The sequence below is a fragment of the Carettochelys insculpta genome, chromosome 16, assembly GCF_033958435.1.
Source record: "Carettochelys insculpta isolate YL-2023 chromosome 16, ASM3395843v1, whole genome shotgun sequence".
Classification (NCBI taxonomy): Eukaryota; Metazoa; Chordata; order Testudines; family Carettochelyidae; genus Carettochelys; species Carettochelys insculpta.
In genome coordinates, this window is record NC_134152.1 from 36,809,191 (window position 1) to 37,248,139 (window position 438,949).

At 47.4% G+C, this 438,949-nt stretch overlaps 13 protein-coding genes and 1 long non-coding RNA gene across 34 annotated transcripts in view; 7 read left to right on the forward strand and 7 right to left on the reverse strand.

The window, feature by feature from the left end:
• CASKIN1 (CASK interacting protein 1) overlaps positions 1–32,837 on the reverse strand; it is a 135,173-nt gene extending 102,336 nt beyond the window's left edge. For both annotated transcript variants that reach the window (XM_075010727.1, XM_075010726.1), the window contains exon 1: positions 32,520–32,837. In XM_075010727.1, coding sequence (XP_074866828.1) covers positions 32,520–32,613 — 94 coding nt within the window. In that variant the 5' untranslated portion in view covers positions 32,614–32,837. The remainder of the gene's footprint in view (positions 1–32,519) is intronic.
• A 12,761-nt stretch (positions 32,838–45,598) lies between these two features.
• Positions 45,599–73,726, reverse strand: LOC142021814 (hexosaminidase D-like). Of its 5 annotated transcripts, none has more exons than XM_075011023.1 (18): positions 73,575–73,726; positions 70,921–71,087; positions 69,542–69,644; positions 64,759–64,901; positions 63,358–63,534; positions 62,383–62,608; positions 61,705–61,814; positions 61,310–61,397; positions 59,728–59,892; positions 56,503–56,686; positions 55,901–55,972; positions 55,085–55,289; positions 54,423–54,505; positions 52,195–52,273; positions 50,434–50,535; positions 49,242–49,331; positions 47,791–48,019; positions 45,599–46,561 (listed from the first exon to the last, which is right to left on the reverse strand). In XM_075011023.1, the coding sequence occupies exons 5-17, from the start codon at positions 63,450–63,452 to the stop codon at positions 47,836–47,838; spliced, it is 1,683 nt and encodes a 560-aa protein (XP_074867124.1). In that variant the 5' UTR covers positions 63,453–63,534; positions 64,759–64,901; positions 69,542–69,644; positions 70,921–71,087; positions 73,575–73,726; the 3' UTR covers positions 45,599–46,561; positions 47,791–47,835. The 5 variants fall into 5 exon arrangements, with proteins under 5 accessions (XP_074867124.1, XP_074867121.1, XP_074867123.1 ...); XM_075011020.1 differs by adding an exon at positions 72,118–72,245 and having other exon boundaries at positions 45,599–48,019; XM_075011022.1 differs by having other exon boundaries at positions 45,599–48,019; positions 63,358–63,454.
• Positions 73,727–82,637: 8,911 nt separating this feature from the next.
• Positions 82,638–94,926, forward strand: MLST8 (MTOR associated protein, LST8 homolog). 2 transcript variants are annotated; one of them, XM_075010764.1, is made up of 9 exons: positions 82,638–82,736; positions 83,350–83,487; positions 85,300–85,351; positions 86,017–86,179; positions 88,080–88,155; positions 91,335–91,487; positions 91,704–91,828; positions 92,364–92,527; positions 93,260–94,926. In XM_075010764.1, the coding sequence occupies exons 2-9, from the start codon at positions 83,359–83,361 to the stop codon at positions 93,376–93,378; spliced, it is 981 nt and encodes a 326-aa protein (XP_074866865.1). In that variant the 5' UTR covers positions 82,638–82,736; positions 83,350–83,358; the 3' UTR covers positions 93,379–94,926. The 2 variants fall into 2 exon arrangements, with proteins under 2 accessions (XP_074866865.1, XP_074866866.1); XM_075010765.1 differs by lacking the exon at positions 82,638–82,736 and adding an exon at positions 82,924–83,019.
• Positions 94,927–95,115: 189 nt separating this feature from the next.
• On the reverse strand, positions 95,116–102,605 carry BRICD5 (BRICHOS domain containing 5). The gene is made up of 6 exons (XM_075010206.1): positions 102,564–102,605; positions 100,917–101,048; positions 98,786–98,938; positions 97,708–97,815; positions 96,026–96,179; positions 95,116–95,231 (listed from the first exon to the last, which is right to left on the reverse strand). The coding sequence occupies exons 1-6, from the start codon at positions 102,603–102,605 to the stop codon at positions 95,137–95,139; spliced, it is 684 nt and encodes a 227-aa protein (XP_074866307.1). The 3' UTR covers positions 95,116–95,136.
• A 3,227-nt stretch (positions 102,606–105,832) lies between these two features.
• On the reverse strand, positions 105,833–110,472 carry PGP (phosphoglycolate phosphatase). The gene is made up of 2 exons (XM_075011265.1): positions 109,813–110,472; positions 105,833–108,242 (listed from the first exon to the last, which is right to left on the reverse strand). The coding sequence occupies exons 1-2, from the start codon at positions 110,426–110,428 to the stop codon at positions 107,917–107,919; spliced, it is 942 nt and encodes a 313-aa protein (XP_074867366.1). The 5' UTR covers positions 110,429–110,472; the 3' UTR covers positions 105,833–107,916.
• Positions 110,473–110,876: 404 nt separating this feature from the next.
• On the forward strand, positions 110,877–125,537 carry E4F1 (E4F transcription factor 1). 2 transcript variants are annotated; one of them, XM_075011253.1, is made up of 14 exons: positions 110,877–111,057; positions 112,737–112,888; positions 113,001–113,100; positions 114,251–114,456; positions 115,323–115,443; positions 115,782–115,934; positions 116,476–116,636; positions 117,917–118,144; positions 118,484–118,586; positions 119,529–119,746; positions 120,266–120,464; positions 122,568–122,728; positions 123,121–123,183; positions 124,509–125,537. In XM_075011253.1, exons 1-14 carry the CDS (start codon positions 110,901–110,903, stop codon positions 124,854–124,856), a joined length of 2,370 nt encoding a protein of 789 aa, XP_074867354.1. In that variant the 5' UTR covers positions 110,877–110,900; the 3' UTR covers positions 124,857–125,537. The 2 variants fall into 2 exon arrangements, with proteins under 2 accessions (XP_074867354.1, XP_074867356.1); XM_075011255.1 differs by having other exon boundaries at positions 113,004–113,100; positions 124,509–125,536.
• Positions 125,538–126,074: 537 nt separating this feature from the next.
• On the reverse strand, positions 126,075–138,493 carry ZDHHC4 (zDHHC palmitoyltransferase 4). 4 transcript variants are annotated; one of them, XM_075011261.1, is made up of 7 exons: positions 138,422–138,493; positions 136,105–136,235; positions 132,391–132,464; positions 130,863–131,041; positions 129,461–129,586; positions 128,293–128,537; positions 126,077–126,935 (listed from the first exon to the last, which is right to left on the reverse strand). In XM_075011261.1, the coding sequence occupies exons 2-7, from the start codon at positions 136,225–136,227 to the stop codon at positions 126,651–126,653; spliced, it is 1,032 nt and encodes a 343-aa protein (XP_074867362.1). In that variant the 5' UTR covers positions 136,228–136,235; positions 138,422–138,493; the 3' UTR covers positions 126,077–126,650. The 4 variants fall into 4 exon arrangements, with proteins under 4 accessions (XP_074867365.1, XP_074867362.1, XP_074867361.1 ...); XM_075011260.1 differs by lacking the exon at positions 138,422–138,493 and adding an exon at positions 138,323–138,401; XM_075011262.1 differs by lacking the exon at positions 138,422–138,493 and adding an exon at positions 138,171–138,258.
• Positions 138,494–147,870: 9,377 nt separating this feature from the next.
• GRID2IP (Grid2 interacting protein) lies at positions 147,871–228,627 on the forward strand. 2 transcript variants are annotated; one of them, XM_075011246.1, is made up of 23 exons: positions 147,871–147,961; positions 153,406–153,998; positions 158,109–158,263; positions 191,677–191,928; positions 196,965–197,050; positions 197,344–197,413; positions 200,349–200,443; positions 203,335–203,518; positions 207,284–207,438; positions 209,651–209,758; positions 211,425–211,522; positions 212,098–212,215; positions 213,200–213,525; positions 214,164–214,577; positions 216,286–216,373; positions 218,180–218,257; positions 219,539–219,735; positions 220,891–221,046; positions 222,544–222,630; positions 223,178–223,307; positions 223,963–224,081; positions 225,150–225,314; positions 226,131–228,627. In XM_075011246.1, exons 1-23 carry the CDS (start codon positions 147,871–147,873, stop codon positions 226,200–226,202), a joined length of 3,837 nt encoding a protein of 1,278 aa, XP_074867347.1. In that variant the 3' UTR covers positions 226,203–228,627. The 2 variants fall into 2 exon arrangements, with proteins under 2 accessions (XP_074867347.1, XP_074867348.1); XM_075011247.1 differs by lacking the exon at positions 147,871–147,961 and having other exon boundaries at positions 153,414–153,815; positions 153,942–153,998; positions 207,284–207,483; positions 209,657–209,758.
• Positions 228,628–234,699: 6,072 nt separating this feature from the next.
• Positions 234,700–278,282, forward strand: SLC5A11 (solute carrier family 5 member 11). Its single transcript, XM_075011256.1, has 16 exons — positions 234,700–234,831; positions 235,847–235,918; positions 236,726–236,830; positions 237,397–237,456; positions 238,266–238,370; positions 239,993–240,098; positions 240,975–241,055; positions 241,531–241,736; positions 242,822–242,957; positions 243,907–244,014; positions 244,670–244,820; positions 245,352–245,520; positions 246,334–246,549; positions 247,756–247,912; positions 249,184–250,086; positions 278,152–278,282. The coding sequence occupies exons 1-15, from the start codon at positions 234,700–234,702 to the stop codon at positions 249,402–249,404; spliced, it is 2,025 nt and encodes a 674-aa protein (XP_074867357.1). The 3' UTR covers positions 249,405–250,086; positions 278,152–278,282.
• Positions 250,093–278,248, forward strand: LOC142021920 (testis-expressed protein 47-like). Of its 4 annotated transcripts, XR_012647814.1 has the most exons (8): positions 250,093–250,511; positions 255,859–255,962; positions 256,924–256,988; positions 258,897–259,098; positions 259,600–259,759; positions 267,557–268,379; positions 269,287–269,427; positions 278,157–278,248. XR_012647814.1 is itself a non-coding variant. In XM_075011259.1 (7 exons), the coding sequence occupies exons 1-7, from the start codon at positions 250,773–250,775 to the stop codon at positions 260,974–260,976; spliced, it is 762 nt and encodes a 253-aa protein (XP_074867360.1). In that variant the 5' UTR covers positions 250,377–250,772; the 3' UTR covers positions 260,977–261,246. The 4 variants fall into 4 exon arrangements, 3 of the variants coding, with proteins under 3 accessions (XP_074867358.1, XP_074867359.1, XP_074867360.1); XM_075011259.1 differs by lacking the exons at positions 267,557–268,379; positions 269,287–269,427; positions 278,157–278,248 and adding exons at positions 252,489–252,558; positions 260,939–261,246 and having other exon boundaries at positions 250,377–250,895; XM_075011257.1 differs by lacking the exons at positions 269,287–269,427; positions 278,157–278,248 and having other exon boundaries at positions 267,557–268,543.
• On the reverse strand, positions 261,586–328,549 carry ARHGAP17 (Rho GTPase activating protein 17). 6 transcript variants are annotated; one of them, XR_012647813.1, is made up of 22 exons: positions 328,400–328,549; positions 294,404–294,443; positions 289,206–289,310; positions 287,762–287,838; positions 285,252–285,363; positions 284,954–285,030; positions 283,806–283,917; positions 281,956–282,024; positions 281,686–281,767; positions 279,185–279,312; positions 277,530–277,641; positions 276,860–276,941; positions 276,349–276,429; positions 275,675–275,788; positions 275,160–275,251; positions 274,858–275,014; positions 273,276–273,518; positions 269,619–269,788; positions 268,553–269,170; positions 267,360–267,383; positions 264,988–265,036; positions 262,344–262,481 (listed from the first exon to the last, which is right to left on the reverse strand). XR_012647813.1 is itself a non-coding variant. In XM_075011251.1 (21 exons), the coding sequence occupies exons 5-21, from the start codon at positions 287,803–287,805 to the stop codon at positions 262,351–262,353; spliced, it is 2,424 nt and encodes an 807-aa protein (XP_074867352.1). In that variant the 5' UTR covers positions 287,806–287,838; positions 289,206–289,310; positions 294,404–294,443; positions 316,100–316,223; positions 328,400–328,517; the 3' UTR covers positions 261,586–262,350. The 6 variants fall into 6 exon arrangements, 5 of the variants coding, with proteins under 5 accessions (XP_074867352.1, XP_074867349.1, XP_074867353.1 ...); XM_075011251.1 differs by lacking the exons at positions 264,988–265,036; positions 267,360–267,383 and adding an exon at positions 316,100–316,223 and having other exon boundaries at positions 261,586–262,481; positions 328,400–328,517; XM_075011249.1 differs by lacking the exon at positions 264,988–265,036 and having other exon boundaries at positions 262,342–262,481.
• A 7,521-nt stretch (positions 328,550–336,070) lies between these two features.
• LCMT1 (leucine carboxyl methyltransferase 1) lies at positions 336,071–363,390 on the forward strand. The gene is made up of 11 exons (XM_075010500.1): positions 336,071–336,219; positions 338,602–338,693; positions 339,244–339,365; positions 342,228–342,304; positions 343,681–343,742; positions 352,258–352,360; positions 353,683–353,803; positions 355,167–355,268; positions 355,745–355,836; positions 359,425–359,522; positions 362,553–363,390. The coding sequence occupies exons 1-11, from the start codon at positions 336,122–336,124 to the stop codon at positions 362,573–362,575; spliced, it is 990 nt and encodes a 329-aa protein (XP_074866601.1). The 5' UTR covers positions 336,071–336,121; the 3' UTR covers positions 362,576–363,390.
• A 3,680-nt stretch (positions 363,391–367,070) lies between these two features.
• AQP8 (aquaporin 8) lies at positions 367,071–390,804 on the forward strand. Of its 2 annotated transcripts, XM_075010717.1 has the most exons (7): positions 367,071–367,131; positions 378,609–378,744; positions 379,094–379,352; positions 384,516–384,642; positions 385,698–385,912; positions 388,677–388,811; positions 390,077–390,804. In XM_075010717.1, exons 3-7 carry the CDS (start codon positions 379,102–379,104, stop codon positions 390,117–390,119), a joined length of 771 nt encoding a protein of 256 aa, XP_074866818.1. In that variant the 5' UTR covers positions 367,071–367,131; positions 378,609–378,744; positions 379,094–379,101; the 3' UTR covers positions 390,120–390,804. The 2 variants fall into 2 exon arrangements, with proteins under 2 accessions (XP_074866818.1, XP_074866817.1); XM_075010716.1 differs by lacking the exon at positions 367,071–367,131 and having other exon boundaries at positions 378,606–378,744.
• On the reverse strand, positions 372,309–374,686 carry LOC142021900 (uncharacterized). Its single transcript, XR_012647812.1, has 3 exons — positions 374,648–374,686; positions 372,844–372,919; positions 372,309–372,343 (listed from the first exon to the last, which is right to left on the reverse strand). It is a non-coding gene; the product is annotated as an uncharacterized LOC142021900 (long non-coding RNA).
• Positions 390,805–438,949: the final 48,145 nt, after the last annotated feature.

A 438,949-nucleotide genomic window follows, 5' to 3' on the forward strand; every position in this document is an offset into this window, starting at 1 on the left:
CGTTCACTCAGCATTTCTCAGCCTGTTGGTGAATAAGATAACTGGACTTACTTTACGCTCATCTGTGTTTTTTCATTTATCCTTTTTGCACCCGTAAGCCCAACGATAAGATTATTGTCTATGGGCCATTTCTACCAACCAACCAGTTATGATTCAGTTGTTTAAACAAATGTGTTGCAATGATAGGGAAAAAAACCTGCGTCTCTGAAACCTGGAGGTACTTATAGTTCTTTTCAAAGGGGTGCTTCACAAGACGAGGTTGAGATACACTGCTTTAGAGCATCCAACTACATGGCAGGGGGCGGAGGTGGATCAGTTACTTCATCCGCCTTGCGCTGACGGCATCAGTGGGAGAAGGTGACAATGCAGTGTCCAAACCAACAGCCAACGCCATGGTAACGGGCCGGTGCGGCATTGCTGATCCTGAGACCGAGCGCTGCGCTGCGTGGGGCCGGCCGGCTGGAACAGAACTAGCACAAACGATCCATCATTATCCGGCCTGCAGCCACCCAGGTACATCAAAGCCCACGGTTCTAACCGCCACGGCCGCAGCACAGCTGCTGCGTGGGCACGGTGAGGCGTGACTGGGTCAGGGACCAGGCAGGCTGGGATGTCACACGGAGGAAGACAGGGCTAAACCTGTGTTGTGCCCCCCGGGGCCCAGCATGAGCGGGAAGAGGAAGGACTGGGCAGGGGCAGCTTGCAGCCCTCAAAGAAGCCCCCGGGGAAACAGCCGAACTCAGCGCTGCGCCAGGGCTCGGCGCCGCCACGGGGACCCCCGGCACCACTGCGGGGTAGCAATGCAAACAGGCTCTGCTCTGACCTGCCCTACACACACCATCACCCCCACAGCCTCTCCCCTGCTGGCCTTCCAGGAGCCTCAATCCCCCACCCCCCACCCCGAGGGGTGGTCTGGGGTACACCTCAGCCACTGGCTCTCTGGAGTCAAAGCGAGCCCTCAGGGAAGCTGTAAACTCCTGGATCCCTGGGCAGCGGGCGAGCACTGCCAGCCTCCTCGGGCCCATTGCTGGGCACCACAGCCGGCTCTACAGCACCTGGCAGGAGAACGTTAGCAGCCCATGGGCCTCAGACCCAGCCAGCAGACAGCAGGCTCAGAGCAGGGCTGTGTGCCCCCGGCCCACCAGTGCTCAGGACTCCGCGCAGCAAGGCCCAGCCCATCCGTAAGCAACTGGGCCTCTCTTGGGGGCTCAGGCTGCGGTAGGTGGGCCCGGACCCTCTGTGCGGCAGAGCCCCTGGAGAGATGCTGGACTAGGCAGCACAGAGCCCTCCCTTTGGGTCTGGCCAAGCAGAGGGAGGCCTGTTCTGGAGCCCCCCAGTCAAACACGCCCGCGCTCCTGTGCACCAGAGGGGCTCGGAGTCTGACACAACCCCCGTAACAGGAGGCTCCAGAGAGCCACGTGCCGAGCAGCTCAGTGTCACCATGGGACCTGGCCAGAGCAGCAACACCAAGGCATGGGGCAAGAAGGTCACATGACCTGCCAGCTTGCCAGCTGCCTCAGTTTCCCCTCCTTCTGTACCTCAAGGTAACCACAAACACCACACACTTCAGTGTTCCCAACTGAAGCCTCCCTTCTGGGCCCTGGTGTGAGAGAGGTTCAGCCCCTCACCCCTGCCTCAGGGCTCGCAGTCCTTCTGAGCCTGCCTCAGTGCCGGATGGGTTCTCCCGCCCCACGGATCAGGGCCCAGACCACAGTCCCTTCTGGGTGCTGGTGTCTCCACTGCAGGCTGCTTCAGACTAAGCCCCTCCTGGGCTCTGTTCCCTCAGCACCTGCCCTGCCCAGGCACTCAGCTACCTTTGTGTCATGGCTCCACCCCTGCCTCTCCCTGCCCTCAGGCAGGCTCAGCCACCAGGTCTCAGCCGCGCTGTGCCTCCAGGCCTCAGCAGAAAACAGCCTAGCTCATCCACTGGCAAACCTCAGCCAGCCAGCTCCCAGTCCCAGGGCCCTCGGACCGCTGGGCTGTGCCCACGCTGGGCTCCAGGGGTTCCTGGACAGCAACTTCCACAGCAAACAGCCCAAGCCATGTAGAGAGAGCAGGGCCGGAGGGGACACTCCTCAGTGAGTGACTTCGTCCATCTGCCTGTGCCTACGGCAGGGTCAGGTCACCCTGCCCGGGTTGCACAGCGCAGGGCTTCTCCCACAGCTCTGAGCCCTGCAGTGAGGCCGCCCCGCGTCTTAGGCGCAGGTCAGGCCCGAGTCCTAGTAACCACAGCGCAAGCAGGCGAGGGCAGGTTCCCACGCACTAGCCCCACGACGCTACACTCGAGACAGAGGAGCTGGTCAACGGCCCCAAAATCAAACGGGAGGAAATGAAACCCTGCGACTCAGCCCTGCAGGAAGCGTGGAGGGCCAGGTCTATTCTCGCATGACAAACAGGAAGGCAACGAGAGCATGGCTTAGTGGTGAGGGGCCCATGCCCCACAGAAATGGACGTCCAGACCCAAGTCAGCCAACCGAAAGGAGCATTCGCAAGGGCAGGCGGGACACGAGAAGCAAACCCGGAGATGGACCGAAAGAGCAAGGAGCCGCAGATAGCTCTTCACTCCTTCCCCTCCTATCCCTCCCTCTGAATAATGGGAGTGGCCCAGAGTGCAGCTCACCTGCCATCCTGTCCCTGAAGGCAACTGGCGCCAGACATCTTGGGAGAAGGTACAAGAATCTCCCAATAGCAGATGTCGGGTAACCTGCCTCCAGGGAGAGGTGGAATGATACTCTGTTCACACACCTGACTCCATGGTCACTTTTCAATTTCTTGCCTTTCAATTTCCTCTTCTTCTTTTATCACAAAAAGAGGGTAAATAGGTGCGCCCAAGTTGCCTTCATCATGACTTTCATTAGTGCATATGCCTCCGTCCTGTCCCCTTTCCACCATCACCTTGCTAAACTCATCTCTGAAATGCAGCAGCCTCTTGGGTGGAGTACAGCAGGTGTTCAACACCCCTCAGCAACACCACAGCCCGGTTTGGAGCAGGAAAGGAAGAACAATATCAGAACTACCAGAAACTGCTGGGGAAATTTGACAGGATGTAATTAACCGAACTGGCGTCAGGCCAGAACATTAGAAATAAATGACTCCCAGCCAGCAGTGACACATAACGACAATTCAATGGGACAGGCTCAAAGCACAGGCAGCCTGATGGATCATAAGCTCCTAATTAGTTCAGGGTATCGTTCTTCTGCTTAAGAGTTAATTAGAGTTCTGCATGAACAGTGAAGCTCTGACAACCGGTTCCAGTAAGGCTGCCTAACTGGTTTCCAGCTAAGTGTCAACTGCAGGAAGACGAAGCAGGATAGCATGGTGTCCCACCGCACAGACTGCCTGGATTCCTGCTGCGGAGCTGTCGATGTAATTGCTTAGTCCACTTTATTTTTGTCTGAAACAATCCCAGGATTTGATATCCCTGGAAATGAGACAGATTTAAGAATAGATCCTGATGTATTGTGCAAAAGCCTTTGAGGAATACACCCTGTAAACAGGCAACTGCAAGGCAGGAGCAGGGAGGGCAGCTGCTTACTTCTGTCTAACAGCTCCAACGCCCAAGTACAAAACACAAAATCTATTTCTGACTCTGGTAGGAAGAGAAGGAAAGCGGCTCCTTGCCAAGCTTCCAATAGCCTCATCTGGAACTCATCAGCTACTCCACTACAGGCCACAGCTACTGAACTGGGAGACCCCTCCCCAGGGCACAGCTGCACACCGCCAGGGTCTGGAGAAGGCTGCCTCTCTTAAAGGCACAGGGGCTGAAATCAACTACCGCTAAGCTAGTTCAGTCATTGGACTCACAGAAAGCCAGGGAAAGTCCTGAAATGCTGGGCAGCAGCCCCAGGCAAGCTACTGCACAGCCACTATGTTCTGCCCTAGGGGTCAGTCGTCATCCCCACACACAACAGCTACCAGCCTCCAGAGCACCTGGAGTGAAGTGCTGCATAAATGCAAAATTTGAGTTAACTGGGAGCATCCCAGGTACCACTCACTATCCTGCATGCTGTGTTCACTCCACAAAGCTAGACTCCTGCCCCTCAGGCTCAAGAGGAATCTCCACTAACGTTTAGCACTACAGCACTTCTGACACACAGCTGAGCAGTTTGGATTCTATCCAGCAGGCAGCAGTGGTAGCCAGCGTTACAGCTGGGGAGTACAATACCATAGAGAATGCCACCAAACAGCTCCTTAGCTCCAGGCTACTGCCCCCAAGTACATCACTTCTCTCCTCCCTTCTTTGCACTGGCTTCTAACACGGGTTCAAGGCCAAGGTTGTTATCATCAAGGTGCTGAATCGCCAGGACCCAAGGTACCTGAAAGAACCTAATGCTCTGGGCGGAGGACCATCATGGACAGCTGCATTCCTCTGATGCAGGGACACTCTCTACCACGGCATAACGCCCATCTGCTCAGGAGACAAGGTTTCCTTGGGATGGCCCAGGCTGTGAAACAAACTCCCCTTCGAGCAAAGGACCAACCACCACACACCTCCCCTGCACCTCTCAGCCCTGGCAGCGTGTACACAGAGCAGCGCGGACACAGAAATGACTCCGACCAAAGCAAACCGCGCTGCAGCACGTAGGATTCGCCCCTGGACAGAGGAGGAGAGAGAAGCAGTCCCATGTGACAGACGTTACTCACATCACGCACGCACGACTGGCAGGCAGGCAGGCAGACGGGGCGGCAGTACGGGTGAGTTGAGAACCACCGCAGAACAGAACCAAAGAGACAGAGCGCGTCTGGCCCCAAAAGCGCCCGGCGACAGAGTCAGACGTGAGAACCGCAGAGCGAGCCCCGGCTTTAGACTACAGCTTGCACCTGTCACTTGAAGGCAGGGTCCCTGCACTCGCCGCCCGGACGCGGGGTCCCTGCCCCTGCAGGAGGCTGCAGGGGGCCATGCAAGAAGAGATCTCTCAACATGGCCCTCTGCATGCAGTGGGGCACAGAAAGGGGCTGCCTAGGGGAGCCTCTCTCTACCTCCCTGCCCTTGTCCGCCTGCTGCAAGGGAATGCTGTGCCGGCCGTGCTCTCTGCGTCCAGGAGCAAAGGCCTGAAGACCAATTCTGAACCTGACTGGAGCAAGCAAAGGCAAAACTGCGTCCCACCCCCCCAGCCCCGCTGCCTGGGAGAGCTACCAGCTCGCTCCCCTCCTCGCGCACCACTGACCAGCCCACTGCAGTGCCCGTCCTGGCACACGCTGCGCCAAGGGGCAACACCCGGGACACAGAGCAGAGCTCTGGACATGGCGCCCGGAGCATGGGGGAGCTGCCTGGTGACAGGAGCCAGGGTGATGGGCTGCACCTACCCCTGGCCGAGACGGGTGTAGACACGGCTGACACCACAGCCCAGAGCAGCCCCACAGCAGACACCCCCTGGCCTTAGCACCCCAGCAGGCTCCATCCCAGCCAAAGAGTCCCAGCATGCGGGGCTCCCTCTCCAGCCAGCCCCGGAGCGAACATGCGACTCCCCAGCAAGGCAGCACACTCGTGTCCTGTGCGCCTCCTTAGCCCGAGGGGCAGCCAAACGCAGGGCCTGCGGGGGCGAGGGGAGTGGAGGGTAGGGAAGAGGCTGTGCCGCATGCATGGGCCCCCAGAGGAGTCAGAGCGAGTACACGTCACCCCACACGGCCCCAGGGCCGCCCCGCACAAGGGCTCACAGCAGCCAGGAGGCCACCTGAAACGTCTGTTCCTGCAGCCCAGCACCAGGAATGCTGCCAGCAAGGAGACAAGGGAACTCTACCGGGGCGGGGCTGGGGGGAAGAAGGGCACAGGGACACCAGGAGAATACTCTGGGCAAAGCACTCACCTGCCCTCCACACACACCAGCCACTCACGCTCTGCACTGAGCCTGGGGAACAGCCCGCCTGGGCCCTCTCCGGCCAGCTGCTGCGACGGCCCCCAGCGAGGAATACAGCAGCTTCCCCATGGGTGCCAAGCTGGCAGCTGCGGTGCTGCAATGGTGGGTGATGCTGGGCTCCTGCGGCCCCCGCCCCTTGTCACTCGCCGCTAGCTGATCGGAACGTGTCTGCCTCTGGGCCAGGCACGGAGCCAAGAGACCACCGGCTGGGTGCAGCTACCACGCATCAGGACAACCACCCCCTTCTGCTCCACCCGGGAGCCTCTGGGAGCAGCCACCGGCCAGCCCCACAGGGCACTTGGACTGCCGAGTAAATGCCCATCACCTGGCTCGGGCTTGCAGGGTAAACAGCCGCGGCTGGCCCAATCATTTGGCTCAGGCTCAGAGGGCAAACAACTGCAGCTGGCCCAATCAGCTGGCTCGGGCTCAGAGGGCCCACTCGTGCATCTGACGAAGCAGGTCTTTGCCCACGAAAGCGCATGCTCCAAAATAGCTCTTACTCTACAAGGTGCCCCAGGACTTCTTGCTGTTCTCGAAGATAGAGACTAACTCATCTCCCTCTGTGAAACTTGGGTCCAGAGCCTGCTGCTCTCAAAGCACAGGCTTCTTCCACTGGAGGCAACAGAAAACCTGTTTGCACTGGCAGTATGGGGCATATGACAGGTAGTCAAGCAACTCTAATTCCATTCACTAGGGGGCAGTTGTCTCCACTAGACCAGCTTTCGTGGCCCAGTATTCCTGAGAGGTTAGCGCTAAGCCTGTGGAGTCAGGCTGAATGTGACCTTATTACTGAGGCATTTCAGTGCAGAAGAGAGGAGGCTGGTGCTCTGGGGAGCGAAGACTCTAATTTTTCAGGCTGATTGCTTCTGTCAATGCTGAGGCTGGCTTTAAACAGATCATTTTCTCTTTCATAGCTGAGTTTGAAAATACTATTAACATTTCATTATTGCTTTAAAGATCCCTTTCATTCAGCGAGATACAGCAAAATCCATAGCCGTGTCACTCCAGCATCGGGCGAGGGATTCGCCGGCCATGCCGCCCCCTCCATCATGAAGAGACAGTGAATAAGCCACAGCCAGTGGGTCCAGCGCAGGGGGAAGGGGTAGCCAGGACAGAGGTCAGTGTAAAAGGGGACTCGGTGGTAGAGGAGCAGGACCTGACTCCTGCACCACGCCACAATGAGCAATAGCTGTGCTTTGCCCAGATGGCACTTTGTACCAAACGACCTCAGAGCCTTGCCAAACATCACGGAACGGAGGTAAGCGCCTCATCCCCCTGGGTAAACTGAGGCACAAATCCTGGCATGTCTAAAGCCTGAACCTACAGGTAATCTGGCTCCAGAACTCCTGGTGAAGTTCCTTGTATCTAATCCGCTTTGGGTCAGGTTCTAAGTGACTTACCCAAGGTCACATGGAAAAGCTGGGGACAGACCCCAGAGGTCCATCCTTAGCTGGTGTTTTAACCACATGACTATCCGTCCCCCTCTTGTGTGCATTACCCAGGCTCTCCTACTGACAGTGTGTTGCAATGAATTCACAGACCCCACTGACCTCCCGCACCCCTGTCCCATGGGTCCCCTCATCCCTCCCCTGCAATTGCAAAGGAGACACCGCTGACTGCAGCACTTCCTACCCAGAGCCGTGGAGCCCGCCCCTGCGCAGCGGGATTGTAGAGCATCGTATCTTTGTGAGCAGCCAGCGTCGCGGGGCATGCAGAGAGCGAGAGCGCAGGGCTTGATTTGTAATCCTTTCTGGCACACCGGATCCAAGTCCAGCAGCAATATAGATCAGACATTAAATATTAGCAAATTAGCTCTTTAATGGCCTCCCAAAGGCTATTAAAAACACATGTCAAAGGCACCTTTAGCTTCCTGGCACGGGGCAGTGGGTGCAGAGCTGGGCTTATAAAAACCAGCAACAAGCCAATCAGTCTCATCTCCCAACAGAGAAGTGATGGCAGCTGGCACTGAGCAGGGAGCGAGGCTGAGCAGAGAGCTCAGGGAGCGGGTGAGGAGCCAGCCCCTCACTCTCTGCACAGGGCACTCCCAGGTAGATTGAAGCCAGCATTTAAAAGAACCGGACGGGGCAGAGGCTTGATTTTACCCCTTCCCCTGGGAACAGCAAAGCAGCAACCATGAGCTCAGGCAGGAACTGGAAAGCAAAACCTGGGAGAATCAGAGACTGCAACGGTCCCATCCAGTAACACTCACAACTGGAGGAAGGGCTTCTCCTCACCCCCACACCAGGGCTCCCTGTAAGCCGAGTGCTTGGGCAGCCACCCAGGAGACATTCAGGTGCTGCCCAGCTCAGCAGCAGAGCACCCACTGCTAGTGTCTTGTTTCCACTGATGGTGCACCTTCACGCCAGCCTTGGCGCATGTAACAACACTTATTCCACACAGGGATGGAAAACATTATAGAGGGACCGTTGATGCACCCCACTACATTAAGATTTCTAGGGACCGTCTCTGGGTGTACACTTCACCTCCCTCAGTTCATGCGACAGGTGAGGTGCAGCCTGAGGTCCCCTCCAGCCCTGCACGGTTCCAGCTGAATTCCAGGGTTCAGAATCACTTTTGCACAATCCCAGATCCAGAAAGGTTGGACTCCTCCGCCTCTCACAGCACTTGCTCTTCAGCAGCAGAGCCCACAGCCCCAGCGGGCTCCAGGGCAAGGTGCGGGGGGCCTCAAGCCACCTCAGCAGAGGCAGGCTGGTTGGGGAACCCAGGCCCTCCCACTGCTCTGGGTTCCAGTCCCGGGTGCCCGTAACAGCAGCCAGCGCCTGGGCCTACTGTTGCCTCCCTGGGTTTCTCCCCGGCGTGGCCTGTGAGCAGAGCTCTGCCACAGCCCGTCCAGGGTCACCTCTCCCCGGGCCGGGACTCGCAGGGCTCCCCTGGCCTTCCCACGAGAGCCCCAAAGTAAAACGGCAGGTTTGCCCAATGTTGGCCCCTCAGCCTGGACTCGTCAGCCCTCCACTGAGGCCTCCCTGGAACTCCAGCCCCTGCCATGATAGCAGGTTTGCTTTTGCCCACCCACATCTCTCCTGGCCTCCACCCACACTTTCCCGCTCAGGAGAGGCTTCCCAGGCCAACACTCACGCTCCTGGTTCCTCCCCACCCAGCCCTGGAGGGTGACTGCACAGCTCCTTTGCAAGCCCCCTCCTCGAAGCCTGGCCCACCTCCCCAGATGCAGCCAGGGGGGAAAATGGTTCACCAGCTACCTTAACCCCACCTTAGACCCCCACCACAGAAACCGATCTAGCCTAACCAGAGACCCCTCCGCCAGCACTCAGCACTCGCCTCACAGCCAGAGAGCCCCACGGCCCCCCATAAGCCACTTCCCTGCCAAGACACCCCACACTGCAGCCAGGGGATCCAGGAGTGCTGCTTCCCCACCCTGTGTCGGTGGCAGGCCTGCTGGGGGGCTGCCCGTGGCAGGTCTTCTGCCACCATCTCCCAAAGGTGTGTCACCGCACCCCCAGCCACCGTGTGGGGCCCCACACCCACGGCCAGGGTACAGACCCAATCCCACTGCCTGCGCTGCAAGGGAACCTGGAGCGTGAGTCGGCCCCTGAGGCTGAGCCTATCGCAAGGCTCCAAGAGGGAACACAAAGGGATGCTAAACCTTGTGCAGCAGGGCTCACATCACCGCCATCATCTCCTGCTGCTGCAGCAACTACGGACAGGGGGCTGGCCTGATGGGGCTGATCCCCGCTGGCAATGCTGATGTCACTCCCCGTTAGCAGCTAACTGTACAGGCCGTATGATACACAGCTGAGCCCTTTCAATTCAGGCCAGCAGAGGGCGGGGGGGGGGCTTACACGGCAGCAGGCGCAGGGCTGAAAGGCTGTGCAGACAGTCACGGCAGGGATCTGCTCACCCACTGCTAAAATTGCAGTGGCTCCGTGGCAGCCAACAGCAGCACCACTCAGCTGCTTGGGGCCGGAAGTCCAGAACCCGGGAGCCATGGGGAACCCGAGACCGAGTCCAGCGTTCCCCATTCCTGCAGCAACACCAGGGTCTTTAGAAACCACTGGCAGCCTGGGGATGGTGAGGAGGGTTTCAGTCCCCAGGCAGAGAGAGGAAAAGCCCTGGGGCTCATCCAAGCACAGAGCTCGGCAAGGAGACTCAGGCGCGGGAGATCAGGGACCAGGCAGCCTGGAGGGAAAGCAGCCAGCCACCCCCACCAGGCGGACAAGTGGGGAGAGCTCCGAGTCTTTACACAGATCTCCTAGGCCATGTTTCTTGCTGCCTTTTCAGAGGGATGCCAAGCAAACCGAATATCCTCACGAGAGCTTCGCTCTGCACGCGACAGGCCCGTTCCCAGGAAAGGATCCAAACCGAGCCCCCAGTGCAGCCATCCAAGAAACCTCCAGGGCTGCTCTGGGAGGCGCGAAGCGTGGCCGGCTTGCATTGCCGGAGTTCTTTCCATCCTGGGGAAGCTGAGCCGCAGAGGGATGATGTGATTTGGCCATTGAGCAGCTGGCGGAGCCAGGAAGAGTGCCCAGGTGCCTGGTTCTGAGCCCCCTGCTCCAGCCATCACGCCCGCTCCCCGAGGCTCGCACCTTTTGCTACGGATAGATTCACAGGCTGTTAGCTCGGCTCCCTCAGCTCCAGCTGATGCCTCAGGGAAAAATCAGCAGGCGCCGCACATCCACAAGTGTGTTCAAACAGTTGCAGGTAGCACTCCCTGCTCGTGCGCCTGTGGTGGTGAAGCCATCTCCTATGGCTGCCCAAGGCCTGGATCTGCCAGAGCGACCCCGCACTGATGTCCCCGAGGCTCCTTGCAGGCAGCCCAGAGCAGCCAGCAAGCCAAGTTTCTGGGCCATTTTTTGGGTGCTCAAAGAGGGGCGAGATGAAAGGGTGGGGGAAGGAGCCCAGGGGGCGACCCTTTCAAAGCCACTCAGAACACCCACCCCAGCAGCCCTGGTATTCACCCCTGAATGTGACGAAGTGGGGGTGGGGGGTGAGGATTTTATCCCCCTGATTATGTTGCATGTGTTTCCTAATGTCCTGCAGCAACCCAAGGTGAGTGCCTCAGTTTCCCTAGGCCCAACATCAGTACATAGTGGTGATGACAATTTCAGTGTGATGACTTCTCACACGTAGGCGATGGCTCTCCCTGCTCTTTGTAACCCAGGCAACCAGGTGACACCTTTCTTCTCTGGGAAACAGGACAAAGGTGGGAGGAGGGGCCTGGCTGGTTTGACTTGGAACTGGGCTGGTGAGTGGGGCAGTCTGGTCTGGCTGGAGAGGGAGGAAGTGGGGCCAGAACCAGGAAAATGCTCAAGCTCCAGGGCTGATATTTCACTGACTTAAAGGCCATCGATGGGAGAGCAAACACACGGTCCGAGAAGAGAACTCCTATGAGCGCGGCCCAGCAGCACGCACCGGCCTACCCGCTGCGCACTTCCACTTCAGCAGTGGCTGCTCTCTTGCCCAGGTTCTGTTAGGAGCCGCATGGGCAGCTGGAAATCCACCAGGGGGTGCGGGGAGGGCTGCAGTGGGCATAGTAACACAAACTGCCACGGAAGCATTACCGCTGGGTCCGTTTGTCTTCCCACAGCCGAGTTCAGAGTGACACTGGCTCTTCGGGGGGCGACAGCTGGGGCGAGGCTCGGGGAGGATAAAGGGGAAGGGTTTTACCGTGCCCAGGAGAACTGAAACCGGGCTCGTGATTTCCACCCCCAGAAGTGTTAATCAACGCAGATTTTTTCTTTTCTTTTCCCTGGGATGGGAAGGGTTAAACCCGAGTCCCCAGTACAATAGCCTGGTGCTAGTGCAAGGGAAGCAGGAAGAGAGGCTGCCCACAAAAAGCCAATGAAACTGACCAGTCCTCATTTCCCCAGGGAGGAAGAAGGATGCAGCTGCATTCAAGGCAAACAGGGCATCTGATTTCTTTTTTCATGCTCTCAGGTGGATGTAGTAATCCAGCAGGAGCAAAGGAGCTTATGGAATCCATGGGAATGGCTCAGGACCTTGCTGTACCTGTCCTAGGTGGGTCCCTGAGCCAGCTAGGCCTGGGGCTTGGGGAATTCATTCCCATCCAGGGTTCGGATGCCCAGGGAGGCACTCCCAGCTGGGAGCTAACAAGGTTTCCTTGCGTCTATTTAGGCTCAACCCCTTAGCAAAGCAGACATGCCTGCCCCAGGAACTGCAACAAAAAGGTCCCCCTTGCCCAGCTGCCAGCCCTAGCACAGACACCATTCCTGCCTTGTAGCTTAGAGCTCCCCTGCTGCCAGAATGCTTGACAGCTGCTGGCCTGGGCTGACTGATATAGATAGATAATTGGAGATACACATCTCCTAGAGCTGGAAGGGACGTCGTGCAGTCATCCAGACCTGGAGATGCTACCACAGTCCCATCTTTAAACACCATCATCACCCTAAACGAGCACAGAGGACAAGTGAGCACAGCTGCTATGTGACGCTAGAGACCCTGGTGCTGAGCTGGGACCATCCTGACCCACTGCAGTAAAACCCAACCTGGAAAAGGTGGTGCCACGTTCAGAGCGGTGAAACTCCCTCTCCGGCTACTCTGGCCCTGAGCCCACCAACACAGGAAACTTGTCCCTAGGTACAGGAGTCTGAACACAGCAGAGTCCTTCCACGTGCACCCCGATGGCACAGGCACCGATCTCTCCTGCTGCGCTGATGGGGTTCCAGGAGCCCTCACAAACGAGCCAGACACAAAGGAGGGGCGGGGGGGGGGGCTGGAGTCACTCCCAGATAATACTAATTCAGGCAGATTTATCATGGGCAAATGTTATTCCCCAAAGTCGCTCTGGCCTGTTAAACGTCTGCCTGAGCAGCTTTCCAAACAGCCAGGCCTGCATCAGCACAGACCCTTCCTACGCCTGCTCCATTTACCCCGCACCATCACTCCCACTGGCATGGCCGCAGCAGACAGATCACTGAGGAGACAGTCCCTGTGCAAATGGCCGATGCTTGGCTAGCGACAGGGTCTCCTCTGAGCCAGAGAGTAGGGCACCAGATTACAGCGACACCTCTGGATCTAGGCCCGTACCCGCTGTAACCAAGAAGCTCTCTGCTGGTGAAAGGTCCATCTAGGACTTCTCCAAAGGCCATTTACAGATTCTCTAGGGCTGCTCAGAGGGGCTGCGTGCAACCCAGCTTTCCCAGGGCCAACAGGTGTAACATCAGACTCCGCACCCAAGCGTGGGGTGAGACGGGAGCTACTACCGAGCAGAACAGCTGCTGCAGACCTGGGACTGCCAGCTGTGGACTCAGCGAAGGTACTGGTGACCCCTCGCATAGGAAATGTGCTTCGAGAAGGGTAATCGAAGCTAGTTCCAGGCCTATTTTGTTTCTGAAGCGCACATGGACAGTGTCTGTTTGGATGGTCAGACACCCAAGCCAGAGCCCGTCACTGGCACGTTGTGGGGCCAGCCCTAGCCCCAGCTGGCAGGGATGGAATGGAGCCAGCTTTTCGGTAGCCTACATGCATGGCAAAGTGGGACGTATGAGGATTTTATCTCCCTGGTTTGGTTTCATGCATTTCCTGTCCTGTAGCAACCCAAGGTGTGCCTCAGTTTCCCTAGGCACTGAGTCAGTGTAAAGTCCTACTTAGACTGCCATGGCTAGTGGTAGCACGGCCCCTCCCTGGCAAACTCAGCAAAGAGGCCAAGGTCGGAAGGCCTGTAGAGACTGAACTTCTGGCCCCTAACAGAGAACCCCTGGCATGGACAGCGTGGGAGACAGTCCTTGCTACCCCTGTGCTATGGGCCCACCCGCAACATTTCTACCCAGATTTTGCAAGATCCAGTCTTTAGATCAACTCATTACTGAGCTAGCAGGTGGCTGGGATTAAGACTCCCCCACCGGTCAGTTTCACTCCAAGCCTGGGCTTTGGGCCTGGTCCCAGGGATAATTAAAAGACTTCCGTCACAGGCTGGCACTCGAGTGTCTCTCATTGGCACCAGACTCATGGAAAAGCACTGGTGCAGCTGGGTGGGTAAACGCTAGCCAGCCCTTGTCGGCGTTCTGAGTCCCAGCATTGGCCGGGGCTACAACAGGGGAACGGGAGCAGAGGGTGTGTGTTCACGGCTTCCGAACAGCCAAAGAGAGAAGCAAAACCTGTAAAATAAACACACGTCACCCCGGGCTGAGTGATCGTTCCCGGCCAAGCTGGAAATTGGCACACGGGTCTCCTCCCAGCCTGCCAAGCTCCATCTTGGAAGCAGACTTCACAGTCAGGTCATAAACCCCACAAAGAGGTTTATAAGGGAAACGTTGACACATCATTAAGTACGGCAGTGAGCTGAGCAGCATCCTTCTGAGGAGCAGCATGCAGCCGGGACGCAGCCAGCCCTGCACATGGGCAGGCAGGAGTATGGAAGTGAGCAACGCAGCTATCTCCTGAGCCAGTCCATGGGCAGGGCAGGACCGCCCCCCCCAGCACAGCCACGCTGCAGCAGGGGCCTTCCACAGCCCCTCCCTGGCAGGGCACGGAGGAGCACGCAGGATCCCATGGCTGGAGACATTTTCCTCTGGCCGGTTTCAGCCTTCCACCACACGCTGGTGTTTACGCCCACCATCCCGGCCAGGGGCTAGGAGCAGATTAAGAGGCAGACAGCCAACCCACTCCAGGATCCCTGGCCTGCATCTCTACCTGTTTGCGGTGTTATTTGCTGGTTGCAGTCATCACACAGGGGAGGGAAGGCATCTTTGCCACTCAATGGTCATCCACTCCCACTAGCTGTTACCTGGCCAAGCTAGACACTAAACTGCCACAGACTGTAAAGCCCAAGGGACCACTGTGATCTTCTACTAATCCCTCTGCACGAATTGCGACCAGCAGCTCGTTCCTCTGGTTGCTTGCTCCTCCCCAAGCTCCCCATGGCTTGTAGATGTGACATCTTTCTAGCAGTGCAGTGCCCAAGAGTGGGTGCAGTGTTTTCAAACACAAACTGATGCCCCCAGAAAGACCCCTCTGCAAATTACACATCAGGTCCCTAGAGATAGGCTGGTACCTCCCTGTTCTGTGATGCAATACTGCTCCGGAGCAATGCCCCAGTGAGAACAGCAACGTGATGCTCAGCTCCCCTCCTCTTGTGGGTCACATGCCTTTTATTACCAGCCCTGCAAACAGTCACTGGACTCAGCAGTAAGGTTGCCAGAGCCCATTGGTGCTGTGCCTTCACGGTCAGCCGAGCTGTGCTGGAGAGAGCCCCGGAATGCCACGGGAGAGGGTTCATTTTCTCTTGCAAGGGTGAGTTGAGGTGCCTCATTATGGCCTTTCAGACTAGATCCGCTTGTGCTGTAAGGTCTGCTACTGCTGGGTGCTCACCGCGTTGAGAGGCACTTTATATTGTTAAGAATAGGTACGTTTCCAGCCCCCTGCAGCATGCTAGCAGCTTTACAGGGCAAGTAAGAGAAACAGCCCCTACCTGGAAGGTTTACCTGTAGAATCGATACCCTCATAGAACACTAGAACTGGAGGGGACCTCAAGAGGTCAGTGAGTCCAGTCTCCAGCCATCACTGTAGGACCAAGCACCGCCTCTTTCATCCCTATTACATATTTATCTAACCTGCTCTTAAATATCTCCCAAGATGGAGATTCTACAATCTCCCCAGGCAACTTATTCCAGTCATTAACCACCCGGAAAGTTAGGATATTTTTCCTCGTGTCCTAAACCTCCCTTGCTGTAATTTAAGCCCATTGCTTCTTGTCCTGTCCTCAGAGGCCAAGGAGAGTAATTTTCCTCCCTCCTCCTTGTAACACCCTTCTTGGTACTTGAAAGCTGCTCTCATGTCCCCTCTCAGCCTCAGACAGTCACTAGTGGCCTTCCTGCACCTCCCACTCCAGCAGGCTCGGTGTGTACCATGCCCCGTCCGGATCTTCTGGTGCCTGTCTTCTACTGCATGGAAACTGAACTGTAAAACGTCTTTGACTTTTCCTAACTAGGCCACATTAGCCTGGTTTTATTAACTACTGTTATCAGAGGAGATTATTAACGCGATCAAATGCAGACAAGAAACCTAGAATTAACTGCCAGCCACAAAGGAGAGGAGTTCTCGACAGAGAGACAGACCACCACAGCTTTCAAAACCGAGCCTTTCTCCCAGGACGATGCTGTCCCTGAATGCTCTACCTGCAGGAAGAGGCCTGCTCTGAGTGCGCTGTGGCAGGGCCCTGATCCAAGGTCACATGAGTCAGCTACAGAGCCACAAAAGAACCCAGGTATCCTGGCTACAAGTCACATACTCTGCATGTGATTGCCTCGCTCTCAGGCCATATGTCCTTTCCCCACTAACCTCCATAGCCACAGCCCAAGCTGCACAGACCAGGGCAGAGTCAGTCTCTTTTTCCTGGTGACGTGCAAGTGTTTGCCACCAGCCAATGAGCACTGAGCATTCCCCATCATCCCACATTTTCACAGTGGGACAGGTAAGTAGCAGTGTCCCCCAGGCGGTCTGACCTGGGGTTGGTACGGATCAAAATATTGACAATGATCTGGGTAATGGGGTGAATGGTGAGACAGCAAAATTTGCAGACAATGCAAAATTACGTAAAATAGTTAAGACCAAAGCAGACTGCAAAGAGCTACAACCGGATCTCACAAAACTGGGTGACTGGGCAGTGAAATGGCAGATGAAATTCCATGCTGACAAATGCAAAACAATGCACGTTGCACAACGTAATCTCAATTGCACATACAAAATAATCAAATTAGTTGCCACCCCTCAAGAAAGAGATCCTGGAGTCACTGAGGAGAGTCTTCTGAAAACATCCAGGAAGCAGGGGGTTGGGACAGAGGGTGAAGGACTTGGGGGGCAAACAAGGGACAGGAAGCAGGGGGCTGGATAGAGGGCAGCGGTCCCAGTGAGATGGTCAGTGAGAGGGAAATGGGCAAGGAAACATGAATAAAGGACAGGGGCCTGGGGAGACGGGGCAGAGAATGGAAGGGATGGATGGGGGCAGGGGCCCAGTGATACGGTCAAGGAGTGGGTAGCAGGGAGTTCAGATAGACAGTAAGGGTCTGGGGTCTGTCAGGGGCTGGAAGCAGGGGATCTAATGGGGTTGGGACCAGAGCCAACACCTGGTTGTCTGTGGTGGGGCACAGCCTCCCCTAGCCTTCTCCACTTGCCCCCGCATACAATTTTGGAACCCCAATGTGACCCTCATGCCAGAAAGTTTGCCCACCTCTGATCTAGACCATCCCTGACAGGTGACTGTTTAGCCCAATCTTAAAAAACTCCCATGACAGCTTGCACGATGTCCCTGGGCAATTTATTCCAGTGTTTAACCACCCTAATAGCTAGGAAGTTCTTTCCTCATATCCAACCTAAACCACCCTTCTGCAACTTCAGGCCACTGCTTCTTATCCTATCAGAAGTTAAAGAGAATAATTTTTTTCTCCTTCCTTCTTCTAGCAATCTTCTGTGTACTTCAAACCTGTTACCACATCTCCCCTTATCTTCTCCAGAACAAACATACCCACTTCTTGAAATGTGGACTCACAGGTCATGTTTTATGGACTCCTAATCATTTTTGTCACTCTTCTCTGGACTTTCTCCAATTTGTCCATATCCCTTCTGAAATGTGGCACCCAGAACTGGACACAATATTCCAGCTGAGGCCTAACCAGTGCAGAACAGAGCAGAAGAATTACTTTTTGTGTCTTGCTTACAACTCTACTGCTAATATATTCCAGAATTATGTCTGCTGTTTCACAACACTTTTTCACAACAGTGTTACACTGTTGCCTCATAATTAGTTGTGGTACACTATGACCTCCTAGTCCCTTTCTGCAGTATTTCTTCTTACTTTGTATGCATGTAACTGGTTGCTCCATCCTAAGTGTTCCATCCTGAGTACTTCACATCTGTCCATGTTGAATTTCATCCCATTTTCTTCAGACCATTTCCCCAGTTGTCCAGATCATTCTGAATTATAGAATCATAGAATTATAGAAGAGTAGGACTGGAAGGGACCTCGAGAGGCCATCGACTCCAGCCCCCTGCCCTCATGGCAGGACCAAGCACTTTCTAGACCATCCCTGAAAGCCATCTATCTAACCTCTTCTTAAATATCTCCAGTGATGGAGATTCTACCACCTCTCTTGGCAATTCATTCCAGTGTTTGATCACCCTGACAGTTAGGAACTTTTTCCTAATGTCCAACCTGAACCTCCCCTGCTGCAATTTCAGTCCATTGCCTCTTGTTCTATCCTCAGAGGCAAGGAAGAACAAGTTCCCTCCCTCTGCCTTATGACACCCTTTTAGATACCTGAAAACTGCTATCATGTCCCCCCCTCAATCTTCTCTTTTCCAAACTAAACAAGCCCAATTCTTTCAGCCTTTCTTCATAGGTCATGTTCTCTAGACCTTTGATCATTCTCGTTGCTCTCCTCTGGACCCTCTCCAATTTCTCCACATCCTTCCTGAACTGCGGTGTCCAGAACTGGACACAATACTCCAGCTGAGGCCTAGCCAGCGCAGAGTAGAGCAGGAGAATGACTTCTCGTGTCTTGAGCGCAGAGTAGAGTGGGAGAATGACTTCTATCCTCCAAAGCACTTGCAACCCATCCCAGCTTGGTATCATCTGCTAACTTTTTAGGTGTGCTCTCTATGCCATTATCTAAATCACCGATGAAGATACTGAACAGAATCAGACCCAGAGTTCATCCTTCAGAACCCCTCTCATTATGCCCTTCCAGCTGGATCATAAACCACCAATGACTACTTTCTGGGAATGGTTTTTCAACCATACATTAACTCAGTCTGGGTTGCACTTCCCTAATTTATCTATGCGATCATGTGAGACTTACCAAAGTCAAGACATATCACATCTACCACTTCCCCCAACCCACAAGGCTTGTTATCATGTCAAAGAAAGCTATTAGTTTGGTTTGACACAATTTGTTCTTGACCAACCAATGCCATTAATTAGTATTTTCATAACTTCTAGGTGTTTGCAAATTGATTGCTTAATTCTTTCCTCTGTTTTTTCCAGGCACTGAACTTACCCACTGGTCTGTAATTCCCTGGGTTATCCTTACTCCCCTTTTTATAGATTGACACTACATTTGCCCCTTTCTGGTCCTTTGGAATCTCACCTTTGTGCCATAACTTTTCAAAGAGAAAAGCTAATGGCTCACATATCTCTGCAGTCAGCTCTTTGAGCAGAGATGGGCAATACAGGCTAGCGAGTGGGCATATGAGTGGCGCTCCTTCACCTCAGCGGGACACAAGACAATTATAACCAAGATGGTCTGGCAGGATAGGGTAGTCATGCTAACTGTGCTTGGATTCCTAGAATTTGTAGAGTGTGTTGATTGAATTGTAGCAGCACTTTGATTGGATGCAGAGGGAGCACATGGCTCTCATAGTGTTGTGAGCAATCACCACACCTCACTTCATGTGCACTTGCTTGATGTGTGTGTTACTTTAGTACTAGCAATAGAAAGAAAAAGAAAAACTATGTGCACAGAAACCACCAGAATCTGGTAAGCCTGCGAGTGGGCAATGGTAAACAAAACATCTTTTGTGCCATACCCAGAATATCAATGGGCCACATGTGGCCTTCGGGACGCAAGTTGCTCACCAATGTCTTGGAGTATTCTAAGATATATTTCATCAGGCTCCAGTGACTTGAAAACACGTGACTTGTCTAACTAATTTTTTAACTTGTTCTTTTCCTATGCTGGCATCTGACCCTACCTCATTTTACACGGGTGTTACACAAGAACATAAATATTGTCAAGATGGATCAGACCAAAGGTCCTAGCGCAGTGTCCTGTCTTCTGGCAGTGGCCAATGCCAGATGCCCCAGAGGGAATGAACAAAACAGGTCACCATCCAGTGAACTATCCCCCTGCCCATTCCCAGCTTCTAGCAAACAGAGGCTAGGGACAACATCCCTGCCCAGCTTGGTGAATAGCCATTGACAGACTTACCCTCCACGAACTTAGCTAGTTCTTTTTGTAACCGTGTTACAGAGATGGCCTTCACAACACCCTCTGGCAAGGAGGTTCACGGGCTGACTGTGCGTTGTGTGAAAAAAAAAGTACTTCCTTTCATTTGTTTTAGACCTGCTGCCTATTAATTTCACCCCTCGTTCTTGTGTCATGTGAAGGGCTAAACAAGACACCCTTATCTATTTTCTCCACACCTGTGGTGATTTTATAGACTTCTATTATATCTCCCACTTTAGTCATCTCTTTCTGAAGATGAACAATCCAAGTCATTTTAATCTCTCCTCAGATGGAAGCCATTCCATACCGCTAATCATTTTCTGTTGTCCTTCCCTGAACTGTTTCCAATTCCAATATATCTTCTTTGAGATCGGGCAACCACATCTGCATGCAGTATTCAAGAGGTGAGCGTACCATGGAGCTGGATAGAGGCAATATGATATTTTCTGTCTTATTGTCTATGCCTTTCTTAATGATTCCCAAAATTCTGTTTTCTTTTTTAACTGCCACTGCATATTGAGTGGATGTTTTCAGAGAACTATCCACTTTGACTCCAAGATCTCTGTCTTGAGTGGTAACAGCTAATTTAAACGCCCACGAAAGCTCACCTAATACATTATTGTGTTAGTCTTTAAAGTGCTACTTTACTGTTTTTTTGTTTTAACATTTTATATGTATTCCTGGGATTATGTTTTCCTATTTACATTGCTTTGCACTGTCAACAGTGAATTCCATATGCCATTTTGCTGCCCAGAAATCCAGCCTTGTGGGAGCCTTTTGTAGCTCTTAGAAGTTTTCTTGGGACATAACTATCTTGAATCATTTTGTATCATCTGCATATTTTCCCACTTTGCTGTTTACCCTCTTTTCTAGACCATTTATGAATATACTGAATAGGATTGGTCCCGGAACAGATGACTTTGGACACTACTGTTGATCTCTCCATTCTGAAAACCGATCATTTATTCGTACCCTTTGTTTCTGATCTTTTAACCAGTTATCAATCCGTGAGAGGATCAGCCTCTTGTCGCTAGACTGTTTACTTTGCTTAAGAGCCTTTGGTGAGGGACCCGCCTCTAGTCGGGCCCCTGGACAAGGATTGGTTGGCTCAGGGGGTGAGGAATGGGACATGGGGCCTTTCTCCTCCAGCCCCGAGAGAGGTGTGAGCCTGGCCCACAGGATTGGGGCCTGAAAGTCATTTCCATCAGAGCAGGACACCTCTGCAGCCCGTGTTTCTCCTGACCTTGGAAACCTGCACAGTGCTTGGGGACCCTGCTCCAAGAGCCTCCTTTTCCCCTCCTCCCCCATTTATACCCCCACACCTACAGATTGGCAGGAGCATTTCTTGGCTGCCAGGCAAGAGCCAGCTCTGGAAACTCCCTGTCCCTCCCCACCCAAAGCACCACAGCCACAGAGCAGATGCCTGTGCACTGAAGGGACACAAGGACCTCACTGCCTCTCCCATCTGCCTTCTCAGCCCCTGGGGCCCAGGCCAAGCCACCACTGTGCATCAGTCCACCTGCTTGGAGGATGCAGCCCAGAGGCACAGCATTATCTTGATTGCAAATGAGCCCCCAGAGCAGCCAGTGCAGAGTCAGATGGGGAACCATGCAGCATAAATAGAGCAAACACGCCACCCAGCCCATGCAGCCAAGGATGCCACCCACCGCCAGCACCCACTGACATCCAGCCAACATGGGGCAGACCAGCGCCTACCCTGGGCATGCAAATAGCGGCCCAACTGCACTCAGTAGTCAGGAGCAGAGACAAGAATAACACACACATACAAGTGTCCGTGAAGGGAGGCTGGGTGCCCTGCCCTGGGTTCGGTACACAAAGCACAAGCTCAGGAGTCAGTTGGTTCATGCAAGAGCACCTCTGGGCAGCCAGAAATGAGTACAAGGGAATGTGATTCCCAACCCCCTGGAATATCACTGCTCCCCACAGAGACTTCTAAAGCAGATGGAAGGTACTGGCTGCCAGTCAAAAGCCTGGGGCCACGGGAAGTGGCTATGGGATTTCCAACTGGGCAACTAGCCAGCCGGGCCAGCTGGCCAGGCCACTCCTGGGAAGTCAGCTTGTTCGCTTCCCACAGTTCCACATGGGCAGCAAGTGTCCGTGGCAGCGCCAGAGACACCGGTGACCCCGTCGCCCCTTCCCTGCTGGGGGAACAGCCAGGTATTCCTCACACCAGCTCAGAGCCGAGAACCTCTGTGGTTGGATGTGGAGGGGGCAGACGGGGACAACAGCAGCAACAGGCACAATAAGCAGAGCTGACGCTTCTGGCGCAGCCCACGGCCCTGTCACACACTGCCCCGGCCAGGCCAGCAGAACGCTGCTCTCTTCGAACTCAACGCCGCGGAGCGCGAGCGCCGAGCCCGTCGTGGCAAGCAGCTGGACCACTGATTGAGAAGGTGAAAAAGCAACTCGCTGGCATGCTCCTGCGTCTACGCCCGCGTGTCTTTTGGCCAATCAAAAGACATTTGGTGCATCTGGGGCACCAGGGAACGACCCCCTGGGGCACCAGCCCAGCGCTGTGCCCCGGACATAGCGCTCAACTAACACATTTCCCTCTGCTCGCGAAACCGGGCCCCGGGTCACCATGGCAACCCACGGTAGCTCACCGGGGAGTTTTTCTTAAATGGGATTAATTAAACCCCTCGGAAGAGGCCGTTACGCAGATAACAAAGCTAAGTTATCAAAGCTTCGCTGCAAACGCCGAAGAGGGGCTCTCTGCCCAGGGGAACTAGCCCCAAAGGTTGGGCAGGTTGGGGCAAGCGGCAAGGGGAAGGCACAGGCTGGTTTTCATTGCTGGGCCGGGACCCAGAGAGGATGTGTGCTCGCAGCGCAGACAGCTCCCGCTTGGCAGGCTCCTTTGGAATAACATTAGCTCCCACCTACTACACTATTTACGTTCCCTCCTGTGGCACAACGCCGCCCCCCTGCCTCGCTTCAGTGACTTGGCAGCCGGAGCTGCGCACAGAAGACTCCCTGTGAGCCTCTGTGGATGTGGGACATGGAGCCAGCACTGGGCTGTTTCACTCAGAAAGGCCTGGCCTGGCTGCTGGCTCTCCCAGCGCCCAGCACAGCTACCCCAAGCCTGCTAGAGCAGGACCAGCAGAGGGTAGAAGTTCCTTTTTTTTTTGGGGACCCCATTCTTTAAATACCCCTCTGAAACCACCACCCCCCACTCAGGCATTTGACGAAGGGGGTCTTTGCCCACAAAAGTTTATGCTCCAAAATATCTGTTAGTCTATAAGGTGCCACAGGACTTCTTTGTTGCTCTAGGACAAAGATAGGGAAACTCAACCACAAAAGAACGGCTACAGTCAGTCAGACCAAAGGTCCATCTAGCCCAGTGTCCGGTCTTCCGACAGAGGCCAATGCCAGATGGCCCAAGGGGAGTGAACGGACCAGGTAATCACAAAAGCAATCCCTCTCCTGCCATCCATTTCCAGCCTCAGACAAACAGAGGCCAGGGGCACCATTCCTACCCACCCTGATTAACTGCCATCGACGGACCCAATCTCCATGAACTTATCTAGTTCTTTCTTGAACCCTGACAAAGTCCTGCTCTTCACAACCTCCTCCAGAGAGGAGTCCCACAGGCCAACCATGCGCCATGTGAAGAAAACCTTCCTTTTGTTAGTTTTAAACCTGCTCCCCATTAATGTCATTTGGAGACCCCTATTTCTTATGTTATAGGAAAAAATACACAACTTTTCCTTAACAACATGAAGTCCTGCAGCTCTTTGTAACCTACTGGAGCAGACGCTTTCATGGGAAAAGACCCACTTCGTCAGATGCATTTTTGCGGATACAGACTAACACAGCTACCCCTCTGATAATTTTTCCTTATTCGCTTTTTCCACACCCGTCATGACTTTATAGACCTCGATCATACTCCCGCTTGGGCTCCTCTTTTCTAAGATGAAAAGCCCAGCCCAGCCTCCCTTACTTCCTTCATGCAGCACCCATTCCAAACCCTTCGTCGTTTTTGTTGCTCTGCTTCAGACCCCTCACTAAATGTACAAGTGACTTCTAGAAAACAGGACCAGGAGGTAATTTACCGCCAGCCTCCAGCACTGCTGAGGCCTGGTGGGAAGCCAGGTGTCTCAGGCTGGGTGGGGACCAGCTGCACACGGGGCAGAAGCGGCCAGAGGACCTGATTCCATGGACACCTGCCAGGTGACCGGCACGAGCCCTTCTAAATTGCAGGCCTCAGGATGCTCGTGGCCTGAGAGACCCGAGGGCTGGGATGTTTCGCAGAGGAGGATTCGGGCGCATTTAAAAAAAATACGAGGCGAGAAAGAGCCAGTGAGGGGGCGGGGCTCGACTCCAACCCACAGCTGGGCGTTGCCATAGAAACACCAGCTGCACAGCGCTTGCTGGCAGCGGGGGGCGGGGGTGAGAGGAATGCTGGGGTTGCCCACCTGTCTGCCGGGGTCCTCTGGGAGCCCCTCCCTGGCCAAACAGAGCACTGCACTGCACTGCTCTCCGTCCTGCTCCCAGGCCATCCTCTGTGAGCATGGGGGGGCACATGTGCCCAGCCGGACACGGGTGTGACACACACACACAGGTTGAGCAAAGCCAGCGGCTCCGTCGGCACGTGCTGCAACCACCCCACCACCACCACCACACAGACAGACCTACTCTGGCCCCCCACCTGCAATACTGGGAGGGCCAGGGGGCCGCTGGGCTAGAGAGCCCTGGATGGCTCAGGTCCTGGCTAGCAGCTCTACCCTCTCTGCAATGCATCACAGCTGGCAAAATGCAGCCAGGGACCAACTCCTCAGCAAGATGGGGATATGGAGGGACCTACCTTCTGTGATCTGCTGCATTTTGGAAGGAAGCTGCATCCAAGGCCTCTCTCCCCATCAGGAGTGGCTGGAGGGCTGCTGCTAGGAGGACTGAGGACACCCTGGGGCTCCCAGCTAAGAGAAAGGGGTGGCTAAGAAATGGCATGAGGCTGGATCATCCATGTCAATGCTGCCTGTTCATGTACGAGCTCCGAGCCCCTCTCGCAGCAGGGAACTTTCCATTCAATCCCTGAGATGCTCAAAGATTATGCAGCAAACCAGGGCAGAAGGAGTGTCACCGGGCACAGAACAGCAAAGCACAGCCAGGGCTAAGGCAAGCTCCCTTCCCTAACACTCCCACTGGAGCAGAGACTCCCACTGACCTGGGATCGGGCCCCTGGAAGAAGTCCTGCCAGTTGCATGAGCTGCATCTTGCTCCTCAGAGCCCACCAACAATCAGTGCCAACTGCACAGCTGGCGGCTGTGAAGCGGACCCCTGCCACACTTGGACTGAGACCCAGTAACTCACTGCACGTAGGGCCGAACAGCCATCAGAGTGGGAGTCACTTTCTGCCCCTCACACCCCGGTTCAGATCGAAGCCAGCGCGGCAGGAGGTGGAAAGCTCCATGGCCCCTGCCCGTCCTAGTGCTGCCACCTGTCCATATGCCAGCCCAGAAGAAACCCATGACCAGCTGGAGGCCTGCAAGGATGTGCCCCACTCCCAAGACGACGTCTCCCCCGCTATCCCCTGTGGGGTTGAGCGGAAAAGTTTAGACGAGAAATGGCTGTTGTAGTGGAAATGGAGTAGGTCACAGAAAAGTAACAGACAAGAGCCAAGCCACACAGCGCCCTGAGAAGGCACCGCCAGAACAGGCAGCATCGCTCTTTCGCTATCCCATTGCCCATTTCCTGCCCAGACCCACCAAGGGCTGGCAGCAGCTACCACCTCCAAGCACCAAAGGCATCTCCCTGCAAGGGGAGCATCCACCTCTTTCCTTCCCTGCTGCAGGTTCTACCAGGGAAGTGCCACATCTATCAGCAAGCTGGGCCCCCTGGGGAAGGATGGATGGAAATCTGCGTATTTACAAAGCCTTCATGAATTATTCACTGTGGTAGATGAAATGCCTTTAACCAGAGCAGTGGAGAAACTCTGCCTCCATCTTCTGCAAGACCAGCTAACCCTGCGAGCGCCCATGCAGGCGGGGAACCCTGCGCTCCGCTGGGCGTGCCAGTCATGACGACTTGCAGGGGATGCCCTCCCTCTGCCAGCAGGCAGCTGTAAGTCACATACAAGTCGGAGTGGTTACGGGACGCAGGGCTAGCCGCAGCCGGGGCTGGCCAGAGCAAGAGGGCACAAGCATGGGAATTCTTTCTGCAAGCCGCACCTGTGCAGTAGACTACATTACCCAAGGTGCATTGCTCCACCTGGCTCCACTCTGTGAAAACTAGGGGCAACTAGCAAGTGGCTCTCGGGAGAGGAGCAGGCGGAAAGGGAACGAAAGTCCCACCTCTCGGGATCCAGTTGTGGGACAAGTCTCAGGTGGCAGCCCCAGCAGCAAAGCTCTTTCCCCAACTCCTGCATGCCCATACCGTGTGATGAGCTACCTCCCGGGAGTCTCAGCGGTTTTTGCCCTGGCGGATGCCATCACTGGCGGCCTGCCTATCAGCTCTTTGCTCTCCCTGGTGGGTGAGCACAAGCCTGCAATGATAACAGCCCTGATGCCCATCTGACTTGTCCCGACCCAGGCTGAGCTGCTCCCCCTAGAGATACCAGGCTTAAGCTGCTTGGGGAAGCTTTGAAGAGATTGCGAGTAGCTTTCAGTCAATGGAAGGGACAGAATCAGCCAGCATGGCCTGACAGCAAGAGCAGTGCAGAGAGGGGGCTCTGCTCCCAGGCACTAGACGTCAGGGCTGGGCGTTAAATCGATTTCGTACAAGCCCACAGGGTGTCACACAAGCACAACATGCAAAGAGGTTCTGGTGTCACAGCCAGGCTGTGTGTACTCTGGAGAGGAGGCGATTCAGGGGGGAAATGGGAGCAGGCTTCGGAGACGTGAAAGGCTGCATAAAAAAAGATGGAGAAAAGCTGTTCTCTCTCGCCACAGAGGGCAGCAGAAAAAGCAACACGGCACAGCCAGGGCAGCAGGTCTGCAAAACATTCAGTGGTGTCCAGAATTCCTACAGCCCTCATCCTGCCCTGGCTCAAACGCTCCTCACCTCATCACCTGCCTGCCTCAGGCTCTGGGAGGGGCTTGGGGGGGGTGCTGGGTGCAGGCTCTGGGCTGAAGCCGGGGACTGGAAGACAGGAGGGGGGCAGGCTCTGGGAGCGAGTGTGAGGGGTAGCTCTGATTGGGGCTTGGGTACAGGTAATGTGGGTGGAGGAAGGAGGCTGGGATTCAGCCTCTGGGAGGGAATACAGGTGCTGGATCTGGCCAAGGGTGCGGGGTGGGGATTCAGGGTGCAGGCCCTGGGCGGAAGCCTGGGGGCAGGACAGAGGGTGGGGGGAGGATGCCGGCTCTGGGGGGAGCGGGAGAAATGGATGGGGGGTACCACACTTACCTGGAGGCATCCTCCCCTGGCAATGGCTCCTGGGGACCCGGGGATCTCCAGGGGCTGTGCCACTGTTCGCTCCTCCCCTAGGGGCCCCTGCTGTCCTGCGCACTCCCCCCTGCTTCCCGCAGCCCCACCGGTCGCCCCCAGCTATTTAAAATGCCTGGGGCGGTGCTGCCACCATCAGCAGCACAGGGAGGTTAGAGCAACTCCCTGCCACTTGCTCCCCGGCCTCTGGCGTGCAGGTCCCTGCGGCCGGGGGAGAGGAGGCTCAGTGGGCTGCGCCACTATTTAGGAAAAGCTCCCTGACTGTGAGAGCAGCCGGACAATGGAGCAGAGGCCTGGGGCAATCGCGTCAGCTCCTTCACTGGAGGTTTTCCAAAGGAGGCCAGAGAGCTGTCTGCCTCAGAAAGGTGAGGCACAACCCTGTCTCCTGGGAGGAGCCGTCCAGCCCCACGTGTCTGTGGTGCCACAGCGATGGGTGCAACAGGAAGAGCCAGTCTTGTTCTGTGTTTGTACAGCGCCTAGCACAATGGGGTCATGCTCAGTGTCCCCCAGGGCTACCACAATAGCACCTTGTAGCCTGAGAGGAGGCTTTGCCTCCTGCCTAGCTGCTCCCTGTACCGAGCCTCCTGGTGTTTAATAGAGGGCCTGGGTTTCCTGTTGCAAGTTTGCTGCACCCAACTGGCCTCCAGGAGGGACAACGCTTCATTACCCTGGTATCTTCCACCTGGGTGGGCAGGGGCTGCCCCTGACCGGAGGCAGGAGTTAGCTCCCTGTTTGCCAGTTGCCTGGCAGAGCCGACTCACCCTGTCTCAATGTTGCTAATGAGAAGAGAGCCAGGCCATAAGACATATCACAGCACTGGTTCATGCCTCACTCAAGGCTTCCACGGACATTCGGATCTGGCCCTCTCCGTCTGTTCCTTGGGCGAAGCACACAAAATCTCTGGCTCTGAAACGGGAGTCGACGGCCTGCTCTCCAGCACTGGTGAACCCCAGCTGCATGTTAGCGGCTTACAGTCAATCTGCATGTGTGTTTCCCTGAAAAGCATCACAAGCCCCGATTTCCAGCACGGCTCACTCTGACGAGCCAGCCTGCTGCACCAGCAGTCTGCAGCGCTAAAAATCAGGAGAGCTCATACTGGCAGAGCGATTCCTGCTCTGGCACATCTGCGGGTGATCACTCGCCAGCATGGACAGCAGCACAGACTTTAGGGGCTTCACAATGTAAGCGGGGGGCTCTCTGCAGGCTACACAGTCTACCCTCCTATGCACTGACACCGAGTTTGGGCAGGGCGAAGAGTAAACCAGGTCAAACACTGCCAGAGGAACAGGTGCACCTTGCTTGACCTGGACTGAGGTGAGTTGTAGAGTATTTTAACACGGGACACTGCCGTGACAACGCACATTTGTTACTATGACCCCGTATTGAAACCCTCCATCCCCCCTAGTGCTGTGCAGCGCTTTTTGTGTGCCGGTGCTGAGTACTAGCACCTCGGCAGCCCCAGCTGCAGGACTGGCTGGGGGTGGGGGATAGGGATCCGGCTGAGTACCGGCTCCTCTTCTTTTTGCCAAAAAAGCACTGGTGCTGTGAAAACAACCCTTCCCCCTCAGCCCAGGAGAGCACCATATGCAACCAAAGAAGAACAAATGTTCATCTCTGCTACTGGCTCCATCAAAGCTATTCCACCCTTCCCGTTAGCCACAAATCAGAGTGCCCTTCTGGCTGAGATTCTGGCAGAACAATTTCGAGATCCTGTGCGTTTATATAGTGTAGTAAACAAACAGAGACACATCTTGGCAGCTCTTACTTGAAGAGACTCTTGGGTGAGAAAGCAAATCGGAAAACATGACTCCTTCTTCCCCCTCCCTCGCCGCCCCACAGATGATCAGAACAAACTTGGTTTTAAAAAATCAAACATACTTTTCATTCCCTCTCCCTTTTATGTGCTTTCAGCAGTTCTCCCCACTGGGACAAGGAAACCAGGCTGATTAGTTTCACTCATTTCCCGTCAGTTCTTCCACGTCTGGATTGCACACACATCATCAGGAGGGTCAAGTCCTTAACAACGCATTATCCCTTGGAATGTCAAACAGTCCCGAAACACTCCTGCTGGCTTCGGATTTTGTAAGTCTAAATTTGGGCACCAAGATAGACCTGAGAGAGTCTATTGAACTCTTCAGGCCCAATGTTCCCTTTAATTTTTTCCATCCATGTGTGGAATAAATTTGGTTCTGTGCCTGTCCGGATGTGCACCACCACCAGAAGCACAGGTTTCCAGCTGTGGGCACCGTACCCACTCTACTCACCAGCTGGGCAGCATTTGAATTTCTCGTGGGTGGTCACCCAAGTGCTCAGCTTACAGGGAACACTGGCCAGGACGCAAGTGACCAGCCTGGGTCCCCCCCACCGCAGCTGGCAGAATGAGCTGTGTAATATTACATCCAAAAGGCACTTGGGGGACACACTTAATGACACCAAAGCGGAATCCTTTCAGGTGAGAAAGCAACAGCTCCAGTCAGTTCCACAACCCAGTTAACATCCCCGAGGAGATGGATGCAGGGAGTAGCCAGAACGCACTGACACTCATTGTTCGCACAGGATGGCGGAAGGGGCTACGCACCCATTCAAACGAACCCCTAAACCAAGGAAAGGTGACCCTGTGCCCTCTACAAACAAGGCACGGACAGGAGTGCGGTTATAGATGACAGCTGTCTCTGCCGGGCAGAAGCAGAGAAGGAACCACCAGGGCCTGAGCACTTCTTAACAACCCCCATGCAGAGATTCATGGCAGCTAGCTTAGTCCAAGGGAAGCAACAGCTGTACTGTACACGGTGCTGAACACAGTAGATGATGCTGGTACACAGTGAGCTGCAAAGGTTCCCAGCTCTGCACCAGGGCCAAATTCTGTACAACTCAAATGCCGTAAAGTCACTGATCCCATCCCTTCATCGAATAAAAAGCCGCTTACCCTGTGGCTGACACGTGAGAGCAAGTTCAAGGGGCGACACTGGGAAGTGCAGAAGGGAGGCCATCAGTTCAAGGGCTTAACCTGCCCAGCCAAGCAAACAGCACACTCCCTAACCAGCCACCTGGCTTCACCTCCAACACTGGCAGCCCCTGGGGCACGTCCCTTTCAGTGGAGACTGGTGATAGCCCCCGTTTAGAGAGTCCTAGATTCCCAGGCCAGATGGCACCACTGTGACCTTCCAGACTGGCTGCATGTATCCTGAAGGCCAGAGAACATGCCCACAACAGATCTTAGGGCTGAGTTTCTAGAAAACCAACCCCTCTTGATGTAAAACTACACCGTGATGGAAAATCCACAACATTTATGCCGTGTTCCCAGTCTGAATATGTCTAGCTTCAATTTCCAGCCATTTTTCTGTGCTAGACTGAAGATTAAATATTGGCTCCCCATGTAGGTCCTTTACCAGTTGTAATCAAGTCATCCCTTCACCTTCCCTTTGTTCACACGAAAGGCACCGAGCTCTTTGAGTCTAAGAGAGGCTTTCAAAGCATGTGCAGGGTTCAAAGCATTTGGCCAAACAACATTAAACATGGCTGAGGCATCAGAGCCCCGGCAGCTCACCCAGGGAGACAGTCCAACAACACCTTTCATCCCAAAGGCTCCCCTATGGGCATCTCAGATACAAACAAGCGGCACCCCAGAAATGCAGTCACTGATGTGCCACAGCCGACCGACAACAGTAGGGGGAAGGGAGCATTTCGGCCAAAGAACTACAGCAAACCAGGATTCTTCCAGTGCATCCCACGGGAACTGTAATGCCCCGAAGAGCAGGCAGAACAAGGGCATGGGGGCGGGGAGCTTGCTTTCTTATTTCAGCAGATCCATAGTTAGCAGCTGAAAGGGAATTTCTGAGCTGAACCTGTTGGGATTTGCAGCTCCCAGTTCAGAGAGTTAAAGCCAATTGCAAACCTGCTGCTCGCCCACAGCACTAGAGAGGCCTTGCTCCTCATCAAATAACCATGTGCTCCTTCAGCGTGCACCGGGGGCTGAAAACCATGGGAGCAGCAGAGAGTCTCTGCTTCTGGAAACCTAGCGCCCATGTTCAGCTAGGAGAGGCACCTAACCCTCACTTCCTGCAGCTCCACCTTAGGAATCAATTCAACAAGGGTTGTCTTTGATCATCAGTCAAATGTGAGTGGGGGAGGGTGGCTCCCCTTAGCTCCCCAGGGATGTTTGTCTGTCACACAGCCATCCTGCTGCTGGAGAGCTGCAGGATGGGGTTAGCTGGGACCACTGTCAGTCAGGATGCAGGTGCACGGGGCCTGGAGGGACAGGCCGGGAGCAGCCGCGGCTGGGGCGGGGACGACAGGGTTCAGAAGATGGCAGCAGGGCTGCAGCTGGGGACCGAGGTGCATGCCCAGAGCAGCGTGCCACAGACAAGAGCAGGTTGTCGTGGTCAGGACTGGTGCAAGGTGACAGTCACACAATTAAGCCAAGGTTGCCCAACTGCTGGGCCTGCAATCGGACCATCCCGAAGAGCTGGTCCTTTGCCGAAAGGTCCCAAGTTCATCTTTCCCCTTTTGCTTCAAACTCTCCCAGCCCCAGGCCAATTCCGCTCCCACGCTAGCCCACGGCTGTTGCACTATCGATCCAGTCCCTGCCTGAAACGTTAGAGCCGGGCCACTGCTCGGCATGACCGGGCTGTGCTAGGGCTTGTACAGGGGGAGGCCCAAGGTGCTGCTGGCCCGGGGGCTCAAAGCACGACTGAAACACCCCCAGCTCCAGCTCCAGCTCCTATCCGCCGGCCTGGCGTGCGCAGCGGTGTGTGCACAAGGAGGGCGAGATGGGGGGTGGCACTGAATTATTTGCCACGGTGCACATCCTGCTCACTTGGCTCCCACTGGAAGCACAGCTGCCAGGCTCCTCCGCATGCCCGTGTCCATGTTTGGGCAAAACCCAGCTGCGTGCCACTGGGGGCTGTGGCCGCAGGACAGAGGCTCCCCGCACCCCTGCCCCAAAGCCAACCGGATCAAATCCCGGGCTGCCTCCGGGGGGCGGAAGGCAGGTGCGTGCTGGGGGGGAAGGCCGGGTGTGATGCGACCCTCGGCACACGCAGCGGGGTGGGGGGACGAGAGGACTGAACCGCTGCTGCAAGGAGCGGCGGGCTCGGGCGCACCTCACGCCGGAGAGCTCAGCACCCCCCCCCCCCCGCGCCTGCCAGCTCGGTGCAAGCCCAGCCGGGCCCCCCGGCAGGCGGGAGCAGGGCACGCACCCCAGGGGCTCCCCCGCCCTGCAGGCTGGTGCAAATCGCAGCGAGCCTCCAGCCGGTCTCCGCTCCCCGTCCCCGACCCCGGGGTCCCCCGTCCCGCCTGCCCCGCACCCCCCCGGGCCCCCACTCACTGGCTTTGCCGGGCTTGGGCCGCTGCAGCAGCTTCTGCACCGTGCCCACGTCCTCCGCCTTCACCGCCTGCATCAGCTCCTGGTCCTTGCCCATGGCGGCCGGGCGAGCGGGCGGGCGGCGGCCGCGCTCAGAGGCCGAGCATCCCCCGGCCGGGGCGGGCCGGGCCGGGCCGGGCCGCTCACACGCTCGGCAGCCGCAGAGCCCGGGCGGGGCGGGGCGCGGCGCGGCGCGGGGGGAGACGGGGCCCGCGGTGCATCCGCCGCAGGAGCCCCCGGGGCGCCGGGCCGCAGCCGGCGGGGGAGCCGGTCCCCGCTAGCGCCGCCGCCGCCTTTGCAGGGCTGCTGCCCCCCTGCGCCGCGCCGGCTCCTCCATGGTGGGGCGGGGCTGGGCTGGGCCGGGCCGGGGCCACATGCGCGCCGCTCACTGGCTCGCCGGTGCCTCCCGGAGGCGGCTCCTCGCTGCCGAGCCGGGCAGCCGCCTGGAGCCCCGGGCCGGGCCGGGTCGGGTCGGGTCGGGCCAGGCTGCTGAGAGGGGCGGGGGGCAGCAGTGCAGCGCCTGGGAGGGGGCAGAGCGCCTGTGCCCTGCAGCCCGGGGCTCGGCTGGGTCCCCTGCTGGGGGCGGGGGGTCCCGCTGCCCGGGGTCTGCCCCCCCGGCTGGGGCCCCAGAGCAGGCAGGAGAGAGAGCCTGGGCTGGGCGGGGCCGGGGGCCACCGGCACCACCAGGCTGCTCCCCTCGTCTGACCATGGCAGGCCCCAGACCCCCGCCCCCTCCTGTCCGGGACCCCTGCCTGTGGGCTGAGTCCCCGGCCCCTCCAGTCCTGGCCTGCGGGAGGAGACACCCTGGGCACCACTTGGCCCCAGCGAGCCACCCATGGCCCCTGCTGCAGAGGAAGGTGGCAGATCCCCAGGGCCCCTGCCCGGCAGACCTGGGGACATCTCCTTCCCGCCCCACACCTGGTGACCGGTTGGAGCCGGAGTGCGGGCCAGACCCCCCAGCCGCAGCCCGGGAAAGAACTCGCTGTGGTCCCCTCTCTCCCTGTGGCCCGGCTCAGCCCGGCCCCGGCCGTGGGGGTGTTGGCTAGTCGCAGTCAGGGTCGGGGTACAGGCCGCTGCAGGCCGTCCCCTCATGGCACCCTCCGGAGGTTTCCCCAGCTGAGTCCAGGTGTCTCACCCGCTGCTTCCTTGGGCAGAGCTTCAGCCATTAGCAACTGTTGTCTAATTTCAAGCCTGACCTTGCTGATGGCCAGTTTTGAGCCGTTTGTGGTTGAGCCAACACTGGCCCTTAGGACCCCCCCGCCCCCCGTTTATCTGCGGCTTCCTTTGGCCTCCTGCCCAAGTCAGCAGAGGCTCCCAAGCAGCTGAGTCCAGAGTAGCAGGACGGCGGGGGGGTGAGAGCACTAGCAGTACCCCTGCTGAAATAGCTCTGCCCCACATCACCAAGGCTCTTCTCTGGCAGCCCTTGCTCACCCCCGGGTACGAGGTGTGTTGGGCTTGTGATGAGGGGCATTAGCAGAGCTTTCTGTGTGTGGCAAAAATAGGGATGGAATGCTATGGGGTGGGGGGCAGAGCTGGGGCAGAGGGGTGGATGCTATGGAGTGGGGGAGGGGATGCAGGCCGGCGGGAGGGGCGTAGGCAGAGTTGGGGCAGACGGATGGATGCTATGGGGTGGGGGAGGGGATGCAGGCCGGGGGGGCGCATGGGGCAGAGTTGGGGCAGACGGATGGATGCTATGGGGTGGGGGAGGGGATGCAGGCCGGCGGGAGGGGCGTAGGCAGAGTTGGGGCAGACGGATGGATGCTATGGGGTGGGGGAGGGGATGCAGGCCGGGGGGGCGCATGGGGCAGAGTGGGGGCAGAGGGATGGATGCTAAGGGGTGGGTGAGGGGAGGGGATTAGCAGTGTACTGTGCTGCAGGAGCCCAGGGCTGTGGATTTGACCGGGGGCCCCCACAGAGCAATATGTGGAAAGCCCAGCACTGGCCTTGCCGGGGTACTCGAGCCACCGTGGAAGTGCACTGGCAGAGCTGCAGTAGGCTAGGGGCTGGCGTGCAGGGAAAGGCAGCAGCAGCCAGATACGGAGGCTGCAGCACATAGGCAGCATCGAGCTTCCCTGTCCCATTTCCACTGGCTGTCTCGCCCTCAGAATCGTGCCCTTGTGTCTGCGGCCAGCCTCCCCAGTCCTGTGTTCCTGTTCCAGAGCAGGCTGTGCACGGTGGGGAATTCCCCAGTAGTGGTTGGTTTCAGAGAGTGCCCTTGAGTCTGCGGCCAGCCTCCCCAGTACTGTGTTCCTGTTCCAGAGCAGGCTGTGCACGGCGGGGAATTCCCCAGTAGCGGTTGGTTTCAGAGAGTGCCCTTGTGTCTGCGGCCAGCCTCCCCAGTACTGTGGCTGCAGAAGCCCAGGACAGTTCCCCCACCGCCACTGACCCTTCTGCGCCTGCCGCGACCATGTGCCTTGCCAGGCTCCTAGCATGTTTTTCTTGGCCTCTGCCCCACCCCCACCCCCGCTTGGCAACCCTGGATTCCAGGGGGCAAACAATTTCTAATCTGCTTTTTAATCCAGCAGCGCCTCGCGCTGCCATTGGTCGTGGGCGCCCCAGTTGCTGGGGGTCTCCTTCACCAAAGCCAGGAGCTGTGTTCCTGTTCCAGAGCAGGCTGTGCACGGTGGGGAATTCCCCAGTAGTGGTTGGTTTCAGAGAGTGCTCCTTGCTGTCCGCCATTGGCCCCTCCTAGGGAATCACTGGCCTCCTGGAGGTTGTAACCCGTTCTCCGCTCACCCTGGGCATTTCTCCTCAGGCTCCTCCCTTCTACAAACACTTATTAGCGCCGTTTCTAAGAGCCCAGAGACACCAGTGATGGTGCAGGAGAGGCGCCCATGACATGCACGCAGGGTCTGTGTAATCCTCTGCAGACCGCTATGGCCAACTGACCATGTGGCTCAGCAAGTTTGGCAGCGGTGATACGTACGCTCAGGCAGCAGGCCCTCCCCTTGCAGGCCATGGGCGGAGAACCAGAGCCGCATGGTTCTTCATCAGCCAGACATCAAAACACAGGTGCTCCTCTGTCTGGAAGTAGCTCTGCCACCGTCCCTTCTCGATGGCCTTCGTTGGTCTTCCCCACGTGTCCTCCCTGTGTAACTTCGGTCTCCAACCCTGCCCTGCACAGCTGGGCAAAATTAATGCCCACCTGACTAGAAAGCAAGCGAGCCAGCAGCCTCGGCCTGTCCAGGAAACATCCCCCAGCACTTGCAATGTGCCCTCAGTGATGCTTTGTCCTCTCACACTGCCCATGACCACTTTCATGGAGCTGCTCTGCTGGTCTCATAGACATCCAGCAGATCTTGTGTCTTAAACTCACCTCTCTAGCTAGCTCTCCAGTTCTCCCTTATCTGACGCTGACTTGCCTGTTGCTCAGCCTCTCCTGTCCTTTGCTGGCCTCCCAGGCTGTGCCCCCACCTGTCTCACTCTGCCCAGAATCACCCCACTTTCTGGCCACCTCAGGCAAGACCCAGGTCTTCTTTTGTAAGGGTGGAGACTGCACGCAGTGGTGTTACCATGCTCAGGCACTGTCCTGCAGCTCTGCCCCAGCTCGGGAAAGGAGCAGATTTACCAGCGGGGCTCTGCCAGTCCAAGCAGCATGACCTAAGGTCTGTGCAGTGCTGGTGGCACCAGCTTGGCCAAGATGGGACTGACCCAGGGCCTGCTACAGAAAACACACCTCTCTGCAGCTCAAGCAGCTGGCCTGGGTGCTCCCCAGCTGGGGCAGACTCACCCCCACTGGGTCAGGTACAGAGCACACGATGACCAATGGGGTACACAGGCACCAAGTCACTGGCCATGCAGCTGCCGCTCTCATTGCACAGTCCTCACGCTGCAGAGTCCTCCTCTTGAGCACCTCCAAACCCAGCTGCCCTCCATCACCAGCAATGTTCCCGGGGTCCTCCAGCCTCCTCACAGCCTGGGCTGTCTCCAAGGAGGGTCGTTCCCAGCCGAAGGCTGTGACCCTTCCTGCAGCTAAGCCCATTCCTTGACTAGACCCTGCCTGTGCCCAGACAGGGCCCCTCCTTTGATCAATATTGCAATAGGCTTCTCCTAGATGTTGGAAGGGCTCCTGCAGGCCCCAGAACTGGCCCAGGAGCCATGGGATTCGTTCACAGCACCACCTTGTTCTGACTCTCCAAAGAGGCAGCACCACGTGAGGCATCTGGAGGGGCATCATCTCAGGAGAAGCGCAGAGATTCCTGGGGCTGTGGTGTCCCTGAGCTGGAGGGAACTGCCAGCATCATTTCTCATTGTGGTGTAGCAGTGCCCTCACCCCACCCCACCCCGCAGGGTCCTTCCAGAGCTCACCTGTCTTTCCTGCTATGCTGCATTAACCCTGGGGGGGCCTGGATCAGGGAAGAACAGGGGGAAGGGGACAGAGACTGATGCTGGGAGGAGCTTGGTGTGGAACAAGGCAGGCTGGTGCCTCCCGCAGTCATGGACACCTCCGATGGGAGGCACACCCTCGCACACGCACACTCCTGGAGACTGGCTGCACACATCTGCTGACATGACCGAGCTGCTGGTACAGTTGTGAGGGATCGCACGGAGCATGTTGCTCCAGGTCACCAAGGCCTGGCGCCTGGTGCTCACTGGACATGAGTACACGAGCGAGCACCAGCCTTCGGGGAAATGCTTGTGAAACCCCGGTTTGCACAAGCTTCCGCCTAAGCGATGACTGACGCCAGGCCAAGCCTTGCGCATGAGCTGCTTTTCATTGGCCTCCCAGTCATCCGGTCGGGCAGTGACCAAGCACCGCGCTCATCGACTCAAGGACTAAACCCTTTGTTGAGGCACGATTCACCTGCAAGCTGTGAACAGCTCAGGCATGGGCAGGAAGCCAGGGCAGCTGCCGTCCCTCGCTCGCCACCTGGGGACAGGATGAATCATTCCAACAGCGCCAGCCTGGGGTGCACATGATAAGAACGGCCATATTGGGTTGGACTGTGCTTCCCTCTAGCCCAGCAGCTTGTCTTCTGACAGTAGGCAATGCCAGGAGCCCCAGGGAGCAAACAAAACAGGTAAAACATCGCAACCCCTCCCCATCTCCCATTCCCAGCTTCTGACACACAGCATCTAGGGAGACAACTCCTGCCCAGCCTGGCTAACAGCCATGCAAGGACCTAACCTCCATGAACTTAACTAGTTCTCTTTTGAACCCAGTTGTGGCCCTGGCCTTCACAACCTCCTCTGCAGGGAGTCCCACAGGCTGCGTGTTGTGTGAAGAAATACTTCCTTGTGTTTGTTTTAAACCTGCTGCCTATTCATTTCGTTTGGTGACCCCTAGTTCTCGTGTCCTGTGAAGGGATGAATGACACCTCCTTATTCACCTTCTCCACAACACTCATGATTTTATAGACCTCGATCATACCCCCCACCAGCTGTCTCTTTTCAGTTCTCGTCTTTTCAGTCTCGCCTAATATCGAAGCTGTTCCAGGCCCTTAATCCTCTTTTTTTGTCTTTTTCTGAACTGTTTCCAATTCCAATATATCTGTTTCGAGGTGATGCGATCACCTCTGAACGCTGTATTCCAGATGTGGGCATACCACGGATTTGTGTAGAAGCAAGACGATATTGTCTGGCTTATTCTCTAGCCCTCTCTAATGATGTCCAATATTCTGTTCGCTTTTTTGGTCTGCCACTGCACGCTGAGTGGCTGTTTTCAGAGAACTCTCCCCAACGACTAAGATCTTTCTTGAGTGGGAACAGCTAATTGAGACCCCACTGGCAGAGCTGCTCTCAGGCAGGAACTGCCTCTCCCTGGTCGGTCTGGACTCAGCCTTGCAATGGTGGTAGGATGCCTGGAGCCCCCTTCCTTGACTGAGCTGGTAGGACTGTCAGTGAGCTCAGGTCAGGAGGCACCAGCACTCCAGGCCCTGCCTGTAGGCACTACACTTATCAGGATGGGAGCTAAGTTTGGCTCAGCTGGGTCTAGGAGTTGTCCTGCTCCCCAGCCATGGCCTAAAATACAGTGGAGAAAATAGCCCAGCAGCAGCCATTCAGCAAAGCAAACACTCCCCCACCCAGCTAATCCTTCGGAGAGGAGCCAGCCCTGCCTCTGTGCCACAGGCACCCCAACTGGGCACAGAGCACCCCCAGCAGCGCCCTCTGCAGCTGGGACAAAGGGAGGGGCCAGGAGGCTGGCACGGAGAGAACCAGACGGAGGAGAAGTCTCTTTCCCAGTGTGAGTCAGTCCGTGGACATGGAGAGGTTCTGCTCAGTAACTTGTCTGGTTCTGGTACTGGTGCCAGCCTGGCCTCTGAACTGACACTCCCAGAATCATCAGGGGCTCAGTGGTGGGTGTGGCTGCCCACCAGAGTGCAGGGTTCAATGACACTCACAGACTACACTCCACTGGGTTGGAAAGACTCCAACTGCACCTCTGCCCCCAGGGGCGCAGAGCAACTTCACAGCCCCAAACCAACCCCCAGGTTAGCTCCGCCAACAGCCGCCCCACGCCACCTTCTGCCAGCGCCGAGGATGGTTTTCCTACTATTCCCCGGGACTGGGGCTGCAGCTCTTCCAGGATCTCCTTTCGCATGCGTCCTCGCTGCTCAGTGAGCGGAAGCAGCCCCCCTTCTCCTTAGGCCTCAGCTCTCCAAGCGGCAGGCTGGGGCTGGTGCCAGGCTAGCAGAGCAGTTTGCCTCGGTCACTGGACTCCCGCAAGCGTCGGTTCTCCCCCGTGAACGGAGCCAGTTCCCTTTTTAACGAGCATTCCAAACCCTTCTGCGTGTTTGCGGCTCCCCTGGGAGCGCCATCCCATTCCCGTGGGGCCAAACAAACCAGCACTGACTGTCGGATTCCAGCTGAGGCCCGGCCCAGCCCAACGCAGGCCGAGAGGGAGTGAGCCAGTGGGGGCATAATGGACGAGCCTGTAATCTGCAGAGCGCTGGAGGGAAGAAATGGCATTTCCTCAGTGTTCCTAACCTGCTCCTCGAGCCTCTGGGCTCTGCCTGGCTGACGCAGCCCTGAACGAAACCGAGCATTTCCCAGGATCCCTTGGATGAGGAGTATAGGCAGGGACCAGGGGTCCCTCTAATTTTTTCCACCCAGGGCAGAATAATTTTTTTCCGTGCCCTAAGGCATGTGCAGATGTGCCCCACCAAATACAGACACACACTGCCAGCTGGGGGCGCTCTGCTAATCAGCTGGGCAGCACCTGAAGCTCTCCTGGGCGGCCGCCCAAGTGGTCAGCTGCTGGGGTGCACTGGGCGGGCCCGGTGCGAGAGACATGGTCATACCAGACTTGGCCTGCATGCTTGGTACAAGAGTGCTTTTATAAAACCACAACCCCCAGACACAGCCCACACAGACAGCGGCCCACTGTGCAGAGCCCTTGGCCTGGGACCCAGGAGCTATGGTTTCTATGCCATGTCCTTGGTCCCCTCTGTGCTTGTTACCCTTCCCCTCAATTGTGGGCTTTCCTGTTCAGACTGACCTGTCTGGGAGCTGGACTGCCTCCGACCGGGGTCCAGACTACTCAGGGATTTGGGATGCTCATGGTCATTGATGTCATGTGCTCCATGGATAGAAGCCTAAATCCCTTGGGGGCTCTGGGCTTGCAGATCCGTACAACAGCCAGCACAAGAGGGCCCTGATCTTGGTGGGGGACTTCAGGCTCTACCGGAATGGGCAGCGTAATCTTAACAAAGAAAATATGAGCATTGGCAACAAAAGCCACCCTGCTGGAGGGAGGAACACTGCACACCGCAGCTTCGCAAGCCCAGCATGAACGCCACGGAGCAAAACTGAAAGGGCCTGTAAGGAACAGTGACATTGACTTACAGCGTTTCCCTCCGAGAGCTGAGAGATGCACAATGAACAGAGTAAATAATGGCATGGTGGGAAATGTTCCGCTGAGCTTTTCTAGCCGTACGCTGGTTTTTATCATCCACATGTGGAATAAATTTTATGTGCATGGAGGCACGTGTGAATGAGCACCACCAATAGAAACATAAAACCTAGTGAACCAGCTGGATGGCATTTGAATGGGTCCTGGACAGCTGCACAAGCACACAGCTTACACTTACAGGCTACACTCGTGGTGAGGGAATCTGGATTTTAAATATTTGTTCGTTTCTAGGAATCAAAAGTGTTAGGAGTCACATAGATAACAAAATGTGCTGGCCCCACTGCATGATTCTTAAGCTGCCAGTGTCCCTTAAATACCAATCAGAAATTCATTGTAACTGTTTTTCCGTACCTAAGCATGACCAATCCAGAGAAGAATGCTGCCCTTACGGAAACGCAGCAGAACCCATGGAGGGTGGGAAGCCTGCACAGGGCACGGATTCTAAATTACCAGAGGATGAAGGGCCACTCAGGAGGATTCGGTTTATGGCAGAGCATGTTTTTAGTAATATTTGAAATATGAAAATTTGCTCCTTGTTATCCCGTTTGCTCTGTCTCACACGGTGATCAGTGGCTGTTTGAGCGCCAGCTGGCATGGCTGGCTGCAGTCTGGCTTTCAGGCTTCAGGCTTTAATGGGCCACACAGCAGGGTCCTTCCACAGTTGGATACACCTTGGCTTTTTGGAACGGAAAGGACACCAATGCTCCCACGGTGCTGTGGCTCTGGGAACGCATCACTCTGCCAGGCTGGCCACTTTCCCCCTCCCATGCACCAGTCCAGCTCGGTTCAGGGCCTTGCCGCCACCGCTACAGAAGGCAGATTGCATATGGGCCCGTTGTTGCTGCCGCCACTGCGTAAACAAATCAGGCAAATGTCTCAGGTTCCCACCATCCAGGTGCCGCCTCACCGGCTGGCGCCCCATCGTGGTCAGCAGGCGGACGTGGTTTTGGTTTGGGCACCAGCTGACACACGCAGGAAGGGCTTGCCAAGTCCTTAAAAGGATTTTGCTGACCGGGCTCAGCAGGGTGAGCAGGTGAATCTCCAACAGCTCTCCACCTGGATACTGAATTCAGGACCCTCCCTGGGCCAGCGGAGCCCCCCGCTGCAGGGGGCTGCACGAGCCTCAGCCGCTGTGGCCATGCGGCAGGGCCCAGCATCAGGAGGGCAGGCGACTGCCGGGGGCGTTCCAGGCTCAGTGGGCTGTTTGCATTGTTAGCCACAAAAGGGAAATGGGAGGTTTGAAGGAAGTGCCTCAGGTATCCCCCCCGTTGCCGCTTGTCCCACTAACTGCCCAGCACGAGCTGGACCTGTGGGGAATCGCATGGGCCCTTCCGGACTTCCGGAGAATGACGTTTTCCTCCAACCTCCTACACCAGTCAGCAACGGCGACTGCTGGGGAGGGACACGAGGGGGGTGGACTCCTCCCCGCACCACCTCTACCCTGGGGAGGGCCCTGCCAGTTCCTACCCCAGTCCTCCCCAGGCACAATCCCTGCTCCACCCCTTCCCATAAGCCCCCTCCCCTGCATAATGCGACCCAGGCCGTTAGCAGGGGCCCAGTGCTGGCAGCAGGGGTCTGGGAAGTGGGTGGGAGCCAGAGGTGTGGAGTGGTCTGCGGGCATTTCCCACCACCATGGCAGGCGTCAACTCCTACTGCCGGCGCCAGGCCCCAGCTAGCCCCCGGCTGCCCTCCCACAAAGCAAGGGGCCCAGGAAGGCTGCTGAGGGGCATGTGACCTATCACGTCCCATGTGTCGCCCCTAGTTGTCAGCCAGGTCCTCACACGTACACCGGGGCAGGGGGTCACCAGCCAGGCAGGGAAACGGGCTACAAACACAGTAGGAAATGAAATATTCAAAAGTTTAAGAGCTTGCAGGGGTGGGACAGGGGAGGAAAGACAGGCCACGGGTGGGGGGCGGCGCTCTGGCCCTGAGCAGCTCAGACTGAACACGAGGACCTCAGACCTACCCGATGGCCATCTCTCCAGCCCTGATCGCTGCAGCCTCTACGAGGGTCACACTGGCACCAGCACTATTCCTGCTCGTTCTGGGGTGACAGGTGTGCCAGGAAAGCCGCCTCTTTGGCTCGAGCCACCCAGGCATGGCCTTGACTGCATCCAACCCCCTCAGCTCGTGGGACCCAGGGGCTGGGCTGCAGCATAAGCAACAGGCTTTTTGTGGGGGGGAAGAGGTAACTGACTTGGCGCCAACTCAGCCACTGCAGCACTGAGATAGGAGCAGGAGGCAGTTGCCTATCCCCAGCTTAGGGCCGCATGGGGGCCCCTCACCCCATCGGGGTCCCCCCTTGCCCAGCTCCCAGCAGCTGCTCTCAGATTTGAGCATGGAGGGACAGGCTCTGGCCTGGACACTTGTGACAGAACAGCCACGGAGCCGCAGAAAGGCCCATTCCCCGCCCCCGAGAGACGACGCTAAAGGCAAGTCCGTGCCCTGCGGTGGGCTCAGCTGACCCTCTGCAATACGCTACATGGCGATGGGCCCAGCACCTCGGCTGAGCTCAGTGGCACCGTCGCCTGCTTCGTGCCTGGGGAAGGCGGGCACTCTCGGGGGTCTGCTCCCGCTCCCGCTCGAAGCCACCCGTCTCACAGCCACAGCAGCAAGCTGTGACCCCGGGGCTGGGCACAGGGCCCTCTGCCCCCTGCTCCCATTGGGCAGCAGCGCTGGAATCCAGCTCGTTAGAGAACAAAGAAAATGCTGGGGCAGCAGAAGCTGCTGGCAGAGCCTAGTTGCTTCAGCTCCCAGCCTCTGCTGGCCTGTTTTAAACAGGCTCCTCCCTCCTGGGCTGCAGCAGGCAGATTCCCAACCTGGCCCTTGCATGCAGGCGTCCTTAAAGGGCCAGAACAGCTGGAGGTGGGCATAGGGCTGGCAGTGGGGCATTTCACGTGCTCAGCGGAGCAGGTGTTCAGAGCAGGTGGGCTGCGGCAAGCCCCCTGCCTGTCATGGCTGCCCCCTTCCGCCACCTCCTTCAGTCCACAGCTGTGCAGGGCTGGAACGCTGAACCGCTCCAAGGGCAAGGGGGACAAGGACACAGCTCACAGGGCTCTGCACCCCAACACCGGCATCTCACACCGTTCGGCCAGCTGCAGTGAGGCTTCCTTCCGGCCTGCTGCAGGCTTGGTGCACATGGTGGCATGTGGCGGGGGGGTCCAAAAGGTCCAAGGCCTTGGAGCGGGAAGATCTGCCTGGGCATCTCTAGATCGCTGTCTCTTTTGACACCTGTCCCCCTCCATCCAATGCAGAGCTGGCCTTGACCCCACTGTACTGTAGTCAGCTATTTCCATCAGCAGCCCTGGCTCCCAGGCCAGAGCTAGAGGCACTCGGTTGGGCATCACTTGTTCTGTCCTGCTCTGCTCCCATCCTTGCATCCAGCCGCTCTCAGGGGCATTGCACAAGGGACAGAGGGCAGGATTCAGGTGGAGGCCAGGCGATCTCCTCCTCTCCAGCTTCTCAGGAGGAGACCAACGTGTTCTAAGCAAAAGCAGCAGCCGCAGACTGAGACATCTCCCCTTTCCCTGCTGCCTGGAGCTAGCTGCACGTGCGCAAGCCTGGCCTGCGTCCTGGCCTAAGCAACGCCCACTGAAGTCAAGGAAGGACCCTGGGCAGCATGGAGCACTGAGTGAGCAGGGACCTTGCATGCCAGGTGCAACAGGACCGCAGGGGGGGCGTCATTCCCTTCTCTTTTATACATTGCACTCAGGCAAAGTTGCTAGCAGCCCACACTGCAGGCACCAGTCAGCTGAAAGGTCTCTCCAGCACTGTTCTCTCAGGGGCCTCTCACTGGAGTACCTGAGCCCTGCTCTGGCACAGCCAGCACCACGTGTATTTTGTGTCCTCCACGTGACTGATTTAAGCCCCAGCCCAGGGGGCCACTGCCACAAAAGGCAACGCCCCTGCCAGTTGGTGAATGGGACACAGGGCTTTGTAAAACCCACCCAGGTTAGATCATTCCACAGGGGTCTTCATTCCTGCCTGGAAGCTGCTGTGCCCTGATGCTGGGAGCTGGCAGAGAGCATTTCAGAGATGGTGCAATCTCTGACCAGAGGCTGGGATCTTCAGCACCCAGGGCGCTAGGGTTAGTTTGTGACTTTCCCAGCGGTATCCCTGAGACTTGGACCCACAGTCGTCTCTCTCTCTCCTGAATACAGTGGTTTTATCAAACCCAGCCCAATGCTCTGACTGAGCTTGTTATCTCTAGCCCCGCTCCTGTCTCCTAAAAGGAACAGACCTGTGAGGTACAGGAAACTCTCACCTCCGCCATTGTCTCCTGGAACTCTCAAAGCACCAGCATTTTAACCATAACTAAAAGTTGTGTTTTCCACACGTACAGGAGTATGGAAGCAAATACAGGAAATGCAGTGCACGTTGACAGTGTACGATACGACTGTTGTTGGTAAGGTACTATACATGCTCTTCTTTGCTTAGTATCTAATCTTGTTTTCCTTTAGTGTTCGGTGTCACTAGCTGTACCTCTCTATTATCCAGACTATTTGAAGATCCATTCACCTCCCAGGCCCAGGGCTGCTGGCTATGAGTTTACTATATCTGGCTGTGTTTGTTCCAGGAGAGGCAGTCTGGGGAAATGAGGGATTGGGGTCATGCTGGAAACAGGAACTGGGCAGAAGCCGGGGGCCCTGCCTGGCAGTTGGCACCAGGCTGGGAGTCCGGGCAGCATGCAGAGTTGCAACCCCTCCCTGGCCTGGGTTGAGCCCCAAGAACAAGACAGCCTGGAGCCTTTACTCACTGGTTCAGTGCCCAAACAGGCCCAAAGAAACCTGATGCTTCCCCACCCCACCAGGTACTGAGGAATTTTAGCCTGTTTCCCATTTCACCCCCTGCCCAGTCATTCTGGACAGACACCAAGCAGAGCTGGGAGCATCTTCCTCTGACCACACCCCAGAACTCCTCCCCTCTTGTGCTGCAGCCGGTAAGGCCTGTTTCCAGCCTGGGCTGGATTAGCTTCTCTCTATTGCCGCGACCCCTGAGGCAGGGCCAAGGCCGACTCCCTGCCTGAGAGAGTTCTCCCCAGGGCTGTTCCCTCATTGCCAAGGCCGGCCTCGCCCAGAGTAACGCAGACCTGGCTGGTTTGCATGGTGGGAAGCAGACGCCCGGAGGCGGCAGTGGAAGGGGTGAGAGAGCTCGGGCTAGAAGTGACCCTCTGCTGCATTTCTTAGGAAAATACTTTATTGTGGAGCTTGGTATGGTGTGAGCTTTCCGCCCAGAATGTAAAACAGTCGGCTCAACACATTAAACCCCAAGGAGCCCCTGGCAAACAGGAGTCCCTACCTGTAGTCACGAGGGCCTCACCCCTGAGTGTCACTCACTGTACTGCAGCAACTCCAGCTAGTGCGGCGGCAGGAGCAGTGGGAGAGGATCGTTCCCAGCTGGGGTGATTACACAGATCCTGCTATTCCCAGGGAAGGTGGCAAATGTCTCACCATCCCACAGCCCAGCGAGAGCCCCAAGTGCTGTGATGGGGGGCAGGGCACATCAGATTGCACAGTTCCCTTTGGGCTGTAATCCCACCGCCTAGAGCAAGTTCAGAGGGGTGAGGTCAGGGTCTCCCAGCCTGGGCTTGCCCTTTGCTCCCTCACTCGGAAGCCGCCAGCCAGTAGTGACGCAGCTGCTTGCCGAGGGATTGCTGCTCCCCGAGCTCCTGCACATTTATTGGGTCAAAATGTCGGTTCTTGCCCTGGCCTTGGCTAAGGGAGGTAGCAGAGGCTGGTGCCATGGCTGGACCAGTGCTGCTGAGGAGGCAGGAGGGGGAGCTGCGTAGGGGAGCTCTGTCCAGCCCCCAAATGCAGCCAGAACTCCCAGGTGCAGATAGATTTAGAGGCCACAGGTCAGCCCCAAGCAGGCCCTATCTTCCCTCTGTGGCCCTGGCGAAGGCCCAGGGTCTGTCCCCAACCCCAGCGGCCAGGAGGCGCCTGCTCTGGGGCACTTATTGCTCAGAACAAGACAGCCCCTGCAAATGGGCTTGGCAGCATTGTCCCCCCCAGGAGCAGGAATTGCTCAGCAGGTGCTGCACCCTTCCCTGACCGCAGCGAGCAAACACTCTGCGTGTAGGTTCCTGAGTTCCAGCCTAGGCAAGACCAGCAGCCGCTGGTTCCAGGGACTCGCCCAGCCTGTTCAGCCCATCTCTCTAGAGGGAAACAGATTGAGAGGCTCAGATCTCACTGTTCAAAACCGAGCCCAGCCCTGTCCGGCTGGTGGAGGTGCCTCTGCTGCTCAGGCAGGCTTACAGGAAGCAGCTTTGAGCTTGCTAGCACAGCTACAACAGCAGAGCGCGCAGCGGCTACACACCGGCCCTGTGCTCACAGCGGTGGCTCACCTCCCAGTAGCAGAACTGCCCCTTTTAGCCACGCTAGCAGGGATCAGAGCCCAAGCGCCAATGGCCCCTCTGCCTGCAGTGCAGACCTACGCCACGGGAGGAGTTTTCAACAGCTCTCCAGGTGGGATTCTGCACCGGCTGCAGTCGGGCTGTTTTACCAGTGCCAGAGCCAGGCCAATGCCCACAGCTTCGGCAAGCCCAGTTCAGAACAGCCCCAAGCCTGAGCAAGTCATTGCCAGGCTTCACCAGCGGTTCTGGCCCCTGCCACCCCTCCCCAGGGGGAGGGCTCAGCTTCTCCCGTTTTCTAGGGGTCACCACTCTGTGACTAGTGCAAAAACCACAAGACCTCATGCAACACCCCCAGCCACTCCCTGCCTATGCTCCAGGCACTGCTCTGTGCTGAGCACCTGGGGACAAGCAGAGACCCAGCACCCCCGCGAGGCTGGCCCCAAGGAGAGGTGTCTCATGCACTGCTACTCAGCTCACCGGGGGGCATAGAGGCAGCTCAGTGCCCAGCAAGCTGGTGGCCCCAGGGTGAGCTCTCGCAGGGAGACCCAGGCAGCCCTCACCATTACAGCTTTGCTTGCTGAGCTCCAGGCAGGGCCAGACCCTCCTGGGCCTCATGGGGAAGGCACTGGGGGCTTTCCCTCTGGGGCCACAAAGGAGGGGAAGCAGCAGAGCATGAATGGGGCTGAAAGGCCAAGCTGCCCCATCCCCCTCTCCGGGGGCAGCTCAGCGACGGGGCAAACATGGGCACGGCCCATTGAGACGCCAGCAGCACCAGCAGTCTGGCATGAGTGCACCCCCAGCCTTGAGCAGGCAAACCCCAGACTTTAACCAGTTCCCGCTCCCAGAGGCCTCCACAGTCTCACTCATGCTTTCAGGGCCCAGCGTGATGAGAGGCTGACAGAGACACCCCCAGGGCCCCTCTGCAGGGCTGGAGCCAGGAAATGAGACTGGCCTGGAGGCTGCCGAAAACCCACGATGAGGGGAAGTAAGATCTGGCCAGAATCACCCCGTTCCCTGCAGCTCAAGCCCACCGCGAGGGGAGATCTGGCTCCCTGCTGCAGCCAGGGCTCCCGCCTCTACAGGGCCTTGGGCTTGGCATTCAGGCGGACGATCTCCTTGTAGTCCTTGACCAGCTGCCGCAGTTGGTCCATGTGGGGATTGACATTCTCCTCCATCCACTCCTCCACCGTGTCAGGGAAGTAGATGGCGTCCAACTGGGCGCGGAAGTTCTGCAGAAAACTCTCCCAGTCCTCGTGGAGCCTGGTGGCAGAAGGGGGCAGCGCATCAGAGCTGGGAGCCGTTGCCCCGGGGCTCGGAGCAGCACTGTCAACCGGACAGTTTGCAGAGCACCAGGGCCGCTGCCGCCAGCCGAGCTCCCGTGGTGGGGAGGATCTCCCCCATGCCAGGCATTGCTCTGCACAAGCAAAAGGCTCCGCTCCGTGAGCTCTTCTCATGGCCACCAAACACAGGGACAGAGTCCTTTCGCCATAGCTGGGGGCAGCTGCCTCCCCATGGCAAGCGGCAGGTGGCTCCGGAGCAGGCCCAGGCCCCAAACACTCTTCCGGAAGTTGACGATGCCCCATGAAGACTCTCCAGCCCCCTGTAAAAGGCCTCCTCCTCCTCCGGCCCCATGTCCCAGGGGGCAGCCGAGCACATGGAGGGCTTGGTCCAGTCACTTGGGAAGCTTAGGCAGGGCTAGGCCTAGAACCCAGCTCCTTCGGCTCCCAGCCCAGGCTCCTCCCATCATTTGCGAACTAACTCCCTGCTATGTAACCAGCCCAACTTCCCCCACCCCACCCCAGCAATGTGGAACCAGACTTGGACAAGCTAGCAGGTGATGCTCCCACATCACCAGGATAGAGACCCAGGGGCCCAGTGACCTCTAGCAGCTGGAAGGAGGATGCTGGTTCTCACAGGAGAGCGACCGGCCCCTGTGGTGAGCACTGCAAGGAGCCCTGGGCCCTGACACCACCACACGGATTCAGCTGAAGGTAGCGTGGCTCCTTTGGATGCAAAGACCCCACAGAGGCTCAGGGAAGCTGCCCCCTCCCCACACAAGGAGAAGGGGATCAAGATTCGGGCTTGGGAGAGACCAGCGTTGGCTCTCAGCACCGCAAGCAGCTTGCTTTGGGCACTGCCTTCCCAGGGCACCCCAGCGCTCCCTCCCCAGGGTGGGACAGGGGCAGGCCTGCGCTGCCCCTCTCAGCCCGTGCCCAGAGAAGGCTCATGCAAGGTTGACTGTGGAGCAGTGGCTCAGTGGCATGGATTACTGCTCAGTGGGGACCTCATGGGTAGAGGCTTCACTCACTGCAATGGGCCTTCACCCTGCCTCAGGAAGGCGAGCGCTGGTTCTGATCCCCTTCACCGTTAGGGTGAAAGCCCAGCCAGGAGTCCACCACGCAGAGACCCTATCCAGCCCACCCAGTGGTAAGAGCCCCATCTACCTCCGTTCCCCAGAGCAGACCCAGAGAGCCTCACGTACTTCAGAATCTTGCTGCCGAAGTTCTCCAAGTTGCGTGGGTTACCGAACCGGTGCTTCCTGTGGTACAGGCTGAACCACCCCTGGATGGCACTGACACGAGAGACGGACAAACGGACCCCATGTTGGTGGTTTTGTACCTACACCTCTCCCACTAGCGGGGCTTGCCTGCAAAGCCAACCCTCTGGGCAAGAGCCCCATAACGAAGCATCAGACAACTGGACTGTGGGCTGGCCTGGCTGGTGGCAACACTTCTCGCTGAGGGTTGTCCAACACTCCCCACTAGCTCACAACTTCAGCAAACATGAGCTGTGCGAGTTGAAGCATCCCAGGCCAGGGGTCTGCCTCAGGCTGAATTTTTAGGTTCAAGTTTTAGCTGAAAGGATTCAGCTGCTTCTAGTACTTGATAGGGAAAAATACAGTTGAAAAATAAAGTCTTACAACCGTTTGTCATGAGATGCCCTAGTGACTTTGTGCTTTGGGGCAGGGACGGGAAATCTGGCAGAGGATGGCCTAGTGTTAGGGAGATGATTTTTATCATTCCTGTGATCAACTACCCAACCGCAGCCAAGCTGTACGCCTGCAAAAAGGAAAATCTTCTCCATGTGCTCGTGCTCAGTAGAGACTTCTTAGAGTTCGGCAGCTAGGCCTTCTGAAGCTTCCGCCTGTACGGAGCATGCTCCATCCCCACACAGCTCCTAGTGCAATGGGACTGTGCAGGACTATCCCTGCCGCCCACCCGAGCCCGCCCTGTCCTGAGGCTGCAGGGCCTTAGCAGAACTTCCCCTGAGGTGGTTCCCCACAGCTGCTGGGCAGAGACCAGAGCAAGCAGCATGTCCCCCACCATGCACCCGAGGCATCCCCAGCTGGTGCCCAGGAGGAACAAGCCTGACCTGAATGCCGAGGTGACTAGAGCTGGAGCTGGGAGCGGGCTGCGTGTGCACACAGCAGAGAGGGGAGATGGGACAAGGACCCTGGAGGCTGGTCAGGGAGTGACTCAAATCAGCCAAGGGGCTTGAGAGAAGTCACTGATTCTGCACAGCTCTGGGCAAAAGCTGGAAGATGCTGTGGCTCCTCTCTGGGCTCTGCAACACCCCCCGGCCCCAGACAACCCACCCCCAAACTCCAGCGCTCTTCAAAGTCAGCCAGGAGCCTAGGGCAGAGCAGGGCACAGAGCTGCACACTGGCTAGTTACCTTTCTTCCTCCAGGGCTTTCAAGATGCTCTCTCTTAACTGGCTGTTGATTTTCTCAACCATGTGATAGACTTCGGAGCCTGGAAAGGCACCATTCCCTTCACTAGGAGAAGCACACAGCGGGAGGAGATGTGAGCCCTGGGATGGACACTGGTGCACCCACAGAAGCAGATCCCCAAATCCCCACGGGGGATCTGCAGAACTATCAGGGGCATCGATCAGCCATCGAATGAAATGGAACCAAAGGACGCCCGGTTTCCTGCTTCCAGGGGCTGGGCAGCCACAACTCAACCCCACCAGGCCTTCTTGGTTTTGGCCAACGGCCACAGCTAATTGCTATTTAATTAAGAAGGAGGCAGGCAAGTTTGCCAGCAAGACAGGAAAGATGAGACCGCCCCACCCCCACCAGGACTAGGCCTAAGTTGAGTCAGGCACAGCCAGAGCTGTGCTGAGCCAGAGACTGAGTCATCCCCTGGATAAGAGGCTCAAATCGATGGGGAGAGACTACCCCACTGGGGGGACGTCCCTGTCGCCTGTCAGTCCATGCCTGGGGTGAACAGTCACTGTACTCCTCACAGATGATTTAGGCATGTGAACAAAGGGGCTGTGCCATACGATGGAGATTTCCTTCCTGGTGGTGTCTGAGTTACACCCAGCTGGGCCCCCGCCAGCCCAGTGTTTGAGCACCTCAGTATCTGATTATTTACCCCCACAGCTGCCATGGGGCAGGGCTGTCATCCCCACCGCCAGACGGGAGCAGGGAGCTGAGCAGAGCAGGGGAATGAAGCAGCATCTCCCGAATCCCAGGCTACCGGTCCAACAACTGCACCCTCGGAAGGCGAGAGCTGCCCCTCCCCACAGCATCCCACGTGGGCTGGCTGGCCGGGGGCGGGGGGAGGCTGTTTGCCATGGGGCAGGGCTGTCACTCCCGCTGGCAAGGGAGGGACTGGAAGAGCCGGACTGCTCCGTAGAGCACTGTCAGTTTGGGTGTTAGGAGGCGGTGGCTGGTACATCAGCCCCAGGACAGGACTCGATTACTTTGCCCTTAGGGAGCTGATATGGAGAATCTAAGCCCAGGCACATGCATCTGCCTTTGAGGCTTTCGCAGCTAATGCTCTGAGGAGTCAGCTCTGGAGCACAGTTTGCCAGAGCTTTAGAGGGCTGAGAGGCTGCTAGAAACAAACCGAACCCCTCGCCAGTGAGCCGGCGGGCAATGCAAGCGCCGGTGTCAGGAGGGCAACACCTGTACAAGGCGCACGCCGCAGGGGGCGGGTGCTAACCAAGGGGCACTTGGAGACCAGGTTCACAGTGACCCTCTGGGCTGGGGCCCCAGCCTGTGGCAGGGGAAGGGAGATACCTGGAGGCTGCGGGGACCAGGCCTGCGTGCCAAGCACCTCCTGCCAGCAAGCGGAGCCTGCCCGTTTTGGAGGGAGGGCCACCCGAGAGAAGCAGCAGCTAAACCAGAATGGGTGGCTCAGATGGTGAACAGCTTAGCTCACCAGCTTGAGATGCAGGAGAGCCAGCCCCACCCTGACACACTGGCGGCTCTGTGCCCTGCCTTGCCTCTGCAGGGCAGGCACTTGGGCTCCGGGGCTCAGACACGTGCAGCAGGCACTGTGTGCTGGCAAGGCTGCCCAAACAAGAGTTACCAGAAGGACCAGGATACGTAGCAGCTGGCTGGGCTCAGGGACTGCTCAGTATGTGCTCACGTCCACAGCTCCAGGCAGCCCCAGGGACCAGCCGGCCAGCGGGAGCAACGTACCACGTGCCTTTCTCCAGATGGATGTTCCGGAAGCCCAGCACATCCAGGGTTTTCTTTTTGGTTGCTTCAGTAAATCCACCTGGCAGGGAAGGAGAGGACACACAGGTTAGGGGAGGCGAGGGGACAGGACAGTGCAGACAGAAGCTCAGAGAGCCTAAATTTTACCCCGAGGGACTCGCCTGGCAGCTTGCTACGAGCTCACTGCCCTTTAAAGCTCTGGCAAACTGCTTCCGAGGGGCACCTGCCTCTGCAGACCACATCTGCACACAGCACTGGGGACACGGCCCCCATTTGAGCCAGCAGGCTAGAGACAGCAGTGTAGCTGCAGAAGTGCAGGTAGCAGCTGGAGGGGCCATCTGCCTCGAGTGCAAACCTGCCTGGACCCCAGTGGTACATGCTTGGGGTGGCTCAGCTCGGCCTGGGCTGCAGCGGGTGCATGATTTTGAGCTGGCACGCATTACAAGGAGAGCTATCTAGGTGCGTTTCTGTGGGCTGGGAGCTGCCCCTGGTGCCAAGGCTGGCCAGCCCTTTAACTGAGGAGCCGTTTCCCCCAGGAAATCCTGGCTGGTCAGCTCCTGCCCCTCCGCCAGCAAGCTCAGGACACAGGAGCCTGCACTTGATGATGGAGGACAGTCAACAAGTCTCCGGTAAGCACCGGGAACTCTGGCCGCAGACTGGCCACATGGGGGTGTATTACGGCACACAGCTGCCGGGCAGACCCGTTTCCTGCATGGCCTCCCTAGGCACCCGAGTGCCACTGCAATGCCAGGCACAGTTAGTTAATTCCCAGGGCCACATCTGGAGAGCCCCTGGGTCAAACGACCTCCCGCTCCCCCACCGGCCCTCGCCCTGTTCCTGATGCGGCACGGCGAACCTAAAAACTACCGGGGATTGCAGAGCGCTCGTCAGCACTGGGCAACCTCATGGCTACGGCAGCGCACACAGCCCTCCTGCCTGCCGCAGGGGGCGCCCCAGCTGGGATCCCTGAATCCAAATGGCACAGAGAGCCAGAACACCCAAGAAAGCGCCAATCCCCCGGCTGCCAGCCTGCAGCTTCAAGGCCGAGCGAGCTGCGTTTCCAGGTCGGAGCGTTCACCAGTCAGGGGAACGAACCCCACTGCTGCCCCGGGCAGTGGGCAGCACTCCACCTGCTCAGCAGGCGAGACAGGCGGAGACGACGGAAACGGTGAGCTGGCCGGACGGCTGCACGGTACTGGTGGTACTCCTCTCCCCGAGCCCCAGCTCTCTAGTGGGGGCAGATGGAGGGATCAGGGCTGGCCAACCCGCAGCCTCGAGCCACGAAATGCGGCTCCTGCTCGGAGCCGTGCACTGGGAGTGCTGCCCGCTGCCCTGCATGTGTCTCCCAGTGCTTGGCAGCAACAGCTCTGGCGAGCTCCAGGCACTGGCTTAGGGCGGGGGGAGCGGGGCACGGAGGGTGGGAGGGCATTGAGCCACATATTAGAGATTTATATTTTTATCTAGCTAGCTACAGAGATACATAGGACATAGATCTACCAAGTACAGAATTTATTTACATATAAATGATTTTAAAAATTCTTATAAAATGACAAACAGAAGAGCCAAAAAAATGATATTATATATATATATAAACCTATCACAGGTGCTGCTTTGCTCTCTATCCACAGCTATTTTGGGTCTTAGTCTCTACCTGGTTGGCCACCTGATGAAGGTGCCTATGCCAGTAAAGTGTGTGTGTGCGCGTGTGCGCACCCACCCAGAGGATATGTTGCACAGAAGCACAAAGGAGACGACCCTTACAGCCCAGGGAGAGCTCTGAGGCCCAGGGCTGGCTGGAGAGAGGCTGGGAGTAATGAGTGAGGACCCTGCCTGCTGTTGGATCCCTCCCGTGTCCAGCGACGTGACCGACGTGTTCAGGCTTTGCCAATGTTGTAAAGAAACAACCGATTTCATCCCTTTGCCTCTGAACAGAAACAAGCCAGAGGCCGCTGAGCACTAACCCGCGAGGTCCAGATGCTAATGAGACTCTCTCGTCTCTATCACATGCTTAGACCAAACAGTTAAAAATCAGGACAAAAGCCCATTTAGACCAAGTCACAGAGGCCCGCAGAGACTGTACTACCCAAGGCCTCCAGGGCACAGCCGGAAACAGCCCAGGAGTCCTGGCTCCTAGCCACCTGGCCTAATCGCTAGCCCACACCACCTTTGGCATCCTGGGCTGGGTTAACGGAGGTGTGATGGCCCCTCACCGTTCACCAGCGTCTGCAGGCACACAGCCAGGGACGGGATCCCCACGGGCAGCAGCTCACACAGCACAGAGTAGTGATCGTACCTGCGGGGACAGCAGCACAGGGTCACGCTGGAGAACCTGCTGCCCCATTCTCCGCCTGTCAGTGCTCTCAGGGTAGTAGTGCAGATTATCTCCTACGGCCCAATGCCAGCTGCCCTGCGGCCTCGCAGCTGTCCCTTCAGCACAGCCCTGGGAGGTAGATGCACATACAGCCGCACACATCCCCAGAGCCTTCCACTGACAACCTGCAGGGTCCCTGAGCTGCCCTGAACCCCAGCAGAAACCCCCAGCTCCCCTGCCCTGACAGACCCTCCACCCAGCCATGCTGGGACCATTTCTCTCATCCCCCATAACTCTGCTCCCCAGCTCGCCAGGCCTTCCTGGTGCTCTACTCCGAGCTCCGGGCCATTAGCAGGAAGATGCACACGAAGGGGCTGCCCCGGCCTGAAGGCAGCATTCCTGCTTTGGCCACAGCACAGCGGTTCCAGCAAAGCCTGGGGCTGGTCTCCCCCCACTCAATCTCCCTGCAGGGGAGAGGCGACGTTCCCAGCAAGCAGTGCAAGTCAGGCGCAGATGGCCAGCTGCTTTCCCCACAGCCGCCAGCCGAGTGCAGGGCCTCACCTCTGCCACCCCGTGATGGCAGTTCCCTGGAACTTGATGTCTGGGTGCTTGGACATGGCCTGGATCACCTTCAGCCAGCTCAGGTGGTTCTTCAGGTGGTCATTTAGAGGGGTCCAGGCCTGCGTGGGGCCAGTGGTGCCTTTGAAGGCACTCGCAAACCACACGGTTTCAAAGCCGCTGTCCGCGTACTTCGAAACAAACGTGTCTGGAAGGGAAAGACCCCGAGGTCAGCAAACAGCTGGAAAACATCCGCCAGTGCCAACGGGCTGAGCTTCCGCCGGGCACTTCCAAGGGCAGCCTGGTGCCAACAGCGAGCCCCCAGGCGGGTGTCACCACAGGCCCCACATGGACCCAGTGGTGTCAAGCTGTGCAGGAGGCGAGCACGGCTCCAGCTGCCAAGCCGGAGGCATGGGCACACGCACCCAGCCCAAGAGCTGCCAACACCACTACACACCCACCCACTCATCTGGACAACGCTCCAAGCTGGCGGGTGGCTCGGAGCTTTGTTAGGCTCCGTCCTAGACCCTCTGCTACCTTTCGGTTACTGGCTCGAACGTGACCCAGACACTCCCCAGCTGGCAACCCCCATGCAGGGATATGGAGGGACCCCAGGATCTCCTAGGCACCGTGGTCCATGGCACAAAAATCACCTGGGACATAGTGGGGCAGGACACCGCGGAAACGTGGCCCTGACTTCCCTGGCGCCGTCCCCAGCTGACAACCAGGCTCAGCTTGGCCTTTGCCCCCAGGACACGCCATCAGGCACAGCTCACAAATCAGCACAGGAGAGAAACAGTCGCGGGCGCGGCCCCTCACCTATGAGCTCCAGGTCCAAGTCCGGGGAGTAAAACCACAGCACCGGGGAGGCATGCTTCGGTATGCCCGACTCTGCAGCACAGAGAAACCCGGGGGACAGAGAATGCAACAGCTTCCCTCCCCTGGGCTCCGGGGGGAGGACAGAGGAGGCCGGTGAGGCAACACCCCTGACCTCGTTCCACCACAAAGCACCAGGGTGACTGCGTGACTCCAAACTGCACCAATACCAGCACATCCGGATGCAGCGCCACTGCGGGTGGGGACTGGGGTGCTGGCAAGGGGAGTGGGGGCACAGCCCCATCACTTTCAAAAGCCAACGGGGACACGGTTCAGGCACCTGTGGCCCTCCCCACTTTTAGTGACGCCCCCAACCACCTGGGACACTCTAGCCTGCGTGCAGCATTTTCTCCCCTCCCCTCACTCCTCCCAGACAGCGCTGGGGGTGGTTGGAGAGATGCCCCAGGTAACCACCTGGCAGCTGGACCCTCACAGCAGCAGCATGAGGGGGTGACTGCAGGATGCTGCTGCTGAGACATGCAGGGGTCACGCCCCCCCCCCCCCCCGCAAGCTCCTCCCAGCAAGGAGAACGGAGCCAGCCCCACCTTGGATGGCTCCTACACTGATCTTCCTCAGCATGTCGTCCCACAGCAGGACCTGGAGCCCCTGGTACTTGGTCACGATGAAGTTCACAACCTCCTTGATGTGATTCAGGTACATCTTCCCCACGTCCCCATTGTTGCGGCTGATCCAGGTCTTGGACTCCATCCCCTCGCCGAGGTGAAAGACCTGGATTTGCCGGGTGGGAAACAAGCCTCAAGACCAGACACTGAATAGCCTCAAGGAGGCAGAGTCAGTGCGATGCATCGGCACCTCCCAGGGAGCAATGATGGGAAACTGCTCCCTGCACCAGGCCCACAGCACTCGCTCCTCTCCTCCATCCTGCTCAGCAACTGCATGCAGCCCCCAGCAGTGCGGGAGCATTGTGAGGAGCCGACATTGCCCCGACCCGTTTCCCCCTCCCCCGGGGGAAGCCAGGAGAAAAGCCCTGGCACAGGGCCAGCAGTCAGGACCTGGGCCACAGGGCTGGAAGCAAAGCTCCCCAGCATGCAGGTAGGCAGCTGGGACATAAGAACAGCCATACCAAAGGTCCATCCAGCCCAGTAGCCTGTGCCAGGTGCCCTGGAGGAGGTGGACCAAAGACAACGATCAAGTGATTTGTCGCCTGCCATCCGTCTCCAGCCTCTGACACCCAGAGGCCAGGGACACCTTTCCTACCCTTGGCTAACAGCCTTTTATGGACCCAACCTCCACGAATTTATCTAGTGCTTTTTTAAATTCTCTTATAGCCCTAGCCCTGGCCTTCACAGTTTCCTCTGGCAAGGAGTTCCACAGGTTAACCACGCGCTGAGTGAAGAAGAACTTTCTTTTATTAGTTTTAAACCCGCTACCCATTAGTTTAATTTGGTGTCCTCTAGTTCTTTTATTACAGGCACAAGTAAATAACTTCCCCTTATTCACTGTCTCCACACCTGCCATAGTTTTATGTTCCTCTATCTGAGCAGCTGGGAACCAGTGTGCAGAGCTGGCCAGAGGTCCCCAGCCCCTGCTCACCGGCGCTGGCAGGGAAAGAAGCGGAGGCAGACGGCCCTAGCCCCACAGTTCCAGGGGAGAGGCAGGAGCATGAGGGGGCGGCGGTACAGCAAAGCAGCAGGGGCGTCTTGTGAGGGAGGGTGGGGCGGATCCCCAGTGCCGGCCCTCAGCCCTGCTAGCCCACTGGGCCGCCTCACTTGGGAAAGGAGGGGCAGGGGTGGCAGACGGGCCTGGAGAAGTGGAGCAGCAGTAGCGTCCTCGGGCACAGGCCGTCGGCAAAGCACATGGTGTCGGGGAGGCAGCTGGGACCCTGGGCACTAGGCCAGGAACCCAGGGGAGCTGCCCACCCCCTAGTTCCCGTGCCCACGGCAATGACTGGGTGACAGCATCCGACAGGATGGGCTCAAGTGCCAGCAGCATTTGGAGGACATACAGCTCGAGTGTCTTTCGGCAGCCACGGCCATAGCTCCCACCCATTTGGCCCTGACCCTGGCCCCAAACAGAGCAGGGGACGACGGTGGCAGAGGAAAGCTCCTTGCACAGGGCTGGATCCTCGCTCCCCCAGGAGCTAAGATGCACGCCCCAGGCAGCCTCCGTGGACAGAAAGAGGGAAAAGCAGCCGCACCTACACACAGGGCCACCCCCACCTGAACAAGGCCCCAGATCACTGGGCAGTCAGGAGTCAGGGCAGCACAGCTTGTTAGCTCTTCAATGGGGCAAGAGCTGCTGGCTGGAGAACCCCATTCCCCCACTAACCTCAAGTTCACACAGGCTGGGCCAGCTCAGTCCTTCCCCCTCCAGGGCAGGCAAAGGGAGTTACAGGCACTTTCCCAGGGAACGCTGCAGCACGCTTTGCCCAGGGGACACCGCAGAACAGGCAGGAGTTTATTCCTGGGTAAGCTGGCCAGAAATGCCACCACCTGCCAACCTACTGTTGGGCACCAAACAGCTGTGTCCCGGCAGCCGGCGGGGAGGGGGGCTACATTTCAGCAGTGCCCTACACAGAGGGGGAGATGCTTTGGGGTCTGTAAATGGAGGCCATCAGCGGTGCAGAGCCTGCAACGAAGCCCCTCACAAGTGTGGGCGACAAGCGTGATGGAAGGCAGAGCAGCTCTGCAAGCCTCTTCTCCAGGCGTTTCCTGTCTCCGCCCTTCACTCCACCCAGAGGGGCTGTCACAAGAGATGGGGCTGTGCACCGAGAACTGGGCCTGTCTAGGGCGCCCATCCACAGATGGGAAGCTTGCTAAGGCAGGGGCAGTCTTTGGTGCGTGGGGACAGTGGGCTCCTGCAGTACTAAAGGGCACAGTGAGGGGTAACACCTTTTCTCTGTGCCATCTACCCACTCTGTTTGCTGAGCTCTTCTCGGTGATTGGCATCTTTTCGCCTGATCTCTAAGGGACTTGCCTCTAAAAGGCGCGACAGCCCCAGGCGGGGAGCCCTGGGGGCATCCAGGAAGATGGGGAAGCAGGAAGCGAGTTGGCAGAGGAGCCAACGAAAGCAGGGTACGTGCTTTTGAATGGAAGGAGCAGCCGCAGGCACGGCCCTTCCGGTTTCCTGTTGGCAGCAGAAGACCTCCTGGAAGGACACATAAGAACCTGGAGCCAGGCAAGGGCTAAGTTTTAAAACTACAGAGACGCCAGAGCAGGAAATGTTTAGTCAGACGCAATCAGGTTCGTCGGACTGCTCTGCGCCGAGCACATCCCACGGCCCGGGGACACTGGAACTCGCCAAGCTGAAGCTATTCTGAGTTTTTAAGCCTGTTTCCACGTGCTCTGCAAAGCCGAGCAACCATGTGCTGTTTCGCAAACAGGTTCCCTTCGTTAGCTTACACAGCGCTCTCTCTTTTGGGGTGTGATCGGATTCCTCTGTCGCAAAGGACGAGAGGCTCTGGGTGCACGTTTCTAAGACTGCCCAGACAAACTACCAAGAGCAATTCGAGGTTCCCCCGTCAGTGGATCTCAGCAGCTCACTTTCATGCACTCTCCAGAGGGAGGGCTGAAGGAGACTGAGGGTTCCTCACTGGAAGGGATTCCCGGGCGCCCTTTCTCGGCTTTGGGTAGGAGCAGTGATACTAATCCGTGGCTGGGGAATCTCTGAGACCGGGCAGCTTCAGCTCACGCCTTTAGTGGTGAGGCACTTTAAAGTCTTCTGCGCTCCAAGTGCAGCGTGGGGAACAGCGCCAGCCCCGAGCCCACAGGGGGTTGAGAGCAGAGCATGAGGTGCCTCCCCACCCTTACCTCGTCGGCGCCGATGTGGATCCAGGCGGAGTGTCTGTGTTTGTCGATCACCTGCGACAGCAGGTTCTTCAGCAGGGACAGAGTGCCTGGGACGTGGGGGTTGAAGCTGTTGGGGAAACGCTCCACCTCCCGCAGGTACCGGTACTTGTCATGCTTGAGGATAAACTGCCGCATGGAAGTGCGTCAACCCAGCATCAAACCCAACAGCAGCATGCACAAACCCTGGGCAGCCCCCGCTCAGTGGTGGGAGGAGAGCAGTTTGACGAGGTGGGGAAGGAGTAACAGGGAAGGAGGCAAGTCTCTGATCTCCTTCCCAGGGGCTCTGTCTCTCTAGAGCCATGCTACGCTCTGGGGGCACAGGGCCACCTGCCAGCTCCCCGAGGCATTTGATTGGCACCATGCAGGGTTGTGCCTGCCCCTTGTGGAATAGCTCCAGCTGAGTGCACTGGGTCAGAGCCCACCGGAGCCTCCCCAGGCTCACTGCCAAGACCTGTGCAAACGCCAGTTGTTCATGCACAGGGAACGCGCAGGTGGAGCTCTGTCTGGAAGGAGCCAAGCAGGACCCCTGGTTGGCCCCTTGCCAGCTCGCTCCCAGCCCCTGGGAGCCCGCCTGCATGAGACAGAGGCAGCTGCCCTGTTACAGGGGAGGAAAAGCCAGTTCTGGCTAGCTTGGGGGCAGAGACCAACACCAGCAGGCTGGGTTAGCGAGACGGAGGCGGCAAGGTGAGGGAGAGAATGAGAGACCCCTCACTTGGCAGCAGAGAAACCCAAGAGGCCCAGAACCCACGCCGGGTTCAGTGTGACCAGATGCGACTTGCACGGCAACCAGAGAGCTTGGCGCCTCACAGACCACGGTCACATGAAGCCAGTGGTGTGACACTGGGCTGAGGCATGTGTTTTTAACACGTGGGTTCCCAGCCCCACAGGCGCTTCAGGCTTGGAATGATACCAAGTCCCCGGGGAGAGGGAGACGTTTGCCTGTTCAGATCCCACAAACATCCATCCTTATCTAGACCCCTTTAAATGCTGCCCCCGGGGAAACATAACGAAGGGCAATGGACTGTCATTCCAGCCCCACCCTGCCTGGCAAAGGGAGCACAACCACAGGGCAATGGTCTGAGGGCCAAGAACTCACCCGGCTCCCTGAGAGGCAGAGAGGTGAAAGCCCTACAAAGAGAGCCCTATGTGAGCAGCCCTGGGGACACTGCCCCCCCACCAGCAAGTCCCATCACATGCCTTCCCCACCCCCGTCTACTGCTGCCACGGGTCCACCTCTAGGGCAAGGCACTGAGGGCCCATGGGAACTGTAGCGCCGCAGGGACACCTGGTTTAAGCCCGTAGATAATGGAGCTTTTCTGGGCAGAGCTCCGGGGTGGGGCCGTGTCTGAGCACCACCAGGCCTGCCTGAGGGAGTGAGCAGGGCTTCAGCTCTACGCAGAGCTTGGTACAGCCATGCCGGCACCTGGGGCCAGCCCTCTTCTAGAGGACGTAAAGCAAACGGGATGGCCTGACCTGCCTTTCACCACCCAGGTCTCAGCCCGCCCCTGCGGAAGGGTTGACTCACACCAGGACCAACACCTACCTCCACGTGCCCGAAGGTCTGCACCAGGGGAACCACCTCCAGCCCGTTGAGCTTTGCTAGCTGCTGGATCTTCTCAACATCGTCTTCACTGCAGGGACAACGGCCAGGTCAGAGGCTTTGTGTTTGCCAGCCAGCAACTGCCCCACTCAGGCCATTCGCTGACCCCAAGCCAAGCCGGCCCCCGAGTGTTAAATCCAGCTCAGAATCGTGGCTGGCTCAGATCTACGGCACTGTGCCAGCAGGGCCACACCCAGCCTTGCCACCCCTCTGGTGCCGAGCTGCAGTACGTTTGGATACCCACAGCCGACAGACAGAGCCCAATGCTTCCTCCTCAGACACCTCCAGCCCCCCGGTGGCAAACCGCTGCCTCCACACCTGCCCACTCAGCACCTCACCTGTATGCATAGGGAGCCTTGAGGATCTCCAGCTCGCCCTTAAACGGAAACATGTCTTCGTACTCGACCAGGACCCCATTTGCGCCCAGTTTGGAGAGCAGAGGAAACACCTGCAAGGAGAGCAAATGCCCGAGCCAATGGGCCAGCCCACCGGGTCTGGAGAACGCAGCGGGGAGCCAGAGACCATGGCCCAGACTCGGCCAGGGGGTCTGTGGATGCAGTCCCCTGGGCTTCCAGGGAGCTGTGCTTATAGCATCAGACAGCCCGTGGCTTTGCCTGGCTAGAAACCCGCCTCGGCAGGGCTCCACGCCAGGCGGCTGGGTTTCAGTGCCACAAGGGCAGCAAAGGAGTCAGCCGCCCTGGGCTGCTGCGAGTCTCTCTCATGCTGAACGCCAGCCAGAGCCACCCTGTAACACCTCTGGGCTGAGTGTGCCATGGCCCCAGGGGTGGGCAACACCCCAGGTTCAGAGAGCCCCCGTGGCAGGCCCTCCGCTCCCTGACGCCCTGCTGCTCACAGCCACCTTGCGCCCATGGCTGGAAGGGGCAGCGTGCGTCCTGGGAGCACAGAAAGCCAGGGGCTGGGCTCTGGCACCCACCAGATCTCCTCGTAACCACTGGGACGTTCCCTCCCTCAGCGGGCCAGGGCGACTGGTGCGGGGGCAACCGCCGGCTGCCCACCTGCTCCAGGTAGGAGACCTTGGGCGCGGCTCCTTTCAGGTCCAGGTGGACGAGCCTCATCTCCGTGGCGCTGAAGTCCTTGGAGAGTCGCTTTTTGGTGTCTTGCTTTGGATCCGGCTCCTTTGCCGCCGAGAGCTCCAGGGCCTGGCTGTGGGTCTTGGCCTCTCCGCCCTTTCCCCAGAAGTTACTGTTCTTGCTGATGTTCTTGTGCAGATCCAGAGCACCGCTGCCATGCAGAACAGAGCAGCTGGCACCAGTCAGCAGCACCCCAGTGTACCAGCCCCCTCGTGGGCAGCCTTGGCAGAGGGGCCACAACACCGAGTTCCCTCCCTGCCTGGGGGGCTCCGACGGAGCGGAGGAAAGCTGCGCTGAAGACAGGCAGGGCCTTCAGCCTCCAGGCTGTCAGTGCGGCTGCTTCCCCACTCCTAGAGGCACCCAATTAACTGAAACCAAAGAGGGGTGCCCTGCTCTAGCCACCCCCAGGACAGCTGCTGGCCCAGTAGAGTGTGAGCAGAACAGCCCCACCTACTGCGTGTGCTCTGCAGGAGAGTCCCACAGACACCGCCTGGGGCTGGTCACTCAGTCCCTGGTCCCTGCAGTCGCTGGCAGACCAGGACACTGCCTCGGAGCTATCAGTCAGGGACAGCTTTTATGGGGCAGAGCTGACACTGCCTGTGGGCAAGCAATGGGGTCTCAGGACACTCCTGCCCCCAGCCAGAGATACTGCAGCTTCCCAGCAAGAGCCAAGCCGCCCCTCCGGTTCAGAAGGAGGGCTGCAAATCCATATGCCTGCGGCAGGCGCAGTTGGTCACGCCAGCGCAGATTTAGGGCCAAGGGCCAGGGAAGGACCTAGGTGCCCCCGCTCGACTAAGGAGCTGCCTTGGGGCTGGACGGCAGGACCTCCGCTCCAAGTGGTGGGGGTGGCAGGCTCCTCAGCTGGCCCAGCCCTGCCCCCAGAGCAGCCAGACATCTTACCTGTCTCGGAAAAGAAATCTGATGCCTGCTAAGGCCACGATCAAGAGCACCGTGAGGCGCAGGAGGTTCAGCTTCTGGATCCGCAGGAAGGCCATAGCTGCAAGGCGAGCAGGAGAGCCAGGTGCACTGCAGAGCAGCAGGTGAAGCGCTGGGGAAATCGCCACCCAGGGCCAGGACCTACCGTCCACGTGGGGGGAAGGGACACGGGAGGAGAGCTCAGGCCCTGGAAAGCTACACGCAGCTACAAGGCAGCGCTGCAAAGGAGCGTGGCAGGAGGGCCCAGGCGAACCAGCCCTAACTCACGGGGTTAGGCACACCCCGGTACAAGCTGTATGCACCAGACACCCTTTCATGGGCCTGTGCCAGCTAGCTCCCATCTGCCAATGTCCAGTCACCTCTCGGGCCGCTGCACTCCACTTGTGCCATGCAGGACAGTCCTGGGCACTGGCCTGGGGCCCAGGAGATCTGAGTACAGCTCTCAGCTTGGGTGCGCTGATCACCTCTGTTTGCACCGTGGAAAGTCAGGAGACTAATTTCCACTGCCCATCTCTTGTGCTCAGGTCCACTTGACACTGGCTGGGACCTGGAGGATCACTTCACCACTGTTCAGCTCTCATCAGCAAACTCCCTGGAACAGGGATGGTCTCACCATGGGCCCCTGCTCCAGGTGCCATGACAAGGTAAGGCAATGTAAGCCTTGCCCAGATGAGCTCACCCGCCTGTCTGGGGAGTGTGTCTGAGCTCTGCCTTGCCAGCCTTCAGGCTAGGCCCTGGCTCTGTTCTTGCTTCGTATCCCAGCCAAGACAAAGGCTGGAGGCCAATGTTCTCAGCAGCCACCCTGAAATGCTGCAGACGAGATGGATCTCTCTCAGGAGGCAGCTAAGTGGCGGGCAAGGTCTGATGCCCTGTGGTTTTTAAGCTAGTGCTACTAGGGTGCACAGCAGAGCCCAGGCAAACTGCACAGGACCACCTTGGACCCAAGGGGGCCTGAGCTAAATTAGACAAGGACTCAGCCCAAGTAACTAGCAGGTGCAGAAGCAGAGAGGTAGAGGCGGCTAGGAGAGGAATACTGCTTTGAGAGGGCTCAAGACAGTGTTGCCTAGTGGGCCCAGCACTGGGCTGACTGACCGACCTTGGGTAAGTTAGCATCCCAGTGCTATGCCTCAGTTTCCTCATCTGCACACTGGGGATGGGAATTTTGTGAAGCATGCTGGGGCGGTCGCTGCTGAGAGCGTATCACACAAGCACATTCATTCTGCACCCCTGCCAGCTCCACAGGACATGCCAGGGACAGAGCACCAGGTTCCCTGGTGTTTGGGCCTTTAAACCCAGCATCAGCCAGCAGAGGAGCAGGTTCATTAGCAGAAGATTTACTGCAGCTCAGAAGACGATGGTTTTTACCTGGACACCACTGGTGGCAGCTGACTGGAAAAGCTTCCGGGAGGTCACCAGCATCAGGGCAGTTTTAAAAAGCAGCCATCCTCTGGGGAGGAGCACCCTTCACTGGATTAGCCCATCCAGGGAACCAGCATAGTGGGAGGGCCCTGCCCAAGGGGAAAGAGAGGCCAGTAAGAAACACAAGCAAAGTGTCTCAAAGACACTGGAACAGCACTAAAGGAGGGATGAGGCTGGGGCCAGAGAAAGTCACTGAGTGGGGAGAAATTCAGCTCCGCCCAGATACTCCTGGGGAATCCTGCACCCATGCACGTGTACAGAACTCACGTCTCCCAAAGAAAGCCGACTTTTGATGGGGGACGCTGCAAGAGAAGCGCAGGCAGGCCAGGGACAGAGACCAGCAGGACGTAATGGCAGGGGGTGGGGGGCAGCCATGGATGGCACAGATGCTGTCCCCCTTGCTCACTACTGTGGCATGGCTGGCGGGCAGGGCAGGGTGGGGGCATTTCGGAGGAGGTGGATGAGGATAGGCTCTGCCCTCTCCAGCAGGGCAGAACGTAGCAGCCTGCCTGGTTGGTCCCAGTGTCGTAGTGAGCTTCCCCAGGAGCATAATACAGGCATACAAGTTCTGAGGCTCCTGTACATTGCCAGAGTGATGCAAAGGACAGTGTGGCCTTGTAGATGCCTGTGGTGCTTTAGGGATTAGAATGTGTCTACATTTTTTAATGGAAGTTTGCTTACTGCTCGTTACCAACATATCTGGAGACGGTCAGTAACCAAAGCTAATGCAGTCTGACTCCTCCGCCCTCCCTTGTCTATGATGTAACACTTAGCATGGGGCTGCATAGACTTGTTGACTAATAACAAGAAACACAGGGTCAAACCTAATCATGCTGCTATGACAGAAAGTGGGGACTAGAGACTTCCCCCAATGCGCCCCATTCTCCCTCCATGTTATGTCATTAAGCAAAACTACCAAAATATTTGAAAGCAGTGTGATTGCAGCGTCTGATTCCGACTAACACAAGAGGCTCAATTTTAAAATGGCGTGAGCAGGGTTTGGTTTTGTTTTTTGTGCACAGTTGTTAATATTTGGGCCCAGGCTCCCCCCAAGACAGTAAAGAGCAAACCAGCTGCCTTCACTCTAGCCCCCTCTGCCCAGCTCCCACTTCCCCCTTGTACAAGCTGAGGGACCAAAACCCCCCAGAGTGCCGTACTCCCAGAGCAGCGCCACCAGCCTCACAGTGACCAATCACACAAGGAAAAGCAGCAGAGCAGGCTGAAGTGATCTGACTCGTCATAATCTCTCCCTGGGCAGGAGCTTGCTCATGGCACTTGGCAGGTTTTCATCCATCCCCGATCTTGCATTACACCCACCGGGCTGGGATACGATGCTGGCCCCAGATACAGACCAGGCAGTTGGCATTTGCTATCATGGTGGCACAACGAGGCACTGGGGCTGTTCTGCTTGCAAAGGGCGTGTCAATGCTTTCTGCTTTGTTAAGGCGGCAGCTTGCCCTATTGGGAAACCAGCCCAGGAGCAGGTGAGGTACATATTGACACTTCTAGACATAGCACCTCCAACGTACTTTTGGAGTAGCTGAAGCCAAGGGTAAGGAATCCTCTCTGCTTTGCTGTGGCCCTGCTCCATACAGTGCTGCAGACTGGCCTTGCATAGACAGAGAACAGCGCTAGCCTCCGGACACGGGGCTATTCAGAGACAAGGGTGCGCCAGCTCAGGTTACTGGCCACATGTGTGACAAGAGATGAGCTACAAGAGGTAACAGGAACCTGTAGGCACCTCAGGGTAATAACTGAGAGTCTTGTGCACCAGCGAGGGTGGCTACACATCCCCAGCAGGGACCCCACACCACAGTGAGGGGTCCCTGGGGAGCAGGTCCCCCTGGGCAGTGAAGTGGGGAGCAGACTGGAGAGCTCATGGTGGCTCCTGTGCAGCCACACCTGCTCCCAGCCAGCCCCACATGGGCCCCCCACACTCCTCCACCACTCGCTGCTCCCTGTAAGCTGGGGTCTTGTGCAGCTGCTCAGGAGACAGCCCATGGCTGGGTTTTGTTTCGACCGGGGTGCACAGCCACGCATGCCTCAGCGCACAGAAAAATGCATTTTGCACACAGCTGGAAAAAAATTAGAGGGAACATGGACCCCATCCCACCAGTGGAGAACCTGAAGCTGCCCCACATAGGCAGCAGCTCCTAGGGTGTAGCCTGAGGCACGCCTCCCTGATTTAGCCACCACCTAGCAGCTGTTTAAACAAGTGTGCCCAGCCCAGGAACTGGGCACACAAGACTGCTTTGCACCACTGAGCCAAGCCCCCGGTCACCACAGCAATACAGAGCTGCACTCACACAATACCAGCACCAGGGCTGTGCTCCCAGATGCTCTTCTGAGTCATTCCCCAGCAGAAAGCAAAGTCATTTATTAGGCAAGAAGCTTTCCTGGGACACACCCACTTCTGAAGTGGAAAGTTCCTCACCTAATCCCTTATTTTGTTGAAGTGCTACAGGACAGCTGGTTTGTTCTGTTACAATACAGACGTTGGGCTGCCTCCGTTACTACCCAGCACAAAGGGCAGGTGAGAGCCTTTTGCACCTGCCCATCTCTCAGTGCACTCCATGGACCTGGCAGGGGGTTGTGAACACTGCAACTGGAGAGAGAGCTGCACAGCTCAGCCCACCTGCTGGGGCAGGCAGGATGTTCTGGCCAAAAACAGGGGCTGCGGCAGGCACGGAAATGAAGGGAGTTCACGGCAGAGCCCTCGGCTGTCCATCAAACAACACCAATGGGCGCGTCCAGCCAGGGGCCATCTCTCTGGGGCTGGCTGCATATCACCCAGCCTGGCAGGATCCTGGTGTCGCTCCAAGCACAGCCAAGACAGAGGAAAGATGCTGCAGACCCCATCCCCCACCACTCTGCTTTTCCCCGCCTCCGTGTGTGGTGCTCTCCCCACCTAGCCAAGGGTGGGTGGGTGGCTACCTCATCCCAGCCCACGCTGCACAGAAATGGAGGGATTCTCACAGGCAAGGCACAAACTACACACCCATTTAAAATATTTGGCTGTAGAACAGCCACTAGGCACTAATTTAATTCACATTCCAATAAAAGAGCCCGCTCCAGCCACGCACCCCCAGGCAGTTTAAGGCCTTAAGGACATGGCTTGCCAGCTTGCGGGCTTCCACCTCATTCAGGCGCTATCTTTTGGGATCAAGCTTTCCAAGCATCACATGTTGCTTGGCTGTGTTTGGTGTTGTTGGAGCCCTGTGCAGGGGGGCTGACAGCTTCCCCAGGCAGGGTGTGAGGGGGGGGGGGGGTGTCTTAGCTCTGCCCCTGCCAGAAGGGTGGGGCCAGGGGATTCCAGCCCTTCAGCAGCACCCAGAGCGCACTGGCAGGCCCTGCCCCATGCCCTTAGCACCAGCCGCACTGTGCTTCTTGGGACATGATGTAAGGGGCCAGGCCGCCAGCTGTTGCTACAGCAGCAGTGGCCAGGACCCCCAGGCCCCTCTGAATCACTGCCCCTTTGGTGATTTCCCCCCCCGCGGTGGCCGGCCTGGCCATGTTAAGAAGGATGGAGGCAGGGGAGCGGGGAGAGAATCTCTTTTACTGGACACACTTCTGTTGGTGGGAGACACAAGGTCTCCAGGTACTTCCCCTTGGCTTGGGGAACAGTTTAGCCAGCAGCAGGGCCATTAAGGCAGCAGGGGCCAAGAGGAACTTTGCCTTGGGTCCTCTTCAAAATGGCCCCAGACTGAGATCCAGCATCACTCAGCTCTGGATCAACAGCCCCACAATGGGGGGGAGGGGCTAGGCTGGATGTGAGTGTGGTACAACCTCCACCACCACCCCCACACCCCCTGAAGGACGAGAGCCCAGCCTCAGTGCACAGTGAAATAGGGTTCTGGCTTGCTCTATAGCCTCTGCCCCCAGGGCCATCCCTCAGTGGCTATGTGTAAGGCAAGGAGGCCCCCTCGGCTTTGGCCCCATGCCTCCAAAAACCTCTGCATGGCCCTGGTTAGGCATGCAGAGAGCATTCTCTTTATTTGGACTAGTTCAATGGTGAGAAACTGAAAGCGGAACAAGAACAACTTTCTGCTCTTCCAAGTCACAATCTACAAAAACAAGGCAGGTGGGGTGCAGGAAATTTAAACTCAGAAGATCACGACCAGCATTCCCTGCAAGGTGAGCACTTGGGCAGCCACCCAGGAGAGGTTCAAGTGCTGCCCAGTGTCTGATTAGCAGAGCACCCACAGTTTCTAGGGGTAGTGCACATCCACACATTAAACTTTATTCTGCACATGGATAGAAAGAAAAATAAAAAGCCAACAACAACAGTGGGAATATTGGTCAGACCACCAGATTTCCAAAGACATTTAAGCTCCCGAACATGCAGGCAGTGCAACCCTGGGATTTTCCAAAACGTGTACCTGTGGCTATAAGGGTTTAAATGCCTCCAAGAATTCAACCTATCAAGAACGGACAGGTTTTAGCAAGTGACCAGAAACATTTCTCATAGTTCTCATCATTCAATTTAAAATGTAAAAGCAGTTTTCAAGAAGCCATCTTCTTCTGCATGCAGCATATTTAAGGAAGTGTCATTTAATGACAATTTCACAGTGCTGCTGTTGTACATTTGTAATTTAACCTGGTTACCATACGAAGGCACCTTAATATAGATCCCAGATAAAAACAAAGAGCCCCAATCTAATAAAATAAGAAATGCAGCATTCACCATTCTCTAGTAAAACCCTCAAAAGTTAAAAATCTGAATACGTACAGTGCGCTACAGAACTGCTTTAATAACTGTGTAAGGACAGAGCAGTGCTTTGCAAGTGGTTGTCTCCAGATCTCCAGGGCTCCTCAGACTATGCCCGAGATTCCTAAAGGGGTTGAGAGCCATTTGAAATGTTAGAAGTTAGTCGTTCTAGTGCCTGGATTCCCCACAGGAGTCCCAGCCCTGCTGTGCTAGGCACAGTACGTACGGTGAGACAGTCCAGTGGTGGGAAGGGGGCAGAAGCAGAGAAAGGGAATGGACTGAGGTGGCCCCAAGCCCCAGTCAAGACACCAGCCCCTAGACCTTGCAGCCTCTTATGCAGGAGAAGAGACCATAGTGGTAGAGCGTCTGTGCCTCATTTACACTCGCACGGCCAGGGTTGTTAGTGCTGGTAGGTGAGGGATCCTCATTCCACTAGTGCTATGGGAAGCACAATCGCTGCATCACTCAAACGTCTCTCCTTCGAGAGTGGGGCCAGCAGGAGAGCAAGAAAACAAGGCCTGCTCCTGAGGGAGCCACATGCAGGCCTCCCTGTTAGCTGCAGTAACAGGAGTGTGTCCCGGAAAACACGTTCTCCAGCCGCGGCGTCTCCCACTACCCACACGTTCCTCAGTACAACCAGGCCACATCCTGCCAGCCTCATGCAGGCAAAGCTCCCATTCAGATCAGAGGGATGAAGGCTGCAGGTGAAGCCCTGCAGCCCCACGTTCCAGGGCACTGAGCGACAGGAGCTGTGGTTCCTTCGCACAACACAATTCACCTGCAGCTCATCCCCCTCCGAGGCCACCCTGCGTGCATCACCCAACTGTTGGGCACAGCCCCAGACAACGTGCTCACCCCCTCGGCGGTTATACCGCGCCCAAGAGGACAGTCCCAGGGGCCCATTCACCACTTAGCCACTAGCCTCATGCTGTCCCAAGTGGAGAGATTTACTGGCAGCTGCTGCTCTGCAGGTGTTCTAGAATAGCAGATTGCTCTGGGTGGGGGAGCAGTAACAGCCATGAGCCCTGCTGGGCACCACTTACCTCCAAGAGCAGGTGGCTGCATGAGGGGAACCGGGCCGCCCTGCAGCACTAGCAAGCTGCTTAGAGAAAGGAAAGGGGTTAGCCCCCCACTGGCTGGGGATGTGGCTATTCCCTCACGCCACTGGTGTGTTACTGAATTAATTGGCTGATCGGGGAGCTGGTCTGCACACGCCGCAGAACCAAGAGAGCTCCATGGAGACAAGGAGGGAGAGACGCTTCCTGAATCAATTTCCCTGGGTGATGTTGAGTCCTTCTCTAGTGGCTCCCAGCAGAAAGCTCTCACCCCCTGCAGTGCAGACACCAACAAGGACTTCCATGCAAATCACCCAACAGAAGCCAAGGACAGGAGGCACTTGCCTTAGAAAGGTCCTGAGGTCCATTAAGTGTCAGTGCTTGTGAGCCATCCAAGCGAGGGCTGTGCGAGTGGTCTCAGGAAGAGTTATTGCGGGTCCCCGTCCAGCAGCGGGAATTACTCACCAGGACAGCTCTGGGGCGGATGGTGTGGCTGAGCTATAAATACTTCCCTGGGAAAGTTAAGACACAAGGAGTTACCTTTTTGCCGAAGCCGCTTACCGTTCCTGCGCGGTTTTCTCTGGTTGCTGTTTCCAGGAGCTAAGGAAGTGCTCCGCTGGTACCCACAGCCCCAGAGACACTGGAAGCCAATGCGACTCTGAAGGCTCCCCAGGCCAGGCGCAGGAGAGGCTGCAGACTGGCTAGACCAGAGCAGTTGCTTGGTGTCTTAAAAGGGCAAGAACACTCCACTCCTGGGTAGCCACTGACTAGTCTTGTCAATGCACCAAGCTGCTCCGGGCACTAAGTCAGCCCTCTGTCCACAGCACACCCCCCCCCTCCCGCCAGCACCTTGACCAGCAGGTTGGAAACTGAACATGAACAGAGAGCAAGAAGACAACAACTGTGTGCGGAGATTAGGGGAAGCAGCCTGCCCAAGAGACAGTCTTGAAAGGCAAAAGTGGGAGTAGGCAGAAAGGAAAGAAATGGACAGCAGGGGAACAGGGAAGATCTTCAATTCTAAATAAGGAAGTGTCCAGAACAGGTTATAGAAATAGATCCCCATCAGAAAACAGACATTTTAATGGATTTAAGCTCTGCTGAGCTCCCAGCATCCCTTGTCACAAGGTTTTTCTGCAAGCTCTACAAACTCCCTTGCCAGAAGTCAAGTCAATTACATTTTCAAAAGCCCTGCAAACAGGAAGTCAGTTCTCCTCATGTCCCATGCATCCACTGCTCTTACTGAATGTGTGTTTTCTGTAGCACCAAGAGGCCTTAACTGAGATGGGTCTGGCCTGTGATGGGGCAGGGGGTGTGTGCGCGCATGTGCACAAGTCCCTCTCCCAAAGAGTTTACACAAGAGACAAAAACTGGTGGCGGTGGGGGGGAAGCAGGAAAAAAATCAGAAAGAAGAAATTACGTCCAGGAAAAGAGTAAACTTCTAATTTTGTGTTGAACAAGTGTCTCCGCAGAGCACAGCTAGCTATGCCTAGATACCGTGCTTTTCCATGGCTTACCACCCAGCATTTAGGGACAGCTACTGACCTTCCTAGCTCGGATGAGAGAGAAGCCATGAAACACACAGCTCAGGAGTGAAGTGGGCAAAAGGCTAGCTGGATCATCCGCGTTCTGGCCCTACGATGCAGGACACAGAGTAGCCAGAAGCAGGTGTCCTGCACAGAAGAAAAGCAGGAGGCACACGGATTTAAAAAGGCAGCTTCTGCAGAAAGCACACTGCACTCTGACTATTTTGTGTGTGTGAATGGTCCTGCCTCACACCAGCACAACTGTTTCAGAGGACAGTCTGCAATTCCATTTGAAAACATTCTCCAACAGCCATCAGCATGTACATTTCTTCTCTCCTAAGCGTGGTGAGTGTGTAAGAAAGGACCCCCCACACACACACGTCTAATAAATTTCACCTTGGCAGAGGCAGACAGTACAGGCCCAGAGAGGACCCATCCCCGGAATCCCACCAAAGCAATAAGGCACTCACTCAGCTGAAAGAAGCCTTACAAGGTCATGGGGCACTGGCACCAGAAGCACATTTAATAATTAAAAGACCTTACTCAAAGCTCCCTCCTCCCTCTAACTTGGCGAGGCGAACCCTCCTCCAGCAGAGGCACATGCCAGCCGCCCAGCGCTTTGTGGGAACCAGCCATGGGGCAATGCCAGGTGCCCAGGTTTTGTCAGTTACAGAATACCCTCAAGCTAGGTGCTCAGACATGCTGCAGTGGCGGCAGGATGAAGACACAGACAGATCGTTGCCAGCTGCCATCTGATAAGCTGCTTTGAATGGCGCCTGGTTAACAGGATGGCAAAAGCCAGACAAACAATATACCCTTGTAGGATTCAATAAGTCACTGTCACCATCCCCTGCTCTGCAGGATTCCCGGTGCCCCTGACTGCTCTGACTCCAGAAACACCAGTCCCCCGGGGCTGAGGCACACAGCAAGGCCAGAAAGCTGGTCCCCGCCCTGCCAGCATCAGCCAGTCCCAGGAGCCAGGCCTGTAAGAGCACAGAGCCCTCCTGCACACACAGGGCCCGGGGACGAGAAGCGGCGTGGCCGGCTGACTTTCCAATCTCGCTAGAGCCAGCGGTAAGGCCCAGTCCCTGCCAGGGCACTTCCTGGGGACCCTGCACAGAGCACCCAGCGAGCCCTCCTCCCGCACAGGGGGGGCCTGCCTGGCACCTTCTCAGGCACCTGCACCTCCTCCCCGAGCTCCCACTGTCACCTGCCCACCCCCCAGTGCTCCCCACCCCGACGTCAGCGTCCCATCCCCCCAGTGCAGGCGCCCCCCCACCTTAGCCCGGCTGTGCCCCTGCCCAAGACACCCAGCCCCGGTGCCCCGGTGCCCCCCCCCATCAGTGTCCCCTGCCCAACGCCCCCGGAGCCCAGCCCTTGCACAGCACCCCCACTGCCCCCCCCGCCGGCACTCGGTGCCCCCCCACTACCTCCCACCCCCCGGACCCTCTGCCGGGCACCCCAGTGCCCCCCTACCGTGCCGTGCAGGCGGGGCGGGGAGGAGCCCGGCCCGGGGAGCCGCCGCCGCAAAGCCCCGCTCCGCGCAGCCAGTCCAGGAGACAAGCGGCGAGAGCGGCCGCAGCGCGCTGCCCGGCCCGCTCTTAAAGGGCCGGAGCCCGCCGGCTGCGGCGTCGCATGCGGCCCGCCTGGGGTGGGGCCGACGGAGGTGTGGGGGCAGGTGAGGGCGGGGCACATGGAGGTCGGGGGCAGGCAGTGGGTGGGGCACACGGAGCTATGGGACAGGTGGCTGCACGAGGGGCAGACGGGGTGAGGCACATAGGGGTGCGGGGGCAAGTGATGTGGGGTACATGGGGATATTGGAGGCAGGCAGGGGACAGGGCACATGGAGATATGGGGCAGGTAGTGAGTGGGACACGTGGAGGTATGGGGGGCAGGCAGAGAGGGGGCACATGGGCATGTGGAGGGTAGGCGGGAGCACAAGGTGGAGCTCTGGGAAGCAGGCAGGAGTGTGGTTGGGGGTATTGGGGGCATGCAGGGATGGGGCATATTCAGGGCACTGGAAATAGGTGGGTGGGTATCTAGGGGAAGAGGCAAATGGAGGGGACATGTTTACATGGGGCAATCCAGGAGTGTAGGTGGGTATATGGGAGTGTCACAGGGCATAGAGGGGAGGGGGGTAAGTAGAGGCATTGGGGTGTACGTGGTGAGCTTCGGAGCCTGACTGCCTCCAGTTGTGCAGCACACTGGTGCAAGCGGGGCCCTGTGAGGGGCTGCACCGAGTTCCCTTTGCTAGCATTGCAGGTGAAGATGGCGGAGGGGGGGTAGCCATGTGCATCCCACCATGAGCCTCCTGTCCCCTGATTTATACCCCCCATGAGCCACATGTGAGCCCTGCCTGGCAAAGGCACAGCTGACCTGGCCCTTGCAGGCTTTGTGCAATCTGACATGAGAAAGGGCCCAGACATGTCCCTCCCCACAACCCAGCCCCACTAGCTGCCTCCTCCAGCCTGCCTCCTCCCTGCCTCCAAGCCACTTTGGTGCCCCTGTGAAGTGCTGGCCACTGTGGGAAGCTGGAGGGCAGATGCTGACAGGCCACTTGCCAAGCCAGGGCAGAAAAGGGCCAGTTGGAAGTTCTGCACCCCGATGGCATGGCATGAGAGAACAGGGCCAGTGGGGTTGGGCAGGAGGACCATTTGGCCTTGGCCTCAAGTTCAAAGGGGGTGTCAAATTTAGACACTTGTTATTTTTTCAGCATTTGATGGGTTTCGTTTTTATGGGCAGTAACTGGTGGATTTGCTGGTGTTTATTCGGTGCCTTATTTTGCTTTTATGTGTCATTTTTTCTTTGTGTTGTGGCTCAGGGACTCAAGAGCTGGACGTGGCCTGGGCCCCTTGACCTCTGAGAGGGCCTGTGAGAGAGGGAGGCAGACAAGGAATTAGAGGTGGCTGGGGGTGCGTATTTGTGAGGGGCTGCAGAAGTGCAGGACTCTAAAGTCACCCCTGTGCAAAGGGACATGTCAGAGGGAAGACAGGTGCATCAGTGAGGAGCCGTGAGAGCCAAGGGAGGAGGGAACCTGTCTGTGCTTTGGGAGACGACAGAGCATCCTAACACCGGCTCATCCCTGTGGCATAACACAGGTGAGGCAGCGCAACCTTGCTATGGGCACCTGGGCCTGGTTTGCTATGCCAGTAAAGCTCCTGCAACGGAAAAAGGTGTTTGCATCAGGTCTGGCCAGCCAGAAGTGGCACACACATTTTTCAGCTGAAGACCTCAGTTCTGCTTCAGATCTATCCCCCAGGTGAAAAGGCTTTAGCTGAATCCAGTCCAAGTTCCTACCCCCACAAACCCACGGCAGTGCTCACCACAGATTGGTGCACAGATCTCTTTCCAGGACAGCAGGGCGTATGCAGGGCAGGGCTGATGTATATTAGCCGGGCTGTGTAAGGAACATTTGCCTAACTATTTTCCCATTGACTCTGTCCCCAGCTGGTGCTCTTAAACACTCCTTTTTATGAGCATTCTGTGCCTTCACTATGAAGGAGTATGTGCGATACCAGGAGCTGAGTGAATTATTCCCAACACACAACATGTACGATGATGCATTTTTCTCTGCATGAAGTGCCTGGGAGGAGTTCACAATATGCAAGAGACTTTCTCTTCTTGTTTTTACTCTATGCTGGCTCCTATGATTATTTTGTTGTGTACTACTTTTTGCTATTGGAGCTATGCTGGTTAGCTGTGACTGGTCGGATGATTTACACGCTGTGTTTTTGGATGGGCTGCTTGGAAGCAGTTCCAGCTAAGATATTTATGCAGACATCCTCCTGACCCCCCCAGTACTGAGCCATTTATTTACAACCCTCTGGGGGCACAGCAGTATATCAAGCTCACTTTCCAGAGCGGGGGGAATGATGCACAGGGAGAACAAATCCCAGATCCACAAAGGTATTCAGGTGCGTAATTCCTGCTGAAATCTAAGTGTCTTGCTCTGTTCCCTGTAAGCTGAGTGCATGGGTGGCCGCACAGAAGAGATTCAGCTGCTGACCAGCTGATCAGCAGACCGCCCACAGTGGCCAGTGTGTGTTGCTATGGGTGGTGCATGTCTACTCCTGCCTTGGTGCACGTAACAAAATTTATTCTGCCCATAAAGGGAACACTATTGGCTTGCCCCAGGTCACACAGGACATCTTTTGACAGTGCAGGAAATTGAACTGAGCCTGCTCTAACCACTGAACCATCATAGTGCTACGTGTGTGCATGCTGCAAAATGTAACTGGTTAACATTGTGCTGATTGTATCAGTATGGTTTTGTATAGACAAGTTAAACCTAAAATCAAAAGGCACCTGTGGATGTGCACCACCATAGAAACACACAGGAGCCCTCAACAGAGCAATGTCTGTGCAAGATAAATCAATGTGTCCCTTGAGCTTTGCCCAAGTTGCAATATCTCCTCTCTGATTTAAGAGAAAAGAGCTGGTAATCATAACACTGCCTAGACAGTCAATTGTTTGCTGCTATTTAAAGCAGGCTCTACATTTCAGCTGTGTGTGTGTGTGTGTGTGTGTGTGCCAGTGGAAAAGAGAAGCAGACGGACTATAGGTTTATGGGAAACTGTTACGCTGCTGGATGAATGACAGTAGCGTGCAGAGACTGAAAGCTCCCCCCCAAATCTCTCTTTGCTCTCTTGTGATTGGAGAGTATTAAAAGCACATCAGTGCAGTCCGCATCCACTAGGGGAGCCTGTCCTTTGTGCTTTCTCTTAGGGTTAATAAATGTATTAGCCTGGATTCAAACCAGGAAGGTAAAATTATGGGCTTTGATCAGAGGAGGTAGAAGGCATTATGAAAGGCAATGCGTATTTAATAGAGTGCTAGATGGGGTTTCTTTTAATACCTGCAGTGAAGAGGAAAAAGTCTGCAGTACTACTTCACAAAGGAGAAAGGCCAGGCACCGTTCCCTGTCAGCTGAATATTTGGGCAGCCTCCCTGGAGAGATTCAGGTGCTGTCCAGCTGATTAGCAGAGCACCCACAGGGGCAGAGTGTGTTTCTATGGTGGTGCACATCCACAGGTGCCTTGGTGCACATAACAAAATTTATTCTGACCATAGATGGAAAAAATTAGAGGGAACATTGGTCTCATGAACTTGCAACTCAGCTCTGTAGTTACTCAGACATACTCACAAGCACAAGCAGCTGCCAAGGGGTGCAAGAAAATAGCAGTGTGGTGAAGGTTTAACTCTTGGGATTCATTTTCTTCACTTAATTTCTCCCTTTAAAAACCAGGGTAATGGAATGCTCTGTAGTGGACCCCAATGGAAGGTGCCACCCACCGTGTGGGTTGTGAGCCCTAAGAAGGCTGTCACCATGCTTGGTGTTCCACAAGTATCCTAGGCACCCCAAACACCAGCCCTTACTGGGTCCTGATGACGCTCACATTTCAGTAGGGATGAGAGTAATAACAGATGCAAATACCCTAGAGACAAGGACTGCAACACTTGTACATCAGCTCTTCCTAGTGGGGGCCGCAGAGGGGGAACAAAGGTCACACAGCACCCTGTGGGACACCCCGTGCATCATACCTGGGCAACTCCCTCTACTCTGTATCACTCCCCCAGAGGTCAGCAAGCCCTGGCTAGCAGACCCTGCTCTCCAGAGCCCAGTTCTTCTGTCCAGGGTCTCCTTGGAGCTCCTTTGCAGAATCCTACTGTCCCACACATCCCATGGGCTGACCACAGGCCTGTAGCCTGTTGATCCCTACCCACCACTGGCTGCTTCCCTGCCTGGCTCTCAGCTGTTGCCTACTGCCATTGACAGTTCACCACCAATCCAGTTCCAGACGATGTCCAGGAAGACTCCCTTTTCGTGTTCTCTAGGCACTGCAGAGATCCCAGCTGAACCAACGCTAGGGCCAGTTGAAGGGGCAGGTGAGCAAGGCAGGTGTCCTGGGCACCAGCTTCCAAGGGCTGCTGTGCCACACAGGTTCTTTCCCTTTACTTCTTCAAAAACGTGTTCTTCTGTGGGCAGCAAACTGGCTAGCGCTGCCCCCGTGTGACTCGGTGCCCTTTGTCGTGTGGAGCCGCGCTCTCCAGCTCTGCTGGGGTGAGGGGCCAGTGTCTGGCATGGTGACCCAGCAGGTATAATGCATCCCTTTCCTTTGGGCCTTCAGCTGGAATGCAGAACAAGTGCTGATAAACCACCTGGGCCCCATTGCCCTCTGCTGGACAGAATCGGAATGGAGCCCCGCTCTGCACAGGGCCAGGCAGGGTGCCAAAGGTGGTGTCACTTGCCAGTTCCCACAAGTCTACGGAGAGTCTTTAGATGTCTGGACTTTTGTGAATGCTCCAACTCCTGCAGGCAGGTGATCAGCCAAGAGGCCGCAGCCTAGCATGCCGCCTGTTACTGTCACGGCCTTTCCTTGTCTTCCCCGTACGTCTCCATCGCTGGTCTCTGTCTTAAGCACTGAGCCTGCCTGGGTACAGACGTGTGTCCACTCTGCGATCTGCAAAAATTGGCCGTGGCTATCTGCAATTACCCAGGAATGAGCAGAGTTCTCCTTTTCCTGGCCAGGCTGAGGCTGTGAAGCACACCATCCCCTTCCCTCCCACTGGAGCTGGGCTGGGGAGAGCTGTGGAGGCAGCGTTAGGGAGCTGTTCCCCACCCTCCACCTGCCCTCAGCCAGGCAGGGAGACTGAGGGATGGCCCTGCTCTGGGCTTTTCTTCTGGCAAAATGCACCGGAACAGAGTTCCAGCACCTTTTGCCATTAGAATACCAGTAAAATTTTCGCCACCGGTCCTGCAGCAGTGCAGGGACCGGGGCATTAAAACTGAACATTAACCCCTAGGAGGAATCATCAGACTTGAGTTCTGGCACCCTTTTTCCTGGAAGAAAAGCACTGGACGTGGTGGGGGGCTGGTCTCAGCTATCCCCCTCTGCACCATGGGCAGTGGAGGTCTGCCACAACTGCCTGGGCTCCCCCAACTGGTCTCCATGTTGTTCTGGCTAGGACAGTCCCCCCTGCGGGTACTCACTGCTGCCCCCCTGGCTCTTACCATCAGAGCCATGCATGGATGCAAAGTTTGTATCTGCATCTGAGCTGCGATCTGAAAAATGGTCTGCAACGATCCACAGCTGCATCTGCAGATGCAAAGCAGATATCCACAGATGCAAAGGCCTGTGCAGTGCTCCTACCATAAACTCCTTAGCCGTGTCTACATGTGCATGCTACTTCGAAGTAGCGGCACTAACTTCGAAATAGCGCCCATCACGGCTACACGTGTTGGGCACTATTTCGATGTTAACATCGACGTTAGGTGGCGAGACGTCGAAGCCGCTAACCCCATGAGGGGATGGGAATAGCACCCTACTTCGACATTCAACGTCGAAGTAGGGACCGTGTAGTCGTTGCGCGTCCCGCAACATCGAAATAGCGGGGTCCGCCATGGCGGCCATCAGCTGAGGGGTTGAGAGACGCTCTCTCTCCAGCCCCTGCGGGGCTCCATGGTCACCATGTGCAGCAGCCCTTAGCCCAGGGCTTCTGGCTGCTGCTGCTGCAGCTGGGGATCCATGCTGCATGCACAGGGTCTGCAACCAGTTGTCGGCTCTGTGGATCTTGTGTTGTTTAGTGCAACTGTTTCTGGGAGGGGCCCTTTAAGGGAGCGGCTTGCTGTTGAGTCCGCCCTGTGACCCTGTCTGCAGCTGTTCCTGGCACCCTTATTTCGATGTGTGCTACTTTGGCATGTAGACGTTTCCTCGCAGCGCCTATTTCGATGTGGTGCTGCGCAACGTCGATGTTGAACATCGACGTTGCCAGCCCTGGAGGACGTGTGGATGTTATTCATCGAAATAGGCTACTTCGATGTAGGCTTCATGTGTAGACGTAGCCCTTCCTAGCCGGTATTCCTTAACCCGGAATGCTCAAATAACCGGCACCAGCCGCTGCTGGCTCCGCCCCTGAGTTCTCCCGGCTGGAGCTGGAGCTGCTGGTGTAACATTAGTAACTGCTGGGGTTCCCCGGCCGGCCAGCCAAGTCCAGGCCTGCTGCAACTGGTGGGGCTCCATCCACTGACAGCTCCTGGTAATCTCCTGGCCTGGGGCTACCAGATATGAAAGGAATTACTGTATGTAGATGGGAAGCACTGTGGGGCAGGGACTGTCCCCTTGTTCCCTCTGGCTACGTCTACACGTGCCCCAAACTTCAAAATGGCCACGCAAATGGCCATTTCGAAGTTTACTAATGAAGCGCTGAAATACATATTCAGCACCTCATTAGCACGCGGGCTGCAGCGGCACTTCGAAATTGACGCGGCTCGTCCCGACGGGGCTCCTTTTCGGCTACGTCTACACGTGAAGCCTATGTCGAAGTAGCTTATTTCAATGTAGTGACATCGATGAATAACGTCTACACGTCCTCCAGGGATGGCAATGTCGACGATCAACATCGACGTTGCGCAGCACCACATCGAATAGGCGCTGCGAGGGAACGTCTACACGCCAAAGTAGCACACATCGAAATAAGGGTGCCAGGCACAGCTGCAGACAGGGTTACAGGGCGGACTCAACAGCAAGCCGCTCCCTTAAAGGGCCCCTCCCAGACACAGTTGCACTAAACAACACAAGATCCACAGAGCCGACAACTGGTTGCAGACCCTGTGCATGCAGCATGGATCCTGCTGCTGCACACCGTGACCATAGAGCCCCGCAGGGGCTGGAGAGAGAGTGTCTCTCAACCCCTCAGCTGATGGCCGCCATGGCGGACCCCGCTATTTCAATGTTGCGGGACGCGGATCGGCTACATGTGCCCTACTTCGATGTTCAACTTCGAAGTAGGGCGCTATTCCCATCCCCTCATGGGGTTAGCAACTTCGACGTCTCGCCGCCTAACGTCGATGTTAACATCGAAATAGCGCCCAACACGTGTAGCCGTGACGGGCGCTATTTCGAAGTTAGTGCTGCTACTTGGAAGTAGCGTGCACGTGTAGACGCGGCTTTCGAAAGCACCCCGCCTACTTCGAAGTCCCCTTATTCCTGTGGGCACATGGGAATAAGGGGACTTCGAAGTAGGCGGGGTCCTTTCGCTACGTCTACACGTGCACCCAACTTCGAAATAGCTTATTTCGATGTTGCGACATCGAAATAGTCTATTTCGATGAATAACGTCTACACGTCCTCCAGGGCTGGCAACGTCGATGTTCAACTTCGACGTTGCTCAGCCCAACATCGAAATAGGCACAGCGAGGGAACGTCTACACGCCAAAGTAGCACACATCGAAATAAGGGAGCCAGGCACAGCTGCAGACAGGGTCACGGGGCGGACTCAACAGCAAGTCGCTCCCTTAAAGGGCCCCTCCCAGACACACTTTCATTAAACAGTGCAAGATACACAGAGCCAACAACTAGTTGCAGACCCTGTATATGCAGCACGGACCCCCAGCTGCAGCAGCAGCAGCCAGAAGCCCTGGGCTAAGGGCTGCTGCCCACGGTGACCACAGAGCCCCGCAAGGGCTGGAGAGAGAGTATCTCTCAACCCCCCAGCTGATGGCCGCCATGGAGGACCCCGCTATTTCGATGTTGCGGGACGCGGATCGTCTACACGTCCCTACTTCGATGTTGAACGTCGAAGTAGGGCGCTATTCCCATCCCCTCATGGGGTTAGCGACTTCGACGTCTCGCCACCTAACGTCGATTTCAACTTCGAAATAGCGCCCAACACGTGTAGACGTGACGGGCGCTATTTCGAAGTTACTGCCGCTACTTCGAAGTAGCGTGCACGTGTAGACGCAGCTTTCGAAAAGGAGCCCCGTCTGGTGGGAGAGCCGCGAGGTGGCGAGCCGCATCAATTTCGAAGTGCCGCAGCCGCCCGCATGCTAATGAGGCGCTGAATATGCATTTCAGCGCTTCATTAGTAAACTTCGAAATGGCCATTTGTGTGGCCATTTCGAAGTTTGGGGCTAGTGTAGACACGGCCATTTGCAGCAACTGGCTTTCTGAGCCCTGGGGCTGGCAATGGGCAGCGCTCGGGGGGTGGGGTGGGGATTCTGCAGAGCTCTGCTGCATTGCTGCTGGAGCTGACATGGGCAAGACCTCCCAGTCTGGGGCTACACACATGGGGTACGTCCCCGCCTTGGCCCTGCCACGGGGCACCCCCACCCCTGCAGCGAGGGGCCTTTCTGGGTGCGGAGTTTTTCCACCTGTGGAATAATTTTTACGTGCACGAGGCACGTGCGGATGTGCACCACCGACGGGAACACAGCCTGGCTGGGGGGCTCTGCGGCTCCGCCGGGCAGCATTAGAACCGCTCCCGACCAAGCGCACGAGCGCCCTGCCCACGGGGCACGCGGCTCTCTGGCGCCCCTCTCTGGGGTCGCGCACCGCCAGAAACCCAGCCCCGCCCCCCACCCGCTTGTTTCCTCCCATGGTCTCGCCCACCTCCCTGACATGGTATCACCCACTAAAGCTATTGACAGGCGATTGCAGTCTGCGCATGCGCTCTCCAGGGTCTCGCTGGACAAGGCTGGACGCATGCGCATCCCCCTTGGCCCGCTCCTGACAAGCGGCACGGCTAAGCGCATGCGCATCGCCTCCTGGGGCGGGGCGGGGCGGGGCGGCATTCCTCGCTCTGCGCTTGCGCTGCGACTTCCTCTTTCTACCCCCCCGGCCCGCCTGCCGGGCCCTGCAGGTAGGGGGGCGCTCGCCGGGCCCCTCCCTACAGCCCCGCCCCCGCGAGAGCCCGGGCCGGGGGCGCCTCGTCGCGCCGGTCATAGGCCCGCCACGATGTCAGTGCAGGGCCGGGGGTTCCGGGAGTGCGCCCCCGTTCGGAACCGGACCGGGCCGAGCTTCGGGCGTGGGGGAACCGGGCCGGGTCCTGGGCCGGGACCGGGGAGAAGCGCACCGGGGAGGGGACCGGACCGGGCAGGGAACCGGGCTGGGGAGAAGTGGACCGAGATGGGACCAGACCCGGGGTGAGGGGACTGGACTGGGAATGGGACTGGGGAGGGGAACTGGGCCGAGATGGGACCGGACCGGACTGGAGGTGAGGGAGCCGGACCGGGTCTGGGACTGGGGGTGAGGGGACTGGACTGGCGAGAAGGGGTCCGGGATGGGACTGGACCGGGCAGGGAACTGGTCCAGGGAGAAGTGGACCGAGATGGGACCGTACCGGCTCTGGGACCGGGGAAGGAACCAGGCCGGGAAGAAGTGGGCTGGGATGGGATCGGACTGGATTGGGTCTGGGAGCAGAGTCTCTTCCCCAGTCACAGCTCTCACTGCCCCTTCTGCTCCTTCCCCGCCAGGTGTGGGCCATGAATGCGGCTCAGGGCACGGTGGGCAGTGACCCAGTGATCTTGGCCACGGCTGGTTATGACCACACGGTGCGATTCTGGCAGGCGCACAGCGGCATTTGTACCCGGACTGTTCAGCACCAGGACTCTGTATCCTTGTCCAGTGGAGGTCACCCTGGGCTGGCTCACCTGTTGGGCTGCCACTTGAGTTTGTTTCCTAGCCTGGCACCCTGCAATGTTGCGCTTTCCCCAGTGGGGTGCTTCGGTCACGTGCCCCATGCAGCAGGGCTGATGGCTGTGGGAAGCTTTTGCACAGCCTTGACAAGTCTCTTCCATCTCCACTTCACTAAGCAAACCTCGGTTTTTCTCATCCCCTCTCCTTACAGAGTGCCTGCGTCTCTGGATTATGGGCTGGCTCATAAATGGTCCCCAGATCAGAGGCTTGATCCAAACTTCAATCCGGACTTCAGTGAGCTGTTAGATTCTGTTTAAGGCTGGGAAACTGTCAATGGCCTTTCTGTTTAGTACACAGATGCAGGATAGCAAAGTCATGTATATTTCTGTGCAGTCCCAACACTCTCCCAGTGTGCTGTGTGAAGTGTGGATGTGCCTATGCCGGAGGCAGTCTTTGTGTGTCACTTGAGACTCTGTAAAACAGCAGTCAGCTGTGGTGGGAGAGTAATTGTACTCTCTCCGCAAATCCCACAAGCCGGAAGTGACTACTTGGATGTAAAAATATGATGCAACAATAGCTTCTGTAAAACTGTTATGCTTTAGTCTGGTGGGGTGGGGATTCAAGGGGAACACAGATAACTTTCCCTTATTTATATGCTTGCTTTGTAAAAAGGTGAAAAAATTTGTAGACTCTACAGAAGCTAGGCTAGTTCCTCCAACTCATCATCAGCCAAAGTCAGTAAGATAAAACACCAGGAACAGTACAAATGCTTGATGGTATCATGCATTCAGTTATTCCACAGACTAGGAAATAAGAAAACAAAACACAACTGTGCTGCTTTCTGCTTTGGTAGAAACAGAAGAAAAAATAAATACTAGTAGTGTTTGACAAGGGGCAAAATGAAACAGGCAAAGCATGAATGTATAGGAAATGGTCTTGCTAATCAATGAAGAGTAGCCTATGTAATCCCAATGCATACACAAACATATTTAATAAGCAGGAGTTGGTCTGTGCTTATAAGAAAACAGCCCCACCAATGATCTCCTTGTTTCGCCTTCCCTACAAATCTTTGTAACTCCTCAACACTGAGTACGTTTTCTGAGAGATTTTGGAGGCAAAATGAAGAGCTAGATTACTGCTTCTGACAATATTTGATCCCACTTTAATGCTACCAACAGGAAATGAAAACCTGGAATTAGAAAAGAGAACAGCGGCAAAAGTAGAGCACAGTGGGCAGAGTACTGTGCTGTTTTTAGATAGGGAAGCATGTTATACTTAAATCAAGTTGCACTAACACCTAGGGGGCAAGGCAGGGGAAAAAATAATGCTACATAAATTCCCTAGGGTGATTGTAGACTCTCCAACATAGGAGATATTTCGGAACAGATTAGATAAATATCTAGCAAGGGTGATCTAGATGGTGCTTGGCCCACCCATGAGGGCAGGAAACTGGTCTTGACCTCTTGAGGTCCCTTCTGGCTCTATGATTCTACATCCAAAAATATGACTCTTTTTTGTGACCTGCTTTTTAAATAAACATTTTTTTGAGACAAAGTCCGTGTCAGATTAAAGGTCTAAACAACTCTAGTGATCTGAAAATCTCCCCAAACACCACGGTGTGTTAAAATGCTCCTTTTCGAAGAATGGGTAGCCCTTAAAGAAAGATTGTCCGGTCAGAAAGTCCTTGCTAACCTTACTTCTCTCAGGGCCCTGTGAGTTTAAGGTAACGCTTTTGTTCTGCTTAGGAGCTAACTGCTCACTTTTTTAACCTTAACCAGAACTACTAGCAAGTAAATGCTCTGGAGATTACCCCAGATCGCAGCATGATTGCTGCTGCTGGTGAGTCTTGTGAGGGTCTTTTCCACCCCCCTTTGTTATGCCTGCAGAGTGGAAATTGTTGTACAGCCTCTGATTTTAGCCATAATGCACATTTTAATAAGTGTGTCCCATGAAAGCTCACCTAATAAACTATTTTGCTAGTCTTTAAAGTGCTACTCAACTGCTTTTTGTTTTGTCAGTGTAATCCCTGTGAGAAGTGCATGTGCATGTTTGGAATTGCAGCCTCTGCTGATAGCAACCAGTCCTGTGGCACCCAAGAGGCTAACAAATGTAATGGGTCATGAGCTTTCAAGTGGGTCTTACCCAGGAAAGCTCATGACCTAAAAAATGTGTTAGTCTCTAAGGTGCTAAAGGACTGTTTATTATTTGTGAAGCTACAGACTAACGACTTGTCCCTCAGCCTCTGCTGAGGTGACTCAAATGGTAAAATTTGCCTTCGGCATGGGTTAGTGGCCCCAAATGAAGGAGGCTGTGAAATAGGAGGTTGGCAGGGTCTTCTGAGAGTCACGCCGTATGTTTGCTATTAGTGTCAGGCATGGTGTTTGGTCCTGCCAAGGGGGCAGGGGACTGGACTAGATGACCTCCCAAGGTCCCTTGCAGTTCTAGGAGATGTGTATCTCCAATATATTACTTGTTTATTTTATGTTCACATTTCTGTCATCCAGGTTACCAGCACATTCGGATGTATGATCTGAACTCTAATAACCCCAACCCCGTCATTAATTATGACGGCGTAAGTAAGAATATCACTTCCGTTGGATTCCATGAGGATGGACGTTGGATGTACACAGGAGGAGAAGACTGTATGGCGAGGATATGGGACTTGAGGTAATTGCTCTGTGCTGGGCCATTTGGGACAACGTTCCTAGGAGAGTTGCCAGTTCCATAAACTTGGGCTTTGAGACTGTGAAATCTCCCAGGCTAAGCCAGGCTGATGCTGGTCAGAGATGGGAGATCTCCACGGAAATACCACGTGTGACATGAAGTTACTCTGGGGATTCAGGAGTTAGCAGTCTTTCCCCAGAATGGATATGGAGACAATATATGATGTTATGGGGCTGCTGGAGGTGCCTTATTTGCAAGAGATGCAAAATCAAGGTCCTGGCCAGTTTTGGTCACTAGAGATTCCAAAGCCACTTTAACAAGAGTAGGAATGTTAACCCTGGGGTTCTGGGCTAATCCCAGGTTGGATAGCTGCTAGTTCTTGGGATATCCAGACCATGTGTTAGTCTGTTATCCTCTGTTCCTAGTGTAAGGTTGCCTTACCTGTGCCTGGCTTGGCATCAGCCCTGTCACATCACCAGCATTTCAGTGACTTAAGCACTGTCCTCTGGGTCATGCTGTGCAGGTTAACATTAGGTGTATTCCCATGCTGTAGTTCTTCTAATAATTTTCTTTGCTCTCCAGTCCCTGACACTGGCACCTCAAGATATCCAAGATGCTCTGTCCCCCACAAGAGCAGTGCGCCCTAGTTTATCGGCTTTCTCTGTAAACCGCTGCTCCTCAAAACCACACAGCGCTTGAACCTACTCTTGTTTTTACTATATGCAGAGCCGGTCCTAGGGGCAGGCGAGCCAGGTGGTTAGCCGGGGTTGCCAAAAGGCCCCACACTGCCCACGCACCTGGGCAGCCCCTCTGCTTCCAGGCTGGCCCCTGCCATGCTGCCGGGTGGCCTCCACACTCCCGGGCAGCCCCCACAATACACTCCTGGGCCAGTCCCTGCTGCTCTGCCTGCGCTTCTGGTGGACTCTCCACTCCGACTCTGAGTAAGAAAGAAGAAAGACTTAACCAGAAACAAAAGAGTGGTGAAAACAAGTGGTTACGATACAAAAGCATAAAGCATGAGCTTGGGTCTGTATTTATGAATGTTCCTTGTCTATGTAATAAAGTAGACTTTGGTTTAGTCTGTGGCATGGCTAGGTGGCTTCAGAAGAACTAGAATCCAATTTTTCCATGAGACCATCCCTGCTCCCCAAGAGGTCTCCTCAGTGTAAGGATACAGAAGACTTCCTCCTCCTCCGGTTTATAGTGAAATAGTCTTTTTTTTCTGTTCATAGTTAGGGCAGACCTCATCGTATTCTTTTCGAGTTTGGTTGCAGTTGTTCTGTGATGTTTTCCCACTGAAAGTCTTGGTATTAGAAAAAGTTAAACACTCAAGCCTTGCATCACCAGCTAAACAGGAAAGGGTGACAGCTTGCATCTGTCTGAATGCACTATCTCTTAGACCTGTTACCCCCAGTGACTAGGTTTTGCTCCAGGTGCATAAAGCATGTTTTCAATATTATCCCTTAAATATTACCTGTATGTACATCTCACAGTGATTCTAAATCTAGACAAGGGCTGAGCTTTCAGTAGCTGCGGAGAAATAACCTGTATGACATGTTTGGTATAATGTGTTTGTCAGGTGTGGGATGAACTGTTCATAAAGAACTGGGGACCCTTCTGCCAAAGGGTTCCTGTGTCACAATAATTACATTCTGTCTCATTAAAATCCCTTCTGAAGTTTCAGTTGGTGATGGGATTCTTCATATCCTGTTCGGAGCTGTTGTGCAGAATGGTACGTGTTGTGAAACAACTGCTATGAGTAAACACGGTTGCAGTGTTAATCATAGACAACCCTAACACCTAGAAGTAAAGTGACTTGTTCAAGGCCACAAAGCAAAGAAATGAAAGATCTCAGTGTAAACTCTCCTCTGACTTCTCTTGTTTGGGTTCATTGTGTTGTCAGGTCACGTAACCTTCAGTGCCAACGCATTTTCCAAGTGAATGCTCCTATTAATTGTGTCTGCTTGCATCCCAACCAGGTAAACGGTCTCTTTTCCACTTACCAGACTTACTTTTGATCAAGGAAGTTTTTACAGATGTGCTCTTCCTTGTTAAAAATCTGATGTGTGACCTCATTTTATGGTGGCAGTCATTGCAACAAATGCTCTTGAATATGATAATTTTTTCTGCTCTGTTTATAAAGCTGAGGGCTTCTTGGCTGTGATAGTCAGGTAACTAGTGTCAGCAAGATCTGAGTTTCCAAACTTGTAATTAATTTATTACCTTCTACTCTTTCTGCTGTAGGGTGATAGAGTGCTTTACATATGATGCATCCTCCAGCATCTTAAGCCAAGAAACTGCGGCCTGGTTTACATTAGAAAGTTAGGTTTGTTGGTTAGATGGATGAAAAATCCTCACCCCCTGAGTGTCGTCATACTGACCTAACTCCTTCTGTAGATAGTGCTAAGTTGACAGAAGAATGTTTCCATGCACCTAGCTACCACCTCTCTGTAAGGTGGAGTACCCACACGGATGAGAACCATTCCAGTTGGTGAAGGACAATGATGTCTGCACACAGAAGTAAGATGATTTTGTTGAAGGCCACAAAGCAAGTCAAGGACAGAAACTTAGATTAGAACTTACTAGCCTTGACTTCCAACCCCTCCGCTAACTATGGATGCTGGTGTTGCTACATAGGATGGTCAGAGTCAAAGATGTAGTACTTTTGAGCCAGGTAATGATCCCTGTCTCCACACAGAGCGAATTTGTGTGAGTGCGGTCAATGAGTTACTTTTGTGATTGTTCAGTGCTTTGCTGAGCACTAGATGGCACTACTGGATAAGCACCATACCGTGTGATTGGTATATAAGCAATATTGCCATTTGTTGCTGGAGATCTGCTTCTCGGTGTACTGTGTCTGGTGTCTATTTGTTCATTGTGCAGCTCTCAGGCACTCTGCTCCGTGGCAATGTTCTTCACTCGCTGTGTTGTGAGAGCAAAACGTTCCTCATACAGAAAATAAAAAAGGCACTCTGAACTGTTTCATTTTTTTTCATTCCTAATTGGATTGCTTGATGGAGTCTTCCAAGGACATTTTGGTGGCTGATTTTGAATTGTAATCATATATAAAAATTACATATTTCTGCTGGCAGAGGCTGCAAACTTTTAACTTGCACATTAAACATGTTTGAAACCATAGCTGTTATTGACCTGATATTCCCTTAAATTGTTTCTGCAATAAGAGGAAGAGATATTTGCATGTGGGCTTTTTCTTTAAATTTTGCATTTCACTCTGCTGAGACAATGCAAGTAGACCATTTGATTTCACTACTGTTTTAATAATCCATGTCTCCATATTATCTATAGCTCAGTGCTCCGATGTCTGAGTTGAAAATGTTGTAAGAAAAGTTTTACTTGTTTTGAAAAACAAATCATTGTCATTTTAGGGTGGAAAAAAATCACAAACACGTCTTTGGCCTCCTTATGCCTTTCTATTCCATGTGAAACATAGGGATGTCACTACTGTGTTCTCTCTTTGCTGGTTTTCTGCTTGAGTCTTAGCCTCTTCCCATGTCATTGTTGACAGCTTTCAGTTCTGCTTCTGTTGTGTTTCCATGTTATCCTTGATCTACCTTGTCACCTCTTGCCTTGGTTCTAAGCCAATGCCCGTCTTGCTATGTTGTTCATATCTTTCTCCATGGATCTCCATTTCTGTTTTTATTTTCATGTTCTATCAGTTTCTGTTTCATCCTTCTTCAGAGTTCTTGGCTTGTAATTTTTTCTGCCTGTCTGGTATTGAGGATTTTTCTAAAGCCATGAACCATGAACACTTGGAGTTTAGGTAGAAAAGTCTAAGGAAGTCTTCAAGTTTCAGTGCTGTATAGTAAAGATCAACTTTCCATGATGCTTAAATATTTAAGTTTAGTTTGTAGCACAAGGTTTCAGTTGCTTCAGATGGATTATAGAGTTAAAGGCATGTTTGGTTTTTGTTGTTGTAGCTTTAATGTCTCTCTCTGTTCCCCCCTCTAAGTACTCGCAATGCTGCCAAGGTGGGTGAAATATCAAACCTCTACTGTATCAGCCCCATGAAGTGTTACTGATATCAGGTGTTGATTCTCATGGTTTTACATTTCTCTGTGTTGTTCAGTTCTCTTGTGCATAGGTGTGAAAAGTTTTGGCTTTGTAAAAGCTTAACTTTGCAAGAGCTCAATTTTGGAATAAATCAGTGATTACATTTACCTAATTAATACTGTTTGTATAGTAGCAGTGCTTTGAAAATGGAAATTTTTGTATTAACGTCCATAATTTTTGCATTTTAAAAGGTGGGTAAGCAGAACACTACAGTAATGTAGAAAGGACATTTGTTCAGGAGAAAATCAGAATAAATTAGCACAAAGAGGAGGCAATAACTTATTCATATAGTGTTATTAACCCATATAACTTAGTGCTGCAGGTGGTCATTGGCTCAGGTACTACAGTTTTATTTAAAAAAAAAAATCTAGGCTTACATAATTTAATGACTTATCCTAATATTTGGGACAATTACATCTCATGTTTCGGGGGAAAGCTGATCACTGCAGATATCAGGGAGAAAGTATTGCACTGCATCATTTGTTAATCACAGTATGGGTCATGGTAATCTTTCTCAGAAGCAACAGTTATTGGTCACTGTTGGACACAGAATAGGGGACCAGATTTCCAAGTGATATGATCCAGTATAACACATTCTATAGTGACTTGTGACCCAGAGGAACTCATTTAGGCCTACAATTTGAAAAGTATTCACTAATTTCAAATGCTCCAATTTTCAGTATCTACCTTGACCTCTGGAGCCTGATTTTTCAGCAGTGCTGAAGTGGACTTCAGTTCAAGTTGTAGGTGCTCAATGCTTCTGAAAATCAGGTTCCAGATGTCTGCAGAAAATAAGTGGCCACTTGAAAGGTAGGCCTCATCTTTTCTGCCAGAGTTTCTCATCTCTGAAATGAGGATATTTCTCTAGCTTGCAGCCTGCAGTGAGGCTTAACTGGTGAACCTTTGAACAGAGAGAAAGAGCTATCTAAAGAACTGCCTTATAGCTGAATGGGTGGATGGAATAGGAAAATCTAGACCTCTTAAATGAGAGTGACAGCTCAATTTGGTGCACTTTTTGTCTGGTGTGCGACAGACATTTACCCCGTTGATGTTTCTTAGCATTACGGAGAATGTTTGCTTCTTGCAGGCTGAGCTAATTGTAGGTGATCAGAGTGGTGCCATTCACATCTGGGACCTGAAAACAGACCACAATGAACAACTGATTCCAGAGCCTGAAGTTTCTGTCAATTCAGTTCATATTGACCCAGATGCCAGTTACATGGCAGCTGTCAATAGTTCGGTAAGTACAGCTGGAGAAAGGGAATATGAATTGTCACTGCTGCAGCAGCGTATTAGAAGTTGGCCTGCCTTTGCACGTCGACAGTTTGCGTGTGTGTCTGTGATGTGCAAAGTTCGTGGAGCAGGAGGTGGTGAGTATTTGGGGATAAAGATCCAAAGTGTGGTGCCCAGCTCTTTCCTGATCTGTTACAGCAATAGCGTCTCTTTCTCTTTGTAGGGCAATTGTTATGTCTGGAATTTAACAGGTGGCATTGGAGAGGAGGTGACTCAGCTGATCCCCAAGACCAAAATTCCAGCACACAACCGCTATGCTCTTCAGTGCAAGTTCAGCCCCGATTCCACGTGAGTGACTTGCCAACTTAGTTATTTACTAGTGGCTAAAACAAAAGTGTCCTTTCAAGTCAGGCAGCCGGAGACTGACTGTGCCCCCAGCTGTTGACATAATGTTGGCTCCTTAGCAGCACTGCAGCTGCCCGAGAGAGAAATCAGATCAGGACAGGAGGCAGATCAGATATCAGCTGGACCACTGTCACATATTTCCCTGGTTTTGCTTACTGATTTCAGAAGTGCTGTGGGAAGCATCAGCACTTTTTGTGGTTAAGAACTGGTGCCGCATTTACACTAAAGATCTGATTTACTGACCTCTCTGACAGGGAAGGTCTCCCCGCCCACATTTACCTTGTGGGAAGGAAAGCAGATTGCAAGCAGTCTCTTCTAATACTCAGTGAGGAAACAGACTGTGAAGACTGCAGACCCCGGCATACAGTGCAGCAACTGTTTATTGTCAGTGCAGAATCTGCTTTGTGAGTCATTTAGAAGCATGGCACCAGAGAGTAGATACACATACACATGTATCTCTCCCCTCTTTCTTCCCTAGGCTCTTAGCTACGTGTTCTGCAGACCAGACGTGTAAGATCTGGAGGACTTCAAACTTCTCTCTAATGACAGAGCTGAGCATTAAGAGTAACAACCCAGGAGAAACCTCCCGGGGTTGGATGTGGGACTGTGCCTTTTCTGGGGACTCTCAGTATATTGTCACAGGTAAGACAAGTGTCACTGGCCAGTTATCCCAAAAATTCCTTGGAGGGAGGCAGCCCTGTACAGCATCATGGGATTTGTTGACTTCTGTAGCCAAGGTGCTCCAATTCAAATGTATCTGGTGCAAGAAAAGGGAGGGTCCCTTCCTTCTGTACCCAGCACAGAAAGCCTGTGATGTCAGCGATATCACTCTTCTTCTATACCACGTAGCTGACGTCCCCTCCTCCCCTTACTGTTTTTACAACACACAATTTATTGCAGCTTATTTTGATCAGACATAAGCCTGATACTTGCTCTGGTGTTGGTGGTATCTTGGTCCCAGGGTATGAGAGGCAAGTTGGGTGAGGTAATATTGGATCTACTTCTGCTGGTGAAAGAAGTTTCCAAGCTTATGTAAAGCTCATCTTTAGGCCTGGACCTGAACCTCCTTCAGACCTAGAGAAGAGCTCTGTGTAAGCTTGAAAGCTTCTCTCTGTGCCCCAGGAGAAGCTGGTCCAAGAAGTTGCCTCTTCCACCTTGTCTCTCTAAGATAAGATTAATGGGCATTGTGTTTTTGCCATGTGATAATGAAGTAGCCTGAAACGTATATGGCCATTTTGGTCTTTTCAAAGCATTTCCTGTGAGTATTAAGTTCTGCATGTTACCCTGCAGCGCATATCCCAAAGGATATGCGCAAGACAACAGACACAAATGTGACATTTCATATGGTCAATATCTCTTCACTTCCCCTTTCAGCCTCCTCAGACAACCTGGCCAGGCTTTGGTGTGTGGAGACAGGCGAGATCAAGAGGGAATACAGTGGCCACCAGAAAGCAGTCGTCTGCCTAGCTTTCAACGATAGCGTCTTGGGATGACGTGCGTGCATGGAAAGAAGGGACCTCTGCTCATTTAGTAGTCTTCTCATGACAAGCATCCAACCTAGACTATGTGGAACATATATTTGTAACCATTCCCTCTCTCTAGTAGGAGACAGCTGAATCTTCAACAGAAGCAGAATTCAGCCTGGAATGAGAATAGTCTTCAGCTCTAAGCAGAACAAAACTGAAGTAATGTTAAAGGGAGAGGGGCTCAGGTGGATGGAAATGGGACACAGTGTCTTTCACCTCCAGTTTGCTGGTTCAGATCCAGCTGAGGCAGTTAGCAGCTGGATGCAGTTTTAGGCAGATGGATTTTCAGGGCCTGCGTGAAATAGGCTGATTCGCTCAGTCCAAATCCTGGTGGATGCACAGCCAAACCCACAAATATCCATTATATTTGGCACTAATTGGTCTCCTTGTTCAATTTTAGCAGCAAGGCAAGGGACTGCATAGGCTGAGCAAACTGAATTCCTCTTGCTGCTACAGAGCATCCCTGCAGCTCAGGGCTGAGGAGTGCTGGCCCTGCAGTACCTCTGAGGACAGAGGCCTTCACTCTCCAGGGGTGTAAGTCAACAGCATGACATATCCCATTACTGTTTCAAACTGAAATGGAAGCAGTTGGAGATTGACTCTCTCTGATTTGAGCAAGATATGATGTCACAAGGGCAAACATCATCCAGCAGTTTTTTTTTTTTTACATCATAGCTGGGGCATGGCGGCACTGCCTTGAGTAAGCTCTCCCACTAGTGGGATTGCATACCTATTTTCTCTTTGCTGGGGCAGTGCTACCCCAGCAGGATAGATAGATGGCTCCTCTTAAAGGATCCCTTCCTTCAGACAAGTGGTTTGGAACTTGCAGTGATGTAAGCAGAGCAGGAATAGAGGAGAGAGAATATATAAAGGAGATTCAGGTAGGCACTGCCTGTAAGTTTAATGCACCAAGTATCCTGAGTAATGGACTCTACCTGGGATGCTCCCCCCGCCCTTTTTTTTTGTTAGACTGAAACAGTACATGTAATGTTTCCCTAGAGTGAAAGGAAACTGTCCCCTTTTACTCACCCCAGCACCTTGTGAAGTTCAGCAAGGTAACCAGCACTTCTCACTGGGAACAGACTGTGAAATGAGGTTCAATAGAATGCCCAGCACAGAGGCATTTTATGAACCCCTGGCCATGCAGCTCAGCTGAGCCCCCATACAGCCTCTGCAACATGGACAGTGCAGTGAAAGCCCTGAGACATTCTTGTATGCAGGAGGGAAGAAGCAAGTATCCTCTGGGCAGAAGCTGCAATGAACAGTTTTGAAAGGGGAGCAGAGGAGCAACAACCATTTCCTCATTTTAGAGCCAGTTTATTTAAATCAGTTGTAGAGCCTCAGTGGGGCCTTTAAGACAATCAACTTAACTGATTAAAAAAAATTGTTGAATGCTATTACATGCAGCCACACAGCCAGCTTGTCCCATTGCTATGTGATGTAGTAATTCTATGTGAATGTGTACAGGTCACAGCCCAGGCATATGGTTGTAAATAAAATGTATATATTGACAGAGCTGCAGCTTGCTGTTGGAAACAGTCCTGTTTAATTTGAATCCCCTGGCACTTTCCCAACCTCTCAGATTGCACCAGGAAAGCAGGGGTGGAGCCCCTCTCCCTCAAGTTATCTGAATAACTTAGACATTAACGTATTTAAGTTAGGCTTTTCAGGATTTACATTCAAGTACAAAGAGAAGTGGGGGTGTCAGTCCCCTGGAAGCAGGGCTTAATCAGGAAGGTAATAAAAGCAGACAGACAAGCAAACATTGCTTGGAAAACAGATGTCAATGCATAGGTAAATGAGCCGCTTCTTCACAGGGCCTGCAAAAAAACAGAGATAAGATGCACAGGAGGAACTTGGCCTGTTGCAAATCCTTCAGCTGAAGGAACGCAGCGAGCACTGCTGGAGAATGAAACCTGTGCTAAAGGTCTTCCTAGCTCAGTTGTCAAGTGCTCACTTAAAACCACATGCTCTTCCATGGATCACTTTTGGGAGGATGGGATGGCAAACATGAAACTGCCAAAGCCATTGAGGTGGTGCAGTGGCTCCTGGGGATGATCATTTTTGACTCCACTCCATGTGTGGCATGATCAAGCCGGAGCAGTAAGATGCAGCCTTTCCTCACTCATTCAAAACCAAGCCAGCTTGATGTGGCTGGAACTTGATAATATCTAACTGCACTTCAGTGACTAGTGAAAAATCAGGTATTTGATTTTAGGACAGTACCTTGCCCACATTATGCAGTCAGCACAGCCTGCCCTCTTGTTTAGGCTTAGCAAAGTGGCCAGTAACACACAGTCATGGTGAATGAGCTCAGCACTGGAGGGGTTCCTCTTGTAGGGCAAAGTTAATGCTCATTATGAAACAATGGTGCTGTTTGTATTAGCACAGCCCCATGTCTGTCCGGGGAGGCAGAGACCACTTTGTGCCTCAGGGTTGTCAAGCTAGTAGCCATGCTAGCCTGCACTCATGGCACTTCTCAGTATCTCTTGTCTCCATATGTGACTTGCCTGCCCCGCACCCCGTCTGTTTGCGCAGGTTTTCATCTGAGTCCATGCTCCTCACTTCAGAGGCAATGGCTTCTGCACTTTGAAGGGCTGTTCCACTGACTTACCATCCCCCTTCCTGACCCAGTAGATGGAAGTCTGTTCACACAGGGCTCCAATAGCTTCCCCCACGCTTCCGGCATCTGCTTGTCTCCCTGGCAGGATCCCTAGGAACTCTCTGTAGTACTTGGTTTGATTATTCTGAAGCAGCAGCTGATTGAACTGGAAGGAATATCACAGCATGGCTTACCATAGGAAAGTGCCCAAAGGGACTTCTGCTCCTCACCTGCTCTGCTCCCAGGCTTTGTTCACAGACCCACTAAGGCAATCTATGACCTGGGAGCAAGCACAGGGACCTCCTATGGAATCTCCCGTCTCACAGGCACCTTCTTGCTAGGCAGAACAGGATGATCAATGGATGGATTGCTGGAACCCCTCTGAGAGGTTCAGCAGAGGTTTTGCCAGAAGAGGCTTGCCTTCGTCTCAGTACTTTACCTCAGGGTAGGGACACTTGGATGCGGGTGTCCCACACTGAGGCCTGCTTTGGGAAAGAGTCCCTTCAGCACCAACAGCAAATGTGAGAATGTCCCTTTGCTCTTCCATAGCACCTTCCACACAAGTATATGCCAGTGCTCCGTAGACAATAATTGTCTCTCACGCTCTCTGCCTTACAGATGGGAAATTGTGCACACACCGGTATGAATCTCTTCCCTGCCCAGAATACCAGGGTATGACCTTGAGGCTCCACACTGACTGACTAGCAAGAGACAGGACTAAAATCAGGCCTGACAGCTGTTTTCCTGCTTAGCACCAGATGCGCTGCTTCTGGGGCTGTCATTTCTTTAGTTTCATTTAACAGCCCTGTGGAGGCCACAAAGCCAGAACGCAGTTTCTGCTGAAGGGCTGTTTTTCCTGGGTGCATTTTGATATTCTCAGGGGTGTCTCATTCCTCTGTTAGATTATTCTAAATGCTCCTAATTATCCAGTGGGGTGGGGAAAGCCAAGGACAAGTTTGTGTCAAGCAGCCCCCTTTAACAAGGCAGTAAGGAAATCCAGCACGCCCTGGCCCAGAGCTTAGCATCTCTGCACTGATGTTCAAAAAACAGAACCCTCTGTCTTCTTGAAACAGAATCTGTCTTTCCCCTCTATTAAATCAATTAACATTTTGTTCAGAAGGTTGTTATACATCATTACGCAAAATTTATTTCACTGTTGATTTGCTAACAAAACCACCTTTGTGTCTTCTTCCCCAGAATTATTACCACCAGGTAACAGAATCTGCCAAGCCCATACAGTGGGTCTAGGTATTTTTAAAGCCCAGTTATTCACATCCCATGGCACAGCACTGGATTGCCCTTCCATCGCCTGTCTTTTGTTTTGTACAAAAAACAGTAACTCACTATAAACCCAGTCACCCATTTCTTCCCAGCGTCATTTGAACTGTTCTGTCACAATCCAGCCTGGTGCATGGTGGACTTGAGTGGCACCATTCACAGAGGGAAAATATCGCTCTGCTTGCATTTTAGAAGGATAAATTGTACAAAATGAGGAAATGCCAAAAAGTTCCTTTAGCTTCACATGCATCACCTCAGTTCAAGGCATAAAAACATTCACTAGGAAAATTAATCCAGGCAAGAACAGGAATTTAACACAATTCCAGAGAGCTTTTGGGAAGCTGATGTCTGTTTCCTCCCCGCTGCCCAGCCCCAGTGGTTCAGCTACTCCTAATAGATGTCATGTAGCTGCTCACCCTGTGCTCAGACAAATTGAAAGACATCTGCAGATTCTCAAGATCCCAATCGTCCATCTTTCGCAGGTAACATGCATTTTGGTCTGCGGGTTTATAGCAAACATAGCCCTGTGCAAAACAGAACACAGAACAGCATATGCTTAGTTGACACAATATGTATGTGTATGCAGTGCATATCTATAGTTAATACTTAAGAGAAAGTCTTCCCTTTGTCCTGCCTTGCTTTGGAAAGCAGTAGCCTGAGCGGCTGTCTCGCACTGGCATGTGGAAATTATGTGTGAGTAGAGTACATATAGCAATGCTCTCAAACTGTGGTCTGTGGAGCAGCTGGCAGCTGCCTGTAGAAAGCTAGCTAATCAATGTGAGAAAAAAAACTACCATTTGAGCTTTAGGCTACTGGTACTTTTGCATGCAAGTAATTGCTGCAGTTGCCACAGAGATGCTTGTAACCACAGTTGAGAAGGAAGACAAGGTCCCTGTAACTGTGAATGGGCATCTGTGTAAGAGCTGGAGTGAGAATTCAAGAGTTCTGATCCCATGCTCAGACCACTGTCTCCATCTCTAAAGAACATGCTGCAGAGTCCTGTTGCCTGGTCAGCAATATGGGGAAGACTAGGGGATAACATGGAGGTAATTAAAATAACTTTAGACAACTTCTCATCTTGGGCACTGGAACTCGAGCTTCCTGCCAGGTGGAAGTGCGCACTGCGTAGCTTTCCCATGGAGCACAGCAGCAGTCTCCAAAGCCACTTCAGCTCTAGGAGTTGTGTAAAAGCAGCTGATGCACAGGGACAAAGAGGGCGTCTCAGAACTGGTGCTCTAAACAGTGTGTATTATCGTCTCAACTGCCTGTATGAAAGGCAAACCTGTGCTTCCCTATGGCTCCTGAAAAGGACAGCTGGAAAAACCAACCGAACATCATCACCCCGTCATCCGCACTTACCTCCCGAACCAATGGTCAGACACATTTTAGTTTAAACTCTTTCCTGAGACATTTACTCTTTTAATTGCAAAGTCACCCATTTCACCCGAAGTGATGGCAACACCAAGTCAAGCCCTCCTGCTCTGCAGCACTCACATTCTTGCTGTCGAACAAGACCATCGTTGTGTGGTTACTTGGCAAAGTTACATGATAAGTAACCGTATTCCTGGACTTGTCAACAAAGGCAGAGTGATTCGTCTGGGAGCCCGGGTGATTCTGAAACGTTAGCCGCACAATCTGCAAAACAGGCTGAGCACACACACAATGAGACCAGTGGCTGCGCTCCCAGCACCAAGGAGTGACTGGTTAGGATTCCTGCTACGGAGCCTGTAAGAGAAGCAGCCAGCCCAAGGGAGGTACATTCTCCTCTCTAGTTGTTTTCAACTGTTTGCTGGAAGGAACATGCACGTACTTCTCGCTTATTCAGAAAATAACCTTCCTTTGCTTCCACACATTCTTAGTCTGAGATGTTTAACAATGAACAGAGGCAAGCAAGACTGTCAGAGCAACAGGCAAGCAGATCCCAGAGATGAGGGCTTCCATCACCAGCCATTCAAACTCAGGGTGTCTGAGCATGAGAGCATGAAGTGGGCAAGAGGTGCTCTCAGCTGGGGGTCGCAGTCATGGGGCCAGTGGGCAAGTTCTGAGCAGCAGCATAACACAGGCCAGGCTTGCTCCAGGACAGCCAGCACACGGGATGGTTACACCAGGGTTGCCTCTTACACCCAAGCAAATATTCACACTAGTGAAGGGCAGTGCTGGATTCCTGCATGGCTCCCAAGGAGCAACATCAAATGGAGGGAGCTGCATGGAGGTGCTGAAAAATAGCTCACTTCCCCCACCACCAGCACTGCTTGCTATGGGGGTGCACAGATTGTGGTTCTCCTAGTGGCAGGAGGTTGTAATCAATCCCACATGTATCCTGTTTGCTTAGAAGAGAGAAGGGCAGCTATTGCATTTATTTCAAATGGGAGATTGAGATTCCTTTGATTTAACCATCCTGCACAGATGAGTTCTCCCCAAGATGTAAATATTACACCAGGCTGCCTGCACCACTCCTGGAAATGGACCCCCACTTGGACATGACTGTGGTACCACAGCTGCTGTAATGTATTTATTAAGGACTGCTATGGCAGGTTACCTTAAAAGTGACAATGAGACAGATTAATCCCTGATCTCAGCTCAGTGACTGCAGTAGAATTACACCAGGGGAACAGGCAGAGTAGACAAGTGCCCTTGGGACGAGGACATGCTCCATTCTCCATAGTCCCGTCCTCTGCTTCTAGAGACACAGGGGCCATGGCACAGCACCCTTTTTCCCTGGCAGGAGTAACGCTCTCCACTTAGGGCAGCAGGAACTCCTTATTACTTAAGCCCAGTAGCAGGGGTGCATCTGTTTGAGGGTGTGGGGTTACTGCACTCTTCTTCTGTCACACAAGGAAACCTTAACTGCAGAGGCCTCCAGACAAGAGGGTCATGGAGTTAACACATCCCTGAGCTGAGTGGGGCAGTTCAAGCTCTCAGGAAAGTCACACATCCACGACTTACATCAGTCACACTTGGATCAGGTTTTCAAATTCTTGCTAGAGCCATTAAAACTCAACATATACTTAAAAAAGAAGAAAGAAAACCAATTCAGATGTAGTCCTATAACTCCAAAAGATGGGCTCTCAGCACATTGCCTACAGTGCTGGTTCCTTGACCCGGCCTTGCCCAGCAATGAATTGGCCATACTTGTTTGATTTGATTTCTTATCTAAGAGCAAAACAAATAAATCAATATTTTTCATTTTACCTTTGACCGTTTGCCAGATTTGCAAAAAGAAAGAAAAAATATTCACCACAATCCTGACTGACTGTGACAATGGAAAGTGAAGTTGATGTTGCTGAGAGGCGGTATTTATTATGAGAGAAAAATTCCAAGAATGGTTAAGAAAAGTTGAAGGTCTGCTCTCAGGAAAGCGAAAGGCATCCCTTGGATAAAATTCTGACCTGTTTATCCCTACTGACTCCAAGTGTAATTGAGTGCAGAAGCTGACATGAGCCCAAGCAACTGGCAAAAATGCCCACATGTTTATTTATAAGTAACTGTACATTCGTAGTATTTGGTCTCTTGTAAAAAGCAGGAGCAAAAAAATTGTAGGTTTCCTCTCCTGTCAGATCTATTCTGAGATATTTCTAAAGGAAACTAAACTAGGTGCACGAGCCATAGTGAATTAATTCCTTACCTTGGTAGTCCTATGGGCAAAGCTGAGAATTACCACAACACTGATGCCGACAACAGCAGAAAACAAGATTACAGACAAGATAACCCAAAATATCTTGGAAGAAGTTTTGGATTCTGCCAGAGGTCTTCTCTCCTATGAGCCAAGACACGGATGGATAAATAAAGCAAAAGGAGTTAAACATCCTCACGTACTTTATTTATTGAAGTTGCAGAAGTGAATTAGTGCTCATGAAAAGTACTTAATGGGCAGCTCTGTGGATTAATGGCAAAAGTGTTAGGGCTTGTCTAAATGGGGAAACTGGCCAGCAGAACTTCCAAAGCAGGATAATACTGGAGCAGAGTCACTTTTACTCCAGAATAGCATGTGTCTACATGGACCATTACCAGCATAACCCATGGTAGTTCTGTCAGCAGTTTTGCCATGTAGGTAAGAAGCCTTAAAATGTTTGTACAGTTACTTGAACCTTCCATGCTTCCTGAGCAGAAAGGCTGCTACCTTACTCTTCATCATGGGGAAGAGCTAGAAGAAAGTCATTTTACTATTAAATTCCATTGTTTTGAAATATATATATATATATATATATATATATATTTAAATTTCCCTGTCTATTAGAGCAATGGTCCCTTGCCCCTCTTCTACAAAAGGTTTTAAGTAAAACAAAGTCAGATAGGTATTTCTAATGTTTTCATAGTATGTTTTGATAAACAGAGCATTTTCACTACTGCTTGAAAAAGACTGTCTCACTTTTATGCTTGTTTGAAATACTTTTTGTAGTAATTCAACAACAGATTGTAAACGATGCTCATTATGCCAAGAAAATACAATAGCAAAATGCAGATTTTTTTTTAAGAAAAATAACCTACTTAAGCTTCGAAGCACAGTGATGATACAATTTCAGGTGAGTAGATGTGTTAGAATCAAACAGTAAATGATTTTTTAAAAGTTTATCAAGTTGGTAGAATTATTTTAAACACATACTATATTAACCTTTACAGATGATCTACTGTATATGCTAGAAAAATTCATTAAATGTTAAATCACCCACATGCTATAACAGAAAAAATATTTACATTCAAAAGCCTGTTTGAATACAAATTTGCATGATAGTTACTGGTATGAAACTTTGAAGTGCAAGTGGAATTCCCCTGGATTATAGGTGCAGATTTACATAGACACCTGGACAAGGGAACCTTCATATAAAGAAGGTCTAATGAAGTCCTGCACATCTGAGCTCCTCCCTCAGTGGATAGTACCTGCAATATGCATGTTATGCTGGATTGCTATCACTGCCCTTTGATTTCACTGCATGCACGTCTCTGGATCCTAGTTCATTTTATGTGTGTTCCATACTCTGTACATAGTGGCATCTGCAACAAATCAGCAGACGATATAATTCCAACAAGTTTACAGGAACTAAGATTTCAGTCCAACTAGTTGGGTCAGTGATAGGCACATTGGAAATGCTGAGCACTCATAAATCTGATATCAATCTAGGTGAGCTGTCGATGCCCAGCACCTTGGAAAGCTTGGTAACATCCATCCCAACAATCTGCGAACACACAGAACTAAAGACTCTGCAGAGGCAAATGGTATTGAGGTCCTTGGTCTGGATAATGCCAGCTGTAGCTTGACCGAAGGGATACTTACTGCAGAGGTGGGATTGCCAGCACTGCTCTTTTCCTCCTCCATCCTCCCACTCTAGATGCAGCCCTTGCTCCTGCAGCTCTGTCTCCTGACAACATACAGGATGTGCATGATCAGAATCCTCTGAACATAGCTGGATGTGTCCATCACAGCCAAATAAAATCCCTATCACAGCCTCACGGCTCAGAGAAACACACCTGGGAAGCTGAAACTTTAGATCCAGTAAATGAGGGCAAAAACAGATACTGTGGAGAGATACTGTCATTGGCCTAAAGATGTTCTTCCTGCCTCCCCTTGCGAGTCAGCCAAAGGTACTCGGTTGGAGCACAATCACTGGCTTTGTACAGAGCCTTCTGTGTTATCCAGCCACACTTATGGCAGCTGCCAAGTCTTATTTATTAAGACAAAATGAACAGAGAAGAGCAGCCATTTGCCCTTGTCATCTAATTACTTTTACATTTCAAAGTGAAGGTAACGCTGGTCAGATTGCTCTGCGAGGCTGAAGTCAAACCCTATCTCTAGGACTGATCAGAGTGAATTGATTTAAATAAAAGTTACTTTAATAATGATTTATATCAGCAAGCAGAAAACCTTGATTTAAAAAAAATCAATTTTAATCACATTTGGCTTTTGTACTTTTTAGTTTTTGTCCAAGGAAAGGTTCTCATTGATTATTACTCTTTAAAACAAGTTGCTTGCATCTAAATACAGCATTTGCACTGAACTAGTGCTTCTTTTGGCTAGCCAGTGAGAGGAAATGTATCCATCCACATTTATTTTAATATATACCTAAAAGCAATGCTTTCGTGTTTATAAAAAAAAAAAAAAAAAAAGAGGAGCTGGTACTCCGCTGGCTCCCTGTTCCCTCCCCTTCGGGCAATCCCACGTCTGGGGCCGCCAAGGTACTGGTACCCGGTATAGGCACAAAAAAATCATCACACCCCCCCCTGCCTAAAGGTACATTTATGTAGATTCAGTAATTTCTTTCTAGTGATTTACATGAATATTCAAATTTAATGTGAAATGGACAAAATAGCAATTCTAAAGAAGTTACCTTAAATGTGTTGCATAAATAAATGTTTTAATAAACATTTTTTCTTAATACTTCAGTTTTAAATACAATGTAATTAGTTAATTGAAAAATCATTTCTGGTCACGTCCTTGAAGATTTTAGATCTATTAACTCTCCTTCTGTCACAACTATTGTTTTTTCAAACATTAGAAGAGGAAAAACAAGTTTTCCAGTGCCAGTGGGTTCCTAACTTTGTGTGAACTAGTCAAACCGAATTAGTTGAATACATTGAAATGAGTAGTAGAACCCTGCAAATCCACAAATTGCCACAGGTATCTGCATCTGTGGATGCCAGAATCTGTGGCTCATTTTTGCAGATGTGGATGCACAGGGCTCTGTGAATAAAATATTCTCATGGCAACTGCAGAATTATGGTTATCATAAGCTAATTTACCACTTCAACATATTCTTCTTCCAGGTGCATAACCAATGACTTCTAACTGTTCAGAGATCTGACTCTTATTTGGCAGCAAATAGGTACATCTAAATGTTTTTGTATTTAATGTAAATGGTTTTCACAGACTAAGTACTTTAGGTCTTAACATGGTTTAATTTAGAATTACTTTAAAAATAATTAAAAGTAAATACTTTTAAAATACATTAATTTTTACTTACACTAATTTTTACTCACTCAGACTGATACAGGACACTACATGGAAGGACAAATTTGCCCCAGACTCCACCTACATATCTCAGCCACTTTAATGGCTCAGTCCAGTTCCCAAAGAAGAGGTTTCTGCATTGCAAAGATACCACCACCAGTTATAAACACTAGCAGGTAAAGACAGGATCTGCATGTTATAGTTCTTAAGTAAAGAGCTTTTCCTAGTGGATCAGTTTTATAGGTTGACTGATACCCAAAGACTACACAAGGTATTCAATTAGCTAGATCTCAGAAATGGGGTCACATCAAACCCAACCTCTTATAATAAATGCTATCAGGCTTCTTCATGGCCTAACAGATGGCCCTCTTTAAAGCAGATCTTAAACAACTAAGGCTTTTGTAAGTCATATAACTATCAATTTCCCCAGAGGTGATCTAGAAGAGCAATGCAACAGTTTCTTTGTACTCCTAACACCGTGAGCATGTTGTTTTGATCAAACTTCATAAACTTATGGTAAGGCTAAGCTTTACTGCAGGAGCAAGCCCAAAAGGGTTGGTCATTGGTTTTTCCATACATTTTGAAGCACCTGCCCTGGTTCCCCACATTATCTCTCAATATTCAATTGTGCAGAGAACCAAAGAGGGTTCCATACGTTATTGTCTAGGACTTACAGGTTTATATCAGAAAGGAAAAAAAGGAAGGGAATCATCAGTGGTGAAAACTGTAGTTCTCATTCTGTTATGTCTGAATGACTTAAAAATTCAGAAGACAAAAAGCAGTCATGTAGCATTTTAAAGACAAACAAAAAATTATGTGATGAGCTTTCATCTAATAAATTTGTTTGTCTTTGAAGTGCTACATGACTTTTTTTTGTTTGTTTTGTGAAGATACAGACTAACATGGCTACCTCTCTGACTACTGAAAATTCAGGGAAGTCAGTGACATTAATGTATTAGAAACCAAATTATACAGCCGTAATGGACACATAAGAAGGCACGCCTATTTTCTACTAAGCCTAGAGGGTTACCTTGCCACTCTTCTCATTCCTTTCAACTCTTAAAAGCAGTAAGGAGGAAACAACTCATCAATACATGCCAGCATTGCGAAAAACTGTAGCACATGTTCTTTAAGGAAGTAGCTTGGGCTCTGATGGTGAAAGCGTAAGCACTGATGCAATTTAGTTACATTGGTTCGTTGTGCAAGTGTAACTGCTGACCAACATTTTGACAGCCCAGCACTGCCTTCACACACCCACTTTACCCTTCTTTCATACAAGATTATACCACATATATTCTCTCAGAGACAGAAGAGTGAAATCTTTCACTAATATATCTAAACAAAAAGGGGCAGGAACCTACTTAGCTATGCTGAGTAAGATATTTTGTTTGAAAAAGCGATGTGGAAGCCTATGATGTAGATGGTATCTTCACAACCTACTCACTGCTGGATCTAGGTATTGAAAATGGAGACTAAGTGAAGACTACTGCTAAAAATTATATTTAGCAATAACAGCATTTGTATTTCACCCCTGTAGATGGAATACTTCATTGTGTTGTCACAGACCACATAAACAATAAGAGAAGCTAGAGGAAAAACAGGTTTGTAAGTTTAATGAAAATTAAAGTATAGGATTGACAACTTCAACACAATTTATATGGAGACTCCTGAAGCATAATGAATGCTTTTACCAATACAGTTCCACAATACTTAGGGGAAAAACACAGTGAAGAGAGGAAACAGCGTCATTGTATACGGTGTAGTTCTCAGGGATCATGTGCAGCTGTGATGTGGTCTAGTAACACACTGATATTTACTTCTTTACTTATCAAGTTCTATAGCAGTTCAGGAAAATAAGTCTAGAAAATAAATCAAAGAACATTGTCTGAAGTCTGCCTTAACAGTAATAAACCCACTATGTCCATTTCTACATTTACTAGCGTCAAGAACAAATTCTACATGACGCATATGTATTTCAGCTAGATTCCTTCTGAGGCTTACAAAGGAGACATAATTCAAGGAAACAAGATATAACTTATGCCTCTTACACACTTCCAGAGTTACAGATGAATGAATGTGAATGCTGACACCCATTTATAGCTAACTTTTTGTAAGAACATTTTCAGCTCATACACTAGAATACTGAAAGATATTATAAACTGCACAATTATTGCTGTATGAACACAACGATACGTGTACACGTTTTAAGTGTTTAAGTACAAGGAAATTACACTGATATATGCTGCCAGACTTATTCAAACTGAACAATGAGACGTAAATTAAAACATGGACTCTCCTTCAATTGCCAAAAGAACTTTTGTGAAATAACAAGAATACTCAATTTGTATATATGATTATGAGTTACTTTTTAAAATATAAAAGCTTAATATATTCACTGTGACTGTTAGTGCAGCAAGAACAAAAGCTATTTGTGAGGCCTATTTTGAAGTTGCGAAGCAAAATAACCTGAGCATTCATTCTTACCTAGGCAAGCAGCTGGTGTCAGGCCCTCACACCAGCTCTGCAAGGAAGGTATTAAAATCAGAAATTGAAAGGAAGCACCATGCAGTTCCAGTACTTAAGGTAAATCTTTCTCCTGGGTGGAATAACGGTTATGTACCACACCAGTTCCTCAAAAGAGCAAATTTAGAGTTTGGAGCTGAAGCACAGGCAAAATCTGCTTTGGTATTGAAAGACTAGGGAATACTAAGGATGATCAGAACTCAATTTTTAAAAAGTATGTTGATATAATTCTTTCTTGCAAATGATATTAACATAGGACAGTTCCATATAATTACATCTACTGCAATATCTTACTAATATGCAAGTCCCTTTAAAAAATTAACCATTTAATAAAGAGTGAAGCACATTTCTTATATCCTTCCTTTGGGAAAGGAGATAATACATTGAGAATTTATGTTTAACATATACTTTAAATACATTTCTAATATATATTTAGTGTGAGGGTAATTACTTTATATATCACATATACTTTACATAGACATCCAATATTTAGACAAATACAACATACAGAATATACCATTAATATGCTTTGCATGTAAAATCAGTTTAGTTTGTATCACAACTGTAATTTATATAACCAAATACAGAACAGATATCTGAACGGCTTTTCCTTGAAGTTACACCTGCAATAAGCTGCATGTGTATAACAGGACATGAATAAGCACCAAGAACCCAGTATGGGACCAAATTCTAACTGAACCAGCCTGTGAAAACATAGAAGATAGCCATTTGACAGCTATATACTCAAAAAGTTAATTCCCTGAATAAGCTATAACTTGTCCATCAAAATATACCGCAAGATTAGTTGTTTTAATAAAAAAAAAAAAAAATCTATTCCATTTTCCTTAATCCAGTCCACCAAAACAATACCCTGACAATCAATATTGCAAACATTTGGATGTACTTCTTGGCTTAAAAAAAAACCCTACACACAGAAGACTGGGTAACAGCATAATGCCCTCATTTCAAAGTGCAATTTAAAAAACAAGATTTGTAAACAAAATTACAATAGGACTCAAATTGAAGATTAAAAGCTAACAGTTTTCAATTGCATGTGGTGTCATCACACTGTGTGTTAAAGTAATCAGAGGTGATATTAACTGCTTGCTGCCCTTCTCTAACATGGGTACCCTTTCAGGAGTTAGAGGTTTTTGCTATTTTAATCCTGAAGTGCAGGAAGAAGGTCAGCTATGCTATCAACATAGTAATCAGGAACCAGGCTTTTCCTGGAAGAGCAGTCACTGTCCTGGTGACCTTTTACTTCTTCCAAAGTGGTGACTCCAGTGAGAGTCAAGAGGGTGGTGAGGCCACAGTTATTGCCCATGAGGATGTCTGTGTCCAGTCGATCTCCCACCATGATCGTACGGGCAGGATCGATTTCGAATTCACTTGCCACACAGTCGAAAATGTATCGGCTGGGCTTGCCTATGATGAATGCCTCACGTTCTGCAGCCATCTCCACTGCTTTCACAAGACAGCCAGTCCCTGAGGGGAGGAAAAGAAGAGCTGTGAAATATAGGACAGAACTTGTGCAACCCTGATGAGTCAGTGCTGCATTGCATGGCATTTCAGAAGCATGACACCTCAGTATTAAAGACCTAATGATGGACAAGAGGCAGCTTGCCTGGTGCAAATTAAGGCAGAGTAGGGAAGTCCAACCCTTACGCATAATTTGTAAAATATTTTACTCTGCAAAAACAGTGCGGATGAGCTACCCTGCAAGAGAAGACGTGCAGAATGATTACTGACACACAGACCTCACTGCTGTGCCTCCATTCCACCAGACTCCCCAGTCAGCTGCAAAGGGGTGGTGCATATTGCAAGAGAAGAGGGTAAAGGTTTTTCTAGAAAATCCAGTTCTATGACTGAAATAGGATCCACAGGTCAGCCAGAGTCAAACCCCTCAAGCTTCTCACTTTCCAGAGTAATCCAGATTTAGAGTGCCTCATTTGTTCTAACTGGAATTGAAAAGATTCCACTTGCGTATTCAACCACAGAGATCAAGCTATTGGGGAGGACCACTGGGCCCCCCATAAAGACTCAGGCTCCACTGAGGAGCAGGTAGCTCTGAACCATGAAACAGTGGGGTCCCCAGCCTTCCAACATTAGAGCGATAGTTTCTAAACAGCTATAGTCAGTGGACTATATACAAGACACCTGCCCCTCAACACCTGCAGTGGCACTGAGAGCCTCCCACACAAGTAGCATAGATGTCCCCAGACACCCTCTAATAAAATACAGGAAACTCGACTGAAGCAGAGTCATAAAAACTGTAGGTAAGGCCATCACACTAACATCTCTTGCAACAACCAACAACAAAAAGATCAAGGAACTAAATAAGCTAATAAAGGAAATATGGCTTGTGACAGCACTTTTCACTCACAATAACTTGGAGCAAGCAGAAGCGGAAGGCAGCAGATAGCAGGGCTAAAGGAGAGTTGGAATAGCAACCACAATGTGTTCTCCAGTGCTAGAACATGGAGAACTCCTGAATGGCCCTTTCTTCACTCCGACACTGGAGTGCAGAGGCTGGCAGGGATGTGCCATGTAGTTGTGCAGCAGATGTGACCATTGGCACATGACCTGGTCAAATGGGTTACAGATATGGCACAGAAATGCAAGAGATGGGACATCAGGCATCACCACACTGCCTACCTAAGGAGGCTGCCGACAGTCATGAAGCTGTGACCCAAAGTAACAGTGCATCACCTACCCAGTGGAGCTGGAGACAGGGCACAGCACCGCATGACCCTGGGTACCAGCACATGACCGAGCCAAGGGACTGGCAAAAAGGGCATGGAGTGGTGGAATAAGTTTGACCCTGCGTGCCAGCTTGTCAGGCCAGACTGGCTGCCGGACATATCACGGATGGTTTTTCAAGCGCCAGCCACCCCTTGTGCAACGCTGATACCGCCGCTGTCTCGCAAAGAGCAGTCTAGAGCAAGAAGCAATCGCGCCCGCCCCATTCGCACGTGGAGCGAGGCAGGAAGGACGACCCTTCGGCGCCCCGGGACCCCGAGCACGCGCCGCTCCCGCCCCGCCCGCAGCCACTCACCGGGGATGGCGGCGCCGCCCTCCAGCGGCAGGCGGTGGTCGCGGTTGGTGCCCACCAGCAAGCAGTGGGGGCCGCCCCGCTGCAGGTAGCGCAGCGCCTGGCACAGCTTGGCGTAGCAGAAGTGCTCGTCGAAGCCCACCAGCACGGCGCGCACGGCCGGCTCCAGCGGCGCGCGGGCCCAGTCGGCGGGGCCGGGCCCAGGCAAGGCGGCGGGGCCGGGCCCCAGGTGCGGCACGCCGACGGCCCGCAGCTCGGCGCTGAGGGCGGGGCTGCCCAGCACGTAGGCGGCGGCGCCGGGCGGCAGGGCCTGGCGGAGGTAGCGGGCGGCGCAGTAGGCCGAGCCGAAGACCTGGCGCGGCTCGGCCGGCGGGAAGCCCAGGCGCTGCAGCTTCTCGGCGTAGGCGTCCCGCGTGCGGCTGCTGTTGTTGGTCACGTAGCAGAGGCGCTTGCCGCGGGCCTGCAGGCGGCTCAGCAGGGCCGGCGCGCCCGCCACCGCCGCGTCGCCCCGCCACAGCACCCCATCGCAGTCGAACAGCAGCGTGTCCGCCGCGCCCAGCACCTCGCGGGCCGCGGCCGGCTCCAGCCGTTGGCAGCGCCGCTCCGCGCCCTGCGCCATGGTCTCACGGTGACCCTCCTCACCTCAGCCGGCGGCCGGCAACCCGGCGCGCGCGCTGTAGGTAGGCGCCGCCCACGCTGCTGCCCATTGGGCGGATTGGCCAGGGAGCCCCGCCCACACCGTTGCTCGTTGGAGGAACGGGAGTGGCGTCCCGCCCACTCCCTACCCTAGAAGGTGACAGGTCACGTCGCGGGCGCCCCATCCGGCTTTCAACTCCGCCCCTACCTGTCAGCGGGCAATTGCACTTGGAGCCTCTTTAGCCCATTGGTTTAAGTCTGGTCTGGTGTCCCGCCCCCTCGCGGCTTGCGGCGGTAACTGGTCAGCTGAGGGGGAGGTCAGGGCATCTCGCAGACGTTGGGGGAGTGGTGTATCCGCGCGCAGCTCCTGCGTCGCACCTCCCCGAGGCATGCGGCCCGTTGTTATGACGACACGGCCGTAAAGCCGCCATCTTGGTGGTGCGGCGCGTTGCGACATGGAGGCCGCGATGGCAACGAGCGCAGGGCCGGCGGGGCTTACGGCAGCCGCGGCCGGGGAGCAGGAGGGAGCGGCGGCTGCAGCTTCCAGCCCGGCCCAGCCGCCCGCCGGCCCCGCCGCCTTTCTCAGCCTCCCGGCGCCCTTCAGCGACGAAGGTAACGGGCCTAGGGCGGGCGCTTTCGCCGCCGGCCCCCGAGGGGAGAGCGGCCTCCTGAGGGGAGCAGTGGGGGGCTCACACCACACTCCGTGTCGCGCGCGGGCTCGTTCAGCGCCGCGCCCGCAGCCCTCCCGCCCCCCGCCCTACTCGCCGCCTGTCGGCCCGCAGCGCTCCCAGCACTGGTGCTAACGAATCTCTAACGAGTGGAAATCCAGTTGAGACCTCCCTGGGGCGGGGAGAATGAATGGTCTGACCTCTGCCTGCTGAGAGTGCCCTACACCTTCCTCTGAAGGGTCTGATGCTGGCCCCAGTTGGGGACGGGGTACTGAAGTACAGGTTGTACCTCCCTCATCTGGCACCCGCGGGACCTGAGTGGTTCCAGAGGGGATTTGCCAGGTGAGGGGAGGTCAGGCTGGCTGGCAGGGGGAGGACACTCGTGCAGGGCTACCCCCCAGGGCTGCTGGGCTTCCCTTGTGCGGCAGGGTTTCCTGCAGCTGGGGCTGTTGCAGGGGCTCTGCACCCCAGCTGGCTCTTAGCCCTGGTTATGGCCGTATCCCCAGGGCTGTGGAGCTGCCGGTGGGGCTCTGTGCACTATCTGGGCTCCCAGCTGTGGGGCTGCTGGGGTTCTCCTGGCCAGGCAGACGTCTCCACAGCAGGGGGCTGCCAGCAGGACTCTACACCCAGCTGGCATCTCACCTCAGGACTGCTGGTTCCTGTGGCTGCTCTCTGGTTCATCGATATCCATTATCCTGCCGGACCAGAGAGTGCCAGATGAGGGAGTTTCAACCTGTAGATGGATCTTAGGTCTGATCAGTACAACCATTGTCATGCTCTTACAAAGCAGCTGTCTAGACATTGTAAGTATCCTTTCAAAGTAAGGATGTTAAAATGGATAACTGGTTAAACATTAGCAGTTAACCATTTAGCTTAGGGCCTGCCGCTTGCTGTAACCATGGGGACAGCCCCTCCATGACTGAGGCTTCTCCAGCATGGCCGCTGGCGTTTACAGGCAAGCACTGGTTAACAAGTAAGCCTCATGCTTAGGTTAGTGGTTATCAGGTGACTGTTTAACACCCTATTTCAAGGGCTGTGTCTTTGGTTTTATTCAATGTTAAGGCTTTCTATCCCTTTCCAAATTTCTTAGGCAGCTAGGAAGGTTAATGTTGGCTGTAATTGGAAATGCAGTAAGGCAGCTTTTAAAATTTTTCACTCTCTTTTGGAATGAGTAATCCCACTTTTGGGGGTAGGGGGTCACAAGTAGCACCTCACTAGATTTCTTTTTAATATAATCTGCTCTGTTGTCTGGTTTGGTAAATGTTCTTGATCTTTTTGCAATGCTGCACAAAGTATTAATGTAACTTGACTTCAAAAACTTGGAGCCCCTTATCTCATTGTGCGACCTGTCCAGTTCATATCCCTGTGATGTATAAATGCCACAGTGTTGACCCTTAAGCAGATGAAGAGCACAACCCTCTGCAAAAGAAAATACTATTGTAGGAGAAAAAATTTTCCTAATGGGATGGAAATAGTCCTAATTTTTATCCACACTAATTCCAGCATATTCTCTCCATTTTATAGGAGATTTAGCAGATTAGGTGGCAAAAAGTTGTTGTCACAAAGTCTTAAACACATGCATGTTTACATTCAGATCTAATAATTTCTTATTTTAAATTGCAGATGAAGATGATGTTCACAAGTGTGGCCGTTGCCACTCTGAGTTCACCTCTCTGGAAGACTTTGTACAGCACAAATTACAAAAGATCTGTCAACGAACTCAAGAAGTCATTACTGCCACATCGACAAGTCTTCTTAGCCAAGATGTACAAAAGGTGACAGCAGGCGTTCCCTCAAGCAGTAGCTCAAAATAGTTAGAACAATAATTTAATATAAATGAACATGATACACTTTTAACTTTTCCTACTAAAACATTATCTGTTACAGCAGGTTGTTCCTTCTGTTGAGGAGTCCATAACTGTTGCTCATATAGTTGTTGAAGCATCTTCAATAGCTGAAGAAATCGGTAATGCATCTTCTATAGTAGGTAAGTTGCAAGGTCTTTATGGAACTGATTGCAGCTTTTAGGGAGTTCTAACTTCCATACCAGAAAGTATATATATTAATGTGTACATTTCTCAAGAAAACTTTGTGCACATAAGTTCACATAAATGGCCTTGATTGTTTTAAAAATAACTTGGATCATCTTGAGTGAAATTCTAAAATGGAGACAAATATTGTAACTGAGTAAACTTGTGTAAGTAAGTTCTTGTGTGGAGGTGATAACTCTGCAACTAAAGGTGGTTTCTCAAGATAATTTAGTTCAAATGAAGTTACATTAAATTGCAAATAATAATAATTAGTAAAGGAAATATTTTGGTTTTTGAAATAAAGACTGTTTTTGAAACCTTACTTCTCTTATGAATTTCTGCATGTATTCATTTTGTAAATTAGTACTTTTTCTATTGGAGCTGTACCCAGTTTCAAAGTTTTCAAATAAGCTCTTGTCAGTTCTCCATTGTTCCTTTATTACTGTATCTTTGCCTAATGTGGTTTGGCAGGAGTACCTTTCCCCCCCCCCCCCCTTGTCTACAGTGCAAGTTGAAGTCACACTGCATTTGCCTATTATCGGTAGAAAATAAATGCATACTGTGGGCAAAGAGACCAGATTACCTTGTTGCAGGTCCCTTCCAATTCAAATGATGGTGGTATTTACTTTAAAGGTCATATTAGATGACATCCCCGTCATAGTTTTAGATTAAAGAAGGCCTTGTCGATGAGTCTAGTCTGTGAAACAATGTGTTAAATTGTCGTATAGGGGCCTGTGTGTTGCTCCTGCGCAGTGGGGCTTGTAAAACTAAGGAGTCAGCATGCTAATTTCTACAGTTATTGTGGTGGGTTGACATCCTGCAAGGCACCTTTACAGGAAGCACTTTGAATATATTTAGTATGTATTTCATTTAGATTTAAAACTCCAAAGAACATGACTCTTGCGAGAAGGAAGAGAGGTTGATTCCAAAGAACTCCAAAAAGAGTGCCGTAAATCAGTCAGTATTGACTTTGGCATATACCATTCATGTTTAGTTACTGGCTTCTCTTTTCTTTCTATTATTTGATATGCTAAAAGATTAACTCTATCCAGTCACGTGAACCTGTGTTGTGTAAAGAGCGTAGCTGTCTTCATATAATTTTCCCAGGTAGTGGGCACATCAAAGAAGTCATTGTCACAGGAGAACATGTTTTTGAAAGCCCAAATGGCCAGATTGATGGTGAGATCAATGAAGGGCAGGGCAGCCCCAATGATGTGGAACAAGATGGCTCCACAGAGCTGATCAAGGTTAAGCTGCTGGTTAATAAGGAAGGTCGGTATGTGTGTGAGTTATGCCACAAGACATTTAAAACGGTAAGTTATGGAGCTGATAACTGCAGTCTACTTTTGTAATGTTCATATGCAAACTTGATGGAAAACTCCTTTCCTAATACAAAATCTTATTTGGAGATTGACCTTATTTCAGAACTAGTGCCAGTTGGTCACATTGGTTCTTCATATAAAGCTTTAATTACTACCTACAAAGGAATTGCTACACTAGATCTTACCAAGAGACCATTATCTTTATTTGGTGTCCTGTCTTTGAAAGTGGCCAGTAAAGAAAGTGTAAAACCTCTATGATGGACAGTCATTGTACAATTAGCAGATGAAGCTTCTGCTTAAGTGCAGTAGTTGGCTTAAGTCCTGAAGCATGAAAGTTTATGTAACTTACATAGATTTGCATTAGGTTGTATTCCAACGTGTTGATTATCTTGCAAATTTAATGATACAAACACTTGTTTAATCCTGGTAATGGTTAGAATTTTTTTTTCTCTCAACTTTCTAGCAGTTCTACAGTTAAATTTTTGATTAATAGTATGAGTGTTCTTTGAATGTTTTTAATTTGTTGAAAGCTAAACAATAAAGGAGCATTTCTACAAATTCATATAAATCAGTTTGGCTACATCTATACTCACACCACACTTTGAAATTGCCATGCAAATAGCCATTTTGAAGACTAATGATGAGGCGCTGAAATGCATATTCAGTGCCTCATTAGCATGCTGCCAACTGCAGCTCTTTGAAATTGCCGCTTTTCACTGCCACGCGGCTTGTCCAGACACGCCAACTTTGAAATCCCCTTATTCTTATCAGCAGTAATTAGTAATCTTCAAAATGGCTATTGGCATGGCCATTTTGAAGTTTGGTGCTAGTGTAGACATGGCCTTCTTGTTTTCTAGGCCAGCATTCTTAAAGCTCACATGATCACTCACAGTAGCAGGAAGGATTATGAATGTAAACTATGTGGAACATCCTTTAGGACAAAAGGGTCTCTCATTCGGCACCATCGACGTCACACAGGTAAGATTCTGTTAGTTTCAGTAGAGTGGTTCCTACAGCTGGAGTAGGCTGGACTTGGCTCCTCCATCTTGCCTTAATGATGAGGTGAAGTGCTGTACTTTCCCACCTTCCACTGAATCTAAATCTCAGGTTGTTGCGGGGCTGCTCAGAAGCCTCGTTTCAAAAACTCTTGTCATTGCAGGTTGTGCGTGTGAGTTGGATAGAAAGTAGGGGGCACAGGCAACTGCACTTGCTCTATAAAGTTGGGAAGTGCTGTACTAGAGGTCTATTAGATCAAGTGATGGAGCTGATAGCATGAGTCATTACACTAAACATATTCTTTCTTACATTTTGTCAAGATGAGCGACCTTACAAATGCAAGAAGTGTGGGAAAAGCTTCAGAGAATCGGGAGCTTTGACACGGCATCTGAAATCTTTGACACCTTGCACTGAAAAAATCCGTTTCAACATGAGCAAAGAAATAGTTGTTAGCAAAGATGAATTGCCAACAGGTCAGTGAAATACCAAATGCACATTGTGCATCAAAGTGTAGGTTATATGACATTCCAGGCATTCAGATGACAGTATTTTCATTCATATTGATTTAATATGAATGTGTATTGTGGCGTCTGGCTCTCATGCTTTAGCGGCGCAAAAAAAAAATAAACAACCTGCTACCTTCTGGACAGGCAGCCAAACTATCAATTCAGATTTTACATGGACTGAGGCATACCATGGCTGAGTACATACAGGTCATAGATGGGAAGACTTACTTGAGACTCTGGTGCTAAGACAGTTATAGTAAGCTCAAAATTGACATGGAAATCACTGTTGAAATTTATCTGCAAAAATGATGGGTGTTGTATGAAACAGTGCTTGAAAAGAGTTAAACAAGGTAAAGGCAAAAAAGTCTTTCAGCAAGAGGTTAATATTTCTAGATTCCTGCATAGGATATGATGAAGTAGAGTTGAGTCAGGTGGCTATGTAAATAAGGTTTAGCTTCATGTGAAGAACGAGAGTGGTTGTTTTAATGCTGTGCTGCTTTTCTTGAAGAATCCTGTAGTTCAAACACAGAGGCTGCTTCACCTATACCAAGTGAATCAATTGAGACTCCCCTGATTCACCTACTAACAGATGCAAAAGGCAATGTCCTTCATGAGGTCCATGTTCAAATGCAGGAGCTTCCTGTTGATGCAAAATCCTTGGATGAAGAGGTGAGTGTGTTTTTTCCGTTGGCTACTCTTCACACACATTACGCAAAGAAGCAGAATAGCTATTCTTTGACCAGGTCTCTTGAGTTGGAAGGTCGAATTACTCACAATTTAACAGTGAGCATTGTTTAACAGGACTTTCTGAGATTGATGAGCTAAAACTAATGGCTTCATCTTAGATTCTGATTTTTAAAGTTGTCTTAGCACAGAACAGCTGGCAGCATGCTTAGGAGGATTGTGTAATGGTTTAGAGAGGACTTTCAAAAGGAGGGGAATCTAAAGAGGGCTTAGGAAGGTCTGCAAAGGGCTTAAGCCTGTGTAGCTTAATTTTAATTCTGGCTATGTCTTTGCTACCTGGAAGATGGATCCTGTCATGGTTGATGTGACAGGGTTTGATTTCTTGCCCCTAGAGGGGATGCGTGAAATCAAACTGTCTGGGTCAACACTGGGACCCTGTACTCCTCAGTCTGCTGAGGAATAAGGGAAGTTGATGGGAGAAGCACTCCCATCAACCTTCCTCTGTGGGGACAGCCAGGTAAGTCAACTGTAGATAAGTCAGTTCCAGCTATGTAAGCGCCGTAGCTGCAATTGTGTATCTGTGATTGACTTTCAAGCATAGCATAGACCTGATCTCTGTTATGTTCAGTTGCTGCCTTTTCTGCATCATTTCTGTTCCAAACATTCTAGACTCCTCTGAAAATAATGACACAGCTCATGCTGGTGGCTGGTTTGTTACAGAACTGGGATTGGTAGGGCATCTGTATCAATATATCCTCATGTTTTGGGGATGGCTAATGTTTTATTTACTAACATCTTCACTTGAAAGAAGCTAATTAGCCAGATGTAAATAAAGGTGAGGAAGCTTTCCTGTTTCTGTTGTGAAACTGACCTCAAAAGCACATAGGAAAACAGGTTGCATGCTCAGTGAAAATTAATGGCTGTGTAGGTTAGCAGACCATTTGTTAGTAGAATTTAGTTTCTATAGTAAAATTGATCTGTAATGCATCTGTGTAGATCAATAACCTATACAGTGACCTGGAGTGACTTATGATGCCAATATTTTATGGCCACTCCCCTGAAGTTTAGACTCCATGTGACAGGCTAGAAAGTTTCCCTTCATCTGCAGTTTCTCAAGCTCTCGAATGTCTCCGAAGTGCATACATCTCCTTTGCTTTCTGAAACACAGAACCAGTCCCTATTGTGACAAGCACTGGAATATGGAGCTCTGTTGTCTAAAAGACTGACTTCACATCTGCTGTATTTACCATTTATTTATTTATTAGCCATCAAATCCAGAGGAACTGTCATGTGAAGTGGAAGTGACCAGTGAGAATTTGCTGAGGCAAGCCATGAAGAATTCTGGAATTGTGATAGAAAAAGTCACTATGGAGGAGATGCAAAAATCAGATGAACCTGGAGTGGCAGCTACAGAAGAACTAGAAAATGAAGAGGTGGAAGCAGAAGAGCAGCAGTGTGGAGAACAGTGTGTTGAAGTAGAGCAAGTACAGACTGTATGTTTACACCATCCGCTTTTATCACTTAGCTTATTTTTTCTTTTCTGTAGGAAATACACAGGCTGTTGATGATCACATGTGATCACTGTAGGCATTAGCTTCAGTGTCTTTACACTTTTAATATTTATGCACTATGTATCAGCATAGTGACCAGCAGAGAGAGTAATATTTTTTGTGCATTAGAACTTTTGTTGTCAGCACCAACTGCGTCTTTTGATAATTTGATTTTTCTTGTCTGTGACTCAAAATGCATTTTGCTTAGAATTTTGATTAGGAATATTGATTCCACATATTGTATGGAACAGGCACTTATATTGTGATATTTGATTTCAATAGACAGATACAGAAACAAATGGATACAAAAGTTATGTTTGCCCTCACTGTAGTGAAGTCTTCAGTGGGGCTGTTTCCCTTGAAACACACATCAAAGGACATTTAGGTAAGCCTACTGCAAATTTAGTTCTTAAAAATGCACTTATGTAGCATTTGTTGTGCAAACTGTATCCTACACCTGCATGTAGATTATTAATGTTTAAAACACCAGTGGAGAAATGAAGACAATGAAGAGCCTTGCACTAAAATCTGAAAGTGATGCCTAAGATAAAAAATGGAAAAGCAGCTCCATATTCAGGAGCTGCAGAGGAAGAGGCTTTTGCACTACTCATGCAGGGAAGTTTGTATGGAAGGACAGGAGAGCTGGGTTCTAGATAGGAGTGGGAAAAAACTGAAGGGAAACTAGATCTGTAAGTGGTTGAAGCAGCTCCCTGTCATGCTTTACAAGCAAACAAGTGCATTGAGATGAATTCTGTAATGAATTGGCAGTTAGAGCAGAGTAGACCCCATATTTATTACCTGTTGTTAGTTCTTATATCAGAAAAACTCATTCTCCCTCATCCCCACTGGACCTCTCAAGGATCGTACAGGAATGGCTTCTGCAGAAAGTCTCATCTTAGTCACAAAAAATGGTACATCAATTAGCAGAACAAACATAGCTCCTAGATGTATGCACGTTGCCTTGTTGTGGAAGGAGTCCTATTAGGGATGGAAGCTGGACAGACCGACTTCGATGGCCTTGTCTCTGATGCTGTTGACACATGCAGGTTATGATGATGTGTGTGACATGGGCAGAAATACTAGGAACAGGTTAGAGACGAGATACGCTTCATGAAATATACAAAATGCCCACTAGTACCAGTGGAGCCATTATCAGTCTGGTGTTGATTTGCACCTGGTCTCTGATGGGGAGAAGCGCCTCATCATCTTAACTCCCCTGAGCCATTTAGTCCCTCTGGTCAGGTATGCTGTAACATTGTGACTTTACAACATTTCAGAATATCCTTGGCCTGCTGTTGCCTGAGGTCTAAGATACATCTCTCTCTAGGTTACAAAGTCTTTAAATGTGAGGAGTGTGGTAAAGAGTTCATGAAAGGCTACCTGTTGAAAAAACATCAAGAAGTGCATGTCAATGAGCGGCGCTTCCGTTGTGGTGAGTGTGGCAAGCTCTACAAGACCATTGCACACGTGAAGGGACACAGGAGGGTGCACTCAGATGAGCGGCCATATTCCTGTCCAAAGTGTGGCAAGAGATACAAAACAAAGGTAGGTGCCTCTTTCCAGGACTCTCTTGCCTTCAAATCTTTGCTCCCCAAAGTCATGCCCTGTAGAAGGTTAACAGGGAGGAAGGTTGCTTTCGGAAACAATATGATGTGTTACCTCTGAAGTGCAAGGTATAGCCTGCGGTGAGCACACTGAACCAGTGTGCACTTGCTTGTAGATATTCCTTAACTCCTAAAGCACAGTAGGGACGGCAGTTTTAGTTTAGTTTAGGTATGAGTTGTCTTCAGCAGTTGTAGGAGAAGCCCAGGATCCTGGACTCTACCATTAGCAGATCAAGTACACTTGCAGCTCATCTCTGTGTAGGGAAATAGTGGGAATTGTTTCCTTTTTTAGGGAGTGCAGTATCTGTGGCAGAGAAAGGTCCTGCCTTGGCTGACAGGAAAGCCTCAAAGGGATATATGTTCCAAAGTCAGAACTACAATACACCCTGTGAGAGGCTTGTTTGAGTGAATGGTTTGTCCTCATCAGTCACTCTTGCACTGTGTCCACTCTTTCCTGCAGAATGCCCAGCAAGTTCATTTCCGCACTCACTTGGAAGAGAAGCCCTATATCTGCCAGTTCTGCAACCGAGGCTTTCGGGAGAAGGGGTCATTGGTTCGTCACATCCGTCATCACACAGGAGAAAAGCCATTCAAATGTTACAAGTGTGGACGTGGGTTTGCAGAGCATGGCACTCTTAACCGTCACTTGAAAACCAAAGGTGAGCTAGGGAGGCCCCTGGCTAGGGTGGGAATCTGTTGTGCCTTGATTTGGGGCACTTGCTCTGCTATGGCTGAATCTTAGTGATCATTTTGTAAGAATTTGTGTAGCTGTAAATTTCTCGGAACAGTGTAACACTAGGGGCCCGTTCAAGTAATAGCAAGCAGATTCAGTGCCTGACTGACCAATGCAATGGGCTCAAATGTCCATTCCCGTAAAGTGCAGTTTGTTTACCTGCCATCACATGGCTTTAAATGGGGCAACATTTATTCTCTAAACTACTAAACAAATCCCTTCTAGGTTGACCCATCCAACCAAAGGCAATGGTAACTAGTAAGAGAACCGGTTTTATCAGTAGCAACAGCTGGTCCTTTCATCTCCTAAGACAATAACTACAAGCAGAGGTCAGCCAAATCCAGTTCATGGATGTGTTAGTCTGATATAATTCAGAGCGGTTTTGATTCTGTCTCTCAAACTCTATCATCCACGATCTGTAAACTGCAGCCTTTGGGAGGGTGGAGACCCGCTCCTCCATGCAGCTTCCACCCTCAATCTCACAATATGAGGTTTGTCTATTTTGTCGTATAACTGTTATATTCTACAAGGCTTTATCTGAGGCCAGAAAAAAATGGGTGCCTTCATAAACCAATGCAAGTTCACTTGTCTCCCAAGAGCAAAGTAGGGGTGTTAAAATGGTTAAACAATAGTGTTTAACCAGTTAACTGTGTAACCTAGGTCCTGGACTCACCACCCAGTCCTGCTGTGGCAGGGCTGCTCGGACCCCGTGTGGCTTGCCACCACTGGAGTTAACTGGCAATGGTGAGTTAAGCATACTGATAAGCTGTATGCTTACCAGTTAACATCCCTGCTGCAAAAAGACTACCACACAATAGACACGTCTGGTGCAAACAGCTTCTTACATTTTTTTGTGTTCTTGAAAATTAAACGTGGCAGGCAGTTACTTTTGCTTTTGGTTTCTAAGCAAGTGAAATTTGGGGGAGGCGTAGCGCAGTGGTTAGAGCATGGGCCTTGTAAACGCACAGTTGAGCTCAATCCTTGAGGGGGCCTTTTACAGTTTTGGGGGAGGTTAAATTTAAAAAATAAAATCAAATCTGTGAGGGTTGGTGATGGGTCCTGCTGTGAGTGCAGGAGACTGGACTCAATGACTTCTCAAGGCCCCTTCCAGTTCTGCGTGTATATCTTATTACCTTCTTTTGTAAAGTGCCACAAAGAGATGTCCTGTGTCTAGCTGAAGCTGTGTTGGGCTCTTGGGCAAGTACTAATACAAGGTGAGGTTCTTTGGCCTAGCAATATCCATGGTCCGAAAGGACTACTGTTGTTGCTGGACAGATCCCCAACCGCTGGGAGCGGGGGCTGGTGGCCAGAAGCAGAGCTGGGCTGAAAGTGAGGTTGGAAGCTGTGAGGAGAGCCTGGGAGCAGGGGCTGGCAGCCAGGAGAGGAGCCTGGCAGCCGCCTCCCCCCAGAGAACATGGAGGCCAGCAGCAGAGTGGATGACAATGACCTCCCTACGCTGGGCCTCACCAGACCATCTTAAAAAGACTTGCAAAAATTTACACGGTTGACAGGATCAACTCTCATTGAGTCTCACTATTTGTTTCTTATGCATATTAAATATGTTCGAAAATCGTGTTGGCATATGATACTTCCAGAGAACTTTCAGGTTTGCTAGGAGCATAAAGATGCTGAATTGAATGCGGGGTACAATGGCCTGGCTGCTTATGAGGGATGTCAGGGAATGTTGAGTCAGTTCTTATACACTTACTGGGCAAAAGTTTGAAAGTCCTATTTGATTTAAGCACTCACATTCAATTCAATATTGTACGTTCCTAACAATTCCATTGTAGGTAAGTTGCTGAACTTGAGGCTGGATTCTGGTCTCCAGTGTTGCATATCTTCTTGGAACGTAAGATTTGGGCCTAAATCTTTGGTAGGGAGGAAGATTACATTACTGCTGCTAGCGTCTACCCAGTGGTAGTCCATAAAAGGTGCCTCACTAGGCTGACACAGTATTATATGGAACCTAGCACTGGACTCTGTGTGTGTGAATCCTTACTTCTCCTGACATTCTGAAATATAATTTCAGGGGGCTGCCTTCTTGCATTGAAGGAGGTTGAAGAAGTGATGGTTTCTGAGGAAAGTCAGTCAGCTGACAACTTAGCGGCAACAGTTATTTCTGAAGATCCTCATACTGTTCTAGTAGAATTTTCCTCAGTGGTGGCAGATACCCAGGAGTACATCATTGAGGTAATAAGCTATTATACCAGGGTGGGAGGAACAACTGAATCAGGAAAGGCACAGGGGGAGAAAGGCTAGTGTTGCACAGAAACCTGTGCAGTCGCTGAATGCCAGCACGGTTCTGTGCATTCCTCAGCTGTACGTCAATAAATAGGGGAGAAGACTCCATCAGTTCACAGGCCGCTGAGTTTCTGCTAAGAGGGGAGCACCCTAAATCACTTCTGTTAATAGGGCCAGGAGGGTACTGCACACAGCTGCCTCCTTGAGAAAGACCAGTCCTGGCAGCTGAGAGAATAGGAAGAATGCTGTAGGAGAGGATCCTGCGCCTCTGTCACAAAGCATTTCTCACACAGGACATGTTCTAGCATTCTTTAGTACTCTTGTGTTTTCTCTCTTTCAAGACTGCTACTGAAGACATGGAGACCAATGAAGCTACTGAAATAATAGAGGGAACAAGACATGAGGTAGGTTGCCAATTATGAGGCTCCTTTAGGACTTCGCTGTGCCTTCCTTTTACTCAGAGGGTGAACCTTCTGTGCTTGAAAAAGCCACACTAAGGGTGTGTCTACACTAGGAACTAACTTTGAATTTAGGGACTACTTTGAAGTAGCCTGCAGTGTGTCTACTCACATTTTCCCTTACTTCAAAGTAAGGGATCCCAACTTCTAAGTCCTTACTCCATTCCCAGGAATGGAGTAGTGCCCTGCTTCAAAGTAGGGTGGGTGTTGATGCTCAACTTTGAAGTCTGTTACATCAAAGTTATTTTGTAGTGTAAATACGGCCTAAGTACACCTTAATCTAGCTAGGTAGCTTCCCCTCCCCCAGCTTCCCCAATTATGTACTTTTGCAGACTGGGTTTTACTGCCTCGTGCAAAGTAAAGTACAGACTGCGTAAATGGCACTACACGTTAACACCTTAAGATCTATGTGAAACTTCCTGTTATTGGCACTCACTAGCACAACATCCTCCAGAACTCTTACTTTACTATTAAGGTGAACATGAATTTGAAGCCAGAAAATACCCTTTCTATGCTGACTTGCAAAGGAAGGAGAAGCACCCAGCAGGTGACTGAGGTGTTGTGGATACTGTAATCCCTTCCCATGACTAGTCTCCTAGCTAGGCATAGCAGCCAGGAGAACTACCACTATCAGAAACCCCCACTCCCAGTCTTTTCCAGTGGGTTCCTGGGACATGCAGCAGATCTGCCTTCCCTCCCCACAAGCTGTAGCAGAGAAACATACTATCCTTCTAACACTCAATAGCATTTCCCTCAGTTTACATGTGTATGCGTGTGCATGCGCGCATGCATATTTGGTTCAGTTCCACTTCACTTAAACTCCTCTCTGAACCAGTGTTTGTTTGGTTCAAGTTCCTGGTTGGAACTGCAGAGTTATAGTGAAAAGCTGACTAGTCAGCTGCACACATCATAACAAACTCACTCATCTTTGTGCTTAGAAAGAAGACATCACTCTGGTTTTTCAGAATTGGGAATGTGACTTATCAGTAGGTTTTAAACCGTTTTTAAACACAACTTATCTTGATTTCATTGTACAAACTGTTTTCTTCTTCAGCAATTTTCTAGTGGTGTGAGTTGTGAAGTAGTCCAGATACCTCATACAGTTCCATGGCTTCAATAAACACTGGAGTTCATCTGAACCTATTTAATTCTTTGTATTACCTCACTAAAGTTACCAGGCTGCAGTTAACAGTTGTGCAGTAGTCAGCACTACAGACTGAGCTAGAGGAATTGTCTGAATTATTGATAAACAGCTTTTTTTCCTAACTTAGGTTGACAGTCACATTATGAAGGTTGTGCAGCAAATAGTAAATCAAGCAAATTCTGGTCACCAGATCATTGTGCAGAACGTTACAGTGGCAGAAAACTCTGAAGTAACTACGGATGCTGCAGACACTATCACCATAGCAACCCCTGAGAGTCTGACAGAGCAGGTTGCCATGACACTGGCTTCAGCTATTGGAGAAGGAGCTGTACTGACAACAGAGGGTAGTATTGAAACAGAGGAAGCCACTGTAACAATGGTTGCATCAGAGGACATTGAAATAATGGAGCATGGAGGAGAGTTTGTGATAGCTTCCCAGGAAGGGGATGTGGAAGTTCAGACAGTGATTATCTAGGGACTAACATATGGTGAATGGCAGACCTTTGGAGTCTGATGTGTTCACTAGAACAGGAAACAGGCTCAGTCAGCACTAAAGCTTGCTATTCCAGTTGCTTGGGGAGCAGGTGACAAACTCTTGTTTAAAATAGAAAGGAAACACTTTATAAACTGAAAGTGGCTTAAATTAGGACATTATACATTTGTTAAAAATGGAAATACCGTACTATAAAGATCTCTGCCTAGCTTTACAGTGCAATATGTGACTGACAGTCTTAAGTCACACCATTTAACTTTTTGTTCAGCTGCCTCCAGTAAAGGACTATCCTTTGCAAAGCATTTACCTCAGACCACTGGACAGTAGTGTTCTGGTATTAAGTCTCAGCTTAAGTGGAAGATAAAGCAAGTATGTCTTGCTCTGAAAGAACCACACTCCTAAGTAATGGCAAAGAGTTTCGGGGTGGGTTTATCCCAGTGAAAGACCATGGTTTCATGCCTTCCATAGGTCATAGTAATTTAGGCTTCTCTGTCAGAAAATAGCCTTTATATAAAAGGTTACTGAAAGAACGCATTGTAGGGTTGCAGTGCTCCATACAGCTAACCTTTTTCCCATGTAAAGCCATACTGTACATGATTCTTTTTTAACCATATAAAGATTTTTTTACTTGCAAATTGTAAATAGAATACTTTTTCTAAAAAAAAATAAAATATTTAAAGTTCTTTATGGTTCTAGTATCTCTGTCAACTGTCGGAGGGGTAGCCGTAATAGTCTGGATCTGTAACAGCAACGAAGGGTCCTGTGGCACCTTATAGACTAACAGAAAAGTTTTGAGCATGAGCTTTCGTGAGCACAGACTCACTTCTTCAGAAGCTGGTCTTGGAAATCTGCAGGGCCAGGTATAAATAAGCCAGAGCAAGGGTGGGGATAACAAGGTTAGCTCAGTCAGCAAGGGTGCGGCTTACTACCAGCAGTTGATCTGGAGGTGTGAACACCAAGGGAGGGGAAGCTGCTTCTGTATTTAGCCAGCCATTCGCAGTCTTTGTTTAAGCCAGAGCTGAGGGCGTCAAATTTGCAGATGAATTGTAGCTCAGAAATTCTGGTCCTGAACACCAGAACCATTATGAAGAATCTCTGAAAGGAGATGCCCCCACAGCTTAACATTGTGCTGCACAGACTTCACTCTCAGTGAGCAATCTTTCATGAGCCATGAGGCTTCAAATCACAGTAGTTTTAGAAGTTACACCTACCTTAGTTACTCCTCTCCCCACGACAATTTATTTCTCATCACAAGCATCAGATTAGCCAGTTCAAGTACAGTATAGTTGCTTTAACACTGTCATCCAAAAAACACACTGATGAAAACAAGCCTCATGTATAAGGGGGAAAGGGTAGCTCTAGTATATCTAGATGTTAGTAAGGCATTTGATAAAGTTTTGCAAGACTACCTTATCAATAAACTAGGGAAATACAACACAGCTGAGGATTCCATCAGGTGGGTGCTTAACTGGTTGGATAACTGTTCTCAGAAAGGTAGCCATGTTAGTCTGTATCTCCACAAAACAAAAAAGCAGTTCTGTAGCACTTTAAAGACTAGCAGAATGACTTATAAGATGAGCTTTTGTGGGACAGACGCAATATAGGCAACAATCAGATTTAGAAAAATACATTTTACAATTGACTCATTGGGGGTGGGGGAAGAGGGATTGTTGTAGCCACAACACTTAACGAAAACGCCAGAATTCTTTTTCAAAGTCCTTGGTGCTGGCAAAAAGCTCTTGTAGTTAAATCCTTCAGGAAGGGATAACAATTTCCTCATGTTTTTTTCTTTTCTTTGTACAAGTTCAGAGGTTTAAAAATTTCCTTTAAATTGACTAAAACTCCTTGAAAATAAATATTCCTGTAAACAATATGCTTATCATGGGGCTGCAGTGTCCGACAGCAAGAACATTCATATCTTCTAGCTTTATACCATTCATTGGAAGTTTGGTTAGTCAGGGCCAGGTACAGTGTGAAACAGCAATACGCCCCTAACACCAGAGACAGGACAATAACAAAACCAAGCATGAAGACAATTCTAGGAAACGTCAGGAACAGGTGCTGCAAAGACAGATAAAATGGAAACTTATGTTAAAGTCCCATTTTAAAACATTTTGATTTTGCTCTAGTAATCACAGTATAACCAGCTCAGAGAAGGTACATCCTAAATGAAGTCTTTAAGTTCCTGAAAAACTTTGAATTATTTATTTCTTCACAGGCTTTGTTTGAGAGGACATTGACATGACAGGAATTTGCATACTGAACTTAGGATTGTATGATGACCTATACCATAAAGAGTTTAAAAAAAAAACAGAAAAAAACTGCTATAGAACAATTTAATAAAGACACATGGTTCACTTTTGAATTTACTGGACTTCAGTGATCTATTGTGACAGTTTTAGCATGTTAAGACATCATCTGGATTCAAATACCACACTAGGGTATACTTCAAAATGAATGACTATATAAATTTTAGGATGATAGGTTGTATTTAAGACAGAAAATTAAAACATGAGAGTTGGCTGACAGTTGTTAGCAGGCTCAGGGTACGGAAGATAGAGATGGATTGCCACCTATCACTCAGCCATGCTTATGCATGCTTAACTAGTTCCAAAAGTGAATGTTTTCTCAGCCAGAAGTATGGTGGCAACATACAATGAAAACTGCAGGGTGAGGTTTCTAGAGGGAGGCACAGGGCTCACTAGGGGAAAAAAACAAAAAAAAACTACAGTGATATAAAAACTCACTCTTGTTTAAGGGTGATCAAAAATACTGGTCATAGCACTACTCTGTGTGTGTGAGAGAGATCATCAATGGACTTAAGCCACACCCTGTTTGGGCCAATAGAAGTTACACATCTCTCCTGAAGGACATCTCAAACAGCAAACAAGGTGGCGAATCACTTTAAATACAAGTTAGTACAATATATGATAACTGACTTATGTTGGATACAACTTGTGTGGAGATGGAGAGACTGAAAACAGAAGAAACTGACATTCTAAAATATTTTTGAAGTTCCTTGTCATTATGCCTCTCAGAGCACCAAAAGGTGGATTTACTATAATGGTTCACTCCCTCCCACAAAAAACAGAACAGTTGGAGACTACTGGAATATTCTTAAGAGAACACTTTAAAACAAACAAACACTTTGTTCAGGCTACAACCAATGTTCTCTGTGAGCTGAGCAGTTGGGTAAGCTGCACAGGAGAAATTCACCTGCAGTGCAGCTGATTAGCAGAATGCCCAAAGTGGCAGCATGTGTTTCTATGGTAGTGTTCATCTGCACACGCCTTGGCGCACTTATAATTTTTTCCATGTTTTATATACTCCTTTTTTCTTACATAAATGGAAAATATTAGATGGAACACTGGCTACAACCCCAGAAGCACATTAAAACATAGGTGTTATGTTGGCTTACCTGAATAAGAAAGAAGATCTCAACTGCATGCTCTTGGCCCTGATCATCAATGTAGCTTCCAAGCATCATATTAGATAGCAGGACTACTTGGATGAAAAATGCTGATGTTAAGATTGCAAGATCTGCAGCCATGGCAGTCAGAGTGAGGAGGTAAATGAGAAAATATCTTGTATTGAAGGCACCAATGCAGTTGTTGACCCAAACACAGTGGTGATCAAAACGATGTATGCAGCTGTTACAGACACCTGATCAAAAATTAAACACAAGATGATTTGGGTTTTAAATGACCAATGACTTTTTTTTTTTAAATGCAGCTAAATCTAGTTTTTCTCCCCCAAAAATACAGGAATGTGACTAGCATTTGCCATTAAAACATGAGAACAGCTATGAGCCTGGTCATGTGATTAGTAAGAATGTGCAGAGCAGCATGGAGTGTGGTGTGGACTAATATCCCTACACTTCTGATTCCTTCTTAAGTCCAGAAGACTCCTAAGAAATGAGCCAAGGAACATTTGTCAAAGGCCTGTGTTACCAGGAATGATAAATGAAATGTTCTGTCTCTTTGCTTGCTGCTCCTGTGTAGCATTGAATGGTTAAGCAAATAAAATAAAACCATTCCTCTTTTATTCACCAGCCAAACTTAGAGCCAGAGATCTAGGTTTCTCCAGTCAGTATTACCTAATTAAAGCATCATATGGAAGGTAGAAAGTACGGTTCCTGCCTTCATGTTAACTGACGGACAGAAAATATTGCAAGAGAAACAAAATCCTGAACTCAGGTCTGGACAGGTAAAACTTTTACCTTCAGATGCTCAACAGATTTTCAATTTCAGGCTCCAACTTGATTACCCACTTTTCCTTTGTATGAAGTGAAATTCCAAAACTGAGCTAAAAAGTTCCTCTGCAACTAACCAACATATGGTCTCTAGGCTAACAGTCCTAGAAATTTGGGAATCTCCAGCAGAGTAGTTTACAGACACCATAGATATGCTGCTGATAAACTTGGTTTGAGTCCTCCCTGAAAATGAGCAATAAGGGCAACAAATCTTTAAAATAATTAAATTTGTATGACTAAGTTAAAGGCAGGGTTATTGTAATTAGCAGCAAATGAATCTGATATAAATTTGTTTTTTAATATTCTCGATAGATATAAGGGTAAAGATTCTTACTGCAGTGTTTAGATCTGGCTGGCTTTTCCATGCTGCAGGTAGGACATACAGTGCTTTTCTGAAACATTACTCCATCATATGCATAAACCTTAAGAAATGACCCTTGATTTGATTGTGTTATTGTACCTATAAGAGAAACAACGCTATAACAGTAAATTTAGCCATCAAGAAGTACTGAATATTTAACACAGTGTGAAGCTGTTCATGCACTCTGAACTGTCTGTGTGTTGCCAGAATCTCAAAGGGAACAAAAGTCATACAATAATTGTAATGAGTGTTAAATATCAGTCCAGAAGCCTATTTTTGGTGTTTCTCCCCATGACACCATCTTGGCTATGAAATTTGCTCACCTATGAAACAACACTGATGGTAACATTAGAGCTCTGGAAAGCTGTACAAATACCTCATCTTCCCTGGATTTCTCTCTCTAAAGCTTGGTCAAAATACATTCTTGGTTTTCGAAACTCTTCCAGGATTTTCTTTACTTTGTTCCTTGTACCCCTCTTCTCTCCACATCAGCTGGGACTGACATGGCAGTGACTGATCCACCGGGGGGGGGGAAGGGGAGTCAATTTAGTGGGGTTAGTGAAGCCCCGCTAAGTTGTCCACCAATCACTCACACATTACTCATCTCCTTTTCAGAGTCAAAGGAAATCAACAGGACAGTGACTCCTGTTGACCAGGTCAGTGTGAACCCCATGGTAAGTAAGGTAGTTATGCTACTAATACCTCAAATAGCATAGTTTAGATCAACTTTTCCACACAGTGTAGACCTGCCCACTGCTTGCATCTCTTCCTCACTCACTCCCAAGCCAATCTATGGAAATGGCAGCAACTAACAACAGAGCAGTGACTGGCGGATAGGACTCAAACTGATGAGATGATTTGACTAAGGTTGCAAAGTAAATTAATAAATTACAGAGCCAGGAATAAAAACCCAGTTTTCTGCTGTGACTTGCAACTCCTTAGATTTAAACTACAATACTTGCTTCATATACAGAAATACAATGTGCTGTAGACATGAATATACCTGGCTCTGGAGCATGTTACTAAAATATACCAAAAGCAATTAACCCACTTTCTTCCCTATTAAGAACTAATTATGGCAGTGTTATTTAAAAATAAACCCAATGCACAGCTGTGTTTTTAGGGCAAGTGCTGAGAGTACATTTCAAACTGTTCGTTACTTATTTCAGCACGTCTTATTTGGAGTGTTAAAACAAAGGGATTCATTGGGCACATTTCTTATCAACCACGGATGGAACTAATTATCAATCACGAATGATGCACAGAACACTTCTGGGCAATTACATGATACTGTGGGAGGGTGAGAGAAAGCACCAGGTCAAAAACGAAATATTTGCCCAAGAAATGTAACAATTCAAAGTCAATATGAACTCACCAGGGTTAGTCATAGAGCAAAGAATGAAAAACCCCATATTCACAGCCAGCAGCAAATATGGCAGTAGAAGGTAATGAATGCTGAACTCCAGCTCTTGGCAGTAACCAAATACTTCCCAACTATATTCACCATAAACTGCCACTTGTAAGGCTAAGTGCAGGACAACGAACAGGCAGCTTCTGTAATGGAAGGGAGTGGGACAGCTTAATTCACAATCAGTGCCCAAAATACAAGATAACCTTCATTCAGAATGACATGTTAGCAGCAAAGGCACTCATATGGAGAGGAATTGCTACTGGGCTCATGGTTAAACTAAGACCCCCTATTGAGAACACGCAGTCCGGACAGCTGCTGCCTTGCCTTATTTTTTTTAATCATGATAAGACAGCTTTAGCTAAAAGCATTACAAGAAATGCCAAGGCTGGAGTTCCCAACATTTAGCTAATTCCCAACAACCTTACGTCTTTGTGGGATCCTCTTAATAAATACCAGTTTCAATCAGCATGGACCCCCCATGGGCACAAAAGTGTGCCACCGAAACATGCTGGTTCTTAAACAACATCCTGGTGCTGACAGAGATTTACCTTGATTCCATAAACTGCTTTGAAATCAGTGAATCAATACAATATTAAAGTAAAATTGGCCAATTTGGCAGCCATTAAGAGAAAGGAAAACACTAAATGAGTAAGAGAGCAGCTTACTGGGAAGTTAATGAGAGCAAACAAGTTTACAGCTGAAAACACACTGCATAGCCCATTAGATCAGCCATTTAAACTGACTCAGTGTGCCATTTCTCTAGTATTTAGATTTTCAGACATACTTTGCTGAATCTGTGCCCCATAATCAGTTCATCCATGTACATGGGAATTACTGTGGTTTTAGGGAAAGGTATGTGCATTTATTAAATTTTGTTATGCCCAAAGTAATTTGGATGAATATGTATATTATCAGTTTCATGGCATGTGTGGTTTATTATAGCCTGAACACTGTTACAAAAAAACTCTAGTCTATTGTCTTACATCATCTTTACCACCACAGTTTCTGAGCACCTTCCAATACATTGTGACATGACCAACATCTTTCACATGCAGCATTCCCTGTAAGGGGAGCGTTTGGGTGGCCACCCAGCAGAGATTCAGGTGCCATCCGGCTAATAAGCCAAGCACCCACAACAGGTATGAGTTTCTACTGGTGGTGCACATCCACACATGTCTGGGTGCACAAATCAGAATTTATTCTGCCCTTGGATGGAAAAAATTAGAGGGACCACTGGTCAGGTGATTCTAGAAACCAGTAACACTTGCTTAAATATTTTAGGACATCATTCTTTCAGTGGCAAGCAAGGAGGAGAGAACAACAAAGCTTACTGTAAATAGAACCTGTAATCCCAGACAAACATCCTCGGCAAAGAAGGAAATACCTCTAAGAGCAATCTCTCACAGCTTTGTTGCTACCAGTGGTAGGCTGCCACCAGTAGTGATCAAAAATAACTGAGGAAAGGAAAGTCAAAGAAAAAGCAGAGTGGTACCGTGTGTGGAAGACTCTTTGAAGCACCCTCTGTGTTGGTCTCTGAAGCCATGTTGGGGTTATAAATGAAGATATCTGGAGCAAATGAAGATACCATATAATCTGAACTGCACATCATCTTTCCCTCTTTGTGGTAAAAAATTCAAACAAAAATATTTCTATATTACTATCCATCTGAGGATTTCACAGTACATTAGAAAAATCAGTTCACTAACAGCTCAGTTTTTCTGACGTGAATATTGTTTATGTCCATTTTATGGAGGGCAGAAAGGAGAAAACTGATGTAGCGAGGACCATATTTTAAATGGCATTTAGGCACCTAAAGATGCTGATGAGGTATTCTAAAGCACCTTTCACTTGTTTGTTTTTTATTCCAGAATTTATAGATTACAGGAAATTTTAAATATCTGTTTGAGTTATTTGTGACTTGAAAAAAAAGCTTAGGGTATTTTGTTTAAAGGGAAAGAGCATCATCCCCCTTTAGGCTGAGAATATGCACAAAGTTTAGCACAAAAGAAGAACCTTGATAGAGTTGAGTAAGTGAAAGCAAAGGGTTATAAAGGAAGTCAAGACGTGAGTAAGAAAGCTGTGATGCTGAGAATATCCAGTGTGATACTTTCATGTTTTTTAATTCTCAATTCGAAAACTGCCACAAAAAATGAAGGAAAAAGTTTGCCTGTCTGCTTTCATTCAATGATACCTCTGGCACACTCAGGCTGTCTAAATTACAGGGATTTGTCAATGTAAGTGTTTGTTGGAAGATACCTGCCGACAAAACTTCTGTCGACAGATGGCGGCCAAACTGCCAAGCAGATTGCAAGAGCAATCCGCTCTGTCGATGTAGGGCGGCTGGACTGCCTGGATGCTCTATCTACAAAACGGCCAGCCAGAAGCCCAGCAGACAGGATTGCCCGGTGTTCTGGAAGCCCTGTCGACAGAGGGCCCCCCCCCAGAACATCCAGACCAGCTTTTTGTCAACAGAGGCATTATTTCTCATGGGGAGCAGCGTACAGCTGTTGACAGAAGTGCTGCGTTCTGTTGACGCCTTGGGAATCTGGATGCTCGGCAGGTTTTGTGGGCAAAATCCTCTAGTCTACACATAGCCTCAGTGATGCAGAACTGTCTGTCCCTATCTGCCAGGGAGAAGATGATTTATCTCTATAGCAGCACAACTCTCCTCAAACGGTGCAAAAAGCACAGGAGCAAAGCAGAATCACTATGGCTATGTCTACACTAGAGGATTTGCCAACGAAACTCACAGAGCATCTATAAATAAAATGCATTTTATTGACAGAAATTGTTGACCAAAAAGCTCTGTAGATGCTCTAGGGGGCCCTTTTGTCAGAGTGGATCAAAAGATCGATCCACTTTTATGTGTAGATGCGATCTGTCAACAGAAGTTTTGTCGGAATGTTTCTTTCAACAATAACTTCTGCAGACAGATGCTTCTAGTGTAGACGTAGCCATTATGAGTGGAAAAAACTGTTCTAAAGTCTTTTATATATGACAAAATTACAAGCCAGCTAAATCAGGCAGATTTGGGAGGGGTGGCACGTATGTCACTTAACAAGTCTGCCTCATACTTCAAGATAGTTCATGGAAAATATTTAAAAGCCAGGAAGTTATATGCTGCCATTAGCGGAGGCCTTGGCAATATTAGATATAAAACAAACCTGTTATACAACTTCTGGAATTTGACTTTCAATTATGAAAATATATATACTACCCTTTATCACATCCAAGAGAGGACCACTGCATCTATCTTTCCCCTCATGTAAAAATTCAGATAGCATAAGAAGTTCTTAAGTTTCAGAGGGCTCTTCCTGGACACCAGTGAAGTAAACCGCACTCAAGTTAAACCAAAGCAAAAAGCCTCCTTAGAATGTTGCCTTTTCATGTGATGGCTTTGGAAACCAGATGATGTGACTGTGGAAAGAACTGCAAACAGAACCCAACCATTTTGCACCAATGATCTACTGGCGGCATGAAAAAGAGAAGAATAGGCTGGACACTGACCTATCAGAGAGCTAGAAACAGCTATGGTGTATGTAAGTCAGTCATTTTATATTGCTCAAAATCCACATCTTGAGGTGCCTAAAATAATACAACTACTCACACCTTCAATAAACTTGTGTTTCATGCATTTTGGATTGCACTCAGAAATGAACTAAGTTTTTTAAAGATACAGTTTATACTTAAAAACCCCTTTAAAATGCTTACTCTGTGAAAATATTATTTCTTTGGTGAGATGTGAATGCTTCTTTTACAGCAAAAATGGTATTTGTAATATCTCCTTTGCTGCATATACAGCACAGAGATATATTTAATGTAATGAAGAAATATAATCAACTTGCTCAGCTCCCTTTACTTGCAAACAAAGCCCAATAATAATAATAATAACCAGAAGCTGTTCATAATCATATAACTAACAATAAATATGGTCTAGTTAGTTCACTGACTTTTCAGATTTTCATTCTCCTTTCCTTACTTACAGGACTTTGCTATTTTTTCCATGTATATAGATTTAAAAGAGGATTTTTCTTTTATTCTCATTCTTATTTTCAACACTCATGATTTTGTAATCCCCTTTTAAAGAAGAACATCTCATATGGATAAAGTTCTTCATTCTCCTTATTTATTAGCATGTTCTGGTAAAAAAACACATATACATAATATTGAGTAGCATTTTTAAAAAACATTTTATTAAAATATTTGCAGATTCATATGACCCATCTACTATATTCTCTCAAACAACCCTACAATCATTTTCATCTGAACTTCAAATTTTGTAACTGGTATGGCAACTCAAGGCATTTTTTAAGAATAATTATTTTGCAGTGCTACGGAGCAAATGTCATTAAATTACAGAACGGCAAGTTCTGTTCTTACCCCACACAATAGCTATTTAATGCAGCAACAACAGTGGTTGCAACATTTGGCAGTGTGTTCTGAGGCCTGGAAACCTTTCATTTATCCACAGCGCAGGTTCAGCAAAGTTTGCTGTACACAAAATTCTCTTGCTCAGCCTCAGCCTGAAGCAGAGAGAGCAACCTTCAAGCCAAAGTAAGGGGGGAATTCTGTCTCCATGGCCTTCTCAGATTTTGGTGTGTCTGCTGAGACTGATATATTACATAACATCTGCGAACTGGAGAGTGACCTCATTTCAGATATACTTTCTGTCACCACCAGCTGGACTAACAGCTTACAGCATCACTGCGTGTAGAATGACTGATAGATGAAACACACTGCATCTCATTCCTGATCCCAGCTTCTATCTAATTATTCATACGGTATCATGGAAATGTCTATGGCAGCTCTCAAAACTATTAAACTGTTACCAAAATTCCTTGAAAAACTAACATACCAAAGAACAGAGAAATGGTTATATGGAATAGACTCAATCGCAGCATTGAACTTTTTTCATGCAGAAGCCAGCTGGAAGTAGCAGATTCTCTTTCTTCCCCACCCTCAACCTTCTACTACTTCTCCTTACACCACTGCTCAAGAAAAGCAAACAGTTCAGTTCTGCTGCGAGAGGACCCACAACCACAACACTTACAGCCCTACAAATTATGTCCCTTATCAGAAAAGTAAATGTGGCCAACAGTGAGACAGAGACAAAGCTAAAAACCATAGACTTAATTTGTGCTGGCTGTCCTCCAGGGGAGACATGACCACAACATGACATGAACGTGACCAATGTTAGACTCCTTACCTGAATTATACAACTGAGGCCTCTTGCAGGAAAGCTCTGTTTCCTTCCTGAACAGATGCAGACTAAAACAACACTACCCAGAACTAACAGCAGATAAATTATGAAGAGAGACAGAAAATCCATCCTGAGTCCTGCAACAACAACAACAGCTTATTGGTGCCGCCCAATGCTGCATGTAGCTAGCCTCTACTCAGGTATCTGGAATCAAAAATGCTGCACACTGTTTAGCAGAACATTAATAAAGAGTTAATTATTCTGATGGAAAGAAGTCCTGGAAATCTCAACAAATACTCTGTTGTGGCACAGACTGAGGCAAAGACTCTAGTTCAAAACATTATTTATGCATTTCTGTAGAGCTCAAATAGTGTGCATGAATCATTTTAGAAAGTATACATACAGAGGAAGAGTTGAGGAGAGACAAAACAAAAAAAAAATCACGTAGCACTTTAAAGACTAACAAAATAATTTATTAGGTGATGAGCTTTCATGGGGCAGACCCACTTCTTCAGCTACCTCTCTGGAACCATTGAGGGGAAAGAGCAATTTACTAGAAGGGAACTGAAAACTATTTATCTGCCAAGACGTGAACTTGAGTTACCTTTGCTACTGCAGAGGGAATCAGATTTATAGCACAAAACAGAGAGCCACCTCTCATTTCATAACTGGCTTCAGCCCCTCTACAATAGTGATAATCCTTGTATTTATACACAGCCAGAATAGTAGGGCTGAATACATATTGGGGTCAAAGAATGTGACTGTTATAAATTGCAGCAGCGGAAGTCTAGACAAATGCAATGATTTTCATCTTTGCTTTAAAATATACCCATCCACACTCATCACTCTTACTTGTGTTCTATTTACCATAAGCACCTGTTGTCACTTGTCTTTTATTTGGACTCTAAGTTATTGAGGACTGGGGCATCTTTTTGTTATGTTTATACAATGCCTAGCAAACTGTGGCTGACTGGGATCTATTGTTGATATCACCATGGAAATCACTGGTAGGCAACCTGTGGCCTGTGAGCCATATGCCCTTGGGCTCCTAGGTATGGCCTATGAGACATTTTGTTTACTGTCGCCCAGGTGCAGTGTTGTCAGATTCCCCTGCTTTGCATCCATGCAGATTTTTTTTTCATGCACACGGCTGTTTTTTCTAGAGGAATGCACTGAAATGGAGTTCTAGCACCTTTTTCTATTAGAATACCAGAAAAAATTTCACTGCTGGTCCCACGGCAGTGCAGGCATGGGGCAGAAGCCCCAGCTGGTCCTGCAGCAGTGCAGGAACAGTGGACATTAAAATTGGACACCCTAACTCATATGAAGAATCATCAGACTTGAGTTCCAGCACCTTTTGTTCTAGGAAAAAATAAAGCACTGGATATGCACATGAAGTGAGGTGTGTGACTGCCCACAAAGACAGAGCCATGCGCTCCCTCTGCATCCACCTGAAGTGCTGCTACAGTTCTATCAGCACACCCTGCAAACTCTGCATCAACAAGAGCACTTAGCAAAACAACCCTACCCCAGGACACCTTCTTGGTTAGCAGCAGAGATGTAGCGGTTGTTCGCCCGCACGGTGGCCGTGGACCCCTTGTTTGTGCAGATACAGACTAACAGGTTTATTGGCGCGTACGCTACGGTGGGCAAAGACCCACTTGGCCAGAGGTAACATTTGCATCTCACCAAGCGGGTCTCTGCCCACTGCAGCTTATGCGCCAAGAAACCTGTTAGTCCATAAGGTGCCCCGGGACTCCCTGTTTTCCCCCTAGGTTCGGGCACCCCTGCGGCGCAAGAGGCAGACGGGCGGCCGCCGCCGCCGGGGTGAAGGGGACGGATAGTCCGGGATGCTTTGGGAAAGCACTGCAGGCGCTGCCCTCAGCGGAGATTGCAGGGGCCGTCCCACGGCCCCGGCGCTGCTCCCCCCGGGCCGGGCCGGGCCGGGCTCTACCGGCTCTACGACCCCGGCCCGCCTGCAGCAGCCCCCAAACGGCACGGCTGGGCGCGTCCCCAGAGCGTCCCTCCCCCCTTGGGCTCGGCCCGGCCCGGCCCCCCACAGCTCGCCACACCCGCTCGGGCTGTCGGACACGCCCTCCGCACGTCGGGGTGACGGGTCTGCGCCCCCTCCCCGCCGCCTTGCAAGGCGGGAAGCGCAGGCCGGCGAGAGGCTGGGCCCGGCCGGGCTGTAAGGGTGGCCTCAGGGTGGGGGCAGGGAGCTCACCGCCAGCGACGGACGGCGCTCCCCAGCCTGGCTAATCGAGCACCGAGCAGCCGGCTGCTCGGGAAGCGCTTAGTTAAGGCGGGGGCGCGGCGTGGTTACCAGGGATTCCGAGCCCCGCCTTTCGCTGGGACGATGGGGAAAAGCGGAGCTCCGAGAAGCCCTCCCCCGACAAGTTTGAGACCGGAAGTTCCGGTTACTGAGCCAGGAAAGTCTGTTTGTCCTAGCGGAAGTTCTGTCAACCCAACCGGAAGTTGGCTACCCGCTGCCTTGAGAGGGTTTGAAGCTTAATTTGTCCCTGGCTCTCCAAAGTGCCTAGGAAGTGACGTGTTGTCATGGCAGCAGCCAATCTGCTGTGGTGTGATGGCACCCCAAACCGCGTGCTGTCCTGGAAGGTGATGTGTTGGGATGCTGCTGTGGTGCCCTGCCCACTGTGTGATGTCAGAGCCCCCCCCCACCTGCTGCTTGATGGATGATGTCACAATTTACAGAGCTACTACCATGCTGTCACAATTCTGACATCATCACCCACTAGGCGAGGTTGTTGCCACCGCTGCATGGTGCCAACTGATCGGCTTACCATCAGCCTAAAGAAGACAAACGTACTCGGTCAGGATGTTGCTGAATCCCCATCAATCAGCATTGACAACTATACGTTAGAGGTCGTCCACCTCGGTCCACCATCACTGACACCCTGTCGTTGGACACTGAGCTAAATAGGAGGATCGGAAAAGCGGCCACAACTCTGTCCAGACTCAGCAAGAGAGTGTGGAATAACAACAAGCTGTACACTCACACCAAAATGCAAGTCTACAGAGCCTGCATCCTCAGCACCCTCCTTTATGGCAGCGAGACTTGGACCCTGTATGCCCGTCAGGAAAAGAGGCTGAATGTCTTCCACTTGTGCTGCCTCAGGCGCGTCCTTGGAATATCATGGAAGGACAGAGTGACCAACACCGCTGTCCTCGAGCAAGCTGGAATCCCAACCATGCACACCCTCCTCAGGCAGCGTCGGCTCCGCTGGCTTGGCCACGTCCACAGGATGAATGATGGAAGGATTCCAAAAGACATCCTGTATGGTGAGCTAGCCTCTGGCAAAAGACCTCCCGGACGCCCCCAGTTGCGCTACAAAGATGTCTGCAAGAGAGACCTCAGAGGGGTAGACATCGAGCTGGACAACTGGGAAGAACTAGCAGACAACTGCAGCAGATGGATGCAGGGGTTACACAAGGCCCTTCAGAAGGGCGAGATGAGGATCAGACAGCTAGCAGAGGAGAAGCGAGTGCACAGAAAGCACACTAAGGACGTGCCAGACACCCACCACATCTGCAAGAGATGCAGCAAGGACTGTCACTCTCGTGTGGGTCTTCATAGTCACAGTAGACGCTGTAAATGAAGTCCTCAATTGAAACTATAAAGGGCGCGATCCATAGTCTATGCAGACTGAAGGATGCCTACTACTATGTTGCCAAAGTCTTCAACTCGTTACCACTGCATCAGCAGGCCATACCCTGGCAGAAGTTACTCTGTTTTGTTGAACTCTGAAAGGTGTCATGCACCATGAGAAGGACATGGGCATCTGTGCAGGGCATGCTGCCCCTGGCTTGAAGTATTAATTAACCCAAATACATGATTTCTGCCTTCAGCACCGCCCCTATAAAATTTGTTTCAACACTAGTGGAGACAAGGATGAGTCATCATGCAGGGATGCTGCACCAACACATCTGAAATATAGGAGACCATAATTGTCTCACAGGCTGGATGCAGGGTAAGTGCTGTGAGACTTGGATCTGACCCACCAATTTGAATGGAAAAATTGGACAGAGACTGCCTCCAGGGAGACAGAAGTGATTTCTTCTGAGTAAAGACGCCAATTCTGTTATGTGCTTTAAAATATAAGGATAACTATTCTAATTTTTCTAAGCATTTTGCCAGCTAAGTATAAACATTAACATACTAGCAATAAAAGCATGAATATGTTGGTAGCCAGTGATAGCACCAAGAATTAGCAAAGAGGAGGCACAATCTGAGAAATTAAAAATACGCACATTTATTGAAAGAAAAGAACAAATGATCCAATCTGATCAGAAAACCTTGGTCTGAGGTTTGCATTTGTTTTATCCCCACCTCCTGGAACACCAGCCCATTCCAATAGTGCACAGTTTAATACTGACATGCACGGCAGGATGGTTTTTCAGGTCTGAAGAAGAGCACTGTGTAAGCTTGGTTTTCTGAAAAAAAAAACTGGTCTCATAAAAGATACTAGCTCACCGGTCTTGTATCTCTGATATCCTAGGAACAACACAGTTACAACTGGGCATGTTACTTATAGTTCAGTGGCACAGGAAATCATAGAGAAATCATGCAAAATCATAGTTTAATAATTAAGTCAGTAAACTGGCTGAAAGGAGGCCTGTGACTTGTGACCTAATAATGTACATTTAAGCCTTCAAAGTTTAGAATTGAGATTTTTTTTTTGTGTGGTTTATTACCAGTGCAATGGCAAAGCCCAAATATTTCCCTAAAATAAATGTCCTTGCTGTTGGAAGTCATCTCCAATTTTTCCTGGGTGTGCACCACTCATGAGAACTAGACAGTAAGAGCTGCCATACTGGGTCTGACCAACTGTCCATTTAGCCCAGCATGCTGCCTCTGACAGTTGTCTGGAGAATGTACAGAATATGGCCATTATGGAAGGCAAGTGATCCACCTGTGTCTCCAAGTACTGCCTGTGTGGTCACTAGAAAAGCTTTGCTGAGTTCTAGATATGCACTTTCCACTTCCCTGCTTGCTGAAACCTTCCCACATCATATTCAGGTGTGTGCTTTTTCAGCTATCTACCCCTCCTGCCAGACTGCCCCACCATTCCCTTAGACTTGTTTCCCTGCTGTTGAAAAGCCTTTCTGATCTTCTGGCCTGTGCTTTCTAACCTACCTACCTTTCCTAAGCCAAAAACTCGACCCGGTGAACTTATGCTGTCTTTTTCTGACTCACTTCTCCACTCCTGGTTCCAAGCCCTAGATGGGCAGAGTTGCAACCAGAAGTACATGTGTAGAGAAGAGTTTTCTTAAAGGAAATAAGAGATTTCTTGTTATGGGAGGAAGCAAGATCAAGAGTTGGGGTAGATGGATCAGGGGTCTTTTAAGGGGGTGAAAAGGGAGGGATGAAGAATCCCACAGTGTAGTTTATCACTAAGGTTTTATGAGAGGGAAGGTTGACAAATAGTGGGTGCAAGAGCCAACATGTAACAAAAATCATGAGACAGGATTATGAGGCAGCTGACTGTTGTAACTGAATAAGCCTTATTTTTATGGAACATAATGAGAATATTTGCTGAAAGGTTAAATCAAGACAGTCCCAGAAAGTGACTGGTGCTGCCCTTGCATAGCTGACTTAGACAGTCCTGAGAGTGCAGCTCCCACCACGTACCTGTGTTTCCCTCCTCAGAACTAAGAATCTGAGATAATTACTTTTTTTCTAGGACTTTAAAGAGTCATTTTTCCTCTGGAGAGAAAGCAGAATCCAGGCTAGTGCAGAATGTTTTGCCCATGAAGTTTAATGTAAGAGGGAAGCCTTATTTTTAAGAAGAAAAATGCTTCTCTATAGTACTTTATAGTCTCTTGTTAGCTCCAAGTTTACTGCCCAGACTATACAGGAATTCATCTATATTCTGTGAAGCCAGCTCATGATGCATCTCTACAAAGTGTAGCAACCACAGGGACGCAGGAAGATTCATTAATAACACAAGTCATACCATGGATGCAAAATGTAGCAAAAGAAAACCGCTAGGAAATCTCTCCAAATTGAGAAACAAAGTGATTGTCGGTTCAGGGGGAATTGTGGTAAGGACTTGTAGTTTGGGGTGATGGTGGTGGTGGTGGTAGCAGGGCCATCCAGGCAGACTTGGTCCCCTCTCTGTGCCTCTGAACAGCAGAAAGAGGATAAAACCTGTAGAAAGGGAGGATGAAGCCAAGAAAAAGTCCTAAATTCCAAAGCTCTATTTAGGATTCTTATAAATGATCCAACACCGTTCATTGTAATAGGAGTTGAGTACAAAAATATATCTGGGTCTCAGACTCTCAAAGAGTCCCATTGAATTCCCTTCTGGTTAATGTGTATTGTTTGATGGATCCAGAAAGCTGAGGTCATCTGGAAATGCTGAGGCCCAAGAGGAAGGATTGTGTATAGCACAGATATATGGTATCAAAACAAAAAGCAGTCAAGTAGCACTTTAAAGACTAGCAAAATGGTTTATTAGGTGAGCTTTTGTGGGACAGACCCACTTCTTCAGACCATAGCCAGACCAGAACAGAACCTTCTGTTCTGGTCTGGCTATGGTCTGAAGAAGTGGGTCTGTCCCACGAAAGCTCACCTAATAAACCATTTTGCTAGTCTTTAAAGTGCTACTTGACTGCTTTTTGTTTTGGTAGTGTATGGATTAGCACAGCTTCTTCTTTGTTACTAGATATATGGTATGTGATATTATTTCTTTAAAAAGCAGCAAAGGATTCATCTGATTTGTTGCCTTCCGTTCTCTGCAGCATTCTTAGGAGAAATATTTTTCTCAGTAAACAACCCTTTGGCTTCTGCTGTAACAGTGAGATATACCTTCAGTGGCTACCCAACACCTGTGTGGTCACCAAAGCATTGTCTCTGGTGTACAACTATGAGGTTAACTCACTGTCTAAGGGGAGCAGAATCTTCCCATGCAAATATGCAAATACACTGGAGGTTGTTTCTTAAATTCTCCCATGGAATTTACATTGATCTAAGACCAGGTTTAAGCTGGTTAAAGCTTTAAGAGCCTGAGAGTTTTCTTCTAGTTTCTAGCATGGTGACAGTGTTAGCTGAAACCATTCCTGTGCCTCCTGGGTACATTTTGTACTCCTGTTGTGCAGAAAGCTCTTTAGGTTGACTTGGTAATGAATGGCCTATTAGGTTACTGTACCTGGATTGAATTTGCCATAGAAACTCAGGTAGTTGTCACCAGCCTGTAACTGATCCAAAAACTTTGAAGCTGCTGTGATGGTCTTGTCTAGTAAATATCCTTGTTCCAATGTGCTCCTTCCTAGACACTCTGAAGAAGAGGTAAGCCTTGCATGCGTTGCTTTCACGTTGGCAGTAAAATAATGTTTCTAGTCAGGGAGAGTAGCTTCAGAAAGCTGGAAAGTAATTTTTTAGGGCAATGGAAAACTAGTTCCATGGTAAATTACTGAGAAGGAAAGAGACAAAGTAAAACCAGAGGAGACAGAAAATGCAGCCAACATATTAGCTTTAGGGCATCACTTACCCCATAGCGTGGAGTAAAGTCGTGTATGGAATCCCACAGGCAACAAAGCAGCCCACAGTCATGCTATTCCTGTTATCGTAGAGTGAGGACAAAGCTAAGGAATCGCAGGTCCTTACAGCTGGCGGATACAACCAACCAGCAAGTTTTGTGCCTTGATTCAAGTGCAAGAAGACATTCTGGATATATGGATTAGTCTGTGATGTTACATATAAGTACAATTTAGGGATGGTCCCCTCTCCCCCAGAGAACTATTAATGTCCCCTTTGATTGGACAGGGTATGGGAGCACTGGTTCAAGTCTAATTTAGTTTGTAAGATCCTTGGGGCTGGGACTGTAATTTTATTTGTCTCCAAAGTGCTATTCACAGCTATAGATCTGGCTAATTGAATAGGAATAATTGTAGAAATATCATAGAGCTATCAAAGACTGTGTGCTGGCACACATGCAGCAGCTGGGTATTATTTTGGGGTGGGAACATTCAAACTCTTAGATAAAAAAATCACCTGTTAAATACAATAATATTAGGATGAGTCTGAATCTGATAAAGAACATTTTAATCCACAGGTTCTACAGAGCAGTCACTGCATGCCAGGCTGTGCCTTACCCAGAAATTTGGATGGTGGTCTATTAGGAAACAGGTTGAGTCTTTTTTCTAATCTAGAGTTCTACCCTTTGGCCTGGAGCTCTCTGTCCATTACTAATTCCTGTGTAAGCTCTATTTGCAGACCAAAGGATGGAGGCCATTGTCAAGCCTGGTGCTTCATATTACAGTACAGTTACATCAAAAATTTATTGGTGAGGAGACTGAGGTTTTTGACTTGATAAAACAGAAAATGTGTCACTATGATTGTCATTGGTACTGAGCAGTGCCTTTTTTATATAAAAAAAAGGAGCCAGTACTCAGCCAGCTCCTTGCCCCACACCCCTAGCCAATCCCATAGCTGGGGCTGCTGCAGTGCCAATACTTGGTACTGACAATTACTAGCACAAAAAAACCCAAACCAAAACAAACCAAAACAAAGCACTGCTACTCAGTGGGTTTATTAGCCAAAGGAATCTTTCCTGGAATTCCTATTTGATGAATAGTCACACAGAAAGATAGCCGTGTTAGTCTATATTGTCACAAAAAAAAAGCAATCATGTAGTACTTCAAAGACTAACAAAATAATTTATTAGGTGATGAGCTTTTGTGGGGCAGGCCCACTTCTTCAGATCTGGAAATAGCACTACTTGCAAATCTGAAGGAGTGGGTCTGCCCCACAAAAGCTCATCATCGAATAAAGTATTTTGTCAGTCTTTAAAGTGCTACGACTGCTTTTTTATTTTTATTTGTGTCACCACCAGAGGGCAGTGAATACAGCAGCTAGTGCTTAAAACCAATATTGTTTGTTTCATCTGGTAAAAAAGAATTTTCTGCTATTTGTGGACTTTTTAAAAGGGGGCACCACAAAAGAGGTTTTCCTTTTGCAATCCCACTGTATCTTGGCCTTTTCTCTCTATTCAGCTGGTATAGGGACATGAAAAGATTACTTGGCTTTGTTGTTGTCACCAAACCTGTCACCAGATGCTATATTCTTCATAGTCTTAATATGGTCATATTAACCAGTCATGTTGCAGGTGCCTGACAAACACTGGAGTGCCTCTGATCAAGTGGTACCAGAAATGGGTGCAATTCTGTACAAGACACTTCACCTCTATTTTTGCTATTGTCTGTTTTTGGTGCTGTTGAAAATGAGAAGGTAGAATTGCTAAGTATACTGAGGAAAAATGCTGTGCAAATTCCTGCCTACAGACAGCTCTTCAAGTGCATCTCACTCCTGACTTGGATTGCCCTGTGCCACTTCAGCCTGTGCCATTCAGTTCTGCCAGGATACTGATCTGCCACGTACTTTGCTATTTCAGGATCGCGCAGTGGTTTGAGCGTTGGCCTGCTAAACCCAGGGTTGTGAGCTCAGTCCTTGAGGAGGATATTCAGGGAGGTGTGGCAAATAGATTGAAAAAGGGATGGTGCTTGGTCCTGTCAAAAAGGGCAGGGGACTGGACACAATGACCTCCTGAGGTCCCTTCCAGCTCTGTGAGATGTATAGCTTCAGGTTTCTTCAGAGCAAAGACTGATAGGCTGAACTGTGCTAAAACAGTGTTCTTTGTGGTGTAAACAAATGCCAGCATGAAGCTAGGCTGTTACCCACCCCACCAAACAATTCACATCCATGACTGTCCCACAGCTCAGCATTTCTATCCTGACCTAAATCTCATATCAGCTTCCTCCATTCCCTGATCAATAGAAGTTAAATTTTCACCTAGGAACATGGCAGCCAGTGTAGGAATTAGTAGCAAATGGAGCAGGATTAAGGAAGGGGAGAATAATGAACGCAATAGGGATACTCAAATAGACAGCACTTCTAGATATTTGCAGGCACAGTTTTGCATGCCTGCCCAACATTTGCAGGAGCAAAAGAGTCAAGTATTTCAATTCAAGTGGCATTTGTGTGTTCAAAGTGAGTAGTCAGACATCTAACAATCTGAATTAGTTACACAGCTACCTGACTTAGGTACACCGGTGCACATGCAAAATATTCCACAGGAAAAATTGCGCACACATAAACACTGGTCTGTGATGTGTGCGCTTTCTGTGTCTGTACTGCTAAGTGAGGCAGGGATAACAGGGTTTGCTGGGAATTCTGTGAGAGAATCTGAGTTTTCTGGCTCTCTAGTCCCATTTCCAGATTTGAGAGGTTCAGATACTTTTCACGTAAACATCTCTTTGGGCTGTTTTCCTTGTGCAGATTTCCAGTGTCCATGTGTCACATTCCATTAATACTTCTGTTTTCCTTTGATTTAAATTTGTGTGGATGGGGGCAAAAGTGACAGTAAAAGCACACTAGTATTTATACTGGGCCAGATTTAGCTGTGGTGCAGCTTTGTAGAGGTCCACAGTATTATACCTGGAAAGTGTTTGGCTTCTTGTACATATGCTGGACAAACAGACTTGCAAAGGTAATGACTACTGTGGAATCAAGAAGCAGAAGGTGAGAGGGGAGGATTCTTATAAATGTTATAGCAGCAACACATTTATGGTCACTGACAGATACAATTAGAGATGGAAAATACCTAGAGAGCATCGCAGCCATACCAGAGCAAAACAGGATTGTTGTCCATGCTGTCCTCTCCAAGGCTTTATTCAGTCAGATCTCAAGTTTCCCAACTAATGGGGCTCCTACTAGTTCCCTTAGGAAACTATTTCATGCCCATCTGGATGCCATCATTGGGCAGTTTCTCCTGATATTCAGTCCACACTGACACATAAAACAGAAGAAAATTGTGCTGTGTGGTTTCTAATAAGATGTATGTCCCTCCCACAGATTTCTACCCTAGGCCCCAGCTCCTGCTGGTGCCACAGCAGGAACTGTAATACTTTAAAACCTTTTAGCTTGCAAAGCCCAGGGATCCTGAAATGCTGATGAAGCAAAGGAGGAAATCAGAAGACAGCAGTTTAATATTCAGTCCATTAGATCACACATTTCCTTGCCTTTCTGTCTCTCTGTGTCCAACTCTGTCAGCCATTCCCAGACAGGAGACACACACTGTTTACCCTAGATCTTGGCTAATGTTGGATTTGCTTGTCTGTGTTCCAGATGTGTATTGATACATTCCTACCCAGTACAATATCCCTGATTTTCTCCCCACCAGAGCTAGTTCCTGGCCGTTCTATTGCTCTGTATTTTGCTGCTTTGACATCTCCTCCCTGTCTGTTTTGATTTGCTCATGTGGGTAGCAGATTTCCTTGCTTGGACTCTAATCCATTTTAAGTCCTTTCAGATGCTAATTCCATCTGTAGGTCCTCAGTTTCAGGTCAGGGTGAGACAGCTATTACTAACACTGTAATCAATCTGCAGTTCTCTTTGGGGTGACAGATTAAACAGGGTAAGAAAAAATAAGCATGAAGCTGACACACAGCATCTTCAGGGGGACTTCCTCTGTTCAAAGGAGACTGGAAGGTCATTTTAGTGGCAGACTGTTGTGGTAAATTGGGAGAAATGAAACTCTGCTAGAATGAATCTCTCTTTATATTGTTGATTGCAACACTTTCACCAGTAAGGTGCCTTTCATAAGTGTTTTGCAAAAAGCATATAGGCTATTCTTCCCCAGTGAAGTGCACCTTGAATGCTGGACAAGGATACAGCGGCTGATCAGACCAAGCTGCCTGAAGGAGTAAAACAAACGTGTGTGTATCAGTGATATGTGCATCTGAAGGGAACAGATGAGAATGAAGAAAATCCTGAAACTTCAGGGATACAAATATGCCCTTTATGACAGCCTGGCTGGTTTGCCTCCGAGGGCCACAGATTTCTGTAAGTCTTTTCTCATATCACAGATTCTTAAAAGCTAGAGCTAGAAAAGACCTCCTGTAGATGGTCACCTAGTCCATTTCCCTTTAGCTAAGGCAGCATTGTTCTCTAGTACATAGTCACCAGTGTTTTGCCTAGTCTCATTTCAACTGGCTATCCTGAAGGACAACTGTCTTTGTTCCTGCTTGTATAGCCCCTCTCTGGGGTCTCCAAACTTCTGTTGCAGAGTTCACTTCAGAAACTAATAGATCTGATATTCGGTTTAAAATTTCCTTTGCTTAATTTCACCCAATTAATCCTAGGTTTATTCTACCCTGAGCACTTTCCATTCTCTTCTGGACATTTTCAACTGTCCAATGCTCACAGACAGTTATTATGTCTCTCTTTTAATTATTGCTTGTTGGTTAGTTCTTTTAATACTCCTCTGAAAGACAAGTAGATATTTGTAGCAGCAGATCTAGATGGTGATTATTAATATAGGTTTCTATTAATGGATCTCACCACCACCACCACCACCACTGTCCTTTTTTCCTGTGAACAAGGTGCTCCCTGTCATCCCTGCGAAGAGAAGGTTAGAGATTTTTGTCTTTCAATTACTTTGACTTTAATATGATATTAAAAATCTTTTAATCTCTTGCTGAATACCAAATGATAAAATATGAGGCAGGCTCATCAGAAATTAAGTGAGAAGAGAAAACAATTTTGTCATGAAAATTGGAATTAGTTGGGTCAATCTGGCCCAATAACAACTGAGTGGAAAAACAACTGAAATGATGATATCATGGCTTCTTTCAGACATAGGCTTCTTCTGGTGATGATTAGCATGGACAGGAGTAGTATTTTGACCATGCATGCAAAAGCAGAAGACAGCTACTTTTTTACTAAAAAGCCCCCATAAATATTATGTACTGCAATTGTAACAGTCCTAGGATATTAGAGAAACAAAGTAGGTGAGGGAATATCTTTTGTTGGACCATTTCCTTTTATTCCTTTCACCAACAGAAGTTAGACCAATAAAATGTTATGTCACCCACCTTCTCTGTCTAAGCCTCCATAAAGTATTTTATCCAGTCCCTTCAGGCAAAATGCTTTTTATTTCCTCTGCAATATTTTGATTGCAAGGATCCTGTCTCCATTAGCTTTTCAGACATGCTGAATGTGTGTTAAATAATGCATAATAAATAAATCTGAGAGTAAACAAGGTCTTCATAGAGAGGGTGGATCAAAAAAGACTGATGAATCTGCATGCAAATTACTTAGCAAGTATCAAAGGACAGTTAATAGGTGTGCCTAGAAATTATTTAGTGAAGCCAGTGCAGCTTCGAACGATCTGAGGATGGACGTTGCTCTGGAGTGTTTAAAGAACCCTTGATGACTACATGTTCCCATTTCCCCTTAAAGATGTCTTCTTCCACTAACCCTAATGGCAAGAGCCCTGCAAATCTGCGGTTATCTGATTTATATCCGCAGGTATCCCTATCCGCAGATGTCAGTGTAGATATCTATGTCTCATTTTTACAGACATGCCTGCAGCTGCGGATATAAATTTGTATTTAGAACCCTGTAGATCTGCAGATGTCCACTTCATATCCATGGTATACATATCTACAGAGGTCAGTGCAGATATCCACAGCTCATTTTTGCTGATACAAATGCGGATATACATTTTGTATCTGTCCATGGTTCTACTAATGGCTGATGAACCTGACACTTCTTTTGTGGTTTGGTCTTCCCCATTAAGTCAATAGGAGTTTCTCCATTTGTCAAGCTGCCTGGAGTGGCTTATAATCTGGAGTGCCTGCCTCAGGGACAACTGTCAGAAAGAGGGCAGATACTGGTAGTATGTTCTATCATTATATTTCACCAAGCCAGTAACACATTTCAGCTCCTGAATCACTATGACAATCTTATCATGGAGACACAGTCTCCTTAGTCTCTTCTCTCTTGCTGCTCAGGCAAACTGGACGTAGTGATAAACAGTGACTTACAGCAAAAATCACAAAATGTTCAGATTGCTTCCAATCACGAGAGACCGGTCACATACCTAAGTTCAGTTGGTACCCCAGATTTTACACCAGAGACAACACCTTTAGCAAATACTGTAGTAAACTTTCTAATGTTTTATTAACTGGTAAAAGGAAGAGAATTCTTTACAGGTTAAAGCAAACAAACATATTTGTACAAATGAGTGGAATCCAAATTCTAAGAGTGACAGTTGTAGTAATGGGTGAACTCAAGCTTCTTTCACGTTGAACTTCGGCATAGCCCTAGGACAGGGGTTGGCAACCAAAATAGCAAGAAGAGCCATTTTTTCAAATTTGGTAAAAACTCAAAGAATTCAAGAGCTGCAATGCATGTGAATATGAGATGGTCCTTGATAAATAAATAACGTCAAACCACACTTTTTATAACTCTTATTTTAAGAACAGTGAACACACAACCATTTGTAATGCGATACATGTTTACTGCAGGACATTCGCAAACTTTTTACATATTCTACGTCCTTACACTTCACATGTGTATTTGTACTACTGTCTTCCTGATCTTTATCTCTGAGGGACATTGGGGGAGTTATCCAACATCTTGAGATCATATATTGTTTGCTATTTAGATATGAATTATTCATTTTTGGGCTTTTAGACGTTCACGATTTATTGAAAATAATCAGGAGGGTTTGTTTGTTTGTTTGTTTTACTTTGCAGTTATAGTGCAGGGAGCCACAAAGAAGTCCTTAAATTCCAGAGCTGCAGTTTGTAGACTCCTGCCCTAGGGGAACTCTGGCTTCATTTTGATGTCTCTGGCCTGTGAGAGTTCAAACAGCAAAGGATGGAAACTTTCCTATATCTGTGTTTTATTTCCTACACTCAGCCTCCAAGGGCATGGGATGAGCTTTCTTGTATTTTACATTTCCCAGGTGTTTTAGGGCCATTCACTAACTATTTGTATTGTATGAAAACAAAAAGCAGTCAAGTAGCACTTTAAAGACTAGCAAAATAGTTTATTAGGTGAGCTTTCGTGGGACAGACCCACTTCTTCAGACCATATCCAGACCAGAACAGACTCAATATTTAAGACACAGAGAACCAAAAACAGTAAGCAAGGAGGACAAATCAGAAAAAGATAATCAAGGTGAGCAAATCAGAGAGCGGAGGGTTGGGGGGAAAGATCAAGAATTAGATTGAGTTAAGTATGCAGACGAGCCCCTATAGTGACTCAGAAAGTTCACATCTCGATTTAAACCATGTGTTAATGTTGCGAATTTGAATATAAATGTCAATTCATCCGTTTCCCTTTCTACAGAGGAGTGATAATTTCTTTTCAGTAACACACATACCTTGAGGTCACTGACAGAATGGCCCATTCCATTAAAATGTTGACTAACTGGTTTGTGGATCTGGAGTGTTTTAATGTCTGTTTTGTGCCCGTTGACCCTTTGTCTAAGGGAGTTAGAAGTCTGTCCAATATACAAAGCATCTGGGCATTGTTGACACATGATGGCATATATGATGTTAGTAGAGGAGCATGAGAAAGTGCCCGTGATTCTGTGAGTAACCTGGTTAGGTCCAGTGATGGTATTTCCAGAGAAGATACGTGGACAAAGCTGGCAGCGGGCTTTGTTGCAGGGAAAGGTTCCAGGACTGGTGTTCCTGGGGTATAGACTGTGGCTGTTAGTGAGGATCCTCATGAGGTTGGGAGGTTGTCTGTAGGAGAGAACAGGCATGTCACCCAGGGCCTTCTGGAGTGTAGCATCCTGATTAAGAATAGGTTGTAGGTCTTTAATAATTCGCTGCAGTGGTCTGAGTTGGGGGCTGTAAGTGATGACCAGTGGTGTTCTGTTCTTGGCTCTTTTGGGCTGATCTTGGAGTAGCTGGTTTCTGGGTATGCGTCTGGCCCTGTCGATTTGTTTTTTTACTTCTTCTGGTGGGTAGTTCAGGTTTATGAATATTTGGTAAAGTTCTTGTAGTTTTTGGTCTCTGTCAGTTGGATCAGAGCAAATGCGATTATACCTAAGAGCTTGACTGTAAACAATGGATCTAGTCACGTGTGCAGGATGTTCCTGGATGGCTCATGTGATTTCAATAGTTCTTTTGGATGGGAGAAATACCCTTCCTATCTGAGTTCAAAGTTTAGAGCAAATATTTTCAAAGTTGTAAAACAAAACTCATGTATTTGTTGGTAGCATGGCATATAGACATTACAAGTAAGATAAATGCATGCATCAATTTACAAACACTCTGTAGATGCTAAGCACAAACTACATTTTTATAAGGCCAATGGCTATGCTGAGCAACACCTAAGTGAACTGGTCTCATCTCCATCTGTGAGTTATCAGTTCTTGTCATGCCTGCAGCCTGAGCAAGAGCTGGCACCTGGCCTGCCAGAATCACACCATTGACTTCAATGGATGTGGAATCAGATTCTTTCTTCTTACTCACAAATCAGTTCTTTCAAACAGCCTCTTCTTAAATTCTGGGTTTACTCTTCTTTCTACTGGAAGTGGACCAGTGCTGAATAAAGGGTGTTGCAGCTTACCTCATCTTGGCCAGATAAGTACGAGTGCAGTGTCCCCTCCCCCATGTGAAGCCCATGAGTGCTCAGCCCAGCTGTTCATAGAGGGTCTGGCAAATTCTAATACAGTTGCTTTTGGAGTGCTTATGGTAATGAGAAATATTTATTATAGTAATCCAGGGGTCAGCAACCCCTGGCGGGGTGCCGAGAGCAGTACATCAGCTGATTTTCATTGGCAAGTGAGATGGGAGCTCATCCCCGCCTCTCCTCCCCCATGCAGCTGGGAGCTTGGATTAACAAAAGACCAGCTAATTCTACCAACTACCGCTTAAATGGGAAAACTCTGCATCTTCATTTATTAATGAAGCTGTTGTAAGCAAAACTATTAGTGACTTTAAAAAGTACGACAGGCACTTGGACTGTACATAGAGGTCAAAATGTCAAATTTCAGCACTCTGCCTCGGAAAGGTTGCTGACCCCTGTAGTGATCTCATTTCAATCATTTGTGTGACCTGGTTTTTAATGTGAATTAGCAGAAATATGAAACAATGGTTTTACTTGTGGGTAAATTACAGTTATTTGCTTCCAAAGGAAAGGGGTGAGATTACTGACATTTAACAGACAGGCTGGACAAGGGATGTACTGGCTCACACTGTGTTAAGGATCAGGCCTGCCAAATCACTTAAAGTTGCTTTCTGGTTCCCTAATTAAGTTAGTGCCCCTAACAGCATTAGATTAGAAGGTTAAGGAGCAGTTTGTAGGGAGGGATAAAAAAAATCGCCATAGCCTGTCATGGGCATTTCCTTTCCAGATGGATGAGAACACAGAGCAGACTAGAATTCCCACCTGACAGTATCCTACCTAAATAATGCCAGCCAGACATAATGTGCTTACTGTGTGGGAAACAATTTCAAAACTTTTTTTCTTCCTTTTTCCAGTTACAACCATGCCAGCTACCAATCAGGGGTGGCCTGAAGACTTTGGGTTTAAAATAAGTGGAAATGGTCCTTGCTACATCCTTGCAGTAGAAGAGGGCAGCAGTGCTCATGTAGCTGGTCTTCAGCCAGGAGACCAGATCCTGGAAATAGAAGGACAGCTTGTTTCCTCCATGAGCTGTGAGACTCTCATCAACCTTGCGAGACAGTGTGAGAATGTGCCTCCAAGCATTGGGGTGGTCTCACGCATCCAGCGGATGGATATCAAGCCTGGCCCTGATGGAAGGTTTGGTTTCAGCCTGATGTGTAACAGTGGCAACCCCCTGCAAGTGGAGAGTGTGACTCCAGACTCCCCTGCTTCTGGATGTGGAATCAAACCAGGAGATTATGTGCTGGAAGTCAATGGGATACCAGTGACGGTTTATGAAGCAGCATCTGCCATGATCAAATCCTGCCAAGGGAAAGCTCTGAAACTGGGGCTGCTGCGGCTTGGGCGGGTGCAGAGATGGGCTAGCAGCAGTGTACGGGGATTCATCCAGAGTGCTGATGCCATCCACCAAGAGAGGAAACAGAAGGCTCAGGAATTCAGCAAGATGGTAAAGCCAAGCATGCAGTGTCTGGGAATCAGGAGATTTGAGGCCAGATTTTGTTTTCATTTATACCTATGCAAATCAGTTTGATCCTAATAGAAGTCAGTGGAGTTACATTAGGATAAAAGTTGTGTTAGTGAGAGTGGAATCAGGACTCCTGGATTCGGTTTCCAGCTCTGCCATTGACCGATGTGATGGTGATGACAGGCTAGTCACTCCCCCGTTCTGTGCCTTATTTTCCCCAGGTGAGGGTTGTGAGAATGAATGCTTGCAAAGGTATTGGAGACCTTTGGATGGAAGGCAGAAAAGAAGAGCCAAATCATCTTAATTTTTCACCATTAAAGCAAAGCTATTTTCAAGCAATAATCTATAAGGCTAGATACCCTTCTTTTCAGTATCTAAATATCCATTTAAAGTTTTATCATATCAGCCTTTAAAAATTAGCTCTTACTTTGCAGCAAAGGAAAAAAAATCAAAGTAATTACAGCTTCATTGTGTTCCTGATGGTTACCCAGTGGGTAATTTGCCACACTCATCACCTCTTGCTAATTATAAATTTGATCAGGGTTGTTTCTTTAATCTTCAGATTTTCCATTTCAAAGTAACCTTTTAAAATACAGTTATGAAATCACCGGGTTGGGTTTGTTGATCCCCAAGCTGATAAACATTAAGATATTAGTGAAGAGCTGTGTCATTATCAGCAGGATCTCTCTCTTCAGTCAAGCTTTAAATTAAGGGTTCACAAATATGCTTTTAATTTATGATTCCAAAGACAGTCCCACTGCATGTTAGACAGATATCTCCCAATAATAGGGCACCAGCAAAAGGATGAAGATGTTGGCCTGTTTTATATTGTCTAGTGGAACTAGATTACACCACTGTAGTATTTCTTGGATGATTGTCATTTAAATTTATAAGGCAAGCATAGTGATTTTGGAAATGCTTCTTCCGCATGCAACTGTCCCTCTAGGTCAGCGGGGCCATTCATGGAAGTGGAGATGGATTTAGTAATGCAGATGTGATTGCATCTCTTTGTAACTTTAGTCAGTCAGTGCTGCTTGCAAACAGCAACCCCTATACACACTTTTTCTGTGTCAGTTCAGCCAGCCTCTTGCTCCCCTGAGTGTTTTGAGTGGAAATGAGTTTGTAGAGCTTTGTGGGTTGCTGTTATAGGAATGGGAGTGTAATGGCTCAGAAGTTTTAAGTAGACTAATTTTCAACAAACTGCAGAAGGTAATAAAACTCATCCTTTATCAGTAAATGCTTCTTCAGTTAGAGCTGCTAGTGTCAGATTTGGATAGAATAAGCCAAAAGCTAGGGGGATGCTTCAGAAGCTCATCTGCATGCATTACCCAGAATGTATTAGTAACTCACTTCTGCTTCACAACATTGTTAGGTCAAGACTCTGGTCACCTGCTGAAAGGTTTAAGGGTGCTTGTGGTGTCCCTGGGGTCTCTGCGGTGTGTGCAGAAGGCTTTTCTGACACTGATCTGGAGACCATTATGTTATTTGAGTCTCTAGAATAACAGCACTCATAGAGGGGGTTGGGTGATTCAAGTGGCAGTATTGATATTGTCATGGCTAGCCATGGTGTGGGCATGAACCCAAGTCGTCCCTGAACTACTCCTGACCCAGGGGCTTGAAATCTGCACCCAAACATTCCCAGTGTCTCAATCACTGATCCAGGATCTATCTGTTCCTTTTGTGTTACTGGATTTAAGATTCCAGTCTGGTCCACTTGGGACAGCTACAGAAGTGGAAGGGAGGAATATGTTCAGAGATGTGCTTCATCATGTTTTGGTGGTGTTTCTATGTATTGCAGCTAGTTTTACCTGTGCTATGTAGCTGCCTGAGCTCTGTGTTTCAGAGGTGGGGTGGGTTTTTGCCGAGACATAGTAACAATATTTAGCCTTTCAGTTCCAGGACACTGTCTCTTGTTGCTATTCGTGGAGCATCCAGGTGCCTGATTGGCACCATACAGACAATCATAACAATGAAAAAGACCTGAAAAATTTGCCATGTAAACTGAAGCCAAGTGATTGATGGCTGCTGAGCAATGAATGAAGTGATTGTTCCCAATCCCCTTCCCAACAGTGGGTGACCACATTGTTGTTTGTACCGTTAGGCCCTTTTGTTGGAAGTCTCAGCATAGAGGTCAAGGATGGAACAAAACATGGAAAAAGGAATATCCCTCTTATCCCAAGTCACAGCCTCTACAGGTTACATTTATATGCCTCAGTAAGACAATGCAAGGGAAGCTTGTCCTGCCAATGCCCATGCTGTGCCTGCTATGTGCATAAACACAGGGGCCCAGCTGAGAATTGCAGGGTTAGAGATGCATCACCAATCTATTTTACTGATTCACATGTCTTTGTGGGGAAGAGGGGAGAAAGAGGAGAGGGGAAAGTATCTGGAGCATGTGTGCAGGAGATGCTTTGGTAGCTGTGCTCCATCCCAAGGTTTCTTCTAGGCAGGGGAGTCTTTACCTGGCTGTATTGCTGGATTTGTGGCTGCAGGTGGTAGAGGGCACCTAGGATTCTGACCCAGAATTTCTGTTTTTTGACCAGGTTTTGTAATTTCTTTTGAGCCAAATCTTGATGTCCTAGCTCAGGAAAATCTTTAACAAGAGACCTCAGGATCTGGCCCACTGAAAATACCAGGTTCATTGTAAACCCTGCACTGGCACTTGAGAGGAAGGAGCATGTGAGTCTGTAGCCTGTGTAACTGCTGCCTTTACTGCTCTAGATTTAATAACCTTGAAATGTCTGCTGCTTACTGGGGATTTCAACAGTGGTCACGTGAAGGCTTTTCCAAATTAGCAAGTACCTTGTGGTTTGTGATGTAGGTTAGAAACACCTGTGAGATGTGACTGTGGAGAGCTCCAAAGTGGAACAAGGGTCAGGAGGCAACAAATCCTTTTCCTTCTCTTATGTAAAGGTTTCTGTCACCCAGCACATGTCACTCTCAGAGGGGTTTTATTTTCTCCTTGTTTTAAGTATTTTTGTGGAGTGGTGAGAACCCAGTCTAAGGAAGAATGCATTCCCTTTCTTATGCTGGAAAAAAGAGGGAATGAGTTCTCTGGCAGCTAGTTCCAACCAGCGTTTGTAATGTCTGCTGCATTTGGGGGTCACTACATGGTCCACAAATCCTCCACCAACGGAAGAGCACCAAAAGAGGAATGGGAGCTAAGGAAATCTTAGTTTTCTGCACTTGGCATTTGTTGTATCTGGAGAACATATGCCTACTATGTCAACTCTCTGAAGTGATCAGTTCCAGGATGGGCAGATGGCTCCAAAGCCAGCTTGTGGAGCAGGGTGCAATCTTTTAGGTAACTGTAGTAATAGAGAGGCTAGAATAAGACCTTGAACTCAGCTGTTGATTCCTCGCATTCATTTATATATCCAATACAGGATCTTTCAAACCTTTCTCAGGGTCATGAGCCTCTTGCCAGTGTCTGCTGTAGGTCAGAGTATGCGTAACTGAGTGACTGAAGGCTAGCTAAGATGCACTGAGGATAGTATCCAGACTCTTCATTAAGGTAGAAGAAGGGAACTCATAATCTCAGTCACGAAGCTTGGTGTACTAACAGTGGTACACGCCCTAGTGACTGGGTACGAGACATGACCCCTTCCCACTTTCTGCACCAAGGCAAGAGCGTCTCAAAACTTAATTTCATAATTTTTCTGCAGCTTTTCAAGAATTAATACCAACAGAATGTCACTCTGTGTAATCAAGCAGTAATTAAAGCTTTAGGGTAGAAATGGAACTGTTCAACTGTGTTGTATGACCTACACTGCAAATGAATGTTATCTGTGAATGCATGTGTGGGGGTCTGTGCTTATGAAGTAGGAGAATTTCTAATCTTGCTGTTGATGTAAATTTCTCACTGACAATCATGTGACAAATGACAGCTGTGAAGTCTTAGGCCATCCTGAGTTTGTGTCGCTGTCTCCTAAAACATCGTTTGAGGATAAAGGGTGGGATTGTTTGTTTTTAAATAAATTGTTCCTTCTCTTTTGGGTTGGTCCAGGTATTTCAAATATGTTTGTATTTCTATTGAGTTTCATGTCAGTTTCTTCCTCTTTTAGTGTGTATCTTGCTCCCTCTCCCTCACAGGTTGATGAAATTCTCAGCGATCAACCAGAAGTAAAAGAGAAAGTTTTCACCATCTTGAAACAGTATGCAGCAGAGCGGAAGGTGGAATACTTGGCTTACACCCTTTCCATGATTCTCACCAAAGAATCCCATCAACTCCTCATTGACAATATCAGGTACAAAGCTATCAGTAACTATCACATTATCACACAACTAATTAATACATGGGACATCTAGGTGGTGGAAGTGAATATTGAGGAAAGGTACTGGATTGTAATTACAGAGATAGTTCCAGTCTTTCACTGCAATGATCCACTCCACAAATATTTCACTTTCTTGATTTGCAAAGTGTCGGACATGCAGAGTGACTCTCAGCTGAGAATATATTGTCTTGAATCCTACCCAGAGGAGCAGATTCCTGAATGAGACCAGATCAGCTTTGCTAATTCACAGCTGAGGCTAACTCAACATAGCGCAAGAACAGATTGACATTCACACATTGTTCTCCATGGGACCTGTTCAGTGGTGAGTTCAGTAGAAAATCTAGCACCCTGTGACTAGTGTTTGTGTCCCCACCTTGGGGTGCAACATTAGATAAACTCCGGTTAGTTTGTGTCTCCAGTGCTGGAGCCCCATGGACCTATGATTGCAACTAACTGACGTTGTCCTGGAGCTCAAGTGAGGGGGTTGTAAATCAGTGCAGAAGGCCTGAATTCTTTCCAGTGTGAAGCTCATCAGGACACACTCATTTGAACCACTTACAACAATCACTGCTTTCAGATAGGCTCTTGGTTCATATCCCACCTACAGTATTGTGCAGGACACATTTGCATGGCAAGTGCATTCACTAGGTAGGAGAGTCACTGGTTAGATATGTGTGGCCTAGCACTTGGGCATGCGTCATGCATAACTGATTGCAGACGGGATGTTTGTTGAGGCTAGTGTTGCCTGAGGGATGAAATCTCCCATCCTCAAGTTCACAACAATGTTCTGGATAGTTGTCTTCCTTGGTGAGTCATTCCATCTACCAACAGCATTTTAGTCAGATCCTTTATTTGGACATAATTAGAAATAGAAGCCAACTTAGCTACAGTATGTCTGGAACTTAACCAAGGAAGGTGATAGAAAATAAACCAAAATCCAGAATTAGAAAACTACAGATAAATCAGGGTTCAGTCAGTGTGGTGGTGAATTGACAAGCTGGTGAGGCAGGTGAATCTGAGTATGGGGGAGCAGGCAAGACTTCATCTCTGCCAGACTGGCCAGCAGATCATTCCTATATTGTTTCAGAAAGAAGAGTTCTTTGGTAAACAGGGTTTCTACACATCTTTTTTCGTTTGTGGAAAAGCCTCTTTCGGAAATCCGATTGCACAAGAGTATGCAAATGAAGCATGAGATTTGTAAATCAGAGCTTCATTTGCATTTTCAATCTCCCTCATGTGCATTCCTCCTCCAAAAGGAGAATGTAGTGTAGACTCTCCCCTCTAGACTATGCACATGTTATTTCAAAATAATACCGAAATACCAGCTGCATTATTCTGAAACTGGTGACCCTGAAATGCAGCATCTACACTTGCAAGTTCTTTCAAAAGAGTTTTTGAAAGAAGGTGGCTTTTTTGAAAGATCCCATGGTGCATCTACACAAAAAGTGTTCTTTCAAAGTAAATTGAAAGAATGCGGTGCTCATTGTGAAAGCACTCTTCTGCTCCAGTTTCAGGAAGAGCGCCTTCTTTTGAAAGCTTCTTGCAAAAGAAAACATGGGTAATGCTCTGCAGGGCCTGTCTTTCGAAAGAGTAGTCTTCAATGGCACCTGTCTTTTCGATCCCTGCCCTTTCTTTTGAAAGAGAGCATTTGTCTCTTTCAAAAGGAGTTCTTTTGGAAGAGATCTTCCGGAAGGGCTTCTTTTAAAAGATCTCTGTAGTGTAGCCATAGCCAATGTGAGAGGAATAATACCTGTTTTGAAAATTGCTATTTTCAAATAGGTTCTGTTGGGACACAGAATAGAACTATTTCGAAATAAGTCATAATGGGTTCCAATGGCACTATTTTGAAATAGCGCTATGGACCTGGAAATACTGTTTCAAAATGCATTTTGTACGTGGTCATGTTATTTGAAATAGCTGTTTTGAAATATCTTATTTTGAAGTAGCGCTGCAAAGTAGCTATAGCCCTTGGCACCTGACTGGTGCCAAACAAGAGAATTTGTCTAGCAGCATTACCAACACTTCCACTGCTTACTGAGCTCTTTGAAGACATTTAGTGGTAAATTACAGTAAAGAACAGCACAGAACACAGAGCCAGAACTGTTGGCTGTAAACAAACTTTATGGGACCACGGGAAAGTTGGCCACACCCATGATAAGTGGTTGTCTGGCTAACTAAAATCATGCCAGATTATGGATGTTGCCAGATGAGAGAGCGCTGGAGTAGAGAGGTTCAACCTGTACTAGGTGACTATATAATTCTAGAAGAGCAGAACATTACAAATGGAAGTTGGGTCACACCCCATTCAGGATTCCTCTCTACTGTCTCCTGTGCATTGTCCATGTGTCTGGATGCCCCAAATACTTCCACATCCCTTGGGAGACTGTTTTGTGACCTAATGCACACCACTGCCAAGTCTGCCATGATGTTTTTCTGCTTTGCTTAATTTTACCCCATGAATAGAAAATTTGGCTTTCTGGACGAGTCTATAAAATTCCTTTCCCTTCTTGATGTTTACACCCTTAAAAATCTTGTGGGACCTGATTCTGCACTTGCTTGTAGGAGTTGTATATTCATGTACCTCCACTGACGTGAACGGGCAAACTTCTGACTTACGCTAAAGTAAAAGAGAGGAGAATGAGCACTGTAGACTTTTCTCATGCCACCCTATGTCCAAGACCTACTGGCTCCATTCTCCCCTGCCTTCCATTTTTTGTTGTCACTTACGCTCATGTAAAGCTGTGAAATGCTGCCCCATCCAAATGGCAGTGCGGAATCCAGTCTTTCGTGATGAGCTCTGTTTATTTCTCCTCATAAATCAGCCCCTCCAGTCCTTTATCTCTATGAAGTTCTTTTCTCAATTCCTTCCAGTTTGTTCTGATGCCCAGATGAACAGCACTATTTTAATTAATCTGCGGCACAAAAACCCATTGTTTCCCTTGAATGAACAGGGACTGATTGTGCGCCCTTTGAAGTCAGTGATAAATTCCCATATCCGGGGATCTTTTGCTTGACTTTAGACTTCTGAAAGGGTCTGGTTTTCAATTTGCTGGTAAACACACTACAAGCCCTGGTCCATTTGATAGCCCTAGTGTCAGCTTTCTGCACAGCTGAGTGAAGCCTGCAATTACAACACAGACCTGTCACACGCCATCCCAGTGCTTGTTCTGTGTCTCGAGAAAAACAGTGGGCCCTATGCTCTACAGGGTCTTGTCAGGATAATTTGCCTTTCAAAACTGGATGGGAAAATAATTTTGTTATGTGACAGAAAGAAGCACCTGAAATCTTCCCTTGCCCTGACATTTCCAGATAGTATGGCTTCCGTTCCCCTGACTCTGAGTTTGAAGTCCTAGTGGTGGGGGAGAAGTAGACAGGGAGATGGGAATCAGAAGGCTACAAGCAGGCTCTGTGCTTGATAATTTTGTTTTACAGTGTTGAATTAAAGGCAAATTCATTGTTTGCTGTTTCCCATGGGGCATTTCCTCTCAGCTTTCACACCCAGCACAGCTGAAACACATAATGAGTCTGGGAGATCTCTTGGTGCTGAGCCATTTACAGTCTGTGTCATTGCCTCTAGTCAAGAAAAAAAGTCTGCTTTGCTTTAAATATTGTTCCATACGAGACTATCCTTGGCAGCGTTCTGTTTGCTGTGTTTTCTTCTTCCTTACATGTGCATGTAGATTAGATGGGATGGGGTATGAGGTGTCTGGGGAAAGTGGAGGTAGTGTGTGTATGCCAAGGGGAAGGTATATATTTGTGTGTTTGCAAAGGAGGTGGGTGTGTATTGCATCTCAAGGGGGCTTCCTGTCTGTGTATATGTGGTGTACCTCAATCTCTCCCCTCCTGCTAATACATACACTAGATTGCAGCAGTTGGCTTTTCCTGGGTTTGGCACTTTTAGCACAGCTAGAATCCCTACATAAAGGTTGCACAGGAAAATTACTGCCCTTGAAGCTCCTTTTCTCATAGAGTGGCTGGTAAAGGGGCCTGTATCTTCATTCCAAAGGAACCTGGAAAATGTCGGAGTGGCTTCTCTACCTGCCAGTGGCCTCATCCCAGTGGCTTTTCATGTGGCTCTCTACAGTAAGGGGGAGGGCTTCACATGGTACCCCCACTACACCAAAATCTCTCAGATCTTTTTGTCTGGAAACCGACCAATGGGAATTGAGAAATTGTGCTGCACTGCAAGCCAATAGGAACAGAGAGAGTCTGCTGGGGAGGGGGCAGCACACAAAGCACTCCACCTTCCACAGAGCATAGAGCCACAGGGATCTGCCAGTTGCTTTGAGTGGCGTTCCTTTCTGCTGGCAGGGTGGGCCGTGGGCCACCTTAAAAGGGTGTATTGTAGTTACAGAGATCTGGCCTTCCTTAGTCACTCATTGTATTCAAACAAGGTGTTCCCTGCAGTTTGGCCAGGTTGTGCTCTCAAGCTCTCCATAGATGTACAAAAGGGTGCATGCCCTGACCCTGCCTGGCCCCACCCCGGGATACCTAAGAGATCCATGGATTTGTAGTGTTGTGACAGGTCTGTGAACTTCGTTATGCAATGCCTGTTGTAACATCATTAACCATGGTCATGATGGCTAATATAATGGTCCTCAACAGACTGAGTGTTTCATGCTGATGATGGCACAGGCATGCACAGGAGCTCAGTCACACTCTGATTTCAGTGGCATTAACCTGCTGTGAGATCAGGTTTGAGCCCACAGTCTGTATAGCAGGTGCTGCGCGTTCTTTTCATGGCCAGGCAGTGCCAGGTCTGTTTTACAGTGGGATGCTCTCTGCATGCAGTTCACATGATGGGGATTATTGTCTCTTGGAGATGATCATTAGGGAATCAGGCCTCCATCTGGCTCCACTCTGGGTCCGGCTTTCCAATTCCTGTTTAATCAGTGGAATTGTAAGATATTACGGTTGCCATAACAACTGTCCTGTATGCGCAGCCTCTTAGAAACATTTGCAAAAGGAACTGCAACTCAAAGAAAGTGATGGGAGTTCACAACCCTTCTTGCCCATCTTCCTCATGCAGCATCACCCCGTGTTTCAAGTGGCGGTATTGTCATATTACCATGTGTATTTTCTGCATGGAGTTTCTTTTAGGAGAAAAAAGTGAATAATTAATGAGGTTCTGGCCACCTTTCAAACAAGCCTGAGAGTTGGGCTCAGCCGCCTCGTACCCATCCGTGCTTGACACCTTTCATCTGCTGCTCCTGGTGTGTGTGGAACTTCTGATTATCTCTGGCCTAGGAGCAATCAGAGTGGGAATGCTGCTGAAAGGGATCAGAGGGCTGCTCTTTCCTTACTTAGAAGAACTGCACATCTCAGGCAGGCAGACCATGGCAAGAATGAGTGCTTTCAGCATCTTTGCTGAGAAGGGATGGCACTGATACAGCTGATGTCAGGCCTCCCCTGCTAGGGGAGGAACAACCAAACACATTTCCTGTGTAATTATTCCAGATAATCATAATGGATTTTGTCACCTTCAGCTAGACTAATTCTGCCTTTCCAACTAAATCTTGTTTGTGGGAATATCTCTTGGTGCTTAAGCACTGTGATCCCTGGTAGTCGGAGGCTAATGCACACTCTGGGGTGGCAGGAGGTTAGGGGTCTGCTCCTGGCTGTGCTGTGACCTTGGGACAGGTTGTGTCAGCTCTTTGTGCCTCTGTTTCCCAATCTGTGAAACACACTAACCCACCTCATGGTGTATTCATTACATGCTGTAAAACTGTGAGCTTCTTGGCTAGAAGACATTATAGAAGATCTCAATATTGTTGTTGCTCATCCTGCATTCAGACACCTGAAGATGTTCATAACAAACTGCGCTGGCATATTTAAAGAATTTACAGGCAGAATAATTATCTTCTTTATGGAGGCAGATTGTGGGGAAGCTTCCAGCTATGTTCATTTCTTTCTAGGTTTACCTTATGCTCCTCAGCAAAGGGAGTATACAGGCTCCAGTGTGTTAGACGTGGAGCTGGGAGTCATGAGCCCTGGATTCTATTCTTAGCTCTGCTGCTCTGTGACTTTGGGGAGGTTGGACTCATTTTTCTGCCTCCCAGCTAACTCCTCTGGGAAATGGAGATAATGATTCTTAGCTGCTTGGAGAGGGGCTTGAGACTTGGGGATGGAAATTCTCTATCAAGATTATAAATGTTACAACTAGATTTATTTATGGAAGCATAGATACAAAATGTAAATAACTGAAATTGTATGGGAGTCCATGGACAGGCAGCTGGGGTATGGACATGTGAACCAGTGTGGATGGAATAAAACCTCAGCTGGACCTTAACTCAAAGGTCAAATCTATCCTAAACTTAAAAAAAAAAAAAAAAAAAAAAAAAGCAAGCCAAATGAAATGACCTTATTCTCTAGCAAACTCTCTTTGGTATTCACCTCATTTCTATAGACACTATTCCATTACTATGGAAGTGCACTGTCTTGAACCTTATTAAATTTGGCAGAATGTTTCCATTCAGGGGATTCAAATGAGCATGTAAACTTTCAGGTACTTTTTCCATCTGGACCTTAAAACTCATGGAGCATTGCCTGTTGCTTGTTTTCCTCTCTCTCTGTTCATAGTATTCCCTAATGCACAGTATGTTGTGGCAGAATATGAAGTCAAAGTAGCTATCATCTATTACTGTCCTGGTGTCAGTGCATGAATTTCTAACACACAATCAGAGCTGTCACTCCCCTCCCCCACAGCATCTGATACCCCAAAAAGCCAAAGTCATCAAGGCAACCTCCAGTTTTGTTTCTTGTGATTTGGAAAATAAGTGAATTTTTTTAAAAAAACTTAATTACTCATTGTGTGGCGTTTGCAGCTGTTGAACTGGATGTGGCTCTCGTAAGCAGAGTGAAGCTCAATGCATGTCACTTGGAAGGGGGCTGGGTGGCTCAGAATAGATCAAAGGTTCTCAGGCTTTATTGCACTGGGACTCCCTTCTGACAACCAAAATTATGACATGATCTCATGACGGAGGACCTAACCCTGAGACCTCCCAAGCTCTGCCATCCCCAGCAGGAGAACCAAAGCCTGAGCTTCACTACCTCCACATGAGTGAAGTGGTAAAGTGGAGCTAAATGGAAGCTGAAGTTTAATAGAAGCAAAAGCTTAGGCTTCTACTTCAGCCCTGGGGCCCAGCAAGTCTAACATCAGTCTTAGCAACCCCATTAAAACAGGGTGTGACCCACTGTGGGCACCCAACCCACAGGTTGAGAACTGCTGGAATAGGTGAAATGAGATGGAACCTTTTGCCTGTTGGCTCTCAACTGAAATTCAGCTCGGGATGCTGAAATGTGATGCCACATAATGGTCCCTTGTAATGTGAATCTGCTCCATCTTGCAATTTGCTGTGATGCTGAGGGTACCTTTCTGAAGAAGAGCTCAGCATGCTTGAAAGCTTGTCTTTTGCACCAACGGAAGCTGATCTAATAAAAGATATTATCTCCCCCTACCAACTGATGACCGTTTAGTGGCTGAAATGTTTTGATGTTTTCTATCCAGTGGGAAAGGTGCCCACATGATAAAAATGTTGTCACCACAAATGGCACTAATTGGTTTTCTTGCTGGCAGTCTCAGAAGAAAGACTGAGCACTAGAGGGGCCCTAGAGATTGAATTGTTTTTGGGAACTGCTGTCTTAGCTCAGGGTAGAGCAGAGCAAGGGAGGCTTGTTGCTGTTCTTGCCTGTGCTGGAGAAAAAAAGGAGGAACTCAGCCATCTGATATCTTTCCCCAGCATCTCTGTTTAATTGCCTTTACATTTTCTGTAGTGACTCAGTCATTCATGGTTAGTATGCCTGGATTTACAGATGCTGAATGTCTGCATAAGAAAAGGAGCCTGTGCCTTTGACTCCTTTTGGTGGCTATATTCAGCCACTCATGTTACCAGTGACTTCTCTCTTATAAAGGAGTCTGAAACAGATAATTCTGAGCACCATAACAATGGCCACACTGTGTCAGACCAAAGGTCCATCTAGCCCAGGATCCTGTCTTCTGACAGGATCCAGTGCCAGGTGTCTCATGTGACATCAAAAGCCATTAAAGTCCTTTGCAAGCCTGTTTCCTGCCCTAGTGACTTCTAGACATAGCAACTGTAACGATATGGGCTATATACATTTTTCAATATTGGACAGGGATTTCTGGCCCATTCTAAGCCAGTGTGGTACTTTGTATGGAAAGTCATGGGGCCTCCAGTCACACACTGTACATCCAGGAGTAGTAGATGAAGCAGCAGAAAGGAGATGTGTTGCATAAGAGGATTCTTGTTTTTATCACTGGATCCCAATGTCTTCACAATAAAATATGTACAGTCCTTCTGTGAGTTAATTCTTTGGTGAATGATTTTAATTGTAGATTGCAGCACAAGTACAGTGATTTTTTTCATAGAGAAATGGTGAGATTCGGAGTGTTATAATTGGGTCCCCCAGCTGGTCCCTCTGGTATGCCTCTTAGGCAGTGAACCTCTGGCAGCTTTTCTGCTGATAGGGTCTTCTGTGCCCTTCATATTGTATGTTCATTTAGTTGTCCTGTCTAAGCCCATGGTTTACTGTGCACTGTCCCCTCCCCCAGGCCGCAGCATCACTAGCGCATTCTTTCTCTGGTTAAAGCATCCCTCTGAATGCACTGCAGATTCTTCTGTGCTGGCAGGTACTGTGTGCAGAATAATGCAGCTTATCAGTTCCCAGTTTAGCTGCTAACCCTAGCTGTAGCCTGATTGCATCTTTCCTTTTCACTCACTGGATTTAATTTTGGGATGTCACTGCTGCTGTTGGGGTTCCATCTTTGATGATTCCTCCATATGCCTCCCTGTGTCCCTGCTTAGTGCTTTAACATATTTCCTGCAAGGTATTTGTTTGGAATACTGCTTCCCTCAAGAGCACATAAATTCAGCACACCATCAAACCTCCCTTCTGGAGAAATACTCCCCCTCCCTCCAGGCGAGGGTTGATTTTTTTTGTCAAATGGATTTCAGCCCATTTATCCAGAATTAAGCTCCTGCAGATTTTAATTTGCTGACATTTTCTTCATCCATTTCATTGTGGATAGCAGGGATAATGCACGTGCTGTGCCAGTTCCTCACTGTACTCAGTCCTCTTGCCCATATGGTTGGTGTACATAGTAAAAGAGTACAATTTTAGTTCAGGAATGATGAAGTACAGTTGCGAGCAGGAAAGATGAGCTGCCTTGGGTAAGTAACAAATGAGACCTTTCCTGGGCGGGAGTCAGGGGGTGGAACTGGAATGATTTTTAACAACTTAATTCCATAATATAATGATAACACCGGATGCTGCGGAATCTCAACCTGCTAAAGTTAATTAATGCTAAACATCCTCCCTATACAAGGACTTCCATTGTAGGTGACTTGTTGGGTCCATCAGACTGAGCCAAATAGAAGAAGAGAGGGAAACTTTTTTGTCTTTATTCCTCAGGCACCTTTAAATGTCCTTTTCCCCCTTCCCCAAACAGCTCCAGACAATGGAACTCTCTTGTTACCTGGGGAACACCTTTAGGTTGAACTTGGATATGTGTGTGCAGAGGGGTGTGGGTGTGGGGCGTGAACACATTTTAAGTGACTGTTGTGATTTTAGTTTGGGGTGAACTGTGATACTGACAGTGTGCAAACATCTGGGCTCTTTCATTTCACAACTGTTTTTAATAATGGAAGAGTTTCAGTATCAGCAGGGAAACTGCAGCACATCTCTATACTGAAGGGTACCTTCCTAATGCTGTCTCAGAATGACTCTTTCTGCTTACTTTAAAGAGACATTCACTTTGTTGTAAAGAAACTGATTTCTTTAAATTAATAAAAGAGCTTTGAAAATCCAGTGTGCGTCTCACTATTTTTGTTTTTTATGTACATTTTGCATTTCTCTTGGCTTGGACAGTAAATACGAGCGAAGTCACAGAAGTTTTCATTATTGCTGGTCTGACTTTTAGGTGCTCAGTACGGCAATACTTTGGTTTAAAAACTACCATTTTCATTAAAGTTGTTATGTGGTGGACATGTATAACCTTATCACAATCTGCTTGCCAGAGACTAGACATTAACTCTTTCAGTTGCTCTTCGGTGTTCATGAAAGTTTGGTGTTTCAGACTATAAATATTATACCATACGTAAATTGATATTTTTCCTTTGACAAAGAGCTTGAATAGCTGAATGTGCATAGTGCAGGTCACATTCAGATTATTATCTTCCTGTCTATTCTACTGACATTAGATTGTATTTGTTCATTCGATGATAATTCTAGGGATGTTGGGCAGTTTATTATACGTTTTTGTGCGACTTCTTGACATCTTTTAAGTAGACTGTATTTGGATTTAAGGTTGCACTCAGTTTCTTACTGGTACTTTCTTTATTGTAAAGTATTTGTCCACTTTTTAAGAAACGTACATTTGTTGGAAGAAAACCAAGAAGTGTATTCTATGAACCTCTTCCCCTTTCAAGGGAGATGAGAGTATGATGGATTTTTTTTCTTTTTTATCACAGGCACTTTTCATCTCTGACAAATACAACCCCTGCACATCAGGGTTTCTTCTATTACTGAGAAAATTCCACTGTTTATTTTAATAATGGTTCAGACACAATCTATTTTTCTCATTTTGTTTTTCACAGCAATAAAATTGCTTGAAATGTCACAGTATTACACTTCTCCAGCCATCTGTGACACTCACTGGATAAGAAATTTAATTTTAGCCAGGGGGATTTATGTATTTGAGATTGTGCCATTTTCCCCAGTCCCCCAACCCAAAGATCTGCTCCTCTAAGATAAGATGGATGTTTAGTCTGTTTTTATGGGAAAATACTGCTGGTAGGAGATATACACAACATCCCCATTGAATTTGCTTTATTTTATCTTGCTACTTTTGTACAGATTTTAGAACTTGAAACCAAAGAATGCTCTCATCTGAAAATTCATGCAGATCTTCTGTGAAAGTCTGTGGAAAGCAGGAGGGATAAAGGAGGAAAAGCAGCTTCTTGCTTAGTTCCCTTCCAAATCACTAATCTTCTAGTTAGACATATGCTAGACATATGTTAGATGACCCAAAAACGGAATTAGAGCAACAGAAAAGGTGTCTGCAGCTGGATAGGAAGTATGAAAATGTTGGGGAGCAAGGCTCCTTTTACAATGGGGAAAGTTCAAACAGGTTATGACCATATGGCCTGTGAAGATATTACTGTTTGTTTTGACATAATCCTTTTTCATGGTGTCACGAATGATTTGGTCAAAATAAATAGCAGCTTATATAAATTAAAATTGAGTTGTAACTTTCATGTCAGAAAGTAATTGTTCGATTCAGAAATGTTTTTAGCTTTTTGCAAGTGAAAACAGGTGTGGAAAGTTGAATTTGTTGTTGTTTCCAGACCACAGAGTTGAAACAAAAGAACATGATTGGATGTATTTGGAAGAAGCTGTTGCTGATACACATCAATCCTTTAGTGTTAGAAATGCATTTACGTTTGTTTAGTTCCTTGGAAGGAGGATATGCTTTCATAAAACCTGGAACCCCCATCTACCATACTGAAATGTCTCTCCAAAAAGCAGACGTGAGGGACCCACATCTCCTCTCACTTCCATTAGTTCTACGTTAATGTGACTCACCACTGACTTCCAGAAATAGACACCATCTTTTTATTGGTGTATGTGAGTAAAGGATCAGGCCCACTGTTTGCAGTTTTAGTATGGATATGTGTGTGTCTGGCATAATTGTTACTTGCATGTCTTTGTGAGTTCAGGCTGCTCTGCTCTCCAGAGAGCAGGACGCATAGGCAGGATTAGATGGTCTGCAGAGAGCCAGGGCCAGATCCTTGGCCATTACTTAAAGGTGTGGTGAAGGGGATCCTCTGGGTAACAGAGGGATTTTGAACTCACCTTAGGCTAGTCTACACTACAGACTTACTCCATTGCTCAGGAGTGTGAAAAATTTACATTCCTGAGTGACATAGTTATACCAACCTACCCTCCGCTCTGGCATAGAGTCCTTTGTCAATGGCAGAGCTTCTGCTGTCTGCATAGATACTGCTTCTCACAGAGATGGATTAGCTATGTGAATGGAAGAAGCTCTCCCACTGGCATAGTAGCATCTCCACTAACACATTTCAGCCCCACTGCTGCCCCAGTACTTGTGGCTCACTGGGGACTGCTCTGGCCCCTCGTGGAATTTAAAGCAGTCTGACGCAGAGACACTCTTTTAAAGGTTGTTATAGACTACCGTATGGTTTGGCCATACCTTCGCCAGCCTTCTGTCTGCTCCTTGTTTGCCCTATCAAACGTGCCGTGCTGGGTTTACAGCAGGAAAATCCCCAGCTCCCCAGGTAGGGCTGTTTTGTGCTCTCTGATGCTATGTATTGTCAGAATGCTGACTCTAATTCCCCTTATACATGGGGGAAATTTAGATTCAGCTAGAACCCATGTCTAAATTAAGTGACAGGAATTCAGATTGTGGACTCTGGACTGTCCTATGGAGTCCCTCTGGGTGGAGGGCTGAGAGAGGACTCGTGGCTGGATTCCATGTTATGTGATTGGAGTCCCATGGGGACAACTGAAGTCACTCATGGTGAACTGTAAAGAATGGAAGAGCCACTCCCCAAAGATAATGGATATTTCAATACTTAGATTTTCCAAGCCAGCACAAAACAGCTTCCACAATACCTTACTGTAACAGCAACAAAGGGTCCTGTGGCACCTTATAGACTAACAGAAAAGTTTTGAGCATGAGCTTTCCTGAGCACAGACTCACTTCATCAGATGCTGGTCTTGGAAATTTGCAGGGCCAGGGATAAATAAGCCAGAGCAAGGGTGGGGATAACAAAGTTAGCTCAGTCAGCAAGGGTGAGGCTTACTACCAGCAGTTGATCTGGAGGTGTGAACACCAAGGGAGGGGAAGCTGCTTTTGTATTTAGCCAGCCATTCACAGTCTTTGTTTAAGCCTGAAATGAGGGTGTCGAATTTGCAGATGAATTGTAGCTCAGAAATTTCTCTTTGGAGTCTGGTCCTGAAATTTCTTTGCTGCAGGATAGCTACTTTTAAGTCTGCTACTGTGTGGCCTGGGAGATTGAAGTGCTCTCCTACGGGTTTTTGTATATTGCCATTTCTGATATCTGATTTGTGTGCGTTTATTCTTTTACATAGAGACTGTCCAGTTTGTCTGATGTATATAGCAGAGGGGCATTGCTGGCACATGATGGCATAAATTATATTGGTAGATGTGCAGCTGAATGAACCCACGATGGTGTGGCTGATCTGATTAGGTCCTGTAATGGTGTTGCTGGTGTAGATATGTGGGCAGAGCTGGCAACGAGGTTTGTTGCATGGATGGGTCCCTGAGTTAGAGTGACTGTGGTGTGGTGTATAGTTGCTGGTTAGGATTTGCTTCAGGTTGGCAGGTTGTCTGTGAGCAAGGACTGGTCTGCCTCCCAAAGCCTGTGAAAGTGGGGGATCATTGTCCAGGATGGGTTGTAAATCCCTGATGATACCTTACTGGTTACCCAGAAGCCAACCACACAGTCTGTTAAAGCAACCCAGACTTAGGCAAGACACCCAAGTTAAATATGATGAGGATCACTGAAAATCTTACTCAGCATAGAGAAAGTTCTACCAAGCCCAAAGGATCAGTCACATTACCTCCTGGGTTAATGAATATTTCTTATCCAAATACACACTTACATCCAATTCTTATTACCTAAACTAAATTTTATTACAAAAGAAAAGAGAGAGTGTTGGTAAGAAAAGATCAGCATGCATACAGACATGAATACAGTCCTGAGATCAGATTCATAGTAGTGATGTTGGGCTTTGTAGTTTCAAAGAGTTCTTACAAAATTAGTCCACACCTTAAAATCTGATGTTCATATTCAGGTGAATCCAGGTGGGACAGGAGGTCTCAATCTTATAATTTAAAGCTTTCCCTGATAAAACATCAAGCAGATCAGAGATAAAAAGAATCAGGTCCAAAGGGTCTTAATGTAGTCCCGGGCTTCTCTTCACAGTTCAGAGTCTTTAGGCAAACAATAGGCAATACTGGAGATTTCTTTCCTAAGCATCACCAAAAACTAGCTACACAGATTAACCTAAGCCAATTGTCCATCATTTACAGATGAATTTCTATACACTCCAAAGAGAGATGAAAACAGTGCAAACAGGAATCATTTCATTACATTATTAATCTCTAACAGAATACACGCAAACACACAAACACAAACATTATCTACCAAAATGTCCTTTAACCATTGAATTTGGGTCATTTGTCCTGCAGGCTGCGTAGTCCTTTCCAGCTGTGTGTCACATTGGCTACATCTACACTAGCCCAAATCTTCGAAATGGCCATGCAAATGGCCATTTCAAAGATTACTAATGAGGTGCTGAAATACATATTTAGAGCTTCATTAGCATGCCGCTGGCCGCGGCTCATCATAATTGCTGCAGGTGACTGCCACACAGCTCGTCCAGATGGAGCTCCTTTTCGAAAGGACCCCGCCAACTTCGAAATCCCCTTATTCCTGTCTGCTGATATTCCTGTCAATTTTGAAGTGTTGTGGCCACCGGCATGCTAATGAGGTGCTGAATATGTATTTCAGCACCTCATTAGTTATCTTCAAAATGGCCGTTTGCATGTCTCTGGCGTAGTGCTTTACACCAGTGTAAAGGGGCTGCAAGGAGGTACTGTTCAAATTGGGTGTATTTATCTCCATTTGGCACTGCTGTAAATGAATGTATGAGATGCAGGGCAATGGAAAATCAGGCTTTTGGTGTCTGGATTCAAATCCTTTGTTCCCCCTGTGCAATGGGGTGCTGTAGATGGTGCACAGCAGGAGTCCAGACAGAAGGAGCTGCAGATGGTAATGAGAATGGTATGGGGCAAAGTGATGTTTGAGAGCTGACTGCAAGCACTTAATTTCACCAGCGAGGCAGCACCTGCCTGCAGGGACTAGACAGACTGCTAGAACATGCTGATCTGTTGTGAGGGAAACAAGTCAGACTGCTCTCCTGACTTTATGATCTACAGATAAGCCGAACCAGTTCATCTCCAGTGCAACATCCATCACAGTGGCCAAGTTTGCTGTCTTCTGCTTCACAAGCTACCTTTGAGCCTTGCTGGCACTCTTTCCCAGAGGTGGCTGGAATAGTTTGTCACTGGAGTGTATGTACACTGTATACTAGGAGGGCCTCTGTGCAGCTCTTAGAGTACCCAGAAGTGCTATTGGCTCCTGTCAGAATTCTGAGGTGTTTAGTTACAGTGTCCCTACTCTGTTATGATTTGAGGGGTTCTTGTCCAGTTCCAGAGAAGAGGGTGACAGCACAGAGTCTAGAAGGATGCAAGTATGAAGTAGGGGAACCAAAAAAGGTAGACTGTCTGTGGAACTGCCCCCCCTCACACAAAACTCTAGACTGGAGAGAGGTAGAATACAGCTGCTATTGGCGGAACCTGTGCTGATGGAAAAGGCAGAAATTCTTCCGTTTGTACCACTGCAGAATAACTCTGAGAAAGTGGCCCTAAGAGTTCAGTTGAGGGCTTTGTGCATGATCTGAACATCTCCTTTGCAGTGTGGAAGTAAGTTTTGCTTTGGACTAGGTCTGTCCTGGAAGAGGGAAGATGAGTCACCACCTTAGGGCCTGTGGCAAGTCCATTGCCTGTGTATGTGGCACTTTTTGGAGCAAGAGAAGTCAAGGAGTCTTCAGGAATTGTTTTGCAGCCTGTGCATGGTACTTGGAAGAGAAGGGGGAAGTGGTCTCTGACTCTCTGGAGGTCAGCCTCGACTGTGGGGGTAAGTTGATGTTTGGTTCAAAGGGATTATGTCACAGCCTGTGAATGGTGCTTTGCCATGACATTTGCTAAGCTGCTTAGGGTAGATGATGCAATAGACACTTTCCTGATTGTATGTTTGTTTGTGTGTTTGTTGTGCCTCTAAATGAGAAGTCCCAATGTCTCAGGTATGTCTCTGAAGAAGGACTGTCAGAATTACTCTTAACTGAAGGACAAAGCCACTTGATCAGAATGTATTAAATTACCTGAGCAGAAGAGGATGCCGTTTTCAGCAGCTGAAAGGGATGTTACAATCCCATGTTTTTCTCTGCTGATTCTTCTCAGATGCTGGAGCACATGTAGTGACAACTGAGAGCACCCCAGGGACCAGACTCCTATCTATTTATAGGGAAGGTCACCCTTTAATGAACACAAAGTGTAACAGTGGCTCCAGGGAAACTCTTACTGGCTTTTTTTCTCAGAGATGGTGCCGCAGTGGTAATCAATAGTTATCTGAGCAGAGGATGGCAGGGTGTATGAGTGCAGTGGGGATTAATGTAGTATCTTCTTCCTCTTCGAGAAACACTCTGTCATGTAGGGGATCTAAATTCAGGACTAGAGCTGTGATCCTGGGTCTGACTCAGGAATGCTACAGAAATAGAGCAATTGGCACCTGGGAGGGAGAGAAAGAGAATCTTTAAGACTTTACTTTACAGTGAGAGACTTCAAAGGCTCAATCTCATCAAAGACATAGTCTTGATCCTAATCTGTAAGGGTCTACATTGGAGAAGATAAGGAGCAACAGTGGTTAGAAATTAAAACTAGACAAATTCAGCCTGGAATAGGCTGTGGGTTTTTTAACAGTGATGGTAATTAAGCACTGGAACAATTTACTAATGGGTGCGATCCCCATTGCTTGGAGTGTTTAAGTCAAGACTAGATGCCTCTGTCTCAGAGAACTGGTCCAACTCAATCAGAAGTTATGGGCTTTATACAGAAATTAGGGTGATATTTTATGAACTGTAATGCAGGTGATTGGACTAGAGGATTTTCACAGTCCCTTCAGACTATAAAAATCTAAGGATATCATTATGGTTATCCTGAAATCCTTATTATGTTTGTACTGAGTCTTTCTATGGTCAAAGCTCCAACTGATGCTGAAAAAGCTTTATTCATGAAAGACCTAGTTGAGAACATTGGGATTTGACCCATTGCTATCGGTTCTGACTTGCTTAGCTCTTCTTGGTTTAAAAACAGCTATCACATAAAGTCCAAGTCAGCATCTGTTCTCAGGTGGAAAACTGCTTTCATTTTTCTTTAATGATAATTATGGCCACATCTGCAAAATATCTGTGGCTAAACGAATAATTGAACCTTACACTACAGGAGATAATGGTCTGGTGCACATAAAAATGCATAGTGTGAAAATTACAGTTCTGTGCTTGCTGCAGAAGCTGAAGTATTAATTTCCAGTTGCAAATCCTTCTTGCGTTCAGCTTGTTTAGTAGAAACCCTTATGTTCCTTGGTTGTTTTGTTGATGGCTTAATTCCAAAACAGGGACTGTAAACGCATACATATGTATTGCTGATTTTCCTTCTGTTCTTGCTTCTGTTCTCTGGGATATGCAGGATCTTCTTTACATGTTTCCGCTACATCCCTGACCTTACCTGCAGAGAACACCTTCTCCCTCAACTGCTTTATGGCCTAGGGTATTTATCCTGACAGTATCCACTGAAGTGGTGCAACAGGGAGGGGTGGTAGCAGTAGAATTTTATTTTAATTCTCTTTACTAGTTTTCAGTTGCAAATAACAGTGCCCATTAATCTCTTTATATCTCTAGGGTACCTTGTTATACAACCACTGCTTTTAGGGGGTGGTGTGATATCGCATTTTAGAGAAATGACAAACATCACCACGTCATAATACCATGTCAAACCATAACAGTATTGTGCAGTGGCATGGAAAATATATTTAGCTAACTCCAGTGTTTGGTGGCAGTTTGCTTATGTTAGTAGGCAACACTGTTCTGTGAAAAGTTAAGTGACATGACTTACTTGATTTAAACCCTTTTACTCGGAGTGGAGCATAGGTCATCTAAGAGTCTCCTCCACTTCACTCTGTCTCGATACAAAACTTTTAGTTGATTCCAGGACTGCCTCAGTTTTTGTCCTTCAGTCTCAGTAGATCTTCTCCACGTTGTCCAAGGTCTTTCTCTTTTGCATTTTCCTTGTGGGTTCCATGTGAGAAAGCTTGATGGACTGGATGCTGGATGACGGTTTTCTGTGAGTGTAGTCTAGCCATCCCCACTTTCTTCTCTTGGTTTGAATGTCAAGTGGTTCTTGTCCTGCTCTGTTCCAAAGTTCTTCATTTGTCACAAAGTCGTGCCATTTGATGCAAACGATGTACCTCAGGCATCTGTTTATGAATGTCTGTAGCTTGTGATTTAAAGACATTTTAGTACGCTAGGTCTTGCATCCATACAAGAGCACATTTTTCACATTTATGTTGAAGATCCACAATTTCATCTTTGCAGGTATCATTTGTGCACTCCATATGGGACTAAGAGTCTTGAATGCAGATGTTACTTTCCATATCTTGGCATTCATATGCTTGTCTGTTCCTCTATCTCTGCCCATAATATTTCCCAGGGAGGTGAACTGCTCCACATCTTCCAGGTCGTCCCTTCCCAGCGTGATAGTGCTGTTGTTGGACTGGTTGATCCTCATTGTCTTGGTCTTTCCCATTTTCATAGACTTCAAAAAAGCCTTTGACAGCATGGATAGAGACACTTTATGGAAACTGCTGTAACACCGTGGCATCCCATCCAAACTTATTAACCTGATATATTCAATGTATGAACATGCCAAGTTGTTCACAATGGCATCTTGACAGAAAAGTCAAGTGGAACAATCTTAATATATGGCTTTACAGAATGTTAACTGGGCTATTTTTGAGCTGAGAACCGACAACTTTAAACAGATACTGGAAGTCAAATTTGGCCCTAAATTTAGGTTTAGTAAAAATCTTTATATACTCATAAAAATTATAGAAAAAATTCTTTTTTAATCCCAGTGGACCCAGGTTTTCATTTTTAAGTGATTAATTGTGCCCTGCAGCATTTGCAGCTGAAACTTTGTAGCTTTGGGATAGTGTATAAGTATCTGGAAGTGAAAGCTGAAATCCAGAAGTGAATATGGCTGACAAATTCAAAAACTCAGATAAATCATGAAAAGTAAATTAGATTTTAGAAAATTAATTAATTTTAATAACATAAGGTCTTTTTGTATTTGTAATTAGTGCTTTTTTTTGGTGGGGAAAAAAAAAGGAGCCATTACTCAGCTGGCGCTTTGCCCCTGCCCCCAGCCAATCCCATGGCTGAGGCTGCCGAGTTGCTGGTATTCAGTACCAGCAAGTACGAACACAAAAAAATCACTCTTTGTAACATAAGCAAGGACATTTGCCTGATAAGAACAAGTGATTTTTTTTTTAAACCTGTCAGAATATGCTTAAGGCTGAAGTGTTTTTTCCAGGTTGGTAGCCCTTTTTGAGGAATTTATGCAGTACATCTCAGATGTAACCCAGATGTAGTTCAGTGCTTTAAAGCACCTGGAGAGGTTTTCCTCTGCTTAAATGACAGGCTCAGAGTCAAATTCTTGTGATAAGTCTACCTTTTCTTTTTTTTCATATTTTATTCCCTTGCTATCTACCTGAAGATAATCTCTTACCCTGGCAGCTCTGCACCCTTTTTATTAAATAAAAGAGACATTCTGTTGTGTGGAGAGACAACTGTATTAAAATCAAGGGGTTCTTTAGATAGCTCTGACGATTGGATTCCCAACAGAGCAGAAATGACTGGAGGGCAGTTTTATATAATGCAGCTTTTATATCTTGGGGCTGCAGTTGGACTTTCTAAAATTATGTTATCTTTACTGAATAAATAATGTTCACAGCATCGTAAATTTACATGGTATTTTACAACTCTGGATTCAGATACTGAACAGTGTGCAGTCTAAAAGCTAAATCTGCTCCCTTTGCTCAGGTGAATCATCTCAAGGGGCCTTTGCTTCCTAGCACACTGAGTTGTCATCTACCTTTGTGCAAAATTAGTGTAAAAATGCACTCCACATCAGTGTTTTTGTGCATGTGTAAATGACAGTCCAAGTGAAAAGGTCATGGAGCATCAACTCATTGACTCAGTCAGAGCTGGATCGGACCTGTATTTGATACTTAGGAAACTACTACCATGAGCAGGGCAAACAGGATTTGTCCCTAAATTAGATGAGACAAAGGTCGGAGAGTGAACAGCAGTCAGATAAGGGGACCATTGGGAAGATTCTCAGAGTGACTGGGTTTGAGGAGAGGGAAGGTGCCTGGCTGATTCCAGCTCGGGGGCCAGTATGACAGAGAGAAGGAATGAAGCTGAGAGTGAGAGGAGACAAAGGGTTCAATCTTGCAAGTTGCAGAGCATCTCCTTGGTGCCAGGGGATGAGGTCAGTGCCAGGTCCTGGGATCTGGCCAAAGACAGCAAGTAGGTGGAAAGACTGGGAAGAGGAGGGATGGCCTCATGCAGGCTGGTGTTGGTGTTGCTGCATGCCTTTGGATGTCAGTGTAAGGAAAGAGACTGAGCCTTGCACTCAGCTCTGAGTCATATTGGTCTCAAGACAGCATTTTTCAAAATGCAACGGGGATGAAATTGATTTACTGATCCTCCCTTGCACTGAGGGATGAGCGCGAATAGGCAGAAACATAGAGAAGCTCCTGCTTTATGGTTGGGACACCACAAGAAAGGCAGTTGCTTCTTTGCCACTATTTCTCATTCAAAAATAGAGCTGGTGTGATCCTTCAGTGCTATTTTGAGGCAGGCGCCTAGTGAGGAAATGTTGTCATGGCTGAGAGAGAGAAAAGGAGATCAGCTGGAAGGGGTATAAACTGGTGATAGGTCCTGTAACAATGCAGCACCAACTCCTGCAGAATCAGGGCTGGGCATGAAGCTGTCTGCTGGAAAAGATCTGAACCCGTAGCCTTCCAGGCAAGAAGGCCTGGACAGAGGTGTGGAGTAAAAGCTCATCAAAGGATAAGTCTAACCAGAGCTAAGCAAACCAGAGATGCTGGTTGCTCTTTTCCTTTAAGGTTTCTCACCCATTGTAATAGCATGTAATTTAAACAGAAACACTTCAGAAGTCAACTAATTAGCACTATCAGAGGCATCCCTCCGGAGTTCAGGAAGGATTGGTGCCCTCCTTTCTTTGCAGTCATGCTACAATACAATTTTCAGCTGGAGCAACAGAGACCCTGTCTGCAGTTTTAGAGAAGGCAGGAGGCTTCCTCACTGTGGTGTGGGAAGTCGGGGGATGATGAAGAGCATCTCTCTAGCCACTGGGCAAAATAACAAGCAAGGCAGACTTTAAAAGCAGGATTGGTGAACAAGGAAGACATTATGTGGTAAAAAGCCAACTCTGAGGCAGAGAGTGCAAGAAGCCAGACAAGGTAAAAGCGTGAAAGGGGACATAGGAGAGGCTTGTCTCAGGTAAAGTTCGTGGGCAAATGGTCCATCTGGATACATATCCCTCAGCACTAAAAGCGGTGTAAAGTGACAGCAGGTGCATCAGCTGGAGTGTGGTTTGCATTTGTTTGGATCTGACCGTGTCGGGGCTGTGATCCTAGTCTGACTGTCATCTGTATGAGGATCTGAAGAATCTCCCTTTCACCCTGTCACACGCTTACCAATGGGAAAGGACCGGAATTTCTCCCGACATTTTCGGTATGTCTTGCTGATCTCTCTCTCTGTCTCCATTTATAATACGTGATGTTAGATTTAATGAGGGTGTCTCATAATCTTTGACAGAGCAGACTAATGGGTCCCACCCACACAAACAGCAAGAGGCTGATTTTACTAGTGACTTCTGTTGTTGCCATTTTATTAAACCCTATTCTTTAAATGCATTCTCTTGTGTATCATATTGTGAAGAAGGGAGGTGAGAATCCCTGTTGATATGGCTCTGGACTGAGTCCACTGGGAATATTGTTGTACATTACCAGAAAGATACTGAGAAATTGGAGGGAGTTTAAAGAAAAAAACAATGGTAAAAAATTCAGGGGGCAGAAGGGACTCGGAAAAGATTCAAGGAACTGAATGTGTTTGGTTTGGCTAAACCGAGTACTGAAGAGCAACCTGCAAATATCTGAGGAGTGTAATTGTTGAAAATGAAGAGAAATTATTTAGAATGATACCTAATATAGGTGTAATGGGATGAACTAGAAAAGGAAAAACATAGGCTAAATATCAGGGGAAATATCCCAACAGTGAGATGTGACAAGCAGTGCTACAGTTCCCCAGAAATGGGACAGAGGCCCCAGGTCTTGGATTTCTTAGAACTGGAGTGGTCAGAATTCTGGGAATAAAAATACTGAAGAGAACAACCCTGCCCGGTAAGGAGGTACGGAAGGATTCTCTGATTGAATCCCGTCGGTCCAGTGGAGGTGTCATTCTTAGCTATCAGGTCAGCCCTAATTGACTTGAAGCCCTGAACAAACTGAAGACTTCTCTGCTAATTGTGGTCAGAGCGTCTTCCCAATCATCCATCTGAACCTTACTAGAGATAAGGAATGTGGAATCTAAACCCACACTGAAAGTCTGCAGTTCCAAAACCATAGCAGACACAGAAATCACAGCAAGCACATCTGTTTCTGGAAACCTCCATTTAAAATCAAATCTTTTTCAGGGTGCTGCACTGGGTATAGGATATGGTGGTAAGAAAATAAATACCCTGAAATATAGATTTTCCTGTATACAGAGAGATAAGTCATTGCAACCTGTTTGAGTTTTTAAAATAGTGATCATAATACATATATTTTAAATCCTTTGTTTGTCTTAAGCAAGGAGAAACAAGTGGGTTTAGCTACTGAGGTGTCAGGGATCTCTATAAAGAATGATGAATACTTTTAAAATAAGACCTCCTTGTTATATGTGTGCTTGGCTCTGGAGCTGGAAACATTCATCTGCTGGTACACAGTACAGATCTGCTGCAAAGTAAGCTTTGTAAGTGGAGTCTGGGTGGATATAACTGTCTAAGGCCTTGTCTATTTTGAGAAAGTAACAGAGTTAGAACATAAAAACCAAGCAGTCCTGTAGCACCTTAAAGACTAATGATTTTATTTATTAGGTGATAAGCTTTCGTGGATAAGACCTACTTCTTCAGATAAATAAAACTGCTAGTCTTTAAGGTGCTACAGGACGGCATTTTTTTTGTTTTGTTTTGCTTTGTTTTTGTGAAGCTACGGACTAACATGGCCACCCCTTTGAGAGTTAGAACATGTTCCCTAACATTATTTTTAAACGGCACACTATGAAATGCAATTTTACCCTTAGCATGGAGAAGGACCGTAATGTTTAAATATATGCCATTAGCCACAGACAACCCTAACAGGGTTTAAACCTAACTGTTCTTGTTTACACAAAGGGCAAACCCATTTTACATCACTCTGCTTAAAATGTGTTAGTTAACAATGTTCTGACAATACATTTTCCCATAATAGATCAGGCCAAGGAGCTATGTTCTACACTCAGGACAGGGGGCGGATTGTTCTCAGCATTAGGAACCAAGCTGTGGGCCACCTTACTAGTGAAGATGAGACATATCTAGCCTTGACCATGTTCATGTCATCATAAAGCCTATACATCATAAAGCCTTTTTGCAGCAGTGGCAGCTTCCCCAGGCCAATCAACAAGCAGGGAGATAGCAGTGGAGGAAGCAGAAGGCAAGAAGAAAAGTGAAAAACCCAAACTATTCCCAGTCACATGGACACAGGGAGCAAAGGGAGCTGTGAGAATTTTACCATTTAGGGCTTGCTTGCTCAGTGCTGTGCTTAATAAGCACAATGCATGGTGATGTATACCTTAGTAAAACTCTCTGTAGGTTGAAGAGTAAGCAAACTTGGGCATGGATACCCCAAGCTAACTCTTCTTTCATCCCAATGACATGCACATATTGTTGTGGTTGCCACAGAGCTCCTGCACATCATCAGTAAACTGGCCTTTCATGTGAGATTTACACAGCTGTAGTCCAACTTTAGGTGCAGAGGTGTGTCTGTACGCAGGGGGTTAGATTCAAGTCCCTATATATTTTAGACTCTAAATACAAACATGGAAGCTATTACCTTCCTCTTTGTATAATCAGTCAGCAATTGCCAGTGCAGAGCATAAAGTCAGCTCAGGGAGCTTGGGGCCTGAACCCTGAGCTGCCCTGTCACTAGGCCTTGGGGTCAGTGTGTGTTATGAAAATGTAGAGCTGGAGCCTTGTGTGAAACTTCATCTAAAGAAAGTCTGATACATGGGTCAGGTGTGGCCTTTCAGACTCCACCCTGAGTGTATGGGAGACGGTACTAGACGTCTGGAGGAGGGGGTTAGACTCTGGTTCACACCAGAGTGGAAGGCAGCGTAACAGCTGCTAGGCTTGAGAAAAGGATCCTGAGAGGCTCCTGCTCTGGGGTCAGGGAGTATCATTTTGGAATTACCTTTTTTGCTAATGAAACCTGAACCAGGGTGAAAGTTTTTAGCTTGACAATGAATATGAAGAGTTACTCAGGAGCTTAGTAGAGACAATACCAGCATCAGGACTTGAGACCCCCTACGAGCAGAATGGAGTGGTATTTTATGTCATATGAAGACAATACAGTGCAGGTATTTGGAGCAGTATTTCTGTGTCACCGAAGCACTGCAATAAATTGATGCAACTTGGGGACATATCTGCAGTTAAACCATTTGCTATACAAAGAAATCAATGCCAGAATCTGCCAGGCCAGCCAGGCACTAGGACGTCTGAGAGTGTGAGTGTTGAATCAGCACAATGTCTGACAGTCCACTAAACTGGAAGTGTACAAGGCTGTAGTCCTGACCAGTCTCCTATATGGCTGTGAAACCTGGACCTTGTACAGAAAGCATATAAAACTGCTGGAGCGCTTCCACACATGCAGCCTGAGGTCAATACTGCACATTCGATGGCAGGAGAGAGTTACAGACCTGGAAGTCCTGGACAGAGCAGGAGCCACGAGCATCGAAGCCATGATTCTGAAAGCCCAGCTTCGCTGGACAGGGCACGTCATACGAATGGAGGAGTCAAGAATCCCTAAGCAACTCCCCTACGGTGAACTCTCCCAGGGCAAAAAGAATCAAGGTAGGCCTCGCAAGAGGTATAAAAACTGTGTGAAGGCCAATATTGCTCATTCTGGTTTAAAATCAGATCAGCTAGAGGAGCATACAAAAGACCAAACAGGTTGGTGTGCTCTCGTACGACACGCGTATGACAACTTCGAAGAGCAGCGACACTCACACCTCATTGGTGCTCGTGAGAGGAAGAAAGCAACAGCAGCAGCCACACCAACAGGGCCAGGACAATTCCCTTGCCCCCACTGTGAATGCCCATGCCGTTCAAAGATTGGACTCCTCAACCACATGCGAATCCACAACTGATGAGCCTGTGCAAGTTTAAGACGTCATTGTCAGGCACGACAGACTACCTATATGTATTCCCTACTGATCCTGATCCACCAACCCATTTCACATCTCCGGGCAGAACCTTAATAGGAGACATAAGCTGTCGGCTCAATTTATTTTGCTACCCGAATGTCCACATTCTGCTGCACAAAATGTACAGCCAGCCAAGAAATATACAGAATATCCAAGAAAAAGGCTATAACTAATGAGCATGATAACTAGTAGTAGAAGTTTGGAGTGATGACTCAGTAAAAGATGAGAATTAAATTATTGTGCTGTTCGTACAGGTTTGTGCCTGGTTAAGGTGCAGTGCACAGAATGACAAGCTCTGATTTCTGTGAAGAATGTTCTCTTTAGTTAGGCTTCAGGGATACTGAGAATGGAAATACCTTCTAATTAATCTTTTATTCAGAACTTTCTTCCTCCATGAAAGGCTTTTGATACCTCCTGGTTCAGCAGTGACATCCCTGGAGTGCACCATTCTGCAATGCTGAACATACTGTGGGTTATAAAGAGACCACTGGCATCTGTGATGTTTTTGGGAGAACTTCAGTGGAGCAGGAAGCAGCCTGAAGATTTTACAGAGGTCAAAAAGATTTAAATAAACATGTTTATGTGTTGAATGCCCACATCAAGGTTTCATGAGAGGGAAAAGGGATCTTCAGGCTTCCCCAGGAGTGGGTAAGTGAGAGGAGAGGGTGTTGAATGCCACCTTAGATTTGTATAAAGGGGAAGAGGTTGTGTTGAGTGCTCTGATGCTTGGTTCATAGGATCATTCAGCATAGAAACCTGGACTCAGCTCAGTTTTCATTGTCGCTTTGAGTTGCCTTGGCCCTGACCTGAGCGTTGGCAGGGCCAGAAATGCTGCACAGACCCACAGGTGATTTCAGTGGTATTTTTTGAGTGCTCCCAGGTGGTGAAGATACCATCCTCTGCACTAGGATAGAACCACTTCCGTTAGCAATGGTTAAAGGTCTGTGGCTTCAGGTTTGGTGGGACAGATGTCAGTTTAGTACCATGGGACTTTTGTGTCATACACTCTGGGCTCCTCCTTCTGAACATAATAAAGATTCTATGAGACAAGTCCTTTGTTGTGTCATCACCACTTGCCTACGCAGATTTGCAGTTGTCATTTCTACATATGCAACACAGCAGTGTCATTATTTACAATAGGGCCCGATACTGCCCTGCCTTGCATCTCGTGTTACAATTACTTCCATGCAAAATGGGTGTATCCAGTGGTGAACGAGAAAGGAATTCTCATTTGGTAGCATTTTTATATCAACTGCACTGGGTTAAAGAGCAGCACAAGCTCCAGGGGAAGCAGGTCCAAAAGCCATGGAAGCTGTGTCAGCATCAGGTGCAAGAGTAAGTTATGGTGCTGTTGTGTCACAGGCTCCTGGGAGCCTTTTATATATGGAGATGCTCTTTTGCTGTCTGTAATAAGATGAAGAACAAAACTTTCCAGAGCACAGTGAGCTGGGCTGAGGGTTCCCACAGAGACGGCTGAGGACTCCTTCTGTGCTGTGTCCCATTATGCCCTGAGTGTCATGGGATACATTCTTTGGGGACTGTCTGTTCTTCTGTTTTCTTAAACTCGTGACATGAAGTGAGGGTAAAGAAGTGAATGTTTCATTTCCAGTCAATTCATCCTTCATGTGAATTGGGTAACCAAGCCAGCCTAGGGTCCTGTTTTAAGGAGTAGCTCTGGACAGAAACACAGACACTCACTCCACTTACAGATCCAGACTATCCAGACTAACACGGCTACCCCTCCGATACTTCACTCCACTTGTGACTTTTGTACATCATTACAGTGCATTACAATGCATACAATACATTACATTGCCCTCCAGTGGCAACTATAAAAGTCTGCTCCCTGCTGAATTGTACAGCTTCTGTGAGATTCAGGTGAATCCAACTCAGAGCTTATCTGTGAGGAGCAAGGACCATGCTGTCCTCTTGCTCTGCTTTCCAATAAATTTCAGACATACTCTGCTTTGATGAGGTTGCAGGATGTTTGAAGTATAACATGGACTTGAGGCAGATACTAATTTATGATCCAGTCACTGGCATTTTGCTAATCTAATACATTTCTTGCTAATGAGATTTAGTGCTCAGATGCTTCTTTAGTTTGGCAGCCCAGCAACATGGATATGGAAAGGTGTGTAACCATAAAGTCAGCAGATGCATGTTTGGTGCAAGGAATAGTGGCCAGGACTCTGCCAGCTGCACAGCCATCACTCTCCCACTGGGGGCGTGCCAAGACCAAAGAATCTGGGGAACAACACTGAGCCTGAGCTTCTATCCAAAATATTGAAAAGGCTTATTCTAAGATATGAATCAGCTTGTATCTGATCTGTTCAGTGTGCAGGCAGATTTGGTGGTGCCTGCTCCCTTTTGAGAATTACTAATGGATCTGATCACAGTACCATCAGAAACACCAGGCCATTTTCCTACCTATAACTTTAGGTGTGCAAAGAACAGCGTCCTCAATGCCACTGAATTGTGGGAGCAGGAAATCTTGGCTCATCGTTGGACACACAGGGGAGTTTCTGATATAGCCAGGTACAGCTCCAAGGCCAAATCCCACCTCAGTTAATTACATCCAGGAGGCTAAGGAACACCTTTTGCATTTGGATACAATATTCACTTTGTGCCTTTCACCATAGTGTAGAATTACTAATCACTGCTAAACAGTTACACCCCCAGATGAATTCCAGTGGTGAATGATGTGGCTCCTGTGTAGACTTTACAGCCATGGATTAAAGGCACCATCTGGGTCATTATAATTTAATGGTTTGTAAAGCGCTCTGAAGATGAAAAACACTTCATCATCTGGGTTTGGTAGCTATTATACCAGTCCTTTACATTTTACCCTTTATTCTTGCTAACAGTTCACAATTCTTTAGCACTGAATAAGTTAAATACTATAGTGCAACCCTTAAAATATCTTGTAATCATGTTTACAGTACTAGCTGTAGTTTCTCTCTGCTATGATTTTCATTGAAATAGTGTGGGCCAGCTCTCCTCTAGTGTTAGAGTGCCATAGGATGACACTGGCTTTGCTAGCTCACAGCACTTGAGAGCTGGCCCTCAAATTTTAACAGAAAAGGTTTCTATTTTGCCTGTAGAGAATCTGAAGTTCACCCTTGTAAGGAAACAAAGCACAATGTAGTGGTCAGAATACAATACTGGGAGTTCTTATTCCTAACTTTGGGAACTGCTTGCTGCCTACAGCTCAGCTTCCTCATCTGAGAAATGGGGATGATGCTGTCTTACTTCCCAGGAGGGTTGCCGTTAGTGCCAAGTAAACTATTTGGTGTCACACTGTTAAAAAGGAATATAATTATCTTCTCTGGGGCACTGTGGAGTCATGCACTGATTTTCCAGGTCCCAAAACACAGCCATCAGGCAGCCTGCAGTCGGTTGTGGTCCCTTCTTCCCAGGATCACCTTTATAAGTGCTTAGAGTGAGTCAAAACTGACAATAGCAAAACAAAGACAGCAACTGCAACTACCTCTCCCTACCTGCAGGCCTATGAGCAGGGAAACCGTAGGGCTGTCCTAGGCAGCCCTTCCTCCTTCCTCTAGGCTGCTGCATAACCCTGCAGGGTCTGAGCCAGGCAGAGCTGTGGGATCTTGTTACAGCCACTTATTCACAAACACACTGTGATTTTTATGAATGTGTTACTTCTTCTTTAAAACAATCACCAAAGGCTTAATATGAGCCTATTGCAGTCTCCCAAACACTTGTGAGCAGTTTGCTGCTGCTCATTATTAATGCATAAGCACTAGTTTCAAGTGCTGTGTTTCACTCTGAGGAAGTGAATGCTGTCACTGTACCTGGGAGAAATAGGATTTAACCCCCCCCGCCCTCCCACTCCCCTGAATTTATCCATTTTTTCCCAAATCCCTTTTGATGAATTGCTGAAGTAAAGGGGAGCAATGCTCCTGGGAGCTTGATGCCTTTGACAGGTGCAGCTGCCTGTGCATGCCATTCCTGCTTCAGTAGAGACACTCATTATTTTCTAAGCACAATCTGTGCTAAATTTTCTTTTAAATATTTTAAAATAAATGTTAGTGCTGGCAGATGGGGTCAGATTGCATCTTGGGATTCCTCTGCTCCTCCACAGACTGGGCATCGCTCAAGCATCAGAAGTGTTCTTTGACCAGTATATGTCAAATTTGTCCTGGAGAAACCAGGGCTGTAGAGAATAACGTAGTCCTCATGGCCCAGTCAGTCCCCAGGGTCTAGATCGGCACGTAATGCCATTTGTAATGGGAGATTAAGTGAATGGATGGCTGTATCCTCAGAACTGGACTGTCAGCAGTGTTTCCTGTCAGTTGAGAAATTCATATGTCATCCACAGCCAGTAGTATGTGTTTTTATTCACACATGCCTCAGTGCACACAACATTTATTCTGCACGTGTATGGAAAAAAATTAGAAAGAACACTGATTTTCACCCCCAAGCTCATTTCACAGATGGCAGTAAATGGCAATCAGATGGCAATAACATTTGGTCGCCACTGCTTTCAGCTGATTACTTGATTCTACATCACACCTGTAGTTCTCCTGAACTAGCCATTTAAACCCCCTCTTGCTGTTCAGCGATTAGTCTATCAGCTTCTTCACTACTTGACTTGTGTTCACTGAAAGATGGCGGTCAGGCGGTGAGCCAGAGTCAACAGTGGGCTAAGGGGCCACAACTCCCCTGAAGTTATGGAGCTGGGTCTTATGAAATCAGCACTAAATTTAGCCCAATAATTCTGTTTATAATTTATCATAAACTTGATGCATATCATTTATGGTCTCTATCTAGATTATTTGGGAGTGGTGAACCATGGTTCTTTATATATATTAGAATTTTTCTTTATGCATTGTGTTCATTTTTTTACCAAAAAACAAGCAGGCTTCAAAGTAAAAACAAACTATTGACCCTAGCCAGAATGTCTTGGGTAGTGAACAAATAAAATTGTGGAAGAACAGACTGCCAAAAAGACATCCATTGGAGGTACATTGAGTTTTAAGGATGGTTATTATAGAAACACAAAAGGATTCCCAAGAAGCCCCTAATGAATGCAAACCAAACATGTAGGAGTGGGGTGAATTGAGATGTTACTACTTCAGTGATCCTGTCAGTAAATGGAAATGAAAAATTCATATATTGCAACAAAGCACTGACATTTCCCTGAGTCCTAGGTGCTGAAGTATGAAAGTTCGATCCAGGAAAGTGAGGCCTCTGATTAGCTGATGTGCATGCCTGTCATGGGACAATCTGATGGGCTCTGGCACAATGCAGGAGAAATGGATAAGCCCAGTGGGGCTGCCTGCATTTAATGGAAGAAAGGAGTTGGCCCTCAATGAATACTAGAGCCAGCTGTTGGCAAAAAAACTCAGAAACTCAACGAAGACCAGTCTTCTTTGCAAACTGGTCTATTCTGGAAAACTGGGAGAGTCAGCCAGGCAGCCATTGCTACCAGTGAGAACCTCCACCTCTTCACTCCACAATGCAGAGAGTATGATGACCTCCTAATGGGAATATGGTATCGATTTGACAGGAATCATTGATTCATCTTGAATAAACTGTGAGAGACGGGGTGACACAAGTGACATGCAGAGTTAAGAGTTTAGAACTTTTGTAACTCATTTTCTCATATACTCAGACCCTGAAAGAATCTGTTTTTTTTAACTTGGATAATTCTGTATTGACTGGTAGACCGTGGTATTTTCCAGCATGCCAGACAAACAAAGCTGGAGAGCACATATAATTTTTATCATACAGAAGGAGGTTCCTCAAGGAGGTTGTTGTTTTCACTGAACCTAGTGTAACAAAGGGAAGGCTGAGGAGATTGGTTTCAGTCAGAATGGCCCCAGCTGTGGAGCACTCTGTATGGCATGCTGCACTCTGCTTCTCAGATACTGGGCAGTGGTTGCATGAGGTAAAAGAGCAGAGTGGGGTCCATGCTGATGACTGATGACTATGAAGTCACAGTTCCTTAGGGAAAGACATAGGGAAGACTAGAGAGGGAAAACTCACATCAAGATACAGGGAAGAGCCATGACGTCCAGATTCCCTGCTAAAAGCAATGAGGCAGTGCACAGCAGGTGGTATGGTGCGCAGGTGGTTAGTGCTGGCAGAAGACACAGGCAGGAGAAGATGCACACTGATTCCACAGTCTCCACCTCCTTCGATTCCCTAGGTCACAACCTGACATTGCCCAGTGGAAAGGGACAGGGAGCGCTGCCTGGGAATATGTGATTCTGATTCAACCAAGGAGCATGGCACAAACTGTGGTCAGGCCAGGGGAACCAAAGTTTTATTGAGAGAATGGTTGCATCTGCGCTAACATTTATACTGACCCTGGCTCAATACACTTTTAATCCACCCTTGGAAGAAAGATTCCTGTAATTGCTCTGTAACATAGCCACAAAGCCCTGCCTGCCATGCAGAAAGAATTCAAATCTCCCTAGTGCTGTAAATGCAGGTCCCCAAAGGGAAACCAGTATCCTCAAACATAAAGTGACCTTTACAACCACAGAACTCAGATGGGCGTGGCTGCCAGGGTGACTTAGTGGCCCAAGCCATCTCTGCCCTTCTCCTGCCAAAGGAGAGCAGTTGGGTTCTGTACAGTTTACGGCATGTGGTTCTTTTACATGAAACTGGAAAAACCGAGATGTTGTCTCTCGTGCAAATACAGGAGTTCCTGGGGCACTTTTCGTAAGTGTCTGTGTTTGCTCTGATTTCTGCCACCAAAATTTGCCCCCTTTCCAGCAGAGGTGTGTTAGTTGCTTCCCTCCACCCCAGAGGTGGCTGCATTTTAATGGTGCTGTATGGATACAGTTTGGGTCGCGCTTTGGGATTCCTAAGGATTCAATATGCTGAAGAGACACAAATTGTTATAGAAGATCATTTTTCATTTTCTGTATATCAAATGCTGTTATTAATGTGATAGAGAAAGTGTGTGTTTAAAAGCTGCCTGGTTAGCATCTCTCTCCCTTCTGCCTTTCAGTTCTTGGTAATTTCTTTCTTCCTATCTAATAGTATTATTCTGGTATCCATCACCGTAATATCAGAGCATATTCCAATCATAAGAAAGATGACAAAGCTTTCTCTTCTACCCCCATCACCAAGAGGTAAGCTCCAATATAGAGTAGGAGTATTGATGTGTGGTAAGATACTATTGCAGGAAAGTTGGGTGAGGGGAAGTTGATATCAAAATGCTGGGAAGCAGATTGTCTCAATTAAAAACCAGTAAATACCTGGAGGCATTAGCTTGGCATCCTCGACATTCAGGGACATTAGTGTGGGGACGTATGTACACCTGAAGGTCAGTGATATAAGAATGTATGGAGGAAGGCAGATGATTTCATCCTGCTTTTGCAGTTAGATGTAGTTCCTATGAAATACCATCTGGCTGATCAACTTTAAAAATCCTTTTTGCTATGACACTCGCTGTAGAGCCAGGATACCTTATCTACACAGCCAAGGCCATAGCTGTTTCCAGATTCTGAAGGGAGAAAAATCACTGGAGTTATTTGCACCTAAGTAAACAGATCCTGTTGGTCTGCAGCAGAACAGACACAGCAGGGGCAAGACACTTCCTCCTTCATTCTCTGCTGTTTCGGAATTTACCTGGAGTGGTGCAAGTATTTAACTTGGGATTCAAATTGAATCTGTTCATTACCAGAAGAGAGGGACTGGCAGAGTCAGAGATTCAGAAATTGGACATATGGGGGCAGGTAACAGAGTTGTTTAAATACATCTCTGCTGGGAGAAATCCTTCTTGTTTTCACACCATTGCTCTCAAATTAGCACTGCTCTATAGAGGGTGGCATTTGAGCCTTTTCAGGATTGACTGGTGCTGTAAGGTGCGCAGAGTACTTTGGCACAGAATCCTACAAAAATATCCAGCAGGGGATGTAGCCAAAGACGCGATAATCATGCCCTGCCCACCAGGTGTGATCCTGTACTCTCACGTGAATTGCTGTTCAGAAGGCTGCTGAATCTATGGTTCAGGGAGGAATAGTGCCACAGGATGCCACTTTGAACTTTTCTGCAGGTGCCACTTACCCTACCACCGTGACTGGGACGCTACTGGCTTTGCTCCTCTTCTGATTTGCCTCCTCTGTCATGTTTGCCAGGATCTTCATCCCCAAGAAACACCGGCAGCGCTTTGATGAGGTGGTGTCCCAGAGCCTGATCAGCAAGCTCTGCCGGTCAAAGAGTGAGCACACCAACCGACTGAGGCGCAGCCGCAGTGAAGACCACCAGGAGCGGCTGCTAGTGTCAACCAGGGCAAGCTCGGTGCCTCGGAGTCATGAGGAAGTCAGCAAGGGTTTGCGGAAGACCACTTCTTTGATCACCAGCAGTGTGGGATGCGGAGCTGCCCGCAGGTAACACCCTTCCTTTCATCTTCAAATGCAAGCTGGTTGGTCTTTACTATAACAAAGCTCGGTTATTGTGAAGGAGCAGATGCACTTTTATGGGGAGAGGCATGGGGAAAAGGGAAGAGAGAAAAGGCTGGCCTTTGGTGAGTCATTGCAGGTGAATTTAGTATAAAAATGAGACTGAACTGTAGCCCTTTTGCAACCATCCCCCTTGAACTCTGAGAAAGTTGGACTCCACGCCCATCTGCTGGTAGGTCCTTTTATCTCAGCTGGTTTTCGGAAGCTTGTTTCAATGACTGGTAAAGAGGATGTGCTTTGTGAGGGTTGTAGAATTTTTTCATGCCCTGCCCAGGTCTGATGTCATGCAGGTCCCCGTCCAAGGCTGAAAGCACAGTGTTCAGTTTCTCAGAACCCATGCTGGATTGTCTGATTTCTGGGAGTCCTCAGCACCATCTGAGGGGGGCTGTAAGAACCCATAGCAGAAATTGGAGGAAGAGATGAAAGGTCTGTAACACCCATTTCCATGGCCCCAAACACCTCAAGGAACCTATATGAACCACCCCCAGTGACTAGCAGGACATGTGTTCTCTTCCCCTCCCTGCTGATCTCATTTCACACTTCACAAAAGAATGCTCTGGCCTCTTTTTTGTTGTTATCTCAGCTGGCGAATCCTCCTACAGGACTGACTGTAAAGCCATCCTGAGATGTGTAAATTGCTTATACGCCTACCAGTGTCTTACAGATTAGGCACAAACACAGAACAAATCCCTCTGCAAGCAGAATTCCTTGGGAATTGGGACCAGACCACAGACTCCCACACTTTTCTTGTAGTCCTGAGTCTCCCCTCTTGAGTTATTTGGACTCCTCTTTAGCTGTATTAGAGTGACTGGCTGTACCGCTGGTTGAGCAGGGCTGGATGGGACTCCCTCCAGAGCTTACGAATGCTATATACCTAAAGCATCCAGAAGTGTTTATTGATTAACACAAGCTACTGTCTCACTGAGTGCCAGTACCTAGGGGCCATGGCACTTACAGTTCTTGCCAGGCCAGAGTGAGGAACTGAGTTCAGATCCCAGGCTTGTGCTGATTCGCGGGAGTTGTGCCTTGGTAACACCAGAGTGCAAGGCCCATTCAGATCATTTAGCATTTTCCATCAAAACCTCTCACCTTCACCAAAAGCATGAAAAGTCCCATCTGGCCCTGTCCATCGGAGCCACAGGGTTAGGATTGTATAATTAGAGAGAGAGTATTACAAGCAGGGCAGAATGAGGGTGATACATTGGTGCCTTACAGATGGGGGATTATACACAAATTCTCTCTTGCTATTGCAGCCTTCTTGCATTTCACAGAATCAGCCAACTAGATTCTGCTCTGATTTCTACCAGGTGCAAATTCATGGAAGTCAGGGCAGAGTTTGGTGCACAGAAGCCAGATGTGGAACTAATCAAAATCAAAACTCCCTGCAGTCCATCTCCCTGGCAGTGCAGGACCAGTCCTTACATCAGGGTTTCTAGAGTTCTGTCCAGTCCAATTTTAAGTTCTTCAAGTAACAGAGCTTCCATCACTAACCTGAGACAATTCCACAGTCAAACAAACATCCTGAGGGGAAGATTTTTTTTTTAATGCTCACCCCAAATTTTCTTTGTTCAAATAGTCCTAGAATCACTTCAAGTAATTCTTCCTCCTCCATGGTGTTTGTACCATTCAGTGACTGTGTCTGCATTTCTGTGTGTTCAAAATGCAGTATTTCTGCCAAGCAGCACCTTTGTTCATTTGTCAATTAATTGCTTGGAAAGGAGTTTCCAAAGGACAGCAGGAGAGAGTGTTTGCACTCTCCTTTCAAGACTTGAGCAGCTTTTGCTGCCACTGGCTACCCTTCCTCTCTCCTTCGTCCCCCTGTCTGCTCGACGCCAGAGTGCTTATCTTAATACATGCTAAGCTTTAGCTTCCAGAGAGTTTTGATTGGTATTAAAGGCAGCCTTCTATGGCTCCAGAATACATGGCTCAGTCCTGTGCAGCCCAGGACCAGCACTTGCCTGTACTGTAAGTGCAGACAAAATATTTTCTTCCCTTCACTTTATTCAACTAATAATTCCATTCAATAACTAATTCATTCAAAGTTCAACCAACTGGGCACTGAAAAAGCAGAGAAGTTTGTTTTCCTCTTCAGTTGTATGGCTAAATACACTAGGTAAGAGAGGATGAGATTTATTAATTGTAAAATGTTGAAAGACATGGTGACCAGACGCCAGGGGAACCAACAGAATTGCTGGGCCCCAGAGTAAGTTGGAGCGTCCCAACTCTGTGTTCCTAGCAGGGGTGGGGCTTCAGGTAGAAGAGGTGGGGCTGGGGTCAGCCACTCCTCAGCACTGCCCAGATATCCCTGCACCTCTATCACAGCCAGCTGTGGGCAATGCCTGGGGGTCCAGTGGCAATTTTAAAAGATCCAGGTCAGTTGCCCCCTTTAAATGCCCCCCATCCCCATTGGTGGGCCTGTCAGAAACAATTAATTCAGTTCACTAACTGCAGATATTTTCTTAGTTTAAATCAGTTATTTTAATGTTCAAAACATGTTAATCCACTTTTGCTATTTTTATGTAACCAGAATATGTAAAATAGTTTTATTTAATTAAAGTTAATGCTGTTTATATGTCTTTTAAATTGAATTTGAATTTACATCAAATAGAATTGGGCACAAATTGCAATTAAAAAAATTAAGCATTTGGTAAATAAGAAATGCACCATTTACCGTTTTCTAACATAAAAATGTACAAAATTATCTGAATATACGTTGTTATATAACTGCTTAAATAAATGTGTAAAGATATAGGTGTATATTCTTGATTCGCAAAAAAAAAAAAAAAAGCACCAAATTTAGTGTAAAGGTTGCATTTAGTAGTTAATCAGTATGTTTTAATGGTTACCAACCATTGAAAAAAATGAACCTTTCTTTAGGCAAATGACTGAAAGCTACAAATGCAAAGCATAATTAAAAGTGATGATTTAAATCAAGATTTCTGATTGCTGATGTAAAGCAGGAGTAACCGCAGAGATTTAATCACTTTGATTTACATCATCTCCTGCCCCTATTTCATCAGCTGATTTGCCCTTGACTTCAATGGGAACAGGATTGGAAATGAGGCTCAACATTTTCCCAAGTGGCCATTGATTTGGTGAACCTTGATTTCTGGGTGCCCCAGTTGAGTCGAGGGTCACTCCAAGGGCAGGGGCCATACCATTTTAGACACGCTGTAAAACCAGCAGTGGCAGGGGACCTAGGATGATACACCCTGGTGTAAGGAGTGAGTGGGCAAGCTGTGTTGTTCACAGACAACTGAGAGTCTTCTAGAACTTTCTGGCTAGTTAGCTGAGGTATTTGCAGAGCACCAAGCACTGCAGAGTCCTTGCACTGGTCACTCACTGACTGCCTGACAATGGAGGAGAGGAGACCTTCAAGGTGCAGCTGGGAGAGTTCCTCTCCTGACTCCTTGCCTGCTCCATTGCCAGGGTCTCCCAGCTGTTGTCACTGTTTGTGCTCCCTCTCAGACTACCTGTTATTAAAATTTCCTTGGGCACTGCTGTCTCCTCCAGCTCAGACTACAGTTCCTTTTCCTCTCCAGCTTGATTTTCCGGTGCAGTTAGGGCTGGAGAGGGAGTGAACAGAGGTGAAAGTAAGTGGGCGTGCCCTGGAGGGGCAATTCCAGGAAATTCTGGCAGAGCTGTGGCAAAAGCCAGCAGGGAGCTACTGAAAGAGCTGAAAGGGACCTGGGTTGTGGTAGAGTGGGACCTGTCAGAAATGTTAAATATCAGAGAGGTAGCCGTGTTAGTCTGTAGCGTCGAGAACAGCAAGAAGTCTTGTGACACCTTATAGACTAACAGATATTTTGGAGCATAAGCTTTCGTGGGCAAAGACGCACTTCATGCATCTGATGAAGTGGGTCTTTGCCCACGAAAGCTGATGCTCCAAAATATCTGTTAGTCTATAAGGTGCCACAAGACTTCTTGTTCTTGAAGAAAATGTTGTTACTTTCATCCCTGGGAGTGAATGATTACGTGGGAGGTGAGGACTGGCCAATCAGGTGGTCTGCAGAGAGTCCAAGACATATTCCAGTTGGCCCTGCTTGGGGGTGGCATAGAGGTGTGGTGGAGAGAGAGTGTCGGAGACCCCTGTATCTTTCAGGTTCTTTGCACTATGAGGAAACATGTTTACCTAAGGGCACGGTAGGCGTTAGCAAGCATGGGGGATCCCAGAGTGATGTCAGTTCTATTACATTGCACTACCAGGATGGTTTAGCACTTCAGCAAACTCTGGTTCACACACTTAGGCAGCGGCTCAGGGTATGCCTACACTTCTCGGAGTCAGGATCCATCTTCCAGAGTTCGATTTGGTGCATCTGGTAAAGACACACAAAACTGATCTCTCTGGGCTTGGCAGTCAACTCCCTGTACTCCTCCTCTCGCAAGGAGAAAGGGAGGTTGGCAGGAGAAACGCTTCGGTTGATCTCCTTCAGTGAGGACAGACCTTACAGTCAACGGCAGATACATCGATTCTAGCTATGCAATTGCCATAGCCAGAATTATGTATCTTCAGTCGACTGCAAGGTCTAGTGTAGACCAAGACATAGTGAAACTTTTTTAAAAATTAGGCAGCAAGCATATAAGGCTCAGTAGCATTGTTCTGTATTTCACTGTAATGATTTTAACAGATTAAATAGCTTTATGTTTAATAAATAATCCTGCATTTAATATAAACAAAAAACTGATTGAAATAAAAACAGAATTTTGTTATTTAAAAAATGCATCAATTTTTATCCAGGCAGTGGTAGGGCAGTCAGAGGCGAAAAAGATCCTTTTGATGTACGGTGTCACAATCAGTGTAGGTGTTGACTATGTTGTGTGATCCTAGTTCAGTAACATTCTCATGCTTCTGACATCCCAAGCCAAAATGGTGCCATGATGGAGGAAGAGAATATAAAACAGGAACTGAATGCTTATTGGATTTTGATTTAATTCCTTGTTCTGTTTTGATTTTCCACCTGCAGAACTGTTCGAGTTTACAAAGGCAGCAAAAGCTTTGGCTTCACATTACGTGGACATGCCCCAGTGTGGATTGAGTCTGTTCTTCCTGGTAAGGAAACCTCATGTTACCAGGAGATCTAGTCTGAGTTGTTGCCAGAAACTTTATTTGTTTTTAGTACTTCAGCATAAACTCTTGTCTCTTTGATACCCCAGAATATCTTTATGAACAGGCCATTTCTAATGAAGGCATCCTTTCAACAGACCTAACTTCCCTCAAAGCAGAGATTCCATGTAACTGTACCCAAACCTCAATCTGTACTTTACATTGTTGGCAGCCTTCATGCACCCCATGCTAAAAGACCAGCATAACTAAACAACATTTTCATTTCCTCCCGTATTCAGGGAGCCCAGCTGAGAAGGCTGCTCTCAAACCTGGAGACAGAATCTTATTTCTCAATGGGCTGGATATGAGGTAAGATGTTGGCTGATAAACTCTGCAAAATGGTTCACATGGGGCTGCTTATTAGGCAGCAAGTTTAAAACAAACAAAAGGAAGTGTGTCTTCACACAACACAGTCAGCCTGTGGAACTCATTGCTGAGGCGGGGCATGTTGTGAAGTTCAAAACGAGAAGTTCAAAGAGGACAGGTCCATCAAAGTCTGTAAGGCAGGATAGTCAGAGATGCAATCTCATCCCTAGGCTGTCCCTAAATCTCTGGCTGCCAGAAGCTGGGACTGGATGGCCAGGGAGGTCTCCCTCCATAATTGCTCTGTCCTGCTTATTCCATCTGAAGCATCTGGCGCTGGCTCCTGTAGGGAGGCAGGATACTGGGCTAGATAAACCATTGGTGTGACCCAGTGTAGCTGTTCTGAGAACCCATCATAGTGTGCTCGTGTGTAAGGTGGACATGTGTGAGAGAGAGAATAACTAAGGCTGCAGTTCTGTCCTGAAGGCTGTGGAAGTCCTGGATGCTGTGACTTTCTGTAACGTCTGCAGCTGCAGCAGTTGGTGAAGCTGATCCCTAGGCTGCCGGAACAGTTGGCCCATAGCCAGCCCCTCTGGACACTGCTGGAGGGCCCCAGAGAGTTCCTGAAGAGCTGCCCCCACCACTGGAGCTGAGGTCCATAGAGTAGTGGGGCTCTAGGAGCAGAGGTTTAGGTGTCATGCGTATTTGTAATACAAGTCATGGACTGGCCCCATGACCGTTGAATTTTTGTTTATTGCCCTTGATCTGTCCATGACTTTTACTAAAAATACTCAGGACTCAGTCTTGGCTTGTGCCTGTATAAAGAATAGAGTTCTGTGCGGCAGTCCTGGCCTCACACGGACACTGCTGTTATTTGAATATTGTCATTTCTGGAAGATTAGCATTATAGACCCCGGTCTTCCATTCCCTTCGTTTATTTACAGTTCGTTCTGCCTGTAGCCATGCCTGGTGCATGAAATATAAATAGTATAAACCAATATAAATTGCTCTGAACCATGGCAATCCTGGCGCCTCTGAGTGAAATCAGAGTCCATTCAGTTCCATGAGTTAAATAATATGAAAGGGGCAAAGTACAAACCAGCTCAGGTATTACTCCTGGGATGGGATCCTGAGCACAGAACTACACAGATAGTTGTTATTTCCAACTAGAACTACTTTTCTTCAGCTACTGTTTGTGCAAATGAGAAAAAAATAGTTCAGTGCCACCAAATTTTCGCTCACTCTGCATCCTATTAACTTGATGACAGGGCTAAGTCTTATTGTAAGGTAAGCAGAAGTGAAGTATTTGAATAGTGTGCATGGTAAAGGAGTGATTAATATTTAAAGGTTGAACATCTAATGCTTCTTTGGCTAGTTCCTGAATTCTCAGTTTTCAGCTGATCCAGCATATTTTTCGCCGAAGCAGCATCCCCAGAAAATAGCTGAGGCCCATTTGTAGATTACCCTCCCATCGTGCATGTGGGCAAACAGTGTCTTGGGTCTGCTTGTATTTTAGCCAAAATGGTTGTACCGTCCCCAGGAGAAATCTGTTTTGCCCACACTTTGGGTCTTCTTTCCATGTAGAAGGAGAAGCGGGAAGAAAGGCTCTGTGAAAGTATACCATATTAGGCAGGGGGTGGGCAATAATTTTTGATGGGGTGCCACTCCAAGATTTTGGTAAGTGGTCAAGGGTTGAAGGGTCTGGGATGGAGGCTGGGTGCAGAAGGGAACTCGGGGGTAGGGGACTGTGGTGCAGGAGAAGGTGTGGGGTCTGGGCAGGAGTTTGTGTGAAGGAGGGGGTGGTGACTTGGGGCAGGGGTAGGGGTGCAGGGTCTAGGAGGGGTATGGGTGTGGGAGAGGATTCTGGTCTGGGGGAGGGGTGTCGGAGTGGTGCAGGGTTGGTGGTGGGAGGGGGGTGAAGAGGGTACAGAGGATTTAGGAGGTAACCTGAAACTGGGGATTAGGTGCAGGATCTGGGAAGGAGGCTGGGTGCAGGAGAGGATTGTGGCCTGGGAGAGGAGTGCTGGAGGGGTTGCAGGGTGTGGGAGGGAGTTGGGGTGCAAGAGAGGGTGGGGTGCCAGAAATACACTCTGGCTATGAGGTGCTTACCGAAGCAGCTCCTGGCCAGCAGCACTCGCAGGCAGGCTTCCCTCCTTGCCAGCAGCTCCAGCACACTGGCTGTTCCATGTGGCAATCTGTGCTGGGGAGAGGGCTTCACATGCTGCCCTGCCCCCCCACCAACATCTCTCAGATCTTATTGACTGGGAACTAAGCTCTACCCCCTCTGCAGCCACGGGGCTGGCTCTGGGCCAGATTAAAAGGTTTGATGGGCCGGATCCAGCCCCTAGGGTGGTATCTTGCCCACTCCTATATTAGACAGAAGGATGAGTTAAGGCACCTCTCAGCATGGACTGCAGAAATGCCCAATCATTGGCCATGACGGAGTCCTTGACTCCCTCCATGTACGTGCTGTGTAGTTGTTCTACTCTGCAGGCCCAGCTGAGAACATTTCACAAAAGCACCTCAGTAAGATCCACTGCTTTTCACAAGCCAGGTTCTACTCCTCATGGAATCGATGTAAGATGAACAAAATTTGCTCCTACAGCTCTAATAAAAAGTTGCAGCCCAGGGAGACGACAGCTAGACTACCATATTCGACCTCGATCTGAGCAACGTATGGAGTTTATAGTCTCTGTGCTAGAGATGAAGGTAGCTGTGTGATCTTCTCTATTTTACTCTGGGGATGCAGCCTTCAAACTCCTACCGTTGAGCTCTTGTCTGGGTGTCCCTCCCAGACGGGCTATGTTCCTGATAGAAGAGTCCTACTTTTCCATGGATCCTTTTCATCCTTGGGAGACTTCAGATATACCGTGTCACAGAAGGTGAGTGCAATGCACTCTGACAGTGTTATTTATGTTGTTCTCTTTTTCTGGCTCTGCAGGAATTGCTCCCATGATAAGGTGGTATCCATGCTTCAGGGCAGTGGGGCCATGCCTACCTTGGTTGTGGAAGAAGGGATGGTCCGTTTGCCAGTTGGTAAGATTGCTAAAGAGAAATGTACAACAGGCAGACAGAACTGAAAACCTAGAGTTCGCTCTTGAAATTTCCATGTCAGTGGGGAGAGCTGAGGGTGGCATGGCGGTGACTTTTCTGCAGATTCACTGAGCCTTGGGGAGGAATCTGCCAGGTTTCTCCTAAGCTTCCCATCCAACTTTGCATATTGGCCTGAGCCTGACTCTGCTCCCTTTAGAATGACCTGTGTTCAGAACCTGTGGTGTGTGTATGCCTAACTGAACACAACACCTCTGCATATGTAATTTAGTACAGATGATTTAATGTAACGTGGCTGTTTATGAATATTGGATCTTATGTAACTTGTTGGTGAGACTGTAGAAGAGCCAGCGAACCTATGGGGCAAATTCTAGAGTTTCACCAGAACAACTCCGTTGACTTCAGTGCAGCTGAGCAGAGAGCGTGGCTCACAGTGTCTAGGTGATGGACGATGAACTGCACTGAAAAATGGGGAGCAGGGATGGGAGGTAGTAATTACAGAGTGCGCCAAAGTGCTGCCCTCTAAATGCCTGTGTGGCCGCTGCTGATGTGAATGAAAAGATGGAAACTAGTTCTCTTTCCAACGTGAGTAGTACAGTGACATGATCTGGGTATGTTTCAGTCCATGCCAGCAGCATGTACTTGGGCCGGGTAGAGCACAGCACTGCAGTGTACCCCGCCACTATCTGTACTTCTGTGCTGTATTGACCAACCCCAAGTCATTTCCTAAGCCAAGTAAGGGCGGGCTTGTCCATGTTTTATTGGAATGCTGCCAAGGAACACCGAGCCCCAGGCAGTACTGTTGGGATTCCATGAATGGCATTCTTTCCTTTCCCTCACCATTGAATCCATCTAGAGCCCAGCGTCTGGGGCTCTGTGCTGCTGAAGATGCTGTCTTTTGGATGAGAAGGAAAACTGGAATTCTGGGTATTTAATAATAACATCTACTTCACACACATTTTGTATCAGTAGATCCCAATGCATTTTACAGTCTGGATTAGATTTATCTTCCCAGCATGCTGGTGAGGAAGGGCAGTGCTATTATCTCCATTGTACAGACGGGGAACTGAGGCACAAAGAGGCTATGTGGCTTATCTTTGTTGTACAAGTCACGTAGTCCAGGAAGTCTGTGGCAGAGCCGTGAATTGAACCTGGAATGCCTACACCAGTGCGCTAACCACTGGACCATCTGTCCTCAATAAAAAAAGAAAGTGTATAGTCTTTTGTTGTGATGTCTTGCCAAATGCCTACTTGTCTTGCAGCCCTAAATGCCCTCTCTAGGTTCTATTGGATATAATTGCCTTTTTTTCTGGTCTCAAATTATTGTGCAGCATTGTTGTGTGCTGTTAAAAGGTGCAGTGTTCCACTCCAGAGGGGGCTGTATGTCAGTGGCAGGAGCAATGCAGCATGACTGTGGCAAAGTAATTTGACCTCTTTGTGCCTTCACAGAGCTAAGGGTAATGTTTGAATAATATTACACTCAGAGAAGGTGTTCTGACAACTAAATCATTAATGTTTGAAAAGTGCTTTGAGATTCTCACCAGAAGGGCAGTGGTTCTCAGCCTGGGGTCCCTGGATTCCTGGGAATCCACAAGGGAGTCCATGAAAAAAATAAAAGCTAAACAAAAATGATCATAGAAAAAGAGTTTTAAATAAACTGCAAAGTTGCAGTTGATTATTATTTTAAATTGAACATATTCCAATAATATTATTAATTACTGTCCAGAATTCTATGTTGTGGCACCTTTGTGTGACTAGAGTTGGCTTTGATGGCTTTGATGCAAATGGTTTGGGGTGAATGTTTGGGGGACCTTACTAGTGAAAATGATGGGAACAACTGCTCTATAGAAAGAGAAAGTATATGACTTTGTGTATGTTTGCTGTAAAATGTTACATTTGCTGTGCTGTTCTTTAAAAGAATCCTTTGCTTTAGAAAACGTGACCCATGAGGGGACATACATCACACCCAAAAGAGCCAAGAAATGTCTAAACGTCGTTTGTAGTGATTAATTTTCAGGCCTATTGGAACAATAGCTGCTCCATCATAATTTAGTCTGTTGATATTGGGTCAGCACATTTTGAGAATGGCAAAGGCAATGAGAAGCTTGAGTATCTTCTCCTGAGGACATAAAGCACCCTGTTCACCAGTTGCTGTTCAGTAGCTGTCAATTAATCTGTTAGGTTTATTTTGAGACAAAGATGCACATCTCCTCTCTCACACATTCCATGTAATATTGGCCTCAATGAGTTTCCATTCAGGAGTCACTTTCTCGGTGCTACCTTGCTGCTCTGGCCTTTTTAGTGTCCTTCCTTCTGATAAAAACAGAACACAGAGTCCAAGATACCTGAGAAATGGAAGTTCTAGGTATACAGGAATCAGTGATACAAACCTTGAGGCAGTCTTTGAAGTCTGTTCAGGCAAGACTCCACCTGAAGCTAATGGGAGTTAGCCTGAGAGTAGGTAAAAGTGAGACAGTTAAAGAAATGGGAATAGAAGGTTTTGAGGATTGTCAGATGCAGCTTTAAGGCTATGCATCTTTATTTTCTTGGTTTGTTTTAATGTCTAGGGACCCTTCAACCTTGATAGTTTGTTACTTCTCCAAAAGAAAAAAATCTCTGTAGGGACATAGGGATGGGTGTTGGTGGACTTGAGTCCTTCTTGTCTTTTCACAGCCGACTTGGGTGAAATCATTCCTAGCTCTTTAAATCTCTTTTTAGGCTCCCCCTCTTTATGCTGGAGAGCAGCTTTCCTTGGAGTTACCATGGATGAAACTGGATTCAGATGCAGGCTTCCTAAACCTGATGCTAAGATTCTGTGTTACCTCCTGTTCTTTAGTCATATGATGATCACTTTCCTTTGTGCCCATGTGCTGCAGATTCTGAGTCTGTTGACTCCCCAAACCCCACCTCAGCCCTCACCTCTCTGCAGTGGGTGGCAGAGATACTTCCCTCTAACATCAAGATCCAAGGAAGGACCTTCAATCAACAGCTGGAACATCTGTTGACACCACCTGAGCGCTACGTCATCTGCAAAGCACTAGAAGGCTTCTTCCAGCATCGGTACCTTGTTAAATGCTATGTTCATTTAGTTGGTGGGGATGGTGATATTGTTGTCCCAGGTTACACTCTGCTTCTTGAATCAAAGCCCTCAGCCTTGGTAGTGAAGCAGACTTTGGCTTTACTGACCATTTCAGCATTGCCTGGATACCTGCACTGTACTGATTTTGGAGAGTAAGGACTTAATCCTGTAAGATGCTGAACCCACTGGCCCCAGTGGCAGTTGAAGTCACTCAGCACCTTGCAGCATCAAGCCCTAAACCCTCTTCTTTCCCATCATACCTGGCCCCAGAGTAAACCTGGGATGGAATCTTTGAATTGTTGTAAGACCTGGTCAGGGATCTAGAAGGGATGTTCCTAGAATACTACAAAAGTCTCAACTGAGAGTTCCTTCTTTTCTTGACTGTGTTCACCAAGTATCCATGGGGCCCAGTATCATAGTGACCATTGCTCTGGATAAGTAGATGTGGCCATCGCTCCCTTGCTGAAATATTTAAGCAGCAGCTAGGAAAGGATGCTGGAAGGCAGCCCGAGGTGCACTTTCCCTTCTCAAAAATGCTGAGCTTCAACAGGGGTACTGATCTGTATTCCATGCATAGCCTTTAGAGAAAGCATTGAGGTATCAGGGTAGGAAGCCCCATCTGGTCAGCTCCCTAGCCCTGTGAGGGATCAGGAAACCATCCTATTACCTTTTGAAGTTCACCCATAATTGCCCCTTAATCCGTTGTAAACAACCTTGTTCTTTCTGTGGAGCTAGGGTCTCTGGCTGTCAGGACAGACCCTGCGCGAACAGCGTGTCCTGTTCTTACAGTCAGCCCCTTTGATTTAATTTCCATTGTTTTTTGTTCCTCCCTCTTGCTCCTTACAGCATTTTGGCTGCTGTGTTCCATTGGCCTTAGCACAAGAATGCATCCCGCTGGCAAACTTTTCTTCCTGTAATTGAACACGTCCTCTTTCCCCTACTGCAGGTCTTGAAACTGATCTTATGGAGGCCTTGAGAGCTTCAATAATGCACTTGTTTTCTACCTTTGACCCTTAACCTTTTTTATACAAAAGCCATCATCAGGCCTGACATTTTGGTACTAGGAGTGATATTGTCCTCAGATGGGCTGCTCAGGGCCATCTTTCTAAGACCCCTGGCATTCATTGGGAAAAGCAGCCTGGCTTACCCTCCCACTTCCACCAGGTATTAGTTACTATGGCAGGCTTTCAAGTGTAAAGGCCAATGCCAAATTCAGAGCTCTACCTGGAGTTAGGCAAACTCCCACTGATTTCACTGGGACCTTAGCCTACGTAGGACTGAGTATAAATGCGGCAGGGAGCTGATGGATGCATGATTGCATGGGGAGTTCTTTGGAGGATGAAGGTAGCAGTATAAGCTACAAAATAAAAAAATGCACTGATAACAGGACTTTTATAGCACTTCTTCATTTCTCCTTCAGCTTCAGAGCGCAGTGCTGCACACACTAAAATCAAAACAAAAAGCAGTCAAGTGAAGTGGGTCTGTCCCACGAAAGCTCACCTAATAAACTATTTTGCTAGTCTTTAAAGTGCTACTTGACTGCTTTTTGTTTTGATAGTGTATAGACTAGCACGGCTTACTCTCTGTTACTAAAATCAATGGGAGCGTTACTGCCTGCGTCAGGGAGTGCAGGATCATGTCCCTGCATGGCAATGTCTCAGGGCTCAGAACTCCATGCTTGATTAAATAGCTTTCAGTTCCTGGGCACTGGCTGAGTGAGACTCCTTAAACTCATCTTATTCTAATCCTGCCCCAGTTAAGCAGCATTCACTGCTTTGAACTTTCATGAGGCAAGAACAGTCTGTATGGATTCCCCAGTCGTGCACTCCTTGACTGAGCAGAAGATGTTGCGTTCTGGTTTTTTTTTTTTTCCGGATGCTGGTCATTAACAATATGCAGATGTGCAGTCTATGGGCCCATCTTATTTACATTAGAGTTTAGCCCTTGTCTTCAGAGGCAGCAGGATTGTGCCCATAGAGATTACAAATAACGAATCCAGCATCCCATCTCTCAGGTGTTGCATTGCAGCACCTGTGGCTTGGTCCTTCGATACACCAGTGCTAGGCCACTGCAAGATACAGGATGCTAGACTTGAAGGTCTGGTGGTCAAATTGGCTGTACAATCTCCTATGTTCTCATTTGATTTTCTTTGTATATAGTTTGACATTGGCTGCTCAATTACAGGCTAACCCATAGGAAAAGTGTGAGCTCCATGACATAACACTGCCTGTCATAGGCTCCAGATGTGAGAAAGTGGGTCTGCCCCACGAAAGCTCATCACCTAATAAATTATTTTGTTAGTCTTTAAAGTGCTACATAACTGCTGATTTGTCATAGACTAATATGCCAAACATGACAATTCCAGCATCTTCTTCTCTGACAATGATTGTAATGAGGGTTGCAGACCACAAGACAGAAATGTGCGTTGCTTCAATTCTCAGCATCCCCTGGGAGGCAAGTGCAGATGACTTTTAGTCAAGACCCCCAAATTCTGTTTTCATCTCTGCCACCAATTTGCTGACTGACCCTAGACAAGTCACTTCACCTCAAAGACTGGATATCGTATTCGTAAAATGGAGGATAGTATCTACCTGACAGGCAAATAGGGTGGACAGTGGACTCATTAATTAATGCTGCTAAATCCATTCAGAGCTCCTTGAATGGAATACGTGCTTGAGATGGACAAAGTGTGATTGTTTCGGGTGCTGTGCCAGGGTTGTAGGTAGCCAGAATAAAGAGCAGTCTTGACCTTTGCTCAAAGCTGGAAATGAGCCATGAAGCTTCTGTGAGGTTCAGATAACTTTGGGTAACTTTCTGCTTCTTCGCAGTCTTTGAGATCTCCCACTAATGTAAAGCACTTCCATTTCTCAGATGACCATTGCAACAGGGTGGACTAGTATCTTAGTCCTTCCACCCTGAAATTCTTTGCTACCACATGCAAAATACAGTCTTGGCTCATAAGAAATCGATGAAGTTACTCTTGATTTAAGACAGAATAAGAACAAAAACCGGCCCTACACAGTAAGCTCCCTGCCATTGATGCAGGGTTGTCGTTTTCAGGATAAACAGTTAATCGGTTTGTCAGTTCTCACTGAGCGTAAAAATCCTTCCCTACTTGGTGTAGAAATTTCTAGCCCATCTTTATTTGAAATCACTGGGGAGACACAGTCCAGCCTCTCCTGTAGGCTGCAGCTTAAGGATATTAACTATGTCTAAACTCTCTTGTCCACGGAGAATACCTTGCTTCACTTTGCTCTGACCACTTCCTGCTTATTGCCTGTCTTCTTCTTTTTCTCTCCATCTCTCAGCCTCCTCCCAGTTCCTTTCCAGTAGTCTCTCCTGAACTGTTCTCCTAGTGCTGATGGGGCTCAGCTTCAGTCCGAAACCTTATTTTATCCTCAAGCTGACCCAGGATCAGTGTTTTTATCACCTAGTCATCGCATGTCCCTGAATTACATGTGGGAATGCACCTCTCATCAGTACCAACCGCAAAACTACCTTTCCCAGCATTCTCTTGCTTCCAAGTGCCAAGTACCAGTGCCAGGTGGGCTGGGTGACAGTACCTGCTGATAAAGGGCCCCGTCAGTTGCACAGATAAATAAGAGACAAGCTGCTGCCTACAGGAGCTAAAACCTAAGTTGGATACGGGACAGAAAGGGATGAGACCTCGAGGGAGTTTTCGAGGGACAGAATACTGCAGCGTAAGTCTGTGTTCATTGTCATGCCTTCCCTTTTCACCCGTGCAGGAACATTGATACTCTCATAGTGGATGTGTACCCTGTGCTGGACACACCAGCCAAGCAGGTCATTTGGCAGTTTATCTACCAGTTATTGACATATGAGGAGCAGGAGCACTGCCAGCAGAAGATTTCCAGATTCCTTGGTTACAAGTCAGTGGCAGGTGAGAGGAAAGCTCCTGGACTTGGACATGTGCATACTGTGTCTTGTGACTTCCCTGGGAATTAGGGCTTGTTGCATGGTACCACATTGTCAAGAGCAGCCAAACACAAGTGGCAGTTGGTGTTGGATATCTTGTGTTGTGCTAGGGCTAGAAAGAAGTGGTGGATTCTCATTGGAAAGGGTGGCTAAGAGCCTTTCTTGAATGGGACAGAGCTCTGGGGTCTGATTCCCCACTGTCTTGCAGCTTGTAGAGTCACTCACACCTGTGGACACAGTGTAAAATGCTACCGGATCAGAATGCCAGTGCTGAAAAACAAATTTGCACAGTGTAAATGACTGTCCAGGGTATAGAGCAGTACAGATTCAGGACCCTCTCTTTCTAGCCCTGATCCTTCATGAGATATTGATCTTTAAACCTGCAACTGGTCCAGGACTGAAGGCTTTACTTTCTGCACCTAGGACCAGTGTAATTTTGGGAGTAAACACCACATTTTAGGGGAAAGAAAGAAATATTTCTGTGGCAGGTCATCTGAAAAAATATAGACTCTTTGAAAGCTGCACAGCAGCTTATCATGATAGAAGTGCCTGGGGTGGATTGGTAGCTTGGTGGATGGCATGTGAGAAAATCCAAGGTGAGTAATGGATGCAGTTTCTCTCCTAATGTCACCAACATGTGGCATAATAATTTTAACCGAGCCCTAACCGTAAACATTTAAGGACAATCAAAAGATCACACCAAGAAAGTGAGAAACAGGCTTGATTCCAGCCATAGAGGCCTCTGTCCAGGAAGTTTTTTTGTGTTACATAGATTTAGGATGGTGTTAGCAAATCACATTGCATCCTGTGATGCAGGGATAGGATACACACCTACCTTTTCTTCCTTGTCACTATCAATTGTTGCTGTGGCAACATACAAACCAACTGGGATTTGCTGTGGCTTATGGGCTTCACAATCAGACAGCCAAAAGGCAGGGGATAAATTTAGAATGAAAGGTTTTAATCTTCGTATCTACATTCCTTAATTACTTCTAAATTCCTGTGTTTTAAACCATTTATGTTTTGCTGATCACTTTATTTTAAACTCATCACTGCTAAAACTGCAGGAACAAATTTTCAATTTAAAGAAGGGGAGGACTTTTTTCCTTACACAATCTGTTTCCAAAGGAAAAGTCACTTGTGTAGGGACAAGCAGCTCATGCAATGCAGGAAGAAATGTTCTGAATTGTGCATGCAAAAATGCCTGTGTATTTGCTTACCTGATTTGCACGTGCAGTTATCATGACTGCATTTGTACACTCAAAAGAAGTGGGCAAATGTGCACACTTTTACATGAGGATGTCAAGCGCTGTGCCCTAATATTCAAAATGAAGATTTTAAATGATATTAACATAAGAGTCATATCAGGAGACTGATCTGAACTCTTGATTTCAGTTGCCTGTTTTAATCTGTTGGAACACTGTCATCCTTTCCTGGTCTAGGAATCAAGTATCGGAGGGGTAGCCGTGTTAGTCTGGATCTGTAACAGCAACGAAGGGTCCTGTGGCACCTTATAGACTAACAGAAAAGTTTTGAGCATGAGCTTTCGTGAGCACAGACTCACTTCATCAGATGCTGGTCACAGCATCTGATGAAGTGAGTCTGTGCTCACGAAAGCTCATGCTCAAAACTTTTCTGTTAGTCTATAAGGTGCCACAGGACCCTTCGTTGCTGGTCTAGGAATGTAATTTTCAAACATAGATGATTAAGTTGCAAAGTAAATTGTGCTATAAACACGTAATTGCACACAGTCCACATGTTGTACTCTTTGTCATGCACAGGTATGTATTTTGTAGGAGATGCTGTTTGAAATCTAGCCCTTCCCCCCTCTGTATGGCTAGATTTAGATATGTGTGTCGGCGGGGGAAGGCTTCTGCAGACTCCCAGGCAAGGTGTGTGGAGGCCCAGCTTTGTGCCTGGGAAGGGCAGGGGCCTAGGTGGAAAAGGTGGGGGCAGGGGCACTCACCTTAGCGCCACACAGAGTGCCTGGTGTGTTGCTCTGGCAGAGATTTAAAGGGAAGATTTCAGGTTCATAGAATTTTGAAGTCCACAGCAGCTGCTAAGCTGCATGTCCCTGTGGTTGTCCTTCTGTAGTTAAAAGGCAGAGGGGAGGAGAGGAGCTATGGGAGCCAGTGCATCTTGCAAAGAAAGACCGAACTTGCAATGTCTCTTTGCAGCTGCAGCAGAGCCAGAGGCAGAGGAACGGCACCGGACTTCGGTTCGAGGGGCCTCAGTCTGTCGGGAGAGCATTCGAACCCGGGGCCCTGAGGAAGGTGGGACAGGAGGTAGGTAATTTGTCACTCCGTTATGATTTCCTCCTGCGAGTGTTTCCCATTTATCCTGGGCCCAGAGACACAGACCCAACAGTCAGGATTTCCAGCCCCTGTTCCAGCTCAGTCCCTGATTTGACGCTGGTCTAAATAGCAGCACTAATTGCCAGTAGAGAGTCTCCAGCTCACAGCCCTGGGCAGCAAATCCACATTTGTTCATAAGGAGCAAACGGACACCAGCAAGTCCTAATGTAAAAGCTGCCTGGGCTAAGGCTGTAAGTTATTTATCTATTCAGGGTCCCTAATGTTATTTAGAGGGCAGCCTGGGAGAATTGCAGCATGCTGCCAGGTGAATGGAATAGCAGTAATCTCTAAACCATGCTGCACATTTTCCCCCATGGCTTTTCTGGGGATAAGCCTCACAGTGGCATTAAGAGTTCTAACGCACTTCTGTCTGTCTGTCTGCCTGGACCCAGGGCTCTTTCAGCGATGGCCAGAGCTCCCCATGCTCACCCCAACATGGTGTTTGGAAAGTCCCCTGAGCCACAAACACTGCTTCTGAAGGGGCTGCTCACGGCTCGTTAGCTCATCCAGCCACTCTGTGAGTGAACTGCACAGAGGTGGTGATGCAGCCTTCCTTCTGTTCTCAGCAAACAGCTCTTTCCCTCGCTCACTGATAACCTACAGCCAGTTACATTCTATGTCCTGTTAATAACAATATTCCTGCAGGGCCTCCTCCAGCACCCTGAAATCCCTGCAGCGCTCCCCAGGAGATCTTTCATTGCTGTTGGTTCCATGCCCTCTCCCCAGTCCTCTGCCAGATCTCTCTTGATAGTCTAGCTATGCAGTCACAGCCAGTCCACCTCCCTTTAGCAGCTGGCACCCAGGCCTGGGCAGAATTCTGAGAGAGTTTGAAGTCTGTCCAATATACAAAGCATCTGGGCATTCTTGGCATATATGATGTTAGTTGAGGAACATGAAAATGTGCCCGTGATTCTGTAAATAATTTTAATGGAGTGGGCCATTCTGTTAATGACTTAAGAGTTTGCCTCTTATTGGAGAAGAATTTTAGTGGCTGACCCCATCCTACAGACCCCAATGTAAATGAGGCTTCTAACAGATTACCCGTAGTGCTTCAGGAAGTATGGCATTTTCTTCATCACTCATCACTTGGTCAGGGTTTGCGGACTCTACAATCCATAATGTCTGAACTATCCTCCTTCTGCATCCAGTGGTTTCGTTGAAGGGAGTGAGATATCTGGATTCACAGGGAAAATGAGATCTAGGCCCTAAGGCCAGGTCCACACTAGGAGAAAACATTGATTCAAGATATGCAATTCCAGCTACGTGCATTGTGTAGCTGGAGTAAATATATTGTAAATCAATTTTTTTTCAGGCCAGCCCCGCGGCGGGAGGTCAAAGGGAGAAACTCTCCTATCGACTTCCCTTTGCAAGGAATACCGGGATGGATGGTGGAGCACTGATGGTTTGATTTAACATGTGCTCACTAAGCCCGCTAAATCGAACTCCAGAAGTTCCACTGCCATCGCATTGATCTGCCTGCAAGTGTAGATGCACCTTTAGTCTTTTGTGAATGGCTGTTCCCTTTTCTCAGAGCAGTGAGAAATTAAAAGATGCTCATCCAGGGGATTTCACTGGCAATTCTTTCCTTTCCCAGCAGGTCACAGTGACAGCGGGGAGGTATCAATTCGGCTGATGTCTGGAGAGAGGCAAGCTGGTGATGGCACATCCCTTCCAGAGACACCCAACCCCAAAATGGTTTGAACCTTGGCTATCTACATGTGCAACCGTTTGGGGTGTTTTCTGTGAGGAAGGTGGTGGCCAGGAGACGGGAGCTTTCCTGAGCAGCATCTTGCTCGATAAATATGTAACATTTTCACTCCACTGGGAAGCAGAACAGTTTGATGTCCTTTTATGTTCACACCAGAAGGCAGATAAACAGGGTCAGGGTGCTTTGGGTGCTGCCTGCAAATTTATTACCTGGGCATCTGCTTTCCACATGGCTGCCAGCCACAGTCCTTTCAGCACCTCGCCAGAGAGGCCCTCTAAACAAATTATCCAGGCAGTCAGTTGCTTTAACAGTGCTGGCATCTTTCAAAGCCTTAGTACTACCTAACCAGGCGGAGAGAACTATGTGAGATTCAGAAGAGAGGAAAGCATCTTCTTTTAGTGTCAAAGGCACCTTAAAAATTGGCGATGCTTTTAATGCACCTGATTTTAGAGAGCAGTTGGGATCAGGGATGGGTTGGAGGGCCTTTTTCTCTTCTATCGCTGGCTTTCACGCACTTCCAGAGTTGGACATTTACAGTTGTTTTTCACCACATTGCTTTCAGATGTCAGCTGTCTATGCAGAGTTAGAAAATCGCTTGATCAGCAGTTTTGCAGGAAAGATGGCTAATGCTGCCACACACAGAGATTCACCTCCTGTTCCAGACCAGGCAAATGCTGCAGGTAGAGGCTTGCTTTCTCCTGGTTTTGGGATAGTGGCAGTTAATGTGCTCTAGTTGGCAGGATGAACTACAACATGCAGGTTTGGCATGGCAGGCTCAGGATTAATTTGCATTTCTCTTTGCACCTGGGATCAAGCTGCTTGAGTTCTCATGACAAATTACTGCATGGGTGCTGGTAGGGTGAAATCAATACAGGTTTAATACAGACAGCAAACCCTTTTGGGGGTGAAAGGGAGTGAAGAGCTGACTGGCTCCCTGGTCATACTTTGACCTTAGGCAGGGCCTGGGCAAAGCAACAAGCACAATCTCCCAGCTCCAAAAAACCCCACATTAGGACCCTACCTACCCCCAGGGAGAGGGAGACTCTCCCCTGAGACCACTGGATCCTGACCTGCCCCCAGGCTCACCTTCCTTTGGGCACTCTCCAAATATCCCCTGGCCCCACCTGTAGCGCAATGTGTCCTCTCTCTGCTGGCCAGCCACTGCTGAGCTGGACTTTTCCCTTTTGACCCCTCCCACCAGGCTTGCCAGCTCTTGCAGGTGTGTTGGGGCAGGACTGATGGAACCCATTGGGTCTAATTAACCTTTTCTTGGTCAGTGTGGGGTCTGTGCATGCCCTCACCACAACTTTTTATACAAAGGAAGGCAAAGGTGCAGCTTAGGAACCTAAGGGGGCCCACCAAATTCTAGAATGTGTCCCCCACTGACCTTCACCTGCAGTGGAGTTGCCATGCTCTGGTTTAATCCAAGAAACTTCGGCTCAGCTCAGGCATGCTGGGAGCTATAATTTCTCTGGGTTGCATCTCTGTTTCAAGTTTGCTGTATGTTACATGGACACTGGAGCTCCAGAGAGTTTGCTCTAGTGACCCATGGCTGGGTGAAGTCTAACCCAGATGCCTAAACCACAGGAAATGTTCATAGCCCTTCTTTTAAATGAGGTGCAGGCTTGAGGAAGTCTATTCTGTACTCTCTTTGTTTCCTGCAGGTGCTCGGAAGTCAGGGATGACGATCTCCTGGCAGAGCGATCCTTTGCCCTCCCAGCAATGCTATTACCACCCACAAAACAGCATCCCCTCCCCCAGCAGCACAGAGTCCAACCCCTATGTCAGCCTAGACAGCAGCCCTGCCCCTTCCCCTAAGCACATGGACTACACGCTCAGCCCCTTGTCTCGACGGAAGAAGCTCTTCACCTTCTCCAGACCCCCGCGCAGCCAGGACACAGATCGGTTCTTGGATGCCTTGAGTGAGCAGCTGGGACACAGGGTCACCATCGTGGATGATTTCCTCACACCTGAGAATGACTACGAGGAGGTGAACTTGGGGGCCTGGATAAGGCTGCACTCAGGGTTCTCCTAGGCTCCCTTGGCTTGGGTTCCCTCTTGGGATGGTCGGTGAGGTACAGGCACAACAGCACAGATAGCAGGAGGGAGCAGCTTGTTGGGTAAATCTTGAGGGGGCTGCTGCAGAAGCAGCTGCATGCAGACAATGGAAGAGAATTCTGTGCGGTACAGCAAAGCTCTGCAACCCTGAGGCAGGGAGCTTTCCCACAGCCTGACTGCACAGCAGGATTAACTCAAGTAATCTCCAGTTGCATTACTGCTCTCCAGTCTGCGTAGCCTGTGTGCGAGTGGCTGCTGGTTGCAGACAGGGGCTGCACTCCTCATGTGAGGCACTGAGTTTGTGGGTGCTCAGCCCATGGATCTTTGCACTGCAGGAAGCTGTCAGCTCTTTCCTAGTGAATTGTGTCTTTCCTGGGCACACATGGAATTGTGGGAAGGTTTTGGAGGTCTAGAAGCCCTCGGGTGGTGTTAGCTTATGTCCTTATTACAGAGTGGTGGTGTTAGCAACTGGTGAGTGGTGCTTACTGAAGCTTTAGGGCCTTTGTGCCTGGTTGTTGGGAGTAGAAGCTTTTCTCTTGATGCAGTTACATTCTCTTTTTCCCAAATCAGATGAGTTTCCACGACGACCAGGGTAGCTATGTCACCAATGACATAAGCAGCGCTAGCGAGTACATCAGCAGCAGTGATGAAGGGAGCTCTCTGACCTACTCCACCCTATCCGATCACATTCCCCCACCCCCACTCAGTCCACCCCCACCTCCACCACAGTTTCATGATGCCAGACCAGTCATGCTGAGCTCAGAGGCCACAAGAAATATCTCCTCCCCACTCTCCAAAACCCTAGGGAGCCACTTGCACTCAGTTCCTCCTCCCCCGCCACCTCCTCCTCCCCCACCAGTGCCATGTGCACCCCCCCTGCTGGAGCAGAGCCTCGTCCATCGCAGGAATGAGTCCAGCCACATGAGCGTCAAAAGGCTGCGGTGGGAGCAGGTGGAGAATTCAGAAGGCACCATCTGGGGGCAGGTAACGTATGGAACCCCAGCAGCTGGAATGACAGCATTCAAACTGTCAGGGCAGGATGGTGTCAGGTCCATTAGTGTCACTGACCACTGACTGATCAGCAAAACTAATGATCCACGTAAACGAATCTCAGGCTCTAAGGCATAAACCACAAGAGTCAGGAAGGAGTGTTTCCCCATGTGCAGCAGCAGTTTCTGGTTGGCCAGGTCCATTCCATGGGGCATTCTTTCCTTCCCCTGGAATACCAGGGACTGGCTACTCCTTAGGCAAGAAACTGAAATAGGGCTTACCTATACTAACACAATACTTCTTATGCTGCTGTATTAGGTGGTGCCTTTCATTTACCTGAATCCTCTCTTTGTTTACCGTGTTTAATTTAACCCAAGGACCAAAAGGGTCAAGTGTGATTATTACTGGAAAACCTAAAATAACATCTCCCAGCAGCATGCTGCAGAATATTCTTTTATACCCATCTGGCAGGGTCAGTGTGGGCATGAGCTGTCATCCATCACCAGCCATAGGAAATTGCAGTTTTGTTAAGAGGGCAGGGCTGAAAGCTGTGCACATGCTGGGGAGTAAAAGAATGATGAGAAATTTGCAGCCAGGTGTCACAGGGGTGGGTTCATGATACACAGAGGGGTGGAGGAGAGGCTGGAGCCAAAAGTGGTGTTTATTAAACAATGCTACTGACCCGTGCCAGGCAGGCTGTGGTTTGCCCCCTGGTGGTGACACACAGAGCTCAGTTACTTATCTCAGCTAAAATGATAGGCTGTGACTTGACTGAGGTGAATTGTAGTTGCTGCGAATCGATTTGGAGAAAGCTGAGCCCAAATGGACTTAAATTTCAACTTCTGGAAGGGTGTGCACAGATGCATCATGTGCTTTTTCCCTAAACAGCATTAGAAAACTTAGACATGAACACCTGGATGGTTGCGCCTGCAGATCCCTAACTGATCACGTGACCTTATTCTGTGAACTAACTTGGAGTACTCTGCCTATAAATTTGGTTCTTGCTCCCCCTTTTGTGTGTGTGTGTGTGTGTGCGTGCGTGCATGTGCATGCTGGGAATGAAATATTCCTGCTCAATAATTGTTTTGGATGCAAAAGGCCCTAGAGGTTTCTGTAATTTGTATTATGTGCTTTAGTGCAGGGTTTCCCCAACTTCCTTTCTTCTGAACACAGAATGGTCCAAGGGGTGTAGTCAGAATCTAACATTAAAAAAACTCCTCAGTTCTAGGGCATCATCAGAGAGAAATTCATGACCACATAGACTCCAGGATCTGCAATGGCTTTGTAGTGGCCAAACCCCTCGTTAGGCAATAATGACACAAAAATGCATTGGTCTGTAGATGTTCTGGGTCTACCTAACAGAGACTACATCTACACTGGAGAGTTTTGTAGACAAAACTTGCAGAGCATCTACACACAAAATGCCTTTTGTTGACAGAAAAAAAAAAGCTGTGTAGACGTTCAGGAAGCTCTTTTGTCGACAGAGTGGATCAAAAGATCGATCTGCTTTTATGTGTAGATGTGATATGTTGACAGAAATTTTGTAGGAACATCTCTTCTGACAGTAACTTCTGTAGACTGATGCTTCTAGTGTAGACATAACGATAGGGGTTTTTTGGGGTTGGGAATGCAGCACTGAATGGGGATGTGCAGCCAGGAGATTTCCTGGGAGAGGGTCTTACTGACTATATTCTTCCTGCAGCTTGGAGAAGACTCAGACTATGACAAACTGAGTGATATGGTCAAGTACCTCGACCTAGAGCTTCATTTTGGAACTCAGAAGCCTGCAAGTAAGTAAGCCAATTCTTGTGAACAGCCATAGTGCCACTAGAACCCAGAGCTGACACAGCACAGACATAGGGAACACTCTATGATGAAATAGCCAAGTGATCAGTTAGATATTGTCTGTTTCTAGGAACACTGTCACCACAGAAGTCATATGTAGTGGTTTAGCACTAATTCTTCCACACATTGCAAAATAACATCTCAGATTATTACAGTAGAAATTATTTTAAAATCTCCTTTAATTTTTTTCCAGAGATGCTAAACAAAAAGGGAGAAAAGCAGTCCCATAGCACTTTAAAGATTAACAATTTATTAGGTGAAGAGCTTTTGTGGGACAGACTCACTTCTCAGATCTGGATCTGGAATCTGAAGGAGTGAGTTTGTCCCATGAAAGCTCATCATCTAATAAATTATATTGTTAGTCTTTAAAATACCACAGGACTGCTTTTTTGTTTTGTGAAGATACAGATTAACATGACTAGCTCTCTGAGACTATCCTCCAGTAATGCCATTTGTTTGCTTTCTGCGTTTTAGTCAAGTGGAGCTGTGAAACTCAGGTGGACAATTTCACTTTCTGTGTTGTTTCATTTACTGGTTCTCATGCAGCTGTATCTCACTCCTTGTACTACATGGGAAAGCTGATATGCAAAAGCCTCAATTTCTTTTTCATTAAGGTTTTCAGTAACTTGAACCTGCACCAAAAATACAAGCATAATTTTGTATCTGAATGTTGTACAGAGTTATTACATTCCCATGTATATTAGGATTTTGATACATGCAAATGGCCAATTGGGCATCTAATTGGCCAACAGCTTGCATAAATACCTGATTTGTATTCTCCAGGGTGGTAACTGAGTGTGCAAATTAGACACAGAATTGCAGCTTTGGACTTCTGCCTTGCTGAGAACCAGGCCCTGAAAAGTCAGGGAAGCATAGTAAAGAAGCATAGTAACTTTGGGATCCCCCTTCTTTTATGTGTTTCATAAGTAAATATATATACATTTTTTACATGTATTTCAATGTTGGCCTTAAACATAGTGGACAGAGGCTCATTAAATCAGGGCTTTGCTCATTAAATCACAGCATATATGCACCACAAAATTACCCAACACCACAGATATGCAGTACAGATTAAGCCTGTGGGTGCAAATCACAGACAGGGGGACAGTAGCTAACAGCACTGAACGGGCTAGAAAGAACTCCAGGTAGAGTTCATGAGGCCTGATACGCCTACTTAGCAGAGCAACCTTTAATGAAGGAAGAGCAATTCCATAGCCGAAAAAGTGGGTGTGGGTGTGGTAACCAATCTATCTCCTGAGGGAGGGCAGATGAGTAACTTCTGATTGCTCTCCTGGGTTGGGAGGAAGTGTTGACTAACCATGAGAAAGGCAGAGTCTGTGACTCATTTGAATTGAGAATAAAACCTGAGTGGGATTTCTGTGTTCAGTTAGAATAAATCGGATATGGGAACTTAGGGCTTTTGAAAGGTCATTTGGGGTGCCAGTCTGGGAGGCTTTTTGGCAGGGTGAAGTGAGTTGACACTAACTCACCCAGATGAGTTTCTGGAGCAATCTGGAATTTTTCTGTGTATCTCACCTCTTGTTTTACCTTTTTCAGCTCAGCGTGAGTCTTCCATTCAGGAGATCTTTGAATTACAGAATTCAAGGATTCCCGGAGCCATTCCTGTGCGCAAAGCATCATGTCTCCTCCATCTCATTCATTATCTCATTGTTTTCAGCCCTGTTCCCTCTATGCTGGAGCCCACTGAGCTCATCCTTACGCCTGATTAAATCTTTCAGTTTCTCTTCCAGAGCCAATTCTGTTGCCTGAATCCTTTAAAAAGAAAGACGTGGTTGAAATTTTGTCTCACAAAAAGGCCTACAACACATGTAAGTAAATGTCAGAGTGGAAGCAAAACCTAAGCAGGTCCTGAGATGGAACGGCAGTACCCGATAGTATAGAGAACAGGAAAGGTAAACAAAAGAACAAAGTAAAACAGGTATATCCCAGCTTGCCTGGCTGCAGTGGTCAGTCTGGGATATGAGAGACCACTGCTGTACTGTGTCTTATGCAGGCTAGTAGCCTCAAAGTAATGAGAGGAGAACTGTAGAAATGGGATGTGACTCAGTGGCTTGGAGTGGGGTGGCTAGCACTCCAGCTAATGGAGTAGTCCCAGCAGAGTCTTGTCTCCCCACCTTGTGGAGAATGGCAGGTGAGCAGGAGGTGCAGAGCAGAAGATGCCACAGAACATGGCTAAAAACACCTGAGGGCAGCACACTTGGTCTGTCTTTACAGATGCTCCAGTACGGATCAGTGTGCATTACCCCAATGCCCGCCTGTTTCTGAGGCACCAGCAGGCACATAAAAGGATGGGTGAGGGCCTGACTGTTGTGTCAGACAACTTGGCTAATGCCACTTGAATCCAAGGAGTGCCAGAGGACATGTTGGCCCGGTCCCCCTGCCTAGCATTTAATAGAGCAACAGGTCACCATTTTGCATGGTACCTGCATGGGAACACTGAAGTGCCAAGGAGGAAGAGACTTCCTGTGGCCTCTTCCCAGGCCCCCCCTTCCTCCAGCCCCCTGTGTAGTGCACAGGACAAGGCAGGATATTACCCTTAGGTATTTGACTTTATTGTGCTCCTGAGCCCCAGTAATTCTAGGGGAGCCCCATGGGTGGACTAGACTGAAATGTTTTTATTCTGTGTTGCTCATGCTTGTACCCTGCCTTGCTTCCACTTGGATATGTGTCAAGGAGCAGTATTCCAAACACACTTTGAATAAAGGGCGCTGGGAATAGGAGTGGAGACTCGTCTGTCTGGGTCACGTCAGCTGGTCCAGCCCAGCACCTTACCACCTCAGTACCCTACCAACCTTACAGGTTCTTACGATCAGGTTGCAATTTGGTGGCTTGGGTGAAAAGATACCTGTCCCAGCCTTGCTCTTGTTAGGCAGGTGTCCTCCTCACAAAAGGAGCTCTGAAGCAGGCCCTCTTGCTGCCATTCTCAGCTGAGATACCAAGAGGCTGCCCTCCCGCTTCAGTGGAGCTAAGCTCTGGGGTGTCAAGCTAGCAGCTTTTCCCTGACACTAAAATTCACATAGACTATAACCAGCCTTTGGAACTGGCTTCCCTCTGTTGCCCCAGCTGACACCCTTCCTCCTCCTTCCTAGCCATCCTGATAGCCCACCTCAAGCTCTCGCACATTGAGCTGCGCCAAATTCTCATGACAATGGAGAGCGACCGCCTGGAGTCCTCCCACATCAAGCAGCTCCTGCTGTATGCACCTGACGCGGAGGAGGTCCAGCAGTATCAGAACTACCAGGACAATCCCAGCAAGTTGAGTGAGCCAGACCAGTTTGTCCTGCAGGTAGCTGCCATGTGCTTGGACCTGGGGGAGGCACAGGCACTGCAGAGTCACCGAGATGGTCATAGTGTAAATTGGGGCAGTTCAGAGAATGTGTCCATTGTTGCATAGACTAAATTGCATCCAATCAAACAACTACACGTGTTACTAGGTTAAAAGTTGTGTAGCACCAAGAGTATTCTGGGCCTTTTTTTGCTCATGAGAGCCTACCGTCTTAACCCGCTTCACACAGACCATGCGAGGGAGGTGGAGCTCCTGGGAATCCACATGGTAAAATAGGGAGGCTTAGCTGACATCTTAGCACCTCTGTGATTATTAACAAGACTTGGTTTTCATGGTAGATTGGCTCTGGTCTAACTTGCCCATGTTTTTCAAGGCTAGGCTCAGGGCTGAGAGGCCTTTTGGCAGGACAGCATTTGAAGAAGGGGTTTTAAGGATGGGAGGGTGGAGGGGAGTCAAGGAGGAAATTCCAGAATCAGAGGGTTGCATTTCCGAGAGCTGATTCCTTTTTGTTATGGAAGTAATGACGTTTTCTGACCAGTTTCCAGCCGTACCACTCAGGAACACAATGCGGAGAGGAAATGATTGTCAGGGTTCTCTGATTTGCTCCTCAGTGTTGGATGCATAGTGCTTTGTGGGGGAGGGGTTTTGCAGTGAGCTAGTCAGATCAGCTCTTGAGCTCTGGTTTAGCTGATGACATAGTCATATGTGGCCAGGTGATGTGAACTGCTCTGCACTCAGATGTCAAAGTAAAGCCATTGACCTCTGCCTCTGCCTGTTGGGTCCCCCAAATCCTCCTTGCCATATGGTTATCACCCCATAAATGGATGGGGATTGTGAGGAATCAGTGCTACAAAATAGCTGAGCTTGGGCTTTGATTGTGTGATTTTTGCCCAGCTGTGAGTTTCTTCCTGGTGACAGGCTCTCTGACAGGTGCTGGCATTAAACCCAGTCCATGGCAGTGAGTAGAAAGCACTTGCTGATAAAACAGGAGCAGCTCTGCAGTTGTCACTCAGTGATACACTCAAGAGAGGGCAGGCAAGTCATGTCACACTAGAGGGAATTCTGCAGGATTAAGGGGCACGCTTCATAGGAGCTGGGAGGGCAGGGGGGTAATGAGCGGTGACTCCTGTGATTTTTGGCTCCATTTTTTCCCAGATGTTATCAGTACCAGAATACAAAACCCGGCTCCGCAGCCTTTATTGTAAGACCACACTTCAGGAGAAGGCTGAGGAGCTCAAAGCCAGCTATGAGTGTATCTGCAAGGCCTCCCTGGAACTGAAAAGCAGCAAGAAACTGGCAAAGATCTTAGAGGTCAGGAACCAATTCTTATTTCTAGTAGTAGCCACTGGGGGGCACCAGGCTTCCACCACCCAGCAAAGCTCACGCGGTCTGTCCCAGCTTGTTGGGGGCTCCCTCCAGCCACCAGCGTCCTAGGATCCATGCTATTGCTGCATTAGCCTGTGGTGACATCACATCTATCATGAGACTGAAAGGCAGATGGAAGCTGTACACTCTCTAGGCCTTCCACTTGCTGGAGTAGGTGAGGCAGTGCAGGAGCTGTAGCTTCGGAGCTGTCCACAAGTTCATTAAAGATCAGGCCACCCTCGTGTTTTTAAGGCCCAGTCTGCCAGACCTCCTAGTCTGCTCTGCCTCCTGGAGCCAGGAGTTGCCAGTGGGTTGTTTGCTTCTCCTCTGGTCTCTCTGCTGAGGCGGCAGGGATCTCCCATGAATTGCAGAGCTTGCACAGGATCAGGGACCCTGAAAGAACAAAGCCCCAAGCAGCAGCATGCTTAGTTTAGTTAGAAGGTAATGCTGGGCCTGCAATAAGGTGAAATGGCAGAGGAGTTATGAGAAGCAGGTCCATTTTTTAAGCTTAATTAAACTCATGAAATTATGTTTTATTTTTCTACTCTTTCCCCTGTTCTGTGCCTGGAGATGAAAGGCCACATACTGCAGCCATGTGTCTATAGCCTGGTGGGTTCTACAGCAGCATTTCGGTCTCAGAGGGTCCTGTTGTTGCCCTTCTCTGGTTTATTTCATCAAAGACCAACCCTGGACCCCAGGTGGAATTGACAGCTGTAGATTATGCTTTGGAAGAAACTGGTCAGACAAACAGAAAAGAATGTGACAAAGGACATTTCCAAATGAATGTTTAGTCCTCTTAATGGCCCTTTTGCAGCAACCCAAGTCACGCCTAGTTAGTACCAACCCAGTAGCTGGCTACAGATTAGCTAGAGATAGGAAATTCACTTGGCTCCAGTGGTGGTCTCTGGCGCTCAGAAGAATGGAGCCCCCCACTTTCTTTTAGCTCTTCTGACTCTTGTCATGACAGGTCTTGGCAGGGGGTCGCAAATCATCTTCCATTGACTGTGACTGGCTGTTTCTAATGAAAGGAAGTGAGAGCACCATATTGAAGTCTCAGTCCTGGGGGTCCTGGCATAATCCCAAACCTGCACGTCCTCACCGTGAAGGGTCAGAGGGACAGGAAGGGAGGAAAGCAGGGCTCTGGGGAAGGGGTTACTTTTAAAGATTCACTCCATAAAGATCTCCATGTGCAATCAGAGAGAGGTGTGCACATGTCAGACCCTGATCAGACACAGAAGCTTCTTTTCTGAGTTTATCCCAAAGGGTGCTCAGTATCTGTGATTCAGGTGCTGCTTCAGAACTAACTTCGCTGTGGAGTTCCTGATGTGTAGCCCCAACCCAGGGCCAGGCACAATGGGAAGGAAAAGATGGGAGGGATGGAGAGAGGGAGAGGAACAGCTCAGGGTTCAGGGACTGATCATTCACAGGAGGTTTTCTTTGCAGTTTGTGCTGGCAATGGGGAACTACTTGAACAATGGACAGCCCAAGACCAATAAAACTACAGGCTTCAAAATCAACTTCCTCACCGAGGTAAGGCGAGAAGGAACAATCCTCATTGCACATGCTGTTGTCTCTCGCTAGTGAATTCTGGGAGCTCAGTTAGGGTCTGGATGCATTTCCAAAGATGGCTTTTGAGTGTAACGGAGCTAATAAGAGTGCTGGGGTAGCACCATAGGTATCTCCTGACAGAGGTTCTTATGTACAGCGACCCTCACTGTAGTACCTGAGTGTCTATCTGTGCCCTCCTGCAGCTCAGGTGTGCTGGTTGGGTTGGAGACATAAAGAGAGAATGCTTTAGAAGGAATGTAGACTCACATGGACCCCAACATGGGAAAAAATTAATCTATTTTCTCCATTTCACTAATCTGGATTTATGATACTGTGTAAACATTAAACACTGTGTTTAAACATTAATCCATAAAGTGTCATTGCTGGTGGTGGGAGTGCCTGTGAATGTGAGCACAGAGTGATCTCGGCAGAGGCATGTGGTCATCTCTGCCAGGATTTTGCAAACCGTGTGTGTAGGTGGAATGGACAGCAAAAGCCCACACTGCTTTACTGTTTTGCTTTGTTCTAGCTGAACACAACCAAGACTGTGGATGGGAAATCCACTTTCCTGCACATTCTTGCCAAATCGCTTAGCCAACATTTCCCAGAGCTTCTGGGTTTTGCCAAGGACCTTCCTACAGTGCCACTTGCTGCCAAAGGTAAATAGACAAGGAGCATCCTCAGAGAAAACTGCCCTGAGACAGGGCCAATGAAGGACTCCCGTCACCTGTCTGCACCCCTCCCCTCTTGGTTCTATGCCACCATCAGGCATAGCATATCAACTGCAGTAGTTTGACACAAATAGAGACAGGGAAATTAGCTTAGATAAATAAGAACGTGCAATGGGCTGGAGCCATGAAGCACAGAGATGTCTGGATGTAGGTTTTTAGTTTGGATCCATTGCTAACGGAGACCTTTCTTGTGGTTTGAAAATGTTTGATTTACATTTTAATTCTAGTTACTCCTTATGCTGTGCCATGGCCCTTCCAGGTCCTGGTGAGCAATGGAGAAGTACCGTAATACTGTACCATAAGGAAGGTTCTGTCCTTGGGGTTTCTGGCCCCATGGGAAGCAGGAAGAATTGGAGATCTCAGAAGGGACCTGCTCTTGTGAGATTTCCAGCCCAGCTTAGCAGCCTCAAGAGGCTCAGAATTCAGAGAGGGGAAGAGTTCCAACTCTAGAGTATGTGTTTTAACTCAGCCCAGACTCTAGACCCCAAAAGAGATGTGTGACTTTGTCTTATGGATCTCACTTTCACTCCTCTTGGTTTAGCAGCAGCTGATGACCTTGTTTTAAACTCTCCTTTTTATTCAGTGAATCAGAGAACATTGACAGCTGATCTCAGCGACCTTCATACCACCATCAGTGAAATAGAGACTGCCTGCCACAACATGCCAGCTACTGAGGAGGACAAATTTGCTACTGTGATGGCTGTATCCTTTCCTAGAAGGAACAAACCATAAAGATATTGTTGTCTGCCTTCTTTATCCTTATGGTCGAGTGTTCTGGCCAGCTAGTAAGAAGCAGTGTTCCCACTAATTTTTCCGTCTATGAGTGAAATTAATTTTATGTTCACCAAGTATGGCCGTGTCTACACGTGCCCCAAATTTCGAAATGGCCACTCAAATGGCCATTTCGAAGTTTACTAGTGAAGTGCTGAAATGCATATTCAGCGCTTCATTAGCATGCAGGCAGCAGCGGCGCTTCGAAATTGACGCTGCTTGCCGCCGCGCGTCTCGTCCAGACGGGGCTCCTTTTTGAAAGGACCCCGCCTACTTCGAAGTCCCCTTATTCCCATCAGCTCGTGGGAATAAGGGGACTTCGAAGTAGGCGGGGTCCTTTCGAAAAGGAGCCCCGTCTGGACAAGATGCGCGGCGGCAAGCGGCAGCAATTTCGAAGCGCCGCTGCCGCCCGCATGCTAATGAAGCGCTGAATATGCATTTCAGCGCTTCATTAGTAAACTTCGAAATGGCCATTTGCGTGGCCATTTCGAAGTTTGGGGCACGTGTAGACGTAGCCTATATGTGGATGTGCAGTAACAATAGAAACACATGCTGCCCCCTGTGGGTGGCTGTGGGTAGCACCTGATTCTCTCCTGGTCAGCCACTCAAGCACTCAGCTTACAGGGAACATGGGTTAGAAGGCATCATTTGCTGAAGAGCGTGGCATGAAACTCCACCCTTATGGCCCAGAGGGTGCCCTATGGAGCTGCACTGAGTTTACCAGCACTCATGTATTTGTAAAGTTATGGGGAAAGCCATGTCCCTGTGGGCAGAAGGCTCTGTGTTGCTAGTCCTTGTGCTGTAGGTGATGGATGCAGGGACCTCACCTCTGAAGAACAAACTCCCTTTGGTGTGTGGATTTCTTTTTAACTAGTTGCTGTGCTCAGGCTACAGGGGACCCTTTGTTGGGCAGTAGTGGAGACACATCCCTTAATAAGCAGCATCTGTTCAGGCTCTTGCCCTGATGTGGTGCAGTTTTCCCTTAAACCTCCCTCTCAGTCTTTCCTGGAGAGCGCCCATCCTACTGTCCAGTCTCTGGATGACCTGCAGCATAAGGCCATGGAGGAGTTTGGCAAAGTGCTGACCTTTTTTGGGGAAGACTCCAAAGTGACCACATCTGAATCATTTTTTGGCATTTTTGCTGAGTTCATGAACAAGTTTGAGGTGAGCTGCATTGCTGTAGAGCCAGCAGGCATGGTTGGGACCTTGCCGTAAAGGCCCTGGGTGGGGTTTTTTTGTATCTCCTGCTAGTGGTGGGTTAGTTGAATATAATTAGCTCCATATTTGGCTCTGAATGTGAGTAAAATCCAACTCTTTAAAGAATAGCAAGTGAGGAATTGGCTGGCTCTGGAGACTGGGATGATGTGCCAGAGCCTTTCAGCTCCGGGATCACCAGGCTAAATATTGACCTAATGGAAAGTGAAACAGCTGCTGTTACCAGCTGATTGCTGTTGTGAAGGGCACTGATCACAGGCTTGAGTCTGCATATAGGGGCACCAAGTTCCCCGACGGACTTGGCATTAATTGGCAGCCATCGGCAGTGGGCACTGTGGAAAGCTAAGGAGGAGAAGAGCGCAGGGACAAAGGCAGCCTTGTAGACAGCCCTGCTAGGGCAGGCCTGCAGCAGTCCCACAGAACACTGTGGAGAGAAGCCTCTGCACATTGCGTGCTGTGCTAGCGCTGTGGAGGAACAGAGGACTTCAGTCTTAGAGGCTTAGTGCAGCCCCTGCACCTGGACTGCCTCTGCTATCGAAGAGAAAAACTGGGCATAGCTCTGATCCTCTCATTACTTGTTACTGTCCCTTCAACCAGATTTCCTGCCCCCCGCCATGTGCCCCACCCACTCACTTGGGTAGAGTTTTTGCATGTAGCAGTTTGAGGGCAGAGTTTGGTCCTGTGAGTATGAAGCGTTCTCCTGGTCCATAGAGAACTGGCGTGGCCTGATGACACTTTTTGTTTTGTTTCCTTCTCTCTCTGCAGCGGGCACTCAGTGATGTGCAGGCCTGTGAAAGCCAGCGCAGTCCCAGGATGACCTCACCCCTCGCATGGTGATGGTCTTGCGGTGACATTCATTGCAACACTTGATTGCCAACAAAGTGCAATTGGCTCCTCTTCAGTTTGGTTGTAAAAATGCTGCTGTCATTTTAGCACAAGCCATGGACTAAGGCACCAGGGCTTGTTTAGTGGTAATCTGGACACTCAAGGAATAACTTCTGTGAAAAGGCCCGTGGTGGTATCGTTGGATGGATAGAGGAGTGGGGCAGTGTTTCAGAGTTAAGCCAGGCACTGTGTTAGTCCCAGCTGTAGGTTTGTATTTTTTGTGCCCTAGAATTCCCATGCATTGTTGTATCAGGATTGCAGAAATACCGGGACGTAGAAACCCCCTTAGATTTTCAGAATCTGTTTACGTTGGCAGTAGCAAACCCTGGGGTCCCTGGCCGGGGCTCTATTATGGATGCACAAAGAGTTTTCTTCTCCCACATAACAGGATCTCAGAACTCTCGCACTGTGGAGCACAGGGCACTGCTCCCAAGGAGTCAGCGGGAGAACAGAGCCAGGGCCCGCTCCATACCCAGTGAGCACAGAAGGGAGCACATACCATACCCCTTCAGTGGGGGATAGAGCTGCCACTGGAGCATGTTCTCTAGGGAGCGTTGGGAGGAGCAGGTGATGAGCCAAGCTGAATTCCTCCTCCAAGAACCTACCACACTGCAGTGCAATGCCTTGGAACGCACTGGATGACCCTGACTCCTTCCACAGCCCTTTTCCAGTTAGAATTCCTACTGGCTCTGCCTAGTTTGAGTCAGGGAACTTCAGGGTTTGGCTCAGAGTCTTTAATTCTGGACTCTAGCAGGGAATGGTCAGTGACGATGTCAGGAAATTGTCTTCCAGAACTGGGCATGGCATATCTGCTTTGTCCCCAGACATGGATCCAATATGATTCCATCCAGTTGTTTAAAACAGTGAAATAATCCTGAAATTCCTTCTTGGCATCATGTTTGCTTAGGTATCTGGCAGTGACAGACAGGTCTGGACAGTTTGCTAGAAAATTAATATCTTCCTCACAAGATCTACATGGACTTGCATGGAGACAGTTCACCGAGCATTTTGATCCTTCCATGGAACATATAAAACCCTTGGCAATCTAAAAGTTCAGCATTTCGGGGGATTCCTTCAAGCAGCTAAAGCCCTGCAGTGTAGCCTGAGAGCCCAGCAGGAAACCAAGTATGTGCTGTACTTTTCAACCATTTACTGAGGGCCTGTAGCTCTGTGTAACATCTGACATAATGTAGGATTCAGTCTATACTTCATGCCAAGTGTATTCTGTGAGCTGCAGAAATGTACACAACATGCTCCATTGTTCTGGCAGCCTCTGATTATTCTCTGGGTACATGTAATTATAGCTGAGCTATCCTTCTGGGACTATTGCTCTACTAGACTTCTGTGATCTGCGCATGTGCCTCCAGGTGATACACCTTCAGTAAGACGCATCAGTGTGTTAACATTGTGGAACGTTATTTTATGCAAAAAGCAGTCATTGCCTTTCAACTCTGATGTTCTCTAACATCCTGCTCCTTAACACACTGCAGCCATACCTGGGGCTTAGATAACATTTCACATCCAAATGCTCCTCTGCCCTTGTTGCCAGACCAAGAGGTCCGGTTACAGCCTGGGATGGGAGCAGAGAAACACCAACTGGTGCATTATTTACAGGAGACCTTATGTGCGTCAAATCCTTTGTTTTCAGTATGTTTTAAAACTCCCTGCTGTAGAAAGTGATGTAGATGTCCACAAATGTTTTCAGTTTTTACAGCTTCAAGTGCCAGGTAGCTTCTAGCATTGTATTGTCAGATGCCCATGCAGTGCATTATCAGAACTGTTTTTTTTTTCTTCTTGATTTATGATAGGACAATGCTTCTGTGTCTCCATTCTGTGTTTCAGATGCTTCATAGTGTCTATAGGTGATCTTTTTTTAAAGCACATACTACATATTTAAATAATTTGAGCTGATTTGAAACTGTCATTAATGAAAATGCTGTACATAGACTTTGCTATCTGTTGTAACTTGACAACATAGCTAAAACTCCAATCGCTTTATTTCCAGATGGTATTTTTATGTGAATATTTTCAGAGAACTAGAACTTCTGAGCGATGGTTATGTTATTTGATAACAGGCCTATGTGTATAGTCATGATTCAGCCTCTATCCAAAACCTTTGGGCCGTCCTCCAAAATAAAGCTACTGCCTTCTGTCTCCAAACTGCTTTCGAGTCCATTATAAGTAAAAATTTCTGTATAACACACTCTGGTTTTCCACAACAGACATCTAATAAGGGAGGATTTCTGTGCTTGGCAGCTTTTATAACTGCACATTTAAAGCCTGAATATTTCATATGTCCCTTCTTACTCCCTTGAGAGATCACTGCCACAGTTAGGGAGAGGTTTAACTTGTTTAACCATCTCAATAGCAGCAGGAGAACAGAAAGGAGATGTGTAATTATCTCATTAGAAGGTGCCCTATGAATGTGGAGTAGGGTGGAAATGAGGATGGGCTGGGTTGGTTTGTAAGAGTGCTGCCATTTTGCATTGATCAGCAGTCAGTATCGAGCATGAGCCAGGGAACTGCAGCCCTCTTAAAGGTAATTCGGGCAGGTTGAGCTCATGTTCCCTGGGGAATTTTTCTCCTGTAACAATTGCTTCATTTGCATGATCAGGAAATAAATCGAGTGACTGATTTCCCCTCAGTTTGGCTGGTAGATGCTGTGGCTTTTGGCTCTTTGCAAATATGCAGTGGTTCATTCCGACAGTGAGGCCTGAGCATAGGCCTAAAGCATGGACGGAGCTTGAAAGACTTTTACAAAATGCCACAGATGAAATCCATTCACTGGGCAAATCCTCAGGGCCGTGTACATGTCCAATAAATGTACCTCCTTCCTAGCTCTGTGAGCTCTACACACCTGTGACCCGAACAGACTGTCTCCTCCCGTACCTGAGCCAGACCACTGAGCAGGTATAGCAGCTGGCTTCACGCACGCCTCGGCACTCCAGCAGGCGAGTCTGAGGCAGCAGCACTTTCTAGGAGAGCCTGCCTGCCACAATGAAACGCCATGGAGCAGGAGCACTTTTAGAGAACCTGTGCAGCTGAGGTGAGCTATAGGGCGCCATTGAATATACTGACCTGACACCACCAACTGCAGCTATAACCTTACACCAGCTGGAATTGGTTATCATACCTTAGCATGACTTAAATGTCATGCTCTTGAAATAAGTTGGTTCTTTGATAACCTCCAACACTATAAAAATACCTTGTCTGCGAGCTAGCCCTGCACAGTTACTCATTGACAGATTATACCTGGATGCTTTGTGGCCATGCATCTCTTCAAAGGAAATAGTAACTGGCTGGAGCATGAAGCAGTCTCCTGATCAGTATCAGACAGCTTGTTGTGGGCCTGGCTGTCCCTCTGCTTGGCTGAGCTCTAGGAAGTTGTCCTTCTCTTCCACCAAGAACAGAATCACTCCCACCTAAGCTGAGGTTCAATTTCAGATCTCGTCATGTGTTAGGCTTTCTGTTTCCTGCAGCAAAAAAGGAAATTCTAGTCAGAAAAAAACTGCATAGCCTCAGTGGAGTCACAGCAGAGATGAGTCTGATTCAGGTACAAGACCTGGTGGGCAGAATAGCTGGGATATTATGATACCTAATTAGCTTCTATGCCCAAAACTGGACCAAACCAGAACCTTTTCTCTAGCTGTCATTAAAGGGATTCAGAGTCCCTGCTCTGCGCTTCTTTGGGTCCCGTGCATGAGATACAGGTTCAGATACTATGACTGTGGATGGTGTGAAGGAAATTGAAGAGAAATCTCAGAGGAAATGACTGTTCTATAGGCATTCTCTAGCCCAGCTTCAATCTGGGAGGGCTGGAATCAAACTAGGTTCACCTGTCTGGGTTCAAGTGTCAGAAAGCTGGCAGAAGGATCTGGTTGCTGGAGTCTAAACCTTTTGCAGATTTGCCTGGTTACAGACACCATTCTATCAAATCACAGATATTGAATCCCAGGAAATCCAACTGCAGTATTGCTAACTGAGAGTCAGGCAGTCCCTCAAAAACCCATGACTGGGCACAAAATAGCAAGCTTAAATTAAAAATGAATGTGGGGTTCTTTATTTTGTCTTCTGATTTCTGAGCCTTTGAGGTTCACTGGGGGCCCATTTCCTAGTTTGTCTTCACAGCTGGGAGGGTGAAGATTTACCTTTGCATCAGAGTAAGAGCTGACATTCTCCTGGTATCTCTTGCATCCAGCGGAGAAGCGTCAAGAGGAAGATCAAACAGTGTGAGACTTGCAATAATGTGGACAGAGCTGGCAACACTGAATTGTATCCAGTCAATGACTGGGTGAAACAAAGTGAAGGGATGGGTTCTATAGGATTCTGTGGAGCTTCATCAGATCTGTCTGTGGGAGACATGCTTGTCCACTCTGCAAAGCCATGCAGCTCTCATCCTCCCAGGAGATGATGATCAGTGCAGCATCCAATAGAAGAGACCATGCCAGCTGGAAAGCCTGTAAAACATAACCTAAGCAAATGGAACACTTTAAAACCCTCACTGTAGCCCACAGCCAAAGAAACCAGACCCTACCTGGGTTAGAGATGTGAATGATTTAATGCCGGTGTTTTGATTAGCCCTGGTGGCAGGGGGATATTTCCGAATCAAACATGTTCTCTGGCGTCATGTGGTGCTGTGGGACCTTCTGACTGAGAACACCACACACAGCAGTGCTTGTGGCCAGCAACAGAATCTATTTCCGAGGCTTGTGTAGTGCCTCCGGCTGCAGCGTCGCAGTGCTTCGGAGAGCGCTGATCCTTCTAGAAAGTTTTTAATCCAGGTGCTATTTGACATTAGTATTTTAATTCATTTCGATCTGTTTCTACCAAAGATGACACGTAAGCCAGAAGCCAAATCCCGATTCAGATTGATGAGAAATTTGTATCCAGATTCTGATTTGTGTTCTCAGTACTTGTCCTGCCCCAAGATTGGAGGGTGAAGGGGAGATGGATATTTTCCTGCTTTTTACGGACCTAAGGCTTACTTGTGATTTTAGATATAGAGCTGGATTTTGGCTCCCCTTAGGGGCTGGTGGGGGTTCAACTTGGGGGTCCACAGAGCCTTTTCCTCAGTGTAACGTGTCTTCTTTTCAGCTGGAATGATTACTTAAGAGAATCGCATACTTTGGAGTTTGACCCCACAAGCCTTGATAGTGAGAACAGCACAGACTTCACACCAGAGGGTCTGAAACAGTAACTTGGACTGATTACTTTAACTATCCCTACACATTTTTCTTCTCATTCCTGGTAAAACTGTTACTGGCTTCACTGGCAATTCCTGGTTTGCTGGTAGTATTTAAGCAGCCCTTTGGGTTGGCAGGCGATTGGTTCATGGTGCCTAGTGCAAGTGAACAGAAGGCAACCCAGCTGACTATGGTAAGTTCCTTTTCAGTGTCTTACTCATGTCTCGGACAGTCTCAGTCAGTAGGTGGGCTGGGTTCTGGCTGTGGACTCAAGTTTTCTCCCTTCCGCCGCTGCGGAGTTCTTAGCAGGTGAAAGGAATTAGGAATGATTAAAAGCTCTGTCTGAGAAGCAACAGAAGTGATCCAATCCTGGTAGCTTATGCTACAAGACACCCACGTGGGCTGCCACCTTTCCCTGGCCATTGGTACAGGGCTGGCTTCAGCTGAGTCATTTCAATGCCATGGATGTTCTTTGCTTAGAACCCCTGACTAGTGCAACTCATGCCAAGGGAACTATGGGAGACTAGGTTGTGATCAGAATTAGCAAAATAGTCAAACTTTCCACTGGCCCAAGGCACACAAGGAATTTGGAATCAGATGCATTGAAGTTTACTGAACTTCTTCCTGCCCCCAGGCAGGCTGTCCTACAGGAGAAGCCTACGGAAGGACTAGCAAGCAAATGCCTACCACCCAACCAAAATTGCCTGTAGCATTCCCCTTGGAATACATAAATATCTTTCTTCCTTTTCTGTTCTGAATTAACACTGCAGTGTTAGCTGTGCACTACAAACAGCTGCATTTGTGGGTGAACAACTCCTGGACAGGAAGCCCAAATCCTGGATAGTGCTAAACACATCCAGTTCACATTGATTTCAATTGTAGTTGCGGGTCCTGGGCACCCCTTGGGATTTTGGCCACAGTGCAGTAAATGCTTGATGTGAAAGGGGCTATGGGCGTTTCAGACAGAAGCAGCAGGACATAGGATGTGTTAAAATGCTGGTGACTGACAGCAGGTAAGGGATCAACGCTCTCTTGGGAGTGGTGCTCACCCTCCAACCCTCCTCCCTCTGGAGGAAGCAAACACTGCTGTTCCTGAAACCAGGTATGCTGGAGGGCTGAGTTCAATTAGGGGCACTGGCTGGAGCTGGCAGCACTTTGAGTGTTTGGCTAACAGGATGGAACCACTCCATTGTGCTGTCATGTGAGACTAGCGCGGCGCAGCTACAACATTGCCTTCGTGCAGTGGTGTTGGATGAACTGCAGAGAATCCACACGTTCTCTGGGTTCTTTCACTCATCCAGGCATGAGAAACTGGCCATGCCAGAGCCCGACTTGGTGGGGGACAATTCCACACTGTTCTTGAGGGAGCAGGCAGTGCCTGGGACTGGTAGTTGTTGACTGCTTCCTTGGAGAGGCTGCTTTGTTTCCTTGTGTCGGTATGTGGGCGAGGCCAGTGGCTGTGGTGAAACTGACACCCACGGGCCAGGAGCTCTTCTGGCTCTCACCTCCGCAGGGCTTCTCGAGGCAGAACTCGTTTGTCTGCTCCTCCCTTCCTCAGCACCAGGCAATAAGAGCCTCTTTGTCTGAGGAGCTGAGCCCTCAGCCAGAGCGCACGCTCTGGGGCCTTTGGGGTGAGACAGCCCCCACCTCCGGGGCATTTGATTTCCCTCACAACCAGGCAGCATCATAAGGTGACCTGTTTTGAGCACAAGAGGCCAAAGGCTCCAGCCTGGGTATGACAAGAGAGTGAGGAGAAGCAAACGCTTGGACCCAGCCTCCTGGAAAGGATTTTGTCCTTGAGGTGGAACAGCTTCCTGCAAACCAGCTTTCTGACCCCTTAGAAGGAGTCGGAGCAAGCCCCGAAGGACATAGGCTGTGTCCCTGTTGAAAGGAACCAGCTGCATGGCACTGCAGGGGAAGGAAAGGTAAATCGTCAGTGAGCTAGGGAGCTGGGCAGTGAGGTCCTAGCGGGGGAATCATAGGAGCCCCTGGGAAATCCTGGTTAAAGCCCCCCTGTCAAACTGAAGGGAAGCTGCTTGGGGCAACCTCCTGGTCTAGTTGCCCCCTCTGGTGGTGGCTAAAGCATCCCTGTGGAGAGGACTCAGCCTGGGTTCTCCCCACGCTTCTGCAGAGTAAATGTCTTGCCTTTGCCGGGGACGCAACTGTACGAATGGTAGATTTGTTCAGCTCATTCTCTGGGGGAGGACACCTCTCCTGCAAGGTCTTTGCTCTGCAGCCTGGCTCCAGAGGGCACAAGCTGGATGTGCAGGGCCCTCTCAGCTCACTCAGCAGAGCTCTCCGATCCCAGCACAGACAGCTCCAGCCAGGACACTCAGTGGTTTGTTCACTCTCTGGTGCCACCTCTCCTGGGGCTGGGCTTACAAGAAAGAGCTTTTGTTTCATTGGGAAACAAAGCGATCGTCCCTTCCCTGCTCCCTGGGGAGTGGGTCTGTCACTGGCCAAGGGAGGAATGTCTGTGGAAGCCCCTGGTTGGGAGTTGGCAGCTGGTCCCTTTGACAGCAGCAGAGCAACGCAAGCAAGGTCTGCTGCTCCTCCCTGGTGCCTCCTTGCTCCTCCCAGCCCTGCTGGGGCTACTCTGTCCCGGCGCCTACTAATGCATTCCTGTTTCCTGCTCCTGCCTTGCTGCATGATAAGGAAAGGGTATGGGCAGTGCCTGGATCCCAGCCATTTGGACTCACTTGTGAGGTGGTTCAGACATTCTCTCCTCCTGGGCCCAAGTCCAGCTCTGAGTCAAGGCCTACAGAGAGACTCCCACTGGCTTCCATGCAATCTGGGTCGGGCCCTTTGATGCTAATCCAGAGGACCGACCATCGGGCTGTTGAGCCTTTCATATGCGCTGGTTCCCATGGAAGGAATTGCTCAGCTCTTGTTTATTTCATTCTTTCTGGCTACTCACCGGTATTTCTGTGGCTGCAGCTTCTCTCCAAGGTCAGTACATACACTGCTGCCAAAGCTGCAGCCACAGGGCCCTTCTAGACCCCCAGATCCCAGCCCATCTGTTAGTGCTTGCGCTGCTCCCCCAGCACAGGGTATGAGCTGCTGCACAAAGGTTACACCAGTTGCCCAGTGGAAAAGTCCACTCACCAGTTTGAGACTCCATCCCCTGGTGACCCGAGTGATGATGGAGGCAGGATAGCACATCCTCCCTGCACTGCCATAACAACACAGGTCCCAAGAACAAGTATCCCACTTTTCAACAGATAAATGCATCCAGAGAGAGAAGAACTGGATCCATATGAGACACAATGGAGACCCTTGGTAACACTCCGCCTTCTGTCACTCCCAGCTGGAACCCATTTCCCCAACAGATCTTGGAGTCTGTGGACATTGTTGTTCTTGTTCTGTACTTTGTATTCGTCCTGGCAGTTGGAATTTGGGTAAGATGTTCTTAGAGCCTTTTGTAAGTGTCCTTTTCTATTTCAAGGTAATGGTTGCACAAGTAGCACAAGTGTTTTGTTTTTTTTTTTATACTTAGGCTTTCATTAGGCCTAACTTCACTGACTTCAACCAGCCAAATCAAAGTGCACAGAAATGCTATGTGTTTTTCCCACCTGGTCATCCTGGTCTAGGGATATAATTTCAGCCACTTCCTGGGCGAGCTGTCCAGGTTTAATATTTTTGGAACATTTGAAGTTTGTTTGATGGAAAGAGTATAGACATAAAATGTAGTAATATTGCTAATGTTTGATATCTAGCCAAGACAGAATCCAGCACACATGATTGTCTGCTACAGAGCTGTCTAGGGATCATTTTTACTTGACAATAAGGTTCTGATAGCAGATCCCACAATCTACAAGTACTCTTAAACTGTAGGGAGGACATGAATCAAATTTTTGGAATGGTCTCTGTCACAGGAAAAGGCCAGCCCAGCTGCCTGGAGTTTGGGCAGGAATCGCTGCTCTCTACAGATACAAGTTCAGAACTCATGTAGTGTGATATACAATAAATGAAGACTAAAAAGAGTGAGAGTCCAGAGTTCTAAGTCTAACCCTGAGTATCCCTCTTAGATCAGATGAATAAAACAAGCAATGCTCCTAATCTGCAATGCATTCCTCATGCGTCTGGAGTGATATTTATGTTTATTGCAGAAGACACTGAATCAGGAAGCTGAGATTGTAAAAAACCTTGTATGTGATGCAGACTCAAACCTCTCCATGGTGGCAGTTCCCTTCTGCCCACAACTATTTTTATGGCATCTCTCCTTTCAGATGTTTGACATCCAGGGTCCTGTTGCTGATGCGGTTGAGGGTTCTTCCACCATAACAAACTCACCCTCAACATTCAGCGGGGATGACAGTGCAGGGTCCCTCCAGGCAAACCGTTGTGCTCTGTAATGTTCTGGACAGAACATGGGCGCTCTAAAGCTTTTGTCCTGTTTTTCTGCTTTCCCAGTCCATGTGGAAGACCAAACGAAGCACGGTGAAGGGTTACTTCTTGGCTGGAGGAAAGATGGTTTGGTGGCCTGTAAGTGTCTCCATCAAATTGCCTGTCCCAATATGTCTCAGGGAGACTGAACGGTGCCTTTGTCCTCTCTATGGTCAGGACAGGAGAGCTTGTGACCTGCTTTTTCTGCGTTTCCAAAGCCTGAGGGAGAGGGCACTTTCCATCCTGTCACAGCTCTCACTCTCTGCACCCAGGTAGTTCCTGTTCACTGACTTACAACTAGGCTCATCCATTTCCTCAAGCTTTGAATTGGGGCTTCCAGGACGGGGTGCCTTGGGAGGAAGGGGCATTTAGCTGGGCGGTGAAGGGTTGGGGTTTGATTTGGGATGGGCTGATCATAATTAAGTAAATAGCAGCTGACTGATCACTTGGCATTTCTCTGTTTTATCCCGTGCCCCTTTGCTTATCTTGAGGCTCCCCAGTGGAGGGACCATGATGCTGCGGCTAGGAAGCGGGCTGCTTCCATGCAACCTCACAGCTGAGTGACAGAGCAGGAGGGAAGGAATGAGGTCTGACAGCTACCGGTGTCAGTGAGCCAATGGGGGGAAGAGAAAAGGCAGCAGGGGCTTGGAGAGAGGGGATTCCAGCTCCCACTGATTGTCAGGAACCCGCAGTCTGCCATGTGCAAACCGGGGTTCTGCCATGCCTATGTGGAATGGATCCAATGGAGAGCTAAGTGCAGTGGGAGACCTGGCCCACTCCACTGACATATACGGCTCATTTCTGAGACTCTCCTCACCCCCACCACTGGGCTGAGAACTCGTCCCAAAGTCTGAAAACAATGCCTTGTGCCATCCACAGAACTAGCACCCTCTTTGCCTTTTGCAGGTGGGAGCATCCCTGTTTGCTAGTAATGTCGGCAGTGGGCATTTCATAGGCTTGGCTGGATCAGGGGCAGCGTCAGGCATTGCTGCGACGGCCTATGAGTGGAACGTGAGTACTGCACTACAGGAGTTGCCTGCAGCATCATTGGAAGGTGGATTGCTCCTTTCTAGCTTTTGCCATGTTGCACAGACCTGACTCCAAATGCAGCTGTGTCAGCAGCAGAAGCTGTTTCCGTTTTATGCTGTTATTGCATTATGTGCTAGTGAACCAGGATCGTTAGGGTTGATCTAACATATCTGAGTAAAGGTCCTTGATCTGCTCACTCTGCCTGACACTGCAGCTCCAAGGAGGTCACTAACTCAGGGCAACATTACCTTCTGGGTCAGCACTGTGACAAATCTGTGGCTAGGCACATCTTTGCGGTTATCACTGGCTGCATGCAGCGGTTCCTTGGAAGTCCATAGGAAGAGCAGAAATAGAAGTCAGATCCCTCACTTCCAGAAGCCCATGACTTAGAACATGAGCTAGAAGATCACTGCTAGCTCTTACCTAGTTAGGGCATTTGAACCACAGCAGGACAGCCGTATGTACACATTGGCAGATGTGTGCATGGGCATTAGCCCGTTGGCAACAGCGTTATCAGTGTCTTTGACCTATTTCCTTTTCCTTCTTAGGGAATGTTTTGTGTTTTGGTGTTGGCCTGGCTATTTCTTCCCATTTACATAGCAGCTGGGGTAAGTCTGTGGACCACACGTGTGTATCAGTGACTTGCTTTTTTAAAATTCTTTTAAATCCATGAGGTTTTAAGTGCTGAACCTCCCAGGAAGCCCTGTGCTCTGGGTAGAGCTGCTGAAGCAGCCATGTTCTTGGACACCTCTGCAGGTCTGTTTCTCCTTTGAGATACTGAAGGGAGAAGAGCCTGAGAAAGGCAATCAGTCAGGGGGTTCTCATGGATGAAAAACCATAGTTTAGAAAGGGGATGAAAGAGGTAACAGGAGGATTAACTCATGCTGAGCCCACAGGAGCAATGCCATGTCCTCCAGCCAAGAGCCAGCGCTACTGCCAAAGTCAGTTCCTCGTAAGTGAGATGTCAGGGATGGGTGTTGGCGTGCAGGTGGAAATGGTGCTTCCCTGACACAAGGATGAAGAGGGAGGCTGTGAAGACACTGCCAAGCGACTGGGGCAAGTCTGGCTTTATGTAGCCAGTGGGGCCGGTGATGCTAGGTGGAGTTATGCCAGGGGAACCACTTGGGGCTCTCAATTCCCACATGAAGCAGAGAGTAGAGCTGATCATGTTTTCACGGTCTCAAAAGGGTAGGGAAGCACCTTTCTCAAGTAGCTTCACTGGTCCTCGTGGCAGACCCTAGTGGCAAAATATGGGTGACTCTTCATTGTGTAAGTATGTGGAGCTGAGAAGGACAGTAATTTCTCAACAGATATACCACGTTGCAGCAACTGGTCAGAATTTGTCTAGCACACAGGGTCTGCATTTAGAGGAAGTTATTGTGTTCTATCTCCTCTGATACACTTTCCTTCCCGGCAGGTTACAACCATGCCCGAGTACTTACAGAAGCGCTTTGGCGGCAGAAGAATACAGATATTCCTGGCAATTCTCTATTTGTTTATCTACATATTCACCAAAATATCTGTAAGTAAGAAGAAGGAAAGAGCAGTGAGAAGAGTTCCCTTTGATTGAGACTGTCTGTATTAGATGGAATTCATAAGTACAGCTGAGCCCTGGTCCCCTTGCTGCTGTAGGGCCAGTGAGATTGCGAAAATGTCTGGAAGACTGGAGAAAAGGGACGGATTTCAGTTCTTTCCAGGCATTAGGCCTCACACCAACCCCTGGGAGTCATTAGCTTTGCTGTGGATGGTTGGGGCATTTGCTGCTGTTAGAGGGAGAGCTTGGTAAGGTATCCAAGCACATCAGTCCGGTCAAGGGGAAGCAATCGGTTTCATTTGTCTCTTGCTCAGTTTGTCTCTTGCTCAATTTCGGCATTTGCTCAGTTAATTTGGTTTCTCCTCTGTATGTTGACCACAGCACGACATATGAACCTATGGAAGTAGGGTGCACCCTCAGGCAGACGGAGAGTGCTTGCTGGCTGCCTACTGTAGCAATATATTGCTCCTATTTGCACTCATGCTTTGAATGAGTGATGCATTCACCCTTTGTGCAGGGCTTTGTCAGCTGTTAGTTAACAACCACATAGTTTTCATCAGCTGATGAAAAGAGATGAACAACACCTATCTGGGTGTGTCTCCCTTTACAGGCAGCAGTGGAAAGTGTAGGCTGACACATGCCTCTTGTCTTCCCTCCCTCTCTTGAAACTGAAGATCCCTGTGGTGTCAGACTGGGGCCAGGTGGCTGGTTCTTGGTAGGGTTTTTTAACAGGGAAACAATCAACTATTTTGCTCAAATCCCTAATGACACATTTTCTGAAAGAGAAATTGGATCTTTCCAATCCTTAGTTATAGACTACTGGGATATGCTCATTGATTTACAGCTGGCCAAAGTCATCAGGACATAAACATGCTTTCCTGATCTTCAGGCTACATTTATTCCTAACTCTTCTGCAGTGCCACTGCCTTAGGCCAGTGGGACACAAGGAGGCCAAACAGTCACTAAGCCAAAGCTCTGTAAAAGCACCCATGCAAACCCCTGCTCAGTGTCATCCAGTACCAGGCAGAGGAAAGGAATTTGCATTATGCCAACCCCAGGAGCTCTGGCTGGCTACTGTCCTCAGCTCTCCCCATCCACAGGGCTCCAGCACTTATGGCTGTCCAGTTTCTGACCCTCATCCTGTCACTTCATTGTCCCCTCATGCCTTCGCTCTCACCCCAGGGCCCACTGCTCCTGAGTGGCCTAGCACAGAAGTGACCTGCATCAATAAAAGTAACTTCGTCTTAGAACTCAGCTCTCTCTTGCTTAGAAGCTACCCGCCCCCCCCCCCCCCCCCCCCCCGCCACTGCCACCTGTGCAAAAGGAGCTTTTTCCTCATTGAACTGGGTCTGAAAATTGAACTGAGCTTGGCTGTTCATAAGGAGGGCGGGTAAGGAGGTGAGGCCAAGTTATGGTTTACATGCTGGTTGGAGCAGCTGCCCCTAAGACTGATTGAAAACAGGGAATCATGAGACCTGAATCACACAGGATGGTCCTGGAGAAACACAAGGTTTGTTTGGTTTCACCTATGCTGTGCAACTACTCAGCTACCTGGCATTGCATCCAGAGCTGTCACTGTTGTAATCATTCTATGTATCTTTTCCCATTAGGTTGATATGTATGCTGGGGCCCTGTTCATTCAGCAAGCCTTACGCTGGGACCTCTACGTTGCTGTCATCAGTCTGCTGGCAATCACTGCTGTTTACACTGTTGCAGGTGTGTCTCTATGCTTCAGGTCTTAGGAATGTAATTGCATACGTCTTTGAGAACAGCCATACAATGTACCATCCATCTCCCCATGTAATAAGTATTGAGCAATTTCAGTAAGGTGCTGTTCTTAACGTACTTCCTTCTTGTTAGCCAAGGCACTAAATCTGTCTGCTCTTTACCAAGATGGCTGCTGATAATGAAAAATCTAATAATTCTAACGTGTGTCAAAAAAATTGCTGTCCAGGTGAGAGCAAGTGAGTGTAATTGCACACTGCTGGTGTGAAGCACCTGCTAAAGCCAGGCCACATCTGCCCACAGCTCTCTCTGCTTCCAAGGTGAGCCATACTGAAGGGTTTTCAGCACTTTTCTGTCCTGAAGGTGCAGGAGTATGTGAGTGAGCTCTACCCACAGCCCTAGGAAGCAAGGCGATGTGGGCAAAATCTTCACAACTTGCATGGAAATGGAGCCATGAGAGGAGCAAAGTGTGTGTTCACAATGAATGGAAGTTTCTGCTCTTGCAGTACTTGACCCCGTGATGTGGGCCATCGAGCTACTCTCTTTTCGTTGTGGACTTTTTGAAGCAGTTTGTTTCAGTAAGGTTCTTCCTTGTGGTTTCGGTGCATCTGCCACAGAGGTTTCTGCTGGGGAGTTTGAGTTTCTGGTAACAAATACTGATTCACTGTGGTTCAAAACTTCCAACATTTCAGCCATGGGAGTTAGTCAAACCCTCCCACAGAATGGTCAAAACAACCCACAGAACATCCCAATGTGTCAGGCAAAGCATCATGTTTCTGTCTCTGGGCAACATACTTCAGCAAAGCAGATGTTGTTATACAGAACCATCCCAGTTCCCACAATCTGTCCCTCTTTGTTTTTCTTTAGGTGGCCTGGCAGCTGTGATTTACACAGACACTCTGCAGACTGTCATCATGCTGGCTGGGGCATTAACTCTCATGGGGTTCAGTGAGTATTTCTCTAGTATTTTACTGCTAAAAATACATTTGTTTCTATACCAAATCACTGCAAATATGGATCACTGGAACATGCCATTGAACATTTATCTCGTGTGTCTTTTTGACATATGCACTTGTGTTAGAATATTTTCTAACCAAAACATTTTGTGATAGTTCTTTATAGGGTGAAAAGTATCGGGGTGTTCTATGAAAGATACGAAACCCCACCAAATAAACAGAAGACACCCCTGTGATCTGAGAGTCATATCAAAGCAAACAAACTACTACCTCCTGTAGCCAAGTAACTTGCAGTATTAAAACAGATCTCATTGTAGGTCCTGATCCAACTCCCACTGAAGTTTATCAGGGTTTTTCTTTAGTTTTCAGTGGAAGTTGAATTGGGATCATACAAAGCAAATGGCAGAGAGTGAAAATAATAGTATGGACCTGATAAATGTGGTAACTACTTCCTATTCCCATTTTAGGCTTTGTTAAAATTGGTGGGCTGGAAAGTTTGGAGGCCAAATACTTTAAAGCCATTGCTAGTAACCACAAGGGAAACAGCAGCTGTGGCTTACCAAGAGAAGATGCCTTTCACATTTTCCGAGACCCTGTCACCTCTGACCTTCCCTGGCCAGGAGTTCTGGTTGGAATGACCATTCCATCTCTGTGGTACTGGTGCACAGATCAGGTAGATGAATGTTCACTTCTTAAGATTTGACCATTAGGTTGGGTTTTGAGACATGCCATCTGGCTGTAGAGCTATGCAGAACTTTCATAGCAAACATCTAGGGCTGAGTTTCATTACAAAACCCATACTCAGCCCAGAACCTGGGCTGATTGTCTGTTTCTGTGGAAACTATGTGAAATTTGATGATTTCAACCTCAAACCAGACAAAATTTAATGTCTGTAGCTAAGTTAAACTATTGAGTTTTGGGGTCATTTGAACTCCTATGTAACATGAGGAGCATGTAAAACCCAACCTATAAAAAGAAAAAAGCAGTCCAGTAGCACTTTAAAGACTAACAAAATAATTTATTAGGTGATGAGCTTTCATGGGACAGACCCACTTCTTTTGATAGTATATAGACTAGCACAGCTATCTCTCTGTTACTCTCCAATCTACAAAGTGTGCTTGTTTGAATTTTTTGTGAATCTGCCCCCTTCAAGCTGTGCTGGGCTCCAGTTGGCTTATCTCTAGTTGTAACAGCAGGGCCAACAAGAGCAGAATTGTAACAAAATATGAATCAGATATTTCTGGGGAATTTGTTGATCAATCGCTTTTTAGAGCAAGAGGGTCAATTCACTGGATGTCAGTAATTTACTCCTTGTGCCCGGGTTTGGGAGACAGTAGCTGACAAACCACTTCAAGGCATACAAACGATCCAAAGAAAGAACAAATTCTGGAGGAAAACAATGATTGTGATTTCCACAGCTTAGTTGTGAACACAATGAGATTTCCCTTGAATAAAGGCAAGAAGCGATAGTTAAAGCACTACAGGTGAGTCAGCTAATTTACTGCATGACCCTACAAGTTTCAGAGTGGCCACTGGGAGTTATGAACACTCAGCACTTTGCAGGATCAGATCCTTCATGATGATGATGGTCTGAGTTCCCTGTCAGCTAAATCAATGTAATCCAGAACAGAGTCTGGTCCAGAAGATCCGGTATGGTGCTTTTGGAGCTAGTATGTCCCATTATAAATAGAAACATGTCATCTTCCATCTCTTTACTCTGGTGCAAGTATTGGATCAAACTGTCTTCCTGATTTACAGGTCATTGTTCAAAGGTCCCTTGCAGCGAAAAACCTCTCTCATGCCAAAGGAGGTTCGTTGTTGGCCTCCTATCTGAAGATTTTGCCTCTCTTCATGATGGTGATGCCAGGAATGATCAGCCGGGTTCTCTTCCCAGGTGAGAGTTGAAGAAGAGAAATATTCCTTGTGTCCAGCACTACAGATTGTGATGTCGAGGTGACAGATCCATCAGAATAAGCTAAAAAAATGTAGCAGCTCAGTTGCCAGGAGCCTGAACTTGCAGTTCATAGTGATTTTTTTTCAGATAACACACTATTAATCTACACTCACCTCGTTGTGCAGGGCTCATACTCCTTCATCCTGAACACAAGTCCCAGCTGCCCCAATGGTGTTCCCTCTTGAAACCATGTTTGTGGCACTGAGAAAACAGAAAATAAAAATCCTAAAGTCTGCTCCCTGGATGTTCTAAACAAGTGTATCCCAAAGTGTGGTAGGTGTACTACCAGTGGTATATGAAAGGTGTACCACCAGTGGCATGTGAAAGGATTTCCAGGAGTACATGACAGAAAATAAATTACTAAAAATCAGGAGATAAGCAGTGGAATGGCACTGGGAGAGGGGATATGCTGAAGTTCTGAAAGGGGTATGCAAACGTTTTAAGTTTGGGAAACACTGTTCTAAGCCATCAAGAGTGAGTGAGCTTGCCGAACGGTCAATGTTAGCTTATGTCTGGAAGAAGTCACTATTTTCTCATGGGCTGGGTCTACACTTGTTCCTTCTTTTCGAAACGGGTATGCTAATGAGCGAGTTTGAAAGATGCTAATGAGGCACTGCAATGAATATGCAGCACCTCATTAGCATAATGGTGTCCGCGGTGATTCGAAAGTGTCGCGCACCGCCCGTGGAGACGGGACCTTCCGAAAGGATTCCCCCCCAAGTTTTCAAAAGCCCTTTTTCCTATCACCAGGAAGGAACAAGCTTAGAGTTTCTCGTGTATGTGTATATATGCTTCAGTGTCTGCTGGATGAGTTTCACTCCATGGTTACTGTCTGGACATATTTGTTTCTTGTAACTATTGGATTATTTCTCCCCCATGTCTATTGCAGACCAGGTGGCTTGTGCAGACCCAGAAATCTGTCGGAAAATCTGTGGCAACCCATCTGGCTGTTCTGATATTGCTTACCCCAAACTGGTCATAGAACTTCTGCCTCTAGGTGAGAAATTTCACTAACAGGCACATGACCTACACCAAGCAAAGCAAAGATTGTAGGAAATGTATGGAGAGGAATATAAATTAGTCACGCTGTTGGGATAGATATTGAGCCTGATGGGTAACTGACGAAAAAGGAAAAGCACGCAACAGGGCATACAGTGGCTGTGAAAGGCCTCTGCAGGGGAACAGGCATCCAGCATTCAGGAAGTCTTCTCCTGTCACCTGGGCATGACTGATTCCCTAGAGGATGAGGACATTGTAGAGCCCAAGTGCACTGAGTTACATGTAACCCTAAGGGGAGCACAGTCACTATACCACAGGTGTGTGCAGATGGATGGGGTCTCTCCCTTGCATCTCAGCCACCTTGCTGAGCCAGCCACCTACCAGAGGAGAATACAGACTCTGCCCATGCAGACAGAGATAGGTTGGTGCAAGAGGGAAAACAGGTAAGTTCACATAGCCTGTGAGAGAATTTGCTGTCCAGGACTCCTGGGAGGGCAGTGTAGGTGGCAGTCCCTCAGCATACAGGAAGGGGTGAGCTCAGCAGGGAGGTTTGGTCTGAGAGGTTTGGCTGATGAGGGTGAAGTTGGACCCTTCGCACAGGGTCTGTATATTCATTGTTACTAGAGCATATGCGCCTCTCCCTTTGCTTTCAGGGCTCCGGGGCCTCATGATGTCTGTGATGATTTCAGCACTTATGTCCTCCCTGACCTCCATCTTTAACAGCTCCAGTACCATATTCACCATGGATCTCTGGCGGCACTTCCGGCCCTGCTCTTCCGAGTGGGAGCTCATGATTGTTGGCAGGTGCGGTGCTCTTGGGCATGGCGTGATAAGTCAGAGAGTCTGTTTTGGAGATGTTTTGCACCACACTGTGCTCCTTGGGGCTCTGGTGTAAACTGAAAGCTGCTTCTCAATCCTCAGAGCCCATTGCTCCAAACCTGCCCTGCAAGAACTGAGCAGAATATGGCCCTTCCAGTCCAGGGTACTTATTTCTGTTGCCAATGGTACATTTCCTTTCCCAGGTTGCTCATGGGAATGGATCTGGCCCAGCAAATGGTTGTAAGTTCTAGCAGCAGAAAGAGGATTTAGGAAATGGAGGTGGCAGAAAGGCATGCAAGGTGGCAAGGACAGCAGCATCTAGATGTGGGTGTTTGTGCGAGGCTGCACTCTGACAGAAGGGGGCACGACCCTGCTGGACAAAGGCCAAAGATGGGGAGCACCATCAGGCAGATCTGAGAGAGGAGGAAGCTGTTCCAGGAGGGGAGGTCTTGGAGGAGACCCTCCTGCTGAGGCAGGGGCAAGGGCCAGCAATTACACTGTCTTTTTCCTGAGCAGGGTGTTTGTGCTGCTGCTCGTGGTGGTGTCCATTCTGTGGATCCCACTGGTGCAGGCCAGCCAAGGAGGGCAGCTCTTCATTTATATCCAGACGATCAGCTCCTACCTACAGCCCCCTGTTGCCATGGTTTTTATCCTGGGGTGTTTCTGGAAGAGAACGAATGAAAAGGTAACCCTGGGGCCAGGTCCAGCACAGTTCTGTTTGTGCCAGGTACTCGGCCTGTCTTTCTACTGTGTTTGTGGCCAAATAGGCAGGCAGGTAGACCAGCTGCCATGCATTGCTGCTGTGCCCCACCCTTGTGGGCTTTCTGCCGAGTAGCTGTACTCATGTGAGGAGCATCATGTGACGGCCATGCAGCAGGGAGCATTTCCTGCTGCTTCCTTGGCTGTGCTGGGAGGAGAGAGAGCAAACATTGTAAGGAGCCTTTCACCACCAGAGGAGCAGCTGTTTACAAGCCATGGCCTTCCACTGGTGTAACCCAGGACTTGGAGTCTATGGGGGTGGAAAGTCAGTTGGGTGAAGGGAGCGCAGAGGGTCCCACAACCTCCAGTCCTCTGTGGAAACTGGAGCTGGCTAGTACAGCCCCATAAAAGACGGTGCTGGAGGAGGATTGTGGCCAGGCTCTGGAGCATCCTCAGGACAGTCTTTGCTAACAGAACTCCTGTGGAGCAGCAGCCACAGTTAGAGCACCCCATGACTAGGGCAACCATTGGGCAGGGTAGTGTGCCAGTAGGGCTAGGTAGCGGCTCCTCTCCACCAGAAGGGCAGGTCAGCAGGACATGGGGTGTTGTGTGTATAAGGGAGAATAGTATAAGGAGGAGAAAACGTAGCAATCTCAGAAGCCTGTCCCTGTGGTCAGAATGTACCAGTTGTGACTAGCATATCTCGCTCCTGCCAGCACTCAGCCCGAGAGCCAGCATGGCCAGATACAAGGCAGATGTATGTTTCCTGTTCCATCAACGAATGGTCTTCCCTTCCCAGGGCGCGTTCTGGGGCCTGCTGACTGGCATACTGCTGGGCTTCATCCGACTGGTGCTGGACTTTGTCTACGTGCAGCCCCAGTGCGGGGAGCCAGACCACCGGCCAGCTGTAGTGAGATATGTGCACTACCTATACTTCTCCATGATCCTCAGTGTCATCACGACAGTCACTGTGGTGGTCGTAAGCCTGCTCACAGAACCTCCCACAGAAGCAATGGTGCGTCTCCCACACCCGGTTTCTGTCAATGTTTTTAATGGACATCCATTATGCACCGTGAGGCTGGATGTTCTCCTTCCTCCTGTATGCATGGGAACACTTGTGATCCTGTATCAGATCACTGGTCTGTCTAGTTTGGCATCCTGCCTCCCTGCTCTGCCTGGTGTCAGCATGGGTCCTCAAGTCCAGAGTCCCACCTCCAGGAGTGGCCAATACCTGGATGCTCTGGACAAGGGCCTCAGACTCCAATATGTGTATTTCAATTCATGATGAGTTTGCTTCTTTCATATTCATTGTCCGAGAGGCTTTGGCCACTGGGACACCTAATTAACTTCCTCAAAGAGCTGCAGCTGACTGGTGAAATTATTTTTCCTTATGGAGTCCCTTACCTAGATCTTGTCTGAGCACAGTGGAAGCAACCTCCCTGCTTCATCTGCCTACAGCAGGGGGCAGCAGCCTGTCTGAGGCGGAGTGCTGAAATTTGACCTTTTGACCGCTATGTACGGTCTGAGTGCTGGTGATACCTTTTACAGTCACTGATAGTCCTACTTACAGCAGCTTCATTCATAAATACATTAAGGTGCAGGGCATTACCATTCCAGTGATGTTTGGTAGCAGTAGCTGGTCTTTTGTTAATCCACAGGCAGCACAGCTTTGAGCAAGCTCCCGGCTGCATGGGGGAGGAGAGGCAGTGCTGAGCTCCCACCCTGCATGCCGGTGAAAATCAGCTAGCGTGCCGCTCTTGGCGATTGTGCCGGGAGTTGTTGACCACTGGCCTACTGAGACTGTAAACCCCTGTCCAATGCTGGATCCATGTGATATCCCAGATAACATGAGCTCAGAGATCTTGTAAAGCCTATATGTGGTGTGCTCTTAGCTTTGTATGGTGGATCACAGCAGAGTTTTAGTAGGAACCACCCTCATCAGCAACGTAGCAGTGAAGTAAAATCAGATCACAGTTTAATTTAGATAAACTGCAACTTTCAGGGCTGTTCTGTTTCGTGCTTCATTTGGCCTCCTCATCGCTACTTTCATAGTACCTTGTCCATGCATCTAGCACCAGTGGAGCTGCCCGGGTTTGGAACTAGAATTTGTCCCTAAGTGTTTAGAAAATGAAAGAGCTGCTCAAAGTTGTTTTACAGCTGAGGTGTCGCCTTTAAGCAACCATAGGAGCAGTTCTCTTTAACAAAGCTCTTCATGCCGCAGATCAGTCGTCTCACCTGGTTCACGCGCTGGGATCAGCCACCCAAGAAACACCTAGCAATCAGAACTTCTGATACTGAAAGTGGAGTATGTAAGTCTGAGCATTCACCTGCCCAGCTTGATATTAGTGTTATTCCTGAAAATACTTCCAACAATACAGGTAAGTGCCCTGTTACACTATGCAGCATGCACTGTGTAAAGGCAGGAAATATTAAATATATCTTGCTATTTACAGATTTCTATGTATTCCCAATGCCGAATGACTTTTTACCTTCAAAGACTAAGGATCAGGGCTATATTTATCATGTGGGTTTTTTTACAGTATCACATATACAAGTTGAACCTCTCTCATCCGGCACCCTTGGGACCTGACTAGTGCTGAATCAGAGAATGAGAGAATTTGCTGGATGATGGGAGGTCACTGTTGTCTAGCAGCATTACCAACGCTTTCACTGCTTACTGGGCTCTTAGAAGATATTTAGGGGTAAATACAGCTAAATACAAGCTAAATACAAGCACAAGAACACTGAGATCCAGGACTCGTGGCTGTAAATAAACTTGATAGGACCACGGGAAATTTGGCCACGCCCATGGTAAATGGTAATCTGGCTAAAATCATGCCAGATTACAGATGTTGCCTGATGAGAGTTTTGGATTAGTGAGGTTCAACATGTACTTGCAATGGAGCAGGGAACCCATATTCTGCACTATGAAATAGTCCTGTTAGTATCTGCGGCTGGGAGAATTGGCTGGGAAATGAAAAAAAAAAAAGCTGATATTGCCACAAAATCCCATTCCTGTTTTTATTGGTATTTTCTGACTAGCCCTGGGCAAGATGCCAAAGAGAGCAGAACTCTGGGCAGGATGCAAAGCAGAGTTTGCAAACATTTTTTTTAAATTGAGGATTAATGTAGTAGTGTTACGTGCACACTAATGTAGATCCTTATTCTGCAGTTCTCACAAATCCAGAGAGGATTGTCAGGTTTTTGCAAAACTTTCACTATTATTTAGGTGGCTTTACAGCATTGGCCAATACATATTCCTTTATGGGCAATGAAATTCATATTAAATTCTGCAATAAACTAATGCAGTGGTGCTGACTTAGCCTTTTGTGACTGGTGTTATAACACCCTCCTTCCCCCCTGCACTGTTGTCTGATTACTTTATGGTCATGCATACCCTAATCTTCAGCAGTATAGGGGGAATTTGCATTCCCCTGCCCTAGCTCTGGCCCAAAGTGGGTTTGACCATACAGAAGCAAACAGAAGATGACGAGTACAGCCATGTTTTCAGATTTGGCTTTAGTATTTCTTAAACTGTTGGGCACAGCAGGGTTTGACTTTTGGAGAAGAATGACATTGAAGTAAGAAACAGAAATTACTGTAATGTCTAACTAGGGAATTTTCACTTCACTAAAAACTATCGTTGTAGGTGGGACTGGTACTCAGCAAAGGTCTAAAGTGATGAGAGTCTTCTTGTGGCTGTGTGGGATGGAGAGCAAAGAAGAACATCCTCCTGAAAACACAGTTCCTGCCAGCCCTGAACTTGCTGTGGCTTCATTGGAGGAGCAGCCTTTGGTGAAACACATTCTGAACATCAACCTGATAATATGTATATGTGCCGGCATTTTTCTCTGGGGCTACTTTGCATAGTAGCTTGCCAGATGATTCAAGGGCCACTGTCAACTAACTTCAGGCCCCCAAATTAAGATTGGCATTAATAGTAACAATATTATTATTGACAGTTCAGTGCGACTTGTAATCCACTCATATTTCATAGTGAAAAAACAAATATTTTGTTACACTTAATGAAGCACTCAGTCCTGAGAGCTGCTGAGGTTCTTCATCTTCTGTCTGTGGTAATGAGATCCGGTCTGAGGGAGTGATAGGATGTATGTGTATAAGGGGTTGAGGGAGGTTTAAGAAGCAGAAAGGGATTGGTTGTTTCACATCTTCTTGATAGTTTTGCACTTAAAGCACTGGGGATAAAGATCTGCCTGACACGTGTAAAGCACTTAACTTCTCTGTGCCTTTACTATCACATCTGTAAGAACGGGTACTAATAATCTTTCCCCACCTCCAAGCAGTGCTCAGGATCAGTGTCGTTTGCAATGTGCTCAGATACTGTAGAGATGGGGACAGCCATTGACATAGAGGTAATATATCCATTTCGGAAAACAAAACTTTATTTTCAAAATGTGCGCACAGACACTGCCGGTAAGCGCCCGCGCTGCCATGCGGTACAGCCCGTCGGCTTCCTGCGGCTCTCCCGCAACGCCGCTCGCACTAGCGTTAATAACAGGTTTTCAAAAGTTGCGTCTGCCTACGAGAGTCGGTGAGTTTGTGAATGGGGGCAGCGAAACGTTCTGCAGAGCTGTAAACCCAGACCCGGTGTGGGGATGGGTCCGGGCCCCCGCACACCAAGGAGTCCCTGCGGCGCCGTGCAGGCGAACCGCTGTTTCGCAGCACGAGCTTTCGGGGGCAAAGACCCGCTTCGTCACGCGCCTCACAAGGCGCTTAGCTTCTTCAGCCCTTCCAGGCCGCCGAACCGCGGCCCGGCGGGACCCACGAGCGCTCGCGGGGCGCCCTACGGGCTCAACCGGCATTTCGCAGCAGCGGCAGCTCTGCTGGGCAAAGACCCGCTCGCTCGGCCGCCGGTGCCGCCGAGCGCTCATGCTCCGCACCCCGGCCCGGCTCGGCCCCCAGGCGCCGCCGGACTGAGGCCACCGCCCGAGGGCTGCCCGGCCAGCGCCGAGCGGGGTAAGGCGCGGCGGGCAGCGGGAGACGCGAGGCAATGGCGGCGGCCGTGAGGGGCTGCGGCCGGCGGGAGCTCGGGCCTGGGGCCCGGATCTGAGCGGGCAGCAACGAGGCGGCGCGACCCGGCCGTGTGCTGAGGCGGCTGCAGCGGGGGGCGGGGCCGCGTTCCCGCCGCGCGGTAACGGTAACGGCAACGGCCACGGCCTCAGCCTCGGCCTCGGCCTCGGGCCGCGCGCCCCCCCCCGGCTGAGCCGTGCGGCCGCCATGGCGGGTTTCCGGGCGCCGCGGCGGGAGGGGCCGGACCGGGCCGACTCCCTGGTGCCCGCCCCGCCGCCGCGGAGCAACCTGCTGAGCGCGCTGGAGGAGAAGCGGCGGCTGCAGTTCAAGGTCGGGGCGGGGGTTGGGTCGTGGTGGGGTGGGGCGGGGCGGGGGTAGGTAGGTAGGTAGGTAGTGGGGGGGAGGCAGGTGTGGGGCGGGGCGGGGCAGGGCGGGGGGTTGGGTAGTGGTGGGGCGGGGCAGGGTGGGGGTAGGTAGGTAGTGGTGGAGGGCACAGGTATGGGGCGGGGCGGGGGGGTTGGGTAGTGGTGGGGCAGGGCAGGGTGGGGGTAGGTAGGTAGTGGTGGAGGGCACAGGTGTGGGGCGGGGCGGGGTGGGGCGGGGCGGGGCAGGGGGGTTGGGTAGGGGTGGGGCGGGGCAGGGTGGGGGTAGGTAGGTAGTGGTGGAGGGCACAGGTATGGGGCGGGGCGGGGGGGTTGGGTAGTGGTGGGGCAGGGCAGGGTGGGGGTAGGTAGGTAGTGGTGGAGGGCACAGGTGTGGGGCGGGGCAGGGCGGGGGGTTGGGTAGGGGTGGGGCGGGGCAGGGTGGGGGTAGGTAGGTAGTGGTGGAGGGCACAGGTATGGGGCGGGGCGGGGGGGTTGGGTAGTGGTGGGGCAGGGCAGGGTGGGGGTAGGTAGGTAGTGGTGGAGGGCACAGGTGTGGGGCGGGGCGGGGTGGGGCGGGGCAGGGGGGTTGGGTAGGGGTGGGGCGGGGCAGGGTGGGGGTAGGTAGGTAGTGGTGGAGGGCACAGGTTTGGGGCGGGGCAGGCGGGGCGGGGGGGGGGGGGGGAAATGGCAGCTGCCTTCTGGCTGGGGCTGTTTTGCCTGTGTGCGCCTGGTAGCTGTCAGAGGCGGTGCCCCACACTTGCCCCACAGGCAGAGTGGCCTGTCCCTGCCCCCCAGAAGCCCCATGCCGCCTGGCCTGTCTCCCCCATCATGCCCATGGCCCACAGTCTAATCCAGCCCGTCTCTTACCCCTTGCCCTGTCCCCATACCCTACCCTGTCCTTGGCTTCTGGCTGCATGACCCAGAAGCTAGGCCCAGCTCATTTCTAGCTCGCCCCTTCAGGTGTTGTGAGCCTGTCACCTGGAGTCATCACTTGGGGTCTTGAGTAGGGTCCCATTAGGTAAGAGAGGTGATAGATGCATTCATGCACCAGCCCAGTGCAAGGGCTCTTCGCTGTGCCCCTTTGTCCCCCCATCCCCTTACATAGCATTCTGAAATGTAGCCCCATGGGAGAAAGGTCCCAATATCCCCATGTAAGACCTTGTGCGGTCATTTATCCCTCTGCAACAAAGTGTGCAATGTTGCCAGGCTAGAACAGCACTGGTTTGCACCCATTTTGTGCAGCGATAAATGACTACACAACAATGGTTCCTAGGTAGGCCAGTAATATAGATAATGACATTGCAAGACCATGGAGAATGAGCCCCTCAGGAATCTGGATTCCTTTATGTTCCCATCTCTTCCTCACTTTTGCTGTGTGAACTTGGACAGGTTACTTCTTTCCACTCTCTACAAGGTGGTTTTTAGCCTGGCTAATCTTCATCAGTGCTTATGAAGTGCTCAAGTACTTGAGTGCCCTAGAATGTCTCCCAGTTAAAATGGTCAGTGCCAGGGAACAATTGCTTTTACATAAACACTTGCGATGTTCTTTCCTGGCTAGAAGTTCCTGCTGCACAGATTGTTTTTTGTTGCCAAGCTATCACAAAGAGCAGACAGGCAAGAGGTCACAGGTACGACAATATCTTTTCATCAATCTGCCTTTTGACTATTTGAATGGCAAGAGCCTTGCCTTAGGGGAGCAGACTCTGGTAGAGGAGTAGTAGAGACATTCCGGGGCTATCCTGCAGAAACAACTGCTCTCTTGTGTTCTGTGTCATTCGTCTTTTAAAAACAGGATAGAGTTCCCAGTACAGCTTGAATGACAAACAACAAATGTATATACTTAAATAACATCCACTTCCAACAGGGCCTGGGAGCATGGGTACTGACTTGGGGCTGGAGCACCTACTGGGAAAAATTAGCGGGTGCTCAGCACCTGCAGGCAGCCAAAGTATCCCTTACCACTAGTGCTTCTCATCCATCAGTGGCCTTGTTGATCAGCTTCAGGAAGCTCTGGGAGGATGGGGAATGGGACATGTTTGGGAAAGAGGTGAGGTGGTGACTTGGAGGAAGGGTGGAATGGGGTTGGGACCTAGGATGTGGAAGGTCGGGTACCCCCCAGCTAGAAGAGAAGTCATTGCCTGTGCGTGGGAGAATACACCTCTCCCCTTGGATCCTGTAATAAAGCTAAATTGCCTTTCAAGTAAATCCAGGTATATTGCTGATTGCTGACTACAACAACTAGGCTTATTCCTTGATTAAGTAGTTGGGGGCTGGTAGAACAAACCTTGCCATACAAATACATTTCTCATCTATGCCACTATTATAAATGACACATTCTTCTTCACACCCATCTCTATTACTACTACCATCCCTGACAGGGACAGCAAACCTGTGATACCAGAGAGAAGACATGCATTTTTTAAAGTGCTGCTAAACTCCACACACCTTTCAGTGCCATGTCGATTATTCTCAGCCACACAGCAATGTCATGGCTGAAGATGACCTGACTCCATTATTTTCACAGCTTCACCCCAAGGGGAAAAAATAAGCACATTGACCTCACTTTATTCTGAAGACAATGAAGAAAGGTTGAGGGAATTGGGACTGTTTAGTCTGCAGAAGAGAAGACTGAGGGGGGACTTGATAACAGCCTTCAACTTACTGAAGGGAGGTTGCAAAGGGGCTGGAGAGAGGCTGTTCACAGTGGTCATGGATGGCAGAGCACGGAACAATGGTCTCAAGTCACAGTTGGGAAGGTCCAGGTTGAACATTAGGAAAAACTTTTTCACTAGGAGAGTGGTGAAGCATTGGAATGGTCTACCCAGGGAAGTAGTGGAGTCTCCATCCCTGGAGGTGTTTAAGTCTCGCCTCGACAAAGCCCTGGCTGGGCTGATCTGATGGGTTTGGCCCTGCTTAGAGCAGGGGGCTGGACTCGATGGCTTTTTTAGGTCTCTTCCAGCTCTATTGTTCTATGATTCTATGACCTAAAGGTTGTGAATAGGAACACCTCTTCAACTTAAATCCAATGCATCATGTACGCAGAGGGGGCAGGGGTGGCTGCACATATGGTAGAGAAAGACAGCAGGTTTTCAGCATACCTCTTTTGTACGGTATAACAAGCAAACAGTTAGAAAACCCAAGAACCTTCAACACACTGATTGCTCCATAAGCCAAACTTGAGGAGTGTGTGAAAGTAGTTGACATTTCCTTCTGCCATCAGGCCATGGTAGTGGTTTTGATGATTCATTAAACCATTTGTTCTCTACCGTTACAGTAAGTAGTAATTTTTCAGTTACTCACCAAAGTGAGCTAGCTTTGTTCTCAGCAATTTTGGACTTGGTATGTGTAGGGCTGATGGACCTGGGTCATCAGCTGCGACCTTAGGGGATAAAGCCATGTGCTGTACCATGTGAGCTAAAAGCCAGCTGGTTCTCAGCTAAGGCTGTAGAGCAGAGACTTCACTCTCCCTTGTGAGTGGTCTCTTGTCTCTCTGGGGTTACAAATTAATTCAAACAACATGGAACGTAGCAATTACTGTGATGTATTAGACCTCTATACCAGCAGAATAATGATTTAATAGTGGTGTTTTCGAAACTTAAAATATTTGCATATCCCTTTCAGGACTTTGGCCTTATCGGCATGTCCACTCTCCCAGTTCTGATTTTTAGTAATTTATTTTCTTCCTTTGAAATCCTTCCACGTACTACTGGTGGTACATTTACCACACTTTGGGAAACATAATATTTGAACAAAAAAGCAGTCAAGTAGCACTTTAAAGACGAATGAAATAATTTATTAGGTGAGCTTTCATGGGACAGACTATTCGTGGGTCTCTCCCACGAAAGCTCACCTAATAAATTATTTCATTCGTCTTTAAAGTGCTACTTGACTGCTTTTTTGTTTTGATATTATGTAGACTAGCACGGCTCCCTCTCTGATAATATTTGCACGTTCCTGCTGCAATGGTAGGGGACAGCCCCTAGATGGCAGCCTGGTCACCCTCTTGAGCAGGTCTAATTCTATGACAGAGTCTTTTCCTCCTCCCCTTGCCCCTCTTTCAATTTTGGTTAAGCATCTGTCCTAAACTGTGGCCATTACACAGTCATAACAAATGTGTCATTCAAGGGATAAGCAATTTACAGACTACCAGTAGAGCAATAGTCTGTTTACAGTTAAACCTACTGTTTGGTTAGATACTAATGCAATAAGTTATCACTTGAGCAGAGTCCCTTCTTAATACTAAAAACTGTGTAAAACTGGAACAAATGAGGGCACAGCTATCAATAAGCAGCCTTGAAGGGAAAGGGGAGATCTTTATCTTCAAAGCAGAAGACTGTCTCTGCTAAATCCAATGATTAGTGTAGCTTGAATCCTTTTATGACTGAAGATACCATAGGTAGTGGTGCCATTGTCAAACAGCTATACATTTAGCTCCTGCAGCTAGCCAGAGGCAATGAGTCTTGTCCATGCACACTTGTAAAACTCCGACAATAGCTAAGGGAAACTCTGGGTACTCTTTGTCACGCACCTCGGCCAATACACAGAGTATTACAGTTTTAGATGCACCATGTCAGGACTAAGCCTATTGCTGAATCACTGAAATATTGTTAATTAAACTAATTGCTAATTAATCTGATTATCTGGCCCCAGTTTTACTGAGTATGATACTTGAGCAAAGCCAGTTCACTAAAAGTTAGGAGCCTTGTTTCTTCCCTGCATAGTTGGCTCATGTGCATAGGAATAGATTTCCCAAGGAAATTATTATTTTTAATGTTTCTTCTTAGAGTGTTAGGTCAGTCACCTAGTTAGTGACTGTGACAGTAATGGCCTGGGGTGGGGAGGTGTGTGGAATGCTAGTTTTTGAAAGGTATGCACTATTCCCATATGACAGACAAACCTGTGTTTTTGTTTTGTTTTGTTTAAATGAGGTTACCATGAAAGACTGTTTCAGAACATACTAAAATACCACCTAGGGGAACCAGTCTCAGGTCTACTTCTCCTCTATCCCAGATGCATCCTTCATATACTAGAGGTAGGTTAAGTAGACTATCTTTGATACTACATTCTATAACCTTGGACCTCCCCCAGAGAAAACCATATGCCTAATTCCAGTGAAAACACCTCAGTTTTTTTTCTGCCTAGCCATCCCTGTTGACCTTGGCTATGGTGTAGTGAATATAGTGCAAGGCAGCCTCTAATGGTCTTGTTTATTTAGGGCATTAAAGAAAAGGACTGGAACCTTAAAATGGATCCAGTGGTGTCAGTGTAGGTTGACCATCCATCGTGTTTTTCCCAGGACAGCCCCTTATTTAAGCTGCCTCACAGGCATCCTGACATTTTTAAGAAAATGGGCTAATTGTCCCATACTGTGTGGTCTTCTGTTCCCTGGCATGTCGTGTTTTGAAGTGGCAGCCCCATTACTAGGGAGCTCCTCTTCTGGGTGGCTACCCCATTCCCTGGCGCCTAACAGAGGCAGCCTCGTCTGCCAGGGAGCTCTGCCATGGGGCGCCCTCTTCACTCACTGCCACCCCCAGTGGGAGGTTATGGAGACCTCCATCCTCCACTCCCCCTCATCAGGAGGCTGCAGAGCCTGGTGCGCTGCCCCCCAGCACTAAGGATCCCTGACATGCAACAGCAGCCCCAATCCCTGGGGGCCAGGGTCCCGTATTTGTCATAGAGCAGTGGGGTCCCCCTATGTTAGTAACTGAGAACTGTCTCTGGGACATTTCACGCTGTTTCAGAGTATTCAAGTAGTGCCCACAAGTCATCACTCTTCGTGAAGAAGGTGGAATATCATTTGCTTGAATACCACAGGAAATGGTGTCTCCCACCTCTGCCTTAGCATTTGGACTTTCCTCTGTTCCCTCCTCAGCATCTGTGATGAGCCTGGAAATGCACCATACATCACTAGCATCTCATCAGGTTTTTTTTAATAGTAGTTCCATTGCTCTTTAATCTGAACTTTTGTATCTACTCCACTTTTTCCCTTGCAGTCCTCCAGTGGCACATTGTATCATATCCTCCACGATCTAGCTTCTCTCCAAAAGCAAGGGTCCTGGTAAGCATTTCAGAAGGGCTCAAAGGAATCAGCTCACATGCAATAAATTGTAATGCACAAATGACAAGGCCTTTACTAGGGTTATATTAATTATACTAAATGTTTATTTTAAGTAGAGAATAGCTTAGTATTTCCTCCTGTTTAACACCTAGAGACCATGGGTTAAATTTTAATTTTAGTGTGAAAAATATTTTCTTCATTTACATTCATCTGTGTACTACCTACCTGGTTTCAGATGCTTTGTGCCTCTTTCTTTTGCAAGGAGAAAGGGCTTTTTGCCCCTTTTAGTACCTCATACTTAAGGCCTGACAAGTTTCATAAGAGAGAGAGACCTGCGGCAAACCGTAAAAAGCAATCCTCCCCTATGAAATCTGAACTCCCCTGCTGTTGGGCAGCTGGAGCTGCTAGTCTGGCTGTTGTGGGGAGGGACAGAATGCAGTGAGACAACCAGACCCACCTCCAGAGACAGTGTAAAAATGAGTGATACACCATCCCTTGTATGCTGCAGCAACACAGGAGATAGGCTCTGGTCTCCTGTTCCCCTGTAACTCCCCAGCAGCTCCTGCTGCACCTCCAGGTGCCACGCCTGGAGCTTCCTTCTGCATTGGCTTCTGGTGGGCAGTAAGCTTTCACTCCCACCAGAAGCAGTTTGGTTTCTGGCCCCCTCCTCTCCTGCTACAGGTCAGGACTTCTTCCCTTGGAGCATCTGCTCCTGGTGGCTGCAGCTGCAGTCTAGCTAGACCTCAGGGTTACCTGTAGGGATTTCTGCCTGGCACATTCTTCCAGGGTTGGGACTCCCGCTTTTTCCAGGAATAGGATTGCTCCTCAATAAACCTCACAGAAAAGAGAAAACAGAAACTGGGAGTAGTACTCTCTTTTGGCACAGCTAAATCAACACTTAACTTTGGAAAACTAGAAGAAAATGTTACTGGAAACCAAATTAACTATAGCCTTGTTTGTTGAAACGTAGCAAATACGAGTTTATAGGGGGAGAAGAAAAAATACACTTGATGGAATTCCCATTTAAAATAATTACTAAAAAAGGAACTGGAAAAATTAACAGTCCCCTTTTAAGAAATCTGAAATAAAAATTAACTTCATAAGAACAACTTCTTGAAAAATAATCATTTATAAAGAACACATTTTCCTTGTATTTTCCAGTGTTCCCCTGCCCCCCCCCCCACACCCTGGATTTAAGGACTTGAGAAATGCTGAATAAATCTGCTAGTAGAATATAAATATAAAGCCACACACCACAATGTATAATTATCCTTCAAGATAAGAATCTTAAGATATGGTGGGATAAGGAGTTAGAAAATAGAAATAAAATGTAGAAAGGTGATCACTAAGGCTATGTCTAAGTTACAGGGATTTGTTGACAGAAGTTTTTCTTGGAAGACAGCTTCTGACAAAACTTCTGTCGACAGATCGCATCCAAATTGCCAAGCAGATCACAAGATTGATCTGCTCTATTGACAGAGTGGCCAGACAGTCTGGCTGCTCTCTTGACAAAATGGCCAACCTGTGGCACAGCAGACAGTGCTGCCCAGTGTCCCGGAAGCCCTGTCTGTTGACAGAGGCATTGTGCCTCGTGGGGAGCAGCATACAGCTGTTGATAAAATTGCTGCATTCTATCAACTTACTGTCAACAGAATGCCTTGGGAATCTGGATGCTCCCTGGGTTTTGTCCACAAAATGCCAATTTTGCCAACAAAACCCTCCAGTCTAAATATGGCCTAATATAGGCAGGAAGTTTCCATTAAACCCCCAGAGGTTAAAGACAGTGAGGAACATATGATGCAAGTAATCAAACATTGCCAGTTTATGAAACATACCATGTCTGGTCAGAACTCTTATGTATACAGAAGAATGATGGAATTCAGACTGTAGCTAACTTTCTTCATTCAGTGCTTTGCTACAGGAAATTAAGATTTTAGTGGTGTCACATAACATCCCAACAAGGCTCTTCCTGCAGTGGTATGTCACAAGAGTGACATTGCCTGTGACATATCTAGAAGATGTGACACAATCACAGTCTGCAGAAGAGGTGGTCACTGAGTGTCTTACACTCCTCCTCAAACTGGGAACATACCTTTCAAAGACTTTTAAGGTAAAACTTACAATAAAATAGAAATGTTCCCGTTACTGGCTCCAAGATATTCTAAATTTATATTTTTTAAAGTTAGGAGTTGATCCTCATCTTGCTGTACATCTACCTGCCTTTATCTTTGGATGCTAGAATGATCTAGTCAGGGGAATAAAAAAAACACTTTTGGCTTTTATTTCAAACCTCTGTCTTTCAGACTACTCATTTGTTTGGTGGGGCTATTAGCTACACCTTCATAGTCCATGGATAAAAAAACCCATGAAGATTTCATTATTGGACCTCTTGGGCTAAGATACCCCATGCATGCTGGTTATCTAGCAGAGCTTGGTGCATTGTTCTGAATAGAGGAAGTACAACACTTGGACATGGGGAAGATAAAATGAGCTGTGCAGCTTTTGGCACATTCTCTTAGTCTGGGGACAGGAATGCCATGGGTCTATTTAATTTATTTGTAACATAACATTCTAACTCTGCTGAAGTACTATTATTTTCTTTCCTGCAAAGGTGAGCAGCAAGGGGCTGGGTGACAATCTACACACCCTTGTACCAGAACTTCTAATCCCAGCAGAAATAATTGAATATTTGTGCAAGGCAACAGAATTCATGAGTCCAGAAGCATTTCTGAAAATGTATAACAACCCGTTACAGCCTGCCATGGCTTCAGGTACTTTTGCAGATTTACAAGGCACCTGGCTGGGATGAAGGCAGGCTAAGTATTTTTCTTTTGTCTGTGGAACCAAACTTCTAGCTCCCCACAATGGTGAATTTATGGGAAAGTATAGGGATGCTCACAGTGAAACCTGGAGAAAGACTGTCATTGAGGGAATATATCTATTAACAAGTGCAATTCCTTCCCCTTTAAGAACTCTTTTAAACAAATAAGGCAGTGTGTTTCCCAAATGTAAAGCACTGACATACCCCTCTCAGGACATTGACCTTCTTGGTGTACCGCCTCTCGCAGTGCCATCCCAGGGCTTTTCTGATGTTTTAGTAATTTATTTTTGGCCGTGTACCCCTCTGTCTTTTCACATACCACATTTTAGGAAAGACTGAAAGAGAGGTATGCAAATCACTGGTACCATTTAAAATTAATCCAAAGTCACACCTCAGCAGAAAGTATTTAATACCCGTGTTGTCCTTTCACAAGTGCAGTAATGAGCTTTTCATTCCAGCTGCAGCATGTGATTGTGTGCTTGCGCCACACAAGATTAAAATCTTGGCCTGATTCTTAGTCTTGCAGGTTAATGAACATCTCCTCTACTTCTAGGGACATAATAGGCATTTCATGTGTTTGATTAGGACCTCCAAACAGTGCATGTGTAGAGGGAGAGAAAAGAAGGCAAAACTCAGAGCAACAACCACATGTAAAAAGTGCTTTCACAAAATTGTTGCCCATTGTATCCATCAGTTGTACAGTGACACAAGGCATGCTGCTCAGAGCTCTTCCCCTTCCAGTCTGGACAGGGAAGGCACTAGGAAGGCCAGGACTGGAAGCTGCTTATCTGAAAGGCAGCTCAGGGTCTTTCTGCCCACCAAGGGGAGAATCTGTAGTCCTGAACCTTATTAGAAGAAGCTTGTTTTCAATCTGGCAGACATCATCATTCTGAAATGCACCATTTCTGTTCCCCTAAAGCATTAAAGGGATGTGGGACAGAAGCATAACCTAAGGGTTGTAAGTAGTACCCCATGTTCGCCATTAAGGGCCAGCTTGACATTTTGATGAATATGGCAGATTGGGAAGTTACAAGATGTAGGGGGTTAAAGTAATCACTTTCAGCTGCTTGTATGAATATTGGCTCAATTCTGTTTCAATGATAAGGCTTTCATCTTTTCTTCCTCCCAGAAACTGTATGGCCAACCCCCTGTCACCTATACCCATGATACTAAGAAGTAATCAATTAGTCTGTCTCATGTATTGTTTCATGTTTTCATCATTTACAAAACACTTCAAGGTTCCGCTTTGATTCTGAGTGCAACAAATTGACCAAGCTCCCGTAAACGCTGGATATACATTTTTTTTTAGAGACAATGCATTTTTACCTGACAAGCTTCCTGGAAACCAGTGGCAGTATAGAGGAGCTTCTGTACAGCAGGAGAGGGCGTCATGTATTATCTGCTGTATAAAATGTGAATAAATAGACTTTCAAAGCTGATGTGAAACTACAGAACATGGCAATCACTGCATGAGTTATACCAAAAAATGCAGAAGCAGGGTCAGACAGACATGGGTGGCACATGATCTTGTATACCAAAGGATGCAAATTACAACAGTCATACAAGTATGTCTCTTGCATAGTCCATGGGAGATACACCTGCTGAACACTCAGCAATACTTTGTGTTGGTGGCGTTATTAGGCTCCATGTTTAAAATGTAACTGCTTTCAGAGTAGCAGTTAAAGCTCAGCATTGTATCCCTGTTGTGTTTTCAATAAATCACAAAGATGTAAGAAGTTAATTATATTTGGATACTGGAATAAACAGGCCTTCAAATGACAAAAGACAAAATCCTTTAATTTGATAAATGCTCACCCAGCTGATGAATCCAAACAGATGTTCAAAATTCTTTCAAAATTCAGCCAATTTAAATGAAAGCATAAACATTCCACTGTTTCATCTTGAAACAGTTACGAATTTCACGTAAAAACAAGCATGGTTAGTACAAATAACTATGACATACAGATAACTGTCAGTATTTAAAGGAGCAGTAAAACGGTTAAAGATACAGTAAGTTTCTTTCTATGATACGACAGTCCTTCAAGGCACTAGAATCCATCCACAGGTTTGACGGGTGACTGATAACCAGCAGTCACCACCAACACTCTGGCATTTTTGGTTCATACTTTAACAAAAACAAAATTCTGGAGTCTCTTGCAAGGCATCTCCATTTTAATGTCTAAGAACTAGGAACAACTAACAGTGACATTAAGTAAGTTATTGCCATACATGCACCTTAAATAGTTAACTGATGCACTGCTTTTTATTCTGTCGGGATTTCTGCTAATGCCATCAGTATTAGCAGCAATTAAGCTTCCTATGAACATTTCTACAGTAATCAACTCTTTCTATCCAAGATTTTTGAAACCACAGTCAAGACACAGATCATTAAACTTCTGTATAGTTATTTGTCTTACACGCAGCTTTCATACAGTTCTGCCATAGCTTCAAAAAAAAGCTCTTCACTGTTAGGTCTTGATCGGTTAGTTTTTCACAAGGACAGAAAGACTTTTTAAAAGTTTTGGAGCATTTGGGTTCTTTTCACAGAGCAGTGCTTTCTGCGTCATTGTCAACATCAAGCACAAGATGGCTGTGCAAGTCCTGACTTGCTGACTCTGTAGGAAGCTCTGAAGAGAGGGTCCTAAGTGGTTCTTGAACACTGGAATTGGAGTCTGTAAAAAAAAAAAAAAGGGGGGGGGCATAAAAAACAAACGTTACAGTGTGGACAGTCATTAAATCTCAGGTAGATTTCCTTATAAAGGAAAAGGAACAGATAGAGCCAAGTAGGACAACAGCTTAACAGGGATTTTGCAAGTTCAAGGCCTGCATATACACACACAAGCTACTTCAGACTAACTGAATGAGGTTTGATAGCTCCTCCCAGCCACCTCTTCACTGTCACCTGCCTGACAAGCAAGCTGAAAAAGATCTGAACATTTCAGTGCCAAATTGCACTACCTAGCAGACACCTGGAGGAAACAAAAATGAATTTTGCATCTAGAGTGAGTACTGGGCAAATATCTTCCCACATCACTAATTAAGTAACAAGCATGTGATATCCGAGATGTGTATTACAGAGGAAACTATTTTAAATCAATGTACATGGTCCCAAGAAAAAGTTAGGGTCAACTTCTTCCCCTTGTCTGGTTGGGAATCTCTTGTAGTTTGTCTGATCAATGACAAGGGATAGTTCCATTCTAGCCCTTCCTAGTAAAGATATCTAGAAAGCTGCTACAGAAGGGCAGTCTTGCAGAGTTTTGTTGGCTGTTATGAACAGGGCAGAAAGCCAGGAAGAAGAACTAACAATTTGAATTAAAGCATTGTGTTTCTGAAAATAATCAAGGCTGCTACTACAGTACCGTTCTAGTTCTACAGGAGTAAGGGAATGTTGAAGCAGGGCACTTATTTCAAAGCTGTGGCCACCTTCACTGTCAGTCTGAAAAACAAAGTTTGCTCGTGCAGCTGCCATTATGCTAATGAGGCACTGAAGTTAGAGACCTGGTAGTGTAGCAGCAGCCCAACTATTCATAATACATCAGGTACGCATCAGAAGAGAAGTGTAAATAACTACTGCAGTTCAGCCTCTCAAGGAAGTTTTTTATTCCTCTGGCTCAGCCTGACATTGAGAGGGTAAAAAGCCCGTTATCGAGCTCAAAGATGTCAAAACACTAAGGCTCAAATAGAACCAATGGGCAAGTATTATTCATTTTACAAAGACCTGTGCTTAGGGAGACTCGGAACTGTCAGTGGCAGAACTGGAATTAAAACTTGAGAATGACATTTCTTCCTTCCCCATTTTAGCAACAGATCAAGTTTATGTAAATCTTTGTTCAAGAGTGTTAGGAATACTGTCTGAAAAATTCAAGGTAGTAATATTGCTGCCTTAGTAAGGTGACACGGGAGTCCCTGAATCAATACCTTACCAAAGTTCCTATGCTGATAACTTTTTGCACAAGGCTCAGTCACATCCTTACCACATGAAGTCATAAGATCCCACAGCCCTTTTTGCAGTAGGATTCAAATCTACATAACTTTCAGCTTACGTAAATTCACCGTGTAGATTCAACCAATATGTATTGTGCCCTGCTCTAATTTTTGTACTGGGGTGTTGTGTGAACAAAGAAAAACCCACACAAACCAGTACCTGAAGGTGGCTGACTTTCAGTGATAAGAACAAACTAAGCTTTGTACAATACTGAAATAAAGAGATTAAAATTTAAAAAAAAACTTTTATAAAAAGTTACAAAGGAACTTTGAAGACTTGGTAGCTTGTATACCAGGGTCTTATATTGCCATCACCACAAACATTCTGTACTAGAATCAAATACCAATTAAAGAAACAAGGTAAATGAAGTAACATTTTTACTGAATCAGCTTCTGTTAGTGAAAGAGAAGCTTTCAGCCTACACAGTGGTAGTCTCTCTCAGAGCTGAAGAAGAGCTCTGTATAGCCTGAAAGCATGTCTTAACAGGATAAGTTGTTTCAATAAAAGATATCACCCATCTTGTGTCTCTCATGCTGGAACCAACATGGCCACACCACCACAGTTACAATTAATGACTTTCCAAATCCATCTCACTGTTCATTATTATGGTGTTCTATACTATTAAAGTCAGACTGCAGGGATAAGTATTTTTTTTTTAAATGGCAGAGGGTCTGGAAGCACTTATACATTTAGCACCTTGCACTTTGTGCAAATGTCATACTATTGACTTAGCACTAGTGGTTTAGTATTCCAAGGTCTTTTCTGCAGAATCCTGTTGGACTGTGTCTTAACTTCAAGGGGAAGGCATAGGACAGGAGAGCTCACCATCACTACTACACTGTGAAGGATGGACTAGAAAGGGGAAGAGACCATTAATCTGAGATTGTTGGAAAAAGACTTTCAAAACACAACACAGAATAGAGATGAAACCCATTTATGTTTCATTCCTACTTAAAAAAAAGTAAAATATGACATGAGACATTAATGATTCAAAACATGAACGACATTTAGTCTTGAATGCATTTAGTATTTGGTTAAGGGCAAGCATAAAATAGAAGAGCCATTCTTTTTCCATGCTATATTAATCAGAATGCAAGCAAGCAGTGTTATGGTGACAGGTTAGTAGTGGGCATTAGTGCACACTCAGTCATGAATTAGCAATGTATTTGGCCAATCAAATGCCTTTTCCTTACCATTAAACTTTCCAATTTCAGTTCATAGTGAATAATGCAGGTCAAACATCTAGATTGTTTAATGAAATTTTCAATTAGAATTTTCTTTCTTAATGCTAATTACTTTACAACCATAAACAGGATTTGAAGAGTTACTCAAATCTGAAGCATCACTAAGAAGTTGGTATAACAACCTGCAAGCTATTCAGGGGTTACAGCTCAAATGTTAGACGTTTATTGCTAATTTTAATTCAGAGTTCCAGAGTTTCAGCCTGTGAGAAATTCTGATGTTCAACAGTATGCTGTTTACTGTCAAGCGTAAAATTAAAAAAGCAAGCCTCATACATGTGGGATCCATTACAAATATCTAACAAATGAGCCAAGTCATAAAAGCTACAGCAGCCCAGTGGACTTTAAAACAAGTGCTTGTAAGGTCCATCTGTAATAAAATTAACTGCTCCACAACTTTTCGGTTAAGGATGAAATTTATCTTCAACCATAGTCTCTATGGTTGTCTCTTCTATCTCCAAACAGTGGATTTTCCTATGCTAGTGTGGTGTACAAGGGGGTGAACCTGAGCATTAACATCCAGCCTCTCCTCTGAATTTCCTAGCTTCGAGGGGATTTCTTGAACATTTTCTGAATATATTCATGCGATTTAATATAGAATCCAACCATAAACACTCTTGCTTTTCCTTAATCATGTAATAATGCCAGTTAAGTTCTTGTACTACAGCTTACATCATCCACTCTATTTGACTGGTTTGCAAAGGCTGGCTCGCTCACTAAAGATGACATTACTTCAGTATTTGTGGGCTTAACCTTTTCCAGCCTGATGCTGCACAGACTGCATCATTTGAGATACAGTTGGCAGAGTCTGACCCTGGATACAGGAAGTAAACAGAAGGATGAAATCAAACTATAAGAACACTTCAGTTCTGCTTGAAGCGGCTTTTTAATAAACAAATGGATTTTGCCAGCACAGACAGGCAATGTTGCATGGTTACTGATAACTCTCAGCTGTGAAAATTGCTGTAATCTGTTTTGATTGCCTCATTTGAATAATCATTTAACCATAAATAAAATATTCCTGTATTCTGAATGGCTATTATCCAAAGGGGAGGGATTTGTTTAACTGCATGGTTATTTCTGAATAACCCTAAGGGATCGACCTGACTCAGTTTTTACCCGTTTGCCAGCAACAAAGCTACTCCCTTCATAAGAAGCAGGAAACTCTGTGTATGTAGAAAAGTACACCCAAGCCCCAGCCAAAGGAGGTTGTCAAACTGCAGGAACAAACATTTGGGAAAGGAGGCTTAGCTCTCTGTCCCTCCTGCTCATCAGCATGGCTCCTACCCCCAGAATGAATAACTGCCACATGCTGTGAGAATCCCAGCTCCTCCATTCTATTCTCCCAACTCAGCTTGCAAACAGTTTTTTGCTGTTATTCTGAAGAGATCAGTGTGGCTGAGCTGTGCAGGAAGGTGGACGAGGATAAAAGAGTAAAGCCCTTTTTTGCTCGCTTTTCCACAGTATGGCAGCCAGTTTAGTGGTAGTTTTCTCCTTCGTTTAGAAACTGCAATTTCAGTTAAGCTGTTCAATACATTAATTATTGAAATCACACTGCCCATAAAGCCTCTAATAACCATGTCAGGTAATACGTTTATTCAGTCCACCACAATTTGTTGCCTCAAAACAGGCAACACCCCAAAGTCATTACATTAAGACATTTTCAAGTTTTAAACAACCTATTCTTTGGACAGCTTGTAATTGAAGAAAGACCTATAGCCCCATTAAGAAGGCTGCAAAGCTTACAGAATGCAAATACAAACATGCCAGAATGCAAAGGGATGGTGCCAGTAGCTTCTCTGCATTAGGGTTTAGTTCATGAACCATGTGCGTTTTATGAGTAAGTTCCAAGCAGTTAAAATTCAATTAATTAATTGAAATCCTAGTGTAAAAGCTGCATTACAAACAAAATATACGTGACAAAGTTTGCCTGTGGTGACTCCAAACTTTTCAGTTTGGCAAATTAACCAAGGAGAGGAACAGACATTTAAAATGGGTCGCTATGTCTTTAGATACCAGAAGTGGTAGTTCTGGTAACAGTTGTATTGAGTGTTAATTCTTTGCATGGTTTTATAAGGCACACTATAAAGAGGATTCTTGTAAAAAAAAAAAAAAAAAAAAAAAAAAAAAACTTGCAAGTGAACAGCAAAATGAAACTTGGATCCTAATGTTCGTCACAAACAGGGCAGTATGTGTAACAATGATATAGTGCAAATTTGAGAAACGCACACATTTTAAAGTGCATGAACAAAATAAAGCTACAGATGATAATAGCTGCACAGGAGCATTTGTAGCTATATTGCAGGGTTTTGATCAGTACAAACCTTATTCGCAGTAACCTTCCCCACCTGTGAAAGCATCATGGGGTACAGCTATTAGGTAACAGAATACAGTTTGCATTCTAAACAAAAATAGTTTTTATTTTAGAAAGCTGAAGTGTCACTGGAAAGGGTTTTACCCATTAATAAATAAGTAGATTTAAATGTATTAATTTTGTGCTCATTACATTTCCTTTTTATAGCATCTAAAAAAATCTTAGCAGGAAGACATTTCAAAAGGTACTGTTTTTCTGACTACAATGGTAACATTTTTCTTCAAGATTTAAATCCATTATTACCACCTATCATCTATTCAGTGCGGAGGCTGTCCTGTTGCTGCGGGATCCTGCACATATCATCTCATGCCTCACGAGGGTATGTCTACATTGCTGTCATGTCTAGAGATACTCGAGCTAAGTTTGATCTAACTAGCCTTAAAAATAGCAATGAAGCCACAGCAGAACAGATTAGCTACTTGAATAGATTCCTAGGGTCCCCAAACAGCCTTGTCCAGCCTATGCTGCCACAGGTTCATTGATATTGATGTTGTGTGCATCTCTGATGGCAGGGAAGACATACATGGCGTAGCATGGTACATTATATTGGCATACAGAGATGGGTGGTTATTCAGACGCCATTAATGATTCTGAGCGCCCAGTCTGGAACACTTTAATGAGGGCCTGATTTTCACCCTTGGAAATGGCAGTTCCCCTTAATGTTGTGTTAGGGCACACAAGTCATTACCACTTTGGAAATCTTGGCGTAGAAGGTGTGCTTAATGTGTTCTCGGCTTTGCCTCCTCCCACCTCAGAGTTTCTACCATTTGTGCTTGCTTAGGGCAGCTGCTATGATGTGGTGAATTTGGGCAAGCCATTCACACCCCAGTCCTGTACCAATGCTCTGCTGTCAAGGCTGGAAAACATGTGGAAAATAAAACACATTCATATAAGAATGAAAAGCTCTCGCCCTGGAAAGCGCGGGCTGGCTCTCTTCAGAGAAAACTCCTATCCATCCCATAATACGCAGGTAAAGCACTTTAATCCAGTGAAACTTGTAAATTAATAGCTTCCCTGAACTCATATTTTATATTTCATTCAAGATGTGTCATCAGAATCTTTCAACTGGAGGTACAGGAGTAGTGATCCCGCTCCCACCATTTGATATTAACATGCTGCAGCTCACAAGGAAGAGTCACTTACCCGTTATTATTTTGGAAGCAGTTTGAGTGGGATTTGTGAGAACACTGTCTCCAGATGACTGAGAAACAGGAGGATGAGGTGGCGGGGGAACATTAGGTCGGTTTCGGGGCTTTGGTACTGGCTTTGGCCTTGGTAGTGTACCAGTTTGAGGAGGAGAATGAGATTGCGAAGATTCTTGGGTAGAAGACTGCAGGTGAGATAGTGCGCCACTAGCACTGTGCTTTCCTAGAGGTGGCGTATCAGGTGGCGTTGGAGTCTGAGGAGGAGTACAAGATGGTGGTTCAGGTCCATGTTCACCACCAGGTACAGGAGGCGGAGAAGATACTTGACTATTTAATTTAGGCTGCAGTGGAGGTGTAGCCTGTGCTGGAGGCTGTGGAGGTGGGTGGTTAGGAGCTTGTATTGGGGAGAGGCTGCTGGAGTATCTCCGAGGTGCAGAAACCTGGGAAGAGGTGGAAGTCTGGACTGTCCCTGGATTTGTGTGTTGTCCAGGAGGAGAAGGACTTCTAGTGGGTGGTTTTGGAGAGACAGAAGGTAGTTGAGTTGCTGGTGTAGAAACTGGGTTTACTGGCTGGCCAGGTGGAGGTTTGGGAGGTGCTGGTGCAGGCTTCTTAACAGCTGGGAGACATGGGTAAGAATGTATTAGTTACTATGTACACTTGAAATAAAACCTTGAAATACGAAAATGCATTAACACCATTTAAAATGTTCACTTTACCATTGAAATTACCCAGACCTACTATGGCTCCACTTACAGATTGGTTACCAAGAAATGTATGTAAAGGTTAATAATAAGAAGTCTCCTGCCAGAGTGATGCCATTGTATAGTGTTGGCAACATTACAATATGTGACCATGGACAAGTCTGAAGACAATGTAAGTTTAAGTAGGTTTTAGTAAAATATACTGTTGAACTATTTGCTGGAGTGGAGAATTTGTCCGTCCAAATAAACCAGGAGTGTAATAACAGACTAGAGATACCAGAAAACAGCTACGTGGGCAAACTTCCAGCTGTGAAGTCAATATTTAGTCACACTTTGAGATCTGCAAACAAGAGCCCAACGTACCTCGCCTCACTGCATGGGGACTGGGACCAGCAGCGTTCTGTGGCTGACTGACACAAAGCTGATTAGCGCTACTGGGTGACTGTGGCTGGTTCTGCATCGGGCCTAAGTGCCCACCATTTCTCACAGGTGGAGGAGTAGTTGAAGTTGCAGAGTCCCTGGACTTGGAGGTACTGAAAATTTAAAACATGTGAATCAGATATTGCTTTTGAAATACCTCTCCCTGAGATGTACTGCAATGAACTCATGGATTTAGACTAGAAGGTGATCAAATTCCAGATACGTACACGTCTGAGTCTTGGGAAGGAAAAGATTCCTGTACTCACATGGTATTTGAAGAGCTTTTCAGTTACAGGTGAGGCAATGAGACTGTACATCCCTAGCTCTGCCATGTCCACCGCAAGCTTATCTACACTCAAAACAGTACAGTGGCACAGCTGCAGCATTCAGTGCAGACAATCACTGTGCTGATGGGAGGAATTCTCCTATTACCGTAAATCCACTTCTCCAAGAAGTGGTAGCTGGGTCACTGGAAGAATTCTTCTATTGACCTAGAGCTGTCTACATAGGGACTTAGGTCAGCTTTAAAATGCTGCTCACAGGTGTGAATTGTTCACACCCTGATGTAATTAAACCAACCAAATTTTCTAGTGTAGACCAACCTTGAGGCTTAAGTGGGCTGTACTGACAGCCTAGGATATATTCTCACCAAAACCATGATCTGGAGTACAAATAAACCTGTAGCCAGCCATGCAAGAACATCAGACAATATTTACACTAAATACTGTTCTAATACCAACTGAATTCTCTCTGTGCTGAAAGAACTCAATACATTTGACGCTTGTTTATCAGACTCCCAACTTGAAAATTCATGGAAAACGCTTGAACTACTCCCCAGAATTCCAATCCCACTTTAAGTCAGGGCGTGTTTATGGTTTAACAGAGTAACTTTGGTTGCCCCAGCACTGCAGGACATGTCTGACACACCCAGAGGCCAGGTTGGAGAAGAAAAGCATGGATATTCTGTAAGTTTGCCCATACAAGGTCAAGTGAGTCACCAGTATGAGACTGCTCACGTTAGACCATGCAGACATGCAAAATGTGAAGGCTGTTCTGCACCCCTCTGGCTTCTTGGGTTTGAGTGTGGCTTCAGTGTACTTATGAGCTCTGTTTGGCTTCTTGACAGCAGGGGAATGTCTTGTGATAAAACAGCAGCAATTGTACGCCACAGTGTAGCTACTCAATGCCTCCTCCTTTCAGTTTACTTTTTAACTTTGATGTAGCTTGCAGGGTAAGGACAATAGTGCAGGACTGACATGGAGATATCCATCTTGGTGTAATTTCCTTCCACACCCTGGTATCAGCTTTGGCTATCTGATTTCACCCCTTGCTGAGATGAATGGGACAGAGCTGCTGCAGAGGCCCAGGAACAGACTCAGACACCCTTGCATCAATTACATTTTATTCACATTTGAAGTTTCCCTTGGATGTAACAGCTCTGGACTATTTTAGAGAACTGAGCTTCTAGAGAACATGATAGTAACTTCATAGACAGAATGTGTCTGTAGCCTTACTGGAATGACTGAGACACTGACACTCAATCTCTGACCTAGATACTGCAGTATATCAAACTGTACCCTGCAGAGAGCTGAAAAGCACTGTCATGCTCTTGGCTTTGAGTACAGCCCCAGGCAGGAGGAGTGGAAGAACCATTCTGAAAGCTGCCACCAATCGGGCATGGTTAAGGCTGCTTATTAAAAGGAGTACTACTTTCTGCAATTATGCAATACCCAGGGCCTGTGCCACAGAATTTGCCATGGGATCTGCTTCTGCCAGACAAACCACCACTGAGGTACTTCAGAAGATGACAGGTAGTCAATTGGGACCTAAAAATGGGGCAGCCACTGAAGAGTGGGGATCACTATAGAGATCTAGGCATTCAGGAGGGCCAGAGGAAGAGTAAGACACCATAGCATACGAGCAACAGGACTAGGAAGGGAACCACTGAGTGTGAATGATTGTGTGACGGGCAGGATGTGGGTAATGCATTTTCCCTCCAAATCTATATTCTCTGTCCCGTACACACGCTGTTTAAATTCTCCTGCAGTTTCCTGGTATCCTACACCTCACAATAATGAAATTAAACCTCATCCTTCATCTTTTGTCTGTATGTTATATGATCCCCTCCTGTGTCTAGTTTTAGGCAGGATCTCGTGTGCAGATTCTGACTGCAGCCTTTAGATACTGCCCTAATACAAATCCATAGTATCTTGTCAGTGTTGTGGGAAAAAGTGACTCTTGGGGAGGTTTTAATGTGGGTAGGGTGGATGGCCTCCACCAAACCCAACTGCACTGAAGAATTCATTAACACTCACAGAAAACTTTTGTCTAGATAAATTTAAGTAAGAAAAAACACCTATCAGTATATTGTCTTGGAGACAGACCAACTCCTTCTATGCTGCTGCACTTCTGAAAACCACCAAACACTACCCTTGATTACTAATAGCATGAGTGCAATAAGTGTTTTCCAGGTTACATCTTGGGCATTGTTCATTCATGAGTTTACACCCTGTATGCTCTTACTGAAAGAATGTTACTGAGGAACAAAACCTAAAGTATAATGCAACAAAGCAGATAATCTACACCAATCCGGCAATGGCACCTGTGGCCAGTTTTACTTTGTGAGAAAGGGTCTAAAACAGCATTTCCCAAAGTATGGTCCCTGGCCCAGTACCGGTCCTTGGAAAGAAAATACTGGTCCTTAGAAAATATACAAATTATTGCTATGTACTATTATTATTGTGAATAAATAATGAATGTGAAAATTAATTCATTTTTTATATGCGCTTATATTTTTGAGCTGCAAAAAAAGGTACTTAAAAACAGTCCCAACAATATAAAGTTTGGGAAACCCTGGTCTAAAAGACTAATTCTCTCCAAACTTCACCTACAAATTTACTAGCTCTCATTCAGGTGAACCAGGAGAATACTAAAAGCCAAATATTATATCAGCCCTAGAGGACGAAAAAAAATAAGCAAATCTATTATATTAGTCTCCCAATTAAAATATACAGCGATTAGCAAAGGAAGTAAGTGATTACATAAAATTTCACTAGCACTCAAGTAGTGAAAGCCTATTATATTATTATGCTAAAGAAACTGATGCCAAAGTGTGATAAATTGACTTCTGACTTGCTGGTTAAGATTGCGCGTGTTCCTTGCTAACTAACACTTGCTAACGAAAAGCACACAAGACACAGAACTAGATCACTTACACAGAAATGAACAAGACAAGAATTACAGCTTTCTAGTATTGCCACGGGGTTTCTTAGTGCTTTCAGCAATAAACTGAACCTGATACTTCCATGACTATGACTTGAAGAGATCAGTCAATAGGTGGAAGCAGAGTATGATGGAGAATTCTTGACAATTTTTGTGTTGTACAACAGATTTTAGAATAAGTTCAAATTAAAAAGAGGAAGATGCACAATCATCTCTTGTATGGTCCTTTTCATAAATACAACTCAAAGCACTTTACAAAAAGGGCATGTACATTCAAGTTGGACGGTAGTACCTTGTTGATTGAGTAATACTGACAGAGACCGGTTTGTTGCTGAAGCAGCCTGTTAAGCCACTGCCAATGGAAGCCAGACTTCTTACCTGACATCCTCATTTCCTTGAGTTTGTAAATGTTCTGCTGCGCCAGCAAATGGAGCAGAAGTTGCACTCACTGGGCTGGGTTCAGCCACAGAACCCTGTGAATGCTGCTCTGCTACAGGCTGAGCCAGCGTGCCAGCCTCAGTAGGTGGAAGTGGTGGCTGGAACGCTGGGGATGTGTGCTTTCTATTTATAGTGCCACATCTCCGAGGGTTCACTTGGAAGTCCATAACCTTGACACCAAAGCTAGAGAGAAGAGAGAGTAAACACACCATGCAGGCCAACTCCAGATAAATAAAGCCAAAAGCAATACTGCGGGTTAACCCAGAGACAGCAACCCATGTCGCTTAGCATGCAAGCAGCAACAAGGAAAGCTTCACCTTTCTCCAGATAACACCACTCTTGTTAAGACATGCAACACAACTTGACTTATTCACACAAAAGGATAAACTAAAACATCAGTGGGATGAGCTATTCAATTATAATTTCAAATTGAAGACACATCGATGCAGTGCGATCTGACTGCTGCGTAATTTCACCACACAGATACTTGTAAGAATAGGCACTTTTCCTTAGACACTAGGATATTTTCAAGCTTTGTGCATTAGTGGTGTTTTGCAAACTTTTAAAAATGACATCTTCAAGTCACCATATTGACTTCAAGATAAACATGTATGAACTAAAGACAGGCTTAGATACATTTGCATGGTTAAAAGCATGAACAAAGGAAAATATTACCTTATTTAACTAGGGATAAACTTGGGTAATTCTAATATATGCCATTTAAAAAGCTAATGCAGCATGTTCTAGAAATACTTAATTTGATATGATTAAAATCCACTAAGACAAGAAAAAAAATGAACCTTGACTTGATTCTCTTTCCCCCGTCAATGCTTTTCACTACATGACAGTAGTAGGAAAAAATCTAGTATGCAGTTGTGATCAATAAAATATATTACACATGAATTTGCCTGTGTCTAACCATAGTTAAAATTAAGGTAACATTTTAACATTTGCATAAAAAGTTAGAACAGCACATCCCTTAAATACTGACATGAAAAACTGCTAACAAATGCACTACATGTTATTGTATGGGGGTAAACGTAACACATCTGCCATGGTATACTGTACCATCATCAAATCAGAAGTCTTTTATCATGAAGGCACCAGATAACACCATTTCAGCCTGTGGTTTTAAACAGAAGCCTTGGAACATTCAGAAGTTACAGCAATAGATCCTATCAAATGTACATTTATTCTTAATGGATGAATTTGAGACCTAAAATAAATGAGTTGGGAATAAGCAGTAATTATCTGCTTAGCTTTTATCATGCACAGAGCATAACCGGAAGGAAATGCCAGTACATTACCTTTGAACCTTCCTCAGGCTGCAATAATATGAGGGGAAATAAATCACTCAAGGGTTATGTAGGAAGATTTCCACAGAATTCCCCTTCTGACCACAATTTTTTTAATTTTAGTTTAAGGTGAGCTATAAAACACTTCAAATTATAATCTCATCAGTAGCCTGGAGTTCCCAAGAATGGGCTAATGTCTGGAAAAACAATATAAGAGCTAAACATACCCTTCCTTCTTCAGCAAATCGCCTTCCATTACAGCCATGCTAACAGGCCTCTTCCGCTCCAGTGTCCCCGAATCATACTCATTCCCAGGTTGTGAGAAATGATTGGAATTAGTGGCAGGAAAAGCAACAAATGCCCCAGATACATTAAAATCCACATCTGGATGAAGACAAATAAATCACTGTAAGATACATATGTACCCAAAAGCAGACCATCTACAGCTTATATTCCTAATTATTTAACAGTGTACCAATACCATGGATCTAATTTTGGCAGAACACCTCACATTACTGGAACTCTTTACCTTCAGGGAAGAACCAGTCTGCATGCTGAATTATTGGCTCTATAATTGCTACCACATGGACTGAAGTTGCTGCTGCCATTTCAGCAAGAGACCTATGGACAAAGTACAGAAGAACATGAACTTTGATGCAGACAGCTGTTTCACAGTTAAAAGTTCTGGTTGTTTTTCTCATTTTGCATGCCCAAAACTGGGGCTTAAGAGCAGTGCAACCACACATTAACTCCTGCCACAAAAACCAAGCCCAGGTTTTTTTTTTCCAGCATATTCTAATCTTCCACAAAGAGCACGGAATTGAAAAAATGGAAAATACACACCCTTTATGCCATCAGTCTGTGTACAATGTCCTACTGTTTGTAGAAGGCAGACAGCAGGCATGCTTCTGAAATGCCACACTTTACACTTAATTTCTCAGTGACTTGTTTAAGACCTTTTCACATTTGGGAAAAAAAATTACAGCTACATTTCTATTCTCTACTGAAGATACAATTAGAAGTTGCATTTAAAAAACAACTTACCCTTCATTCTTTGCCCACAGCAAGTTAGGACCTAACACTATGGCAATGTTGCTTGGTGTCATTTTGTTAATGTCACTGTTCTGTGCAAGTTTTGCTAGGAATTTGATTAGATACCTGCAGAGAAGGAATCAAGTCATTAGGCAGTTATGGTGGCAACAACTCACAATATATAATGCTATGCCAATGCATTAAGGAAGTTTTCTTGTGTAAAAAATATAATTGCTATCTCTTGCTAGAGGGGATGCGGCTGACTGCAATCACCCACAGACTAGAGTCACATTTCAAGTCAAGCTTCCAAAAACTCTTAAGTGCAAGCCCAACTCAAAATTCCACTCTGCTATTTGCTTGTGGGCTAACTACCCACAGTGCCTCCAGGCCTCAATGCAAGTCCTGCTAGTGAGGATACACTCCACTGACACAATGAGCGTACTATGATACATGAAACTGATTTGCTTAAACTGTAGGCTTGATGTCAACTTTAATAAAGTCAACACCTTTCTCATGTGGGCATGGGTTTGGGCACTTTGTGCTTTATTAAACAAAATGTCTCTTCACAATCCTAATGGAATTTAAACATAAATACAAACCAGATCAACACGCATATTATTAACTCTAGTCCTGAAGCGGTACTGAAGCTACAGTGCTAGAAACAGTTTCAGTTGTTCTTAATATACCTGAAATTAGCCAGGTTAGGCTTTGGCAATCTTTTACAAATTCTCCATAAGTCCTGCAGCTTCTTGTCCTGGTCCTGTATACTGTGGGGAAGAGAATTTTAGATCAAACAGAATTTCTTTAGCTTTTGGCAGAGGAAAAGCAGAGTCCACAGGTTTCCATTTATGCAGAATTATCCTCTTGTCTCTGCATTTACTCGTAAGTGCTCTGCATGGCTTCTGCTTGTAATAGGCAATGTCATTTGCACATATCTCACAGCATGTAACCAAGAGCCTGAAGTAGTTTAATACTCAAATGCAGCATAAAAGGTTTTGCTGCAGTATATATTATAATGCTTTTAAAACCAGCTCAGGGCATGCACAAAAACCTGAAGACTAATTTGGCACATGAATATTTACTAGTCTGAGCTTGAAGACAATTAGCACAGTTGTGTGAACTTTTCCACGAGTTCATTCTTCTTCACTTGTCAGTTACATAAAATCTAGAAATGCAAACAAACGTATATGTTCTTACTTTGCAACCTGCGTCCATTCTTCATATAGACTGTAGGTCATTAAAGGTTCTGGCAACTCTCGTAAATAGGACTTCAGGGCACCTGCCAGTAGAATACATGGGTTCATTTTAGATTTTGACAGATTCTTTGCTTCAAACCTCACAGCATGATCCTTACACCTCCGTGAAACCCCCTGAAGCCAGGGCAGGATTGGGTCTCAGACTGAACAGTCATCAGACTTCAATGTATTTGTACAGCACTGAACAATATGGGGCCTTCTGGACCCTGCAGTGATCATTTACTCATCTAACGGACAGGAAGACCAACTGTAAAACCTCAAGATGGTCCTGCCAGGCAAGAGCTACAGTTACAACAGCCCAAGTATCTCCTAATCACTTGAATAGCCTTGCCTGAGAAACTTTATGCTGATATGAACATACCACCTGAACGCTGAACACTCCCCAGGCCTTCCAGAAATAAACATGCAAAAAAACTTACATGCCATATGCATGCGACACTGGATCTCTAAGACTGTGCCAGCAGGGCAGAAGTTTCATTTTATTTTCATGTACAGTTCATATCTAATATCTTAAGATATTGTACTACGTCTGCCAGGTTAAACGGGATAAAGTTAAACCTTCTCTGCATTAGCTAGTTTATACATGGTCTGATTCAGAATACTCAAAATACCTGCAACGGCATGGGGGTCTGAGTAAAACTCATCTAGCTGGGAAGTAGAACAGTCCAATGCAGCTTTCAGCTTCTTCAGTTTGGAGGCTCCAGCAGCAATCCGGAATAAGCCCTACATTACCAGAGGCCAAGTGTCAAATGCACTGGAGCGATAGCTGGTCTCCTCATTCACATTTACAATATTATCACACTTACAACCAGTGCTGTTTTTGGAAAAAAGAGCTGGTACTCAGCCAGTTCCACCCACCCCACCCTGCCAGCCAATCCCACGGCTGGGGCTGCTGAGGTGTGGTACTCAGTACCAGCACGTACTGGCACAAAACAAGCACAGCTTATAGCTATTCTATGATCCAGACTCCATTTTCACAGCCATTACAAGGTGGTGGTGGTTTTGTTTTTGTTTTTTGTTTTTTTTTTTTGGGGGGGGGGGGGGCATGTGTTGAACTGTGCCATGACTGATTCAGCTCCTGTTGCATGAAAAAAGAGGTGATTACTTACCTGTAACTTCAAAATGTGTGCTCCACACTAGCAATCTAATCACATGTGCTCATGAGGGCCAGGTGCTAGAGCGGACAGGTTTTCACAGCAGTGTCCATTAATCCACATGTGCCTCTCCTCCCAGCTCAGATTATAACAGATCACGTGGGTCAGCAGCTTTCCAGTGATCCCCACTTACCACTACGTATGCCAGTCTGCAGCAGACATGATGGAGGGTCACGCAAGTATTGGAATACCAACAGGGACCACACATCTCAAGGAACCTCCAGTTACAGGTCAGTAACCTCTTCAAGTGGTGGTCTCTATAGGTATTCCAAGGGTGGGTGAATACTAAGAAGTAATCAGTGTGCAGGTGGATTCAAGACTGCAGAAGGAAATGCAGTATGTAGTACAGCGTGGCCCACAGCTTGGGTGATAGCATAATAGGAGAGAATGGATCACCATGTTGTGGCTCAGTGGACATTCTTCCAGGAAATGTTTGCTATGTATGCCAATGTGGTAGCTTGCATTTGCATAATTGTATCTCGAGATTATACGTCAGAGTACATAGGACATCCAGATGCAACCAGAGACCCATTTTGAGATCTGCTGGCAGGAGAGTGCTTGGTCTTTGGGCTCATCCATACTTGCTACAAACACCTTCAGTGCTGCCCAAGAAACAGAGGTCCTCTAGAGGGAAGAGGCTAAGGCCTGGTAGACAATAAGGGAGTGAAGGGTTCTGTCTACTCTGAAGGCATGCGCGGCCTCCGCTGGGAGCAAGAGATGTATGGTGCAATGAATGAGTCAATGGACAGTCCTGTGAAAACCTAGCTCCAGCAAGTGCATACTCATGACGGGACTATAAATAGGGACATCACTCAAAGAATCAAAGAATAACTATGCTTTAATTTCTCTTTCCTATTTCTTTTTTTTTCCCCTCTACGTTTAGGTTAAGTTGCATCTGATTCTTGAATGTCATTGAAAAACGTCATGTTGGAAGGCTTATATTGTACCAGTGGAGAAAATGCCTATGTGATTATGCACCTCAGCACGCGTGGGCACACATGCACACTGTTGCTATTTCCTCATCCAATAGTTTTTCTGGGCTCTACTGCGTCAGTGTTTTTAATTGGAGTAGAGCCTTTTACATGCGGAAAAAGACCAGCGCACATTCCTACCTCCTCTTTCATTCCTGTTTCCAAGAGCATCATTACACAGGCTTCAATTGGAAGAGCAATTTCACGACCACTGCGTTTGAGATGTTCTTCCAGTGGTGTTCCAAAGGCTGGCTTTTCTGTCCATTTGTCTAGTTAAAGAGCAGAAAAACACAGAGAAAAAATATCCAATAAAACTTGAAATATGCCACAGAAAAAAGTTTAGAGAAGTCTCCAGTATGGTGATAGGAATTTAAAAAAAAGCTGCAAGTTTGAGCCTTGATTTGGAAAGCCTCTTAAACTTATGAGTGAAAAAGAAAAATGATGAGCCTGCAGGATTTAGCAAGACTTTAAAAAATAATGATCCATCTCTCTTGGATAGTGCATCCAATGTTTATTCCTTTGTACAACTGGAAGAGATGTCCCCACCATGCTTTAGTTGGAATGCACTGATGTGGTTTTAAATTGAAAAGTTCATTCTGATTCTCTAAGAGACCCCAAAATGTAGATTTTCAGCCCTCTTGTAAATAAAGAATTTTGCACAGAGTAAGTTCAAATACTCAGTCCGAGCTGTTTGTACCATGGTTTTACCTGCAGCTGACATTTTATTTGAACGACGGAGTTAAAAAATCAGTTAGGTAAACCTTTATAATGAGCAGCCCCCCATGTCTCCATTAGAAGCATCATATTAAAGGGTCTGTCCTTGTCCCAGTTTCAATCCTACCTGTCCCTTTTCCAAAAAGCATTCAAGCTCACTTGGAAATTTTCCCAATGGCTCCAAGACCGGGGTCTGTCTGTCCTCTTCAAGTTAGACAAAACATTTTCCCGTAACAGGACAATTTGCCTTGCCTCAAATAAATAACTTCTTTTTTTAGCCACAATTCACGGCTGGTACTCTATGTCATGTGCTTTGTCTTTTGGAAAGAAAACTGAAAGAACTGAGTATACCAGCTCTGAAAGAGTATAGTGTAGATGCACTGTAGCTTCTACTAAGAATTCAGTTCACGTACTGAATATATGCAATATAAAAAGCTGTAGTGCCACTACCTGGCATTTATTTAGCCCTTTCCATCCACCGATCACAAAGTGCTTTACGAAGGCCAAGCAAGCTATTATCAGCCTCATTTTTAGAAAAGTGGCAAAACTGAGCTGCAGAGAGCTTAAGCAACACCAAGTCACAGTAACTTAGAGAAGAGGTGGGAAAAGAAGCCTAGTCTGCTCCAGGTACCCACAGGACCATTCTACTGCCCAGCATGTTTTTGACGCGACACTGATACTACAGCATACTTCACAGTGATGCAGTTCTTAGGCTTTCGAGTGTTGAACAAATAGGTGAATGAATATGCAAGGAGGCAAATCAGTGCAGTCAGAGAGAAGAGATCTCAATTGTCCACAGCATTCCATCATGACACTAAAAGAAGATGCTTATTTATTTGCAGTAGCCTGCAAAATAGCATCTTCCAGTGGGTTTATTTAATATAGGCGGTGTGTTCCACTTCCACCGAAATCACGTTTCAAAACTCCTTGCTTTAGAGAATTTAAGAATTCCCACTTGATATGCTCTGCCAACGTCTCAGCTCATTTGATTCTGGTCACGATACAGTAGTGATGTCTCAGACTTGACTCAAACTAAACCCTTTGACACTGGTGACTTCAGTGACAAGAGTGGGCACCAGGCTGGTAAGGATGACGTTTAGGACAATTTAAGGGTAATCCTACACTCTAGCTAATGCATAATCTGATAGAACAGATGCAGCTGCCTCATTTAGATGTACACCCTTAATAGCTGATGTTGGCTAGCTCCGCAGTCTGGAATACTTAGAATTAGCCCTGGGGCTGAGGGCTCGGAATGCAGTTACAGTATAGTATGTGCAGGAAAAAGTCATCCCAAAGGTTAGACTCGGATTTAAAGGCTAGAAGGGACCATCACGATCATCTGGTCTAACCTCTCACATCCTGCACACCTGAAAACCTCATCTGCCTCTCATGTGACAGGCCTGTAACCTCTGGACATGTTACTAAAGACCTAAAATCTTGATTGAAAGACAGTTACAGAGAAGTCACCATTTACTTTAGTTCAATGCAGCAAAGGCAGGGAAAAACTTGTGTGGAGGGGGTGAATCCTATAATACTAGCACAGAAACTAGGATCCTGCCTTTTTTCCTCCCAAATGAGAGCTCCCTTTGGCGCACAGATGCCAGGAAGGGGTTAATAAAAAGTCACACAATGTCGAGGTAAGAGGGAACACCCCAGTGCAACCTAAACCCAAGCCCTCCCTTTCTCTCGCCGTGTCAGACAGACCCTTTATGTGACATTAGTGTGTTAATACAGGACTGGAGGAACTCCAGAGAGCTCAGCAGCAAAAGATGGAAGTATGTTGGGGAATGTAATATTGTTAAAAAAAGATCATAATATCCTTTATTAAGAAGGGTCTGCATGCAAAAGAGTCAAGATAAAGAAGGAGAATATAGTGCAGAGGTGGCACAGGCAAGGAGAAGCGTCAGCCAGAGCACAAGTTACTTTACCTTGATGGGCTTGAATTTCAGGGAGGACCTTTTCTAAGACTGCTAATGCTTTTCTATGGTAATCTGCTTGTGCTTCTAATAACTGAGAACAGAACCCACATTTTAAAAAAAAAAAAAGAACAAAAATATTGTTAGCTTCTGAGACACACACACACACACACACACACACACACACACACTAATCGGTTTAGCACAAGAAATGAAATCAGAAGGGTTTTTTGTATACTACAAAAACCATAGCTGAATATAGGCAAACAAGAGCACACTCACCATGACAAAGTATCTGGCATATTCCCCTTCTTTGGACACAAAGTTATACATATCAGCAGCAAGTTGATCCTTTCAGGAAAGGAAAGCACACCTTGTCATTTCACAAATTACACTGTGGGAGTCGAAGTGGCACGTGTGACGTGTGTGGCAGGCCACTAGATTTATATACCGATTAAGAATACAAGTACTTCTTCCACTTAACCCTGCACTGATGAGGCTTCAGCTGGAATATTAGGGCCAGTTCTGGGCACCGAACTTTAGGAAAGATGTGGACAAAGTCTAGTGGCAGCAACAATTATTAAACATCTAAAAATATGACCTATAAGAAAAAAATAAAATTTGATTTGTTTAATGTGTGGAAGAGAAGACGGTGGGGAACGCATGAGTTTAAATAATTAACAGTTTGTTAAAAAGACGAGTGTGATCAGTTGTTCTCCTTAACAGGAGGACAGAACAAGAAGCAATGGGCATGAACCACAGCAAAGGAGATTTAGGATAATCATTAGGGGAAAACTTCCTAACTAATGGTAGTGAAGCACTGTGAAATCTGTCAGTGGATGTTTTTACGAACAGGTTAGAAAAACACCTGCCAGGGATGGTCTAGTGTTAATTCTTAGTCCTCCCTCAGCATGGGGATCTGCACTTAATGACCTATCAAGACCCCTTCCAGTTCTATGTATGATTCAAACTACATAATACTCTTCCCACTAAGACCAAAATGCTCAATCTCCAGGAGATCTGAAAGTTCGGTAGCCACCTGCCCACGGCTCAATATTCAGGTGGCAGGATATCAAGTGGACTAACAAACAGTAGTGACAGCTGCAGCCCAATGCTTCAGCATCATCAGTGATGTGCTTTACCTGTCGAAGGTTGACAGAGAAAAGCTGTCTTGGACACACCCTTCCAAATACCTACACTTCTGCCCAGCTACCCAGGATGAATCAGAGGGCTGTTTTATTAAGCAAGGCATACCATTTAGGTAGCAACAATAGTCACGGCATCATCCCTTTAAGCAAATAAGTATGGCTGTTGAAAGGGCACCTTGGTCCACTTTTGTCCAAGCATTTTGGGACTTTACTTATCTTTCCATTTTTTATTTACTACAGGCAAGTCCAATTTCCCTCAAAGCATAAAGATTTGTGCTTGGATATTTTAGTAGTAGGACATGGAAGAAATGCGTACGTTTAATTCTAAAACTCATTATTTCCCCAAGATGCTCCTGCCCAAACTCCACAATAGTGAGATGCAAAATCTGATTTTTTTCAGCTCAGTAACGAAACCAAAGAAAGGCAAAGCATTGGAGGTGTTCAAATACAGTGAAAACTCTCCATTATGGGGGTTGGATAGCTGAGGGAAAGGTTATGAGGAAACAATATAATCTTCAGGTCATTGTCTTAAAATCCTTCCTCCTAGTTAGCACCTAATGGCTCTTTGGTGGTTTAGAGCATGCAAGCACGTCAACATCTCAGACCAGGCCTAATGGTCAGATGTTCTCAACTGGTTCTCTGCTTTGTAGCCTCCTAGACAAAGACATGAATGAACCAGAAAGACCAAATTCACTTTAGAGAGAAACCAGTACAAGGTTTGAGGCAACATTTTTACTTGTGAGAATGGACAACAGTACTTGACCCTCTGGGGAGCAGTAAGATATCCTAGGAAACAGAAATAAAGAGCTACATGAGAAATGAGAATCGCTTGTGCCAGTTTCCGGCCTGGTTATAAGCCTAGATATTCCTTAACAACCCACTGCGGTAATTACAACTGGTGCCACACTGAGGTATCCCAAGTAATCCACACGTGCCCTTAGTGGCAGATGTAACCAATGAGAGGATTCACAGACTCAACCTTACCTTGCATTGTTCGACTTTATTTCCAGCCTCATCCATCTCTTCCTTAAGGGAATCAATTTTTGATGGATGCATTTGAAAATTAGTTCCTGAAGTCTTGCAGGCTTGGCTATATCTGTGCAACAGAAACCAGAGTTATTCTGTGGAGACTATAGTTAGCACATAACGCATGACTTACAAAAACTGATGTCTTTTAGGCCCCCTCTTAACTGCTTGCCTCTGGAGAGCAGACAGCTAATTCACTTATCCAAAAGGTGGTTTCAAAACCAGGTCCCAATACAATTTAAAACTCTTTCTAGGCCATTGGTGTGAAACATGCCTACAGTGTTGTAGTACAGGCACAGGGTGGCAAAGCAAACCCAATGTGGCACTAAATCCTAGCATGGAACCTTTGCAGCATCTCACCTGCAACATGGATGGGGAGGCTGCAGAGCCTACCAGACCTAGCAAGCACCCCAGGCAGCTCAGCTAAAAATGAGCATAACTATCCACAGGCCACATCTCCTGAATGAATACGGCATTTATCCATAACGATGATGCTGTCAGCCAGGATGCACAGAGGTCTGAAACGTACGTTTGGGCAGTGGCCCACGAGAGGGGTCAATTGACAACGTTATAAAAGTAATGCATTATGGTGACAATTAAAATCCTGGGGCCAACACAATGACAATGCCTAGTTCTCAACCTGGTGTACACAAGCAGAGGATAGAAAGTAAACAACACTGAAAAGACATAAAAAGTGACAGTAGTGTTCTGATTAAGTATAACAGTGTAAATATCACCACCTGAAGGAATGCTTCCCAATACCACACTGTATCTGCTTTGACACGTGCGACATTCTATCGAAATACATTCCTGAGCTAAGTGAAGCAGACTAAAAATGCCCTCTTGGACTCACTTAAATGCAAACTATTCCCCTATCTAAACTGGTGGCTGACAATATGAGACATCTGAATTTGATCCATATCCGTATCAGAAAACCACGTGTTCTTTTGTACCATTTATACATAAATGAAGCTTTTTCCATAAGTGTTCACGAGCATACGGCGCCACTTCAGAAGCAAATACCGAAGTGAGGTCAGGCATAGAGGGGATATTAAGAAATTAACATGTACTATGCAAACTATATGGCATTTTAAATCACTTCTTACCTAGCTCTTGCAGAATCCCAGTCCAAAACTAACTTTGCAAGCTGTTTCCTCTGCTTCTGAACATTGGGGATTTCTGACTGAAAGCACAGACATCCAATGTTTATATTAACTATGTGACAATTCTAAAATAAAGTGTAACTGAAGTCTCTAAAAATTAAAATAACACAATCCTGCCTGAAATGCAAATGGAAGATACACTTGTTTTTTTGAACAGAAGTGAAATTTGCAGCATGTGCTGTTACGAATTTGCTCAGAAAATATGCTGGAAGTTTTTTTACAGCATGTTGAAGTGACTCACCTCTGTTAGCTGGCTTAGTGGTTCTAACACTTCTTTTTCAATCTGTACCTCATGGTGAGAGAGCTCTACTGCCAGTTTATTTTCTGCCTCACCACAAGTGTCTAGCATCTTCCTTTAAAAAAGGACAGGAAAGCATTATATAGTTTGAGCTCTTTTACACCTCAAGCTAAAATAAAAAAAGATCCAGAATGAAGAACCATGGGACAAATCCTTTGTCCACTGTCTAGCTATGTCGTGCTTCTGAAAGTGCTAGGTATTTCTTTGGTGACATAAAATGAGGGTAGCTGGTGTTAACTATCTGCTCCCAGCTCTGACAGATTGCAATTCGGGGTGAGCTGAGGCAGGCAGTGAGAAACAATGAACAAAGTGTTCTAGCCAAACAGTCCCTGCGGAATCTTTTTTCACTATTGTAACCCTTTAACAAGACTTTAGGATGTTTGAAGTTATTCTAGTGGATAAAGAATTCATGGTGAGCATATTGAAATTAATTTGTGTCAGAAATCTACAATCAATGATTCACTGGCAAACTGGGAGGGCATATCTAATGGGATCCCACAAGGTCTTAGGTCTGATATGACTCAATGATCTTCCTTAAAGGCTTGGATAACAAAGTTTGAAAACGTTTGAAAGCCAGGAAAGGGTTAGAATTCAAAATGGCCCTGACAAAGTTGAGAATCTGAATTCAACAAAGTGAAATGTGGTATGCGCCAGTGCAAAGTTTTTGTTTAGAGAAGAAAATAAGTAAACGTACGCCTACAAAATGGGGACTAATTCTATAGACAGAAAGACAGCTGAAAAGGGTCTGCGTGTTATAGAGGATCACAAATTTATTAGGAGTCATGTGAGGACAGCTACAAAAAAGCTATTATTTTGGGGTACAACGATAGGAGTTCTGGAAGACGGGGGGTAAATGTCTCATGATTTGGCACTGATGATGCCTCCTTGTATCCAATTCTGGGAACCACACTTTTAGGAAAGAGGTGGACAAACTGAAGAAAGTTCATAGGAGAAAAAGTGAAAAACAAAAAACAAACCAAAAAAAGCTCAAAAGCTCAAAAGTTTGGAGCCTCTGACCTCTGAGGAAAGGCTAAGAACAGGGCATGCTGAGTCCTGAGAAAAGACAATGGGGATAACACACTTCATGTGTGTTATGGACTGTTATAAAGAGGATGGCAATCAATTGTCCTCCACATCCACTGAAGGTAGGACAGTTAGTAATGTGCTTAATCTGTAGCAAGTGAGACTAACAGTACATCTTCATTGCAAGGAAGAGTGATCCTGCCATGGTCGATCTTTGGGAGTTTGATTTAGTGTGCCTAGTGAAGATCTGCTAAAGCAAATTTACTGGGTGCCCCGGTCGACAGCAGTACTCCTGCCCCATTAAGAGCAAGGGAAGTTGATGGGAACACAGACTTCTGTCAACCTCCCTTGGTGGAGACAGTACAGAAGCCCAAACTAAGGTATGCCGACTCTAGCTATGTAGCTAACGTACCTGGAATCGTGTGCCTTAATTCCATCTTCCCTTGTAGTGCAGACCTGCCCTTGGGTTAACTAGGAGGAAAAACTTTCTAACCATAAAGGTAAATAAGCTACTGAACAGGCTTCAGAGAAGCATGTGGAATCTCCATTAGCGGTTTTTAAAAAGAAGTTTAACAAACACCTGTTGGGGATAGTCTAGGTTCGTCTGGTCCTGCCATAGTGTGAGGGGCTAGACTAGATGGCCTCTTGTGGTGCCTTTAAGACCTAGTTTTCGATAATTTTATGGAAAAAAGCTGCAGATGTAAATCTGTCTATGATATTAAGTAACATCAATGTTAGGGCTGAAGTTTACCAGCACAGTCTTGCAGATTGCCTAAACTGAAGCACCATTTACACACGGCTATCCATTATGTTAAATTAACTAAAGATACAAGCATTTTAATAGACTCATTTTATCTGAGGACATGGGTCTTACCCACAAAAGCTCATTACCTAAATAAATAAATTTGTTGTTCTTTAAGATGCTCCAGTACTGCTTGGTTGCATCTACACTTGCATTCGTCTTTCGAAAGAGGCATGCAAATGAGAGAAATCAAAAATGCAAATAAGATGCAAAAAATGCAAATATTCTTTCAAAAAAAAAAAAAAAAGCCATGTAGGTGCTGCTCTTTCGAAAGTAATCCCCACCTTTGAAAGAACTCTTCTTCCTTTTTTTTTTTTTTTTTTTTTTTTTTTTTAAGGGAAGAAGAATTTTTTCAAAGATGTGGTTTACTTTTGAAAGAGCAGCGTCTACACTGCTTTTCTTCTTTCGAAAGAACATGCAAATGAGATGTTGGGTATGTAAATCTGCCTCATTTGCATTTTTATTTCCCTCATTTGCATGCCTCTTTCAAAAGAGGAATGCAAGTGTAGATGCAGCCTTTGTGAACTACAGACTAACACAGCTACCCCCTACGGTCATTTTACAGAAGTTACTGCTTGCAGAACTAATCAATGAGGGCCCACAGCTCCAAAAAAAGTCAGGTACTTACCCCAACAGTGTGTCATCACTGAGCTGGACAGATCCTTCTTGCATATTTTGAGCAAAAGCTGTTAGAGGAAGCTTTTTCTGTATAAGAGAAGAGACTTAATATTTAGTATCCTTCCCATAAAATACTCCTTGCAGTCTGTTTCCAGTGTATGGTTTTACAGTTTGCTCTTCCCTGTCCTACAATCTCCACCGAAGTAGATCTTTGGCTATTTCATTTAGAGTTCCAAATCAGCTTAATGACCTTTGAAACTAATTTAAAATTATTCCAGGCTACTCTATTTGCTACTGTTACGGGTATGACAGGCTAGCTGAGAGATTAGCCCTTAAACTAAACGGCCACTTTTAAAACATCTCAGGAGAAAACTGAATATGTCACAGATTGTGATGCTAATGACCGTTTCATCACAACTTAGGAAGCATTTAGTTTAGATATGTAGGTTGTGCATGCTGTTTAGTAACAGTAAGTTTGACTTTCAGAAGACTTTGATCAACAAAGATTGTCTTTCAAACCCACAGTTAAATTCTTTGGACACGGAACACTTGGTGTAGTGCATGGGTGTCCAACCTTTTGGCTTACCTGGGCCGCATTGAGTGAAGAGGAATTGTCTTGGGCCGCATATAAAATATATAATATAATTAATGTATATAAATCCCATAATAATGTTAAAAGTTTACGATCTTGTGGGGCCGCACTACTAGCTGTCCAGGGGTACATGCGGCCCGTGGGTTGGACATGTCTGGTGTAGTGTTTCTCACTTACAGGACTCACTTTTTAAAAATTTTCTATAGACACTATACCTCTTCTCCTGGTTCCTATAACGAGGATTACTTCAAAGAAAACTGGTGGTTCTTTTGTCTGTATGCAGATTACAATTGTTGCCTGAGGTATATTGCAGAAGTTAATCTGGAGGGAAAGCACTCTCAGTATCTGTGTATGTGAAAGAGCCAGACTAACCTGATGCTAAGAACCTTCCGTAAGACCTTCTCCTGATACTTATTGGACAAGTATTTAGCCTATTTTGTGGAAACAGGTTTTTGACAGATTTTAGTCATCAGGATTCTGTATGTACTTGTAAGAGTTAATCTGATTTTCAGGAGTTGCTAAGTACCTGAAGCTCCTAATTAAGTCAGCAGGAGCTCCAGAAGCTCAGGACCCCTAAAAAGGAGGAAATCTATGGAAGCACGTCACAAATAAATGTTTCTAAGTCAAACACATTCCCCAAACACAGAGAACAAAGTAAGTGCTCAGACAGCATTCAAGCACCCTGCACACAGTGGGGCTATTGAAGCTGGATTGTGAACTATACCAAAGCATGGCGATCCAGAGGAAATGTCAACATGTGGGACGATTCTGGAGAGCTGACTTTGGACATGCCAGCTGTTCAGTAGGATGGGCTTTATAGACCAGACTCAGGGCACAATCTGAAGCACTTACTAGTACTTACATGTCTTTTATCAGCATCTGTGCCATACTGGCCCTGAAAACATGCTATTAGCCTCTTCTGTGAAATGTGGCAAACAGATCTCACTGTGTCCAGACGTCTCTCAATCTAGCCATGGAAAAGGGGAAAGAAAAAGTTATTTTCTTGGCCTCAGCAAATCATCTTCCTCCTACAACACATTTAATTCATGTTTCTCAAGTTTTCACAGCTTACAAAACATTCAGTTTAACAGAAAGACTGACAGCAAATTTGTTTTGAAGGGGACTTGAATGGTTTCCATTAATGACGGCATAAACTTTCTCTAATTTTGCTGTGACTTGCAGAGTCCAGGAGACTTGGGGATAAGATGGGAACAAAGAGATGATGTTATGTTTCCTCACAGAACAGCCCAAAGGGGTTTCCCCTTTGACACCTACTATCTGGAGTTTGAGATGAAGGGCACATCCACAAGCATTACTTAGGGACAATATCCCAAACAAAATTTCAATAGCACTTGGCCTTCCCTACAGGTGGGTGCTGATGTGCGTAATGGAGGACAACCATGTGGTTGCTACCTAAGCATTGCCTTTGCCTAGTGCCCCCTCCACCCATTACCCCCACCCAAGCCCTCATCATCTGCCTTTAGCTAGCAGCTTTGCTTTCTGGTTATTAAGTATGAAGGAAAATCCTGACTCCAGTGAATGGAGGACAAGGTGCTGTGTGCATGGATATGTGGAAGAGCCTGAGGAGTTCAAGCATTACTGAGGATTTTTTTGTGCTGGAAGAAAAAATATTTGAATGTTTTTCAAGCTCTGCATGTCAGTTCAATTTAGTGCATTTGAATCTATCCTTGATACTTGAAATATTAAAATGTCCTTGTAAATTTTAAGATTATATTGCTTCAAGAACCACAGAAAGCCAGTAACAGAATTCTTTAACTCTTTCTTTCAAGTAAAGAACCTTACCAAGAATAGTCCCCAAGATGTGAGTGTGCTGGAGACAAGACTGCTTATGGCATTAAACATACCATGTACAGTGTCAAAAGAATGCAGTTCATCTGCATTTCAGTGATTCACCAAGACTAAAAGGAGGCCCTTCAGAACTGTTTCTGTTTAAAGCAATCAAAACCTCATAAAAAGTTTCATCTGCGGAAGTAATTTGAACAGATTCAGGACTTCAGTTAAGCACCTAAAAACGTCACTAGTGCAGAAAAATCAACATGTTCAGGAGAATACACTGACCTTTTTATGTCTAAATGTAAGTATAGCTTAACCTCTCTCTAGGAAAGATTAAAATTTGCTCTGCTCGGGTACTATGCCCGTAGGCAGATAGGCACTGTCTGTAAAATTAAAATTGCCAAACGTGGGCTTCCCCACAAATGACAAATTGAGCTTCAAACATTTTATTTGGAAAATGCAGAATGAACTTGTGGCCATTTCTATTGTTTTTGATTTTGAGAATTGTCCTATCCCCGAAGTCCTGATGAAGCTTTTTCAGCAATGAATTTCTTTTCATGTTAACCTCCTTAAGGTAGTTAAAAGCTTTCATATACTATTAGCTTGGCATCATTTAAACAAAAAATGAAACTTGACACTCGGGTTTACCTATGTAATAACCTTGATAAAAGGAAGATTTTTACTTTAATACACCAAAATGTTACTGCTATTGCAAAATGCTGCACTGAAATGATGTACAGTAAAAGCTGGGTTATCTGCAGCTCAGATAACCAGTATGCTCAATTAACCTGCATCTGTTCTGCTGGTAGCTGCCTGGCAGGGGCCAGCAAAACAGAGCTGGTTACCTTGGGTTCAGGGTGGTCACCTGCCTGGCCCAGGCTGTCAGGGCAAGGTGACTGACTGCCAGGCTGGGGGCTGGCTATCCAGCTGGTGCCGGCAGCAGCACAGTTGATTGAGTGGGGCCAGCAGCCCTGCTCCAATATCAGGTAAACTTGATTATCTGGCACCCCCAGTTCCCTGGGGAGGTCAGATAATAGAGCTTCTACTGTAAATCAATCATTGATTTGTATTTACTGAACACTGACATTAAAATTGACTCTCCCCAAACAGGCTTCCACTCTTTCAAGGCAGAGTATTCCATACCCAAAGATGACACTGGATGACCTTGAAGGCAACGATTCAACAGCTTGTTTTCATACTTGTGCTACGTGCCACGTGCTTGAGTACGTCATTTTTGCTGTGCTTCCTAAGATCATTATACCAATTATATATACAGCATTTGCAGAAGCGCTTTCTTTATTAAAGTTATACAATGGTTCAGAGACCTCATTACTATAGGAAGTCATGGGAGGCTACTGAAGAATGTTGCCACATTTTTATTACTAGTCACTAAATCGTCAAAATAAATTGGCCACCTAAAGTTCTTACTGAGCTAATCTTCTCTTTGCTTAAGAATTCTAGCACGATTAGCGCCATTATCACAAAAAGAACAAGAAACAAAAGTATGAAGCAGGATTTTGTTCTGCAGAAAAATACAGAACTGAAGATTACTGTAGCAAGCACTCTGATATAACTACTGTTCAGTTGCTGACTCTGGCCGCCCTAGAGATATAAAGGGGGAACAGACTTGGTGGTTAAGTCTTCCTATTCCTCCTCCAGGTCAATGAAACTACTGAAATTAGAGACTCATCTTTGCTAGTAACACTGATTGTAACTTGGTTTATATATCTTCTATACTATGCAGATTAGAATGTGGCATTTTTTCATTTGAGGTTCAAACACAGATGCATCTGGCCTCATCTCTAGAGTTGGTTGGACATCATTGAGCTAACTGTAGGAAGCAGGAACATTAACATTTCTTAGGCCTTGTCTACACTAATGTGGTAAACAGCTTACTAGTGTGGTAAGTCGACCTAAATCACACTCCTCCAGCTATGTGAATAATGTGACTGCTTTTTTGTTTTGGAATCAACATAGCTTAGGTTCACTTTCTGCAGCATCTCCACTGTATTGCATCTCTCGGATATACTCTCCATAAGCTTACATTACTCTTCGCATTCTAGTCATGTTCTGGAGTCAACATTAAAGTACACTGCCATAAATTTAAGCAGGTCTTCTCCAGACCCACTAAAATGATCAAACCCCACTGCATGAATCACAGCAGCATTAGTCTCTGGTAAGTATAAGCACGGCCTAATACTTCTGAAGGGCAGTCCCTGCCTGATCTGGAAGGCACTACATTTAATGAAGGCATATCTGAACATGAATATTGCACTTAGCAAATTAGAGCAACTACTTCAAAATGTAGCAAAGCCAAAACTTATGAATTATACATAAAAAAGTTGAAAGCCTATTTACAAATAACTACCAAACACACAGGCAGTTTAATCAGACAAGAATTTTCCTCCAAGAATGAACAAACAAACCAGTCAGATCTTCCATTCTGGGTGTGACCAGTCTTTACTGAGCCTGGGAAAACTGCTTACAAAATTTTTGGCAACGAGTAACAGGGAAACTTTGTCTTAGCTAGGAAGTAGAATATGAATGTGAAACAAAGACAACAGATGAGTTCTGCAAGCTCTCTCATGGCATATTTTAGAGTCCTTAATATAGCTTGATTTTTTTAAGCTTTACTTCAAATATTTTCTCAGTAATGTTGCCAAAAACTGTTTTGCACTTCTGATCCAAAGAAAACGTAAACCCTACAGCACAGGAGAAAGCTGAACTACCCCCATGTATCTTATTTCAAGATTACCTGAGGTAGCTGTACATACACCTCTAATATTTTTTAAATTGAAATTAATTTTCCTGCTCTTCTAACTTCAACTGATGAAGAGATTCTCAATTTTGAAAAAAGAGCTTTTTTCAGAGATCAAACATGGAAAATTTCAGGTTCAAATCAAAAAGTCTTTTGGTAACGTAATCATATTACAAAGATCCTGTCACCTTGAAACCTAGTTATGTAAATAAGTTTGCATTGGTTTGGGATGTTATTGTACCCAAGTACCCAAGCCATACTGCATGATTTAGCAACTTAATTGTTTTTAATTAAAAAAAAATTCTCCCCTTACTTGCTGTACGAAAGGCCTATACAGGAGAAACTGATTAAGAGCTAGAAAATGAATGATAAAAGTGGAAAGAAAACATCCATTAATCTGTCAGTTGTAACGATCATTGATAGTCTTTGTAAAAATAGCATCTAAAAATTCAGACACACTACTATGTTTAAATAGAAGCTACAACTTAAAAAAAGATGAGAAACTTGTAAAAAAATTTTTCCATTATAACGAAAGTACAGTAAACTCTTCGATATCCGGCAATTCCGGGACCAGAAGGTTGCTGGATAGCCAAACATGCCAGGTATGCAGGAGGTTCCAATACACTCTGGGCAGGGAACTGCACGGCACAGGGAGTCACGCTGGGTGACTTGCCGCATGCTGCTGGGAGCCACTCTGGGAGGCTCGAGCTCAGCTGTGCAGTGTGGGGAACTGCTCTGGGCAGCGAGCCATTCTAGGACGCTCAGCACATGAACACGCTGCACAAGGAGCCACGCTGGGTGGGAGAGCGGAGGAGCTGCTGGTGGTGATCAAATGCCAGTTTACGGAGAAGTCCTGTAATTTGAATGCCTTTTAAAAGACTTTACTGTATAGCAATTGCTACCAGCAGGACAGCTAGGATAGCACCTACTGTGTAAAATGCAAGATATAAAGAGAACATGGGTTTATTCAGAATAGTCCTGAAGAGATCTAGCTAGAGACCTTCATAAGAACTGATGGTATTCTTTGGATTTCTGCAAGCACAGAGGGCATTTGTTATAGCTCCTCTGAAATCCATATAAATTAACTCCTTCAGGGGAAAGAAAAAAAAAAAAAAAAAGAAAAACAAGGGAACAGGAAGAGGCCCTTGCCCAAGAGTAATGTTCTCGGCCTGAAAGAGTCAACAAGAAAAACAATTACATTCTTGTAAAGAATTGTTTTTATGCAGTAAACTAGTACATTTAATAAAAAGTTACAATTTATTTGCTTCTAATCTAGATTTGCTTTTTTTAGCGTACTTCAACTTTCAAATCCCCTTTTGTCTCACGTGGCTTAACAGTTTCTCTTCTCCTTCAACTATATTGTAATTTCCCCAGTCACAAGAAGCAGAGCTACAGCCATCTAACTTCTGTCCTTGTAAATAATGTGATTTGTTTCGACAAGCAGCATTCTATAGTCAGAAGGCTTACTTTGTTCTTTATTATAAAGCACATGAACCAAATTACAATACCTGTAACAGGTCTTCACTAAGGACTTCAGTTTTCTCAGCTCTGAAAGGAAAAATAGAAAGAAAGAAAGAAAGAAATATAAGCCTCTAATTAGAATAATTTCCATGTAAAAAGAAATGGTAAAAAAACTTGCAGTACATTAACAGGGAAAAGAGAGGCAAGAACTGGTCTCTTACAAAAATGTTCTCCCATTTTAAAACAATACCATCTGCTACTTGCTTATGGATACTGTTAAGATAAGCACACATAGGGCTCTATGGCATGTACCATAATACAGGCAAGCTGCAAGTCACTACCGAGGAGCAATCTTTCACCGCTTGACCAACACCATATATTAGTGAGATTAGCTAGGAAATCGCCACATTCCTGAAGTTGCTAGTCTAACCCATTAATTCACTGTGTCATACCTGTCACCACTTAGGTTAGACAGCTGTAATTACAAGTTTCTATAAATCATGCTTTTGCTCTTCACATTTAGAAGCATTAACCGTAGCTCTTACTTCTGTATTTTACCTGCCTAAAATCAAGAGCAATTCTAATGCAAGGAACATGCAACAAACTGGAATCCCTCAGTACATAGTCAGAAGAGAAACAAGAGTGAAACTAGTTCCAAGGAAAAACAGGGAATTCGGTGGCACCCTAAAAACTAACAAATTTATTAGGGTATAAGCTCTCCCGAGGTACAACTCACTTCCTCAGATGCTTGAAGTGAACAAAAGGCAGGGACAGAGAGACAGGAGTGTAACACAAGTGCTAAGTAAATCAGATGAAGGTGCAACAAACACTTCTGGTAGCCAGTTATAGCCTAACCTGCTCCATGAGAGAACTCAAGTCATTGGTCGGCTAATGCTCTGAAACAAGGAGGATCTAACCCTTTGTATAAAACCCCTAACCTACCTGACTCTTCTCATCCATACTAAACCAACTAATACTTTAGCTTGAAAGATATTTTGTGGAAGAGAATTGCCACTACTGACGCATAGAAACCTATTTTGTCAATTTTAAATTGGCTCCCTTTCAATTTTGTTCTTAACCATTGTTCCTGTATTCTGAGAAAAGGTAAATGAAGTACACCCACACCTTGACTACTGCATGCAGATGGGTTGTGGAATGGCTGCCATATGAGGAGAAATTAACAAAAGTCATTTTTCAGCTTGGAAAAGAGAAGAGTAAGGGGCATAGGATAGAAGTCTATGAAAACATGACTGGTGTGGCATAAGTGAAGTTATTTATTCCTTCCCATAACATAAGAACAATGAAAACAAAAAGCAGTCAAGTAGCACTTTAAAGACTAGCAAAATAGTTTATTAGGTGAGCTTTCGTGGGACAGACCCACTTCTTGTGGGTCTGTCCCACGAAAGCTCACCTAATAAACTATTTTGCTAGTCTTTAAAGTGCTACTTGACTGCTTTTTGTCTTGATAGTGTATAGACTAGCACAGCTTCCTCTCTGTTACTATAAGAACAATGAGTGATGCTAGCTGACTGAAATGGTAGATGTTTAATTAAACTGTGGCATAAAGCCAGAAAGGGAGCAGACTGGCCCAAAGTTGACCTTTAAAGACATGTTAGGAAGACACACAAGTCATAAATGGGCTCTTACATTAGGTTAGAGTAAAACCTTGAAAAGCAAACTTGCTCTGTTAGAGCAATAAAATGGTAGTTGTTTGCTCAGGTCTTGTGATGTAAACAAACTATTCTTGTCCACACTATAATGGATTCAGGATCAGAAGGGAAAAAAATTATGATAACATGTGTAGTATTATATTGTTTATATCATTGAAGGTTGTGGCAAGCTATATGTATGATCCATTTAATGGATTAAATTACCTTGTGGCAATTGCCATGTTTGGGAGACAGAAGGTTACATCGAAAGCCTATTGTGCTCTCCCATTCCAAGAGGCTTCTGCTTGGATATGATCTTTGTCTCATATCTGCTTGGAAGCCAACGGGAAAACTTCAAGCCATAAAGGATGAGATCCCAGGAGATCCTGGTATCCCTATAATCAGTGCTCCCACTAATATTTTCCATCCATTGGTAGAATATACTTTGTTGTGTGCACCGAGGCATCTGCGGATGTGTGCCACCAATAGAAACACATGGCTGTAATCACTTAGCTAATCAGCTGAGTGGCACCTGAACCTCTTCTTGGCAACTGCTCAAGCACTCAGCTTTCAGGGAACACTGCTTATAACCAAACATTGACTTAAATCTGGACTGATGTGAAAAGATCCATCTACACCTACAGGGGGCAGGGATAGCTCAGTGGTTTGAGCATTGGCCTGCTAAACCCAGGGTTGTGAGCTTAATCCTTGAGGGGGCCAACAGATTTTAAAAAAAGGGATGGTGCTTGATCCCGCCAAGAGGGCAGGGGACTGGACTCGACCTCCTGAGGTCCCTTCCAGCTCTACGAGATGTGTATCTCCATATATAACTACCAAATAACCACCTCTATTATGTATCTGAACCTCACAAATTAAATTCATGTCTGTATGTACAGCGATCTTTAAACCAACACACTTTTCTTTTTAAAAAAAATTTAATGTAGCTAATAAGAATTGACTATAAGCATGTATTTGGAATAAGGTGTGATATATTTTTGACTTTGAAGCTAATGTGTCTGATCCTTTGGGGCTGGCTGAACTTTATTTCACTGGGGTGTCTGAGTGGAAGCCTCAGGCTGGGTACAAAGGGAAATGCACTGTTTGGACTTCTGATTCACCAATGAGGCATTAAGAAGCTGCTTGGTGCTGGCTTGGTAAATATGAATATTGGAATAATCACCAGCTTTGGCATCCTATTTCTTACTTTACTGAGCTACCCTTCACTTATCCAGTAGAAATGATGATTTAAGAGACAAACAACAGAGCACTGGGTTTAGTTCCATGATTTCATATTTGAACTTCAGAACTCTTGGATGAATATCATCTAGTCCTGGTGACTTATTACTATTTATTTTATCAGTTTTCCCCAAAACTATCTTTACTGACACCTCAATCTGAGACTGTTTGCATACGTCCCTTTAAAAAAAAAAAAAAAAAAAAAGCTTGGGTGTTCAAATCTCCCAGATGCCCTCTGCAGTGAAAACCTGTACAAGAATGCTAGCTTCTCTGCAGGCCTGGTCTTTTTCAAAGACTGCTAAATTACCCAGTGGCCCCACAAATTCTTTGACAGGCTTCCTGCTTCTCATTTTTTTTTTTTAAATTTGCTGGTAGTTTTTGCGTATTTTGCAATTTTTTGCATGCCTAATTACTCTTTTACACTTGGAGTTAATGCTCCTATTTTCCTCAGTTGGATCTAATTTCAAATTTTTATTAGCAGTCCCTTTGCCTCTATCCATCTCTTACTCTTTTGATTCTCATAGCATTTCTTTTTTTTTTTTAAATGGGGGTATACATTTGATTTGAGCCTTTATTGTGGTGTTTTTAATAGTTTTCATGAAGCTTGCTGGTATTTCAATGTTCTGACCCTTTTAATTTTCATTTAACTAGGTTCGTCATTTGTGTGTAGCTTCCCTTTAAGCAATTACACTGTTGAGTAGCAGACTTAACAAAAGCATTCAGGACTACCAAATGTCACTGAGCAACCAATGTTATGTATCAGAGGGGTAGCCAAGTTAGTCTGTATCTTCAAAAACAACAAGTCCTGTGGCACCTTACAGACTAACAGATATTTTGGAGCATAAGCTTTTGTGGACAAAGAACCGCTTTGTCAGATGCATCTTATGTAGCCTGCGCTGCATTTCTTATGGAAATACATTATTTGAAACTCAGACCTCAAGAAAGGCAAAACAATTCTGATACATCTGAGCAGAGTGCACTGCTAATGTAACAGGAATGTTTATTAAATAGCTCATTTGAGGTAAGGATTAGAAAGGGAAGATTTTGTGTTGTTCAGAAAACTTATTTCTGAAGTTTCATATCAAAGCAGAATTTCACATTGCCCTAAACACCTTTAAAAATTAACTTTTTGCTATTAGAAGTATGACAAACCAGAATAGGCACCTTGCAAATTACCCTTTGGGCCAATACTGTTTTAAGTCCTCTGTGCATCAGGAGAAAAAATTTCTCATTACACTCACTAAGTCTGTCTTGGAGTAGATCTGGCAACTATCTGAACATGCATATCTCAAAAATTAGCCAGAAGGCTGATGGCCATTAACTTCCACTGGAGTGAGTTGGAGTCACAAGTCTCCCTGGATCATCATTGTTCTCTCACTTTAAGTAGTTCTGTGCACTAAGAGAAAACACACAGAATCCCAGAAAAATTTACTTGATCAGAGAGACCCTTTGGCAAGAGCGCTCTGCCATTACAATTAGTGGGCCTTTCACATGACTTCCAACTGGACATTTATGCAGTGATCCAAATCATTTGGTTAAAAATGAGCTTCATTTGCACACCTCATCCAAGTTCCCATGTGCACACCAGACGCCTCTTAAGAGACCAAATGTAGGCAACATAAGGCTCTGAACCTACTTCCAATGAAGTCAGCTAGACCTTTGTTATTTACTAAGAGCAGGAGTGAGCCCTTAAGCCAAGAACAACTTGAAAAAAGCCAATCACAGGATTTCAGAGATATAGAGTGATGCTTCCTGCACAAGTCATAAACACTGTATCAAACAGCAGCACAAATAGAAGCTGACATTGATTAAATCGGATATAGTCAACAAGAGAAAGAATTTGTATGTAACAGACTTGCTGACTGTGGTAATTTAGACTTTTCAATATTTTGCACAGAATACTATAAAACAGGAGAGTTATTCAGTCACCCCAAAGAGGATATGCTAAACACAGCTGCTGTTCTTCACTGAAATCAAACCGTGACTTTATTATTATATATTCTTTATTGTAAGGTGAAGTCTTCCAGTTACTTCCTACTACTGTGTAGTCACAAGTAAAGAAAACAGATGGCTGAGCTGTCATTGATACGGTTGCTCTTGCATTTTATGGACTGCCTGTTCCAGTTCAGATTTTACATCTAATACCCATCATAATGGGACACGTACTTTTTTTTTGGCATCTGCTTCAGGAATTTAATTTAAAATATTCAAGATCTAACTTAATATATTCAAGTTCATTTCACAACAGCAGTGAATGATGTAAGAGGAATGGAACCACAGAATTTTATCAACTTGTTAGAGATTTTATAGAAATATAATTAGATGTATACATTTCCATAGATGAGAAGGTTTAAGAGAGGAATGTAGACTATTACGTTACTCTTTAAACAATGATGAATACCACTAAGAAGCCCCAATGTTTCTGGGCACACTAGATGAGAGAAATGCACCCTGTCATCCACCATTTTGCTGAAAACTAACCTGGTCAACTTGTTAGCAACTAGCTTAGATGTACCCCCAAAAAAGGTATGTGCTTGAAAACAGGATTGAATAAGGGGCAAATCCAGGCAGAATTCAGCCCCAGATATGCAGGATATATATACAATGAATACATATGATTTACTGTAAGTGTATGTGACAGATATATCTTATATAATTTAGAGACATTACTACCCTGCCTGAAAATAAAGTAACACAAAAAATTTTATGTTACTACTCTCCCAGACAGACACTGGAGTGCATTTTTATATCAAAAGATGCCACAGTTTAGACAGGTGTATGGACAATGACTGAATTGGATGTAATGTATTTTTATCTCAGTAATCTAATGCCACAGGGACAGATGTATAGTATACAACAAAAAACCCTGAATAACTAAAACAAACAAAGATGATGCTGTTGTTGTCTAGACAAGCATCTGTTGCTTTTTATTTTCATGCACTTCCTCTAAAACTGACGGAATACATATATCTACAATAAACAGTGCTATTGTGAGCACATGCTGAAGACAGACTACAGTTAACATTTCAACTAAGAACACTTTCAGCTAATGTAACAAATCTTCCTAACCACCTCGTTAGCCACAAACGTCTCTTTCTTTCACCGCGAAACCAGCCAGGAAGCATCCTTTGCAGCCATGAACTTACAGATAATCTAGCGCTTGTCTAGACAACAACATAAAACCTGATAGCATATTCGCTACCAAGTGAAAATAGTGTGTTGTAGATGTCATGGGTAAACCAACCACTCATTGGCTTTAATATATGTTGAACTGGCTGAGTTAGAATAGGGAGATGGCGTAGGCTTTAAATCAACATACTTTGTGGAATGTGGAAAATATTTACTGTGACTGTAACGTACCACAAAAGGCTTGTCTGAAGAACAAAACAGGCCTGCAAAGTGTTAAGGATAAGTCTCTCAATTATAAGCTGGATCCAAGCTAGACTTCTGTGAACTGGCACCACGTTTTGCTAGACTTGGGGTTGTTCACAGCACAAGAGGTAGTTGACCTCAAACCTAAGTGTTTGCCAACTGTTCATGATCCTGGTCTGATCAGCAAAGTCATTCAGCAAATTCACTCATATTTAGTTCTCTGTAACATCTGTTAATTGTCAAGATCTAGGCTTACAAGGATTGATATGATAATTAATGGATAGCAGTAGTACACAAGATCATACTTTTAAAATCATCATTTAACAACTCAAGGTAAGGCTTAAGTATTATTACGTACTGCATTTGGAAAACATTTAAAATTACACTTTTATAAAAACATTAATTATAAAAAGCCACTTCATTTGTTGCCCCTGTACGTGATGAGGTAGGTGTCATGTCTTTTGCTCCAGCACGCCTCTAAAACCATGGAAATAAATGATGCACAGTTACAATTTGCAGAGGTGCTTACGTTTTACACAGGAATCATCGTATGTTGTACAAGACTGGTCAGGGGTCTGTTGCCATATAGGCAATAGGGATGTTAATGGTTAACCAGTAGAGGCTGAAGCAGCCCACTGCGCAACATGAGCAGGGTATTGCTCCAGACCTGTGGGGCTGCTGCAGCTGGGACATGCTTCAATGTGGCCAGAGCAGCACCCATCTGCAGCGACCCGCTGTGGACAGGGGCTGCTCCAGCCAGACTGGAGCAGCCTAGGTCCTGCTCCAGCTTGTTTGGAGCAGCCAGGGTCCCCAGCACATGTGCAGGGAGGCAGCTCCAGCACAATGGGACAGGAGTGGCCTCCCCAGCTCCTCCCTGACTTTAACTGGTTAACGGACAGGTTAGTCTACTGTTTAATCACAACGAATTAAGCAGGATTTTATCTCCTTAACTGGCAACCCCTGTGTTTCTAGTGAGAAAGATTTTAGTTAAATTCTACTTGAAAAACCTTAATGGTAGTGCTGGAGGACACTGTTTCTCCTCAGCTAGGTTTTGCTGCAAGCCAAGAGAAGCGCTTTTTAAAAAACCCACTTTAACAGTACAGAAGCTTTATTCCACACTTGTATGGTTTTTGTTAAAAACACATTTACTGCAATAAAAGCAGACTTAAAATTGAACAGGTGGAGTTACTGCATGTGTGTAATTAATGTCCAACTCCATTTATAATTTGTGCCTGTGTGCAATATTTTAAAAATTCCATATTAAAATTAAGGACCTTTTAGTTATGAAATTTATTATTTCGCAAGTAAAGACTACTTTGGAAAGACAGACACTGAATAAAGAGAGTTTCTATCAGTCCTGGCACAACAGTGTCCTGATCCAGAAGTGAGTCTCCCATAAGTATGCTACATCAGAAATAAGATAAGATTACTTAAGGGTGCAAGCTAGTATTGTTACAGAAGACAAGAGGTTACCAGCAGTAGATAATATGGATTAATAAATGCATAGTCCACTGTTATTCCATTATATAGAAGTGTGGTGGATGGAGAATGGCATTCTTAGTTCTTCCTACAGCCACTGGGACAGATTAAGGAAGTCTGCCACTTAGGAAGAAGGCATGCAGACTAACTCTTAGCTCTTGCCCTGTTTAAGGTCCCGCCACTTCTTAAATGAACGTGAAGAGATTTTCAACCAAAACTTTGTGGGTCTATATCAGTATACAAGTGTTTTTCTGGCCTAAAACCCTCCATATGTTAAACCATCTATTAACTTCGTATGAGACTCCTTCCATGAAATGACAAAACACAAAGTGGACAATGAAGCGGCATTCTACTATAATAGATTAACAATCACAACTAAAAATCTTTTAAAGACCATTCCCAGATGCTTTAGAAAAATATGTACAGATTTAAAAAAAAAATATATCTGGGTTTAGCCAAGCTGTTCAGCATAGTAAAACAAACTCCGCAACTTCTAACACAAGCTTCTCTTGAAGTACCCGCTTATACACACGTGGTCTTTAAATCATAGTTTGAGAAACTAGATTAAATTTCTAAACTACATGCTTTATGGTAGTTCTACCGTTTAAGAATTTGACTGAATGTAGAAAAAACAAAACACTGGCAAGGTAAAATGAAGTCTCTTGCCAAACAATGAGTAACTGAACAAGCATGCCCTTTCTCCAGCTCCTCCTATGTACCAGAAAGCCCAAACGTTCCAGGTTTATGACTGGATCTGTTGTGTGAACTTCTGGTACACAGAACCTACGAGCATGTGTCTTGGATGTTGAAGATCTGTATAAAGTAAAGATATTCCCTGACACATTCTGTAACAAAGATAATGCTGACATAACAATAAAAATGATTTAGAAATGATTAATAGACTTAGAGAAAGTGGAAACCCTCCATTCACCAAGGTCCTTCTGGAAGGTAACACTGCTGTCCACAACAGAAATGCAATGTAATTGCTCGTCTATTCACATGGTTTAGACATAAAACAGCTGATCAATTGACAACATTCCACTGAAAGAGTATATTTGGACCTATGGGAAAAGGAGGATTCTGGAAACTGAAGGCAAAGTTGCAGGATAAAGCATAAAAGGCACAAATGATCAATAGTTGTTCTGCAGGAGTGCGAGAGTTCCTGTTTACTGAATAACCACTAAGGCGGTGTCTACAATACAAAAATAACTTCGAAGTAAGCAACTTCAAAGTAGAGTGTCTACACGTACCATACTTCAAAGTTAAACTTCGAAGTAGGGCACTACTCCATTCCTGGGAATGGAGTAACGACTTCAAAGTTGGGTTCCCTACTTCGAAGTAAGAGAAAATGTGTGTAGACTCTTCACTGGCTACTTTGATATAGTGCCTAACTTTAAAGTTAGTTCCTAGTGTAGACACACCCTAAAGGTTCCGAAATAACCCATATTCCCAATTGTGTGCGTTTTCAAATATAATGAAAGATCACAATACCTTTTAAAAGTCTGTTTTAAGAAAGCTAAGAAAACCTGAACAATTATTCATCAAGTATTTTTGAACAGCCACAAGAAATATAGAAATATCCCATATAAATGCACAATTCCTGTAAATATAACGATGGCACAGAAAATATCTTGAAAACCATAAGGATTAACTATAGTTGCTCTAATGTTAAATCTGGGAAATCTCCCCAATTTGTTCAAAAACAGCCAAAGGTACTATGGTGAAATTATCATCGCCTGGATGACACAATTTTAATATCTCAGGTTATATAGTATGATGTGTAGTCTCTACTGTCATGTTAATGTTTCAGTATCAGAGGTATACCCAGGTTAGTCTCTGTCTGCAAAAATATGAGGAGTCCTATCAAAACAAAAAGCAGTCAAGTAGCACTTTAAAGACTAGCAAAATAGTTTATTGGGTGAGCTTTCGTGGGACAGACCCACTTCTTCAGACCATAGCCAGACCAGAACAGACTCAATATTTAAGGCATAGAGAACCAAAAACAGTAAGCAAGGAGGACAAATCAGAAAAAGATAATCAAGGTGAGCAAATCAGAGAGTGGAGGTGGGGGGGGGAGGTCAAGAATTAGATTAAGCCAAGCATGCAGACGAGCTCCTACAGTGACTCAGAAAGTTCCTGTCCCAGTTTAAACCATGTGTTAATGTGCCGAATTTGAATATAAAAGCCAATGAGGAGTCCTGTGGCACTTTACAGAATAACAGGATTTATTTGGGCATAAACTTTCATGGGTAAAAATTACTTTGTCAGATGCTTCTATGAAGTGGTTTTTACTCATGAAAGCTTATGCTCATACAAATCTATTATTCTGTAAGGTGTCACAGGACTCTTCAGTGTTTAAATAGTTCTTTCTAAAGACAATAATTAAATTGGATATATGTTTAAGGTGGCCTATATAATTCCAGATTATGAAGACACACAAGGAAATTATATATTCTGGTCCACAGTTAGGATAATTACCCAATCTATGCTAAGTTCACTAACCTATAAGAATGCAAGAATTTCTTAATTGTTATTTTTAAAAAAGCTTTTAAAATTAGTCAGCTCACCCTGGTATGGGGTTTTTTGGCAATTCTCTCTCTCTCTCTCTCTGACACACACACACACACACACACACACACACCCCTCTCTTTCTTCCTTTCTGGAGGGGCGCTTCAGCTTTGGAATACAATATGCAGAAATCCTACATCGGAGCTAAGCTGCTCCTCTTCTTTGGTTAGGCAGTGGGGAAAATGGCAGTTCATAGGTACACTTTCACTTTAAACCCTCCTTTTTCATCTAATTTCAGTGAGCAGTTCTGTCTCATGTACCATGCCTGGTGTCACTCATACTTTCTAAACAGAAGATCAGAAGGAAGAACGCAAGATCTAGGAATGTTCATCTTTCATGTAGAAAAGCTAATTAATCAAATCTGGAGAACGGAAGGAGAGATGAAGGGTATACTGGTTGAACCTCTCTAGTCCAGCACTCTCAGGACCTGACCAGTGCCAAATGAGAGAATTTGCCAGACCACGAGAAGTCAATATTTTCTAGCACATCGTGAATACTTTCACTACTTACTGGGCTCTTAAAAAGACATTTGGGGTAAATTACAGCTAAATAACAGCACAGAAACTAAGAGCCAGGAGTGGTGGCTGGAAATAAACTTTACAGGACCCCAGGAAACTTGGCCACACCCATGATAAGTGGACATATAGCAAACTAAACTCATGCTGGATTACAGATGTTGCTGGATGAGAGTTCCACATAAGAGGTTCAACCTGTATTCACGTACTTTAGATAACCATGAGAACAAACCTCAGAGCTGGGGGTTAAGTGACTCAGGCTCGTACTTCAGGACTAAAAATAGCAATGTGGAAGTTCTTGCTCTGACTGGAACATAGCTTTAATACTCTGGGAAATGGGTGTGTCTTACAGCCCTGGCATGAATGTTTACAGTGCTATTTTTAGCTATGTAGTGTGTCCCCAGCCGAGTTGACCTAGGCTGTGACGCTTGCTGTCGCAGGTTTTCTTTTCCTTTGGGTTAGGGAGGCACAGTGTAGACATACCCTTATAAGCCTCAGTTTGGCAATGTTCTGGAAGAGGCCACTGGCATCAGAGAAAGTCACAAGTCCCATCCCACCAGCAGCAGTAAGGATTTTGTGGTCATGGATGGGCCAAAAAGTAGGGCAAGAATTATGAAATTATAAAGAGCTTAACACCCTTTAAAAGCTAGTAGGAAAGCAACAGGAGCAATTCTAAAGCAAAAAAAAAAAAAAAATTTTTTTTAACCCAGCTGGGACATTCACTAGAGAGCAAGCCACACAATTCCAATGTCAAACTGGTAAAAAATTATTACTCATACTGTATATGAAACCTTACATATTGATGTCAGAGGCCTATGGGAGTTGTTCATTTTATGAAGAACTGACAAGTCTAGACTCTTAAAATGGCAAGATTATAGCACTGGCACGGTTATCTGCCCAAAGCATGACACAAGACTATAAAGTCATTATTAATTTTTTCCTGCCATTTGAATTTCCTTAACTATATGAAACCTATTGGTTTCCTACCCAAGAGAGGCCAGATGGATAGCTTTTGGCAAGCTAACAGTTTAGAGCACCTTCACATAGCTCTATGTTACTAGTACATCCTGCTCACTTTCTATAACACAATAGGTAGGATTTGCCGCCAGGAAAAATGGAAAACACCAGCTCTGTTCCAAAACAAAGACAATGCATTCAAAGTAAGACATCATTTTCCCTCAAGAGTCTTGTTTTTCTAAAGATAAATTAGATTTTTGTGGAGAATTTTTAGTTGAGAGAGTAAAGACATCACACATTTTTAGATTTCTTTTTCCTCCCTTTCTACACTGCACTAAGTTCCAAAGCACATTGGTGACTAGACTTTAGTTTTTTCATGTCATTGAAATGATGTATGGCCGTCAAAGTTGTAGGTCTTAATTTAAAAGTCTTAACATGTCTGATAAGAGGAACAACACACAAAGGGGAAAGAAAGTTGTGGATAACCATCTTAAGTTTCAGATTTCTGGCTCATCTTAGTGGAAATAAAACTAAATAATGTGAAAACAAAGAGCAGTCAAGTAGCACTTTAAAGACTAGCAAAATAGTTTATTAGGTGAGCTTTCATGGGACAGACCCACTTCTTCAGACCATAGCCAGACCAGAACAGACTCAATATCTGGTCTGGATATGGTCTGAAGAAGTGGGTCTGTCCCACGAAAGCTCACCTAATAAACTATTTTGCTAGTCTTTAAAGTACTACTTGACTGCTTTTTGTTTTGATAGTGTATAGACTAGCACGGCTTACTCTCTGTTACTAAATAATGTGATATCTTCTAAAAGTAGTGTCACAACTCAGGAAGAGCTGGCTACTTTAGACACTGCTAACTGTGCAGTTAATATCATTGCTATTTCTATAACTATCTGTAGACAGTAGAAACATTTTATGCAAACTTTTAATATAATTTACCATAAAGAAAACAGTTAAACTTTCATTAGCCTTCTTTAACCAGTGGAGATAATCAGAGGATGCACATAAACTCCAAGATTATCAGGGGCATGACAAATACAATTTGATTTTTCCCCTCTTCCTTTTCATCCATTCAGCTCTCAATTGCTTTAAAAAAAAAATTGGTAAATTATCCCAGATACCATCAACAAAACTTTCATGACTAAAGTGACAACCCACACTTCCCTCACTTCTGTATCTCCTGTTAGTGTGATCTGGAAGAATACAGTGTTAGTATTCACCAGTTCAGTACTTATCTGCTTCTACTGATAAACAATTCAGAGCTTTCGAACTTGTTGTTTGCCTGTGGATCTAATAATAAAAACATATGCTGCCCTAGAAGCAAACAAACTTAGCTTTTCCTTAAGGGCCCAGTCCTGGCTCCCTTACATTATCTGAATCTGCCTATTGACTTTAATGTGAGTGAGTACATAAGTGCTATAAAGCTGTTGGATAGGGAGAGGAGGAAGAGGCATATTAATCTTTTTGTAGTGCATTTGCTGCTTTTAGTTTATCCTTTTACGTCATATGGCTTTTAATTTTAGAAAGTATAAAATTTCTTTAGGGGTGGTATAAAAATATCTTCTACAATTTGCCCCTGCCTTTGGAATTACATAGCAACAGTCATTCTATGGAGCCATTTTAATGAAGAAATTATTTTGTCCTTTTGGCAACTTTCAACTTTCTGGATTCAGTAAGATCTGCTGCCAGAGACTTTGACTTCACTGGCACAGCATTTTGAACACAGGCCAAAGAACAGAATACTGTTTCTCTCACCATAGAAATGAAATTCACCTTCTAACTCAACTATTCTGCTCTCTGCAGCGTCGTATCTGCTTTGGTGTCAAAAGTAGTATGCACTATTTTACTCTTGTTCCAGAGGAGTCCATGCAGCTCAGAGACTCAGCTGAGTCCACGCAATTCTCTTCAGACTGAAGAATTACAGAGTGATGCAAGAGTCAAAGATATCAGCTTCACTTTCAGGACACCTCATTGAGTTGGCAGGGCTAACAAAGAAAGCTTTTCTCCTCATTGAGCAGATTTGATCTGGAAGTGACTGACAGATAAATGTGGAACTTCAATGCCCTCCTTCCCACCTACAGATAATTTCCACAGTAGAAACACAGTAACATTTAAAAATCTGGAAGAGTAAGCACACAGGGATCAGCAATAGTTAAGATAAGTAAGAAATAGTTTTTATGGCAAATGTTGCGTCTCATATAATCCTCCCAACTTCTCATTTTGTGTCATTCAGACTTCTTATGAAGCACATGCAGTGAGAAATTGCTGAGAATGCTCCCTCCACTTTAGCTTATTTTATTTGTAACAGCACCTTCACCTGCTTTTCTGCCCAACAGGGAATGAGCAAGTATGCTTAGTACAGAAGGGGCAAAAGGAGACCAGCACATTATTCAATAAGTTTATTTTGGAATAACACCTGTCGCTTTACACAGAATTGATTACAATTGTCTTTCACTGGGAGAGAGGACGTGGGCCATGGATGACTTCTGGAGCGGCAAAGGAGAAGATCTCTCAACACCACTTTACAAAAATTTCTCGTGTTATACTTCCTATCCTTCATACTGAAAACCAGATTAGAATGTTCTGCATTCTAGATTCTATACAAGACATTATGAACAAGACACTAGCATTTAATCCTTATCTGAGAGGATGTGTCTGTATTCAGACAGCTAAAATAAGTGTACCACGTACATTTGACACTCTTAGCACAAAACTGCTGTTATCTGAAATCTTATTTTGAGACTTGGTAGAATGGAGTATTTTTTCATCGAAAACCTAGACATGAATCTATGCTTCTATTTAACCAAAATAACAGAGTTTAGAACCTACTTGACATAAAGAATAACACAGCATAAAAATCCTAGACCAAGTCATTTAGTGTGATAATTTCTTTTGGGTTTATTTTAATGCTTCTTACCCATTACTGAAAAAAATGACAGTAAGTTGCCAGGATGTTTTTCCCAACCATATTCCGTTTCACTTGGCATCCTGACTTCCCTATATGCAACGTGTTTCATGTCTGTGGAAAATTAAATTCTGAAGACATTGGCTTGCCTCTTTCCAAAAAAAAGATTTCCCTGAGAATTGCTCAATATTTAAGAAGCTGTAGTATATGCTCTGACAAGGCTCAGGGACATGGAAACATCAGCTTCTTTCAAAGTATATGCTGCTTCAAAGGGATACAAGGGACGCAATTCTAGCATGGGATTTTCCATAAGCATGTACACTCATCCCTTGCTATACAAGCACAATTGGTTCCCAAATTTCTGCTCGTAGGTGAAAACTCCGAAGAGCGACACTAAACTCGCATTAAAATGCATGTAAAAGTCTCCAATTCGTTCCAAGGGCTTGTAACTTGACATAAACCAGCTGAGTTTGGGTACTTTTCTGATGTATTTGAATAGTTCTGCACCAGAAATAGGATGTAGTGTATGCATGCAGAGCAGGGATTTCCAAACATGGGTCCCATTAGCTTTGTTAAAGGTCACCAGCCAGGCAGTTTCCAGCTGCATGTGGCTGTTAAAGAAGTCATTTGCAGTTTCTTAATACTACTGCCTCAGGCAGATATCTGTCAATAGCGATAGCTGCCATCTCCAGCAGTTATCACTAGGGATAGCAATTACCTTATGCCTAGGTGTTGAAACCTTAAAACTTGAGTTAATTGCTGTGAGCAAGAGGGCTGAGAGAGCCACCCAGCCTAGCAGCTCCTGTGAAGAGGCTGTGGGTGGAGGAGGAGTGTCTAAGGCTGGGGCTGTTGAGGGATGTGGGAGGGAGGGTGTCTAAGACTGGGGGAAGTTTGAGGCTGCAGGGAAAGTCTAATGCTGGGGCTAGTTTGAGGCTGCTGGGGGGTATAAGCCTGGGGGCAGTTTGGGGCTGCTGGGTAGGTTTAAGGCTGGAAGGAGTTTGGGACCTTGTGGGGGGCAGCTAAAACCTGGCTGAGGGTGAGGTGGGCAGGAGGTCTAATACAGTAAACCCTGCAGTTGCTCAGGTGTTGTTCCTGCAAACCCTGCATAACTTATAGATAATTGGAGATACACACCTCCTATGACTGGAAGGAACCTTGGGAGGTCATCTAGTCCAGTCCCCTGCCCTCTTAGCAGGACTACACACCATTCCTGACATCTATTTGCCCCAATCCCTAAATGGCCTCCACAAGGACTGAACTCACAACCCTGGGTTTAGCAGGCCAATGCTCAAATCACTGAGCTAGCCTTCCCCCTTGAATTTTCCTACAAGGGGAAGGGAGCCCGGAACCACCAGGGTTGGTCAGTTTCCTGGCTCCCAGAGTGGCAGGAGCTTGGAACCAGGGGCAGGCTGGTTCCAGTCTCCCCATGGCTTGGGGCCAGGAAAATGATCAGCTCATGGTTGGTCAGTTTCACGTTCCCACCATTGCAGGGGAGGGAACCAGGCTAAGACCCTTCTCCCCCTCTTCCTCCAGCCGAAAGGCTGTCAGACAGCTGCATGTTTGAGGGATGGGAGGGAGAAGACGCCAGCTGCAGGTCTCCCCACCCGCAGCCAGGGACCCCATGGCTGGAGCTGAGCCAGCTGCAAGGCTGCAGGTTTCCCCACCTCCTGGCCAGGGACCCCGCTCATATAAGTGGGGGCAGCTCACTCATATAGTGAATAAAGGTAGGCATATATGTTCCTCATTTTAGCGAGTACTCATAAGTAAAGTACTCGTTAAACGAGGGATGAGTGTATACCCTTGTCTATGCACACATTTTGGTGAGAACACACACTTTTCAGGAATAAAATGAAATACTGTTTTCCTTCATACTTGAGTGGAAAAAGCTATGGTGGTATCTTCATTAAGGTTATATTTAAATTCAATTTCACATAGATTTTTGGCTAAATTCTAATATTCCATTCTGGCAGGCTGAATTGTCAAGTCAGACAGGAAGCAGTACCACTGCTTCCACAGAGCACGTAGGGAACAGCCACCTCAGCTGCAGCTTCTTTCCTTCTTTGGTCCATTTCTGAGGATAGGCCAACAAGTGTTATTAAGAATCTAACCTTTCTGGTCAAATTATATTCTCCATCATATGCTGTAACAAAGGAGAGACTTCTGGGGCCAGATTACATTAGATTGCAAACTCCCCAGGTAAGGAACCACATCTTCCTTTAACGTGAACTCAATGAAGCCCTGATTCTGAGGTAGCACTACCGCAAGATAAATGACTAACAGCTTGTACACAATAGAAGCTCGCGTTTCCAGAGAGCATTTCTCTTCTACTTTTTCTTTTAAAGTTTACAGTTACAACAAGAGAGGTACTACTTCCCAAATATTTCTGGCAATGATTAGAGATTGGGGAGTTGTGAAATCCCAGCACAACCACATTTTCAGTATCTTCATAGTCAGGACAATAGTAAGTTAACGTCCACATATATTGGTTCTTTGTCCATACCCAAACAACATAAGCCATACCATTAAAACCAAACCACCCATGATTACATGTACTTAGACCAACATGTATTTAGCAACCAAAACAGGGTTGTGGTATAGAAAAGCAGAGCAGGCAAGGAGTTTCTGAATATAATTTTATATTTGGAGGGTGAGAATTAAGGTGCCAATCATGTGCTCAATATCTACCACAGCAGCCGTTCTACTCCAAGGAAGACAAACCATTAGCGGGCAGACGCCAAGAAGTGTGGCTACTCCACAGGCCCTAGAAAGCCAGCATCATCATGAATGACCTGCACAGTTTTAAACAAATTAGTTTCCTACAGTGAATGCATTTTAGACAATATATTGCACAAATTATAAATTACTCCTATCTCCACCTCTCTATTTGGAGCTTTGCACTCATCCCCAGATGAAAGCCTTCAGTCAAACTTTAGAAGATAGTAACAATAAATACTTTAATTCTGTGATAGATACTGTATGAACTCAAACAGCTGTGCCTTGAGTAAGAATCAGTTTAGATGACTGAGGATGATGTTCATAGCATCCAGACAAAGGAGTCTGTTCTGGTAAAGCAGCATTTCTGCTTTCAAAAGGGGTTTAATATCCAGTCCTTCTGGAAATGTAATTATCTGATGGGTGCTATTTTTTAAAAATGCAAGATGTTTCACAGACAAAGAACTACAGCATTAGAAGTTTATATCAGCAAGCTTTTGTTTCTTCACAGTCACAACCAAGTAGTTAAGAACTTCCAGTCTCATCTTTTCTCTCTTGGTCCATTGAGCTCTTACAAGTGAACTCTTCCCAAAGCTATGGCCAGTGTTCTAATTTTAAATTAAATCTGTTGATTTAGTTTAATTTTAAACCATTACATACTGTGCCACTCAACAGGATGAAGCTCTTCTAATCAAAGGCATCCCAGCAAGTTCCACAAATAATCATCCTGAAAGGAAAGTGGATTGTTTCCTAACAGGCAGAGGGAAATCCAAGGCAGATTGTTCATATTAGTTGATCCTGGAATGCCTTAGTAAATTCAATAGATCCAAGCCCTCCCCCAAGTGAGTCAAAAGACAACTACTCAGGAGAAATCTCTGGGGCCACAACAGCAATTTAGGCCAAATTCTACTTCAGGGTCTTTATAAAGGTATAAGTTATTGCAAACAAGGTCCTATAACTTCATAATCCTCTTTGCAAAATACATATCGATAGACACTAAAATACTAAACTGTGGACATTCAGTTTTAATTTAAAATGATCTTTAAGTCATCACTTTGTGTGTTCAGCTATCAACAGAGCAGGGTTAAGTGTCAAGACAGTGGCTGAGTTTACACACCAAATGTACTGCGAATTCTGTACAAAGAAGTGAGCATATAAAGATTGAAAACAAACACTGAGCTTCATTGCTTTAGTGATGGTTTAAAAAGCAAACATTTTATGCATCACATAAATGCAGGTTTGTGGTTTAAATGCACAATAGGTTTCTTGTTAGAGGAAATAACCACACAGACATTTCAAACAGAAATTATTTTTCTTGCCTCAAGTCTGAATCTGATTTCAATTTTACCTGTGTATATATATTTAAAAAAAAGCCCAGAAGCAATTAGTTACTCCAAGCTTCTGCTGCATTTTCTGTTTATTATAACAACTTAGAAACTTGTCCATTGTCAAGTTGCATACTTATTGCTGTGCATTATTATTCAATAACCTGCTGGAATGCTTCAGGTAGTGAGGCTCCAGTGACCAACTTTCCTATATGTTTATTGGAAGAGACAGAAAAGAAAGTTAGAAGTTTATTGTAAATGAGTGTGTAAGAACCCCAAAGCAAGTATTTCCACTGTTCGCTGTTAGGAATGCAAAAAGAAAGTTCTATTCACTGAATATACTAAGTGCTGTGACAGGGAATAAAAACGTCAAACATTTAACTCTGGTCAGGATGGAGTCCAGCACTTTTTTTTTTTTGGTAAGCAGTGCAACTGACCACAACTGTGACATTAAGTCAGTAATTAAATGTTCTCAGATAACAGAATGAGCCAGAAATTCCCTAAAAGTTAGGCTGGCAGCTTTTAGTTCTGGGTAAAGGCCTATTCCCTTGCTAAATCACCTGGTGATCTGGGAGTTATCAGCCATATGTTAGCACAAAGAAAAAAAAAAAAGACGCCTCCTCTGATTTCTAAGTTTCTTTTTTCCCTCCCCTGTTGCCAAGAAGTAGGTGGGTAGTGTGCACTTCAGCATAGTTTAAAGCACCATAATCAGTGTAGATGGAATTACCATACAGCCATACAGTAGAAGAACATCTCAAATCTTGTTATATAATGAGATGTTGAAAACAGTAAGATGTTTAGCATATACAGCCATTAAAAGTTACATTTAAAATGCCACCATGCCATTGCTTAGTCTTAGATGCAGGCACACGATATTAATAGCATATGCTTGTGATAAAAAGGACAACCACATAAGTAGAATTTATGAGGCACGTTGAGTTAATTAAAAAGCATTAAAGACTTTTCCTTTCTTTCTTTCTTTCCTTCTCGCTCTCTCATTTGGTACACTAGGGAGATTGAAGTCTTACATTTCAGTCACATGATCTTCCTGGAATTGAGAAACAAATATTTGAAGCAGAAAATGCACAGCTGGCCACAAAGCTAGATGGGTTATATAGTTTTAAAATGTCCCTTCTCCACAACACATGAAGTTTATAGAGTCAAACATTCAAGGTGATGTTGCAGTTTTTGTTACTATAAAGAAGCAACACAGCAACACGACAGCAAATAAGCCCATTTATAATCTTAACTAGTGAACATTCTGAAATGGCACTGCAGTAGTATGTAATATCTGAATCTAAATATTCAGTGTTCTAGGATGACATCAAAGAAGGTAGTTTGTACAGAAAAGCAGAACTGTGGATAACTAAAACCAAGCAAAGCAAATTAAACAAGGGCAAAGGGACAAAAGAAGACAGGAGTGAGAAAATGAGCAAAAACCAGAAGTGATGCAGGAACTGTCATCAAGGTTCAGGTTTTACAGAATCGTGTGTAACAGATTGATACTGAAAGCCATACTTAAAAAATGTGGGACACTGTCCAGGGAACGAGTGACCCAGAAAAGATTTGGGGATAATAGCAGATAATCAGCTGAACATGAGCTCCTCATCAGATGCTATGGCCACAAGAGCCAATGTAATCCTGCAATGCATAAATAGGAGACTTGAGTACGCAGAGAGGTTATTTTACCTTTACATTTGGTACTAGTGCAATTGCTGCTGGAACACTCTGCCCAGTTTTGGTGTTCAAAATTGAAAAAGAATGTTGATAAATCAGAGGAGGTTCAGAGAAGAGCCGTGAGAATGGACAGAAAACATACCTTACAGAGATAGACTCAAGGAACTCAATTTGCTTAGCTTAGCAAACAGAAGGTGGGAGGGGCAGAGAGAGGGCTCAATTACAGCCTGTAAATGTTTACATGTAGAACAAATTCTTAATAATGGGCTCTTCCATCTAGTAGAAGCAACAAAAAGTGTTCAACGGCTGGACCACTTGAAACTAGACGTATTCAACCTGGAAATAGGGTGTGTATTTTCAACCATTAGAATAGTTTATCAAGAGCTATGGTGGATTCTCCATCACTGATCATTTTGAAATCAAGTTGTTTTTCTAAAAGCTGTGCTCTTGGTATTATTTTAGTGATGTTCTCTAGCCTGCATTATACAGGAGGCAAAACTAAAAGAGTCCCTTCTGGTGTTAAAATCACTGATGCTCATTAAAGACCTAAGGAACTGAGTGTTTAGTTAAAAGCTCTGTCTTTTTACATACAGATCTCACACTCAGATTTCCCAAGAGATATGCCAGGGTAACGATTAAAAATTGGGAATGGAATTTTTCCTAATAACTCTTAGCCTGATCCCCACCTGAGTTGTAGTCTCTTCTCCAATAACTAACCTTCATTTATGACTGCTCATTTGAGAGCTGTGTTTTACGTCATTGGATGCTCAAGTCTGTTTTTATGTTGCTGAGCTACAGTGTATACAGAAGCCATGTTAATGTGTATAACATGCAGAGTTATGCTATTACCATTCTGGCATGTGTCATGCACAGTGTGATGTTTTTGCTGTTCAAGCATGAATTTGGAAATTAACTCTTGCTACAAAGCATCTGAGAATGAATTATGCTACTCTGAGTAAAATTCTAATTCAGGGTTGCTGGCATCATACGAAAGCTTTTTTGTGTTAACATTTTATCATATTTAGAAATTGGCAATCACAATGCCAAGCATTAGATTTAAAATCTAACAGTTCTGTTCTACAGTGTTCTTTTTACACAAGTAAATTGCATTAGACCACTGTTTCTGTATGCCAGGTCATCTTACGGCTAAATTTAGATCAGTTTGTTAGAAATGTGATCCCAGTGACTCTCTATTCAAAACAAAAATTGAAAAAGCTTCTTTAATCATCTCAGTTATACATACTACTGCATTTTCTTCATCTGAAGCAACATGATTACTTTAGAACAATTTAAGTAGGGGAGAAATATTTTAGTAACATGGGATTATTCCATACTCACAGGATCTGCTGAGGTAATTATTTATCAAACTGCAAAATATTTGCTTGGACTATAATCCAAGCAGAGGTGTGAAGCTATACTCCTTCAACAAAGTGGTTTCAGACTTCAAATGCAGCAACAGTTACTGTAGACAGAAAGATGTAAGCGTAATGAGGTGAGTTGGACCAATACTTTGCCACAACTTCTCATACTCTCTTCAAAATCCTGAATGAAGGAGCACTGGACATATTTACCAGAGTCTAAAAAGAACTTGACAGGATCTACAGCATCTTCATCATAAAGGGTTACAGCCCTGCACCAAGCTCAAGTTGGAAGCAGAGTCTATTTCTGTTACTCTCCTTCAGCCCTTCCCACAATTTAAAAAATTCAGAGTACAAAGACTGAGAACAAAAGCATGCTGAACTCCATTGAAATATGAAGTTCACCATACTAGTGAAGATAATTGCTCCCAATTTAAATGATATTCATGACTCGAAAAATTTAACAAAAGGTCATTGAGTACTAACCCCAAGTCAGTCTGAACGCCTGGTTACACTACAGAGTTAACTCAACATAAAGCAGCTTACATCAACCTAATTATGCCAGTATTCAAACTATAGCTTTGCTCCTGCTGATGTAAGTGTCCTACTATGCCTGAGCAAGAATCTGGTCCAATTTTAACACTGTTTACTGGCTGTTGGCTTCCTTACCATTCAGGCCCAGAAGAAAAACCATCCTGTAAGAAATGCCTTTTGGTATACAACTGTGTCTACCGTAAAACCCAAATACTACTGTGAAGGATGACTTATAAAAAGGAGATGTAAGCATCTGGATGCACACATTCAGATTGTTAGTATTCCTTCCTGTTTATACACTGCTTTGATTTCTAAAGTTAAACGTATCCGTTGCATCATAACAGTGATATGTATATGCAGCAAATGACTGAAAACTCTCTATTACAAACCTGTTTACTTCCAAAAAAGGTGGGGAGGGGCAATAAACTCTTAACTCCTATAATCTAGAAAACTGCATGACTACCTCAAATACAATTTTTGATCAAAAAGAAATGTATCATGATGCCATTAGACTCAGATACAAGTTTTTATTTTCAGAGCAGTTAATAAAATTGCAGTCATGCCTTTATCTTGTTGGTTAACGCCTAAGGCATTTTTCCATCTTCAAAATGCTTTGTCTAGTAAGTCAAACAAATTTCTATAGTAAATTATACACTTTCAAGTGGAAAGTGTAAACTTAACCTTTTATATGAAACAAAAATAGCCACAAAGCAGCAAAATTGTTGAGTGAATGGGTTCGGATTTGCATATCACCAATCCATCTGGGTAACTGATTTGCGGAACTCAATTAATAGGAAGAATAAATTTTTAAATGAACTGCAGCACTTTTCAGAGCCATGAGTAATAAATTTCAAATTCCTATCCAAGTGATTATACTTTACCATATAGTGGGTCAATTTTACAAAAAAATAAACCATTAGCTGTGCAAAATTTACATGTCCTTCTCTTGCTCAAAAAGTCATACGCAGCCTGCTCCCAAACCATGTATAAAACTACAGTATTTCCCTTGATCAAATCATGGAAACAATGACTACTCTTCATATGATACATATTTAAAGTGTCAGTGGTCTGGTACCATCTAAATCCAATCTTTTTCTTTTTTTTCTTTTAAGGACATATCAGAATTATGTTAAGATGGTATGCAAACCACATGTACTGTTTCTAGTTTAAGCAGCATATGCTACCAATACTAACATAGGAAGGAGCCAGTGAAGTTTTACCAATGAACTACCCCTTCTCTGCTTTTTGGACACTCAGCAGTCAACGTTTTATTTAACATTTCTGTTTTAGAAAAAAATGTCAGTGGTCCACTCATAAGCATTAGATAAATCTGAACATCATATTTACACAAAAGTCTGAGCCAAGTGATTTTTGGTGGATGAAATAGGTTGCAAGCTATGAGCAACATTTTCTGTCTTGTAAAGGTCAGTTACTTCTTCCAAAATGGAATTAGTGCATTACTTTACTTTTGTGGTTCTAATGGCCCGTGGATACACTGTGATGCACAGTCAATCCAAACTGTGGCCATTTTGCGATGCAATTAATTTCATTAGAAAACAATTCATGCAAAGGAAAAAAGCCTCCACCTCACTTCAGTGAAGAGTTACCTCACCCAGCCAGGTAATTTAAGAAAAGCTACATTTCCTGTGAGACAGTAAAAGTATCACATGCTTTCTTACAGAAAGGACTATTTCATGGATTTGAGATTTAATACTTAAAAACAAATAATTTAATGACTATTTACCCAAGTTATTATTGAAAATAATTCACCCTATAAAACAGTCACAGTGACATTGGAAAATCTCTCTGGCCTTATTTGCATATACACTAAGAAGTTTAAACATACCAATATTAGTAAATGTCAAATGTGACTTTGCTTCCAAAAATTTTGGAAACTATAGCAACGAACCAACCAGCTAGCAAGCACCCCTTAGTACAATGAGCCAGATGCAGAGGGGAATTATTTATTGAAACCATTAAAGCCAATGTTGCAAGTTTTGGACAGCTTCATAACACTACAGTACAGTAGATCAACTGTGGCCCACTGCATCAATTTGTATTAAACTAGAATAACTCCTATATACCACAGACTTCAACACACCATTATATTATATACCAACCAGTATAGTTTCATAACACTTGAGACTGTGGCCGCAATCCCCAAATGGGATATCCAGATTCTACAGTTATACGAATGACAGCAAATCAGTGATTTTAACCAATTGTAAAACCTTGTTTCCAGAAGTTACATAGAACTTTAATGTACCTTACAAACAAAGATTTGATTATAAGTCAGTGTGCATAGGCAAGAACATGTGCAGGTTGAACCTCTCTCATCCGACACCCTTGGGACCTGACTGGTGCTGGATGAGAAAATTTGCCAAATGACAGGAGGTTAATATTTTCTAGCATATTACCAACACTTCCACTGTATACTGGGCTCTTAGAAGGCATTTAAGGGGCTCTTACTGGGTTCATACGGGCTCTTAGCACAGAATATGGAGAGCCATGACTGGTGGCTGTAAACAAACTTTATGGGACCACGGGAAACTCATCTGTGCCCATGCTAAGTGATTGCTTGGCTAATTAAAATCATGCTGGATTATGGAGTTTGCCAGACAAGAGAGTTCCAGATTAGAGAGGTTCAACCTGTACTATAGACAATTTATTAAATGATCAAACTGCCTGTTACCAAAAAAATTCCCTTGTTTTGAGAATAGTTCCTATGTTCAATTCATTCCTGATGAAATGCTTTATTATGTAAAATCAGCTTGTTAACTTTTGACCTCTCTGAATAGCTATTTTACCAGATTAAAATTATTCCATCAAAGATTGTGAGAGCATGAACTGGTATTAAAATTTTCTAGTTCTGAAGCCACAGAGTTCTTCAGTACACCTGGCACTGTCTACACAGGAACTGAGGCTGAATAACTGCTGACAGTTCGGGAGTAGATTTCTCACACCACTGATCAGCAGTGAAAACCAGCTCTTGTAAACAGGACTGAAGTTACCCCTGAACCTTGAAAACCTAGAGGTGGCTAGAGAATGACTCTATTGGCTGAAATGTTTGGCCAGCCAGGCACTTCAATATGTAGTCCTTACAACTTTAACAAATGAATGCTTATACTTTATGTGCCAAAATTTAGCCTTTTCACCATCTTTAGAAAGCATTAATACAAGCTTTACACCTGTTTCTCAAATTGCAGTTGTATGCATTTATTATTAATAAATATGAACAGAAACCCCAAAAGCACTCAGAGTGCCTAACAAGCTAAAAACAACTCTAAAATTACAAAGCAAGCAAACAATAAAACTAACAATTTTGTTCATTAGTTATTGAAAGATGTCTATTCCGAACAGGCAACATTCCTCATATCCTTAAGTCCTGGATCTTAGCTCAGTTGTCTGAAATACCAGACAACTAAATACCTTTCATTATGTCTTCCCAATAACGGATTGTCAGTTGTAAAAAGTCTACAAAACAATTCTTTATTATGATCTATTTTTGAGTAGCACATTTTAAATATTCTTCCACAGGAAACAAAAATATTTTACTAAGAAAAAAATAGTAAGACCATCAGTGAACCAAAACAAGATCAGAGGCCAGTTCTGCTCTGGTAAAAAACAGCTGAGAAAAAACAAAGCAGTTAGTTTGAAAGTTCACAAACAGAGAGTACATAAAAAGAGGGATGTGCATAGAGGATTTGACTCACCACAGGACATCCCCTTTTGGAGGCTAGCTCTGTCTCTTTTCACTTCCTCTTTCCCCCCTTCCACCCCTCCCACCTACAGAGGAGCAGAATGGCTGCTCCATAACTCAGCCCCTCTGGCCAGGTCACATTGATTTGCCCTTCCAGAGGAGTTTTTACAGGTTTCACAGCACAAGCAGCGTCAGGCATTCCTCATACCCTACACCCTGTATCATTCCTGCAGTGACTTAGGTGGTCTCCCCATTCACTACTGCAAGAAATACCACTTTGCAGTGGAGAGGAGGGAAACCCAGGCCCACCCTCTATTCTGGTTTCAAATGACTGGCCTTAGGGTGAGAAGTTAAGGTCTGGGTCAGAGCTCGGTGACCAAAACAGCAAGAGCCATTTTTGATGGTTTGGTAAACTCAGAAATTCAACAGCTGCCATGTATATGAACACAAGATGGTCATTAATAAAGAACATCAAACCAGACTTTTTGTAACCCCTATTTTAAGAACAGCGCACACACAATGATTTGAACTGCAGGACATTAACGAACTTTCTGCATATTCTATTTCCTCATACCTTATGTATGTGTCTGTACCACTGTCTTCCTGATTTCACTCCCGAACCTTCCCTCTCTCTGGAGGACACTACGACCATGGCCATGCCATCTCTTTTGGAGGGGGCATGTTAATGAGGCAGTTCGGAAGATGCTAATGATTTCAAATTGCAGATTGACAGTGTGGGCAGATTCAAAATAAGTGCCCCATTTCGACATTCCCTTACTCGCATAAAATCCCTCTGTGTTTTAGCATACCAAATCTCAATGCATTCCAGATCAGACACACTCACTTTCAGCTTATTACAATAAATATTGGGATAGGGAGGCAAACCATGACCAGCTGCCTCAGACTGAAGTTTAATTTTCATCTTAACATGGAACCCAAGTGAGAGACCGAAAAGTTAAAGTACACACTCAACATTCCCATAAAACTAGCAAGTTTTAAAAACAAGGGAGTTTTTAAGGATGCATAGTTAGTCTGTGAAACCCATTGACACTAAAGGAAGGCCAAGAAGTTAGGATTCAAAAACAGGATGGGCACTGATACGGTAACAAGAGCACCCAGGCTATGTCTACACTACAGAGATCTTTCAAAAGAAGCTCTTCTGGAAGATATTTCAAAAGAGCATTCACACACAAAAAAGCAGATTAAAAAAAAAGAGTGATCTGCTCTTTTGAAAGAGAACGTTCACACGGTCCCTGCTGCATGGATGCTGTCTTTCAAAAGAACAGGCCAGAGATCGAAATGAAAACGAAGACTGTTCTTTCGAAAGAAGGCACTTGTCCTGAAATGGGAGCAGAAGAGTGATTTTGAAAGGAACACTGCATTCTTTTGATTTACTTTCGAAAGAATGCTTTGTGTGTGTAGATGCCCCATAGGCTCTTTCTAAAGAGCCCCTTCTTTTGAAAGAACTTGCTAGTGTAAGGAAAGCCCCAGAGTAATGTTAATAAAAGCTATATTTTTGGAAAGGGTGCAATGTTGTTCAGCTTGAAAACTGAAAATATTCTCTGCTGAAGGGGACTAAGATGATGCTTCCTTTAATGGCAAATTATTTTAATAATTGCCTAGTAAAGAGTCACAACTTCCTGTTAAGTATCTGGCACTGTCCAATGTCAGATAGCGAATTCAGAATCAGGGTGGATAAAAATCAATTATTTTAAAATAAATAAAAAACAGATTTTTTAAAAAATGTATACCTAAAATATTAAGTTTCTCCCTCATTTAAAAATAAGCTACCAATTAAATTTCATCAAAAAATCCTACCCATACATTGATAGTCCCATGAAAATTAACTACTAGCTCTAGTCTGCCCAGCTTAACTACCAGCTCTTGCTTCTTGAAACTTCTGGACTTTGTTTCTCAGCAGATTAAAGTCACATGTGCAAAGACAGATACAGACTGGACAGGACTGTTGATCTATGTTTAAGTGATGATGGAGCTGGACCAAGCATGGCAGAAGAGTTAGTTAAGACACTATCTTAAAGACAGCGAGACAATATTGTACATAACAGTGAGGAGCAACCTAGGCTAGTGAGTGGGATGCATGAGTGGCCCTCAAGTTTGTTGTTACCAAGACAATCCCCTGAGACAGGGTAGTTTTGCCAACTGCATTTGCAGTTCTAGAATTTGCAAGGTGTGCCAACTGAACTGTAGCAGCACTCAGATTGGATGCAAAGGCAGCATATGGCTCTCAAAATGTTGTGCACAAGCAGCACACACCTTACTTCACATGCCTGTCATTTTTGTAATATCATGAAGAAAGAGACTACTTGGGCAAAAATCAGCAGAATCTGGCAATCCTGTGCATGGGAAATGATAAATAAAATGTCTCTTGGGTATACACAGAAGCCCAACTGGCCACCAGTTGCACACCACTGATACATAGGAAGGGTCAGAGGCAGAGCAGAAAGAAAAAGGGAAGATGTTATTCAGTCAGTACACACACAGCTTCCTATGTTCACCCACATTTTTTGCATACAAAAACTTATGTCTTCAGGGTCTCTTTTACACCCAATCTGGGAACTTTTTGAAGAAATTCCTTCCCTGGGTAAGAAAGGAAAATGTGTCAAGTGTAAGCAGTGCAAGAAGGAGAGGCAGAGAAAACTGTTTATTGGGAGAAAGTAATGATGATTTCTCTGAAGACAATTGTGAATTAAAAAAATTAAATTGTGAACTTAAATAATTGGTTTTGCAATGCATCGTTCTTCAAGACTCACTCTATGCTTTTTAGTATAGTAACAGAGATAGCCATGCTAGTCTATATACTAACAAAACAAAAAAAGCAGTCCAGTAGCACTTTAAAGACTAACAAAACAATTTATTAGGTGATGAGCTTTCGTGGGACAGACCCACTTCTTCAGACCCTAGCCATAGCAGAACTGACTCAATATTTAAGGCACAGAGAACCAAAAATAATAATCAAAGCTGACAAATCAGAAAAATATAATCAAGGTGAGCAAATCAGAGAGCAGAGGGGTAGAAGGTGGGGGGAGGGGTCAAGAATTAGATAAAGCCAAGTATGCATAAGAGCCCCTATAATGACCTAGCAAATTCCCATCTGGATGGGAATAACATAACTAAACTCAATGTAAAGGTCAGTTGTATGGACTATAGCTAATTTGGAAGAAAAGACCATTAATGTATTAAAACAGACATTTTTCTTAACACAACAATTGATTCCTCTAAAAAACAAATTGATTCTCAGTTGCCACACAAGATAAGGGGAAGCTGTACATACAGCCATCAGACATTATTTTTAGGAGTGTGGGAATACCTGGAAGTTCCAGAGGAAGTTATCACTGTCTATTCTTTCGTCATCTTTTCAGAGGACCACCTTTTCTGTTGGGGTATCATACAACCATCACCTTTAAATGATGGCTAGAGATAAAAATTAACATTTTAAATAAATCTTTAAAATGGTATTGCCTACAGTATGGTGGGGAGGTACACATAGCCAAACCTCAGTTTTTCCTCATTTCAGATGTTATGGTTGTGGAGATATAGGTCATGTTTTTTCTGGCCAACTGCTGCAGTAATGTCTGCCAGAGATGACAAAGAGCCTGAAAAAACAGCATTAATGTGTGAACCGAATTGTACCATTAATTTCAAAGGGAATCCACTCAAATCCAAAGAGTTTAAATATCAGCACTATGATATAATTCACAGATTTTCAAAACACATTTTTAAAAAAAGTAAATTTTATATGACAATTTCCAGGCTACTGAGCGACTGTGCATTTTGGATCCAGAAGTGGACAGTCTTTGGATGTACCATCAGACACTTCCCACCATCTCTACCCACTCAATAACCACAAACCAAGCTATGGGTGCTCATAAAAGTGTTCCCTTTTTGTAGGGACAGGACAGTGTTTTCATTTCACTGTATTCGGTATCATTATTGTGAGCTTTTTTCAGTTTCAAAGAAACAAGTGTGCAAATATTTAACATCCAGTGTTGAAAGTAATTCCTTAAAGTAAAAATTGTAAATCAAGAATTCTGATACATGCTGGACTTAATGGAGCATGCATGATTGATTTCCACAGAAGGGGGCTGAGTTTTAAAAGAAGAGGGTAACACTGATTTAGAAGTCCTGAACGCATATTACAAGCTACACAAATTACTTCCCCTATTACTAGAAGGTGGCAACTACATAATAGCACACTGGTCTCACATTCTGTGCTAAATGTGGTACAAAGAGTGATGTCTACTATAAAAGTATGCCAGCCAACATAGTAAAAAAGTCAGTTGTTACTTTCACCTAATGACTAATGATATCACCATACAGATTCTGCAGAAATAAGCTGCTGTTTTCTTGATGATATTTCAGTCATTCCATTTAATATGGATTTAAAAAGGAATAACCATGAGTTTGCAGAAAACAAAATTTATTTTCCTTGATCAATGATTTACAGCCGTCTAAATTGGTAAATCAGCATAGCATGCATGTTTATAGTTGAAAAGCATACGAAGGCTAAGAAATACATTTAGTTAACTACAGTTCCAGCTCTAAGTTATGTCTGAACCACAGTCTTGGGGTTAATGCTGCAGCCTGGTCTCAGTCTCTGTTTAAAGCTATAACCACAATGGACAACAATCAAGGTGCACTGTCCAAAGTGTGAAACACTGTCTCCATCCTTAACATCCCCACTTCTATTTAATTCTTTATGCCATTTGCAAAATAAGTGGTTTAATGCTCTTTGGAAACAGTCCATGTTTGCAACCCTTATACTCACAAGAAACATATTATAGGAGACACTGGTATCAGTGAATAAAAAAACGATATGGAAATATTTCCATTTAAAGTGTACAAGGAATTATGGTAAACATAACAAAAAGTTAAGAAAAATCTTGATGATCTTTGGACTTCATGACATGTTACTTTTTATAACTTTCACATCATTTTCAATTTTTTCAAACAAGACATTCTGTACATTCGTTTACATTTAATTAAACCAGTGATTTCACTATTCTAGGCACAGACTATTAACACAGCACAGGCTATCTGGCAGAGGAATGTGACTGATAGTCATGTTTATATGGTTACCACTCCCTGAGAATACGAGTAACGAAAACTTCAACAGCTGCAATGTCCATTGGACTCTAGCAATAAAGACATTTTTCAACTGCACTAGTCAAAGATCACCTTCAAGGCTGAAACTTATTTCTTAATGCTACATACAGTTGAGGATTCACACATTCTTTCCATCCTTTTATTCTAAAGTGGGAAGCTGTACGTGGCATTTGTGGGCTCGCATATATTACAATAACCCCAAGAAGCCCTGCTTAAGATCAGGCCCATTGTGCTACAAATTGTACAAACACTAGATATGATGCTTACCCCAAAATGCTAATACCCGAAGATGAGAGGTGAGATGAAGATGTGCGTCAGTAAAGTGAAAAAACAGAAGAAGCTTGAAATATCCCCATTTTATTATAATAAATTAAGAATCAGCTATCACTGACTCCCCCTCAAGCCATCACTAGTTGACATTTCTTATTGATTTTTTGTAGAAGTGGATCCTGAGGAGAGCGCATGTACTCTTTAGAGATACTCAGAACACAGACAAAAGTTGAGCCATGTTTGAAATGAACTTTTAGCTCAGAAAAGAAAAATTCTAACAAGAAATAACTTACTGTAAAGCTATAAATCTATCTTAAAAGAACGCTATATCACATTTCAGTATGTACAGATGACACTAAGTTATGCTTCCATACATGAATATTGCTTTACAGTAAAAAAGCAGAAACTAGGCCAAAGTGAAAGCACTTTGATTCTTGCACTTTGATTTTTCCAGATGCCTGATTTCTCTGCCAAGTAAGAATGACCCTTATTTGTGCAGCCTGAGTCTTCTTGAAAAATATCAAAGTTAGAATTAGGAGAGAGTAAGAACAAACAAAATTAGCATGAAGTTACAGGAAATGAAAGTGAGAAAGTTAAACAATATGGGCTTGTCTATACTAGCTCCCTACTTCGAAGGGAGGATGGTAAGTAGGGTGTTGGGAGTTTATTAACGAAGTGCTGCAGTGCATATGCAGCACTTCATTAAGCTAATTGCCCCCCACGGCAACTCCGAAGTGTTAAACTTTTAAGTGCCGGCTCGCATGTAGCCACGGCTCACCCACCAGTACTTTGAAGTGCCCAGGGTACTTCAAAGTCCCTTTACTCGTCAAAAACATGCAAGCCAGCACTTTGAAGTTTAACATTTTGGAGCTGCCATTCGCGCAGGGGTGTCACTTCATTAATAAACTCTCAACACCTTACTTACCATGCTCCCTTCGAAGTAGGGAACTAATGTAGATAAGCCCTATGTGAACAGGAAGCGAAGAATGCAAATAATTCTGTAGGAACTTTGTGTAGCCCTACTCATGTCAAAGAACTGTGCTACCATATTTACAGCGAATCCAAGTAGTAAAAAGTCCTTACTCTTTTGCATCAGTATAATACAGCTCCAAGAGATCAGAGGTTTTGCTTCCTTGTGTTTACACATCAAATTACACTACTGAAAAACAATATACTGATAGGCCAGCCATACCTGAGAAGCAACACTTTAACACAAACTAGTTTTAAACTCCTAGCACCCTAGAGGTGACAATGAGTAATCACAATAGCTATGAAACATACGACCTAGTGCACATTTTCCTGCTTTGTTTTATATTTATATTAGCCAATCTCATAAAACAGATATAATAATATAGATGTGAAAAGAGCATAAAATCCTTGATAATATGATACAGTAGCACAAAGAACAGAATTATCACACCCACTATTTCAAGAAGTAGAACGTCCAAAGTCACTTTCATTATCAACATCGGATAAGGACGGCATACACATTTGGACCAGCAATATACAGAAGTCTCAAGTGGCATCCAGAAGAAATGAAGTGTCTTATGTTATAAAAGTACGGTAAGAATCACAAAACTGTGTTTTTACTAGAACTGCCAGAAACCGGGAGAAAGTATATTCATGATATTGAGGATATCTATGGACCTGTCCCCTTCCACACATTTTACCAGACCAAATCCAACAGATGCTACCTATTAAGGACAGTGTGTCCCATGCTGTACTGTGACAATCCCCTAAGAATGCTTCTTTGAACCAAGTATCAGAGGGGTGGCCGTGTTAGTCTGTATCTACAAAAACAACAAGAAGTCCTGTGGCACCTAATGGACTAACAGATATTTTAGAGCATAAGCTTTCATGGGCAAAGATGTGTTGGGCTGAGCAGGATGCAAGACTGGCTTAGTGAAAGGCTGTGATCAGCTCTCCTAATTGGGAGAGCTTTGCATGGTTGGCTTAGTGAAAGCCTTTGTCTACTGGGTGTTTTTAGATGTGCACTTGGTTTAGAAAAACAACGAGAAGTCCTGTGGTACCTTATGGACTAACATATTTTGGAACATAAGCTTTCATGGGCAAAGACCCATCCATTAAAGCTTATGCTCCAAAATATCTGTTGGTCCATAAGGTACCACAGGACTTCTCGTTGTTTCTCTAAACCAAGCACTTATCTAAAAACACCCTATAGACACAGCCTTTCACTAAGTCAACCCTGCTAAGTCCTCCCAATTAGGAGAGCTGATCTCAGCAAAGGGCTGACAAGTACTATTGGTCCGAAAAACCGTAGGGAGTCTAGCGAGCTGAGTAGCAGCAGATTTGGTAACCCAGTGCTTAAAGGGCTCCTCCCAGAGACCGTGCTCAATTAAAAAGCAATATTTCGGCCAAGTCAGGGACCCTCTACAGCACAGCCGGACAGTCACTCCCTGGGCTAGCCAGTGCCCAAGGCAGTTTTACTGGAAGCTCACGGGGAGCAACCCCGCCAGCCCCCCACCATGGCCACCGCCCGCACAGCCAAGGGGCTGGCTGGCATCCCTCCGCAACGGCGCTCCAGCCGGCCGGGCTCCTGCGGGGGGGGAGGGGGGGAGGGGAGACAGCGCCGCCCCCCGCCAGCGGTTCATGGGGCCTGCGCGCGCCCCGGGCTGGGTGAGGGGCTCGTACCTGCCCACAGTCTGGTTCGCCAGCAGCCTCATGCGGTTGAACTGCTTCTTCATGGCGGCGGCGGCTTCTGTCTTTGCGCCTTCCGGGGAAACGTTGCGGCCGACCCCGGCCTGCTCCCAGCGGCGCCTCCCGCCCCACACACCCAGCCGGCCGTCCCCTCCGGAAGCCGCCACCACCACTTCCGGCGCCGCCTTCCCGAGAAGCGAGTCACGTGGCTGCCAGCGTCATGTGACCCAGACCCCGGCCTTGGGGGCAGCGTCCGAGCGCTGAGACTGGAGAGCGCGGCGAGACTCGGATGAGGGTCACGTGGGGGAGGTTCACCTCCGGGCACCCGGAAGGAGGCCGCTGGCGGCTCCAGTGCGTCCCGCTCAGCCCGAGCCCGAAACGGCTGGCCAGGAGCGGGGCTGCCCTCCCCCAGCCGGGAGCGCCCAGCGCCTGGGGGCCTTGCCCCGGGCCTGCTCGGTAGTGACCCTCAGGCCCCGGCCTGCGCTCCCGGGGTTTAAGAGTTGCCACCCTGCTGTTTCCACAATAAGGGCCCTTGGCACCCTGCCTTCATATCATTTCAGGCTGTGAAGGTCAAGAGTGTAGCAAGTATCGGGGGTTGCCTCGCTAGCCTGTATCCGCAGAAACTACGGGAAGTCCTGTGGCACCTTGTAGTCTAACAGCTATTTTGGAGCTTGAGCTTTCGTGGGCAAAGACCCACTGAGGGACTGGTCTTTGCCTACAAAGGCTTATGCTTGAAAATATCTGTTGGTCTGTAAGGTGCCACAGGACTTCCTGTTGTTTTTGCAGATACAGACTAACACGGTTACCCCTCTGATATTTGTATGTAATGTTCCCCACTGTTTAGGTGTGTACAAATCATGTAATTTAGTTTAAATCTGTTTGCACTTTTTGTTAATAAAATGAACATAGAACAAAACAGGGCTCACTTCATGATTACCTCTTCTATTTCCCTCTGTGACGGCTGATATTAGCAGCTGTTAGAAGACAGGAAAATGGGCTAGATGGACCTTTTAACTGATCTAGTATGGCTGTTTTTATGTTCTTCATAACAATTACCTGCATTTTGGGGGGCATTGCTGGTTTTTGCAGCATTCAGTGATTCTTAAATTTTCTTGAAAATGAAAATAATGACAATGAGAACTAATGGACATCCCTTGGAATAAGGGATTCTTGGCAGCCCTAACAAGTAGCTTTTAGCAGGGTGCAGTAATGCTACAAAAGAGGTGTAAGAGCAGGAAATGAATGTGTGCTGTGCTTAGGTGTAATTCGGTGAGGCATAATTACTGTGTTTGAGTTGGTATTTGCCCAGGGTGCTAGGGCTCAAGACTTGCCAGAAGTGCAATCTCGAATATACTTTAAACAAGTGCTTACCATCTTATTTTACACCCTGAGTTGCACCACTGTCTACAGTACTTGCTCTGTAAAACCAAATGCCCATTGGTCTCCCATGTTACCTTTCATTAAGAATCTATATTTAAGAAAAGAAAACAAAATAACCTAATGCAGCAAAAGTAGAAATCTACTGCAATAACTTATTTATACATCAGTATTCCTCAATGGCTCTGAAAAATATTACAGGTGTTCAACAGATAAAGAACAATTCCATCCTCTAGATACAAAACCACTGTTCTTTTAGATGACTTTTATCAGAGAGGTAGCTGAGTTAGTCTGTATCTTCAGAAACAAGGGCTACGTCTACACGTGCAGCCAACATCGAAATAGTCTATTTCGATGAATAACGTCTACACGTCCTCCAGGGCCAGCAACGTCGATGTTCAACTTCGACGTTGCTCAGCCCAACATCGAAATAGGCACAGCAAGGGAACGTCTACACGTCAAAGTAGCACACATCGAAATAGGGATGCCAGGCACAGCTGCAGACAGGGTCACAGGGCGGACTCAACAGCAAGCCGCTCCCTTAAAGGGCCCCTCCCAGACACAGTTGCACTAAACAACACAAGATACACAGAGCTGACAACTGGTTGCAGACCCTGTGCCTGCAGCATAGATCCCCAGCTGCCGCAGAAGCAGCCAGAAGCCCTGGGCTAAGGGCTGCTGCCCACGGTGACCATAGAGCCCCGCAGGGGCTGGAGAGAGAGCATCTCTCAACCCCCCAGCTGATGGCCGCCATGGAGGACCCAGCAATTTCGACGTTGCGGGACGCAGATCGTCTACACGGTCCCTACTTCGACGATGAACGTCGAAGTAGGGCGCTATTCCTATCTCCTCATGAGGTTAGCGACTTCGACGTCTCGCCGCCTAACGTCGAAGTTAACTTCGAAATAGCGCCCGACGCGTGTAGACGCGACGGGCGCTATTTCGAAGTTGGTGCCGCTACTTCGAAGTAGAGTGCACGTGTAGACGCAGCTAAGAAGTCCTGTGGCACTTTATGGACTAACATATTTTGGAGCATAAGCTTTCATGGGCAAAGACCCACTTCGTCAGATGCATCTGACAAAGCGAGTCTTTTTCCATGAAAGCTTATGCTCCAAAATAGCTGTTAGAATATAAAGTACCACAGGACTTCTTGTTGTTTTAGATGACATTATTATCTTTGTTTTAACAGTAGTGTTTAGAGGTACCAGTTAAGACCAGGGCACCGTTGTACGTGTTATTTTAATAAGAGAATCCCAGAAGGGTTTACAAAATCTAACAAGGAAATAAAGGTGTAAGGGGAAAGGGGGTTCAAGGTTGTCCAGCAGGTCAGGAGCAATACTGGAATAGACTCGGTCTCCTGATTCCCATTACAGCACCTTATCTACTTTTGCATCCTAAATATAAAGTATATTGTGAACAGATGGATAATTTATTTAAATTCAGAGACTGTATTATCCCCTGCAGGAGAAAAATAAATGCCAGTGATGTGCAGAGAGATTCTGAGCAGAGTCACTCATAAACAGTGGAAGTTACTTACATAATCTGTAAGGAGAACCATGCCATAAAAAGGATTCCGGAACATGAAAAGTTTCGGTGGGATCAGCTCTGGAATGCTATTGGGCTGTGCAGAAGTTTGCAGAAGTGTAAGCACTTAGAGAAAACTGAATTTTCTTCTTTTGTAATATGGCTTCTGGAGTATGAGGCTAGTCAGTCCTATTTAATGTACATAGTGATAGTACCTACTGGGCCTTCTGGGTCAGTCTCTTTTGTGCCAGACACTATATAAATACATTGAAAACAATAGTTCTTTCCCCAGAAAGTATATAGCCTGAAAGCCCCATGAGTTAGAGACTCAGCATAGCACCATATTGGTGACCTCAGCATGTATGGACAAGACTTTCCTGCTGGTGCTTTCCTCCAGCTTGAGGTCAGGCCAACAGCTGGAGGTCTGAGTCTATTGGTGGTCTGTCATGTCCGATGATGATGTCTTGAGCTTGCACAGGCTCATTGGTTGTGGATTCACATGTGGCTGAGGAGTCCAAGCCTTGAACGGCACAGGCGTTCACAGTAGGGGTAAGAGAATTGTTCTGGCTCTGTCGGTGCAGCTGCTGCTGTTGCTTTCCTCCTCTCATAAGCATCAATCAGGCGTATGAGTGGCTGCTCTTCAAAGTTGTCATATGTGTGTCATATGAGAGCATGCCAGCCTGTTTGGTCTTCTGTATGTTGCTCTAGCTGCTTTGGCTTTAATCCAGCATAAGCAATGTTGGCCTTCACGCAGTCTTTATACCTCTTGCGAGGCCTACATTGATTCCTTTTGCCCTGGGAGAGTTCACCATAGAGGAGTTCCTTTGGGATTCCTGACTCCTCCATTCATATGACGTGCCCTGTCCAGTGAAGCTGGGCTTTCAGAATCATGGCTTGGATGCTTGTGGTTCCTGCTCTGTCAAAGACTTCCAGGTTTGTGACTCTGTTGTGCCATCGAATGTGCAGGACTGACCTCAGGCTCCGTGTGTGGAAGCGCTCCAGCAGTTTCACATGTTTTCTGTACAAGGTCCAGGTTTCACATCCATAAAGAAGACTGTTCAGGACTACAGCCTTGTACTCTTTCAGTTTAGTGGACTGTCAGATATTGTGCTGATTGAACACTCGTGCTCTCAGACATCCTAGTGCCTGGTTGGCCTGGCAGATCCTGGCATTGATTTCTTTGTCAAGCCTTGTCATTGGCTATCACGCTGCCAAGGTACTTGTCTACTGTTTTTAACTCTGTTCCTTCAATAGATGTTGAAGCGGGGAGGGCAGCAGATCCTGGAGCAGGCTGAAACAGTACCTGGGCCTTTCCTAGGCTGATGATGGTCAAACCAAAGAGGCGAGTGGCTTCAGCAAACTTGCTGACGATTAGCTGGAGATCAGATTCCTTGTGTGCCGTAAGCGCACAGTCGTCAGCCAAAAGGGCTTCAAGGATGAGCCTCTCAAGTATCTTGGTTTTAGCATTCAAACGACAAAGGTCAAAAAGTGACCCATCAAGCCTGTACTTCATGTAGACTCCATTGTCCAGGTCCCTAACTGCATGGCTGAGGACGCACGTGAAAAAGAGATTGAATAACACTGGGGCCAGCACGCTCTCTTGCTTCATGCCATTGGATATCTCAAATGGATCTGAGGACTCACTATTCAAAAGAGCAAAGCCAGTTATGTCATTGTGGAACAGGTGTATGAGGTTAACGAATCTTCTAGGACAGCCGAATTTTGACAGAATAATCCACAGGGCGTCTCTGTTGATGGTGTCAGATGACTTGGTCAGGTCTATAAAGACAGCATATAGAACCACGTTCTGCTCTATGCAATTTCCCTGGACCTGATGAACAGCAAAGGTCACGTCAATGGTGCTGTGGCCTGGGTGGAAACCACACTGTTCCTGGGGTAGGTTCTCCTCTGAGATGCTGGTGATCAGAAGGTTGAGGATGACTCGAGCCAAGATCTTCCCAGTAGTAGAGAGAACGGAGATGCCCCAGTAATACCCACAGTTAGCTTTGTTGCCCTTGTTCTTGAAAAACAAGATGATTGTGGCATCCCTAAAGTCTTTGGGCATGTCTTCTTCCCAGATGCTGGTCAAAATGCTGTGAAAGGCTTCAAGTGACACTGGTCCTGCTGCCTTGAAAATTTCAGAAGGGGTACCATCCATCCCAGGGGCTTTGCCAGAGCTGGTCTGGCTGATGGCCTTTTTGACCTCATCCATTGCAGGGGGCAGGTCAAAACTGTCTATCGTGGGTTTCTGAGAGATCAGGTTTAGGGCCACAAGGTCAACAAGGGAGGGCCTGTTGAGAAGGTCGCTGAAGTGCTCTCTCCACCTATCATTGATGTGCTGTTCTCCCTCAGGAGAGTCATACCATCTGCAGACAGGGGAGGTGTAGTAGTTGGCTTTGAAGGTCCATATACATCTTTGATAGCACCGAAGAACATTTTGGAGTTCTTGGTGTCAGTGTAGTATTGCACTTTGTCAGTTTTTCTCTCCCACCACTCATCCTGCATTTTGCGAAGTGCAGTCTGTGCCTGACTCTGAAGGTGCTTGAAATGGTCATGTTTGGAGATTGAGGACTGATTGTTTTGCCATAGCAGAAATGCGTTCTGTTTTTCCTCTAAGATCTTCATGATGGTCTCGTCATTTTTGTCAAACCAGTCTTGGTGAGCTCTCTTTTTTAGTCCTAGTCTTGACTTGGCTGACTCCGTCACCAGGGTTTTAAACTAGTCCCAATTTTGTGTTGGGCCTCCAGTCAGAGGTCCATGGGACGTCAGCATTTTGTCAAGGTGGGGTGTGAATTGTTCACAATGACCAGTATGTTGCAGCTTCCCAGTGTTGAAGGAGGGTCTGACAACCTTGAGCTTCTTGTGGTGCAGTGGTGTGATGTGCAGCATAATGACAGATCTGACGAGTCTATGATCAGTCCAGCACTCAGCTCCCCGCATGGCCCTGGTAATCTTAACATCACAAATATCCTGCCTGTGACTGATGACATAGTCAATCAAGTGTCACTGTTTTGATCTTGGGTGCATCCATATGGTCTTGTATTTATTGGCCTGCCTGAAGAGAGTGTTGGTAATCATCAGGTCATTTTCTGCATGCAAGCTCAGCAGAAGAAGGCCATTGGCATTCATGTTACCAATGCTGGGATGCCCCAGCACCCCTTTCCAGTTCCTACAGTCCTTGCCAACTCTGGCATTGAAGTCATCCAAGAGAAGAAGCTTGTCACTGGGAGGAGGTGCTTTCACAAGACATTCAAGGTCCTTGTAGAAACTCTCTTTTGCTTCACTGCTGCTGGTCAGAGTGGGGGCATAAGCACTGATGACTGTAATGTGGCAAGGAGTGTTGAGGGGGAAGTAGAGCTTGACCAAATGCTCACTGATTCAAGTTGGTAGGTCAGGAAGCTGGTGCAGAAATGATGTCTTAATGGGAAGTCCCACTCCGTGGATTACGTCTATGTTTTCTGGCCTGCCTTTCCAGAAGAAGGTATAACCTCCTTTTGGTTTGGAGATGGATCCTTCGTCTGCAAGTCTGGTCTCGCTCCGGGCAGCTAAGTCAATGTTATAGCATGCCAGTTCTCTTGCTATGAGGGCCATTCTTTTCTCAGGTCTCATAGTGTTCTCCCTGTCGAAGAGGGTGCGAATGTTCCAGGCTCCAAATATCATCTTTCTTTTCACTGTTTTTCGACCGCTGTGAAGGTAAAATTGTCAGCTACAGCATGCTGGCCAGTTTGGTTGGGACAAGCAATTTCTGGGACACCTTTTCTAGTCCCCTCCCTCATTTGAGGGTAAGCAGTGCTGCTCCCAAAAAGACCTGCTCAGTCGCCTGGGATGTTCCCAAATTCCTCTGTTGTTCTGGGGTCAGAGTCGAGCGACCAAAGTCCACAGGACACCTATGGGCAGGTTTAGAACTGCGACTCCCGGTGGTCAACTCCATCTGTTGCTTTGCTCTTCCCACATCACCGCAGGACTTTGAAGTAAACAGAAGATATAGAAGGATAAAGTGGACTAATAAAGTAGACTGATTTGAGAGATGAGAATGTGCAAAGAACCTGTGCGGGAGAATGTTTAAAGTGGAAAAGATGGTGCATGGGGCTGTTCCACTCTCCCGGCTTCAGAAACCTGGTTCCAGTGGTACAAAAAGTTGTCACGGCTGAAGACTTCCTCGGCTGCAGTGGATGGCTATGCTGTCTTCGGAACCTTGTCATGCCCTTCGCTCTCCACAGAGCGTTGCAGAGCCGCTTTCCTGGTTGTTGGATCCCGCTCTTGATCTCATCCGTCCAGTCCACCGGAGCCAACTTTTCATGCTGGGATAGGCAATTCCCTATCTCACCGAAGGTTTCAGACCTGTCGGGTACCCTCACCTGGTTTAGCCCACCTGTTGAAGCAGTTTATCAGGGTGTGGCCATTGCGCATGCTACAGCTTCTTGGAGCCATAGGTGAGAGCTGAGTACCAGGTGGGGACCACAGGTGCACAAACTGCCCCCGAAGAGAAACGACAAGTCCCTCGCACCAGAGGTACTACCCCTCCCAGGACCCCACACACCCTGGTAATGTGAGTACAGTGACTACAACTCCCAGAAACCCCTGCGGCACGCCGACCTTTAATGGGCGGGCTTAGTTAGACTTGCACGTTTCTGTTGGATCGAATTTGAGTTGGCAGTGCAGCTGGCCAACAGCAGCTCCCTTCTGCACGGCGCCGCGAGCCGCAGGCCAATGGGAGTTGCGAGGGCCGAGGGGCGTGGTTGTAGAGGCGGAAGTCTTCGGCGAGGTCTGTGAGAGCCTTAGCCGCCCCCAGCTCCATGCCTGGGCCTCCCCGCCATGGCGAGCGCCCCCCGGGACTCCCTCTCCTTTGCCGGCTCCGAGGAGGCGGACGAGGCGGTGAGGGGCACCTGCGAGGACGCGTCCGCCTGTAAACGGTACGGGGGGTGCGCTGGGGGTGGGGCTTCAGGCGGGGCGGGGCATGGCATGCTGAGGTACGGGTGTCGGGGAGACCGCTGGGGCGTGGAGGTGGCCGGGCGGGGCGTGCCGCGAGGGCCCCCGGGTAGGGGGGCGAATGCATCTGAGCTAGGCAGGTCCGGGTTGCTGAGGCGTTCGGGAGCTGCGTGGTCTCCAGGCCTGCGTGGCCGATAAGGGACAGGTGGGCTACGGCAGTGACCGAAGCTGTGTCAGGTGGGGGTTTGGCTGCTTCGGGAGGCTTTCTCCTGAGATCGTACGGGGGTTTCGTGTCCCCCGTATCTGTCTATGGAGTTAATTAGTAGGTAGAGGAAATACTGAACCTTCATCTCGCTTCACCAAGAGTCGGAAAACCTAGTCATAGTACAAAATATTCCAAAAATAGCTTAAAGCCACATTCAGCAACTTAGATTTTGTAGGGCTTGTCCCTCAATTTAATAGAAAATCTCGACATCCCTGTACGACCTGCAGATAGTGTGAAATCATTTGTCCTTGTAAATTCAGGTCATTATATGTAAATAGGAAACTTTTCTTCCCAGGCAACATCAGTAGCAGCCATCTCCTCCTCATGCTCTTTTTCCAAATGTGAACTGAGCATAAACGTGCAGTATTGTTTTCCTGAATCTGCAGACTGTGCAGTTCTGATGCTGTTCAATGCTTTGCCTAAGGGCTTAATGCTTTTCACCCTGGCCGTGGGTAGCCTAGTTGTCATTTATGAATGTGATTTGTACTGGGTTAATTTCACTCCATTTAACATTTTAAGAAAAATATATACAATTGAAATAGTAGCTGTCACTGTTCACTGGGAGGGAGGACTCCAAATGGGGAAGGGTAGAATAGTGAGTGAGGCTACTGAGTGTAGAGAAGGTGAAGTGAGGAAAGAGAGAATAGGTGTCAAAAGTAAAGGAAAAGGAGTTCACCAAGATCTATTTAGGAGAGAAAAAGATGAAGACAAGAAGTGAGTCCAGAAAGGTTGACAGTTTTTATTTTGACAAAACAAAGCAGCAGAAATGTAGCACTTTTAAAGACTAACAAAATGATTTATTTGGTGATGAGCTTTCATGGGACAGACCCACTTCTTCAGATCAGTTTTTATTTTGGTTGTTTTTTTAACATACAAAGGATGTAGTAAGTTACATTATAAACCAATGGTTTTTTAACTTCTTTTCATTTGTGGACCCCTGCAAAACTTTTTCTAATGAAGGTGCAAAGTCCTTTGGAAATCTTAGATATGGTCTGTAGACTCCTCACACATTGAAAGCCACTGTTATAAATTAAAAAGCTGATTCACAGGGCTTATAATTAAACATAGTGCCCTGCAATGAGGGGCCAGGCAGGTTGCCACATGTAGTTTCCATTTTACCTAGTAACCTTATTCCTTTCATTTTTGACAAACTTTTCAAGCTCTACTCTTAAACAACATCCTGACTTTGTGGAGATTTATATATAATTGTGAAAGGGATGGGGGTGGGGGAGCATTACTTTTACTAGTGTTAAGATAACAGTTGGTAGCTCTGGTTTGGTATAAGTGCATACAAGCCATGTACCCATTAGAACTTAGGTTGATGTGTGGAAATAAAACCCATGTGATGTGTAGTCCTTGGAATTTAACACAATGTAGCTACTCTACTGGGCCTCAAGTAAGAAAACTTTGCACTTTAGTTCTTCAAATTACTTTGCAAGTGGTTCCTGATCTTTGCTAAACCTCTCTGTGAAATTCTTCAGGTGCATGGGGAATAACACATTTTAAATATTGCAGTAGTAGCAGTGGTCTTTTTCTAGTTTAGAATTGCTTTATGTAATCTGTGTCAGTTTGAAGAGTCTCAGGTGTTCAGAGAACAACAAAAAGTCTTGTGGCACCTTTATAGACTAACAGATATTTTGGAGCATAAGCTTTCGTGGGCAAAGACCCGCTTCATCAGATGCGTGGGGGGGGGGGAGTGGTTTCAGAGGGGTATTTAAAGACTCTTTAAGACGTATTTAAAGACTCTCTTTAAAGAGTCTTAAAGAGTCTTTAAATACCCCTCTGAAACCACTCCCCCAACTCACGCATCTGATGAAGCGGGTCTTTGCCCACGAAAGCTTATGCTCCAAATATCTGTTAGTCTATAAGGTGCCACAAGACTTTTTGTTGTTCTCAAAGCTACAGACTAACATGGTTACCTCTCTGATACTTGTCAGGCGTTCAGCAGCATGTTAAGACTCCACCCAAGCATAACTTTTTGGAAGACAGTCCCATGACAGCTTTTTAGCTTTTTTTGTTTAGGTAGTAAATCCTGGTGGCTCTATATGCTAATCCTTTTTTTTTTTCTCCTTTCCACACCCCATTCTCCCACTCTTGTCAGATATGCTGTAAGTATCGGCTACTGGAAGGACCCTTACATCCAATATTTTGTAAGACAGGCAAAAGAAAGGAAGGCACCTGAAATTAACAGAGGTAAGTTACCATGCAAATTTTAAACAAAGACAATACAAACACATTCTGAACATGTGAGGTTTCCGAATAGCAGATAGAGCTGCCATATAATGGATATTGTATGTGGGGAAACAAGTAACTGTTTGATATGAGCTCTCCTCAGTGTAGTGATTGCACACTGGACCCTTACTCTTGGAACATAGCTTTCTAATATCCTGTCCCATTCTGCCTTTAATATTGTAAATTGTGTTTTCATTGTGTGTCCCACTTAATGCACTACACAAAGCAACCGAAGACTGGGGATGCGACCCATGGCCTCAGAGCACAAGGTCATAATCACCAAGTGAGAATAGTAAAAGGAGATATGCAGTTTAATTCTGGGAGATGTACAAACTGCAGAGATGACTCAGTTTGAACTTTTTAAACTGAAATTTCCAGTTCCTCAGTGTGCGGCTATGTTATAATTTTTTTAAGTTAAGTTTATTAAACCCCCATAAAATATGCGTATCCCATATGGGAACATCTAATGATTATAATTGTTTGTGTTTTTTAAACACATTTTCTTCTGCAGGATACTATGCTCGTGTCCATGGAGTTAGTCAGCTAGTTAAGACGTTTTTAAAGAAGACAGAATGCAACTGTCAAATCATAAATCTTGGTGCCGGTATGGATACCATGTTCTGGAGATTAAAGGTGATGATAACTCAGAATAATGATGCTAGCAAAAGGAAGGGTTTTCCCCATGTTGAATACTCTCATAAGAAGCTACAGGTTGAACCTCTTAAGTCTGGAAATATCTGTGGTCCAGCATGATTTTAGTTAGCTGGGTGTCGACTTATCATGGGTGTGACCAACTTTCCTGTGGTCCTACAAAGTTTGTTTATATCCAGTAGTTCTGTCTGTCAGTGTTTTGTGCTGTTATTTAGCTCTAATTTACCCCAGGTGTGTTTTGAGGATGTATGGGGTAGCCATGTTAGTCAGTAGCATCACAAATAATAAGCAGTGCTGTGGCACCTTAGGGGCTAACAAATTTATTAGGTCATGACAGCCTAGTAAGAAATGGAAGTGTTAGTAATGTTGCTAAACAGTACTGACATCCTGTGGTTTGGCAGATTCTCTGGTTTGGCACCAGTCAGGTCTCCAGGGTGCCAGACTAGAGAAGTTCGGTAAGTATTGACCAGTCAATCCAGTGTCACATAGCAATGCATGACACAAAGGTGACCTCTAGTGGCTGTTTGGAATATTTTTGTTCTCTGTTCCTTATAGCTTAAATATGAGCTATTTTCTTATATGTACATATCTCATAGAGCTGGAAGAGACCTCGAAAGGTCATTGAGTCCAGCTCTCTGCCCTCTTGTCAGGACCAAACATTATCCCTGACAGATTTTTTTTTTTTTTTTTAAATCTACTTGTCTCAGACTCTAAATAGCCTCCTCAAGGATTGAACTCACAGGCCTGGGTTCATAAGGCTAGTGCTCAAACCACTGAGTTATACATCCAGAATGAAGAGAGCACAAGTGCAACATGATACTTGGTACCAGCTCTCTGGCTATGTCTACACTAGCACAAAACTTCGAAATGGCCATGCAAATGGCCATTTCAAAGTTTACTAATGAAGCATTGAAATACATATTCAGCTGGAATGCCAGCAGCTGCGGCACTTTGAAATTGACGTGGCTCGCCACTACGCGGCTTGTCCAGACGGAGCTCCTTTTTGAAAGGACCCCAGCAACATCGAAATCCCCTTATTCCTAACAGGAGATAGGAATAAGGAGATTTTGATGTTGCCGGGGTCCTTTCGAAAAGGAGCCCCGTCTGGAAGAGTTGCACGGCGGTGAGCCACGTCAATTTCGAAGTGCCGCAGCTGCTGGCATTCCAATGAGGCGCTGAATATGTATTCCAGCACTTCATTAGTCAACTTTGAAATGGCCATTTGCATGGCCATTTTGAAGTTTTGGGCTAGTGTAGACACAGCCTCTGTGTCCTAAATACTACTTTGAATTGTTCTTTAAAATATTTTAAATATTATGGTATGGCGCTCTATAAAAACATACTCTAGACCTTCCTCATTGCTATAAAAGTTAACTGTGTTTAGCAATTTGCAGGATCAGGTCCTATCATTGTAACTGGCTGCAGGAAGACAGCCTGAAAAGTCTAGGTGCCTTTAATTACGTCCTTTGTTATACTCCCTTCCATTCCTCATAACCAGTAGGTATCGTATAGAACAGGTTGACAAGCTTTGGGTTTCTGCCCCTCAGGGTGATCAGCTGCCGGGCTGCAACAAGACATTTTGCTGACATAGACTGCCTGCAGGCAAGTTCCCAGCAGCTTCTTGTGACCACAGTTCACCATTTCCAGTCAATGGGAGCTACAGGAAGCAGTAATCAGCACATCCCTGCATCTTGCAGGTTACTTGGACATGTTGAGAGCAAAAGTTGCCTATCTGTTGCTTAGTAAAACAGGCCCAGTTAAGAATAATCATTCACTTTTCCCTTGGTAGTTAACACAACTCTTTGTTAACATGACATTCAGAAAAGTGCAATAATGACAGCTCCGGAGTATGTATCTGTCCCCAGAAAAACAGCAGCATTGGCAGAGGGACAGTGCAAGCTTTCCCATGCTGTACTGGCTTTGTGCCTAAACTCGGGTCTAGCAGTACACCTGACTTTATTCTGATTGGGGGTAATAGAGCTCTAATCTTCTTTGAGATTGCCATCATGAGAGCAAGTTGCAGATTGCACACACAAACGTCCACTAGAATGTGAATAAAACTGATGCCGTGGGTGGATTTTTGAGATACAGCAGTTTGGCTACATAGCAAGTATATATTAGTGAGCGCAGTGTTCCTATTTGCTTCCTTTTGAGGCATAAACCGAGCAAGTAAAAGGCATGGGTGAAGTTTTCTGTTGCTTCAACCTGCTGTTGTGTGCTTCATTCTGATGATATATTGCAGTTCAGTTTCCAGTATGTTGGTTGCCAGTCCATACTGTGTTTCCAGATTAATTGAATATCCTAAAAGTTTTTCTTTGTTGTTGGGTGGCTATCTTGTTTCTTACTTTTTAGTTCACTTTTTAAAAACAACAAACAACTCCAGAGTATTAAGGTATGAGGAACAGAGAACTCTACAGGTTCCTCCTCTCTGGTCTGGCAACATCCATAGTCCAGCATGATTTTAGTTAGCTGGATGTCAGCTTATCATGAGTGTGGCCAGGTTTGCCATGGTCCCATGAAGTTTATTGATAGTCGCCAGTCCTGGTTGTCTGCGTTCTGTGCTGTTATTTAGCTCTAATTTACCCTAAGTGTCTTCCAAGAGCTCAGTAAGCAGTCGAAGTGTTGGTACGGCTGCTAGACAATATTGACCTCCTGTGATTTGGCAAATTCTCTGGTTTGGCATTCGTCAGTTCCTGAGGGTGCTGGACTAGAGAGGTTCAACTTGTACTATATTGTGAAACAAAACTCTTCAGGGGGGGAAACTAAACCAAGTGCCCCACCCATTCTGTGCGAAGTGGGACTACCCCTAATATTGGACTCTTGCTTTAATGATTGTTTTTATAGGATGAAAATCTTCTCCCTAAAAAATACTTTGAAGTGGATTTTCCAATGATAGTTGGAAGAAAAATATATACCATAAAGTAAGTGCACACGCATGCATTGCTTCGTGTTTAGCTGTACAGAGTTGATCGCAAACCATGTGTGCTAAATGTCAGGTCTCTGCTTCTCATCAAAGCTTAAGTATATAGTATGTCAGAATGGGTTGAAATCTATATGAAGGGACTGTCATTAGCAGTGAGTGAAGACAATTTTAAAAATACACATCTGAAAAATTTTGGCTCACAAGCCTTACAAGTAGCACATGGAAAAGATTAGATTTTTTTTTCAGCTTACTTATTGTATTTAGTCAGCGTTTTACATATAGTTGGTTTTACTGTTTCCTTGTTGAAAATTGCCATGAACAAAAGAGCACGGAAATGAAAATGTGACTACAAGGTGCATTTATGCTTTTAAACCTGTTGGAAATTAATAGGAAGATTCATGGCTGGCATGGTGTCTGAAACAATTGAAATTCTCTTTTCAACTGATTAGATTTCTAGCTGTGTCCCTTAAAGGGTGAAAATATAATAATCATCTGTACCCACCTCTTTATTTATCTACACATATATTTAAACTGTAAGTTCTCTAAAATAAATCTCCTTAATTTAAATATTGGTTTTCAAAATGGGGTACACATATACCTGGGGGTTATGCAATAAAAATCCTGTAATGGTGGATAACACATTTTAGTTAGGAAGACTTGAAAATCTAATCATAGGTATATTATGAATTTACCTCAGATTTGTGTAAGCAGGAAACTAATTATCTGGAAGTGGGCAGCCAGCCTAAAAAGTTTGAAAACACCTGTTATGAAGGATAACAGTTTTGATGCCATAAAAATAAGAGATACTGTAATGTGATCTGTTACTATCAAGACTTAGGTATACATGCAAATTATACCTTAGGTTACTCTGTGGCTATTACAAACTGGTGAGGGTTCTTTGGTATACAGAAATTCTCCTGTAGCAAAGCAGGCTTTACTTCTGAGTGCAGAACAGAAGAGGCTTGTTTCTAATGATGCTAAGTTCTGCATTCTTATTCCCCAAAAACGCTTAGGAGGTAGCATAGAGGTCGAGGATTTTCTGAGGCTAAATTCCATGGTAGAGTGATTTTGAAAAAGAAAGAGCAGCTATGATTAGTAAATTCGAAGCTCAGAGGAACTTTAGGAAGGATACAGGGGTTTGTCAAGCAATGACATGAAAGACTTGTTTCAAAGTTTTAACTAGAGCTTTCAGTTGCTTGTACACCAGTTAGTTATAGAACTAATCTTTAATGAATAGGTATCTAATGGTAAGACTAACTGCAGCTGTGTCTGTTTCCAGTAGAGGGCAGAGATGCTTTTGTGTAATGAAAAATGACAGCATGTAAACCAGTTAACTGCTCACTGACACTTTTTTTTTTTCATCCTCTTCTACAGATCAAAACCTCCCCTGTCAAAACCAATTATGGAGTCCCATTCTGGGGAGTCTTTTCTAATAGGTGAGTCATCTTAAAAAGTAAATCAGTAATGCACTGTCTTTTTTTAATCTGTTCACTTAAGTATGTGGGCAGGATTTTAATGTTTAAAACATTGTGTGAAGAAAGAGAAGGATATTTGTGTTTAAAAATGTCTACTTTCCAAGAGGCCTTGCCATTCTCTCATGGTATTTTTTTCTTTACACTTTATTCTTGCTTCTGATTCTTGGAAAGGGATGCATGTAAGTGATCACGCATATGGTAACCTATATCAGAAATCTACTGGGTGTTATCCCTACCACTCTTCTTCTTTTGCTAATTTTGCAATTCTTTTACCTCTACTTATCATCTGAATTGCAGAATGAAGTCACTGTGTAGTCTCTTCTCAGAGGGTAGAGCCCTTTAATGCCTTTTGCAGCTTACATAGAAAGCCTGGCTTTTGAAGTTTCATTCCCAAGAGACTACTTCCCACCTCTTCCAAAAGGCTCCTATTTGTAGCTGGTTTGTACCTGTGCTACAACAATTATTTTCACAGGGGTTTAAGTAACTTCTAAAGGATGGGTTGTATTACCTGTCTATCAAAAAGCTGTCTCACTAGTGTTTCTTGCATAGTAGTATGTTAACAGTTCAAAACTCTGTTCTGTGATTTTTGGATCATCAGGGCTCTGAGTAAGGACTGTTCACGGTAGTGACAGCTGTATGCTTGTCCCAAAGGTACTTAATCTGCTTGAGTAGAAATAGGTCCATGGAAGCCTCACTGAAGAGGGTTCTTCTGTACACAGTATTAACAAATGATATGCTTTTTGATGAAAATAGTCCTATTGGTTCCACTGGTAAAGACCATTCTCAGTAAGTGTTGGCAGGACTTGACCCTGAAAAGGAGAACATATGCTAATAATAGCAACATCTGCTGCCAGCTCCAAAAGCAAATATAAGGAAGGCTGTATCCCAGAGAGATCCCTTTTGCTTTAATTCAAGAGGGTGTTGATAAATTAAAGAGGGCTTACAGAAGAGCCAGGAGAATAATTAAAAAATCTGGAAAACAGCTTCCAGTGATGAGCTCCTTCAGTCCAAACAGTTTATCTTAATAAAGAGAAGGTTCAAGGGTGAACTTAATGAGTCTAACATCAGAATTCAGTTCTCTCTGTAGGTATAGGGCCCTTCAATCTAGTAAATAACGTAGTGCAAAATGCAGCGGTGGGAAGGTGAACCCAGACAAATTCAGATTGGGTATCAAATGGATAATTAACTACTGGAACCATTTATCCAGGGTTGTGATAGTCTCCATCCTTGAGAATTTTTAAAGCAAGTGAGAGCATTATTCTGAAGGATCTGCTCTTGTTCAAATAGGAGTTTCCTGAACTACTCCCTATGGCCTGTGGTAAGACTAAATGATTGCAGTGGTCCCTTCTGGTTGATAATCTGCTAATCTGACATTGAGTTCATAATTCTGAAATGAAGGAATTGGAATGTTTAAGATGTGCTTCAGTGGTTTTATTCTTAATGATCCAATACTTCACATGTTTTGAATGGCAGCTTATTCAGTTGTGAATTCGGTTCTTGATAGGTGAGAATCTAGTACCCCTTATCAGCAAAGGGGCAAGTTGCCTCTCATTCACACTAAGAGATGATTGTGTTGACATTAAAATATCTAAATTATTGGTTCTTTGTAATCCAAGTCCCAAGAAGACGACTATGAGATGCACAATCTGTTGGGTCAGAAATCCATCCCAGTTGGAGTGTAACAAGGTGAAAGTTTGCATAAACCACTCTGAAAAGTTAATCTATAATTACTACCACAGTTTCAAAGCACTTTAGGAATGCACTATTAAAATTTACTTGCATGCATGAAGTTGCAAACAGCATATTGTAATAAAGATCTGTTAGATAACATTACTGTGTAACTGTAAAATCGTGTCTGTGATTGCCAGACAGTGGCAGTTAATCTGTGCTGTGCACGCTGATTCTTCATTTATTTTTCTAAAGCAATTTTAAATTCAAACTGTTAAATACAGGATTGTCAGATCCTTGGAGAAGGGATTGTCTTTCTCCTATGTTGGTACAGCTCTAGCAAGTTGGGCATACTGGTTCTAATTGGTGGCTCCCATCATATGAATATTGGGTCACTGAGGAATTCTTTTCTTAGGTCCTGGTCTAAATTGGAATTTACTGCAGTTCCAAGCCTCTGGGAATGTAAATTGTCTTAATCCACACGAGGTGCTGGATGTCAGAACTACAAAAGCCAAACTGACAAATAACCCCTCTGGGGATTTTTGGCTCTTACTGTGATCTTCATGTTAACTTCTGTGGTATAACATCCAAGACTTCTCCTGGATAAAACAAAGTAAACACAGTATTAGGGACAAAATTCTTCCAATCTTGTCTTGCTTTCTCCAGGGGACTCTTTCTTGACCCCTGCCCCCAGATGTTTGTATTTTAGGTGCATGGATTCACACAAAGTTGTAATGTAGTAGGTATTTATGTCAATGATTTAATTCACCACCTCCCACCCCTACTTTTGTGCTGTTGCATATGGGGAAATGGGCAGTTGCCTCAGGGCCTGGGACTCCAGTCCATCACAACTGAGGTGATAGTGGCCAGAGCCCCAGCACTTTAAATCAGTGCCAAAGCTAACCATTGTGGCTGTCATGGAAGGTGCTTCATTTGTTCATTTTTCTGTAATCTAGGAGGCTAAAATGTTTATTTCCATTGCTTAAATGATTATACAGCATTCAAACCTCAGTCCGTCATCTGATGTTTAAGCATAGTGAGGGAAACTGAGTGGAAGAAATCCGCTTTCAGAGAAAGGCATATGTTGTTTGAGAGAAACTACTCAGAAGCTTTCCTGTGGTTTGTATATCTTACCCAGTTTGCAAGAGCTGTTTGTTTGAAATTGAACAAATTGATGCCCAAATCAATGAATGTCCTTTCAAAAGACAATGGGAGGGATAGAGAATGGGGGAAAATAGCACATACTCTATTGTGGTCCAGTACGGATCACTGTAATATTTTGAGGAGTTCTGGGCCAAGCTGAGAGAACCAACCCTGCACAAATAGCTTAAAACTGGGCCACTTACAGCCCAGGCTGGAATTTCCTTTTCAATAAGGCAAACCAAACCAGGGAGACAAATACTTCTGCAAGCTCCACTGGCCAGCCAGAAGCTACACAAGCAAACCCACAGATTCTCCAGCTGCTCCTAATTCCCAAACCAGCAACCCTGCTTGCTCAGGTGAGGGGCTATGAAAGCCTATTTCACCAAATCCACACAAATTCTTCCAAGCCTCATAGGGTCTAGCTGCATTCCCAGGTCAATATATACTTCGATCTTACACAAAACAGCACACCAGGCCAATCCTTTACTATCTCAAATCCAAAGGTTTATTGAGCAACAGAAAGAAAGAAAGTGAAGTTAAAGTGGTATACTACATACATCAGTTAAAGCTATTGGTGTGTAGGTACAGGGTACAGCAACGGTATAAGCTTGAGAGACTCTGCAAACATATCTTTCTGAGGGATGGGCTCACAGTCCACATGGGCTTAGTACATGATGATTGGAGAACAAAATCATCACTGCAAGGGTCATCTTTACAGACTTGCCATGTGGAGGGAAAAAACCCTTTCTTCTTCACAAAGGCAATGGAGGGTCAATGGATCAGGTGGCCTGTTGTGACATTCTGCCATTGGTCGCTGGGTTAGCCAGCTAGTCTCAATTTCCATAAAATGTGGAGTTCACAGCTGGGTCTCTTCATTTGTTCAGCCCATGTCACCTGAAATGGGAGGTGATCACACCTTCCATTTTGCATCTTTAGCCTTAAACATTTCTAATACAGATACAGAGCCAATATCTATAACGTGGCACAAGATTTGGTGCAAGCTTAATACACTGGTCGTAGAAATGGTTTTATAATTATTGTAAAAATCCAGTAACATCACAACCAGGATGTGTCAAGGGGCCAAGTTAGTTGCATATGTCTACTAGTGGAAAGACTGAAGCTTAAATAAACTGCTAAATCTTACAGACAGTGACATCTTCACCTTAAAGCCCAGCTGCTTAATCTCCCAGTTGCATACAGCTGACACTTTCATCTGCTTTGGTTGCCATCGTAAGATATTAAAAGAGCCATATGCTTAGTTGTCTGTCCCAAGCTTTCTATTGTGGAAGATGACAGGATAAAATTAATTCAGCAGTTTAATACACTCCCTCCTAGAAAATCATCAGTGACATGTAATCTGCCTCAGACAAGAAACACAGGTCTTGCTGCATGCTGTGAGCCAGAGCCCTGCTTCACCAAGAGCTTCTTTGGTAGAGGGAGCTGTGACAAGTCAGTGAATCCTGAGGTCATATCGGTGAACTGCAGAGCTGTGAATGCCTGTCTTTCATATTTCCAGGACCACACATAGCTACAGGGCAAGAACTATCATTTCTGTGCCCTTGTGCAAGTATTAGCAGCCAGGGGCCCCATTATGCTGAGCATTGTACAGGGCTATAGGAAAAGATGGTTCTTGCCTGGTAGAGTTAAACTTCATAATGAAGCCAGTTTTGCCAGTGCTTTCAATGAATGCCTATAAACCCAACAAATTAGTAGTCAGGTGGGGGTGGGGATTGGAGGGGCAGAGCAAGAATCAGCAGAACTGACATTTGTAAGTCCACTAAATGCTTTGGAGGACTCTGTGGCTACGTCTACGTGGTGGGAACTATTTCGGGTTGCAGCGGTACCCTGAAATAGAGTAAATAGAATAAAGATAGAATGGTAGAATAAAGTTTTCATCTGCAGGTAGGACAGGTGGATGCAGGGGGCAATTATCCTGCAGAGTGACTGTGGGGGAGCATATTGCATCACTAAGGGAGAGTCGGCTGGGGCCAGGGCTCTGCATGTTGCAGGTCACTAGCCACAGAGAAGTGGCCCCCCAGCCCAAAGCCACAGACCAAACCAATCCTTCCCAGCCCTTGGCCACAGTGCCAGTCCTGGGGTGGGTGGAGCCTTACTGTCACAGTCTCACCCTGAGGCAGTGCTGCCACCAGGGCAGCACAGATCCCCCACTGCAGCGTACCTCCTGCCCCCAGATTCCAGCCACTGACCAGACAGCACATCTCTGCTCAGCCTCAGGGCTGGCCTCAGCCCCTGCAAGGATCTGAGCAACATGTGCAAAGATAGGAGTACTAATTAACTGTTGGGAGTGGGCCACATCCACCCTGACTAAATTGGCCTCGTTAGCATGGGTAATTCACATGGTAATGTCATGCTCCCATCTTTGCACGTGTCTCTGTCCATGCCAGGATGGTGGCTTTAAAAGCTTTCCCTTGCTTTTCAGGAACTTTTTCTTATGATCTTTTGTCTACTCTCACTTTTCAGAACAAATTCACTTAAAAACCTCATTATCCCCAAGATCCCTTAACAAGTAGAAATGCCATTTACAGATTTTGTGGGCGTGCATATAAGAATTATGGTGATATTTAAAGGTGTTAATGCTTGGAAATGTCAATGGTAAGTGCATCTGTTTGCATGCTGTATGTGGGCACTTGTGCCTTTGTTGGCATGGCTGGAGCTGAGGTCAAGGGATAAAGAGACAAGTGGAGGTGGCCGAAAACCACATGCGGGAGCAGGTGCACCTTGTTTAGATGGAGCAGAAGGAAAACAGATGGCATTGGGTATTGGAAATGGAAAGAATCAATTTCATATGGCATCGAGAGCCTTTCTTGGGAAGGACTAGCGCTCATTCGCACACAGCTTGCTAAATCTGTAAAGGTTCCTGTTGCCGAGAAATATTTAAACGTATGTGCAAACAAACCTAAGGAGATTTATAGGCAAAAATCTTTTTTTTTTTTTTTTTTTTTTAACCTGCACTTAGGGATAAAAGAACTTCAGACAAATTACCCGTACAAAAGATGGAAAAGTTAGTTGGGAAATTGTAAGTTTAAAATTGTCATCTTTCCTTCAATTCCTCCCAGAAAGTTTCTTCATACTCATTTTAGAGTATTCATGTGAACAAGTGAGGTCACCCAAACAATATCACTCTGAGAACAAGCAGGGATGCTAAGACCTCTTATTCATCAAACAGGTTTATTCAGAGCAAACTGTTAATATTTTTTTGCTTGTTTATGAGATGAACTTGTGTGATGGGAAGGATAATGCTAGTGATATGAGGGCAAAATTCATGTTGTCTGTGCTGTTAACAGAACAATGTAATACTTTCATTTGCTTGGGAGATTTTAACTTGGCACTGTATCATGAAATTCCCAAGCTTTCAACTATGAGGATTTTTGGACAATTGCAACATTTTTAAAGGTGTGTGTGTGTGTGTGTTGTGTTTCTGCAGTGAGAAGGATTTTTTTTTTTCCTTCCAACCTTCAGTACAGATTAACCCAGATTATTGATTTATTGCCTTGGGTTATGTCTATGGATTCATAAGAAGAAAACACTGCTGAAGCATTAGCTTAAAACATCCCCACTCCTGCCAGTGGAGGGGAGAAAGGAAGCACAATTGTCTTGACCCAAATATGGTGTCTGTCACTGTATCCTGAACCTTTTGTTACAACCAAGAACAAACTTACTTTCCTTATTTATTCAAGTTGTTGAAGTGTGAAACAGAAATTGCATTTAACCTAGCTGCTAATTAGATGAAGATATATTTTGCTCTATCATCTGCGGATAGGACAGTTTAACTCCTTCCCTGCTTTTTGCTAGGCCATTCACCTGGCCCTTGAATATCACTTTTGTAGGCCTGGTATAATTGAAATACAGTAAACCCTTAATTTCACACACTAATGGGGGAAGAAATGTCTGTTATATCCGAATGGTTATACTGTATAATGATACACTGACCTTCCCAGCCCATCAGACCCTTCTGTCCCGCTCTTCCCTTCTCCCCTCCTGCCCCATTCTTCCCCTCACACCTCCATCTCTTTCCCAGTTACCAGGGGAGGAGCTGAATGCTGGCCTGGCTCTTTCTACCTCCTGCAGCTCTCAGCGCTGTGGCTTCTCTAGCTCCCAGCTCTGCGCCACCTGGGCTTGCAAGGCCAATGCTCTAACCACTGAGCTAGAGGGTTAGAGAGAGTGGGTGTTGCAGAAAGCCTCAGGCCATGCACCAGAGGGGCAAGGCACTCTGGCCGTGTTCTATTCATTCCCTCTGGAGCACCTAGCATCAGCTGCTGTTGGACGACAGGATTCTGGGCTAGTTGGACTTTCAGCCTGACCCATTATGTTCTTATGTCCTAAAATCAGAAGCATTCCAAAATCCTGGTTTCTGCCTGCCATCCAGCAGCGTGCTAATCTTTATTGCAGCCTTATGTTTGTTTGGAATTGTAATTATTAGTGGATTAAGTGAATGGAGAAATATTAGCAATTCTTGCAAAATCAATCAAACTTGCTGGCAAAGCTTTATTTTTTCTTTGGGGAACAGCAAGCTATCCTTAGGATGGGGTGGTTTTTTCCTGTCAACAATCAGAATCATAGACCTGCTTTATAGTTAGGGCTCTGCCAAATTCACAGTCCATTTTGGTCAATTCCACAATTGAGATTTTCTTTTAAATTGTAAATTTCATGATTCCAGATGTTGAAATCAGCCCTGACCCTAAGGGGAGTAGTGGAAAAAGGGTTACAAGATTATTATAGTAGGGGAATCATGGTATTGCCACCCTTACTTCTGGGCTGCTGCAGGTAGGGTGCTGCATTCAAAGCTGGGCGCTCAGCCAGTAGTTGCTGCTCTCTGGCCATGCTTCTCTGAAAACAGTGAAAAAGTAATGTTGGCAACGCAGAAACCTTCCTGCAACAACCTTGTGACCCATGCCCTCATACCAATGACTCGCTTTTGGGTTGGGATGCCCAGTTTGAGAAAACACCGGTTCTTACCCCCCCCACCCCTTGGCACAGGTGCCAGGAGTGGCATGTGAGCTGATTTTCATCAACACATGAGGTGGGAGCTCAGCCCTGCCCCTCCTCCCCCATGCAGCCAGGAGCTTGCTCAAAGACATGCTGCCTGTGGATTAACAAAAGACCAACTAATGCTACCAACCACCACCTCAATGGTAAAACTCTGCATCTCAACTTATTTATGAATGAAGTTGTTGTAAGTAGGACTATTAGTGACTTTAAAGAGTATCACCGGCACTCGCACCTTCCATAGACGTCAAAAGGTCAAATTTTGGCATTCTGCCTCAGAAAGGTTGCTAATCCCTATCCTATAGTCTGCGGTATAAGTATATACAAACCCACAGTGAAAACCAGATTTCACTGTCTGGGATGTGTTTTTCATAAATTTGGTAGGGCCTTAATTATAATGGTGGTGGAAGCAAGAGACTTGGTTTGCTGAGCAGTCTGATAGTAATGCATTGCAATCTGTAAAGATGACTAATTCTGCATATACAGTATCAGCTGCCACAGAGAGCTTTTAACACTCTCTGTTTATTTCTCTTTAGTATACAACAGGTCAAACTCTTGATCTCAAATTGCTCACATCTTCCTTTGTTAAAAATGTGTCAGGAATTACAACATCCTTTTTTTCTTATCAAGAACTAAATAATTAATTTTAAACTTGCAGATGCTCACAGCCTAGATTCCAGCCGGTATTCTATACTTGCAGCAGATCTCCGAAACCCATCTGAGATGGAGATAAAACTGAAGAAATTTAACATGGACACACAGTAAGATAATCTGTTTCAAAGGTTTGTGGAAATGTACTGGCAAAAGTCAAATCTGTTTTGGGAGTACAGTAACTCCTCCAGTTTTTATTATGCCATTTCCATGGTTACCTTGTTCTGAATCCTTCTGAGCAGAAGGAATTGATCAGACACCGTGTAGCTTCACTGAGCAGGCTGCTACTGCAGTTGCTGCCTGTATAGTTCCAAGTCAGGGTAGTTCCATGTCTTCAGCCTCGTCGGCAAGATTCACACTCTTCCTACATGAGAACATTAAACCTCTTAAAACCCCCTGCAACCTTTGTGCCAGTTCTTGTAAGTACGTGTGTCGTTTGTCTGCAATACCTGGGGTGATAGATATCACTTGATTAAAATAAGAGCGTTGACACGTTGTCCAAATGTTGCCATTATGAATTGGCTTTTTTAGACATTGGCCATGTTGCATTTCAGCTTACATTTTGTTAATGATTAGTGACTAAATTGCTATATACTCTTGTACCTGTGTTAGAGGGCACTTTCCAAGAGGTTCTGATAGCCATCTACTTTGGGGAGTGAGGACTGACATACACAGAATTACCTTCCAAGGCTTAACTCTTGCATCTTGGTTTTCTGTGCCTCTCTCTGAGGTCAGTTTATTTCCTAAAAGTTTTTTATTTTTTTAACTTTTTCCTGAGATAGGTAATGAGCGAATCTGTCAAAAACTCTGTCCTGGAGGTAGAGTTTTGATGTTTGTTGTTGTTCATAAACTCTGCACTTCAGTGCGTGAGCATAGAGAGTTTTGGTGGGTGCCACTTCCATATTGGTAGATGCTTTTTCCAAATCTGAGAGGGTGAAGCAGAGCACAGCTAGCTGGGAAAAGCATGTGGGGTAGTCAGGAGGTGTGAGAAGCTTTCTTGTTTTATTTTTGTGCTTTGCTGATCAGGACAATATTCCAGGGTGAAGAGGGAACAAATTCTTGTCAAAACCTGGTTTGCTACTGAGGAGGGGCCAGGTCCGGGTAAAGAACAGAACCGTGTGGTGGTGAGCAGGTGCCAGGGGCTTGTGACACGTCCATTTCATTGTGGCCAGATAGGAAAGGGGTCTTGTATCTATTTTTCTGCTGTAAGGAAAAGATTAAGAAACCACTGGAAGAGAGAACCTTACAGCTCCTGTACATGTAAACATGCATTGCTAGTATCACCTGGAAAAGCTGAATCCTAATCTCTGCAGTTCTCTATGGATGTTTTTTTCGATATGGAGTGTCTTTAATGGGTTCACATGCGCCTGTGAAAATACTGGTTTGTTGCTGGCCATTCTTGTTTGATCTTCTCTTTTCCTTTTTTTTAAAGATTACCTACGCTCCTGATAGCAGAGTGTGTGCTGGTTTATATGACCCCTCAGCAGTCCTCTGATCTTCTAAAGTGGGCAGCAAACACTTTTCAGGCAGCTATGTTTATAAACTATGAGCAGGTAAAAAGAAAAACTTGTAGCTTCTCTCTGCTTCATGATTTTCTTAAAACTCTGAGAGCTCTGGGAGTTTTGCCTGTAAAAGGACTAGAGAGTACAACTTCGTAGACTTTCTAATCATAACTCTACAAGTTCAGGACTTACTTGGCGTTTGGATAAGAATTTTAGTGACTTCAGGTGGGGCTGGAAGGGACCTCAAAGTCCTCCTTGTCTATGCCTCTAAATGAAGCAGGACTAGGTGTAATAGACCATTCCTGATAGGTGTAGGTAGAACTTGTTGTTAAAAATATCTAATCAGGGTCACTGCTGGGGTGATGCAGGGCCCGGGACAACCCTCCTTCTGCCCCCACCATGCTTCTGCCCTTCTTCCTGTTCCATCCCTTCCCCTAAGCTCCCTCTCCTGTGCAATGCAGCCTGGAGGACTAGCGGAGGGGCCTGGCACTGACAGCAGGAGTCATGCCCACCCTGCACTCACCAGTACCAGGGAAGCAGTGACCTGGCCTTAGTCCACTTCGCTCCCCAGACTCCCAGCCTTGTATCTCCACTTTCACAGCCACCCTGGGCCCTGTGGGGACCCCCTCCACCAAAGCGTGGGGACCAGGGCAGTTGCCCACATACATCCCGTGCACAGCACAGGTCTGCCTCCTGTGATAGGAAAGCTATGGGACTGACCTCCAGCATCAGGTAAGAATGGTTTTCTGTGAATGGCTGGTTTAGGTCGTTTTTGTACCAAAATAGTCTCTGAACTGAGACTTGACAGTCTGGATTAATCACATTATCCTAAAGTGATGGGGTGCAGATGGTATGAGTCAAGGAAATGGCACTGAGTGGTGGTATAGTACTGTTACATTTGTGCAGTCCTTATTCCTTTGGCACCTTTGATAATGGAGCAAACATCACATCAGCATTTGCTGAGCCTTTCTGCATGAAAGTGAAAAGCTGCCTTTTGGGGCCTGGATAGCTCAGAGGCTTAGTAATGAACCAGGTTATTGATCTGAACCAAAACCAAGTTGGGGCCAACCACAAACCAAGGCTCCGTTAGCTTTCTTTGGTCTGTGGACTGTGCTGGCAAACCTCCAGTCCAGTAATTAGTGCTCAGCCACTCAGAGGAGATAAGACACCATTCCTATGCACAAAGTTAATGGTCCCCTTTTTGGCAGTCGTGATGGAGGGGCCAAGGATTTGACATGGCTGTGGACACACTGCATGAGAGCTGAGGCAGGAGAACATGTGAGAAGCCTGCATGTGCTCTGAAACTTCTGGGGTGAATTGAAGAGCTTTGTCTCTTTTGAGTACCCCATTTCCACTGCAGCTGAATCCCTTTCAAAGAGAAAAATAACATTCTCTGACTTCTCTTCTTCCCAAGGTGAACATGGCTGATAGGTTTGGGCAGATCATGATTGAGAACTTGCAGAGAAGACAGTGCAGCCTGTCTGGAGTGGAAGCCTGCAGATCCTTAGACTCTCAGGTGAGCCTAGCCTGCATAGAGCAATGAGTCTGGTTGGTAGTAAGGTATCCGTCTAAAGGTAAGCGTCAGCTTCTCCAGTTATGACAATGTTAAAACTCAGGCCAGAGAGTAGCAGCTGTTTCTACCCTAACCTACCTCTGCCAATAGAGACACTTTTCTATTTCTTGTAATCCTAATAATTAAGAACTGTTCTCTTTGTATTTCATAGACACCATTTGTCTCCTGTATCCAGCAAGTTGAGAAGGTGACTTTTTAAGAAAAGCAAAAATCTTTCCTAATAAGCCCCCAGTTGGGGATAACTTAATTTCTATTAATCAAATTACTTATTTCATCACAAACACACAATGCCAGAGAGCAGGTCTCCTGTCCTAATGCAAATAGCATCCTAGCAAAGGCTGAGAGAGACAGGGTACACCCCTTGCCTTCACTCTCCTTTTCAGGTTCTCTAAGCACTGTACTTCCCATTCATCTTACAGAGGGAGCGGTTGCTGTTAAATGGCTGGGAAACTGCAAGTGCCATTGATATGATGAAAGTCTACAGCTCCTTGCCACAGGCTGATGTCAAAAGGTACTGCTGACTGCTTACTTGTTAGCAGGACTCGTCTTTACATGATGTTTCCACAATAACTTGTCTTAGTCTGCAATGCACAGCACCACCTTCCTGAGATCTCCTTGTACCTCTTGAGCAAAGTGAGGTTTAGCCAAGTCTTACTTGTGAGGGGAACCTCCGTGGTGTTCCAAGAGCGGTGTGAGTGACCCGGTGTTACCCCCCTCCTCCCTCACGCCCCAGCACGAGGACAGAAGGCACTGTTACTACAGTTGGTGCGTCTTTGGAGGTGGTATGGAACAGCTCCGAGGACAGAGGCCTGTAGGTGAAGAATGCTAAATACAATATGAAAGTTCCCTTAGCATTCCTTGTAAGTGCCTAAGCGAGCCTGTGTCTTGAGCTGCATGGGGCTCTTTGAGCCCTTACATGCGGCTCCTCCTCAGAGCTGTGTGCTGGGAGTGCTGTCCGCCATTCTGCCCATGTGCTCCCGTGCTTGGTGGGAGAAGCATGTGGCGGCGGTGGCAGCAGCAGCAGCTGCAGTGATTCGCCAGCGTTGTTTGAGCTGGGGACTGGGGGTGCCTGGCTCTGGGGGAGGGGGAAGGCATTGAGTTAGAGCCCATGGGGGCGGGGGTTAGGGGTGCTTGGCTCGAGGGGAGGGGAGAGGAATTGGACTATAACGGGGAGCTGGTGGGAGTGCCTGGTTCTAGAGGAGGGAGAGGGCATTGAGTTGCATTTTATATGTTTGTTTTGATATAGCTATCTATAGATAGATAAAAATAAGTATATAATACATGGATCTTTGCACTCTGTCCATGGCTCTCAGTCCCTAACTGGTTGGCTACCCCTGGCCTCAGCCACTGCAGTGGTGGGTGAGCTAGAAGTATTGAGGGCTAGATTCTGACTCACGGAGTGTGCTCACACAAAGGAATAAGAACTCTCCTTACCCAGATCTTTGAGCCACGTCTGTAGCTGGAGCACGGGCATGTGTCTGCTTCTTTTCTCTCTGGAGCAAGTTGGTGGGGAATGGATCAGCCTCTGTTCTGCTACCCTGCTGGCTGGGTAGGACAGCATGGATACTGTCGGCATAAGCCAACAACACATCACTGCAGCCATGAGTGAAGAAGCGGGAGAGGGCTTGCAATGGGCGGGGCAGGAGTGTCTGGGTCTGAATGCACTAACGCAATTTTTGCACTTTGCCTTGGTTAGGGCCAGGTTTAAGGGCAGTGTCTAGCCCAGAGTGTGTGAACTGAGGGTGTCTTATGTGCTGGGCAAACTCCCCTTGGGCAATTGCATTTTATCTACAGTTGGAACAAATAGTGGTACCCTTTCTTCAGTGGCCATAAATGGTTCTGTACAGTTGCTACTGGCTGGTAAACATCTGCTGCGCCCCTCCCCCTCCAGTGATGCCAGTGAACTACTGAGTGGCAAAGTGACGTATTTTATAAATGTACTTTTTATAAAGTACATTTTCACCTGTACTTGCCTTCCCAAAGAGGGCCATTGCCATTCGCTATTGTTGGATTATTTATGAAGTAAGCTTTCTAGGCATGTGGCCATATCCACCATCCTAGCTATCAGTTTAAGTCCTTAATGTGAGAAATAAGAATGAGGCAGATAAGTTTTTAAATGAGTAACCTGTTAAATGTTTAATCAGAGTTGTAGGCCATTTAGAAGTGAGTCGTCAGCTGCAATTTGAGCTGGCCAACCAGATTATTTTGATCCAAATAAACATTCACATATGGAGATTTCCCAAGCCCTGCAATTATAAATTGTGTGCGGGCCAAGTCAGCATGACCAGGTTACGTTTTCTCAATCTGTTACTGAAATGTCAAATGCTTCTTCCTTGTTTTCTAGCATGGTAAAAAACAGTTCCTTTGGTCTGTCTCAGGTGCCCGGGAAAGAGCTACCTCAGTTCTCTGACCTTCAGTGATGAGAACAATGCCTTTTATTTCTAGAGCATCTTTTACCCTGAATGATTTACCAGTGCTTAGTGATGTGGTATGTATTGAGGAAACACTTACCCAGCACTGAAAAGTACCTACCTCTGGCCTTGTCTCCAGCAGCAGCACTTCAACACTTTTTTAGAACACAAAAATAAAGACTAGACTAACAACAGACAATGCAGGGAAGAGAAGAAGAAAGTCATTAGCTGGGAAGCTGTTTGGGGCATTAACCATTTTTGGTTTGTGTGTGTGCAGTGACAAGCACAGCGAGTTCTTGGCACTGTGGTAATACAATCATTATATGTGTCTCCTCTGTAAGATTCAAGAGTGTGGCCAGGTACTTCCTCACACAGGAAGGTGGTTATTGGTGGGGAGGGAGGGTGTCGTCATGGCATTCTGAAAAACTGTTCTGCAAAGAAAGTGCCACCCCTCCCTGGCCGCTCCCATTGCCCAGGAATCACAGCTTCATTTTTTGGCCCTACCCCAAAGCCCCAGGAGCCCCACAAAATCTAATAGCCTTGTGTTCCAAGAAGAGTTAATCTGGCCCTGGGGGTAAGCCCTGAGCCTCGGCACCTCCCGCGAACCTTCCCCTCCCCGCAGTGGGGCTGGAGCTTGAGCTTGAGTGGGAGAGTCTTCTGTTTTCTTCTTCTCAGTTGGGGGAAACAGGTCAGTGAGGAATTTTTTTGGTTTTGCTTCTCACTTGTGTGCGCCCCCCACCCTTGATTTTTCTGTGGATCAGTGGCCCCCAACCCAGAAAAGATTCCTTACCTCTGTTTGATACAATAAATCAGTAGGGTGACCATCTGTCCCATTTTTGGCAGGACAGCCCTGTATTTTGGGCGCCGTTCTGGCGTCCCAATTTATTTTGCAAACTGGGGTAATTGCCAGTGTTTCACAGAGTTCACCAGCTTTCCCCACCTGGGGGAGCTGAGAGCCAGACCGTGCGGTGGCTCAGCTGCTGCCTGGCTTCCTCCAGCAGGGCCTGGAGCTGAGTGGGAGCTGTGGGGGGCGTGAACTGGGGCTTCAGTGGGGTTGGATCAGGGGCCTACGCGGTGGGACTGGAGTGTGAGCTGGGACTGGAGCCGGAGCCATGGGGGCATTGAGCTGGGCTGCAGAGGTTGGAGTGGGAGCTGGGGACAGGGGAGGGGGTTGAGCGGGGCCACTGGAGCCAGACCCAGGGCCCGGAGCCACAGTCATGGGGAGTTTGAGCTGGGGGGATGTGTGAACAATGACTGCAGTAGGGTTGGAGCCAGAGCCACTCTGCTTCCTCCAGCTGGGGCAGCCAGGAGCTGGACTGTGTGGCAGTGCTGGCTGCCAACCACAGCTCAGGGAAGCTCGGAGCATTGCTGGCAGGGCAGCAGCCCTGTTCCTGGTGCCCCACCTAGGGTGACCATCCATCCCAATTTGGCTGGGATAGGAGTCACTCCCCATGTCCCTTATTTGGCCAGGGGTGATACGGTCACCCTACATCAGACTTCCCTACCTGCTGTACATTGTACCCTGAGCCAGGTCTCAGACCACTGGCATAGCCCCTTTGGTACACATTCATACACTAGAAAGAAAACTTTTGCTAAAGAAGACTGCTCACGTCTATGGAATAAAGAACAGTGTTTCAAAATGCACCAGGAAGATGACATTTTAAATCATAATTTCTGTTTCCCTGCAGAATAGAAGGACTTGAATTCCTTGATGAAAAGGAACTCCTGGAACAACTCATGCAACATTACTGCATCTGCTGGGCTACGAAAGATAGCTGTAACCTGGGTAATGTCTCTTTTAAGATTCAGGGTGTCTGTTTAGTGTAGGTGGCCATGTGCATGTCACCACATACATCAGATGTATCACTGAAGTCTCAGTAGCAGGACCTGGGGCAGCTTCTCTGCCATTGTACGGGAGTGGGTGCACATGGCAGTGTGATCAGACATGTGTCTCTCATTCTATACCCATCAAGAATTTGCACAGGCACATAGTCTGTCACACCAGGAAGTCTATCCAATTTGATTGGCGTTAGGATTTTTAAATTCAAAGAGACCTTAATTTTTATGGCAATAGTCAGGTTGTGTTGATGTCAGAGTTAATAAAGCGGGTTCCAAAGTCCTGGACACTTAGAGTGCTGTACAGATTAATAGAGAGTCTGGTATCATAATGATTTGGCAGCCCTGAAATGTTATTTCCCTCTATTAGCTTGGTCTTTGCTCCTTCCATGCTGCCTCCTTTCATAGTCCTCCTCAGGACCTCTTCTCCCAGTGCCTGAAAAGGGGGCAGAAAAACTTCAAAGTTCCCTCCTTAATATAATTCTTCAGATCAGTCTCCTGGTCTTAAGCAGTTTACCATTCTATGTCTCCTGGACTGGAATCTGTCTTGATTTGTCTCTTTTGTGTAGCACCACGTATTGGAGGTGCATATTTAAAAAAAGAAACCAATTAATTATCTCTGGTTTGGGTGGCTGGATGTACGTCTTCAGCTGGCACACATTTGGAGGGGTTGGGAATAAAGCTGCAACTGTTTCTATAATTATGTGGAAGATGCCAATATGTTGAAACCAATACGTTCTGTGGGAACATATCAAAAAGAGAAAAGGAGGTCCAGTGACTAGGGAACTTACCTGAAAAGTAGGAAACGGGGGTTCATGTCCCTGCTGTAAATCAGGGCAACCAGTGGGCTATTGGTGACCAAAGATCTCTGAGTTGTCCTGATGCATTATTCTTCAGAAGCTCCTATCTTTGCAAAGCAGGAAGGTGGTTTTCTGACTAGTGCTAATTAGAACTACAGTAGACCCCCAACTTACATGATTTTGACTTACACATTTCTTGCAATAACATTAGTCAAAATCTTGAGTGTTGGGGAGTTGGGAACCATGCAGCAGCCTGTCTCCCAGCTCCCCTCTGCTTGCAAGGGCCTGGAAACTGATTGGCAGCATCAGCTTGCTGTGTTGGTCAGTTTCCTGGCTCCCTACTGTGCCTGGTTCCCAGACCCCAGCTATTGGTGGGAGCCAGGAAACTGACTAGTGCAGCTGCTCTGGTCAGTTTCCTGGTTCCCACAAGCCTAGGGGAGTGGGGAGCCAGGCTGCTGCCTGGTTCTTAGCTCCCTGCCATTTGAAACGGACTAGCCCAGCAAGCTGGTCAGTTTCTTGGCTCCCACAAGCAGAGGGAAGCCATGGGAGCCAGGATGCTGCCAGATTCCCAGCTCCCCACTGCTTGTGGAAACAGGGCCAGATGCAGCCAGGACCAGAGGACCTGAAGGCAGCAGGGCCCCTGCCCCACCTGGTCCCACTTGCATGAAATTTGACTTAAAAGTTCTTGCCCAGGAACGTAACCTATGTGTAAGTTGAGGGTCTACTTTACTGTAAAATTTCATAGGCTGCTTAATAGTTTGAATGTTCCCCAAAAGCTTCTTCAGCTGTGTACACCAAGAAAAGATGTCAGGGAATCAGCTATTTCCTATAGTCTGATAGAAGCACCTGTTAGGAGCAACAGAGTTAAGATTCGAAAGTAATATCCATTTACACTCCTCATTAACTGTTTGTGAGAGAAACTTTTTCCAAAAGGGTTTCCTACATTTCCCAGCGCACTAAGTGCTGAATAGTTCATCAGGCTGATGAAACTAGCTCTTAAGCTCTCCTTTGCAGCAGGGTAATAGCTGCTGTCTTATGTTGTCTGCTAAGCAAGCCTTTGTGTGTAAGGTGCAGGAATGCACAGTTCCCCACTGATCACAGAGAGGTGGGAAGTGATGACCATGTAGCCTTATCTTGAGGTGCTTGGCACAAAAAATTCCTCGTCCCCAGTAATATCAGCTAGTGTTGTGTCCCTGGTATGGCTATGGTCTGAAGAAGTGGGTCTGTCTCACGAAAGCTCGCTTAATAATTATTTTGTTTAGTCTTTAAAGTGCTACTTGATTTCTTTCTTGCTTTGATAGTATGTAGACTAGCATAGACTAGCACGGCTTTCTCTGTTACTACTTAAAGCAATAAGATGCCCTGAGTTCACAGGGTGTATTGTCATCAGCAGGAGCTGTAGGTGTAGGCCTGAATGGTACATTATATCTCACAGGCTGTTAGAGTCCAGCCTTATTTGCTATCTCTGACTAACCCTAAATTACATGTAATGGTTGGTTGTCCTGCCTGATTGTAAAGCCTCAGCAGTGGAACTTCTACCCTTTCCTTTGTGGAGCAGTGCCACAGAGCGATAGCCCACTCTCCAAAAGTGGCTGGATTCTTACACCAAACCTGTGCTGTCCCATTCTTGCCCTGTGTCTTACCTCCCAGGTAGATATTTGTTTCTACCCTAGGTAAATCATGCCTTTCCTGCAAATTAGTTTAAACCCTTCCAACGTTTGCAGATTTGCCATGCTTTTTTTTTTTTTTTCTCTCTCCCTTAGCCAGGCTACTCTGTCCCCCTCACCCTATAAATTGATCCTGTGGCTTTTTCCTAGGCTGCTTTTCCATTTGTTAATAAGAGTGGCAGCTGTGCTAGAAGTCATATGGCGGGAAGGTAGAATCTTTCTATTTGGATCCACTCCCACCCATACTGTCTCTCTTGCTTTTCATAGCGTATGGCCCTTACAATGGCATACTGGAGGGAATAAAATGTTACGGTGTCTGAAGAATGTGGAATTAAACATCAGTGATGTAAATGTTGAAATTAACTTCTCTCTTTTTATTGCAATATTCACCACTTATGTACCCCTCAGCTGCTTAGATTCTAGTTATAAATGTCGTCCCCCCGGCCCTAGCTGTTCTAATAGTGAAGTGTTCAGCAGAGGAAGATAGCCTCCTTTCCTTTTCTTTTCCAATAGGTCTTTCAAACCTCACATTTTAAAGCATTTGATTCAAAGAAGCTGTGGGGACAGAAGCCAAAGCTGCCACCTGCTGCTGGAGGGGAGTCCCCAGAAAGTATGGGACCGTGCATGTGAAGACTCCAGGCCGCTTCTCCTCCTAACAGCAGCAGTGAAAAGAAAGTGGCCAGTGCAGTGCTTCTGAGGCTGACCCCTTCTTTTTGGCTTGTTTTCATAAATCTCTCCTGCCTTTGTGAGCAATCGTTCTGCTATGACACTCGCCTCGCTTTTCCAGGGACTTGGGATGAGACTGTTGTGAATGTCAAGAACTCCCATTTAAAACACCCACTCCCTTTGTTTAAAGGGAGAACACTGTGTCCTTGGTTGTTTTACTCCCCCTGTGCATCTCTCTCTCTCTCTCCGGATGTACGTGAACGGCGTTTGTGAAGAGAAGATGTGTAAGCTGTGCAGTGGGCTGTGTTCGTGGATGTTGCATTGTGATGTTCGCAGCTGATCATGGAGGGCTTTTTCTTCCAGTAGGGTTTATTTATTTTTCTGAAAAGGTGTCCTCTGAGCCTTCCTGGTTCAGACTGAAGCTCGGTGGCTGCTGTTGTACACAGTTCCTTGCTGACTCTCACCCAGCTGAGAATGGGAAAACTGGCTGTGTTAAGCAGGCCTTTGAAAGGGGAATGGGCTTGCTTGGTAGGCCAGCCATAATGGCAAAGGCGAGAAATGGAGTCGGAGACCCAGAGCACTGACCATGTCTTCACAGCAATCCCTGCCCTCCCCAAAAAGCTACCTGAAATGGAGTCTTGCAACTGACCTTTCAAGAAGGTTAATAAATGTATAGTGATTATAACATGTCTAGTGTCTCATTCCTAATGGGAATATCTTATATGTAATCACTTTCATTTCTGCAGACACTTCCGTTACCCCCAGTAATGGGTACAAACATATATTTCTGTCTTATCATGGTTGCATGGTAATTTTTTCTGGTGTGTAATACTTGGCTACGAAAGCATTGCCCCCTCCTCAGTTTGTGTCCCACCCTTCTTCCCCCTGTTTAGAATCTTGCACTTATTACATGACTTAAAGGATAAAATGGCAGTTCAGGTAAACAGTCACTGCCCACTTCCCCACACTTGGATTTTTCACCCAGCCAGGAGAGGGTTCTGGAGTCACTGATGACTACAATTTTCTCTGCTGCAGTGGCTGCATCAAGCTATTTTCTTTAATCACCAGGTATACGTGTCGTAAATCCTTAAGACCTTGCTCACTGGATGTCCATAAAAAGAAAGTGTAAAAAGCAGAGACTGAGGGCTCCAGGCAGAGACAAAGGTGTAAATGTGGTGAGTTTGCTTGCTCCCCAGATACTGATCTTCATGGCATGCTTACCCCGTACCCTTTACATACTTACGGCTTAAGTGTGCCTGTCTTACATTAACAGGCAGGACCAAGCAGTCTGCAATAGCCCTGACCTTTTGTGCTGACCTCTGTGTGCAGGGGGGCAACAAAGGGAGGCATTAGTCTCAATTCTCCTATCTTCACCTAAGAGTCTTCTTGTGCAGGAGGACTACAGCCAAAGAGCTCATCCTTTGCCATTCAGTGTTTTCCCTCGTCAATACCTTGTCTGATGGCTTGTGGGCCCCTTCTGCTCCCTGCCTCCGGCTGTTCAGCCAATAAGTGAAATGGTCTGCAGCCACGCTCTGCTTTTATGACTTACAATTTCATTCTTCCTGTGGGCCCATTCCCCCACCTCCACTATGCAGCTGCTGTCTTGCATCCTAACCTAAGCACGGGGCCAAATTTAACAAAGCTGGGTAATGTATCTAAGAGACAGCTAGAAGAGTGCTGGATGGTTCAAAGCTCACCCAGATCACCAGCAGAAGCCAGTCCTGCAAACGAGATTATCTCACCCACCATGTCTCGTTTGATTGTGGCAGATAGGGCTGTCTGCGGAGATCTCCTAGATCAAGCAGCTGGCCGGTTTTTTTTCATCTAGAGTTGTTCCACTTCAGGAAAATATTGCACCACTGAAAAGTGCTGTAGCACCATCCCAGAACCTGATGTCCTCTAGCTACAGAACAGGGGCATCCTGGGCAGCAGCAGGGCAAGCTCTCTGTGCTGCTCCCTGCGATATGCTTGGCCCCAGGGCTGTAGGTCTTCTCTCATGAAGACTGAACCCATCTTGTTTCTCTCTGTTCCCTGGTACATCAAGGCTGCCAGAAAAGGCGCCAGTTGGAACAAAACGTGGTGATTGGTTTATGTTGTCCATGCCTTTCGAGAGGTCCTATCCAGTGCCTCCCAAAGGCCACAAACAGCTATTTAATAACCGCCATTATTCACTGCTGCTGCTATTTAAGGTCTTGTTTCTGCCCTGATCTGTAGCTAGGCCAGCACCCTTTCCTCTCCTATTTGAGCAGCAGTTTACTGAGGAGTTTGATTAATAGCCATAAAGCCCACGCACACACCACAACATGGCACAAGATTCCCCCCAATTAGGTCTGAGAAGGCAGCTCAGTGGGGCCTGCAGCATTCCTGGATCCCAGCTCAGCTCAGTGCAGAAGAGAGCCTTGCACGGGATCAGAGCCTGGTGTGCTAGGTGCTGTATAAACCACGGGAGAGATGGGAGCTGAAGAATTTTCAGTCTGTCAAGTTAAAATGCAATAAATGAGTGGTAGAAGTTGGGCAAGTGCCAGGGGCATGCGGCTACATCGACTAGCTCTGAGCATAACTCAAAGGTTACAAGCCTATCTGTTTATATCCTAGAGAAGATTTATGGTATCAGTAACCCTTGCTAAAACAGAGCGCCCTTGTGGTCTAATGCCACTCATTGCTTGAAAAGGTGGCAAGCTGTGTCAGATCTGCAGCAGCGTGTGGGTAGAGAAGGAGGGAGGTGTTCTCTGACGTGCAAATATCTAGCACAGGGGTTAGCAACCCCTGACACGGGCACCAAGAGGGGCACATGAGCCAATTTTCATTGGCACGTGAGCTCAGCCCCGCCCCCTCCTCCCCGTGCAGTCAGGAGCTTGCTCAAAGCCAGGCTGCCTGTGGACTAACAAAAGACCATCTAATGTTACCAACCACCACCAAAACAGTAAAGCTTTGCATCTTAATTCATTTGTTAATGAAGTTGTTGTAGGCAGAACTGCCAGTGGTTTTAAGAAGTATCTCTGCCACTTGGACCATACATGGAGGTCAGAAGGTCTAATTTCGGCGCTCTGTCTTGGAAAGGTTGCTGACCCCCTGGGCCTAGCAACACATGAAGCCCTGTCTACATAGCATCTGTTACCCCAGCAGGGTTTTGACATTCCCCTTGAGCCTGTTAAAAATGTAATGTGGACATGACCTAAATGCCCAGACTGAAGCCGTGGATGTGCCCAGACCAGCGCTACATAAAGCACCAAACTCTTCGTGTACTAATGGTGCTTTGACCCTAGTTTTTACCCAAGCTGAAAGGCTAGAGATTGCACTCTGTTTCCCCCTGAGTCCTATGTGCACATGGTCTCCTTTGTCACCTTCTCATTGGTGATTTGGTTCTTCCTCTGTCTATGGAAATGTCGTCCCTTTGGCAGTTGTCTCTGCTGATGAGGAAGGTGGGTAATTTAGGGGGAGTTTCTTCCAGTCAGCTCCTCTTGTTCCCTTACATCTTGAATAATCAACTCTCTCGGATAAAACACTGATGCTTAGGTTGTGTTCTGTAATTCTGCCTGAGCCAGAAGGATTGTGATGGAAAAAATGCCCAGCTAGTTGTTTGTTATATGGTCCAGTGAAATCCATGAATGCTCCCCTTTCTAACTTCTTCCAGCTTGTAGAGATTTGTTGGGTACTAGGTGGAAAAACAGCTGAATGATGCAGCAGCCAGGGGAGAGAGAAAATAGAATCACTGTACTGAGGGTAAGTGTTCCTCTAGAGTTTTTAGTTTAATGGTCTAGCTGTAATGAAGCTTGAAAGTAGGTCAGATTTGCCATAGGTTACAATAACTATCAAAAGAGAATGTACTGCTTAGGGAGGAAGTTGTGACTGGGGGAGGAGGTTTGGCTGTCCTGTCTGCACAGGATTATTACACTCATGCAGTCTGGTCTAGAAAGGGCTCTCTTGTCCTCGTTCCTTAGGGAAACAGGCTTTCCAAGTTGCCTCACTGTTTGTTCATGCTGCCTTCTGCGTGGCTGCCATATGCCTGTGCCAGCTTCCCTCTGCCTGTGGGGTGGTTGTGTCTGATCTCTGCTCCTTACTCAAGGTTCTGGAACCAAATGAATTTTGGTGCACAACCTGGGCCCACAGATAATATATGAAAGGGGCTGTCACATCTGAGTTGGAAGAGGCTATGTCCTTCACTCGTGACAGAGAGCAGTGGCAGCATCTCCCTCCCTCTGTCTGGCTCGTATCCCTCCACGCCTGTTGTCTCTTATCTCCGGCGGCTGTAGCTCCTTTGGCTGGGATGCTGGCGACTGTTTCCATTGGTGCTGTGCATGCTCGTGGCGCTATGTAAAGGATAACATTAGCAACAGAGAATGGGAACCAGGCCAAATTGATTGACTTCAGTGGAGCTGCATTTGTTTATGCTGGCTCTTGGAGTGTATCCCGAAAGCTGCAAATGGTATTTCCTAGTAATGATGGCTGGTGCATGCCTGTCTGTCTCTGTCTCTGTCTCTCTCTCGTGGTTTATGTTTAAGGTTCATTCAACTATCTGTATGCAAAAATAACTGGAAATGGTGTGATTGGCTGAGAGGGTGGGAAAAGAGGCCATCCTTCCCATCATCTGTCTGCCTCCACAGCCTTCCAGGACCTTTCAAGGAGACTCTAGTGCTGGTAAATCAACCCTTACTTCCTCTGGGGAGGATACACCTCTTTTTATTAGGCAGCTGACTGAACTGCTGCTGCTTAATGTAGCTCTAGCTGGAGTAACTAGTAACTTGCTAATATCTTTCATTTACAGCCGCTCGGGCTCTGGGCTGCTGTGAGTCAGGGAAACCCATTATTTATCAGGAGCTGAAAGTACCCTCCCCTGCTGTTATCTTTTTATCAAGATGTTTTCTTGGAGTCAGGAGTCACCTCATTCCTGGCAGGCTGTGCACATGAAAATAAAGCGCCTGGTACCATCATTTTCTACTTGGGAAGCTGAGACCATTTAGCTGTGCGCACCAGAACTGAGGTGTAAGTGTGGTTCTTTCCCTTGGTTTCCTGTGGGATCCCACAGCAACCAAACCAATCCAGAATTTCCCTGGGGGGCACTTGCCCACTTCTAGCCATTGTTTTGTCAGTGAAACCGACAGTCTCAACAGGAGATCTTCTGAGTGTTGTCCTCTCTTTTTGAGCAGGGCAGTGTCACATAAAAATGAAAGTAAGGCAAACAAGAGCTTTAAATGTTTACAGGCTAAGAAAACCAAGGTAGGCACAACCCTGTTGGTGTGAGGTTTAATTCAACATGTAAGGTTTGGTTTACTAGTCTGTAAGAAGATAAGGCTGCATCAGATGTGTTGCCTCTGCATTGTTTGTCATTATTGCTCCTTAAAGAAAACTTTCACTGTTATGCTAGCAACCAACACTAGCTGAATTCAGAAGTGCCCCCCTCCACCCGCTGCCGCCGCAAAGAGAGAAGTTTTGCTGAAGCAAGTATCAGTGTGAGCATCATGTCAGTCGGAGCATTCTCCTGCTGACCATGTGAACACCACTCATTAGGGACGGAAGTAGTTTGTCAGCAAAAGAACCAACAAACAAACAGCAGCTGTCCTGCCCGACTGATAGTGCAGTTATAGACCTGTCAGTAACAGCTTCGTTACTGCTTAGCAAGATTGTTTGGATAGGCTCCTGTTTGTTCAGTTTCATGCTAAGGTTTCGTTCATAAAATGACGACGTTGCTGGTGTTGCTTATTTAACAAACCCCCATTATCGGCTCAAGGGCAAACAACGGGAAAAAAAGGCTTGCTCATGTGAATGGATTTGTTACCATCCCCTCGCCTTTGCCAGTTTGTACATGTCTGACACCATAAGCTCATAATGAAAGAGAGGGTCTGCCAGGCTTTTCATTTCATTTGGGGTAGGAGGTGTCCTGAAAGGAGTTACCTGATGGCCCTTGCTTAGGAGTGATTCCCCATGGTGCTGCCTCTGCCCCTAGCTTGAGTTCCAGAGAACAACTGTTAGGAGGACATGTGGGTTGTGTGTGTGTTTTAGGCATTCAGAACAAATGTTTCCGAGGGTTGTTATAATTATCTTAAAAACCATCACTATTAACCCAGGAAAATCACAGTGAAGCGAAAGTTAAACTGAAAACCAAACACGTGAGGGTCTGGCAATGCAAACGTAAGGCACCCCGGCAAACTTAACTCTGCCTTCCAGTGACATCACACATTCACCGTAGGAGTAATGCAGAATAAAGATGGTCTCAAATTTTGATTCACTGGGATTTTCATACGGAGTGATGCGGTTGAATTCCAGCTCTAAGTGCAAAACTGAGCTCAGCTGTAACCTAGTTGCAACTGCTGTGTGTGGGTCCGCAAGTATTGCTAAAGGTCAAATAGATTTATTCTACTCAGTTCTGCCCAGGGTGTGATGATAAATATATAACAAATATATCAGGGCTATTGATTATTATGTAGGTAGGTCATCTCCAAGCATGGCTTAGGGTGTAGAAAGTGTAGGGGGTGGAGCCAGTGTTGATCCAGCACCCAAGTCAACCTCCTAGTTGCTAGTGTGATGGTGCTACTGGAGGTGTCAAGGTGCTGATTACTTCTGGTCTATAAAATCTCTTGGCATCTCTTGTTGGACTGGAGCTGATAACTTCAGTGTTCTGGCTGAATTCTGGCTTAGTTAATTGCTTTCTGCCTCCCTGTATTCATTCCCCTGCAACTTTATCCTCCATTTCTTCTCCTGCATGTATCCCCTGTAGAGTCAATTACATTTCCATGGCAGGTGACGTAATCCCTAACAGTTGTTTCCCGGGTAGGGGAAGGGGAAGCAGGCTGGTTACTTCCTGGGTGGGGGAAGGGGAAGCAGGACAGGATCGGAGGAGAGAGGTCTGTAAAATGTGTGGTGTTGGAGAGTTGTCTGGCTGCCTCTTCCTCAGCTCTTGTCCCTTATTACCCCTCCTCTACTTACGATACATTGATGACATCTTTATGATTTGGACCCACGGTATAGAGACTCTAGAAGAATTCCACAGAGACTTTAACAGTCTGCCCCCCCGCCCCCCATCAACCTATGCCTTGATTACTCCACACGAGAGAGACATTTCCTGGACACTACAGTACAAATCTAGGATGGCCTGATCGGTACCACACTCTACTGGAAACCTGCTGATCACTATACTTACCTACATGCTTCTAGCTTCCATCTTTCGCACATAACTAGATCCATTGTTTACAGTCAAGCCGTTAGATACAATCGCGTTTGCTCTGATGCTACTGACAGAGACAAAAAACTACAAGATCTTTACCAAATATTCATAAATCTGAATTACCCATCAGGAGAAATAAAAAAAGAAATCAACAGGGCCAGACAAATACCCAGAGACCAGCTACTCGAAGATAGGCCCAAAAAAGCCAAGAACAGAACACCACGGTTATTACCTACAGCCCCCAACTCAAACCACTGCAACGCATTATTAAAGACCTACAATCTATCTTTAATCAGGATGCCACACTCCAGAAGGCCCTAGGTGACAGCCCTGTTCTCTCCTACAGACAGCCTCCCAACCTTAGGAGGATTCTCACCCACAACCACAGTCTATACCACAGGAATGCCAGTCCTGGAACTTTTCCTTGCAACAATGACCGCTGCCAGCTTTGTCCACATATCTATTTTGGAGAGACCATCACTGGACCTAACCAGGTTATTCAAAGAATCATGGGCACAGGCTCATGTGCCTCAACTAACATCATATATGCCACCATGTGTGAACAATGCGCAGATGCTTTGTATATTGGACAGACAGCAAACTCTCTTAGACAAAGAGTTAACGGGCGCAAAACAGACATTAAAACACTCCTGATCCACAAACCGGTCAGCCAGCATTTTAATGGAGTGGGCCATTCTGTTAATGACTGAAGAGTTTGCGTCTTACTGAAGAGGAATTTTCATAACAGTCTTGAAAGAGAGGCTGCTGAACTCTCTTTTATAATCAAATTCGACACATTAACGTGGCTTGAACCAGGATGTGAATTTTCTGGGTCATTATTGGGGCTCGTTTGCATACTTGGCTTAATCTAATTCTTGACTCCACACCGCCACCCCTTCTGCCCTTCTACTCTCTGATTTGCTCACCCTGATAATTTTTGTTCTGATTTGTCCACCTTGATTACTATTTTTGGTTCTCTGTGCCTTAAATACTGACTCTGTCCTGGTCTGGCTATGGTCTGAAGAAGTGGGTCTGTCCTATGAAAGTTCACCTAATAAATTATTTTGTTAGTTTTTAAAGTGCTACTTGACTGCTTTTTTGTTTTTATCATGTGCAGTAAAGGATGTTGGCACACGCCCTAAAAGCTCCAATCTCCAATAGGGCAGAAAGTCTATTCTGATATGTCAATTATAGATGCACTAATGGCATAGCTAGAATGGCATACCTGAGGTTGACTTTGTTCCCTAGTGTAGCTCTAGCCCGAGTATTATCTAGACCATCCCTGACAGGTGTTTGTCTAACCTGCTGTTAAAAAAACTCCAATGATGGAAAGTCCACAACTTCCCCAAGGCAATTTGTTCTGTTGTTTAACTGCCCAGACAGATAGGAAGCTTTGCCTAATGTTTAAACTAAATCTCCCTTGCTGCAATGTAATCCAATTACATCTTGTCCTGTCCTCTGTGAATATGGAGAACAGTTTATCATCCTCCTCTCCTTACCATCCTTTTACCTACTTGAAGCCTATTATCATCTCTCCCCTCAGTCTTCTCTCTACTCCAGACTAAACATCCCAGGTTTTTTCAGTCTTGCCCTGCAAAGCATGTGCAACTCCTCCAGCTTTGTACCCTCCGCAAACTTTACAGGTGTACTTTCTATATCATTATCCACATCACTTACGAAGAGGTTGTCAGACTGAAGACAGATCCCTGTGTGACCGTATTCAATATGCCGGACCAGCTTTGTTATGGACCTTGGGATCTACTTGCTGAGATTGGCCGCTGTTCTTTGAGTGTGCCCTACAGCTGTGGTTCCCAACCTTTTCAGTAACTTGGCACACTTCAAGGAGACGGACAATTTCATGGCACACCCACATTTTATTTGGGGTGGGGATGAGAATGAGGGGTAGGAGGCATGAGCATTTAAATACTGTCCCAGCTCCACTAGGCTTCCACCCCCACCCTTACCACAGCAGGCATGGGGGGCTGTCTCCCCACCAGCCCAGCATTTCAGCTGTCTCCCAGCATGAACAGACTCCTTTGGGGTGGTCATTTCCCCTTGCAGCAGCTCTGCAAAGAAATTGTCATCCATCCACCCCTTTATCCCCAGTGGTGGCTCTGCAAAGAGCAGTCAGTGGTGGGGGAAATTGACAAAATTTTGTGGCACACTTGGACAGTTCTCGTGGCACACCAGTGTGTCATGGCACACCAGCTGAAAACCACTGCTCCATACTGTCCCTGATTTGGAGATGACCACTTGTCTCACAGGGGTAACTGTGCCTTCCTCAGCCATGCAGGAGCTTGTTGCAGTCTTTACCTTTGGACAATAAAAAAGTGGCTCTTATTCCATTCTAGCCAGAGCAGTGGGCCGCACAACATCTGCAGGGAAGGGCAGGTAACTCGCAAGACAGAAAAACTGTGCTCTCACCAATAGCCGCCCACTGGCTTCCGAGTCACTCAGAATGCTGGCAAAGTTGCAGCTATAAGAAATGGGAAGTAAAAGTGACATTTTCACAAATAAAAATAGCAGCGTCATTTACACTTCCTGAGATTAGAATTATTAGATTTCCCCAGCTGCTGGCTTCAAGGCATACAGAAATCAGCAGGAAATCCTTTTGTGCACAGAGCTGAAGTATGGATATCAATCCATTTAATCTATGCCTCTGCTGCCCAGGTAATGTCTACTGCTTGCCTTTCTATGCAATGTGAGGCACTGGCCACTGTTGGATACAGGCAATCAAGCTGAGCTGAGCATTGGTCTGTGGACAGTCTAACCCTGAATCACTTGTGCATTCACTGTGGAAGGAGAGGGGATGCTGGAGTAGGTCTGACCCTTTTATGGCAACAGAAAGGAGGCCTAGTAGCACCCCCAATGAAACCACTAGGGCTCATAGCCATGAACAAACTCCTGGGCAGCAGCCCTGGTGAATATCACACTGAATAAAAAAAAAGTAAATTAAACAGAACTGTTTTCCACTACCTGCATATCCAGAAGGAAGATCAAGGGGGCCCACACCAAGATGCAGTGCAACCTCCTGTAGAACCTGGGGGAAATGCTGTACTAGAGAAACAAGTTGTTGAGAGATTGTTGAGAGTGATTACTGAAAACTGACCCCGTTTACTGTAGCACTGGAGTCTGTTAACGATCGTCTGGTGGTTATAGGCTATTCTATATGGTGCTCTCCAGAGAAGTTGCTTTTTGAGTAATTTTCTTGGGTTTTTGAGTCTATCAATCATTTGAAGTAAGATTTGCTTGGACAAGTAACTGCTCTTTGTGGATCTCCTTGCACTGGGATTGTTAGTATGTCACACAATTGTTCAGTTCTTACCAGTACTGTCTGATGTGTGTGTATATCCCAAAGACGCTTCCACACGAGCAACTAGGTGGATGAATAAGATGTGAGACCGAATTAAGCTTTGGAATAAGCAAGTGCGACTTGCATGAACATTAATGGGTGGGAGGTATGAAGAGAGAGACCCAGCTGTCCTCACTAAGTAAGGGGACTTTTGAAAATGACCCATAGTGCTTTGGTGTAGCTGCTGACCATTGCAGAAAGTCTGCTGCTAGGAGCTTGCCCTGGACAGTTGTACATGTGCATTAGAGGCTGGGGTCATGGGACAGCTGTTGGAAACACACGTCTTTTAAATTAACAGTTGCCCTTGTGGGACTGCTGACTGCCTGTCTGAGACAGTATTCAGAGCACATTGGGTATCAGTCTCTCTGGGTCTCGGTGCTCCCAGTTTTCAATGAGGATTACAATAATCACCTAGCTTTGCAAAACTCTGACAGAAGCATGGGACTGGGAATCAGGAGGTCTGGTCTGGCCACTGATCTATTCCTAGGCAAATTAAGTCCCATTCAATGCCTCAGTTTCCCTCCTCCCATGCTTTATCCAGCTAGGGCCGGGTTTTTGAAGGTGTTGGCAGTTGGGCACCTACATGCATTTTAAAAATCTGTCCCATTGTCTCTTGGGAGTGTAAGGACTTCAGCTGAAGAACTGTCTGTCAGGTGTACATACAGCCCCTAGCACAGGGCTTGGCAGTGTGTGGCTTCAGAGCTGTATGCGGCTCTTTTGCTGCCTCTGCCTCCCAGTTATGCAAGAGCTCCAGCAGCAAAGTGGGGCTTCTGCTGAGCAACCTGCTGTGCTCTCAGCTGGGAGTTGCCTGCAGTAAGTGCCCCTGGCAGGAGGCCGCATGCCAATCCTTAGTCACTCCAGAAACCAGCACCTCATACTCCCACCCCAAGATCCAGCCATGATGCCCCTCTCAGGTTCTGCACACCTTCATGTACTCCAAACTCCAGCCCTGGTCCGCATCCCAGAGTCAACACCCTGCACCCCCTCCTCCATCCCAGCCCTGTGCCCTGATCTTCTCCCAGACCCAGCACACTGCACCCCCTCCTGTAAGCACCAGCTGTGACCCCCATTCAAGTCAGTACCCTGCACCCCCTCCTGTGCCCTAACCACCTGCCCTGACTCCTCCTTCTAGAGCCAGCACCCTGCACCCTCTCCTGCACCCCAACCACCTCCCCGATCTCTTCCTGGATCCAGATCCTCCTGCGCATCCGTGTCCTAGCCCTGAGCTCCCCTGCTGCTCCTGTGACCTTTGTGTGTGTACAGGTAGTTCTGGGTGAGGGGTGGGTCTCAAAATATTTTGGTCAAAGGCAAAAACCACAGAAAGGCTCCTCTTTGAAGGGCTGCAGACGTTTGCCCTATCAGGTTGCAGCTGGTCTCTGATCTCAGCTGGGAGCTTTAGACAATAGCATAATACAAACAATAACAAACCTTAGCACTGCTGGAGGGCGCCTGGGAATGACACCCAGACGGGCAACCATAGCATGCTCGTTCTTATGTTTCTGGGGCAGCCAGGCTGAAGGTGCTGCATGGGGGAGCCATCTCTGGCGTAAGACTGGAACCCATGCTACCTAGCATGTTACGTGAGCCGGCTGCAAACTGGTCACAGTGCCTCATTGCTACAAGAGCCTCTGCTCTGCAGCATCTGTCTTTGTTGCAGCTTCGCTTCCAGTCCGGTGCATAGCAGTACCTAGCCGCTGCCTTGCTGGAAGGCGGAGGGTCTCTTTCAAAAGAACCTCACTCTGCCCCTAGCAAATATAGTGAAATTTTTAAAAGCCAAGGACGCAGGGAGTGATGCTACAGTTTCTGCTGTGGCCATTCTGCATCTGAAGCCATTGCTTCCTGGGAAAAGATTCCAGGAGTCTCTCTTCTCTTGCCTGCACTGGCTCACTGCTGTCGGCTGGGGAAGGGGCCTGGACAGATGGATTCTTCCCTCAAAGCATGCGTGTTAGGTGCCTTGCATGGTCACTGTGCTGGCCCCCTGGTGGTGTGCAGCCTGGGACGGCCCAGGCTGAGACAGGCAAATGGAAATTTCCTTCCCACCCCCAAAGCCTTGGGAAAACATCATAAAATCATCCCCGGGATTTTTTGTCTTTAGTTACTAGAGATACAACACCCATAAACTGGGTTAATTGGTTACCCCACTGGAAATAACACCTTGCAAACTGCTGCTCAAGGAGGCAAAATGCTCCCGGGGCTGGCGAGTGTTCAGGGCCCTGGCTGAGGGGGAGGTAGCTTCCCTGACTCACTCACAAGCTGAATGGCTCAAAGCCTGGCAGGGGGGCTGTGTCATGGTAGCACCCTGGTCAGGGCTGTCTCTTTGCCTGCGCATCAGAATAGCACCTGGAGCCTCTGCAGCCCCCACTGTGGCTGCCTCCGTCAGGCACTGTGTCTCATGTTTTCTGTCCCCACCTGCATTGTCGGGCGGCCTGAGCAGCTAGAGTGAACTGGGCTGTGACTGGGATGGAGAAGGCCCAGCAGCCGCTCCCAGCTCAATCAGTTTCCCTGCTCACAGGGGTGCTGGTGGGCACAGCAGTGATGAAGGCCAGAGAGGTGTGGGGAGTGTATCTCTTCCAGGCTGGGGATGTGGGGGTGCCCCCATGCTGCCCTCCAGTCCCCTGGGAATTTTGTACTGCTTTGCAGAGTGCTGTGCAGAAGGCCTGACTTGCTTGTAGCCAGCTCCTAGTGATGAGATCCCCACTCCCACCTCCTGCCCCCCTAACTGGCCAGTTTCCCTGGGCCCCACAGCCAGCCAAGGCGCTAACAAACCATGGAGACCAAACATCTGTCCCCTCACTAGCTCCCTTCAGACCCACATTGGAGGCATCTTGGTGGGGCAAAGCTGGGATGGAGAACCTGGTGCTGTGTGGCCTTGGGCAGAGAGAGCTGCTCTCCAGCTAGGTGGTTTTATGCAGCCCCCTGGCCCTCCCACGCAGGCATGGCCCACACAGGCATGGCACACTGCCCTGGCCACAAAATGCAGGAAGCAACAGCCAGTGTAAGAGCAGCCAAGCAGGTTTATGTGCCTTAATATTTCTCTTTTGAGAAACATCTCAGGAGGCAGAAGAGCTAATGGCTCCGTGTGCCAGAGCAGCAGCTCGGAAGCCAGCAACCAGGCTGTTCCGCTCCCTGCGTGAGGGCAGTGATAAGTAACTTGTTAGTCTGCTAGTTTTGCATGTGACTCACTTGGGGTCTCTCTGAACCAGGGAACGTTACAAACACTCCATCTGGTTTTCACTTTGATCTTGCTCACTGGGGTGTACCATGTCCCTGAGCTGTGATTTATTCTATTGGTTTGCTACAAACTGCTTTGGTGAGGGACACTGGTGCTCCCTGGCCAGCTGCAGGAATTCCGCTGCCATGGCTGTGTGAGAGCGGGACTGACTACTGCAGGCTTTGGCCCAAACACTCTGCCCCTCTGTGCAATGCACGGCCTGAAAGCCCGAGCAGCAGCCCATGCCGAGGGCAGTGTCTACTTCCCGTGGTGGGTGCGGGGGCTGGCCCTGCTGTGATCTCCAGGATCACGGTGTTCCCAGAGAGCTGAGAGAGCTCAGGCCATTGCTACATGAGAATTTCCTCGAGTCTGACCCACTGGCTGTGTGCACTTCCACTGGCACCCGCTGGACTAAGGATGAAGGAGGTTTTAATCTGATGGACACAAAGAAAGGGGAAGGTTGGCTCAAGAGGGGCAAGATGGGCTTGGGGAAGTACTGGCCGAGGGCTCAGGAGATCTGGAGGTGTTTCTGGCTCTGCCACAGACTGCCTGCCTTGTCCTGGCCATGTCACTTACACTCACGTTGCTTCACTGATCCTGGCTGGTGAACGTTGCTAGCAGCCCTCCCTCTGTCTTGTCTCACTGGGTGATAAGTCCTTCAAGAAAGGGCCTGTGCACTGTGTGCACAGACAGCAGCTGGCACAACAGGGTCCTGCCTCGATGGCCCCTCCTGGCATGAATGGAACAGGCCTGGTCTGTGAACCCCCACGCGTGTCTGTCTGCAGCACGACAGCTTTTGCCTGCTGCAGCTGATGGGAGGGCTCAGGGAGCTCCTGCCACCCACCAGCTGGTGGGCAGATGCTCAGCCAGCCCGGGGAGCTCGTGAGAGAAGACAGAGATGGAGATGCCATTCATTCCCACCTAGCCAATGCCCCCTCGCAGCCTGCCCCTGTGTGAGTGGGGGAGAGAGGGCACCAGCTGCCTGCCCGCCCAGCCCCTCCAATCCCTGGGAGGAAGGAGAGAGGCGATGATGTGGAGTGATGAGGCAGGTGGGCTATGTGGGGGGGGAATAGGGCATGGTGGGGTGCACAGAACCCATGGGACAGACAGTGGGGAGAATGGGGGACTCTGGTATTGGGGGAAAGGGGTAATGGGGGACACAGTCCCTGGCTTGTGGGGAGGGGAAAAGGGAACACACGCAGCCCCTGGCATGACAGGGGTGGGTGTTGCAGAGAGTGCCTGGTCTACCGGAAGGGAACAATTTGTTGCCCTGGGATGCAGAGAGCCCTTGGGGCGTGCAGTGAGGTGACCCTATGGCTGCAACTCTCTGCGGCGCCTCATAAGGAAGGGTGATGCCTCTGACAGGCACTGGGTGCCAACTGTGCCTGCGGGTCATGTGCTGGGCTTTGAGAGGGCTGCTCGGTCGCTTGCTTGCACTAGGGAGCAGCTCCCTGCCAAGGTTTGTGTCTGGGTGCTTTGAGTTAGACCTGTCCCCATCTTAACATGGGGAGATCCAAGTACCCCTGGCCTCCAGCTCCCTGTGGGCCTATTTCAGCTCCATGAAGGACAACTATGAGCCACTTGACAAGCTGCATCAGTCCAACCTCACTGATGTCAGAGCTCCTTTCTTCCCGCTTCAGTCCTGCTTCAGCTGGGAACCACCTGCTCCAGGAGCATTTCCGCCCGAGACAGTGGGGGTCTCTGGGGCAGGGTGCAAGGCCAGACTCTGTGGACAAGGAGGAGACTTATTTTCCTTCTCCCCGGAGCTTGCTTTTGTCATAGCTATTTTGCTTGCTGGCTCCTTTGCCATCAAATATGTGCCCCCCCGCGCCTGCAGAGGCCCTTGTTCTTGCACCGGGAGTGAGCCCAGGTGTGCAAATGGCACGTTCTGCTCTGAGAACAAAACTCTGCAAAAGGCCCTCAGAGCGTCAGCCCCATTGTCCCTCCGCCTGGCAGTGACGCGGATCGCACTCTGCACTTCACATGGGAAAGGGAGCCATCGTCTCCGACTTGGCAGAAATCTTTAACAAATCCTTGAACCATAGAACTGCGGAGATAAATAGCTTTCCTGCACCTGTGGGCCGGCGCACCTCCCTCTCCAATTTGATTGCACTTTTTAACAATGTAAATCCATTCCATTTTTTTTACAAGCCTCCCATGTGCCATGTCTCTGTACAGGTCATGCAGGGAGCATTCCAATATTTCCAGGAGATAGATAAGCAGCTCCTCAAGGTGCAGTGTGAGCATTTCTGACCAAGGTCCTACTGGCGTCAGAAGGTCTCTGCAGCTCCCAGAAGAACGGAGCACTCAGAAAGTAAGTACCTCAGTGTAACAAAGGCCTATAGAAACCCACACGGGATTTCTGTCTTCCAAACCTTTTCACTGGCTTGGCACGAGAAGGTCCCCTGTCGGCACCTCGTCAGAAGAGCCTGCGCCTCTTCTCTGCAATGTCAAGGGCCTAGCGCACTGGAGGCACTTAATGAGCAATCAGCACTGAGTGCTCCCTGCTTTCGGAGCACGCTGGCCTGGAAGGAGTTAAGCGATAGTGTTTGTATCTGGATTGTTCTCAATCGCGTGCGCTAATGGGAGGTGTCAGTTCCATGGTGAGTCTGTTCTGCTGGCTGGCACTGGAGACCATCAACACTCTGCCTGCTTCATTTCAGCTCCCTTCATGTCCGACCTGGAGTTTGGTCGCATGTCCGTAAAGGAGGTGGAAATGGAGGGCAAGTATAAACCCCCGCAGCCTCACTGGTACGAGCTGTACATCCAGCCCTGCGTGGCAGAGCTCCTGGGCTCGGCGCTCTTCATCTTCATCGGGTGCGCGTCGGTGATTGAGAACGTGGACAGCACGGGGAGGCTGCAGCCAGCCCTGGCACATGGCTTGGCTCTCGGGCTCATCATTGCCATTCTGGGGAACATCAGGTGAGAACATATCGGGCACGTGGCTGTGGGGGGCTCAGCGGTCACACAGCAGGCTGCAGGGACCTGCAAAGTGAGCGCATCCCAAACACCCAGTGGAGAAAGCACACAAAGGCGACTGCTGATAAATTAGTAGCAGGAACCAGCCTGTTCTCTGGGTTTCTCTTGCTGCGTTTGTGTTTTGGCTCACTGAATAGATTTGTAATGGTGGTTGCTGCTAATCGCATGCTGCACTTTACACAGTGTCTTGCAGGTAATGGTTATTATCATTTGTATTACACTAATGTCCTCAGCTGGCATCAACAGAGCTGCAAGATGCTAGGGGCTGTACATGCGCATGATGAGAGACAGCTTACAATCTGAAGAGACAAGGGGAGAGAGTTTTGAAGGCACACAGGTGCCCAGCTCCCAATACCTTTAAGAATTTGTCTCCAGCTGTATAAAAAGTGAGATGGGAAACCGAGGCACAGAATGGAGGCCAATTTGTCTGAGGTCTCTGGCAAAGCCAGGTCTCCTGATTCCCAGTCCAGTGCTTCTCTCAGGTTTTGCAAAGGTAGGGAATCATTGTCATCCCCAGTTAAAATAGGGAACAGAGCCCCAGGGAGATTAATATGCAAATATGCTCTGAAAAGTGACTCTAAAACAGACACATCTGTCATCTCTCAGCCAGTCCAGATCAAATTTGCCCAGCACACAAGCATAAATGTTTTCCCAATTTAATTGCCAGTCCTGCAAACTCAGCCTATGCTCTGATGTCCCACCTAGGCATGGCCTCTGTGGCTCACATATGGACCAGTGGAGGGACATTAAATCCTACTGTCAGGTTGGTGGAATCAAAGTCTGCTCCACTTAGCAATTCTACTGAAGATACATGAGCCAGACCAAACCCAGCTCCCTCTCCCACAGCTGCTTTGGCTCAGGAAGGTGAACGGGAGACAGAGGGAGTTTGTGAGCAAAGCCATCGGCTGTGGCTCAGAGGGCTCTCAAGGAATAGGTCTGTTGAGCAAGGAGATGCTATTTTTTACCCTCAGGCAGTGTCTACACTTACCTGGAAGGCTGACGGCTGCTACGCAATTTTTGGTGCGCCAATTGCATACCAAAAATTGACTTTGCAGATGTCAACTTCCGTGCCTGTCTTCATGGCAGAAGGTTGACGGGAGTGCTCCTCTCGTCGACCTTCCTTAATACCATGCCTCTCCAAAGAAGTTCTGGGCTTGGCATTTACCCTGGAACGTGCCATTTGGTGCATGCACAGAATGGCTCCCCCGAAAAGCAAATGTAAGCGTTTGGTCTTCCGTGGTGAGTGTAGACCCAGCCTCAGTGTCTGAGCCCTCTGACGGCTTCCTTGCTGGGCCACTGACTTCCTATGGAAAGGAATAGAATGTGGGTCTTCCGACTCCTGCTTCCATGCTCTGGCCTCTCAGTGGGCCACCTCTCGGCCATCACAACAGGACTTTCTGTGTGTTGCAATTCGTCTGCTCTCCCTGTTTATTCTTCAGTTAAAAACATTGAGCCACATTCTCAGCTGGTGTTCATAAAGCGTTGCTCCACTGAGTTTATAGAACAAAACCCATGGATGCCATAGGATTTCTCAGTTCCCTGGCAAAAATTGTTATGTCACAAATATGACTGAAGGGGGAATAGGCAGCAGCAAGTCATGGAGCCCTGAGTTGCCAATGTAATGCAGGTCATCTATGGACAGAATGGAACCTAGAACTTCTGGAGCTGGGAGCATGAGCCTCTACTGCATGAGCTAAAAGCCAGCTAGCTGCAGGAAACTCTTTCATATCCAGCACTCTCTCCTCCAGAACTCTCAGATCACCTGCATTTGAGCCATAAGTAAATGTTAGTTACGTTTTCCATAAATGCAGTACAGTGAAAGTAAATACAAATAAACCCAGCAAACACAGTAGAAGTGTACAGTGTACAATACTACTGCTTTTGGTAAATAAAGTTTTCTGCATATATTTTTGTTTGTTTCTTAGTGGCTCATCTTGTTTTTCTTTAGTGTTATGCATTGCTAGGTTTACCTCTCTATTATCCAGAATATTTGAATATCCAGCAACCTCCTGGTCCCAGGGCTGCTGGGTAGAAAGAGTTTGCTGAATTAGCTCAGGCTTTAGAGGAGATTCATTATTCTGCCTGTAAGTGGTCTAAGGGCCACTAGAAGGGACAATACACCACACCTGGAAGATGTGTGGGGTAAACCAAGATCTGTTTTTGGGTCGCTATTCTCCAGGAATCACAAAGAATGGAAGAGAGAAACAGAAAATTTCCACTGTCCGGAAAAAGATGCTCTGCAAAATTTCCACCAGACCGCTGCAGCTTTTTAATGGTTGATAAAACAGATCGTTTCTGAACTAAGCCATGGATGTTTGCAGTCTTTCAGCTCTGGAATGAGGAGTGGATTGTTCAGTTAATGTTTCTTCAAAAGCATCATTCTGCACTGACTATCGTGGGGTTAGAGGTTTATTTCCCAGATGTAACAAAGGACTTTCAAAAACAAGTTTGCTTTCATCGATACTTCATAAAAATGGGCCATAATCCACATTTTATGACTTTTTATTAACCACCTGTTATTCAGAGTTATCTGTGCATTGGTTAATGTGTACATGGAGTGTACTGTGGAAGTACGTAGACTAGCAGTGCAACCCAAAGACCCCATTAGCCTTTGCTGACATGCACCTGGTGCTAAGAGGAAATAAACTTTAATGGTGCTCAAGTTTCATGACTATTGATAGATTGGACAAGCTGCCCTAGGCTGGCAACATGAACTACCCTTTAACTCACTGACAGACAAGCTAGAGGGGTCCCCATGTTTAAATAGGCCTGCCTGGAGTGCTGGATTGTAGGAGGAGACTGGCCACTGGTCTCTGGTCCCTGAGTGTGCTCCCAAAGCTGAAAGCATCTGTTCCCCTGTCTTTGCAAGAGGTTAAGTCACTCACAGGGTCGTTGAAAGCAGAGACGGGAAAGCCCTCATAGGTCACCACCTCCATCCTTCAGCCTTTCCTCTGGGGTGCTCGTTAGCCCTAGATCCCTCCTTCCCACAGCCAGATCATGAGGTCTGAATGTCATCCACTACTCTAAACAGTGCCCCTTGGACCCCTTCCAACAACTCCCTGCCTTCCTGGGTGTTTATATCCTCCCCACCCCCCGATACACAGTTACAAGAGGCCCTCCTTCAGGGACCTCTTATGCACACACAGAACTTTAAGTACATGCTCAATTCTGATTAAAGTTCTTCTGAATTCACCACGTACTTCGTGTTTAAGGGCCTCCCTGAAACAGAGTCATATGTTGGCAATCTAGACCCAGCAACTTGCCTAGTGAACGGAATACTGCACAGGGCTTCGTGGCCTTTGAGTTGTATTCCTACCTCTTCCAATGGCATGCTGGGAGACCTTGGGCTAAGTCCCTTCCTCATGGTTTGCCTCAGTTTCCCAATCTGTAAAATAGGGATAGTGTACTTTGTAAAGTGCTTTGTGTGCCGCTGATGCGGAGCATTAAAGAAGAGCTAGATTCTACTGGTGTTTTTAGGTCCAGGACTGGGCCCCACCTTTTTCTTTCCAGCCCCAAGCTAAGATTACAGCTGGAATGAGTCCACTTCCAAAGCTTTAGACTGTGGCATTTACCTGAAAACTTAATTAATTCTATGCTGGTTCGGTCAATTAAACCCTAGAAACTCCATTACCTCTTTAATTAACGCCAAATAATCAGAAATAATCACAACTCCTAAACCCTCTGACTCATTAGCTTGAGTTCAATTTATTATCAGGGTTTATTGGTTATGAAGCTCATTCACTAATGAGCGTTCCTCCTGTAATCTGTTTTCATTAAAAAAGACTTACGTTTGCCTCTTAATGGTACTTTCAGAGACTAGGGTCCCCTGAGAAGACAGAAGGACCCAATCCTGCATGTGGGATCCAGGCATGGGGAGCTGTTAGCCTCGTTACCGGATCAGGGGCATGCAGTACCTTGAGCACAGCGCCCAGTGCAGGATGGGGCCCACGCAGCGCTCTGGGATTTGGGGCTCTGGCCTGGAGCATCGTTCAGACTTTGCTTTCTCTGCAAATTGGCACCCAGTGCCCCCGCCAGGCAGAAGGAAGCTGCTTTTCGTCCCAGCTGCCAGCTCACTCCTTGAGCCTCATCTCTACACTGCTCTTGCTCTCCAGAAGGGCCCTTGCCCACTGGCTGCCAGGCTTCCAGCTAGTCCAGGGCGGCATCACTTCCTGACACTCAGTGCATTTGTCCCAGGCCTAAAGGCCTTGGCACCACAAGGACGTCCCAAGGGAATTCGAGTTATCACCATGTCCCCCCACAAAGAGAAAGGGGATCATGGCCCCCCTCAAGTGCCCGGTCTGCAACAGAGATTAGTGAGTCTGATACTGCTGGCAACCAGCTGCTTTAGCTCGAGTTGTGGAGGCTTGGGCTTTGGGTGCCAAATGTCCCAGGTCCAGGCTCTGCTGATGGCCCAAGTGAGCTCAGTTACACCCAGGGTGTCCATGCAGAAACCTCTCCTTTGTTGGAGCAGGAGATATGAGGAAAGAAAACCAGCCACCAAATCATGCTCTCATGCAGCCTGTGATGGCCTTGGGCAGCCAGGCTGGGGCCTTGGACCACCACTCGCAAACTGTCCGCACCCAAGAGGGAGCTTGAGGGAAACAGGGGGTGGGGGAGAAGCAATGCCCATTCCACACCTTGTGTCCTCAGAGCCTCTCTGCAGGAATCCACGGGCTGCGTGTTGAGGCGGTCGCTCCCCGAGGAGATCATAGCGCTATCAGCTGCTCAGGGAAGGCCCCTTTCCTGGCTCTGCAAAGGGAAATGGGTCCCTGCCCTATACGTTAACGGTCCCTCTGCTCTGTTTCGGTGTAAACAGCCTCCCCTCTTTAAGCTCCAGTGTACTCCCTAGCCTGGCGTCAGAAGCTCCCCCTACATCTGCCATTTAACCATGTGTGCAGAATGAGCAAGGCAGGGCAGAAGCCAACAGCTGAAGCGCAGGGCTGCGAATCGCTTGCCAGGCTGGGCACCCGTGTGCTGCTGTGCAGGTAACGGGTCCCTTTCGAAAAGCGTACGGGTGTTCAGCTGAATGGGGGGAATTTCCAGCTGGGCTCAGATTCTTCTCCTCAGGGGCTGAGCTGCTTAACCTCTCTCTCCTCTTGATTCCAGTGGTGGCCATTTTAACCCGGCTGTTTCCTTGGCTGCCTGGCTGACTGGTGGGCTGAACATGGTGCTGCTCATCCCTTACTGGATCTCCCAGCTGGGTGGAGGGTTGATCGGAGCTGGCCTGGCCAAGGTATGACAACACCAGGTGACTCTTCCTTGCTCAGACTGAAGGGTTAATTTCCTGGGGCATTGGCTCAACTCCAGGCAGACATGATTCCCAGCAGCGGGCACAGGCCCCTCGAAGACAGGCTGTAGCGGTTAGTGCGGTTTGCACTGTGTCAGAGGACTGTCATGGCCTGGTGGGTATGCAGTGGCCGTCATTCCTCCACTGCTGAGTGAGACTGTGGAACAGAGTCTGGCATCCGATCCTAGTTCCTCTCCTGGAAGTAACACTGCTCTGAAATTGCATACAAATAGTGACGTGTGCATCTCTTGTGCGGATGCGGAGTTACTCCAGTGGTTGGCGCAAAGCACTGGGAGCCACAATTCATGTCTGACGCTGGGCAAGTCACTGCCCCATCCCACGCTACATAGGTGTGCCTGTCTTTAATGGGGGGGACACCTGTGACGCAGCATGAACCTCTGTGCAGTGGCAGCTGCTCTACAAGCACAGGATTAGTGCTATTTTATCAGATGCAGAAGAAGGCAAATTGCTCCATCTCCCCTTCCCCCCACTCTTTACAACCATCTTTTCCATTTGTATCACCCAGACCCATCATCCAAAGTAGCTGACGTATACATAGCTTCATGCAAACCATTAAGCAGATACCCAAGGTGAATTTCTTTACAGCTCTGCGAGGGTAGCTGGTGGCTAATCCACTTGTAATTATCTACAGGCTAAAAGCCTTTGCTAATGAGTTTACGTTCGTTAGAGGCTTAGGCTGACTTTCAGAAAGAAAGTGGTCAGATTACTGCTCTCAGCCCAGATGTTCCAGCTGCTCACCCTGTCCTGGCTGGGAACAAAGACCCGTGCTGTGGGGCTGGGCTCCCTCTCATCCGTAGGGAGAGTAAACTTAGTTCTGTGCACCACCAATAGACACGCACTCTGGCCACTGTGAGTGGCTGCTCTGCTAATTGGCTGGGCAGCACCTGCATTTCTCCTGGGCAGCCCCCCAAAGCACTCAGCATCCAGGGAATGCCTCTGGGAGATTGGAACCTGATCAAGTGCAGGGCTCTGTCTTGCAGGTTGTGGCAGCAAATGACAGATATGTAAATGCCACTGGAGCGGCTTTCACAAGCATCACCAATGACGAGCAGATCGCCTCTGCTCTTGTGAGTGAGATTGTCATGACCCTCTTCCTGGTCCTAGCTGTCTGCATGGGAGCCATTAATGAAAAGACCAGCACTCCTCTGGCACCTTTCTGCATTGGTTTCACGGTCACCGCTGACATCCTGGCTGGGTGAGCTGGCATGGCCTTTTCTGTGTAGCTATATGCTTCCGCAGGAATTATATCTGCCAGGCGGTCCTGTCTGATGGCTGCCCTGCAGCCCCAGGGAGATGGGATGGTGGGTCTTACAGACAGTGAGCAGTGATTAGTGTCTGCTGATGGCAGCCTTAGCAGAAAGTCCAAGGAGTGAATGGGCTGGGGAAATGCAGGACTAGGGCACAGTGGGAAGCACAGGGGTCAGAGGGAATAGGTGCAGGACTAGGGCACAGTGGGAAGCACAGGGGTCAGAGGGAATAGGTGCAGGACTAGGGCACAGTGGGAAGCACAGGGGTCAGAGGGAATAGGTGCAGGACTAGGGCACAGTGAGAAGCACAGGGGTCAGTGGGAATAGGTGCAGGACTAGGGCACAGTGAGAAGCACAGGGGTCAGTGGGAATAGGTGCAGGACTAGGGCACAGTGGGAAGCACAGGGGTCAGAGGGAACAGGTGCAGGACTAGGGCACAGTGGGAAGCACAGGGGTCAGAGGGAATAGGTGCAGGACTAGGGCACAGTGGGAAGCACAGGGGTCAGTGGGAATAGGTGCAGGACTAGGGCACAGTGGGAAGCACAAGGGTCAGAGGGAATAGGTGCAGGACTAGGGCACAGTGAGAAGCACAGGGGTCAGAGGGAATAGGTGCAGGACTAGGGCACAGTGAGAAGCACAGGGGTCAGAGGGAATAGGTGCAGGACTAGGGCACAGTGGGAAGCACAGGGGTCAGTGGGAACAGGTGCAGGACTAGGGCACAGTGAGAAGCACAGGGGTCAGTGGGAACAGGTGCAGGACTAGGGCACAGTGGGAAGCACAGGGGTCAGAGGGAATAGGTGCAGGACTAGGGCACAGTGGGAAGCACAGGGGTCAGAGGGAATAGGTGCAGGACTAGGGCACAGTGGGAAGCACAGGGGTCAGAGGGAATAGGTGCAGGACTAGGGCACAGTGAGAAGCACAGGGGTCAGTGGGAATAGGTGCAGGACTAGGGCACAGTGAGAAGCACAGGGGTCAGTGGGAATAGGTGCAGGACTAGGGCACAGTGAGAAGCACAGGGGTCAGTGGGAATAGGTGCAGGACTAGGGCACAGTGGGAAGCACAGGGGTCAGAGGGAATAGGTGCAGGACTAGGGCACAGTGGGAAGCACAGGGGTCAGAGGGAATAGGTGCAGGACTAGGGCACAGTGAGAAGCACAGGGGTCAGTGGGAACAGGTGCAGGACTAGGGCACAGGGAGAAGCACAAGGGTCAGAGGGAATAGGTGCAGGACTAGGGCACAGTGAGAAGCACAGGGGTCAGTGGGAATAGGTGCAGGACTAGGGCACAGTGGGAAGCACAGGGGTCAGAGGGAATAGGTGCAGGACTAGGGCACAGTGGGAAGCACAAGGGTCAGAGGGAATAGGTGCAGGACTAGGGCACAGTGGGAAGCACAGGGGTCAGTGGGAATAGGTGCAGGACTAGGGCACAGTGGGAAGCACAAGGGTCAGAGGGAATAGGTGCAGGACTAGGGCACAGTGGGAAGCACAGGGGTCAGAGGGAATAGGTGCAGGACTAGGGCACAGTGAGAAGCACAGGGGTCAGTGGGAATAGGTGCAGGACTAGGGCACAGTGAGAAGCACAGGGGTCAGTGGGAATAGGTGCAGGACTAGGGCACAGTGGGAAGCACAGGGGTCAGTGGGAACAGGTGCAGGACTAGGGCACAGTGGGAAGCTCAGGCGACACAGGGTGGAAGCTTGTTTGGATGCACCCTATGGAATTGGCTCCAGGGATATGCAGAGGAGTTTATCTTCCAGGGTAATGGGTCGTGTGGATGAGGCCTGCGTTTATCCAGGTGGCCCCAGGGGATGGTTGTGGTGGCCACTTCTGGCCTGCAGGTCTATGTGTCACTCTAACTGCGATTCGTGGAGGGAGGGATACTGGCTGCAGGGAGACGGCTTCCGAAGAGGCCAGTCCACGTGTGTCTCGTGGGCCGGAGGCTTGGAGCCAGATCAAGTGCCCAATAAGCTGTTGGGGGTGGATATTGAAGAAGGCTCCCAGGCAGTGCCTGTAATAGGAAGCCCTCAGCACACAGAACCCTGTTCAACTGGAGTCATTTTCCCCTCTGTGTTCTGGCTGTTGAGAGGCGACTCTGCCCAGGTTGGCCGCGACATGCACCGATTTTTCAGGCAAGCGGGCTGTTTGCTTTCTGGCGGCTGCAGTCAGAGAACAAGAGCCAGGCTAATGCATGCTAATGGGTTGTTTATGTAAGGGAGGGCCCCCTCTAGTGGGCTTTGAAGCTCTTATTTGTACCCTGCACACAATAGGGCAAACGTTGCTCTCTTGCTGGAGGATGTGTCTCAGTGCCTCTTCTGGGGCAGTGTGACCTGCACACAGTCGAGAGCCTGGCTCTGCAAACCCAAGGTGCAAACAAACCCAGCCTTTAAATTCAAAGCTGACACTCTGATTTCTGTCCCAGGAAGCTTTTTACTTCCCTCAACAGCTTTTATTTCTTAACCATCAGCTAGAGGTGCTGCTCGCAGGCCCCCAGCTGATACGGGAGTCCACGCATTTATCTTCCCAGGTCCGTCACTGTTCCCTAGAGGAGCCCTGTGGTGCTCAGTGTGCTTTGCAGAGTAGCTCTAGTCAGCCATGAGTGGGGCAGTACTGGAGAGATTGGTCCTTCCCGGAAACAAGTTGTCCTCCGTGTTCCGTGGCAGAAGACTGGGTGCTCAGCAGGCTGAATTGTGCACCTCTTCGTTTGTTTTCTCTTGCAGAGGGGCGATCTCTGGGGCTTGCATGAACCCTGCCAGAGCTTTTGGGCCTGCGCTGGTCGCAAACTATTGGGATTATCACTGGGTTTACTGGGTAGGGCCCGTAATAGCCAGCCTGCTAGCTGGTGCATTGCTAAGGTAGGTGATGGGATGGAGGCTAGGGTGGGAAGGAGATGTGTGTGGAAGAAGAGGGGAAGCTGTGTGTGACATATGGAAGCCCTTGGCTCTTATCCCCACGTTGCTGTATACTGCTGGTATTCATTTCCCGCTCTGCAGCATGAAGTGGGGCCACTCCTCTGGGCCCAGAGGGGAGGTGTTAGCACAGAGGGTCTCCCACGGGATTAGTGAGCAGCAGCCATCTTCAGTCACTGGCTGTGGGTGCGATTGGAACTGCTCCTGAGGCTAGCCTGGCTGGCTCTTTGCATCCCCAGCCCCAGGCGTGGGTGAATGATGGATCCAGGGCTCTGTCCCAGTCCCCTCTGCCTTGCAACACCTGCCCCTTGGGTCTGAGTTCGGCAGCAGGGATTGTGTGAGCTCCTGCAACCCTCACTGGCACGGCACTAGAAATGTGGAGTCCAGAGTCATTGGTGAGATGGTTTTTCTGTGCCTCAGTTGTCTGAAATCTCTCCCCTGGGTGATGCCAAGTTTGTTCCTGTGCCCCTGGCCTTCTGATTCATGGAAGCAGATTCCCTCCAGCAAAGCTCCCTGAGCAAAAAGAATCAGCCCTATAAGCTCAGCTGGCTTGTACCCAGCTGTGGAGGGGCTGTGCACTCTTCCCAACCCCCCCACCCCCCGACTGATGGCAGTGCTTTCACTGGCTCGTGTGCACGCTCAGCTGGAAAATGGGATGCCTAGAACTCTCTGCATGAGTAACAAGAGCAGAGGTTTAAACTAGGGATGTTAACGGGTGACCGGTTACCCGGTAAGCCTCACCCCTAAGCAGATGGAACAGCCCTGGTCTGTGGTGGCCCTGGCAGCCCTGCAGGAGGGGTTGCTCCAGTCTGGCCAGAGCAGCTTCCGTCCACAGTGGGGGGCTCCCTCCTGTTTAATTGGTTAACTGCTTAACTAATTACAGGGGATTTTACATCTCGGGAGACAGCAAGTTACACTGCCAGACCCTTCCCTGTCTGTCAATCAGTGGGGAAGGGGCAGTTGACGGTTCTTGGTCCTGTTGTCAGTGCAGGGTCGAGACCTGATGACCCCTTGAGGTGCCTTCCAGTTCTATGATTCGATTCCCTCCCTTACCTCACCCGCCTGTACACTGGTCTGTCTTCCCGTCCCGCGGGGCAGTGTCCAGTTTGGCTAGGGACAGGGAGGTTGTGCTCTCTGCCTGCACACACCCTGCATGCCTGTACTGGGGTGGGCCTGCACATGCTCATCTCTCTGTCTCTTTTGCCCTGAAGACTCCTGATTGGCGATAGGAAAATCCGCCTGCTGCTGAAGTGAGGCCTGGGTTGGCACTGCCTGCTGGGCACAGCCGCTTACAGATGGGAAACTGGCTGTGCTTGGCCCTTGGGAGAAACTGCGCTTCACTGCACACCAACACCTCCGTTCTCTGTCTGGCCACGTGGAACTGCCCCGGGATCCAAGCTTTCCAGGCTGGCGTCTCCAGAGAGCAGGAGTTGGCAGGGTGCTCCCACCTCAAGCTGGAGATACTGAAACAAATATCTATTGTGCTGAGATTAATGGAAAGGCTGCCTGGCTTGGTCAGGCTCCTGAGAGCGGCAGCCTTTCTTTCATGTTCTGGGGCAGCGTCTCTTCTTCCTGGCAGCCAGAAGCTGGAGCACAGCCTGGGGGTTCATATCCCATAGGAAGATGAGGCAGAATGGGCAGGAGGGCTGGTTCGCACGGCATTCCCACCAGAGTGCTGCTGCTCCAGTCCCTCGGGGAAATTCGCTTCCTTTACTTTTCTGCTCTGTTCCCCGACCCGCCCCACCCCGTGCGCTGTGCCCAGCGCACATGGTGCTGCCGGAGAAAGCCCATCTGCCGTGTCCCAGGGCCCCCTCCCAGGTGCTGAATCCCCAGCCACCTCTCCTGCTCCCCAGGGCTGGCTGCCGTCTGCACAGGTTGCCAGATGCTGTAACGAGAAGCCTGCTGTAGTCCTAATAAGGTGAATAAAAGCTGAGTTGTGCCTGTGGAATGTGCATCGTAAGTCACCGGCGCTGACACTGACTGAGTTAAAAATTCTTTGAAAAAAACAAAAAGAAGAATCCTCCAAATGGTCGGCCAGAATGATGTAAATTCATGCAAACGTGGCAAGGCGCTTCCCGGCACCCGGGCGGCTGAGGGAGGTCACTGCCCACTGGGGACCTGTGTCCACCCACTGGGAGTCTGTCTCTGCCTCATGTGGAGCCTGCGCCCAGTGTCCCCACACTGGGAGCCCAGCCTGTGCACCCTGCCCCATGAGGAGCCCCATAGGGAGCCCGGCCTGTGCACCCTGCCCCATGGGGAGCCCCATAGGGAGCCCAGCCTGTGCACCCTGCCCCACGGGGAGCCCCATAGGGAGCCCAGCCTGTGCACCCTGCCCCATGGGGAGCCCCATAGGGAGCCCAGCCTGTGCACCCTGCCCCACGGGGAGCCCCATAGGGAGCCCAGCCTGTGCACCCTGCCCCACGGGGAGCCCCACAGAGAACCCAGACTCTGCACCCTGCCCCGGGGGGAGCCCCACAGAGAACCCAGACTCTGCACCCCACCCCACTGGGCACCTGCCCACATTCTCCAGATCACTTCACAAGGACTTTTTCTCCTGTTATTCTCCCCAGGACCATCCTCTCCTCCTCCCGGCCCTCTGCAAACCTCAGCGGCACAGAAGCCGTTGCCCTTTTCCCAGCATGGATATTTCCTGTCAAGACATGGTGTCCTCCCAGACTGCTCCCCTGAAGGGTCCTGCACCTGAGGCCAGCTCTGACCGGGTCTGTCCTTCAGAGACATCCCTCTCTCCTCTGTCCAGGATACTGTTGAAACCACATAGCCGCTTCCTCCTGGCTCTAGCACCTCTGCTAGTGCAGAGACTGTCCAGCAGGGGACGCAAAGGCAAAAACCAATATAGACAGAGCATGTCTGTGCACACGAGGCCCTGGGTTGGCACTGGTTTAAACCCTCAGCAGGAGCGGAGCTTGCTTTGGTCTCTAGACCATTCTGGTGGTTGTCACTGTAAATCTACGTAGCAGTTTACAGGAGCTGGGTAACTGCTCCCGAGGCCTCTCAGCACTAAACAAAGCAAGGGGAGAGAAGACGTGGGAAGGCTTAGCTGGCAGGACTGGGGAAATGGAGCTTTAGTGCAGGAAAGCTTGATGGCGGGTGCTCTGCCAGCTATGCTAGCACCCCGCTTGCACACCAGTTCAGAGAGATGTAAATGTGCATTAAAGGGGGGCTTTCCCCATGAGGCAGGACAGTGTCACCTGCAGAGCCAAGAACACCTGGTTGCAGCTTCTCTAGAGATTTAGTAGCCGTGTCCTCATGCAGCTCTGCCACTGACTCACTCTGTGCACTCAGGAAGTCATGTCGCCTTCTGTGTTTGCCACCCTGCTTCGACGGGTGTTGTGGGGAACTGATTCGGTAATAAACCATCCCCAGCTACGGATAAATCATTGTAAGCAGAGCTGGTAGTGCTGCCTGGGCTTACACGGGCTTGTCACCACCCATTACAAGATCCTGGTTTCAGCTGCTGATAGCTTCACCAGACCTTAACGTTTTGGTCTGAAATTTCCCACACGGGGCACCTGCCTAAGGCCTCCAAACTCTGGAACATATGAGCAAAAATGGTCCTGCTGTGTCTGCGGCAGAGCCTGGGGAAAATAAGTTGTTTTTCCGCCATTCAGTACTTGTAGTCCTTTAGCGGAGCAATTCTAGCACCCTTGTGCTTTGCAGCAGGTGGCTCACCTTGGGCAAAGGCACAAGGCCCCCTGCAGTCCTGACAACGTCTTTCACTGTTCCCTGGATTTGGCCAAGTGACAAGTTTTTGAAAATTTCCAGTTTCCACGTGCTCAGCAGAGACTTGTTAGAGTTTGGAAGACGCCTGCCGTGCCATCCTCCCGCAGCTTCTAGGACAGCACAACTGAACAGGACACGTCCCAGCCCCGCAGCGCATGCTCTGTCCTAGGGCTGCAGGGGCTGAGCTGGGCTTCCCCTGAAGCTGCTGGTTGTTGGGGACCGCTGGACGCAAGAACTAAGAGCAGTCTGGACCAGCCCAAGCCTGACCTGCGTGCACAGGGGGAGCCAGCAGTGTTGGTGGGGAGACCAATTGGACAAGGAGCCCAGGATGGTGAGGTTAGAAGAGTAAGGGGCATGAGAGAGAGGGGGGGAGACTAGGAGTGGGAGGCAGCATTGGGGCAAAGGGGAGACAGGGATTGGGATGGGCACCCTGCAAGGGGACTCTGGGACTGGCTTGCTGAGGTGACTGGGACCAGTGTGAGGATGGGAGTGGAGACTGGGCTGGTGTGGTGAGAGGCCAGGAATTAGAGCAAGGAAGTGAGGGGGGTGGGGCAAGAGTGGGGCCAGGGAGTTGTGGTGGGGAGAGACAGGACCAGGAGAGGGCCGGCTGACAGGAGGCAGGGAAGAGGGGTGGGAACCTGGTGTGACCACTAGGACACACTTCCCCCAGAACCTGGAATGGAACCCAAGGTTCCTGAGTCACAGCAAATATCTGTGAAACTGCTGGTGAAGGCTGTGTGCCTGTTGCTTGCATCCTGCCGAGTGGCTGCCTACTAGCTGGCCCACAGGTAGCCCAGTCCCTGCTCCTGCTGACAGGGCCACTGTTAGCTCAAGTGTCAGCAGTCTGTGAGGTGGAGTCGCAGTTCCAGCCCCGGCGAGTGTCCCCATGTCACCACCCGATGGAATTTCTGTTTTTTCAAGTTGTTCTTCAAACTGGAACTTGCATGTGCAAGCACAGGTGTGCAAGGGCCATTGTAGAGCTTGCAAAGATATGCCCTGAACAGCCAGGTTGTCTGTGCACCTCCTTTCAGCCCTGTTGTGCCAAGGCCTTGTGAAATGATCTCCAATCACATGCGATTTATTTCCATAGAGCCCTCGCCCCGTCCGTGCGCAGCACAGACCGTGTGATGGGGCTGACTCGTGGAGGGAAGGAGGCGGGTTGTGCACCCCCAGCCCCCTTTGCTGCAGCAGCTGGAAGGAGTGGAATATAGTGCACCAATGCACTCACTGACTCATGGAAACTCTCTGCACTTCAGACTGTGTCTGTCTAGAACCCTGCAAATCCGCACATAACCCCCCAGAGCCGCAGGGAGCGGCAGATTGTTTTTGCAGGGGTGGATGCGAGGTCCATTTTTTTTTACCTGCGCAGGGCTCTGCCAATGGCCTGAAACGAAAATCTCCATTGCAGTGACTGAGAGGGAACAGGAGAGAGGTTTCTCCGTCCCTTAGTCTCGGAGGGGGTAGCCGTGTTACTCTGTGCCTGCAAAAACCAGCGAGGAGGGCTGGGGCACCTTAAAGAGTAACAGCTGTATCTGGGCATAAGCCAGTGCCAGGGCCTTTACTCACAAAAGCTTATGCCCAAATAAATGTTAGTCTTTAAGTGCCGCAGGACTCCCCGTCACTTCTCTGGCCTTGGAGAGAGGAGCTGAAATGGCTCCTGGCTGGAGTCCAGCAGCTGTGAACACCTGCGTCTGTCCCACTTCCAGCCTTGCGCAGCAGCCCTGGGCCACCCTGCAGTGCTTCTCCGGGGACACCAGGCAGCGCTCAGGCAGGCAAAAGCCGGTCAAAAGTGCTGTGACAAGGGAAGAGACTCTACCTGGCTGGGGGGTGAGATTCCAGACTGTGGCGTCTCCCTTAGCTGCTGGGTTGGGAGCAATGACAGCTGCTCCTTTGGGAGGGAGAAGGAAGACACACTCGCAAATAAACACAAATAGCACTAAGATCCGTCTAGGGCTGTTGCTATAGCAACTCGTAAAAATACCGAAGCAAGTAGCAGAGCAAAGCATCCGCTTCCTGCCTGTGAGAGACTTCGGGGTCCCTGTCGCAGGAGCTGGACAGCGAACTCTGGGCTGAAGTTCCGCAGGAGTTCAGCTGTTCGCGCCCTGTCCCTGCCAAGCCTGCAGTGTGCCTGATGGGAAGGGCTTCCTTTGACTTCAGGGGATTAGCGTGGGCGCAGATCTTTGCAGGGGCCGCCTCCGGGGGCTAGCCGTCACCCTGGCCACTAGAAGACGGGCAGGGCCTGAGCCGGGAGATGCTCACGTTCCGCTTATGAAAGGGAAGCACAGCCTGTGGGCACCTCCCGGAAGTGCTCTCAGAGATGCAGCCGCACAGCTGCTCAGAAGCTAAGCCCCGTTCCTGACTCTGAACCGTCTCTTGTCAGACTCTGCTGCACTCCTGCCCTGGCCGTGCCCCCGAGGTTTTGCCAAACACACTTGCCTGCATTTGCTTGCTTGCCTCTTCCTGCCCACTGCCACCCTGCAGCCAGGACTCTGCATCTCCTAACAGCAGGTTCCTCCACTCACTGCCAAGCCATAAGCCCCCAGCTGCTTCTGCTGTGCTCAGCCCCACCAGCCGGGGCCCCAGACCCTGTTGCTGCAGGTTGCAGTGTCAGGGCACCATTTTCACCGCTGCAGGCAAGGTATGGCTAGAGAGCAAACTCAGCTGTGGAGGGTGGGGGCCTAACTGGCTGGGGGAGAGGAGCTGCATTTTACTTCCACCTCCATGGAGCATGCGGGAAGCTGCCACATAAAGCACAAGTGAAGGCGGCAGGAATTTGGAGGCTCCCGCACAAGCCTGCGCTCTCACCTTCCAACCTCCCTGTTTTGTTATTGATGTGCTTTGCTGCCAACCATCGATTTTGTATGAGCTGGGCTGACTCGTAACAGCGCCTTTGTGAGAGCAGGTCAATTTCTCCAGATTTATTAAAATGCTTAAGTCACGCTAATTAAATATCAATTCGCTTCCCAACGCTTAATGTGCTTTAAAGACCTAAAATACATGAATCTCGTTCTCCCATCCAGGTACACTGACATTGGGTGTGGATAGTTGTCACAAAGCCTGTGGACGCTGAAAAAGGCTCTAGGGCGGGAGGGGTTTCAAGCCACTGCCTGGCAGAAGGGAGATCAGACCCCAGCAATGGAGAGGGTAGAGGGATGGTATTGGAAGACCTAAATCTGTCCAGTTGGGCTGAGCCATGACCCAGGGGTTGGGAATGTGCTGCTGCTGCTGCTGCTGTTGCTGCTGCTGCTCTGCAAGGACTTGAAAGGCATAAACACCCAATAGGGAGAGTTTGGTCGTGTCTACACGAGCATTTGCTGCCCAGCAAGCTGGGGTGTGCATCCCCAGTGCTCCTGCACGTCGCACCCTAATTGCTTGTGAGCCCCTGTGGCTGTGCACTAACTGTCCCCTTGTGCACACTGGTGCACACAGCAGTATGTCCAAGTGTGAAATCAAGGAACCCTCTGCAGACATCCAGGTTGGCTTCTGCAGGGGCCGTCTATGAGACTCAGCCAACCCATCGTTTCTGTTCTGAGCATGTTTTTCAAGCTTTCAGTTTGTTCTCCTACAAGCTTGAGGCTTGTCTGGATAGCACATAACTCCTGTAATGATATGGAGGTTCCTGGGGTCCTAAAGGCAGGACTGAGGTTCTCCCTGTACTGGCTCTTGTTCAGGGGTTGAGGCATTTTTCTTTCCACATATCTCTTTATGTGATGGCTTCTTAATGGCCAGGGGAATGTGCATTTTATCCCTCCCGTTTGTCTCAGCAATGTGACTTTCAGTCCTGCCCCCAGACCGATGGCCAATCAGGCACATGCTCTAAGCACTTATGCAGGCCGACATTTAACTCTGATCAGCTTATGGTTCTCCTAGGGATGGATCTTGGGGGGACAGTGACACCGATCCTGATGTGGAGGAGAACACGATGTGGAAGAAACGTATAAACCTTGAATCAGCTCCGCGGGCCAAGCCAGTGATGCCCAACTTGTCTGTTCCCCGCAGAAGCAGGAGCTGTTTGAGCACATTCATCCACAGTGCTCGTTCTTTGTGCTCTGCTTAGAGACAATCAGGCAGGGCACTGGCACTTGACAGGTTTCCCTCTAATTTTTTCCATGCATGAGCAGAATAAGTTTTGTTATATGCACCAAACCATGTTTGGATGTGTACCACCCACAGAAACACGCTGCTGGACGTGGACTCTCTTACTCAGCTGAGCAGCCCCTGGACCTCTCGTGGACGGCTGCCCAAGCGCTTAGTGTGCAGGGCACACTGTTCCTAGCTCTGGGTCAACCTTGGGGCCCAAACAAGAGGATTCTTCTGAAACGTCTGCGAGCTGGAAGAGCATTCTCTGGTGAGGTTACAGCACATCCAATACTGTGCTGCCGGGGTGTTATGAGCCACCGACTTTATCTCTATGGCCCCTGTCCAGCTGTGACCAGGTCCGTACAATCTCATTGCAGCTGAGAGTTCTGCTGGAACAGGGACCTCAGTGCAGAAGGTCTCAGGATGCGTGAGAGCCACCAGCTGTGGCACGAGACTTCAGCAGCTTGGGCCAGGGGCATGGGGTGTTTTTCCAATGCCCCTCTGTCTGGCCAAGTTTTAGAGATCCTTCTCTGGCCCCGTTCTCAGGTCAGCCAGGAAGGGCAGGGAGCCTCAGCTGTGTTAATGGGCCCCAGGGTGGGAGCTGTAAAGGGCCCAGGTTGAGAAGTTGTGGCACTGAGCTGCAGGGTACAGGCTAGAGGAACGGGGGGTGCAGGGTCTGGGAAGGAGTTGGGGTGCAGGAGGGGGTGCCAGAGACAGGCTCTGGGCAGGAGGTGTTACCTAAGCAGCTCCCAGCCAGCAGCACCCTCAGGCAGGCTGCTCTGCCCGACAGCGGCCCCAGCCCACTCAAAACAGCTGGCTGGTTCATGTGGCATTCGGGGCTGCGGCCGGAGGGCTTCCTGCACTGTTCCCACCTCAGCAAATAGCTGAGTGGACAGATTTTGCACGGAAAGCCCTCCCTTCCATTCCCCACCCAGCAGAGCAGAGAGCCACAGGGAGCAGCTCACCCCCTTGGAAGAAAGATACTGTGGGCTCCTATGCTGGCCTGCCCCCCTTCTCCCTATCCCAGAGAGGCCAGCAGGCTCTCCTGGAACTCCCATCTCCACGTCCACAGACTCTCTCACCCAGCCCAGCAAGGTCTCTCTGCTTCACTCACTTACGAAACAAATCTTTGACAGCCCTTTGTATCTGTCACCTGCCTGCCCTGCAGTGCTCTGGAGAGCACCAAGTGCAGGCTCCTTGTTGATCAGGTGATGCTGCAATGAGCAAGTATCGGACGGGTAGCCGTGTTAGTCTGGATCTGTAACAGCAACGTAGTGACAGTAACAGACTGATGAACTGTAACAGACTGATGAAGTGAGTCTGTGCTCACGAAAGCTCATGCTCAAAACTTTTCTGTTAGTCTGTAAGGTGCCACAGGACCCTTCACTGCTGCTACTGCAATGAGCAGGGGGCTGAGTGCATGTGTGCACATCACTGCCACCTTGTGGACAGAAGTCATTGTTACCCAACTGTGTGTCACAAGCCCTGTACTGGTAATGCCTAAGGGGGAGTCCCCTTTTGGCCCAGTGGTGGAAGCCATTATTTTATTCCTGCTGTTACTGTGAAGCTCCCCAGGGCCAGAACTCGATGTCGGGATGGTGGTTGGTTTCTAGTGGAGTGCCCCACGGTTCGGTTCTGGGTCCTGTTCCATTCAACATATTTATCAATGACTTGAATGAGGGGTTGGATTGCATCCTCAGCAAGTTTGCGGATGACACTAAGCTCGAGGGAGAGGTAGATATGCTGGAGGGTAGGGATAGGGTCCAGACTGACTTAGACAAATTGGAAGACTGGGCTGCAAGAAATCTGATGAGGTTCACTAAGGATAAGTGCAGTCTCCTGCACTTGGGCTGGAAGAATCCCAAGCATTGTTACAGGCTGGGGTCTGACTGGCTCAGTAGTAGTTTTGCAGAAAAGGACCTGGGAGTGGTAGTGGATGAGAAGCTGGACATGAGTCAACAGTGTGCCGGTGTAGCCAAGAAAGCTAATGGCATATTAGGTTGCATCAAGAGAAGCGTTGCCCATAGATCCAGAGAAGTGAGTATTCCTCTTTATTCAGCTTTGGTAAGGCCTCATCTGGAGTACTGTGTCCAGTTCTGGGCTCCCAATTATAGGAAGGATGTGGATACACTGGAGAGGGTCCGCGGAGGGTAACCAAAATAATTAGGGGGCTGGAGCATATGACCTATGAAGAAAGGTTGAGGGAATTGGGACTGTTTAGTCTGCAGAAGAGAAGACTGAGGGGGGACTTGATAACAGCCTTCAACTTACTGAAGGGAGGTTGCAAAGGGGCTGGAGAGAGGCTGTTCACAGTGGTCACGGATGGCAGAACACGGAACAATGGTCTCAAGTTGCGGTTGGGAAGGTCCAGGTTGAACATTAGGAAAAACTTTTTCACTAGGAGGGTGGTGAAGCATTGGAATGGTCTACCCAGGGAAGTAGTGGAGCCTCCATCCCTGGAGGTGTTTAAGTCTTGCCTCGACAAAGCCCTGGCTGGGCTGATCTGATGGGTTTGGTCCTGCTTAGAGCAGGGGGCTGGACTCGATGGCTTTTTTAGCTCTCTTCCAGCTCTATTGTTCTATGATTCTATGACTGTATGGCCACGCATTTGCCATTGGAATTTTCTGTAGGCAAAGCTGCATCTCCAGCACCTGACTTCAGAAAAGGGCAGCCAGGGGCCTTTGCCATCGCTCTCAGCTAGGAACACTGCTGGTTTTCGCACTGCTTGGGCTGCCTTGCTGTCCCTCTCCTTCCAGCCTGCACACCTGCCCAATGGTGCACATCAGTGAAAAGGAGCAAAGCCAGCATGAAACAGACCCTCGCTGCAGAAGATGAGCAGTCAGCAGTAGAACCCACAGTTTAATTGTGGCTCTCATGATATTTAACGTAATGGGGATGGAGAGGGAGCCACTCGGGGGGTGTTACATGTGTGTGGGGCTTCCTGGGTAAGCAAGTGCGTGTGTGGGTCTCTGGGCTGCTGGAAGAGATGGCAGAGCGCACAGCTCAGAATACAGGGCTTGGTACCGCAGTTTCTCGCCGTGTATTTCCAAGTCATAAGCCCTCAGAGCACGCAGGTTGGTGAACAACACGCCATCCTTTACACAGACTGAATTATGCCTGAGCTCTTATCCCTGTTGTAGAGTTGGGGAAAATGAGGCAAGGAGCAGCTAAGGGACTTGCCCAAATCCACACTGGAACCTGTTGCAGAGAGAGATTTCACATCTTGCTTCAAGAGCCCAAGACTCCTGATTCCCAGTCCTATACTTTAACCACAAGCCCTCTCCCTCCTCTGCCAGTCTGATGGCACAAGGCTCAACCTATCTCGGCTGGTGACGTAGAAAGCAGCTGGAGGACAGAGGGCGGGAGTTTTCCTACACTGTCAATAGCTGATGTACAGTAAGCAAACAGCACAAACGTGTGGCTTAATGAGTCAGTTAATTTGGCTGTCTGTCTTCTTCCTGGGCTGTGACAACCTGCTGAGTTCTTGCACTGCAGCAGGTCCCTCTGGAAAACATATTTCACAGTTGGCTGGTCCATGTAATCCCATTGCTACATGAGGAGTATGTGCTGGAGAAAGGTGCGGGCCCGGCTCCCCACTGCAGTCTGTGCCACGCTCCCCAGAGGAGGGAAGGGAATCGCTGGTCTTGGCCGGCTGAGGGACGGGCCCGCCTGGTTTGCATTACACAGAGCAGACTGCACTGCCCTTCTCTCCGACAGGGCATTGCCGCCCACAGACAGGACAGGCGCTGGTGGGAGAGAGCATCAGCCTGCGCTGGGCGTGCATCTCCCCTGAGTCCAGAGACCCTCGTAAGGATGACTTCGAAGACGGTGTCTACGTTCACGTCCGTGGTGAAAGAACAAGGGAGTCCAACTTCCCAGTGGGGTGAACTCTGGGCACAGACTCCCTCCGCCCCTCCCTTGGCTCCCAACCCGCTGCCAGCTGAAAGCTCTTTCCTCACCCTCCTGGCTTGCAGGGGGTGTGGACTGAGCGACAGCCGTGATGGTGTCTGCGCCTGTGACCCGGGCCGACAGCTGTGCTCCTCCGGGCAGCACATGGTGGCGGGCTGGGTGGGGAGTCAGCTGTGGGGTTGCAGCGGGGAGCGGGGTCATTTCTGTTGCTGGGGATTTTCCTGTGGAATAAATTTGCAGAGGGAAGGAGGCTAATCTGCTGTCTGCCTGGTGCTAGGCCACCCCGCAAGGCTCTCCAGACTCTGCCTGACTGCCCACACCCGCCACGCTTTAGCCAGAGCCCCTGTGAGCGGGACTGGGGGAGCAGGATGCCCCGGAAGCCGTGAATGTTGTGGTGATGGAGCTCTTACCATTGGGACTCCCCTTCCGCGTGCCTGGTGCGTGGGTTTGGAGGGGATGGTGGGGCAGGCTGGTGCTTTCTGGTGCTTTGCCTGGCCCTGCTGTGCAGCACACCAGAGTAGTGGGGGGGCTACAAACCAGTCAGGAGAGCTGGAGCCACCCCTCCCTCTCCCTCCCTGGCAGTTTTGTCTTCCCACCAGTGTGCCCTGCAAGCTGAGCACTTGGGTGGCCACCCAGGGGAAATTCAGGTGCTGCCCAGCTGCTTCTATCGGCGGTGCACATCTCCACACGTCTTGGTGCACATAATAAAATGCATTCCACCCATGCATGGAAACAGGGAGGGAACACTGGTTTCCCCCTGCCACTATTAGCAGCGTGCGCAGCCTGCCAAGGCCACATCACCAGCGGTTATTTCAGACTACAGGTTGAACATCTCTAGTCCAGCACTCTCAGGACCTGACCAATGCTGGATGAGAGAATTTGCCAGATAATGGGCGATTCAATAGTGTTCAGCAGCATTACCAGCACTTCCACTGCTCACTGGGCTCTTAGAAGACATTTAGGGGTAAATTAGAGCTAAATAGAAGCACAAAACTCTGAGCGCCAGGACTGGTGTCTGTAAACAAACTTTATGGGACTGTGGGAAACTTGGCCACACCCATGATTAGTGGTCATCTGGCTAAGTAAAACCATGCTGGATTACGGATGTTGCTGGATCAGAGAGTGCCGGACTAGAGAGCTTCAACCTATATTACAGCCCTTTGCCTTAAGGAGCAGTATCTTATTTTTCCTGCCTCTGCTTCTTTTATCTCTACTCTCCCCAGTTCCCAGCAGTTTATATGAAGGTAGAAACAAACCAGCCCTCTCTGCAATGCCTGGCTTTGCAGAGCAGAAGCTGCAGGGTCACCCCTCCCAGCCTGTCTGCTAGAAAGTGGGTGTGGTAATCAGCCCTTTCCTGCAGCCCAGGCAGTGCTGCAAGGGATTTTGCCTCCCTTTGGTGTTAAAAGGGCTGAATTCTCAGCAACTCAGCATCTCCTTGCTTTAGACTACAGTGACGAAATCCCTGGTGCAGAGGAGGGGGAAACAGCCTCAGTAGAAAGGGGCCATTGTATTTTCCCTTTTTTGTCTCAAGCGTAGGAGAGAAAAGCATTCTCCCTCTGCACTATAACTCAGTGTCTCACCTGTCAGTGCCGACCCTAACTGATGAATTGTCTTGCCTCCTGTTGTGCGTGGCAGCCTAAGAAAGTTGCAGCAGAAAGCCAGCCTGAAGGTGATTTGCCAATTGACCCTCTGGCAATCAGGAGACCCTGTTACCCCCTGGCCCAGGGTGGTAATGGGCGACTGGCACCTGGGCAGCATCTCGGCTGGGAAGGCAGATGGGTGAGGCTGGTTCTCTGGACAAAGCCTTTGCATGTCACATAGATGCTCTGCTGGGTGGTGGGTGAGTGCACCAACATCAAACCCTGCTTTAATACTGCTGGGACAGGCCCACGGAGGAGGGCCCCTTCTGGCCACACACGGGAACCTGTGACTCCTCACGTGGGGCCTGGCCTGGAATCTCCAGGGATGCTGGAGGGGAGAACTGAGGTGGAGACTTTGTAATGTGCCAGGGGTGTGGGGGCTCCTCTACAGCTCTGCCCCAGGCCCTGCTGCCCTTTCCTGCAAGGCCCCACCTGCTCCCTCATGCCCAATTCCACCCCTCCCCAGACCCTGGCCCCCCTTGCTCCAGCCTCCCCATGCTGTGGAACAGCTGATCGTGGTGGTGGGTGCTCTGAGGGGGTCACAGCAGGGACGCTGCCAGTGGGCGCTAAGTGAGGTACCTGGGGCTGTGCTGTGCTGTGCTCTGTGCTTGGCTACTGTTATTCCTTCCTCACTGGCCTGGGCAGTGAGGCTCAGCTCTTCCTATGGGTTTGGCTCCCTTTGGTTGCAATAGGAGCGAGGCACCTAAGACGCTGGGTCTATGTAACCCTTTGCTCTGACTAACGTGTAGTCCCCAGTGGGGCGCCTGAGTCGCCGGCAGTGCCAATGTGCTCAGCTCTGCACCCGCAAGCTGGCGTCGCTCTGCTCAAACACGGCTCGCAAGAGGCGCATGCAGGCTCTGAACACAGACACCCTCTGGGGCCAGTCGCCTCAGAGCGGCCAAGCACTGCCTCTCCTGGCCTGCTGTTCCTAGGGCTGCCCCCAGCATGTCACCTGACACCAGGTTCTACTTCGCTCCAAGGGCTGCTGCCTGCTCCTTTCTGTTCCACCTACACAAGTGCAATAAAAAGCTGGAAGGAAACACTGCAGCACCAGCTTGTGGCTGATCTGAATCTTGCTGGAGCTACCAAGGGCTCTTTTCTGTCGCCGCTGCATGATGGGTCTCACCAGGCCTCTCTTCTGGGCTGGGCTGCCCCCATGCTGAGCAGGGGGCAGGGAGGGACCCAGATGTGTCAGCCAGGCTGTCCCCAGAAGAGTCTCCCATGGGCTGTCACAAGTTTGGCAGAAGAATGGCCCCATCTGTGGCCAGGTAGGAAAACTGCAGGTGTCTTTTCCCCTCTCCCTCTGCATTAGCACCTTTTTGCTACAGCCAGCTTCTCCAGGGCTGAAAGCCCAGCAGGGAGAGCCCCTGGCAGCGGACTGGGATTTCATGGTGTGGAAAGGAATGATGGTCCCTGGGGCCAAATGCAGAGCAGGCAGAGAGCTGGTGATTCCCTGCAGGGCCCAGAGGACCCACCTGATACGTGGCCTCTTGGCTGGGGGCAAACCCAAGTGGATCCTGCGAGGGCCAGCAGGCTGGCTGCTGCCTGGGAACTTTTCCACCGGCGTCTGCAGTGGAGAGATGTCTCCTTCCTTGCCAGGCACTGTCAGGAGCACCAGCCAGGTAGAAACATGAGCTCGACAAGGGGACTGTCCCCTTGAGCAATGTGAATGTGAGAGAAGGATGCAAAAGCCAGCTTCCATCCAGGGGAGCGAGACACTGGTTAGGAGCCTGCCTGACCCTGTGGTTGCTCTAAGACCCCTCCCTCCCTTTGCCAGCACCATGGGACCGGAGAGGCTTCTGCCATTTCCTGGCCACGTGTGAAGAATATTGGCAAATCCCTTCTCACTGTTCACATGGAGTCTCCCTGTAGAGCATTTGCTAGGGCTCCTCTGTGCGCTGCACGTGTCTGTGCTTTTCCTGAGGGGCAAAGCTGGAGTCCAGAGAGCAGAAGCCATGTGGGTGAGGTCACCCATGGAGCAGCTGGCAGAGTGGGGACTAGAACCCTGATCTCTGCTTTCCTCTCCAGTTCAGTCCCTGCCCACAGCCTGCTGTACATGGCCTCCTCCACCTGTGTGTGAAAAGCAGCCACCATTCATGAGCTCCCTTGCAGTGTCCAGCTGCCCTGTGTCCCACTTGGGAAGCTGGACCCCCAAAGAGGCAGCAGTGGCTGCTTGCTACTGTGCGGGCGGAGAAATGTGACACCACATTCCGAAGCTGAATTGCAGAGTGGCATTTTCAACTCCCTGTTGCAAACATTGCTTCTGCAGCACTGTTCGCTGCCAGCCGCTCCTGGGCCGGGCTGCAGCTCTGAACAAGAACAGCTGGAGCCTTTGTCCTTGGCAGGAGACTGGGGCGGTTGATTTGAGGGTGCAACTGGTCCAGGATAACCCCCGGAGAGGGGAAGAAGAACTGAGGGCAGCTGGTTCCCCAGTTCATGGGGGGAGGGACAAATGAGCAAGCAGTAGGGTGACCATCCGTCCTGTGTTAGAGATGCCAAAAAGGTGACCTGACTTATTTTTAAAAAGCATTTTTAAAAAGCAACTGCTGGCAGAAATCGCTTCCCCGAGCCTCAGGGAAGCCAGGGGAGTGTGGGTGGCTGCTGTGTCCCTGGGGCTCTCGCTGAGTGGGACATAAACCCTCACAAAATGTGTGGCCTTGCTGAGGATCAATGAGTAAGGCCGAGGGGGTAGAGGCCCATGTCTAGGGCTCTGGTTTCTGGAGTCTTAATTATTGAGTCTAGTTGCAACCTGAGTCTTGCCTTCAATTAAAATTAAAAAACAAAAAACGTGAAGTGAAGCCTGTTCTGAAGCTAGAGCCTCCCCTGGAGACCCAGCCAGAGGGCAACCGGAATGAGTAAGGGCCTAGAAAAACTCTGGTGAGAAGAGTGAAAAGCCTGGGATTGGCTCCTTTAGAAAGGAGAGGAATAAGATGGAGCCTGATTTAAAAGCCTCTACAGAAAGAGGAAGGTAGAGCAGGAGCTTCTGCTCTCCCGGGCTCCTGACACACTACCAAGAAAATGCGCAAACCAATTGAAAATGAAAAGTGAGACAAAAAAGACCTTTTCCTTGTTATGCTTAATTAGACTGTGGGACTCATTGCCCCCCAGGAAATTGCTGAGGCCAAGAACTCAGCACGATTCTAACCGTTGACATGCTGCCTAGACCTTGTGCTTGTCTCTGCACAGAAGGGCGTTTTGCCCTCTGTGATACTTTCTATCCCTGCCCTGCCATGGCTTCAGTGTTCTGCGTAGCGACCTTAACATGGCCTTCTCCTTTCTCAGCCAAACACTTGCCTGCTGCTTCTTTATCCCTTCCACTTTCCATATGAGCAATAAACTTGCAAACCCTGAAAAGGAGGGCGCTGTTCCAGGCCCTCCACCCAGAAAGGCTGGGTATCGTGGTACAGCATCCTGCCTAAAGACTCACATTAAAATAACATCCCTGGGCACAGGCGGAGCATGGAGATGCCAAGTGTCTGGCTGCAGTGGGGAAATGACGGATGAATGCTTTGTGGAACAAGCCAAGCCTTGTCTCCCCCACCCCCGGGAAGCATCTGGGAACCCTCACTTCGATATTTTGTTAAGACTTTCTTTGTCAATCTGGGTCTGGAAAAAATCTCAGCCTTAAAAAGACAGGGCAATTTACAAGGTTTGTGTTTAGTTCGTTTTGTCCTCCTAGCATCAGGGCCGAAGTCCACCAAGTCCACATGGCTAATTCTGCTAGCAGTGCAGCCAGGAGAGAAAGCCATGTGCTGGCACTGAAACCCTGGTCTTCTCACCACAGCCTGTCCTTCGAGAAGGCTGCCGCGGGCTCTCGCCTAGCTGCTCCAAGGCCACTGGCTCTGCCCCCAATGGCCCTGCTACCCAGCCACTGGTTCAAATTGCAGTAGCGCCTGGCCAGCTCTTACCCCATCTCTGTCATTCATTCCTACGGGCCGGAATGCTGTCCGCTGACCCATGTTGTGTCTGGAATTTCCTCCCATGATATTTGCAACATCTCTCTCTGTGTTGTGCTCTCTCTCATGCACGCACACGCAGGCTTCACCTGCACACCAATGCTCCTCTCTTAAGAACGAGCTGCTGGAACAAAGGTGAGTGACATGGCTACCTGCAGCCCTCAAAGCTTGTGCTCAAATACATCTGCGAGTCTGTAGGGTGCCCTGGGACTCCTGCTCGCTGTTATTCAGCCAGTGTGATTTCCTTTCACTTCCATGTTCAGTTTTGCATGCAGTGAGCAAGCTGCTCCTAGCCACGGCCTGCTGCTGCCCTGGGCCTCTCACGCAATGGGCAGGGAAAGAAAAGGGTGGGAATTCTGAGCAGCTGAACCCCCACCCGTTACTTCCACCTTTGACACCTCAGTCCCAACCTGTCTGCAACACCAGAGCCTGCTGTGCAGCAAAGCTGCTGGCCCCTTAGTGCAATCTGAGCCAGGGTTGATAACAGTGGCTGTGCTCCCTGCGCACAGACCTCCTCAAGCTTGGTGACAAGGGGGAGAAGAGAGAGCCATTGATGTCACATGGGTTTCAGATCTAAGGGCCAGATCCTCAGCTGATGTAAAGCCAGCCTCACTCTGCGGTCAGGAAACCAGCCTCGTTAGCACAGGGAGAGCAAAGACGAGACATTTTCTCCCCAAGCTCCGTCTGGCCCAAGTGCAGTCTGGTTCAGGCTGGTCAGCATTGCGGCTGCAAGATATCTGAGGGGAGGCTAGGAAACCCCTGATCTGGAAACAGCAACTGCCCCTCCTCACTTACAGCAGACATTGCTCGGCACCAAGCTAGACCAGAGCAAGCCCAGAGGGAGGTGGAGGAGTCTGTTCGGATGAGAGCAGATGGGTGCAGGCGAGGGATATAATGTCTTGCTGCCGGCAGTACTGTTCTTTCATTTAGATGGCGCCTTTTGGCACAGGGCCACTGAGATGCAGCCACCTTTGGGGTGGAGGGCAGCAGCCAGGGGTACCATGGGTATGTCCCATGCTGCACAGCGGAGAGGAAGAAGACAAACAGTGGCAGCTCCTGTTCCCCGGGAAGCCCCCTGGGATGGAGGGCAGGCCTGGGGCAGCTGCTCCAGGGGCATTTTGAATGTTTGCTGTGACTGTCTGGCGATTTAGCGCCTATCGAAGTGTCACAGCACATCTCTGCTGCAGGGCCGGCACTGGTAATCAACCTACAGTGCTGCCATCCGCCTCTCCCGGAGCAGCTCTGCTGCTGTCTGTCCGGATCCGCATGTTATGCAATGTGTGTCCAGCTCTGCCCGGCTGCACCCCTGCGCTTCGCCATCTGTCCCTCACTGCCTTTGGTGCGGGGCACGCTCTGAAGGCAGACATGCCGCGGGCGGAAGCCAGTCGCTGCCAGGAGGCTGGAGCAACAAAGGAGGGGCAGGAACCTGCACTGAGCGGATGGGGTCAGGCCCGGCTGAGCTGCTTGGTCCCCAGACCTCTGCTGGCAGGCACAGAACCCCGTGTCGGGAAGCGGAGGATCAAGCGAGGAAACGCTGTGACCAGGAGGCTCAGCCCTGGCTGGCAATTGTCAGGGACATTCCTGTCCAAGCCCTGATGTCTGGGGGCGATCCTGTCTGTTACGAACCTGCCAGCCCGCTCCAGGAAGCAGTGAGGTGGTGGCAGGGGGTCGGACCAGTGCATCTTGGACAGGGATGTTTTCTAGCTGGCCTTGCTGGGAGGTGATCTGTGTAGCAGTGGCTGCAGGCGCTGTACGGGCAGTGGCATCTGCCTAATGTTACAGCCGCTGAGAAGGCTTGGGGAGAAAACAGGACACTGGGCAGGGCTGGTCCAAGCTGTCCTCCCCACACCCGACACAGGGCTGGGTCACTGCTTGCCTGGGCCCTGCCTACACCAGGTGGGACTGGCACTGCTGCTCGCCTCTCTGTGGCCCCATGCTGCCCTTCTTTGATGCAGGTGGATGTTTGTCCCACCTGTGCACACCAAGCGAGTGAAGCAGCAGGAGCACATGGGACAAGGCCGGCTTGTGCCCAAAATGTTGGGGTGGCTGGGAAAGAGCTTGGCAGGGGACTGGCCTGGCCAAGGTGGGATGCAAGGTCCCCGCTCCCAGGGCCAGTGTTGCAGTCTGTCAGAGCTGCATGGCGAGTCTGAATCCAGATCCAGGGTGGTTTAGGAGGAACTGCAACACCAGAGACTTGTGCACTTTTGCTGTGGGCCAGGTGGAGAGCCAGGAGCCTTCTGCGTCTGATCCTGGTAGTTGCTGTGATTGGAGAGCAGGGCGCGGACGGGAGCTGTCCCCCTGTGCTGCTGGGCATAGGCTGGTGCAGGGGCTGTGTGAGGCACCTGGCTTGTGCTCCCTGACAGGCGGGTGCCTCTGACCCACACAGCATTCAGCACAGTGCCTGGTATAACACACCAGCCATGCGGGGACTCACCCTCCGCCACAGAAAAGGACGCATCGCCGCGTGGATTGCGGGGCTGCTGCCACCTAAGTGTCACAGGAGCAGTTGCTCTCCCAGCAGCAATGGGCAGGCAGCCTCCCGCGCAGACAGAAGCTAGAGCAATGTGAAGCTTGTACATGCACTGCCTGGTCCAGGCAAAAGGAGACTCCCCTGATGCCCACAGGAAGGGAGTCACGGAGTGACATGTGATGGCACCGCCTTTCCCATCACTTCTCCTCCCTCGGCTTCCCAGCGTCTGTCACCTCCTTTTGCTGCGGTGAAGTGCCCTGGCTTTCTGGCATGCTCCAGGGGACCCTGCAGGCTGCCAACAGCGGGGAAGACAGAGCTCGAAGGACCCAGCTGTGCACCAAGGCAGAGTTAGGATTTGTGATTCTAACCCTTGTCACTCCTTTATCTCTGAGTCACCTCCCTTCCTCTGGAAAGCAGATATCCTTCCCAGTCGCGGCAGGGGCACTGAGGCACTTCCAGTGCCGTGTGAAAACCTGTCAGTCTGAAAGGCCTCTTGTTGGGCAGAGATGGTATCATTCTGCGTAGCCAGATGGTCTTTGGGGGGTGAAGCAATTCTTAGCTCCTTCAGTTCTTTTTGACATGCAGAGGAGGCTGCTGGTGCAAAGGAACTCACCCAAGAGCCGTGTCTACACGTGCATGCTACTTCGAAGTAGCGGCACTAACTTCGAAATAGCGCCCGTCACGGCTACACGTGTTGGGCACTATTTCAATGTTAACATCGACGTTAGGCGGCGAGACGTCGAAGCCGCTAACCCCATGAGGGGATAGGAATAGCGCCCTACTTCGACGTTCAACATCGAAGTAGGGACCGTGTAGTCGTTGCACGTCCCGCAACATCGAAATTGCGGGGTCCTCCATGGCGGCCATCAGCTGAGGGGTTGAGAGACGCTCTCTCTCCAGCCCCTGCGGAGCTCTATGGTCACCGTGTGCAGCAGCCCTTAGCCCAGGGCTTCTGGCTGCTGCTGCGGCAGCTGGGGATCCATGCTGCATGCATAGGGTCTGCAACCAGTTGTCGGCTCTGTGGATCTTACGTTGTTTAGTGCAACTGTGTCTGGGAGGGGCCCTTTAAGGGAGTGGCTTGCTGTTGAGTCCGCCCTGTGACCCTGTCTGCAGCTGTTCCTGACACCCTTATTTCAATGTGTGCTACTTTGATGTGTAGACGTTCCCTCGCAGCGCCTATTTCGATGTGGTGCTGCCCAACGTTGAAGTTGAACGTCGACGTTGCCAGCCCTGGAGGACGTGTAGACGTTATTCATCAAAATAGCCTATTTCGATGTCACTACATCGAAATAAGCTATTTCGATGTAGCGTTCACGTGTAGACGTAGCCTATGTCTCACACGAGGTTAGTGGTGGAGCTGGGAACAGACTCTTGTGCTGAGTCCCTGTCTATCCCCTGGAGTGACACTGTCCCGTTGGGCATACAGCAGTTGGTTGCTGTTGTACACGTGTCGCCCTGTTTTCTCCACTTGCAGCTGTTTCCTGCAGTGTTTGCAGGTGCAATGCTGTGAAAAGGGGGGGGTTGTTTTTTCACACTTTGACTTTATGTGTTCAGCTGAGGGGTGGGGGAGTTGGAGTTATTTTTCTCTTGCTTAAAGAGGGAGAGGATTACACTGAGAAAATCACACCTGAAACTGGGGGTGGCCTCTGCCCCTGCCAATTTTTATTCAGAACCTTTTTTTTCACAGGAAAACCTCATCAGAAGGGCAGGGCAGTTGGTAAATTTTTCTATGAAATTCCATTTTTTTAATGAAAAACCCATTGTTGAAAAAAGTCTTTTTCTTCCTGTGAAGAGGTCATCAAGGCCAGTCTTCTGCCCTCACAGCAGGACCAAGCACCAGATCAGCCCTGTAAGATATTTATCCAACCTGTTCTTAAATATCTCCAATGACGGAGATTCGACAACCTCCCTGGGCAATTCATTCCACTGTTTAACTACCCTGACAGGAAATTTTTCCTAATGTCCAAACTAAACCTTCCTTGCTGCAGTTTAAGCCCATTGCTTCTTGTCCTATTTTCAGAGGGTAAGAAGAATAATTTTTCTCCCTTCTCCTTGTAACAGCCTTTTAGGTACTTGAAAAATATCTGAGCCTCACGGAGATCTTGGCATACAGATATGGAAGCAGAAAGGAAATGTTTAATCAGACACAATGGGGTCTGGTGCAGGATGTCTCAGGCTGGCTGATGGACAGTAGAGTCTCAACATTCGCGAGGGATCTGTGTTCAGAACCCCTGCGAGTGTGTGTGTGTGGCGGCGGGGAGAGCTTGGAGCCCTGGGCAAGCAGCAGTGTGGATGCTCCTGGCCCCAGAGCCCTGGGGAAGCGGTGGCAGCTGCCGGCACTCTGCCCTGGAGCCCCAGGGAAGCCACGGCAGCCGCCAGTGTTCCTGGCCCCAGCACCCCGGGGAAACGAGGCCACTCCAGAATAGTTGAATTTGCGAATGTGGCACTTGCGAATGTCGAGGCCCTGCTGTACCCTCCCTATACATCTGATGAAGTGAGTCTGTGCTCATGAAAGCTCATGCTCAAAACTTTTCTGTTAGTCCATAAGGTGCCACAGGACCCTTCGTTGCTGTCCCTATACATTGTAACTTTTAAACTGAGTCCCACGGAAGTCGTTCACTGTGCTTTAATCTACCTTTTTTACTTGCTCTGTAACACCTAGTAACCAAGCCTGCTTTATCACTCAATTCTTTTGTTTTGTTAATCACCTTTTCTTAAGGCAATGATTTGATTCCTGTTTCCTAGGGAAGGGTCTGTGTGCATGCATGCCCAAGACAGAAAGGCCATCCATCAGACTGCAGCTTAATCTCTTCCTCTTTGCTTTCATGCTCTCTCCCAAGGGAGGGTTAAGAGCTTGGGGTTACCCCACAGGGAGACATCCCAAGTGTGTCTTCCTGGGTTTTAAAAGGGGGTTTCTCTCTTGGGTGGTGGCAGCTCCTTCCCAGGGTCAGGGAGTCTGTGACCTTGGGAAGTTTTTAAGTTGACGCCTCTAGCGGCAAGGTATTTTTAAAGTCTCTTGAGGGCCCTCCACCTTCTGCACTTGGAGCGTCAGAGTGGGGAACAGCCTTGACAGCCAGACATGGAGCACCCAACTCCCTTTGACATGAGTGTCTGCCTTCCTTAGAGTCTCTGCCAGTCTCAGCCTCCAGGGGGAGCGGGCGTGCGACCTTTGAGGTCTTTGATAGCAGGATGCTAGCTGTGCAGATTCATCATCGCTTTACTCTTCCTGATGTTCTGAAATGCAAAATGATCTTTAAAAAAATTAGAATGTGTTGATCCCATTTCCTTATTTGCTTTCCCTGGTTTGTTTTGCTTTTCCACCCCCAGGTTATCAAACGTGGCTGCATCCCAAACATGACCTCATTGCTACTGCCAGCAGCCCCCACCCTCGTTTTGTTTCTTTCTGATAAGAAAGCGGCTAGGGCCAGTACCCCTTGCCATTGGAACTTCCTGAGCCAGACATGGGACTGAACCGTCTGCAAAGCTCCGGTAGAGTGTCCAAAGAATGCTACAGAAGTGGGGCTGTGCTGCTCGCCAATGTCCCCTGGTAACCTTTGCAGCTGTTTCCCTTGGAAATCTCTGGGCCTGGCTGATATGGGAGTTGCTTTGGAGCCCATTTTTCGGTGCTCAGGCAAACAGCAGCAGCATCACCCTGCAAGGAAAACAACAAATGCTGACACCAAACAGCTGTACGGGCTGAGCATCGGGTATTTGCCCCATCACCACCCTGCGTGACAATCCCACCACAGCAGTGCAGGGAGGCTATTGTGAAACAACAGGAACCCCAAGGAAAAGGGGAGCAGCCGGGCAGGATCAGAGACCATTTCCATCTGAATTAGTAACCTGTCTCTGAAGATGCCAGCGCCAAAGCTAGATAATGAAACCAGGCGACTTTTTGTCTAGGGCTTGGGCAACCAGTAGGAAGGCACCAGGCACTGTCATTAGGTACTCTTCTGTGTTGCCTGGAAGCTGAGCTCTTGGGCAGCTGATTAGCAGAGCACCCACAACCAGTGGTGACTGATGCACATGTTTCGGGGGCTGGAGGGGAGCACCAGCCATGTGACCCTGCCCCACCCCTCCTCATGCCTGTTGTGCCCCCCCCCCCACCTCTTCAAGCAGAAGTGCTGTGCTGCTTCTGGTGAGTGCGGGGTGGGCCCCACTTTTCATGGAGCATCACGGCCTGAGAGCAGCGCATGCTGGGAAGCTCCCCCTGCTCTTGGGCTGTGCCGTGGTAGGGGAGAGACAGGACAGCCCCCACACTGACTGGAAGCTGCATGGTGCTGACGGTGAGTGCAGGGGGTGGGTATTGGGGTCCCCCTGCACACCCACCATGCATCCCCACTGCCCACAGCCATCAGCATATGTTTCTCCTGGTGGTGCACATGCCTGGGGGCACATACAATTTATTCTGCACACAGTTGGAAAAATTAGTAGGAACACTGGTACTTTCCCATACTTCCTCTGCTCTGCCCTAATCCCAGAGCCCCTTGTTAGTGCTGATAACGGCCATGCGCTTATCATACAGCACAGCTCCCCAGTGCATGTGGCATTTCACGTGAGGGGGACTAGCAATGTTCTTCCCACGGTGGGCTGGGAGGGTGGGGGGTGTTGCTTAAGAATGACACAAGCCCCAGGGAGTTGCTCTGCTCTTCCCTCCTCTTACAAGGGCCGTGCCTGCTGCTTTACAGGGGCGTGAGCAGCAGCAAAGGCCTGACCCTGGAGCCTGAGCTCTGCCCTGGTGCTTTTACACTCTGAAATAGAAGAGCAAATTGCCAAGTGAAGACCAGAGCTGCCAGCCCAGGATGGGCCAATTTGTTTGCAGGGAGAGGCCTAGCACATATCCAGAGCAAAAGGGTCCTGCGCTCCAAGGCTGACGTTCATCTTGTGCGGAAGGCTGAGGCAGCACTTTCATGCTGCAGAGATCCCTGCCCTGGCCAGCTGCAGAGGGGAGAGCTCCCCCTCCATTGGTGAGGGCTGTGGAAAATGATCCAATGTTTCCTGCTTTCCAAGTGGCTGGGCCACTTGGAATTTCCCATTACTTTCTAGCCCTTTGGCAGCACAAGCCTACGGGGGCTGGAGCAAGCAAACCTCCCTGGACAGTAACTGCCTTGGAGGCAGCTTGAGGAAAAACTGGCCTGAACTGGCACAGAGAGAACTTTCTGGTGTTGAAAAGCCTTAGTTGTGCTTTCTGTAAAATGGGCCTGGCAGTCCTTCCCCAGATGCCAGGGCTAACGCAAGGCTTCCTTTGTTATGGGTGTGCGGCTGGGGACATTACATCCATGGATTGCAGCAGAGTTACCAATGAGGTGCTGCACTTTTGGGGGAGGACCTTGGAACCCTTTCTCCCTTCCCGCATCAGCAGAAGCAAGCAGTCCTGCAGCACCCTGTAAACCCGGCAGCTTCCTGCACCTGCCTGCTCTGAGAAGGCAGGCAAAACAATGCCCTTCCCTTAGCTGAGGTTATGGGACTTGGCTTGGTAGATCTCAATGCGCCTTGTGAGATGTGTGGTCCGGAAAGGTGGGAGGCTATGTCTCCATCTACGCTTACCTGGAAAGTTGACGGCTGCTATGCGATTTTTGGGATTCCGATTACATACCAAAAATCAACTTTGCAGTTGTTGACTTCCGTGCCTGTCTTCATGGCAGGAGGTCCATGGGAGCTCTCCTCCCCTTGACCTTCCTTAATCCTTTGAGGAGTTCCAGGGTCGACACTGACCCCAGAATGCACCTTTCATGCATGAGTGAAACAGTGTCCCGCAAGATTGAACCTAAGCGATCAGTCTTCCAGAGCTAGTGTAGATGTAGCCTGACGTTAAGCTCTGGAATGAGGCTCTTGACTGGGGAACAGACTGGCCATCAAAAGGCCCCTCGTTCTTCACCAGCTTTTTCCTTTTTCAGCCTTCCTCTGCCCTGAATTGCCTAGCTCTGGGGTGGAGCCCAGAGTGCGCCCACACCCATGCTTTTAAAATTCACTCTGATCTTTGCACTTGAGGGCTTGTTTGGGACCAGGAGCAGAAATTCCTCCAGAGAAGCTCCTCATGCGTATGCTACAGAAGTGAAACTGTTGAGATTCTGCTTCGTGTCTGTTTTTGTTTCAGGGACTCTGCAGCTGGTTCTCCCAAAAATCCAGCGCTTTTGAGCTTTGGGATATTTTTAGGTGCTCTTATTAAACTGACCTTTCGGAATGTCTTCCTGCATTTGTTCTCAGGGGCCGTATGTGGAAAGGAGCTAAGGTGCATCGTGCTGTGTGGGTTTTATTTAACTTTCCTTTACCCTCCCCAAAGTTAGCACCAGAGAGTTTAGTAAATATTGTTTGAGATGGACAGGTGGTGGAGGAAAGGCAGGCACAAGGGAGGAAAGAAAGGACCGTAAATACCATTCATCCACTTTTCTCCAGCTGGACACCAACCCAGCTACTGAAAATTACAGGTCCTGGACAGGTCATGGAAGAGGCTGAGTGAGAGGGGCAGGTGGAGGGCTGCCCCCAGAGGAAGCCAGCTGGATAATGATGCTGGAGGAAGTGAAAGTGGAAATCCTTTCAGTTATTGGGGAAGAAAGAGCATGGACTCAGCCTCACTTACCGAATGGTCCCCCGCTCCCCAGCTCTGTGGTTGGTGTCTAGCTCCTACTTTGAACCAAGGGTCACTTTGTAACAGCACCAGCCACAGGAACTACCAGTTGGGCAACCAAAGCAAAGGCTGGCAAGCTGCCTGGCCCGACGCTGTTCCCTCCAAGAGCAGGTTGCTCTCCGCAAGGAAGTAGCCACATGGTTGCAAGGGCTGACAAAGAGCTGCAAAGTAACCGGCGGAGCTCAGAAGAAAAGCTGAGTGCGTGCAGGAATGGCCCCATGCAGGCAGGGAGCTGTACAGGTACAACTCTCAGGGTTGAACCCCACTGCTATAGACAGCACCACTTACTTGTGCGGATGAGCCCCGAGTTACAGAGGTGACGTTGCTCCAGCACCACCTGTGCATGGGCAGAGGGCATCAGATACGAAGCTTGGCACCTTCCAGGAGGCAATCTGCTCAGTTTGGGCTCCAGTTCGGCACATGCCCAATTCTGCCTGGCCTCTCTGAAGCCCAGGCCTGCCTAGCCTGGCCACTGGGGAGAAGCTCTGGAAACAAGATTTGTTCCACACCAGGTAACAGCAGAGGAGAGTCCCCAGGTGGCTCTCGTGCCTGCTCTGTGAAACTGGAGGGAGCAGCGCTTGGCCCCGAACTTGGCTTCTTTAGCCCTATTCCCTGCCTCACCTCTGGCACGATCTGTGAGCTGCGGTGGGCCAGGGGAACAAGGTGCCACTGAACTAATGTCCCCTCTAATGTCCCCTCCCAGTGTCTCACCTCCTGCTGCTCAGAGTCAGTTCCTGGTTCTTTCCCCAAGGAGCCACAGAGCGAGTCCTTGAATGACCCCGTGGCTTAGTGCGAGACCAGCTTCCTGCAACTGGAACAAGTGAGGGTGGCAAGATGGTAGCTGTTCACCACAACAGTTCCTTTGGCTAGCACAGAAGTGGGCCCTGCAGCCTCCTGGCCTCTCTGGTTTGACATGTCACAAGTCACTGGACTTCAGTCAGTTTGCTGGAGACTGATTCCCTAGCTACTCACAACTGGAAAATGTTTCCTGACTTCCTCTTACTTTTTCTCCTTCTTAATCCCAGTCTCCCCTTCCTCCTCCACCAGGCTGGCTAGCCTCTTCTTGTTCCTGTGCCCTTCACGGGCCTGTCTGAGATTGCGTGCATTGCAGGGCAGGTACTTTGGCTGCTTTGTGTACAGCTCCATGCACCGCTGTGATCCTAACCCTCTAATAGTCCTGCAGAGCTGAACAAGGCCCTGAAGGCAATGGCACTTGACACTCCATTGCCCTGCCCCACATGGTGTGTCACCTGTGCAAAGCAGGGGGCCCGAATGTAGAGGTAGACACCATGTCACAGGTGGAATAAGCCTCATGGTTTCTGTATTTCATTGTGGGGTTATTTCAGGGAGTTGTTCCCCCAGAGATGGAAACTTCCTGGGTGGGGGTTGGTGTCTGCCCAGATGTCAAAGTTCCTGATATAATCAAAGGGCACTAGTGGGAAGGGGCAGGGCCCACGTGGTGATGTGTAATGACAAAAGGGACAATCAAATGATTTAAAAACCTCCCTGTGGCTAGCTGCTGGAAAGGCGAAAGAAACCCCTGGGGGACAAGCAGAGGCGCAAGTATAATCAGCTCAGTCCCAGGGGCTTTTCTCCCCCACGTGGAGCAGGGAATAGAGATTGCCTGGGGCACTTCCACCAGGAGCTGGGGGCTGCTCTCAGCACTGCTGGGGACAGGGCTTTTAGACGAGGGCCAAGTCCCATCTAAATGGTTAGACCCCGTCTGATGGTTAATGTGCCTTGTCCCTGTGCCTGGCACCCAGCTCGCAGGGGAGCGGTAAGCCTGAGAGTGGGGAGCAGAAGGCTAGTCTGTGTGGAAATGGTGAGAGAGCACTGTCCATTTTCCTCTGCATGACAACTAGAGTCTCTTGCCTGTTTCATGCGGCTGTGCACAGAGAACTCAGGAGAGAGTGTCTAGTGGCAGAACACGCATGCGTGCATGCACACACACACACACACACAAGCCCTGTCCCTCTCCCTGACACTGACAGAAAGCCAGAAGAAACATGCTGTTTCAGCCAGTGTTGTGCCGCCAGCAAAGACCGGGGCCAGGTGCTGCTGCAAATGAGCCATGTTCAGTACATCCGTGCCTCCCCTGGGCACTGCAGCCCCTCATGCAGGAAGTGGTTACAATAGACTGATCTTGTTGCCTGAGATGGTGTCTCTCCTGTAAACAAATGGCTCCACCTCCTTCACACCCAGAGACAGCCAGAGCCTTTAGATTTCTGTTTCTAACTTTTCTGACAGAAAGCCTGTCCCTGCAGACCAGGAGGAGTGTATGCTTTGTGGGCCCAAATTAATCCCTGGTTTAGTTTTATTGCTGCCAGTGGGGTTATGCCCAAGATGAACTTGGTCCCGTCTGTGCCTAACGCCCATTGCCAATGGTTCTGCTCTGATGATCTGGCAGATGCCAACCCATTGCCTGGGCTGTACGGAGGGGGGTTACTGCCACTGCTGAGGAAGTGTCCTGGGTCCTAGCGGAGAGGCTGGTGGGATGTGCGCCTCTGCATTTGAACCCCCTTCCTCACGACAGAGCAGCCTGAGGTGATGGGTAGGGAGCCTGCCTTGTGCACAAAGATTTCAAAGGCAGCTAGTAATTTGGCTGGCATTTCATTCTCTCACCACCCGGTATTTATCGTGGAGTTCTATGTTTTAAGCCTCACATGGTCCCAGCTATAATCCGCTGTGTCTCTGCTGCCTGATCACTCTGTGGGTGGCGTACGCTGAGCGCTCCCTGCTTAATCCAGGCCCTTGATCCCCTCCTTCTACAGACATCGCCTTTGCTTTTTCCCCGCTGAGTGGGTAGGGGAGGGTGTAAGTGGCTGGCCTGTTTCCGTATTGTGGAGCTTATGCCAGTGTAGCTCTGGCAGCCTAGCCTAGTAGTCCAGATGCAGAATATGCGGAGAGGAAGCTCATCTCCAGGGCGCTGTTGCCTGTGTCCCAGAAGCTCTACCAGTGCAGCACGTTTATCTGGGGTTTGGTTGGCAGAGCCGTGTCAGTGGGGGTGGGTCAGAGCGAGGGTGCGGGAGACAGGGAGTGTTTGCAGGAGATGGTAGCTGGGAGCAGGGCTGGACGGATGCAGGGTGTAAATATAGTTGTGGGGAGAGGGGAGGGTTTCAACAAGGCCTTCAGATTGGACTTGGTCAGGTGACCAGAAGACCAGTCAGCTGCTATGTGCAAAAGAGCCCAGCTGAAGGCAAAGGGCTGTGCTTGTGTCATTGGCACTGGCTGCAGTGGCCAGCAGGAGAAATGCAGCTGCTCTGGCCCAGCCCTGAGCCTCTCTTCTTCACTGAGGCAGTTTCCCCCTGCGAAGACAATCCCTGGGAGGCTGAGGACACTGGATCCCTTCCTCAACATCCTGGGGCTGTGTTTGTCCTAGGGCCACTTTGCTGAGTGTGGTGAGTTCGAGGTAAGCCTTGAGTCTTTCATGCAGGAGTTCACCTCCCCTCTGTCCCTAGCTCCGGAGCAGCTCTTTGTGTCTGCGAGCTCAGAGGAGGGCAGGATCATTGCCCCTGGTTTCACAGAAAGGGAAACCGAGACAGAGAGCCTTACTCAAGATCAGCCAGCTGCAGGACTGGGACTAGAAGCCATGTCTGCTGAGTCCCAGGCCAGTCCTCTAGTCACAAGGCCACGGTCCTGCCCCATCGTCTTGTCCTGTGGCGGCAGTGGTTGGAGAGCAAGGGAGCCCAAGGTGCTCGCTTACTCCCCTCACCCTCCAGGGCCTGATCCTGAGGTGGGAGGGGCAGCTGCAGTGCCTGTGTCTCCCCAGCAGGTGTCTTGATGTGGGGATGTGGCACACGACCCAAAGGGAGGGTTTTCAGAGAGCCCCTGAGCTCTGCTTCAGTGCACCAGGGTGCATGTGTTGCGCACCTAATGGGCCAACTCATCCTTGGTGTAACACCAGTTGGCGTCAGAGGACTACTCCCCTCCCCCACCCCAGATGACCATGGTCTGCGCTGTGCACAGCAGAGTGGGAAGGAAAATCTGGGCTAGGATAGGAAAGGTGTGATCCAGGGCGGAAGGAGAGGGTGCGGCGCAGAGGTTCATGAAAGGTGGGAGACATGCAGGATTTGGCTACTCTAATTACTCTGGCACCCTAGAATAAGAATGACCAAAGCAGGCTTCCTACACCTAGCAAGCACACAATGAAAACGAATAACCATTGACACCCAGAGGCCGCGTCTACACGTGCACGCTACTTACTTCGAAGTAGCGGCACCAACTTCGAAATAGCGCCCGTCCCGGCTACATGTGTTGGGCGCTATTTCAAAGTTGAAATCGACGTTAGGCGGCGAGACGTCGAAGTCGCTAACCCCATGAGGGGATGGGAATAGCGCCCGACTTCGAAGTTGAACGTCGAAATAGGGCACATGTAGACGATCCACATCCCACAACATCGAAATAGCGGGGTCCGCCATGGCGGCCATCAGCTGAGGGGTTGAGAGACGCTCTCTCTCCAGCCCCTGCGGGGCTCTATGGTCACCGTGTGCAGCAGCCCTTAGCCCAGGGCTTCTGGCTGCTGCTGCGGCAGCTGGGGATCCATGCTGCATGCACAGGGTCTGCAACCAGTTGTCAGCTCTGTGGATCTTGTGTTGTTTAGTGCAACTGTGTCTGGGAGGGGCCCTTTAAGGGAGTGGCTGGCTGTTGAGTCCGCCCTGTGACCCTGTCTGCAGCTGTGCCTGGCACCCTTATTTCGATGTGTGCTACTTTGGCATGTAGACGTTCCCTCGCAGCGCCTATTTTGATGTGGTGCTGCCCAACGTTGAAGTTGAACGTCGACATTGCCAGCCCTGGAGGACGTGTAGACGTTATTCATTGAAATAGACTATTTCGATGTCGCTACATCGAAATAAACTATTTCGATGTAGCGTGCACGTGTAGACGTAGCCAGAGTGAACTGGATAGGGCTTGGCTCAACAGACAAGATTTTAAAGTCCTAGATCACATTCCAAGGTGCAGAGGCCACAGACAAGAGTGGAGGCTTATTTCCGGATGCATTTCCAGTGCTGCCAAACGGACAGCATGTGCTAGGCTGTGCAGGAGGGCCCTGAGAGTTCCCACTAAGGAGCGGAAAGAGGAATGAGGGGAAAGGTGAATTTTCCTGTCCTTTGCATGTTCCGCCTGCTTTTTCCTCTCCTCATTGTATTGATTTCTTTTTTGTAGACTCTAATTCTCAGTCCTGTGAGACTTCACTCAGACAACAGAAATGCACATGTTGGGCCAAAACCCGGTATATGAAAGTTCTGCTTGGGGTACCCAAGCAGACGGAGAAGAGATCCGGGTAGGTTTAAACAACCTTTGCGTTCTCTACACCCCAAGGCTGCTGGGGGCGTGATTTATTCCCTCCTGTGTAACATCAAGCAGTTCCAGAGCAGCTGCAAACCCTGCCGCTAAAATGTCATGCTCTGACCATACCTCTTTACTGGACGAGCCAGGGAAGAGTGAAGCGAAGCTTTCTATACTGCTTCTTTGAAAATCAGGGATTTCTCCTCCCTTTCATCTGTCCTATTGGAACCTGGAGCACCCTTTTAAATCTGGAGTGACTGCCTTGAAACCCAGGAACTATGATTGAATTCTTCCCTAATGACTGAATTCTCCCCTAATCTGAGAATAGACTTAGTTTCATATATCTCAAAATTTATATATATCTTCATTTATTATAATTAGGCAGAAGGACTTGGTTTTTCAGTTTTTACGAATTTGGATAGATCACAGATGTTTATTTCCAGAGATTTTTTCCCCCGGTTTTTGCCAAGTTCAATGTTTCCCTTACAAGGAAAATAATAAAACCCAAATCTTCAGATACTAATTATTAGTTATGCAAAATGTAGTGACTATAGAAGTCCAGATTCAGAAATGTAAAGCTCAAGCCTGCAATTAAACTTTGCATGTAATTCTAGAAATATTCTAAAACCGTGTGCTGTTCCCTCTCTGTGGTGTTTGTGGGTGAAACACCTTTTCCACTGGTTTCTGAGTGGAGGAAGAAATTGAGATTATTGGGATTTACACATGATAGTCTAGTCCTTCCAAGGCCAAGTATAATCCACTGGATACAGGGGAAATTCTCCACTCACACCCACATGGAGCTTCGCAAATTCTGCCCTTCATGTGCTGAGAACTCCCCATGACAGGAAAGCTGAGAACAAGGTGGGAAGCACCACAGAGATCTTAAACAAAGATTTTGCATCACCTGCCAAACCAAACAAGAACTAGAAAACAAAGCAAGCAGAACCCTGCTCTCACTCTAGCTGTTCCAATTGTACTGTTGTGACTACAGCCATATCAGTCACCACTGCATTGTTTTTAATAGGATTACAAGAAGGCAGCTTTTAAGATAGTACCATGTCCTTCCTGCCCCTGTACAACTCTGCCACAGAATCATGCATGCTTTGTTTTGAGTTTTCATCTTGCTTTGAGTTTGATCAGTGGGTGTAGGTGCCTGTATTCTTACACTGTGGATTCTTTTCCCAGTTCCGCCATTAACCTGGGCTATGACTCCGAAGGAAATCGCTTAATCTGTCTGCAACTCAGTTTCAGTCCCTGCAAAATGGGAGTAAAACTACTTTACGGGGCACGACGCTCAATGAATCGTTCCTAAAAGGCTTCGCTTCCCTTTTCTTGTCACCCCACCCTCAGCCTTTTCGAGCCTACCCAACCATAGTGGGTCTGCTAGAGAGCAGCCCTGGCTTAGCCCCTGCATCGTCTTCCCTCTGTCAACTGGACTGGCCTGGTGTCATCCTGGTGCACGCTGAGTGCTGCATATAATTGTAACGCGAGGCAGCTGGCTGCTACGGTGATGGTGATGGATAATCATTATGAGCTCTGAGCCTGACTCCCCCTCCCCCTGGAAGAGATCTGAGGGCCGGCGGAAATCACACAACCTGACAGACAGAATGAAGCCCCTAAATTGATTACTACTCAGAGGCCAGTGGATCCATCTTCTTCAGGCCAGGTTTTTTAACATAAGCAGCTGACCGGGAGCTGCTACCTCCTGCCGCTGCAGAAGCTTCCAAGGCTAGTCCAACCTCCAGAGAGAGTCTTTGCACCACGTTTGCTGGGGCTGGCTGTGGGTCTGGTTTTGGAGGCTAGCTAATCTCCATTGCTTTTAGCAGTGAGGAGTCAACACAGCGTGACTTACAGACTTGGAGCTGTTCTTTTCTTGTGTCATGCTAGCAGCATGGATGTCAGAACGAGAGCAGGAGAGTGCGTGTTTATAGGAGACATAAGGATGGGCGGGAGCTAAGGCCGGATGACAAAAGGAGAATGCTAATCAGGTTCAGTGTTGGCAGAAGCCAAATGCTCACAATAAATAGCCATTTTAATTACCACACAATATTTATGAGTTTGCTCCCTCATTTGGAAAATTAAAACAAATGCTCCATCCAAATGATCAGCATTGTACAGAGAACTGCAGGGTTGATAAGGAAGCATATTTGCTTCTAATGACAAAATAATTGGCAGCTGATCACTGACAGAGCTTTATGTGCGCTGCTGCTGTTCTTTGTATCTTGATTGCAAAGCGCACCTTAAATCACTAGCGGGTCTAATGGTTGCAGGATCTCTTCCGGGCACCACCCTTGCTTTCCAGAGGCACAGATACCCATAAACCAGTGGTTCTTAAAGTACGGTCTGCAACTAGCTTGCTGGTGGGTACTGAGCTTGGGCCTCCCCACCTCCATTGCCGTGGGAGCCTCCCGCTCTTTATGATATAGCTGCCTGTCTATGTTTTCATGCTCCAGTAGACCAATATGAATAATTTAGTATGAAAGGTACTTAGAGCTAAGTGAATGCATTTGGTCATTGTGGGTGGTTAGCTGGTGGTCTGTAGAAGGGTTTGCACTGAGCATGGTGGGCTGCGAGCCAAAAAGTTTCAGCACCACCGCCATAAGCACAGAAGACAAGGAGGACTTCTTGTGCCCGGGGGAAGCAGGAACTGGGAGACCTTGCAGGACTCAATGCTCTCTGAAGCACTGTGCTGTACAGGGGTTTGGTTGGGGACTGAGGTAGAGCACAGAGAACTACATTAAAATCTGTGACCAGCTGTTACTTTCTCTGCCTTGCAGTATTATCTGCCTGTATATGGCGCCCATCACCATGGTAATGGAATACTTAGTGTTGCCAGCTCTTCCTATTTTTATCACAAATCCTGTAATCGTTCAGGTTTTCCTTAAAGCTCCAGCTCCTGGAATCAGGTGATCACATGGAAATCCAGCTTTCATTTAAAAGATGAAGTTTCTTGCCCTCGTGGATGTAGAGAAAAGACTGAAAATATGACCACTTAGGGGTCCACCACCAGACAGTAAATAAAAAGAACCCCTTTGTTTTTAAAATCTCATGACTTTGAAGCCAAACTCATGATTGGCTGGGAGGGACCTGCTTACTGACTGTTGAACATGTGGAGTTGGTAATCGTGGGTTTGCATAAAAGTGGACATGAAGTTCTTGGGGAAATTTGTGTCAGTCTTGCAAAGATCTCCCCGTCCATGCATAGCCTCTCTGCTGAAGTGAGGTTCCAGCCCAGCGACAGTAACTGAAATTTAAATGCATGGAAGGAAAATCATAATCCCTCAGGTTCATGGATTTCTTCCCTGAAATTGTCATCCTGCCTGGGCAAAAATAAATGGTGACGCCACATCTTGTTGGTGCTAAATAGGACAGAGGAGGCAGAATGTGCAATAGATAAATCATACAGTGAATTTTCCCGCAGGTCTTCAGTACCTGAGAGTCTGGCTGGCTGTACAGGTTGAACCTCTCTAGTCTGACACCCTCTCATCTGTCAACATCTGTAATCCGGCATGATTTACTTAGCCAGGCAACCACTTACCATGGGCATAGGCCAAGTTTCCCAGGGTCTCATAAAGTTTGTTTCCAGCCAGCAGTCCTGGCTCTTAGTGTTCTGTGCTGTTATTTAGCTGTAATTTACCCCTACATGTCTTCTATGAGCCCAGTCAGCAGTGGACGTGTTGGTAATGTGCTAGACGATCTTGACCTCCTGTGGTTTGGCAAATTCCCTCATTTGGCATTGGTCAGGTCCTGAGGGTCCTGGATTAGAGAGGTTCAATCTGTGGTCCATTCCTACAGATGGAAGGCTTATGCATCACCCAGCCCTTTCCACAAGGGGTGATTTTCACCTTACTTGAGCTGTGTTAGTGTCAGGAGCTGTAACACGGTGGTCTGGCCTAGAGCTAAGAGCCAGGCACAGAGTTTGGGTCATGGTCTGAAGTAATGCCAATAGTCAAAGGCATAGTAAGACTCTGAAGTCACACCAAGGAGTGCTGGAGTCAGAAACCAAACACAGTTGAAAGTGAGGGTCAGTAGTCGGTGGTAAAAGTGAAGAAGCAGCCACAGGACTGGATGTGACTTGGTCCTACAGAACATGAACAGCACTAGGCCCAGCCATTATTTGCTCAGTGAGGAAGCTTTATACCCAGTGGTGTCCAATCAGCAGTCTGCAACTAGTCATCTGATCTTTCTGAGTCAGTGGGTGTGGCTTCCAGCACTGCTCTGGCCTTGCAGTGCAGTGGTGGAGAGGGGAAGGTTCTTCCTTTGCTGGCCTGGGTTTGATGCTGGAGGGTTTTAGTTTTTGGTTGCACTCCAGGGCAAGGACTCCCAAGGGCAAACTGCAAGTTTCAGTTCCACTACTGTGTCCTAAGTGTGACTTTGACTTGCTTCACCTCTGGCTCTTTGTGTCTGGCAACAAAACTTGATGCTGTAGGTGGTCTTATAAGGTGAACTCAAAGGGGGCCCAAGAGCTGCTGATGTGCAATTGCCCACAGCTGGATTCTGCTGCCCTTACTCACACAGCGTGTCCCTGGTGCCCTGAGTCATACAGCTGGACACTTTGCAATTGGAGTGACCCGTTGGGAGGAATTTTGCTTTTGCTGTGTTTGCCCTGTGGCAGGAAAGCTCCATTCATTTCTAACACAGGGCTGTGACCAGCTTGCTTATGGGTTTCATTGCAAACATTTTATACAGCCAGACTCAGCAACAGCAGTACCACAGGTCAGTTATACTGGCCACCCCACCAGAGTGGCAGCAAACCTCAGCTTCACTCCAACTCTGCTGCTTCCGGGCTTTGCAGTCCCATATGGGGGTTGGGTTTGGTTTTTTTTTGCCCATTTCTGAGCCTTTCCTCTCTGTTCCTCATTTTGAAGTACTTCAGTTGCTATGGAAATGGTGATGTCATTAGTATGGGTGGAGCTTAATGATATTCATGGGTGCAGAATAAAGTCAGTTTCTGTAATGGACTGAAATGTATAACCCACTTTGGGGAATACTAGTAATTACGATAAACCCAGCAACATCAAAAAGGACTCCAGTTGGGCTGCTTATTGAGTAAGGTGCTACCCATTGTAAAGGTATTAGAATCAGGGCCGAACAGAATATAGCATAAGTCTACACTGCAATCAGAGGCAGCTTGCCTTGGCCATCCATACACCAGCCAGATTAAAGCTCGTATGGACATGGACAGAAATAGCCAGGAAGGTAAGGAGGCTCAGAAACCCCCCTGCAGAGCTAAGAATGTGAGTCTGTAGCCAGGGATGTGGGTGCACTTGCATAGTCCATGCTGAAGAAAACACAGCCCCATCATCAGTGCTATTTTTTCCTCGATAACTAATTAAAACTAGCACAACATGCACTGCAATCACATCTCTGATTATGGCATAGAAATATTCTGAGTATGCATATGGTGACTGTATACATATATATATGCACACTCACTGTATATATGCATATATAATTCATATAGCAAGATTATAGATATGTATGTAGTCAAATGCATCTGTCTTTGACTTCGACTTTAAAAATGTTTTGGCACAACTGCTTTTCTCTTTTGTGCACACAACCACCACCGTTGCATGTGCAAATCAGGTATTTCATAAGCAAATGGCCATTTTGAGTCACAACTACCAGTCTGCATATGTAGTCTCAGTTTTTGGTATGTACACACAGTAATTATGCTTGCAAATTAACACAAGGTTGCATTTTTGACGAGCAGGCTCTCTGAATGAACATGCTTTCATGACAGACTTTAATACTGCTCTTTTTCATTTCTTAGCAGGGGTATTAATTACAGTATGTATCAATAATCTTTAAAATTTGATCACTGACCTAGAAAGTATGTACTTTAGTAGAAAAAATATGTTGATTTGCTAGTATTAAAGCTGGATTATGTTAATGATTAGTACTTAAATAATACAGTTTGTTTTCACTGTATTAGCTGATGTGCATTAGAAATGGCTCATGCTGAAGATTTCCAAGAGCATTTGATAAAGCATCTGGATTTAGTTGTGTGCAGACTTTTGCTATGCCTCTAGAAGATCTTTCCAGGTTAGAAGATTCCACGTTGCCTTGAAAGAGTTAGAAAAAAATGCATTGGTGGCACATCACGCTGTAAATATTTGTTATTTGTTTCCAATGATCAAACGGGGACTTGCTTGGCACTCACCTTATTCGAGCTGGCTGCACAGATACATGTAGCTTTCACTAATCAATCAAAAGCCATGCTCATTTTCAGGGCTGGCTGCACTGAATGGAAGGTTCTTTGGCAAAGGACAATTGCTGTTTAGCCAGGTCATCTAAAAGACCATAAAGCTTCCATGTGGCCTTCAGAAGGGTTTGATTTGAAGTGAGAGTGGGAGGCCAGGGAAGGGTCAGACAGACATATGGCTTGTGGGGAGCCACTGAGAGGAAAGGCTGGCTCAGGGAATTGGTAATGGAGTATGCATCCTTGTCTGTCTGGGCAACTGGAGTGAATACAGAACGTTGCTGACCCCTGAGGACTATTTCAGAACCTCTGACCCTATGTGAAATCAGTTGCCTAATCCCAGTCCCATACCCAGAGGATGCTTGTCCACAAAAGAAAACATAGCCTGTCATAATTTGGAGCTTCGCTGCCAGTCTCACCTGAGGTAGGCTAGTCTCTGCTGCTTCACCGCCTGCTGCTCTTCCTGGTTGCCTTTCAGCTGTCCTTGTGGGCAGTAGGTTTGTGCCTGCATGGACCAGACCAGCCCGGCACTACAGGAAGTCAGGTCCATGCTCCAGCAGTGCTAATGGATGAGACAGTTCAGACAGCTACAAAAGGGCAGCAAGGAGTGAAGCAAGTAAAGGTGGCTTTGCTCAGACTGGCCAATCCAATAAACAATGGATCATCCCCTGCAGGTGGCAGCTAGTGTCCCCTGAATAATAATTACAGCAACCGACTTCAAGGTTGGAAGAACAGCTCCAGATCACAGGCTGTGAGCAGTGGGAGGTGAGTCCAGAGAGGCAAGTGATGTGATTCCCACACAGAAGGTCATCAGACGTCCCTTAACTCAGCAAAGGTTTGCAGGTTGTCCTGAACAGAGAGGCTTCCCTAGAACTAGTTTTGACAGCCAGGCCTGAGCAGGTTGCCAGCCCGTTTGACTGATGTGCTGGTGGCTGTCTTGGGGCAGAGACTGTGGACACTTGGGTTAGCTCAGCTGTCCAGATGATTAAAGAGCCTCATTCCTTCTGCATCAAAGACAGAGGGCCAGATCATTTGCAGAGATACAGAGCATTCAGCAGGAACTGCAGAGGCTCTGCTACTCTAAAAATTGGTGCCTTATTTTCTTCCTGGCTCCACACAGCTAGCTTCAGCTGGTCCAAGAAGCAGGCTTCCTAGGAGGTTGTTTGGATTGAAATCTCCTCTTTTCCAGGGAGAATCAATGTCTTCACCTGTTAATTACTCTTGCAAGTGGGATGATGGCCTGTGACACTGTGCTACAGCCCGGGTGATGTGCAAGGGGCCTCGTGCCCCCAGTGCCAAACCCTCTCGCTCTCTCAGGCTACGCTGGTGCACGGGAGGGACAGAACTGCCCCGTACTCACCAGAGATGGTGTGGCGGGCAGGGGAGGGGCAGGGGTAAAGCAAGGGAAGGGAGGGGCAGAGCTTGTGGCATAGCAAGGCCTGTGGGAGGCACGTGGCTGGTGTCCCCTCCCGCCACCCCAGAGTCCCCCTTAGTGTCACCGCTGGCTACAGATAGGGTGTTTTGGCCAAGTTACAAAGAACGTGCGTCAGTCATGGAAAGCTGATGTTGGTGAGGAAATTCAAACACCACCTTCCAAGAGCCGGTGCACCTCTCAGATACTCGAATAAGTGTGTCTTGGAAGGTCAAGACACCGAGGTTCAAACCAAGCTTCTTGTCATTGTTATCCTGGCTCTCTCGGACAGTGTCAAAACTTGAGTAGACTCTTCAAGGCTCTTGAACAACACCATCAACGGTGCTGCCTCAGAATCCTCTGTGTCGAGTGGGATTACGAATGCACCAACATCAATTTTCTGTCCCAAGCCATAACCTCCAGCACCGAAGCTGTGATCATCCATCACCAACTGCATTGGGATGGTCACGATCTTCGAAGGCTGGAAGATTGAAGAGGGAGTCCTGAAGCTGGTCATATTCTCACAGCTGAGCCATGGCTAACGGATAAAGGAGAGGCAGAAAGAGCGCTTCACAGTCGCCCTCAAAGCCCACACAAAGAAATGCCACATTGACATAAACTCATGAGAAACCCAATCTCTTGACCAGCCAAGATGGAAATGGACCTTGTGGCAAAGAAGCTGCAACTTCCAGGGACAACAGGGAACTGAGAAGTGGGAAAGGAGGAAAGAGCACATCTCAGCCTGTCTCACCGGTGCTGATCTGCTCTTTCCCTTGGGGAATGTCTCTGCCGATTGTGACAATATCTGCAGATGTGGGTTATAATCTGAGTGTGTATAGTGGGTGTATAATGTTGCCTTTCTGGCTTAAGGCACATACCTAAGCCACAAGCACGGGTGTGTTGTTCTTAACTGGGACCAGCTAACTGAGGTTAAGCATCCAAGAAGACACAGCATCTTGGCTTTTAACTTGGGTTTGCATCTCAAATTTAATTCCAGTCTCCTCCATGGGTTTCTACACCCACTTGTAATGGACACCCCAAGGTGCTGGGCCATGAAAATCAAGCCCCAGTTTGGGTTGCTGCTGAATAATATTGACTGTTTGGTATTTTTAAGTAACATTAGGTGAAAACAACTTATTGATCAAAATGTGAAACAAGAAGCAGAAACCTGGAAGTTTTATAATTAAGTTTGTTTAATCATAAGCACAGGAGTGGGTTTGACATTATGGGTGCATTTCAGGATATGTGAAAAGGAATTAATTTGTTCTTCCTGAAAACTCGGCAGGTTTATAAAATATTTAAGTCGCCTGACGGTCGTTGTGATATGCCGAACCATGTAAGTGCTTTGCGTGATTCTGCACTTTTCTTGCATTGAAACCCTGATTGGTTTTGTTCATACAGATTTCTTAGTTGTTTTGAACCTGTTGCCTCTTTGCTGGAAAGGGGCGCGGAGTGTGGAAGTGGGTCAGTTAGTGGCAAACACCCTCAGAATATTTCCTACTCTGATTTAATCGCCTATAATGGGTTAGTCCTGAGCTGAGAGAGCAGCGATCCTATGAACAGATGATCCCTCTCACTGAAACCCCATCCAGAGCAGCATTCCCTCTAAGCTGACTGCTTGGGCAGCCACACAGGAGAGATTCAGATACTGCTCAGCTGCCTAGCAGAGTGTCCACAGTGCGCAGCGCGTGTTCCTATTGGGGGTGCACATAACAAAATTTATTTGGCCCATGGATAGATAAAAATAGACAGAACACTGCCTGAGAGCCCAGCTTTTTAGCTAGAAAGCTGTTGCCTTCTCTTAAAAGTCAATGCACCTGTAGGTAAGGCTGTAGAGCAGGCATCACTTTCATGCGTCAAAGTTTCAGTGCTGCTGGGTTGCATTTAGAAGTTACAGCTCTTATAGAACACTGTTCATCCAAAGCATGCAGAACACTTAAAGTCCCATTATCTCTGTGATGGCCCGCCCCCATGCCGTATAAAAATTGGCTTGTGAATATGCATATGCATAACTCAAAGATGCTTTATACAAAATACTTCATGTAACCTATCAATTTTAATGTTGCGGCCTGCTGGATCTGTATATCCTATTTTTGTTCATGTATCATTTTTGTATGTGAGATTAGAAACAAGAAGTGTGACTCTGTTTGTAGTTTTACAAGTGCTAATGAGAGCCATTACTGGTGCCCTGGAAGCCTAATGGCTCTGTGATCAACTGAACACCCCATTTGTCCTGTGAGCACTTACATGGCTCGGTATAACATAGTGATTGTTAGGCTACTTAATTATTTTATAATCCTGCTGAGTTTTGAGAACAAACAAATGAATTCTGTTTCATGTACCCTGAAATGGCCCATAATGTCAAACCCACTCCATGTGCTGATGATTAAGCAGTGATTCAGGTACTGTCCATCTGATTAGCAGAGCACCCATGACCAGAAACATGCATTTCTAGTGGTGATGCATGTCTGCCCATGCCTTTGTGCATATAACAACGTTTATTCTACCCATGGATGAAAAATAGAGAGGGAACATTGCTCTTGAGATATACATTCTGTGGTTTGGCTGGGTCCTGATGGGCCCCCATTTTAAATTACAGTAGTTCCACTTTGGCCACCCCCATCTGCCTGCCTCACTATTCACACCTATACAGAGGCTGTGGGCTGGATCAGTGCAGAGCCATTATAACACATCAGCTAGGAAGGTCCTCTGCACAGCACTTATTCTCCAGAGGCCATCTCTGCATGGTAATGGGGAACTGGGGACAATGTTTCTTAGGGGTCTGAAACTGCTTCAGCCCTTCATTGTCCCTGGATTGCTACACTGCTTTTTACCTCGGAGGCTTTTCATCTCTGCCTGGGATGTCTCTGGGCTGTATGTTTGAAAAGTTCATGTGTATGAATAGCCTGGTTTTATAGGGTCACAAATACAGATTGGAGCCAACATCTCAGTTCTTAGGCCTCCTGTGCTGTGTGAGCTTGTACATTATGAATTCTGTTCCTGCTACACAGAATAAAAATTAAAGCAATATTTTATTCACCTTCTAAGCATACACACACACACACACACGCGATTGGGATTCACTGATTCAGTGTCCGTAAGGCAGAATCAAAACAAGGTTGCTAAAGTAAGTAAATTAAAAGTAAATGAAAAATGATTGCTGTTCTCATCTGAAGCGGGACCAGTGGCTGTTCCATTCTAATGTCACAGTCCAGATTTGCCTCTGGGATTCTTGCTTATTGCTGGCAGCTCAGTAAGTACAGTATTCGGGCTGTACTTGTGTTCTAACGTTTGCTGCCTTTGTTTTTATAATGAGATGGGCAGGGAAGAATGGTCTGCCCCCAGTGTATCAAAACAAAAAGCAGTCAAGTAGCACTTTAATGACTAGCAAAATAATTTATTAGGTGAGCTTTCGTGGGACAGACCCACTTCTTCGGACCATAGCCAGACCAGAACAGACTCAATATTTAAGGCACAGAGAACCAAAACCAGTAATCAAGGAGGACAGTCCAAGATGAGCGTAATTGTGCCAGTTGCCACTGAAATGATGGACAATGGGGCAGAGCAGGGCTGTGATGGCTAGCCTTGCTCAAAGCAAGTCTGAACATGGTACTGCTGTGCTTAGCTTCGCTCTTGGGGGACCATTTCTGTATGTGGACAAAAGAGCCACTGAGTTTAGGGAGGAGAGGGTTAATGCTGCTACTAGGTCCTATGAATTTGAATTGGCTCTGAGGCTTTATCCACAGGCTTTCTTGGGAGGATTTAGGTTGCTCAGAAACACAGCTTCCAATGAAAAAAAATCTATTCTCAAGTCTCTTCTAGTTTAAATACGGAAAGAAACAGTCTGGGCACACAGTGCCAAAGCATCATGAGTGAAAAACAGGCAAGTGACTGTGTCCCATCCTGTCATGACCCAGGTATAAGAAGGGTAATACCCTGACCGTTAACTCCTGTAACACTGAGAGGTAGCCCTGTTAGTCTGTATCTTCACAAAACAAAACAGCAGTCCTGTAGCACTGTAAAGACTAGCAAAACAATGTATTAAGTGATGAGCTTTCAGGGGGCAGACCCACTTCTTCAGAATTTTCTGGCTCTGAAGAAGTGGGTCTGTCTCACGAAAGCTCAGCACCTCATAGATTATTCCACTAGTCTTCAAAGTGCTATAGGACTTTTTATTTTATTTTTTGTCCTGTAAGACAGTTGTTTTCCCAGGAACAGTAGCGCTGCTGCACAAGGTGGGAACATTTCTCTGCAAACTGCAAGAATCTCTCTCCTGTCCCTTCAGGTGTTGTCAGAAAGTACAATGCCAGTGATTCCAGTCTTGTCATGAGCAAACTCTGCCTGGTACTGCTGTAGTTTCTCAAAACCATTTTTACTGTGAAGTAGAATTCCATACCTGCAAAAAGTAGGAAATGAAGCAAATAAGCCCCATACTACTGTGCAGCAGCAACAGACAGCTACACTTTGTAGTTACAGTTCAGCCCTTTCTTTTGACTGAGTTGCTGCAATTTGATACAATATCAACATCCCCTCCTGACATTCTAGATGAGACATTGTCTCTTAGCTATGAAATGATGTTTCATTTACTTACTTGGACCAATGCTGGGCAGCCAAGAGAAAGTGGCTTTCTTTATACAACACATACTTTTCTGTGCTTACCTGGTGCGCATAGTGTGCGTTCTAGACTCACTTCCATCAGGCCAGGTTGTGACTTTTGCTTTGAAATATTCTCAGGTATCATCAGCCCGTTGTAAGGTTCTGATTCTGCAAGGTTCTGAGCACCAACTTGAGGATGTGATGTTCCCTTTTGTAACCCCCCATGCCATAGAAAGAGACACACTGGTGTCACCAGGACCACCCTGGCTACTCAGGAACAGTTAATCACAGAAACTTTAAAACTGAGTCTACTGTTACGCAGCTGGGTGTAATTAGGAACTCAGCCCGATGAATTCAGTGCAGTCACACCCATGTCTGATTGGCTCATGGGAGAAGAAGCCCAGATTCATTATTTTTGTAAAACAAAATTAAATGTCTTTCTGCTGGAGGCTGCACTGTAGTACAGCTACAAGAGATTGGGCTCCAAAGAGCCACCTCTGGATGAGTTTCAATGTTCTGGTCAGAATGATTCCTTTTGTCTTTCACATTCACAAACCTATTATTTTTCTGGTGGTGCAGCTCAGCTCTGATCTTCCCCATGGACACTCCTTTGTTATCTAGCACCTTTCATTATCCCAGCATAGTCTGACACCAGTTTCTTCCAGTGATGTATTCCTTGTGAACAAGATACTGTTCTTTCCTTTCTGCAGGAGTTGGCCCCTCACCATGTGCAGTGGGAAGAAGAAATTCCTTCCTGAGGATATGAATCATACCTCCAACTGAGCCTTCCCCTGATCCCTGCTGTCTCGCAGGTCTGCACACTGCTGCTTGCATTTGTTTTCATGCCCTCCAACAATTGCAGAGAGACAGTGCAATCTAGGGGTGAGTTTGACTCTCTGCAAGGCTGTGCGACAAGGAAATGAAGCCCCGTGTGCCTCCCTTTCACCATCTGTAAAATGGGGATAGCACTTACCGACTTATCTGGAGTGCATACTACGTCTACGTCTATACTACAGAGATCTTTTGAAAGAAGCTCTTCTGGAAGATCTCTTCCAAAAGAGTGTCTTTCGAAAGAGAGCATCCACACGCACAAAAGTGGATCAAAGGAGTGATCTGCTCTTTCGAAAGAGTGCATCCACACAGCCCCTGCTCTTTCAAAAGAACAGGTCAGGGATAGACAATGAAGACTGTACTTGCGAAAGCAGGGCCCTGCAGAGTGTCTATACATGTTTTCTTTTGAAAGAAGCTTTTGAAAGGGGGTGCTGTTCCTGACACAGGAATGGATGAGTGATTTTGAAAGGAGCACTGCATTCTTTTGGTTTAGTTTTGAAATGACGCTCTGTGTGTATAGACACTCCATGGGCTCTTTCGAAAGAGCTCCTTTCTTTCAAAAAATCTTTCAAAAGAACTTGCTAGTGTAGACACAGCCTACATGTAGTAGGTATCCTTTGATCCCGAGGGATCATGGGTTTGCACCCCAGTTGGACTGATTCGAGCAGTGTCTTCTGTGGCTGTGCAATCCAATGCAGGAGTGGCAGTCCTCTCCGCACTGTGAGCAGCAGTAGGCAGATGTCGCTCTGGTATCACGGGCACGGATCTTCCTGAGGGATCCCCTGTCTTCCGCTTCCTTCACCAAGGTAGTTTCATACATAACGAGAGCTTCCTTCACTCCCTGTTTCCAGGCATGCCTGTCTGAGGCGAGTGAGTGCCAGGTGTTCGCACAGATAGAGAGAGCGCTGAGGTCACGCTTGCACGTGTCCTTGTAGCGCAATTTAGGTCGCCCTTTCGGCCTCTTTCCAGACGCCAGTTCGCCGAAGAGGAGGTCCTTCGGTATTCGGCCATCCGTCATGCGTGAGACATGGCCCAGCCAGCGCATACGCCTCTGTTTGAGAAGGGTGAACATGGAGGCGGTGCCTGCCCTCTCAAGCACTGCGCTACTGGGGACCTTGTCCTGCCATGAGATACCGAGTACGCGCCTAAGGCAGCGCGTGTGGAATGTGTTGAGCCGCTGCTCTTGTTTAGAGCGCAAAGTCCATGTTTCACTGGCGTACAGCAGTGTGCTCAAAACACAGGCTGTGTAGACCTGCACCTTGGTGTGTACAGTGAGCTTATTGTTAGCCCATACTCTCTTCGTCAGCCTGGAGAACGTTGTGGCGGCTTTTCCAATGCGCTTGTTGATCTCGCTATCGAGTGACAAGTTGTCCAAGATCGTCGAGCCTAGGTACACGGACTCATGGACGACTTCCAGTTCATAGTCTAGCACGTTGATAGATGGCTCATTACCCACGTTTTGGTCCATCACCTGGGTCTTCTTTAAGCTGATATATTGTATCTTCTTTGTAAAATACCTGGAGATCCTTGAAGAAGAGATAAGCTATAGTCCAGGAGAAGCAAAATGTCAGAAATATTTTTGGTGCTGCTTATTTTTCAGTTCAGTATCCTGCTTTTCTTGCTTGGCAGGAGTCATGGTCTTTACTAGAGGAATTTTTGGTTCAGAATTCTGTCTGCAGTTCTGTGGGAGTGAACTGGGCTGATTACTTGTGCCCTGAGCTCTAACCCAGGGAGTGCTGTTTCAGATCTTGCTTGTGCTACTGCTTTCAGTGCCCCTGTGGGGACTATTCTTGTATTAATAAAAACACTGGGTAGTTTAGGCTGACATTTTCAAAGATGCCTAAGAAATGTGGATACTCAATTCCCATTAAAATGGATATAACCTTGAAAATCCACCTTGTAATGTAATCTGATTATATATGGGGGCTTTTTAAAAATCAATTTCCTAAGTACCAGAACTGGACCTGGCATTGGCATTTCTCTATCTGACATAATTTTAAATGCTGGAGTCTGAACATTAATATGATTGTTAACACTTAAACTGGGAAATTCAAAAAAGCCAACCTCTGTGGTGCTGCTACAGTTTGAGTTCACATGCATTTGCGATGTAGCTTTTATTTTGAAAATGGGTAAATCAATTACAAAGTAAAAGACAGAATATGTGAACAATACTGAACAGAATTCAATTTATTTCCACTAAGGCTACGTCTACACGTGCACGCTACATCGAAATAAGCTATTTCGATGAATAACGTCTACATGTCCTCCAGAGCTGGCAATGTCGATGTTCAACTTCGACTCTGGGCAGCACCACATCGAAATAGGCGCTGCGAGGGAACGTCTACACACCAAAGTAGCACACATTGAAATAAGGGTGCCAGGAACAGCTGCAGACAGGGTCACAGGGCGGACTCAACAGCAAGCCGCTCCCTTAAAGGGCCCCTCCCAGACACAGTTGCACTAAACAACACAAGATCCACAGAGCTGACAACTGGTTGCAGACCCTGTGCATGCAGCATGGATCCCCAGCTGCCGCAGCAGCAGCCAGAAGACCTGGGCTAAGGGCTGCTGCACACGGTGACCATAGAGCCCCGCAGGGGCTGGAGAGAGAGCGTCTCTCAACCCCTCAGCTGATGGCCACCATGGCGGACCCCACTATTTCGATGTTGCGGGACGCGGATCGTCTACACATGCCCTACTTCGACGTTCAACTTCGAAGTAGGGCGCTATTCCCATCCCCTCGTGGGGTTAGCGACTTCGACGTCTCGTAGCCTAACATCGATTTCAACTTCAAAATAGCGCACAACACGTGTAGCCGTGACGGGCGCTATTTCGAAGTTGGCGCCGCTACTTCGAAGTAGAGTGCACGTGTAGACATGGCCTAAATGTAGCATGCGCTGAGGGTAACATGCCATTTTCTTTAGCAAAAGGACAAAAGCTCAGACTCAAAATGACCCATTATGCTTTGTGTTGTTATTTCTCCTTGCTCAGCGTGTATAAGGAATTAAAATACGGTGTGAAAAGTTCCTTTAATGATCACAAGCCTTCAGAACCCCACATTCAGAACTCAGGCCATTGTGCAGCATATGCTGGGAGTTCTGGCTTAGCAAGAAATGAATCACTTGTTGATCCCACTGATACTGTTTTCTTCAGCACCCTGAGCAACCTTAGAGAGAATCTGGTGCATCTTAATTTATGACCAGTGTCCCAGTGCAAGGTGGTATATCTGCAACTGTTTAGTTTTCCTTCTTCACAGTGAGATCACTTGCCATATAGTTTTAAAGTCAGGAGCTATCAAGTGTCAGTAACAAGTCTGATTGTTCCCAGAACTTGTCAGCAGAGTTGTCTCTAAATCAGATATATTTGATGAACTGTTGTGGCTTTCTGAAAAATTATAATATGTTAGTATTAACGTTCCTGGAGCTTGGTGCAATTCTATCTAGGTCCCAGTACATAAGAAGGGAAGCATCCATGAAGGTGGGAACTATCGAGGGTTAATGCTCTTATTGTATGGGAGAGAGATACTGCAGCGTTTTCATGACATTGGGCTTAGGTTTATGTAGTTTTCAGGTGGTGGATTTCATAACCAAAAAATTACCCCCTTATTACTGAGAAATATTCAGATTGTTGGTTTAAATTTCAAATAAAACAATTTTGTGCAGACTTAGACCTTGCTGTGCACTATTTTAGCCACCAACATTGCAATCTGGGGCTGTTGCATGAGAATCTGAAGGTAAAAATGACTAGACACTGAAGTGAAATTGACACATATGTTTTTATTGTCCAGGCTCAGGGATGTGCAACTGCTGTAAAAAAATATGCATGGCAAATGAGATAAGAATCCTTTCACTTTAAGTATCCAACTGATTTTTAGTAAATTAAACAAAAGCATTGTTTAAATTATGTGATTTTCTCTGAACTAATTGGCTCTGGATTCCTTTTCCTCCCCCACCAATAAACAGGACTTGTGAGAACAAATGAAGGACTCTTCAGTCTTCCTGAGCCTGATGGTGCCAGATTTCATTCCTGCCCTCCGAGCTGATTCCTGGGCAAGGCACAGAGGCAGCAGTTTACCCACAGGATGCAACTGCAGGTTTGGGGCTTGCATTCTCTGCTCCACTTCTGATCTCAGGCTGGGATACCCCATTCACATGACATCACCCCCATTATTGCAGTTCAGTTTCAGAAGATCAGACTAGCTCAGGAGGGTCACTTCTGGCCCTTTGATTCTATGAATGCTCATCGAACTTCAAGTGAAAAAAACCTTCTAATGAAGTAAATGTAATTTGGATGTTTGGAACAAGCCCCTTAACTGTTTTAAAAAGGGTTTCCCTTATTTCATTATTTATTTTATTATGTAGGTGTACCGCAGTAACTCCTAGTTTGTCTCCATCCCTGATTATTATTGTGGTTGTTGTGACGGTGAGATAGGTTGTGTTTTCCTGCTCTCCTTAAGTATATTTATGAAGTGCATAGTTGTTGTGCTGTGTCATTTCAGGAGCAACACTTAGATCAGCCACACTTGTTACAGGAGAGAGACTCCTTAAGGATGTGAGGACTTTTCACAAGGAAGGGGAACAGGAAATGAGAATTGCTAATAACTCCTGTAATTGTTTTCCTTTCCTTTTAAAAAGTTTTCTCCCCTACCTTTATGAGGGATCTCTTTCTAATGGGCTCATTTCCCTTCCTGTCTTGTGTCCCTTGGCAGCCCTGTTCTTTTAACAGCCTGTGCATTGGCTCAGTGTTGTCTTGGAGCAGGGAGACTTCTGATGGGAAGTTTCCTTCTGCACTAGGACCCTCCTTCTCACCCAGTTATGGCATCACCTGGAATCTGGACGCCCAGGCAGCCTCTAATCCTGCTAAACCCCCCCCACCCCGGAGCCAGCCCAGCCTGACCCCTGGTGTGAGGAGTGGGTCCTTATTATGCAAATAATGGAGTTGATGGGTGGAGCTAATGGCCCTGGAGAAGGTGCTGAGGACAGGGTATGGCAATAGTTTTTTGGGGGGGCTACCTATGCAAAAGGGACAAGGAACGGGTGGGACACTCTTTAAGAGATGCCTGTGAAATAGCCACCTCAGAGCTGGATGGGCAGTAGGTGGGGCACCCAAAGGATGACATAGCTCTGGAAAGAAGGTGAAGGTAGGTGGGGTCTGGAGCAGGTATATGCAGATTAGCCTGAGGGAGCTATGCAATTCAGAGGCTTCTGCACCATTTTGCCAGTAACCTGGGGGCACAAAGCTATGCCCATCAGGAGGTGGGCAGGGTTATGCAAATGAAGGCCTCGGTGGGCGAGCACTGCAGCATTGACGTCGAGGACCAATCTATGCAAATGAA

What these genes read in the sequence shown, in the direction of transcription:
- LOC142021814 (XM_075011021.1), bottom strand. Translation starts at nt 63,452, where the DNA reads ATGGCCTTCCTGCGGATCCAGAAGCTGAACCTCCTGCGCCTCACGGTG. An exon ending in AGACCTTCGGGCACGTGGAG is followed by an intron (nt 59,893 to 61,309) that starts GTAGGTGTTGGT and finishes TCCATGCGGCAG; the next exon opens with TTTATCCTCAAGCATGACAA. An exon ending in CATCTGGAGAAAGGCACGTG is followed by an intron (nt 50,536 to 52,194) that starts GTACGTTGCTCC and finishes TGCTTCTCCTAG; the next exon opens with TGAAGGGAATGGTGCCTTTC.
- MLST8 (XM_075010764.1), top strand. Translation starts at nt 83,359, where the DNA reads ATGAATGCGGCTCAGGGCACGGTGGGCAGTGACCCAGTGATCTTGGCC. An exon ending in GCGAGGATATGGGACTTGAG is followed by an intron (nt 86,180 to 88,079) that starts GTAATTGCTCTG and finishes TTGTGTTGTCAG; the next exon opens with GTCACGTAACCTTCAGTGCC. An exon ending in CTCTCAGTATATTGTCACAG is followed by an intron (nt 92,528 to 93,259) that starts GTAAGACAAGTG and finishes TTCCCCTTTCAG; the next exon opens with CCTCCTCAGACAACCTGGCC.
- BRICD5 (XM_075010206.1), bottom strand. Translation starts at nt 102,605, where the DNA reads ATGGAGGAGGAAAAGAGCAGTGCTGGCAATCCCACCTCTGCA. An exon ending in TCTTGTTCGACAGCAAGAAT is followed by an intron (nt 97,816 to 98,785) that starts GTGAGTGCTGCA and finishes TGTTTTGCACAG; the next exon opens with GGCTATGTTTGCTATAAACC. An exon ending in CTGGGTCAGGAAGGGGGATG is followed by an intron (nt 95,232 to 96,025) that starts GTAAGTCAGTGG and finishes GTTTTTTTGCAG; the next exon opens with GCCCTGTGAAGAAGCGGCTC.
- PGP (XM_075011265.1), bottom strand. Translation starts at nt 110,428, where the DNA reads ATGGCGCAGGGCGCGGAGCGGCGCTGCCAACGGCTGGAGCCGGCCGCG. An exon ending in GGGCGGCGCCGCCATCCCCG is followed by an intron (nt 108,243 to 109,812) that starts GTGAGTGGCTGC and finishes TCCTCCCCTCAG; the next exon opens with GGACTGGCTGTCTTGTGAAA.
- E4F1 (XM_075011253.1), top strand. Translation starts at nt 110,901, where the DNA reads ATGGAGGCCGCGATGGCAACGAGCGCAGGGCCGGCGGGGCTTACGGCA. An exon ending in CAAAGATGAATTGCCAACAG is followed by an intron (nt 115,935 to 116,475) that starts GTCAGTGAAATA and finishes CTTTTCTTGAAG; the next exon opens with AATCCTGTAGTTCAAACACA. An exon ending in CAAAATCCTTGGATGAAGAG is followed by an intron (nt 116,637 to 117,916) that starts GTGAGTGTGTTT and finishes TTTATTTATTAG; the next exon opens with CCATCAAATCCAGAGGAACT.
- ZDHHC4 (XM_075011261.1), bottom strand. Translation starts at nt 136,227, where the DNA reads ATGGATTTTCTGTCTCTCTTCATAATTTATCTGCTGTTAGTTCTGGGT. An exon ending in GCCTCAGTTGTATAATTCAG is followed by an intron (nt 132,465 to 136,104) that starts GTAAGGAGTCTA and finishes CATTTGCTCCAG; the next exon opens with ATATCTTCATTTATAACCCC. An exon ending in AGCCAGATCTAAACACTGCA is followed by an intron (nt 128,538 to 129,460) that starts GTAAGAATCTTT and finishes ATTTTTGATCAG; the next exon opens with GTGTCTGTAACAGCTGCATA.
- GRID2IP (XM_075011246.1), top strand. Translation starts at nt 147,871, where the DNA reads ATGAGAATGAAGAAAATCCTGAAACTTCAGGGATACAAATATGCCCTT. An exon ending in GATGGTCCGTTTGCCAGTTG is followed by an intron (nt 200,444 to 203,334) that starts GTAAGATTGCTA and finishes CATGTGCTGCAG; the next exon opens with ATTCTGAGTCTGTTGACTCC. An exon ending in TGAGGAAGGTGGGACAGGAG is followed by an intron (nt 209,759 to 211,424) that starts GTAGGTAATTTG and finishes CTTTCCCAGCAG; the next exon opens with GTCACAGTGACAGCGGGGAG.
- SLC5A11 (XM_075011256.1), top strand. Translation starts at nt 234,700, where the DNA reads ATGGAGACCCTTGGTAACACTCCGCCTTCTGTCACTCCCAGCTGGAAC. An exon ending in ACATATTCACCAAAATATCT is followed by an intron (nt 238,371 to 239,992) that starts GTAAGTAAGAAG and finishes TTTTCCCATTAG; the next exon opens with GTTGATATGTATGCTGGGGC. An exon ending in AACCTCCCACAGAAGCAATG is followed by an intron (nt 246,550 to 247,755) that starts GTGCGTCTCCCA and finishes TTCATGCCGCAG; the next exon opens with ATCAGTCGTCTCACCTGGTT.
- LOC142021920 (XM_075011257.1), top strand. Translation starts at nt 250,151, where the DNA reads ATGGGTCCGGGCCCCCGCACACCAAGGAGTCCCTGCGGCGCCGTGCAG. An exon ending in GCATCCTTCATATACTAGAG is followed by an intron (nt 255,963 to 256,923) that starts GTAGGTTAAGTA and finishes TTTCCCTTGCAG; the next exon opens with TCCTCCAGTGGCACATTGTA. An exon ending in ACCTTTCAAAGACTTTTAAG is followed by an intron (nt 259,099 to 259,599) that starts GTAAAACTTACA and finishes TTTCCTGCAAAG; the next exon opens with GTGAGCAGCAAGGGGCTGGG.
- ARHGAP17 (XM_075011248.1), bottom strand. Translation starts at nt 328,452, where the DNA reads ATGAAGAAGCAGTTCAACCGCATGAGGCTGCTGGCGAACCAGACTGTG. An exon ending in CCTAACCTGGCTAATTTCAG is followed by an intron (nt 275,789 to 276,348) that starts GTATATTAAGAA and finishes CCTTCTCTGCAG; the next exon opens with GTATCTAATCAAATTCCTAG. An exon ending in TGCTTCCAAAATAATAACGG is followed by an intron (nt 262,482 to 268,552) that starts GTAAGTGACTCT and finishes TTTTTTTTACAG; the next exon opens with ACTCCAATTCCAGTGTTCAA.
- LCMT1 (XM_075010500.1), top strand. Translation starts at nt 336,122, where the DNA reads ATGGCGAGCGCCCCCCGGGACTCCCTCTCCTTTGCCGGCTCCGAGGAG. An exon ending in GGCACCTGAAATTAACAGAG is followed by an intron (nt 338,694 to 339,243) that starts GTAAGTTACCAT and finishes TTTCTTCTGCAG; the next exon opens with GATACTATGCTCGTGTCCAT. An exon ending in TGTTTATAAACTATGAGCAG is followed by an intron (nt 353,804 to 355,166) that starts GTAAAAAGAAAA and finishes CTTCTTCCCAAG; the next exon opens with GTGAACATGGCTGATAGGTT.
- AQP8 (XM_075010717.1), top strand. Translation starts at nt 379,102, where the DNA reads ATGTCCGACCTGGAGTTTGGTCGCATGTCCGTAAAGGAGGTGGAAATG. An exon ending in GCCATTCTGGGGAACATCAG is followed by an intron (nt 379,353 to 384,515) that starts GTGAGAACATAT and finishes TCTTGATTCCAG; the next exon opens with TGGTGGCCATTTTAACCCGG. An exon ending in CTAGCTGGTGCATTGCTAAG is followed by an intron (nt 388,812 to 390,076) that starts GTAGGTGATGGG and finishes TTTGCCCTGAAG; the next exon opens with ACTCCTGATTGGCGATAGGA.